This window comes from Acanthochromis polyacanthus, chromosome 11 (genome assembly GCF_021347895.1).
Source record: "Acanthochromis polyacanthus isolate Apoly-LR-REF ecotype Palm Island chromosome 11, KAUST_Apoly_ChrSc, whole genome shotgun sequence".
In the NCBI taxonomy this organism is placed as follows: domain Eukaryota; kingdom Metazoa; phylum Chordata; class Actinopteri; family Pomacentridae; genus Acanthochromis; species Acanthochromis polyacanthus.
Window position 1 is genome coordinate 29,329,567 of NC_067123.1, and position 455,419 is coordinate 29,784,985.

Consider the following 455,419-nt stretch of genomic DNA (forward strand, 5'->3'; position numbering starts at 1 on the left):
GGGTTGGCCCTTTGGGAAATGCATGAATCTGCTCAGATACCAAGCTGTTAGAGGGTAAAACACAAAAAATCCACTGAGCAGAAAATAAAGCTATACAGTAGGTGCCAAACTTTAATCCTTAAGCTGCCTACATTTTGCAATAAATAACACTGTAGGGGCTTAAGCTTTACATTTAAATGTGTCAGGTAAAATTGTACAATGAACATTATTGGCTCTTATCTATAATATTTAAACTTGTTTGGTTAATTTTTGACACTAATCTTGTTTCTCTCTGACCTTGGTTGTTGTTTTATATGAGCTATAAAAACAACAATGATTTATTTATTTATTTAGTCGTTACAAAAACTATAAAAACACAGAGTTGTAATCGTGCGGTTTATGTGCCAGACTGTTTTCTTAAGTTTCCGCTTGCTGCCCTACAAGACTAGATTACTGAGCCATAAAGGCGGCAGTGGGTGGATTTAGTCACCTTTGAACAGTTTCACCACTTTCACACTCTTTGTGTTGAGCTAGTGCTGGCGGTAGCTTCGTATTGATAGAGTTGCATCCGTATTTTTACCTCGTACTTGGAGAGAAAGTGAAACAAATGTGTTTCTAGTGGCTCAAAGGAGATTTCCAGTGTTTATCTGAGTCTGTGTTTTCCATTTATTCCCATCGTGTTTCACTTTGCCTGCTGATTTCTGCTCTCACCAACTGAATACACTCATCCTTTATATCTGCTTCATCTCACACCCCCTTAACCCCAACCTAATAATCCAAACAGCTGTGTCCCCTGTTTAAAGCCAGCTAATTTTCCTGCACAGAGGCTGAGTAAAAACAGAATCCCACCTGTGACTCAGCAGGGGCTGTTATCACAGTCTTCCCCCGGTATGCCACAGGACACACACCGCCCCCATAATGGGTGTTTTTGTCCTGCCATCAGGCTCCATAAGGGGAAGGAACTGAGTAGTGCTGTGGAATGGTCATTAATCCACGTCCATGAATCTATCGGGGTGCAGTCTGACCTGCCAGCTAACATCCTGTCATCCTGACCTCACATTATTTCACTCCGGAATCAAAACAGAGGCTGGTTAGGTGCAGTTTCCACTTTCCTACTTTATCTGACCTGCTGTTGCTGGAATGTGTTCCTGCTGCCAGGCCCGAATGAAGGAAAAACAGCTTTGAAATTAGATGGGATTTCCATATTCATGAGAAAGTACCAAATGGGGATGGGAAGGAGGTAACAGACTGGAAGAGTCTCGGAGGGATTATTTGGTCGCACCCATCCTAAGCTTGTGCTGCTGTGATTCACGTGCACGGTGTACAAACCCACTGGGAGTGCTACTATGTGTTTGTTTAGCTGTGTCATTGGTACCCACTGTGCTTTGGCATGTTCACACCGTCTAAGCTTGGTGCTGGTGATAAAGATATTAGAGCCGTGATGGGGAACAAGACGAACAGTGACTGTGGCTCTGAGAGGATTAAAGATTCCCTGAAGTCCGCTCACTGTTTGTTTCTTACGATGTGCTCAGCTCAGCCATGTCCCTTAGGACTGCCATTAATAGACCCACATGTTGGATGTAGTGGCATCTCTCAGTGACTGCGTTTATATGCAGTCAAAAACCCTTTCTTAACCGAAATATTGGCAATAACCCGGTTGCGTACGGCCATGTAAACACCCGCAAAAACCCGAATATGCTCATATTCCAGTTTTTAAAAACCCGAATAAGACCCCTGGGTTACTCCTGTTCTAACCCGAATATCTCGTCATATAAACGCGCATCGGGATATCCCCGTTGAAAGGAACATTCATTTGCGTTCTGCGCATGTTTCAAATGAAAGGAATCTTGGTCTTTTGAGTACGGGTAGCGTGGATAAGCACGACACAGCTCCGGCCGCATTTAATATTTCTTCTTCACGTTCTCTCCTTCTATTAATTAAAACTGTGAGGCCCAATAGTGTGAGGTACTGCTGCTGGGTCAACACCAGCACCAAAGCGCAAACAAAGGTGACTGCTATCGGCCCCGGACAGTTCATTTTCCACCACGTTGCTGATGCTGCTGCTGTTGTTTTTGTCTTTGGGTAAAGGAAGAAGAAACGGAAATGACACAATTTGCGTCATGACGTTGTCTGCGCGTCCTGGTTTGGATGGGAATATCCCAATTGATTATGCTCCATGTAAACAGGAGTAACTCTGTTTATCCATGTAAACGGGTTATTCCAAATGTTTCAGAAACCGGAATATTGACCTTAACCCGAATACTGACTGCATATAAACGTACTCAGTGAAGTTCCAGCCCTCCCTTTAGAGTTAGGACCCTTTGGTGTACCATTTGAACCCACTGTTGACCCCTTAGAGTCATTTTTAAACTTGCAGGTTGTTCTGACGGACCTACAAACATCTGTGAGTTCATAGTCTAATGTCCTCTGCTGGTGTCACTCCTTTCTAGGCAGCAAGAAGTTCAACTTATAACACGGTTTCAGTTATGAAAGAGTGTATTTTAACCCAAACTGTGATCTTCCTAAGTATTTATGGTGCCTCAACTTAACCAAACACTGAGTGAAAATAAGAATAGTAGTATGACACAGAACACAAACCTCGGTCTCATCGGTGAATGTCCTGTCCTGAGCTCACCCCTCCAACTTGCTTTCGAGTCTGTGTTCAACTGGAAAAACATCTATGCATCAGATGGCATTGAATATTGACATAGCATCGATGCCAGAGGACACCTTGTGACAGCGGCGTTGGCAACAGGGCAGCATGTGATGAAAGCGGGTTTCCAAGTGAGTGGGAAAAATAAGAGAAGCTTCGACTTTATATCAAATCAAATGCATTTATACAGCATGTTTAAAATGACCTGAGTTGACCAAAGTGCTGTGCATAGATAGGCAGCCACAAAATTATGTGCAAAACATCAGAACAGGATAAAGTAAAATCAAAATTTAAAACAAAAGTAAAATAGAATGAAATTAAAAATAGCCAAAAACTCATCAGAAACATATACATCTTTGTTTTTTGCAAACGTCAGTGGAGGAGGAACATTTAATTCAAAGGGGAAGGCTTTGATGTAGCAGCACCAAAGGGACTCTGTAGGAACACGGTGGGGCTCCATGGTGGGACCACTTCCCTATTTAGACAGGAACTGCTCATTCTAAGCTAACAAAAAATAATTTGTACTGACATGTGATTATACAGGAAAGAAAACACAGTAATGAATACAATTTCTGCTAATGAACCCACTTAAATCCTAAGCACTGGTTCTTCAAAGAGCACTGTACATGATTTCTACTTAATCAGTCAGGAAGCATGTTATGCAAATGAGCAAAATTTAATTTGCTACTATAGTCTTGTGCTTTTGCCTTTAATAGAACCCGCCAGAGGTTGCTGATTAAGAATAATTACACAGACTTGTTTGTGTGACCCCTTTGAGGATGTGTCAGCTGACTGTCAGTGTGGTTAACATTTCTAGTACATGACTCTGAACTGCATTCATTAAGTGATGTCAACCGTAGCAACAAAAAAGTTGATTTTGTCATGCACATGCAGAGTTTTTATCGCTTATTCTACAGACATAGAGTGATCAGTAAAAGCTCTTGTTGGTGCCCAGTTAGTTGAATCTTTGGCCCCCAGAGGCTCACAGACCTACAAACAATGTTATTAAGGCTTTTCGGTGATGACTTTTCCCTATCAGTAACATTTACCGAGCATGGTTAGTCACTCAGTAACAAGCTTATCAACATCAAGAGAAAAGAGAACAGTCTTATCATAGTAGTTGCCGCACCTTATTGAGACAATCAATACTGAATACAGGTCAGGCTGAAGGGAAATTTCCGAACCAAGACCTGAAACTAACGCGGCTGATAAAGTTACTACCGAATAAAACTCTATGGTTTGTTTGTTGACAAACAAGAAGCTTGTAATTATGATGCACCAATTCATAAAACACAATGGTGTCAATCAAAAGATCCCTCTCTAGGATGTTTATCTAATAAGAAATAATGTGTTGGTTTGGAAATTTAGGTGTGGATTTTGGTACCTTTGGACAAAACTAGGCCAGTTATTTCCCCATATTACCTGTCTTTGCACTAAACCAGGAACCTCAAATGTGGTGCATTGATGAGATCTTTTCATTTAACTCTCAGCAAGCATGTTTAACATTGAACTATTTCCTCTAATGATTTACCTGGAGATCTCTGGTAACTTCAGGAAGTTAACTTTTCAACTTTTTTGGTTAATTTTACTGAAAGTTTGTAAAGATTTACCACTGGAGTCCGCAGACGCTTAGAGTATCACAACCTAACCGATGTGCTGCTCCTCACCAGAAACATCACATAGACATATTCTGCGCCGAACACAAATTTACATCCATTTACAAACGCTTTACTACGTGACCTACAACCACATTCCCTGTCATGTGTGTATGAATCATCCATTCCTGTTACAACTCTATTGCATCATAGCGGCTCTCGGTTTCAGCCGACACAAAGAACCTGGGAAGGGCGTGTGTTTTGACTAAACCTGAGGATAAAACGTGTCAGGAAACAGACTGCAGTCATGTTATTTTTAATAATAATGATGTCAGGATGAGCTTTGACTTTTGGCACGACATACGCTCTCTTTGCTGTTTTGTTTTCCGCTCTGTCTGACTCGCTGACTCCTGATGATACAAGAGATAGAAGATGCAGAGGGCATGAGACGACTTTATCTTGTCGTGCTACTGGTTGTAGATTATCGGCCTCCTGCATTATAAAAGGAGAACTAACAAGAGGAAACAAGGGAATGAAAAACAAGGTTATAATGTGCTCTGTGTTCCTAGTAAATGTCAACGTCACATGCGAGATACGCCTGTTTTAGCCACTCTATTTATGCCTTACATGCTATGTCCTTATACTGTATTTATTCCTCCACACTTAACAGGCTACACTGTAAATCATGTTGAGCTCAAGCATAAGTTCCCTTGCTGCCTCAATCATGTGATCAACTGCACTTTAGTTGAATTATTAGCGTAAATTTATGAGCTGTAAAAGTATAAAACTGACTGACTGACTTTGAGAAAACAACTTAAGATTTTAAGTTGGATCAAGCAGTCACGTCGTCACACAAACTTGTTTGGTGAAACTTAAATGTTTTAGGTTCAGCTGACTAGAAATGAGCAAAAGCCACATATTTATTCATAAGAAACGTAGAAAAGATAAGTTGACTTTACACAATTCCTTTATATTTTACAGAATACAAAATGAAACCTGCACACTAAGACTGACAAAATAAGGACCTAAAATCAGATTAATACATAATCAGTGTTTGATGAAGATGGGGAGAGGAACAAAAATAGAACAAAGATGAGTATCTTTTCACATTCTTCTTATAAACCCCCAGTTTACAGGACAAGCCTAAAGCCTGCAGATATGTGAGGCGCTGCAGCCGACACCTGAGAAGCTCTGCTCCTGTGTTATCGGCTTTGTAGAGGCTGCCAACTACCCCCACTGACACCGTGATCGGCCAGGTGAAAGTCCACTGGTTTTATCAAGTATTGAGACACTCCATGACCCACATATGCTGCACTAAATCTCCTGCAGCTGGCATGCTTGCAAATGCTGTCATTGTTTCATAGAGATAGTTGGACATGAACTAAAAAAGAAAACCTTGCATGCACAAATAAAGAGATGCTCACCATATAAACAAAAAATGTGTTTTTGTGATGCATATTCTGTTTGACTTGTGTCCACCAGTATTGCTCACATCTTTGCAATCTAAGTGACTGATCTGAAATTAGCATAGTGGTTATATTTTCCCCTTCCAATGCGGCTATTGTCTGTGGGTTCCTATTGAGGGCCTCACATTACAAGACCACAGTGCGGCTATTGTGTCCTGACAAGGACCTTTCACACACTCGTTGCCAATACTAGCACTTATTGGCAGATTCACAGTGTAACAGTCACACTCTTGCAGGTGTGGAAATTTCCATGAGGAGCCCTGCACTGTAGGGACAGGCTTAAGAAGAATTTGCTCATTTACACAAGCACTGATGGAATGTAATATCTGGTAAAAAGGAGTCCAACCAACAGAACCACCCAGGAGACCACTCAACACGTACTTCAGATTAGACACCAGTTTGAAGTTTCTGTCTGATAAGAGGTCAAGAACATCTGTACAGCTGCTCCCACAGAAACAAACTGGCTCTGCTGTGGTATTGATTATTGCTTGTACTGGACCAGCTAGCTTCGATTAGACAATAGCATTGTGCTATCAAGGAAAGGCGGCCAGTGTGATCCAAGGAGAGGGAAGGGCTTCCCTTTGTACAGACTTATCTCCTCTTGGCCTCCAATCAAGGTTGCAGGCCTGGCCGCATTCCTAGTCCTCAGCCTCGTACAGCCACAGTTTAAACACATCTTCAAAGAGTAAGCTGATATCAAGATTGTGAAAATACTCTACGTTAAAGTCCTCAGAGTGGAGTGGCGTGAAAAAGACAACATCCATGCCAGGATCCTTGTCCACACCCTGTTAGACAACCATGAAAGTGTCTAATGTGACAGTCCATAAGGTGTAATGATGACACTGTGACAATGTCCACAAAGGGGAGTAAGGTAGCAATTTAATCTAATAGGCTATACATTCAATTAAGCATTTTGTCAGCGCCCTTTTGGCAAAACAACTCCATATAAAAAAAAATCAGGAACGCAAAAATGTATATTATCAGAGATAAACAAAGTGGGAGCTGAGTTTTAAAGATTTTTTTTAGCCACGAGAGTCAGCTTTCTCATCATGCAACCGCTGGAAAGACTAAAGGTGGAGAAAAAAAGCTGCGTTATCAAGCCCCACAGCTGCTGTTGCCCAATCGAGACAGCAGTGGGGAAAGTGGGCTGGGCTGCGCGCCCCCAGGCTTTATAAAACTCCCTCATACATCCGCCTTTGTGCTACACGTTATAAACAAAGCAAAGCTAAAGCGGCAATTTGCGCAGTTTGAAAGAAAAAAGGCTGAAGTTTTGTGGACTTTTTTGGGAAGTGTTCGTCTCCGGACAATCAGCAGTTAAAGCAACAGGTAGGTTTCTGCTCCAAATAGCAAACTTTCCCCCCAAATTTTCATTATTTTATAGAGAACTGCGCGCTTACTTCCTAGTCGCTTTCTCAGCAGGTCTGAACACGTTGTTGCTGTTTGGCACTGAAAACAGCAAAAATGTTGACAGAAATGTTATTCAACTGCAACATTAATAAGAAGTGCATTGCTTTTCCACTTTGTGCGTTTAGGAAGCACATGCAGACTGTGCGTAATTTCGTGCGTAAAATGCGTTTTGGAGACTCCTTTTATCACACTTTGAATCATGTTTTGGAAATACGCGTGCAGTTGATGGCAAGGAGTGGCACTTATCTGTGCAGCAAGCACACAGGTAGCTGGAGCTTCTCAGCCATAGCTCGACATGCTTTTCACACGTGGCACCGAAGGCACGCACACACGCAGAAAACACTAAGCTTTAATGTCTAAATGTCGCAAATATTATTAGGGAAGTAGTTGCATAGCAAATCCTCTTTGCTTTCTAGCCCTAATATTAAGAAAACAAACACAAACATGAGGGGTGGGAGGAGGGGAGCGGGGTGGTGCTTCAGCAGGACGAATCAAAATATGGAAAGATGTTGCTTTAACAAAAATAAACCAAAAAAAATGTATTAATGGAAGCCTGCAAAAAATATAAAGCACATCCTGCCATCAAAAGAAAACTCCACATTGACCTGCTTTTTTTTCTTTGTTTAGAGTCTCGGCTAATTCAAATATTAACAGATACAGTCAAATCCAGCCTTGTGTTAAAGATTATCTCAGTGGATGTGTTGCTTTGTGGTGTTACACTAGAACACCAATAAACCGCAGCAGCTGCTTGAACCAGAGCTTGTGGTGTTTTTCCTTGCTGGTGATCCCTTCAGACCCCCATCATGACCTCCCCTCACCAGCTGATGGTAGCCATGAAGAAACCCACATTTTGATATCTCTTACAGTCAGAAAATGTAGGTCTGGAAGAGCTTAAGTCCAGCAGGCCTGCTGCTGCTGCTGCTGCTGCTGTGGTGATATTTCAGAACCAGGGATTTGACAGATTAAGCGAGTTCCCAAAGATTAGGGAAGCAATCATTGTTTCTGCAGATGGATGCATCAGGCTCGTGGATTTAAAAACTATATGGAGGCAATGGTGGAAGGATGGCCTGGCCTTGATTCTGACTCTCTAAAATTGAGACTTAATGTCCAATTGTAATCAGTACATATGCTACTCTCTCACCTCTCTTTCAACAAAGAGAGAGTTTGAGCTCATGCTGTTTTGTAACTTGGATGTTCTGGCTTAAAGCAGTGTTTCATATCTCTGGATTTACCATAGTAAACAAGCACTAATGTGTTATGTAGTCCTGCACTAGCGCTGTTGTTGTTGTTGTTTTCCTCTGAAGCTCAAAGCACATTATATTGCTGTTAAGTGTAACTTCCCCCCCAAAAAACCTGCTTTTCAGGAATCCGTACATAATCAGGAGAAGTGTGCTTTTTGTAAAGGCTTTAAAAAGTGACACATTCTCATCTCGTAAAGTAGAGGCCTTAAATGCAGTGTTTGTTTACTTCCAAATCTGGATTTAGTGACAACGCAACAAAGCCTACCAGCCACATTTCACAGAGCAAGTATGGAGTTAGTGTTCTTTGGTATGCGTCTGATTTCAGGCTGCATATTTTGGATCATCCCGAATGTATATCCTCCCACAGTTTCCTGTCCACGGTTGCATAACGCAGTCTCACTTCTGCCAGGCCGAAGCTGTTTCACTGAGTGGTTTTGTGTTTCTTTTCCTGCAGCTTGACATCTTTCAAAAAAAAAGTTGGAATAGAGAAACCGCATGCAAGAACTGGTTTGACTTGGTTTTAAAGACAATGTGTGACTGTTGCCAATGACACCAGTGTGCAGAACCCCCCCACCCCCCCACCCCGCTACAGCCGTGACACAAAATCCCTGTGAGAAAAACACACACCTTTTTAGTGTATTTGTTCATGCATTTAGAAGCAAACTAGACTTTCAGATATTTATTTTATTCTTTTGGCTTTCATTATATTTATCTAGATTTGCCTTATTTTCCATGATAGTCTGTTGACATCTGTGAAATCATTACATAAGAAATGTCATGGCAGCAGCACTCCTATCTTGTTGCTTGGGTTTTGGACCTGTGGGGCTAAACTAAAACATCTCCCTCTGTGTGCTGCACTTGGTCAAGTGAAACATTACCTCGCTGATGCAAACAGTCTGCCACACGCCACAGGTGCAAACAGCAGGTGACCTAGTTGTCTCAGCCTTCTGCCCAGCCAGACTGTCTCTGCTGCCAACATGCTAACAGGTGGTGATGGTAGTCGAGTACAGAGGAATTAAGTTAGTTTAGTTACTGAACTCTCTGGTTTTAGTTAAAACAGGCTTAGAGCTTTGCCTCATGTTGACATGTGGATTTGCTTTTCAGATTTTCTGAGCTAAAATGGCCTTCTTTCAGCACTGTGATGATCACAAACATGCCTTCTCTCACATGGCTGTGGAATCTCAGCGGGGGCTGATCTCTTGCCCTCCTCAACAAAGATCCTGCAGTGCACTGGTGGCCATGTTTCAGAAGGCCACAGCAGACAAATGAATCTGTTGTTTGATACTCCTCTTCCTCTGCGCTATTGTGAGATCTGGCTGGCACTGGTCTCCCAGTCAGAAGAGCGTGTGCGTGTGTGTGCGTGTGTGTGCGTGTGTGTGTGCGTGTGTGTGCGTGTGTGTGCGTGCGTGTGTGTGTGTCTAGGGTGTATTCTGCTGGGCAACCATATTTGAAACAGAATGAATCACTGTCTCTACATTACCACCCAGCTCTGACGGCCTCTCTGCAGCCCTGAAGGTTGATTGATTTTTTGTACACAAAGACAAACAGAAAGACGGGGAGCACAAAATGCATTGTGGGAGCCTGGAAAAGAGCAAACATAGTGACTGCATCCAAGCAGAAACCAAAACAAACTGAGGGAAGTGGCAGAATGCACAGAGCTAGGAAGCCAGCGTCGAGCTGAAAAGAAGCTGGGATGTTTTGATGGGAACCAGAGTGTCAGTTGCTTCCTGTATATGGATGTGTGTCTTAGTCTGTCGTGCCCCCCTTCAGCTGGGGGCGAGAAGAGGGCAAACCCCTGGCTCTCAGGAGCCACCAGGCCATTTGGACAAAGAGGCCTCTTTAACTGGCTAATTTCATTTGCATGCAGAGTCGCAGCTTGCCTGCTCCACTCCAACACAGCATCATGAGCCACACAGTTTGGCCTCTCTTCACCCTCCCTCTTCTTCCCCTTTTTCTCTGCCTTTCCAGTCTTTTTGTCTGTGTATCGCTTCTTCTTACTGTTCTGTTTGAACAGGACTTTAGTGTTCGTTTTTTTTTTTTTTAAATACTTGCCCATTCTTGAGACTAATATCAGGGAGGGACTGCTTCAGCTTTGTTAATAATCCACTCCCTTCAAAGTAAATGTGAAGCTGATGTAAGAGTATTTTTCTGCATGTTTCAGCAGCATGCAAATTACTCAGAAATCATAATTCCTCTTTTTCTCTCCATTAGACCTCCCTTTTGTGCGTTGGCTGCCTGCGTACCCAGTTTATCAAATTGTGTGTCCTTTTCAGACGGCGTATTCGTCTCTGATATGGGCTGTTCTCGGGTGTGTCCTTATATGTGATGCGCATGTTGGTGCAAATCACAGCTGCAAGCCTGTTCATGTACACCTTTGTGTGTGTGTACTGGGATACAACAGTTCACATAAAGTAATGGTCTCTTTGACTTTGTACAGATAAGAAACACACCCACCCCAACCTTAAAGCAGTCTATCATTTTATGGTCTGAGCGTCTCAAAGTCTGCCAATACTTGCTTTTAAAAAGAGGCGTGGGACCAGTGGAAAAAGTAAAAGCATTTAGTAAATGTAAAGAACACACTCACTACTTTACTGCAGTTTGACAAAGTCAAATGTTGACCCAAACCTTCTGTTCAAGACATTCTCTTAACATGCCTTTACTTACTTTTACACGGCCATCGTGCTTTTAAAAAGCTCTGAACATCCCATTCTTGTGTAAAAACAGCTACTCACTGATTATTCTGATCTCTCTTTGATACTCAGGCTCTGCACCTCTTTGAAATGGACGACATCCAGGTTGTTGAGTCCAAACCCCTGCTGGTTGACAGGGAACTGCCGGTATGTATGCTGACAAGCCCCAAGTCCAATTCAAAATAATTGTCCGAAATTGTGTTTTGACCTGTTCAAGTGTCGGCACTAGATTGTCGTTTGTCCCTCTGGTTGATTGTTGCTAATCAGAATGAGTACATATTTCAGCTTTACCCACTCAGTATTAATTCCTTATATGTCTGTGTCGTATATTGGTGTCCAAAAACTTCAGGGTCTGAAGTGCAATACAAGTGATATTTTCTAAGGAAAATACAAAGTATATTTAAATCAACCTGTGAGTAATGATATTGTTTTAGGTGTTGTAAGTCTTTAAAGCCTGAAGGCACACAATAAGCTGTTTCTGGAGCAAAATAGACAGTTATGTGAATTAAGTACCTTAAATAATTCACTGACACAGCGCTTTTACAATTCTGTAGCTACTACAGAGAATATTCTTCAGTTATTGATTCTTTGTCTACAATCATGGAGTTGTATAGTTGAAATTGTACTCGTGTTGATGCAAAAAAAAAAAACATTCAACAGGATGATGGCGCCCTCAGGATATTTGATTATGGCGTCTTGCACTGTAACTGCATCAGTTTTTTTGTTTTTTTTCATGACTCTGTTCTCTCCTTTCAGGGCTTGCGAGAGGCTGTACAGCAGCTTGTAGTCAAGGTATGTTTGCAGACACAAGATCTACATCCTGCATTTTTTTTTATTCCCGTCATATTGTAAACTTTGTATAATCAGCTGGCGTTAACAAATGGTTCCAGATGTTGACTGTATGCACACACGCTTTTACAGTGTTTGCTATATTTACTACCATCTAGTGGCCGACAAATAGATATACTCAGGCACTGGTCAACAGAGCTGCTGCAGTGTTTCATGTATCTTGGTGAAGATCTTTCATCTGTTGTGATTTTATTAGGGTAAAAATCTAATCAGGGCTCCACTAATTCGGTCAGATGCTCAGTGATGATGAAACGCATGTCGGACTGGATTTGTATGATGATGCAGAGAATCAGCAGTTTCGCTTTTGCTCTGTAGAACATGCACACAAAAAGTGTAGTGTATTGGTTCCTACTGATTCAAATCAGTTTTACTTTATTATGGCGCAAATTCTACTAAGTAACCTTAAAGCATTCCATGTAGTAAAGGTGTAGACTATGCAACATGACAGTATGACTGGAAAATTTCTGTTGAGCAAGCTCTTATTGACATTCGGATGAAAAAACTTTTCTTTAGAGAGCCTGCCAGCAGAACAAGGCTCATTGGGGTGAGGCCATTAAGAAGTACATGTTCTGTGGCTCTTAAAAATGTAATTAATCTAGTGTGTGTGAGGGTGCAGGTGTTCTACTCTGGCAATTATTGGGGAGGGATGTTTTATCAAGGTCTTTGTATCCATCAAATAGCTGTTTTTTTTGTGGTGAGACCCTGACCTGAGGTACACAAGTCAAGTGTTCTGTAGCAGCTAAGCCTTCAAAAACTGATGACAACAGATTAGTCTAGGGTGACAATGGTGACTTTTTATGTTCAACCACTGGCACGCAAATGCCGTGTTTTCCTCCACTTTGACTTTCATGGACAAACACAAATGGAAGTACACTTACACACACATACATGCTGCGTTGTAGGATTATCCCACCTGAGTAGCCTACGTGCCCTGCGGTGCCCTGCCACAGTAGAGGGAGGGAGGAGTGACGTATAGTGAGTCCCGTACAGTTCGTCTAGTAAACAGGTTGGATGCTTCCTTGGATGTTCCTCCAAAGAAGATCCCATGCAGTCAGAACTGGTTTGGCATCCAAACCACCTAGTAGGTCAATTTGTACTCTGCACCTCCAGGTCAGGTCACTGTTGGACAGCTTCTGTTTTTTTTTTTAATTTAATAGTTAAATCTTGACAGAAAAAAAATCTATTTTGATGAAAATATAGACATTTCTGATTGTGTTACAGCATACATTTAGGGGCAACACTTTTAGCTGGGAAGTTGCGTTCTAAGGCAAAAAGATTAATCTTTGGACTCTGAACTTTTTTGCTCAATTTTGGGCAATATTTGAAACTGTAAACACATTTTCAAAGTCTTGAAAATCAAGAATTTAAATTGTTTCAGCTTAAATGCTGTAACAGAGGTCTATTTTGCCTCAATTTACAAAGGCCTATTGAATTGTTTATAACATAGGGATCGTTCTGTCAAACAGTATTTTTTTTCGTGATTTCCAGTCTGGAGAGACATTGTATGTTTCTTATTTTATCAAATGTTTTCTCCAGATATTTCTAAACAATGGCTGCCGTCTTGCCCTCAGTCATTCATTCAGCATGTTTTCCCGCTGATCACACGTGCCTGCTTTACTCATCACGTTAATTCAGTAGCTCATGCCCCTGTATCTGACATTGGCTGATCCAATTTAGGGATATCCTTATCTAGAATTAGCTTGTTTTGACCAGCCTGCAAGGCACCATGGGAGCCTGGCAGCTTAGGCCAAGTGGTAAGCAGTGGGGGTATAAATGAAGCTTGTGGTGCAGGGCTCAGCAACTTCAGAGGCTTGCCAGCCGTTGGATCTATAGCTCAGGGAGCCACCACTGACTGCAGTTTTTGGTAGCGAGCGGCATTCAACACGTCTTCTGCAAACATGGTTTTGGAGGATCCTGATGTGGAAATGATTGTGGATGAGATTGAAGTCTCTGTGAGTAGACTGAAGGCTTTATTGAAATGTTTCCGCTGAATAATTTCAAGTGGATTTGCAGGGTTTTGCTGGCTGCTGGACGGGGGTTTCTGCCCCTTGTTGCTTCTGCTGTTGAAAAGGTGCAACAATGGAGAGAGTTTAATGTTGTTTATGCTTTCTGGCTCATTGGGAAGAAGGGATTAGAGTTTAATGAGGGGGCAATCTTCGAAATGCAGCTTTGAAGTTGGTTTAAAAATTAAGCCAACCGGCTTCGAATTTTGATGACGGAAAAAAAAAACGTCAACTGGACAAGGCAATGATGAAGCATTGCGTGAAGGAATTAGTGCTGAGTGCATGAAAGAAGATGCTCTGTGTTTAGTAATGATGATAAATGTACTATTTTTTGATGTCTGCTGTCTGGGGTGCACCATACTTCATCATTTAGAAATTAAAAAATGAGTTCCTCAATGTATTTTAACAGCCTTTTCACATAATTTAAATCCACATACTTCTTTCATAAGCTTGGACATTGTTTTGCGTCTATAGGAGCACGATGTGGAGACTCCTCATGGAAGACTTCACTGTACGATGAAGGGGGTTCCCAAGGGTGACAGGCCAGTCATCCTCACCTTCCATGACATTGGACTGAACCGTAAGCTTGGCTCCTTGTTCAGCTCAGTCAAGGCGAAACATCTGTTGTTGTTGTTCTTCAAGCCTGGGGTGTTTTGAATTACCGTACAACATGTGATTAAGTTCATCAAGTTAACTTTATACTGTTATGTCCCTTACATTACACTATCTAAACTCCTCCAGTGTTACAGACAGATTTTTATGAGAGAGGTAAATCTGTCATAGGGAGGGAACATCTGCATGTTCTAGATAAACCCTCCAAGTCTTGCACATATTTTCAGGTTTTTCAGGTTATTAGAGGTCTTTTCTTCCCCTCAGTCAGCGATCACTCATCCACCTCCTCCTCCTTCTGTTTGTTCCCTTTTTTTCTTCCTGTTATCCAGACAAAACCTGCTGGGACACGCTCTTCAACCATGAGGACATGTCAGAAATCATGCACCACTTTGCTGTGTGTCATGTTGACGCCCTGGGACAGCATGAGGGAGCTAACACTTTTTCCACTGGGTGAGCCAAGCCCACTGTCCCAAACACACATTAGATATATGTTAAGTAGTCTGCAACTTTGGACTTAACAGGTAGATCACTGTGCATGTACTTAAGGCGACCTAATTTGACGAGTGTGTAGTGGGGACAGTGTTTATCTTGTTCCCTAATCTCTGCTTTGATGGCGGGACTTTGCCTCACTTCAGCGCTACCTGAACACTGTGAAAACCGATATATGCTGATGGCAATAAGGAGCAATTATACATGTGATTAGATAGTGGATTTTATTGGTTTGTAACAACAGGGTGTTTGTTCCCCAGATATGAGTACCCATCTATGGACCAGCTGGCTGAGACTCTTCCACTGGTGCTGAAGCACTTTGGGTAAGTTGAGCTGCAGTTTTCACCCCAACAGCTCACTTTCACATTTAAGATCTTTTCTAACCGGTTGTTCTAACAGTATTCTTGTATCTTTGTGCTCACCAGCCTGAAGAGTGTTATCGGAATGGGCATCGGAGCCGGGGCCTACATTCTGACCAGGTTTGCTGTAAGTTCACCCCCCTTGCTTCATAATCACGCCTCATAATTTGAGTTTTAATCAATCTGGGATTAGCAGAGCCAGCTAATGTGCTGCTGCTTTTTTTCGCTGATTTTGGCAATATAGCCCTGCTTATTGCTTGAGCCTGCTGAGCCACGAAAGCCTCAGGAATGTACTAGATCAGCTCAACACGAACACTGTGCTCAATAGGAAGTCTCGCCGTGTTGGCACAAGGCTGACAGAGACGCAAATTTTAACTCCTTGCAGCAGCCTTCTCTGCAGCCAAGACTACATTATTGTATATTGTGGCACAGTACATTTTATTTAACATTCATTTAACAGGGAATTCCTCTTTCAAACTGAGGACATTTAGATTTAACATCTATCCTGACCAAGACTTGCACCAAATATGAGTACAAAATCCATCAGTCACAAGTAAGCAGATGCAGTCGTGCTAAATTTCATCCAGCAATTTAAATGTCACCTTGAAATGGTCTGAGAGCAGTAAAGACTCTAAAATACCCAAAACAGTGACGACCACAATGAAGAGCACCTATATATAAATTTTTTTACATTAATTTATCCATGTGCAGCATTTTATAGTGTTTTACAGTAAGAAACAACAAAAATAAATGCCATGCTTCATGTGTTTTAGCTGGACTATCCAAACATGATGGAGGGCCTGTTGCTCATCAACATCAACCCATGTGCTGAGGGATGGATGGACTGGGCAGCACACAAGGTAACAACAAATCCACATTACCAGAAACCTAACTAATAGCTTCATACGTTGCATTAAAGTTTCAATCTGATTTTTCTGTCTGATTTTAGATCAGCGGCTGGACCCACGCCATGCCGGACATGATCATCACCCACCTCTTTGGAAAGGTACAGATTTAAATCTAAATTTACTAACTCTGTAAATTGGAGCTAAGTTTCTAGTATTTTTCAGGTCCTGTTGAGCTAAATGATTTTTGCTTTAATCCCTGCAGGAGGAGATCCACCACAACCAGGACTTAATTGCGACATACCGCCACCACATCATCAATGACATGAACCAGTTTAACCTGCATCTCTTTGTCAAGTCCTATGAAAGGTAACCACAACAAAAGCTAACATAAAGTGAAAGTAGGATTTGTTTAAGATTTCTGATGCGTTAACTGTGGTGTCTCTTTACAGTCGAAGGGATTTGGAAATCGAGAGACCGGTCCCTGGAAGCCACGTCAGAACCCTCAAGTAAGTTGTCATCGAGGTGCATCACTTTATTTCAAATGATAATATAATTTCTAATGTTTGATCAACATTGAATTTCCGCCGTTCTTTTCTCCAGGTGCCCTTCTCTGCTGGTGGTTGGCGACAGTTCTCCTGCTGTGGAGGCTGTGGTGAGTTGAGCCTTTTAAAATGAGTCTCTAATGCTAATGAATAGACTTCCCACCACCGTTAGCACAGTTAACTTGCCCTGGACGTGTTTTCCATTCGCTTCAGTCGTCTGTTTAAGCCCAAGAGATATGCAAGATTAAACGCATGAGGACAACATGTCTTATGCAAGGACAGTTTTAGGAACAAAAATCTAGTGATGCAGAGGGGTTTTAATCTGTTAAAGTTGAGAGATTTGAGTGACTGTTGACCCAAATCTCCCAAAGAGCTTTACTGGTTTGTATTTATTACCTTTTAAGTTGAATGCAATATGGCCACACATCATAAGAGGTTTTACTTAATAGATGTCTTTGAATTGTACCTACAGGTTGAATGCAACACCAAGCTGGACCCAACAAAGACTACACTGCTCAAGGTGAGTGAACCGTTTCTGCCCCTGTCCCACCTCCTGTCCCATATTCTGATTCAGATTATAATAGCCTTGATGGAAACGCGTCAGTGGATAAGATTCCAGTGGCTCAGCATTTACCTGGTGACTTATTAACTGGCTGTATGACAGCTGAATGCGTCCTCACAGGCGACGTGCTGTGACTGACCTACTTACGTTGGCCTATGGCAACCTTTAACGATCCACAAGCCAAAGCAAATGGCCGTTGAACTCACAATGGGTGCCATTTATTGGGGTTAAGTGTTCAGGGTCTAGAGGAACACTGATTGGAGGCAGCAGGGACAAGGTGTTGTGTTCAAATGGGGCATGCTGAACATAATGGGGGGCAATGGCTTGTGTCCACTGTCGTGCAAATGTACAACATGCTAAACTCTAATGGCCTCTTTTGTGTTTTCCCTCCTTTCTCCAGATGGCTGACTGTGGCGGCATGCCCCAGGTTGACCAGGTGTGTATATCTGTTTGTGTGTAAGAGAAAAGAGGGGGAAAAAAAAACAAGCTCTGGGAGGCATTAATGTTGTAGAGCAGGCTGGACAGGGCCAGATAATCTGCACAGAGGATCAGGTGGAGGGGGTAGATAGCGTAAGAAGGTAGCACATAAGAGCATTAACAAGTAGCAGACATGGACCACAGTTGTCAGGTTGTAATCCTCCGTGTTGCACAGCACCTGCTCGTAGCAGCTGTCATATCTCAGATCCAGGGCAGAGAGCTACTGGATGAGAGAGAGGCCGAGTTTCAGTGTTATGTAAACAAGTGTGATAATTAATGATAAGAGGTCTGATTATCTGTATCTTTGCGTTTTTTGTTTTTTTTTTTTTCCTCTGCAGCCTGCCAAACTGACGGAAGCTTTCAAGTACTTCATTCAGGGCATGGGATACAGTAAGTGTTCAAGATGCTCAGTTTTATTACTTTGTCTGCAGCGCTGTGCTTGAGTACGTTAAGGTTAAATTTGCCTTTGACAACAGATAATTTTCTTAATCTTGCACTGTAGCAATGCATGGTACTGTAAGTGTTTGTGGACTTTACACTGTTGAAGATGAGTTTTCTGCCACCTTGTGGTGAGATGAGGGTATTGAGTTAGTGTTAGAAAATGCTGTAAATGTCTCATGTATTTATTTTTCATGCAGCTTGTACTCAGTCTAGTGATGGTTTAAATATTAAATGTAGTACAGAGTGCACTCAGAACATTCGAGGATGAAGTGTTTAGATTTTTTTACATGGAATAATATACGCTTAAAGTAAAAGTAACCATTTGATAATTACTGATACATTCATATGTAAAATTGAATATTTTGTCCCTCATAATGGGTTTTTAAAAACATTTATCTGCAAAATGACTGCTACCTCTAGCTGTTGGATTATTATAGTGACTTATAGTGCAACATTCCCTTCTTTAAAGTTGCAGTTTAAAGGAAACGAATAGAGTTGCATGAAATGAAAACGCTCAAAACTGTTCTTCCTCCTCTTCCCTCAGTGCCCTCTGCCAGCATGACCCGTCTGGCCCGCTCCCGCACTGCCTCCGGCTCCAGCGTCACCTCCTTCGAGGGCAACCGCTCCCGCTCCCACACCAGCGAGGGAAACCGCTCCCGCTCGCACACCAACGAGGGCAGCCGCAGCCGCAGCCACACGGCCGACGCTCAGCACGCCCAGCATGCCCAGCACGCCCGCCCCCACACGGACGCCTCCACGGACGGCACGGCCAACAACAGCGTGGACCAAGCTGTTCCCAAGTCCACTGAAGTGTCCTGCTAAGTGACCCTCCATTTGCCAGACAACTCCTCCAGCCCCTCCAAAAACCACTCAAAGTCCCTTCGGTTTGTGCTGCGCTGTCTCTAATTCATTCTTAGAGAAAGACACTAAAGATTGCAGACCTGGAGTTGTAAAAACGCACAATGGACACTCACCTGCACACTATTCAGTGCAGCTGAGATGCCCCAATTTGAAAATATGTCTTACTGAGTAGGAGGTGAAGGTCAACTGTCTGCGTGATTTGTCATCTTGAGGGATTCAAACTACATCTGAACAGAAAATGTTTCAGGTATTTAGGTGAGAGTGTAATTAGAGACAATGCAGCACTTGGGGACACCGAAGCAGAGAATGTCGGAGAAAGCTGTGGCTACGAGTACACCAGCTTGTAATGTATCTCTTATACATAATAACAAATTAATTTCCACCTCAGCGTTCTCCCGTCGTGTTTTTATCCATTTTTACCGTATTGACACAGCTTTCTCATACATACCTGACTCTAAATGTCTGTTTTTCTGTTCTTACTGTAATTGTCTGATCATTTATTCTTTTTTTTTCTTTCTCCATGTCCGAAGTGTTGTCGTTTGTACGTAGGAGCAGATTTGTAGATGTGGAAAGAGAATGGGGAGGCACTAGGATAAATTTAAAAAAAAATGGCTGTTTGCCTCAAATTACGTATGTAACTTTGAAAATTAAGGGACAAACTTCAAGTATATCATATATATATATACAACTGATAATATTGTTTTATCCTGCATCTTGATTCCATTTTCCTCGAGTTTGTCTGTTAGTGAAACGATTTTCTATATCGGCTCACAGATGAAATCCGATTTTAATCTATCATTTCAGGAATAAAGTGATCAATGTTAGTAGATTCCATTGAGACTATGCTTCATCTGTAATCAAGAATCTGAAATACAAATCTGAAAGCTTTAACATTGTATGCTTTATTAATAGATCATGGCTTCAGACAAAAAAGTTTCCTTTTTTTTTTTTTTTTTTGTTAAATGATGATTTCTATGCAATCAAGCACAAAGGAACAAAGATGTGCCATGGAATTGTTCACTTTATAGAAGCGATGCTCCTATGTGGTTGTGGATTTATTTTTTTCTGGGTGAGTGAAGAGATAGAGGTCCACATGTTAACATGAGGATAGCCATAGAACTTACCCGACACCGTCTACTCCTGTATTTTACTTTGTAGAACACATACACAGCTTTGTAAAGATGCGATGCACAACCGTCTAATGCTGTAGAAAAGCATTAAAATGACATAACAGTTTGTATTTATTAAAAAAATGACAATAAAAAACTTGTAACAGATCTTCCCTGATTGTCATTCTTGCTTATTTGGTAATGGAGTCTTAAAAATAAGGCTTCATCTTTGGTATCTTACTCCATCTCCATTTTTTTTTTAAACAAAATGCATAAGAAACTATCCACAAGTATTATCTAGTTAGACTTGTGAGTTCAAAGACTGGCGTCCCAAGAATGACAGATATGCTATTACATATGAAAAAAAGCCACATAAATAAATTAAACCTTCAATATTTCACATGCTCTGTTGAATATTTTCATTTACAAGAGTTCTTCAGAATGCCCCCCATGCTCTATGAATCCATTCTGGAGACGTATATATTTCATATTTACAGATTTTTCCAATAGGAAAAAAGACCGTAAGAAAATCCCTTGTACATGATCACACTCATTACAAATACAAAACACTGCATAAGAAACAGAAGTTGGGAGGGGGGAGAGAAGAAAAAGAAGTCGGGGGGGGGGGGATAAAGCGAGGTTGTTCCTCCAAGCAGAGAGCACAACAGACACGTCACTTCTTAGTTCACGACCTCGGGGTAACCATAGTAACTCTCCAACTCGGCAAAGATGTCATTAGGGTTTTTGCAGCTGAGGTTGCAGAAGCAGGCTTGAACCCACATCATCTTCCAGGTGAATCCCGTCCCGTTAGGGCACTCGAACTCCACGTCGATGGTCTTGGACTTGTACGGGATGCAGCAGCGCTCGTCAGTGCAGACTCCACAGTATTTGGGCCTGTACTGCTTCTTGCTGGTGCAGCCGGAGATGGTGAGGTTGGAGGGCTGATCTTCCCTGTAGATGTTCAGACATTTCTTTCCAGGCTGAGGAAGGAAAAGATGTTTTGAAGTCTGGGAACACTGAGGTAATATCAGTTTTATTGTTGTCTGACTGCTTAAAATGCTGGATCTTTACCTTGATGTGTTTGGTGATGTCGACCTCACACGGCCGCAGGTTGCAGAGACGAGACTCTTTGACCAGCTCACATTGCTCGTTGGCGTTGGAGATCCTCATGGACAGGCCGCGGCCACAGGTCTTAGAGCAGGGGCTCCATGAGGTAGTCTGGGTAATGCAGTTTTTGTGCCAGCTCCTGGTCTCAGCTGGATAGGCTGCGTCAGCAGAGACAGAAAAGTGAGGTAAATACATCATGTCATGTGTAAACACATTATTTATGGCTTTTAAAAGCTTGGATCCCTGTTGCTCTCCATTACTGTGCTTTGTCTAGTGAACAAATATGAATATTAAATATTAAACATAATTGTCAACACAGTTTTTAGTAAGAAACTTAAATTCAACAGAGTTGATTTCTTGGTCAAGAGATTAAATTGGAGCCATGTTTTTTGGACCAGGAATCTAAAACCCAGCTGGAACCAGAGAACTGTTTGTGCTTTTGCTGGAAAAATCACAAACAATTATTAGATTATCAAAATACAGCAGTTGCACATCAATTCCTGGTACTAACTAATCATTTTCACCGCCATGTGTTCAACAGGTTGCATTCTAAACAAAATGAATATCACTGACAAAGAGAATTCTGTGCATTGTCTCGCTTCCATTTTGATTCAGCTGTTTCTTTATTTGTGATGTTTGAGAACACGAGATGCAAAGTAACACTGCATGCCTTTTGCACTGCATCTGCTTCTAATCTAAATTGTTAAACAGAGTCTGCCCAGTCGTCTGGATCTAATTTGTTTCCTTATGCAACACAAAGAGATCTTCGTTCACATTCTTGCCTCCGCAGCACTGCTGCACCAAATGACTGGAAACTGAACATGACCCAAAAAACAGTGTGAGGGCTTCCACAGGAAAGGATCGGTCTGTTACTGCACACACACACACACACACACACACACACACACACACACACACACACACACACACACACACACACACACACACACACACACACACACACACACACACACACACACACAAACACTCAGACAACAGCACATCCAAACCTCATGCTCCTCCTGGACCGCATGTACTCAAATAACCACTTTGTGAGAGCCAATTTCCAACCCAGCTGCCTCTATTTTACCTCACAAAATCCTGTGTTTTTAAATAAAAAATACATACATTACTGCTGTACCACTAATTTCTTAGCAGAAATATTCAACATTTTGAGACTGTCAAAAGTTTTGAGACAGGTTCTCATTTATTTGAATGAGAAAGTGTCTCAAAACTTTTGACAGGGGGTGTATGAAGTCAATAAGAGCCTTTGTATGTACATGTCTGCATTCCCTGACCCCTTAGAGCCATATTCCTATTTTTGTACAGTGTTATCCAGAGAATTCCATCTATTCGTGCAAATTTTAAGAAGTCCTTTAACCTGATGGTTAGTTTGCATAATCGTAAAGTAATGATGTTGTGTCTGATTAATGAAGAGCCAATAAAATCCAGATCAAAGTGAAGCATTTCGGAGAAAACTTCACTTTGACTTTCAAGCTCGACTTCATTGAGCTGGAGGGACATCAGGGGATTTTTCAGTGACAAAAAACAACAACAACAAAGCTGCACCAAGCAACCAGACATTCTGCACTCCACCAACTATCCACAGTACCCTCTACTGCATGTCGTGGCGCTGTCTTGCGCCCTCTCTTGGGTTCGTCACAGATCCACTGCTCGCAGCACATTCCCCGGACTTTAACCCGCCGTGGGGTTTGGCACCACACTCGGGGAGGCTGGGACTCGGTGCACAGCGCCACACAGCCGATGGCACCGTTCACACACACACACTGGTATTTGCAGCTGGGCTTGAAGCTCTGCCCGTTACGGTAGATCACACCGTCGTGCTCACAGCCGGTCCCCACCATATCTGACAGAGAGGGACGACAAGCAGCCACATATTACAAAGACATGGAGGCGAAACTGCAAACACGTGGAAGCTTGGAAGTCTGTGGTGCTGTTAGGCTGAATTGTGTTATACAGAGGGATGTTTCTGTTAAATTAGGCTTTCCTTGTTGATAGACAGCACATGAAGTGGACAAAGCAATAGAAACATCTGTCAATATAATGCAAAGCAGTTCAACAGCATCACAAAGTGGGGCTTCCTAAATGATCATACAGTCAAATTAACATCTTTCTCAAAGAGTTCTGATGAAAAGTGTACATTCTGAGCTTCATAAAGGTTGGATTCATTGGAGGACTGCTGTGTTAGTTTTAGGTAAACTGGCAACTGGGTGGATATTAAAGTTCTGGCATTTACAGCCTTAATTGTTTAAAATGAAAATGCCATTTTAATACCAAACAACAGAGCAACCAAACCCTCAAATGAGTTAATAATGTTTTTGTTTGTTTATATGTTTGCTTTTACAAGCAGCACCATAAATTTCATCACAGGGAAAGCATTTCCCCTTTCCGCTTTGGAGAAAATACAGACGTGTGCAGAGCATATGCAGCAACGATCACCATGAATGAATTAAAGAAAAGAAGCCACTGCATTTACAAAGTATGCTTAATGGGTGGCAAAATAAATGATCAGTAAAAAAAATCAGAAATATATTTAATGAGAAATTTAACTGGCAACTTCTCAGTTTAAAGATGACGTACCATGATCACATGATTATTTGCATTGCAAGTGTTGGCTTCGTTTTCGCAAGTCACACTTTTAGTAATGTGCATATCGCAATAGTTTAAAAAGTGACAGGCGGCTGTGAATCTACACAGCCAGCAGAGATGCTGTAAATAAGCAAGTGATCTTTATAATACTAAGAAACATTTGTTTGCTTGTGTTGAGACTTGGATATCATTTCTATCACAACAACTAAAATTCTGGTTTTGGAGGTCAAAAAGTCACTTTGATATGTGGTTTGTAACTTTTGCCACTGTATTTAAAGCATCATTTTAATTTTTTCATCTGTTTATTTATTTATTAGCTTTAGATTCAGCAGGTGTCACGGCAGCAAACGAAAAGCTGCACACTAACATCTTCATGCAATTACAAACTAGTAACACAGACGAAATCACAATAATGATGCAAGAGGCTGCATTGAAATGTAACATTCTGACAAATAGCACCTGCACCGTTACCATGGCAACCCGAGTTTGTAGAGCAGCAGACACCTGATCTACTCAAATCCAATCTGGATACTGCAGTGTGAACAATGAAGCTGACTTGCAACATTACAAACTGAACAGAGATTTTCTTGCTGTGTTTGTTTCTGTGAGTGACACTTACATGCACACACTCCTTTTTCGTACCTAGGCTTGTCCGAGCTGTAGTCACAGTACAGTCCCTTGTGGTAGTCGCAGGTGTCCGCCTCGTTGCACACCTCGCCCACCTGCCGGGCGCAGGTCTTGCAGCAGTCGCAGCCGTCCATGAGGAGGCTCACACCCGGCGGGCACTTGGGGGTGACCTCGGGACACTCGCAGGGCCACTTGCAGTACTGCGTGCGGTTGTACGAGTCTGCAGTCGGGGACATGGTGGCGGTGGCAGGCGGCATGGCAGTGGAATTCAGGGAGTAGGCCTGTAGGGAGCAAAAGGGACAGAATATAAGTGAAACAAGCCTTTAAAGCATCTGAGATCAACAGGTTGAACACCAGTTTCCTTTAAAACAGACAATAGGCAGGATGTGCAGCCATTTTTTTTTGTGCATCACTTTAATGTAAAATAAAGTCATAAATTGGGCAGAGGTATTGTGCCTGAATGAATGAGTGAAAACTGAGGCTTCTGTAGCTGTTTCACTGTGTTTTGCCATTTTTATGGCATGAAAGGCATTTGACCCCTTGTGGAGGTAGTCATTTTAACATCTTTAATCCTGAATTCCTTCATTTCTAACTCTCTTTGGTAACCCCGTCTCACTAGGAAACTCCTCTGACAGGTCTCAGATCCATCATTTACTCACTTCTGCTTCACTGGCTGCTAAAATTCAGTTCAGTTACATTTCTATAGCTCCAATTCACAGCATTAATCATCTTCACATAATAAGGTCAAGACCTTAGAATATTATAGAGAAACCCAATGATTTCCTTTGAGCAAGCACTTGGCGACAGCAGGGAGGGAAAACTCCCTCGTGGTCATGCTGTGCAATAAATTAAATCAGGCTATAAAAATGAATTAAACACCCAGCGGAGATAATCTTATTAAATCAATGTCGGGGTCCAGTTTTGTACGTACTTAACACTGGTGTTCTATCACCACATTTAAAATCTACAACTGTGCTGAACAGTTGCAAAATCCTGCCAATGAAACTTAATTTCTCCCCCCTCAGTGTGTTTTGACTCCTACAAGCTGCTCCACGTCGCCAAGATCACACAGTAAAGAGCTTTGCAGCTCTTAAAAGCAGATGTTCTCCCTGCAACAGGCCACATGAGGCACATTAACAGCCCACTGCCTGGAGATTACAGTTGGACAGTAGAGTCTCAGCTGAAGAAACTTTTTGATTTAAGACGTATCTTTCAACAACAAGCACTGCACGCAAGAGTCGAAATTAAATTCTTCTTGTTTTGGGAACAGGGTGTGGTGGAGAAAATGCCAAAAAAACGGTCTCTGGGTTGTCGTTTCGTGAGGGAGACACTGCAGCTTCCTTTTTATGGGGAAAGCCACATTACATTTCTGCTCGCACAAAACTTCACATTGTTGAAGCCTGAACTGCATTTTTCATCAACAATCCACTAAATGTCATCCCGTTTTGCGGTAATAAAAAGATCATGAAGCATCTTTATGAATGAGACACACTGAAAGTTGTTGCGAAACCCACGTCCATCACAATTACCACAGAGCGACCAGGCCAAAACAAGAAGCCACTGCAGGTCCCGTATTGCCTGTATGCTCATAGATCATAACTAACCCATATTCTTAGAGCAGCAGAGCGCTTAAGTGAGAAGCACGTGATCCATAAAAGACACACATACACATGGATGCACACTTAATCCACAATTAATTGTGAGGCGTACCCTGTTTGTCATCTTCCTGAGCTTGGTCTCAGCACTTCAGTGGAATTTATGCTCATATTAATAACTGCTCTGTGCGGTGCTGAAAGCTAATGCAGATAAATGAGCTTTAATCGCCGCTGTGCCACTAAGCCATTCCTCAGAAGAGTTAATCTAGCCCGCAGCCAGTGGGGTAATTTGCAGAGGAAAAACAAATATCAAAACTGGCACAGGCGCTCTAATGTAGATCACAGAGAGGTAGCTGCTTCACAGGATAATTATGAAAACATGGCCTTAATGTCATTGTGCTGTACTGAATGGGCTGGCTAAGCAAACACTAGGCTTAATGCAATCATCATTCTTGAAATCGTTTATCTTCGCAGACTAAATTCTGCATTATTTCATTAAGGAAATATTTAATCACTGTCCAAAAAAAGCGCGCTAATGACTCAGAGGAAGAGATAATTTAAGGAAGAAAGATAGTTTGTTGATCTTGTAGATATGTGTGACACAAGGAAGGAATCCCATCCTCTTTTTTTGATGTTTTCTCAGTAGCGAGAGGTGACAAGCACTTTGCTTCCTGTCAGCCTTTGGCCATGTCAGATGATCTGTAGAAGCTTCCAGTGATTCACCTATCCTCAGGGGAGAGGAAAATGTGTGAAAAAGAACTCTTATCCAAATAATGCAAGGAGAAATGGTCACTCAGGCACTGCTGTTTATAAATTCTGTCTGAAAGATATTTAAATGTAAAATGTTTAACTACACGAGTGGAAAAAACTACATCAGCGGCACTCTTCAGGGAAAAATGCATCACAAATATTAAACGCCTTTTGGAGAGAAAGCATAATTTGATATTTGTTACAGTTGTTATACAAGGCTACCACTTGCTAAATACCATTAGAACTAGCAAAATGAATAACAACACAATATTTAAAGAAATAATAGAATAATCCTTCATACATATACTGAGACCAGATCACTGTTTTTACTTCTTCTTTTAATCCAATTGGTTTCCAAAAGTTGCCCACAGACTGATACATCTATTTTATGAACTGAGAAATAGATGATGGGTGGAAAATAAAAGAAAACAGATGAAGCCAATGTAGAAGCAGTTCCACAAATGACCACAAAGTGGCAGTAAAATATAACAAAATGGACCCACAGGGTGACAACTGCCAGCATCTCACACTGCAACTTCTAACCAAAGAATTAAGGACAATGATAGATGATACCAGAGAGATTTAAGGGGGTAATCAGACCAGTAAGTCTTTACAATTAAAGAAAAAAGAAAAAATAAGGAAAACTTGATTTTTTGGGGGGGATGGCCTTATGAAGAACAACTGTGGAAGGATGTGCAAAGAGGAGGAAAAATGCAAACAACAAACCCAAAAATTGAAGCATACATCCCTACAGGAAAAATCAAGATTATATTGAATAATATTAATTGAACATTTACGTGGTTTCTATAAATCCTACATTGAACACATTCCAATAGGAAAATCTAAGTATTCTGTAGTTATTAAAGGAAAAAGTCCCTAAAATCTACTGTAAAGCACCACAAACAAACACACTGCAAGCCTCCATAGGAAGTTGCCAATTTCATTTTTTTTAATTATGCTTTATGATTTTTATTGGGGTACATATTTCCAGTCTAATCCACCTGGCTGATCTCTTGCATCGCATACATGAGTGAAATATCGCGCATTAAAAATGAAAACAATGTGAGAAATGTCTCCTCCATCCCACCTGTTGAATCCCAGCTGCTGTTAGAATCCACAACAGGAGCCAACTCATCACTGGTGAGGGACCGCACATGCATTGAATCCAGAAGTGAGCTCGGGTCTTTAAACGCACCACACGCAGCAGTCCGCAGGTGAGCTACATCCTCGTCCCCTCCACGACATCTCGGCGCCCCTCGAGTCTGCGTCCGGAGCTGCGCTGACAGCCTGTTAAAGAGTCCGGGCTGACGTAAGGTCTGAAGGGACGCATTCTTCTGACAGGGGACGGTTTCGTCTCCTTCCCTCCGCTCCACTTTCACCCGATCCTCCTCTTCAGAGCATTGGCAGCCTCGGTGCTTTGGGCGGGTCTGGAGGATCCGATGGAGGGACTCTGTGACGCTCCTCTGCTGCTCCACTTCTGATTAAAGGACACATCTGTATGTTTTCTACTCCACTTACACAAAACATCCCTCTTCTACATAATGGAATCTCTTCTAGATTTAATTGTAAGAAGTAGGAAACACAGTCTAAGATTATCATTGAAGCCAGAGGCAAAATGAGATATTCAAATACCCCTTCCTTCTCCTTTCATTACTAGTAACAGCACAAATGGACATGTGACTCCTATTTTAAGACACTTCTGCACATCTAAAACACCCTCATTCAGATCACATTGTCACAGTGGCTCTCAATGTGCACTCATGGTTTGCACGTTTTGTGTGCCAGAAACTGAATCTGAATCATATAATTTGAAAGACTCAACTTAAACTGTTGTTTATTGTTCTCCTATGCGTTGTTTGTCTGTTTTCTCCTCCCCTCTCCTGTGAATTTTTTTCTTTCTGCTGTTGTCGAGTGCTTTCTTGAAGCGAACCCACAAGAATCTTTGGATTTGTTGGGTTTCTTGTTAGAATTTTGTAAGGTCTTCACCTGATCTTTTTGTAGTTCTCTACACAATGACGTACACTGCCGGTCAGAAGTTTTAGAACAATCTAATTTTTTCCAGTTTTTTGTTGTCATTTCTGTCTTACTGATTATATTTTCTTGTTATTGTAAATGTAAAGTGAAAATCAAAGCATTTTTAAATTTTCGTATATCCCTTTTTGATAATAAAAAGCAAAAACGCCTTGTATTTAAATTTAAATTTTTGTATTTTAAAACGAAAATCAAATAACCACTCTTTTTCTTTGTTTTTCCACTATCCGTTTCAGAACGGAAAAATCCAGTTGCCAAAATATACACAGACCATAATGGCATCATTAGAAAGTTATGTTATACTGTGAATAACAAACTTGCAGACAACAGTGGAATAATTATTCTTTATTCATGAGCATTAGATATCCGTGAACACTAATTTGCTTGATATTTGATATTGCAAAAAAGGACATTGTGATGTTGTAAAGAATAGTGTTGGAGATTAGCCCTTTAACTGATGTTCTCATGTTTGTGAAATTTAAGTTGTGATGGAACTGTTTCATTGCAGAGGAAAAAGAGATGATCGTGTTATTACCTCCGCCAAGGAGGTTATGCGATCGGGTCCGTTTATTTATTTGTCTGTCTGTGGACAGGATTTCTCGGAAACTACTTGTCGGATCTTCATGAAATTTTCACCAGAGGTGGATCTTGGCCCAGGGAAGACTTCATTCAAATTTTGTGTTGATCCAGTTAAGGATCTGGATTCTGGATCCGGATTTAGATTTTCCAACTTCGTATCATCTTCCCTTGGCGGAGGTCAGAAATCTCGGATTGCTCTTGTTAGAAAGTGCAACACCTTTTATTTTATTTTTTATTTTCTAAATTTAATATTTTTATTTCTTCTTTTATTTCATTTTTAAGGTTTGGATATCCTTAAACACTTATTTGAACAGAATATAGATTCTGATATTGTTGTAAAGAATAATGGTGGAGATGTGCACTCATGTTGAAATAAATCCTCATTGTGAAGCAACCCTTACTTGCACTGAATTGGAAATATTTTAGAAAAACACACTGAATTACAAGACTTTGCAGAACAGTGCGCTATTGTAGACTTAACATGCAAGGCTAGAATCACATGATTTTAATAGTAACAGGTCATGATCTAAAGTAGGCCGGTCTGAGGCATGAAAGTCCAGGGCTGAGAATGAGTCCCCGCCTATCACGCAAGCTGTTGTTTCAGAAACTTGTCTTCTGATTCTGTTGTGGCTTTGTGTCTTCTGAGCCTTTTGATGGTGAAGAAAAGTATACTCACTCACACCTTGACTTTCTTTGACATTTCTCTGTGGGAAAGACCTACATTTTAAGTGTTGTGATGGTCTGTCTCTCTTCTATTGTTAATTGAACTTTTCTTTTCTTCGTCATTTTATAGCATCACACTACTTTCTGCAGTACAATAATGTTCATGTAATGCTCTGGAGGGTATGGTGCCATGGTGTGTTCCAACACTACTTTTATACAGAGGGGATTGTAAGTAATCAAGAAAAGTTGGGACACCTGTAGGATTTGGCAGCACCAATTTTCTTTGTGTAGTACCAAAAGAGGAATTGTCAGAATGTCAAGCTGAGACGGTTTACTATATTGTATTTATAATTTGCATCTCAATATCTACTTGTTGCTTTCATGAGTTTAGTTGCTTTTGATTTGGGATTACTACTTTCCAATCAAGCCCCAAAGAGTTGCACACACGCATCCCGTCTCATCTGCTCTTAATTCACTTTGTGAGCGGTCAAACTGCTGCTCCCTCAAACACCAGGTTTCAAGAAAAAGAGCAAATGGTAGAAATGACCAGTGGTAAATAAATACAGTCCTCAGGTTGCCTACCTACTGTAACTATTTTCAGGCAGGGACTGACTGTGTCTGGACTCCAGATGTTCCACCTAAATCAATGATGTCATTTATCTAACAGCTTGCTCCTTTGCTTTCCTTCCATTTTCCTGGATATTTCAATGTTTCTCTTTGAGATGATGCAGATGAGGACCAAAAGAATTCCACTTATGCTGCTATTCAGCCATATGGAAAATGTCTTTTTGTGCTGCGCCTCTAATACTAACACATTGCTACTGGTCTGCTGATGAAAATATCAGTCAGAATGAGTGGTGAGAATTTGGCCCTGAAGGCAACAGAGAGAAGGAAAGAGTGATGGATGAGAAATGAGCACTTTGTCAAGGAGTAAGGTGCCCCAGGTCTGAACCCCTATTATTTACAGGCAGCCCTCTAATCCCTGTCAGAGGACTGACAGCCGGCGAGCTGATCTGAGCAGCACTTCCCTCTCTGCTCTGACCGGGACGACCCGACTCCTCCACAACACAATGTGCCCACTCTCTCTCTCTCTCTTCTATCGCTTTCTTTCTCTCAAGCTCAATTTCTATCGCTCTTGACTTTTCCATCTCTGTCTCTTTCTTTGGCTCTTCTCCTGTTTTCCTCATATTTCAGCCCATTTCCATTTAGCTGCTGCTCACTTCATTGCAATAGTTCTCAAGTTTGTGTCCATATATCCTACTGCATTCTGTGTCATCTAAGGTTCAGCATCATTTCTTTGCTTTTGTTTCCTTCGTTTTAACTTTCATTGATACATTATCTGTGAATTTTTTATGCTTTTATGATTTTGTTATACAAACTAGAACTCCACTCTGGGACTAAATCTCATTTTAAATGCAACCTTTTTGTGTTTCATTCACATTTATCAGTTCCTTTGGTCTTTGTACAATACTCATCTGTATGGAGCTACCACCGCAAAATAAATCAGACTCAGATTAAATGTGTACTGCAACTGGATAGGTCGCACAGTTAGGTTAAAATACTCAATTTGAGTCATTTAGACCTGAGAAAGAGCCAGTTGAGGCTTTTAAGGAATTATGGGAGCAGTATTTTCAGTCCAGTAGTGAATTTTAGTAGAATTAATATCCATTTCAATATATGTGAAAGACAAGACTTAATACATGTAAATCGGTGTATGTGCATCTTTAATAGATGTGCATTAACAAACAAGCATTGGTAAGATGTAATTTATGTTTGATGTTATTTGCAAGTGACTAAAATGACAGAGAGAGTAAGAAAGACAGACATGTATAACAATGAGCAGATCAGTATCAAATCAGTTCAACAGACAATAAATGAAAAGTACATCAAAACAAGCTCTTGTGTCATTCATTGATGGATATTATTTCGAAATATTTATTAAGCAGTGCAAATTTCCAGTGTATTTCTCACTTTTGAGTCTGTCTCTTTCCTTCTCCTTTTGATTCTCTAACTTTCACCCATCTGTTAGTCACAAACGGGCTCAGTCTCTCACGCCCTAAAAGCTCGGACATCCTCCGCTGAAACAATACAGCGGAAGGAAAGAAAAGTTTCAAACCACACATCATTCACGCTGTCGTGTCTGCATCTGTCCTCCATTTTCTGGGCCGATGAAACAGCAGTAGTTAATGCTAACTGCAAGGCCTTACGCGGATGCAAAGCATGCACCATTAGGTGACGTTAGGTAAACCCGTGGTCCGTGCCAGCATTCTGTGTTCTTTTGTCTGTTGAGGTGCATTTAAGAGAGATTTCTCATAATGAAAGCCAGGAGTGAGGCAAAGCTGCTCTGCTTTCACACAGAGAGGATATGAGGCTAATTTTATCAGCTGACTTGAATTCAGTGTTTAATGAGATGGTTGAAGTTCAAAGTGGCTGCTTAAGACAAAGGCTTAACACAGAGAGTGATGACAGAAACAAAGAACTTTAGCAACGCAGATATCTGTTAAGGAACAACTCTGGCTTAGCATTTACTGCTTCCTCTTCTGCAACCCAAACACGAATCTAACATTTGCAAATGCATACAGTATGTTTACATATTGCATAACATGAATATTCACTTTTTTTCTGAGAGTTACATGAGAAAATTGGCACCACTCTCTCATCTTTAAAGTGAAAATGTAAAAAGCTTTTTCAATATAAAGATGGAAAACAGGGGAAATGGCTACCCTGCTTCTGTTCCAACCAAACAAAGAAGTAGCAACATTTAGAAGTAGTAGTAGAAGATTAAGCATGCTAGCTGTTTGCTTGTGTTTCCAGGGCTAATGCTAAGCTAAGCTAAGGTGGTTGTAGTATTAGCGAAAACTATGCAGGCATGTGTCTGTCACTCAGTCACTCATTTCAATAGTGCAATGAAGTCTCTTTCCAGTCATTCATTAAACTGTTTAAAACCTATTTATATGTGTCTAAATTTTACTTTTATTTTTTACCATGAAGGTAATACTTTCCTTCCTTAAAGTCAATTTATGCTTTCCACACACTAATGTAACCGTTAACACAGTACTGCAGCCCAGTCTGTCAGTAGCTGCTGCATGCTGTAAAAATTACTGAATTCATCGTGGGTTTTTCTGTTTTCTTGAATTTGTGCATACTGATGGCCTTGTTGCAGTATAAACAGAGCTCTGTATCTGTGTCCTGTCTGCTTATCGGCCTGCGCACACAGAGGCATAAAGCAAGAATTGGCATTTAAAATAAATTAGATATAACTCTACACCATTGCTTCCTCTAGAATGTGCAGTCTATGTAGGCCCAGCATCTCTGTTTTCCAGCCTCTTCCTGTTCACCGCAGCTCGAGCTCTCCAGCTCACCTACACTACCAGTCAAAGGCTTGAACACACCTTCTCATTCAGTGCTTTTTATTTATTGGTATTATTTTCTACATTGTAAATTAATACTGAAGATTAACAATTTTTTGTTGACAACGTAATTCCAAATGTATTCTTCTATAGTTCTAATGTCTTCAGTATTAATCTACAATGTATAAAATAACTAAATAAAAACCATTTAATGAAAAGGTGTGTCCAAACTTCTGACTGGATTGTGTACAATTCTGCTCAAACATTGTGCTCAAAAGCTAACAGATGTAATGTTGAAGTAAATCAGCCATACATGTTCAAACCAGAAACGAATTCAGGAGAAAAAAAAATAGTACTTCTGTTTGTAATGGGTGAATCCTGGTGAGTCTGAATCTGCATTTTTGAGACAATCATCACCACACTGCAGTTTCATAGTGGAAATGCTGCGCGATGGCACTGACCGCTTCTGTCTTTTATATGTCTACCAACATGTTAGCAAGGAAAAAAACTTTATTTTCACTGGAGGGAGTCTTAAAGTCTCCATTTGAGTATGCAAACCCAAATGTGCATCACATCTCTGCACATGTGCAAGACTAAATCCCAGGACCCCCTCAGCACTGTGCAGGATGTGTCCCAGGAGAAAGAGGGGGACAGCAGGTATGAAAAGTGTGACAGACGGCCTGAACACGAGCTGACCATCTACAACTCGAGTCTTGCATAGCCGGTCAGACTGAAAATCCCCTCATTAAAATCCCCTCAACTCACAGAGAAGCCTTGAAGTCAAACCGTGTTTTGGAAATTTCAAAGCTTCAAAGTCAAGTGGAGTCGGTAATCCTCCTTAGAATGGGAGAATGAATTTACAACACCTTGAGGCGACCAAAAACTGCTGAGGTGATGCATAAAAAAAGCTCCTTCATAGCAGACTACTAGTGTGGGAACATTTTTTGAATATCACATCACTCCTTTTGCAGCTTGTGGCCTTATAATAGACTGTAAACTGCTGTAAAAACATTCTGACTGCATTTACAGGAAAATGAAAGTTTGAAAGTTAAAGCGCAATGATTAGACTAACTTCAAAATAAGCAAGAATATAATTGCAATGAAAACATCAGCAAAATGTAGAAATCACACAATAACTGTAACCCAACAGATGGTAAGTTTGACTTTGCATAAACTAGAAAAAGGACACTTAACTTTGCTTGTTACAGCTTGTGCACTACTTACCGTACAGACAACCAAAATCTCTATAAGCTAATCCTTTAAACTTGGTAAACTTTTTGAGCCATATGTGGGTCTTTGCTTAAACTATGAGTTTCTTGCTTGTGTGCACATGTGTGTGCGGCAGAGTAAAGTCATGGCGGTCTGTGTGCAGACTGGTCCAGTAATTATGTCGTCTTTATATAGCTGTGGTCTGAGACTCCTGGACCGAGCGAAAAACATCTGCTGGCCCCCACAGATGCAGAAATCCCACATGAAGTCAAAGCAGTTGAATAGTCAACAGTTCCTCATGATGGAAGCAGTTGTGAACACTGTTTACCGTGTAATGCAGAATAATTCACGGCTATCCACCTGTGACACTGCCAGCTGAGTAAAGTCAACAGCACACGTGTACAGTTTAAACAGAAACCAAGCTCAACATAATGCCCTTCAAAGTCAGGTATTTAAACTTTTGATCTATGAGACGAGATGCTGTCATCATGTTTTATATCAGTAAGGCTGGCTGTACAATACGTACCAGACAAAAACGTGTGTTTTCCCTGTCAGGTTGCACAACCTTGTAAATGACTCTAGGTTTTGTAACTGAGGGTTCTTGAAAACGGATATTTATAGAAAAGTTGAGTTTCCATTCAGGTCTGTGTTTGTTGTCTAGTGGAAAAGTCTAACACATTTATATTTAGTAAACCACGGCACTCCCAAAAACAACTTTTCGTTCAGTTTTACGTGTATAATTAGCTTTACATGTGCAAATGCATGAGGGCATTTCCACTGACACAGCAGAGGTTGAAGGATAGTTTGCTTAGGATTAAGATATTTTAAAGGCTTTTAAAATTAATCATCCAAGCAGCTAATTATCTGACCAACCAAGAATAAATTTATAACTTTGTCTTTCAATCAGAGATGTGCTTTAAAGGTCCCATATTGTCCCTGTTTTCAGCAAATTACCAATACTTGAAGTCTTACATATCCCCACAGTGTGTATTTCAGTGTTTAAACTCAAAATACTGCAATGATGTTTTAATTTCACACCTCCAAGTTAATAAGAAACCACAAAAAAACACAATAAAAATGGATTTTCATCATATGGGATCTTTAATATCGCCTCATTATTTATCTGTGTCTACTCACCTGCACCTGAACAGATCAATGAAAATAAGACTTTTATTCCACTGAAATATGAAGCGCAACAGTGTAATCTGTAGTTTAGGCAAATTTCAAAAACAGCTCTTTCGTCTCCGTTTGCTTTGCTGTTAATTTCCACTATCTGACCAATCAAAACTTGATTTATAACTCAGCCCTAGGTGTCTTTGTATTCGTAACAGAGATGTCCTTTAAAGTTCTCATATTGTGCCTCTTTTCAGCAAATGAATCCAAGTCTGACATGTCCCAACAATGTGTATTTCAGTGTTTCAGCTCAAAATACAGCAATGATGCTTTTAATTTACACCTCCAAGTAAATGAAAACCACAAAAAGCACAATTAAAATGGATTTTCGCTATAAGGGACCTTTAATATTTACTCTGTAATTGCATGTATCTACTCAACTGCACCTTCACGAACCAATGAAAATAGTCTTAAACTTAAATAAGAAGGTGAATGGTGCAATCTTTACTGCAACATATATTTTTAAAGTAGCTTTTTTTGTCTTTAGTTTCTGCTGCTTGTATCACATTTTAGTGCAGACATTACTGTCAAATTTGTCATGGAATTTTCAGTTCTCCCTTTATTTCTAAGGTGTAAACATAAACTTTCTGTCTTTTTTTCTTGATCTTGCTCATGATCTGGTGAAACTTCTAAAATATAACTGAGAGGAATAAGAGAGTCAACAAATCAGAAGCCTTTAAATGAGGTTTGCCAACAGGATGCAGCTTGAAGAAATATTTCAATGCCGCGCTGAACTTCACGGTTAGAAAAATTCAACATGTGTGTAAATACAGGTAACTTAAGCTGACATTCCGCACATCACTTCAGCCTTGCCGCTCGAATTAAGCCCAGGCTCAGACATGTCTTCTGTTAATGTATTTCACATACTGGCACCGTGCCAGTCTACAGACAGACATTATACAGGGTATCTTTGCATGTGACTGTGTTCGCTTAATGACTTTTTGAGTGCACACGTGCAGTTGGGCGTCTGTGCGTATGAACACGTGTGCTAGGAATCATCAAAACAACACACTTGTCCACAGGTTTAGATTTATATTTCATCTAACAATTAAGGGCCAGCTGTAGAGCTTCTTCTAAGCTCATGAAACAATGTGCCTACACCGAGCTTTCTCAGTGCTTTGTTTGGCTTTCAGCAGGCGAGAGATGACATGTAGTCACAGAGAGGGATTTGGGATGCCGCAAGATCCTGGATGCTCTCAAGATCATGGCTTTTAACAAAAGCTGTCTTTCAGAGCATCTGCATGTAGATCAACAATAAGCAGCCCAGTGAGGTGTATACATTTCAGTTCAGTACGGCTTTGGCTGCAATTCAAACCAAACACTGGCTCCGGTTTCTTTTAGCTCTATATGGACATTGACTGTGAGTTGGAAAAACATAAACATGTTTCTGTTTTGGGCTATGTCTAGGTTGTCAATGGCTTTTCTTGATTGAAAGAGCCCAGCCCACTGTAGGAATGTTTTGTCTCTGAGCATTAATCCTGACTGACCCTATGTCTCAAAAGGCCTAGCCTAGAGTTTCGCATTTTGAAGACCTTCCATGTGCAGTCAACAAGTGGTTCAAGGTGCAAGCTGAGTTACAGATGAGTACACAGAGCAGAGATCTGATCTCTGCTGAGACTTTTCACCAGCTGTTTATCACAATCTCTTCTAGATCCTGCGCATATCCAAAAGATTGACAAGGCTAAATGACTCTGAGGTATTCATGACCCTTAATGCCAGATCTCTTACATGAGCAACTAATCCCCTCAACAGTCATGGATTGAGTCGCTGACATTTTTTCAGGTATTTACCCCTCATTCTGATACTGTCAAGACGAAGTTGGGAATCACAAATTTTCAAAACTTTGAATGGCTTTAAATGTGAAGCCACCATGTTATTATTGAAATGGTTCCTCTGAGAGGTGATTTTCTAACTAGGAAAAGTAAAGCAGAAAAAAATATTACAATCAGTCCAATAGTCCAAGTACCCTTATCTGCTTCAGGGGATTCTTGGAGACATCGTGGCTGAATGGATTTTCTCAAAGTGAAGTGAAGTCGTAAACAGGATTTAGAGCTGAGCACATCCCTGGAGAACCCGCCACAGCTAAAACCACACTGTAAACGTCTGTCTGCTTTACGCAATCACAACTGAAAACCTGCAGGCAGCAGTTTAAATTAAGTCGATATGACAAGGCATTGCTTATTTGCCTTGCAATCCTCATATACTAGTACATATAAGAAGACTACAAAGCTGTAAAAAAACATCCTGACAGCTGCAGTATTTTTCTGTAACCTGCCCTGCTCTGTAAAGTTGGTATAATGAGACAGCCAATTACACAGTGGGTGAAATACATCTTGCACACAGTGGATGTCTCTTTGCTATTGTTTGCATTCAACCATGAAAAATGTTCGTAAACAGCAGTCAGTGGCTGGACACAAAGTTCATATATAGTCTGACCCAGGGCAAGAGTCTTCTCCTCCTACATGAGGCCACCTACAACTGAAGTACAGCCTCAAGTGTTTTTCTTTTATCAATACAAATAATTCCATTCATTTACAAAGTCTCTCAGCAATATCTTCTACTAGTTAAATGTTTTAGCTCTAACAACTAAAATGATTGAATTACTTCATGAGGCATCATTCCTGAGACAGATTAAAAATATAACGTGTAAAAAAATAGGGTAAACGCACAAAAAAAACCATCAAATCAACTTTTCCAGGAGAAATTGCTGAGCAAATTTCTCATCCTGGAACGTGACTGAGCTCTGGTCAGTTCTGGCTTGATAGCTTGAACATTGATGACGAGGTGAATTCCAAAGTTAAAAACATCAGGCAGGAACGCCAGGAATGGAGGAAATGACAGGAACCACCTTACATGTATTCAGTGACGATGACATCAGTGGAATGAACACCACGAAGCATTTGCACCCTCCCTGAAATTTATAAAATGGAGTGCTGCTCTGCTTTGCTGTCATTAGTTAGGCGTTAAAACCATGAAACTTGAGTGCTATTTTACTGATACATGATGTACACAACCACCCAGTTTTGGTTATGTAAAGTTGTGAGTGTCAGCACAGACAGCCAATGGTAATTCAGAGGAAAACATCAGTACTCAGAATAAAGTACAATCTATTATGGGCTTTAATGCAGCTGCACTGAGAATGTTGCAGTAACCTATGATCTTTTAAAGGCAGATTCTGTCATTCCTGAGAAAACTAATTGATATCAAGCATGATTATACAGTTAGCATGTGGCAGGTTTATCAGCTGTCACACTCCAACTGCCTCCTTTCCCCCCATCTCTCTCCCTTTCTTTCTGTCCTGTGCATGAACACAAACTAGCTCAGGACATGCTGGAATTGTGTTGCGTGACTCAGTATGAGTCACTTTGTTCGTTTTCTATTTACAGAGTCAGGACTGTGTACACACACCAAATGGACAGCTAGCGAGTGAGAAGGTATTTGCTGAGTTTGACGACAAGTGTAGTGATTTAGAATCACATACTCCATCTTTAAGGAGCTACAGCTATCCTATGTGCATTTTGCTGACTGACCAGCAGTCACAAGTGGCAACTACACTCATCCATGTGTTAGCTTCTCCCACTTAATCCTGCAGAAGGTTGCAGTTGAAATTGCGCAAGAGGTAGGGTGTGCCCTGGACACATGCATGCTCACACACACCTACAGCCAGCTTAGGATTGCCAATTAGCCTACCACACGTCTTTTGGACATGAACTATGTGAGAAAACCCATGCAGGTACAAGGAAAAAAAATGCAAACTTCACACAAAAAGCAGATCTGAACTCAGAATGTTCTGGGAAGAGGAACTTACGAGCCTGTGGAAAAGTAGTGTAATAGTAGCACGAGTAAAGACAAGTCAACAGACTAACACAGTAATGTCAGTCCTACAGCAATATTTATTGGGAGTTAGCTAATGTTAGCCAACAGAAACTACTGGTCAGGTCCAAGTAAGGCTGGGAATGTACTTTTAGGAGCAATAATTCAATTTGTTTTTGTAATTGACCACCCAAGACCCCAGGGGGCTGTATTTCTTTACCTGAGGCTGACGGCCTGGGCTCACATGAAGGCGTTTAACGGATTGCATGATTTGATTCAGGTGTTGTTGGACAGAAACACAGAGGCACACAGTTTTCGACTGTGCTCACTTTCCTTGTGTTTTATTGTTTTATTTATGACCAAGTTTAAGTTACGGGTGAAGATCAACAATAAAGAATTTGGATTATTTTGACGCTTATGACGAATCCGTTTATTTATTTTCAAAGATGAGTACACGTCAAAACTCTCGAACAGCTATCCACAACCAGTAGGGCTAAGTATAGCACATAGCCACTACAGTACTGAATTGAATAAAAATGGATTTTATGAATTCAGCTTTTTTTTCTATGATCAATCTTTTGTTCTTTTTTCTTTTTCAAGTTCTGTGGTTCCACATGAAAGAATTTTTACTGTTGAGTTAAGCCTACAGGGGCTTAAGTGTACTCTTAAAAAATAAATAACTTCATCCATACTGTGCTGGACCTTCCAGTGTGATGTAAGCCCAGTATCACACGCTGCATTTTAATCTGTTCTGCCTCATGTTAAGCACACCAGTATGTGTGACGTTGGAGCTTTTCTCCACAGCCGTCCAGAGTGCACAGTAAATGGATCATAAATTTAAAAATAGTTGGCAATGTATTTTCCCTGCTCCGCTGTGGATTGTTTCTCAGAAAAGTAATAAAGCAAATAATGTGTCGGGAGCACCAGCAGAACCTGTATGATTCCGAAACACAGCCCATGGAAAAATACATTTTGAGGGTTTCCTTTATTATTTAACACCTGTTTGAGTTACGTTTTCCTAAGAAGGTACAGACACCCGCTCTTCAACAGTCATCTGATATCCTTGTCTGTTTGTGCTCACTTACCTCCTTTTAACTATAAAAAGATTACTAGAGACTTCATGAATATGTTGTGCATTTTTGTAAACAGCACCCCCAGAAGATAAATCCTTCTGTTAAGATAGTTTGACACCTACATGACACAATCTGCTCAGCAGGACTGTGAATTATTACATTCCTCACAGTTATACATCACTCATTACATGGTTCCAGTTTGCAAACACATGCTGACCTGAAAGCTGACTACAGCATTAAAGTCTTTATCAGATCTGGCTCTGGGGCATTTTTGGGGGATTTGCATGTCTTAAAAACAGCAGTGTGCCGTATGTTTGTAAGGGGGTGGACGTACTTTCACAGGTGCACAGCAAATCCTTGCATCATGAAAATAGCTCGCTGGCCTGTAATGAGTGGGTAACAGATGATGACGCTGCGATAAATGGTCAACTCCCATCTGGATTGTTGAAGGGAGCGAGGGAGTCCGCTGATGCAGACTCTCATTATGGGCTTGACAGGGCTGGCTGGCAGGGTAACCGATAGTTACCCTGCCCTGGATGTGAAGGCTGGCATTATCCTCAATGTGTGCATGTGCGAGTGTGCATGTGAGGGTGGAGGGTGGGGCTGCCAGAATACACAGGTGGCCCTCATGGAATCACTGATTACAGAGCTTGAATGACGCTCTGACATCAGGAACACTTTCACTCTTTGCACAGCACACCTTCGAGGATTAGACTGCAGCAAGACTTGTTAGTTTAATGGCAGAGTTAATGCAAAATTACACCTTGTACTTGTTTGAACGGTGTCAAATCTGACCTTAGGCAACCTTACTGACTTTCAGAATTACTACATAGGTTGCACAAGTCAGTTTACTTGTCATGGAGAGAACTACTCGGTTACACGTAGGTTTTTAGTCGCTCTGGAGGAACTTTGAGAAAATGAGCTTGATGAAGTCAAAGTTCTCTATTTGGGCCAAGAGAGGACAAATTCATAACAGAAAGCCTGGAGTTGGAAAGACCTGGGGACTTACCAGGTGATTACCTAACAAAAGACGCTATTGAGTTGCATTACGGGAAGGGTGCTGTGTTTTTAGACCCACACTCAAGACTAAAAGACGGAATATTTACAAAGTGTAGCATACTTTGTAAATCCAAGTCTTACTGACATTTACACCAGTGATTATGTTTGCTGACTGTCTAGCAGCAAATACAATTTTTATCTCACAGCAAACACTTGAATAGTTTTTTGTCAAAAAACACAACAAAATGCTACTTCTAAATTTGCTTTACTGTATCTGGCACAATCTTATGTAGTTGTAATATTATTACCTCTGTGAGCTTTAACACTAACCACAGCATCAAATACACTCAACAAATATATTAATGCAGCATGCAGAGTCTCATTTTCTGACTATTTATCTAAACTTCTATTGTTATTGCTGGAAAAGCGTTCAATTTAGTTGATTGTGTATCAACACTTTTTGAGCTGTTCAAGTGGTGATAAATTCTCAAGTAATGAGTTAATCCAAACCCAAGTCAGGTGAGGCTTTCAAGGACAGTGATGAGATAAAGTGACCAGTACACAAACACTCTTTTAACAAGTGACTACAAAAGGGCACCTTAAAATGTGGCTTTGTTGAACTGACGAGACAAGAAACGGATACTGGAATATCAGTTAGGATTGTAGTTAAGTGCTCGTCTGTCCACAGCCCCATCATTTGTCGTCTAAGAATATATTTCAGTAAAACATGAGTATGACAATGTGTCACATGATGCTCTAGATGGACATGTGTATAAATGTGACATTACAGCATTGTCTTCTAAAAGGAGAATGGGAGGCAGAGCCTTCAGTTATCAGGCACTTCTTCTGTGGAACTAGCACCCAATTTGGGTTCAGAAGGTGGACACCCTCTCTATTTTAAGACCAGGTTTAAAACCTTCCTTTTTGACAAAGCTTATAGTTTGGGCTGACTCGGGTAAACCTGAGGGGGTCAGGTGGAGTCTGCATGTACAGGGCACAACTGACTTCTTCGACATCCCTTAGTTCTGCCCCTAGTTATGCTGCTATAGGCCTAGGCTGCTGGGGGACCTCTCTCGATGCACTGAGCCCTTCTCTTACTATATATACCATATACCAAAGTGGAATTCACTTTGTATCCCCCTGTGCCTTTCTCTGAGTGTCCCTGGTCCCAGAGCTGGATACTTCTGATCTGTGGTTGCTGTCCCACCCACTGGTTTAGTCTCCATCATGTCCACTGTGGGATGCTGCTGCTGCTGTCTTTCCTCCAGCCCACTGCTTCCAGCCACCCACTTCCACCAATCTACTCTGCATTACCCTTATTATACACGATATGCTCATATACACACTGTCTGCATCTTGCTTCCCAACTATATATGCAGTATATTAAATTCCAGAGCCTTACGCCATAACAGCAAATTTATGAATCACTTTCAATGTTGGCTTTTTCTGTATGTCCACAGTCATTATTCATCACTTTGTATGCATCATCATGTTTCTCATATCATGCATGTATGCTAATGCGTGTTATGCGTTTCCTTGTCCACCCCCGACTCCCCCCTCTTCAGATGGGTCACTCCCATATGAGTCGGCCTCATCTCAAGGTCTCTTCCTGTTAAAAGGGAGTTTTTCCCTTGCTACTGCCGCCTTAGGGCTTGCTCTGGGGGTTGAGGCCATATGGGTTCTGTAAAGAGTCTTGAGACAATCTGAATTGTAATTGCCGCTACCTGTCTGCCCATTGTCTTTTCCAATATACTCCAATAATAAGCACTTGTCTGTTTAATATCTGTTTTGTTGTAGAGATGCCATGTGTAGGGACAACAAACACATTCTCCTCTATGTTAAACAGAATGATTAGAATTGAATAAATATTATATGCTACATTACTATTTTGGTCCAGCACAATGCATACATTTTGGTCAGTTCTATGCAAATGCTGAGGCTAATATTGCACTACTAGATTACATGCACACATATAGGCTGCACTGTGAGTCCCTCAGGCATAAGAAAGCAATTAAAAGCCAGTGAAGGAATGTCCGATTCCATCACAAACAATTAAAATTACTTCGCAATGACTTAATTATCAACACTTAGTTTATATGCAAACTGTGTTTGTTTGGCTTCAGAGCAGTATCTAAATGAGATGAAGTTGTATCACAAAACCAGTTATCCTGATTCATTACTGAAGCTTTTCTTCATGTTTTGCCAAAACGATCCAGCCTCACTTATTTTAACTGCCCTCGCTTAACTAAGTGCCATCACATGGCTCAGTGTTGGCTTTTTTTAAATGGCGGTTGGAATTCACAATAATGCCAATGATGTAATGCTCATGAGCAATACTTTCCGGAGCCATTAAGTCAGGTCTCATTTAATGTAGCAGACTGGAATTAAAGTTTTTAGGCCTGGAATAATTTTCAGGTCTGAAAGTTGTTGTTGATTCGCTGTGGAACTCTGCTCATGCTGCCCTGCCAGGAAGGATTAAATAGAGAACAACTTTGCTGTTCAGTGCTCCCTCGTCACAAACTCTGTGATAATGATGCAGTGGTTTGCAAACACAGGCTCAGATTTCTTAACGCAAATTTGTCCAATTATGCTATGATTAAAATCACCAAAATGATCCTGCTGAAGTGGGCTCTGGGATAAGTTACTCTGTAATTCTAAATCATCAAATAAACAAATACGAAGAGCACGCTTGCCAAAATTCATCATAGGATTATTCCGAGGAATATTTATGAAAGCTTGGAGGAATGCATTAATGGATGTGAGAAGCAGGGAGGACTGATTACTTGTGCAGATGGTTTTGTGGATAAGATGCTCCAGATGCCTGAATGACCCACATACAGTACAGTGACCACATTATATTAATGATTACAGGCTAACTGGTAAAGGATTTTAGCCCCTTTGCGCAATTATTTTTGGCTCTAAGTGCTTAAAGCCTATAAACTCTGTGGATAAAAAAAACTGCAGATACATTCAGATTCACATTCTATAACCGACACACGCCCGTTCCTGTCAATCCTGTGGGTTTGGGTCCAGTGGGGTCAGACTTGCTTCTGAATTTAGATACTGCTTATTACAGTACAGTGGCAGAACACAACAACCACATAAGAGCTAAGTCCCGTGTCCGAACATGTGGAATGTGTATTGTTTTTAGGAAAAGAGGAACTGTGGAGAGATTCATTATGGCAACACTTACATTCTGCTTCCACTCCACACCAGAAAGGCTGCAACCATTTGAGCATGTCTTGATTTAGACAAAAAAAAATGATGGGAATTCCTTATAGTTAGTAATTTTGCAGTTTTAGACAGAGGGTGTGGAAGTCCTTGAAATGTTCAAACACTTCCAGACTCAGACACTGTTGCCGCTGGCAACTGTGGCCAGTGTCAGCCACAGACAGACAGTTTGTATCTTTACAAGAGTCAGAGAAAGAGCGTGCTGCTGAGAAAGAGAGCTTACAAATCATCTGCCACCTTCAAAGCTTAAGCTCACGACTTCCCCAACACGTGTTATAAACCTGCAGTGAGACATCAATCATGTGGGAACTCTTTAACAATTATCCACGTGAGGGAAGTTCCTGGCAGTGAAACATCACCTTTCAAACAGTGTAACACCTCCCAACACCTGCTAGAGCGATTGCATGTGCATTTTCTGAATAAAGGCAGTTGTTACTTTTTGTGTGACATTTAATAATAGATAAATAGACAGAGGTGCCCCTAATAGGTAGTATGTACAGTGGTTATAAAAAGTGCTAACCTCCCTCAGAAATTAGCTCCTTTTATTGCTTCCTAACATTAGACACCACAAGTTCATGGTCAGTTTAAATTTGGCTTCTTTGGACAAGAGATTACAAAAAAAGACTCTTTCATGTCAAAGTGAGAACTGATTTCTACAGATGAATGCCAGTTCATTAAAAATATAAAATGCAAAATCAATGATTGCTTAAGTATCCACCCTCTTTAACGTGACTCATTTAATTCAACACAGGTACAGCCAATTAATGCTAAAGTCAAACAATTCGTAAAAAGGAAATCATCTGCATTGAATGCATTTTAAGTGACTGTAATATAAAGACATCTATATCTGGAAGGTTCAGTCACTGGTAAATCAGAACTCCCAGATATAACTACACCACGAAGATTAAGGAACACTGCATGCAACATTGTGAGCAGATTTACTGGTCAGATGAGACCAAAATTGAGTTTTTTGGTCATGAGAGTAGATGCTCTGTTTGTATTTTGGCAGGCATCAAATCCTGCACATCATCCCAAACACAGCATGCCTACCATGAAGCATGGTGGTGGCATCGTCATGATGTGAGGATGCTGACAACTCAGTGCAGACTGTGGGAAAAAAAAAACTGCGACTTAGGAAATGATTTGCTTTCCAACAAGACAATGACCCGAAGCACACAGCTAAAGATACACAGAGACAACAAGGTGAATGTTATGGAAAAGTTGACTGCCGAACACTTTTCATCGGCATTGTTTAAAGTGGCTACTTAGCCTTCGTCACTTCCTTTCCTGAATGCAAATTAACGGGGACATGTGATTTGTTGTGTGTAATGTGTTTATACTGGGACTTTTCTTTATGTCCTCGATGTACCTGGTAGATATGGAACCTAAATATATTTGCGTGTATAGGTTATATATGAAGTCTATCTTTGGAATGTGGATATTAAGGATGTGGCCTCTGTGTCTATCAGAAGTTTGAGGAAGAGCCTCAAAAAAATCCTTTTTTTGGTTTGAAATGATCCATTTCCTATTTTCCTTCTCATATTGTAACGTGACACAGGTCTATAAAAAGGAAAGAGTTTGAAGGCACAGTTTAAGCAGTAACAGCAATGGTAGTAGTGTGTGGTAGCTAAATGCTTTAATAACTGCACTTGCCTATGCAATGTTATTCATGCGATTTGCCAAATAAACACCTGCCTAATCCAATTTCATTCAAAAGTTATTAATAGAGATAATTTCAGAGGGAGGGGGCCTCGATGAATTGCCTTAACTAATTGTGAAATAGGTTTCTCATTACCATCTAACAAAGGGTCCATTGAGCTGGAGGTCAGTGTGGATGAACCCGCTGGTTCACCTGTGTTATGTCTGCTAGTGACTCACTCACATGGCCTTGGCACTAACAGTGACAGGAGCCAGGACCCGAGTAGAAAAAGAGAAATGAGAAAGCTGCTTAGTCACAGAAGAGAATGTTCCAGAGTAAAGAGACTTGTTGATTCCTTGTAAGCGTGAATACTGCATTTTAAATCCTGTAGTTATTTTTAGAATGTGTTTTTGGACAGTTCGTATTTCTGCCCCTTTCCATATTTTTTTTATTTCTGAAAACTGGTAGGTTTATCGTTTCACTGCACATTGCAACTAAGAACTGTAATCTACTTTGTTTATATTTTGTGGTACTTTATACTTCTGTAAAAACTGCCCTTTTAAAATATGTTATGGAGGGAAATAGTTAAATTGCACTGGAGTTTCAGATTTTGCATACAAAATCTTAGATCCTCTTTGCTTACAGGCAAAAGTGTCATGAAGCATTTCTACTCATGGTGCTTTATGTGCATGACACTGTTGAGAATTAAGCTTTGCTACATACAACAGTAAGATGTGGGGATATTTCTCCTTTAAAAAGCTCAATGTAGAAAAGCTGTGAAAGTCAAAGCTCCAAATTGTCTGCAGAAGAAGATACAAACACTGTAGTCTTGCTTTGCTATTCCACTCTGTAGTACATAACAGATACTCTAACGTCTAATAAAGTAAATCCTATTTTGAAGCTGAGTAAAGATGAAAAACTGGCCAAAGAAAATGCTTCAAATTTCACTGACAGAACAAGCTACATGTCGACCTTGTATTTATTTTCACCTAAAGCTGATGAGGACTTCCTTCCTTTCTCGCAACCACGACAGTTAGAGTCCTGGCATTTGACACTAGCCACCAGCCACCAGCCACCAAGCCACAGTTGCTACTTTTATCCACGCCCAACAGAGAAGTAGTTTCAGCCCAAAATGCTGCTTAGTTGCAGTCCAGCTTAGACATAATGTGACATCTGACTTTGTGTCCTTCCTCTCAGGAACACTTACCTCTCAGCACTGACTCTCCCCCTCACACACACACACACACACACACACACACACACACACACACACACACACACACACACACACACACACACACACACACACACACACACACACACACCAGGAAGCCAGCAAAAGGAACTGCCAGTTCAGATTTTCCTGACTACAACTGACGTGTGCCAAAACTTTAAAAATTCCACTGTGACACAGATTCAAAAAAAGGTTTACATCACACCTTTTTTTTTTTTTGCTTAAGTTCACTTCACCACTTAACCTAAATGGCTGATCTCTTGCTCTGTCTCCGTTTCTGTTCTTATTCCGTCACCGCCCCAGATTCAGAAAGAAAAGGTGGCAAGAAAACGAGGCCTAATAGTCTGGAGTGGATTATCCAGGTTTTAATACGGAAAACACGTGAGCTAAGTTGTCCTGAGAATAATAAAATGTGGCACAGAGGAATAGTGTTATGCAACTGGGGATCTGAGGGTTTAGATATAGCCTACTCAATCTATCCTTATGTAAGGGCTGAGGGCTGAGCTCGATAAATGGGTTCTACTTTGACATTTTGATAGAAATCCTTCACAGGTGTATAGTTTGTCAGAATAAAAGCTCAATACTGCGATTCAAATAAAAAATAGGTATATTTGTGTAGCTATAAGGAGAGATCAATGTGTGTGTGTTAGTGTATTAGAAAGAACTGAACATACACACGTGGACAAAATTGTTGGTACCCCTCAGTTAAAGAAGGAAAAACCCACAATTCTCACTGAAATCACTTGAAACTCACAAAAGTAACAATAAATAAAAATTTATTGAAAATTAAATAATCAAAAACAGCCATTACTTTTGAATTGTTGATTAACATAATTATTTAAAAAAAACAAACTAATGAAACAGGCCTGGACAAAAATGATGGTACCTCTATAAAAGATTGAAAACTATTTGACCAGAGTGACATGATTAACTCAGGTGTGTCATTTAATTGACATCACAGGTGTTTCCAAACTCATAATCGGTCAGTCTGCCTATTTAAAGGGAGACAAGTAGTCACCCTGCTGTTTGGTGAAAAGGTGTGTACCACACTGAACATGGACAACAGAAAGCGAAGGAGAGAATTGTCCCAGGACATCCGAAAAAAAATTATAGACAAACATCTTAAAGGTAAAGGCTATAAGACCATCTCTAAACAGCTTGAAGTTCCTGTGACAACAGTGGCTCATATTATTCAGAAGTTCAAGACCCACGGGACAGTAGCCAACCTCCCTGGACGTGGCCGCAAGAGGAAAATTGATGACAAATTGAAGAGACGGATCGTTGGAATTGTATCCAAAGAGCCCAGAGCAACCTCCAAAGAAATTAAAGGTGAACTCCAAGGCCAAGGTACATCAGTGTCAGATCGCACCATTCGTCGTTGTTTGAGCCAAAGTGGACTTCATGGGAGACGACCAAGGAGGACACCACTGCTGAAAAAAACTCATAAAAAAGCCAGACTGGAATTTGCAAAAATGCATGTTGACAAGCCACAAAGCTTCTGGGAGAATGTCCTTTGGACAGATGAGACCAAACTGGAGCTTTTTGGTAAGGCACATCAACTCTATGTTCATAGACTCAAAAACCAAGCATACGAAGAAAAGAACACTGTCCCTACGGTGAAACATGGAGGAGGCTCAGTAATGTTTTGGGGCTGCTTTGCTGCATCTGGCACAGGGTGTCTTGAAAGTGTGCAAGGTACGATGAAATCTGAAGACTATCAAGGCATTCTGGAGAGAAATGTGCTGCCTAGTGTCAGAAAGCTTGGTCTCAGTCGCAGGTCATGGGTCTTCCAACAGGACAACCATCCAAAACACACAGCCAAAAACACCCAAGAATGGCTGAGAGAAAAGCGTTGGACTATTCTAAAGTGGCCTTCTATGAGCCCAGATCTGAATCCCATTGAACATATGTGGAAGGAGCTGAAACATGCCATTTGGAGAAGACACCCATCAAACCTGAGACAACTGGAGCTGTTTGCTCATGAGGAGTGGGCCAAAATACCTGTTGACAGCTGCAGAACGCTCATTGACAAATACAGAAATCGTTTAATTGCAGTGATTGCCTCAAAAGGTTGTGCAACAAAATATTAAGTTATGGGTACCATCATTTTTGTCCAGCCCTATTTCATTAGTTTGTTTTTTTAAATAATTATGTTAATCAACAATTCAAAAGTGATGGCTGATTTTGATGATTTAATTTTCAATAAATTTTTATTTATTGTTACTTTTGTGAGTTTCAAGTGATTTCAGTGAGAATTGTGGGTTTTTCCTTCTTTAACTGAGGGGTACCAACAATTTTGTCCACGTGTGTATACAGGGCTCTATTATCATGAACAGAAGAGGTAGCTTTGGTATCCCAGAATCTGCAGATGGAATTGATACCTGCTGCCATGAGATGGCACGATACACCAGAAAAAGTAGCATTCAGAAGACTATCTAATAATTGTTGTCTGAAGACTGCAGTACACTGATATGTTGACATCATCACACCTTCAACTACAACCTCTCCTCTGACTGTGGCGCACAGCGAGACAACAAAACAACACACAAATATCCTCAGAGCGTTGCAGGTATACGCCGATAGGAAAACAGAACCTACAAAGTCCATACAGTCAGTGCTAAGTAGTTGGGTGACAGAAGTGAAACTGAATTTGAACTTAATTTGAGTTCATCTGTGTTATTGTGGGAGGCCTTTTTTTCTGATATTATTCTGAACTGTCAGGGTACGTATGACACATTTCTGTGCAACCACAGAGGCAGAGTTTCAGCTAAAACCCTAAATATGAAAACTGGTAAATACAGACTTCCTGAGGTCGGCCACACAAGAAGAACATTTCATACTTTATCCTATATATGTACTTTACTTTTTCTGCATTCTCCCTGATGGCTTGTGAGAAAAAGGAATTCACTTTTGCTTTACTGTATTAAAGAAACTGCTGAGATACTTACATGCAGTACTGTTCAAAAGTTTGGGGTCACTTAGAAATGTCCTTGTTTTTGAAAGAAAAACTTTTTTTTTTCAATGACGATAACATTAAATTAATCAAGAACAGTCTAGACTATTCTAGCTGGAAATTTTTAATGGAATATCTCCATAGGGGTGCAGAGGAACATTTCCAGCAGCCATCACTCCTGTGTTCTAATGCTACATTGTGTTAGTTAATCGTGCTGAAAGGCTAATTGATGATTAGAAAACCCATGTTCAATTCTGTTAGCACATGAATGAAAGTGTGAGTTTTCATGGGAAGCATGAAATTGCCTGGATGATCCCAAACTTTTGAACGGTAGTGTGCATAATACAATAATTCAGAGTGTAGAGAAGACTGACTTTACTGACCAATGAGTTGTCAGAGCACTGTTGCTCTCAATTTACTTACTGAAGCTGCAGGAATAACTTCACTTATATTTATTTTTATTCTACTATAGAGCTACAACTCATGATTTAAATTGATATTATTAGTTTTTATTGATTTTTTTGAGTGATTATTGGAACTGTTTGACATATTGGTAAAAACACACTCATGTGAAGAGCTCAACTTCATTGTTGGAAAGTATTTAAATCATAGTATGAAAATATCTATACTATGAAGATCAACCAAAACAACACGTGTTTATAATAGAGCTTTCAGTTGCTCGAAATAACACCATCAGGGCGACTGTTTTTCACTCACTCACTGTGTCTCAATAACACTTTTGCCTGCCTTCTTCCTCATTTCATTTACAGGAAGTGAGCTTGCAGTCAGATGCAGAGCTGTCACCACACTCTGTGACATGTCATTCCAGTAAGCTCGTGTGAACATGGCACATCTGTAGTGAGTCTGCTGCTGCCATCATGCCCTGTTTGGACCAACATCTCTCCCACCGCACTTGATGCCATCAGAGGTGACGTGCTGCAGATTCTACAGGTTGGTGGCGGCAGTTTGCCAAATCTTCTGTACAGACAAAACCCTTATTTCTCCATTCTGACCAACTGAACACTCTGTGATGTAACTTTGGAATACACATCACATACGCAGGGTCTGTTGAAATGGATTCAAACAGACGTATTTTTGATTAATCATGATTCAAATTATGTCATACAAATTGCAGTTTTGTAACAGGTTTTTGCAATGCATGAATTCACTCGGTCACTGTTAGTTGTCGGTACACAAAGTGAGATGCTACAATGGAAAATGAACTCCGATAGCATCAAGCCTCAGCTTCCCCATTCTGCAATGAGCTGTCAGATGAGATAGCTCGATGTTCAGCTTATAGGACGGCACAAACTTCTCGACGCAGCGGCAGAAAGAAGCTTAGTGTTATAAAGCTACAGATTGGTATTTGCTTTTTGTCCTGACATCAGGCTGGAGCGTGGTCCATGTGGAGGATGGGGAACATGATGCGAGGTGTGAGCACAGGGAATAAGGGCAGCACCGACAACCTGGACAGCTCTGTGAAAGGTGAGATGTCTTTCCAACTTCTAAATAGCATCGGCTGTTTTGTCATTAAAGGGTGTTTTAAGGATGCAGAGTGATATTTTTCTCCAGTGCTGTCAACGACTGTTCTGCACTGTATGCAACAAAAATGTGCAATTGAAAACCAGAAATGATGTTATTTGCATGCTACAATATGCACGGACATGATAATATGACTAGATCTGAATGTCACAAGACACTGAGCTAACCCCAAACAAATTTAAAATAATATGCAGAACAGTCATTTCTGCCTCAGGCCTAGTCTTAGATGTTTTATCCAAATCATGATGTCTGTTCATTACTATGTAGCTGTGTTTATAAGTGTCATAAATATTGTTCTTGCCAGGTTCAGAAGATGACATGGTGGTGGTGCTGATGGACTACCCGTCTCCTGAAGTCAGCGAGCCGATTTATAGAATAGGAGAGAAGCTCCGAGTCGTTGCAAAGTACGATCTTGCTCATGCATTTTCGACTAAAGCAAGTTTTTTAAATCAGACGGGCATTTGGAAGCTTACAAATAACTGTGAGATGACAAAGACTGAAAGGTCATTTTGCATCGCGATGTTCCAAGTTTGAACAACAGAGAAGTGGTCACACAAAAGGTCAGTTTTTAATTCCGCTTTGTCTCCGTTTGGTGGTTAGGGAGGCGTACTGGTGGAGAGTTCGCTCTTTTCAAACAGGGAAGGAAAACTACATACCAAACAGTCATGTGGCTAAAGTATACCATGGGTAAGTAAAAAGACTTTTTACTCTGTAATCCCTCTGTTATAAAATTGAAATGTTAGTAACACAAGGTATTGGCCATGTGTTTATGTGTTGATTTCAAGGTTTTTGTTAGTTTAAATAGAATTGATATGCGTTTACATTGCAGTTTCTACGAGTATTTAATCTCAACTTAAACTGTATTTTCTGTTCTGTCAGGTGGCTGTTTGAGGGAGTGGAGAGGCAGAAAGCTGAAGAGCTGCTTCTCCTACCGGCGAACAGAGTCGGCTCGTTCCTGGTGCGTGAGAGCAGCAGAGAGAGAGGTGAGGACAGGCACTGCTCACTTAGGTTGTTTAATGTAAAGTTTAGAGTGTAGAGTCTCTGTCAGAGAAATTAAATGCTTCTCAAGATTCTAAGCAACGTACCAAGAAGAGATCAGGATGGTGTTAAATGAGCAGCATAGACCAGATCTGCTCAGATCCAAATCGTGAAAAAGAAGATTCTGACTTGAGTGCTTTAAATATATTTTACAGAGATTATTTACAGCAGTTAAAGACTTATTTATTTCGCTGAAATTTACAGAACTGGATCAACAATGTCACACGAGCAGCTGCTCAGCTTAGCGAAGCATAAATGTAAGATTCAGGAGGAAACAGCTCACCGCTATTTGGGTTCAGAAGGCCAAAGGCTGTTGAACTAAGCAAATCCAAACATCTCTTGGCTGTGAATTTGTACTCAATAGAGGGACATGACTTGATTTTCTCATCAAACTCTCAAAAAGAACACAAACAAGTATATTTCTCTAAGCTACAAACTGTTCCAATAAAGACACGTATTAGAGGAAATACTTGTTAGTGGAGTCTCTTGTGGCAAATTCCGTGTGATGCTATTTTGATCTTCAACCTTAATTCAGTCATGATGCAATAATAATTTAGAGTGATTAAGCAATCAGATTGCACCAGAGCTGTTACTTTTACTTCTGCTTTTGCTTTTTTCCAGCATTTTGAATATGCTCGGATCATTAGCTGTTGACACTCTCATGCTGATACCATTAGGAGCTTATTTTCGAGAATGGCCAACGTGAAAACCTGTTAATAAGTATACGATGTGTTTCATATCCTCAGGTCAATATTCGCTGTCGGTGAAGCACAGAAGTGTAAAGCACTATCGCATCTTCAGATTGGATAACAGCTGGTACTACATCTCACCACGGCTCACTTTCCAGTGCTTGGAAGATATGATCAATCATTATTCTGGTGGGTTGATGCACAAACAGACTTGTGCAATCACATGCCCTTAAATAACCAAAATTACTCTTCATGTTCTAAACATAGAAGCATTTCTTATCAGTAACTTTAATACATTTCCTGCACTGATGGAACTTTTTTAGAACAAAACAGGAAGTGAGATGCAACATGATTGATGGTGACCGCTGGTGCCTATACATAATGACAAAAGTGCTGGTGTTTATCGTAGAGGCGCTGAAATACGTTTGATCTCCAACCAGTCTGTTTAACAAGTCTAATTTGTGTGTTTGCTTGATCAGTCGAGTGTGGCAGTGGTTAATGCAAACTATGCAACTGGTGTTTGTTTGTAATAACGAGAGCTGCTATTTTACTTCCCGTATCTTTGCCTCGTCAGACTCTGCAGATGGTTTATGCTGTGCGCTTACCTCTCCATGTCTGTCGGGCACAACTCAGCCACCAGACGCAAGTCCAGCGGCTCCACCTGTAGTCATGCGACGCAACTTTGACTGGAACAAAGTAGACAGGTACAGAAAATGAAATCATATTTAGCAGCTTTACTCAGATCAGGATGACAGTGCAAGAGGAACACTAGGAAGTGTCAGAAAATTAAAAGTGCGAAAACAGGAAGTAGATTTAGATTGGAGCCACATCATTAAAAATGGCTGAAATAATCAAGCTTTCATCAAAATCTTTTTCTGTAAAATATAAACTCAAGGAGGAGGATTTTTTAAAAAGCTGGCAAAAATTGTTGGTGATGATTTATGTCTTCATCCTTGCTCTCTGCAGGAAACAGCTGGTCAGCACAGACAGCTGCAGCGAGAACATGGTGAGCTACGGAGTCAGGAACAGCATCGCAGCCTACCTGTCCTTCTCCGGAGATCAAGATGCTGCACAGACAAAAGCAGATAACAGGAAGAAGAAAAGTAAATCTGTGTACGCCCTTCCTGAAAATGGCCTCCCAGCCTCTGGCTATGAAGATGACTTCTAGAGACAGCAGGGAGGCTTGAAAGACTGAAATACCTTCAAGATGAGGCCATAAGAGGACGTCTGAGGGTCGTATCCCAAGCATCGAAGTGTGATAGTTTCTAGCACTTTGAAGGATTTTAACAGTAATGCAAATGGAACAACCATGTACATGATGACTCGGATTATGAGAACGAACAATGAGGAGTTGAACTGGATGACAGTGCAATTAAACTGTGAAGTGTTTGCTACACACAGGGCCAGACAACAAAGCCTGGCATTATGACAGTAAAGTAAGAGACTTGAATGCTATGGATGTTGCTGGGTAGTATTAATGTGTATATGAGCGTTAGTGATTTTCAAACTATTTTCTGTGTGAAAAAATGCTGAATGCTAGATTGACCATATAGTGACATGAACTCAAACCTGCATCAGTTGTTTTTCTTTGGCTCCTACGCTGATGAATTTTCACCTTATTAAGTTGATATGATGAATGTGTCAGCAAACGCATCCATTTACAAGTAGATTTGGAGGGGCACATTATTGAAATGTGGACTCCTCTTATCCCTTTTTCAAATCAAATTAACTCTGGCTTCCACAGCAGGTCTGTTCAGGATTATAATAGCTCGGTGCTATCTCGGGAACCAGCCTGTGTCTTCGGTGCCATTGTAACGTAAGGTGCGTCACTAATAGGGGGTGTTACACGACGCACAGCAGAACCAGTCGAGGATAACAACTTTTAGGTTGGGGAAAACAACTTTCCAGATTCCAAACCAATTTAATGTCGGCTGAAATGTTCGGAATGGCTCAAAATGAAGCTCCGTGTCGGTGGAAAAGGAGTTACTTGATAATTGTTAGTTCAATATTAATCTGATTCCCCAGATGTGGATTGTGCTGTCTATTACCATTTTGAAAATCCCCTTCACTACAGGAAACAACAGCAGCAGCCTTCAGACTTGCAGTCTATCGCACCGAAAGCTTTAAGTTTTGTTGAACATTTGGATCCTGCACTACGGCAGCTTTGCTATTTTTTTTCCTAGTGAATTAAACATTTTAATGTCAGTAATCACCTCAGTATGTACAAACGTCCCACCAAAACAATTCTCCCACCACTGTTGTGCAGGAACAGTTGTGTTACACCCTTGATTTAGTTCAAAACTCTTAAATTTAGCTCAGTCTAATATGATTGTGACTGGTTTAAAAAAATAAAAAACTAGACAAAAACAAGACTGGGTCAATATTCACCCTCTTCTTTTGCACTCTGTTAACTCCTGAATGGAGTTTAAAGTTCTTTAGCAGCACCAGTCATTTAATGTTTGTCTGTCATCAATTTGGCGCTGGGCCGATAGTGTATAGTGGTACAGCTGAGCGACAATTCTTGGTTTGTCAGTATGAGCAGCACCTCTCATACAGTCATTTGATACACTGTTGACATAAAATAGAAAATAAAAAATCTTGTATCTTACATGATGTGGTGTTTAGTTGGTAGAAGAAATAATCACAGATTGATTGGACAATTAAAAGTGCAACTTCACTGGTAATTTAGAGACACGGACCATTAATTCAGTTATAAAATAAACCTTTATTAACCCCACAGCGGAGAAATTTACATATATTTAAGTTTGACCACTGCGCATAAATTCAGATGTTAATGTTTAAGTTCTTCCTCTAGTATTTTGGCAAATAAGTTTCCACAAGATCTGGAGTTTTAAACAAATCATCGTGATCTGTTATTGTTCATACCATCAGTGCAATTTGCACTTTAAGATGTGAGTAATTTTAAGAATTTAGGACCCTTTTTTTTTTCCAAGCCTTAAATATTACATTGCCTATATTGGGCAGACGTTCTGAGAGTTCCTAAATTCAACTTTCCACATTAACGCACTGACAAACTGCAGATACTTGTTGAATTTCCTCTGTTAAGCTGCGGCTTTTATCGCCTGTGAGACGGCCTCACTAATTCTGGTCGCCATATGACGGGGTGTCAGAAAACGCGCCATTTAATAAGGACTTAAACTGCAAACACGGAAGATCTAGCACTACTACAGTGGAATTATTTGTGCTAAAAAATAGATGTGCCCGCGCAGCTTCCTCTTCTGTATTTACCAGCTGGACCTAAACTTTTTTAACCACTGACTCCAAAGTTCAGACTGTGGGTTAAAATAGAGAGAAGCATGTGCTGTTATCTTTTCATGCAGTCTCTGCTTGTTATCTATAGTTTTCTACCCATTACTGGTGCATTTGAGTCAGAAAGTGTGACAAATCCGTCTGAGAATGTGAACAGAGTCTCGTCAGTTAGTCAGTCAGTGAGGAAAAGTTCAAGTGAACTACATGTACTGATGACACAGGAGTCGTGTCTGTTTAAAGCAGAGGTCTGGGGCCAGATGTGGCAACAAAATAGATGAGGGGTTGCAAAATGATAAATTACAACACAAAATGATGCTTACATTATGCTTACTTTCTCTAATCTTTGCTACGCATGTGACATATTGGATGAATTTACCTCTTTATGGCTCGAAAACACTCAAATGTTTGACAAGGGGGTAAAAAAAAAAAGGTCAGGAGCAGAAAAAGGTTGCAGGAGAATGCAAAACTTCTCGGGGGGGGGGGGGGGGGGGGAGGGGGGATTTACAGAAAACCCACGCTGTCTAAGCCAACTTTCAGGAAGTTGGTATACATCCCCCATAACATGTGCCGCAACCTTGCCAACCTTACTTATTTGTTTTCATTAAATTTACGAGCCAACTGCGTGTGACCAGTTGAGACAAGCTCAGCACTTTCTTCTCTGTTAAATAAAGGAATCAAACCGTGGTGCTGGCTTGTTTTAAAGTCTCGTAAAATATCCCCAAGTAACTGAATGGATTAAAGTCAAAGGATGTGTGTGTTGAATGGAACAATCAGTGATGCAGACACACACACATCTGGTAGCCGACTGCTGCACCACGCAGAGCTGCTGTCCAGTCAGCATTACTCACTCCCAACGTCAGGCTGCCTCTCCATGTGCAACCCGTCTAGAAAAGACGGGAGACGAAACCATCACAAGGCTGTGAGGGGATTCGCGGTTAATCAGCGTCTGTTGTCACTTTTAGTCACATGTGTGTAACAGTGAGGGTGAAGCAAAGTCCATCTCTGAATGTGAATGAAGGCGAAGTTCTGGGAATCCGTCAGAGGCCGCTTTATTGAAAATAAACCAAACTCTCCCTCTGATCGCTCTGCTCATCCATATTCACACCGGTGAAGATTGCACATAAAACAACAACTCTTCCCTGAAATCATTCGAGGATTTACTGTAACACCAATGCAGATAAGAAAGACAATCCTCCGCCGCTCTGCCAATCATCACACATCTGTGTGTGTACATGGCGAAAACAAAGGCTCTCAGTGAGGCGACGAGCGGAAGAAGAAATACAGCTCAAACTGAACAAAACCAGATACCCGCTCAGTGCATGCTGTCTTACAAGAAAACCCCGGGTTCAGGATGACTTTGAGATGAACAAAAGAAATTCAAAGCCCGCTGTTCTCTATTTGATTTTTGTTTGATGTTACAGAGGATGTCAGCACCAAGAAAAACACTCCCACAATGCACTCTGGCCTCTAGGTTTTTTTTTTTTTTTAACTTCCTGAGTGAAAACAAGAAGAGGAAGAAGAGTCGAGGCCTGTCCGTGTCTCTGTCTCTAGGACTGGGATCAAGGCGCAGAGAGAAAGGAGGGATAAGTGAAGGAAATTAAGAAACGGAGAGATGAATCCTCCTCTTACAGCCTGTTTTCTGGTTATCAGGCTCTTCTAATCTCACCACATCCTCCTCTCTGCTCCGAGGCCCAGCTGTCCAAACCTCTGACATCACCACTTCAACGCTGGATGCTCGGTGGTGAGCTGCAAAAAAAAAAATCCAGATAAATGTTTCCTTTGCTTAATCAAGAATGCACTGCTTTAAATTAAAACTGGAGCTCTCCTCACATGGAAATGTAGCTCATCCTTAAAGTGTCCTGAAGATCAAGATTAGGGGTTTTCTTAAATAGGAAATCCACTTTTAAGTTAGTCTTCATGTTTTTCAAGTCATATATGGTGCAAATAGATACCAGTGTGCTCGTTTCCTGCCAGAAAACCTCACACTGTGAGCTGTTGGTACATTGAGCTTAATTTGTTGTAAAATATGACGTCTCACTCTAACTTTAACTCTGACCACTTCCTGCAGGTGTAGAACAGAAGTGAGTCTAGATTTCTATCTCGCTCTAAAGCCGGACATTAATACGACGAATGGAGATCGAAAGATAATGTATTTTAATAGAAACCCTTAAAAAAATGCAAACTAATGGTTGCCAAGTGACAGTTTTGGCCAAATCCTGTGAATAACATCTTCTGAAGAGTACTGTCAACAATGCTGAGTGTTTGCCTCAGAAGCAGCAGATGAGAACATTTAATGTTGAACCAGGGGCCCAAGCCAATACACACAACCAAATCCAAGGCTGTCCAGAGAGCCGGGGGAAAACAAACAAAAACGGAACATTCAAAGCAAAAAGAAGAAGAAAAAAAACGCTCCAAAGGTCCACATCTTTTGCCAGGGAACAAGGCGGCCTTTTGTGATCTCACAGGAATCTATGTCTGCTCCCGCGTTCTCTCAGTCATTTCTCATAAATTCTACAGAATGTGGCAAAATGTTCAGTGCTGCTCATAAAGTTCTAATTTCACATCTGTAACATGCTTAAAAACAGCAAAGGGAAAAAATAGGTGAGGAAAACATGGTGACAATCGCTATAAAACAGTGGTGTAGTGAGTGTATGACTATGCTGTGCTGTTTCAAGGATTTTTTTTTAGCTTGCTTCTAACAACTACTCTATTAGCCAGACTAATAATAGTGCTGCTATTTTTCATTCACAGCCAACTAACACTGCATTAAAGCTAAACAACACATCTTAACAGCCTAATGAAATGCTGAGAAATGCGTGTCCGGCTGTCTGAGCTGGGAACGACCTGACAGAATATTTTGGAAGAAAACAACCATTTGGCCCTGGAAAGCTTCAGTCAGGCGGAGGCATAAATGAGTTCTTCTGGGAAGCACAGATATTTGGATAAAAACGGACTACAAAAGAGGTGGAGAGTTCCTCTTGGAGAAAAGTTCACTTTCCATGAGGAGATTTTCTTGCAGATGTTTGGCACGTGGCATCTCATAAATAATCAACCTGAGATTATGCAGGGCCCTTTTCCTAATTGAAACTTCAACTGCTGGCAAACCCAAATAAACCCATTTGTTGACTTTATAAATGCAAAAATCTCTTCCAGTTTGTCATGAAGTCTTGCTAATAATTACTGCTTTAGCAGGTAGGTAGGAATCCAAAGATGAAAACCTCTTAATACCTGTAAAATATTCCTCATGTGTGCACAAGGATCTCTCTCTCCATCGCCTTCAGCGCCTGTTGAACCCCATTTATCTCTGCAGAATGACAAGCAGGAGGGCAGCTGTGAATAAATTAGCGTCAGGAATGAGTCTGAAGCATGTCATAGTTGGCGAAATGACAACAAAAATGAGGGCAGTAAAGATGGATGGGCATAAGGTCAAACTGTGGGTATCAGAGGAACGTGTCAAGAAGGCAGAAAATAAGATGGGATTGATGTGATGGAGAAGCTGGGGACGAGACTAATAACTGTAAAGGCATTTATTCATCAAGTAGCTTGTGACCATTTAAACTAGACAAAAAAAAAATCCTCTAAAGGTCATTGTTTGTCTTTATACAGCACAAAAGGAAATCACCGGGTCCTAAACTGACAGTCAGCTGTTGAACAGTTTTGACCACTTTCTCGTTTTCACACTTCAGCAGTCAAACCAAAACTCCATCAGCGTCGTCTCTCTCAGATGGTAACTTTTTGGCAAGCTTTTTTTTTTTTTCTGCTGTAATGCTTTGACAGAACACAACAGAGCATTTTAGCTCTGGGAGGAGCAACTACAGCTGATCCCACCTAATCCTCGTCTATCCCACAGTCATATTTAAAATATTTAAACACTGCTCTGACTTTTCTCTTATTAGATGCAGGTGTGTACGTCACAGACTTTCTGAATATCACTGCGCTCCTCGTGCAAACCGCTGCATCTTTAAAGGAATAGTTAGCCAGTTTTTGAGGGGAAAAAAGTTACATAACATCTTATATCTGCAGCAGCACAGACTGGAAACAACTCTCCATGAGAAGGAGCATTTAACTGTTCCTTCACACTTTCATCTGCACTTGCTTCTGTGTTTGGTGAAATTGCCAGCGCTAAAAACCCATCAGTGGAACAAAAGGGTAACAAGTCCGAGGAAAAATAACAAGACGTCTGTGTTGTTGCCACAGCAATGATAAATCCACCTGTAACATAAACAAGACGCAGTTAAAATGTTATCACTCGCTCAACACGCAGTCTGATCTTTTTCCTGTGATTTCATTTGTTGTATCCTGTCAAATTTATTGTTACGACCTTGAGAGAAGGGAGCAGCACTTGATGTGAAACAGTTCTCTGATGAAATACCGCATGTTTGATTCTAAACACACACTCACATTTTTCAGTGCCTGAGGCCTTGCTGCTCTTGGAGAAAGGCCAGGGATAACAGAGCAGCTCTGACATGATTGATTGCACCTTTGGCTGCCGATTGCCACACAGTGAGCTGCAGCAATAATCATGTGAAGTGGGACCGGCTAATAAGAGCGATAGCACTCGTTTGCAGACACAACAGTTATGAAGCTCACAAATCAAGAACCAGATTGAACACAATGATAAGGAGCTGTGGGGTTTCTGAGGTGTCGCGTGTTAGCATGTTCGCCGACAGCTGGCTAACAGCTTTCTTAGCTTTGCTTTTTCCATCTAAACTTTCCATGAAGTAGACAGATGAATTAAGGTAAATCTGCCTGTGGTGGTGACACTATAATTGCTGATCAGTCCTGTCATTAGAGCATTAAGCCCATAAATTCCCTAAGAACACCTGCATCCTCTCGTTTTTCCCCTCTTTCATTTTCCTCAACATAGACCACAGGATTCAGGATGTCGTCATCTTTGCAACAATGCCTTTGATTTTTATAAAAATTATTCTGTATTTGGCACAAGAGCAGCCAAACCCCACTGCCCTCAGTCTCAATAACTGCTATAAGTCGGGTTTTGCGGCATTTCAATGGTGAAAGTAACTCAATTAAGAAACTATTCCTAGTGAAAAATACAGCTTTTTTTTTTAAATTTAGGTTGACAAAAATCTTGAATCTTTGCTGACTTCAAAGGTCCACTGCTCTGCCTCTGTGTCACATTTAGGTTTTCTCGCACTTTCACAACAAACCTCTGGGCGTTTTCTTTCTATCAACACCCCATTCATGCATAAGTGGTGCAGAAGCTGCGGCCATTTTCATTTGACATGCCATTTAAAATGTTTCTACTCCAAAATAAACAGGAGTGGAAAAGGGTTAAATGCGCTCTCACTAAAATCTAACTCTTCTGATGTGACAACAGAAAAAGCCTCGCAAAAAACGCTTCACATGAAAATTCCCCGTTTATTTGAGCAAAGTTGACTATACATACCCATAAATCCAGCGGGTTTTAAATGTGCATTTTGGCAGCATATGGCTGCTTAATGGCAAATGCAGATGTGAGCCTTGTCGCTTTCCAGGAAAAAGACAGGCAGTATTTCTAACTGCGGCATTCCCTCTGTCTTCCTGGACATTTATTAAACGCTGAAATGCTGAGGGTGAGGATGGGTTGCATGAAATTCCTCTCCTCGACAGCGAACCGCTTCATGTCGTACTGACACCTCATCTGCAAGACAAGAAAGTAACCCCTTTCTTTGCAGTGCTTCTCTCCATCTGTCTCACTATGCACAAGTATCTCATCTGCTAACAGCTAATTGGGAGGCAAGAGGCAACAATTCCCTGTGTGCATGTTCACTTAGTGCAAAGAAGGAGAAAGAGAAGCCACGCAAGCATCACCTCCCCCTTGCCATGGCTCTGCACTTCCCTTATCAGGATGCTGGATAACTTCCATGTAAAGGGAGAGCACGCTGGAGCCAAACAGACAAACAGCAGGCCAGAGAAGACTGGCTGCTCGCTATAGCAGTAGCTGACGTGGAGCTAAGTGTGCAACACACACACACACACACACACACACACACACACACACACACACACACACACACACGCTTTTGCAGCTGGAGCCACTCGAGATGCCTGTCTGACAGCCAGCTAGTGAACCTCGAATTCAAAGAGTGGGAGACGGAGCGATGTTCGGTTCCAAGAAGAAGTAGCAAAGGGTTGAGAATGTACACAGACTGACAGATTACATACAGGCAATGAGCAGACTGATGAACAGATGCACACACACACACTCATGCAAACATCCTGCAAGGTCTCCTGCTTGTTAACAGAACATATGGATCTTTTTAACCTCTGACACAATTTGAAATCAGAAGCTGTCACACATCTCCTTGATCTGTTCTGACAGAAGACCTGATCGAAAATGTGATTTCGACTTGTTGCTCTAATAATAACAGCAGCTACTGTTACAAATATAGTTTGCTGCAAGCATTGTTGGGTCATAAATAAAGCCGTTAAATTATATGAAGCACACCCTTTTCATTGTGCATGACCATATTTTGAGTGAGATGCAACAGTGCCTATCTGTGGCACACTCCCTTTGTGTCCACTGTTTCCACAATGGTTTTGTGTCTCATCTCTGAATTAATTGCACACTGCAGCCCACCACAGACGGAGGAGTAATGGAAAAACTCATTACGATGGGTCCTGACAGCAAAACTTTCCAAGTCTTGGTAGTGGTGAGCAGATAAATGGAAAACTCATTGCGAAACCAATCGTCAGCCGAGTCTCCTCGGCTTTTTCTTTCTCTCAATTATGCGACCAGGATGAAGTCATCATTATTCAATCCGCCTCGTGCCGATGCCCGTCCCGCAAAAAATGTTCCCCTCAGCAGTGTCCACGGTGTACAAGCAGCATATCATGCCAGATATGTTCGGTATGTGTTTAGTCGAGGTCCAAGAGGGGCTATTTGTCAGATCCAGGGAGGGGAACTTTCCTGCATCCATTCTCTCCCACAGAGTCAACATGCTTATATGTTGATCTGGCATCTGTGAGAATCATTAGTGCTGAGTGAAAGGGAAAATGGCACACGGGTCAAAGTGTAGAAATTGAACAGATGGCACAAAACTGACTCTGTGAGCCGACATAGCAATTGTCCTATATTGCCTGTTGGACTGGTTTACATAAAGATGATTGTACCCAAACTGAATATGACAACATTTAGCTGTTGATAAAAATATTGCTGATGCTTTTGCTTAAATGAATTGCGATAAGGAGTTTTCATGTGTAGGGTTAAACTGCGTTAACATTGTAGTGTACTCTGGTTGTTTGCAGCAGTCTGACATCTAGTGGACAAGGTGAAAAATCATTCTGTTTCGCAGTGGTGAAGTTGCACCTCAGTTTACAACAGAATGGTGGGATTAATCTGCAATGGGGTAATATTAAAAAATAAGGTTTAGGTCCAACCATTTAAGTAATTTTAAAACAAATCAGAAATGTTTTGGCCAGTGGGTCCCTCTACAAGACAGGCTGATCTGTAGTAATTCAGGAATTCCACTTAAGGCTCTCATCAAATCGGGTGTTGATGTTGCCAAACAAATTTGCAATGATGGATTGTCACATATCAAATATCTCACCATAAAAAAAGCTTTTTTGAGCATTGAGACGTCTGTCTGCTTTGCCTGCTTAAAATGCAACCTTGAGCAAGAGAAATCCGGAATATATCAGTCGAAACTTTGGACAAAATCCATAATCAGGAAAATTCACCACAGTTAAAATGTTCCAAATCTGAGTTTATCTGTCCAACAAACACTGCGGTCAAGCCAGCCGCCTCTCGTTTCTCCGTAGTCAAGCCAGCCGCTCCTACATTTTCAGTGCGCTCTTATCGTCAGCTTACGGTAAATGCACGACCGTGCATCAACTATTTCCGGTTTAAAAAATAAAGCGCTGCATTCACAGATGTATTATACAGGGATGTTTTAAGTAACTGACTCAGCTTAACTGTTAACTATCGAATTGTACGGCTAATATTTACACTAAATAAATAGCTTGAAGTATAAGAAGCTGAAAACTTGTTTATCTATCTGTCTGTCTGTCTGTCTGTCTTAAAAATTGTGAATTCAAATAAAAAGTGATGTGTGTCATCCCAGTGATCTATTAGTGTGATAATGAAATAAACCTCAGTCGAAAAGTCACATGATCTGGACCGAAATGAGAAGACATGCTGATATTTACATTAAAAAATGTTTAATTTTTTGCTTTAAAATCTTTTAAGCCAAACTATTTCTTCTTCTTTGGCGTATGCTGACCAGGTAAGGTAGCATTGTGATTCTGCATTAGTTTGGGGTCAATTAGTCACATGACCTGAGAGCTATTGAGCTAAAATGCTAATATTTACTGTAAAAAAAAAATGTTAAAAATCAATAAAGACCAGAAATTAAATATAAATTGCCGTATGTTGACCATCCTTAGTAGCACTATCATTCTGCATTAGTTTGGGGTCAATATGTCACATGACCTGAGAGCTATTGAGCAAAAAAGCTAATATTTACTGTAAAAAAACTGTTAAAAATCAATAAAGACCAGAAATTAAATATAAATTGCCGTATGTTGACCATCCTTAGTAGCACTATCATTCTGCATTAGTTTGGGGTCAATACGTCACATGACCTGAGAGCTATTGAGCAAAAAAGCTAATATTTACTGTAAAAAAAACTGTTAAAAATCAATAAAGACCAGAAATTAAATATAAATTGCCGTATGTTGACCATCCTTAGTAGCACTATCATTCTGCATTAGTTTGGGGTCAATACGTCACATGACCTGAGAGCTATTGAGCAAAAAAGCTAATATTTACTGTAAAAAAACTGTTAAAAATCAATAAAGACCAGAAATCAAATATAAATTGCCGTATGTTGACCATCTTTAGTAGCACTATGACTCTGCACTGGTTTGGGGTCAATAAGTCACATGACCTGAGAGCTATTGAGCTAAAATGCTAATATTTACTGTAAAAAAACTGTTAAAAATCAATTATGTCCTAAAATCAAATATAAATTGCCGTATGTTGACCATACTTAGTAGCACTATCATTCTGCATTAGTTTGGGGTCAATACGTCACATGACCTGAGAGCTATTGAGCAAAAAAGCTAATATTTACTGTAAAAAAACTGTTAAAAATCAATAAAGACCAGAAATCAAATATAAATTGCCGTATGTTGACCATCTTTAGTAGCACTATGACTCTGCACTGGTTTGGGGTCAATAAGTCACATGACCTGAGAGCTATTGAGCTAAAATGCTAATATTTACTGTAAAAAAACTGTTAAAAATCAATTATGTCCTAAAATCAAATATAAATTGCCGTATGTTGACCATACTTAGTAGCACTATCATTCTGCATTAGTTTGGGGTCAATACATCACATGACCTGAGAGCTATTGAGCTAAAATGCTAAAATTTACTGTAAAAAACTGTTAAAAATCAATAAAGACCAGAAATCAAATATAAATTGCCGTATGTTGACCATCCTTAGTAGCACTATCATTCTGCACTGGTTTGGGGTCAATACGTCACATGACCTGAGAGCTATTGAGCTAAAATGCTAATATTTACTGTAAAAAAACTGTTAAAAATCAATTATGTCCTAAAATCAAATATAAATTGGCGTATGTTGACCATCCTTAGTAGCACTATCATTCTGCACTGGTTTGGGGTCAATAGGTAACATGACCTGAGAGCTATTGAGCTAAAATGCTAATATTTACTGTAAAAAAACTGTTAAAAATCAATAAAGACCAGAAATCAAATATCAATTGGCGTATGTTGACCATCCTTAGTAGCACTATCATTCTGCATTAGTTTGGGGTCAATAGATAACATGACCTGAGAGCTATTGAGCAATAAAGCTAATATTTACTGTCAAAAAACTGTTAAAAATCAATAATGTCCTAAAATCAAATATAAATTGGCGTATGTTGACCATCTTTAGTAGCACTATCATTCTGCATTAGTTTGGGGTCAATACGTCACATGACCTGAGAGCTATTGAGCTAAAATGCTAATATTTACTGTAAAAAAAACTGTTAAAAATCAATTATGTCCTAAAATCAAATATAAATTGGCGTATGTTGACCATACTTAGTAGCACTATCATTCTGCATTAGTTTGGGGTCAATACGTCACATGACCTGAGAGCTATTGAGCTAAAATGCTAATATTTACTGTATAAAAAGTGCTGTGTCTTGATCATTCTGTTTCATACTATAATCCCAAATAGATTTGGAGTCTTTGGGTCACATGACTTGGTAGCTATTGAGCTAAAATGCCAATACTTACTGTAAAAATTAATAATAAATTCATAAAGCATTCAAATGTAATGAAACCTGGTGTGTCTTGATCACCTTTTATAGCCCTGTCAATCCTTATTGATTTGGAGTCTCTAGGTCGCATGACCTGGGAGCTATTGAGCCAACATGCTAATATTTACAGTTAAATATCAATATAAAATATGCAAAGTATCCAGATGGAATAAAAAGTGCTGTGTCTTGATCACTCTATGAGATGCTCTAATCCTGCATAGATTTGGTGTCTGTAGGTCACATGACTTGGGAGCTATTGAGCTAAAACACTAATATTTACATATTGAAATCAATTAAAAACTCGCTAAAAAAAATTAATAGTCTCCAAAAGCAATAATAAAGTCTGTGTAATAAACCAGGTCTAAATCTATTTAGCCAAAAGATCACATGACCTGGGACTTATAGAGCTGTAATGCTCATAATTACAGTATAAATACATGAAAAATTCACAAAACATATTAATTGTGTCCAAATGTTCATTCAATGTTTCTAAGTGTGACAAAGAATCTATGAACTACAAATCCCTATATTTGAGTGCCGTAATGTATCATAACATAATGTAACATAACGTCACGTCAGGTCTTTGCTCTTCCGAAACTCCCTATGCCTATCTCACTCACCCACTCCTATACTCCCTATGCCTATCTCACTCACCCACTGAGCTATCATCCCTATGCCAATCTCACTCACTCACACCTGGAATCGAAACCCGGTCTCCCGGGTGCCAGCCAGCCACTCTATCCACTGAGCTATACTCCCCATGCCTATCTCACTCACTCACACCTGGAATCCAACCCCGGCCTCCCGGGTGCCAGCCAGTCACTCTACCCACTGAGCTATACTCTCTATGCCTATCTCACTCACTCCCATACTCCCTATGCCTATCTCACTCACACCTGGAATCGAACGCCGGCCTCCCGGGTGCCAGCCAGCCACTCTACCCACTAAGCAATACTTCCGATGCCTATCTCACTCACTCCTATACTCCCTACGCCTGTCTCACTCACTCACTCCTATACTCATCTCACTCACTCACTCCTATACGCCCAATGCCTATACTCACTCCTATACTCATCTCACTCACTCACATACTCCCTATGCCTATCTCACTCACTCCCATACTCATCTCACTCACACCTGGAACAGAACCCCAGCCTCCTGGGTGCCAGCCAGCCACTCTACCCACTGAGCTATACTCCCTATGCCTATTTCACTCACTCCTATACTCATCTCACTCACTCACTGCTATACTCCCTATGCCTATCTCACTCACACCTGGAATCGAACCCCGGCCTCCCGGGTGCCAGCCAGCCGCTCTACCCACTGAGCTATACTCTCTATGCCTATCTCACTCACTCCCATACTCCCTATGCCGATCTCACTCACTCCCATACTCATCTCACTCACTCACACCTGGAATCGAACCCCGGCCTCCTGGGTGCCAGCCAGCCACTCAACCCACTGAGCTATACTCCCTATGCCTATCTCACTCAATCCTATACTTCCTATGCCTATTTCACTCACTCCTATACTCCCTTTGCCTATCTCACTCACTCACTCCTATACTCCCTATGCTTATCTCACTCAGTCACTCACTCCTTTACTCCCTATGCCTATCTCACTCACTCACACCTGGAATCGAACCCCGGCCTCCTGGGTGCCAGCCAGCCACTCTACCCACTGAGCTATGCTCCCTGTGCTTATCTCACTTATTCACTCCTTTACTCCCTATGCCTATCTCACTCACACCTGGAATCGAACCCCGGCCTCCCGGGTGCCAGCCAGCCACTCAACCCACTGAGCTATACTCCCTATGCTTATTTCACTCAGTCCTTTACTCATCTCACTCACTCACTCCTTTACTCCCTATGCCTATCTCACTCACCCAGCGAGCTATACTCCCTATGCCTATCTCACTCACACCTGGAATCGAACCCCGGCCTCCTGGGTGCCAGCCAGCCACTCTACCCATTGAGCTATACTCCCTATGCTTATCTCACTTATTCACTCCTTTACTCCCTATGCCTATCTCACTCACACCTGGAATCGAACCCCGGCCTCCAGGGTGCCAGCCAGCCACTCAACCCACTGAGCTATACTCCCTATGCTTATTTCACTCAGTCCTTTACTCATCTCACTCACTCACTCCTATACTCCCTATGCCTATCTCACTCACTCCCATACTCCCTATACCTATCTCACTCACTCCCATACTCATCTCACTCACTCACACCTGGAATCGAACCCCGGCCTCCTGGGTGCCAGCCAGCCACTCTACCCACTGAGCTATACTCCCTATGCCTATCTCACTCACTCCTATACTCATCTCACTCACTCACTCACTTCTATACTCCCTATGCCTATCTCACTCACTCACACCTGGAATCGAACCCCGGCCTCCCGGGTGCCAGCCAGCCACTCTACCCACTGAGCTATGCTCCCTGTGCTTATCTCACTTATTCACTCCATTACTCCCTATGCCTATCTCACTCACACCCGGAATCGAACCCCGGCCTCCCGGGTGCCAGCCAGCCACTCAACCCACTGAGCGGTACTCCCTATGCCTATCTCACTCAATCCTATACTCCCTATGCCTATTTCACTCACTCCTATACTCCCTTTGCCTATCTCACTCACTCACTCACTCACTCCTATACTCATCTCAGTCAGTCACTCACTCCTTTACTCCCTATGCCTATCTCACTCACTCACACCTGGAATCGAACCCCGGCCTCCAGGGTGCCAGTCAGCCACTCTCCCCACTGAGCTATACTCCCTATGCCTATCTCACTCACTCCCATACTCCCTCTGCCTATCTCACTCACTCCTATACTCCCTATGCCTTTCTCATTCACTCCCATACTCATCTCACTCTCTCACACCTGGAATCGAACCCCGGCCTCCTGGGTGCCAGCCAGCCACTCTACCCACTGAGCTACACTCCCTATGCCTATCTCACTCAATCCTATACTCCCTATGCCTATTTCACTCACTCCTATACTCCCTCTGCCTATCTCACTCACTCACTCCTATACTCATCTCACTCACTCACTCCTTTACTCCCGATGCCTATCTCACTCACCCAGCGAGCTATACTCCCTATGCCTATCTCACTCACTCACTCACACCTGGAATCGAACCCCGGCCTCCTGGGTGCCAGCCAGCCACTCTACCCACTGAGCTATACTCTCAATGCTTATCTCACTTATTCACTCCTTTACTCCCTATGCCTATCTCACTCACACCTGGAATCGAACCCCGGCCTCCCGGGTGCCAGCCAGCCACTCAACCCACTGAGCTATACTCCCTATGCTTATTTCACTCAGTCCTTTACTCATCTCACTCACTCACTTCGATACTCCCTATGCCTATCTCACTCACTCACTCACTCCTATACTCCCTTTGCCTATCTCGCTCACACCTGGAATCGAACCCCGGCCTCCAGGGTGCCAGCCAGCCACTCTACCCACTGAGCTATACTCCCTATGCCAATTTCACTCAATCCTATACTCATCTCACTCACTCACTCCAATACTCCCTGTGCCTGCCCACTGAGCTATACTCCCTATGCCAATTTCACTCAATCCTATACTCATCTCACTCACTCCAATACTCCATGTGCCTTTCTAACTCACTCACTGCTATACTCCCTCTGTCTATTTCACTCACACCTGGATTTGAACCCCTACCTCCCGGGTGGCAGCCAGCCCCTCTACCCACTGAGCTATACTCCCTATGCTTATCTCACTTACTCACTCCTTTACTCCCTATGCCTATCTCACTCACACCTGGAATCGAACCCCGGCCTCCCGGGTGCCAGCCAGCCGCTCTACCCACTGAGAAATACTCTCTATGCCTATTTCACTCACTCCTTTACTCATCTCACTCACTCACTCCTATACTCCCTATGCCTATCTCACTCACTCCCATACTCCCTATGCCGATCTCACTCACTCCTGGAATCGAACCCCGGCCTCCTGGGTGCCAGCCAGCCACTCTACCCACTGAGCTATACTCCCTATGCCTATCTCACTCAATCCTATACTCCCTGTGCCTATCTCACTCACTCACTCACACCTGGAATCGAACCCCGGCCTCCTGGGTGCCAGCCAGCCACTCTACCCACTGAGCTATACTCCCTATGCCTATCTCACTCAATCCAATACTCCCTATGCCTATTTCACTCACTCCTTTACTCATCTCACTCACTCACTCCTATACTCCCTATGCCTATTTCACTCACTCACTCACTCACTCCTATACTCCCTATGCTTATCTCACTCAGTCACTCACTCCTTTACTCCCTATGCCTATCTCACTCACTCACACCTGGAATCGAACCCCGGCCTCCTGGGTGCCAGCCAGCCAGCCACTCTACCCACTGAGCTATGCTCCCTGTGCTTATCTCACTTATTCACTCCCTATGCCTATCTCACTCACACCTGGAATCGAACCCCGGCCTCCTGGGTGCCAGCCAGCCACTCTACCCACTGAGCTATACTCCCTATGCTTATCTCACTTATTCACTCCTTTACTCCCTATGCCGATCTCACTCACACCTGGAATTGAACCCCGGCCTCCCGGGTGCCAGCCAGCCACTCAACCCACTGAGCTATACTCCCTATGCTTATTTCACTCACTCCTATACTCCCTATGCCTATCTCACTCACTCCTATACTCCCTATGCCTTTCTCACTCACTCCCATACTCATCTCACTCACTCACACCTGGAATCGAACCCCGGCCTCCTGGGTGCCAGCCAGCCACTCTACCCACTGAGGTATACTCCCTATGCCTATGTCACTCAATCCTATACTCCCTATGCCTATTTCACTCACTCACTCCTTTACTCCCAATGCCTATCTCACTCACTCCTTTACTCATCTCACTCACTCACATACTCCCTATGCCGATCTCACTCACTCCCATACTCATCTCACTCACTCACACCTGGAATCGAACCCCGGCCTCCTGGGTTCCAGCCAGCCACTCTACCCACTGAGCTATGCTCCCTGTGCTTATCTCACTTATTCACTCCTTTACTCCCTATGCCTATCTCACTCACACCTGGAATCGAACCCCGGCCTCCCGGGTGCCAGCCAGCCGCTCTACCCACTGAGCTATACTCCCTATGCCTATTTCACTCACTCCTTTACTCATCTCACTCACTCACTGCTATACTCCCTATGCCAATCTCACTCACTCCCATACTCCCTATGCCGATCTCACTCACTCCCATACTCATCTCACTCACTCACACCTGGAATCGAACCCCGGCCTCCTGGGTTCCAGCCAGCCACTCAACCCACTGAGCTATACTCCCCATGCCTGTCTCACTCAATCCTATACTCCCTATGCCTATTTCACTCACTCCTATACTCCCTCTGCTTATCTCACTCACACCTGGAATCGAACCCCTGCCTCCCAGGTGCCAGCCAGCCACTCAACCCACTGAGCTATACTTATTAACCTATGCTTATTTCACTCACTCCTATACTAATCTCACTCACTCACTTCGATACTCCCTATGCCTATCTCACTTACTCCTATACTCCCTTTGCCTATCTCGCTCACACCTGGAATCGAACCCCGGCCTCCCGGGTGCCAGCCAGCCACTCTACCCACTGAGCTATACTCCCTATGCCAATTTCACTCAATCCTATACTCATCTCACTCACTCACTCCAATACTCCCGATGCCTATCTCACTCACTCACTCCGATACTCCCTGTGCCTTTCTAACTCACTCACTGCTATACTCCCTATGTCTATTTCACTCACACCTGGATTTGAACCCCTGCCTCCCGGGTGGCAGCCAGCCGCTCTACCCACTGAGCTATACTCTCTATGCCTATTTCACTCACTCCTTTACTCATCTCACTCACTCACTCCTTTACTCCCTATGCCTATCTCACTCACTCCCATACTCCCTATGCCGATCTCACTCACTCCTGGAATCGAACCCCAGCCTCCTGGGTGCCAGCCAGCCACTCTACCCACTGAGCTATACTCCCTATGCCTATCTCACTCAATCCTATACTCCCTATGCCTATTTCACTCAATCCTATACTCCCTCTGCCTATCTCACTCACTCACTCCTATACTCCCTATGCCTATCTCACTCACTCACTCACACCTGGAATCGAACCCCGGCCTCCTGGGTGCCAGCCAGCCACTCTACCCACTGAGCTATACTCCCTATGCTTATCTCACTTATTCACTCCTTTACTCCCTATGCCTATCTCACTCACACCTGGAATCGAACCCCTGCCTCCCGGGTGCCAGCCAGCCACTCAACCCACTGAGCTATACTCCCTATGCTTATTTCACTCACTCCTATAGTAATCTCACTCACTCACTTCGATACTCCCTATGCCTATCTCACTCACTCCTATACTCCCTTTGCCTATCTCGCTCACACCTGGAATCGAACCCCGGCCTCCCGGGTGCCAGCCAGCCACTCTACCCACTGAGCTATACTCCCTATGCCAATTTCACTCAATCCTATACTCATCTCACTCACTCACTCCAATACTCCCTGTGCCTGCCCACTGAGCTATACTCCCTATGCCAATTTCACTCAATCCTATACTCATCTCACTCACTCCAATACTCCCTGTGCCTTTCTAACTCACTCACTGCTATACTCCCTATGTCTATTTCACTCACACCTGGATTTGAACCCCTGCCTCCCGGGTGGCAGCCAGCCCCTCTACCCACTGAGCTATACTCCCTATGCTTATCTCACTTACTCACTCCTTTACTCCCTATGCCTATCTCACTCACACCTGGAATCGAACCCCGGCCTCCCGGGTGCCAGCCAGCCGCTCTACCCACTGAGCTATACTCTCTATGCCTATTTCACTCACTCCTTTACTCATCTCACTCACTCACTCCTATACTCCCTATGCCTATCTCACTCACTCCCATACTCCCTATGCCGATCTCACTCACTCCTGGAATCGAACCCCGGCCTCCTGGGTGCCAGCCAGCCACTCTACCCACTGAGCTATACTCCCTATGCCTATCTCACTCAATCCTATACTCCCTATGCCTATTTCACTCACTCCTATACTCCCTCTGCCTATCTCACTCACTCACTCACTCCTTTACTCCCGATGCCTATCTCACTCACTCACACCTGGAATCGAACCCCGGCCTCCCGGGTGCCAGCCAGCCACTCTACCCACTGAGCTATACTCCCTACTCCTATACTCATCTCACTCACTCACTTCTATACTCCCTATGCCAATCTCACTCACTCACTGCTATACTCCCTATGCCTATCTCACTCACACCTGGAATCGAACCCCGGCCTCCTGGGTGCCAGCCAGCCACTCTACCCACTGAGCTATACTCCCTTTGCCTATCTCACTCAATCCTATACTCCCTATGCCTATTTCACTCACTCCTATACTCCCTATGCCTATCTCACTCACACCTGGAATCGAACCCCGGCCTCCCGGGTGCCAGCCAGCCACTCTACCCACTGAGCTTTACTCTCTATGCCTATTTCACTCACTCCTTTACTCATCTCACTCACTCACTCACTCCTATACTCCCTGTGCCTTTCTAACTCACTCACTGCTGTATTCCCTATGTCTATCTCACTCACACCTGGAGTTGAACCCCTGCCTCCCGAGTGGCAGCCAGCCACTCTCCCCACTGAACTATACTCCCTATGCCTATTTCACTCACTCCTATACTCCCTATGCCTATCTCACTCACACCTGGAATCGAACCCCGGTCTCCCGGGTCCCAGCCAGCCACTCTACCCACTGAGCAATACTCCTTATGCCTATCTCACTCACATACTGAGCTATACTCCCTATGCCTATCTCACTCACTCCTATACTCATCACACTCACTCACTCCTATACTCCCTATGCCTATCTCACTCACTCACACCTGGAATCGAGCCCCGGCCACCCGGGTGCCAACCATCCACTCTTCCCACTGAGCGATACTTCTGCCTTTTTTCAAACGACCCATCGCACAACTCTGACTCCAAATGGTGTTCTGAATATTGAGCAGCACGTCTGTTACGGGCTCAGTCGATTGGATATTTATTTCATTGATAATTATCGGTTAACTTACGTGAGGCAGAAAAAGGAAGACCAAAGACCTGATGTGACGTTATGTTACATTATGTTATGATACATTACGGCACTTAAATATAGGGATTTGTAGTTCATAGATTCTTTGTCACACTTAGAAACATTGAATGAACATTTGGACACAATTAATATGTTTTGTGAATTTTTCATGTATTTTATACTGTAATTATGAGCATTACAGCTCTATAAGTCCCAGGTCATGTGATCTTTTGGCTAAATAGATTTAGACCTGGTTTATTACACAGACTTTATTATTGCTTTTGGAGACTATTAATATATTTTTTAGTGAGTTTTTAATTAATTTCAATACGTAAATATTAGTATTTTAGCTCAATAGCTCCCAAGTTATGTGACCTACAGACACCAAATCTATGCAGGATTAGAGCATCTCATAGAGTGATCAAGACACAGCACTTTTTATTCCATCTGGATACTTTGCATATTTTATATTGATATTTAACTGTAAATATTAGCATTTTGGCTCAATAGCTCCCAGGTCATGCGACCTAGAGACTCCAAATCAATAAGGATTGACAGGGCTATAAAAGGTGATCAAGACACACCAGGTTTTATTACATTTGAATGCTTTATGAATTTATCATTAATTTTTTACAGTAAGTATTAGCATTTTAGCTCAATAGCTACCAAGTCATGTGACCCAAAGACTCCAAATCTATTTGGGATTATAGTACGAAACAGACTGATCAAGACACAGCACTTTTTATACCATTTGGATACTTAATGAATTTATTATTAATTTTTTACAGTAAGTATTAGCTTTTTAGCTCAATAGCTCGCAGGTCATGTGACGTATTGACCCCAAACTAATGCAGAATGATAGTGCTACTAAGGATGGTCAACATACGTCAAATCATATTTGATTTTAGGACATTATTGATTTTTAACAGTTTTTTTACAGTAAATATTAGCTTTTTGCTCAATAGCTCTCAGGTCATGTGACGTATTGACCCCAAACTAATGCAGAATGATAGTGCTACTAAAGATGGTCAACATACGCCAAATCATATTTGATTTCTGTTCTTTATCAATTTTTAACAGTTTTTTTTACAGTAAATATTAGCTTTTTTGCTCAATAGCTCGCAGGTCATGTGACGTATTGACCCCAAACTAATGCAGAATGATAGTGCTACTAAGGATGGTCAACATACGTCAAATCATATTTGATTTTAGGACATTATTGATTTTTAACAGTTTTTTTACAGTAAATATTAGCTTTTTGCTCAATAGCTCTCAGGTCATGTGGCGTATTGACCCCAAACTAATGCAGAATGATAGTGCTACTAAAGATGGTCAACATACGGCAATTTATATTTGATTTTAGGACATTATTGATTTTTAACAGTTTTTTGACAGTAAATATTAGCTTTTTTGCTCAATAGCTCTCAGGTCATGTGACGTATTGACCCCAAACTAATGCAAAATGATAGTGCTACTAAAGATGGTAAACATGTGCCAATTTATATTTGATTTCTGGTCTTTATTGATTTTTAACTGTTTTTTTTACAGTAAATATTAGCTTTTTTGCTCAATAGCTCTCAGGTCATGTGACATATTGACCCCAAACTAATGCAGAATGATAGTGCTACTAAGGATGGTCAACATACGCCAATTGATATTTGATTTCTGGTCTTTATTGATTTTTAACAGTTTTTTTACAGTAAATATTAGCATTTTAGCTCAATAGCTCTCAGGTCATGTGACTTATTGACCCCAAACTAATGCAGAATGATAGTGCTACTAAAGATGGTCAACATACGGCAATTTATATTTGATTTTAGGACATTATTGATTTTTAACAGTTTTTTTACAGTAAATATTAGCTTTTTTGCTCAATAGCTCTCAGGTCATGTGACGTATTGACCCCAAACTAATGCAGAATCACAATGCTACCTTACCTGGTCAGCATACGCCAAAGAAGAAGAAATAGTTTGGCTTAAAAGATTTTAAAGCAAAAAATTAAACATTTTTTAATGTAAATATCAGCATGTCTTCTCATTTCGGTCCAGATCATGTGACTTTTCGACTGAGGTTTATTTTATTATCACACTAATAGATCACTGGGATGACACACATCACTTTTTATTTGAATTCACAATTTTTAAGACAGACAGACAGACAGACAGATAGATAAACAAGTTTTCAGCTTCTTATACTTCAAGCTATTTATTTAGTGTAAATATTAGCCGTACAATTCGATAGTTAACAGTTAAGCTGAGTCAGTTACTTAAAACATCCCTGTATAATACATCTGCGAATGCAGCGCTTTATTTTTTAAACCGGAAATAGTTGATGCGCGGTCGTGCATTTACCGTAAGCTGACGATAAGAGCGCACTGAAAATGTAGGAGCGGCTGGCTTGACTACGGAGAAACGAGAGGCGGCTGGCTTGACCGCAGTCAAGAAACGCAGGTCCACAGAAGTGCTGAACTGTGAGGATCTGTTTCTTCTTTATCTTTGTACTTATTTGAGAAAGCAAACTGAAGAAAATTCTGCAGCGAAACCACTCACAAATACTCGACACAAGGACCACATTACTTCGGGACTGGTTTAAATTACACTGGATTGTCATTCGTAACAGAATTCACTTGAAAATTCACTTAGTAGACATTTAGAAGCGTTGAATCTCTACCTACTCTGTCTACAGTTTACATCTCAGAACCTTTAACCACTTATTCTGCACTCAGACCCCTCAGATATGATAATAAATGCTAGCGAAAATCTCACACCTGGTTTAAAATGAAAGGGACCACGACTTTGCCGTTTTAGCCCCAATGCAGTGGAACTCGCTACTACGCTGCACCTACTTACAATCGGAAAGCTCAGTCAGTGCTTCGGTTCAAAACATTAATAAAACACTTACAGGTTACAGACAGACTTTTGCGGAATCTTATGACTCATATTCGATTGCTATGATAGATAAATATTTGCTATAATGTACAGTACTGTGAAATACGCAATAAGACATTTACCTGTAGACCTGAAAGGCCTCGCAAGGGAACCTTTTGCCTCTGGAAACCTTCGGATGAGTTTGAAGGACGGACCGCTTAGTGTCACACCATTTACTGTCCGTGAAGCAAACTGGTGGCCAAGCTAATTTAGTGTTCGTTATTTTGTGTTTCAGTGAGTGCTTTGATGGACTCCGTGGAGGAGAAAGACAAAGAAGCAAATGCGCCTTCAGTTGTCGACAGATATTACACTCGCTGGTACCGAGCCGGTAAATACTTCTGTATTTGTACCATGTTAACTAGCTAGCATGCGGCTAAGTTCAGGGAGCTAACGCTGGTGGAACTTGTGAGTTCAGGGAGAGAGAGCTTTAGATATTTGTAGGAACCAGCAGAACCCGAATTAAAATGTCACGAATATGATTATTGTTGTTGTTTCATTTAGATATGAAGGGGAAACCGTGTGAAGACCACTGTATCCTGCAGCATTCAAACAGGTAATAGTGAATAGCAATCTGTGCAGTACTACTGGTATGTGCAAAACTGATATTTCTAGAACTAGTACTTATTTATATTTTGGTTTATTTTTTTAAGTTTTTGTACTACTTTAAAGTCTGAATTATCTCCTTTGCTGCTGTAAGAATGCAAATTTCCCCACTATGGGATTAATAAGGTCTTATTTTATCATATCTTATCTCCTCCTTTCTTATTTTATTTTCTCTTATGATATATATAAGCATACACTAATTTAAATATACACTGAGTAGCCATTAACATAGCTACACGTGATACCCAAATACCATCGCTTATAAAATGCACTTTACTGTTTAGATTTCTTTTTTTGATTCAGTCTTATGTTTTGAAGATTTTCTTTCTGTTCGTGTTTTTTCTGCATTATATTCAGCAAATGTTCACGTTTTTCCTGTGAAAAAGTTACAACGCTTTAAATGTGTTGCCATATAATGCAGCTCAGGGTTAACCTTAACCCCACCATTTATTTTACAAACCACTTTATATTGCTGTTGTCTACAGGGCGTTAGTGCTGTATTTATTCATTTTCATTTTTCATCCTTGTGAATATCAAACACATTGTACATATTATTATTATTATTATTATACAATATGTTGATTGCTGCTGTAAAAATGTTGCTGTTGTACCACTATGAATTTCCCCTTGTGTGGGGAGCATTTAAGGATGATCTTATCTTCAATAAAACAACAGTACAGTGAGGCTGAACAGTTGGCAGTTTTCAAATTGAAGTAGCAGTTTGAAGCAAAACAACTTGCAAATCAAAAAGGCTCAGGAATTTATGTATAGATTTCACAGTGCTTGATAGACTTGAAAAATGTGTTGTATTTCTTCTTTGCAGGATATGTGTTGTTACCTTAGCAGAAACCCACCCGATCCTTCAGAATTGCCGCACAATCAAAAGCATCAATTACCAGATCAGTAACGGCTGCAGTCGGCTGAACAATAAAGTGTCTGGGAAGTCCAAGCGGGTAATCAATGAAGCTCTACTTGACTTTGATCTATTGATTTACATGCATAGATTTATTCTCGTGTTATTTCTATATCACCCATTGTCAACATGTGAAGCTTTTGTCCTTACTTTGTTTTATTCCTACAATAGGGGGGGCAGTTCCTTACTGATTTTGCACCTTTGTGTAGGATAACATGCTCAGATGAGACTGAGTACACAATCTACAGGTGAGACCAGTCTTTTTATTTTTCAAAGTATATGTTTATTATCATCATACTTGTACGTCACGTTCACATAAATATTCGCTTTAGTTGCATCCGGGGCCGTCTTCTGGAGGTCAACGAGAATATTTTAGAAACACCTGATCTCTTGCTGGAAAAGGTAAATAATTTGCACATGCACAACTTTTTATATGTCCTCTAGCAATAGCCAGTACAATTTAATTTATGTAAATGTTAATACATTGTATCTACTACATATTTGTTGTATTTAACGTGATTGGATGGCTATTTATTAGTCCACGAAGCAACCTGATCAGTTACTTCAACTGGATCGTTAAAGTTTCACCTCATCTTATGAAAGCAAACGTTTGCAGTGTTTCACTTGTGTTTTTCTATTACCAGCCGTCCACTGATGGATACATCGCTGTCATCCTGCCAAAGTTTGAGGAGAGCAAGAGCATAACAGAAAATCTACTGAGCAGAGAGGAGTTTGAGAGCGTCGTCTCCAAACGTAGCGATGCCCAGTCACAAACCTCCTGACGAAGCTCCACACGCTGGCCAAAGTTTAAACTGTTCTGGGAGAAGTTTTTTGGCCTCACACTCTCACCTGCTCAGAGGAGGACTGAGAACATGATTGTGGAAAGTGATGTTTTCATGAGGTCACTTCTGGAAGACTTTTGTGTACAATGCAAGCACTGTGCCTCTAGGTTATTATATACTCTTTGTTTTCATGTTTCAGATTTTCATGAAGGGTCCAGGAAGCATTTCAGTTCACAGTGCTTCATCCTTTGTTTGGTTTTGCTGTAGAAAGCATGGAAAAGGACTTGCATTCTGTTGTTAAATATTGCAAATACTCTTCAGTAAAAAGTATTTTTGTAAAATATCAATGAAACGAAACAGTGAATTAAGAAAAATATTGTTTATTTTTTGTCACTTTTTTTTAAACCTTTCAACAGTCAAAAGAATCGGTGGTCCAAAACTAGATCTGATTTCTTCACTTCTGTAGTGCCACTACTATACCAGCATCATTAGCTGCTCTCAAACTGTACAAAGATTCTCTAAAGCTTAATGTATGTTATACATTTCAGACATTATCACACCCTCACCTCGTACCAAAGTCATCACCTTGGGATATACATGTACATTTATATATATATATGCTTCAAGTACCATATTATATATACCCTTTAATACATATTGGCCAACTAGGCAGCTTCACAATGATAGTCTTCATAACAAGTACACTTCAAGGTTCCATTTGACACAGGTGCCAGTTCAGAATTATCTTTCATTTCTTTGTGAGGAAAAAAATGTCAAGAGTATGCCATGTACATAGAATAGGATTTGATAATACTCAGGACGCTATAAGCAAAGGTGCTGACTTCTTAAAAGCATCTTCGTGGCTTTATCAATTTTTTAGTTTTTTGAGTAGCCAGGCTTAAATAAAAATGTCCCCAGGGACCAACATTGGAGTTCTACAAGTTTCGTATTTTAGAACATTAGCAACAAGATGTCCTCATGAAAATCACATTCTTCATGAGGAAGAAACATTTGGCATTTGAATTGTGATTTTTTTTCATTTCCCTACTAATATGGCACATGGGGAATGTTCCATAGTAAATTCTATGGCAATTGGACATTAATTATATGGCGAAGTCAACTTTAAAATACATATCTATCCAAGTGAGATGCTGATTACAAAGCCAGTGATCAAGGATGCTACGTACCACTATGGCTAACATTACATAAAACGTGTTAACATTACAAGCCTATGGTCATAGCAGACTCAAACACGAAGGTTTGGTGATGATGGCGTACATGCATGGTGGGTTTTTCAGTTTTCACTTTGCTTTCTTTTTGTTTTCATTGAACTTTGTGCAACACGTTTACAGTACACCACGAAACAAATAGGCTTGTTACACGGAGGCACGTAGTGAAGACAGATGTATGGCTGAGCTGAGCATCAAGCAGAGTTCTCTCCTGATTTCTGGTCAGTTTATCAATTCGGGGGGCAGAGAAGTGATAAAAGTGATGGCAAAAATCAGGCATGCGCCAGGCCTCACCTTCTTTAGAGACTCACTATCATAGCGGAGGCTGATTGTCTCCATCTTGTGGACTGGGGTGGAACTGGTGCTTTAGGTAACAAGCTTCCCCGTCAGCTTAGATCTGCTTTTTCTCCTGTAAACTTAATAATTTACCATCCCGACAGCAAATACAAACTCCGGCTGACCCAAGGCAACCATCTTCACCCCACAGCTCCAGCCCACTCTTTAGTGGGTGCATGAGGATGAGGCGGGTATTTTCTGGATTCTCCAGAGAGGTGAGGTTGGCTATGTGCTGCTCCAACAAGAGTAGTGGACAAAAGAAGAGGCTGCCTCCTGGATTATTTGCTCTCTAGGAGGTTGAGACCGGCCATGTGCTGCTCCAAGGATTTCACCCCGAAGCCGTTGCTGTTCTTGTTGTTGAGAGCTCCCTCCTCTTTGACAGGCGTGGATGAATCCGGCCTTTCTCTCCAGTCCTGTGGGGAGCTCAGGCTGGTCCTCTCTGACTTGTACTGCAGAAGGACAGCATAGAGAAGAACCTAATGAAAAAAGGCACACTTCTAACTATGAAAATAAGCTTAAAGCTAGTATAAACTATATTTTTTATAATAAAAATTAATCACAAGTCTATTTAACCACGCCTGATGAACGTCAGCGGGGTTATTGCATTCGGTGCGGTATCTGGCTGGGTAAGTATGTATGTATGTATGTATGTCCAGTCCGATATCTCTGTAACCGCTGAAGTCAGGATGATCAAACTTGGCACTGAAGATCAGTCTAAGGTCCCCTGAGCAGTTGTGGAGTTATAGGTCAGCAGATCAAGTAGGGAGGGAGATACGTACATGATCAAAATTGATACATATTGCATCAGTTGTATAGGGAGGACAGGGTTTTCGCCAGCAGAGGACGTGGTTCTGCCCTCTACTGAGGGCTCATCTAGTTATATATGAAATGGGATGCTTGCATTAATAAACTTAACAGTTATAACCTGACTTTACGGCTCAGCAATATGGAGTACTAAGCTCATTGCTTTGCTTTCATGACCAACAACTTAACTGTTCCAAACTAAACTGTAATATTTTTGGCTGTAAAAATCCTTTGCAACTAGCTGGTGAACACAGTGGAGCTATAAGAAGCTAAAGGGACAGATATTTGAGGTTAGGGCCTAGGGGTAAGGACAGCGAAAAATGAGGTAAAAGGAGCGTGAATACTCCCTAAAAACACAACTGTAAATGAATACTAAAATGATGCTGAAAGTAAAAAATTAAAGGCAACTGGTTGCTATAAAGTTTTCCACTTAAGTTGATAAAATGTCCACATTTGCAGCTTGCTTCTGCTGCTTGCAAGGCCCCAAAAATGATTATTTCAGCTTTAATAACTATATATTTGGGTGGACTTCCACAGCCTGCCAGGCTAATCTGAGTGCCAGTCGCTCAGTGTCGTGTCCTGTTCACTGAATGCCACCTTTCTGTTGAGCTTGTTACAGAACGGGAGGAGGGAGAGGACCACGGTCAGGATGCTTCTGCTTGTTTGAATCGATGAGTCCACCTGAAGACAAAGAAATAAAATTGGACAACTTATAACACATAAACACATCAGCATAGCAGATTATAATCACGCACATTTTAACATTTCCTCATTGGTATTGGTGTCCCACCAAACGCTGTGAGACACACACCATTAGCGATAAAGGATCAAGTGAATATCAGGATGAAGATGGGAGCCAATACATATAAAAGGGGCCCGCATTAATCAGCAGAGGACAAGCTATTCTTCATCCCGTCCTTTTGATTCCAACCCTCGCCTTTATAACAAGGTGACCTAAGGCAGTTCATCTCTGCCCAAGATGCTCATTAATTCCTCACACATCCATTAATCCAGCACCCCGTGTTAGATGTTACAGATCACTCAAAGATTATTCCGTAGCCAGTAATGAACACAGATAGTTGGGCTTTATTGCATGTTCAATGCTTCACTGACCCCCAACTGTTGTTGTTGTGGGTGTAGCTTTGATGCTGTCAAAGCTAATGAAAAAACATTCCACTGTTGTGTCAGCTCTGTTCACTCTGTGTGATATTACTAATTCAGTGTCTGTCAAACCAAACAGACTTTGAGCGAAGAAAGTGATTGATTATTTTCTTTGAGAAGCAGCACAGACACAAACTAAAACGAGGCACAGAAGTAGTATAGGTACCTTCTGGAAGGTGGCAGTCTTGCCCTGTACAGGAGTCTTAGCTCCCATCTGCAGCTGCTGGCACAAAGCCACCAGTTTCTCCATTTCTGTCATCACCACAGACTTCTCCTCATCAACCAGCTGGAACACAGAGAGAGAGAGAGAGAAAGACAGAGAGAGAGAGAGAGAGAGAGAGAGAGAGAAGGATGTCTTTTAGGAAAGCAGAGATGGTTTATGACGGCACTTTCCCGTGGTTAATATGCGCAGACACTGATAGATTTACTGGACTGGATTTACAGTGCTCGTGTCAAACACAAATCAAGCATCATAAAGACGAGGATGAAATAAATAAAAAATAATAATAATAATAGGGCTGCTTGATGTAATCCATCAGCAACAGCTATGATCTGCTGCTTAAGTCTGTTATCCAGCTGAGTTAATCCCTAGATCTCAGTCACAGGGGCCATCAATCTACTTCAGTTATGCCACCAATGACCTAAAATACGAGCTCTTATTCAGGATAGCGCGATTCATGACTGACAAAAGCACATAAAACTGCTTAATCCTCGAAAAAAAAGCGCTCCAGCTTATTTGCATGAATAGCTTTTCTACTTTTGAAAGGAGAGGGGGATACACAGGTGTGCTACAAGTGTATCTGGTGCCAAAGAACTATGAAAATGGAGGGTGAGACACAGGGACTCCATTAGCACCGGTTTGTTTGATGTAATTAATCAGAAAGCGCGAGGCAAGTTGAAGAGCCGGGCCTCCTGATTATGAATTAGTCCTGGGCGGTCGCAGGCAACCTCCCCACCCTCGCCCCCTCCGCACGTGCACACCAACATACACACCCATGGACACGGCGGTGACAAATGGCGGTCGTTAAAGGCTGTCAAAAAGAGCCATTTAATTAAACTTGGAGGACCCGGGGAAGAAATTGGTGGAGGGCAAGAGGAAGGAAGGCACCGAGGCTACGTTTGTTTGTTGGATCTCGAGTCTGAGAGGGAAAGGGGACGACGAAAGTGTGTGACAGCCTTAATTTCCTGCTCTCGCTGTGTGATTTATACGGCGGACCTGGCACTGCAGCATGCCAGACTGGGTGATATGGGTGTGTGTTGGTGTGAGAGGCATAACGTGGATGTGGGCACAGGTGTGTGTGTGTGTGTGTCTGCATACTGAGTGGGTTAGAAGCTCAGAAAAATAAACTGCTTTAACATACTGTTTATAAATTATATGCGTTTCTTGATTTTTGTATTTATTTTACTGCTGCTTATTATACAAAAAGTCTTCTTTCTTTTACATAATATGCATTAGATTTATTTTTGAATGCTTAATGTGCAAAAGTGTTTTGCGGTGCTGGTATGTGAATGCTATTCAGAGTTAAACTGTGCGTGCAAGTAGTTCAGAAGAGACAGATTTACATTAGTATGTATACCTGAGCGGAAAAAGTGCGGAGAGATGAGCACAGCTGGAGCCCCTCTTCAGAAAGAACCTTTAAAGTCACAGGAAAGAGATAGAAAAACACAACTTACTTACACAAATACAAGCAAAAGCTATAATTCTTTTCACTGGGAAGGCCTTCAATAAAAAAAAAAAAAAAAGCATAGTCAGTAAATATTGAGTTTATTTTTTTCTTATCTGTATGCCTTCCCGGTTCTTTCCCCTCTCGCTCCTCTTCCTCTCTTATCTCCCCTGCTCATCCTAAATTGAATAAATCCTGGCTGACATTTCAGGCCCTGATTCTACAAATTACTGTACATAACTGGCAATGATCCAAATTCAATAGGATACACGCCTCCGTGCGGCTATGAATCTACCGCAAGATATATTTCCAACATACAGATAAGCCCTTGTCGTGGTCTCTCAGATATGCAAAAGGGAAGTGAATGAAGGGATGCTGGCATTTACTAACCTATTGATCTACCAGCCTCACTTTGTCTTCGGTGTAATGAAACAACACATGCATTCATTTACAACTTCAATGAAGTGGTGGAGAAAAATAGAACAAAAGGGTGGAGATCAGCGCATAGGGACGCTCATACCTCAGCTTGATGGAAAAGATCGAGTGTTGTTTTCAGCAGCCCCTCCCCTCTAAAGGAATCGATACACAAAATAATAAAGAGAAACACGGATTAGAGAGATGAGCGAGCACAAAATACATCCGAGGCCATCAACAACAACAGTAACTTAGATAAACTGCAAGGAATTTATCGTCAGAATGAGTCATAGTCGTGTCAGCTTTGTCAGTGCCTCAAACTATGCCTGGTGGTAAATATCGATAGCTGGGGGCTCCGGAATCTCATTAACACTAAGCCTCTAAATTCGTGTTCATGTGGATGCTTAAGAGGCTTTTCAGTGTTGAGCTTAGAAATGAGTTTAACAGTTTAGCAAGCTGCAGATCTAAAACCTGTGCATGTGTGCGGTAGTGGTGGTAGGATACCTGGTGAACAGGTACATGTTGTAGGCCATACTGGCCAGACTCTGGCTCTGCCGGACGATGTCGTGCTCCTGCTCCTCCCATTTTTCGACCTCCGTGTCCACATCTGATGACAGAAGACGCAGCTCCAGACCCAGCTTGGCCATGCTCGTCTGCTCCTGCTCACACAGACAAAGTAATTCTATATGGGAAAGACTAAAGCGTAATGGATGTTATTTTGTATAGTCACAAACGGATTTCTTTTCATTCGTTCACAAACTTGGAAGGCCTAAAATCTGCATACTTCTGCTTCCTGTTGCGGTACAGCAAGTGAAACTGCCGGCCAGCAAAATTGGAGCACATTAGCATACAAACACCATCAATTCTTCAAGCGAGTGACACAAAGTTTCCTGGAGATGAATATACCGCTGCCAAAACGCGGTACAAAATGCGACTTGATGTATTGTAGTGAAAGCCAGAGGAGTTTGTGGTGTGTGTTACCTCTGCATCCAACTTGACAGCCTTGGCAGTCTTCAGGTTAGCTGAGTGTTTCTTTGGAGAAAAGAGAGCGGCATTAATCAGGGGATTACAAACCATTGTATCTTTGAAACATTCATGAGGATGGGGAGGTGTGATACTCACTCCAGGTCTCGGAAGAGATAAGTAAGGTCTTTTGTCTCCTAGAAGGGGAGAGAGTTACTGTCATAAACAGAAAATGGACTCAAGTAAAAAAAAACATGAAAATAAGCATGTGTTTTATGCCATAACTGAACAATTGAGAGAAACACCTTGTTTTTATGCCTCTTTGAGTGACTGTGTGGATGGCAATTATGGTTATTCAGTAATTATAGTAAGGAAATTGTTTGCTTTTATCACTGCCCACCTTTGACACATTTTTATTTTGCATCATAAACATGAACAGCGCGGTCCATTTCAATCCACCAGAGGGTTGATAAAATCTTTGCCACATTCACGGGGGGAAAATTAGGAGGAATAATAAAAAGGAAGGAGTAAAACACCTCTCCACGGTGTCAATGTGGCATTTTAACGCAGTGTTTTGGCTTCAAGGGAGCACAATAGTGTGATGGATGTCATCCTTTCACCCACTGAGCAGCACTTCAAAAATATTTACTGAATTTCATGTCAAAGTGACATTCTTGAGGGCAACCACATCTTGGAACTTTGCCAGACGTGCAGCGTGTGAAAGCACAAGGTTGACAGCACTCGAATCCAACTCTGAGAGCACACCGACAAACGCACAGTACATTCAAATAAACAGACCAGTGTATCTACATGGTTTTTTTTCCTGTCTCTGTCAGCTGAGTTTGTAAGAGGGCTGTCTATGGCTTGGACACTTCAGGTTACTGGCACAATGACGAATAGAGAGGAGCCGAACAGGAGGAATGAATACATGAGTGTTCAATGGCATTGACGTTGTTCCTTTTACAAAATACTTCCCACGGTCTGTGATGATTAATTTTCAAAGGAGAGATTCAACTTTAACTTTCATTAATGCTGCCGAAATGTTCAGGGCCAAAATGATTCATCAAGGTTTTATCAGAGAATTTGATTCTTTCAGGCGAAGAGAACCATAGACGGCACATTTGCTTGCATTCACTTCTCCTCGCTCTTTCTGAAAGGTTTCTTGCGTGTATGCTGACTCTCCTGCGACATCACCACTAATGCAAACGTGCCTCGATTTATTCACACCCTTTAAATGTGCAAACACACAATGCTGTGTGTTCATCAGGAAAACAGTTGAGTGTAGAAGGCTGTGAATTAATCAGCGTGCTTCAAATCCTTTTTGTCTTCTCGGTGTTTGCTGTTCTCGAGCTGAAAAGCACCTGATTCAGCCGAAACCTTGTTGCTTTCTTTTTTGCAAACATCCATCCATGAAGTGAACTTACCTCGCCTGCCTTCAAAGACGTCGTTGATCTCTCGCAGCAGCAGAGCCATGTCGCAGAGCTGCGACTCCCAAGCCTCGCAGAACACTTCCAGGTTCTCCTTGGCGATCTTACTGGACGGGTGGAGCGCCAGCGTCTGGGCTGCTGAGATGATCTGAGCGAGAAAGTGAAGAATTGTGACATAAAGTAAAGGAATAATTTCATTTTTGTTGCCATGGAGAGACATTACACAACTACAGGACAGAGAAACAAAATGTTTTGCAATTCTCGCTGTGGTGATTTTCACTTTAAAGGGCCTTTATTTTCGAATTTACCTGGAAATGATCTGCCTGAAAGCCCGCTTGACAAAACAACGGCACTCAGATTGAGGGAGTTCAGCATTTGTGTGCAATTCAGCAATGTTTTTTGGACATATCTAGCAAATTCAAATATCTGCAATCAACTGTAATCTCTCGACTCAACCAATTTTTAGGAAACTGAGTCAGACAAATATAGAAATAAAAAAAAAACAGATCATAAGAGCACACACACCCCATGTCCATTCCCTACAGTGTAGTATTTAATAGCCAATTACCCTCTGGGCCACCCTTGTATTACTTTGGGCAAACGCAGAGAGATATCGCCACCGCTACCCCGTACAACACCGTTATTGATTGGCTGACCTTTGAACTTAGGAGCGGAGTCATTACGGCAGTGTCATGCGGGGCCTGACATTAGCGCCGCAGGACGGGAACATTCTACATCGCTGGATAATTACTGGCATGGATGGTTTCCAAGAGCAAACATAATTAGATCTGGGATGGGGCGACTAGGTGGACAGCATGTTCTCAGCCATTTTCAATGGATGGCAGGTGTGGGAGGTAGACAGCAGAGAGACAGGAAGTGAATTGTCTATCTTACCTCCCCAATGAGTCGAAGGAGAATATTGCTCGTGTTTGATTTTACTGCAGAACCACTGTGTGAAGAGGTTGACCTTATTGACATACAATAAAAGTGTTGAGGGGGAATTAAATGGGTTTGAAGTTTAATTAAAGTCAGATGGCTCCTGTCTCCGGTTTGCTGCCACTTACACATCAAGTCAATGGGGCATGATATTAATACCACCTTAAAAAAACAACAATCGGTAGAGATAATGCTTAGACAGTTTATGTTACCTGTGGACCAATGACATGGAAGGTTTCCTCAGCGTGTATGCAGGTAATCTCTAGTGGCTCCGTCCCCGACACATGGCACAACAGCCGACATGTCTGGAGTGAAACATGGGTTAAAAAAATGATCAGACTTCTGACATTAATGAAACATGCATCAGGAAATTACTGAAAGCATGTACGATCTTGCTATCAATTTGACCCTCACTGGCAAAAAAAACAACCATCTGCCAAATTACTGAATTTATTGATGCGTTCACACGGAAACAGTTAAGAAATCTAAATATTTTCAGAAAAAACAAACATTCAGCCTAGGGCTTAGACATGAGAGAAGGTCCGAGCTAAATGGTTATAGAAATACACCATCAGGAGGTGAAATATTGAGTGTTGGGAATTTGTGTCATGTTAATCCCCCCACCCTACCCTATTTTTTCACTTGTATGTAACATAGAACTTAAAGAATGAACATTTCCTGTATGGCCTTCTTTTTTGTGTCCTTTTCCCCTTTTTTTCTTGCTGAAAGGGAGGAATGAAGTGTATCTTAAGCTGGAGGGGAACAGATTGGATTTGTACTTCTCACCGTTAACAACTCCCCACTCCTTAAGTCGGGTGGGAACTCTTCCCTCTCACTCAAAATATCCAAACACAATAATTTGCCGTTGAATGTTTTCTTTTTCTTTTTTAAAATGTCATTTTAAGATTGAAGAAACAATTCTCTAAATTGGTAGAGTTGTTAAGTTTATATACATCAGGAAATTACTGAATGCATGTTTGGCTTTGCTATCAATTCAACCCTGTGATGTCCCTTTTCAAATTACAATGTAACTGCTGTTTGTTAGGGTCACGAGTAAAGACATGCGAGAGATTGAATGATATATGTCTGCTCAGTGTTTGCATAACAAAATCACATGCTGGCTTTTCATTTAGCTGTGCAGTTTCCACATCTTCATTCATCTCAAGCTACTATTTTGCATCAATGACAACTTTCATGAGAGCAACTTTGTGCACATTTTTTAACCTAAATCCAGTATATTTTGCCTAAACAGGATGTCTAACAGATTATTCTGAAATCAGAAAAAAATGAGACCTGTAAGTATAGGCTTTACTACAAACTTCTATCCAAGTAACAGCTTTAACTAGGTCTCAGCCTTCTTCCAGTCTCTGTTCCCGATGCCCCCTGACCCCACCTACCTCCACCAGCTGCTCCTTCTGCTCAGTGAGCGTGCGCGAATACTCGGCAACTGCCTCCAGGTTTCCTTCAGCACCTGCAGCTTTAAGAGCCCGCAGAGGCAACTGCTCCCCGTGAACTTTCAGCAAGTCTGAGGCCCGGCCCACCGCCACCTTATGGAGCTGGAGGAGGAATCAAAGATGGAATAGCAGATTAAGGAGAGAGAGGGGAGGATGATGCATTCGAAAGAGAAAGGAAAGATGAGTGACAGGCACGAATAAAGGAGGATTTTAAAGCGGCAGAGAGGAAGGAAGAGCAGAGGTGACACGATAAGCTGACGGCAAGACAGCAGAAGCAGGTGAGCGGAAGTGATGTGAAAAAGCAAAATGGGAAACTGCTACAGAGTCAAACAGCTAATGAGGCACATTCCAGTCATGCCTGTCTGTTTTTGTAACTCGACTGCATGTATTCCGAGTTGGAAACAGACTGCGGCTCACCTCACGTCTGAGGTCACTGACGCTCTGGCATGTCTTCAGGATGGACACCTCCATGTCCTCTGTGGGCTCTTTGGCATGAACAGACTGCTGCTCCAACGAGACAAGAACAAGAGAGTAAAACATGAGACACAATGTGGTTTTACAGGACCACACACAAACCAATGTAGTAATCTGGAAAAATATGACAATGCATGGGAATTGGACTGGAATGGTGCCTTAATAGCAAGTTTTTCAACTTCATAATTACATTTGCGATCCATTATGGTGGTAATATGTGCAGACAGCAAGGCATTTCAGCACGCAATTTTGTGTAATCAGAACAAAATGACTTAAAGCAATTATATCATTTAAATATTGCACACCAATTTTCGAAATTTCAGACTAGGTGCGATAAAAATGCGGCCAAAACAAACACGTGTTCTGCTCAACTCACCACAATAACAATCAGGAGCACAGTGAACTAGGCAGAACACCCAAGAAATATTTGCAAACTCAGAAGCTTTCCCTCCAATTTCAAAACACTGCAGCATTCTGGTCTTTTCAAGTCTCCGTGTGACCTTCAATTGCGAGGCCTAGATGAGACGCTATTGTACAGTTATGCAGCAGCAGCCCTCTCCGTGTACTCGGAACGCGCTGAGAAGTTTACAATGAGAAGCTGCAGCATAATGACTTGTGTTTCATAAGTCCATCAATTTTGAAGGCCAAGGAGGCTCTGCTGAATGGCAAGCAACACTACGTGGTGTTTCTTCTTCTTTGGCTCAGCGAGCTTTGGTAAAAACAGTTATTCAGGTGAGTCAATATGCTCTGTTGTTCCAGGAGAGATGTGTGAAAAGAGAGCGAGGAGGCAACGAGAATGAGGAAGTGAGTGGAAGGGGTTCAGCCTCAACGTGTGTGGGTATGACTGCCAGCCTGCTGAACATGCCACACAGAAACACACACACACACACACACACAAGAGCATTTGGACTTGAAAAACACATAAAAGCGCCGCAACTAATTTTCTTCATCAATTACTCTGCAGATTGCTTTCTTGATTTATCATTTAGCCTATCAAATGTGAAATGAAATGTGAAAATTTAGCTGTTACAATTCATGGGAGGTCACAGTCATTTCTGAAATTTGCTTGTTAAGTCTGAGGAACACTGAAAAAAAATGTGATGTTCAATTTCATATATGACAAAGGCAATCAGCCTGCAATCCCCTCTGAGAAGATGGAACCACAATGTTTGGGATTTTTCCTGAAATATTACATTTAGTTTTGAACGGTACCAACAATCTGTCATCATCCACTAACAATACTCACCCATCCCCGCATCTTTGCTCGAATAAATGAGTTTTGCATCGTCTGAATTACACCAACAATTATACAATCATCTTACAGATGTGAAACTCTGAATATTCTTCTTCTGGTAGCATACGTTTTGATGAATATTCCTGTAGGTATATGTGCATCTGTGATGGTCTGCCTGCTTGTGCCAACCTACCGCCTCAGCCCAGGCGTGCACCAGCTGCTGAGTGTCCTGGCGCGCCAGCTGGCACAGACCGAGGATGGCCTGACGCTGCTCGTGACTGGTGTAGGCCGAATCAGTGAAGTCCTCTGTCCGCTCGACCAGGGCCTCCAGCTGGCCGGCTACACTCTGCGGTGATAGAGAGTACAGGTTCTCCCGCAGGCACTCCACACTGGACTGCAGGAGAGAGGGGGAGGGAGGGAAATAGGTTGGGAATTAACGGTGTGCGTCGAAGGAGCATTTGAAGGGTAGATTAAGGTAGCAACACAGAGACATAGACAATAAGCAAGAAAAGCCCAATTTTACACACCAATATCTCGAAGGAAACAATCAATTTACTATCTCATTATCTTCATGCACCTGAACTCATCATTAAACAGCAAGAACTGCAGGATAAGGGTTTAGTCTAAGATCCACTTTGTGCCATCAAAAGGTGCACAATAAATTCTGCAAACAGCGTCTCAAGTACACAAACGTAAAAGCTAATGCATTTTTTCCTGCTTTATCCTTGTTTTTTTATTCCAGTTTTCAAGAGAAGTAATGGCTCATGTGTTGTAAGATGACCAGTTTACGCAAGCTTTTAGTAACCTCTGCAACGAAAAGCTGCTGAACTATTTATTAAAAGCAACAAGCACCTCCAGTCCTTTCATTAAAATACTTTCTTCTTATGTTCTCTCAAAGGAAAAGGCCCCCCTCGAAATGTTTCTACAAGTGTTAATTTCTTTCATCTGCCAGCGTACAGGGAGGAGAGAGGGGATTAGTAAGTGTGACGTAGGTTTAATGGTGATTCACACAACCGTATTAACCGAATTATAAAACGAGTAGGTCTGCTTCTCTGTGTTGAAGCTAAAACAAACACAGTCAATGTAAAAATGTTAATTTGGGAACCACAAATTAACTGGAGCACAAGCTGAGGATTTCTGATTAAAGCTGTGATCTTTCTTAATAATACGGTTTGACTGTATTACTGTTTAAAAAAAAAGCAAGTGCCACAATGGCTTTCCTAACAGTTAAAAACCTTGTTCAACATGCTTCAGACAAGAGAGGATTATTACTGAACTCGGCGGGCCAACACGTGCCAGACGAGCATCACTAATCCGAACCCTTTAAAGTGATATTTATCAACTTAAATTTACCTTGAAATCTTTGATGCCATTGTAGATGCTGGCAGTGAGGATCTTGTTCTCCCCACAGCTCCGTGCCTCGGTGACTATCTCGATGACCTGCTCCAGGGCACAGCGCATTCGGTGGAACACAGCGTCTTTGTTGATTCGCGCCGACTCGCAATCTGGGTGCCTGAGGCAAGTCTTTGGAAGGAATTCGATGTGAAATGTCAAAGCTAGTACCCTTTCAACTTCTATCCTTTTTAATGTTTTTCAAACACAGCTGTTCGGCTTTTTTATTATGTTTTATGTTATAATGATAATGTGACTTCAACTCGAGTATTAACATTGATCAAAGTGTGTCGGGAACCTTGAAATTAAAGAAACCTGAGAAGGCCTTAAATCTTTAAGCTGGACATAATCCATAAGCCCTGCCCGGAGGTCCAGTGTTGGTGCACCAGCAGTTTACCTTGGAGGCAGTGAGGAGCATCATGGTGCATTTCTCCAGAACTGCTCTGGCTGCTGCCATCCGGGCTTTCTTCTTTTCATCCTTCAGGTCCTACAGCACAAACACACACACACACACACATACCAGATGGTAATGGGTAGCTTTACTTAAGTTACAACTTCTCAGAGCTCTAAGGATGTCCAAGGGACATGAGGCTCCAAAAGTATTCAGCAAATCTCTTTCATGCTGGTATGAAGGGGGATCCAAATATATTACAAATTCCTATCTAAGTTTACTCGCATGAAACTTCATAGGTTAACTGTCATCCAACAGAAAGTGATGCTACCAGAATAGAAAAGAAGAAGCGCAGTGTACGACCTGCTGCATTCCCCTCCACGTATTCAACACCGAAATAGACAGCTTGAATTATGAAAATACAGGATTTGGAAAAGGCAGCTGAATCAACTCCACTCCGGGCACTTCGCCATAGATTACAAAGACGATGTGATTATCTGTCATTATTTTTGCCTCTGTGCTCGCCTGGCTTCAATAGATGAAGATGGTAGATTTTCTAAAGTGATGTGTACTTGTGCATGCGTGTGCATGAGTGGGAGTGACAAAAAAAGATGAAAAAAAACAGGGTGGCAAATGAGGAGAGAGAGCATTAGCGGCAATGAGGAGCGTTGGAGAGAGACGTGATGTGTGTGTCAAAACACGAGCCCCGATGAAACTCAGACAGAGGGATGATGGTCGATCCTCCCTCCCTGTCGAGATATCGCAGCCGTTGCACTTTACGTCAGTTTCTGCAGGCGAAGTGCTTTAGCTGCAGAGGCTGAATGTATGCATCAAAGTGGGATTAGCAGGCTTTGACAGCACAAAGTTAGAAGTTGGACTGAAGCTTTGAGAAAAAGTTTTGTTTTGCAGATTTGCCACACTATAGCTGATGCACTGCTGAGAGAACGGATTGCCCGAAAGCATGGGTCAGTTTATATCAGTGCTGAATCATGATGTATTCAATCTTTGATGAATATGAGTCATAAGTGACATTCCTTGACTGGACTAAGACACAAGTTAGAAGAAATAACACATGCAGAAAGATATCAGGAAACAAAGGAAGCCTCGTTACTTTCTAATTGTTTGATTTTTTTGGAAGTGTGAATATTTAATGCTTCAACTATTGATTTGTTCTGAGTTAACTTGCACAAATGTAGTGCAGGTACTGCGGGTTTCAAAGTTTAATTTCACCACCAGCTTTCACATTCAGAATATCATGTTTATAAAATCACTGTTTGGCAGATTACATCTACATAAATAAACAAAAGCGTTCTTTAGTGGTGCAGATATTGAGAGACTAATTACTGTATTTCCATAAACCACACGACATACAGTACATTTGCAGTCTTTCAAGTGGGTTGATGAGTTCAATGTACTCAAAATCGAAAACTAGAAGGTGTTTCTTCAGATGCTACTCACGTTCTGTCTGTCTCCTGTGAGGTGAGCAAACTCCACCATCTCGTTACCAAACTGGCTGAAAATCTGTACAAATTCCTGGAAGGTGCTGACTCTTTCCAGATGGTCGAGGGTTACCAGAACCTGGCAAAAGCGAAAAGATCAAAGTAGCATGACCACATATGTTTTGCGATCCTTCTCCAAACTGTAATAATGTATTTCTGACGCTGCATCACATGAGCAAAAAGAGTGAAAAAAAAACAAACAGAAAACATCACATATTCCAAAAGTGAATCAAAGTGACTGGACTGATGAGATGTGAGATTCTGGTTTCTGTTTTTTTTTCTGCAGCATCAGTGGCACAGAGTGATAAATTATATCAGTGACATCCTAAATAAAACCTAACTTGTATTAAATCAAGTGTAGTCCTTGCACATAGCTGCCAGTTTAGCTGCTAAGGCTATGTTCGCTGGCACCACTAACGCTGCAGCTTTTATCCATGCCATAGAAAGAGGAGGAAGAGATGTAATTGTGTTTGCCAGTAATGGAGAACAGGGGGATTTCGACTGTCTGTCCAAAGGAGGCTAACCAGTCATGATTAGGCCCCTTGTTTCCATTCTTGGCTCAGTCTACGGGTACATCCATATCGCACTGTCTGGCTAAGAGCATAGCCAGGTACGATAGCAGGAGAGAGAGTCTCTGTGTCTGCGTTTTTATGTGGTTCGCTAAATGTGCTGCTTCCCTTCAATTACCTCCAGAGTACTCCTTCAGAGAGCCAGTGCTTATCTATTAGGAAATAAAGGACTCGGGATGGAGCTTGCTAGGGCGTGGGTGTGTGTGTGTGCGTGTGTGTGTGTCTTTGTGTGTGTGCGTGTATTTATGTGTGGAACAGTGTTCATGCAAGAGCAGCAAAAGCAAGAGAGCTTATGCATATGATACAAGATAGTGCTATCCCACCTTGTTGCGTGATGTAATTATCTGTTTGATGACGATGCGATCAGCCAGGACGAGGACTTTGGTGACAGAAGAGAGGAGCAGGCGGGCGGCTTTCACCATCCCTGTCCGATCGCTGAACACTGTGACACGTCCGTCTGACTGGGACGGCACGGCTGATCCCACATCTGTCAGCTGGGCTATGGCATCACCTGCAAGAAAAGAGAGGTGGGAAGAGTTTGCAGACATATTGCTGCTGGTGTTTACCCTTTTTTGGTCTTCTATACACAAAATTGTTTGTGTTGTGAAAGAAAATGAACCATGAGCTCTTAGGCTGTCATTCATTATCTGTTTGTTCATTTTATGTCCATGTATCTTTGTTGTTGAGTTACCTAAGGGGTCAAAAAAGTTCAGGTGTGAGATCAACTGGAGAAGGAATATTTATACCCCTGAAATGCTTTTGTCTTTGGAAAGATGGACTCAGCATTTCTGCATGGAATGGAAAACTACATCACAACATTTAACTTACAACTTATTTACAACGAGCCAACACTGTTGGAGCTAAATCCAAATCTACCAGCAAAACAGACTGTGTGAGATAGCTCCTGTGCGTTTGTTGAATGAAGCAATAGGAGAAGGTATTTAGGTCTCACTACAAATGTTTATTTAGCTGAAGATTGAATATAACTGAACACTGAACTATGCCTAGTTTCACCCTGACCCAAACTTATATACTACTACAACATCATGCAAGCCTTTTTCTGTGTCTTTTCCCTCTGATTGGCTTCTTCTCTCATCTTATGTCCACTCATGCATAGGTCGTGATCGTGCTCCTTGTTCTCCTTCTCACCTCAGGGTGGAGGCAACCCTTCCCCTGAGCCGCTGAGCGGTCCCGATTGTGTAGTCTTCAAAAGAGTTTGCGTTCACTATAAACGCTGTGCCACAGAAACAGACTTTGTTGGACTTCCTGGCTAATTGTCAGGGGATCCAAATAAAGTCCTCTCCTAGTTGTTCAAGCACACCCAAAACATGCTGGAGGGTTTTCATATCCCATCTGGCCCGGAAGCATCTTGGGATCCCCGCAGAAAGTTCTGCAGGATGGCTGCTGGGCAGAAACACCTCTAGGGCCACTTTGCTTTGCCTGCTGTCATTGAGATCTGGACCCAGAAACGAGGCCAAAATTGGAAGGATGGATAGCCTACTAACAATTTCTTAAATACCCACTTAGCTAGTTGAGACTACATTATGGAATGTTTTTTTCCATGTATCACTCTTCACCTCTGGGGTACATATCGTCCAGGACAGGATGAAACACAACAGCTCTATATTCAGCACAGTGGTACGTCAGCTGTGCCAGCCCTACTTAAACACAACTGGCACGCTCTGTGGGAGCCAGTTTTAGGGTAAAAACTTACTCAAGCAGAGTTGGCAAACATGCCAGAGTAGATTCATATATAAACTAAATATGTCTTCCAACATGTTTGTAAATGACTTAGGAAATCATTTACTTACAAAAGCCTCCCTGTTTATTTTTTCCCTTTCAAACCTGCTCATGCTGCCCATAAAAATCCAAAATGCCCGTCTATCAAGAGAAAAAGCAACCAGAGTTAAAAACAAGAGAGAGGAGTAAAGAAATCTCTGCAAAAGACAGAGCTCAGAAAAGAGGGGGAAGGGGAGATAGGTCGCTATCAGGTCATGCAGCTTGGCTGTCTATTTGGTTTGGCTGGTCCTTTAAAAGAAGCAGCGCTGACAAACTGATTGCATCCGACAGGCTGCTTTTCAGTGCCAGCTCTGCTAACCAGTTAAAACATTGAGGTCTGGCTCACAAAGAATGCTGCACAGGCCCCGTGGCACTACCAGGGTGGAAAGCAGAGGCCTGTGCCAACTCTACTCTCTATTCACAGAATATAAATCGTACAGTGTATGGATTTTCATCATCTTTCATGTGAAACAGAGAAACCTCAATGGACCCATAATTAGTTTGTGCTTTGTAACTTCTGTTCAATATAAAGAACAGCTTGGTCCTACATTAAAAAAAAAAAAAACTGTAGCAGGTGCAGTGATTCTGACTTTTTCCCCCCCTGAATGATTGATTTATTATTCACAACTGAACACTTTGAAGACTAATCTGTGATGTGCATGGATGGTGCTTGCAACCAGGCAGTGTATGTTTCCTAGTTCTATGGATGGCAACGTGTGCTGGTCATAATACTGTGATAAAATTTACCATCATCAGTTTTAAATTGGCCAACATACAGAAACAATGACTACTCCTCCAGCCTGAGCTGTATTTTGTGCTTAGTGCTACTTAGCGTGTCAACAGTGCTAAACTAAGATGGTGAACATTTTATTCCAGCTACACATAAGCCTGTTAACATTTAGCTCACCGTGTCAGTGTGCCTCAGTACAGCCTCACAGAGCTCCTAACAATGCTGCAGACATGTTTCTCTATGATTCATAAGTGAAAACTCCAAAAATCTTTGACTGAGCAACAAACCTATTGCCCTGCTCCAAGCGTCCACATTTAGTTGTCATTAACCACTCACAAGCTGCATCTGCTATGAATTTATCTTGATCCCACCTCCCACCTTTGACATCTTTTAACTCGAAGGCAGAAAGACAAAGTGAGATCGAAAGCATGCGAATGTGAGAATGACACTGAGAGGCTGAGTGAAATAGACAGAGACAGAGATCCAGCACAGATTGCCTTCACTGACCTGCCTCATTGGATCTCTCCACTGCTCCGATGATGGGTAGCATCTAATTAAACTAGTGCTTTCAGCCTGCTTTTATTTCATTCATTATAGCACACAAGGCTGAAGCCTGCCTGATTAAACTCTCCCTGCGGCTAGGTATTAGAGAAATGTCAATCCTTCGCTAACTAGCTTCTCTCTCTCCAGGAGGCTTAAAAAAAAATCTAAAAAGACTTTCTTTATCATCTTTCAAGATGTCTCCATCATTTTTTTTAAATGGTCACAGACCAGACAAGAAGTTTTTTAATCAGAGAACAATTGTACAGTGTCTGTCAGGGAAAGTGCCAGGGAAAACTGTGAAAACATCTCCCAAAGAGGAAAGTAAGAATTTGAATATATTACTCATAATGAGCCACTCACATCCATGCAGTTGCACATGCACGCACACACAAGCACACACACACAAACACTTTTCTTGGCCTCACCTACACACACACACACACACAGAGATTCACACACACATTTTCTCATCAGTCTATTCTCCTCCTCCCACCAGCACTCTCTTTGTCTGAGTTTTAGCCGTCTTTACAAATCAGCGCTGTGTGAGGATTAAACGCTTTGCTACACAAGCCGGTTCCCCCAACATAAACCTATTATCACGGTGTTGTGTCTAAATTCTTATCCAGTGTGATATTGTTTCCGGTCTGCTCTGTAGAAGGCTAAATGAGGCCCTTGTTTTGTCTGATAAGAACTGAGTAGGCAGATATGAAGAAAAGTTACACCTCGCAAGTGGCAGCATCTATCTAACCGAAGAGCTGTAAGAAAGTTAGGACTGACAGGAAGATAACAGGGCTGATGTGTTTCCTGAGTTTGTATTTTTAGACAGCATCCTAACGGAACAACACTGCAAGACTGTGGAGAAATAGTGAGGCAAAGCTAATTTCTGACAAAACCATCACCTCTTCTTTCATGGGCGCAATAAAAGCTGACAGTCCCATTGGAGTGATCCACATTTTACTGTTTCCTTCACTCTTGTATTTCACTTCTTCTTTTAAACTCTCTGCACATCTATGTCTATCTCAGGTTTTTTCAGTCTGACATCAGGTAAATCTAAACAAATTATCTGTTCAGTTTCACACTCGCAGAGAGGGAGACCATAACCTGGACAGGTCAAGTCCACCACTTAATGTGCATCTTTTAGAACTGGTCGAAAAAAAACACAGCAGTAGATACAGAACAAATTTAAACTCCACACAGACAAGCCCAGCCAACCAGTCACTTCAAACCCTGCAAATAAATTAGAGGTCCTGACCTCAGGGTGCAAAATATTCCTCTACGTAACAAAGAATCAAACAGCCTGGTGCATAAAGTCTCCACTAAGCTTCTATCAGAATCCATTATGCGGTGCTTTCCAAGCCCACATAGACCCATTCATTACCTCCCTCTATGCAGCACCTCTGGGTGTAGCAGCACTTTCACCAGCTTCTTCTTCCAACCTAATAACAACAATGACTTTAGAGCACTCTGGAGGTCCTCTCGTGTAATACTGCTTGACAACCAGGCTGTCCCTACTAATCGAAATTTGCTAAGATTTGATAACACTCTAAAGCCTAAAGGTGATGCTTGATGCTTTATGAAGCTGTCGCTGTTTGTCTTAACAAAACACTGATGAGGAGGCAGCAGCTTATTGGCTGACCAGCTCAGTGCGCCCTCAGTGGAAATTGCTGAACATCAAAAAACCATAACCACAGAAAGATACAGTATCCAATATAAAGAAGGCTGCAGGATAAAGACTGCTCACATAGTTTTTCAGCAAAGTACAATAAGGGCAACCCCTGACTCCTACCATGGAGAAATACTTGACAGTGTGTCGAGTTTAAGTGCAGCAGTTCAGCGAAATGTCAAGTACTAATGAGATCCAGCCAAAGATGCCTACCTGCCCTGCGAGCCTCGAAGCACGCCTGACCCATCTCATCCTTCAGCTCTTGGTTCTCGGTGGCGATGGCCTCTCCGACGGCAACAAAACGTCCAACTGCGACGCTCACCGCCTGACCCACCCTGTGTATGGCTGCCAGGGTGCGCTCGGACTTCTTTGGCTTGTCTTTATGGTTGATCAGAGTGGTGATCTGTGGGAGCGTGTGAAGAGACAGAAATAAAACAGAGAGCGAGACATTTGTGTCAGAAAACAATTTCAGTTGAATTCAGAAAAAAGGCAATTCAACTGATGACTAAATTACTAGGAGCATTCTTCGATTTGTTAAGTAATTAATATTATTAAGTTTGTCACCAACTACTTTGATTTATCAGTTTTGAAAAAAGTTGCAATTCTTAGATTCTCGCTTCTTAAAGTTTTTAGATTTTCTCGGATCTTCACTCCTCTATGACAGTGCTCTGACTCACCAGATGCAGGTGGCAGGCATAAGTCTGCCACTGGTCACACATTTAATGCAGTTTTCGCCTCCTCTTCCACTAGCTATGACTTACTATTTTTAAAATCCATTCTCTATGGGAAATAACAACAGCCCACATGCTGAAAAGTTTTGATTGTGCAATAACACAGTCTTGCTTTCTTATTGCGGTAAATTATCCATTTTAATGACAGCGTTTGGCTCCCTGCATGCAAATGTTCCTTCGAAATAATTCTCCAATCATTATTTTGAGTTAACAGTGTTATTGCATCCTGTTCTTAGCGATGACCAAGACCATTGTAATTGTTTAGAAATAAGAAGTTTTTTTTAACACTTTCGAGCAGCTAATGAGGTGCAGTCAGATCAATCCACACAGCACTGGGTCAATGCTAAAGTATGCTCTGGCTACTATGAAAGCAAAATTGATATCTTTGTGTAGAGGAAAAAACATGACGCGAGGATGTCATCTCAGTGTTTTGGAAATAGAGATCCACACTTAAAATAAAGATTTTATGGCATTTTATAAAACAAACTAATTAAGAACATCATCAACAGATTAATCACTGATCATTAGATGCATCGTTAAAGGATTCATTGCAAATTTGTTGGAGGTTTTATAATAATTATCTGTAAATATTTTGAAAGAAAAAAAAAGCTCCAAATGCCCAGGACTATACATAAGCAATTAAAAACAGAAACAAGTCATTTTTTTGTAATGGAACAATCTAACTGATTGATTAATGATTCATTTTCTTCTGGGGTCTGTCTATAGCAACTCAACATTTACACCTGAGCGTAGTCCAACTGGATTCATGATGGTGAAGTGATCTTATAAGAAGAGCACCTTCAATAACAGAGCATGCTGACTGTGGAGCACTATTTCACTTTATAGCCTCAAGTGGAGATTTTAGGATACGGCACAGGATTTACCCACTACGAGTGTCAGAAGGACACGCATGCACCCAAATCCCGACATCACTCGCACAGTATTTCATGAAATGCGAAAGAAGATCAGCTCCAAACACAGCAGATGGGACAGGCACACATGTCTTCAGCAACATATACAAGACAGCCTGCTGCCGGGTGCACAGAAAAACACACATGAAACTCAGGTGGGTCCTTTTAGTGGTAATTGAGGGTATCAATTATGAATGGGTAGAGCCAATTATCATCAATTATTTATTGATTGCTTCTACTCTCTCCAGCTGTTATCATTGTGGCTGCGAGTGTGTGGCTGTGAGTGATGCTGTGTGTGTGTGTGTGTGTGTGCGTGTCTGTGTGCCAAATCATTTGGGTCAGGAAGTGGTGGGTGGTGATTTTAATTGGTCCACGGCTGCAGGTGGTCCAAGTGGGGAATCTTTTACAGTAAAGTCTTTGTGGGCTTCAGAACACACGCTGGTTCTGCTGAGCTCAGATGGCTGTTTGAACACGCAGCGTCCTGACACAGGAATGTAACGCACCAGGCTGTCGCTTTTTTCCGCCACAAAAGAATCTGAATGAAACCCCTTTGAAATGCGTTCAGATATATTTGAAAGACGATAACACAATTTAAACCTCGAATGTCATGGAAAGTTGACGCACGGAATAAAGACTGGACCGTCACCAGGCAAACTGTCCTCATTCAGCATGCCTCAAAGTCAGACACCGAAGACTTTTTGTTATCTGGGTCTGAAATACATTTTTCCCAGTATGCTGTTTTTTTTCCCTGAAGTTGCACCATAAACCTCTTACCAACGCCTCCTTCCTCTGTGCCATGGTACCAAACTTTAATTAGGCTGATGCAGCGAACTTCCTGAGCGTCTAACTCTGAGACATGACCCACATTTAAACTATACATCACACGTCACCCTCACTGACAGCTTCCTAAAGCATGACTGAAATGTCAATTCTGACATGTTTGACACTGTGAAAGGTCTTTCTTAAAAAACTGACTACTTATCAAATATCTATTGAGAAATGTCAGTGTAGTGTGGCAACAAGGCATAGGTGTGAAATGTGCAGGTCTAAATATCAATTTTGGATCAGGTGTTCCAACTCTAAATTGCACAGAATTTTCTATGATTTTCTGTTCATTGCAAAGTGTAAAAATTTTGAAGACTTACAACATTTGCTGCTTGATTGTATTAAAGTTAAAATTTAGACGTGTTTTTTTTTTAACCCTCGTGTTGTCCATACCAAAAAATGTTGTTGTGTTGTCTGAAAAAAGTCCAGAAAAAATTTCCCCAAATTTATAAAACTTTGCAAGATCTTCAGGAAGAAAATTCTTGAAAAGTTTACCTCAAAAATTTTATTTTTTTAAATAAAAAAAATCCCCAAATTTGTGAGCGAAATTCACTGGATTTTGGTTGATTTTTTTTCTGAATGTTCTTAAACACTTTTTTAAATTAGGTTTTTTCCCACCAAAAAATGTTCAAAAATTTCCTAAAAAAATTTGAAAATGTGAAAATTTTCACTGTGAAAATATATATATATATATTTCTTGCCACATTTTTAAAACGGGTCAATTTGACCTGCAAGACGACAGGAGGGTTAATACTTGACAATGACAGACTTCAATTCAAATCAATTTTCTTTATATAGCGTCAATTACAATTCAAATTGTCTCAAGATGCTTTACAGCAGTGGTTCTCAACCCTGTTCCTCAGGATCCACTGTCCTGCATGTTTTAGATGCTTCCCTGCTCCAACACACCTGACTCAAATGATCAGCTCGTCATCAGGTTTCTGCAGAGGCTTGCTGACGAGCTGATCATTTGAATCAGGTGTGTTGGAGCAGGGAAGCTTCTAAAACATGCAGGACATGGGGTCCTGAGGAACAGGGTTGAGAACCACTGCTTTACAGAACCCATATGCCTGAACCTCCAGAGCTAGCCCTAAGGTGACAGTGGCAAGAAAAAACTCTTTTTACGGGAAGAACCCTTTAGCTGAACCCGGCTCATATGGGGGGACCCATCTGCTGCTGGCTGGTGGGTTGAGAGGGACCGAAGAGGTAGAGGGGGAGTGAAAGGGATGGTGGGGAACGAGGAACACAAAACACACAATTAGATACAGGCATGATAAGCCTTATAATGGCTTAAATGTAACTACACTGTTGCTTCATTTAGAATGTGTTTAGATATTAGGTCCCTGACTCTACTCTACTCCACCCACCCTCTCTGCTGCTTGCTTGCAGCTTAAGCACACCAGCTCACCTTTGACTAACACTATAAAACTACTGCACAATGACAAGCTGGAATATTGGAGTTATTCAGGCATACACGTTCAAACTAGAAACCGATTCTGAAGCAGATAAAAATGAGACGGAAAGTCCCACTCCACAAGTTGATAGGATTAGTTCATCAGGTATCTGTCTGATCTCCTTCACATCGGCTCCTCCACCCACTCTCTCAGATCTTCCTCCTCCATCCACCTCACAGTACCCTCCACCTGCCTCAGCACCATGGGGAGCAGGGCTATCAGCCACTCTGGCTGAGCGATTTTTATCTGTTCTGTTGTATTTGTTTTCTTGTAAAGCGACCTTGAGTGAAAATAACGGTGCTTACCAATAAAACAAATTATTATTATTAGATTTGTTGTGCATGAAACCATGGAGATCCGGATCCATGTGGTTGGACCTGTCATCGCTGCAGTTCTAAGGTAAAAATGCTCACAATGTTTATTTTACTCATGATCTGGCTTCTATCATCTAAAAACACACCATATGGACAAGTTACCAAGTTTAAAAAAAGCTTGATTTTCACTGGAGTAAGCCTGTAGAAAATGTCTATTTTTGAGAATGTACTGTAAATAAACAATAAATTTGCTGTTATTAAAGTAAATGAGACAATGAACCTTAATTTCAAGTGATCTCACCCAGTTTTATCTGCAAGTAGCCAAATCTAAGCACTTGTACATGGTTGGAAAAAAGAGATGTGTTGGAGTGCTTCTAATAAAAGCTCTACTGTTCATTTCCATAAATCTATAAAAGATGCAATTAAGTATCCAGCTCTGTTATATAAACTTAAGGGGATATAGAAAAAAGTTGAGATATAAGGGGGCAAATAAAAGTAGTAAAAAAAAAAAAGCTTAGAAGCTCACCAAATAAAGGCAGAGTGTTTATTTCTACAACACCCACAACTTTATGTGCCTTAAACCAAGTTACAAATCCAAGAAATGAAGGCCGAGTAGCTGCTCAAAGGCATCATGTGAGCCTGGAGTTGACTGCGTGTGTGTGTGTGTGTGTGTGTGTGTGTGTGTGTGTGTGTGTGTGTGTGTGTGTGTGTGTGTGTGTGTGTGTATCAGCATCGCATTATGAGCCGCAGTGTGGGCTTTGAAGAGAAGTTTCTTCAATGACACAAACACATGGTTAAAATAAACCTGCTGTACCCTGCTGCTCTGCTGTTCGTTTTGTCACTATCCGTCTGATCTCGTCGCCACATTTCTCCAACGCGTTGACAGAAGTCGTAACTCGCTTTATTCTCACTCTGTATTTTCTCCCAGACTATTGTTCTGTAGCAAGACAGTGACACTGAAGCACTCATAAAGCACTCCTCCTGGCCCATCACTCGTCACTTTACGCATCCCTCTGCTTTTATTATCTCAGTATTTAAGCTTCCCTTCCTGCAGGCCCCCTGTTTATCACTGACTCACCCACACAGAGTAGGATACTCCTTAGAAAACACCAACGCAAGCTGGCTGGACATTATGCAGCCTAACAGAAGGAATTAGGGCACTGTGACACATGATTCAAACCTACGTCATAAATAGCCTGTTGTTCAGCATTAGGTGGAGTTCACGTTACACAACAGACCTAATTAATGCTTTTGTGATGGAAAATATACGTTTCTGATGACTAAATCTTTTGGCTCTGCGGGGTGCATGCATGCACATTTGAATGCAGAAAAGGAATACATGTTTTCCCATAAGACTCTCAAAGAAATGAACGCTGAAGCTGGCACTAACCCAAAAACAAGCATCTAAGGGAGGTGAGGGCATGACAGCGGAAACTAAGCGCTAAATGAGAGCAGCGAAGATTACAGAGAGAGGGGAGGAAGAGAAAGTGACAGAGAGGAATAGCGTGAAACGAACAAAAGAAGGTCAGAGGTTACAGCAAAAGACACATGACTACAGATCTTCCTGTGTGAAAAAAAAGCTTCTTCTGCACTGCAGCGGTTGAGGTCGGCAAAGTTATTTTAACAAGTTTAGCACGGTGGGTCTGTGAAAGACAAATAGAGAGGAAAAAGTCCATGTGAAGTACAAAGAGACAACAGAGAACAACCAGTGCCTGGGATTTCCTCCATTAGGGATTACTAGGTGGGTACATTTACTGGGCTGTGCAAACAGGAACAGAGCAGGGTGGAGAAAACATAATATTGATACAGTGCCATCGCAGAAGAGAGGCCTTTGTGTTTCTGTATGTATCAAAGGAGCATGTGTCAGTTTCACTGAGCAGAGAGAGAAAAGTGTACATTTATTACACATGTGTCAGTCACAATACATTTGGCACAACAATACATTTTGACACCCTGCTAAACCATTCCATTTAAAATGAAATTGTGGATTTTAACAAACACATGTTGCTGGGAAACAATGCATCACCATTAAAAAATAGTGAATTGTTTATGAATTTTATTTTTTTTTATTTAGCAAAATACCAAAAGTCTCGCGGTGAACATCTGTAAACCTTCTGCTGAAAATAAAAACAACAATTACAAATGTGCAATAAATAACCACAACAGCCAGTAGTCAGATGCAACCACTGAGATAAATTTGTGGATTTCTTGCCTGCATCATTCAGGCAATAAGACTGTCACAAATTTTACAATAAATTAAGGACAAGTTCCTCACAGGAAGGGTGCATAATAGTGTCCAAAAGAGCCCGCATGCATTCGATGACTCAACAGTGAATTGCCCTACATAAATTTACGAGGATGCTTCTCAAAGTCCATGAGTCCGTGAGTATAAAGATGGGGACTGGGCCAATATACATTCCTGCTGCAACAGGTGTGGCAGCGCTATGCAAACAAATGCAGTACTGTGCAAATAAACGGCAAAGAGGAGGAAGACTGCAAGCAAGATACCATGATGGAAGTAAACGACCCACGATTTAAAGTATTCAGAAGACTGGCTGTGCAAATGTTTTATGAGGAAGGAAATCCATTCGACACACTTGTCAGACTTCAGGGACACACTGGATGCCATGTAAAGATACGTTTGCTTACAAGAAAAAACACAGACAAAGTTAATGCCAGAACCAGAATTTCCTCAATGTCAATACCAATAAAGTATTGAGCTCTATTCCTTATAGACAGCTGCTCAATCAATGAAACTCCCTTCACTTTGCTGTGGATTTCACCATTCATTTCGAATATCTCTTCTCAGTTCACAGTTCTCTGTTTAACACGCACGCTCAGTGTACCAGGCTGCAGCATTCTGGTGCATTACAGCAGTGTTTGAATGCCAATGTGCACTACCAACCGAGCAGCGCCGGGCCCAAAGCCTCCAAAAACCCACCGAGGATTTACACTGCGAGAAATGTGTTAAATAAGCACAAATGTTGCTTTAGATGCAAAGTCGGTATTCCAACAGATTGGTTTATTGACGGGGATATCTGAATACCTCCACGATCTAAAGAAAAAAACATTCCCTTCTGGTCGGGTTGAGTCCCCTGTGCTATACTGCTTTGAACACACGGCGCTTTGCTTTGGAGAAAAAACGCCTTAATCTTCCATCTAATTTGACGACTGTGTGAAGCCAGATTGGAAAGTACAGGGTGGTATGTGTCTCTGTTACATCGCCATGGAGCATTTATCAAAATCTGCGACTTCCCTGATTGGGACAAAACCTCTAAAAATGTCACATCTCAGGACTTCCGTGAACAATAGGAGCCCTGCTCTTATACACACTGTTCTATATATAGAGTCATATTAACACAGCAGAGCCCGGTGCAGCCCCCTGCTCATTATTTTCCCTGCTCGGTACACAAACAGTCAACTCCCCACCATTCACCTCTCATCTCTTTCTTGTGCATAATTAGGATGACAATTACAAGGCCATAAAACACTGACATCAACAGCTTACCCTGAGCCACACAATACACGAGCAGAGTCCACCCACTGGTTAGCAGGAAATCTAGACTAACACCTCAAGGACACAGCGACCGACGATAAATCAGAGGGTAACAAAAGCTGGAAACATTTGTAGCTGCCTCCCATGGCTACTGACTGAGTTTCACTGAATGGCAACGCTCGGAGAAAGTTCGGTGTTATCATTCTTCCTCCCCTACCTGCTGTTTTTTTTCTTCTGTCCTCATTTGTGCGAAGATATAAATGGGTGGAAAAATGGGTGCGGCTGTAGAAAAGAAATCTAGTTTACTCGAAGGAGATCAATTTAAAGCCTCTTCTCCAGCGGCAAATGTCATTTAACAACTGCAAACTTTTCAAACAAAGCCAGCGAGAGGAAAATGAGTGTGAACAAGCTGATCCTGGGGCCCTGATTGAGCTTTTATTAAACACACATTGTAAACGTTCATCACACTAAATGCTTGCTTGGCGAGTGCTATGTTGGCCTGCTTTATTTGTGTAATTTATATCTCTGATTGCCTTTAATCCTAGTTGGCCTGTTGACAAGAATCAGCCCACAGTGAACTTTGTTTTTCTGAAGCAAAAAGACCGAATGTAGAGTTTAGATTAGAAACATTATTCTTACTTAGTTCACATTCCCTCAATAAAAATCCAACTCATAGATTTCCATGCGTAGGAATATGGGGGGAGTAAATCAAAGGAAAAAACATTTCCCATCCATCTGTGGTGACAGCACTGTTCATTTTTTGTTTGCAAAAGCAAGGGTTTGTTTGCAGATACATGATTTTACTTTGCCAGAGGCCAGTGTTGCTGGAAATAATTGGGCAGTAGTTTGTGCAAAGTGAAGGAGAAAAAAAAAAAGAAGAGGTTTAACGTCTCGGTCATGTTTACTTGCTGATCAGATAAAACCAACAGCATATTGTTCTTTGAATAACTTTTCGATTTTGTCCTTGTTTATATCAAAAAATAAAATCTCCATCTGCGGTAAGTTTATGTTTGTGTACATCTCAGATTGTGTCTCTCATTACATAAACTCTAGAGCATATGGATCGCTTTGTTAAACAGGAAAAAGAGGACTTCCAGGTCTCATTTCAGCCAATTACAGCACAAAGGGATCATTGTTGCAGCGAAAACTGCACCCAAAAAGGACGCCACGAGTGTTTGCTTTATCCATGTGGATTTCTTCAGGAGGTTTCCAGACATTATTTTTTTTGTCTCTGAATCTGATCTGTGGTACCCTTGAAAAAAGCTAAGTTTCTGTTTGGTGTTTATTGATGCAAGGAGAGACGTGGCTGGCTGTTCACTGGGGACCGTGCGAGAGAGAGAGAAAAAAAGAAAACATAAGAGGAAGGGGATGAAAGTCGCACTGAACATGCACTTTAATGGGCGAGCAAATTCCTTCCAAATTGGCCGCAAGCAGACAGGAGTTCGATCCCGCACTGGTCGACACCCAGACTCTAGACTATGAGGAGATGAAAGGAGAAACAAGGGAGTTAGGAGGAGAGCGGATGCAGATAGATGAGGAGAGGTGAGGGGAGGAAGAGAGTAAAGGGGAGCACGTCACATCTACATTCCACTTTACCGCACCTTTCTTCTTCCTCACTGAATATCTAGTGTCATCCTCCTCTCTTTCTCCTTGTGACTTCAGAAGTCTCTATCTCCTACCTTCATTTGTCCCTTCTCTATCAGTCTTCTGTGAGCAGTACGTGATTCAAGTGCGTCCCCAGAGCTGCTCTGCTGCAGTACAGTACAGTACAGTGTGGTAACAGTAACAGCTTGCAATGTATAAGCTGCATCCTTTAGGGTACACTGTAAAACCCTGTGCACAGAACAGCAGAAATATGAACGAGCACAGCTACTGCACCATTCCACTCTTACACTGCAACTGCTTATTAATCAGACTGCATATACGCTCTCATTCCCTGGTGAAATTAATACATTTCTCGGTCCGAATTTCAAGTGCGCAATGCACACATGGACAACAATTTGAGAGACTTGCCCAAACAAGAATGGCCAGTTTTCTGGACACATAGTTGTGCGCTAGCTGGGCCAGTGACCAATTAACTGGAATATTCTGCAACAATGAGTCATGCCCTCGTATAGCAAATATACGGAACACTCATTTTATGCTCTTTTAGCTGCCTGCAGACACAATGGAAAGAGTTACAGAGTCAGCTAATGGGAGCCGAATGCATCATGTATAACAGAAAAGTTTGCTGGTTTACTTTGTTAAATTAGAACCACAAGGCTGCAGTTCAATTTAGCATTAAAGCTGAGCTCAACCGCATCCATATGTAGTCTTGACCGGTCATGCATTCTTCAGGAATTAGATTGCGTATGCAGAGCTATTTTCACTTTGTGCACACTCTCTCTCTCACAGACACATATACCTGCAGAAACATTCACACATACCACGAGTCTGCCTGAGCGAGCACCCCAAGGACTTGTAGTGTAAATTTTAATCTTTGTTCAGTTTCTAACACCCTATAAGCATTGACACCATGCCAAGACTACTTGTACATTCAGGTAAAGTAAAAGAAAGAAGGAGAACCTCAAGAATTCTGCTGCTTCAGGAAATAAATAACCCCAAGAATCAAGCCTGAGACATCCCAAAGGCAATTTTGCTCTTATTTAAGAAAAATGTGGTTATTTTATAGAAACTGTACACGCACGATTATTAAGGGTGTCTGGGTGCACATTTATAAACAGCTGTTTAAAGAGACTAAACACACTCTGTGCACAGTGAGGAGGGAAGATAAGCAGCAGAAGGAAAGGAAGGGACAGAGAAAGTTTGTCTTCACAGACAGGCAGACTGTGCTTGTGGTAATGAACCTGTGGAGGTCAAACACAGAGACGCTCCAGCATCACACATCACAGTACTTTAAATCTTTTCCTGAGACAAACTGATCTCAGACTAGTTTGATTTGGGGCCTCTAGCTTACAGACCTGACACCCAATTTGTGAAACACCTTTTCCTAATTTGAAATCAGCACTTTATAATGCAATAGCTTTAAAACTAGTGAAAGTTACTTGGCAAGTTGAACTCTCTCTTGTCCCACTGAGTCAGCTGAGACTGTTTTTTAAGTTCTAATCACACAACATCTTCTAAAAATTGTATTAATTTATAGAAGAAGAGTTTAGGAATTTAATTGCTCACAGTACTGAATTATTCATACTTTAAATTGTCAGAGGAAGCATTTTCTTTGTTAGTCAAGATTTGTTTCTTGGTGCCTGAGGTCATTTTAACGGAACAGTTCTTAATTTTGGGAAATAACAGTAACTCCCTGAACTCTTGGAGTCACTGTGAAGTTGGCTTGAAACCAGCAAAGACTCCAGGAAGTCACTGGTTCTGGCCAAGAAACAGTCTGGCACATAAATCTCTCTAAAACGGCAAATTGTCTTTGGAGGTGCTTGCAGCTGGATTTTGTTAGTTTTAGCTAACTGTTGACTCCCCTGCTCCCAGCATTTACACTCAGAGGACCAACTGTAAAACTACCGCTTTGACCCTCGAACCTCGAAATCTGCAGAAAGGTTTGAAAGTCAAGTTATCCTAAAAAGAAAAAGAAGAAGCTAAAACGTCACCATTTATCAGATACAATAACTGTAAAAACTGAAAAAATACCAGATTTTGAACTTTTTAATGGATTCTGAATGTATCATGTGTGATGCATGATTTAATCAGGAAAAATAACCAACTCTAGGCTTAAAATTGTAATATTTCATCAAAATCACTTTAATTAAATGCCTCATTCAAATATTTGCCAAAAATATTATTTTTGCTATCCACTGCGGGAAAAAAACTAAAACTTCTGCTCCCATTTTGCAACCGGGAAGCTATGCGTGACTCAACTGTGATAGTAACGTGACAAAATTTCATGAACTTTTTTCCTAAACCCGACTGAACTGCAGGCTATGTTTACACAGAGCAAAGAAGACAAGTATGTAAATAACAACAACAACAAAATACCTGGTGCCTAGTAAAATACCGAGAGTCTACAGGGATGCAGGACTTTAATTGCAGTGAAAAATGAGCTAAAAGTGAGTAAGAATGTGACAGGAGCCAAAATATTGCTATTAACTGCTTGAAATTCAGAAGAGTAAACGGAGCATTACTTTTTGTGGGGAATACTAGATGTCCCCAAGTACAGAAAGCTATTATTGCTCAGGCGAGCCATAATCACTGGTTCTGTGTGTGACTGTCATGTTTTCGAGTCACTCGGCGCTGGTGAGCCTTCAGCTCACTGAGCCAGTGGCGGTGGACAGAGATAGTAAACATGATGGATGAGGAAATGGGTGACATGTGACAAAGGCTACAAATCAGAAGACGAGCACATGACATGAACCTTAGCCCACTCGCTCATGTATGCCAACAGACGTGCAGCCGATGAGACAGACAGACAAGCGTGCGGGGACACTGATGGAGGTAGACAGAGAGAAGAGGGCGTGTAATGAGGCTTGCAGAGACAGAGGCAGGCAAACAGAAAGGAGGGCTCGCAGACAGTAAAGACAACCTGAACGGAATACGGCAGGAAGTTGAATGAGTTTGGATTTCTATCAGACTGTACGGCATCGGAGTTGCATGAGAAAAGGGCACTCTTTGGCCTTCAATCTTTGGCTCAGCAATCAGAGCTGACATTTGAATATGTGGACAGACAGATTGAATCCACAGCAAACATCAGCGAGAAAGGTTATCACCGATGAATAGTAACCAGCTGAATCCCAGAGCACATAAGCAACTACTCAAGAAGGACACCGGCCCACAATAGTGTCATGTCTCACTGTGACTCCGAGTGACACACAGTAAATCTGATGTAAAAAAAGACACACTTTATAGCCATTTATTCCAAAACTGACAGACAATATTGGCATATAAGTCCAATAAAAAAACTAATTATTTTCCTTAACTTGTTTAGACTCTGAGATTTTTTTTGTCAGTGACACATTTGTAAAGGAATATTCGCTCCTTTAATTCAGCCAAAATGCCAGTTTTCTTAGAAGGTGAATAACAGAACATGAGAGCATTTCCTACATAAAAGGACCTACAACATTTTTGGATTTAAATCCCTTTTTTTGATACAATAATAAGAATATGAGACTAGAAATCTGCACAGACATCCAATAACAGCTCCTGCTACTTGGCAGTTTCTCTTTGTGCTGTGTGCACATTTTTATCAGTACAAAATGAGCACTGAACTGAGAATTCAGTACAAGATTGTAATGCCAGCGCATGCAACTCACATTTTCAGACCAAAAAATAATAAATACTGTTTGTACATTACAAGCTTTGGAAAAAAAACTTCGCAAATTAGATGTACAGTACAGTTTCACTAGACTAAATTGTACTGTCTACATTTTTACTCTGCCAAGGAATGCGACGGAGTTGTGTGACGATCGCCGTTGGTTTGTTTGTCTGTCTGTCTGTCAGCAACATTACTCAAAAACAGACCAACAGATTTGGATTAAATTTTCAGGAAAGGTCAGAAATGACACAAGGATCAACTGATTAGATTTTGGCAGTGATGCAGCTTATAGTCTGGATCCACAGATTTGGTAAAGATTTCTGTATCATTGCGAGATAGCGGCACAGCATCACTGTAACTATGACTACAAGTAAACACTACTTTAGCCGCCTGCTGATGATCACATGATTGCGATCCTACTACAAATCAACCGCTGCAGATTTGTCCATTGGAAATGATGGAAGGAACAATTGATTAAACTGTGGGGGTGTTTCTGAGTCCCAACAATTCCCGCCGCCTGCTACATATTTAGGCCACGCGATTCGGTATCCGTACATAACGTGCACATGCATGACACACACCTGTGCTCAGCGCAAGGTCATTTTGTTTGTGGGTACATCTATATTAAATGGCCACATTCAATGTTGCCGTGATTTCTGACAAAACGCTGCATTTCTAAAAAAGAAAAAGAAAAAAAAAAGCTGCATTCCATACGATGAAATATAAGGGAATGAACAGCCTTGGCGGAGTACTGCGCTCTCTGAGTGTCTTTCTAGTTCAATGTGTAAAGCTATCTGTGTACAAGGGCAACTGTGGAAAAAGAGTCTGTGTTTTCAGTAAAACTATTTCTCAGCAGCACATGATGCTACTAATGTTGTAGAAGTATGCTGCCTGTGTGTTGCATGTGACTTTGGCCTCTGACACATGGAAAAGATGGTAAATATAATGCTGGTTAAAGCATGTTCCTTGTTCCTTTGACCACGGTGGCATGCCAAGGCCACGATGTCTGCATAGTTGCAAAGTGGCTGAGTAGCGAACAGACAACCCCTGAAACACACACACACACACACACACACATCTACAAACCACCCCTCCCCACACACACACACACACACACAGCTCGCATTCACCAGAACACAATGCGTCTTTTCATTCCTCCTTGCTCACGTAATTCTCTGGATAGTAGGTGGGAGGGAGACAGAAACAGAGGGAGACAAAGAGAAAGTCAGGGAGCGGGTCAACCAAGGAGAGGAGAGATGTGCCCTGAACACAGCGTAACTGCTGGGCCAAACTCACTCCGGCTGTCTCAACTGTTCACCTGCTCCCTTCTCTGCTGTACCTGGGGATGCAGCCCAGGAATATACTGTGGGGGTCAGCATCAGATAGCGAGCACCCCGAGGCGGTGGCTCACCTCAGCCTTGAGACCTATATACACTGAGTTTTTCATGCTCTGACAGCATCTCCTCTGTGTGCCAACCAAAGAGAGAGAGAGCTGTGCAGAGACTGACTGACTGGTGCATTCAATATATTTTGAATGACTTGCAACTTTATACGCTACCTTTCCAGATGTAAAAGAATGTTATTTATTTTCTTTGACAGTCATGAGTACAGATGGGCCGTTCGTGCAATCACCTCAGTTTGTGCGTATTTCTGCAAACTGTAATTTTCCTTCAACAAAACTTTACACTTTTCTCCATGCATTAACTTTTAAAGTTGTCCTAAGAGACAACAGTTTGACATTTTGCAAAATAGGCATATTTTTCATCTTTTTGGCTCAATATAAGGGTTTGTATACAAATAAGATGTTACACAGTGAGCTTTAGAAACGCTGGCTTTTCCTGTTTTCATTCTTGCAATGCTGAGCTATCTGGGTGCTGATGCATCATATTTACCACACAGAGTGGCATTTATGTAACCTTTGACAATAAAGAAAATTTGAATATTTTCACAGATCTCAAACTATTTCTTTAACAACCATAAGACAATTTGTACCACAACAAAATATCTGATCAAAGAATACTAGACTGAGAGAGAGAGAAAAAAAGCTCATAAATGCAAACTTTCAGAACTGGACACATTTTAGTGCCTCAAAAATTCCAGCACCAGCAGCAATAGCCTGAAGGGCAAGCTGAATTACCCTTTAATAACTATTCTGGTGCAGATAAGTACTGTTTTTAGACTTAACTGTCTTATCATTTCTATTTTCTGTTAAATCTTTCCATTAGAGCTGAGGTGGTATCTGTCCCTTGAGTAGTCAACTGAAACGTTTCCTCGTATGACTCACAGCGTGGCAAGGTGTCAGACACGATACTCGTTCACCCCTCTTCTAGTTTTTGTCGCACCACGGCACAACAGCAAGCGCTGCTGCAGTGTAGCATCATCATTTTTTGGTGTGTAAAGGAACTCAGGCTTGGCTAGATTAAGCTGACTCAACAAGGAGCCCCTTGAATATAATGAAAAATGCAGATATGTTTTACTGGACAAAGCACTTAAAGCAATTCAACAATGAGAATATCAATCAAAATTTTTCATATGCTGACTACGCACGCAGATTGCTCGCTAACTTTTTTTGGCTCGGCCTTCAAATCAATGTAAAAAGTAGATTTCCTTGAAGGGCATATAAATCATTCAAAGCCAGAGTAAGGTAAATGTTAGCAATAAACATACACAAACTGATTTGAGGCCCTTGGGTGCTTCTTTTGCAGCTGCTGTGACTGTAAAGAGCAGTTGGCTGTTTACTACAGCAGTCTGACAGTCAATCAGCTCTGTCTGTTCACGTGTACGCAGACGAGCCAAGGCAAAACAACAGAATAGATTGCACGGTTGGCACACAGTAGACAAACCAATAAACTCAGCTCATATTTTCCAAGGGACCATTCACTGTCAAATAAATGACAAATATAATCCTACTTATTGCCTGGTATAACGGCTTGGCATCGATCCTCGGTGCTCTGCCACGGTTCAAGTGTTCATAGCCTCTCTGAAACCTCTTTGAGACGCGTTTCCAAATAGAGGGATGGAAACATGGCCCAGGGTTTCCAGATTACATTTTTGTGATTGTTTCACATGAAGAAGTATTCATCTCTTCTCAGGGGCTTTGCAGCATACTGGCTCACCACTTGTGTGCCATAGCTGGGTAGTGTTTTCACTCAGGAAGCAGGAGCTCAAACGAAAGCAGAAATGGCTGTGTGCTACCTGGTACTCCATCACTGCTGTCTAAAAATAATGGGAAATCTATCAAGTCTTAAGTGGGCCCACTGAGTCTGCTGAGCAGAGAGCTCACTGGAGTCACTCTGACCTGAGGTTGTGGCAGTTTATGGTATGACAAATTCAGATGAGGCGAATCAAATCAATCTTTATTAAAACAGTCATCTTTTATTAGAAATCACCATATTACACCGTTATTAAACTGTCTGGTGCCAATGTGTATGGGAGCATTATTTGATATTTATGTGGATGCATGACTAAATTAAATAACAAAAAGAAACTTAGGAGAGAAATGAGACCCAGCTGACCTGGTTTGTTAGTGCACGCACTGACAGTAACATATAATCTCGCTTGAAAGCAAAGCACTGGTACAGTGTAATCAGTTAGACTGATATGAGGTGCAGGAAGCCCAGAGGAACCAGCGGCTGATAAGGGAGAATGATAAACCTGGGAGAAAAACAGACGGACAGCTGTGATGGAGAGATAGGCAGGAAAATGGCAGAGGACATACAGTAAATAAGGAAAGAGAGTAGACAGCTAAGACTGAGAAAAACAGAAGGCTTGGCTGAGAGGAGCCATAGAGGAAACAAAGCAACAGGAGTCTTAAACTCTACTTTACCTAAAAACATCCCAAGAAATTGCTCCCTTTTAGTTAACAGTAACACTGGGGACTGATGAGATGAGGTAGTGTGAGTGAGGCTGACCTCTGATTCAGTAGTCCTTGCTGGGGGGTAGACAAACACAACATGGCCGTGGATCAATTTTTGCTCTGTTAACCACAAGCCAAGGTTAACTAAGACGGGAAGGGGAGAAGAGGGAATCGATCTTCTCTGTTTGCAGAGCACTGGACCATGGTACAAACTGCTGTTGTGGTTCATGACCTTGTTTTGCTTTAAAGCCGTTTACAGCCGCTGGTGGGGGACTACTGAATTCCAAAAATTTAATTTCACTGCATTTATTGTCAGGTATGAATTAAACACGTCCATCCAAAGGTGAAACCTTTCATAACAATGATCTAAAAGGTATCCAGTGGCACTTTCTCCACTGCTGTGCACATGTTGCCTTTAGGGTTACAGTAAGCATTACATCACTCACAGTTAGTGAGCTATTTAAAGAAATAGTTAAATATTTAGTAACATATACTTATTCAGTAGAGTCACATGAGAACATTGATATTGTTCTCATTTATGCGCATGTCAACTCTCTTGAATCCAAAGACCCACTGGTGGGATTGAAATACGTGTAATCTTTTAAAGAAAAATCACCAAAATTTCACCCTAGCTTCAGCCTAAAACTGCAAAAGTGTAAAGAATTTACAGATTTGACTTTAAAATACACCTCTTAACCACATCCAAGCTTAAATCCTGATGTTAAGTCAAAATCATTTTCTTCTTTTATTCATTTAAAAATCAGCCACAAAGCAACAGTTTTCATGAACCTGATTCTGTTAAAAAGCACAACCATCAAGCCACTAGTTAGTCAGCTGCAGTAAAAGATTCAAAGCACTGTTCACCTGAACTGGAGGCTGTGTTTAAACACTGCAGATAGGGACCTAACAAAAATGCATTCATCCGATATCTATACACCGCTTAATCCTCATTAGGGTTGCAGGCTAAGGTCTATCTCAAGTGACTCAGGGTGAAGGCAGGAGACACCCTGGACACATCACCAGTCTATCACAGGGGTACACATACAGACAAACAATCACATTTGTATTCACACCTACAGACAATTTAAAATTGCAAATCAACCTCAGCATATTTTTGGACTGTGGGAGGAAGCCGGAGTGCCCGGAGAAAACCCACGCATGCACAGGGACAACCTGCAAGCTCCACGCAGAAAGATTCCGGGAAAGTGGGGATGTGAACCGGGGATCTTCTCGCTGCAAGGCAAAAGTGCTAACCACCATCCACCGCGCAGGTCCTTAACAAAAATAAAACCAAAAATTTAAAATAAAAATATGAAAATAACTATAGTGTGAAGAGTTACAATTTCATTTCAGTATTGGTAAAACCCCCAGGTTTCTCTCAATTTTTGCAAAATAACTAATTAAAGATATACATTTTTTGTATTTCTTTAAATAATATGTGACATCATGATGCTGCTATATTGCACAAAACACACGTTTAAGGTCTCTCTACATTCACAGAGGTACAGGACTTTATTTTGCTGAGAAAAATGAACCTGCAGTGAGTAAAAATGTGACGAGAACAACAACCAAAAACACCCAGCAATTGCACGGGAGATTAGAGGGTTAAAACACAGGTAGCCATGCTCTGTACAAGTAAAAAAAAAAAAACATCTCCCAGCAACTCTACAGCTGAGTAAATAATGATTTATCTTGTTGACTTAATCCAAACAAAAAGTGCAAAAACATCTAGCTGTTTAAGTTATGTAACAGACGTTTTTTTGGCCAGGGGCAGTGATATTCTTGGGATTAAGCAAACAAAGATATGCGTGTTAATGAGTGAGCGTTAAAGCCACTGGCTGGTGGATTTTGTGTTTATTTTTTTGTTCACCTTTGGACATAGTCAGGCAAGCAGTGTTCCCTTGTTTCTAGTTTGAGACGAGTTAGCCGCTGGCTTCACACTGTATAGACATGAGCACAGCAGTTCCTCACTGAAATTTTAAGATTCAATCTCATTGTGAATGCTGGTCAAACAGGGCTTTGATAAATTATTTTATACCACCTCTACGGTATGTCTAGGAGGACTTGTTGTCATCCATGATGCAGAAGATGCAGAATAGATTCAGGTCTCTGCCTCTGAAGTACGAAAAGTGATTCTAATGAGCCAAAATGAATATACTTGGTGCTCTAAGCAAATATAAATGTACAAAACCTCATTCTACCTAGATCATCAGATAGTTTGCAGCTGAAAATAATATTTACAGCATTTGTTTCTTTGAGCAAAACACAATTTAAGCAATTTTAATGAAAGTAGTCAGTCTGGTCGCATACCTCCCTGCTGGCTCTGCTATGGCAAGTAATGAATCAATAAATCAAACATATCTCCTTTGGTGTTTCTTAATGTACATCCAGCTTACATACTGAAGATGGTCTAAATGTATTCCTTCCTGTATGTGAGTGACGATAACAGTAATGCACCTGTAATGGTGGGAAACTGCTTGTAGCCGAATAACACTGATAACAGCTGATTCAATGGATATTTCAGTGGGAGTGAATAAGCAAAATATACATTTTTGCATCAAAAAAGATGTAAAGACTGAACCTCATCCACTGAAAATAGCTAGGAGGAATAGTCTCTCCCACAGTGTGAAGTAAGTCATGTCAACTTCAAAACTTCAACTTCACGTCAAACTCACAAAAGACAGAAACAACGCTGTATACTGATGAGACAGAATTTCTTACTCGGAGGTAAGACATTTTACATGGATCCAACAGTTATAATAGTGAAAGCAAGGCAGCCAGCCTGACAGCAAAGACATCTTTGATCTAGGTTTTCTGCAAAACATCCAAGACACAATATCAAAGACATCTCTGGCCCAGCCAAGCAGCGGGGCGATGCAGATGAGATCCCACCCATTTGGAAATGTACACCATATGCAGTCACCGATTTCTCCAGGCTACACTAGCCTCTTTGTTCCATAGAGGACCAGGTTATTTTCAGAGGGTCGCCTGTCTTCATGCTTTTCCGTGGGTGAGTCTTTGACAAGGATATGGTCTTTGTTTAATCTGGCAAACAAATGTAACAAAGGACGCAAAAAACAGCAGGAAAACATTGAGACATCACAGATGACATCTATATGTGAGGTCCTCAATCTCTCAATCAGATTCAGCTGCTGGTGACGTTCAAGGGGAAGTTTAGAACTTCCAAACAGCATAAATCAGAGGCCTCTGCACAGATACTTCACAATCATACTTCAACATGCAGCTCTGAAAAGAATTTTCATATAATTGGACAAGTAGTTACACTTTAGGAGGAGAAGAGGCAGAGAAAATAGTGAATTGTAGATGTGGCCTGATGTTGGTAAAAATTAACAGACCAAAAAAAAAGAAAATAATGAATAACTAAATCCTGCTATCTCACAGTTTATAGTGTTCTGTTTTGGATACAAGAGCAGGCGAGCTGCACAAAGACGGACATGAAAACAATTTTCTCCGACAAGTTGAATAATTTAGATCAGTTTCCCCTTGTGAGATGAAACACCTTCAAAAGAAACAAGGGGAAATGGTAAAAAAATTTACATAGGCTGTAACAAATCTTCTTCTTTGAAGCCTCTGGACCCACCAAAAAGGACAACGTGGCCCAGAGCACTGTTTCTACTTTGTTCTTGCTATCTGGCTGATTGTTCCTCTCTACAATTTCTTTTGTGTTGTTGAAACTTGATATGAAAGCACATGAAAAGGGCATGCTCTAGCGCCTGATGAGGCTCTATTGTACTCCTCATTCTGCTCTTCAATTATCTCAGTGAGGATCTCCTGGGCTGCCAGTAAAAGACTGATGAGTACCTGTGTAAACCCCAAAGAGGTGGCACTGTAAATCGAAACAACCTGTCAGAGACCTATCTCCAGATCCATCATCAGCCAGCATCATTTAGACAAAACCACAACTTAAGAGTCGAGAGAATTAGAGATTGCAGCCTCTAATCATCATCAGCTCGTAAAAAGGCTCTCACAAAGCGATTTCCTGCAAGTAAAATACCGTGTGCGAGCTTTCGACCGTGTTGAGTCAGTTGGGTCTCGATGACTGCCGAGCGCGCTGACACAGAGCAGCAGCCGTCGCTCGGGCATTTATCCTCGAGTCATTTTCTTGGATGCAACCTAGCAAGACGACAACAGCCAGCCCAAACAACCTGGCGGTGCGAACAATACGACGAAGCCATTGGCAAGTCGCCCCCCTCAGGTCGTTCTCACGCTGAGCCGTGTTTAATGACTGGGTAATTGTATAAAGTCCTCAACAGGATAATCCTAACTGCTTGCCAACTCAGCCTCGAAAACATTCCATCAGTCATCATGATGGGTAATTACAAGTAATGGACAAATAATAGTGTGCGGTGAACAGTGTGTGAAAGTGGCTTAACCAGGCTCTGTGACAGCCTCCCTCAGTGATAGCATGTGCTGCAAGAAGAAAAACAAAAAACCAAAAAAGAGTGACTGCAATGGCTGCTTAGTGGATGCTGACCTAATACACCTGATAAGGGCACTGGCTTGTTTTTGTTGAATGAAGAAGCAAATTGACCACAAAAATGTTTCTGAGTCACCTGTTGAGGAACAAAAAAGAGAAACACAGTTCTCTCAAGTTGCCTGCAGGAGTACAATTTTAAAGACTCAGATGAAAGAAAGGAGATGGAGAGATAAGACGTCAGGTGTGGAAATAATAATTTCTACATACCTACATACCCCGGAGCAAGACAAAAAAAAAAAAAAAACACTTCTAAGGATGTGGTCTTGAAGGTTTGACATTTGAACAGAAGGAGACTTTAAAAAGTGAACGGCTGCATTAATAAATCAATGAAGCCTGTCAAACCAAACATCAGAAACCTCGATGCAAACAGATAGTAGCTGAGCAGGATGACTCAATGATGAAAGTGAAAGAAAGCTTCACGCAGTTCAAGCCCTTGGGGAGAATAGCACTAACTCATGCATACCAGCCAGTATGGAGTGCATAAAGGTCACACCCTCTGAGACTCTGACTTTTGACCCCAGTCATGATGCAGCTATAAAGAATATGTAGCCACAATTTCAGACGCTGAACACACCGAAACAGAAGCACGAAACATGAGCCCTTGAAGGAATGCAGCCCCCCTGATTTCAGACTGCATAATGGCCTGTGTTGTCACACACACAGACTCTCTAACACATTCATCGGGGGCTTAGGGAACACGCTTTCACTACATACCCAATACTTCAAGTGGCTGGAGTTCCATCAGGGCACTATTTCAAACCGCAAAACCATTTATTTGAACCAGTACCGGGAGACTCTAAATACACAAAAGGAAGTGATCCCTGAAAATGAGGTGCCACCCATAATAAATTCTCATTTCATCTCTATCAGCGGCTCTTACATTCATGCACAGGCAAGGACTTCATATCATCAGCTCCTCAAAAGCTTCTTTCAGCTGTTCAAATAAGAGACCCAAAGAAATACTCAGAACAACCGCAACTTTATTTATAGGGGAATGACTTTAACTTATTTATAGGTGTTGGCGCTTTAAGTATGTGTCATTAAGTGAACACGTACACTGTGTTTTCCGACCGACCGTCACCCAGTGGTATCAGTCATCCAGAAACAGTGACAACATGAGAGCACCCTCCCCATGCTATTGATTGGGAAGGACAAATGCATCTGCAGTAGACTGAATCTGTGGTTTATAAGCTCCTTCTTGGCTGATTAAACTGCCAAAATAGCTGTCTTTATATTTATATCTCATCCGCTTTCAAAGCAGAACACATGATGCAAAGAATCCCTACAAGCAGGATTGGTTGACTGCTTTCTATAATGGGATATTGGAAAAAAAATCTGGCTTTTTCTTCCAGTTTCCCTGCTGCACACTGTATACCCAACTTTAAAACAGCCTGTGAAAATTTGGGAGTGATAATTACAGCTCAGTCGTCCATAGTATTCGAGAACAAAACTGGATTTGTTCAGAGTACCACCTCTATGTAATCTTATCAGTATCGAGTTAAAATGATATTGTCCTACTCTTGGTATGCAGTCTTGTTTAAGATCCTATCTTGTTACAATTGTGCTTTCAACGCTGCATTGGCTTCAAAACACATTTCCCCTGAAGATATGTGACGGTCAGACAAAAGACGGCAAGAACACCACCATTTTTTGATCACTTTCGGGTATTCTGTGTCCGAAAGGGGGACAGCCAAATCTGGCTCAGCTGGTCGCATGCTATTCCCATTACTGTTCTTCAGAATAGGTGCAGGGCCGAGGATTATGTCTCAGTTTACAGCACAGGAAAAGAAGAAAGGAAAGATCCAAAGAGAAGTGGTAAGGCTGAGCTTTTCAGCCCTGTGCAATACCTGTAGCCTGTGGCTAGGTTTTCAGTTGGCTGCATAATTAATGAGGTGATACAGGGACACCGGACTCTCTGGAGAGGTTGAGATTAAAAGTGAGAAAACAGGGGTCTAAGTAGTGAGAGATGGGGAGAAAGTAAGCACGAGGCTGAAGACAGAATGAGAGAGCAAGCGAGTAAGGTGTGTGACAGGAAAACAAAATCAGGAAATTGGCCAGAGCAACAGAGGAAGGGCGGATGGCATACAAACAAGGTGCTACATCATCTTACATACTGATACTTCCTCACACCAACACCCTGAAGTTGCCTCATAAAGTGAAGGATTCCGGTGTGTGCTCAGTACTTGAGAGTTGTACCCACTTGAAGAGATATTATCTCACAAAGTCAAAAAGTGGAACACTTATCAATCCAATATACGGTGGAATTGATCAGATAACCACATTTGCGATGAAAACTGCACAGCAGCAATACTTACTATATACATAGTATGTACGTTTGCAATAGGGAGAAGGTTGGCATGACAAAGCAAACTTTAAATATAAGTAATTTCCAACTGTTCCAAATTAGTGAAGATAAGAAAATGTTTGGTATTCTGTGTTCTCTGTGTCCTTCACACTCTCTTTGTTCTGTCATGTCAAACCTCATCTCTTTAAAAGAACTCATTATCGAAGGGGGAGAAGTTCAAAGACGCTCGAAGAAAGCAATTAACACATACAAGCCAGACTAAAGGATTCCTCTGTGGTACAGTCAGCAATGTTGCTGCTGGAAAGGGAAAGAAGAACAAACACCATGACTTGGACAGCACTGGGATGACTGTCAGATATTTCTGTTTTGCATGACCTTAAAAGATAAAAATCATTAGACAAGTACACTTTGGAAATTTATAGAATATTCATACCCAAAACAAAGAACAGCATTTATGTATAGCAGACTTTATTTTTATAGTGTCATTAGAATTTCTAATCCAGTGTTTCCCAATATTTTCCCTATTAAAACTTACAAAACTTCAGTTTGTCTTTACTAGAACTTGCTATTTATATGAGAAAAATACAAAACTTTTTTTATGAAGTATTGCACTGGTCGATCATATAGTGAAAAGCATAATAACGACTAAGTGGTGTAGCAGTTTCGGTGAGGACAAGATGCCAAAATAAATATTTCAAGGCAGCTTTTGATTTTGCGTTCCATAAAGATGGCACACTGCATGTTTATGCAGCATTTTATGAAACTTATTTTTTAGAGAACTGCATAACTGGCAGAGTTTCCAGCCTTGATCATAATTTGCAGAGCTTCCCCAAGCAAGCCTCAAAACCCCACAGTGCGAACAACTGTCCTAGTCAATGTCATGTGCTCAAGACTAGAATTATCACTACGCCGAGCCAAGAAAGAGCCAACAGGAAAGCAGTGGGAGACAAACAGCTGCCTGCCAAATAGTGATGTGTTTACCTGTGGTTGTCCGGGCAGCAGACAATATAGACATGCTGTGTGATATCGCTGGCAATACATGACAAGGCGGATGGGAGACTGCATGCCTACAAGATTACAGTAAGTGGTCTGTTCTGTCCCACTCTTGAGCCTCTTTTGTCCTGACAGCATGTATAGTGACACCTCATGTTTCTGTCCATCTTTATATCTCTGTACTTGCCATCGGTGCTGAAGAAAAATAAGCCAAATACACATTTTTTTACTTGTAGACCAAACTGTGATTTTGCTGTTGTATTAAATATTACCAGCCACAGCTTGCTCTGCTTCTCTTAGGTTCACAGACAGTTCCCATGTGACTGAAAAGTAATTAATGTGAAGCTGTGTGTCCTTGTCTGTGCTTCTGCCTTGTGTTTATGCATCTGTTTCAATCCACATGATGCTTCCAGTGAGGCTGGACAGCACAGAACCCCACGCTACATTAAGCACCATATCCCCACTGATACAGATCTCCTCCTGTGTGTGCTCACACTTATGAGATGTCTCATCACTATCTCATCATCATAAACCAAGAATATACTGTAAATACAGGCTGGTAATGGGCCAGGCAGTCACTTGATACTAAAAAAGAATGCTAAGCCTCTAATAGCCTTTGCAGGCATTGGAGAACCTCTTACGTAGGGTGCATGTTAGGTGGAACACAATGAAGAAATCATTTTGACAGAGCGCTGTGGTGAATTGAATTTTCTTTGTGGTGATACCAGAATTAAAAATTGCATTTGAGAAAAAAAAAATCAATAGCAACGTCTTTACACAGAGATAATGTCCTTGTTCGTGTGGATAAGAACACATTAGCGGCAGTTTCCTTTGGCAGAAATCTCTGTGTTTGACATCACAAAACCTTAAATTAAACCCTGCATGACTAAAAACTACTATAGAGCCCTACTTTTTTGAGAACAGGCCCCTAAAATTGCTTTCCATTTTTGTTTGTCAGATTGGAAGAGCAATGAGTGCACAGGTAAAGCCACTTTGAGGCTCTCTGATAGGGGTGTTTAATCGATACTTTATCAGCCTCCCAGCTACAGCAATGCATCTTGGTCGGAGGTGGAAGCTTTCCTTGAGACAATTAAAGGCGGTTTTCACCATTATCTTTAGCTTTCAAACAACTTAAATTGCAGAGGGTGCGACAGCATTAAGTTAACTCTGTTGCTCTGTCTCGGTGACTCACAGTCTGGGTTATTTAGAGGTTTCGGGTCCACGCGTGCAATCACACTCATTTAAATGAACAAGCACACAAAAGTACACACTTTTCTCATCTGGAAGTATATTAGCCGAGGAAAGGTCAATGAATCGACGTGTGAGACAGACCCTTTTATCTGCACTTAAAGAGAACAGCGATCTGTAATGACTCCCCTGATAGCAGTAGTGAGAAGAGCTCAACAGGGAGGACAAGGGGGGAACCACTGGTCATTGAAGCTTTGCACATGTGTGTGTGTGTCGCAGAGATGAAAAAAAGAATATGTGAGAGTGAAGGTGGGAGCTTTAGTGGAGTGAATGTAATCATCCGAAGAGAGAATCTGAATTCCCTAAATTGACAAAGTTAGCTGACTAATGCAGCCACTTTACTCTAAAACAAGGGGAGTTGAGTAGAATTACGTCTCATTTCAATTTGATGAAAGAGGGTTTTACACTGTGTACACTACCTACCACTGAACAAGGACTTGTCTCAGACCGTCATTTATTCAACAATAATGTGAGTCAGGCTCACCGTGAATCATATATTTTCATGTTTGAACCGAGGTCGCTGAAACAAAACACCAAACCGCACGCTCTGCCAGAGGAAGCATAAACACTGCAACGGCAAAGGAATGAGTGTGACTGTCTGCTGGTGGACATGTTGGCCAAATCTTCCACTGATAACGGCACAACAGGAAAAATGGTGGCCCCATGGTGCCGGTCTGACCCGCGCTGGAAAAGTGTTATCAGGTGCACTATTGTTGTGGTGACAGCCTCAAAGTTTGTCAAATGTGATAAGTTCTAGTGGCAAAACACAAAATGCGGGTGACAAAATATGGAACCGCAATACTGTCACCACATATCTGTGTTATTGATTTCATTTGTGAGGAAACAATCACACGTCAGAGTACGCGGATACCAAATAAGCTGATATAACCGCAATGGCATCAATCAAGCCTCTCCCTCACGTACTAACACACACAATAAAGGGATATTTTGACCCATTCAATGTGAGATTCGACAACATTTTGGATTGTATATGCACATGCATGCTCACGCTGTAATCCTCATGTGGTTTTTACTTTCATGCCGGAGGCTCATTTGTCTTCATTATCATCATACGGCAGGAGGAAGCAGATCTGTTAGGGCTCGTAGCAACAGTAATGTTTCTCTGTCTGGGTATAAAAAAAAAAAACAACTTCCCAACCTGGACGTTTGTCATGTCACTCTACCACAGGACCAGAAACAGTGAGAGGGAAAGAGCAGCTTAATAAAACTCCATTTCCAATATTTCCAGAGGGAAGGTTGAAAATGTGACTGATGGTTGTGCTTACAGAGCTGTTAAAGTTAGGAGTATGTTTATAGAGCCCCTTTGTTGTCAGCATTTTGTTTAATGCAGAATTTATATGACAAAATGGTAACGCTTTGAGCAAATCACATCCTCAAAACTGCCACTGAGCTTTTGTTTGGGAAATAAATATGCCATTTCAATCCCGTTTGTAAAGCAAAATGTTCACAAAATGTTTTATTTTTATTTTTTATCCACAGCTCTTTAGAACATCAGAAGGCAAAACTGCAAGCGCCACAGAACCCCTGCAAGCATGACAAAGTCGATGCTAACAAACTTGGACAGAGAACGGATTTTCCAGGCCCAATTATAGCAGAAAATCTTTTAAAAAACTCCTGGCTTAGTCCTGAAGTAAAATGATGGAGACAGCTGAGCTATGTAATCACAAGGCCAGGGTGTCACAAGTGTTTAAACGTGCAGCAATCTGATCAAAGTCTGAGATTTTATTCCCTGACTACGATTCTTTCCCACACATCCTCGCCTCAAAACAACACCTTTGCACCTCATCAGCGAGGACCACCGTGTCCACAACCCGGACTGGGCTGCTGCGTTTTAAAAGGAAAACACACCTCAATTATAACGGCCCAGGAACCGAACGGTTATTTCACTAATCACCACTTCAAAACAGGAATCAGATAGCCAGGAAAAAGCAGCCAGATTATTGCTAATTGCCTTCCAGCTGGCTACAGACCACATCACAGGTAGGACACACACAATAGCAGACATGTTCGCTCAGTTTCCCCTCTCTCTGTGTGATGCCCATTACATTTTTGACCACCACCAGAGCAATTCATTAGCCCCACCGTGGCCCTCAATGCCAGTCTGTTGATGAAGGTGAGGCAAAACACATTAGCAAATTCCAGCTGGGGAGACCATTTCTGCTAAATTAAGAAGCAGCATCTTCTGTTTTGAAAAGACAGGGGGAAAAGAAGTGAATGGTCAAAATGATGGAGGATGCAAAAGCATCCAGGTGGTCCATTATGAAAACAGGACTCGGACACATAAAAACAAAATTTGAAATGCTAAAAACTCCGAGCAGCTGTAACACTGGGAATGGAATTGACATTTAGACCTACTGTCAGAAACATAAATGCATGCACACAGAATCAGCATGACAGGTGAACATGCAAGCATGAAAAGAAAAGAAAAGGCGTGGGTGGGACCGTTTGCAAGTATCTGTCTAGTTTGTGTTTATGTACGTAGTGCGAGGCCGGAGTCTCCCAGGCCTATAATTACACCCTGGTGGGAGTGAAGCTGATAACCGAGGCCTGAGGATACCAACGTCATAGTGGTGAGAGGAGAGGAAAGGAGAGGAATAATAAACGAAGGAGATAGAACACATCGTGACACCTTATCAAACGTCGACTTTTTCCTCACCGACGCTGCTTTTTTCATTTCCTCCGTGATGGTTATCTAATGACCCGGGCAACACACGAGGATGCGCACAAATACATACAAAAGCTCCTTAAGAAGAAAAGCTGCACAACACATCCCTCACAGCCGGTGTGTTTCCATTAGGTATAATAATTCAGTTACGTAAGGCAATACTGATTCTCGCAAATGTCACATAAACATTGCAATTGAGTTATCCTACACACATTAAGGCGGTAATTGTGTTACAACAGCTTGGTTAGGCTTCAGTCTTTTAATTCACTATCGCCATATACAGAAGTTACACAGATTTCTTTTGGGGTTTGGGTTCTGCGCACACGTCAAAACACACACTAATATAAAAAAGTGATGGAGCTCAGGTTGTTCTGTTAATGCAATAAGGACATTAAACAGCAGCAATGTTTCTTCATTGTTTTATTTCTGTTTTCTATAAGACAGGAAGCTACCACACCTACTACTTTTTGGATATTTACAAAACTGTTACACAAAGTAATAAACTTGTTTCTTGTTATCATGTAAAATCCATGTAAATTACGTGAGAAACCAGGTTACCAAGTTTACCACCTAATTTCTCATTAATATTCGGATTTATCGTATATCGTGATCATAAAATAGCAAATAAATAGCCATCAGGAGCTCCTAAAGTACATTAAATCATGTAAAAATGTCTAATTTTGTCAGAACAACAGTCCAGAATTACCAGATATGAAATGATGCAGAAGAACATCAATTTAGACTGCTAGTGTTTCTGTTAATCGGCTCATCATTTCAGCTCTAAAAACATGCTCTTTCTGCATATATGCACTAATAAAGATTTTTTTTTTTTTAATGTAACCTTCTGGGTGAAAAACACTCACAGCAGGTGAAGCTAATGTACCGGTCAGCAGCAACTGTCCTTCTGATGACATTACAACAACAACAAAAAAATTACACTCGGAGTTGACGGCCCTTGGAAACGTGATTTCTTTCAGCATTGCAGAGCTCTGTTGCTATGGGGACATGCCTCACACTGAGAAAAAAGAAAATTAGGAAACATTGTCCTTGAGGCCCACTATTCAACGGTGAACTGTAATATGCTGAATGCGTTACCATATACAGCACATTCCTCTATGCTATAGCACAGACTGAAGTGTTTGCCAGCGGGCAGGAGTGCACTGTAAGTTTGCTGAAGAGTAAATGCTATTATGATAACACAGAGTGCATTTTTGCGCACTGTTACAGCAGTCTTTACAATAAATATTTCTACATTAACTACTGCTTGCGCAACCTTGGCTGGATTTAACCTTGATTTCTCATACAGAATGAGAACTTCTGAACTATCTTTTAGGCGTACTTATGAATGGCTAAAAATCAAAATGATCTAAAATGAATGAACAGCCTGTGTGGAAAGCACATCCCCATTACAGATGTCCTTTTCTGATAAGTAACCCACATCCATTCAGCACAGGATGACCTCATATCTTTTAAATGAGCCGGTGAATAGAGAGGGAGGCTGTCAGCACTCAAACAGGTGGGGGAGTGTGTCATGGGCAACCCAAAAGTCGGTGTTTTAGCAGCCAATACTATTGATTAATAATCAAGGAAGTGGATATTTGGAGCTGAAGTATTTGCAGCAAAATGGAAATCTTGGTGACAAAATTTGGCACCAACTCCAACACTAGAAATCATTGAAATGCATTGTTCTACATGAGAAGAAACTTTTCAGCATTCATCCTTCGTTGTTGATAGGATGTGCTGTGGGTGGGCCGTTGCTCAAGACCACAGGGTGAATACAGATAGAGAGAGGAGGCTAAAGCAGGGCATTTGCAAATGAATGTACTGGAAATGTGTAACAAAAAAGATGAAATGAAGAATAAAGGACAAGTCTCTGCACAACAAGGGGACATTTATAAGACGGGTGATTGTTTCACTACTCAGGTGGCCCAGCCCACCTCCCATTCTCTACAACAACAGTGGAAAATGAAGCTAAAAACAGAAGTTTCGCAAAATTAATCATCTGCTATTGTTCTTAGAATGGAAATTAGCAACCTAAAGTGAGATAATGGTTGCAGTAACAAGGGTTAGAGTCGTTTTTTTTTGTTTTGTTTTAAAGCATCACAAAACAGCTGAGAGTTTGCAGCCACACTGTGTTGCACTACACAATTAAATGATTAATTAACTCATTGACCTGAGCTCAGTGCTTTTAGAGCTGGGACTCCTGTTTTTGAGTGTGCAAGAGAGGAGTTGTTGAAAGAGTGCAGTGGCCTTAAAGTGGCTCTTTCATCTTTCTGTGTTTATTGAAAAACAAAGCACGTGCCTCAAAGTGGCCCAATTACACAAGTGGGAGTCACAGTCCAGCTCAGGACATTCAGAGGGGAGATCTCAACTTCTGGAGAAACTTTGGAGACTTTTGCAACACTGGTCTCAAAAGGGAAGTTTGAAGACTACCAGGAAAATGCATGCTGAAAATAAGGAATTAACATCACAATCAGTTTTATTATTATTTGGATGCCTGATCATGGGGAATAGTTTTACTTCCCCATTTACAGCAGAATGTGTTATGTAATTCTGCAGTGTGACAACTTCTCCCCAACAACAACTAAATCTGTGTCTCCAACTCAATTTGCTAACTCTCTCTGTATGATTTACATGTTTAAAGTTTGGATGACCTCTGATCTCTGCGTGCAACTTAACAACAGTCGCCAAAATAGTGAGCTGTAATGTTTTATTGTTAGTGATAACAACTACATGAGAGGAAATACGACGTTACGGGTCATTAAATTCTCCACACGTGGGACAGACTTTAAACGCAGCACGAGAAGGAACCATGCAAACAGGTAAACACGAGAATCCAGAGTTCGCCTCACGAGCACTAAAAACAGCTGTAAAACGGGGAAATGCGCTTTAAAAGTAGCCAAAAGAGGTTCAGACAGGACTAATTTTACATTTCCGGGTACTCACCTGCGAAACTAAAGGAATAAGCGTCTGCTCCACCGAGCGAGTTTTGATTTCCAGCCCGGAATCAAAGTTACTGTTGCCGCACGGAGATGAAGCCATTCCCGCCGAGGCTGACACACAATGCACGGCAGCGCTGAGTTTACCAAGAGCCTCTTGCTTTTTGCTGTTTCCCAGCCGCAAACTGCTTGTAACGGACTTGCGAATCACACACGGAGGCTTCTCGCTCGGTTACACAGTCGGTAGTCGAGTGGCTCTCCACAACACGCACACTGTTTTAATCCACTCCGGCTCCGTGGTTGCGCCGCTGCGCCCGCTAATGTCCATGTAGTTTACTCAACTACGGCAGCGGACTGCAGCACACCACTGTGGGCAACCACACACACACACACACACACACACACACACACACACACACACACACACACACACACACACACACACACACACACACACACACACACACACACACACAGCTTTCACTGCTGCCTGCTTAAGTGAAGCTCAGGGTTACACATACTGCAGTTCATCACTGTGCACAATGACACTTGATAGATTTTACTATACTCATTCCCTCAGATGGCAATTACATTCATCCAGCTGAAGTTAAAACAGCATTGATTTAATATAGAAGTAATTCAAATGATGATATGTCAGTGCTGTCCAGATCTGCATAACAAGACTTGATGCCGTACAGGCCTGAAGGACTTCTAAAACATTCATCATCCGCTCATGCAAATTTCACACGCTCTATAGGATTTTTACATTTAAAACATTCATCATCCATCCATCCATCCATGCAGATTTCAGAGGACTTTGCATCCACAGAGTGAAGGGATGGTTTCCCTCTCACACAGCACCAGCTCTGGTTTTGATCCCTGAGACAAAGAATCCCACATTATCCCCTGGAGTGTGAGAATCCGTTATCATCCCCTCCAAACACACAAACCCCGGCTGCACTGAGCCACGCGGGACAGCTGCACGCTGACTGGAACTGTGTGCCTGTCTTCAGAAAAAAAACCCCTGCAAACTTCACTTTTTTTTGTCTGTCTACAGAAGGCATTCATTTCCATGATCTTAGTGTCAAAACTGAGAACGATGGGCTCTTAAACTACACAAGTATATTTCTGTTTTCTTACTGCTTTTCTTTTTTGCTTGCAGCCAGTTAAACCGCAAACAAGCAATGACAAAGCATGATAAAGCAGCTACTGTTTTTGAAAACAATCTGGGATGCACAGATCTGTGTGAATTCTTTGTGCTCGGACTTAAAGAAAATTATCCCCCACTGACGGATTTTGAATGGATGACTGAGAATATGGTTACAAAGGCTTATTGTAAACCTGTCAATAAAAACAATCATTTCAGTGAGAGGTGTGCGTTAGAGTTGAAGGTGGTTATAGACTTTTTTTTCGCAACTTTTTTTTCAGTTTTTCATTCTTTGGCAGTAAGTTTGATACATGTAGGAGTATAAATGTCCCAATTCTCATTATCTACAAACGTCAACTCAGCCTCAAATCTCTCCCAAATTCCTCCAATATGAATCTCAAGAGGAGAAAAAAAGCTAAAAAGTGCCTCAGATCTAGTCTTTGTAAGATATATGTTTAAACTGCACACATCAGGAGTTCTTTGAACCCTGCTGCTGCGCTGCAAATTGAGGAACAAAAGTTTTATCCAACTAATGCCTTGGTCCTCTTCCTATTTTGTGACCCAGTGACTTGTATCCATAATAGGACTCAACACATTTTATTGCTGCCAGTATCTGAGCCCGACCAAATGATTGCCAAATTCTCTGTATCCTCAAGTGGCTCCAGAAGCTATTTCTAACTTTACAAGTGCAGTCACTGGATGACAAGTGGTGAGTAACACTTCATAGTACAAACACAGCAGATGGCAGAGAGCAGATACGGCTTATAAGCACTGTGGCACTGTTAGTGACGGCTTTTTGCTGCCTGCTTTATCATCAACTATGGTGGCTGGCTAACACTCTGTGTCAGCAGTGGAGACAATCGCTCAGTGTGCGAGTGCATGTGTGTGCGTTTTTGTGTGTGTTAAAGCTGTCTGCCTCTCTTGGGCCCAGCCAGTATTTATTTAAAACCCCAGAGCTATGCTTTAACCCTCCCTGTTTACATTGGTTTCCCTCCACACACACACACACACACACACACACACACACACACACACACACACACACACACACACACACACACACACACACACACACACACACACACACTCGTTTACAGTGCATCATTATGAAGGCATGCAATCCGTTCTGCTGCTCTGAGTGGACAAGGCTGTGCTTGACTTTGATGAATGGCTTTACTACCAAATAGATAATATCTGTATGTTTTTTGCTAATCTGCACTGAGGCACTCCTCCAGCTGATAGAACGATAACAAACTCCACTTGGGCTACTTGCGTCGTGCGGCTTTATTAACTTGCGTCGCCCTAAATTATTCTGGTCACACTCGATAAGTTCAAGGGGAAGAATGAGATAAGAAATATGATACATCCTTTAACTTTTCAATTGGAGTAGTTTAGTTATCGTCAAGACAAATAACTTCCTCTCAAACGACCAGAGTATCGGTTCTCACTGCATTTGCCATACACTAAGCTGCGAAACGGGTGCGTTTTTCTAAACAGTATCTCATTTGTTCTGGAATATTCAATATTTACTTCACTGTCTCTAATCTCTTTTAGGCACATTGCATTTTGACAATTTGCCTGAAACCTCATAAACGCAGGAAGTCGCTTTTGTGTATTCTCATCAGCACAGTCCAAGGGTATTACTCATTAAATAAAAGATGCTTATGCATAGTGTGATTGTGTTGCTAACAGCTGCTTCTGTCTCTGTCTGTGCTTTCGAAGTGCTGACTTCTCTCCCTCTCTCTCTCTCTCTCTCGCTCTCTTTCTCTTTGGATCATTCCTTCTGGTTGCACAGCTCCTGGGACAGGAACTGCTGAGCCTAAAGAGATAGTGATTTTGCACACTGCAAGATGTAAAATGAGTGCACTCAGTCATATTCCCCTGTTGGATAAGTAGATTGAAATTTAGGATTCAAAGGGGGGGATTGTGGTTGAATGCTGACGGATTTTTTTCAGCGGAAAAATTCCAGCCAGAGAAAACAATTCATGCCTATATGAAAGTATGCCTTGAATGTGCATGTCCTTACATGACTGTGACCTTCTTTGTACAAGAATTTCATTTGTATTCGGTAGATTAATCTGTTGTATATCGCACCACGATCAACACATTCGCTGCCAGGTTCTGCCTGCTGGTCACATTTACTTGCTTAAAAGAAATACCACTCAGAATACTTGCATGTAACGCTGTTGTGGCCTTGACAGAGACCTGCAGCTGAACCCACCCTCTTAGCACGATACAGTCACCAGAGAGGCCTCATCTGTGAAGGAAAGGAGTTCAAACTGAGGTGAGGTGCCCTGGTAGGATGTTTAGCGAGCTTTGCATTGTTTTTACTGACTGACTGAATAGTTTTACAGTTTAACGCTGTTTATAACGTAAGCCAAGTTAAAAATGTTTATGTTAATACAGCCTCTGGAAAAAGGAAAAATTACGCTACTGTCAATGCAAATAACATGCACAGCACAATTAGGAGACTGGGGAGAAATCAGACAGAACGTGTTCTAATAAAAAGTTAACTAAAGCAGCAGTGCTATTAGGGAGCAGGTCATCTGTCTGTCATTTGCCGCTCCCCTCCTGCCAAAGAGGCACCCTCAGGGAAAAGGCTAATTTAATTGCACGTAAACAAAACCAGGCAGCAGCAAAGTGCCATGCAGCTCAGTAATCTCGGGCTTTTTCTGCATCTCCATTTTTTGTTACATAATCATGGACACCTCGCATATACTCATTATCATTCAGTTTTCATCCGGCATATCTGAAGGCTGCCTCATTTGTCAGAGATGCTCTCCGCAGTTTGAAACAGCAGCATATGTAAACACACAAGGATATGTGGAGATGACACGGATACAGTAAATGGTCATTTGTTAAATTGCATTGCATACAGAGCGCGCACTATCCTTACAAAAAAAAGAAATCGCAGTGTTTTCTAAAATCCACAGTGAGCAAAGAGCTCACAGCAAGTATACACGGTGAATTGTTGCAAAACACTAGTGTTATGTCAGATCTTATCATTGTAATAGTTTAATTATGGGCACACCGCATGCACTGTTTTAACCTGTCAGTGGTAAAATATGCTTGTTTGTGGATGAGTGAGTAAGAAAATGACATCTAATGAGAAAGACACTGTAAGAATATGTTATTATAAAAGAAAACAGAAGCTCCATACATCATCCATCAGCCCCCCAAGTACAAAGTTCATTATAGTAATTCCCTAAATTGCTATCCAGTCTCCCTAAACGGCTTCAGAGCACAGAATTATAAGCACTTGGTGGCAAAGCAATTGCCATTTAAAGACATTAGCTGCACTGTAAAACATTATTTTTTTGCTTTCATAAATTCTTAATGCATAGAGCAGTGAGATTTGAATCCTCTAGTAGGAATTTCATTTTAGAGCAATTTTGGAGTCAGGATCCTACTTTCTGTTAAAGACAAATGAAAATATATTTGAAGTATTTTAGGATTTCTTAGAGAACAAATGAAGCCTCCTTTTGTGCTCTTATAGAAATAATGACATGCTTTATAACTAAATTACCATTGCTTTAATGCAAAAACAGGTCCAGAAAAGGACGGGAAACCTTGATTTATTGTTGCTGGCTGAAGCATATGCTATAGCCTGATTACTAATCTTAAATCTGTGAACTTCTCCACTGTATATATGGTTTTAATTTGATCTTCCTGTGATTTATTTTTTAATCTTTCAAGCGCCATATAATCAGGGCATCAGAACGGATGGAGAGTGTCTCTTCTCGATAAATCTCGGCGCTCTCCCAGGGCGACCTCATCATTGCCAGGTAAAAGAAATAGTTGTGCTGGAGAATGTAAATTGCAGGCGCTGCTGTCACCACGGTGTAAAGACATGCTCACAAAGCATCCTGCACAATTGCATATCTTTAGTCCCTTTTGTGCAGGCACTGAAAAATAGGACAGGATCTTTCCTAAATGCACCCCTCCTCTGCTGCACCGACCTGTTACGTTTGATCAAATTAATCCCGCATTATGTAAGCAGGTACAGGCATTTCCCCCAACAACGGATGACAAATGCATAGTTAAAGCAGCACAAAGATGACAGATACTTGTTCACGGACGCAGCTGTGTGGCTGCATCCCAGCTATTGCCGAGCTGCCACTCCGGAGATGAGAGCCATGGATGCATGGGTATCCTCCAGAGAAGTTCTCTCACCCTGCCAAATCTGTCTAAATCCTGTTACACTGAGACTGAGTGAGGAAGGACGACAATAGCAAGACGAATATAATCTATTTTCTACCCAAGTGTTGGTGACAGTGTGTCTGTTTTGTCTTTGTCGCGCATATATACCACAAGTCAGCATTGTCAGAGTCAAGCCAAAAAAAGGCCCAGCGCACCCCTCCTCCAGCCCATTCTCACTTCCTCATATTATTTGGCTGTATCCCTGTTTGTCTTTGCTGCGCTGTCATTTGTGATATCATCTCAGGGCTTCACAGACAGCATCACATTTTTTTTCCCCTTCTGATCATGTCAAGTGGGTGCCTGGAAACTTCTTGTTACCAAAGTGTTGCCTCAACCTTTAAAATCCAAAGGGCTTAGGGGCTTTATTATTATTATTATTATTTTAAAATAAGCAGGGCTGTCAGGCTGGCAGCTACCTCAGCTGTGACCAGTCACCTTCAATCAGGACCTGCCAAGGGGATAACGCAGTCTTACATAGCAGTGTGGCATCTTGATTGTTGATGGAGCATTTTCAAGTAGAATGCAAAATGTCACCTTTCATTTGTGCAGTGCAGAATATTTTCTGTTTGTTTATTTGCCTAGAACCAGGCAAAAAATATATTTAAAACATTTCATGTTGCTAAATGAGGTTGTCAGACAGTTAGATATGCTAACAAAAATGCACAGAATGGCATTTATAGAGAGCATTGCCTTTTTCAATTTTTATACTTTTCAGTAAATGCATGGGTTATCTCTAGTGCAGTGTGGTGTGGTGGCCTAATAAATGTGGGAGTCAACCTTCTCTAGCCATCGATTGAGGTGAAATTTCTCCAAACAAGGCTTTAAATCCCTAACAGCTCTGTTTTGGTCCGTCTTTTGACTCCTTGTTGGGTTGAGAGAGAAAAATCTATACAGACTCATAAATAATCGAGTCAATGTCACCCCACTTATATTAGTTCACTAAAAGCTTCAGTGGCATTAAATAACATTTTTAAAAAATATTTTCACTGTTTTCCTAATTTTACAAAGTCAATTCTAGTGGCGTAGTTGGACAAATTAAAAAAATATGATGCCTAAAATATTCGTGAACTATCAATTTGCAGTGAATGGAGCTTTCTTAGTGGATTTTGTGATTGTCTTACTCCATCTATTGGAATTTACTCAGTAGTGCAGATTAGAGTCAGTGTTACAGTTCATCACAAAATGCGAAAAACATATGCTATAATAAATTATATCGAACTGAATAGTGAAGGGTTAGAGCATAGGATGAATGTCAAACTGTCGATAAAAATATCTCACAATAGCGTTAATATTTTCTACCCGTCGTCAAGCTGTAGCGGAACCCTTGTCACCAAAGTTCCGTTTCCGGCGGTCACAATTGCTGTAACAACACAACTTCAGCTTTCACGATGGCGGCGCCCGTAATAGAAACATGCCATGTAGCTTGTTGTGCAAACAGGACCCCAAATGTTGTTTCTTGGGGTCGTGGAGGAACCATTGCTTTTGGGACTTGCAACTCAGTGGCTCTGTATGACCCACAGGTAGTAAAAAAAAGGCATTTTTTACTGCGAAGTTAGCAGTTAGCAGCTAACTTTGATAGAGCTACTGTAGTTTTAAACAAAGATACGCTTTGTTCATAAGTTTGTAAACACATTCTATACTTTAGGAGAGGAAGGTTGTCGCTGTGCTGAATGGACACACAGGCAGAGTGAATGCAGTCCAGTGGGTTCACAAAGAGGACGGTGGTGAGTGTCAACCTGTCAAACTACTGCTGTAGTTGTTGTGAGATGTTTTATTGGCGTTGTGTCATAATTGTTTCATCTGCTTTTACAGCATAAGTACAGCAACACATGGCATGTTTTATCAAGACTTAAGTTATCTTGATCAGAGAACCTTAATTTTAATCTGTAGTCACCAGTTTAGGTAACTGCAGCTGGTTTTCTACGTTGTGGTTTTGTTTCTTTGCTTTCGTATGACAACCCAAATATTGCTATCAACTCTAGCCTTATTTTAAAGCACTGAGCTTTGTGCTGCTGCTACAATCCTGAACAGGCTTCTCAGGGTTATTGGCTGTGGTGATCTGCTCCATTGAGACACTAGAATATTACTGCTTTTTGCACACCAGTCAACTTCTTCCACAACAAGCTCGTGAAATTATTCAGACTAGTACCGAACAGAACTAAAATCAAGTTATAACTGAACAACTACTGCAAAACGTAAATTCTCCAAATATACACTGCATGTGCTGTGTATTACATACTTTAACATTAATATTTTTATTCCAGCAATATTCATCCATTCAGCTCTATTGCACTCTCTTCTACCTATCTTATATTACAGTGCTGCCACATTGTAAGATAAACGTTTGTTCAAAAATATCATTGTGTGATGCAGAGTTCACCTAAACTGCATACCCCAAACCATTAAAACTGTGTTGTTGTCACAGCTCCAGAGTGCCATCTTGTCTCAGGGGGGTCAGACAACAGACTCTTCCTCTGGGAGGCTCGAGATGGGAAGGTAAGCCACCTGATGCGTGAGATGCTGTTTCTGACTCAAGCTTTCCCACCTCTTTTTATAAATGCAGACTGGTGACAAATTAACCATTCAGTGACTCCTTGTGCCCTATGGATGGAAGCAGACCATTCCCAATCGGATACAAATGTGTGATCATAGAAAATAAACTATATTTTAAAAAAATATGTCCGGGAGCTTATCAGAGCCTCTAAACCCACTTATTGTAGGGGCCAGACATTCAAGTACTTTCTTTATTTTTTCACCTACGTGTAGCTTGTTTGCTCATAGGGTAGTTATCAGATTTCTCCTTGGAATACTGACCTTACTATGCACATATGTTATAATTTGATGCTATATGAAGAAAATTAATGCTATATGAAGAAAATTGACCAAATAAAACAATCAAAACTGTTGTTTCCAGTTCACCCGGTCAGTGGAGTGTAAGGGCCACACTGGGCCAGTGTGTGCTGTGGATGCAATCTACACGGAGGACTCAAAGATCCTGGTGGCCTCCTCAGCATCAGACTCCACAGTTAGACTGTGGCTCTGCAGAGACACCAAAGAAGGTAAAAGGCAGAAAAACTGACAGATTCATCCATTATTTAGGCTGTGTCATTACTGGTTTGTTTTTGCCATTAAATGTGGGAAATGTAAAGAGACATTGTTTTCAATTTGTAATTTGAGTAGTTGGAAGTTGATACAGCAGATGTCAAGCTTTTTCGTAGTTCCTAAAAAAATGATGTCTGTTTGTGATTATGTCATCACAGGACGCACATGTATGACGCGTGAGCAAGTTTATCACACATTGATATTTCAGTTTTACTCGTTTTACCTGAGAGTGGCTTGAAGAGGTAAAAAAAAAAAAAAGAAGAACAATCTTAAAGATCAACTTAATTTTGTGCTACTGGTTTGGGCTGGACTCTTAGTGTATGCAGTAACAGACTCACCTATTCTATAATCAATTCAGTCTTTTGGAAGTCACTTTTTTTTGAGTTACTGTCTGTCTTGCCCCCTAGTGGCTGCTGGAGTGAATGACAGTGTTTACCACCAACATCATCCTTTGCGTCACCTCTGCTCTGCTGCAGAGCTGTTTATATTGCATCATATCTACAACATTGTATCTATATTTTTTCCATCCTTTTGCAATAGATAATCTTAATTTGAAGGTCACTTAACATGTAGGTAAAACAGGAAACAAAACTATCAATATTGTTTTTTTGAAAGGCTTCATTTTCTGTGGACAGAAAAACGTGCTATAAAAACCTGCTGTATAACCACTCCTTTTTTAATTTCCCAAATGACAGAAATTGGCAGAATAAGCACATCTGTTTATTTCAATATTGTTTTTTTGTGATGTTGAGTAACAATGTTGTTCGAAGCTGCTGTTGGCTATACCTAGTTTTATTTTTTCAAGTTGTCATCTCTAACAGCTTCACTTTGCTGGAAGTTTCTGCCCACTTGTCAGCGTATAAGAACATTAACGCAGCTTGACAGTCATGTTATGCCAGTGTTTTTGTGAAGTAGGCATGACCTTGGGTTATATCCCCAGATATAAATATGATCTACGTTATGCTGTTTGAAGTACACTTTGCTCCCCTACATAAGAGACAGAGGAAAAAAGAATCTTTTAAATTTTTTATATATGTTCACACAAGACCGTATATTTCGCATCATATACGTAATTTTCAGTTGTGCAACAGTATTACTGTAGTGTATGTGTAAGCTTAATTCCATGTGTATGTGTGTTCCTCAGCTGAGTGCCTCCGTAACTTATCGTTTGGCAGTGGTTTCATGATGGATGTCTCTCTGGTACTGTTGCCAGGCAGCAGAGGTAAGCCTAAGCTGTTCCTACACAGACATCCTTTAAGTTGTGTCTCACACACACTCTCACAGACGCACACATTTTTCCTCTCTTGCCATCCATCTCAATTTACACCACTGCTTTAGTGCCCGTAACCGAATGTCATATTCAAATTGCAGTCTTCGTTTGAAGTGTCTCACATCATTTTGCCTTGCTGTTTTTACGTGCCTTTCGTCTGTTGGGTTCCGTGCTTCATCTTTCCTTTCCACCTTGCTTCCGTCTATAAAATCTAGATGCTGATACAAATGCATGCCACCCGCTATGTGTGTTTGCGAGGTTACATGCCTGTGTGAAAACCTTGTTTCCTACAGTTCCCATCCTGGCCTGCGGGGGTGATGACTCTCGGGTGCATCTGTATGTGCAGGCCGACAAACAGGTGAGGTCCGATCCATGTTCGCTCGGGAGCAGCTCGTTCATGTATTACAGGCCAACTTTTTTGTTTGAATTTCTAAAGTTTCAGAGAAGCAGTTGACCTTTTTAAATTTCTCTACAATAGTTCCAGAAAGCCATGACACTGCAAGGACATGAAGACTGGGTTCGTGGAGTGGCGTGGGCATCTACAGGTTAGTGCTGCTGTTTATAGTAGAGTTAGTGTTTTTGTTTTATCTCTCTTTGCTCTTTTCCAGATATAATATATTTGAGGGCATGTTTCTGTAAAAATTAAAAATCAGAATCAAAATTTAGTTCTTTGACATCATAGCATGCAAAACCAGTGCATGATTAAAAACACAGCTAAAGAATTCATTCAGGACACTCAGTATAAAAATGTCACAACAGAAGACATCCACGTTGCGTTGACAAAAACATAATTATATTCTAGGCTCACTGTTGTAATGGTTGCTGATGATTAATAAAGAGCTTAATGTCACTAAAATGTTAGCTTCTTTTAGCGCCGTCCTAATTCTTGGATGATCTAGGTAGATGGCAAATTTAAGATGTCATGAGATGGAATAAGGGGCTTGGTTGATGTAGGTTATGGGTTCTTTTAAATGCATTTGTAAAATTACCTGTTTGTTGCTTTTGTTGTACCTTCTGTCTTCTGAAATCTGAAAAGCTTGTACTTGCTTTCTCTGTTATGACTCCACTTTGGCGAGGCGTTATGTTGTGTGGTTGTCCATCTGTCCATGGAAGGGATATCTCTTGAACAGCTAGGGGAATTTCTTCAAATTTGGTACAAATGTTTACTTTCTCAAGGAAGAAGTGGTAATAATTTGGTTGTCAAAGGCCAAGATCACCTCACAGAGCAAGTTTTTGGACATAACTTAAGAATTTGTTTGCTAATAATCATGACATAACCTTCACTCATATGTGTGCTTGGACAAAATGATGAAGTGATGACATTTTATATCCAAAAGGTCAAGTCTGAACAGAGATGGATGTGAATTGTGTTGCACCTGGTTGGTGCAGTGATACAACAAGGCAGTAATTCTGCTGTTTGGTTTATCTACAAACTGCCTGCAAAACTGGATGATTCACTTACTGGGCTTTCAAAAGTTTTTTTTAACATGTTGGTGACTAAATGCTGAGAGATGCATTTCCAGTCACAGCCTTCGACAAGTTTGATGAGAAAAGCTGAGAAGTACTTTTCTGACCCTGTTAAAGCAAAAACCAAATGAGCAAAAAAGGCAACGTTCTCTTCTTAGATCAAGAAAATGTCTAAAATGTTCAGTGTTTCAACGTTTTTTTGGCTAAAGATCAGCTTCACCAACCAGTGTGTTATTCACAGTATTTTGATAGCACATGGCAATGCATGGATCCAATCCAGGCTCTACTAATTGTATAACCCTCTTCAAGGACACTTCATTACTCCACTGTTCTGACTGTGAAAAAGCTACTTCATCTCCTTAACCAGCCCTCTTCACCAGTGTCTCCTTCCTACTCACACTCTATGACATACTCGATGCTGCCGAACCGCGAGCCAGCAGCAAAGGGACAGAGTGAAGTTTGTTTATGTAAAGTATTCCCATAGGAATGTCAAAACCCTCTCTCTGCTGTGATAGTAGTTAAATAAATCATGCTGTTCTTTTATGGCTTAGCAGATGGCAAATTGTTGCACTAGAGGTGCAGTTTGTCATAGCTGTTAAATGTTGGGGCTCAGAACATGAGGACGTTTCCTGATTTTTAGCTTTAATCTCTTTTCAGAATCACATTTCTTCTTTGCCTAGTAGTCACTCAATATTGATAAAAATTTAATCAGCTAAAGTAGTATGGGAATTGTGTGTGGGGGACGGGACACTCACATGCCCAGTCTAGTATCTTCCTTTACACTGTAGTTTTATTTTTTCTCAAAATTAAATGATCAGAATTGTAGGGTTTTCATTCTTCTTAAAACACTTTCAAAAGCAAACCACAATGTTGAGATGTTAAAAATTAAAGAAAAAATGATGAAAAATTAGTCTAATTTGATGACTTTTTAAATGAAATCCAAGATGGCGCCGGAGATGGCAGCCTCAGTGTGGAGCTCATGTGCAATATTGTAGTTTAAATAATATTCTGATTTATTACCCTTGTCTAAGCACATTTATGTCGTTTTTTTTTTTTTTTACACAGTGTTTTTTTTACACTTACTTTTACACTCTGCTTCTTATACTTCTTACACTTGTAGCATTTCTTATTTAGATTTGTTTATTTATTCTTTTCCTGTCTGTTGTTGTTGCTAGGCACTACTCTCTATACATCAAGTCAAATTCCTTGTGTGTACTCACTTGGCAATAAAGGCTTTTCTAGTTCTGAGTCTGATTCTGAACACAGCTTTTCAAAAACAGTGTTGCATTAAAATATTCATCTCTCAACAGCGCGTGGAGTTTTGGGTTTCAGATTAGCCGCCGTACAAATCACTGTTGTCATTATCACTGGCATCATTATGCCATGATTGACAGACTATAATGGCCTCCCTCTCCAAACTGTCAGCAGGCCTTAGGTGGTCACAACAGAGGAATATTTATTATGCCTGTTTATCTTGGCAGAGATAAAACCAGAGCAGTGCCCACTGGACTAAAAACTGAATCGCATAATGTGAGAGACAGGGACACACGGGAATAGTGGCGCGCTCTTTGTTTACCACCTGTCCGTGTATATTTGGCCTGCGCTCCTGCTGTCTAACTGGCTGCATCAAAGCCATCAGCAATCTTCTCATATGCCTTGATTACAGTTCTAACAGATAGCTGATGAAACAGAAATGAAAAGTCTCCGGGGATAATAGCTTTAATGCGCACTACAACCCAGAAAACGAAGGTTCAGCTCAGAGCTGAGCTGCTTGGCTCAACTTTTACCGGTCTAAAAATAATTAGCCGTGCGTCAAGCTAAATGCTAAAAAAATAGTCTCATCCGTCAGCATAACAGGAAGTCTTATTTAAAGCTGTTCTAATAAGACATTTTATTTTAACAGTGCATAAAATTATCTATGTCTATGGACTTTATTGCACCATTTAGCTCATTCTCTTAGTTTTAACTTCTGGTTCTGTTCTCGCAATGAAACCAGCACCAAATGACAAAGTTAGCAGTTTGCAAGTGAACATATAGATGGAAGTGTCGATAAAGAGTCAAATGTTGGAGAGTATTTTGGCCTTATTAAATTTATAAGGCAATAATTTGTCATTGTTTTGTGTTACAGCTGGCCGTGCTGTCCCCAAAAGATTATAAAATCTCTTATTGTAGGCTTACAGTTTTTTAAACCTGAAGAAGATAAACTACTAAGCTTCAAATGTCTGATCCTAAAGTATTGCACTTTTTACACCACACCAATGCCGCTGTATTTCATGATAACATAGTTTTCATCAAAGTGCCACAACACAGTAAATAGTATAATGGGAAGATGGATACATTCTGCAGTAGGCTACTTTTAAGAGCTGACAGAAAGTGTCTTGCAGTGCGGAAGGTTTTCAGGTTTTTCTCTCTGACTCACTCAGGTGGGGAGCTGTTATTAGCCAGCTGTTCACAGGACTCTCTCATCAGATTGTGGAGGCTGCGTGCCAAGTCTGGCACAGACACCAACGCAGAGGACGATCACACCGTCATCAAAATGAAAGAGGACATTTTTGAAGTGAAGGAGAGAGGTAAGTGTGCCACCCTGGCTTGATTATAAAAAGGGTGCTAATTAACCAAACGAGGAGATATGCCGTTTGATGGTTTAATGTTTACCTTTATTACACACTAAATTGTTTATTCATGGAGCGTTACATCATTTTTTCTTCTTAGTTGGACACAAAAAAGAGGTGCAGAAAATCTGTACCGCATCAGCTACTGTATCTTGTTCGCATCACACAACGGATATCGCTACTACATCTTCATTGAATCTCTCTGTGTTCTTGCTGCAGACGCGTCTTCTGTGTTTGCTGTGTCCCTTGAAACGGTTCTGGCAGGTCATGAGAACTGGGTGTATGGAGTTCACTGGCAGCCTCCCTTCTACAAAGGTACCTCGATCAGTCACTGTCATGCCCATTTTAAGAACAGCCTAACGTTGAACAACATTTTTAGAAAATTGCCAGTAGGTCCTTGCTAGTATCTGTTATATAAACACAATCAAAACATTACCATCACTTGCTCAGTTTCCTCAGTGAGTGGAAGTGAATAGATTGACTCATACAAAGCTGAGAGGCATTGTTTCTCCCCCTTTTGTCTTTCAGTGCTATTGGTTACAAAAACCAGGAAGAAACTGTGACAATTTAAAGGGAAACAGAAAAACACAGGCGTCAAAAGTTACAGGCTTAATTAGTTCTCGAGGGAAAGGCTGATGGATGTGATAAATCTTCTGCTTACACTCTGGTTGCCTTGAAAGCGTATTACATCACTTGACACAGATCTCAGTTTTTGTGTACATTACATGTTTAGATACTTCAAGCAAGTAAAGCCGCATAATTAAAGCAGTCACGTATTTTGCTTAATATTTAAATGCATTTTTTGCGTGTTTCGATTATTTTCCCATTTCTACAAATAATATTTACATTTCTTATTAAAATTCCCCATTGCATATGATAATTATGACACAACAGCATGCGTCCAAATGAGAGGCAAAACCATCAGAAAAGAAAACCTTCTTAAAAATACACTCTGCAGGTAGTTGCTGCTTGGAAAAAGCTCTTGCCTGAAGCTATCTCTGTGTTTTGGGAGGCTATTAACTACAACACCATCAGCTTGATGTGTTTTTTATAAAAAAAAGAAACATTCAGCTTTTACAAAATGATGTACTAAATCAAATTTAATATGGAAAACTTTTAAAAGAGAGAGACGCGCTCATCATTGCTGCTCTAGTTACTGTGCGTCCCTAAATGTGAATCATAGAAGCACCATTTAGATTATTGGCATGATTAGCAATAAAAACTAAATTTACAGTACATAAACTTTTTTAAAAATTACGTCAGTCTGCTTATAATTCTCAGACATATGCAACCTGTCACAAGCAGACAAGACCACCAGCCATGAAAGCCAATCCTGCATAGATATTTCAGTATCTCTCTGTCTCCCTCTGCAGGTGGCGAGCTGCAACAGCCTCTCAGTTTGCTTTCTGCGTCTATGGACAAAACCATGATCCTCTGGGCTCCCGAGGAGGGATCTGGCGTCTGGATAGAGCAGGTAGGTGCTGACCTGAATGCAGTGAGGATGTAGGCAGACCCTACACATACATGCGGAATAAATCAGTTTCTGTGGCCAATATCAGGTTTGTGCACACATCCACTCACGCCCACAGAGCCAATTCCCCACTCTACGTCTGCCAGCTTTCCTTCCAGTTACTCGTGACGTGATCTGGAGCCTGAGCTGTCCCCCTCAGTATCCCCTCTCCCGCTGTCAGTGCTCCTGCGTCGGTTTCCACTCTCGCTGACATTGAGGTGTCAGGAATAGAAGTGATAGACAGTGATGAAGAGGCGCCGAACCCGGCACACCACTGTGAGCTTAGACAAGCTGATGTTGTCCTCCCCCATCTCCCTTCTATCACTCACACACACTGAACCCCCTCTTTTACAGCCCATTCCCCAGCTCATCCGACAGGAGATGGAGAGGCCAGTGGAAGACGTGCCATAGCCTCTGCGCTACCTTTCTCATTTCTTTCCCCACAACCGCTTTCCATTATTTTTTGTCCTCCATCCACTTGCCTCCCTTTCTCTTTCCCTCCCTCTCCCTCATTATCTCTGTCCTTCTTTCCTTTCTCTCTCCCCTCCACCTCTTCTCTTTTGCAACTGCTGTTGTGCCAGAATGGGGCTAAATTTATCACAAGTGTGGATGGCAAAGAAAAAGCTGTTCTCTGCCATCTGCCCCACAGCTTTTTTTTTTAATAAACACAACTGGCATATTCTCAGGTGGTTTAGGGCTACCTTAGATTACCTGAGAGAAACACAGGAACACTTATTCGTATCAAAAATGCAAAAAATATCAGACACACGCTCCTGACTGACTGAATGTGTCCCACAAATGCACACACACATCCCGTTGAGCAGAAAGTGGCTCACCTCACCGCAGCAGGCACCTTGAGTGTGATCACACTCTTGGGCAATGAACAAGATTCCACACTTTGATCACTTACATTTTTGCACCTTTGATCTCATTATTCACATCCACAGCAGCACGCAACAAAGACTACAGAAAGGAGGAAACCATGAAAGTCTTGACTCTCCACTTTGACAAAGGGACAATGATTAGGGCCTGAAGCCAGCGCTGATGTCACATATTCTTCTCAGTATGATTAGCCAAAGGCAGTCAGTGGAAAAGAAAAATTAGCGGTGGGCGTCAAGTCTGGTGTGGCCAATTTCCCCGCACATTTCCAGCTTTTTCCTCTTGATGCCAAAAATAAAAAAACTAAACCCCCCCCACCCCACCCCCACCCCCACCTGAAATAACCTTTTTGTTGAATGTAAAAGTGCATAGAATATGAGTCTCCTCCTCTATTTCTGTTTGAGAGCCAAACCCTTTGAACTGACATGTTTCCTACCTACAAAGGAAGCTTAACCTCTGAAGCTGTGAGACACACACACACACACACACACACACACACACACACACACACACACCTACACACACACACTCACACGTACAACAATGAAACCTCAGAGAATTGAACTGTATTTATTTTTTTGTCCCAATCTGTACAAGTGCAAATTAAATGCATTCGGTACTTTCTGAGTGTTTTCTGCAACCTGAATAAGCTTCAGAAAAGGCTTTTCTTCAGGAGATTGAAGTTTTTGGCAGAGCAGATTCCACAGCGCTAAATGACCAGCCATGTGTGTCTTAATTAGCCGATTTTTACAAAGAAGTGCTTCGCTTCTTCACGCTGATTAGAGTAATTGGTGAGATTTAATGGAGAGCGGGGTTAGCAGTGGGGTGGTCGGGGACCACCACTGCGTAAAGCACATCTTGCTAACGAGACACACTGGTAATTAACATCTCCGACTGACCACAGCGGGCCACCACAATGCCTTCAGTTTGTGTGTGGGTTTGAGAGATAACCTATTTTCAGACCTCGGTGTATGTACTCTACTCAAGTTTCACTTGGCCACATGGCACAACAAGGAAAGCCACAATGAGTCCAAGATGAGTTCATAATTTAAAATATTTTTTGTGTGTGGATGAATATAAATCACTGTATCGATGCCTTAAAAACTTGATTTTTCTGGTAATACTTTCCTTTGCTGAGAAAAAATATTGATCAGTTGCCAGAAAGCTGAGAAATCTTTAAGTCAGATCAAGCAAAAATAACTAAAGCATGCAGGTTCAGGATTCCCATATGGGAGGATTTTCTTTGTTGCATATTATCGAAACGTGAATATCTCTGAAATTTGGACTTTCGGTCAGGCAATGAAAGGAATTTGAAGAAATTACACCGGGGCTCTGCAACATTTTCACTATTTTCTCCCTTTTTTCAAAGTATTTTTTATTATTCATAGCCTTATGCACAAACAGAAAATCAAAGAAGATGCTAAGCTTTACCAATGAAATAACTCTTTCAGCCAGAACACCATGAAAATATTTCTTTTTAAACATAGAACTGTTTTTAATGTTATTCCTAATAACGCCTAATAAAATAACATTAATTATGTTTACTAAATAATAAGCCACTATCCACAAAATGACTGTTTCCAGAGGTCACACAAAGTTTTAACCAAGGAGCTTTTTAATGTGTAACTAACATTCTTTCTTAATTAAAACTCTAATTGCTGCCCGGCTCATTGTTTAATATTTGTTCAGCTAGACTTTTATTCAAAACACCGCAATCAGTCTTTTGGGCACACAAGTGTTCTCACATTTAATGCTACACTAAACTATATTTTGCTAATTGATCAAGAGAAATCAGCAGATTTATAGAAAATGACAATAACCATTCACTGTGTCCCTTCTAATTTGAGTTGTAATGTTCGAGAAAAATGAAGGCAAGATTCCATCTCACTTTGTCGGTCAAGATTGCATGCTGAAAAGTTGATTTGAAAACCTGTGCTCCACGCTGCACGGGTTTTCTCAGCTCGGCTAAGCTCATTCGGCGCTCGTCACCCTTTCTCCAAGAAAGATATATGCCTTCCCTCCTCTGCTGTCCTTGCTGTATTCCCCCCTCAATGCCCCCACTGCCCAGCGATAAGGCCCTCCATGCATCCATATTGTTCCCCCTCTCGTAAACAAGACAGATGACGACTTTTTGCCTCTGTGAGTTTTTGCATGATTTACGACTGGCTCTCGTGTGCAGAATTTTAAAATCAATCTGCTTAATGTTGCATCTCGATCTCTCTCAATCTCACCATCTATGTTTCTTCCTGCCCATCTCTCTTTTCTCTCTCTCTCTCTCTCTCTCTCTCTCTCTCTCTCTCTCTCTCTGGATAGCTGGAGGATCGTGCCATTCAAAGTGACGGCACGCCTTTATCGCCGTCATTAGTTCCGCTGTGTTTCAGTCTGCATACAGGCATTATTTTGAAGGTCATTGATGACCAATGCAAGTGACCAGGAAGGCTGGATGATGGAGGGCCTCACTTTACTGCTACATACAGCAGACAGACAGAGCAAAGATTTGTGTGTCTTTCTCCTGGTGTGTTTGTGTGTAGGCTTTCAAGTTGTTTGCTTAACGTGGATACACATTTGTGTGTTTTTCTGCAGTCTGCCTCAGGTCACCGCCACAGCTGAACATGCTCTCGCTTTTTGTTTTCAAAAAAAACGATAGCCGGCTCAGCTGTGAAACTCTTCCAATTTTAATCGTTTGAGTATGAAATTAGCACTTCTCATATTTTCTCACAGCCAACGTACATATCATTTAAGGCGCACGCTAATTAAAGATGAAAGAGATATTGTGTATAGCCGTGTCTGCGTTCAGAACACAGTGCTGCAGAGGGAGCAGCGTATCACTCCCGAGGGTCGGATCGCCCGCTATCGATTTGAATAGATCTCCCCTTTGGGTCTAGTCTACATCCAAGGCCTCAGGGCCCGGTAAAGCTTTTAATTGTTTGAATTCCTCAAGGCAGTGAGAAGTTAACCTGGTGTACAAAACGCTCTCAAAGTCATGGGAGAGTGTAGATTCTGTCTTGCACTGTGCATCCTATTATAAGGATGAGATTCAGATTTTCCTGCACAAACCAGTGGCAGCTTAAACCACAGACAGCTCATGGTTAGAATAGCTCGCTGTTGTCTAAACAAGAATTCCTACAATTCAGATTTTAAATATTCTGATTAATTTTCACTGAGTTTCAAGTTATTTCTGTCTAGTCCCATAATCCTGCGTCGAATCCTGCTGGTTACATAAGCAACAGGATGAGGTATTAATATTGTCTCATTTCCTCTATTTTAGTTTGTAATTTCTGCTCTCTTTGGGTATTAATTTCAATGAACGGATAAATGAATACAGATTGTAATGGAGTTTATATTTTTAGACATCAGGAGAAGCTTTTTAGTCCTTTTAATTGCTAAATATTGTTCATTTTAGCTGTAACACTCTGTTGTAACGCCTACACTTCGGTTTTACTTGAAATGCACCTGCTTCTTTCTGTTCTTTTTTCTTCTTGCCATTACAAAAGGCCTTATAGACACATAAAGTGAGTTTGAATGGCGTCAGATGGAGTTTTAACAACCAAATTTTCATTTGTCACTGAAATTGGTAACTGCACTTAAATCAAAATAGGCTGCCACAGGTAGTGATTTGAATCCGCGGAATTCAATACAGAGCTCTTTATGCACAAAAGCAAGGACAGGTGGTGAGAATCCCAAAATGAGTGATTGTTATTTTCTAGCATTGTTCTGACCTGAGAGGCGGTGATTACTAGTGTTTTAAAATTGGATTGGTTTTTCAGTGAAAGCTCAGACCGCATGGAGGGTTTACAATGTCTATATGAACGTGACGCAGGGGTCACAGGCGTTCACCCAAATCCAATTTATGCAAATCCCTCTGTGTTCTCAAGCTTTGCCATTTTTCATGATTATTTGTTTAATGTGATATGCTGTGCTGCAATTGCTTTCATTATGTATTAGACAAATGTATTTTGTTAGAAAAAAAAACACAACAGCGTTTATTCAACGTTAATAAGTCCCATTTTGCATAATTTCTCATCTGACTTGTCAGGCTAATTTGCTGTTTTTTTTCTTCTGTCCAGCAAAATGAAGTCTGTTAGTTAAAAAGTCTTAGAGGGAGACTGAAAACAGATTCATCAACACTAACTTTTCCCCTCATTTGTGTTCTATAAACGTGTAGGTTTACACAAAACTCAGATGTTTAAAAGAATAAAGCACCTTTTTACATGCCGTATAGGATGCATTCAAAGAGAAACCTACTTCAGTCTGCTTTTTCTTCTTATGTTGTCTAAGTTTACTTTAATTTTTCTCTTTAGCAAGTCAGTGACTCAGACCCAGAAACTAAATGTTCTTCACCTGCCTGATGTCTGATACGAATGTGTTGGAAAGGCAGATAAGTTGATATTTCTGATTAGTGAGTGATCGCCCCCACAACATGTTATTTTTTCTTTCACACCAGGTGCGCGTAGGGGAGGTTGGTGGCAACACTCTGGGCTTCTATGGCTGCCAGATGAGTCCTGATGGCTCCATGATCGTGGCTCACGCTTTTCACGGAGCGCTCCATCTCTGGTGCAAGGACCAAGACGAAGAGGTGGGAGTCAAAGCCTGAGTTACACCTAAACTTTTTAAATCAATGTGAGGCCAGCATTTCTGTAGTCTATTTAGTGACTGCTACATGTTTCTGTTATTGGTGTAATTAATCACATCAAGTGTCTCATCTGCCACGCAGTTTGACTGGTTTAGCATGCGTCTTTGTTGGATATCCCAGAGAAAGAGTGGCAGTCTGAAGTGTCAGTGGATAGTTCAGAGATAACAGGGTTTCAACTACACTGACGTTAGAAGATAAATTTAAAGTTTAACACAAACCTGAAGGTGCTGATAAGTAATTTAGGTGTTAAAAGGGGATCCTTTTCTGAGACAGCTACACCTACATTGCAGTCAGTAGTTGCCAGTCATATAGACCACTTCTGGAACTTACCATTAGACAGCAGGGATGGTGACGAATGAGGGCAGTTAAGAGGCTTGTAACCTCACTATTACAATGCTCTCTATCCAGGGAGAGTGGAGACCCGGAGTGGTGATATCGGGTCACTTTAATGCAGTCCAGGACCTGAGCTGGGATCCTGAGGGTGAGTTCATCCTCAGTGTGGGCTCAGACCAGACCTCCAGACTGTTCACTCCATGGAGGAAGCTACACAGCGAGCAGGTAAAACACACAAAATCCCCTCTAAAATGTGAAATTTAGATGGGACTAAAGTCACAATGAAACTTCAGCCTTAAAAATAAACGGCTCACAAATAGAGTGTGCAATGTAACTGCGGTCACCCACAAGAAAGACGACTGCAGCAGACAAAAGTTATCACAAAGCAGGAGGTGATGTTCATCATACAGCTGTACAAGGTGTTAGGTTTGTACATCTGGGCATCAGAATTATTTAACATAATGCCTGGCATGTACATGTGCATTGTACAAAAATACTGAAAGTGGACAGAAGCTCATAATTAGTGACACACTCTTTTATATGTATTGTTATGAATAGAAAATGACCATATGGAATTGCCCAATGAAATCACCTGAAAAACTTCTTTTATTTATTTATTTATTTTTTGGTATTCACTTCGAGTTTTATTCTTCATACTTTCATAATTCTATAAATCCCATATGACCATAAAGCAATTCTGCTATCTATAATTGCTACAGTGGCCTAACACTAGTAGGGAGATTAAAGAGATAAATACCATGGTATTAACAGGATAGCATTATCTCACAGTTTGTTTTATCATATCATTCACTATTATCATGGTATACACAGTATATACATAGATTACCCATCAGATTTAGTTTACCTGAAAGAAAGGGATGCATTTTAGAAGTTTCAGTGGGAAAAAAAGCAAAGCCATTTGTGGTTTTCCTATTAATGAAATGCACAGTACATCAAGTGTCACCACACTACATTTTTTGTCCATCTTGCAATATATGTATCAGAGGACACATTTCACACAATTGGCATGTTGACATTAGCATTTGAGGAGTGTTCTGGCATTAAAATCATTTGCTGCTCTAGTTCCGCCTTCCTCCTGGTAGCAATGGTTACTTAGTATGCTGCTCTTCTTTCAACACAGGCAAAATTGTATTAACCTTTATGGGGTATAGTCAGTAGCTAATATATATTCTGCTTGTTGTGGTTTGCTAAAATATGTTTAGGCTCTGTCTCGGATTGGATTTTGGTAGTCACTGGACTCTGTCACTAGATAATGGAGTTTCACAGAAGTAAGCATATAATTATATATATTTGTCAGGGGTCACTGAGAGCAAATCCTGCAGGATAGTAACATTAGAATTAATGCTACAAAACACAGACTTCTTAAGTTTATCCACATAAAATTATTAGAAGCAGGGTAGAACATAGCAGTTTAGCATTCAGTTGGTGTAGAAACATAATCAAGATTCCAGCTTTCGTTACGTTATTCAAGGTGCCAGTTTGGATTATTGCCACAGTGCCACCTCACACCAATGCCAAATGAAATCTGGTCATTGCTGTGGAACCCTCCATCTTCCACCGTGAGAACAGTCTGCATCTTAAGCTGGAAATGTTTCACTTGAACAGGAGAATCAATGTTGTGTTTGGCTTGGTTTCAAATTCCTGGATTTAGTGCCAAGAAACTAAGTCCCAGAGCATCAGAGATCTGTTGAAAAGTCTGCCACTTCCCCTGGCAACCACATGAACAGATCTGCAACTTTAGAGCGTCTTTTTGTGTGTCTTTTACCACCGCAGGCAACCTGGCATGAAATCTCACGGCCACAGATCCACGGATACGACATGCAGTGTTTGGCTATGGTTGGAAGGTTTCAGTTTGTATCTGGGGCTGATGAAAAAGTCCTGAGAGTGTTTCAAGCACCTCGGAATTTTGTGGAGAACTTTGCAAATATCTCTGGAATCCCAAAACAAAAGCTTTTGACATCCAGTGTAAGTATACACCGAAACTTGTATACAGGAAAATATTGAATGATCATATTTCAAAGTCATATTTATCCCATTTGTAGAAATAGCCACCCTTTAAAGACACATACATGTTTGCCCTCTGTCCCAGGATCACATTTTGACAAAACTTTCTCTCTTGTAAGAAGAGCTACTACATCCTACGTAGGTTTTAACACATCACTCTTTATTTCATTGGTTCTTGCCAGGACTCTGCCAACCTTCCTGAAGGAGCCAGCACACCTGCCTTGGGTCTGTCCAACAAGGCTGTATTTCAGGGTAAAATACTTGCTCAGCTGTGCAATTGAATGTTTCATTGTTCATGTTGGGGCCAAGAATCAATTTTCATTCAAAAATCAATTTCACTCAGCGCAGTAGTTTGACACAGGTGCGCTTTATTCAGTTGAGTTCAGAGCTTTCATTCCTTTTTTTTTTTAACATAATCATCAAATCTTTTTAAATTACAGGTGACCTTGTCCCGAAAACCAACGAAGAAGAGGAACAGTTCAGCAGTGTGTCTGACCAATACCAGGAGTCCTACTTCCACCCTTTAAACCTGACCGGTACTGTAAAGCCACATAAACTACACTGTCAAGTATTTCTACTACATTTAAATAATTTTGAAGCCAAAGGGCGTCCCTGTCTCGCTCTCCAGTCTGATAGCCTGATTCTTATTCCTCATTGCGATCCACTGAGCAGCCTCAGCACACATTTAAGAGCGCTTGTCGGCCTGTCGCTTGATGTTCTTGTAAGAGACAATGATATGCAGCCAGACAGACAGTTAGTTATTGCTCTACGTCTGGAGTGTGCAGTGTCTGAGGAGACTGATGGTATTACAGCAAGAGAAGGGTGGTTGGGGGTGGACGGGGAAGAAGAGGTGACAGGATGCAGCATGCAAGCAAAATTTAAAAAAAATATATGTATGTTGGAACAAAACAAGAAAGTTGCAGGTTCTCATTACAAAGTGACAACAATAGTCACTTTGTTCTCATTACAAAAGTAAAACAATACTTGAAAACATCAGAAATATGAGATAATATAAACAGGGTTGGGAAGCGAAGGCTGAGAAAGGACAAAGAGGAAACAGAAAACAAGAAACAAGGGAACTAAAGAGAAACTAATTGTAGGAAATGGGCAGATGGGAAATGAACTAAATTCAAATGAAGGCAATATAGTGCTGCGTTTTAAAACCCCTGGGCTACAGGGTGTCAAAGGCTGTCATCAGCATGATTGAAGCCACTCCTTAATCTGCAATGCTAATTAGAAAGCAGGCTTATGTGATTGCAAAGTTTAAGTATCAATGACCCCGGGCTGTGCAGGGAGCAACCAAGTGTGGAAACTGTTGTTAACAACGCATTTTCACTTGTTTGATTGGATTCTGCGTGAAGGGAGAGAAAAACGAATAATTAGGCTTAATGGGAAGCCGATGACCAATAGCAAAGACACAAGGAGTGTAGCTTTCAATTACATGCAACACGAAGGCAGCACGGGCCTTTGCAGATCCTGCAGTGTGAGGAAGAGGATTGGCGCTCCACTAGATTTGATCCCCCTCAAAGCCAGCAGCCGTTAAAAATCTGAGATAAAGCTGCATGTGTTTCAAAATAGCTTTTTTGGGAGGGGGAAGCGGCAAGTTGTAGAGCTGAGGATTTCATGCGAGCTAAATGCAAAAAGAAACGACGTGAAAGTGAGAGAACATTGTCTCGAGGCGATCATCGTGTTCTAAGTGTGGCATGTGGCTTTCAGCTCAGCCTTTCTCTCTTTATCATGCTTACGATCTTTCTTTTCTCTTTTAGTTGCATTCCGCTCACATAAGCACACACATTTAGTGTTCTATCTGTCACTCGATGTCTTAACAGTACAGGAATTTAAAAGAGGAAAATCTTAATAATCATTTGGGTGTAATACTCATTTAGTAAATTGGAAACTGATTGTATCTGAATTATTAAACAGCTCAGTTTTCAGGGCCCTGCCAATGACAGTTATTCAAGGATATTAAAGTTTGTGGTTAACTCTGTATCTTCTGTGTGTTTGTGTGTTCAGAGCCGCCCCCAGAAGATCATCTTCTCCAGAACACACTTTGGCCTGAAGTCCAGAAACTGTGAGTGCTTGTTTCCGTTTCCTGCTGTTAGAAACAATAACCAGAGTTTCTCTTTCCATCTAATGCCTTTTACCTCTAAAGACATTAGAGGCTCCATGAAGCAACATTTCCTGGTAGACTTATGTTAGTTTAGTTTTGCTCAAAGGGTTATTTGTATCTGAAAATGATGGATCTTTCAAGGCTTCTTGTTGTTGCCCCACCTCTCATTCATCAGCCAATCAGAATCAGCCCTTTCTGCCATCCCATGAGCCTTTTCTCCAAGCTGAATATATTGCCTTCATTTGTGGCCAATGCTAAATCCATTTACCAGTCAATCCGCCATAAACATGACGTATGGCATGGCCGTTTATTTGAGGTGTGGACATTGTGTGTGTTGAAAAGCATTTTCCTACTTCCATTTGGCTATGTCCCTTGATCATTTAGTGCATAATAGAAACATTAAAATGAGTAAGTGGCTGAATTATTTTCACGGCATAAATAATACTCTCACAGTCGTGGCCAAATTGCTGCAGCATTTGAAAGCTTCCCAGTTGGGGAGGAATTTCTTTCCACTGAGTTGCGGACGACAATTTCAGTTTGTTGACATTTTAAAGCAACCAGGTGATAGCAAGCTAAAAGCAATTATGCTGTGAGTGATTAGCCGGAGAGTCATCATTGTTCATCTCTGTCAGCAGGAGAAGGACCAGTCACCACAGATCAGTCTTTTAATTTTACACTCTGTCTAATTATTTACCTGACAGCAAGTGATGATGGCTCAGGCCTGGAAGCTTGTCTGAGTGATGCTCTGGAATATCAGAGTACTTAATTTACTTTCAGACGGGGAGCTCTTGCTCTGTTGTTGTTCAGCCCTCCTCCCTCTTTAAGATCCTGTCTGTCCTTCCGTGTATTGGCCGTGGCTGTTCACGATTAATCAGTGATTGTCCTTCTCTGTCTCAAGGTACGGCCACGGCTTTGAGATGTTCTGTCTCGCATCTGACAGCACCAGGACGGTGGTGGCATCCGCATGCAAGGTCAGTGTGAGGAAACCCGGACCAGAGATCATGTCACGTTCAGGACTACGCGATGCTCCTGTCCAAAGGGCACTAGATCAGAGATGACAGAGTATCATGACGTGCATGCACATTTTCACACCATAACACACACCGAGCTGGGCTAGGCTGGGCTGTCAGTCAGGTATTGATAGTACCTACCTTGTCCTGACCTTCGCAGTGTGCAGAAACACACAGAGACACACGTACAGCTGGCCATCACAGATGTGCGTGTTTTCGGACATCCTGCGCCACCCAATCACTCTGCTTCACTTTGACTCTCATTCCAGCTGTCCTTCCTTCTTTTCTCTTGCCTTCCCCTCTTTGCTATATTCATCTTTCACCCACCTTTACATCCTTTAGTGTCCAGTAAGTAAAAATCATTTAAAAAATACAGGTTACAAAGTACTTGTACAGGAGAAAACAAGAAATGGAGGGAAAGTAAGCCAGCAGACAGAAAGGAATGATTATTGAAAGTGTTGATTTGTGTATTTTTTCTCTAAAAACAAGCTGATCTACTCTGTCTTTCCAGGCGTCTAAAGCCGAGCATGCAGCAGTGTTGCTGTGGAGTACAACCACATGGCGTCAGCTGCAGTCGCTGCCATGCCACACCCTCACAGTTACCCAGATGGCCTTCTCACCTGACGCACAACTGCTGCTGGCTGTTTCCAGAGATCGCACCTGGTCTTTGTGGCGACGGAACCCGACCACGTCTGAAAATCCAGGTGAGAAAGGAGGAAAAGCAGACACTTAAAAGGTGTCTACCTTTAAAGGATGGTTGTTACTGAGTTTTTGGGATTTGTTTTCAAATGCAGCGTGGCTCGGGATGAGATAATAGCTCTTCACAGTGCTGTGCAAATGAATTACGTTTTAATTAAAAAATCTGTTTGAGTGAATTTTAAGACAAAAAGACGGTACTGGAACCCTTCCGGCAGACAACATCAGCTCCCCTAATTCAAATTAATTAAAATAAGGTAAACCCACTGAGCAGATTTGTTCCGAAATGAATTCCAAGTCAAGCTGGCCTTATTGGAAGGACTCCCCTAATTATTTCAGTGAAGAGCCAAACAAGTGATGCATTTCCTGAAACTCGTCCAAAAAGCAGCTAATAAAGGAAAGATTGTTTACTTATTTGATTTTAAATTTAAACATGTCTTCTCTGTATATTTCCATCAATTGACAGCAATTAAAATTTTACTACTAACTGCCCTCTTTTACTGTAGTTAATATTGGAGGACAGTAATTGCAGCAATGATTTAACATGGTGTTATCAAATGGGCAGTAAATATGCAGGATACAGTAAATGCCTTCCTGTATATTTAATGCAACCTCAGTTGGATTTCAATAGCTAATTTATGCTGGCATGCATGTCTTGTCAGGATTGAGATGAAGAAGAAAAACTATTTTTAGAGTTCTGCAAGATTTGTTTGAATAAATGCAGACATAAAACCCTGGTGTAGTGGCCTTTCTTTGGTTTGATTTCAGACTTCCATGGCCAGACAAACCAAAACTGCACAGGCAGATTATTTTGATATATTACTCTCTTAGTCAGTCATTTTATCTGTGATCTTTGCCCTCTTTGAAACTTAAACTCAGTGGTGGTGACATGATTGGTTAGAGCACGTGTGTCAAACTCCTATCCGGCCCGCGAGATCATTTTAAATTGATTTATTATTATTGTTATTAATGGTCCGACGATATGAAGCGCTGATAACACACAAACTACAGATCCCATAATGCAGCGCAACAGCTGCCTTGCCGAATAATAGGTTACCTGGGAACATTCCCGCGTCATTTAAGTCAAGCGTCTGTTATTGTCTGCAACCCTACTGTAACGTCAAAGTTAGCCCTTAACAATGGCGAAAAGAAAAGTTGATTCTGAAAACAGAGTCTTTCAAAGCGATGGGAGGCTGAGTATATGTATGTTGACATTGCCGCTTTATATGATTACCGTCCCTCCCTTACCCTTTCTTGCAGCAACAGAATTTCTTTCCTCCAGCTTTTTTTATTTCCATTTCACCCAGTAAATTCTGATCTATTTCATATCTATTCCTTTTAGTATATAATACATGCATTCTATATTTAATGTTAAAAATTTATCTATGATAAAACTGCACTTTTGAACCCCCTAAAACTCACTGTTGCAATTTTACAAACTCAGTTTTGTTTCTTTTTATTTTATATATTTTGCTATTTGTTTCTATATTTGGGTTTTACAGGATTACGTCAATTATACATAAATAAATAAGTTGCTTCGACTAATATTTTGACGTAATTTAAAAAGAATTGTCCGGATGTGATGTATTAAGTTATTTTTTCAGTATTTTTGGGCCTGAGATACATCAGTGTTGCACATTTAAAAAAAAAAATACTTAGAAATATTAGTAGAAGCAATCAGTCTTTTATGTATAATGAACTTAACAACTTTTGTTCTTTAATTTTCCTTTAAGGATTTAATTTTTCAATGTTTTCAGGTCTGAGATACGTCACATTTGCCCATTGTTTAAAAATTACATTGCAATAATAGTAGAAACAACTACTTTTTTAATGTATATTCAACTTAAAAAGTTCTTTTTGTTTTTATTTTTCAGTGTTCTTAGTCTCAAATCGTTCAGATCAAGTGTTCAGGCCTGAGTTATGTCACATTTACACATTTCTTGTTACATTATGTAAAAATGGTAGTAGAAACAACCTGTTTATTTATGTATAATTGGCATAACCCTTTTAACCCAAATATTCTTAAAAAAATTAGCTATATATGTAATTAAAAAATAAAACTGTCTTTTTGCAACAGTGGGTTTTAAAGGGGTAAAAACTAAAAGTTTCAGGAACATCACTTGTTTAGATTCTTATCCATCAGCAGGTGCCTACAGGAAGTCATCTGATTGATCCTAAACTTATTCTGCAGCATGGCAATAACCCCAAACATACAGCCAGAGTCATAAAGAACTATATTCAGTAACAAAGAGGAGGAGGAATTCTTATATGGCCCCAACAGAGCCCTAAACTCAACATCAGTGAGTCAGTCTGGGATCACATAAAGAGACAGAAGTAACTGACAGACTCCTCATCCAATACCCTCTCTTAGTCACTGTCATTATATAAGAGCAACTTCTCAAACAAAATACTCAGAATATGAAAAAAATCAGCAGTGATATTGGATCAATTCTGCAGGTTCCCTGTTGTAAGCCAGACTGGGTTCCTGAAGAGTTTGTTTATATGCGAGAATCTCAGCACCCTGACTCAGACAGATAACTCAATCCTGCTTTCAAGGTGAGCAGAATGCAACATGTAAGCCCCAAGGATCGCCTCCCACTTGTATCTCATGTTTCTGTTTGCTGCTGGACTGTCTTAATGGGCATTGACAGAGGCTAACCAGTCCTGCACTCTCCTATCCACCTGTATGGTGGGCTGTGCAGAGGCAGGGCGGTGTGTGTGTGTGTGTCTGTGAGTGTGTGTGTTCGTCAGAGAGGAGGGAAGGGGAGGGAGCGTCAGAGGGTTTTGGGGCGGGGGGATCCCGTCTGTTCTGGTTGGCTGCTGAATCACTCAAGGTGATTGTGAAGAACACACAACACAGTCTCACCAGCTAGACCAGGGAAGGTTAAACGAAGTCAGAGCTGATCAAACAAACTGACTCCTCCTATTCGCACATCTTCTGCTTCCCACCTGTTTCGTCTCAGCGTGTCCTCCTCCCTTCCCTTTCCACCTTCCCTTCCTTTGTCGGTGAAGCACCCAGATATATTCATTAAGGACACACAGTTACCTTTCTCTTCTCTTTTTTCTTCTTTTTTTGTACTTTTTTCCTCAAAATCTAATCTGTGTAGCCTTTTATATGTGCTGCTCTTTCATCTTTTTGATGTATTTTGCGACTTGTCTTTCAGCTGACTGCTGCTCTGTTCTGTCTTTACTTTGTCTCCATCTCTGTGTGATCGGACTAAACACCCCGTCACGTCCCTTAGATGAAAAATGTTAATGGAAGAAGTAACTTCTTCACAACACACATGCATGTCCCAAAATATACACCTTCAAATATGTGTGTGTGTTTTTTCGAGGGAGGGTGTAAACACACGAACACAACACAGTGGTTAACTCTGACTTATGTGTCGGCACTGTGGTTTTACAGCTGTGTATACATACCGGCTACAGTGTGTGTGTCAGAGTACCAGTGGAGAGCAGGGCTACTGCAGACGTGCAGACAGGCGGCTGCCAGCAGCATACAAACAAGCTCTCTGGGGAAAACCAATCTGGGGTCTGAAATGACTTCGGCTGGGGAAATAAACAGCAGCAGGTCATAAACCAAAACCAACTGAAATGGAGGGCTAGAATGAGGTTCTCTGTCTTGTTGGGTTGTTTATTTGTCGCTCGGGAGAGGCTTTGTTGCTGCAGAGCAGTAGAGCAGGGATTCAGACATGCTGATGTCATGCTGCAATAATCAGAACACAAAGTTTTGCTACCAGGTCATCTGCTGTGGAGGAAGAAATATGTTGTTGGAAAAAAAATGTGTGTTGTGCATAGGATGATGATATTATTGTTTGATTTCATTGTTTGCGTAATCTCTGTTCCTGTTTGTTGTTTCCATGCAGAGCCCTTGTTCTCGCTGTACGCACGCACAGGGAAGGACACGGCCATACACAGCCGAATCATCTGGTCATGTGACTGGAGTCCTGACAGCAAATACTTTGTGACATCTAGTCGGGACAAGAAGGTACATTCTGAGTGTTGGCGTCAGTCAAAAGCTACAGAAGTGATATATTTACTTATTTATTTTTTTTACTTTGAAGATAGTAAAGTGATAAACACACAGTTGCACATTGTGTAGAAAGTACTGTATTTCTGTTTTTTGTGCATGTGTCCAGGTGATAGTATGGGGCCCCTGCATATGGGAGAACTCTGGGGACTCTGTACCTCCTCCTGAGATTAAACCATGTTCCTCTATCTTGGATGTGGGTGATTCTGCTACTGCTGTAGCTTTCTGCCCTGTACTTTGCTCTGATAACAGGTACACACACACAGACACTCATTCATATTTGTATGTTTTTGCTTTAGTTCAACTTTATATAGAACTTGCTGTGTGGTCAGGATCAGCGTTATGGCTGTCTGTCTTGAAAACATCCGAAACTGTCATTGCTGCAGTATTTTGGAGGTGCAATATAAACTATTTTAGTCCCCCTCTAACTGATAATCATTCATCTACTATAAAGAACCAATAACCCAGCTGTTCCTGTTTGACACTGAAACCAGACTGTTGGATTCCTCTATAAAAGGCTGAGGGGGAACCTTTAAACCCTGTGGGTGAAATGGATGTGTAACATGCCCCAGATTTGTAGTGTAGTTTGACAATGTTTCAAGACAACTGGGTCATCATTAGTTCAATTTTGCTATGTTAAGGTTAGAGCAAAGGGAATAAGGTCGGCTCTACTGTTGTACATCTGTGTGTTTCCTCTGGTGCCTCCCACAGCTACCTGCTCTCTGTTGGCCTGGAGTGTGGCAGGATCCTGCTGTACCGATGGAGTCCTGGCCAGGAGCCTGCTGGAGGACACGACTGGAGCAGCTGTGGAGAAACAAACACCTCGTATCCTTACAACACATGCGCAGTCCGTCTGAAGTTTATCAGACGCAACTTCAAAGTTCAGTAACAGTAATGCGGCGTCAGTTTGAGAGAACAAAGCTTTCTGTTATGTGCTACGAATGGCTGCTACCTTTGAACAGGGCAATAAGAAAGGGCAGAAGGCATCGACCAGCACTTTTATGTGTTTCTGTGTGTGTTGCATCCCACGTGTGCGGGTAAGTCGATGTCCATAGAGCTCACAATGTTCAGTAACTTTTATGAGGTCTTTGTATCTGAAGTTAAACAGGCTTCAAAAGTCACATTTTTTGTCAAAGTGACACCTTTGAAATAAATGACATTAGCTGTTCTTAAATTACTTGTGCTGCCTAATCAGACACTTCTTTCCAAAAATATTTCTCTGATATTTTTCTCTAAAAGTCAGCTGAATGGGTGAGACAAGTGTCTCTTTGCACATGTTTTGTGTTTGAGAAGGAGCGATGGTACAGTTGTTAAGTGTGTGTGGGAGGTATTTGTTTAGTTTTTTTACCACGAATGCTTGTTTTGTCATCCAGACCAGTCTTCTGTTGTTTCCTTTCATCACATGTCCCTTCACAGACAAAGCCACGCTTTGGCAGTCAAGAGACTCCGCTGGAGGCCCAGGGCCGGCCGAGCAGGTCAGCAGAACGGCAAGAAGGATGGACAGACTGACAGAGAGAGTGAAATCGAGGAGGAGAGCTCCTGGGTCCAGCTTGCCAGCGCCAGTGTCGACCACTCTGTCAAAATCTTCAACATCAACAAACAGGCTCTTTAGCACCACCAACACTGACACTATTATGTCTCTCTCACACAGAGAGACACTTGGACTGAGGGCCACAAGCCTGACTGGGGCATCGAGGCCACAGCTGCTCGCTGGCAAGTCATTCAGTCCCTGTGACAGCCAGTTAAGTCATGGGTCAGTCACAGGACAAACCCACAGTACTCATGCCCTGCAGTCTGTCTGCACTCAGCTGAACAGATTTGATGGGTGGAAGCAGGATGGTAAAAACACCATGGCCTTAGGGTGGTATTTTACTTAGACACTTCAGAGTGTTTTATATTCAGAGAAGACGACTCTGCTGTATTCCCAAAGAAGCGATGATATCCACTGCTTTGTCTTTGGATGTTTGGATCGTCATGAACACCAAAGCTTCTGTGGGTTGTTGTTGCTTTGTGACCAACTGATTAAATGTTTTGTATATACACCATCTGATGGGCTGATGATCTTTAAATAAACAATAGAACAATAGAAATGCAAGATACACTGAAGTGTGGAGGTAGTGTTGAAGTAGGACAGGAATTCCCTCTATTCTATAGAATAGAGGGAATTCCAGGGCACTACCTGTGTTACTGCACATTTTGAACCCATTTACCACAAACCTGAGTACATTACAGATAACTATTTTGCAAATAATGTTGCTGTTTTGGCTTTTTAATCTAGTTTTCCTTGCTTCCAGACCATCATGAGTCGCACTGAGCATCAACCCTGCATTTGTTTTTTTTTGGAAAATTAAATTAAGGTGCTCTACCATACGATGGAAGTCTGAAATATAACTTGAAATATGTAACCTTCTACATCTTTACAAGGTTCCAAGTAGGTGCAAGTTGTAAATGGAACAGAATGGAAAACTGAACAAGTAACATATGTACAAAATCCAAAACCATGCAGCAGTGGTTCTTAATCAGTTTTTTCTTGAGACTCTTCCAAAAAAAAAAAAACTCAACTATTATTCAACCATTTTAGTTTTGTTTTATTTATGTCACAGGAAAAAAACTGAAATACCTTTGCTCAACAGCCTGTGTTCAAAAACTGTTAGATGCAATGCTAAGTTCATCAGAGTTACGGTTGGGAAATAAAGCCTGCTGTAACTTTTCCCACTATGGGGCAGCAAAATAACTATAAATTTAACACTGACATATTTACAATACAAATAATATTGTAAACATGTCAATAGTAAAGAAATCAAACAACATTTCATTTATTTGCAGTCATGTTTGTAGCCTGTTTTATTCTCCATTGCCTCCTAATAGTAACATACTCCTCTAAAGTTGTTAAATTCTCAACTATGTTCACCCATAAGTTGCTAACTTTGTGGCATTTGTATTCTGAGCAGATAGAGTACTGTAGACTCAGCAGAGCTTTTTCACACACCAGCCTGCTGTCGCCCAACAGACATGCGAATCAAAGCAGCAAAGCTCGAGTCCATAAATCACAACAATCTGCTAAAATAGTTGTAACTGGATTATAATTCTCTGTAGATTCGTCACAGAGTGACATCTTTCATATTACACAAAGACATTTAATCCATTGTTAATAAAAGATGCATTGATTTGAGCAGCTTTAAACTGGGGATCTAAAATGTTACGGTTGTTTAGGGGGAATCATTGCTGGGGCTGTGTATTCATCGAACATTTGGATTTAAGGCGTATCCGATTTTTAAGCCTGAGTGTTCTTAACCGAATTCTCAAGGACAGAATAGGTCCATGGCTGGGATTTACTGTGGGCTCAGCCGGGTGTGCCGTCTTTATATGTCAGCCATAAATTTATCTGTAGGAGGCTGTAACGACTGGCCATAACTCTCTCTCTAATCACATATCTTGGAATGTGTGGAGGCATCAGTCAACCTCGGCCACACGTGCTCTTCCACCAAACGGCTGTTTTTCAAGCAGCCAAATGAGGTTTTGGGACAATCTGGCCGTAAATCAAGGGATTCTCCACATCATACGTAGCATAGTGTAATTATCGAATCATTATCAAGTGATGTTTCAATGTGAACACGAGTGATCATCTTGGTGGGGATTTTCATCAACATATCTGTGCGAGGGGCTCTCTCAGCCCTTGGCTCTGACTAGCATACTAATACAGAAGGCATATGCTCCTTCCTCAGATGTCCTCTCCAGTGTGGCCTTGACCACTCATCTTGATGAGGTTAGATTGCCATAATGTGGTGCTGAGGAGGGATTAGCAGTCGCATCTAGAAATCCTTGAATGCTGCAGATTAATGGAAAAAATGGTGACCAGTTGCACAGGTAATAAAGCACGAACAAAGGTTGCTGAGACCTCGGGAACACTGCTTTAGAAATGCATTGAACGAGGGAATACTCGGTATGATTATGTCATTATGCTTCAGTGTCAGTCTTGGTTCTCCCGGGTGAATAGTCACAGATTTTAATGAAAAATAACAGCCTCCTTTTACGCCATTAAAATGATGACATTTCAGCCCCTGTAAGACAGACAAAGAAAGATGTTTTTAAGAGAAAGCAGTTTGGGTTTATTGTTAGTTCCCTGTGTTATTGTGCAGAATACGCACTGAGTCATGCCTCTGTTAAACTTATTTTTTTGTTCCTATTTGGGGGGGAAGCAGGGGAGAGGGTGGGGGTATGCATTTTTCACCCGTATAAAATACAGTATTAGGCATTCCATATAGTAAGCAAACTTGAAATTGCTTGTGCCGAGACAGAGGTGTGGAATGCAGAGCTGGATCAAAGATAATCTCATTTAACAAACGCCAACTTGTACTTCAGGCGATTTATCACAAAACAACATTAATCACAAAATCCCATTAACACTGGCTCAAAAAATAGAAACCGATATGCAGCTGCTTTTTAGTCTTTCTTCGGTTCTGTGCGCTTGGAGTCGGTTTAGGGAGTTAAGAAAAACAAAAGCAACTCCCTTTTTGACTTCTTAATGGTAGCTCACATATTGCAGTTAAATGTATCAATCAGGACATTCAATTGTATATAAAAGGCAGATGAATCTCATTTTAACAGGTATATACAGAGTCTACAGCCATGCAAGTGCATCTCTGAGGGTTGTTAATGTTCATATGTTAAGTAAAATAGTTTACTATCGTCACTATCTTAGCATACAAACGTGTTAATTACACGAAAACTACAGAAAGTGCTGGACAAAGTGGGAATGTGCACAGACAGAGAAGCTGTTGACACACAGAGGTTCACCGGAGTAATTGGAATAAGAACCATTAACGTTTCTGCAAAATCTCTTTGTGTCCTTCTCAGTCTTCTGTGAGTTGGATAATTTGGTTTTAGTACTGGCCAGTGTATTTGGCATTCTACTCTCCAACCAAGCCTTCATTTCACCAATGCAGCCACCGCACGAGAAGGAGGATACATAGATGCTTCCCTTCCGCTGACACCCAGGTCAACTTAATCAACCCGCCTTCCATTTGCACAGCATGATCCCCGCTGAGATGAGAGAGAAGGTCAGGCAGCATTTGCACACACTGGAGTGTTTTCTTTCTGCGGAAGGCGCTCTGTAAAAAATCTGTGGATATCTTGGGATCAGTGGGAGGCAGCAGAGGCATCACCCTGGATTTTAAAAAAAAAAGTTTAAGTTGATGTGCTCCTGAGTTTTATGAACAGTAATTACAGTCATCACGAGTTTATCAGTTGTCCTGTAAAGTCCTTTGGAATACCTGAAGCTTTAAGGAATGGTCTGACAAAGATCACTGCTCACTTGAGCAAATTAAGCCAAAACTACTCTCTTACTACTTTTCCTGCAATTTGTGTCAATTCATCCTTTAACGGCTACCTGTATTTTGTTTCTTTCTATAAGTAAAAGAATGAACTTGGTGTAAAACGTGATCATCTTTCCACATGTTTAGTTGGATTTTTTTTCACGTCCACGTATTTAGCTACATGTGCTAAAGTGCAAGCATTTAGTGTCTGGTTGGATGTCCAGTTCTAAGTCTGCATTCTGATTTTTAGACCAGACTCATCAGCAACAGTGCATTTACTCACAGCCAGATAGCAAAAGAGGATCCGGTTGGCCACAGTCCCAACCAGCTGCTCATTTGCTTCTCTGTGAGGAACATAGTTTGTAGCTGTGTCTAGGATCCACATGTTAAATATCTGAAAGTCAGGATAATGAAAAAGTTCTGTCAACTAGACACACACACACACACACACACACACACACACACACACACACACACACACACACACACACACACACACACACACACACACACACACACACACACACACACACAACGCAGAGTGTTAGAAATAATAGAGTCTGACGTGTTCTGTGTGACAAACCATGTGATGACACAGTTTCTATAATATCCCAAGCATCTTTTTCTGTATTCTGTAAAAGAAAGCTTTCATCATATATTGGACAATGTACACAGCGATATTGATGTAGCCATAACAGGCAGCTATGATATTGGGCAACTCATATAGGGGTCGGGATTTGATGTAAAGCGTCAATTTGTGGTATTTTTACATTATTCTATGCAGCAGTAAACATGCCAGTAACTGCCTAAATGTATATGTTATTACAAAATGTAGTCATATTTACACAAGCAAAACTCTGGGTTTCTTTGCATTCAATCTAAGCCACACATTTTAAATTTAATAGCCAAAAAGGAACAGAAAAACTTTCCTGAAAGCGTTCTCTTTTTTGTGGAAACTTTCCCGGAAATAATCTTTTCTTCCTTGAAAGTTTTGGGAATATTCATGTAACATTCCCATTTGATTCTAGAAGAATTCCCATGAAATTGCAGGAAAATTCCTGAAAAAATTCTGTAAATTTGCCTGAAAATTCCCATAAAATTGCTGGAAGATTCCTGTAAATTTCTAAGCATTTCTGGAATTGCCAGAAAATTTTCTGAAAATTTTCTGGAAAATTCCCATAAAATTTTAGGGAAAATTTCAGGAGAATTTCTGGGAAATTCCTAAAAAAAATCTCATAAAATTTCAGGAAATGGCCCAGAACATTTTCAAGAAAATTCCATGAAACACCCAGGAAAATGCTATGAAAAGCCCAGGAAAATTCCCCGAAACAGAATTTCTTGTATTATTTACTTTACAAAAAATGCCAAAACCTGGAATCAGCATGTACAATATTTTCCAAGTGTCCCCATGAATGACACATGAATGCAAACACACAGTGACACTGCCAGGAATACACTCATCTCCTTCTTCCCGTGTGCCACTGGGTTCCCACTTACAGTTCAATTATTTATCAACCTCAGCATACAAGACTTTTCATTACAAATTTATTCTTCCTTTGCACTTGCTGTTCTCTGTGAGAGCAGCAAGCAGCTGCGTGTGCCTTTTGGTGCACAAATTATGTGCCTTTATGTTGACTGGCCAGTGTATCACATGAGTACACTTCCCTGCATCTCTCGCTTTCTTTGAACTGAGAGATCAACAAGGTTTGTAACTTGGTGTGTGTGTTTGTTCTGTTCTTCTGGTCTCAAGGACCTGGGAAGCCACACTACACAGAAATTGAATTTTTGCTGTATCCGGTCAGAGATGATGCTTCTGTGGATGTCTTCACTGCAGGAAGACTGCCTGTTGTACTGACAAACTAACACAAATTCTAAGCAACAATAATTTATTTTTTTTTGTCCAGGTGATGTGCATGTTTCACGGTCGCTGCTTACTATACACTGTCTCCATATTGCAAATATTTGAATTTAAAGGAAATTTGAATAGGTTGCTGGCCTTTTGCACAGTTTGTTGTATAGCTGGAGCTCGCATATGTTCCAATATGATGATAGATAATGAACACGAGTACAATTTTTGTGAGCAACATGAATATTACTAAAGCTTTGCTGCAACACTAAACGAAAGAATCACCATTCAAACTGACCTCAGTCAGTACAAACAGTCGGTGAAGGTAAAGCTGTTGAATGACCTGATCTTCAGAAGTGATTCTGTTTTTAGTTTAGTCAGCTTCTAGTCCAAGCTGCCTACATTCAGGTCAATGCTAAAGTAACCCAAGTTTTGTACTGAACTGTACAAGATCTGCTTATATGGTTAATACCTGTTAACCACAATAGCAGCATCCTATTATTTACATCTTAGAAATGATAACTAGGAAGTACATACAGTTGAACACCCTTGATTACTATTAATCCCCATCATGTAAAGAAATATCTGCTGAAACCGCCTTGAACAGTCATGCAAAGGGTCACTCTGACTCCATCGATGGCCTTATACGATATAAGTTGTCAGAATAGTGTTTCCAGAGGAGTAAACCATTGTCTGCAGCTACAGTTATGGATATATGTGGCACCTCTGGGCTCCAGTGTCACACCTAAAGAGAAACCTGGGTTGGCCATGTGATAACTTCCGTTGAGGAGTAATATACACCCTGCTGACAGGAGGAAACTCACAGATGGATCCAGAAGGATGCTCCTCACTTGAAGCACGACATCTCAGATTCTCCTTGATCAGAATGTTAATCAGTAAAACACCTCCGCTTCTTGATACTTTCCTTGGCACAAGTCAATTTCATCTTCCTGCGTCCACCTGCTCACAAGAATCTCCATCACAAATGGCTAAAAGCTACCGACTTGGCCAGTGACAGTGGTGATTCAGTATAGCCTACTTAGTGCATTTTGAAAATTTGTTGACTGAGATTTGTTTGTTCACTCACCACCCAGAGGCGGATCCAGATTAATTTTAGGGGGGGTACAACAGATAGATTGGGGGCGCCACCGAAAAGTTGTAAGAAAAAATGAAAGCTCCTACCGACCTCTTGCTTTGACAAAGTATTTTTCATGTGTGTTTTTTTTTTTTTTTTTGGCTCTTTAACCCAATAGGAAAGCTGTATATGATCTTTTAATCTTGGACTGTTAACATTCAAATTATGATGGACTTGTTTTCTTGTTTATGTGAATTACAACATCATTAGTTGCAGCATCTGCCTGTTATGTAGAACTGGTAAGCTCAACGACAGTACCCTGAGGGCAATTCAGTGACAAATATTGTGCTAGAACAGCACTATATACAATCCTGTTAATTTCCACTTCTTAAAATGTTTACTGACAATTATCACACCTAAAATAAGAAATAATATTCTGTACTTTTAGCAACTGGTTCTCAGCTGTAAACCATAAACATCATAGGGTTCTGTATGCTAATCAGTCTAAATCAAAATGAGTACTACCCAATACACAGTGAACAACAACAATCTGTACCTTTGATCTGTGGTAAAATAATCTGAAATGTTCTGTGCAGTAATGCAAATTTTAAAATACAATAAGTAGCACTCTATACATTTAATAGTAAACCTGAGAACAATAATAAACAGTCTCATTAAAACAGACTCTAATTCAGTGTCATCCATCCATATTAAAGTGCAGTTATTCAAAATGTTTGTTGCATGAGCTCCAACAAAACCTGTCCAGGTAGAAGGCCACTTTGACAAACAGGAAGTGGAAGATTCCAAGCAGAGTTATAGAAGGGGGAACCGGTCTGTACTAAGTGTGGTCGAGTATAGAAGGGTGTGTAATTTAATTTTATTTTTATTTAACTATTTAGAAACACTGCAACTTGTGTAAAGAATGTGAGGACTGTCAAAATAAAATCTGTACAAATGTTCCAGCCTTGACAGTCTGAATATCTGACTGATGAGTAGTAATAGCTATTGTCCTGTATTACTTTCTACTGCATTTGACTATTTATGAATGTTTTCATTGGGACCATGAACAGAGATCGCAGATTGCCTGTAAAGCATTTTAATAACCTGCCTAAGTTCCCACACAGAATGAAGGCTGCTGGAAACTGTCCGTCTTGACTGTCGACTTTTAACTCCACTGCTTCTGCCGTCACCTGTCTTGTCCGTTTTCCAGGTGAGGTGCGGTTCAGTTCATCTCGAATGAGCCCGATGACTGTCACTAAACACTACTTTAAGTGCACGATCCAACCCTTTGGCAATACCTAAAATTTCCACTTATGCTCTGACAGTGTTGTTGTGGTTTCCTGTCGTAAAATGGTTCCATGTAGATACCAGAATTGGGGAAAAATGGCAGACTTATATCCACCATCTACATCTGGTGCGTCAGACTAAAGTGAAGATAACACAAACATTGCATCATTTTCAGTCTCACTTTATTTAACGATGATGTGAAAAGTAAAGGCTGTCCATAACATTCAGACAACAAAAGAATGTTTTTCAAATCCCTTCCCTCCCCATAACAACTAATGGCTCCAAAAATGTTCAGGTGTTCCAAATGTGATACTTATTTTATACAACTTTTTCATATCTAGACCTCACCTGTACATAACATAGTTACAGATACTGTAAATTAAAAAAATGACTTCCAAGTATCCTTGTGGCATATTTGTGAAATATTTCCTATGTAAAAATGAGAATGAACGTAAAGATCTTTACATATACATATATTTATATATATATATATAGTTCTCTATTCTTTCTGTAATAAGAAAACAAGTTATTGCCCCTCTTGAACATGTTGCATTTAACATAGGTTTTGTTTACTGTTTTAAAGTCTTCATTGAACTTAATGCCATGTGGTACCACACATCAAACTGACAAAACAGTAACAGTATGGACCTGTGTTCTTCCACTTAATATAGTTGTCATATTGTTATATTTTTGGACATGTATGTTTCGTGTTCTCCAGAAACCCTGATGATGACACATACAAAGATATAATTATATACGTAGATGTCATTTTGATCTTCAAACTGAAAAGGTAAAAAGACCTGTGGCAAATACAAACCATCAGCATGACGTCAGTTATAAACAGGAAATAATGAGCCCTTGACCTACCACAATTGCATCGGAACAAATTTTTTTCATTCATGTTGAAAAAAGACTGAAATGAATCATAAAAGAATGAAAATCAGGGCACATTTTTTTAAAAAACTAGAACAATACCTGATGATCTGCATTTGGTATTCTGGATGGACTAGAAAAAAGTAATTTGGTAATTTGGTAAATGCCAGAAGTGGTTTTATTAAGATTGATCGTTTGCTACTACCTTTCACTTTATTGCCCTCAGTGAATAGCTGCTAAACCTGGTAGCATAGTCGATATGATGATGTCGCGTTTGTCCACTGAGAATCTTGGCATTGACACGTGTGAACTGATCAAGAGGTTAAAGGAACCAAAATCCATGGTTTGAACAGATATACATGTAAAACCAAATCGCAGGTGAGAGGATGAAACTACAGAGTGGATTTGTCACGACAGTTGCAAAAACAGAGGTAACTCTGTGAATTATACATTTTATTTCATGCCGTCTTGAGAAAGCCAAATACCAAATATTCCATACATGGACACCATCATCAGGGTATCAGCAAATTGTACACAATCACATATAATGTAATATATAAAATGTGCGGTTGGTTTTTTTTTCTCCTGAAGGAAGAACCAACCTTCTGATAATGTCTCTCACTCACTTGTCAAGTGACCGTGATTCTCTGGTTGGCAAAGGTGCAGGAGAAGCTGTGACTCCTTGGAGGTCTGTGCTCGGGGTTTCCCTGCTCCTGTGCTCGGCAGGGGCTGGAAGGGGAGGAGCTCTCACAGGGGAGTCACCCTGATATGTCCGATAGCAGGTGGGTTTCTGCCAGCTTGCCTCCCACTCCATCTCTGTATCCTCCACCGGCCTTTCAGCTGAAGACTGGGTGACAGTGTTTTTTGATCAGACACCAGCTTGCAGGAGAAATCCACTCCACCTGAAGCGGAGCCCTCGCCACGTACTCCCAAACTGTCCCATTCACTGAGGCATGGAATTTAAAATAATCTATGACACGTTGTACAATTTACAGATGTGTGGCCAATGTTGTGGTTTGCTGGGTCAGCGCAGTTATCACCCTATGTATGTTCTGTGGGTCCTGCAGGCTACAATATAAGACAACAGGCACAGCGCTCAACAAACGCCTTAAAAACTAAAAACCAAGACACCAATGGTGAAACAATATGCTGAGAACACACCTTCTCACACTCGATAAAAAAGTCCTCTTTTTTTTGTCCCGGAGTCCCCGTTTGCTTTTCTCCTGCATGAGGAAAGTTTTACAAAAAAAAAGACGACGACACTGCCGATGACCGTTGTGCTCTATGCAGCCTTCTTGGGCCAAGTTCAACGGCACTGGATTACATTTCCATAGCAACTGAGGTATGTTCACTGTTGCTAAGTGTGAAGTGATTTTTCATGACACTCAATATTATCTGTGACAGAAAGCCCTGTGTCTGTGCTGTATCACTGTGACCAGCAGTGGTGGCACCACCGTATTGGAACTGAAAGCTACAGTCGGTCGGGGCTTATTACACGAGACTCATGTGTTTATTGTCTTTACCACTTCACATGGAAATTCAGGTCAACCACTGCATCCAAACTAACTGTGGAATTGGAAGACCTACATCCTTTCCACCATCAATTCTTGTGTCATTGTGCCCTTTTTGCCATTGACACCCCCATTGCCCTTTACTGTGCTGGTTACCTGTGAGGGCACGATCAGACGGACATCATAACAGTCTGTGCAGATCAATCTGTGGGGATCACTACAACCAGGCCCATCCCTAATGCCGTGTCAGAAAAGCACCTGAATTCATAAGGTGCTCTCTTGAGTTGTAAGCGTACATCTGTATGTGTGCATTTCTTGGCAATATAACACACACACAAAAGACAACTGTGGAACACTCTTGTGGCGTCTTTTAGCTCTATTTTCTAAATTATGCAGCCTTGGAGACCTGTTAAAAGGCATAGCATCAATATTCTGTAGAACATGCTTTCTGAGGACATATTATGCAAGTTGTAAAATATGAGAGCCTATGCAAAGTCTGATGTGAAATCTCTGACGAAAACCAGTGGTACAAATTTAGCAAAGTGGAAAAGAGAGCCATGTGCATCTTACTCCAAGTTAGACGAATGGGCCCTGGTGCATTTTCCTGTTCTGTGACTCACAGACTTTGATCATTTGCTGCCCATAAGCTAGTTTATCCACAGGTACACAAACAAATTGAAATCCCTTTCGTACATGTCTAATTTGTAGGATGCCATATTTTATAAGCTTCTGTTTTACTTTTTCATGCCTACCTGCCTCTGTTAGAAGCTCCACGCTTAGAACCCATTGAATTGTCCATTCACAGCATATACAAAGCTTACAGTACATCAACGTCAGAAATGATGATATTTACATGTCTGCACAAGGTTGGAAAGGGGACGGGCAGTAAATTGGATGATTTCCTTTGTTGGGTTTTGCAAACTCCACGTCTCCAAACCGGCATCCAGTCACTGAAGCAGTGAAATACTCGAGTTAGATGACAGGCTCACATGTAGCCGCGAGCACATACATACAACAGATAAGGAACAGAAACAGACAACCCCCTCTGAAGCAGATAAGGCTACACGTCAGGTTAGGGCTGGTCCACTGCTGCTCTGCTCTTGGGGTGTCACTGTGTTTGTGCATGTGTGTGTATTTGTAGATTTCTGTGTTTGACTGTGCATATGTGTTAATGCCTAGGCAAGGTGGGGGGCATTTGGACAAGGGGATGCTAATCACGGGAGTTTGTAAGGGTCATCCAGTATCCACTCTGTCTCCTCCCACCCCTTCCTGACGGAGGATATCAGTTCTCAAGAGAGACCAGGGTGAAGAGGTATGAAGAGTGAAACTTGGCCCCCCACCCCCACTACCACCCCTCCCTCTCTTCTCTCCCCGTCCTCCTCGATCCGAGACAAAATACGCACATACGCTGATGATATCAGTCTCTTTGTTGTAGAAAAAAAGAACCATATATGTCTCCTCTGCAAAGAGCCAGGTGGGGGAGTGAATGAAGATCACAGGCCAGAGACCATTACCCGGTAGGAGGGGGGCATGTGTCTGTGCCTGGGGCTGGAACCAGGGCTGCCATTGGGGCTGGTGCAGCTGGCATCAACCCCTCCTATGGAAGGTAAGTAGGCGTGGTGCAGGATGGGCAGCTGCAAAGACAGCCGACGCTGTATGCTGCAGAAAGAAAAGGAAAGGGAGAATGGAGAGGTTACAGTATGCTTACTAATGTACAGTACATTACTGTATATTTGAATTCTTTATTGTGTGGCCAGAAAGCTGCAGTTTCTAGCCACACATAACCATATGGACCCGGTGATAAGAACTTTGGATGATTTGAGATGGTGTGGATTTTTAGGGATTTTATTTGTTTGGTTTTTGGAGTGTTGCCACCCAGTTTGCTCAATTTAGTCCTCAATTTAGCAAAGCAAGAGCATATTTTTTTTGGAGAGTACACAATGAATAAAAAAAAAAAAAAAAAGCAACCACCAAAGACTCAATTATTTACGTATTTTAGTTACATAGGAACAGGTCACAGTAGCTGTTGGTCTGAGGCTGGTTCTTGGTGTAAAAGTCCAATGTACTACTTTCCCAGTCACCACACTGACCTCCACATCCTTAATTTTTGCTTCTGAACATAAACTGTGCACTAATTGTGAGTTTAGAAACCCAACCTAAGCCTTAAAGATTCTGACAATGTGTTTGTCAGTGTTTGTGTTTCTTCCACAAATCTTCAAGTTTGGGCCTGACATATTATTGTCAAATATAACTAATTAATCTATGCCCTTCTTATCTCTATCTTACTCTTGCTGAGTCTCCAGTGGTTGTCTGCGTCGACGCGTGTCATGTCTTGCAACCTGGTACATGATTTCCACTGGGAACCAGCAGGTAGATCTTCTGACTGATAAGGCTGGTAATAAATTAATTTGAGATGGAGCAGTGTCGTGCTATTAGCTGACTGTGATGTGTTTATACATAGAATTAGAAATATAAAATATTGTACATCTCAGGTTTACAACATACTACGTCAAGCTACACATTCTCATGCGAACAATTTGCGCATTCTTGCACACTGTAAATATTTCTGCTACTTTTATTTCATTTATTATTTGTTCGACTTCTAACAGTTACTGTCTATTGATTCGCAACACTTGCTCTCTTTATAAATCATTTTTTAAATCCTTCTTTCTAAACCAAAGTTTGGGTTTTAAGCCTATGTAAAATGCTGCTCTAGACTTTATATACAACACATGATGATAAAATTTAAAGTTTATATTACACTATAAATTACAATCTGCTACAGTAATTTACAGTGTGTCTAATACAGGTGAGGCTTGCTTGCAAGAAACTTTAGAAAAGTCAATAACAATGGATGTTTTTAATGCTACAATAAATAATAAAAGAAATTCAGAACAATACAGTAAAGCCTAATCTTATGTTATCCATGTGCACGAAGCATCTGACTCCATCTGTTGTCAATAATTCCTGTGGCATGATGGATTGGGACATCATGTGAGATCTGCGGGGCGTTTTTTATTTATCATGCTTCATGGGCTTAGCCTAGCCGCGCTAGACCCATGTTCTGAAGGCACAAGGGTCTAGGGCCGTTTGACAGGGAGGGAGGCGGGCTAAAAGGTTGTCTTTCAAATCACTCTGCAGCAATTGAGTAGGTATACAACCAATCAGCGCAACGAATAGGCTGACGGAGTTCCTAGAGTGCCGGCGGATTGTGGCTAAGTCCCATTAGCTTCCCAACCAGCGGAGCCAACTGGTATATTAAGGATTTGCCATATCCCGTCGGCATAAGTCCAAATACGTTTTTCTTCTCAATGAAACACTTCAGTGCCGTCCTTTGTTTATCTTTCAAGTTGAATTTTAGCTTCAAATATTTAAGGGCTGTGGCCAAAGCCGAGTCGAAAGATAACTGTTTATTGTGCGCCGGTTGTTTCTGTCAGAATCGTCGCGCCTCTGTCGTCACTTAGTTATGCCCGCCTTCTGACTCTACACTTCATGGTGATTGGTCCGGCCAGTTTTAGGAGAATCCAGCCTCGAGCCTTATGGAGGGTAACTAGACCCACCCTGGCAGAGAATTAAATTCGTTGCCGTGGGTTGTCTAGCGTGGCTAGGCTATCATGGGCTGCTTTCATGTGTTGCTTTGTGCCTATGCATAATTATTGGATGTAAATTTGACGCCAGATCAGTCATTTTCAATGACCGACTGGAATGCACCACCTCAGTTCAGTTGCCTCCGTCAACCCATCACCAGCCTCCCAAGGCAATTTTTTAAAGCAATGACAAATTAATTATGAAACAAACGAGTTATGAAACTAGCAACAGGAGGCGGAAAGAGCTTAATAAAGTCTTTCTCGGTTGCTCTCAGACATTCTCGATTGTGGAAAAGCTCGAAGAAAATGACCCATTTTAGCTGTGTGGTTGAATGAGCTGTATATTCTAACCCCAGCCTGGACCTGCCTAGTTCACCATTAAAATATTCAGTATGTAGCACTACAGAAAACTGAAAGCTTACAATAGAAAAGATCAGAACACACCGACATAGCACGGGAGGAGAAAGCACAGTTCACAGGAGCCCTCAGCAATTTCTCTAATTGTTTTCCGTGTTTTCTTTAGCACCCTCCTTCCCGGCTTCACTTCTCCTTACTAAGCCCCTAATCCACCGTTTCTCCCAGCTTCTGGGATCATCTGACAAAAAGAACATTTCATGCTTCCGCCTGGTGTGACACTTCGCACCCTACCTCGCCAGAGCCAGCGCCACAGCCAGCCGTTTGCAAGAAAATTACATAACCAAATGCCAGTTATGTAAAAAAAAAATTAAGAGGGGGGTAATGAAATTCAAGCTTGTTCAGCAATAGACCTAGAACAATGTCTTAATTAGGTGAACTTTGAAATATTAATGGTCCTCAGGCCTACTCGGTTTTCCCGGCTTGTTCTATTTGTGATGGAAACACGATCTTGCTTGCTCATGATGGAATTCCTTGCAGCTTTCAGGGTTGTTTTTTTTGCAGGATCACATATGACACAAATGCAGCGTCTAACAATTACATGCACCTGGTGCGTGACTTTATCATGTCACAAAGTATTCGTCCTCCTCCACCTTTTCACTACTCGCAACTCTCCTCTAACTTCTGTGTATTTGTCTTGTCTTTCTCTTCTCTGCCTCTCTCGCTGCCTCTTCATCTCTCTTCCCTCCATGTGATCAAACATTCATGTGGCATGGGAATAGCTCCGAGTGTTCCTTTACTTCTGTTCTCCTCCCTGTCTATTTTCAGAGCTGCTTCCAATGCGAGCTGTAAATCACTGGTTACATAAGCCTCTGCGAGTCTCTACCTCCTTCTTTCTCTCCTTCTCATCTTTGTCTGCCTTTTCTATCTAAACATGTTTCTCTCTTAATCCATCTTCTCTTCTGTAACTGCCCTCTCCTCAATATCGTGCCCCCTTTTGTCTGCTCTCTCTCCCCCTGCCGTCTCCATCCATCAGTCTCTACAGTCGGCATGCCTCTGCTGGTTCTGGTTACACAAGTGTGGGAGGTAGAGTTCTCAATGATGCATGAAGTGTCCCCCTCCCCATTGATGAAGTCAACATCCCTCAGCTCGGCTGCCTTATGAATAATAAGCAAACGTAGATCTCCATTTGTCGCATGAGTGTTTTGAGTGTCCAGGATCCTCTTCTTTTACAAGTTGGGACAACAAATCAGTCAGCTGCATGTCGGCGGGCGTGTCCTGTACATGCGAGAGTTTGTGCGTTTGGCCGGAAGGAAGCTGCAGTAAGCCGTGCATGGAGGGGAAACACACCAGCACCTTACGTGGTTCTATGTATGTTGGGCGTGGGAGAGAAAAGTACAGGGCCGGTCCATGCTTTCACAGGGGCTCTGTTGCCAGAGCAACCGCCTGAGAGCTGCTGGTGGTTGCACTACATGTGACGTGCCGTCTGATGAGAAAGCTGACAAGACAGAAGGGAGGGGGAGGGCGAGGGGGTGAGGGACACAGGGGGAGAGGTGCTAAGGAAATGGGAGAGCTCACTGTTCAGGCGAGTTGATATCCTCCAGGGGACCTCTGTTTATTCTGGAAGGATCCATGGAGCCCCAGTGTGCCTGTGGTTTCTGCTCCAGGTGGTTCTTCAGTATCGACTTCTCTCCATCTGCATGGAAACACATGTAGACATCTTAAAAGTGGCATGTCATATTTTGCTTATCAGCTGTTACACACACCCAGGATTCCAGACATGGCCTTTGGTCCTAATACCCCAGTTTGGTCTGTTACTGAAGTTGTTTGGCAGCACATTGGTTTTGGTAACATACAAAAACCAGGAAAGAAATCAGTCTGGTGAGTATGCACCCAGCTAAGCGATGCATTTTGGTTTGAGAAGATTGATGTCGGTACAGGTGTGCAATTTCAATTTAATTCAAATTAAAAAAATAACTATTTGTCTCATGGGGGAAATTCAAGACACTTGGAGGGGTTGGACCCAGAATGGTAGCAACAACTGCACAATAGTAGTAGCAGTCATGTTGTAGAAAAAAAGAATAAATAAAATAAAAAATTTGAATGTAATTTGCTGAGATAAGAAAAAATAAATATTACATTGACATTTACATGAGGTGTAATTTAAGGTGCAGAGCAATTTCACTGCATACATAGCATTCACAGCAAGTTTGTTTTCATTATGATGTGCTGAATTTGCTATATTTTATGTTTTCAAATTGCTCATTTTATTGAGGGACGTTGAGCATGTGGATCCAGAAGAATTGCACCAAAGCTTCCAGTACCGAAACCCCCAACATCAGACAGACTTCCCCTGCAGCTTTCATTCTTTACCAAACCACACCAAGGTGAAACCATAAGGGCAAGTCCTGGTCAAAAAAATATATTTTATCAAATCTCAACCATGTCTGTCAGCTCACTATATAGTCGTCAGCTTTATTTCTCCGAAAGGGACCCAGATTACATCATTTAATCACATATCCAGGTTGACATTTAAAGTGCAGGGACAGACTAAAACTAAAGAAAGAGTGAAAGAAGAAAAGTCTAAGTTCTCATCCAGGAAGGATTCCTCCGCAGTATTCTTCTGGTGCCGCATCAGGATGCAGACAATGAGGATGAAATACAAAAATCCCTGCATCAGTTTTCCTAAGCTGCATCTGGAGAGTAGTGCAATGCCCCTTTATTCCCTGCAGAGTTTTCTCCCCAGTAGTCCCAGATTTTTTTCAGAACACGCTGACCCGATTCCCTGATTGGACATCTGAGTTTGCTGGACTATTTTATAACAGACTAGTTCTGTTTGCAGTATGAACAAAGCTTAACCTTGTAGATATCTGAGCTGTGTTAAAATCACAGACACAGTTATTTATGCTTTTCATTAAGGATTCAGATGCAGAACATTTCTTTGTGCAACAAATGAAGTATTGGGTGTTTTTTCAGATGACACTACACACCCCCTATGGCATGTCAAAGACTTTGAGACTTTTAAATTCTTTTTTGTTCCAGTGTAGCATATTGCCCTGTAATATGGCTGTTGTGGTTCTGGGGGTTGTGGTAACTTCGCATTTTGGTCCCATGTTGTAGAGATTCGGGGAAATGAGGAGTCTCACAGAACAGCCAATCGTGTAAATCAAGATGACCAGCATGAACTCGATGGAGCTTTCCAAAATGCAAAGAGTAGGATCTGTTCAGCCAAATCTCTGGATGAGTTCAGCCCTGATGAGAGACCTGGAGATGGTGCTTCATTTCCCCATATCAGCTGAACTAAAACACCAAGACTTGAAGTACTGAGAGCTCAGCTTTCCATTTGGAAAGTCAAAGCTATTACAAGTAAGAAGTAATTTTCTGTGTTGGGATGAGCATTCACTAAAGCTATTCACAGTCACACGTGTGTCAGGAAACAGGGGAGTGCTAATGAATATGCTGTAATACAGGTGACCTTCTGCTGGGTTATTAGGTCAACCAGCAATTTGTCCCTGATGGGAATCCCTAATGCACTTAGGAAAATGGTTATTTCAGGCCGCTAATTTCAGTGTTTACTTTTGGTCAGATTTAAACAAACACACAAAATGATCCATGCAAAAAATCATGTTTTTTGGAAAGCTGCAGGGAGCTTGTGCTCGTTACCCAGCACAAATAAATTCAAATAAATTCACATGCTGTTTTGTGAGACTCCACGTTTCCCCAGATCTCCACAACAGAGGTGCAAAATTAGCATGACCCAAAGAAAAACAGCCTGTAAGTGAGAAACGCATCAGGATTAAATAAACTTAAAACTGCCTTTTAGACAGAAAATTTGACTAAAAGATAAGACATAAAGGTTTAATATTAAATATCCAATGTGGAATTGTGCAGAACAAGAGTCACCGATCTGGTTACTCTTGAACTCTGCTGATTACAGTTTCATAGTGACAGAAGGTGCAGACAGAAAAACAGTACTGAGAGTATTTACCTAAAATATTTCTGTTTATTTCTGTCTGTTGAATATCTTTGGTTTTCAGAGTGCTATTTAGGCAAAAAAAAAAAAAAAATTCAGACATCATCTTGCACTCCGGGAAAATAAGATAATTTTTAATGACAGCCGTTTTCTCGACAAAACAATAAATCAAATAATCAAGGAAAAAAAGCTAAATCAGGATTAAAAAAACAATTAGCATACCCGGCCCTAAAAATAACAAAATTTCCAGAAGCTTTATCACTGTGGGTAATTAAACAGAGCTAAAACCATGATGTGAAATGCTTACAGTCACACTACAGCATTATAACTGATCAGGATAAAATCAGGCCATAGCTGCCAATCCGTCAGAAAACCACACCTTAACTGTCATCTGCCGGTGCAACGCCATGTGTTTGTACATATTCATGAAGACAGATAGAGAGAGCGGGAGGCAGAGAGAGGTGGAGTGTTGCTTCTCACCCTTTGTGAGTGAGCATAATCGCTGTTGACACAGCGTTCTTCTCTTATAACAGCCACTCATTCACAGCCCCCAATACATTTAGACCAGCTCTCTTACGAATACTGATGACTCCAGTTAGGAGCCGGTGATGATGATGATGACTGTCACGCATAAGCAGACCGAGGCCGGGAAAAGTTTATATCCCGGTGATCTTTAAAGGAGGCTTAATGACCTGTGATTTTATTGCCGGGATGTGTGCACCTAATATGCAGTCTCCCTTTGTCTGAGCCTTCTTTCTCTTTTAGAGATCATTACCATGAACAGTTAAACAAGCAGACTGGTTCATTTTTCTCTGTATGACTTTTAAAAAAAAGAATATTTAAATCAGTATGGCTAAAAATAAGCTTAATATGCAGATCAGGCATCATAAAGAGCACAGTTTGGAGCACATAAGTAGCAATATTTATTCATTTAATTTCTCAAAAAGAGCCCTTATCTCATATTTCTTCCCATTGGGGAGGATATATGGAAAAAAAGGGTACCATTATTGAATTTTTATAAAACTTAAACAACCAATTCCCCATCCACAACTCATGCTATTGGCAAGCAGAGGCATTTCTGTTATGCTGGCATGACTGTGTTTGATAATCTGACTGATTCTTGCTCTCATTTTGTAGAAAAAAAATTCTCTCAATAAATGAATATTCATGCAGAGAAGTCTTAAGCATATTTACTATATTGGTCTCTGTTCTCCCTTGACAACGTAACCAAGAGAACACATGCAAAGACTCAGTCGAAAATAGATTTATTTCTATGAGCCCACACAATTTGAATTCTAGAGCCCGATGTCAGCTGCCAGCTGCTGCCAGCGCTTTAAGAGATTTTTCTCAACAAATGGAAAATGCGAGAATCTGTTTATTTAAATCGCACCGACTGCTTTCATGTAATATGCCTCTGTTTTAGTTTGTTTTTTGGAATAAAAATACAGTGTGAGCTCTACACTGGAAATCTAATACATCATTCAAAAAAAACAGCAAACTGATCCACAGCACACCTTGTAAAATCTAATGACTCACACAATTTGATGGAGTATTCTGTTTGGGATTCCTTAAAGGATAAATATAAAAGGAAGGTCAGAAACCTCACAGATGGCGGCTCATTCGCTAATTATCTACTAATTAAAATCATCCTGGCACTGACTTCTCACTCTCTGTGTTCCCTAAAAAAACACAACGTTGAGCCGCTTCATCACCACATATTTTTATATCAAATCTATGCTTGCATTGGCGCCAATCACACAATATCAACGGATCCTCTAATATCATATTAAAGCCAGACAATATTTGAGCTCAAACAGGAGGGTTGTGTGTCTGCTTATGTGTGCACATATGCAAAAAAAATGATGAGAGGCAGAGACGCAGGGAAAAGAGCTAAAGCACAAAGAGGCATTAGACACGTTCCTCCGCGAATGTACTCATTAATTGCCGTCAGTTCATTGCGTAACCATGAACTTTCACAGATGAGGAACTTCTCAAACAATTCCAACGCGCCCCGCTCCCAATTCGCAGAGCAAGCGCAGCTGTTTTGCTCTTTTTACCTTCCCAAACTCAGACAGATCCATTAGACACCCCTGAGAGCGGCTCTGTGCCAGCGTGTGCATGAGACATGGCGGATCTGGCTGCTGTACATCAGCGTCACTCTGCGTCTGTTAAAATGAGGCTTAATGCAAAGAGATGCTGCTGGGCTGCAACGACTCGCTGATTCTAATTGAGGCACCCGACTTCATAATGTCTAAGATACAGCTGCGTCAATTTAAACAGCATGCAAGCTGGGAGGATGAGCAGACACAGGCTCGCTCAGGCGTCTTTACATTATAGCACTTGATAATTAACTCCTACTGTTTCTATACGCTCGTCTTATCCACCTTAACTCCTCCCTAACCTTCTGTTATTCTTATCTCTGCTAATTCTCAAGCATGTTCCTCAAGAGACAGCCAGCAACACACCAAATAATCAGGCATAAAATCAAGTGGAGATCCCTCTGTGCTTGATAATAAAGGTGGTAAAGCGTGAGCTGACAAGCATCACTGCAAGATGCGTACAAGTCGCCAAGCAGCAGTGAAGTATTCAGGTACTGGAGCTAATCTCATGACTCATTCCAGACGTCACAAGCGCTCCCATGTCCCTTCTTCACCTGCAGCTGACAGGCGCTCCAGCACGGCAAAAGATATTCCTTCATGCAGCTGCTCTGAAAGCAGCATTAAAATCCTTTACTAAAACCTCTGAATATGCAAAGACAGTGCACAGGTAGTAAAGAATTACTCTTAGATAACATTATTAGAGGATTACCTGTGATTTCTTGTACCATCGCCTGCTCTGGATGCTATGAAAACGTGATGTAAAACACTGCAATGGACTTTTTTAAAGTAAAACAGATCAATACACACAAATAAGCACTCAAAGGAACCAGATTGTAGCGTCAAACACAACTGCATATGCACTAATGGCTACATTATATTACAACGGAGGTGCATTAAATCATCAATGCTGTTCTCTTCAGGTATTTTAATGGCCATTAGTTGGATTAATTAAATATATTCATCATGAGGTCTAATTGTGAACTGATGCAATAGATTTTCGGAAGTGCAGCACTCAAGGAAAAAATTCAATTCAATTCAATTCAATTTTATTTATATAGCGTCAATTACAGTCAAATCGTCTCAAGACGCTTTACAGAACCCATATGCCTGACCCCCAGAGCAAGCCCAAAGGCGACAGTGGCAAAAAGAAAGAAAGAAAAAGAAAGGTTTCATTTGATTCACTTATGTTACTTCAAATCACCAAACATCTAATAAGTCGCAATCAGTGAGGTTCATTTTCTGACATCCAAAACAATTGAGAAACAGTCTAAGCTTATTTATATATATGTATTTATTTACTGGTGGGCATTTGAGACTTTTATATCTGCGTCGAAGAGATAGGAAAGACGGGGAAATGAGAAGAGGAACAATACACAGCAAATTGGAGACTTTTAGCCCTGATTGATGGGATGCCTGCTCAAGCAGTTTTTGCTACTGGCTCCTCCAGACGTTTTAGGAGATAGTGTCAGATTCTCATAGATACATTAATAGATAAAGAGGCCAGCATTATCCACTGATAGATGGACCTCAGTGTGTGGAATTTCCTTGGTAACACATTTATAAATGTCTCAAATGGGTGGGCTCCCTCCCACAGCCTGACAGGACTGTGATAGGTGGTATAACGAAAACAAACGTCCAATTTCTCACCTTTGCCATCTGTAAAGTTGCGTATGCTGAGGATGTTATTGGCGTCCGGATAATGGTTCTGTTTGATATACGGAGTTTTCTCTGGCGTGTCCTGCAGCTGCATGGTCACTTCCTCCAGCTCCTTGTCCAACTTTTTAGACAAAAGTACAGACAGAATTAGTACAACATGACTCACAAACTTAAGCCTACAGGGTTATCAGACATCAGCGTTAAAGTTTGATATCTGTAAAACAAACTGCTGCAAATGCTTCTTTATATTTCCGAACACGGTAAAGAATAGAAAGGACTCCTGTCTGCCAAAGACAGAAGAAGCTATCCTTCAAAATGTGTCTGAAAAGGCTCCTTATTTTCCACAATCATGAACACAAGCAAGGACGACAGCAGCAATTCATCTAAGAGACATCTGATGGAAAGCTGAGGTGATTGCTAAGGGATTTTTTTTCAAATGTCACTCAATGTCAGTGTAAGTGAGCATTTTTATGAAAGGCATCAGAGAGAATGTACAGCACGACACAAAGCCCCTCTTGGTGAAAACACAATCTCCTGAAGTGAAATACTTTGTTTTTCTTCTTACTTCTTTTACTGAACCGGTTTGTGGGTTACTGTACCATTAGTTAGGTTTAAAGCTGCCCTAATGTGATGATCAAAGGTTAAAAGATGCACGGAAGAAAAAGTCAGACCTCTGTTATCCTCATGCGGAGGCGGTGGTTATCAGTTTGAAGGCCGTCCAGTCGAGAAGTGTTGGCCTGGTTGACGCTGGTGACTGAGGTGGAGGTCTTGGAGTCTTCCTTCTTCTGGTTCTGGGTAAACTTTAACCTTCGGTTCTGGGTGGCAGCGTCTGGGTTTGTTCTCATGGTGATAAACTGGAAGAGGGGTTATGGGTATTAGCCACAGCTGCACTCTGGGATAAAATTTCATGAGCTGAAAAAGCCACACAAAACTGTTTGCGCTGCATTTTTGGCTCACAGGACTTAGTGAAGTGGGTGAGTGAATGGGGTTGATGATTAAACACTCGACTTTATATCAATGCGGAGCCAACCACCCACACACGTACACGCCATCCCCTCGTTCATACTAAAACTGACCTTGGGAACGAAGACCAGACAGAGTGTGATGGTGCTACAGAAGATGATCACCAGGGCTACGATGCAGAACTGGACATTGGGCTGGTCCCTGGTCAGGAAAGACACTGCGGCACCGATGATGCACATGATACCAACGTTGTACACGCTCATTCCGATGTATTTGCTGTCATTGAGAGCAGGGATGCTCACGTTCCTGGTCTCCCACGCCAGGAAACAGCCAAACAGCTGTCAAATATAACAACAGGAAAAGCAAAAAAAAAAAAGGGGGGGGTTAGAAGAAATCAATATTTGACATTGGTTATGGAAAATCTGAACTTGCTTCTGTGTGGGAATTAAGTTTAAACAGCTTTCATTGAGCTGCTGCTATCCTAAAGATTGAATTTGCTCAGAATTGTCTTTTTTTGCAGTTTGATGCTAAATGCTAATGGAGGTTGTGAAGACGTTTAATTTCACTTCACTTTAAGAAACTTAAGACGTAAATAAAAGTAAATTTCATTAAAAAGAGGGCAAAAGAAAATGTACAGAGGACTCATTTGAAGCAACCAGTTTCATGCTGGTAAAATCCTCAGTGAGAGTGAATTGTTTGTTTGGCGCAACATTAGAGTAGCAGCAGCCTCCTGAATCATTAAGTGTTTGCTGTGTAAGGTGGCACGCCTACTTAGTCAAAGTCTAAATGAGAGTTTGTGGAATGACAAGCAGAAGAATTAGAAGAGCAGTCATCAAGGCTTAGTGCACCTCAGGTGTGTGAGCATGTGGACGTGAGGCGTGGTGAAATGTGTGTGTTTATATTCATATGCAAGCTTCTGTGCGTGTGTATGCATAAAAGCAGAGATGACTCAGGTCTTAAATCTGTTTTTCTGCTGTGTTGTCCCTCTCTGCCTCACAGAGATGTGGGCTCCTGTCAATCACTTCATTCAAACTTTATCTACCGCTGCTCTTCTTTGTTCCCGTCTTATCATTTCACATCAAAGCTTTGACTTTTTCCTCAACCAACTTCCCACTTCTTCCACCTCTCTGTTATTTTATTTTTTCTTGGTAGCTTTCTCTTTTTTATTACTCTGCATCATCCATGTTCTGTCAGTTGATTTAACCCTTTCACGCATGAATTATGATAACCTCAGTAAGGATTTTCTTTTTTACCAATTGTTTTTATTCATCTTTTGGCATGAAAAACAAGATTTGAACTTTATTTTTTTAAACCCATTTTAATGAAAGTACATTTACATGTCCACTAAGCGGCGCTTTGTTTTAGAAATATGGATTTAACCAAAAAATGGTGTGATGTGAACTTAAATAACATAATTTATGCATGAATAACCAAAACACCGTTAAGGTGTATAGATAGAATCTGTACAGATTCTCAAGTCTCTCGCTTACTATTCATCAACTGTCAACCAGAGTAGGATGCACTGCTTCAGCACCATCTATACACTGAATGTTTTTATTGCTAGGTTTACTACAAAGATGTCAAAACTTTATCAAAACCTCAAAATCAAACTAAAATCTGTTTTATTAGTCAGTTCATAACAGAAAGAGTATAAACACCACTGGCATAAAATTGGACCCGTCTCGGAAATGAGGATAGCATGACACGAATAATAATTTCTTGGATATCTGATGTGTGACATGACCATATTTACTCTTAAATGTACTATATCGTCTATCAAATCTTCGAGAAATAGATGCGTGAAGAAATCTATTGGCTCTGTTCCCTCAACATTCACTTTGTACTCTCCTAAAAAAAAGAGGCAAATCTCCCTCAAACTCATTGTCTTTAGTTTTCCAGACATTTCTGCTGTTTTTTTTTCTTTGCTCTTTCCCCTTGAGCTCTGTTAGGTGATGCATCCTCAGCCCCTTCACCATCATTTGCATCCTCACCTCCCTCAGCATCCTTTCCAGACTCAGTGTCCTCAGCTCCACTGTCACTACTACCAGTATTTGCTAATCTTTCCTGCTCTGGCAGCCATTCCTCCTCACTTGACTGTGGTAATTCCTCTACTATCCTCTCTATTATGCCCTACTCCTGAGCTGTACAAAATCTAAAGATATACAAAAATTTCAAGTTACATTCTAAAAACATTAACAAGTTTATTTACAGCCCAACAAAGTCCCTGCAGTATTTTCAAGAACAGCAGCAGTGATAGCCTAATTATTGCCAATGAAATATAGCTAGTGATGCATGATGTACAGTGTAGTGGACATGTGATTAATCATAATTTCCTCCCAATATAAAATCAATACTTGGAAAATTTTGCAATTGCTAGACTCCATTTATGTTACTTGATGTCACCACATTTTTCTAACTGCAAGAAAATGAGCAACTTGGTGTTTCTGGCTGCCTGTCGGCCATCTTGGTTTCGCTCTTGTTTAATTCATTTGCAATGGCTAGCCAATCAGTGGCAGTGCATGAGATGGTGGAATAGCATCCACTGTAGCGGCTGATGTGCAACTATGCCATCAAAACCCATGCACATACATGCAACAGCTTTTGAATAGCTGTATCCTGTAGTGACCGCTGTGCATGAAAGCTGCGTTAAGATGATTTTCTGCTCTGTCTGACTGCTTCACCTTAAACATATATTGAGGTTTACATAGTGTACAGTTGCTCCTGGTTTAAAAATACACAAGATTAACAATGATAATGTACAAATAAGTAAATATTCAGTGTTTGCCTGCAGTATCAACTGCTCTCTGCTGATGAGCTCGGAATAGTAAACATTATTCAAATGAAATCAGTGAGCACAACCATTTAGACAACAGAAGCTCAGTATGACTGATCTATAAAGACAGAAATGTAAATATTCTCAGTAAAGATGCCTAGAAGTCTGATAAAGTCATCATAGTTAGGGTGACCCGTTAGCTCAGTGGTTAGCTTCTCATACCATGTGGGCCTATATGCCATGAGATGCTAATCCCTGGTTCCATTCCCAGCGGGGGGGACCATCTGTTGCATGCCCTTCCTCTCCCTCCCAGTTTTCTTTTTTCTCTACACTAATGAACAAAGGCTACAAAGCCCACCAAAAAAATATATATATATAATAACGAGCTTTTTACCCTTGCAGATTTGCTGAGGGGTCCCTGGGAGTTTGACCATCCATTCCACATGTGTTTTGTTGTACTGCAGAAGTACGTGGTATTATCAGGGCCGCTGTTTAGAGCCATCTGGTCCTTGTACAATCAAAGTGACAGCTGTGACATTTCCGGTGGGTGTTGGACTGAACCAAGGTTGCCCTTAGTTTCCGATCCTGTTTGTGAGATTCATGGTCAGGATCTCAAGGCGAAGTGATTTGGGAACGTCAGAGTCACATCTGTGCTTTTTGCAGATGATGTGGTTCATTTACTTCCATCAGGCTGTGACCATCAGCAGCTGATTATAAAGTGGCCAAAATAAGAGTTAGTATCTACAAGTCTGAGGCCATGGAACCAATGGATTGCTCCCTCTAGGTTGTAGGTGAGTGCCCCAAGGAACGGGGTATGAGTATCTCACATTCTTAGGAAATGAAGCATGAGATGGACAGTACTAGAAGCAGAAAGGCAAAGTTCTACCATTCAGTCTACTTTCCAACCTTCATCTATGTAAATGAGCTCTGGTTAGTGACTGAAAGAATGATACAAGCTTCCTCGGTAGAGTGTCTGAGCTCAGCCTTAGACACAGAGTGAGGAGCTTTGACATCCAGAAGAAGGTAGGAGTGGAGTCGATGCTTCTTCACGTCAAAAGGTGCCAGCTGAGGTAGTTCAGGCATCTGATTGGAATGCCTCCTGCAGGGGTCTTCCTTTTTCCAGGTGTGCCCAACCAAGAGGAGACCCCTGGGGTAGAGCCAGAACTCAACGGAGGGATTACGTTGTAATGTTCCACTACTGCCACCCCAGATAGGTGCAAGATAGGATGGATTGTTTTAAAAAGCATGATTGTCTTTTTAATATCTAAATACATTAAATTAATAGGAGTCAGTGCAAGAGACGTTCAAGCCATAGGACTAAACTGATATCACCACAACTTAAACAATCTGATATCTTGGGAAACATGCTCACCAATGCATTTCTGTTTTCCAGAAATGAGCAAGTTCTGGCAGCATCTGGGAAGTGTTTAAGATCCTCCCAGACCCTCATTCTTTGTATAGTTTTACCATTGTTATCTGTTGTTTAAAGATTTTGTTTTGTCGTCTACTCTGTACAAGACACGTGTTGCATGTCAGTCCAACCTGGGTGAGTGACCCTCTGTTGCTTTCTTTATTTTTTCCCAGTTGAATCCATATTTTATGGAGTTTTTAATTAACTCTAAATATAGAGGGCATACAGTACAGACAGTTTATAGGGCTGTTAAAGGAAAATTTGTAATTTATAATATTTGAGCAATGTAAATATTGACTTCATGTGACAGTGATTCCCATCTTCTAATTATCTCTTTGCAAGAGAGTGAATAAATGTTTATGCGGATTTATCTCTTCTCCTGTTAACTATACATATTTTTTGACACATCACCTCAAATAACCAAAGGATCTATTCCCGCTCTAGTGACCATGTCAGTACTGACTGTGATAAACTGAAGTCCTTCAATGTACCAGTTAAAAATTTCCAAGTTTGACAACTTAATGGTAGTACCAGGGGAAGGAAGGCCGCTGATGCTGTCTGCATCTGTGATTTAAAGCCCGAGCTGTCAATCACAGATGCAGACAGCGTGTTCTTCCTGAGGGGGGCGGGAACTGCAGCAGTTCATTGCTTTTTAGAGCAAAACAGTTCATTTAGAACAGCCTTAACACAAGGGTTTATACAGTCATGGTTAAATGAACCATGTATTCTGAGCTGAAAAACTGAAAGACACACTGTGGAGACCTGTGAGGCTTTGATTGATTTGCTGAAAATGGGCACAATATGGAACCTTTAAGATAGAAAACTTGTAGCTGCGTAATGATCACACCTTTTAGAAATATGAATAACAACAAAAGGCACATTTATGAGGCTACTACAAGTGGCAACAGCAGATCGATTTGCACAGTACATTCATGTAGAACAGAATGTAAGAGTAAATTTATGTGTGTTTCCAGACTGTGACTACATGATGAGATTTTGTGTTTTCTCCTCTCACCATTAGCAGTCCCTTGTAGGCATAGACAATGCCCAGCCAAATGGTCATGTGGGTGTTCTCACAGTGCTCCAAGAAGGGAAGGATGGCGATGTCTCGGCCTTGGGGATCTGCCTGTTGACAACACAAACACACAGACAGGAAGAGATTTAAGTACAAACACACAAAAGTGCTTTAATTGTTTTCCGAGGAAAAGGAACAAATTAGACAGATGAACAAATAATATCGAGCAAAGTGCCAAATTTACAGTTGTCGTGAGATAGGCAGGAAAGATAAAGCCAACAGAGGAAATGAGTAAGCGAGCTCGACAAGGAGTAAATCCTCAGTATCTGTTTCTACATTGGTTTTCTCTCATTCAGGGACAAAGGTCAAACAGACTGTCCACTGTTACTCAAAAGGAAGAGTGTCAGTGATCAGACATCTAGATGTGTAATGAAACCGTTTCCCATCGTCACCAAAGTCCGCTGAAGTTAAATTAATCTGTGCTTAAGATGCTAATGGGCACGACTAATGAAGCTTATTCATTAATGTGATTTACACCTCCTCCTTCCTTTTTCTGTTTCTCACTCTCTCTCCATCGTGTTCCAGCCCCTCTGTCTTTTCAGCTTTCCTTTCATTCCATCACAGTTACTGACACAGGTGACTTGCAGAGCAAATTAGCACCTGTGGTGGATATTAATACTCTGAAACACGTCACCTCTTTTTTTCCCCCACTTGTTTCACAGTCTCTATGCTAGGAAGAGCCTTAAAAAGCCTTGAATAAAGAGCACTAGCTTGGCCATCGTGGATTCATCTGAGGCCAATAAAACATGTATAATGTCCCAGCAGATGGTGTGAGATGTATGTATATGTGCAGGCAAACACGGTGTAATGCTTCTGCTGTTAAAATTCAGCTTATAATCAAATTCCTCTAAGAAAGAAAGGATATGATAAAACACGAAGAGAGAGAATATACAGAAAAGATTGCTTTGTTTCTGTCCTCAGATATAGAACACCGACTGTGTGCTGCTTAATGCTTCTGTGAATGCTCCACCATTGATAAACACACACCTACACTCACACATCCCTGCAGGTGCTGTAAAATACCCTTTGCACGAGCCATTCTGACCTGCATATTCTCCATTCAGCTCACATTAAGGGAGATTACAGCTATTCAGGCTTTTCTCTATGACCTTGATGGATTTACATTAGCAGTTCTTGTATAGGATGTTCACTTAAAATGGGAAATTGGTTCTTAAAGAGCCGCAACGATTCACCCAAAAGAGATGAACAAAAATGGATCCAAACCATTATAATTTCTGGATATCCTTGATGGGTTCCATTATAGTACAGTTTTCTAGCTTTAATTCCCATGCCTGCACCTTGAAAATACAACTTCCGCAGTGTTCCCTATCCAGCTTCCATCTGCTTTCAACGTTCAACTATAGGATTACGTACGCAGTTTCACATCACATGCTGTTTGCAAAAGAAACCCAAAAAGCACCACAATAGCAAAAGAAGACGGCAACCCCACAACTTAGATGTGAACTTTTTCACCATCTTCAAAACCTGTGATGTCTCAAAACAGAAACATATTCGAGACTGAAGACTGCTTCGGTGGCACTGAGTTCACACACTTTGTCAAAGGACTCTTCCAACCTATTTTGAGAGTTCCCGTGGCAACCGCGTGGCTCATGTCACTCATACCTGTGTGAATATTCTGGGACTTGAGTTTTGGAATCTTTTTAGCTTTAGGTGGAGCACAGATAGAACCGGGTTTCCGCTTTAAAAGCCATCAAGGCGATGGCAACACAGGAAAGTGGGGCAGGAGATGACGCACAGACAAGCTATTTTTTTTCACAAGGAACCACAATTAGTTGACACAGTACAGAAAAGGGATCCTAAGACTCAAGTATGGCATTTTCAGCATGTAGCTACAGGTAACTTCTTCATGAAAAAAATATTCTCCAACCTATTTTCAACCAAAGTAATGTGTTGGGACTGAACATTAGAAAATCTACCCATCTGTTATGCATGAGATGTCCTGGTTTGGCTGAGTCTGTGAGCAACAGCAGGCTGCGGGTTTCAACTCTGGCCATGGGAAGCGATATAGTTTTACATTTTGTGTAAATAATACAACAATTCTTCTGCAAGCTGCTCGTCCGTTTGGACTGTACTAATTATGGTGGACCATGGAGGATGAAGTTCAAGACTACACCTTCTGCCTTCCATTCATCAAGGAAAAAAAAAGACTTTTTTTATTCGGAATGCATAAGATTGCTGGCTTTATCTGCTTGCTAAAGACAGTAATGACTAATATTAGGTCAGACCTTGTAATATTTCTGTTATACTTCTAAGACATCTGAATAGAATGCCTTCACATAAATTAAGGAGATCATTTTCAGGTCTGATGAGATATTATGTGATTATGCACTGACAGACTTTACAGAATTGAGAAAATGCAGTTACTAAAGGGGATTGACGAGTGGGAAAGGAGTACAAGCATCCTGTGTGCGCCCTGGTAATTAAAGTTTCAAGCACAATGTAAGTTCTAAAGTCTATCACTATGAGAGAACCATCTATGTACCAACTATCTTCATTGATATCATAACTTGTCACTGCTCCTTTTCATTTTCATATGACATATATCCCAACAAGTCCTGTGATAGACTGGTGAAATGTCCAGGATTAAAGGGCTCATTTATTGAACAATGCTCCTTGGCAAAGGTTCTGAATTTACATTTGTTTTTGTCTCTGCCCACAGTTTTTCAGATTTGACACACTTCTTGGTCGTACCGTGACTCGGTGCAAAGCTCTGAGGGAACATCAAGCCATCAGATATCAGCTAGTTTTGAAGTAGACACGCCAAAAAAAAATACACACCTTCATTTATTTCTGTTCTGAGCTACAGACAAAACAGTATCACACATTAATAACAGGTCTCCAGCTCTTTTCTGCTGAACAGCTTCACTGCATCATCTGCATCTTCGTCATTCATGTGTATTTATGTTTTCGGCTGAGCAACCTCTTATTCCAACAACAATGCTCCAGGAAGTCACACTTCTTTGCGAATCATTTTATTCATTCAATACGAGAGACACATTCTGCACCAGCGCTCTTTGCATAGTCACAGCTCCAAGCAAACTTGTGTCACTAACAACTAAATGATAAGACAAAATGAGATATAATGCTTATTAGGCTTGGGTCTCTATCGCAGCAGAGCAGACAGGAGCTCTTGCCTTTTGGAGAAAAGCTGTCTGGGGAGTTGCCAGGCAACAGAGCTGTAGGCGGCAGGCGGCCCCAAAGTGGTGGTGATGGCGGTAAAAGTGCCGGTTCACTGTCATTTTTCACAGCATTAGCCCTCTAACGGGATCACTCTGGGAGGGCTGCAGCGGGCACAGAGCTGGCAGATTGTCTATGGAGAGATGGATCTAGACGAGGCGATGAAGGGAGTGATAGAGAGACGAGGGAGCAAGAAATGAAGGGTCGGACGAAGAGAAGACAGGTGCAAGAAGTATGGGTGGAAAGATGGAAGGTGAAACGAATGGAATAATGTAGGGATAGTAGAACAGACTGAGAAATGGACACTATTGATCATATTTCCTCCAAGGGAAGAAGAGACTATCAGGAAGACATAAATGTTAAAGAGTAGGGATGGCAAGTGAATACATCAGGAAGAGACACGGTGCAGGTAAAGATGAAGGATAAGCCGATTCCTACTGTCTATCAGATGTATTTTGTAAAATGGGCGTTCAGACAGACACGCTTCACTGTTTGCAATGATGGAAACAGGCGAAGGTTAATAATTTTTTATTCTTGACTGCACTTGTTTGAGTCAATCTACAACACCTGATTGTAAAAATCTGTAGCTGGGTGCTGGTGGGAAAACAACAGTGGAAAAATCAGACATTTAAAGATTCAACAAAAAAAAGCCCTATTAGCAATGTCCATTATTGCCTATTTTTTCATCTGTGTTCTATAACCACGAAAGAGCTCCTTAAACTTTACAGAAGACTTTGTCATGGTGCACTTTTGCCAGCTAAACACTGACAATACTGTCCGCTTTCCAACACAGTAGTGTCCACCTCCTCTGGTCAACACTGTATTATAAGGCTCCACATGGTGGAGCAGCCACGTTGTGCAGCTAATGTATAATGTTTTAAGTGTGTATTAAAACTCAGATAAGTAATGTTTAAATAAACAAAACAAATAGAAAAAGTCTAATTAAAATTTGCCTTATTGGCAGTGTCTATTATTTACTATTTTGTCTTCTGTGTTCTATAACCACAGAAAATATCTATTGAATGGGATGCTGTTTAGCAACTGACTGTCATATTTTCCGTTACCATGCAACAATGGCGGACCTTTGTACTAAAATAAAAGTAGGCAGGAACCTATTCATTGTGATGAATTATCTAGCTCAAGGAAGTCTGAAATCTTTTCAAGTACATATTCAAACTGAACAGAATTAATTAGAAACCAAGGGATGCCTGAAAGAAAAAGAAAACAGCTAAAATGTGTTGTGCGGATTTTGCAACTTGATTTGTAGTAAACTCACTAAAACCCTAATTAAATGCTGCCACATGCCTTTCAAGTCATTCAAAAGCTGAAAAAAAAAACATAAATGACACCCACATAGAGAATCCTGTTTTTCCCCATGACTCCACACTCACAGCTACTGTGGCTCACTTCTAGATGTGGATCCTGTTCTCACTGTATGATGGCCTCTGGCCTATTGGAAGGTAAGGAGAGACAGACCAACAAGTGAGGGAAGGAATGGAGAGCTCACTCATTGTCACCTGCAGCTACTTCACACTGAGGTGCGTGTATGTGAGTGAGTGTGTGTTTGTGTGTGAGCATATGTCATTGTGGGTGCCGCATTCTGTGAGCGCACATGCGTAATGTGACCGGGCTTGTGTGTTACTGGTTGTTTGTGTGCACAAGTGTATGTGGGTACAGATGCGCTATCGGGCAGCCACTGACAGAAACACTCCATCACTCATACTGGCAATTACAACAGAGGAGATTCCGCCATGGTGAAAGAATGAAGGAGAGATGGGTATTGTGGCTGGAGCTTTGGACTGTAGCAGCAATTTATGTCACTGTAGTATTCTGGAAAAGGGAAGAAAATGACTATGATGAAAAATGACGCAGGGAAAACCACTGAGAATAGTGCAGAGCAAGTGAAAATGGGAATCACTGAGAAAAAAGCAGTGTGTGATAGATTATTTTGTCCTCAAGGGAGAGCGTAAAAGTTATATCATAAAACACTGCATACAATTACTGTGTTGTGATTACTTCAGGGATCAAATATTTTACATTTATGTACGTCGAGGCTATTTTTAATCTCTCTCAGAATAGTAAGCAATGTTGTATTAAATAATAATATAACAATTAGAGTTTTCTGGTTTGTGATTGGTAATGTGTTGAACGTCGTCATGTTTTGCAGATGCCCAGAGACCCAGCCTTGCCAACTGTTTGCCTGGGCACAGAGCATGAGAAAAGCACACCGATACACTGCTGTCTGATAGAGATGTCAGAGAAACACACTATCCTGTACAGCACCCACAGTTTCTACAGGAAAACACAGACATTTTAGGCATTATTCAGCTTGTTGAAATTGGCTTTAGAAGAGGTCCAAGAAGTACCATATCTACTCTGCTTCAAATGTAATTTTTGGTTTATAATCTTAAACGAAAGGGAAAGCAGGAAAAGTGACAGCAATGATTTAGCATACCGAGAACAGACGAAAAGGATGGAAGCACTTGAATGAATGAAAATCCCAGAATGAGAGACTTGGAGAGTGGCAGGTGGAGGAAGAAAAACACATCAAGACCTCAGGGGGCAAAAAGATGAGAAGATAAAAGGCATCCTGGTGCCACTGTAATTTGTAGGAAATCATCTGAAAAGCGACCAGCGCAGTTTTCAGGAGCCCCCTAAAAAATTCTGAACGGCAGTAATGGCCTTTAGACAAGCAGATAGCAATGCCAAAAGACTTGTACCCATTTGGGAAATTGTCTCCTGAAGGTTCACCATGACAATAGTAAAGATGACAACTAAATGTCCATCTATTACTCAGGTGTCAGCCTTTGTTCACTTTCCAAGTTAAAGATGATCTCCTGACATAGGTGAGGATTAAGGATGTCCTGAGCCCGACCGGTATTGGCAAGTACCTAAACCCGATGTACACCCTTTTGTTGCATCTGCTGTCAAACATGTGTGGTAAATTTGAATACTTTACATGTGCAGCAATGCCAATCAAAAACTGACTTATTGAAAGTACACATTCAGCACTCTTTTTATCAGTCATGCCCTGTTGTTGTTGGAAAAGCTGCAGACATGTAATAAGATAGCAAAGTAGCCACTGACTAAAACACGGGGATATAGGAACAGTAATATACATGATCCCAACCTGATTTAATACACATGCACTAGACTGAGCTCATTAAGCCTCACAGAAGTCTCTGTAATTGTGCCCTTTTACAAGCTTAACTGTCACAACACTGCCTGCTTACCAACACAGAAATGCCCACCTCCTCTGGTCACTAAAAGTATTAGGAAACATCATATGGTGGCACAACCAGGTCCTACAGCTAATCTACAACATATAAAGTGTGTATTGTCTCAGAAAAAAAATGCTATCGGGTATTGACAGTTACTAAATATTAAATGATTTGAAGATGCATAAAAAACTAAGCTTTGGATACAAATTTTGTGCAATTTCATTTTTTCTTAAAAAAAGTTCAAATGCCTCCATAATATAAGAAAATGGACGTATTTTTTATTTTCTATAAGATGTCACCTCAATCCTGTATGTGCAGTATCGGCTTTAAGTCTCCAAAGCATCAGACCAGGGTTTACTTCCAATTTAGTTGTGATGTTACACATTCTGCTCTCAGGCACGCAATATAATCTCAGATTTTCTGCACACAGCAGAATAATTCAACAAGCTTCTAATGTTGAACATTTGAACATACATCGGTTTGTGTAGTGAAGCACAAACAGTTACTGAGTGAGGGTCATTAAAAACAAACTCTGATGCCCTCATTCTACCCACAGGAACCGTTGATGCTACTCTTAGTTCTCACCCAAAATTACTCATATGACTGCACTGAATTCTTGTGACTGAAAATGCTGCAGTTATCACACATGCGCACCCATTTTTCTCCTTAATTTCATGCTTACGGCAAGCAACAACACAGTAGCCAAAATGCCACTTTTTAAAAACACAGAGAAGTTAATGCCAAAAAGAGACTGCTGAACAGCCACTTTTTCTAAGTTTGTCATTTTAATAATTGAAATTTAACACTTAAAATATCCTCTCCAGACATGTTTGAAGCCATATGTACAGAAATATTCTGCTTTGACCAAAAAACTGTGTACATCTCTTGTCTCTGCCAAATGAAATTGGACTGTTCCCTCTGGTTAACAGATGAGCTGCTGCCCCACGAGAACAAGTTTAAGTTTCTTAAAATCTTGCTCATAAGTGATGCAGAAATGAGGCGTGAGATGGACAGAGGACTGCTTTGTTCTGTCATGGTGAAGAGGGAGCTTAGCCACAAGGCAAAACTATTTGCCAGTGCATCTACATTTCAAACCTACGGCCATGAGGTCTGAGTAAGTAACTAGCAACAGAAAGGATAAGATCATGAAGCAACAGAGTTTTCTCTGTAAAGTGGCTGGGTTCACTCTTTGAGACAGGGTGAAGAACTCGGACATCCAGAGGGAGTAGAGTCGCTGGTCCTTAGCGTTGAAAAGAACCAGCTGAGGCGGTTTGTGCATCTGATTAGGATGTCTGCTTTAGGCGCCTTCCTTTGGAGCTTAACCAGGCATGCCCAACTGGGAGGAGACCCCAGGGTAAACCTCGATCTCACTGGGGGAACTACATGTCTCATCTGGCTTGGAAATGCCGTAGGATTCCCCCAGAGAAACCGGAAAGCTTGTTGCATCCGGAATGACTGGCTTAGCCTGATGCCACCACCGGATATGCGGAAGAAAATAAATGGAAGGGATTCTTAAAGCAGCAGCACAAAATCTAAGCCACTTACTAATATGGAAACATTTTAATTCTGAATTAAGTACAGCATACAGGATGTCTCCTACATCACAGGAAGACTTTTATTCTCTATATGTAGGGCAATGTACACTTCAAGCTTGCACAATACATTCGTGTAAGCTGACCATCAGAGCAGGACTCACATCAAAACTAGCTGCAGCGTCACAAATCCTCAGGTATATAATTTAAATTCAGGTTTAAGGTGAGCACAAACCTGCAAAATTGGAAAACAGCCTTCTAGTGTCAAACTCTGAGCATACATCATTCTGTGCAGTGAAGCTCAAACTACCAAAAGAAGCAACATTCACTAAAAAATAGACTGAAATAGAGCTTCAGAGTTGTGGGACAACTTGGGAGAAAACTTTTTAGGAGGATACTTTAAGGACAATGTCTCTCCCATTATGAGTAAGTTGACTTTAACGTGGTTTGTTAGCATTGAGACTTTCATCTAAAACTAAAATCAGCTTATACAGTCTATGAAAGCAGGAATTTGGTGATGAATGCTTTTTTATAACCATAAACAACTGCATAACGAACCACAATGACTGTGATGATTCCTTTGACGGTGATGCTGAAAACTTCTGAATCACACCTCAGTGTTTCCACGAACGTGATGAGACTCATAAAGGATCTTTTTGTTTTTTTCTCTGATGCTGGCATGTGCGCAATAATGGCAAAGCACCTCATTGTAAACTTGATGAGGCTCATAACTTCAACATCAAATGACAAACAAACGGGGTCTAAAAGGTATAAAGGAAATCAGCAAAGAGAAGTTCTCAAGGACACTTACACTGCTTACCCGATAATGTGAGGTTCAACCTGCACTTAACATCTGCATTTTATTTTTCTGACACACGTTTTACAGCCAGAATTATATGACGTCCCTTTGTTCTACGAAAGAACGGTTTGGAATTCATTCATTTAAATTCATAAGTTGCTTAGGTTTCTTATAATAAGGTGGTGCGGTGGTTGGCATTGTGGCCTCATTGTTGGAAGGTCTTGTGAATGAATCTCAAGGTCGGCTTTGTGTGTGGAGTTTGCAGTTTTTCCCCTATCCTTTAAGAGGGATTTTCCTGGTGCTTTTTTCCACAGTCTAAATGTACATGACAGCTTAATTGAGGAGTCTAAATTGGCCATAGGTGTGCGTACAAGCATGTATGGTTGTCTGTCGCTTTGGCAGCATTCTGAATTGTGTAGTTTTTCTTTTGCTTTGAAGTATGCGCTGCAGCTGCTGTCTCATGCAGTATGCATACAGTTGGGACATATGATCATAATGTGCCTTAAACTTTGACCATTGCGGTCTCTATTGTGCAACGAACTGTATTCTATTTGTGTGCTCAAGCCTGTTCATGTTTGTGCATGATGTAATTGCGCCGACGCAACCGTGCAGAGGACTGTAGGCCAGAAAAGCATGTTGGCTTGCATGCTGCAGAATTATATATCAGGGTATTTTTTGGCACGCTACATTTGATGCACTATGTATTGAGGCATAAGAAATCTTTTTCTGGCATACTGTATATCACGGTAGCATAGATGTTGGAACACAGCCTTTGTGTTGGCCCTGTGACAGCAGCATTTTCAGGGTGGACCCCGCCTATCACCCAGTGTCAGCTGGGATAGCCTCCTTTGCTGATAGGTGTTTGAACATATAGCATTCACCAAGGACAATGTAAGGCTTAGCACTTGTCAATAACATAATGACATTTAAACAAGTCTAAAAGTCAGTTTATCTCAATATCTAACAAGCCTAAAGCTGTAGAAAGAGAAATGAGCAGAAGAATAGGAAAAAGGAGCCAATGACAAAGAGTTGGAAGAAGCGATGGAGGGTGGGTGTGAGAGATCGAGCAGAGGAAGGGAGGGTAGGGGTGGCATGCCCCCAGCTGAGGCTGACCTACATGCAGAGGGGCCATGGTGGCAGGGCAGCAAGACGCCGCTGGCACGCCGAGCCATGTGGGTCTCAGCCATCCCACTTCACAGTGTGTGCGGACATCGTATAACTGTACGTGTGTGTCTGTGTGTGTGCCTGGGCGAGAGAGCTTGTATGTGCTTCACTGTAGTGTCCCAGTCACACCAGATGGGTGACTAGGATATTCCACCTCAGTGCGTCTTCACAGATATTATTCTGGCTCACTTAAGAGGGAGAGAGAGAACATGGTAGCAGCAGAAAGAAGGCGAGGGCACAGGAAAAAAAACAACGCTCTCCTGTGCCACTTCCGCATATACATACTCTTCCAAGTCGTGCTGTATTTTATCTTCATTAAATCACACAATTCAAATCTCACCATTCAGTTTCCATCTCTCTTAAGACATTCTCCTCTCCTTCCTCTCCACTTCCCCACAAACGAAGATAAAACGATCTCTTTACTTAAATGCATTTAAATATTTCTGCTCTCTTGCTTGCTTGAGCATCCGTCCCCTTTTCTTCCTTTTTCCATACAAGCCTGTAATCCCATTTAAGGACTAATCCCTCTGATACAAGCATGGCCCAACGACCTTCTAACCACCACTGGGCCAAATTGGCAGTGACATGATGAAATTGTGAAAGGATTTTTTTCTCCTGTTGTTCCCCTCTCAGCAAGAAAAAGGCAAAGTAATGTTTTGTCAAAGGACTGATCGCATGTTGTTCCCAAAAAATGGAAAACAAGCTGGAGCTTCATGCAGGGAAATTAGCAGCTGACTGACTGTCCATTTTCTCATTTTCTTCATTAATGATATGTAGAAGAGTGGATCAAGTTGTTTCTCCTCCTGTTTCCAGCAGAGGTTGCTCAGCGTGCTTTGCATCAGTATATGCATCAAATTTCACATTTTACCTTAGAGTCACATTGCTGTTCCTTTACAAGGCTGTGAAGTGAAAACCTTGCGAATCATCACAGAGAACACAAGTGTGTTGTTATCCCAGTGCTGTAATAAAATGTCTACTGCAGAGTGCTGTGCTCTTGTCAGCACTGTCAGCAGAGGTGGCAACCAAATTAATTTTCATAGTATGAAATGTTTTGGGCGCTACTGCACGTGTTCTGCAAGAGAACATAAAAAGGTTTTGTTGCACAGCAGGGAATAAACAACACACAAGCAGTTTCTACATGGCTTTAGTCAGTCAAAATTGAGCAATTAATGCAATGCAAAGTGCAATCAAAAAAAAGTTCTGATGAAATCTGAAGAAAGTAGAATAGCGGAAGACGCTGATGACGCCCGATCGAGGGCTTAAACTGAGTGGCAAAAGGTGGAGGAATACAAACTCTCTTCTGTGGCTTGCAGCTCGCACCGCAACTTCAAAAGAAGAGAAATCACTGTAGTTTAACAGAAGATACCACCCCTTTCACGTCCACATATTAAACACACAAAAGACACACAAGCGCACGCATAGCTAATGAAGAGTGAAGACTAAATAAAAAGAGATATGATGGCACAAGAAAGAAACAAGGAGATAAGTGCTCACAAATAGACTTATTTACTCACTTATGCGCTCTCATAAAATTACAGCATAATGACACACAAATACACAAAGTTGCATTTTAATGAAATATGCACACACACACACACACACACACACACACACACACACACACACACACACACACACACACACACACACACACACACACACACACACACACACACACACACACACACACACACACACACACACACACACACACACAAGTTCAGCTCCCTGGGCTCCAGCAGCGAGCTGCCTTAACTGATTTATTAAGAGCTAAACGCGTCATTAGTGTAAGCGGCTAACCCTGAACACTGGGCTCATTAGAATATGCAAATGATGTGGTATAGCCTGGCAGTCTGCTAGATTGCAAGCATAGGCTTTTGTTATCATAGGCTCCGACTGCTTTTATGGCTGATATTCTTTAACGTAACTCTCTGTCACAACGCAAGCTTCCATCAAAGCGCCCATCTGCACACTGCGCAGCTTAGGGCTGTGTGCTGGGTGTAACTGGAACTGCCTTGTGTCATTGTTCCCAGTGTTGCGGAGGAAGCGAGTACATCATTATGGAAGTTTGAACAGTGCGGGGGAATTCCATGTATTTCTTGGGATGTGGTATAATGCCAGACAAGTGGGAATAGCCTTAATGAGATCTGCATACTCCTGGGAGGAGAGCAGGTTTCTTTTGGACGTATTGTAGTGCACTGCTGCAGAGAAGGGATAACTTTCCCCTCTGGGTTTGCTCACAGAGCTGCAGATTTCTATGGAGTTGCTAACTAAGAGTAGCCTAGCCGCGCTAGTCAACCCACGGCAACGAATTTAATTCTCTGCCAGGGTGGGTCTAGTTACCCTCCATAAGGCTCGAGGCTGGATTCTCCTAAAACTGGCCGGACCAATCACCATGAAGTGTAGAGTCAGAAGGCGGGCGTAACTAAGTGACGACAGAGGCGCGACGATTCTGACAGAAACAACCGGCGCACAATAAACAGTTATCTTTCGACTCAGCTTTGGCCACAGCCCTTAAAGATTTGAAGCTAAAATTCAACTTGAAAGATAAACAAAGGACGGCACTGAAGTGTTTCACTGAGAAGAAAAACGTATTTGGACTTATGCCGACGGGATATGGCAAATCCTTAATATACCAGTTGGCTAAACTGGTTGGGAAGCTAATGAGACTTAGCCACAATCCGCCAGCGCTCTAGGAACTCCGTCAGCCTATTCGTTGCGCTGATTGGTTGTATACCTACCCAATTTCTGCAGAGTGATTTGAAAGACAACCTTTTAGCCCACCTCCCTCCCTGTCGAGCGGCCCTGGACCCTTGTGCCTTCAGAATTCAGAACATGGGTCTAGCGCGGCTAGGCTAAACTAAGAGTCTTTGAAGGTACTGTAAGTGACAGACAGGTTATTAACCTTAAAGAAAAACAACGGCTTATGTGCGCCAACCAGAAACTCCAAAAATGCAGCTTTTACTCAGTTGATATTTGCTCACTTGTCAATGAGGAGGAAAGTTGATACCTTTATCTTCATAAAGTTCTATTTCCCTAAAAAACGTTCAGTATCATAATCAGCTGCTGACATTGCCACACACCAACAACTGCTAGTGGTCAAGTTTGTTTACGATGTATGACACATGCGAACTAGGTTTAATCATACAAAAAGCCCATGGTAATTATGGTTAAAGTACAAAAAAAGATTTCACTGTTCCTGTTCCCATCCATCCATCCATCCATCCATCCATCCATCCATGGAGTCACTCTCATATCACTTTCTTTAGCAGTGTTTCCCTCCTCCTGGGGAATCCCAAGGTGTTCACAGGTCAGATGAGATATGTACTCCCTAAAGTGAATTCTGGGTCTACCTCAGAGCCCCCTGCCAGTTTGATGCACCTAGAAAACCTCCAAAATTAGGCACAAAGGAGCCATCCTAATCAGCTGGTTCATTTCGACATGAAGGAGCAGCGACTCTACTATGATATTCCTGTGGCTGTGAGAGCTTCTCACCCTACCGCTGAGGCTGAGCCCTGCCAACCTTCAGAGGAAAGTCATTTTGGCCACTTGTATCTGGGTTGAGCTTCAATACTTCACCCAAAATAGGAAGTTCCCATCATTAGAATGGACAAAGATCTAGAGGTATTCCAGTTTGTTGTTACATCATTTTTCAGTGATCCATCTCACGTGACTCGCAGAACAGACATGTTTCTATTTTAATTTGTCAGCTGTATGCACAGGCTGTATAATGGCTCCTGCTGTATGTATGTAACGGCAGTCTGAGGAGTATTGCATAAATGCAGTAATTATGTATTAGGCTCTTAGCATTGCCAAAATACAGGTGGTGAACACTGACTACTGTGGCCGAACACATTCTGTGTGGACACAGATGGAGGACCGAAGCTGCTGCTCTGCTAACACGTTTCTTTTGCTAGTGAGATGTAAAGGACATCCAGGATTTGTGGAAATGAACACACAGTCAACATTTTCCACTCACATGCCCCTTCCCATTGTGGGTGGAAAATTAAACCACCCAGTTCACACAGACACACCCCTTTCGCACCACGTGTCATTCTTTATCTGAAAGACCATAATCAGGATTTGTTGCTCTGAAGAAGCTCATAAATCCTGGTTGCTTTAGTGACAAACGGAAAGCACCAAGAACCGAGGATAAGCCATCTGATATGACAAGTTACTCTCACACATCACCTTAACCTCGGGTATTTCTCCTTTTTTCTCTCGTTCCTACTCTGATATCCTGTAGAGCTATTGCTCTTTCTGCAGCATGCTTTTTCTAGTGCTTAAAAAGGCCTTTTTTTCTGCCTTGTTTGCCATCTCACAGGCAGGTCAGTGGTGGATGACTCCAAAACCTCGTCTGCAGGTGCAATCCTATCCAGGACAGATGGGCACTCAATGTCCCTTTAAATCATCAATCCCAGAGATTAGTGAAGGTGTTAGACTAAAGCAAGGATAAACACATCAGCAGTACATACCTTTTTCTCACATTTCTCTACTTTCTGCCACGAAAAATGATACATCACAGAAATCTCATTTTAATGGCAAATTTCCTGTATATAATTTTGCTCTAGCTCCTGATTGAAGTGCTGAGGATGGCATTCATTGATGACCTTTTGTGTCTTCTTATTTTATCATTCCATTCGCTACACTCCTCTTCGGCTCATTCTTATTCTGTTTCCCCCTTTTCTTCCTCAAGGCGATAATTTTTGATTTGGTTTAATACCAGAATGGCCTTCGATGCCGCTGTCCTTCATTGTGAACATCGCAGTAATTACGGAGTTCAATATACCGAAATAAAAGCCCAACATCATTATGTCAGAAATAACCCTTTCCTATTTTACCTGCTTCACTACATTTCCCATCATCTTTTGTCAAACAAATGTGCGCCAAGAAAACCGACTTTACTGTCCGCTCATTTTCCCGCCCTGCCTGTTTACACTGCCTGATAGAGGACCATCCTGGTATCATATAATATCTTCTACAGGAAATTACCGGACATGACCTGCCATGTTAAACATTAATTGAACAGGCAGACCTACTGTATCTGAGGCCGCCACGAGCAAGTGCAATATGTTCACAGAATGAATTAATTTGCTTGCAGATACATTCAGCTCCACTAGCTAATAGCATTAAATGCAACAGTGATTCAACACAATAAGAATGCAGACTATTAATGACCTATTTAACCCTTTTGCAAATATTAATTTATCTTATCCATTATGCGAGCGGAAATTGGGTGCGAAAATCCCCATAAGGTATTTCCTCATTACAATAAGCAAAGAGGCTGACGCCGTTATTGTCTGGAAACACACTGTCACCATGTTTGATCATCTTTGTTGCACATGGACAAAAAGAAAAACCTGTGTACTTCCAGGAGAGGGAAACTGCATTATATTCTTTTGAGGAATCTGTCTCTATATGTCTTTTCCTCTCTACCTCCCCTTCTGTCCCTGCAAACCACGGACAATAATTGAGTCCTTTGAGGCTCCTAGTTGCCATGAGCCCTGTGTTGTGGTTGCTTAATTGGCTGTATTATTTACCAGTGAACCACAATGTTCTGTACTAAGATGCAGCGGTAGATGCATCCGAGTAGTGTTTCTCTGCTTTTTCAAGGGAGTCCACAGCAATATTTATGCTGACTATTTTACTCGTTTTTTTATGTTGCTAACTTGTGTATCTAGGACCTCAAAAGTGTTCTCATCTGTTGTTACATAACTCCATTATTCCACCTCTTTTTAATGTTCTTTCTCCAAACCATGCGATCTTAAAAATCTCAACATTCATTTCTTCACCATTTACACAGCCCTCCTTTAATTGTTTCTTTACATGATCTCTTTTAACATCACCCAGGTTTAAAGCTCAGTGAGGCGACTCTGACTGTCACCATGTTTGCAGTGACTCCTTGTAACTCCCGGCTGATCCAAGTATGAGCAAAAAAGTGGACCTGGAATGAAGCTGAGGCAGTAATGTAAACGTCTCAAGGCTTCTAACTGCCCTGTGACTGTGCCCAACTGTCATTCAAAACGGCCATGCCCTTAACTATGTCTAACTTTAAGCTGTAATACAATTCAAATGGGTGAGTTACGTAAAAAAAAAAAAAATCCCCTCCTGTACAGCTGTCATGCACAGTAAACTAGCAATAGAGAGTAAAACTGTTTTTTGTACCAGGCTGCAAACATGTTTATTCCTGCTGTAAAGTTGTGCATTTTAACATGGAGGTGTATGGGGATAGATGTGTTTTACTACTCCCTTCTAGTGGCCATTTAAAGAACTGCAGTTTTTGGTACTTCCATGTTGGCTTCATATTTCAGGACAGGAAGTTGCTCTTGGAGCTACATAAATACAGTATACAGTATTTTTGAACTGGAATTCAGTCTTAATCGAATCACTTTTCTGCCAGTTGGTTGAGAAAACCTCTATATATTGACCAACCAGTTCCTGGATTATTGTGTCTACTTTGCATTGACATAAAGAAAGGTAACATTATGTTTTCAAGCAAAATTTTTAGCTTAAAAAATTGTGTAATCATTCTTTTGACTGACAGGTGTGTTTTTTGTGGTTAATTTCATGAATGAGATTAAAAGAAAACACTCTTGATGTACTCTGCTTCAATCTCAGATTTAATCTCAGATTAATCTCTGGTAGATTTAATTGATTTAATTGATTAATCTCAGATTAATCAATTAAACTATGTTTGCCTCTCTTTGAGCCAAGTTGTGACAACACACTTTTGAATGGCTTACCAGGAAGGATGTTTTCTGTCATGCTAGCTTCACAGGCTGAAGTGTGGGTGGTGTATGGAGGCTAATAGCAGCAGACAGTATAATACATACAGTACATTCTCTCCTCTGCACCCCTTCATCTGCTGGCCGCAGCAAGAGAACTCAGGTGTTTCTGGAGCTACATTCATAGTGCAAAAATGTCCAATCTCTGCACGCGTATTTGCTGGAATTAAGAAATATTGTTTTGACACAAGTGAAATGGGCAGCATTATGACGACCTTATGAGGTCACTTGCTTCGATAAAGGTCCCTCAGCAGGTGGAAGGACATTAGACCTAATGCAATTATTCCACTTCAGTGGTAGTTGTATTAAGAGAAGCAATAGAAAGGCTGCAAATCAGATTAAATTACACATTTACAAGATTATTGGCGATGCAGCTGTACAGTAGTGTCAAATCTCGTCCAGGCCTGGCACTCATCTCCCTCACTTTGTTCGTCACAACTGTCTCCCTAATCACATATTTTCCATCTTTTTCAGTGTGCCTCTGAACAGTTTCTCCATGTTCTCCTTATTCTTTTCCACCTTGTGCTCCTTGATTGACTTTTTTTTTTTTCATCTTCCTCTCACATTCTCTCGTTGTTCCTCTCAGTTAGCCACGTTTGGTCGTTCCCTTTGCTTTTCATCTTTCGCTCATCGCACAACCTTGTTTCACTTCATCCTCTATTCTTATTCCCTCTCCATTCTTTCTATTCACTGGTCTCAATCTATTGCCCGCGGAGTCCGGCCTTGTGCTGAACCTTAGGGAGAGACCTAATGATGCAGAAATGCAGAAGTGCTCTGCAGGAGCCTCACGCTGTGAGAGCAGGAAGGAAGCGCACACACTCGTAACAAAAAACACAAACGTAGGCGCACGCTCAAATATGCACACTCAGGCGCAGCTGCAGAGGCACAATTGCAAATGCACCCCAGATGCCCACACACACACACACACACACACACACACACACACACACACACACACACACACACACACACACACACACACACACACACACACACACACACACACACACACGCGCGCGCACACGCACACGCACACGCACACGCGTTTCAGGGGCAAGTTACGACAAGAACGTGGCCACAGCGTGCCATGCTGAGGGCAAGGAGGACAGAGTTATATGATAGGAGCATCAATAACAGCCTGCAGGAGCTGACACAATGAGTTCAGCGCCACTGGCTTTATATGACAGCCCTGCCAGTACCTTGCAGCCTCTGCATGGAGGACACACACGTACACACACATGCAGATATTCACACAAGGTTTGGGTGAGTCAGACACTCCCAGGGGCATCTCTCCACCTAGATAAAGCCTGGCTCTGACAAACACAACACCTTATGGTTGGCCACTGGTGCCCAAGGAGAAACAGCAACACACACACTATAATTCCGTGCCCGTAATTTCTCCAGCAGCACACAAAGCCCAACAATGCTCCGTGCAACAATCTCAATGCACTTTGTCTGCAGTGCAGCATACCTGCAATTAGGTAGGCTCTAATGTAAGCCAGCAGAGGGTTCTCACCTTGCACTGTTTGTGTTCATCACAACACTAAATGTGTGTGAGAGAGGGAGGCGAGCATGCATAAACAGCAATGTTTGTGTAGTACAGGTTGATCAGCTCTCTGCTACATCAGCAGCAGGCAGGAAATCCATAGGAACCCAAATCTTAAATTACTTCAACTGTCATTGGCCTGCCACTGGCTGCCTCCCCAAGGACAGCAACCAGTCACTCCCAAGAATGATGCAGCAGCACCAATCACACCAAAGGAGGATCCCACCTGAGTCATGGAGGTGACGTATGGCCTCAGGGGAGGAAAGGAAAGCCAGGTATTGATCACTACAATTCTGGGATGAGTTCATGTGGTTTGTGTGTATGCTTGTAAATAATAAATAACTGACTGCTAAATACTATAAAATCAAAACTATCAGTTACCTGAGGACGAATGAGAGCCTGTGCCCTGCATGGACTGAAACTACGATTATAATATACGAAGGAAAACACAGATGCATGACATAAAAACAGATTCAAGGTCGATGAGTTCACATGCATAACCTCTATTTGAAATGAAATTGCTAAAGAACCTTGAATAGGCTGCTTGCAAGGTATAGAGATCAATGTAGAAAGCTCTCTTCACACACACACACACACCTCAGCAGCAGTCTATGAGGCATTAATGTACAGTATATGCACACACACACACTCAAGCACACACTTACTTTTCATCCAATTTTAGCCCATTTCCCCAACAGCCAATATATCTGTGCTATAACTCAGAAAGCAAGCCCACTGGCTCTCTTTCACCAATGTCCCTCCCTTCTAGTTAGGTTGGGGAAACTCGAGCAGAGAAAGCTCTTATTTAGAAAAAAAGATCAAAGCACGAGGCAAATGCTTTTATAGACAAACAGTGTGCAGTGTTCTCGTTTTAACAGGGACACGTTTTCCACGGGGGTGGACTATGAAGAGTAACTGTGCAGTATGGTTCATTATAACTACATAGCTGCATCAACAGACATTATGAGACAGACTGAAAAAATAAGAATCTAATTTAAAGCATCAACTCTTGGATTTACTAGCTGGTCAAATTTCCTTTGGCAGCAGTAGTTCAAACATGTGTTTCTGGTAGCAGCAGAGCAGACCAGGAGGGATTTTGGACCACCACCTTACAAAAATGCATCCGCTCAGCCATATTCTGTCTGGTGTGAACAGCTCTTCTTGAATTCATTTTCCACTCGATGAGAGTAATAAGTTCTCCCGGCCCAAAGGCAGCAAACCGGCCCCAAATCATGCTGCTTTCACCTCTGGGCTGTTTTCATGTCGGTACATGCTCTTCCCAATAATTCAACTGTAGTTTAATCATTCCACAAAACATTTTCCCAGTAGCATCATAGAGGGTGAAGTTGCATTTTTGGCAAACTTCAGGCAAATAGTGAAGTTTTTTTTTTTTTTTATGTGTGTGTGTGTTTGGTGAGCGGAGATGTTAATCAGCTCCAGTGATTCCTTTAAGCCTTTAGCTGTGACTCAAGGTTTCTTTTTTTTTTAACCTTATTGAGAATTCTGCATTGTGCTTTTGGAGGCTTCACCTACATATCCACAGAGTGATCACTGTCCACAAAGTATAGCGTCACCCAAGCGAACAGGAGATAGGCGATAAGAGAAAGCGTAAACCCCAGCGAGGCAGAGCAATAGCTTCTGTCTGATGTTCCGGCCACATGGAGCTGGCAGTGTGACAGAGAGATTATTATTATCGTCAGATGGTCAGATGGTGCTTGTTTTCGGGGCTCAGCTGGTTGAGTTTGGCCATCGGGATCATTACCAGGTGCTGCAACGTCCTCCCTGGGCACAGAACCACCATTGGAGGGCACTGCAGGGTTGGCCCATTCCCTAGCAGGCAAGGCTGTGACTAGAATAATGTTGGAAACACAGGATGCAATATTTTTTCCCTCTTTTCACTTAGAGGACAGTGCCAGATTCAGATCATATCGGTTTATCTGAATGACGAGGAATGGAAGGAGGTAAAAGTAGGAAGGCAGAAGTGGAAAAAAATAAAGAAAAAACAACACTTGGACAAGCATGCAAAGCAAGAACAAAGTGAGGATAACAAAAGACTAGAAAGGTATGTGATGTTTGAGTGTGTCCTTGAGTTCATTTAATCCAAAATGTAAGAATAGAAATTCTACCCTGATTGAGGCAGATTAATTAAAAACCAAAGCCTTGTTAATTACACCCAGCTATCTCAGACAGATGAGCCCTCTGATGCGTTGTCTGTCCCGCGCTGTAGCGCTCACCTCAGCTCCTCTGGCGTTGTCCCACTTTAGTTCCAGCTCCTCTGTACAGTTATACATTTGGGATATAAGTTCACGTTGCAGATAAAATCAACATTATTATAGGATTTCCTGCACCTCAGTGCCATTCTCATTGATAATTTCTCCCTGACATGGTGTGCATTAGCAATATGTGAGGTTTTACACATTTTTATTTTATCTCTGTACCACATTACACATGCCGTAAGAGGCATAATGCAAAGTACTTCAGGGCTGAGTTGGGACTGTGCTGCAACAAAATGCTACTACTCCCTTGCTGCCACTTCTCATTTCTTTCCCTTTATAGGTGTAATGAAGAACAGCGAACACATCTCTCTCCCTCTCACTCTTTCTTGCTCTCTCCCCATCTCTCGTCTCTCCATTTCTCTCCCACCCTATTGATCCTCCAGTCCAATCAGGCTCTTGCGGCTACGTGAATCTCATTTTGAGGACATGGCAGCACATTTAATCTGAGCACGGATCAATGGCAGTATGTCTTGTGAAGGAATGCAAACTGTATATGTATTTAGACATTGAAAATGTGTTTGTGTATGCATTTCTGCAAAAAAAATATCTGTAAATCAAACTCTGAACCAGATAAATGCAGACGTAGTAGAAATCAGGTGGGAGTAGAAATAGTAAGTTTGTGACCGCAAACACCACGTCAGAGCCGTATCATCATACCTGCATATTATTTCCATATATTTTTAGCCAGTCTGGCATGCACTAAAAATGCTATAATTAAGCAGGAAGCAAGATCAAAACATTCTGATTACATTTAGGTAACATGTAATTGTGTGTAATTATGGAATCATATCCCTGGAGATTATTTAAAGCTGATGCACCATACTGTATAGATAAAATCATACAGATAACATAAGTAAGAGAGGGAATGCAGCTTTTCCATGGGTCCTTGCAACCTGACACCTCACTGCAGATATGGTATTCTCTACTGTATATGAGAAATTCTGCACTGCTGTCAAGGCTATTTTGAAACTGCAGGGTGACTCTTTTATCACTCATTCATGCATATACATACCGACACACACGCATAGATACACCCCATGCCCCTCCTACTGTGGCGGGGCGAAATGAGTTTGCAATTCTACCTGAAGAGAGAAAATTCACCCTTACCTTCTCTCAGTTAATATCTTTGCAGCGCACGTACGATGCTGTGCGCCAACTGCATTGTTTTATCCACTCTGCATCACATTACATCTAATCAGTGAACATGGACACACACGATGTCACACATGGAGCACAGGCCCCGTTATGTTTGGAGTCTACACAAGTATGTGCAGGCAAAAATGAAAAACAGGTGGACATCTGTGACGATACACACTCATGTAATCAAACACACACGCATGCAGTGATTGGGTAAAGCAGTCCATGTTGCACAGTGTGTCAGTCAGGTTAATTACCGGACAGATGGCTGTCAGTGAAGCTGGGTGGGTGTGGATGTGCAGACTAGCCTGTAGGATAATAACACCTCTTTTGTAAACAAATGTGTCTAAATGCTTGGACAAACCTTCTCATTTAATGTTTTTTTTTTTTTTTCATTTTCGTGAGTGTTTACATTATAGATGCTGTGGTAGCCATACTGGTTCAGTGTGCCTTTAATTTTGAGTGAATCCCCAACAGTGTCACCAGCAAAGCACCTCCACACCATCACACCCCCTCCTCCATGCTTCACGGTGGGAACCATGCATGTAGAGACCATCCATTCACCGTTTCTGTGTTGCAAAAAACACGGAGGGTGAAACCAAAGATCTGAAATTTGGACTCATGAGACCAAAGCACAGATTTCCACTGGTCTAATGTCCATTCCTTGTGTTTCTTGGCCCAAACAAATCTGTTCGGCTTATTGCTTTTCCTTAGTAGTGGATTCTTAGCAACTATCTGACTGTGAAGGCCTGATTGATCAGTCTCCTCTGAACAGTTGATGTAGAGATGTGTCTGCTACTAGAACTGATGCTGTTACCTTGGAAATTCTGAGGCTTGTGACTCAGATAAACTTATCCCGGAGAAAACTCTTGGTCCTCTTTTCTTGTATCGGTCCACATGTGAGCCAGTTTCATCGTAGTGCTTGATGGTTTTTGCAACTGCACTTGGGGATACACTCCAAGTTTTTGCAATTGGTCAGACTGACTGACCTTCAGTTTTTGAAGTAATGATGGACTGTTGTTTCTCTTTACTTAGCTGATTGGTTCTTGCCATAATTTGGATTCTAACAGTTGTCAAATAGGGCTGTCAACTGTGTACCAACCTGACCTCTGCACAGCACAGCTGATGGTCCCAACCTCATTAAGAAGGCATGAAATTCCAAAAAATAACCTTGACAAGGCACACCTGAGAAGTGAAAACCATTTCAGGTGACTACCTCATGAAGCTCATTGAGAGAATGCCAAGAGTGTGCAAAACAGCAATCAAAGCAAAGGGTGGCTATTTTAACGAATCTAAAATCTAAAACATGTTGCGACTTACTTCACAGTTTTTGTTTACTTCGTAACTCCATATGTGTTTATTCATAGTTTTGATGCCTTCAGTGAGAATCTACAATGTAAATAGTCATGAAAATAAAGAAAAAACATTAAATGAGAAGGTGTGTCCAAACTTTTGACCATCGTAACTAATACATTTACAAAGGAAGGAAGAACTAAATCCACACTCACACAGACACACACACAAACCTACAAACAATCAGTGGATTCTGTTTACAGCGTGGAAAGATCTCAATCCTGCTATCTAATCATCTCCCAACTATTTTCTCGCTCTCTCCCATTCTCCATCACCTCTTCTTGCTCGTTCTCTCTCTTTTATGCACTCCTAACACCTCTTCTGCGTCGCTGCTCTCTCACTAATCCACAGTGACACATCTCACCATTCAGATCTCACGCAGAGAACGCCTGCCTCGCTGCAGCTGATAATGTGCAATGCACCACAGAGAGGCAATCAGACGATTTAACACAGAAATAAACAAGCAGTTCGCACATGACAGGTAATTCATCATTAATGACTGCAACTCTGAGCAGTCGTTTCTCGTTGTGGACCTCTATAGTTAACATGTCGGCATGCTGCTGCTGATCGGTAACATTGTTACAATACTAAAAAGAGTCAAAAGCGTGCAGGCTCAACTTATGCAATGCTAAATGAAGCAGTGATGGCTGGGATGGCGCGCTTCTTTTTCCAACTGGAAATTATGCTAACCAAGATCACTTATTCCATGATGCGTAGCATTGCAAGTTTTCACGCTAATTGCAGCAAGATGCTAAATGCTTGTGACCTCAGTGAGGACACCAACTCTGCCCTGATGCCACTACTATATCAACCATGGGAAGATTTCTTAACAAAAAAAGAAAAAAACTGAAAAAAGAGCAATGTTGGGCAACATGCAGCGCTGTAAGTGGCAACAGCAAAGCTAAGTGGATGGGGTATAGTTCAAGTAGCGCCATATGGTTTACATCCTCCCCTCCTATGATGCGCTTTCCGAGCGTATTGATCCAGGACATTCATAATCTCCCTCTCTCGGTGCTCTTTGTGTTTCCGGAGGTTTTGTGGATGGCAGAGGGGGCTGTCGGCACCAGAGGGACGGAGCAATGGAGGGAGGGGGAAATGAGGCAGCTGAAACTAGGCCCAAGGACAGCTTGTTACACTCACTGGAGTGTAAAGAGAACCACAAATATATGACACTTACTGGTACATTAGAAACGAATAACTAGCAGCTGCAATACAATGATGCTGGAAGCCGAGCTGTTGGCAGAAACGGCATATTAAAAGAAAGCAGGAGGCAATCAACAGCTGTGAAATATCTAATACGCTTCATCAGGCTGCAACTATAAATTTGAGTTTTGTTAAAATGAAGACACAGACAGCTTAACACAGTAACCTGTGTGGCTTTTATCCACTTAGAATACTTCAGATCAGATTACCACTTAATTGGAGCCATTTCCCCCCTGAGCGTTTTGTTCGCATCACCTACACGAGCCCTTCTTTTTATTAAAAGAGCATTATTAATAATGCCTACAGCAATATTAATGCTTTAACTGCCAAGATGACAGAAAAACATAAGCGTGCAGGCTTGGCTGGGTAAAAAGAAGATGCAGGATCAAGATCAAAGTAAGCAGAAAATTCACAGGGGTCAAATCCAATCTCAACCAGCTCCACTCACAATGCCAATAGAACAAAAAAAAAAACTCCTCTCTAGCCTCTTTGAAGAGTCAACTTTGGAAATGACAGAACAAAATCACAGGTTGGAAGAGGAGGGACTGCAGCTTTAAACAGAGGTAAAATTCACATGAGCCAGAGCACATCTGTCACAACATCGCATCACACACTGATAGGAGAATGGCAGATTATTTACTACATACTGTAGATCCAATGACAGCTGAGTGCATGAAACTGTAAACCTGCACAGCAAACATATCTCTGTGGAGGACCGGGTCACATGAGTCAGGCGTGAAAAACCAACTGACAAACCAAAAGGCGAGGGCATCACAAACGGTAGTGACGGCTTAAATTAAAACGACGAGTAGGTATTTTTTGGCTCTTGCTCCTGACATTTGTGTCATATAAAATTTCCATTGCTTGGACTATGAGAAAATCAACTACTGATCAGTTGCAATAGTTTCTAGAGTATGTTCTGTACACTTCAAATACACCCACCTCGGACGTCACTACATACTTTGCCTCCAAATACTAGTAAACTCATGCACAACAACACTTTGTGTCATCTAACTCCGATAAGTTGGAGCAGGATGGGCGCAGTGCCAGGTTGCTGCAGCGGCATTGGGTTTAATTATCTGACCTTCTCGTCGACTGGCTCATAGGCACCCTGCCGATGGCAAGTGCTAATCAATGTCACCCTCGGCAGTGTGATGATAAGTAGCCATGACACCCCTTATTCTCCCCTTCTCTCCCTCTGTCCTCTCATCAAATATATTCAACTTCACTTTCTCTAATGTCTCTTTCTCATAGCTGGCGTGCTGGCAACCCACTCCTATTTTAGCTTCTTCACTCTCCCTGTAGCTCTTCAGCTCTTTTTAGTCTCCATCTTGCCTCTTTCCCCTGCCCTGTCTTCCTCCTCTGTCTCCCTTGACTCTCCTTCAGTCTTCAGTCTCCTGTCACTCGCTCTCTGTCCCACTATCTTCGGCCCTCTATACTGTTAGCGTAAAGTCTGCAGTGTGCCCAAGGCTCAAGGTCTTGTGTAAAAGAACTCTTCCACTTAGCTGAATGTATTTGTATTCCTCGGCTCACAGTGCTGAGGCAGCGTCGGTACTTTGTTCAAGCAGTGGCGAAGTGCTCTCATCTCCCCATCACTGGCTGACCTTGGTTGTCTCCTATACCTGACTCCGGGGAGCATCGGTGTATGTGTGCTTTACATCTATGTGTCAAAGTGTGTGTGTGGGGAGACACTGTGTGGGATCAGTGATTAACCTTTCCCTAATTGACCCCTCCCCTCACACTGTGTCACTGAGGCACCGTAGTCTCTCAGTACCTTCCTTGCCCTTGAGGCAGCTCTGCAGAGGCTGTGCAATGTTGCTGCAGCGTGGATGCATTTAACAGGTTGCGGTTTCACACCAAGAGCAATTAGCAATGAGAGATTAAGATTTTACTGAAGTGCCTCAGTACCAATCGTTTTCTAAAGATGGCTAAACTAATTGACTAAGGCAGACCAATGCACCTTTCCTTGAATCTGTACTAACTGTGTTGTTGATGTACTGTGTTATTCCTTATTCCCTTTCTGCTTCACTATCCAACTGTTTATTGTAGATTAAAAAAAGAGATGTGGATTGATTGGTCTGCATGCTTAAAAGCAGATAAAAATGAAAATAAGAACACAAACAAATCCCCAATGAACAATGTTGCTCAGAGAAAACCATTTGCACAGAATAAGCTGATTGGGTAATTGGCTGGGCTGCAGCTCAGGATCAAAGGTTGCTGGCTATAGTCACGTGGGCATTCTCTTATACCAGACAAACAGCCTTGTGAGTAACAAGATTTGTCACATGGATGGAGGGCCCGAACAGCTGTGAGAACCATTTGTGTCTAAGTACACCTCATCATCACCTCGCTGCTTCTGGGACCACCATCATCATCATCATCGCCTTTATCATCATCATCATCATCATCATCACAGGCTGCCATCATCAAGAGCTGCATCACTATCTTGAGTTTATAACTAATCATGTCTGCCTGCGCCTGTGGCCAGATGAGATAGAGCTGCCTTTCTCCTATACTGTGAGTGTGAGTGTGAGTGTGAGTGTGTGTGTGTGTTTGTGTGTGTGTTGGCTGCTGAGCCATAATGGAATCCTCAGGGCTGTGGATGAGCAGAGGAGGAACATTGATGGATGTGTCTGGTCACTGATAGAGAGTGTCTCTGCTATGAAAGAGAGATAGAGAGAGGCAGAATTTAAGATGGAAAGAGAGGAAGAGAGCAAATGAATGGATGGAAGAAATGTGAGAAGAGCAGGGAGACAGAGGAAAGAGAGACAGCATCTTATTGATACAAATAGAAGGAAGGAAGCTGGATATAGCTATAAGTGCATATATGTGTGTCAGATATTGTTACAGATAATGACTTCGCTCTGTTTATATCTTTTGTGTGTACACATACATTACAGAGTACTGTAAATACTCATTCTGTGTATATACGTATACAAATTCACATATACCTGTCTATATATATATATATATATATATATATATATATATATATATATATATATATATATACATACATATGTATACCCAGCACAGGATCCACTGTCCACAGCACGGTGGCTAAAAACCTCAGCTGTAAGTGTGGAAACTCTTGACACCGCTTTTCATTTGAAAGACTTCTAATTGGTCAATTGCATACCCCTCATGCTCAATCAGCTGTTGCCTAGCAACTGTAGTCCAGGGGAGCAGGAAGAGAGAAGCAAAGGGGGGGTTAAATAAAAGGGCTGGGCAAAAAGTGAGAGGAGAGCACAAGAGAGGTACGGGTGACGGTGGAGGTTGGGGGTAATTTAGAGTGTTTGTGCTTCTTTTGTGAGAGAAATAAAAAGACAGATATACATGGAGGTGAGAGATGAGAGAGAAGTCGGCCGGCGCACAGAGATGGAGAGAAAGCACGAGGAGGCAAATGCTGCCACCCAATTCCATTTTCGACAGATTCACTTGAACAGGCTCAGTCATGCACAACCACATGTCCAATTTACCAGCTAGAGTGTCAACAAATACTGCACCTCTAAGGCAGTCCTGAGAGTGCTTTCCTGCATGATTCACTGATAACGCTGTCAGCTTACACATACCGTACACCGTTGTCCCTCACAAGACAAACACCAGCGCATTGCCAAAGCATGAAAAAAAAACATTCTGGGCAAATATTATCCACAAAAATGATGAAATTCTGTGAACATTACAACCCGTGTTGACTTGGCTAGATGTGCAGGTTACTATTGTGTTCACCTCATAAAATAGACCGAGGTAGAAAGGTACACAAAGCAACCCCACAACACATGGTGTGTAAAAATGCTTTCAAACTTCTGAAAACTTTGCTGATGTAATATAATTTGTGGAACCACTGCTGAAGTAAAAAAAAAAAAATATGATCGGGAGATAAATGTAACTAGACCCAACTTTAAATATAGAATCATTGGAAGCAGGACTGCACTGGTGTTTATTCCAACTTTGACTGGGTAGATATTTGCTCCAGCATTAAAAATCCTCTTATAATCCTGACCAACAATATTTTAATTTTTTCCATCTGTAATGAACTTTCATACGACAGCACAATAAGAACTCTGTTGACAGATTTCTCTTAAATCATCTCAGCTGTTGTCTCTGACAGTGCTCGCAACCATGTTTGTCTTTCTCTTCAGATGATTGTTGATGTTAGACATTTAAAAACAACAAAAAGAGATTATGGTAGCTAGTTTAACGGTTACTAAGAAAATAATTTCATCTCATTTAATTTTGTCCCATCTGTCAATGAATTCTTCTTTCTTTCTTTGTGGATGCTATATATATCTGCTGTTTTCTACAGCACAAATGAATGAGATAAAAATTAAGATTTGGCGCATAGTTTCAAGAGTCCAATCTCTTTTAATAATGTCCATTACAAAATGCAGTCTCATTTGTCTAAATACATTTGCTGTCCAACAAAATATTCTCCACTAGCTAATTTTATACTCTGGGTTGATTCTTTTGTGCCACTATTTATAGAGTTGGATAAAGAGTTGACCTCTACAAAATACTCTACCGGTCAAACGTTTGGACACACCTTTTCATTTAAAGGTTTTTCGTTATTTTCAGGACTGTTTACAGATTCTCACTGAAGACATCAGAACCGCGAATGAACACATATGGAATACAGCCATGGCCATAAGTTTGAACACAGCATGACTTACTATGTCTGTTTTGATGTCTATTACAGAACATAACTAATATTTTTGACAGCACCAGTTTAATTAGTCAACAAATCAACAAGGGATATAATATTATCAATAAATTCCAACAACTGGAACAACTTTGTTCCCAAAACATAATATTAGAAGAAAATAACAAAAAAAATGCAGTACTTTCACAACCGAATTTGGTAAGAATAACAAAATGACACCAAACTCTTTTGATGTTTTTTTTTTTAAATATGAAACTTAATATAGTTCTCAGGAGTTGTGTACTGTATTGTAAGTGACAATTTTGTGGTATTTTCTAAGATTCACAAGCGTCATGGTACTTGTGTCCAAACTTATGGCCATGGCTGTATGTAGTAAACAAAGATATGTGAAATAAGTAAAAACATGTTATATATTTTAGATTCTTCAAAACAGACACCATTTGCTTTGATCACTGTTTTGCACACTCTTGGCATTCTTTTGATGAGCTTCATGAGGTTGTCACTAGGGATGTGCGGACTCGTCGGTTAATCGGTTAATTGTCGACTCATTTATTAAACGGTTAGTATTTTACTAGTCGGTTAAACGCTAGTGTGCCCCCCCTCCCCCCCGCACAGCCACGCTTCGCGGCCCCCGGTCCCGACCGTGCGCCACCATGCCGCTGTACGCTCAGCCGTGCGCCGCACACTCGTCCCGTCTGGGCTACCTGGTTGATCCTGCCAGTAGCATATGCTTGTCTCTTTTTTCAACCCCTGCTATCCCCCTCATCATTAGCGGTGTTTTGACCACTCCAGCTACACCCACCACGTCCCTTCCTGCCACCCCGAAGCAAAGCATCGGCTCCACTATGTGCTGCTTGTGGACTGTCATGGCGCACCGACCCGCTGCCGTTACGCACAGACGCAGCGGCACTTTCTGTCTCAGTGGACGACTGAACATCTTCATCAGAGGGTGAATATTCCTCTTCAGAATATGAGTAAGCCATTACTTGACAAAGTACTTTGTCAGTGTTGACCAGACCTCTCGGTACGGTGAGTTTTCTCACTCTAAAATGTGCCGTCTTGCGCTCTGATACGCTCCGACGGCGAGTCTCATCTCCTCGGTTTTCAAACTCTGTAAACTCCAAAACTTTGCATGAAAACACGCCCACAACTGATGCTCAGATTGAAGTTCCAGATGTCCGCCATCTCCTGGTGTACAGTACATGAGGCACACGAGGCAGTATATTTGAAGCTATGGCTTGTTATGTTCAGCAATGTTGCTTGTCGCAATATTGCGACTTTGGCGCTTAAAGGGTTAAATTGCAAGTTCAATACTAATTTCCGAACCGACTAGTCGTTAATTTTATTGGCGACTAGTCGGTTCGGAAATTAGTCGAAATTCCCATCCCTAGTTGTCACCTGAAATGATTTTCACTTTACTGGTGTGCCTTGTCAAGGTTCATTTGTGGGATTTCTTGCTTTCTTTGTGAGGTTGGGACAATCAGTTGGGTTCTACAGTAATCAGGTTGGTATACAGCCCTATTTCACAACCGTTAGAATCAATATTATGGCAAGAAAAAAATCAGCTAAGTAAAGAGAAACGACAGTCCATCATTACTTTAGGAACTGAAGGTCAGTCAGTCCGGAAAATTGCAAAATCTTTGAATGTATCCCCAAGTGCAGTTGCAAAAACCATAAGCACTACGATGAAATCGGCTCACATGAGGACCGCCTCAGGAAAGGAAGACCAAAGGTCACCTCTGTTGCTGAGGATGAATTCATCTGATGCATGGCTACCACAGCATCCTGCAGCAACATGCTATTCCATCCGGTTTGCGTTTAGTTGCACCATCATTTATTTTTCAATAGGACAATAATCCCAAACACACCTCCAGGCTGTGTAAGGGCGATTTGATCAAGAAGGAGAGTGATGGAATGCTGCGTCAGATGACCTGGCCTCCACAGTCACCTGACCTAAACCCAATATAGATGGTTTGGAATGAGATGGACCATGGAGTGAAGGCAAAAGGGTGCTCAGCTTCTCTGGGAACTCCTTCAAGACTGCTGGAAAACCATTTCAGGTTTCTACCTCATCAAGAGAATGCCAAGAGTGTGCAAAGCAGTAATCAAAGCAAAGGGTGGCTATTTTGAAGAGTCTAAAATATAAAACATGTTTTGATTCATTTCACGCTATTTACTCCATAATTCCATATGTGTTCATTCATAGTTCTGATGCATTCAGTGAGACTCTACAATGTAAATAGTCATGAAAATAAAGAAATACCATTAAATGAGAAGTTGTGTCTAAACTTTTGAGTGGTAGTGTATATGTACAATATATATAAATACAAACAAATTCAAGATTCAGTTTCAATCAGGCCATAATGCAGCATTCTCTATCTAGGTTGGAGTTTTGTTCTGTCAAGGTGAAGGTAAGTTGAGGTTACTGCTATTGCTGGCAGGGACATGTAAAAATGGGCAAAACTATAAACAGAAGCGGGTATCCCCAAGGCAGAACCTATGACACACTTATTCCGGATACCTTGGATGGCTCTAGAATAACAGGCTAATGTCAAAGGCACTATGCTGCTGTGGGACACACACAGACATTCGGCACAGTACAAATAGGAATGAGAAATGTGATTGTCGAGGGGCCGACCTGTATGTCTCGGATATGAAACTGCAATGCCGAGATTATGTGGTTTCATACTGGCAAGATAATCATCATAGCTGACAATGCTGCTACCTATAGCAGAACAATATGTGCTGCATTGAATGCATAATAATATTGTGTCTGAATTTTGTAAAGTAAAGTTTGGTGTGCCACAGGGATCAATCTTTGATCCTTTGTCTTTTTTCTATCTATATTGCTGCACTGATAATATAGTATGTATCTATAAAGCCAAATGACCTCTCCTAACTTCTAAATTTGTCAGATTTCTTTTGCTTGCTTTAATGGATGTGTGTGGACGTTTTGCTATTGAATGCAGAAAGCCAAGTGTATGCATTTTTGTGCAAAATTGAGTGTTAACACTGATGACTGTTATATTTCTAAAACTCAACTCTCAAAATCCTTGGAATGATTTTTGATTCTGATCTGACATTCCGGTCTCATATCAAGGCTATTGCCAAGACAGTAGTGTTTCATCTTAGTGATATTGCAAAAATCTGATCTTTTCTATCACTGTGTGGTGCTGCAGCAGGAATTCATGCATTTATATCTTCTGGAATCAATTATTGTCGATTATTCCTAGTTGTGCTACAAATGTTCAGCTTGTTCAGAAGGCTGCAGCTAAGACTTTATCATATAACACCCATCATGGCCTCTTTTTACTGCATTCCGGTGCAAGCTAAAGCTGATTTTAAGGTTCTTCTTTTAACTTCTACAACTCTGCATTAGAAGTTGCATCATTTTAATTATCTGAGCTAACAATTGCGTTACTTATATCTTGAATGGTCTTTAAATGCATTTCAAAGAAGATGAACAGACTACAGAATTTGAAATTTAGGTCAGTCAATGTTTTAAACATCCCATTAATACTGATGTTTATTGGATTTGCTTCCTATATGTTTAGTCTTCATTCGTCTTGGGACAATGCTGGATGTTGGTTCTGCACTTCAAATAAAATTGAGTGATCGATTACCAGAAATTGATGCAGTCTAATAATGAGGCAGACACGGTAACAACACCTTACTATAAATGTAACAATGCCAAACCATCCTTCTGAGATAGGCAAAGTCTTAGACGCATGCGCAGCCATCGAAATTGGCAAGAACGTGTGAGGTCTGTGTACCCTTCCCTTTTGTTCTCTCCCTCCCTCCCTTCTTCCCTCCAGAGATAGTCGATGAGAAGAGCCGAGGTGGGTGGTGGTTATCCCTTAATGACCCAGTTTACTTTGAAAAGGCATTGATCTGAGCCGGTGCTTTACTTAACGCTAACAAAGCACCCACAAAGCCCATCTTAGCAGCATCTTAGTACTGTTAGTACTGCACACATGATGCTGCAGATGACTTTGTTCTTCATTCTAATAAATGATTCTCAGTGCTTGTCATATTATATCTTTATCTATTCCTAGGAAAACAATTACTCTTGGATAAATTAGTATTATTTCAAATGTAACGGACTTTAGTGAACTTAATTTTGGTGTATTTTTCCCCCCCAAAAAAACAGCATCCATTTTTCCCTATACTATTTTGAGAATCAAAAAACTACTGGATTAAATGAAATGTAAACAGGACTCTCCGTTTCCACCTGCTTTCTCAGAGCGTGCTGATAGTGTAACAAGAGCATAGTGTCCTTCAGATGGCATTCACACAATCAACAGTTGACTGCAGTAGAGGACCTGTGTGTGCATGCAGGAGGAAGGCGAAGAACAACACCGTGGGCGGTGAGTGTGTGTGTGTGTGTGTGTGTGTGTGTGTGGGTGTATAAGTGCAGGATCATATGGGGGTTTCTGATTCTTAGTCATAAATTACAAGCAAATCATACTGTTGAGAATTTCCAAAGCAAACCAAAGACTTGATTTTTATATGTCTTTTCTCCCAGTTTTAGCAGTCACTTTTATCAGTTTCATTAAAATCAACTTGCAGATTATTTTAACTTGATTTAGGCAGGTAGTTCAACATAGTGAACAATGTGTGTACCTTATTGCTAGAACTCCAATTTATGATTGTTACATATGTTGTAATTGATCTACTGAATGTTCAAGCTGCACATATAAGTGCAAAAATGCAGATGAGAGCTCGTTATCTAATTGTGATTACACATTGCTTCCTGTCTTTTTCTATATTAGTGCATTCAGGCGCATTCAGGTGCCAGTGTGATATATTAGCATCTGAGACTGAAGAATTGGCTGTTCAACAGATTTGCACACAAGCAAAACACAAGCATGGTCTCAGTCTTCCTATATTAAAAATGTTGCCGTTTCATCCTGGCAGAGTTTCCCAGATGAATGAACACCCACATCCACCAAAACAATCTTTTGACTGCAGCAGGAACAGAAAGTTGACTGTGATGGATTACCAATTTCAAGCAATTTTAAGTGTTTGAAAGCTGATTTTATTAATGAACTGACATAAACTGAAGCTGAGGGCTGCTGAGACAGCAGAACAAGACCGTAGAAAAAAAATACTGTTGTCAATCTGAAAGGTATTGTCTGCACAGTGTAAAAGCAGTAATGTGAGTTATATATAAGGTGCAATAACGTCCAAAAACACCTTTATGATGATTGTTTAAAACCTCACACGTCTGTATACGCATGTAGTCTGGCTAACCTTAACCCACACAGAATCCCAGAGGGACCGGACACATTGTCAGCCGCCCTTGTCATCTGGAACTTTGCTGGCACATGTCACACTCCCTCTGGCCACTCTACTCTCCCCAACTTGCCCTATCAACACCAAATCCTGGATGGAATTGGGGACAGATGTGTATTAAGAGGAAAAAATGGCATCAGGCAACAAAACACTGGTATAGAGCGAGACATAGATAAGGGGGGAGATGGACAGAGGAGACAGAAACAAATTAATGAAAAAGAAAGGCGAATATTTCAGGCCAACCTGACTCTCGTGCATTGGTACTGCTGTGACAAGCTTGTTTTTTTTGGAGTTTTTCTGCTTTTTCAGCACACTCACAAGGGGTTCAAGCAGCCCCAATGAAGAAAAGGAAGAGAGGGAGAGACAGAGAATAGAGAAGTAGTAATGGCAAAAGAAGAGATGTGTAATTAGTGAAGAATCCGGAAACACGATACTGATGGAGAATATGTCTTACAGAGGGATGATGTAATAAAATGAGAAATTGGAGTATGTGAGAAAACTTCATACCTGTGGGTGCAGGAGTGAGCGAGTTAGCAAGCCTTTTAGAAGACTCAGCTAATGTTGCCAACACAAGTGAGAAAACAGAGGCGGACAGAACAGGCAGGTGAAAGAAAGGTTTGTTTTACATCTTGGCTCAAAAATAATGAATCTGAATATTAATAAGCCTACGTTAAGTAACCGGCTACAATTAAAATTCAGAGCAATTATTTATTTAATGTGATTCCTGTATATTAATACCAATTTTGAGCCTGCAGTTGGGCTTGAAATCACAGAGGGTCATGGAGTTGCAGTTACATGCAGTGGAGCTAAATAATGGAGACAAATGTTGTCAAAAGTGAGAAGCGAAAAGATTTAAGAGGACAAGTGGCAGGTAAACAGTCAGTACAAACCGCCAGGAGTACTGGAGTCGCATTGTTAACAGGTGTCGGCTGTCAAATTGGTCTGATGTAATTTTTAATAGAAATTACATCAGATGCAAAACCTGGCCTTCTCGTCTGTTGCCTAGAGTGGATCTGGTGACAAGAATGACTTTTTTGTCTTTTCAGAAAATGTGCCATTCTTTTTCAATCTTATAAACATATGGGATTTAAATATAAATCATTGAGAGAAATAGCTGCATGATCTAAGTCATCTAACGACTTCAATGTAGTAAAAAAAGAGCTCCTCAAATCCAACCACAACATGGCGCTTTAGTCTCTGGTCAGATTAGAGTTGCATCTCAGTGCTCACCTCTTTGCCTGAGCCTGGCTATGAGGTCTCCGTCTCCATTTCCACTGGTGATAATAAGGGCTCACATTCAAGCTAATCACCATCATCTCATCATTGCATAAAGAGGAATATTTCCACATTGAATGCTAGTAGTGAGTCATACTTTGGCTGGCTACTCCAATTACATGATACTGGGAACAGATGAGTACATTGTCAAAGCAAAGGGATAAAACTCCCGCCTCGCTTTTCCTCTCTCTCCGTGCCTCGCTGCATACAGGTGGGGGCAGCAGAGGCAGGCAAGCAGAGGCAAATCTTTTGAGAGCCCCTAAACTTCTGGATAAAAATATGCATACATGAGTGTGTGCGTGTGTGAGCGTGTTTGTGTGTATTTCCACATTTTCTGCTCAGATCAGTCATCGATGATCTTTCAGCCCAGGGCATTCATTACTACACGGATTCAGAAAATCTTCTCAGCATGTGTTGCCATGCTAAAGTGGGTGCCTCAACCCGTTATTTTTGTCTCATGAATCAACAGTGCCGCTCTCTGCGTTATGGATGTCAGGAACCATGGCCGTTGCCATGGTGATGCCACACTGCAATATTCTTTTGCAGCTCGCCTGCCCGCCGATGCTTGCAGCAGCTTCCAAGCTAGGAAAAACGACAGAGGAGGGAGGGAGGGAGGGAGGGAGGGAGGACGAAAGAGGAGACAAGAGGAGAGACTAGAGTAGCGGGGGTCTGCGGCAGGATTCACCAGAATGCTAATCATCCTTTCTCGACAGTTTGTCTTTCATTATACAGGAGACAATGCCCACGACCAGAAGAGAGGGACATTAATGTGCATGTAAACACACAGGCATACGTACAAAACCATTTCCATGCATGAGTGGGCACATTCCACATGTGTGTACATTGACACTGCGACATGTGTCTGTGCTGCAGGGTTTAGTCTGATGCTGAAATGTCTACGCTACTAACAATTGCTCAATTATTAACAAGTCACAAAATTGATCTAATAGCTCAATGCAGCCAAACGGTTCCATCAGTATTCCCAGGAAGCAGCCAGAATGATCCCTGCTTTTATTCGGCTCTCTGTTAAAGAAAGACAATGACATGCAGAATATTCTCTCTGTGATATTACGAGTTTGAGGTCAGTCGGTTCGGAGGGAGAGCTGTAATTATCATCTTGGCCAAATCACATTAAATCTGATTGACATTTTTATTCAATTCAGCATGTAAGGTTGTGTTTCATGTACAGTATAGATTGAAAAACAGATCAGAGGCCAGGCTTGGTTTAAAGATGCCCGGGACAATGTCAAGGTCACAAGTCATTTCTTTTGAAGGCACATCATCTGCATACTGTAATTAAAACTGCAGGCTTGAAGTGAAGCCATGAAATAATACTCAGGGTCATTCTCTTCTCATTTGAGAAACTCAAAGACTTAGCTCCCCGCATGATCTCTGGCCCTTCTTTACTTTTATTTGGGAGGGTATTAAATCAGTCCTGTTTTATGAAGCATTCCACAAGGATCTATTGTCAGCCTCTTCAGTTTCATCTTATTGTTAATACTAATAAAGGATGCAAAGGGGAATGCCCTAGTTTTGCTAACGGTAGCTCATTAAGCTTAGTTTGCAGGACTCCAAGCAGTGGGATTTCCTATGCAGGATTGACTTTGTCCATGTTTCTATTCATGAGCAAGATCATTTTAGCCAAAATCTCAACTATAGCCACTTCTCCACTAAAACTATCTGGACATGTCTGTGTCCACGCAAACACACTTTCACTGATGCCACTGATGAATGGCCAAAAAGGAACCACCCTCCCTGTAAACATTGTGTAAGCGGCTGAGTCAATAAAGAAACCCTCCTGTGAGATTGTTCATATAATAAATGTTGTGGGCCAGCTATCACTGCGGCAGTTCAGTTACACTGCATTGTCATATTGCATACCCTTGGGTGCAGGAGGTAGATTCAGCTTTGTGAACCCAAGGTCAACTCCCTATTCTCCACTGTGGGGCTATGTGAGGGTGGAGTGGGGGAAGATTCTGACAAATATAGAGAGAGGGAGACAATAAGGGGGAAAAACAGACAGAGCAAAATCGCTGGGGAATGTTGGCCTAGTATGATGCGATCGCTCACAGGAAACTGGGGAGCTAATGGTCCTTCTCCTTGTGCCAATTACTGTAAGTCAGTCAGAGCTAGTCTCACTGGCTCCTGAGCCCCGTGGAGACCATCCACCATGGTCCCATCCCACATACACTAAGCAGGTTTTAGATCAAAAACAACACTGTTAAAAGCACAATGGGGTATCGGGGTTACATACGTTCCAGCAAGGTCAGTTTAACTAATTTGCTGCATTGACTTGTTTTGCTGGATCCTTTAGCATCACTACATTCATTGTGGCTACCATGATGCCTCAGTGAACTGGTGCGGTGCATATGTCGGTCCAAATGTGGCCTTATTTTATCCATCGCTAGTTACAGCGCAAAATACTGTCTTTACTCATTTATCTTTAATGCCCCCTATATCCCTATAATGTCTGACTGTACTGCATTTTTCCCTTGCCTCTCCCTCCTCCTTACCCCCGTTTCTGGTTATACGGGTAGCCTTCTGTTTTTCTGGTCCCACCTGACAGGCATGGAGGCCCTGGGCGCAGAGGAGCTCCAGGCAATCTCTCCCCTAGCTGAGCCCCAAGGGGCCACTGCTGCTGGTGCTGGAAATCTGGCGGGCTGGGCAGGCATGTGGAGCCTATGCCTCAGCCCAGGCATGCGGACCCACAACCCCAGGGGGAACGCAGACTCCTACACTGAGCGGTTTATATATTCACAGCACTCCCCTGGCCGGGGGCTTAGAGTCTGAGAATACTCCACAAGGAACCGACTGCACACACTGACAACATTCACAAATGAATATGTTAAGCAAGGCTTTGCTGCACCCTTTAGGCAGGCTTAAATGTATAAGTGGCTATCATCACAAAGGAAATTCAGCTTTGTCTAGAGTTGTACGAATGTGCTAAGCATACCTTCTGTGTACAGCAAAACGATCACAGCAATGTAAATAGGTCTGGCAAAATTCCATACAGTTCTTCCTCAGAGATCTCCTGCAGCAATGTTTTCATCAAGGACCAAGAGAGAACAAAACTCATGAAAACTGACCTGCTAGTCTTATGTAGGGATTTTTTTTTCGCTGCTCACAAGATTTTTGTTGAATTGAAAACACAAAAATGTCAGAAATTGATATAAAACAGCATCAGGCATTCTTCTATCCCCAACAGGATTTTGGCAACAAGCAAGCAAACAATAAGCAAATCCATTCAGTATGATCAAAAGAAGGCTCCATAACAATCCAGCAATAGACCTGATTCTTCACTGTACTGACCTACTGATAACCTATGTGTAACAGGAGGGTCAATGAGAACCCAACTAACACCGTAAATATCTGAGGACTCTGGGCTCCTGGGAGGCAGTTCGCCGTCTTATGGCCCACATACAGAAGTCTAGGGGACTTGAAAGACAACTCAGTAGGGAAAATCTCCGCTTAGTAGTATCCATAGTCTGTGGTCTTTGGAAACAGATGATTTAATCAGAACAGCAGAAGAATAATTGTTCCTCCTCGTCAGTTGTTAGCAGCAACTGTAAAGTAAACATATTCTCCCCTGTTTCACTGAGCACATAATGGGAAAAACATAAAGGGGTGTAAAATAGAGTTTTTTTTTTTTCCAGTAATGCACAAGCAGCATGCAATCAGTCGGTAAACCAGAGGAGCAATCTGAAAATCCTCCAAGGCCAATCCCCTGTCTGGTAATTGTAAAGACAGTTATCAAAACCTGTACAAAAATTTAATGGGTTCTTCCGTTTGCCAATGCTCCAAATCTCTACCAAGTTTCGTGAAATTGGCCTTGGCTGCACCTCGGTGGAGGTAAAAACAGATCTCATAAGAGGATTCAGTAGATTCAACTGTCTTCTCTTGTATTTTTATAGCCGAATAGCATTTTGTTAGTATCAGACATAGTGGACAAAGGTACTTTTGGATTTAACAAACCACAGCTGTTGTGGACTTCATTAACAATGCACTATTATGTACAAATACTCATCTCAGTCGCCTCTCACTGCACCAGCTTTATAATCCATTTTACCAGTACACTGAATAAGTTTCCTTAGGCCTAGTCCTACAAGTCCATTTTTTTTTAACAGCAACTTAATAGACTGAGGAGTCCTGCAATCTCTTATGTTAAAGCAGTGGAACTCTTTACTACATATAAAACAGAATGAACTGATGTTCTCAAGAGCAAACAAAAAAAAGCAAGTTCAATGTTCTTCTAATAAATGTCGTTTTAAATTGTCCTGATTCAAGTATGCAACCCAAAGTCTTTAAGCAAATGAAATGCATACAGGATGATCAACAATTCTCCCTCTGTACATCAAATGTCATCAGCTGTTTCCGAATTATGCAAAAGCACAAACTCTCCCCATTTGAATTGTGTAAACCATCTGAAGCAACAGCAGTACTTCCTTACCTTGTAACAAGAGTGTGCACACAGAAAAACAGTGGTTTCTTACCTTTTCTGTCATCCATAGCAGCATATGTTTAATGTATCACTATGTGCCCCACATTGCTTTTACTCTAAGATTTAAGAGAGCAAAATGCTTTCAGGCTTGGAGTCTTTTTTGTAAAAAAGGAGGGTGAATTTTAAGTGGCTAAGCTGTAGAGACAGAAAGACAGATGTACCAAACAAAGAAGCCATACTCTGTAATTCTTTATTCCACAGAAATAAGGAAACAATATAAATTCAGTCTGTCACTTTAACCAAAGCGACTAATACTTCTGAGTAAACAAATATGGAGCTATGCCCTGCTAATTTACAGCCTGGATTCCCTTAATACCACTGAGTTATGTGCTAATATGTCATGCCTAACTGAAAACACACTTCACACCCCATTAACCTCTAATGCCAAAGCTACAGTATGTTCATTCGAGCCAACTGGGCACAAAGCTAGACTAATCCTGCACCAATCTCAGAGAATCTCACTATACTTTTACCAGCCACAGTATAGCAGAGTGAATTTCTACTCTACACCACGCCACCTCTCAGGCAAAAGAAAGTGATGCCAAGTGCCTCTTTTCCAGTGGGCCTTGCCAATGACTCCCATCCAAGCTGGCAATCGTCCGGCCATGGGATGAGCACAGGAGGCAGCAATGGCTCACATCCTGACCCAAAAATAACAAGCACAACAAAGATGCTCACGCTGCAGCCTATGGCAGAGATTTTGTTTGCCTAAACTCCAACTACACAGGCATTTTTAGCAAGAATATGTGTCACCAGAATCCTCCCAGCTGAGCCAAGTCTTTGTTGTAGCAACATAAATAATACCACAAATGAGCGCAAGTTTAGACAAGATGGGGAGAAACATCAAATGCAAACTGACCTCCAAGCTGTATTCTTCTACAGTCCTCTTAAGCGGGTCCACAATCTGCCAGCAGATGAGGATGCATAAGTCGATTAGCAGCATCCCGCCAACGATAATCAACAGCTTCTGGTCCTTTATGATCTGGAGAGGGAAGAGAGGATGAGATGCTTGTGTTAGCCAAAGAGCCAACACCTGCTAATATTATGTAATAATATGTGTGTCTGTGGAGTCATTTCGAACAACATTTCTTTTTGACCACTGTAATTATCTGAACCAAGTGATTTTCATCTCATCTCAGGACGCAGACCCCTACTGCTTTCATTCAAACCAGCTAATCAGGGGTTGATAACAATGCATTTAACTGCAATTAACCACCTACTAGGATAGGAAGCCAGCCAAATTGCGAATTTGAAAGACAAAGAACTGGTTCAGGATTTGATACTGATAGGTTTGTTGCTTTCAGCTCATGTAGTACATTTTAGAAATTGTACCTCAGTGACCCAGAGCTGCCAACCACTGGTGGTCACTCCGCTCTGTCAATACTGTGCCCCCAACAAGCAGCGATTTTGTTACTTTGTGGTGAGAGAATGTGGAAAAGATCCACCAAACAAGAGCCAACTCTGTCAGCCACAAAAGCTTCTCTTTTGTACCCTGAACTTTGGAGGGATGAAAGCCAGGTGACCTGTTTGTGATCTTTATTTATAAAAGCGTTTGACTGTCTGGAACCGCAGATCAAAGAAAAGGTCAGAGAACACAGGCTGGGCTCTGTTTGGAAAAGTATCACAGATCCCAGAAGCAACTTAGTGGTCTTGCACTGGTCTCCATCTACCACTGGCCTCAGGATGAGGTACACAAGGGAACTGTTTTATGATCCGTTGTCTTTTGAAGGTGCTGGCGTTGAGAAAATACAAAAAAGGCAAGGTGATGGATGACTGTTGTAGAAATGTTACATTGCTTCATGACAATTTAGATGAAAGCAGAAGTGGAACAGGTGAAAAGGCTGCTACTAAGCCAACTAAAAAAAAACAGATATCAAGATGGTAAAGAATAAAAATGGCTGCACATTATGTGGTATACTTCTGCTAAGACTTTGGCCAATAAATATTCTATGATTCCAACTAGTAAGTAGCTGCAAAAAAGATCTGCGATATGTTTGAGCAATTTAATCCAAAAAAAACTCTACACTACCATCTGCTTAACTGCGATATGTTACTCTGCCAACTGAGTCTGCTATACAAACAATGTAATGACTGTAAATTACCTTAAGTGCTATCTGTTTTCTTTTCCCAATCAATGTTGGCACATATCAGTTGGGCTCCAGTGTCTTTACCTCTAGTGATGGATTTGATTGAGAAAAAGTCTAAATAATTGCACTGAATGCACACATGGCTTTGGCACGGATGAGAATAGAAATAGAGGAATAAATGTGTCTCTTTTTTCACTCTATAACTGAACAAACATCTTCCATTAATCATCACACGTGGTTCGATGCCTGGAAAAGCTCTTAAACAGACCTTGTTTTCAAGGTCAAAAGTGTACTTTCACACTCAGTTATATACGTGTATATATTGTTTTGTTCAGCTGAATTGGTTGTAAAATAATAATAACAAAAAATATCGATATATGCTGACTGTGAAGAGTCGGCCAACAAAGCTAGAGGTTAGCTACGATAACTCTGCTGTGAGAATAAGAGTGTGTGAGTGGGGAAGACAAACCGGACGATGTTGAAATAACAGTGTGTCTCTACATGTAGTTTTTTCCAGACAGCTTTTGTGTAGAGACAACCATTACAAGTGTGTACAAATGACGTGATGGAGCAAATAACAATACAGGAAGACCGACAAGTAGATGCTCCAAGAGTCTGGGGGTGAGATTGTGTATTGGCAGGTTTTTCTAAGTTTGTATGTTTATCTGTAGCTGTGTTTTTTGGTAGAAAGAGGACATTGACAGACCCCCTCCCCTAGCGCTGTCTCTGACATTGAGCTTTTCAAGAAGTGAAGGAGCAATGGCTGCAGCCCACCGAGTGGAACCCTTATCGACCTCACTCTTGATTTACAATCTTTGCTCTCCCAGTGTACAGTGGGGAAAAAAAAGAAAAAGAAGGTAAAGAGTGAGGGATGCAGTTCCACTCCCACAGTTTGAAGAAAAGATGGCAAACACTTGTGTTTGTCCCTCCCCTGACAGCAGTTGGCAGACATTTTGGGGCACCAACTATCACTCTACTGAAGCCAAAGCACCTGCACTCAATCTGCGAGGAAGAAGAAGAAGTGTGTGTGTCCTGCACACAGACCCAGGCCCTGAACCAACAGAGAAAACATCTTGAGGGTTAAGGGCTGAAGTATGCAGCCGGGGTGAAAGCTGTTTCTGAAGAAACATTTGTTTTGTCTCTGTGAGCGAGGGAAGAAGGGTGAGAGGAGGAGAGCCGAGCAGAAATAATTGGCTGTGAGAGGTCAGGGCAACACTGAGCTCAGAGGCAAAACTGTTTTGGTTTTCTTAAATGATCACTTTGAAAAAGACATTGAATTAGGGGAGGAGATATAAGGCCATGTCCAGTAGCAGACACTTGCTGATAAATGTGTCCAATCTCGTTTCAACCAGAAGTGCAGCGGAAACTTCACCTAAAGTAGAGCTAAGTCATGGCTTCTTGTCTTTTATCCTGTAATCTGGGGTTTATTCCATTTAAATCTGTCATTTGCCCTCCTTTTCCCTTATCTTTTCATAGTGTCCAACCTACTTTTTTTGCCATTTGGGCCACATTGTTTGTCTTGTGCCTTTCTCTGGCCTGCTCTGCCTTCCTCCTTCTGTCTCTTCACCCTCCCCTTCTGCCACTGCACCCCTACATCCCTCCGACCTCTTCCACTCTTTGATCCATCCCTCTTCCCTCCTTTCCTTCCTGCTTTCTCTCTCTCTGGCAGGCCACCCACACTTTCTCCAATATGCAAGAGGGTGAGAGAAAGAGAGAGAGAGAGAGAGAGAGAGAGAGAGAGAGAGAGAGAGAGAGAGATAGATAGAGGGGGAGAGCAAGGTCTATAAATACAAAAAGGCTAAGCACAGTTACAACACTCAGTGAGCTCGGCACCACTTTATATAACTAGGCCAGTGAAACAGATTGTGTCAGATGTTTAAAAAGCCATTTGTATTGCTAGATCTTTTTTTCCCTTACAGTGAAGATTCTAAAAGCAGGTGCCAGGGGCTGTCAGTCTTTCAGTGTTTGTTAAAAAGCACGAGTCTGAATACAATCACCCACACACCAGTCTTGGGGTTTCAAAAGGCAAGTGAAGCCTTCTGGATGAGACTGTCAGGTCTACATGTGCCAGTGGGGTTGCTTGTGGTTACGTGAACTTATTCCATCCAACAGACATATATGGTGTGAAAATATATTAAAGGATCAGAACCTGATTTATCTAGGAATAGTGAGCGGATAGCTGCCTTGGATTTTTTAAAAATACGGGATATGTATATATATATGTATATATATATATATATATATACACATAAATAAATGCAATTCAGCAAATCAAAGCACATTTTTCAAGGACACTCTGATGCCCATACAGTGCTTGAGCAAAACAGACAGAGATGGACTAAAGATATTTGAGATACACAAATAGCCTTTCATGCATTCATTACAAAATACAGAAGATTTTTCAATACCTTCTTCTTCATCTTCACATTTTTGAAGATGGCGTGCACCCTCCAGGTCTTGGCAAACATGGCGCCAAACGCCGTCGTATAGCCAACAATGAGGATCCATGTCCGAACCTATCAGAAGAACAGGGACGCGCATAATTGTGTCATGTCGGAAAGCACTGATCAAGGCTCGAAACAGCATCTGATCTGACAGGTATTTGCATTTCTTCTCAAGAAGTTCATTCAAAATAGCATTGTGAAGCATTCTAAAAATAAGAAGCTGTCAGATTTATTTTCCATCTCTGAGAGCTTTTGGAGAACATCCTGGACCATGAAGCTGTCACACTCCTGAGAGCATTTCATCTTAATGAAAAACAAAATGTCGACCTTGTACTTCTTTGGTACAAAGGACACAGCTGATGTGTTTGAACAGCTTAAAATTCAAATATAACCAAGAAAATCCTGATATAGCTACAGAGTCTGCATGTGTGTGCAGCTGAGTGCTTCTGGTAGCTCTGAGTGCTACATATGATGCCTGTTCGTTTAATGTTTTATCTGTCTGTTCTGCACCACATATGCTGTCTACATATAGAAAGCAACAAAACCAGGCAAAGCGCCGGGTGAACCAGACAGTGAAAGACAATTACATCATCTGCTCTCAAGGAGACCAGCACATACTGACTGGGTGTGCATGGCTCAACCTCTGTACTCCTTTGCTGTGGAACCTCGTCTGAAGCGACAAGGTCTGTTTTGACACTGCAGAGTTTCAACCAGGTGACAGCAGCTCAAGGCCTGCCTAACACTGTTTTGGTATGCATGTGTGTGCTTGTGTCTCTGTATCTGGAAGGGTGGTATCTCAGTGGAAACCAGTTATCACCGTAATCAAAACTCTTTAATTAATCCAGTATCTGCATAGTCACACAGTAATGCTACCTGGGGGGAGAAACTTAATGTGCTCTGTGCTAGCTGGAGACATTCAGAGAGATTCAGTCAGTTCTCACTTGGTCACATCAGTGCATGTGATTTGAGAAAGGTAATTTTCTCCATTTTATTTATTTTTTTATTTTTTTTATCAAATCCTGCATATACAGTGTCAATAAAAATCATCCACCCCTCTTGAAACTTCATCAAACTTTTAAAGACAAAAACAATAATTAAAAAAAAGACACTTTCATGTCAAAGTGAGAACAGATTTCTACAAAGTAATGCAAATCACCTAAATATATAAAAATTTAAAATAAGTGATTGCATCAATATTCACCTCCTTTAATCCAACTGACCTAATTCAACACAATTGGTGAAACAAGTTGGACAATGGTGAGACAATATCCCCGGCTATAATTACACCATGAAGACAAATGAACACTTTGAACAACTCTGTGAAAAGGTTATTGAAAAGAACAAGCAGAGAATAAGAAAAGAAGCTGTCCAAGTCACTGAATATCCCACAAGGCAAATTTATCATGAATACATGGAAGGAATGTGGCACACGTGTAAATCTGCCTCCAAGTCCAGTAAGACACCTATGACCCCTTTTAATGAGTAAAGCTTCAGACAGTCAGACAGGGTAGACTGTGCAGACAACAACTATTCCCTGTATTCTTTACCAGTCAAAGCTTTATGGGAAATGTCGAGAGAAAACCAATGTTGAAAAGAATCTCATCAGAGCAAAGAACCTTGTTCGGGTTGCTTCTTCTTTCTCATCTGCTGAGGCTTGTAGCGCTTTGACAATTCTTGTTAAAAAAGCCTAACTAAAATGATCATGATTTACTGTTGAAAGGCGCTAAAGAGACAAAACTTCCAAGAGGGTGAATACTTTTTGTAGGCACTGTATGAAGTAAGAAAAATGAAAAGATGACCTAAACGGAATTACATATTATGTATATACATAATGAGAAAATGTCTACCCCTCCTCTTCCCCAAACTGGCAAGCAAAATTCAGTCATTATTTATTTAATGGAGATATTTTAACAAGAACTCACAGTGCAGAGGGTCTCGAACTCTTTATCAGAAACAAATCCTCCATCCAAACCAAAGAGGAAAATAGAGGCATAGGAGAGCATGCCTCCCAAGATGATCAAGTTGTTCATGTAGGGGCTCGACATCTTGATGAGTCTGAAAGAGAAAAATGAAAGATTATGTTAGAATAGATTGAAACTCATAATAGAATAAAGCCTTATATAAAGAATAAAATGTGAGATAATAGTATATTGGCAGAACTATAAAGGTTAATCATCATTCTCATGCTTCATCATTCTTTCCTTTCAATTCCTTCCGGTCTCCCCAGACTCTTACTTCCTTCTTTTTTTTTTTGTTTTACGCCTGCTACATCTCCCTTGACATCAGCCTTCTTGTACTATGCATTCATGTCTTTCACCTTCACTAGCTGGAATTTACACTCAAAGCTTCACCAGTACCGGATGCTGACCTGTGGTTCCGGTTCTTGATGTTGAAGAAAAGGAAGGCTCCAGCCATGAGCATGCCCAGTATGGTGATGGTGGACAAGATGCTGTAGAGGGGCCTGTTTATGTTGCGCCGCTGCAGATGCACAATCGTACGATCTTTGGGAGGCCCCACACCTACGAGAGGGAAGAGGTGCGACACAAAAAACACAAGTGAGTCTCAAGGGTAACATGCCATTGAAATTGCTTACTCAAACGTTCTTTTAATGGTATATTATTCTATCTAACATCACAGCACAATTTTGGTAGTTCTGGACATTTTTACTTTCCCCAATGATGTCCCTCTCCACATCTTCAGACCTTCCTCCTTCAAATCGTTTTCTCGTCATCCACAAAATAGTGACACTGTAGCAGACATCCAGTTATTTAAGATCCATTTCCTGACCCTCAGTTTCCCCTGAGTTGAGTGTATGTTTCTCTATGCGCCACAGCCAAGTTATTGCGGTTAGACCCTGCACTTTCTCATCCTTTGCTCTATTTTTCTCCCACCAGTGTGCCAATCGATCGCAATGGAATCATCTTACACATCTCCACTTACTGTGGTCAGGGATGTGGAAACAAGCTTTTAGATGGTATAGTTGTAGAGTTTCTGTATGTGGGGCAGGGGCTGAGAAGATGGAGAAAGAGTGGCCAAGGGGAGAATAGCCAGGAGGATCAAACCAATTACAAAGTATGGCAACACAGGCAAACACGGGAGGGGTGAAAAATGGACTGGTAAATAATTTACACGAGAGAGGACAGTTTAGAGCGGTGGGTCTCTACACAGAGAGGTGGTGTTGTCTGAGTATGTCTGAGTATTTGTGTGTGCTGCCAGGAGTTTGGGTTCAAGTGAGCAACTAAAGAGGAGAGTGCTAAGGTGGCAAGTTGCGGGCCTTAATGCATATATAAACCACACAGAGATGCATCTCCACAGCTTTTTCTTCTTCACTGAGTTTTACATCCCTAAGTAAGCTCTCACACATTCACACAGAGGCAGACTCAAATACAAGTGTCGAGCTTTCTTCATACCTTGGAACTTGATGGAGTTGTTGATGAGGTCCAGTACATTGGCGATTGCATTGTATTCACCCACCTTCACCTCTCGGCCCTCTGTTAAAAAAAGCACACACAAATATATAGAGATAAATATCTGTACGGAAAAGGTTGACTTCACTTTAAAATCTGCTTACAAAACAGTGACAATGACAATGTGTTGAACTAAAGTTTAGTTGGTATGGTAATTTCAACTATGTAACAGTCTTTGTTTATCATGATGACATGCTATTATGTACAACTGAGGCAGATGAGAAAGTCTTTAGTTGTGCAGGAAAAATATTGAGTAACCTGATGATGGTGCTAGAGGAAAAAAGAGATTGCTTGAATCAATAGAACAATAACAGATCATGAATGTTTTTACCAATTATTCTGACAATCCAACGGCAATAAGCGTTGCACAATTTCAAAAGAGTGAAACTGTAATCTCAGAGTGGTGCTCTTGAGGGAACAGTCTGATAATTTACAAAGTCATTTTGGACATCCTCTGGGAGCCATGAATGATTGTGGGAAGTGTTATACCAACTTATCCATTAGATGTTAAGATGCTCTTTCATTGGATAAGTGTAAAAGTTGTTCTGCTGGTGCAGCAAGATGAAACTTACCAAAGTCAGAGAGACTATTCATTTGGGGACCATGAACATCTACAGAAAATATCATGGCAATCTACCCATGAAGTGACCAACAGTCAGACTGACATTATCCTTGCTATAGCCACATTGCTAGCAAGACTTAAAATGACATTGTGGCCAACAGACCAACAGCTGGATTAATGGTTGGACCATCATTCAGGTAACTAAGTTAAAGTCCCCTTCCAGTCAAAATTGTGTTATGTTAATGTTACTTGTGTTGGATATTTGACATTCACTGTGCAGATTTATTTATGCTCAGAGTTTGACAGTAGAAAACAGACTGAAATTCATCCACTGAAAATGAAGCATTTTTTTTAAACTCAACTAAAATTTGACTTGTAGTAAGAGCAGGATTTTTGACAACACTACTAAAAATACAGGTTCAGTCGACAACTTGAAACTTGAAGCTTGCATCGTACATATATGAAGAATGAATTTTCTGTGATGTTGGAGACAGCAGTCAAATATCGCTGCATTTTTGCAGATTCATGGACACTGGATTTATCTATGAGGGAGGAGGTGCAGCTGTCACTTTAAGAATTTCTGACCAGATAATTGGACTCGTTTACGTAAAAAACATCTGACAGACTATCATTCCAAGCAGTGCATTTAATGTATCTTTGAACATGTCTGGAGGGGATCTTTAATCATGCAATGGAGGGGTTATATATACTGGATCATGAATACAAAGCAGCTTGCTAGGTTTATGAAATGTTGCACCAGTGATCCTTATTTGCAGAGTATATGACAGAGGTTACGTTGGGTGAACAAGTCAAATTCAAACAGTAATTTGATGCAGTGAATGGCTCAGTTTTAGGCTTCATCTATCACACAGTTCTTTAACCTAGCTTTAAATCATAAAGTCCTCCAAAGCCAATTAGTGATTGAACAAGTTATCCATAACATAGAATTTAAAATTCACCCAGTATTACTGTCTTTCATTTGCAGCTCATATGGCTCAGAAGTGATCCTCTTGTTATACACAGTTTCACGTTCTCGTTTATTTTACCTAAATTAAACCTCAAGGTCAATGAAACACGGATGTCACACAAACCAGCAAAGACATTAAAAAGCTCAAAAGCAGCAAAAATATCACTTTTATGGGAATCTTCAACTGATATTCGAGGATAATAAAAAATAATAAACACATGCAATCATACTTCTGTACTGACATCTACATTGGTTTACTATTTTCTAGATTCAGCTAAAGAATCCTAAACTGCTCTTAACCCCATCCAGTAAACATCACAGGCTCTCTGTCTCACAGCTATTTCAGGATTTAGCGTTTCTCTTTTAGAAACAACGATGAGTCTCTCAGGTGTAATATTGGAGGAAGCATGACCTTGTCAGACAAACCTGGGCTTTCACTCATAAAGATTACTCACTTAGAGTGTACACTAGGGAGGAAAGAGGAAGAAGGGGATAGGAAGAAGGAACAGATTATCCTGATTCTTTTTTTTTCTTGTGAGCACCACACACAGCCTGCAATTTCTTCTGGTGTGCATGCACAAATCTGTCTGCTCCTCTCTGTTATCACTCTTACAGGTCCATTGAACTCTTTGGCAGCAATGTCCTTGACTAGGAAAATGACAGACAACATCAGCTAATGCGGCATCACAGGGCATCTCGTTCCCCTCTACTTTGCTCTCTGTGAACCGCCTCATTTGATCTCCAGCTCTGACATCAAAGCATCAGCAAATGTTGAGAATGTCAGACTTTATGTGGCAATTTTAGCACAGCAAATTAAATGTGCGTACACAGTCGGGATTTGCATTTCTCAGCCTTATCCGGGCTGAATGAGGATCACTGACCACGTCCTTTGTTAGAGTGTAAACAGCAGAAGGGACTGTGTATCAGCATGCCTCCTCTGAGATGCTAAAATGCTATCACAGCACTCTATCCCAACGGGGAAGATGGATGGCTGCAGCAGGCTGTTCAATTCAATCTGTCGCTCAGTCTGCGCAATGATATTTCATGCCTTTTTCTTTGATTAGTCACCATATAACAACTGTAAACGCAGTGATGAATTGGTTTCTGAATATGAGACAACCTTTAATTTCAGTGGTGATATTACTGGTTCCTATATGCCATCAAATAATTTTACAAAACCCATTAAAAAGACATCAGTGATCCACACTGCATGCAAATGTTCCTTTATTATAGAGTACATGGACATTATAGTTTATCTTGTTCATTTTATGGAGTGTGGTGCTGGAAATTATCACCAGAAGACTAAATCAAAATAATCAATTTCTATCTATTCTTGTTTGAGTATCATTTATTCATAACCATTGCTCCTAATTTTCAGAAAAACATTTGAAAAAAAATGGACACTGGAGGCAATTGTAAGCATCTTAAATGCTGCTATAAAGATGAATTACTGTACCAAAATGGATTGTTACACTGTTTAAAAAAAAGATACAACAATGTTGCAACAGCTGGAATGCCAAAAAAGTAAAATAACAGACAATAACAATCTTGTATAAAAATAAAATAAATTTTCGAATATATAAAATGATCTAGAATATAGATGTATTGATCATTTAACGAACAAATCTATGTAAAATTACAGCACACTTTTCTTTCTGTTAATAGTAACTAATTGCATATACTTTTTGAATTACATTTGCAATGCTGAACTTCAATTTATTATGCCCATGTATTAAATAAAAAGGAAATATGAGTGAAATTATGATTAATTTCCCCTCAATGTCAAAACATTTTAAATTACTTTCAAAAAGTTGAAATGTTCTGGTTATTCACTGCTGTAGGTTTTTAATGTTGGTTTGCATCAGACATGTAAATTAACAGTCTATTTTTCTACTTATATTTTGTGTATTTCAAAAAGTACGGAAAAATCTGTGAAATAAAAGGAACACAAACAAATGTTAGATATTTATTTTATAGTGTAATCGTATGCTGCTTATAGGTTTTTGAAACTGTATCCTGCAATGTAGCTAATAACTACTGCTCTAAAACAAAAGCAGAGTATAAATTGAAGTGCAATATATCATGCTCGTATGTAGCAGGTAAGTTCTTCAGTTGGTAAATTAAGTGCAATGCCCACACCAAACAAATGTACACAATACAGGAGTAAATGTTAAAGCATGTTAGTTCTGTTTTAATCTCTCTTCAATAGTTACAAGTTAATTTTGGAACTGATTTGTAGGTTAAATGGATCAGACTGACAACATTTCAGGTCTTCACTCTGTATAGAAGTATGAGCCAGAGGATATGCTCACTTCCACAGGAAGGCCTGTTCCTAAGAACCAGTTCAAGACTAAAGTTGACCTTTAAAGACTTTTTTAGTCAGGGTCCTTTAACTCTGCATCTTCTTGCCTGACAATCTGCAGCATGCACAATCAATGACATCTTTTAAACAACTTCATGAAATTGTTCCATTTCCCATTTTAAAGCATACATAATTCTTTGGTGCACCTGCGACTCAGACGCAGATAATTTAACCTAGCTGGAGTAGACCCACATGCTGATTTAACAGCTTAAATAACAAAGAGTCAATTGCCGGTCCTCATTCACAGTAAATCTCTTTGCTGATTACCAAGCCTCCACTTTATCTGCACAGTCTGACCCATCTTTGTAGCGGTGTTTGGAAATGTGATTAAGGTAATTTGGAGTTTTTATTTTTTCTGTGAGACTCACATTAGTTTGTCTTTGATCGAGTTCATTTCATTTTGTGTGATGTTGGATCTGTGAGATTCCAACATTCAAAAAAAAAAAAAAGAAAGTTGCTTCCTTTAAAAAAAAAAAAAAAATCACTGCTGGTACAGTTCAATAGTATTCTAGTGAGCTATTTAAGTTGAAAGGACTGAGAGAAGCCTATTGCCTGGAGGTATACCGACACCAGCAGGGGTGTTACCATTTCAAATTCCTGCAGCAGATGATGGAAGCAGGAAATTAATTCCTACCTGGGGGTTGTATGTTGTCGACGGTAAGCCTTATCAGATAAAGATTGAAAACATCTTCACCTTTTAGCCACACACACGTTACATCTTCATCTTACTGATACACAGAATAAGGCAATGCTTCTTTATCAAGCATGCTGGGTAGCGCGTTGATATAAGGTCTGTCCTCAGAGGGACTGCGATCTCTAGTCAGGAGCTATCTTTTATCCCCATGAGAGACACTGGGAAAAAGAGCCATCGAGGCCCCTGACTAAGAAATTCTGACAAGGTAAAATGGAGGATCAGAGGATGAGGACAGATGATAGGGTCATGTTGAGGATCACTCCCTTTTGAAATATTAAAGCCGGGGCTCTCCCTCTTCTCTCCCCTTCCGCCCTGCTCAGGCTTTTGGTGTGTCAAAAGGGGTGACAAATTCACCATCCCTGACAAGTGAGGAAGAACTGATGGAGCGGAGGTTAAGCAGGGATGGAGGAGATATCACGAGGCTGTGAGAAGATAGGGAGAGATATCAAGAACAGGGGGAGGATATGATGGAGGTGAAGGGCATGCTGGAGAACACAGTGGACAACAAGGTGGGAGAGAAGGGAAGGAGAGACAAGAAAGTGGGCCGACATACAGTACGTCACAAATGAACAGAAATGTGTGAGCTAGTCATGGCAACATTTACTTAAAGTTCTGTTTGCTTCGTATCTGACCACATTTTATGTGATGTCTATTTTTTGAAATTTCTCTCTCTATTACCCTTTATTTACTCATTTATGTATCTATTTTACTTATTTACTATAACTACAATCATTAGTATCATTTCTAGCTTCATGTTTACAGTATTTTTCTTGTACCCCACTATCTCTTTTCCTTACTTGGATGTGGCACTTCACTATTTTATCTGGTGTTGTACAAATTCATTCTGAGCATCTTTTACCATGTTTGGACTGACCAGTCTTCTGTTCAATGATCTTCCTCAGTATCCTTCTTTTCTTTTTTGCCCTGTCTGTAAAGCACTTTGCAATAATGAAAAACAATTGCTATTATTATTACTGTCATAATCATCCAAAGCTGCAAATTCCTCATTTGGACCAGCTGCCCCATCATCTCCGAGGTAAAAAGAAATTCAACCCACCAAACGGAATCTCTTTCACCCATTCAAAAGCATGCAAACCTGATGTGCTGCATGAAATCAGCACACTCATACTGCCCCCTATAGTTCTCCTGCTCTCAGAGAGAAAACGCATGCACGCACACACTCTTGTGGCGTGTGAAGTAAGCAGCCAGAGGGATCAAGCCCCTCTGCAGTCAGGAAGATAAGATGGTGAGGCAGAGCGGACTGAACAGCACCATGCAGTGTGCTACATATAGGCTGGGAAGCCTAGGAGCTGGGAATCCCCTGCATTGAGATGCAATCTCGGGGTTATTCTCTCACTCAGCAGGCCCTGCTGACTCAAAAACAACCTCAGGATGATGCTACTGTATAAAGGAAAACTGAGGCATGTTTTCCCGTACAAAGATTCATTGTCCATACATACATCCTGCTACCACCGAGGAGAGCAAGCACAGTAAAGAGCAATGTAAAGTCAGCCTAACCTGCAGCCATATATTGTATGCAACTCCGCACAGAAAGGCTTGCAGAGACTTTCTTCACCAGGAGAAAAAAAAAAAAAAAAGAGCTTGTGTTTATTTTTCTGACAAACAGCCCTTAAAGTCATGTGAATAATCCTCTCCAGAAAACCAACATGATAAATGTGTGTACAAAGCGGCTGACTTCAAAAGCAAAACATATTTCAGCTTCTCTTTCTTAGAAATATGACTCGGCTGCAGCTTGTCTTAAGCCCTCTTGGTCAGGATCCATCAAAGGTGCTTGTGTATTAACAATGGCGAGACGGCTGTGGTAATCCTGCGAAATTTCTGAAAACAACTGTGGGGAGTCAATATTTTATGGCAATAATTCTAGGTGCAGCTCAGTGGAGCACAAAACATATATCAATATGGCAAAATGCAGTTTTGGATGCTTTGAGTCGCTGTTTTCCACTCAAAAGTAGCATCATAGCGGCTTTTCACCTGTTCACAGGTATCCATTTGTTGTTCTAATGCTACAGAACATGTTTAGTGTCCATGACAGTCTCAAAACAGAGATACAGACAACCATGGTTTTATATGAGAGAAAATAAACCCAAGGAACCAATCCTGTCATCTTACAGATGTGTGGGAATTCTGTATTATTATTAATATTTACAATCAGTTTCAAATTCAAACGTATGGCTGAATTATTCCAATATCCCAACTTGTCATTGTGTAGTTTTACAGTGTTTCAGCATGGCTGTAGTGGGGCTAATATACTGCTGAAGAGAGAAAGAAGTGGAGACTCCAGAAATCTGCACATTCTGAAGACAGCAACAGAGTTACATCTAAGCCATTTTAAGGTAGCAAGGGATTATGTTCATGGGAAGAACTTTAAGATGTGTGATTTGATTGGTGGAGATGAGTTTTTAGGAGTTTTATCGATGACCGTAAAGGAGCTGTAATGTCTGTAAGCAAAATCAGGAACAAGTTAATCTGAGTAGAGACAGTGTCATACGTACCTTGAAACTGGTTGAATTTTATTGTGCCCATCCTCTCTCCATTACGAAACATTACTTGGCCCTAAAAGAAAGCAAATGCAAGTCAAGAATCACACATACAATGCATGCACAGTTCCAGTTATTAAAACCATCTGTTCTGCTGAAGAAGAAGCAGCCGTAGCAAATAAGTGAATTCAGCAGAAAACTAAAAACACTCAGTTCAACTAAATGCATGCACAGTGCTTTTCTCAAACTGGAACGTTAGCAGAAATAAAGGCCACGTTCTCGGCTCCTGCACACTGCATCTTTGATTGGAACTGGCCAAAACTGATCTGTTTAGAGAGGTAAACAAAATTATCCTTCAGTCAATTCATTTGCTAATAACATCAGGTCAGCAAGGCTGCCTGATTTAACTGTGCTTGCTCATTTAGCGTTGGTACGAATCTGGGTTCAGACAGCATTTAAAAACAACGAAAAAAGAGAAGTAATTCTTTATGTGCATCCCACATTTGGAGACAGAAACGTGTGTTGCACTCGGTCAAAGTCAATTCTGCACTTTAGTTTTCAATATGGATACAAAGATGTGTTTAGCGGTCAAACAACCGCCTTAAAATGACAAAAAATAACAATGGAAAGTCTCCGATTTAGACTCCACAGGAGCATGATAAGCAATTTCAAGCCAGAAAGCGTCTGGCAAATGCACACGAGGTAGACAAAAGCAATTCAACTTTTGGCAATATCGTGAGACATTCAAATCAAATTGTGCCTCTGCCACTTTATCTTTTCTCTTTTTCCCCCCATTTCTAATTTTTCCCATGTGGTTTTTCTCTCTTTTTTCCTTCCCTGTTCTATTTTCTCCTTCCCACTTCATCCTCTCTTTATCTCCCTCTCCCTCTTCTTCTACCAAGACTGTTCAATTAATTCAGCCCACCATCTGCTTACAGAGCTCCTTAATTACGCATTTAACAGGGTTTACGTATAAGTGGTTGGCTAACAAAACAGGTAAGAATAGACGACTAGATAGACAGATAAATAGACAGATAGATAGATTAAAAGACAGCTGAGGCAAAATGTGTGGAGGGGAGGAAGCTGGAGAACCAATTTCGCCTCAAAAAGATGGCAAGCTTTGAAGTAGCAGAGCAGCATCCCACCCCTCTGTTTGAATCCCAGTCTTTGTGTGGCATCTTTGATGTTTGTCTGAGTGTGCGTACGCATACGTGTCTATGCCCTTAACACGGTGTCACGTTGTGCCGATGTACATGCATGCGTCCCTGGTAATGTATACATGTGTGAGCTGCTACCGGGACACTCAGTCTCCTGTGCTGCTGCTTTTACCTCACTGATGCACAAACACATCCTCTGTTAACAATTTCACGCTACTGTGTCAGTCTGACTCGTCAGCTGTGGCTGGCATGTAGGTAGAACAGTACAATGTACCTCAGTTCAGCTCAGTAGGCATTTCATTCAGATAGGTGTGGTGCGGAAATAGCGTCAGGCAACGTGGGTTGATAATAGTGGAACTTGACTCGAACCTTTAATGACTCCGGGTGTACGTATCCGCATTTCTAAAGTAGCTGCATGCTACAGATGCCCTCACTCTGCATTAACATTACCACCATAATTGCCCTTCACATCAGCAAAAGTGGAACTATCACAAACCTTCGTGAAATTGCACGCAGTTGTTTTAACAGCCCCCAATTTGCTCTCTCAAGTGCATACACAGTTTGTAGAATATGCAAAGCGTATGCCGAGGCGCTGACTCTGGCAATCTTAATTGGAAACAAATGCCTACTCTACAAAGATTGAATTAAGAACCTATTGTAAAGCCTCTTTCCGCAACAAGCTATCGTGCAGCTGAGGCAACCTCACTGGAGAGTATTGCCCTGGACAGGTGTCCCCTGTCTAATCTTCAAAGGACGCTCGGTCCTGTGTCACAGTGGTGGCCGATGGAGCAATCACTGTGTCTAGGCATGCATGTGTGTGTGAAAGTGTCTGTCGGAGGTGAGATGGTGGAGGCGTCCGTGTACCACTTTGTCTGTGGAGGTGAGAATACTGTCAGTGGCAGGAGTGCTGGGGTCAAATGAGATGCCAGTCTGTGGGCTGCAGGTGTGACGTCCTCTGGGGTTTTCAGGGTTTCACGGTGAGAACACAGTTCATGTGAATGCAACTGTTACTCACATACATAAACGAAGTAAAGGGAGAAAAACAGATGCATATAATCCTCTTCCCCTCTCTCTCACCTCAGTGTATCTGTTTGAGGCGATAGTCAAGCCTAAGGCTGCGCTACTCACCATTCCCAGGAAAGACACTGATACCAACACAGTGGCCACATATAAAAAAACAAACCCACACACTTGTCATCCTCCAGTCACAATCTGCTGTGTCTTTCCCGTGCATCCCCATCAACTAAATTCCAGCGTACGTCATTCTGTGGTTCGAGCAACTCTCTATGCCCTGGAAGTCTCTCCCAGCTTTCTTCTCTGTGGCCCTGACAGCCGCCGGATCGATACCATGGAGCCCTCAGTGATCACTCTCCTGCTGCTGCTGCAGCTGCCACGGCTACTGATTCAGCAGCAGGACTGAGATCAGCACACAATAGACACGGTTTGGTCCTGTGAGACGTGTGTACACAGCAAACACGCAGCACAAAAGTCATGACATCAGGAAGACGCGAGGCTCAAGTGAGGGTATGATCCGCTGTGAAAAAGCACGCATCACGTTTAAACCAAGTGTAAGCAGCCAGAATTTGTCATTTCACCGGCGCTTGCACGTGGAATAACTTTGTCAACCCAGAACAATTCACAAGCAAATCATGTGAGTTGTGTAATAGCCGTTTTTGAAAATAGCATTAAAGATGTGTGCAGTGTGGAAGGGAAATTGCCTCCCTATGTCTTGGCCATGTGTGGGTGGAAGTTTCTATGTGCTAAGTGTGTGCCACACACAGGGAAGGCTTTTGATCTCATTTCATGTAATCCCTTTATAAGAACAGCCATAATAGTTAACAGATCTTAAATCTTTTGGTACAAAGATGCATCTAATTATTTTGCAATGCCACTGTTTACCATGTGCACAATATTCTGGCTCAGAATCTTGTTATTCTTCAGAGGATTGCCGCAGTTAAATCATTATGAAAGGAATTTAGCTGGGTATAGAATATTCTGTATGTAATAGATTTTTTTTCAGGACATCTGCAAAACAAGACTATGCAGATTTAGTGCAGCTATTTAAACTGTAACCATTTGCTATTAATACAATATCTAAAGACTGTTCATGTAAAAGCTGTGCACTCTTGAAAATCTCAACATTAAGTGGATCACTTCCTTATTCCTACATCATTTACATCGCTTCATCACTACCGCAAGGTCGGACTCTCAGGGATAAAAAGCAGCTACATTCATGAGATCCACTGACAAAAAGGGGAAATCACTGATGACTCCCTGAAGTCAAACGTAATACTGAATATTGAAGTATTACACTTACGGAAGCCACAGTCACTTAAAGGTGCTGTAGGCAGTGAAGTAGAAACAAAAAAAAAAGACAGAATTTGACAATGAAATTTTCATCCTCCTGTAGCTTTTCCCCCTCTATCCTGCCGGTTCTTAATATCTCCTAGAAGATGGACACAATCTCCAAATGCAAATCTCGCTCTCCCTAGTGAAATTCCTTTATCTAGCCCATTGCACCATATCTTAATTACACTGCGGACTTTCTTGCTGTTTATACCATCTCACCCCATCCGATTTGGGCGTTATCGGCCTATTAAATAGCCGTTATCATTGCATTGCACACAATTCCAATACATATTGGCAAGTAGGCACCTCCTCCACCTTCTAGCAGGCCAGAAGGCTCATTACCATCCATTCTGATCATTGATAAATAGAAAGTCATTCCAGAAAGTACAAGTAAAATCTTGTCACTCTGGAAATGCACAAAATGGCTTTGTAACACGTTTCAAGCATATTTAACCCAAACCAGGATTCTGATTTAAGCAAGTAATTTTGGTGCCTAAAAAAACTGATTGTTGGTTCCAAAATTTACAACCTGCCTTATGTCTAATGTTGACTTTTTTCCTCTATGTAAATAAAAGAATATCATGGCTCTACTGCCATTTAATGAGGTGATGATGGAGTTCTATTTAAATGGTGTGAAAACATGCCTGCTGAGTCTACTAGAAGATGGAGAAGGTCCCTGCTGGCCTGTATATATGTGGAATATTCCATGACGATAATGGCCATTTAATGGGCTGATAACATCCGAAACAGGTGTTCACCAGCTCTGGTAATAAAGACCAGTGATTGGCTAAAGTCTCCTGACATGAGCTACATTTTCTAAATCCTGAAAGAGAAGTCTAGTTAGTTCCTTTTCAGAACACTTGAATTATTTGTGCTGAAAGGTTAACATGAGGTTTTCTGTGCTCAATGAGTCCAGAAATCAAATTCAATTTCATTAAACTTTTTATTAATCTTACTTTTAAAAGAGGACACTAAAAGGGCCGTTCTTCAAAATGGCCACATAATTGCACCACATACTAATAATTTCACTGGGGAGTCTTGATTGATTCATTGAAGCACATTTACCTAAACGTGTGAGTGAATGTGATGGCTACATATGCAAGATCAATGAGTCAGTAAATGCATGAAAAGGGAGTGTAAGACTGCTAGCCCTCTCAACCAGCATAACGAGACTTCATCCTCTGTATGCCTGGAATAAAAATGAAACATTGCAGGCCCATCGATATTCCTGCAATGCTTTGCTTCCCTGAGTCTCCGAGGAAAGCCTCAATGTCAGGCTGCTCCTAATCAGCAGCCCTGAGTGGGTCTGTGCTGAGACAGGTGAGAGCAGAGGGACGACAAATGATGACGTAGGATTTCGTTAGTGCTGCACCGCATACAAACCCCCTGGAACATGAGTCACAAAGGGCCTCACAATAATACAAGTCAGTAGCCGATTTTCTCAAAAAGCTATTTTTTTTCCTTTTTTCTTCCTTGTTCTGTTAGCATCTCTACTGTATTTGAATCTCTACCGCTATCTTAGTCAACTCGTACAATTTCCGGTGTAGCTCTTTCTTTTTTGTCCTTCGCTGGAGTTCAGGCCATCTTTTTGTAAATCCAATTATGCATATGATATTATAACAATGTCCTGGTGTACTGTCAGGCCCTGCATGCCTACAGGCTGTCCAGGCTGGGAGCAGCGTGGCATCCTCTAATAACAGAGTGGCTTTTACGGAGGAACAGCAGATATCCTATCCTAACAGCTTTATAGGAAGTGAGAGGGGCACACACACACACACACACACACACACACACACACACACACACACACACACACACACACACACACACACACACACACACACACACACACACACACACACACACACACACACACACACACACACACACACACACACACACACACACACACACAGATAAAGACATGGACACGCATTGTTTGCAGCTTGCATAGCCACGAGGATCAATCTCGAACGCAGTGAAGTGAGTCAGTAGCACCAAATGACATCACCTCAGGCTTCATTCCGAGACAAGGATGGCTAAATAAGCTTCTTTGCAAACATGCTTCCAGTTTCACAGAGCAGTGATTAATGCCGTTCATGTGCAGTTCTGACATCTTTGCACTCCACACAAACACATGTTACTTAATAGAGTGTTTGCAAGCATTAACTTTCAGAACTGGTTGATTGAACTACTGCACTTATTCATCAGCAGTTGGATAGTTTGACTGTTTGGCTTTAAATATGTCTGTATGTGCACTATATATACACATGGGTGTCTGTCTGCACCATAGACTGTATATATAGTGGACGTAGCATCTGGCTCCAGAATTGAAGCCAACCCGGAAGTGTCAAAAACTTGCAATATCACGCCGTCCGCTAGGGTTGGCTCCAAAAAGCTTTTGCTCCATAGACCCCAATTCATTTTTGGAAAAAATAAAATTTGATAAGACTGATTTTCTACAGCTCAGGATTTTTTTCCCATTAGTTTTTTTTCCCATTAGTTTTCATGGTCAAAATGAGAGATCAGGTGGCCGATCTTAAAATAAATCAATACTGAATTTTAAATAAATCGTTAAAGTTGGCGGAGCCAGGGGCGTGGCTATACTTGATAGACAGCAACAGAAGCCTCTGCGGTAAAATGTGGGCGGGATAAGAGAGTCCTCAGCCAATCCTGCCCCTAGTTGCTCTCCGGTCCGGCCTGTTTGATGACGCTTTTTACGTCACTGGGTCCAAAAATCCAAAATGGCGACCAGGAAGTAGCAAAATCCGGGCTTCATTTTCTCGGCGTTGAAACCAACGGGTGACGTCACGGTTACTTTACGCCTGGTCTACGCTGCACTGTGTGTCTCATCAATGATTAAAAGAAATCTTTGAGCACATGTAGTGTATAGATTTAGCGCGTCTGGCTAGTATCCTTGTATTTGCATACGTCAGGTAAGTGTCGACAGCAGCATTTCAACTCCATAAATATCCGATCATTATTATATTGTGCCATACTTTATGCACTGTGCTGCACCATAACTTACCGTAACGCCGTAGAAGTTGGTCTCATTCATGACATCTAGCACCATTTTCCCCACTTCGCGGTCATCCACGGTGAAGTTGTGGTAGACGTTCTGCCGTTGTTTTATCCGAAGCAGCTCCATCACTCGAAAGAAAGTTTTAGCAATGACCCAGATCCCGTCGTAGGCAAAGCCATGAAACTTGCTGGCCTCCACACCTTTCTGCTGAAGCTCTCGGCTGTACTCCCTCTCGTACTCCTTAGGGGTCTGAAACAGAAGTAAGAGTTTACTCAACTGAGAAAATGCCCATCACTTTCATTTTAAATATGTGTTTTTGTAATGTTATTGAATGATTATTATTTTCTACCCAAATGAGACACAAAATTAGAGGAAACAAAGTTGTAGTTGATGCCACTCACCCTGCCAGAGATGCCCTTGATTTGCCGAGCGCTGAGCGGCTCGAAGTCCACGCTGATGTACCCCTCCATGGCCGTGAGTAGCTTCTTGGTGGTGCAGTTGGTGGAGTTGGCTTGTTCCCACCAGTTGCCCTGGTACCAGCCGGGGATAATCCACTGGTATTTACTGCCATACATGTTCAGGTTATACGCCTAGGGGGAGAGGAGTGTAAAACAGAAGATGAGGCAACATCACAGCAGTTAGAGGCTAAGTTCTCTGATTTAATAAGATTTGCCATCTTTCCTGATTGCTTGTTAGTCGTGTCAACTGACCTTGGAGAATTTACGTTGAATCTAGAACCGACCCCAAATTGTCAAACGTAAAATGAGATCAAATTATCTGAAGCTAAACAATTTGGTCATAGATTAATCTAGGCCAATTTCTAGATGCACAAAATGAGTTTCTGTCTGCTTTGGATACAATATATTTTACTATTAAATATTCAAATAAATCCCATAAGCCAGATCATTTCATGCTCCAATTTTGTATTCAAAGCAGCACAGCATCCAACCGTATTTCAAACAAAAGCCATTCTTTGATATAAATTGGCAAGACGCAAATATGCAGCATCAGCAAAGTTGATATCCAAGCTGTCGTGTTTAGCTGAGTGTGGATCGGCGACTTACACAGCAGAAAACTTTAGAGGCCAGGTTCTCGTCAAACTGGCCAATGATGATTCTCACGTCGTTGTCCTGAAAAGAGAAAAATATATTCACATAAATGGCAAAATATCCCAGTGCAGTGTTCAGTGTACAGTCAGGATTTCTCCATGGTGACCTTGTGACTTCCTGGCTTAAATATTGCAAAACATACAGGGCATTTTGTTGGTGAAGTCTGTTGTCCTTTGTTCTGAGGCTTCAATTCAGGCTATAAAGCCATTAGGAAAAAAACAAAAACAAAACTACATCTGCTTTAGGATCCGTTTTCTTCTGTGTGGTGCTACCATCACATCAAGCCGTGCTCACAATTGGTACGAATCGGCCATGCTGCATGCACTGTAATTTCACCACTGTGTCTAACTCCTCAGCAGCTACAAGGTAAGTGGGATTTGAGTGGCAAAACCAGTAGTTAAGAGACGAAGGCAATATCAAATTCATGACAACAGAGACAGCGTCAGCAGGCAGAACTGCTTTGCCAACCAGGCTGGAGAGCACAAATTTGCATGGGGATTCGGAGCACATGGCCTAAATAATTCAGATTGGCCTGGTGGAAATTCAGCATGTTTCATGGTGGGAAAAAAAATAGAGGATCCGACTCTGCCATTTTCTGAGCACACACATATGTATAGTGCAAATACAAGCTCAGGACTGCACGTATACATACACACGTGGACAAAATTGTTGGTACCCCTCAGTTAAAGAAGGAAAAACCCACAATTCTCACTGAAATCACTTGAAACTCACAAAAGTAACAATAAATAAAAATTTATTGAAAATTAAATAATCAAAATCAGCCATCACTTTTGAATTGTTGATTAACATAATTATTTAAAAAAAACAAACTAATGAAATAGGGCTGGACAAAAATGATGGTACCCATAACTTAATATTTTGTTGCACAACTTTTTGAGGCAATCACTGCAATTAAACGATTTCTGTATTTGTCAATGAGCGTTCTGCAGCTGTCAACAGGTATTTTGGCCCACTCCTCATGAGCAAACAGCTCCAGTTGTCTCAGGTTTGATGGGTGTCTTCTCCAAATGGCATGTTTCAGCTCCTTCCACATATGTTCAATGGGATTCAGATCTGGGCTCATAGAAGGCCACTTTAGAATAGTCCAGCGCTTTTCTCTCAGCCATTCTTGGGTGTTTTTGGCTGTGTGTTTTGGATCGTTGTCCTGTTGGAAGACCCATGACCTGCGACTGAGACCAAGCTTTCTGACACTAGGCAGCACATTTCTCTCCAGAATGCCTTGATAGTCTTCAGATTTCATCGTACCTTGCACACTTTCAAGACACCCTGTGCCAGATGCAGCAAAGCAGCCCCAAAACATTACTGAGCCTCCTCCATGTTTCACCGTAGGGACAGTGTTCTTTTCTTCGTATGCTTGGTTTTTGAGTCTATGAACATAGAGTTGATGTGCCTTACCAAAAAGCTCCAGTTTGGTCTCATCTGTCCAAAGGACATTCTCCCAGAAGCTTTGTGGCTTGTCAACATGCATTTTTGCAAATTCCAGTCTCGCTTTTTTATGAGTTTTTTTCAGCAGTGGTGTCCTCCTTGGTCGTCTCCCATGAAGTCCACTTTGGCTCAAACACCAACGAATGGTGCGATCTGACACTGATGTACCTTGGCCTTGGAGTTCACCTTTAATTTCTTTGGAGGTTGCTCTGGGCTCTTTGGATACAATTCCAACGATCCGTCTCTTCAATTTGTCATCAATTTTCCTCTTGCGGCCACGTCCAGGGAGGTTGGCTACTGTCCCGTGGGTCTTGAACTTCTGAATAATATGAGCCACTGTTGTCACAGGAACTTCAAGCTGTTTAGAGATGGTCTTATAGCCTTTACCTTTAAGATGTTTGTCTATCATTTTTTTTCGGATGTCCTGGGACAATTCTCTCCTTCGCTTTCTGTTGTCCATGTTCAGTGTGGTACACACCTTTTCACCAAACAGCAGGGTGACTACTTGTCTCCCTTTAAATAGGCAGACTGACTGATTATGAGTTTGGAAACACCTGTGATGTCAATTAAATGACACACCTGAGTTAATCATGTCACTCTGGTCAAATAGTTTTCAATCTTTTATAGAGGTACCATCATTTTTGTCCAGGCCTGTTTCATTAGTTTGTTTTTTTAAATAATTATGTTAATCAACAATTCAAAAGTAATGGCTGTTTTTGATTATTTAATTTTCAATAAATTTTTATTTATTGTTACTTTTGTGAGTTTCAAGTGATTTCAGTGAGAATTGTGGGTTTTTCCTTCTTTAACTGAGGGGTACCAACAATTTTGTCCACGTGTGTATGTACACAAGCGACCGGTCAAACACTCAAAATAAACACATGAACAATAGAATCGTCTCCCATCTGATCAAATAATACTGATGCAGGCTTGATATATGTATATCTGGTCACTGAGACTGCATGTGATGTGTGATGCACTGACCAAAGGCTGTCACAAAGCCCAAAGAAGCAATGCAGAGAGACCGACAGAGCAGCTCAGTTTCCACTAAGCAATATATAGAAAATGTGAAGATTGACATGAATCCATTATATTAAAGTAGAAGAGCAACTTTTCAATCACAAAAACATAATTAAAAAACATAATTAATATCGAATGTGTTTGGTAACGTAATGTCACCTTCATGGGCTAAATGCAGTTGTAAATTTGCCACTTCTGTCCCATGACTTTAGTGAAAATTCTGCAAACAAAGATTTTAGTGTCATCGCTGACTTCACGAAAACAGGTTATTTTTTGGTGTTGGTTGCACTGTAAGAAAAATTACAGGAACAAATCTATTTTGAAAAATAAAGTGACCAACACCAGCTGTAATTTCAGTGACCCTATGGGATCCTAATGTCATTCTGGATGAGGAGTCACTCCAAATACAGTTCATCAAGTCCTCCCTCAGCCAGTTTCTACCATATGTCATGCATCCTCAGATCAGAGGGGGGAAACCAATCACTGTCATCCTTATTTTGGCTCCTAAAGCCAACTGGAGATAGATGGATAGATAGATAGACAGATAGATAGGTAGATGACAGTGTTTCAAGAGGGTGAGAGCTTTCAGAAAATCAAGCAGCTCAGTCAAAAGTCTGCTCCGGTGGTTTCTCTTCAGAGCCAGAGAGCATACTGGGGCATTTAAGAGGTGTTTTGTATAAAGCTCTCACCACTCTGCCTCCATCACAACTTGTACGTGTGTAGATGTGTAAGAAGGGCAGGTAGCAGCTCTGAACTCTTCTGGGGTTCACTCTTTCAGTATTTTGTGGTGTGTGTCCGTGCGTACGTATAAGCGAGTGTGTGAGAGACGTGCCAGAGGCTGTCGAATAACACTGCTCTTCCCTGAAGGAAAGGCACTTAACCCAAATGACTCCAGCTATGGCTGAGGGCCGCAGCCTCGGTTTGAATTCCAGCCTGCCTGGCAACAACATGAAAAGACGGCGTAGTTGTGGGCAAGGGCATGAGCGGGTGTGTTGTGTTAGTGCATTACAGATGGACTGGGGCGCCATGGGCCTCCAAATTACCCTCATTGCTCGCGCTTTTATATAACTGGAACAATAATGGTTCTCAAAGAGGGTAGTGTTAAGGGCAGCCTTGACTGCTTTATCCGTGACAGGGTTGTTTGCAACTTTCTAATGGTGATTTATATGTGATAATAATTTGAGTAATATTGCACCTCATAAGCCCAATCAGGCACTTTTAAGGCTTATTAGCCACACACACACACACACACATACACACAAACACCGCGCTAATGGTGGTCTTTTACGAGCTTGTGGGAGATGTGATTTGTAGATTGGGCGATGTGTTGCTTACCTTCTAAAACCATCACCCCATCTGTTTGTGATGATTGCTGTGCAGCAAGCGTGTGCCGTGCAAGCATGATCAAATACATACGCTCGCGAGGCAGATTTATAGGACTGTGTCAGCGCTAATTGATCCTAGGTGAGTACGCGGTTATGATTGCAAATTTTGCGTTATTATCTGAACTGGAATTAACAGTCTGGTGTCTAATATCAGCATTCACCAGAGCATACAGCGGCGTGTCGGAAACTACAATATGGCGTGGATTGATCCTTTATGCTGGATGTGAGGAGGTCCGAGTGTTCATTACCAGACTCTGGCTGCTGCTCCGTGCTATTTGGAGATTTGGACCAACAGAGGTGCTTTATTAGTCTCATCAGTATCAATAAAAGACCGTATGTAATGGGCGAACTTGTAATCATGCCATTTTTCTTGAGCTGATCCTGTGTGCCTTTAGGCCCATAAGACAATACAGTATGTTAAATTTCAGAATAGTTATTTCATTGCATAATATGTCAGTTATCAGAATACAGTAGTAAACAGGTTGAATATGTTGGGGATATGGATGTTTTCCACACCGCTATGACATATTTATCAATATACACTGTATTTTCCCTGCCACTACACACTGATGAGGAGTGATGCATTGATATGAAATCATATTAGATAAATTACTTTTGCAATCAAAGGATATTTTGTCAGTTCAATGGTTTCAAAGCACCACTTTTTCCATCAGATTTCAGAGACTAGAAAAACAAGTTTTACAACCTGTGCGGAAACTAAAATAAACAAAAATTGGACAAATTATTTTTAAATATTGTGGTAACTAAATGGGGAAAGCATAAGTTGGTTCACAAATCAACCGTGGCTGAGAATATAACTGACTGATTATATGAACGGAGGTTCCTCTTTACAACTAAACTGCATCCTCAATTACGCTCTGAAGGAAACATACTTTCTGCCGGATTATGCTTGTTCGTGACAGATTACAAATATGTTTCAAATAAACATGTCATTCATTTTATGGCTTTGCCGTCGCTCCTTTTCAGTCAACCAATCACAGCTGGGAACGGAGCAGAAAATAGAGGAGAAGCTTAAAAAATATAAAGGGTCATATTTTAATCCAGATTTTGGTGCCTGAACTGAAGCAGTCTTCTAACATGTGTCAAACATGATCTATATTTCAGCGGGAAAACCCAGTTCTTTCAAAATAACATTACGCTCTTTCAAAACGTGAATGCGGTTTAGCTGTATGTGAGAGTAAGTTTTTTGGGAAATAGGGCCACTCTGTCACGCAAAAACTGCTGCATCAGTGAGGCAAAAAATAATGTGTAAAGAGAAATGAAGCCTCCCTTGGTGTATCATACTGGAGGGGCAAGACTTCTGAATGCATAATAAATAATTAAGCTACGATAAATAATAAAGTGTTTTGGTCTTAATTTAGATTTCAGGACATTTTTTCTCATGTGGCCCTCCATTGAAAGCAAGCGTCCTAAATTGGCCCCGAGTCACAAAAAATGTGAAACGCTCCGGTCTTTATACTGCCTGCTGGAATCGATCTTTTATGTTCAAACGGAGGAAGAGTGAATGCAACCGTTACTAAAATTAGCAGTGTAGGTGTTAGTGTGTGTAAGTGTGGTATGTACGCCTGCCTTTTGTTTTTCGAGATGTTTTGTTTTGTCAGCCTGTCCGGTAGCAAGCGGGGAAACTTGGGACAGAGAGCAGGGGTAAAAAAAACAAAAAGCAGAAAAGCGACAGAGAAATGTAGAGGGCTGTTACAATGCCCTGCAGCAGCCATGCCTGTCTGCTTTTTGAATATTTCAGCTGGAATATCGCAGATGTGAGTGCTCTATTTGTGGATCGCGCTGTGACGCCACGGCCCTCCTTATCCCTCCCCCGCCTTGCACACACTTCCACACACACACACACACACACACACACACACACACACACACACACACACACACACACACACACACACACACACACACACACACACACACACACACACACACACACACACAACAGTGCACCAAAAAAAAGAGAAAAAGACCAGCCTTCACAAGGAAATCTGTGTCAGCCTCTACCTCATCATATTACGTCGCTGTCGGAGGGGGGAGGACAGCAAACCTCTGTTGGTGTGACGAACAGGAAACAGACCATTAAGGCCCCCTGCTCGCCACATCCAAACGTTCTGCGAAAGACTTTGTGCCATTTGCATATTTAGAGTTGATCAAGGACGGGTGGTGTCGGCTTAAAATGTCAGCACGCAACATGCAAAGTTACACATATATTCTAGGAGAGACAGCGTTTCTTTCTGCTCCTTCTCCAGCCTACTGTCTTGTCATCTCTCATGCATGCCTCTTTTAACCTGCTTCCTCTTGAATACATCCTTTTTTCCACTCCACCCTTTTCAACTCCTGCTTTTCTACTGTGCCATTTCTGCCATGGCTACCAGTTAAGCTCAACTGCAAGCAGATAGTTTGGAGAATAAAGCCAGTACACTGCAATTAAACCTGAATTTTAGGCTTTTTCTTCCGGCAAAATTTTCAACAAGCAGGCAAGAAGGCAAGAGTAGTTGATATAAAGATGCACTGGCCTGATCTCTCAATATTGATCTATTAGTGGTCTAATCTGGTGATCTCATTTCACTTGAGAGAACAGGAGAAAATAAATCCTGCTGATGTGTGTGTATGTATATGCTTAATGCCCATCAAACATCCATTAGTCAGAGCAGGTTATTGGAGGTCACTGTACAGTCCTCCCAGTCATTACAGTGTGCTCATCAGAGCTAGTCTCACTGAGAAGTGGCTGGCTCTGCCCAGTCAGAGGGAGACATTTATTGGATAAAATATTAATCATTCACGATCAGACAGGATCATCTCGTACACAAATAGAGACAAAAATGCAACAGCAAAATTAAACTTTTTTTTTTTAAATGACGCTAAAATTTTTGGTATATTAGAAGCTAAACAGACCTAAAGTCTAGATCACTAAATCACTCACCTTCAGCTTTTTGACATTCACACAGGGATCGTTGGAGAAACTTTCTGTATCTGCGATCTGGATGTTTGCTTTCTCCAGCTCATTGGTCAGATCATTCCTCACCTGAAGGAGCAGGAAAGAGACGGAGAAAAAAAGAGAAAATGCATGAGCACAGAAGATAATTTATGAATTTATGATGTAAATAATAATGTAAGATCAGTGTAAGTTCACTCCTCCATTCTTTTTATTTATTATTCAACACAGCTGTATTTCTTGGCAGGGCTGTGTCCGTCCAATTCCCTTTCCTGGAGACCAAATACTCGCCCTCGAAGACTTTGTATCATTCTTCTTTCAGCCTACACTCACTGAGCCATGTTCAAAGCTGGTCACTTAAGGTGATGCCCTTGTGACTACACTAGTAGCTTCAATCATTTTTGGTTTGAAGTGCCAAAGTGTCCGTAAGTGACAGCCTCCGGTGGAAATTTCTCGCTGTCAGCTAGAAAGAGCCGACCCTCAATTCTGTGTGTATCAGAAGTGACATTTGGCGACAAAGACTGCGGTGCCTGAGGGACTGGCCAGTTCAGACTGGGAGAAATGGTGGGAAATGCCAGAAAAATCCTACAGGTTACCAGAAAGCACTAAGTCAAACCTAAATCCATAGATCCATTGATGATCCATAGTCAGCATGCATCACCATTATTTGGTTCCATGTTGCAGGAAAAGCAACTACAAAATGAGAGTTTAATTCTTCTTGTTTGTTTAAATCCTCTCATACTTTTGAAATGTAACTGTCAATTTGCCAAAAAGAAAAACCCAACATATCACGTATATAAACTTTCACATAATATCCTGCTGTCAGTTTTTCATTCACTTATCCATATTCAGTTATCCATACTATATATAGTAGGTTTTTTCACTTAACACTTCCACTTTTAGGCTTTATATTCATACACGTACAATATTCATCCATTTTTACCCACTATTATAAAGCAATAAAGCTTGACAGATACAGGCCATCTAATGCTCTGAGATGGTTTTTGCCTGATGTGCCTTAAACTGTGAACAAAAAAAAGAGACAAGCAGTTTGACTTTTAAGCATTTCAGAGACACACCAACTATTGAACACAGTAAAATTGTCATCCTTCTGATTTCACTCAGTTTGTTTGAATTTTCACAATATATCCAGCATGCATTTGCCAAAGCAACTTGCAATTTGTTTATCTCAGCGTAAGACTTGAAATCACAAATAAATCACCTTAGCTGGTTATCTAAAGCTTGACTAAAGGCAGACATATACGTGTGGCACTGTAGATGCATCTGCAGCGGCTGCTTTGATGTATTGATTCAGTGGAATGGCGGGTAACGCGATCAAAGAAGAGTGGAGAATGGAGCAGGTACCCCACTGGGATGGCGAGCTCGGGGTGGTTTATCATTCTGCCTCTCGCTCTTCCTCGCCCCTCACCAACACAAATACTACGATTCGTCCCTCTCGCTTCCCCGCTTCGAGCTACAATTTTTGAGAAAAAGGCCTTTTTTCACAGCAGACATTTTGGCTTGTCATAGCAAGCAAAACACAAGTGTAACAAATAACATTAATGATGGCTCTGTTCCAGTGAGGCGAGCCGGTGAGTAATCATCATGCACGGCACGGCGGCCCTGACACACCTACATGGAAAGCAGCCGTTATTATCATCAGCTACACCTGTGGTTAAACAGTAAAATGCCTTCCACAAAAAGACACGGTTTCTGCTTCACTGATGACATCATCTGCTCTCTCTTTTTGGCCAGATTTCTGCTATGTCCTCCGGCCATGCCCTGTGGCCAACAGCCCCTCCACCCCCACCCAGGGGTGATGCATTCGGGGCATGTCGAAACATCACAGAGTGCTTGTGCTCTAATGTGCACGGCAAGCACAGCTGGCAGGGACGACACACACCAGCGAACAGAAGAAGGCACTGGGTGAGTGTGTGTGCGTCCCATATATTCTTCTGTGTGCCAATGTTTATAATATTATTTATGTGCCCTAACTTACTTAAACACACACATTTCTATACATGAGCACACTACTCCATCCAAACTTTTAGCTTAAACTTTGACTCTGAGAGGCTTGTAGTTTCCTTATTGTCAGAGTTTGAGGGGTTTGGTCAACTTAATTTCATATTATAATCTGTTTTCTATAGTGTGTATTTCTAGTACAGTTGCAGAAATAGATGGATGACAAAAAAGACACACAAAAAGTGCATATTTTGACAAAAAACTGTGAAAAACACTGAAAGGGAAGGCGGATAAGTGGATATTAAGGGTGGTAGTTTGAGAGTTTTCTAAAGGCATATTAATACACAGTCAAAACGAAATTCTTAAGACAATACAAAAAGTGCAGGCAGCTCACAGTTTTTTGTATTTTAATAGTGAGTCTAAAAAAGAAAAACTAAAAAATACAAAATAGAAATGTTCTTTCTTCTTTGGTGTACCTACATCAAAAACAAGACATTTTCTCCTGCTGATGGTGTATGCAAAGCAAAAAAGACAACATTTTATTTAAATTAATAGTGTACAAACAGAACATTTTCCTTTTAACAAATGGTAAACTGATAATTGAAAAAAACTCATTCAAAAAAAATAACAGAGAATGTGCTAGCAACTCCTTACCTGGATTTTGTCATTTTCATAAAAAAAAACAACAACCCATGAATAAAAAATATTTTACAATAAAAATAAATATATGTTCTGTTATTTTTTTTGATTCACCTACTGTAATTTATTTCTTTTAAAAAAAAAAAAATGGTGACAAAAATACCGACAGCAATAAAAATGGAACTGTTCTGTTAGTTTATGATGTACCTACAGTGATAAGTCTTGTTTAAACAAAGTCAAGAAACTCCTCTGCACTGAAAAAGTTTTTCATGAACCAATACACTTTCATATTTCCATAAAAATACAGGGCAAAAATAAGATGGGAATGTTATTTTTGTTTCTATACTAATCATTGTTTACCATTTCATTGAATTCTCCGAAAGATGTGACATCGAAAATGTCAACAGAATACAGTTGTGAATTTCGTACTATGAACTGTTCTTGTTAAAATATACAGTCATACATCTGTCAAAACATAGCTAATACAGAGTCTGTTTTCTGTGTTGTACCTGCAGATTACAAACCCTTGTTCTCAGTCAATAAAGAGACCACAAGCTTCCACCTTCCCTGGATTTCAGTTTGAGAATCATTTCACTGGAGTGTCACTGCTGGGGCCTGCCAAAATGATGTGAGAGCTGCCACACCACGATTACTACCACTGCTAGTGATACTGCTGTTAAAATTAGTCACTGAAACTTAAATTCAGTCATTGCAGCGACTCGGTATCTGCTAAGATTGTTGCCATTTAAAAATCAATGAATCTGAACAACCTCAACTTTGTTTCATTCATGTATTCTCTAAATGTCCGCTATCATAATCGTCTCTTCCTCTGGTACCCTCGAGGGAACTCTAAATCACTCTGTACATCACTCACTCCTGTACAAACATTCCCTCCAATGCGCCGCTCACTGAGCTGAAACAACAGGGAGGCCACAGCGGATCAATACAACCAGGTTTTGCTCTTGAGTACCAATTGGCTCGGTGGTCCGGACAAGGTACAATGTCCTGTTGTGTTGTGCTGAGCGTCGATCTAAAAGGCCCGGCTGCAGCGACGCTAAACGGAAACTTGGACAAGAGAGGGGCGGCAGCTGGTTTGCCCACTGTTTGTAAAAGTGAGCCGGAGCAGCTCACAGGTGGCTGGAATAATAGGAAGCAATCGCATGCAGACAAGACATGCAGCGATGCAAAAATTTGAGCTGCACAACAAGCTACCCTCACAAACACACAACAACACAAAGGCTCAAAACACAAAGCCATTCACCTCCAGGAGTAAAACCCCTGTCACAAAAGGATTTTTATTGGTTTGATTTTGTGTTTCTTCCACTGAGATGGAAAAGGGACAAATGCATCAGTGTTCCGCTGGACTGAGTGAGTTAGATAGAGTGAGAGCAATGGAGGGAACAGATGGATTGAGAGCTGGTAGGAGGGGGAAAAGTGAGCAGCTTTCCTGCGTAACAAAAACATCCAGCATTGTTTGGGGCAGCCTGGGAATCCCCGGCAGCAAATACAGAGGAGAACTAATCCTGCTGAACTTGTGAGCATGCGTGCAGGCACATAGACAAAAAAGTAAAACACAAATGCAGCCCGTAAGTACACACCCACTCATGACGGACAGAAAATGAAAGTCAGATGCAATCACTTAGATGTGTGTGATGTAGCAGAGTTTAGAAAGCACATTATCACATACAAATATATTTACACCGAACAGCCACAATATTAAAACCACTGACAGGTCAAGTGAATAACATTGCTCATCTCGTTAAAATGCAATGTTCTGCTGTTAAACCTTGAGTCCTGGCATTCATGTGGATGCTACTTTGACACGTACCACCCACCTAAACATCGCGGCAGATCAAGCACAGCCTCTCTGAACGCAGAGTCCTCACCTTGCAGGAGAAAGTGGCCCCAAACAGCTCAGGAACAACTTCAGAAAAGAGCCCGAGCTGTTAGTCCAGCCTCCAAACGTCCAAGATCACTATCTCATCAAGCATCCACAAGATGTACCACAAGAGCTCTGATTCATAGATACCCGACCCAACAAACCATACTACCCTCAAGATCCGAGCAGAAACCAAAGGAAAACCACAGAGGTCCCACGTCCAGGCTGTCAGGAACATTTTACGCCTCGGTTCTTCCCTCGTATAAGATAACTAACACACTGCTGGGGTGAGAGACGTCACTCCTCTCTCCCCCAAAGAAGAAGCACCATTTATATTGAACACAAACTCTTTTCATGTTACCTCATTGTAAATAGGCTGTAAGTTGAAACCTTATGGTTTAGTTCTCCAAAACACGAGAGTCCATCTTTCCAAAGCATTTCAGGGATGCAAGCATACCTTCCAAAGATGGCCTCAAACCTGATCCTTTTCACCCTTAGGTAATGCTTCAAGAGTTACACTGAGCTATTTGAAACTCACTTTGCCGACATGGAAATAGTTTCCCCAACAACAAACAGAAGGATAACCTGAAAGCTCATGGTTGGTTTAACTTTCACAAAACCCCAACGGGTTAAGGGTGTTTTCATGGTACGAGGGGCATCTACACAGTATCAGCAAAGTGGTCTTAATGTTGTGGCTGATCACTGTATGTGAAACTTTGCTTCTATGTACGTACAAAAACACAAACTACAGACGAATAGCTGAGTGGAGGACATTGAGGGATTCCCTTTAATTGTTTTCTGATATGTACATGACAGAGTGAGGTATCATCTCACATCTATACACAGGATCTCACATTTGTTTTGCACTGAAGCACTGCTCAGTGCTCAAGGACAATTAGATTAGATAAATACAGGGGAAAGAGAAAGTATGTGAATCCTTGGGAATTATGTTGTTTCCTGCATTCACTGGTCATACGTGCTCTGAAATTAATCTCCGCCACAAATATAATCAAATACACTGTCCTTGAGCTAGGTTCTGGTGAAAAAAAGTTGGCAAATCATTCATTTTAACAGCAACAAAAATATGTAAACAAGCATTTCTGTTGGCCACTGATTGGTCTGTGCCACTCCAAAAGGAGAATTGAATACTTCAGTATTAACCATCACTGTCCTGGTGCACCAACAAACCGCCACTGAACATCAGCAGGCAGATAGCCAATGCCACTGGCCTGTGGGATACCGTGGGAATTCATTTTCCCCCTCAATGACGGCAAGCTGTTCAGGACCAGAATCACAGCCTCCAGGCAGCTGTAGACGGACTAAAGAGAAGGCCCTGATGCAAACAACTGAGCAGTGTTTGATGATTCAGATAGTTCAAGCATGACGCTATGACACAAACAGACCGGGGTGGTCAAACCTCACATCATTCATACATCCTCTCCGAACATGTTCACACTGCCTCTGCAATTACGAGTCCGACTGTACGTTCACGTGTGCTTATCGGTGTCACATATGCAGGCGCTTTTGTTTCATTCCATCTGTCTGTGCATCCACACTTTTAGAATGTATTCTATTTGTGTGTCCACTGCTAGATTCAGGACAGGGAGAAACAAAACAAGACGTGACAGGTACATTTTCATGCAATTTGGGTTTCGCAAATGTGGTAATGTGATGGGTCCCTGCACACATCTGTCCCTCACACGGTGCACTACATCGCCCTGCAAATCGTGATGCAAATCCCACAGTTCGGACTATAATGCCGGTCCAGTGCTTATACAAACTAGCGTGACAAATGGCTGCACAAATGGCTTGTCTCGTGGCCTTACATGTCCTGTACAATAGCATGAATGAGTCATTCTGGAGATGAGTTTACACAGCATCGCATGGTTATTTAGAATGAACAGAAGCTGGTTGCTGAGGCAAATTTGTAAAGGACACAAACAGGGGTAACAGCTAAGTCGATTATAGGTTGTAAGCAAAGACATCTATGAGCGGGAGAGAAGGACAGAGAGGAAGTGAGACAGAGCAGGTGCTGAGACGGTAACTTCTGCTAGATTTATCAGTGATCATCGCGTAATTAAACGCTCAAGCTCAAAGGGTTCGAGGCAGAGGACAGAGTCCTAATCCTGTTCTCAGTCAGGTCTGTCATCCGACTGACTGATGATTGCTGTTCCTGAGTGAGCCCTGTTTGTCTGGCAATCTCAATAATGTTGATTGCTGTGTGTTTGTGCGTGTGTGTTTGTGTGAATATGCACCTTTCACACACACACAAATACCCAGGCTTTACTCATCTCTCACCACAATAAACCACCAACCTCCCCATTAATGGAACATCGGTGTCCATCCACAGCCAGGATGCGTGTGTGTTTCAGTGGGTGTCTAAGAATAGAACTGACGAGCTGGCTTTAGCTTACAGGTTGCATTCTGTGGGGACGCTGTACTGTATGTGTGTGATGTGCATGCCACCGACTGAATCCTTAACAAGTGTTACATAACATTAACCTTGTGAGCAGTCTCCCTGGGAAGCTGCACTGCAGATCAGACGGGGGAGAGAGTATGGCACAGAATTAAAAAGGCCGATGTAGAGGTGCTGGAAATTATAATACAGTCAGTCGTCCACTCATTATGCAGATGCAAGTGCCTGTGTGTGTATGCACCTGCATAATGTACAGTATAAACAGTACAGTACTACTTTGTGTGCTCAGGAGTGTTCCTGAATCCATATCCAGGACTTGACACAGCACAAACAATAGTATTTTTTGTCCAAAGCCTGTGCAGAGGAAGTGATGATAGCTATTACAAAATAGGATGATTTACTACCACAAAAAGCAAGCTATTATATTTCTAATCATTCAGTAACAGTTGCAGGTTTGCATTAATTTTAGTACAGTGGAAAAGTTGGAAATCAGCTTCCGAAGTCATGAAAGTTTATTAGGGTAAACATTAAAAAAATCACTCTTAGAATACAACAGATTTGATTGTTGAAAGATCATATATTATACGTGCAGATATATTTTAAAAGTTGATCACAGCAGCGTTTTTTTTTAACAGGATTTATGATCACTCCAGCCCACTGCTGAGCTGATTCTCTGTTTTTGTGTTTCTAAATGTTTCTAACGTGGGTTGACTATTTACATAAACATTTCTTTTGATACAACAAAAACACAGCAAATGACAAATAACAAATCACTCAACAATAATTATTACTCAGAGTATAAAATATGTACAGTATGATCAGCTCCATACAAATATTGTACACAAGACACTGCTCAGTGTAATGAAATCATACCGTTTTTATGCAATGAGAAAATGATTTTTTTTCTGTATTCTGGCAATACACAAACAACATTTACTACTTCGCATCTCGTCAAGCATTCGCGTTGCTACACGCTGCTGTGCTTTCCTTATGAACCAAAACACAGCATGCTCTGAACTTGACAGAGGATTGTATGAATCATGAAGTATGGAAGCAATGCTTGCATATTTGAAAATCAGGATTAGAGGCCAATCTCGTGGCAGGTTGATTGAATCGGGCCGTCTGTCTTCCTCCCATCCTAAGCGCCTTGGTGCTTTCAGGAGGGGAGCGATAAAGGGATTTGGTCTCTCTGAGATTTGCTGCGAGACTTCTTACACACACCCCCACCTCACACCCTGTGGCTGCTGAGCAGATTGTTTTCAACCAGGGCCTGGAGGCAAGAGCTCACAATACGTTTCTCAAATTCATACTTTCAATGCATCTGACGCGACTCTTTATGTCTAAGTGTTCCCGTTTTGGTGATGTGATATGTTTCCACGACGAGTTTGTGTCATTATCCAAAGGTGTGATGAAATTAATGTTCAACCCTCCCACAAGTGGGAATCTGTTTGTCTTGCTAATTAGCAGACTTTTCCATATAACACGATTTTGAACTTTTAATATCTTGAGCTAAAGATTTGGAACTTAAATCTGGTTTATGCCAATTCGCTTTGCAGAAAAAAAGCTGCTAGCTGCTCATAATAGAGGAGATTTCGAATGGTAACGCAAATGTGTGTACGTCTCCCGTTCCCAAGCTGAAATCCAACTTACCACAACTTTCAAAACATGTCCCCTAGCTTTAAGATATATTTCAGCTCCAACAACGAGAGAGTTAACCACAAGTGCTGAGTCAACACAGATAATGTTCTTCATCTTTCCCCAAATTACTTTTGCCTGCTTCCAGTAATGTAGGCTGGATTTTGCATTTTGCTTATTTAAAAGGAGAGGGAAATACAGAACAGACGGAACGTAGTAATATAAAAGGAAGCTAAAATGTCACACAGACCTCGCCACCCAGGATATCTGCTCCCAGCTGCAGAGGCAATTTTGTTAAACAGAGGTGATGCAGTATTTTTGGCACACTGTACAACACATCACACCACTGTTTGTGATCTTAAGGTGCAGTTATTTTTTGTTTCTTTTTTTGACTTTGCATATACTTTTTAGATTGTATTTTACAGTCATTACATCATCTGGCCAAATGAATACTACTCCTGCGGTGATTGGGGGGGGCATAAGCCAACTGAAAGTGTGCAATATAATTTAAAAATTGGAATAATGGTTTAATACAGTCTCTTCAAAAGGCATTTATGCTGTTAATCTCAGTTGTATGTGTGGAAACTACCACAAATAAAAAGTAATGCTGGAAAAACAGGATTAGACAGAAGAGGAAAATGCTGATCTCCTCTCTCAGCTCCTTGCAACAGGCCGTAAAGGCGTGAAGAGAGTGTGAATACTGGATCATCTATTTTCTTTCTTTCTTTTGAGTTACAAAAGATGTTAACTCACAACAGCACAGGATATATATTACATACCAGATATATGCAATATAGAATATGGTGCATATTATGTATTATATGTTTTTGCATTTCTCCTGTATATGGCTGTATTTGAATGTTCATTTCTACAATTTACAACTGTACAATGCACTCCCTCAAACCCAACAGTTCCATGCTACCAAAGTCAATAACTAGAGAACACATTTAATTTAAAGAGCCCATGTTGTGCTTTTTGGGTAGCCTAGCCACGCTAGACAACCCACGGCAATGAATTTAATTCTCTGCCAGGGTGGGTCTAGTTACCCTCCATAAGGCTCGAGATTGGATGCTCCTAAAACTGGCCGGACCAATCACCATGAAGTGTAGAGTCAGAAGGCGGGCGTAACTAAGTGACGACAGAGGCGCGACGATTCTGACAGAAACAACCAGAAACAACTAGCCTAGCCGCGCTAGACAACCCATGGCAACGAATTTAATTCTCTGCTAGGGTCGACAACAAAAACGACAACAGTCGTTGAGCTCTATTAGCACCGAGTCTGAATAATCTTTCTGTTAACATGTCTGTAATATACTTGAGCTTCACCCATTGACTGTATAAATAAGGCTTCTCCGAATTACCACATCCTCTGATTTCCGGCGCTCTAGGAGCCTATTCGTTGCGCTGATTGGTTGTATACCTACCCAATTGCTGCAGAGTGATTTGATAGACAACCTTTTAGCCCGCCTCCCTCCCTGTCGAGTGTGCCTAGACCCTTGCGTCTTCAGAGCATGGCTCTAGCGCGGCTAGGCTACTTTTTGGGTTCATTTTCCCTGATTGAGTTTTAGTGTTTTTGTGCATGTAAAAGTTCTGCAAACTACCAACGTGCACACCACAGGAAGTTGCTTAATCCCATAGAAAATACTTACTCTTATCTGCCTGTCCGTTCTCTTTCTTCTTTTACTTATTTGCAACACCATGTAACACCCTTCTGCCAGGGCTGCAGGGTTATAACCAATGTTACCTCACTTTTGTCAGGCTTTTCTAGTTGGGAGCCTGGAGCCTTTATAGACAAAGGAGCTAAAATTAAATGTTTCAGACTAAGGCTGAAGCACAATGTGCAGTATAAGAAAAAAAAAAGTGCATTAAAGCATGTAAACATATTCTTGTAGACCCCAAAATGAGCACAGCATGGGCTCTTTAACTGATTACCACCTGCTCAAAATCAAGTCTCAAATCATGGCATCATCCTAATAATACCAGTAAAAAAAAAATTAAAAATATAGCAATAAACGCTCAATGCTGTTACGACTCTTAGCTTGTGCAGCTGCAAGATAAAAATCTCTCTGGATGAGAATATTTTCACTGCCTTATGATGGGGAGATGCCAACCTCCACCTTCACAACATGAAAACAATTCTCACAAAGAAGAGGCATAAAACCGGCAATGCTGGAATGTATTAAACTACACTGACTTTAAAAACTTGTATGCAACACACAAACACCTGTTAACAGTGCTGTTACAGCGTGGATTTGTAAATAAGTCCACACTAAACATGGTTTTCTATTGAGACTGTGTGTGGTGAAGGTCATATTGCAAAGCAGTGTTATTAAGTATTTATATATCCTCTGAGCAGTGTGAAACGTCAGCTGTGCACTTGCTCTATATTCTTCAAAAACACAGAATAGACAGAGAGAAAGAGAAACCGTGCAGTTTCCCTTTAACAATTAACTATCACTATGATCAAATCCAGCATCTACTTTTTGATTTTTGCTGATAAATTCCACTCATTTGTCATTGCCAAGATATTATCATAGCCGTCTCTGATATCAATGATGGATCTGCTTGACTGAATGAATACAAATGGGTGATTTATTGGATGAATTTACTGATTAAATAGCAGTACACAGAGAGCTTTAATAGCATCATTCAAATAAAATAGAAAGATCTGTCTATGAAATAGTCATTCATAGATATTTCTGATCCCACTGACACAGGCTCTGAAACCTCAAAGGCACAGTTAGGAAACGTAGGTCAGAACATGGCACATTGGGCACCGACCAAGAGAAAGAGACCCTAGAGCAGGGGTGTCAAACTCAGTTCCTGGTGGGCCACTATCCTGCATGTTTTAGATGTTTCCCTCTTCCAACACACCTGATTCAAATGATCAGGCTCGTTATCAGGCTTCTGCTGAGCTTGATGATCAGCTGATCATTTGAATCAGGTGTGTTGGAAGAGGGAAACATCTAAAACATGCAGGATAGTGGCCCTCCAGGAACTGAGTTTGACACCCCTGCCCTAGAGCATGGCCTCCAACCTGAACTATGGTTTAGGTTGTTTGTCTTTATCCTTAACTACAAGATCTAAAAACCGTGGCCTCCTGTATCCAATGCTTTGGTAATCTATGTGGTAGGACAATTTTCCAGGCTGAGCTGCAGGGGTTTTGCAAACAATAGAGAAATTAAAGAAAAAGAAAACTTTTGAAGGCCAAAATCATTTTAGGGTAATTATTTGAATAGCCCTAGTTTATTTATTTATGACAATATGAGCATCATTCTATCTATATTTGAGAATATATAAAGAATGCTGCATATTTCACATGTGCAAACTCTGAACTGCAGTACCTCACTGTGTTTCCTCATGTTCTTTGTCTAAAATCTGGCCTCTTTAAAGACGAAACATCGAGAACTGACCTCTGAGAACCTCTGAACGTCCTGGGTGAGGGTCCCCACACGAGTCCAGTTGTAGACGTTGAGAAACTTCACCACCGCTGGATTCACAGCGTTGTCCGACGGGACGGTGCGGAAGAAGTTTGGGTACTTTTTCTTGTCTGCCAGTACCGGGGTTGTTGCTGCAAAGGACAGCTGTAGAGACAAAAGTGGAAGAAACCCAATGAGCAAGGAGTCCATCTGCGCCGTCACATTGAGCTGCTTTCACTTGAGCTGTTGTTGTTGTTGTCAGTGGCGCTGTTAAGAACGGTGTCAATGAACTTAATGCTCTGGATGACAGAACTGAGATGCGCCCTTGCTTTGGTCAGTGGCCTGTGTTAGCTCGGGGATTAAATCACGGGAATGTGGCCATGACAAATATGTACAGACGCTCATTCATAGTCTGAAGGTGTGAACAAAACAGCTCTTTCACATTACTTCAAATGTCAGTGAAGTCGGCGCTTCAAAGCCTAACTGTAAATAGATGTGTAAATGTTGTGTGGAATTGATGACCCCTGCATGTCTGACCTTTCAAGCTGGATTCGCACCGTGTGTGTGTGTGTGTGTGTGTGTGTGTGTGTGTGTGTGTGTGTGTGTGTGTGTGTGTGTGTGTGTGTGTGTGTGTGTGTGTGAGGCCGGGAGGCATGCATAGGTTTGTGAGTCACTGTTCCTGTGTGTTTGTGTATGTTTTGATGACAAGAGGAAAGCAGCTTAGCAATTTGATTCATCTCCGGGTTGCTAAGTTGAAAGCGTTTCCGCTCTTCACATGTGAGCGCTTTGAATCCGATTCCTGACACACACACACACCTAACGAAAAATAAAATATGCTGAACCTCAAACACTAATTGCCTTTTTACAGACACATATTATTCACTTGAACTGCTGCAGACCTAAGCAAATTTAAAGTGCATCTCCTGTAAATCAGTTTGTTCGCAAAAACAGTGTGCCAAAGTTGTGTGAAAAGCAAACTTTTTTTCCTGTAAGTACTTTTCCAAAGCATTAACAAGCTAATGACGTGAAAATCTGACACAGCAGACATGCTTAGGGCTTTGCTGAATACAACAAAGTTGGAAAAGTTTTTGAGTGTGCAACATGAGTGTTTTAATTTAGACCAGAATCAGCTTAAGATTTACTGAGTAATTAATTTCCTGAAATCATATTCATGGAACATGGCAAGAACTTGTACAAATGCTGCACAGTTGCCACTTTAAGAGATATAATGAATTAAGTATTTTCTCTGTATAAAACACACACAATTCATAGGCTACAATCACAACTGTTCTGTTTTCCACCCATCCCATCTTTCGTTTGTCACTTCCATGCTAATCAAGTGTTGTTTCCCGTCTTCCACTTTGCACATTTTCAACAATGGGTCATGAATGTCCTCCAGAGGCAAAAGTAGCTGTAATTAATTTTTGCATTAAGATTAGAATTTGCAAGTGTGTACAGTGTAAGAGGCCAGCATGCACACACACAGACAAAAATCTACCACTTTCTGTTTAACTTAGCTTAGTACGTTTTGACTGAATGACTTAAACAATAGCCAAGTGGCATCATCCTATCTTTTTTATTTGTGGAATCATGACATTTTACATATTTAGATGAAGGTAGGTCATGGATCTGTTTTTGGTATGGTAGACACTAATTTAAAAAAATAAACATGCATAACTTTTGGACCACAAGTTTAAAAGGTGTTGAATATTTAGGCGCCAGCAGCTGAGCTGAGATAATAAGGCACCGTGCTCTATTTTCAAGGTCCTATCTGTGTTAATTTAATGAGCGATATGAATCGGTGCAGGGTTAATTACATACTTTGTAGAGATTAAGCAGAACTTGTGATTCATGATAGCGATCAACACAAGGATATTATAATTCTGACTGAGACCAAGAGGTACACTAGTAGATTTCCTAAAAGTGTACTGAAGCTTTTAGGAGTTCAAGCACCTCCTAACTTTAGGGATGAATGTGATCTTCTCATTAAGCCTCCATCCACTCCGACACATCTTCACTACTCATTAATCACAGTTCTGCTGTTATAACTGTACACTCGTTGAAACATTATTACTGCTGACAATGTACTTCGGAAAAAGGTGAATAACTAACTTAAAAACAGGAATTAAACTGGGAACACACCACATAACGTAAGACGACGGTGAAAGCTAAATTCTATTTTTTGTTTTTTTAAAAGCAGATAAAATCAAAAGGAATCCACCTTTTGATGTGTTTCCATTAAAACAAAAGCTTCTATATTAGATGGAGGATGCATGCAGATTTATATACCTTGTTTTGCTGGTATTCCCACATCAACAAAACTGCTTTTTTTTTCTAACAACACATCTATCAATTAGGCACGAAGAAACCCCTTTATCTTGCCATCACTGCTAAATCCAAGATCGCCCACCAGTCTTAGAGGCCTCCCAGCATCACCTTAATCCCCGTTTAGGTAATCCACACTGGGAAATGCTTGTGAGAGCTTGTGATGTTCTACAATCGGACTGATTCCTTGCATTGAGGAGAGACTTATGCTCACGAGAAACTCCAAGACATTACAGTTTTATGTGTTTCACTGGTAATAACATTACATTGAACCGAAAATCCCAAGAGAGCCATGAAAAAATACTGACCAACAAATTGGCAACACCTGTGTGGAAAGAGCATTTCATTTCATCCCATTTATTTTTGTAAATGCCTTGTGAGAAAAGACAATAAAAGGAATCTTCCGATTGCTGTTTTTCCCAATTTTTAAATTTTAATTAAATTTCTTCTTTTCCACAGTTTCATTATAATTGTATCACACTGCACAAAAGACATTTCTGAATTCTCTCTACTTCTAATAACAGTTGTGCTGTATCCATGGAGGTGCTGGACTTTATATTGCAGTTAAAAAAAAAGAGCTTGTGTTGAGTTAGAACGTGACAAGAGCAGAAAACACACAGAAACTGCTTGGGGTTCAATATATACATTAAATAAAGGTATCCATTGTTCTGTCAGGATGTTCTAATAACACAAATGGGCAGTAGAGCGAGATTCTTTTGAGGTCACTTGCAATACCAGAAAGAAAAATTAAAAATACAAGAGAAACATCAGTGCAGTATAACATGTAAAGAAAACGAGGCCATTGGATTTGTTTGAGGAAAGGTTTTAATGTATAAGAATGCAACACTAGATTTTATAAATCAAATTCAGGATCAATCAGTCGCTTTCCTCCGACTCTAAATGCACCATGAAAAGTAGAAAATAATATTTAATGCCCCGTCATGCCAGTTTGCAAGTATAACAGATTCTCCATCGCTTTGAAGTTTCCAGAGGAATCTAGGACAGTGACAAAAAGTCTTGTTTGGGCAGCGAATCCAGGTCAGCAGATAGAAGGGTTTAAGTTTACAAATATAAAATTAATTCTTCTTCTTCTGAGATCTCAAGGAAGTTGAACTGTACGGGTCAATCCAAGCCAGCTGTAGCACCATTTTTATGGGGGACAGTGTATTAAGACAGTCAAGATGAGAGGGAGATCCAGTGTATTATTTAAAGAATAGACGAGTCTTTATCTAACTCTGAACAGCCTTTTTCAGAGGAAAAGCCAAAAATAGTTCCATGATATCACACATCTGAGAGTAGTGGCTTATGTAAGAGGGTTTTAAAGAGGACCGGCCTGAATAGGATGGTTTTTGGTGGAGCACTCTACTCCAGTGTCAGATTTCCACATGCAGTGTGCATCTACACACAGATCACGCACAGGTTAAGGCGCATTCACACACACATAAACACACTAATCACATCTCTCTCTCTCTCTCTCAGATCTCACACCAACTACAGCAACCTTCCTTTGCAAGTAGTAATTAAAACTGTGTCAAAGGGCTCCGGGCAGCTTCTCCCTCACATCTCGCTACAAGGTCACCGAGGCTCTCAGTAATACGACTGAGGATCCGTCTGGTCCCACTGAGACGCAACGTTTTTGGTTTTTTTTGCAAAGACTCGAGGCGAATCACTGATCCCATCGCAGTGGTGATCTATTTAGACATTCCGTACTCACAGCTGCTTATCACAATATATTTCAAGTGAATACAAAAGCCTGGCTGCTCCTCAGTTTGAACTTATTCAAAGCACAATCGAGCTCGACTTTATGTTCATGCACAGACGAGAAAAAATGAGAGAAGGGCGAGGGAGGGAGAGGGTAAGATGAGATGTTTACTGCTGATTCACAAGGTATAGTTGAGTGAACAAGGTTTTGTGTGTCCAGTTCCATGACACTTAACCGGGAGAAAGGATTACATTTCAGATTTCTTAAGTCAGTCACTGGCTGTTTCTTTTAAGGGCTTCAACACTTGCAACTCTGTCCAAGGTTTCATTCTTAAAGTGTCCTGAGCTCACAATAGTGCCTGCAGGCTAGAATACTACTTGTGGGGATAGATACTGCATGAGCCATAATTTCTACTGACTCCTCAGACACGTCCTTTGCGTCACCTGTTAAGATCGCTTTACGTTATTCCAGATCTTGATTGCTGAGTCTGGGAGACACCAATGTCTAGCTTTGTTCAGCTCATTAGTTTGTCTTGTGCCTAATGTCTGTGGTCTGTTCGGTTAGTGTCTCCAGTCCATTCTAACAGCAGCTTTTCTTGTCTCGTGTTGACTTCAGCAGCTGTCTTCTCTGCACTTGTGGGTCCTATGAAGCAAATTTAGAATAAAAACTGTGCTAAAGCTAAATGACAGATCTAAAGGTCAACTATAGCATTCTATTGTGCCCACAGTGACAATGCCAACATCCAATTGTTATTGTACAACTTAACAATTAGAAGGAAAAAAAACAACTAAGCACCGTTGAGGCAATGTGATGTATTTTGGATGAAATGTGGTCAAAAACTGAAATATTCAACAATCTGTCCATCTGAACTCCAAACCTGCCAGCATGTTTGGAAGTCTGTTATCTTTTTTTTTAATCTCCAAAAGGACACCATTTATCAAAGCTAGCAACTAAAAAAAAAAAAAAAACTTCGCAGGGTTCTTGAACTACTCATCTGTGAAGTGCTCTTTAGTCATCAATATTAACCACATCTGTGCTCGAAACTGTGTCCACATGTCTGAATTTAAAAAAAATGCAAAAACTACATAATTTGTTCTAACCACATTTTATTTAAAAAAAAAACTGCACTCTTCAGCACCATTGTAAAGCTATCTGTGACTTAGACGAAAGCAAGACTTACAGGACAAAAATGAAATTACAAATACAGAGCAGAGAAGAGACGAGATAAAAGAGCAAAATATCTACTGTATTTAGAGCCACCTTTTTCCAGAAATGGTAACACCTGTAGACACTTGAACGGTGTACATAATGAATCCTTTTTTTCCCTGTTTTTGTAAAATACGTAATTGCAGAAATGCAACTTTTCATGTTTTTTGCCAACACCTTTGAGTTCTCTCTACTTCTGCCTGTGGTTTTTGCTGTTGCCATAGAGGTGTAGGACTGTATATTGCACTAAAAAAATAAGCCCACAGTGAGAAAAAATGAGATACTTAACTCCTGATACAGATGTCAACATCATAGCCCAACTAAAGTAAAAACTAAGGAATCCTGAGAGGCTGACACGGGATCGTATAAACCAGAGGGACGCAGTGAAGGAACACTCTGCTGTGATTGGTGGCTGAGGTGAGGGTAGGTTGAGGGATTGGTCATTATGGTTATTTAAGGTGAGCTCAGACTGCAGAGCTGATCCAATCAAGCAGCAACCATCCTGAAAGTCAGTAGGATTTTACAGTCCTGATAAAGTGGTGGGTTGACCAACCACTGACAAGCCAATACTGCCATTGATGGAGCTGCACTGTTAGTGCGGAGAAAAATGAGCTCGACCAACTGACAGTCCATTTGATAGCTTGTCGCTTTGCTGGTTTTTAGCGTTTCTCGCAGGAGTTAGATGTTGCGAGTCTGGCCTTGCCATAGACAGCCACAGAAGAATGTTGCACTTAATGAGCTAAGTATATCTGTTTAAAACACTTATTACCAACATCCTCTGCAAATGTCTCTTTGTTTATATCTTCCGCAAAACACCTGCCTTATTTGACATGGGACTGCTTATCAATGTATACATTAGGCGGCATGGCTCAGTGGGTAGAGTGGCCTTCTTGTAACTGGAAGGTTGCTGGTTCGATCCTCGGCCCGTCGAGCTCATGTTGAGGTGTCCCTGAGCAAGACACCGAACCCCTAATTGCTCCTGGTGGGTCGTGGTTAGCGCCTTGCATGGCAGCTTCCGCCATCAGTGTGAATGGGTGAATGTGACGTATAATGTAAAGCGCTTTGGATAAAAGCGCTATATAAATACAGCCATTTACAGTCAACAACAACCTTCCTTTGCACTAGCATGAGAAAAAGGAAGATGCAGGAGTGTGTCTAATCACATTGACAGATCTAATAGCATTGATCGGTCCTCGCGGGGCTCCCTCGCAATAGGATCTGCTGCTGCTAATTGTGTGGTTGGCCTTTGAATAATGAAGTGGCTATCACAGAGAAGTTAGATAAAAAATGAATGGTCGGTAAATATCAGCTCACCTCACAGTGATTTGCTGACACCTTTCATGTTTATTTCACCAAAGGTGTTACATAACTGACTCATTTAGAGCTGTGGTTGTCTCACAGCACCGCAAATGTTTTCTAAATTGCACAAAAAACTGTGCGTATGCCTCATATGGAGAGGAGTGAGAGGCAGCTGGAGTTTAAATATCCATTCAAATAGTTATACAAACAGAAAATTGATGTTAACTGGCCAATGTTTAACTCTTATCCAGTAGCAGGGATTTGAAAATAAGTGTCCCAGCTAGGATTTATTTGTTCTCATAATGCTCTGAGGATGTTCTGCAAAGTTCCAGTCATGTTTTTGGTGAGATGTTGTCTTTGAGTTCTCAGAGCGTTCTTCTTAAAAGTGGGATGACTACAGACATTCAAAAAATGTTTGGTTTTGACATTGTTAGATCATTTTTGCCCGAACATTCTTGAAATGTTTTCTGAAGGTTGCATTGAGGATGTCCTTCCTTTGTCATCATCTAACATTGTGAGAATGTTTTCTCGAAGAACATTCTGTAATGCTTTACCTCATAAAACATCCCTGAAACATCATTAAATAATGTTGACATAAGATCTAATGTCTATGTTTCACATCACAGGAACATATTATTGCTAAACAACACTGTGCCTTCAATAGCTTTTAACCTTCTAGCAACATTATTTGAAAATATGATACTCCTAAAGCTTAATTTGAATATTAGATTAAATTTTAAACATGATACAAACTTGTCGGTAATGTCAGTCCATGTTGTGTGAGCATGACCTGCTTGCTGGGGTTAGTCAAATTTGTGAGTAGAAATATCTATAAATCTAAGTTTTGTGGAAAACAATACAAAAACCCCCCACTGATTTCAACTTCAGCATCAGTTCAAGTCAGTACAAGCAAAGCTAATCACATACAGTGATGAATCACTTCCTCTAAATATATTCAGTGCAATGGCAAACTTTGCAGGAAGCTAATTTTACTTACCACTGAAGGAGGCAACACTCACATCCGACAAAACATCCTATGAGTGAATCTGAATATTGTTTTGCAACATTATTGAATCCCCCAAAAAAGAAACAAGTGGTTTCTGTGAAATTCCCACACAGTCCTTCCCAAATTTTCAGGGGGGCAAACTGAGGCCACGATGACTTTTACACTCCTGCAATCAAGTTACCAGAGTGTGAGACCTTGATTGGATGCATCCTAAAATAAAACTCCTTCTGAGAGGTGCTTTGAGGTAACGCAGCAAGTTATAAAACCGAAAGGAAAAATTCTCATGGGATCGCATCAAACAACTTCAAACGTTCAACCTACCCATGCCTATTATCTCTATCTTTGCTCAAAACACAACAAATTCAAAGCCCATCCACCCTGCCAGAACCCCACGACCCCGTGCAGAGTAATAGATAGGTAATAGTGGCGCTGTTGATCAGGAAGCACAGAGGTGGTCCAGGGGTTTATTCAATATTCAAGAGAGGCATTTGGTGCACCATGGGGGCATCCAACTGGAGAGACAGCAGTATGGGAGAAGCTTTGGACCCCACACGGTCCACATCCAGAACTCATTAGCACTAGGAGGAAGGAGGAAGAAAGAGATAAATATTGTAGGTAGATCGGGGAGGAGTTGAGCGAGAAGCCGCTGGAGAGAACGACACCGACAGGCAAGGAGGGCGAGCAAGGAAAAGACAAGATAGGGCTGATGTGCCAGTCATCAAGCCCCATGCGTGCATCCCGCACTGTATCCAGACATGCAGTATTTACGCACATCCACACTTCGTAAGAGATTGTCATAGCGCTCAGTCAAGCATGTGCTGGGGACAAACAACAACCTATTTCCTCCAATTATGGAAAGCGGGCGCGAGGCAGCACAGTGAAGTCATCTCATTTTTGGGTGGGTGAGTTGGGTGTTAAACGGAGACGAGTGAATCCGCTCGACTCTACCGCAATTTAGCTGTGCGAGATGGAGAACATATTGCTACTTGAATACTAGCAGAGATCAGACGTGGTGATAGCACACAAAAAACAAAGTGGCTTCAGATTCACACTTCATAGTATAGACGCATTACAGCTCCCTACACAGGCTTGAACAGGTGTGTGAGTGTACAGTCACTCTGCTGAGTGCGACAGGGCTGAACACATTTCAGATGAGGCTTTTAGATTGTATGATGTTGATTCTTACTCACATTTCAGCAATTTATAAAAGTGGATGGAATCAATATTTTGAGAATATGTTTTTACAATATTAAATCACAATATGTCAAAACACATAGAATAATGATGTAAAAATGAAAAGAGGCCTACTTTTTTCACTGTAAAAAGGTAGTTGCTAGAGGTACGGACCCGTACCCGTAGCCTGTGGCCTACGGATATGGCACTTTGCATTTGCCAATCAGACATGCGAGATCTGGTCACATGACTCCCGGTAGACGCTAGAGGTATGGACCCGTAGCATCGGTACTACAGGTACGGACCCTAAACCTAACCCTAGCTTACCTTTCAACAGTTTGCAGTGGTTAGCAGCTTCTTGACTCGCGAGACTCGCGTACGGGTCCGTATCTGTCTGGCAAATGGAAAGTGCCGTATCGGTAGGCCACAGGCTACGGGTACGGGTCCGTATCTGTAGACACTACCCTGTAAAAAAAGTATTTTTAAAAAAGGGTCAAAAAAACTGAAAATGTGTCAGCACAGATTTCAGGAAAAATGGCCAATATTTGCAAAATAATTACATTTTTCACTGATTTAAATACAGTTGAACTGTTTGATTTTACAGTCACATGTTGTAGAAGTATCTACTTTTACTATTTGTAAAACTGGAGACTTGGACATGTACATTATGGACAGCTTTTTGTTTGTTTTTTTACAGTCAACAAGGAAATGATTAATTTTCTGTGATTTTGCAAGAACAAAACTAAGAAAATGTGCTAAAAAATTTTAATTAATCAATATGCAAACAATAAAATAATAATTTACTATTTTTCAGTTCTTAATATACACAATTTATCTTTAAATAATGTCAGATATGTAAAATAAGATTTTGGTTGTTGCTTCTTTGAATATAATAACTATATTATACATAATTAGAATATTAACTGGAATTCTACAGTCAACCATTGTAAAAGAATGAATAGCTAATTAGAAAAATATGTTGTTTTTTACAGTTTTGGTCTGTGTTTTTAGGGTTAGTATGTAGGGTAAATGTTTTATGAGGTATTATCTGTATCTTTTAACAGTGCATTGTTTAATAAACAACAGCGTAGACAAAAGTCTTCACCTGTAAAGCAACAACCTACATGACAAATTCTGTTACATTTTTCTTAGAATGATTAAAATAGCTATAGGCTTCAATAAAAGAAAAACTGTCACTGTGTCATACTCAAATTCATAAAAAGACAAAAAAAAGAATAGTATGCAAGAGGGAGCTATCCGCCTCTTCCTGCACAGTTAGACACACAAACACGCACACACCAACACTCACTTGAAGGTGGGCATCACAATTGATTTTACAAGGTATTGGTTTTTCATTTTTCCAAATGGCTGCAAGCTATTTGAGACACATTAGCTGTGTGTGCGTGTTAGTGCGTGGTATGTGCTGTGGGTGCACACGAGAGCTGGGAGTGGAGGCTGTAGGCGGCGGCTCTGGTAAACGGATGTTACGAGTACATGTAGTGCATGCAGGATGAGACACGGGGAGAATCCAGAGACCTCCGTTGCATGCAGCAATCATTGCATTCTTCAAAAGAAATTAAACAGAAATAGTAAACAGCATGACAAAATAAAATCCATTCATAATAATAATGGGAATAAAGAACAACTCTCCATTTTGAGGTAATAGATGTAATATAAATAGATTGTTAAAGATAAATTACTAAAATATATTTAAACTTAATGGCTAAACTCGGGAGTTTTGCTTTATATATATCAAAGGTGTGGGGTCACCCAGGCAATTTCACACAAATTCACACTTTTATTCATGTGCTAACATAACTGCACAAGGGTTTTCTAATCATCAATTAGCCTTTCAAGATGATTAGCTACCACAATGTAGCATTAGAATACAGGTTGCTGATGCAGATATTCCTTTAAAAATCAGCCGTTTCCAGCTAGAATAGTCATTTACCACTTTAACAATGTCTAGACCTGATTTCTGATTAATTTAATGTTATCTTCACTGAAAAAATGCTTTACTTTCAAAAATAAAGGACATTTTTACGTGACCCAAAGTTTTGTCCGGCAGTAGTTATATGTATACATATAATGTATTACACTAACTAGCTGAAAAATGTAACAGCTGGTGCCTTCTTGTGGTTTCTACTTTCATATTAAGCACTTAAATAGTGGCTTATTCAATGCTGTACAATCTGCCCGAGTATTTTCTGCTAAACCAGCTCAGTTCATTTTACTATCAAAGCTCCAATGCCACAACACTAGGTCAGTGGTTCAATATTTCAGCAATAGCGTCTCAAAAGTGTTTAAAGAACTAGTGCAAGGCTAATCTTTGAACCATGTTGACCACGTTTCAAGAAAATGTGCCGCTCACTGCATAATACCTGTGTCGGCTGTGAAGAGTTTTATATATTCTTGTTTCTGGTGTTGAATCACACTGTCAGTCTAGACTAGGCTCTGACACGCACTCTACCATACTGTGTGGTACAATGCTGCCCATCACCACATACTTTGCCCACTAACTAGCCTCCAGACAGGTGAATGATGTGGCGTTCGCCTCCTCTCTGATAGCTTATGGCCTGCTGCAGCCTCTGCGCTAACATGTCAGTCAGGTTTTAGCTAATGCCAACGTGCGCACACACACCAAGCCACCCACAGACACACACGGACTGAGAGATGTTCTGTTTATGCTTGCCGGCCTTGCACAACCACATCATTCTTATCTCAGGTCAACAGTTGAGACCTGGTTTTTATCCTCCTCTTCTCTTTGACTCAATCATTTACAGCCGGTATCCTTTTCCCCTTCTCATATCTGTGTCTGGCTTCACTCACTGATACTTTTTCCAAATATGAGACAACACTGTGGACAAATGTCAGACGAGATAATACGATCAAAAGCCTGAGGGTCTAGTGTCATTAAAAAGATGTGTTACTTTCATGTTTAAAGCAGGATTAGTCCTGTACAAGCCACTCAGGTGAACACACATATTGTTTCACCTGCATCCTATCGTGTATTAGCGCTTGCTGCAAATGTCTAGATTTCGACGCCACTTAATCTGTGCTATGCAAGCATTCAACCTCTCCCGTGCCATTTGGATTGCTAATACATGTCATACGGCACATGTCCTGTCAGTGAATCACTGTTGTGTGAGGCATTAATTTACTCATTGCAGGTATTTCAAACCACCGTGCCGGGACACGTCGCCCACGCATGAAATGTTTCCTCTTCTAAGGCTCCTCTTGTTCACTCTGGTCTGATTTGCCCAAAACCACACATCTAAGACAAGTGTTAAAGTGGGAAGAACAAGATGTACACAGACAAAGTGAGGAAAGAGCTGCGAACACAGAAAAGAAGCATGAGAATTGCTAGACAACAAAAGAGGGTGAGGATTTCTTCTAACAAAATCAGCTTCCTTTAAAATCAAATCAGTCAGAAATCCAAGATACAATGCTGAATGTTAGATTTAAGGTGAGTTTTAACAGCTACAGCTTAAAGCTACATCACCTGCACAGGATGGATAGTGGAGTAAACCTGCGGACTCTTATTCTGAAGTCACGGTTTATTGATTTTCCTACGAAGTTGTAGAGATTTGCTAAGCATGATAAATCCATGAACACTCATAACGGTGCATGTTTGCATGTATTCTTTCATGATTTTAATAGCTACTCAGTTATTAACTAAATTTGCAAATCAAATCAGACAGAAATTGCACACAGGAAGCAGTCACCCCGTTCCACCCCACGTCACAGCAACAAATAATTCATTCCTATTAGGGGCCTATTTGTCGTACAGTATAGTATGTGCGTGGCATATTAGATATGGCAGTTCCATACAGCATTAATCAATAAAAGGTGTCACTTGTCACCACTGTGTCTCTGGAAGCGAGAAGCGGGGAAAAGCTTGGACACCCCCCCCCCCCCCCCACTCTCATTGCCTCTGCTGCGAGACGAGCTTGTAGGACTTCGCCATTCTTCATCCATCGACAGGCTGTCCTTGAACGATGGGGATGAGTGGCGGTGAAGCATCGCTATCACAAACAGGATCGGAGAAAGCATCCTCTGATCAATCCAGGTGTGGCGTGTATGGCACATACTGACAGAATCAGATGGGAAACGGGAGGAGAGGAAGCGCTTATTTAAGCCGTGGGGAGGTCAGTTAACAGAGCATGTGTATACGTGAGCAAGCAGATTTCGATGGATGTTTTTTTTAAATAAATCCATAGCAGACATTGACCAGCAATAAATGTGTAGGACTCAGGAGAAACATGTCAGTTTCTCTGCCCTTATTTCATCACTTCAGATCTCCAAGATCATTTTTTTGTTCATACACTCACAATGTGTGGTTGCGCAGTATTACTGCATGCTAGCCAAAACTTAGACACAGAAAAACAATGAATACTCTGGAGAAGGTGGGAGGAGGGGGCTTTGAGTGATGGTATTCTGCCGCCTAGCTCCATAACTATTCTATTTATAAATTGAGATTTGATACCGTAACCTGAAATTTCACTGTGCTCCCTGCTGCTGCCACTTGGCTGCCTATGAATGATTAATGAGCAGATGCTGAACTGTTGAGACCATTATTGTTCTTTTCTCTCCTCCCCTCCATCCATCGCTCTATACACCGATTCCTTCGGGGAGGAAGGGGATTACATTGCATGAGCTGGTATTTTTCTCCTCTTGCTTGGCCACGTTGTAGTGAAACACACTGCAAGAAATGTAGATATTATCAAATTCTTTAAAAAAAGGGTTTGTGATTTTTTTTTCTTCGTGAGGAATTGCAGCTGTGGTGAGCTTTAAAGGCACAAATTAGATTATTGTTATGAGTGACGGGATCACACTGGATCATAAATGCTGAACTTTTTTCATTGCTTAGAAGTAGGTGGGACTTCATGTTAAGTGAACCAATCAGGATCATTTAAATCAAAATCTGTTTTTTTTTTAGTTAGTGTTAATCCAATCTGATCAAACTACACTCACATAGCCCCGATGAAGCAGATAAGCTGAGCTTTTCAAGAGAAATAGTAGTGTTGGAATAGGATTGATATCACTTTCTTATCTGTAAATGTGAACTCGGGCCAACAGCTGAGAGCTTTGCAGAGCTCAACCATTTTAGAGCAGAGGAATTCTGGCTACCAGTATCTTAAAAGCACATTAATTCACAATACATCTTACTTAATCTGAGAAAAAAGAGGCATAAAAATGATATATTGTGCTTTTATGAAGCAGTATGCGCCAGACTGTTTCTTGGCTAAGCACCATAAGTTTCTGAAGTCTTTGGATGTAGGACAGAAACTCGTCCCTATAACCCTTTTACGGTGTGATTTCTGGATTTAGATTTGAGATGGTTTGTTTTTCACTATTGGAAATTGTTGTAAAATACACTACCTTCAAAAGTTTGAGGTCACTTGAGTTTATTTGCAAAAACAGGTAACTCCGTTTTGATACATTTTCAGAAAACTTTTTTTTTTTATTGTTTACTTGAGATAATATCAATCACACTGAAGTTGAGTGGATTTGACTCAGTAGAAAAATACATGACAAAATAGAGAAAAAATAAATTATTAGTGTTATTACTATCTCAAGTAAACAATAAAAAAATTTGTTTTCTGAAAACGGAGTTACCTGTTTTTGCAAATGAAGTCGTCACTTAGAAATGTCCTTATTTTGGAAGGAAAAGCATTTTTTTTTCAATGAAGATAACATTAAATTAATCAGAAAAAATTTCTAGACATTGTTAGTGTGGTAAAGGACTATTCTAGCTGGAATTGGCTGATTTTTAATGGAATATCTACATAGGGGTACAGAGGAACATTTCCAGCAACCATCACTCCTGTGTTCTAATCCTATTGTAAGGCTAATTGTTTACAATAAAAGTGTGAGTTTTCATGGAAAACATTAAATTGTCTGGATGACCCCAAGCTTTTGAATGGTAGTGTATATCTAGTGTCTTAAGCAGCCCACTCTCTCCTGTGGTTTTGAAGAAAAACAAGAGAATATTTTGTAAATGAGGCAAATGGTACCAGTCTAAAGTAATTTACTGACAGGTGGGACTACCTCACACATCCATGACAATGTTTTATTTTCAGGAAAAGCATTTTTAAAAGCCAGAATAAAGTCTTTCTATGTATTTATATCTAATTTGCCCTACATTTCTATGGCCTTTTGAATACTCTTCCTTCTTTAATCTCTATAATCTGATACAGAACAGCAGGTATAAAAGTGGGCATGCATGCACAAGTGCACAGATTTCCACGTCCACACATACGGCCCCGCTTAACACGACATTTCATCTTCAGGCATTAGGAAATAAAATGGGGGAATCTGCAAGAAAATTGCTTACTGACAAAAAAAAGAAAAATCTGTGTCCACTTTTCCCTTGAGGAGGAACGTGCGTCTTTACTGATGCTCAGCAAAGCATTAAAATATTTGACAGAACAGCCAGTAAACTGCACCATGTAATTTTCATTCTATAATAGGTTATGTATGGGCAGTGCAGGGGAAACCCACACAGAGGCAATTTATGTTGTGAGTGGGCAAACATTTCACTGGAGACAGCCAGCATTTGCAAATTACTATCTTTTAAGTTGGCAGACATCTACATTCTCCTTCTCTCTCGCTCCCGTTTACGGTCCATACTTACAGGACGCTAGCAGCCCCATTTGGTCCAATAATATTAAATGTGACCCTTGCCGTTGCCTTTCAATTAAATTGGTAATGAAGACAACAATAAATAAAACATGGGCACATGAACCAGACACAGCCTGTATAAGAGACATGAAAGAAAAAAACAGTCAAAGCCAGGACAGCAAACAAATGCATGAATTGTGTTCTTCTCCCCATCAGGGTCCAAGAGTGGAAAGATCTTGTTTTCATGGAAAGCAGGCTGAGGATATGAGAAAGAAAAAGGGAAGAAAGTGCAGACAGATTGCTCATGAACAACTAAAGCTCAGCAGGATCAAACTAAACACCTTGAAAAAGGAAACAGGAGCTTTCTGTTCCATTAAATAATGAGGTTTCTACCATTTGTACTTCCTCTCTCCCTCGACTGCTTTCTGTGTTTATCTGTATAACTATGTCTCGGTCACAAGATATGACTGATGATTCTATCAAATGCAATTTTTTAAACCTGTATTTGAGTATTTTTTACATTTAGGGCAATGCAACAAGCTGAACATATTATTCTGTCATTAATGAAAGTTAATATGATGCACATGTTGCAGTTATTGACTGACAGCTCTGGCTCAGGCTGATTCACACAACATTTCTCCAAAAATATCCTGTCCACGTTCATGCCCCTGCACACCCAAGATCATGCACAGAACAGGGGTAAAGGGGGATGTGAGAGCAAGAGGGATAGAAAATCTGGCACATTCTAACAATCTAAATATCTTAACTTGCTAAAACTTCAATAATCTTTCTCCAAAATGGCAAACTCTTCCATTAAGGGAGCAAAGACACTGTGATAATCAGAGCTTTTCACTCTCTAGCTCCTTGCTTCGCCTGGAAACAAAGCTTAAAGAGGGTGGTGAAAGGAGTGAAAGAAAGCAGTAAAGCTGTGAACCAGAAAGCCTAAACGCTGAGGTAAAAGATGCTGAAAAAAATCCATAGAATTTGATGGAAACTGCACGATGAAGGTGACTATGAGCTACGCTTTCCCCATTTTAGGGTTCCAAAAATTGTTATATAAAACTATTGATTAGTGCAAGATTGGGTAATGAATTTAAGCAACACGGATATTTGTTCATTTTAGTTATAATGGTGCAATATTAACTTTCAAATATCCACATTAGTGTAAGGCTCATAAATCCATTATTGGTCTAATGTCTGTGCTTGTGTGTGTGTGTGTGTGTGTGTGTGTGTGTGTGTGTGTGTGTGTGTGTGTGTGTGTGTGTGTGTGTGTGTGTGTGTGTGTGTGTGTGTGTGTGTGTGTGCGCTGTATATCCCTGTGTATGTGTATGCGTCGCTACCTGAATTCCTTGGTTGCTCAAGCAGAGGATTCCATTACAGAGGTAAAGCAATATGAAATCTAATACAGCGCCGCAGCACCGCCACAGTTCCACTGACTTGTCCCAAGCCTGAAAAGAAGCCTGTGGTGGGAGGGCCACCGTAATTGGTTCCACATCCTCGAAAAAGTTCCCTTGAAGTCAATATTACTCACTCGAACCAACCAAGTCCATTTCCCTCCTTCCGTCTCTCTTCATCCATTCACAAAAATAAGACAATAATCCTGCAGATTAATCGCGACCTTCTCTCCCTCCTCCTCCTCCTCCTCTCCTCCTTCCTTCTCTTCATCTCTCTCCATTAGACCGCTAATTTGATTTACAGGCTATCTCTTCTCTACTTACAGCAGGACCAGAGATGGCCTGGAGATATTGGTCAAAAGATGAAGAAACATTACATGCTTTTACATGCCGGTGTTTCTCTGTGACGAGCACTTTGCACGGTTAATAAATTTGAAAAATCTCTTTAGAATTGGAAAGCCACTGCAGATGCTGCATTGCTCTGAGGGGTGGAAGCATGTTTTTTATTAAAGTTTATTAAAGTGACCACTGTGCATACGAACAGCTAAAATGAGAAAGACTGAGAAACACTTCTAGTTTATTCATTTTAGTAAGCATTTTTACAACAATGTTCCATTTGTACAGCCAAATGTGCACATTTATCTGTTGGATTTTTATCCCATACAGAGGTAGATTGCGTCTGTGTCTTCCAAAACTGGTGGAATCAACACAAATGGTGAGATAGCAGAGGGGGTAAACATGTTTGAATGACATAAAAAGTCCCAGAAATGAGTAAAGTATTCCTTCCACAGGATGATTGTTCACTTTAAATCATTGTCCTGCTGAAAGATATGAAGTTTACCCAAAAAAATGAAAGAAAAACAGCCCCAGACTTTAAATGTCACCGCATTGCTTTACATACCCGGCGCACACTCTGGTCTATTCTTCCCTCAACTTTTTTCCGTACAAACTTTCTTCTATCTGATCCAAGTAGATTGAATTTGGACTCATCCGAGAAAACTCGCTTCTCAAAAAAGCTGCCATCTTTCTGTGCATGTTCCTTTGCAAAGCTATTCTTAGCTGTCCTATTCTTTGAGCTTATGAATTGCTGCCATATCACTCTTCCTCTGTACTCGCTGATCTATTAATTTCCAGTGTTTTGTGCACTGAGTTGCACCTGGTGATTCTTGATCTCTTTCCTTTGTATTTTTATTGGATTTGGTCACAAACTGTGCAGTCCAATCTGCTGCTGGTCGTTCTGAGTCTGCCTGTGTCACATATCCACCTTTTTTTTCCTTTTTTTTTTTTCCTTTTTGACAAGATACACATTTTGAAGAATGGAGTTTTTTGTTGATCTGATGAGTGAAAACTGTCCTCAACTGGTTCTATGAGCTCACTGCACTCACAAAATGCCACTTTTGGGTTTTACCAAAGCACTTCCAAAGTAAATAGATTTATAAAGTCAGTTAGGCTTAAGTTCATACCTGCTCCTCTAGCAGAGTAACCACAGGTTTATTGCAATAATTATGAGAGTCAGAACTTACCCAAATATGTTTATGCTGCCATTTAGAATCATATGTTCATGCTTTCTCAACAGACAACCTGATTTAGGTATATTAGTGGAAATTGTTTACTCAGCTTCTGTTTATTAAATGATCTCACCTCATGAATATCATGAAAGTTTGCTCATAGTTTGGCTGAGTGCTTTCTGGGACAACTGTGGATAATGTTAGTAATTTAATCTCATTTTTTACGATTTCTTTTTTATTGCATTAGCATGAATCAAAAATAGGAGTCGCACTATTTTACAATCCTTTTTTTTTATAGTTCAACATCATATTTAATATTCATTTTAAATATCACAGAAGTTGAAAAGTAAGATGTACTACAATTTCTGTTGCAAAGGCGGAAAATGTGTGAAAAATGAAAATATGTAGGAGTGAATAGTTGAACCACTGACTTCACCACTTGTGTGGAATGGAGTTTTACCACAAACTGTGCACAAAAGATACCGTCTGTATTACATCCCGTTCATCAGGAAATAAGGGAAAGCGCACACCTCCTGGTATGTGGTGGGAAGGGGCTGAAAGGCCACTGTGAGGAGGATAGTTTTGCCAAAATATGTTGTCAACAGTGACATTCATTCGAACCACAAATGTCACTGCAGCTTCTCTGTGACAAAAAACATCGTATTTCTTTTGTTTGTTTTTTTTCCTGACGAAAGCACTCCATTGGTTTTCCAGTGCCAAGCTTTTAGCGTGAAGCACCAACAGCCGTAACATCGTTCTGACACAGCTGAAAGAGTCAGTAAGAAAAGGTTGACATTTAAATGTAGAATTAGGGACACAGGTGCGGAGCTAAAGTTTGTAGTTTCAGGTAGAAGCTACAAATGTGCTGCGCGATGAACACGGAGGCACGAAAGTATCGGTGAGTTTGTGAATATTTTCAAGAGATTTGAAGAGTTACAAAAATGGAAAAGACATCAGACAAGCCTGAGGACAGAAGAAGTGGTAGAAAGATATCAGGAGTTATGTTTGAAGTACAAAAATAATGTGTCTGTGACAGAACACTAACCGCTCTGAAGACCTCAGAACTATTCCTGTGAGCACTCATTGATTCCGCAGTGACTCAGTGTTGAAACATGTGGAAGTATTCATCCACACCACACGGAAACATAGATTCTAACAAACTTGTGTGTCTGATTAGTGAAAATAGCCTCTTCAGAAATCAGATTGCCACCAGACAGACTTTACACGCTCTCTAAGCTGCTTACATCCCAGCCTTACTTCCATCATCAGCACAATGTGTGAGGCTGGACACCAGTGCTCACAAAAACACTGTAGTCGAAAAAACCACGGGGGAATGGAATTGACTAACTAAATATGGCTCTTCAGTTGGTCCTCATTCCCCAACATGTGACCCACCATGGGCTCGGTGGATTATTGCTAACAGATTATTCCTCCAGAACCAGAGGGGAGCCGTGGCCCACGGCTTGACTCAGCCAGGGACGGCACTCTCCCTTGAGATGAAAACGAGGCAGAAGTTGGATGCCGGCCTGGTTTTCAGTTCAACACATTCAGCAGTCATCTCCACTTTAACAGGAAAGATGCATACTGTGTGCAAGGACACGTACTGGGAGTGTGGCATGCATCTTTGTGCTTTTTGCACTCAAATGCTGCACAGAACATCCTTGAAATATCAACTCCTGCCTATCTTGCCCTACACAGATGCAATGAACAAATAACTGAATATAAATCACTTGAGAGAAAGACAAAAAAGATAATATGCAATGAAATAAAAGGAGAAAAAGACAGACACAGAAATCGAAGGAAATGTATTGTAAATGATACTAATACACATTTTACATGCAACAACGGCGTCTGTTTGGATTTCATAACTGGAACTGCATCATGTTTATTACACCCAGCAATTACATAACATGCTTTGTCATGTCAAGTGGAACCGCAGAGGGCTTTAGTCGATCTTTTTTGGTGAATAAAAAGCACTTTTTCGCAGCGGAACAGCCACCTCTCTTGACACCTCAGTTATCTAATGTACAGTAATTTGGACACATTTTTTATAATCAAATGATATGCTTCTAATAATAGCCAGGAGTCTCACTTCCCTGCCTGGTTGCTATGTCAAACATGTGACTCAGTTGAATAAATAGTAATTAAAATGTCTTACCTATGAATAACCAGCCTCATGGCACAGCGAGCATGTGAGAGACAACGGTCAACTGAAGGATACTGTGTCAGTGTCAAGTTGTGCATCACCTATTGTAAAGTAGGATAAAATTGATTTTCAACTACAAACTGTGAAGAAAGTGTTAGAGTGCTTCCTCTCAGAGCACTTTTGTTTGGGTCATGTGAAGGACAGTGAGCATGCAACAGCAAATTGCCTAAATCTAAAATTAAAAGTCATAAAATTACTGTTTTAGCAACTGTAACCATAGCGTAGCTGTATCTTATTGCAGTGTGTGCACTTGTTAGCCAGCTAGTTAGCTAAAATGAGAAAACTATATGTAAATTTTACATCTGAGCGTCTTTATTCCAGAACACCTAGAGGAGTCAGGGATGAGGACTGAACTGTAGAACTAGTTTATTACTACTTTTCATACTGAGGTGAGGCAAAACACGCCACTAATGTGCTAACGTCTTGTGAACTGGTGGATTTATTCCTCAGTGTGGTGTGGTATTGGGCCATTTTCCAAAGGGAGAAGAGATCAACAAAGTACATTTTATCCTATCCTATCTTGTCCTAGCTTATCTTAAAAAAATCTTTAAAGATTTTTGCAGAATATCTTACTTAAAAAGGAACTTGCTGTCTACCTTACGAACAATATGACCCACAGTCTCAACAAAATAGAGACTGTAAGTTGTCAAATATTTCAAATAATCCTGTTTGGGAGAATCTTTACAAATTAGCTTGTGGATTCACCATCCCTTTCCTTTGGTGCTAAAATTCACAGCACATTTTGTCTCATTTTTAAATGTCAATTATTAGTGCAATAGTAATTTTGACTACACAACTGGCAGCAGCAATTTCTGCTGAATATTTGTATGGCTATATGAAGTGTAGTGTTTAATATACAACCACTGCAGGTGGTTACGTAACAATAGAAAGAGTAGCTAATGGCACAAAGGGGTGAGCATGAACAGAGACAGAGGAGACAGTCTGATGAATTCCTTCCACATGAAACATCTCTTCTTGGGTCATGAGGCCGCTGAGACTGGACCTAGTGTGCCATTGATCCCAGCTATCTGCTTTAGCCAACACACTGTGATTGCACTTTGCCATAGTATCGACTTTGTGTTCAATCTTGGCCTGTCACACAAACTCACAGTGAGCACCTTCTGCAGTCCTTCTCCACCTCCTCTGTTTTGCTTTTTTATCATCTCTTCCTCCACATCCGGCTCAACTCATGCCCAATCTTCTAATGTTGATAGATATAGTTAATGTTTCTTTTTTTTCTCCCACTGTAGCCTCAATAATATGTAGGGGTTAATAAACAGTTCCCATCCACTGAGACCCTGGTGAACTGCCGATGGCTCAGGACATTTATGAACCAACTAGAAAAGGTTTCCAGTAGATCATCAGCCGATTACTGACAAAGTGCACAATGGCAGCCTTTTAGATCAGACTGTTTAGCTAAATTGCATATAAATCACTCCGTTTTTGCTGTTCACCAGTATCTTCAGTATGCTCCAAACACCGCCTCTGTTTCAGTCGTCATGCATGACCCTCTGGAGAACACAAGAAAGAGCATGCGTTGGTTTGCAAACATTAGAGCATCCGCCTCCTGCTCTTGCATCGGTCAGCTCTGCACTATCCTGCATCACTCATTGGCATCTGAGGATCATCTGATCTCCCTAAGTGCCACCTACACACACATTCACATAACATACTAGCTTTTTTTCCTCCTTCTTTTAAATATCCAGCTTCACGGATCCATCTTCACTCCTTGGATTATCACAATTTTCTCTGTTGAAGCATTACAACTCTGCAAAATTGAGTTTTACCTTTGTATCTTTCTCCGAGTTTTACTGAATATTAAGTGTTTCAAAGACCTCGCTGACACATGAAAATACCGATATGGCAATGTGATGCAACATTCAGGCTCGCTCACACACTTCCGTATCTTCTCTCTTATGCCATCTCACTTACTTCCCATATTTCAGCTTTTTCTCTTTCATCCGACTATATTAGTACTTTTATTTGATATTCAAGAAATGCATTATGGTGCTCTGCAACCTTACTCACCCTCAGGGAAGGGCACACTTGCTGGTTTCTCCAATGAGAAGAGAGGAAATTTCTGATTCCTCTCCATTGCCTCAAAAGCTGCCCATTCCTTCGGGCAACGGCTCTGCTGCTTTCCTGCTTGTCAGAACAGCTCCTCTCCATGCAAACTTCTTTGTTTTTTTGACACTCTCCACAAGCATCCTCTCTGAGCAAAAGCTTGGACGAAGAAAAGGGGTTCTTCTCCCTTTAAAATTCAGCTACCGAAACAATATGAGCCAATACTTAAAGAGGAAATATTGGCAACAAACTGGTGGATTTAGAAGTGCAAGGTCGAGAGGATGAGTTTCCGGAGCGGGCTCCGTTTAGCCGGAATGACCGAGCGAGCGGTTATAGTTGAGAATAAAAATGACAGTGGTAGTTGGTGTCAATCACGCTCCTTCCTCGTGCCTCACAAGGCTATTGATTACTGCATGCTTCTCATAGCAGGTGCATGAGTGAGTGCAGCAGTGTTCTGTCAGCAAAATGGAGATGGACCACTTTCACAGCCGTCAAGTACAGGCAGATATGAACACCTTCTCTGAGCCGCCTCTTGAACGATGTCTCAAAAGGCTGATATAGACAAGGGCACTGAGGTAGAAATGCAATTAATGTCTTCATCTTTCTTGAAATTTGGCGAGCCACATGATTCGTGTCAAATTATTAAGTGTGAAATATTAAAGCATTCACCTCTATCAAACAATCAGACACACACATGCATACATAAACACGATGCAAGTGGCGCAGATTTGATTTATTCTCTCTCTCTTTCAGTCTGCCTCCTTATTATCATTCCATCTAGGTGAAATTTCTGCCATTTTCTCTGTCACTGATGCATACACCAATCTTAACTGCATTCCTGCTTATTATTTTGTCTTTTTCGCCCACCTCCACACAAGCCAACCACTATTGTGTGTGGATGTGTGCGAGTGATGGAGCTTTGAGGGAGTCGAAGCAGCGTTCGCCTCCCCGGAGCGTGGCTAGAGGCTGGTGGATGCCTCCCCTCCACCACGCACAGATGCACATACTAAAAAGCAAATGGCCAGGTTTTACGCCTGCCTGTCTCAACCCAGGAGAAACCCCAAGGTGAGTCCAACATCAATAAGATCCTGCGATACAGAAGCTGGAGTGACCACAGGGAGACACTATCCAAAAACCGAGAGTCATTCCTCAAATGTGTTCTCAATCAACGGTCTACGAAACATAATCCATCTGGTACCATTAAATAGAAAGGTTTCAGAATTTACTATTACTCTGAATGTTTAATTTTTTGCCCTTGAGATTTCATTTTTTTAAAAAGTGCTTTGATGGAGAATGAAAATATGTTACTTAACAGACAGAAAATAAAGCAAGAGGAAGAGGTAGAGGAGCATAGTTGTAAAAAGAGGATTTAATTAATAAACAGAGTTGTTCTTGATCTCTTTGGAGCATTTTTTTTTTACCGTTTCTGAAGAGAGACTCTGCTGAAAAGTGTCTGTGTGTGTGCAATGACAAACATGCTTCCTACAATGGTTTGATAGCATCTACTAGTAATATATGAAGGAAGGGTAACAAGTGTTAATTCTAAAGAAAGGACTTCACCCTCTGGGCCCAGAAACATGCTGGCAGGTTTGAAAAGTATGTTGCCTTTAAAAAATAAAAGTACTTTTAAAAAATGACAGTATTTCATTGCATTTTCAGCTCTCTAATGGTCCTTAACATTGTCATACGAGATGTGCAAACGAAATCTTAGGCTACGTTCAGACTGCAGGGCTTAATGCTCAATTCCGATTTTTTTGCGAGTTCGCTCACATTTCCAATTAAATGTGACTTGTATGTGATCTCCTGTGTGAACCTCACACGACCTAAAAGTGTCCCGCATGAAGAGGACACAACAGCGACACACAGAGACCGTTTTCAGTGTTTACGAAAGTAAACATGGACGCTAACAGAGCATGTGTGGCCATTTTAAAGTTGTTGTCCAGCCGGAGCCAGCATATTTATAACTTAATCGTTTTAAGGAGAAGGTCAAGAAGGAAGAGAGCCAGGATTTTGGCCCTGGCGTTTTGTGGGGCAGTGGCAGCAACATCTGTCCAGAGAACTGTGTGGGTGCGGAGTCGCAGCCAGGAGTGGTGGGATAGTGATGTGAGAGGCTTCACAGATGCGGACTTCATTCAGAATTTTCGAATGGCAAGGGCGACCTTTACCGACCTACATATGTGAGCGCCTCTTTTTTAACACTCACGGCAAGACACACGTCTTCGGGCTGCCGAAGACGTGTTTTGTTTGAACGCAGAATAATGACGTTTGTCGTGTACCAATGACGTATAGGTCGGATAAATGCGACCTGGCCGTTCAGGGTGAAGTCGCATGGCAAAAGATCCGATATGTATCGGAATTAGGACCACATATCCAAGTGGCCTGGGTCGCATTTGAAAATAATCGGATCTGTGTCATTCAGACTGTCAAGAAAAGATCAGACACAGATCGCATAGGGGGAAAAAAAAAAAAAAAAAAAAATCGGATTTGGGTCACTTCAGCCTGCAGTCTGATCGTAGCCTAAGTCTAAAATTGGGATATTTCAGCACAAGCACTTCATAGAGAATGACTTTTTTTTTCCAAAAAAAGAGCACAAAAAGCATTTGCAATAACAAGATTCCACAAAGAACTAAATAATTCTGCTCTCTTTAGTGCAACTGGGAAGCATTTAGTGACTGAGCTGTGGGTTACAAATCATGTAATAAAAATTCTGCAATATTTTGGATGAACTGGGCTGAACTGCAGGCTGTGTTTACACAGAGCAGATAGGAGACAAGTATGAAGAGAAATTTAGAAGTTAAGTTGTAAAATATCAATAGCATGTGGAGCCCACGTATTTCCTTTTCCTTGTTGCAGTGGTAACAGCTGTGGGCTCTTAGAAAAATTGTATATTTTGTTTAAATGTTTTTACACTGGAGTTAAATATGAGCCCACAGTGAGTAAAAAATATAACAGGAGAAAAAAGTGCCAAACTGCTTGGGATTTAGAGGGTTGATAATGCAAATTAGCTTTACACGAGCTTCCTTGTTTTGTCAGCAATTAACAAGGTCTTTCCTCTTTGAATTATGACTTTTCTCAGTAGCATGTGGCAACTAGCAAAGTTCCATAAAAGCCAAGTGTTGTGTGAGCTAACCTTGAAAACCCTGACAGCATTTGGCGCAAACAAATTTCCCCCACAAAGACGCGAAAAACAACAAGGAATACAACCGATATACTCTGCAGTGTGCAGAATGTGAGGAGTCCAATTTTGTCCTTTTTGGAAAATTAAAGGATTAGGTCAAAGTAATTTAGATCTGATTGTAAAAATAATCTCATGGGGCTTCTCCTGAAAGTTGGTCACATCATTTCTGCAACCTGAGCCATAAATTTAAAGTTGCTGTAGCGAGCAGAATAACCTGGAATCGGCAAAACATTTACGGAGAAAAAATGCAGTGTGTGTAGATTCCCTCTGCACACCCAAATTGATGTCAAGTAGTGTATCAAGTATGATTATGGCACCGAATGCACATTTTTCAAAAGAAATGACAAAGAATGACAAACAGGGACAGCGGAGGTTAAATGTTTAAAGCATTTCAGCTGCACTTCTGAACGAACAGACTCCATGTGAAATCAATCTGGCTGTCTACACAAGCCGCATAACTTACATTTCACCTGTGCTATACGTCTCTAAATGCATCCTCATGCATTTTTTAAGCTTAAAATTCATTTCCCCATGTTATATGTGTGTAACTATACTTTTAATTGTGTTGTGGGCCTTTTAGCATTCCCCAAATGCACCTATAGCTCAACACTCTCCCTGAAAACTTCCAGCGTAAAGACACAAACAGTCCTGAAAGCTGGAGCTGCTGCTGCCGATTTGCTGACATGATGCTCACACTCACATTTCTGGTGTAACGGTGCAGATAATGACTGAAAACACACCCACGCCATCCCGTGATAGTTATGCCTACATGCAGACAGACAAAATCAAATGTCAGTGACAACATGGAGCTCAGGAATTCAGGAAAATCCTGCCGTCATAACAAAATAGTTTGCAAGGAGACCTTCAGTAGCGCTGCCAGCCACATGCCTCTCCTTTCTACTCCTTTTCTCACTTTCCTCTATAGTCTGACCATGATTATAGTGCCATACGACGCTCAGTGGCAAACGTGACTCGGCTGTCAATGTGGAACGTTCCCACAATCAGCATGCTGGGTATCTATCAGCGACTCATCTCCAAGACACAAGCTCCAAGGTCCCTCAATGTGAGACATGCCATTAGGTTTTGCTCCATTTTTCTCTCTCTCTTGCTTTGCTTGAACACTCGGATGTCATTGCTGTAACTCCTCTTTGGTTTTCCTGTGTAGATGTCATTTCCTTTGATGTTTTTGTGGAGAGCATAGAGGTGGATTCGGTGGCCTACATGCTGTCTGTATCAATGTCATATTAGATCAAAACATCAGGGTGCCTCCTTTCGCTCAAAAACTGCAATATTCCGCCACTGTCTGTGGCTAAGTCAACTAATAATTTATCTCTGATCCAAGCTGTGCCTCATATTAAAATATGGCAATGGATTCACCTAAATGTCCTTCAGTTGTTCTTGAGTGCATCTCAACAGGTGGATGTGTGCCAACCATCTACAAGGCATCCCCCTTGATCAACAGTTCAGCTGCCATAAGGAGAGCCAGTAGAGCAGAAGGCACCTTGAGCACAAGCTAGAAGTCACGATGGTATGAGGTAGTTGAAAAGAGACAAGTTGGGAGGACTAAAAAACAGAACTGGAAATGATCCAGGGTTGAAGCCCTTATTTTTATGAGCAAATTCTACCGACAGGATTTAAAGGTTTTCATTCCTACCCATCGGGCAGAGGAGTGGTACACAATTACACAGGCTTGAAACAAGAGTCTGTGAGGCTGTACTTTGGTCAGTAACACTTTGAAGTAAACGCTAACATCAGCATGCAAATGTGACAATGCAAACATGATGATGTTTGCCCTTTGGGTTAACATGCCAACATTTGCTTTGAAGAACTCAAGAAAAGCTAACGCTTAGGCTCATACAACTTGCAAAACCAAAAGTACCAACTCATGGATTCACTAAAGGATCAAAAGTAATCAGGATGCATTGTCTAGTTATGATGCAAACCAGATAACAAGACAATCTATGACTAGTTGTTCAGTTATATCAATTTGGATTCACCTACTAATTGACAGACAACCCCATAACTAGCCAAGTACTGTGGCTAAAACAGGTATGCAAGCATACTGTATATATCAGTATATATTAGAAACTATGCAAGTATATGTTTTTAAGTGTCTATGTAGGTAACTATTTGCAACAAGTAGTAGGTTTATATCAGCCATCCATGCTGACCAACATTATGTTAATGGTACCTCAGCAACAGAACCACCACACAGACCAGATGTGGGTGTTAGTCTTGGAGCCCTGCAACTAAAGGAAAATTAATTACCAAGGGTTTGAGTCAATCAGCCATGGATTTTCAATTACTCCTCGAACGCTGTCCATGAAACGGCTTCAGCTGTGAAATATGCTGCTGAAAGGTCTGAGAAAACAGCAACCGGTCTGGGGATTCATTTCAATGCACTGCCCTCGACACAAGTAGAATTTTTCAGCGATGGCATCAGATAGCATCTGGCTTCTGCAGTAGAGGGCGATCCACTGAGCAGAGAGAGAGAGACAAGAAATGGCAAAGAGCTTGCTATAGGGGCAATACAAAGGCTGCCCAACTATACAGAAAACTCTCTCTCTTTCATGGCCTCCCTCTCTCCATCTTACCTTTGCTCTCTTCTTTACTCCCTCTGACTTTTCAATTTCCAGAGACCTGCAGGGGCCAAAAGGCTCGCTCAAAGAAGACTGTAAATTTTTAAAATTCCATCTCCTAGGTTGCAGGAGAGACATGGCCAAGGTCTGAGATGGGCTGGCAGGCCAACATACAGAAACATGAAAGAGCCTTGAGCGCGACGACACCAAAGACTGAATACTACTCAGACCTTTGGTTTCTGCAGGGCAGCGTGGCAGAATGAGATTGTGTTAAATATGTGAAGGAATATTGGAGGGATTGAGGGGAGTCTTACATAGTTATATATTTGTTTTAAGTCTGTTCTTCAACAGATCATGTGGCGGGTCATTTATTTTTAATAAAATCTTAAGTTATATAAGGTGCGATAGTGAGGCATTAGGCACGCACCATACGAGACGACACAGACAAATTGGTAGAATGTACTGTAAATGTAGACATGTTAAACCTTTTACAAGTATCATATATTTAAGTCAGTGCTTAACATAAAAAAAATGTCTATTTAATGTTTACGCCTCAAGGAGCTTGTGAATGAAAGTTGTTTTATAATTAAACTTCATGTAAAATCATGGTAGAACACTAGAAAAAAGTGAAGATTAATCAGTAAAGTGGAGGTATTTGTGGATAACCTGCATTTACTTAAACGGTGGCTTCATATTTTTGTAATCATTCTAATCACTAAAAGTGGGGCTGTGAAGAAAAAAAATAAGATTACTGAGAAAATATCTTCATAAATTACACATAAATACCATCCAGTGAAATGAATCATCTCTGTTCTCTGAGCTGAATGTGTTCCACAGATTACAGTCCCCATTCACAGACAAAAGACACCTGGCTATATGCTGATGAGGAGAACTTTACCCCCATAATCTGCAAATATCCGTCTAGAAAAGCAGAGGCGTGTGTTCAAGGGATCACTGCTTACCCCGTAATTATTCCAATTAAGCCGATTACTCTCACTGTTCTCTTGCCGGTGGGGGAAAGGAAGTAATGCCACAACAAGAGCCTGGAATCAAAGTTTACCTCTGCAGGATAAACAGCAAGCCCAGAATGAAATATCCATCCAGGCCCCTTGCTCGGTCTGCCTTTCTTGAGCCTGTCGGATCAATGAAAGCAGGCTGGAGAGTGTAAGGAGGAGGGAGTTCCTATGGATGACGGGGGGGGGGTGAGGGAGTTGTTCAGAACACCAATCAATGGGCAAAATAAATATTTCACACTCACCAGTGACCCATTGTTGTCTTTAGACAATGAATTCTGTTCTACATGCCGTTTGTGGTGAGTCTCACACAAAAGTCTCCCTGAACTGAATGAGAGGAAGGATGAGTCCTAATAGCTGTAGATAGACTATGTAAAGTTTGATTGGGTGTTCTAATATTTTCTTGCACCATCAAAAGCTCGACTCTGTATGTGGTGTCTGCAGTGTGTCCCAATGACGCCACAGAAAATGTCAAGATTATTACTGGCCAAATAGTAAGTCAGATAATGTGTGGCTGGTTCTGGATTCTCTAAAGTGTTAATGTGTGTGTGTGTGGGTGGGTGGGGAGAAAAGAAGAAAGTGCCAGTGGTTACTTTCAATTATGTCCTTTTTCATATTTAATGGTGTTTATTGGAGCTAAAGGTCAGCGGTGGTGTGTTTATGTGCGTTTCCTAACACTAAGGGAGGCAACTGGTGTCCCGCTGGTTTGTCTGTGCTGTCTCTTTAAAAATGCACAGCGTTCCGCCACAGGGAGCGGTGACCCCCTCTGTGTTAACCTATTGAGCGGTAAATATCAGGTAACACAGCCAATGAAATGGCACATCTCACATTTTCCTTTGCAACCTTTTACACTGATCCGTTGGAATATTTGCTTTACTTAACTAAAGAAATCTTTTTAGGGTCACAGAAAATTTTTGAGCTCTGCATTGATTTCCTGTGCATTTGTGCGTGAGATCTAACCATCGGTCTGCTGTGTGTATCATAATATTAATCCAGATGAGTAGGCTGCCGTAGATCTTGTTTCAACCAGGAGATTCATTAATTCAAGCAGGAAGTGGTTTGAAAGGCCAGGTGCTGAGGTGTGCGGAGGGAAATTTGATACTGTATCAGCATTTAGGAGGATGAATAATTACTGATTTTTTTTACTGTGATCATACTCCAGGGCACTTGCATTTCACGCCTGATTTCATGCAAGACTTGAAAGCTCTGTCCTCCATGTATGCGCTGGCATTCAGGGCAGAACCATAGGACACGTTTAAACTGAAAATCAACCATCATCCCATAAACTCCAAGATACGGTGTTAAATACTGAACCAAACTCATCGAATATAAAGCATTCAGTGGGAAAAAAAAAATCAAAATTTGAAAAGATTCCAAGGTAAACCTTTAGAAAAACTGGTCTAATAAACAATTACTCGATGACGGTTTTATATTTAGCCTCAAGATATATGTTCTGTATCCTGCTTTGTTTACTCTGGAAAATAAATAAGGTCAACAGATGCAAGTAATTATGCATTATCAAAAATAGCAATGACCTCCAGAGAGGATTGTAAAGCTTCACAGAGCCAAACAACATCTGACAAGCCCATTTTCACAAAATAAGATTTAAAACGGTAAAAAGGAGAATCAATTTGCTTATTTAACCAGCCAATGAATGCGCTACCACTCGAAATGTTGATCACGGTTAAAACTAGATGCTTAAAATAAATTATGTTACTGCAGGAGCGACTATTTCACATGAATTTGAAACATTTAGGTAGGGCTGTGCAACAACCATTGATTTAATCGGATTTAAAATCAAGCAGAGTTCTGTTTCAGAATTAAAAACTAATCTCCATTCAGTAAATCCAAGTTTACTGATGGAAACCGAGGACATGCTCAATTTGCATCATGTGGAGACACTTCTCTCCCAAATTAAAATAAATTAGTAACTGAATACGAAATAAATTTGTGTTCTGTTGGGATTTCGTGAGCATAAAAGACGGGTGGAAACCATTAACTTTCAGTCCCTGTTGGAGAAACACTGCTGACAATCTGGCAGGGAGTAGAGTTGTGGTGGCCAAACAGGTCCCCATCGGCCTTCTGGAAACATCTGGTGACATAAAATCTCAGGACCACCAGGATTTAGAGGATCGTTGGTGCAGCTGCATTTCTTTCACTGCCATGTTTGACAGTTGGTCCGACCTTCCTGCTCAGCTCCATAACAGTTTCCTTGCTGAATCCATCTCGAATGAGTATCATGAGAGAAATTTGGCGGAATCGTAAAGCTCAACCGTGTCAAGTCTGTCCTTTAACTTTCTTGAAGAAACGTCATTATTTTGCTCAATCTGTCTCAAAAAGCAGCCATTTTGTGTGTGGAATCTCCTTAGTGTAAGTTCAAGTTAACACTAGATTTTTAATTGGAGCTGAAGATTTCAAACTTAATTTAATCTGGGTTAAGAGTAAAAGAAAATAGGAGTTTAAAGAGAGGTTTAACTTAGTCTTTCTTAGTTAAGCTAGTTTTAAACTTTAGCACAATATAATTCAGAGTTCAGACATGATTTAATCTGGTTTAAAAAATGGTTGTTGCTAGAGGTACGGACCCGTACCCGTAGCCTGTGGCCTACGGATACGGCACTTTCCATTTGCCAATCAGATACGTGAGATCTGGTCACGTGACTCCCGGTAGACACTAGAGGTACGGACCTGTAGCATCGGTACTACAGGTACGGACCCTAAACCTAACCCTAACCTTAACCTTTGCTTACCTTTCAACAGTTTGCAGTGGTTAGAAGCTTCTTGACTCGCGAGACTCGCATATGGGTCCTTATCTGTCGGCAAATGGAAAGTGCCGTATCCGTAGGCCACAGGCTACGGGTACGGGTCCGTATCTGTAGACACTACCTTAAAAAATATCCAGATAACTACAATTCCATATTAGTTTTCCATTTCCAGTTTGTCAGCCTGGGAACTTGTTTAAAGAGCCAAGTGTAGTGGAAGGGAACCTCATTTCCATCCATCCATCCATCCAGTATCTTTACACTGTTATAATCCTCACTATGGTCGCGGGAGTGCTGGAGTCTATCCCAGCTGACTTAGGGCAAAGACAGTGGACACCCTGGACAGGTCACCAGTCTATCACAAGACTACACATAGAGACAAAATAGTACATTCACATTCACAGCTACGGACAATTTAGAGTTACCAATTAACCTCAGTATGCTTTTGGACTGTGCAGGGAAGCCAGAGTACCTGGAGAAAACCCACGCATGCACAGGGAGAACATGCAAACTCCATGCAGAAAGATCCACAATTACTCACAAGAAAAACAAGTTTTATCTGTACAGCTGAAGTAAAGTACTGTTTGGAATAAATCTCATCTATCATTCTGCTTCAGTAAATGCAGCTTACTTTAGTGGATTCTATCAACTTGAAATCACATCTTGGGACTAGAAATCTAATTTCATCGAGAGTATGACAATTAGATTTACTGCTCCTTAAACATTGTGCGTCTGACTTCATGACCTCCACATTCTTTCATACGTTTCTGTTGCAACTCAACTGCTGTTTTCCTACAGTAGGAGAGAAAAGAAAAGAAAACAACAGTATGTCTAATGACAAAATCAGGTGTGATGTTTCACATTTGGATAAATGCATAAGCTGGAAAAACTGGAAATTTCAAATAGACTTAATTTAAAATTAAGTTGCAGCAATGAAAATTGTGCATTTCAGATTAATGAAATGATTTAAGTACATCGAACTTCAAATGGTGGAATTCATATTATCAGTTAACGGAATTTCGATAAACTCAGTTCAATCGTATGTTACCAATCATCACAATTCATTTAAGTTTGTCTAATATTTCTCTTTTTCCAGTGTGTATACATGTCCACATGGGGCTTTTTCCACCGTGAATCTGCAGCATACAGATGACAGGCTCAAAAACACACCTCAGACATGCCTTTTCCATGCTATTATTCTTCAACTGGTTTCTGTTTTAACAAGTATGACTAAATTTCTTCAGTATTACAATTTGTTCCTGTATAGCTAAGAGTAACTTTACCGTGTTTCAATAGAATCATAGGTGAGCTGGTGTGTTGGGGCTGCATCAAGTGGAGCAGGAGTGGGTGGAGAGAAAGGAGAGACTTCTTGTACAATTTAAAGGCATTTTAAAACAGGAAAGGAGAATTGTCAAGGGGAAAAAAACTTCAGAAAATGTAACTTTGATGCGCAGAGATGAGTTTTTAGAGTTTTAATCGATGCCTGCGGAGGGACTTAAAACGGGCAAACAGCTAAAAAGTAGAAGCTAAAACAAAGACAGTATGATAAGAAACGGTTCTGATGCATTTGGATGTAGAAATCCTCTGCACACTACGTCAAACACAAACTCGCTTTTAATACCACAGAGGTATTTATAAATTTAAAGCTTGGTACAAGTTGAGAATGCATCTACCTAGACACTGTGTCTGTCTGTGTGAGTGTGAGAGTGTGTGCATGTGTGCAGTGTTGTTGTTCAAGGGATCACACCATATGCACATTCTGCGCTCCGTGTTTAAGAACATTCTGCCCCACTTTCTCGTTTTTTCCTCTGCCAACCTGTGGAGTTGAGCCTCCGTCATATGAGTGTATTTATAACTGGGTATGTACGCGTGTTGTGTGCACATTCTTATGTGGAATTACCAGGGTGAGTGAAGCAACGTACGTGTGCATCTCTTTGTGTTTATGAGTCTGCATGCAGTCACGAACGCACCTATGTGATGTTTTTTGCGTGAACACATACATAGATGTAGTGCATGCATGCAACCAAGGAAGAGAGAGGGGTTCAAGGACAGACAAATTCTACTCTGTGCTAATGAGGTAGCTGTGCTGCTCTCTCTGCTTTGTCTCTCAGGCCCGCCTGCTTGCAAACCACTAAAAGGTTTGAATTAAAATTTTAAACAGAGCTGTGCCGTCCTGCCTGCTTCTCGGGACATTTATATATAAAACACACTTCACATAACCCAAAGCACTATGAGTCATATAGTTTCTGTGTCAAGTCAAAAGCCTCTCACAGCTGTTGTGACGGCTCAAATACCGAACAAGCCACCAAATTATAGAATAAGTTGTCCAGGGTTGCTATGTCTGCACTGCTAGGATGCTAAATACAAATCGCTAAATGCTACATTTCTGTGTTGGATCTGCAATTCTGTATATAGACTGTGTAGCATTTCTGACTCTCAATAACTGTCGTTCAGCAGATTTACTATTTAGGGACCATACTGTCAGACAACATGTTTATCGCAGCGCTTTAGATGTTCTGTTTAATATCGCACAAGATTAGAGCGTGTTTTGAACAGCTGTTGTGCTGCAAATATTCTAAAACATTCTGCGTGTGAAAACAAGCCACACTGGTCGAGGTGCCATCTTCACAATACAGGATTTAATGTATTCCATATGCACACTGCACAATAAAGAAATACCCTGCTGTATAATGAACTGGCACCTTAACCTTAAAGGGCGGCCGTGTAAAACCATAAAGGCCACCATTTGAAAACATCCATCTTCATATTACATGCGGAAACTGCGCTGTCATTTTCAGTATGCGCATCATGCTCCCAATTTACATGTAAATGTGATGCCGCAGCTACGAAACAAAGATAAATCTTTTGACAAATGTGACACTACAAACACATCATAATGCACCAGAAAGCATGTTATGACTATTCATGAAAGCAGCTTCCTCGCCATGTTTGTCTGCACCCTGAAACAGTGCAAGCCCCTATCTCTGCCTGCATAATTGGAAGAAGGGACTTCCTCGTGCCAAACCCTTCACCATGTCTTCGCCAATTATAGCAATTTCTACTGCGTGTGCCCAAGGGTTTGTGAGGGCCTTTGAAAGGGGAAAAGCCCCTTTTGTTACAGCAGAAAGAAGGAAAGAGTGTAAGATGGAAAAGGGACACGGTGGGGGGAGAAACATGTTAGAATGTGGAAGCTTAAGACTGTCTGCATGCAAATTGTACATGCACATATCTGCTGCTGAATCCGTGCATGTATGGGCTTGTTCGTTTATCCATCTGAACAATTGTTTGTCCGCATGAGTCTAAGCCTGAGTGGCACAGCTGTTCAAAGAGGACACCAACTGGCAGCGGAATTTGTGATTTGAGAGGAGAGAAGCCGTTGGTCTTCTGTTGACTGTCGCCGAAAAGAGAAATGCATCTCGGAAAACCAAGCCGATCGGCAAAACCAAACCCATTTGTCTGCCATAATATAGGGGGAAAGGCAAAGCAGAGTGGAATTAACACAGAAGCCACATATGTTTAACAATCTGACGGATAGCTAGAACAGCTAAAAATTAAGAGGAAAAAATACACATATAGAATTTGTTGCAACTCATTATCCATATACAGCAGTACAGACCCATGAATGATGAATTTTCAGTTGCTTTTATAGCATTTTCGTTAACTTCTATCGTGATTATGTTTCCAGAAAACTAAGTTGATGTGGCCCGAAGCTACAGACATCACCGTTTATCACGACGGATTCCATTTGTAGCCACGGATGAAAAAGAGAGGTATTCAATGACTGCACAAACAGGGAATGAAAATAGCATTGAGCTCAGTATCAATCTCAAGGAGGCTTAAGGCTTCCGCATTCTGATGCCCCGATAAAGCGAAAGAGGATCGTGTGGGAGGAGGGACAGACAGAGAAGAGTGACAAAGAGGAAGGGGAATTTAATCAAGTAAGGAGGTGGAGAGAGTCTGAGTGTTTCAGCCTGGATCTGGTGTTTGTCACACAAAACACTTGGATCAATCTCGAGATGGATGCAATTTGATGCACTGAGCAATAAGGTTATAGGTGTGTAATTGGTGTAATTGAGGTAAATGCAGTGATCACATGCACAGAAGAAATGTATTTTACTGTGCTTTACTGCAACTTTTTGGAATCAAAGTTTAGATTTTTTTAGGGTAAAATTTAGCTTCTCAAGCATTTCTGTCTAAATTTGTGTCTCTCTGTGAGTGTTTGTTTGTATATGAAGGGTTTAAACTATCCTAATGGCCAATCTACTGTGAAATCAGGTTATATCATCACTGTACAACACTACTGTACATGAGGGAGGGGTGAGAGAAGGAAGACAACAGGGAGCAATGGAGGATGGAAAGCACTCTGTAATAATCTCAGGAGTCTTTCTCTCTTTCCATTTCCTCTCTCTCACCCGCTAAGTTTGTCCTCATCGTTTCTATCTCTCTCCCTCTTCCTCTGTCTCTCTCTGAATGGGAGTTGATGCTTCAGATATTAGCGAGCTGTGTCAGACAGTTAAACTGCCCTTTATCGATCCTCTAAGCTTCAATCTTTCCAAGCAGCCGTTATGGTTTTAATGGCTTGTAATGGAGCCGGGTCCTCTTTGATGTCCAAATGCTCCGCCGGTCCGCCCTTGTTTTTTGATATCGTTTCAAAGGACCCTCCTAATGCTGGCCACAGAAGAAGTCCATTTCAAATTTTGGGGTCAATGAGGTGTGACTTTATGCAAAAATCAAGAGGAGATGAGGGTGAACGGGGCAACAGCAGTGTTTTTGGGGGTGGTTCTGGAAAAGCTTGCTCGCAACATGGTGCTGCACGGCAAATTAGACGAGGCTGAAACAGAAATCAACTCACTCCTGTTTGAACATGACCTGCAAAGACATTCAAATACTCTTACTAATCTTTGGTAGATGCAACTGAAAACAGCGTTTTATTTAACTGCACTCCACGACTCCCTCCAACAGCCAGCCTGCCAGTGTTAATTTGCATCATCTATTCTTCTAAACATGACATTTATTTTTAACATTTGTGCCTAAAATAACAAACACAAAGAACACTGAACTTCTTCTGAGGCATAAAACCTGCTTTTCAAACATCGTTCATTCTTAATTAACCATATCCAAATTGAAAATAAAGTATGAAGTAATATTTCATTAAACTTGACATAATTACCATCTGGAGAGCCTGCAGCCATAACATTCTGCAAGGTTTAGGTGGAAAAGTGCTCATTTCTATTTAAAGCTTTCAATGGCAATAAATGGTCTCATAAGAATTTCAGATACGCCCCTAAAAATATTTATCTTGAACAAAGAAAAACAAATATTCTGGCCTCAAGTGGTAAACATATGATGATGAAGGTCCACAATCCAAAATTGTGGAATCCACTGATAAAATTCTTATTACTCTGCCAAGGAACGGGGCGGAGTTATGTGATGATCGGCACTGGTTTGTCTGTCTGTCTGCTTGTTAGCAACACAACTCAAAATCGAATTTGGATGAAATTTTCAGGGAAGGTCAGAAATGAAACAAGGGCCAACTGATTAGATTTTGGCAGTGATGCGGCTTAAGGTCTGGATCCACAGGTTTGTTAAAGATTTCTGTATCATTCCGAAATACCAACAAGACGTCACTGTAACTACGGCAACAAGTGAACACTACGCCAGCTGCCTGCTGACGATCACATGATTGGGATCCTACTACAAATCAACCACTGCGGACCATGAATTGTTTGAAGATTTCCTCCGTCACAAATCATACAATGATTGAGCAGCCTTGGCAGAGTACTGCACTCAGAGTTTTTCTTATATATATATATCTGTGACATTGGTTCATTTTCTCATCTTTGCAATCGAATCACATTTTCCTCCCACATGTACAACATTTGGAATCTAAAATGAGATGCAGTTGTGATCACAGTGGAGCTTCTTCATTTACTCCTAATCTGAGATGCATTGTATCTCTGACATCCTTGATGTGCACAGAAACTCTGATCCTACTTTCACAGTCATCCGGCACAACCTCCTGCTATGCCTTCAATTATATTGGTCTGTTTTACCTCTTGTTTTTCTACTTAGTTCCATTTTCTTGTCTACACTGTACCTCTAACTTATTTCTCTTTCTTGCTTCTTAGCGCCTTTTCTTTTATGATGTCTTTTTAACTCTTTGACAGTGCAAAAAAAATTGTTATACAGTAGCCTGAGCCAAACTGCAAATTAGCTTGATTAAGAGGATATATTCGAGCCCCCCAAAGTGAAACCCAAGTCAACCTCTACAAGAGGCTGAGTTCGACTTATTACAGTAAATGAACTTTAGATGGAGATTAATAACAAATTCAATTTATCATAAGATTTTCTTGTGCAAAGTGTAATTTCAATCTAGAAGGAAAAGTTGTATACATCCAGTTCGCTCTTCAAAGTGTTATGGACTCTATGACCTAAATAAGGAATATCAAAGCCTGGAAACCCCAAAAGAGAAAAGCGAGAGAGAAAACGGGAAGAGAACCAGGATTTGGGGGCAGCAAAAAAAAAGTATTCCTTAAATTCTTCACAAGATGGGTGTGTATGATAAAGTCCCTGTGGGAAACATCAAAAACAAGCTGGAACTATTAATGTGTCTAGTTTGTTTATTGTTGCTGGTGGCTGGCAGGTCCCGCACCATCATTAGTGCCACGAGCGTGACACACTGATTTTCTTTTTCTTTTTTTTTACTCACCCTCTATCAGATAACTACTGGGAGAACGATAGTACTCGAATGCAAGGGTTGGAATTCAGCATGTATTCATCTTGTATTCCTTTTGAATTCGTCTCATAGACCTTGGTGTCGAAGAGACGTGTCGGCGGTGAAAAGAAAGAAAAGAGAGACTGTTTCCATTTGTTGTTCCTACTTCCTTGGGAAGAACCGAAACAGCGTGAGTCTCCTGTCAAAAGCTCTTGTTCGTATTCGGTGCCTCTGAACTAGCATGTTTATTCAATATGTGACACCCACAGTTGCAACACGTTAACGGGCTGTATTCAACAAACGCTGCTAATTAGCTAATGACTGTGTTTCCTGTCAAACTGCGCGCATTCGGTGCTCTGAATAGGTACAACAGCGTGCATGAGCTCGGCTTTGCACCATACATGCTGGTGCATTCTACAAAAAAAAATATCTGATTAATGCATAGTAAAGCATGTAATTAATATTTTCTTGTCTGTTTCTGCTACTTCGTCTTCTTCTTTTTGTCTCTGCCAATGAAAGAGAGAGAGAGAGAGAAATCGTGGCAGCTCCAATGAGAAAACATTGGAAGTAAGAGGAAGTCTTCCTATTTTTACATCCATGCAAGCAGGCTCGTTTATCTTTGATTTGGCTTTGCTTTAAATGTCAACATTTGCCTTGTTTAACTTCACCAACAGTCTGCCCCATAAATCTGGAGTGTAATTTACAACTCATAAAAAAGGCTGTTGAGTCATCCTCCCACTCATTTTCCAAATGGTACCTCTATATGCTGTGGATGCATAAAACAACAGAATCTGGTCTCTATCTGTTTAAAAAAAAAAAAAAACTCCACAACAATGGTGACATTAAGTGCTTCTGGAGCCAGTTTGTAAAACAGCATTAATCCAGACTTGGGCTGGCTAAGACAGAGTAGGGGACACTACTTCATGCTTCCCCTGGGTGTTGAATAGAGGCTTTGAGAAATCAGGCCTAATTGACTCTCTTAAGCATCCTGTGTTTTCCCTGTGGCCCTGTTCAGAGTCATAGTCACAGAGACGGAGAGATGAGGAGGAGACGTCAGAAATTAATCCATCAGAATGGACCCTGTGCTTAGTAAACACACATTGAAACCAAATATGAACGAATACATCTAGGTGAGAGTCTTCCGAAGAAAAGCAGACATGCACCTCAAGCTTCACTCATAACGTTGATATATGATGATTTGTCGTGATGCACACCCATCTCCTGGCCTTGCACTAAGATTTTAGCCTAAACTTTGAGAGTGATGAAATATTGATACGGTACACAGGAGGATTTGACGTAAGTGAGGCAGAATACTGCAGTGCTAGGCATCACATGTTTTATTGAAGCATCCAGTGTAGCACTCAAGGAGAGTGAGAGAAAGAAAATGGGAAAAAAGAAGAGTCTAAAAAGATGGTGGAGGCCTTAAAAAAAAAAAAAAAAAAAAAAAGGCGAGAAAGCACACTGGCACAGCTGGGATGCAGCTTCCCTGTCCCTAAATTGCCCGATTTAATGAAGCATCGACAATCAATACAGCCAGTACGGAAGAAAAATGAGCTCCATATACAGGTAAATATTAGCTCTTTGTCCAGATCTTGACCATAATACCTTGAGAAGGCGCACCCACTTTTTCCTCCTCCTAAATATTGACTTCATTATTCAGTGTCCCCAAAAGATAAATGAACCAGAGGTTTGGTGCAAAGTTTTGCAGCTTTGCAACCTCCACATTGAGGCACCGGATACAAGTAGCACGAACAAGGTTTGATTCTTTATTTTGCTTGATCATGCATCCACATGCATCTGTGAAATTTTTGCCTTTCACATCTTTTTCTACACACACAAAAACTTTAAATCCTGGTCTCTAAATCACTTTTACAAATTATCAATTTTGCCGGAATAAGACAAGGCTCTCTTGTCTTCTACTTCTCTACCAAATTACAAGAGGCAATATGATCGGGAAGCATAATTTTTCATTACACACTCGATGTGGCTGAAAATGAACAGTGCCACCGCTGATAGGCCTAATTGGTGAGTGAGAATGGGCCAGCGACTGGAGGAAAGGGTGGGCTAGGGCTATTTCCTGGCACTTAGTGAGCCACATGCAGAAAATAGACCCCACTGCTGAGGACAGAGGAAGCTCCAAAGTTGAGAGAATGACCAAAAAGAGAGTATAAAGAAATGTCGACTGGTTACAGATACCTGTGCCAGGAATTTTTCCAACAGCTCGCCAAATGCTTTCAGGAATTATATAATATCATGGTGAGAAGAACACAAGGTTAATCACACACCAAGATGGCTGCCAAGAGGATGGCTCCAACATTTATTGTCTCACGGAAATAAAAAATAAATAAGATTCAGAAACACACAGCAATCAGTGGCATTTGTGGGTGATGGCAGCTCACACACACAGCTGCGTCTTTGCCCTGTTTCTTTGAATTTCAATTTTGTGCTATTAAAGTCCGTGTCTGCTCCTGTGTGTCTATTCCTCCATCCTTCCCTCAATCCACTCCTCGCCATCTGTCCACTGGCCCTGGTAGCATTCTTATCCACCATTTTAATTTGCTCGGGCAGTCATTTTAGCACATGTACAGTAGTGCTTTGCAAAATGTGACTAAGTACGGAGGCATGCAAAGCGGCTGGGGGCAGGAGGTTGCCAAACACAAGGCACTTCGACGGGTCAGAATCAGGATGTGAGATAAACAGATCAGTCCTTTCATACAGCACACGAAGAGAGCAACAATATGCTGCTGGCAATCTGATCACTATGTGACATGTCATATACTGTATGCATGTGTGTGCATGCATTGCTCTCAATCCCCTTTTAAAGCGCTACTGATAAATAACCGTATATATTTCAGAATATAACCGCCGGTGAAAGTCTCTTAAACTACCTTGTAAATGTAAAATGCAGCTGCTCCAGAAGCTGTCTGCGGATTATTATTAATACAGTTTTATCTTTTTGGCTTCACTGACTGGAGGTGTGGCGAATGGACAGATTTCAGTAGAAAATGATCACTAAAAAGTGACATTTGTTTTCTTTAACTGTCTTCCCGTTATTCAGCATCCTCTTCATCAACGGAGACTTCTCCAGCTTGACGTTCTCATCAAAGTCAGTAAAACTTTTCTGCTGACAGAGCTCCTGGGATTTGAGGGGAAATTCAGGGGTAATTAAACTGTAGTGAAGAAAGAAGATCATTTATTTTGAAATGTTCTATGGTGTTAGCTCATGTATCTTCTTAATGGATGAGTTGTCATATTGTGGAGGGAGGACATCTCGCTACTGTTTGTTTATTGCATAATTTCTCTGCTTCCTTCATCCTTTCATAATTATCTGCATCACTGTCAGCCCATCATCTTTTATCTCTAATTCTTATATAGGACATCTCATGATACGATTCATTTCTGAAGGCTATTTTTTACCTGAATAAAATAAAAATGTTGGCTATTGACTTCAGTACAGAAATATCAGCACTGACACTACCCCTCCAAAACCTGCTGTGTTCAAAGTGTGAGAATGTGCATTCAAGTGTGTGCATAGATTGTAATGAACGGGTATGCAGTGGGAGTTTATTTTTGTTGAGCCTTTCAAAGCTGACTTCATTAGGCATCAACGCTGATTGAAAGCTATTTTTATGGGTGTATGATTAAGCTTTTTTTTCTTCAGGAGTGGTTGTTCTCTCAGCTATCTCCACTGTAGATAGTATCTGCCAGCTCCCCGTTTTGATGTGGAAATGATGAGCTTGTTAAGCTTGGCCCATAAAATCACCATGGAAAATTCTCTATTTCCTTCCCAAACCAACTCAAGTTTTACAGAGAGGGGGTGCCAGGGCTGGGTAATAAATATGCAGGGTGACAGAATTCGCAGCTTTAAAAACAGATTCCCACTGATGTGGCACGATAAAAGTTGCGGGGTGGAGGATTCAGAACTTGGAATCGTCTCTCCTCCCCTCTCTCCTTCCTTTTTGGCTCAGGGAGACTCTTGCTTTTCTTCTTTTCAATCCCGCTTTTAGACGAAAACATTATTCTAGCATGCAGCCACCACCTCCCACCACGGCTGTCGTCAAAGCAGAGAGTTGTGCGTCTGTCATGACAACAGCTGAGCATGCACTGCATAGAAAACACTTCTGTGCAAAAGATACACATGTGCAGATTTAAAAACACATGCTATCTTTTAAAATAATCACCAAAATTACACCATTTTTTAGACTCAGATTAGGCAAAAATAGACCGAAACATTAGAGTTTCAACTTTCTTCACCTAATCATGTGTGATTTGAATAATTAACGAAACCTAAACTTAAAATGGGGACATTTTAATCACAAAAATTCACAAATTAATCATTTGTTTTAACCAGATCCTGCAACAAATGAAAAAGTGACTTAATTGTCATTAACCCTTTAAGCTTCAGTCAATTCCAGCCGTTTTCAGTACAAAAAATCGCTAATATTCTATTTTTAAATAAAAAAAATTACGAATAATACAGGGAATATTGGACGCACATCGCGAGGTGCATTTCCTTGAAAACGACCGATTCGTGGATTTTATACCGACTTCAGGACATGTTTTGGACAAAATAGTTTACTGGCTTGTGTCATCTGGATGTAAAAGGTTGGATTATGGCCGTTTTTTGTGGAATCTTTTTTTCTGTGTGTAATAAAGAACCCGGAAATGTGAGTCGCGCTGTGTGCGTTGAAGCCGTGTATAGAGAACGGATGGATGAATATTCGTTTTTGTCGGACAAATGTGTTTTTCTCACCCGCTGTGGTAATCACATCTGAAAGTGGTTTATACCGGCGGATTCATGAGAATCTAAGCTTTCCATCGGTGTATAGTGTTTGTATAATCGGGTTTGCAGCCATCGGACATTCTTGAAATTCCTATGCAAATTAGTAAGTGTACCGCCGGCGGTACACCTACGACGCACTGAAGCGTAAAGGGTTAATAGTAACATACCAAAGATTCTGGAACTTTTCGCCTTAACTGGGCTGAACTGCAGGCTGTGTTTACACAGAGCAGATAGGGCACAAGGATACTTAAAAATGTAAGTAAAGTATGAACAATATGACAGTAATAATAAGTCAAATATAATATGTAATGTCACACTTTTTCCCAGTATTGGTACCACCTGTGGGCACTTGGGAAAATGTTGTACATGCTGTTTCTAGGTTGTTAAATTTTTTATGTACCAAGTAATCAAAGAAATTCAACTTTTCTATTTTTATGATTTATAGGATTCTAAGTTTGTTATTCTGCACCAAAGGCATTTTTGAGTTCTCTGTATTTCTAGCCATGATTGTGCTGTTTCCATAAAGGCATTGGATTTTATATAAAAAAAACGAGCTTACAAAGCCTAAAAATGTGGAGCAGAAAACACTCAGAAAATGCCCTGGGTTCAATAAACAAATGAAAGAAATTCATCCATTGTTCTGCCAGAGTGTTTTGATAACACAAATGCGTAGAAGAGCAAAATTTGGACCTAAATATTGTCTTTTTAACCACTGCTTGTATCACAGTAAAAACTTGCTTTTTGTAGCACACACAGAACAATGCAATACAAAACTTCCATGTACTGCAACATGTAATGATTATGAAGGCATGGTTGTGCTGTTTCCACTGAGGTGTAGAAATTTATATTGCAGTGAAAATGAGCCTGTAGTGAGTGAAAATGTGAGAGGAGCAAATAAGAGATCTTCAAGTTCAGAGACTTTATAAATGATAGCAAATGATTATGTCTCCTTCTAATATTCCTCGATGGACACCTGCTTCAACATGTATCAAGTCTCAATACTGCCCTACTAAGCTATTAATGAGAAAATCAGAGTGCACTTGTACCTACAGTTCTGCTGGACTTTTAAAAATAAGCAGTTTAGTTGATTGTGGCAATAGCAGTTACGTTTACCCTTGGCATTCACCTCTACATTTACTCCCCAGTCACTTGCTGTGTGGCATTCAGGCAGCGTCACAATGTGTATTTGGGATCCGGGTGAATTCGTTGGTGTTCGTCCGTGAATTGATAGTGAAAAGAGCCGAGCTGGTAGAGTGCTCGGGGGAACACGCTGTACCAAGCACAGTGTTCTGCAGAGTAGAAGTTGCTGCTGCACTTCTCACAGGTATCACCGCCAAACAAAGCTAATAAATAAAGAGTTGAGCACACACACACACACACACACACACACACACACACAAATCACACAGACAAACAACCTAAGAGCACTTAGAATTCAACTATGACTTGAACTTTGTTTCCAGACTGGCATCATTACCACCGAGAGGAAGCGAACACAGAAACAAAAAAGTTAGTCATCCTTATTCAGTCGTCCTGCTGATCTTTTCCCTCCTGACTGACCTGAACAAGACAGCCGGCAAAAAGGAATTAAAAAAAAAAAAAAAAAGCAGCACAGAAACTGCAAGCGGAAGAAAATATGTCATGAAATGTGACATTCAGTTCAATACGCCGCCTCTTGAATTATGCTATCGCTTCGGAGCACAAGTTTCACTCCTTTCTTATCTGTGCCTGATAACCTTTGCTGGGCTGGCAGCAAATGAAATGCGTTGTTTGGAAAGAGGCTCTTTGGTACAGTACAGGTCAAAGAAACTGTAAGCAATAACTCAAGGGGTCACAAGTTTGCCAGATAGAAGAATTAGTGGTGTTTTACTTTCCACAGTGAGCAATCGCAGAGCTCTGCAGAGTTAATGGCAGCAAATTCCACTAGGAAGGAAGGAGCAATTGAATGGTAAAATTTATTGTACGAATATCTAGTCAGTAATTAGCATCAACTGACCTGAGGGGGGAAAAAACATTTTAACAAGTTCATACCAATGACAAAGCACACCTACACTATATTTTCAGCCATGTGTGGTGTTTAAAACAGCATTCCACTAAAGGCCATCAGTATGTTTTATAATTTCATAATATGCTTCTCTTTGTATACTCAAGTCCTAGCGCTTAGGGGTGGCAAGCTCACATTTTTAACAACAGATTTTTGTTTCTGGCACTATGGGTTTAAACCATTTTGACTCCGTCTCTGATTGTAAAATGGAGGAGGATTCTCCGGATTAGAGCGATGCCAATTAGACACTCACCCCAGCAAGGTTAATGAAGGATTAAGCCTCAAGTTTGAACCCCTTTGAAATCCCAGGAACTATCTGCATGCCACAAAAAACTAAGAAACAAGAACTTTTGGGAACTCATTTAAGCAGCAAATTCAGTTTTTTTGGTAAGCACAGACACAGTAAGAAACCTACAAACACAACAAACACGCAGGACTGTTCATGTCACATGGCATGACATCCAGGCTCTATACACACACACAATCATACAAACACATGTGGTGATTTATATATCATCAGTCTTACCTGCACCAGATTCCATCCCTCCAGGGATTCTGCAATGATGGAGGTCACAGATGGGCAGACACCACCGAAGATCATCAGGTGTTTGGGACCGTAGCATATGGCATCAAAAAAGGCCCTCAGCCCCTTGGCATTGTCACACTGCAGACAAAGACACACAATGGAGGTGAGAGTGAGGAAGAGGCGATAAGAGGAAGACAGAGAGATAGAAAGAAGAGATTGGAGGGACATTTTAAATAGCTTTTGTCATCAAACTGAGAGATTGCGGATATATAGAAAGAGAAACTGGAAGAGAGGGGAGGTAAGACAGTTAAAATTTGATGGCATTTGGTCATCATGTAACTGACACACGAGAGACAACCGATACCTTGTGCTCACCTTCAAAAAATAAGCTACTGATCAGTTAATATGTTTTTTTATATGTGGAGGATCATTTTATTAGCCGTTTGATAGTGTGAGGTGTAAGTTGAAGGATATATTTTCCATAATTACTAATTTAGAAGACACACTGGCATGTTCACGAGGTCATTAAACTTGAGCACACTGTGATGGATGAGCTGTAAAAACAGCACCGGTGTCAGTTTACTGTGTGCTGTTTATGAAAAACAGTGTGACATTTAAAGAACATTTAACTCTCCACGCGCTGTGGGACATGCTAACATGATTGCATCTGTGTGTGTGTGCTTTGAAACAGTCATGTAAAACAATGTTGCTCAGAGGCTGCAAGAGCGATTCCCCCGCTCTGGTCCAATGCTGCAGAATGCAGCCATTTCACGTCACTATAGCAACCAGAAAAAAAAAAAAAAGAGTGTGAAAGGGAGAGGGAGAGAGAAATGAGAGGAGAGAAGGAGAAAAAAACAGTGTAGGCTTCTATTGATTGCTACATGAGCTGGCTAACTGGTTTTGCTGTGATTCCCTGATTTCCACAGTTTGTAATGATATTCCTATCAGCAGTAAACACTTCCCTCCTCAGTCTTCTATTATTGCCACTCAATTCAGGGTGAGTTCCTGCTTGCTACTGATAGACAGATGGACTGACTGAATGAATGGCAGGTAGAGCGTGTGTTTGTGCCTTCTGACACAGTCTATCTCATCTGGAGAGTCATTTGACCTTGTTAGCCATCGGCCAGCAAGTGAATGAGATTTTCCACTGAACACCACAGCGGGCCCTCAGCGACGTAGATTGAAAAACTGAAAATCGAACGCGGAGGAATAAGATTCCTAACAGACATACAGAACTGTGTGTTGCAATCTCTTAGCAACTTCATTAAGTGCATGTCAGGTGCCATGGCTCGACAACACAAGTTTAGGTCTTCTCTTCGAGGACGATAGCCTTGGAGCCCTTAAATTATTCCCGGGGTAAATCAAAGTCAAGGATAACTTCTGCTTCCCTGGAAGTTGCACTTTGAACTCCTAGAGTCATGTTCCTGCACCGCAACCACCTCTCTACAGTCAGATTTCATCATGTGCTAAGATTTAAGTCATGAGAACATTTTTGCATCTTTCACATTTCGAAGCAGAAGACCAATCACTGGTAAATACATGGTCCCTCCCCGCCTCCCTGCGCAAGGCAGCAGAGAACAATGTATGCTGCTATGCCAGTCAAAAATAGACTCGATTGCGGATATGCCTCAGGTGAAATAAGAGGGAGAAGATGTGATTAGACACAGTGGGTATTCCTTATCCTGGCCACACAGCTGAATGAAACAGTGGGCTATTAAGGAAGATATCCGATTTGCATACTCTTATCATTCATTTCTCTCCAGCTGGTCATAACAAGGTGGGCTGGTATTGTAGCACTGCGAGTCTCCATTGGTTACCGTGCAACAAAAAGAAATGTGGGCAACTAAACTTGTCAACGTGAGCACAATAGGGCTTGGAGATATTGTAGGTTTAAGCTGATTTATTATGCAGATTGACAATGTAGTGGAGGTGGTAAAGAATGGGTTTGTTCCTGACTCGCTCCGCGTCAAATTAAACTGTCTTAAAGCATTTGAAAAGCAAGAGGAGACCATCTACATGTGTGAGAGAGCGATTTCAAGCCAGACTCAGGCTTTTCTTGATCACCCTTTCTACTCTGATGTCTTTATGCTTTTTGAATTGATAAGTACACCTTCATAATTTTCTGAAACAACTGCACTAAATTTAAAAAAAAACCCAAAAGGGGTGTTAAAGTGCCCCAAAAGTCAAATGTAGAACCACAACTAACCATTATTTTCATGTACTGATTATTCTCTCGATCAATCAATTAATCCAGAAAATGGTGATGTATCACACTTTCCAAGCCATCACTATCATTTCATTAATCACACAAGACAGAGAAGCTATAAATCCTTAAGGTCAAGAAGCTAAACTAAAAGATGCGCGGAATTGTCTTGAATAATTTAGTGATTATCAGAATAATTGACAACCGTTTCTCGTTGACTAATCACTTCATCAGCAAATCACCCTCCCTTCATTCATCCTCTCCTAATTTTGACAGGCACACAATCTGTTGTGACTGCTCACAGAGCCTTGACCGGTGTGTTGTCATGCCAACGGTGTGACTATTCACACTTTGTGTGCCGGAGGATGCCGCAGCAGGGCTGTTGTAGCGGCGGCTATATTTAGCCTCTTATTAGGTGCACAACCGCTCAGACATTAATCAATACTTATTCGGCTACGGAGACACTGTAAAAGTTAGATAGACACAGCAGGATGGAGGAGAGGCAGCAGGATGTAACAGGACACAAAGAACAAGGAGGCATGGAGATAGTGAAGGTGATACAGTGGGGGAAACATGCAGTTAAATAGAAAAGTGAGAAAGACAGGAGTGAAGAAGTATTAGCCGGATGTTAAGCATACACTGATAGAGTCAAGTCAACCAGTATTATAAACCTGCCCTCCATTATAATCCCACAATAGAGTAATTTATGACTGTGAGATTGATTCACTGCTTCTCAATGATGCTTCGCAGCTGCGCGGCGCCCTGCAGATTTACACAGTCCATCAAATATGGAAAAAAAAAAACATACTTAAATGTCACATCAGGCATTTTTTTTAGGTAATTATATTCCCAATCTTTAGATCTCATAATGACATTTTCCACCAATACACAAGCTGCTCCCTTCCGCCTTCTGTTTCTCATTTCTTCCGCCTCTACTCTTGTATATCCTTATTCCACAGAGCTGAGATATTTATGTGTTTTTCAATTTTCCCCCAGCAGTCACGGGCTTTATCTTACAACCCATTCTTCCCAGAGAAATACGCTCTAAATAAAGCAGAAACTGAGACAAATACCACTGTCCTGAAAAACACAAATAAGCTCTGAGGATAAACCGGTACGATGAGGAAGGCACAGCAGCACTTAACTCCAAAGTAGAGCAGCAAGAAATACTACAGCACTTTATTTCCCTCTCCTCCAGTCTGAAATCTAATTCCTGGCATTTGGAGGCCATTTGGAGCAGATCGATAGGGTTAACGCCCGTAGTAATCTGTTTGACTGCCTTGGGAGACGGCCAAGGTAGGTGTGTGTGGTTGTGGGGAAGGGGCTGCTGCTTGAAAGAACCTGGAAATGGAAACTCAAGGGAGGCATATAACCAGGTCTAATGTTGAAAAGCCATAAAGAGAAAATTTACTTCAGGTGACCACAGTCATACAGTGTGTGACCCTCACACACACACACACTGGTTGGAGTTGGGTTTCAAAATATTTCATGAAATGTTCTTGCTTTTATTGTTGTTTTTGACATTTCAGTGCAGTGACTTTGCACCGCTACCTTTACCATTTAGATTACTGATGGAACAGCTGGCCAAGAGGGAGTTTATTTCAAATGCTCCTCAATCCATTGTCTCTGAAACATTTCCTTCAGACTGACCTTTACGCAAAGCTACTGAGATTCACATTTATGGATTTATCTTTACATGACGACATTAGCCTATGCTGTTATTGTGCTACTGATGAATCACACTCAGTTAGACTGAATGTGAGGAAACCGCTGCCTTTGAATGTTACAGTGATTTTTTTTTAACTGGTTACATGCGATAATTTCTATGCAATATACATCTTTTAACAAAATTCTGTCATTGAAACAGCACATCTTTAAAGGTCTTTAAAGTCTTCTTCCATTTCAAATTAAGGTTCTGCTGTAATAAGTCACCACCATAGAAGGTTAAGACGCATTAAAATACCCAAAGTTTCCTACAGTTTGCTTCAGGTTTAATGGTTTTCAGATACAGTGTATCTATTATTATTTCATCAGAAGGGCTTCATGAATTAAGCTAACAAAACACAATTCTGTGCTTTACATGAGGAGAAAACTAATCAAAACAATCAAAAAGACAAACAACAGTTGAAGACACAATTTGAAAGCACACATATTAAAATGTCATAGTAATGACAGTGAAGCCAAACTAGCGGTCAAAAATACAGGTTTTTCCAGGATGATATGATACCAATTTTTAGTAATTGAGGAGATGGATAACCAATATTTGTAACAGATACATTTTGTAACCAATCAGACAGTGCTGTGGGCGAAACAATGTTGGACAGAGTGGTGACTACTGATAGAGGTTGCTGCATCAGAGCCAAAGTAGCGCATTTTTAAATCCATTTATCTTATTAGGAATCAGCTGTTAAAAAATAACAATACCTATAATAGTTATGATGAATATCAGATCCCATAATTGCATAAAAAAATCTCACATTTTTGTGACTGTAGGTAATAATAAATTAATGTTTCAAGCTGCAGTAGGCAGAAATCTGCAAACAAAAAAAAAAGTAAAACTCAAAAAAAAAAATGCAATCCTCTTTATGTAGCTCTTCCTTCCCCTGCTGTTCTGAGCTCTTCCCATCACATGAACACGTGCTTAAAGCCAAAAGCAAATATTAATTTTCCAGATTCAAACCCTGACCTCCAAAATGAAAGTCCTCTGTTCAGTCCTCCACATCCTCCTCTCACTGTGTGGACTTTTGTTGCTATTTATATGATCTCATCTGATTGCTGAAAAGCCCTCTGATTGCCAAAAATCTCCTGGCTAAAGCCCAAAAGCGGAGTCAGCAGGAGGTGCAGAAGCCTCGTTTCCTCTCAGATGAATTTCAAACATGCTAAAAGGTTAGTCTGGAATTTTTTCCACAATGATGCCAAATAATACTGCCTACTCTGACTTTAATTCAGTCGCACAGGTAGCTTTACCTTCCCTCCTTACAGTGGGTCTGCCCAATGTCAGTAGGGGTTGTAAAAGCCTACATACCACAGGTTTTTGAACTCAATCCAATAGAGACCAACGAAGGGGGTCTGTGCGTGTACTGTATTTGTGCATTTGTGTGTATATATGCATGCGATATTGTGACAAGAACAAGAGCTGATCAGAGCACCAGGCTGGAGCTAACCATGATGAAATGCCTTGTTAGCGCTGCAAACAGAGGCAGCTGCACCTGTCCCTCGCCTAATGGCAAATTACTGCACCCAAATCAGTAACCTGAGGCCCAATATTGCGAGAGAGAGAGGGCGAGCGACAGAGAACAGCAGAGAGAAACAGCGAGGGGTGCGCCTGATCTGATGTCAGAAGCAATCTGCTCTGCTCACACACTGCGTTTATTCACGACAAGTCCAACAGCACAGGTGATTGTGGAGAACAAAATCCCACCACGCAGTGTTTGTCTTTACAGGTTAAGGCTGGATATTTACATGCTGTCACCTCATCTGTTAAGATAATGAGAAAATATTTACGCACAGGTGTAAAGTGTGTGTATACAGTATTATAGCTTTAAGTTATGGGAACATGATGTGTTCATATTTCTTATTTTTATCCAAGAAATACAATCTATGCAACTTCCATCTTGTTTAATCGGTCGATTTTACTTTTAATGTTTCACTAAGGACCCTTGCATAACACATATTAAGACAATAAACACCAAAACAGCTTAAAAGAAATAGATGTGCATATATAAAGGAGGATAAGATTAGATTAATAATAGATTGCTGCTTTACCCTGTGAACCTCTAAAATTCAAAAACTCATGGATCTGAAAGGCGTGTCGTTTATTTAAAAAAATAAAATAAAAATCACTAAAATGACACCATTTATGTAAACTTTAAAACTGCAAAAATCATTGGCTTTTCAACTTTCAACATTTTTTTAATGATTTATTTATGGAAATTTACCAGATCGAAACTTACAACCATGATGTCTCATCAAAATCACGTTATTCTGTGTTTCATTTAAAAATTTGCAAAATTAAACTGTTTCAATAACCAGATTCTGCCCCAAACAAAAAAAATCGACACTTCACAGCAGAACCATGACGGTTTTAGCGACTCAGCTGCAACCAGCAGTCACACGGCAAAAATGCAGGAACTTCACAGCAGAACTGGACTGAACTACAAGAAGTGTTTGCACAGAACAGACAGATACACAAGTATGGAAACCAAGTATTAAAATAACAGCAGCATGAAGAGTTTCTTCTCATTTTTGGCAACAGCCCAGGATACCTAGAAGATGCTGTGCATGTTGACAATCAAAGGAATTCAACTTTTTTATGATTTAGAACATTGTAACTTTGTTCAGATAGTTCTCTCTGCTTCTAGCCACGGTTGTGTCGTTTTGTAGAGGTCCAGGACTTTCTAGTGCAGTAAGAAATGACCTGACAGTAAGCATAAATGTGACAGGAGCAAAAAACTCCCAAACATTGTTTAGGGTTCAGAAGGTTAAACTTGTTGTTGTATAGTACACCACTCTCCATAATATGCCTATAAAAACATGAAAAACAATGAATAAAAACATCCAATGATGCTTCCAGCAGCTACACTTCTATATCAGTGCAAGTCTTTTCAACTGTTCACACTGCACTGCGTAATGCACATCTGTACACTGTCAAAAGAAACAAGCGCTTTCACTACTGACGTCACGCTTGTATACATCCATCATGATGTCAGTACAGTAGATTCAAGAAGCTGCTCTTGTAATAACTCCCTCCTGCATGCACTCGTAGCTGAACTGCTTCCACATCTGCAAGCCAGGGGAGGAAATGTGATCCACACTGAATCCAGTGATTGCTAAAACATATGCTTGGCATTATAAAGCTCTATAGAGTTAGCAGGGTGCAGCCAATAGGTCAGATCTAAAGAAGATTATCCATTTCCCCATGTACAAACCCAACTAATCCTCTAAACTCTGTCATGGCTGTCAATATCAGTTCCTGTTGCAAGTGGGGGAAGAACCAGGAGGTCTGCTGTGTGTGTGAATCAGCAGTCGAGGAAAAGTCTTCACAATTTCAGCAGACGATCAACATATTATGTTCAGTTAATACACAAGCGTCCTTTGAGTGCACTGGGGTCATTTATCTGTCATTTAAAGGGGAACTTCGTTTTTTTTCAACCTGGGGTCTGTTTCCATATGTCATTTCATACATGTGAGTGACGGAGAAATGAATTTTCGACATAGCTCCAGTATTTAGCCAGGCAGGCAGCTTAGCAGCTCAGCTAGCGAAAAGTATGGGGCAACTTGCCTCCACATTACCTGGCGATCGCTCTTTGTTGTGGTCTGTATCCAAATCTCAGGACGCTAGAAAGCAAATCTCGCTCCGAAATCGTGCGATAGCTCGTGAAACCGGTGTTTTGGCACGAGCTATCGCGCGATTTCGGAAAGAGATTTGCTTTCTAGCGTCCTGAGATTTGGATACAGACCACAACAAAGAGCGATGGCCAGGTAATGTGGAGGTTTTTGTTCACTTCTCATCTCTAGTATGTTGTGGGACACTCATTGAGACTATCTGAGCTGGTCAGTGTGGGGGAAAAAAGCACGTTAGGGTGGACTTCGACGCGGGGGGGCAAGTTGCCCCATACTTTTCGCTAGCCGAGCTGCTAGCTGAGCTGCTAAGCTGCCTGCCTGGCTAAATACTGGAGCTATGTCGAAAATTCATTTCTCCATCACTCACATGTATGAAATGACATATGGAAACAGACCCCAGGTTGAAAAAAAACGAAGTTCCCCTTTAAGGTCAGTACTCCTCACTGTGCACTGAGCTTTAACAGCCTCATCTCACCTGCCTCCATCTTCACACACAAGATCCGAGAAGAAGCTGGAGCTTTTTGTTCCCCGTCAGTGAGCCCTCCTGCAATTGAGAGGTCCGCTGTGGTGTAGCATGCCCATTCTTTCTCTTCCCAAATTACCAGGAAGACACGGCTGACAAGTAATTCACAGTCTTAGGGAGCCAATAGCCCGAGCTTTCAGTGAGAAGATCAACGTGAAGGAGAGAACAGGAGGAAGAAGAGGAGACAATGAAGTTGAGATGCTGCAAGCACCAAGGCTCCTTGTGGTAACATTTAAACAGCAGGCCCTGGAGTATCGGAGGAGAGTACACATTGATTGAGTGAGAGTGGATGAAGTAAAATTGAGAGCAGGAAAGAGCGACGGAGTTGTTTTTTCAATCTGCTCCCCTCACATTGCATGCACGCAACACAGAGGAGAAAAGAAACTGAGGAACCCACTACTTGTCTGGGGAGAGGCTGGCCTTTAAAATCCACTGCGACAGACTGACTGGGCTGCTCAAGCTGATGGCTGTTTGCCCTCCATCTCCTCCTCTCTCCGTGCAGTCTGGCTCTTGTTATTGCACTCAATCTATCTCTCACTTTCTGGAGAGCTCAGATGGCCACCAGGATAACCATGATGGCATGTTGGAAGCCTCTTCGGTGGTGACAAGTCTCTTTCGCTCTTTTTCACTTTCTGTCACTCCTACACACAATATTCTCCCCCTGAGCTCGTGCTTTTCCTCAAGCACACAAATTCGCTCAATAAATTATCGTCCTCACGCAAATGCAAGGGCCAAAACGCAATCTTTGACAAACACACAAACAATAACACACACATGGGCTCGCTCACAAATTAGAGATAAGCTCAAATTGGCCAGTGGTGCTAAAAATCAGAGCGAACACATTGCACCTTTATTAGAAATCTGTGCAGTGCAGGAAGCAGATGCTGCGTTAAGCCTATTACAGGTTGTTGTGCTTTTGACAAGACCTGACAACAGCTGGAACATGCTGTGCTGCCGAGCGAGAGGGACAGACCAAAGTGAAATCCTCCTGAAATGATCGCGGCCCCCGAGGATATGATGGATGGAAAATGGAGAGGAGAGGAGGGAGAAATGATATTTAAATGAGCAAAAATCAAGCAGCTTTCACTTTTTCATTGAGTAGTTTGTTTTTAGGGTAACACTTTCACTGATTTGAGCTAAAAGTGCACCGAAATAAATAAATACAAAATGTTTCCTTTATATTTTCAATATTTTTCAGTGTTTTTTCAGCACATGAAGATATCAATAAAATTACAAAAAATGATTGTGAATTTAAAATAAAATTAAAATCTTGTAACCCTGTAGAAAGTATCTGTGATTTTTTTTTTTTTTTACAAAACAGTATTAAATGAATTCATTAAGAAAAATCTGATTTCCTTTTTGTTTAAGCAATGAGTCTGTTATATTCTACTTTAATACTGTAAATATATTTCTGAAATTAGATATAAATAGGGACAATTGACAAAAAACAACAAGTACTGTATTTTCACATAAATTGATAATAGAGAAGTTTTCTCACCAAAAAATGTTGAATTAATGTGTTTTAATCAGTGTAGAATACAAGTACTATTTAAAAAAAAACTGCCTGTATCACTAAATAAATCTAATCATTATATAATGTCATGATTCTACATTATAATGTAAATCATAGGAAATAATTAAGGGGAATTTCATTGTTTATAGTTATGGGAATAAAATTCATTAAACATTAAAAAGTCCCCAAAGTATACACATGACCCCATGTTAAATGAAGGCTAAAATGTATTTGAATTATGGAAAATTATATTTTTTATTAAGATTTCCCTTTTTTATTGAATCAATATTACTTTTATCGGTTTATTTAGACACTGTAGGCTGATAAGAGTGAAACGCTATTTCATCTTGCTACCTGATTTTACAGTCTGACACCTACTTCTATCAATGTTCTGTTAAGAAGAAGTTCATATTTTACCTAAACTAACACTAGCTAGTGTCCATTCTTTCAAAGTAATCTTCATTCCACACAGAAGTGGTTTCAAGGAGATCTTAACTTTACTTTGTGATGTTGATCACAGTAATATGTCCTATTAGGCTCTGATTTGCTTGGTGATTATTTTGTGGAATGAGACAAAGAGTGGGAACAAGAGAGAACTCATTATCAAGGCAATTGTTTTTATGGGCCCCGAAGGCCCTCCGCTCTGTCCCATGGATGAGCTCAGTAAAGCAAGGCAGGAGAAACAGAAAGAGGTGGAATAAAGGAGGATGAATCTGGTTATGAGTACAGTGGTAAATTAGTGCAGCATTGGATTAGGAGCTAGTTTGATTGGTATGCAGGTGCCCAAGGTTACTGCAGGGAGAGGAAAAAGGAGAGAGACGTCTCTGCAAGTCTTTTAGCAGTTCTTTCACAGCCCTCTTGATTTGGGGAAATGCGATATCTGCTGCTACAAAACGCACCATGGTCGATTTTGACTCTAGGCGTTCCTCGTATAATTGTTCCCCAGTTTTATCACTGACAGCGCGACCTAAAACGAACTCAAAATGAAAAATTGCTCCCCTTCAAGATACTTGTTAGATTATGTTCGAGTTTTCCTCAACTGAAGCAGCCTATAAACTGAATAATAAGAGAGCCCATAAAATCCCCCATATATTTCTTGTCAATTGGGGATATTAAAGCTTTATGGACAACAACTGTGTGAAAGTTTCAGCCTGGTCCAATCCTGATGCCCCTGACCTCTCAATCCTTATGAAAACTCTTCTGGCATAAATATACTGCTGCTTTCTAACAGTTCACATTTTAAAAAGTCTTTGCCTCTACGTTTTAAAGCCCTCTCCAGCCTGTTTAGCTCACATAATGCTGTCTGCAGGAGTAGAAGCCATCACTTATCACTTTGAGTTGGAGGGGAAAGAGAGGTGAAAAAAACATTTTGAAACATACACAAACCAGGCGGTCGGTATGAATTCAGTTGCCCAGTGGAACGGGGAGAAGGGACTGAGGAGCAAGGAATGATCATTTTTAGTGTAGTGGCTTGGTGTGTGTGTGTGTGTGTGTGTGTGTAAAACGCCACTCTGTCTCACCTTAATTGGAGACAGTATTGCTACCTGTGTGGTACAGGAGACATGACAAAACAGTAAAATTAGAATTCGTATCACTGTGCCCCATTTTCTCATTTTCTTGCCGAGAGCCTGATAAGAAGATCGATACCACTCTCACTGTCCATTCAATCAAACGAATATAATAGCGGCTTTGTGCAAAGGTAACAAAAATCTGCCTACCAGCACCTCATTTGTTTAATCTGTTCAAAATCTAAAGAGTGAATACGATCATTTGTGCTTTTTCTGTGCTGCATTTTTCTTTTTTTTCCTGAAGGATTACGTGCCAGACTATTTCTTGGCAGGATACAGTGACTTCCTGGAGAGTTGTCACGGTGAAGTTGCCAGGTGGAGTCAGGCTAGCTGTTTTCCACAGATTCTACAGTCTGCTAAGCTAAGCTAACCAGCTGGCTGTGGCGTCATGATAAATGCTGACATTTTAGAGCAGATCCGATGTCCTCATTTAAATCTCAACAAGAAAGCTTGCACAGATATATCCCAAAATGTCAAATTACTGCTCTCAAGTGTGTCTATGTACTTCCATATTTCCTTCTATTGTGATCTTAAAGAAATAAATAACATTATTACAACCCATGAAGCTGTACGGCCAAAGCAAAGGTGCCCAGATTACCTTTTTTGAGAATATTGATAGTGAATATTGCAACAAACTACTTAATATTTGTTTGTAAAAATTGGAATTGGATACTAAATCATTATATGTGAGTATTATAAGAGTAAATATTCAAGCACTTTATCAATGCTCTGCAACAAAAGGAGGAACAAACTTATTTTTTATATAAAATGCTCAAACCTGAAGCACTAGAAGCTTGGATAACTTGACTTTGGCTGTCTCGTACTGGCTTCCCGTGATGCAACCAGATAGTGAATTTCATCAGACCTTCCATGCCTGGTAGAAATCTCCCATCTTTCAAACTCCATCCCCCCTCCTCCACCTTCATAACGGATTGATAGCCCGAGCTGAGATAACCCCGTTGACATCATCAGAGCCACTCTGTCAGTCTTTGACAAAGCCGCTCCGGAGCCACATTAAAATCAATTCCCCTCGAGGTTTGACAAGGATGACGGTTGCATGTTTAACTGATGGGAGGAAAAAAACAGGAGGCGCGACACTTCACACACTTTGGTTTTGCTGTGACTTCACCCGTCAGTCACTGTGGCACGATGTTTTCATTAATTTCCAACATGTAACCCATAATGGGAGTTTACTTTCGATTCAGTGCGACATTGTCTTTTGGAAGGGCACTTTTAATCATCACACGAGTCACGTTTGAGCTTGTGTGCTCAGATGACATTGCCGGTAGTCCTTTCTATTAAGATACTATTGGTTATTTCATAATGGCCAAAGTGGAGAGTGGAAAGCGGCAGATATTGCTGTTGACATTTATTCAGGCCTGAAAGGACAGACACCCGAGACTCATCCTCCTCCAAATTAGGAGGGCCATCTACTGACAACTTTTAGAGAAGAATCAACTCTTTATTCCGCACAAGACAGATGGGAGTCTGGCAAGTGTAGGCATTGTGGAGTGCAGAGCTGGAATCCAAAAAAACTGTGAGTGGGTGCATGGAGGTGTGTGTGTCTGTGTGTGTGTGTGTGTGTACTTTGTAGTGTAGAGCAGTGCACAGTTCAGGCTGTCCCTCTCTGCAGCCCGAGGATTCTTCTGTCCACGCACATCAATCTTTTTACAGCAGAATGCCACCTCCCAGGAATCCTGGTCTTGTCTCTGTTTGGATTTAGAACCTCGCTTTCATTCTCTAAACCTTTCTCCCCGACCGCTACTTCTTTCCTCTGTTTCATCATCCTTTTCTCCCCTCTCATGCTCGTTTCTGTCTCACAGTAACTTGCACCTCTCTCCACCACCCTCTATCACTTCCCACCTCTCATTCATCCCTTCACTCTCTCTCATCTCTGAGCTCGGGGAGGTTTAAAGTTATTAAAGGTCATGGCTGTAAGCGTTGCATCATTAACACATCTTCTCTGGATGTTAACGTTGCAGTTTTCTGCTCAATCCAATTACTTTCTTAGTTAATCACCTAACCGTTTTTTTTTTTTTTTCAAAGGATGCTTTGAAATGGTGGACTGACATAACAGGGAAAGCAAATGTGCTTATCAATCACTAGCATTAGTCGAAAATTTACTACATGGTCGGTGGCATCAAAGCACAGAAGGGCTGCAGATTAGCCGCTGAAGGTAAGAGATAATGGCATTCTAGTGAGAGCAAAAGACAGAGGTGTAAAGTGTAGGATGCAGGACGAGTACTTGAAAATATTTCGAGCCTCTCCAAATGCCATCTCTAAATTTTTGCCCGCCAGAACACACTTTCAACCATGAGAACTGTGATCATTAACCAAAAATGATGGTTAATAATCCTTATATTTTCACATTATGATCTGATGCTTTGATTTTTATATTCTTTGGGTGTTTTTCAGAGAAAACCATTATTACCATGCCACCAGCACTCACCAACACATGCAGACACACAAACACCACGCACCCCGGGAATCATCAACCAGCGCATATTTAACCAGGCTGGGGGCCATGCCAATAGCGTCCACAAACAATCATCAATCATGAGGAGCTACAAGCCCACCACACACGGACACTCGCACATGCACATTCACCAGTCCAACCAGGTGGTCGACTCATGTCTCACAATAGCTCATTTCCGGGCCAAATAAACGCTCCAGCTGAAGGCATTGACTGTGAGTGCTTGTCTCTTCTAATGAATCGCTTATTGATTGGCCTGCATTGAGGTGACTGGAACGCCACTGTAGTCTCGCCCCGTTCTCTCACCCTACAGGGCGACGGTAAAGCAGGAGTGCGACAGGCCGAGCAATCGGACAATGCCGTCTCGTTTGAGAAGCTGACGTACAATGCTGTGTTGCCATAGCTACCAAGTAAGAGAGAGTAAATGGGTGATGGAGAGAGGAGGGAGAGAAAGGGGGCTAGACTGCAAAGGGAAATTAATTTGTGTACAAGGCCATGTCGCAAAGAAAATTGCATTTTTCCCTTATATGGGGGCAGAGGGAGAAGTGGCTGTTAGTCCGGTGCCCTGTGTGGATGCTTGCGTGCATGTGTCTAGAGCCAGGCAGATAGCATCTTAGTGGAGTGTGGGAGCACAAGTGTTGCAGGATGCCAGAGGCTTTTAAATAAAACAGACCGAAAGGGCTCAAACTAAAGATGCAGCAGGATACACACACTAATGCAAAGTAAAGCCAGAAATGAAGGGGAAGAAAAACTCTCTGATGAATTTACTGCATGTGTGCCACCTTCCGCAAACACCAGCAGGCGAAAAAAAAAAGCATGCAAGAAAGTATACTTTCCATGCATCTCTCTGACACACACAGACAGAGAGTGAGAGAAAGATTTTTTCTCTTTCTGTGGCATGACGAGTCGTCTGAATTCCACGGCTCTCTAAGTAGGTCATGCAGCCTTTTCAGAGTTCCACTCCTCCCCACGCTGCATCAAAAATGCATAAATCCCTGCACATTCTCCCTGCTAGCAGCTTCCCCGGCCGGCTAAAGCACATCTTTAGTGATTCTAATCCCATCAAAGGTGGTTCTGCTGGTATGTAAACACAACATGGGATAAAAATGCAATCTCTGGCAGTTACATTCATGATGGGTCTTCGTTTCTGGGAAACGTCTATGAAGTTAGAATGTGGCAATCCACTTATAAGATAGATACTGGTAATGATGTCGTGGGCGAGGTGTAAGGAACATGCAAGTTTGGCTAAAGTCCGGTTAAAATAAAATAAAAAGAGAGTGGGTTTTGGTTCAGACGAGTGGAAGAGTGAAGGTACAAAGCAAATGCAGGTGAGATAACCACGACAAATGGAGGAAGAACCTTTGCACAGCGTGGACTGTTACAACTGATGGACCTTGTGGTTGAGCTGTGATGTCTTTAATGTTTTGCATACATGAAGTGTTTTACAAAATAGAATGTGTCAACAAATTTGATCAAAGACATGAAACAAAAAGGGAATTTTTCCGTTCCTGAATGCCGTTCACCTTTAATTTGCAAGAAAGTCAAGTTAAATTATAGACAGACATTTTTATCTTTGCTTGGACAACTGACAGCTATGCTTCCTGTCAACCAAAAGTTTCCTCTCTCGCTCCGGGTATTGAGTTCATTCATAGATTAATAATTGAGTAGATCACAATAATAGTCTTCCTCTGTTACATCCCAAGCTCTGACCACTGAGCCACCCATGGGACCACAAATGACAGTCATCACCAATGACTCTTCGCAACTGCATCACCTAACATGTGTGTGTGTGAGAGAGTGTGTGTGTCTGTAGGGAAGGGAGCTGTGCGTACCTGAATAATTTAAAAGACAGCAAAGTACCCATTCTAAATTACATGTAAGAAAACCACATAAAGGAAATGAATGCACGACTGAATGAGATAATCAATCTATCCGCTTTATTTATAGTTCTTCTCAGTCTATTTAAAGTGCTAGTTGTGTCTTCTATCTGCCATCAGAAGCGTTAGACACCGACCTCAAAGTCATTCTAATTTCTCGCATTTAAAGTTTTCACACAGTGGTCCTCTGTGTTCTTCCCTTCTTTTTTACTTTTCGTATTTATGTTTGAGACAGCAGAAAGAACACTTCTCTTGTCACCTGAGGAATTCACGTAAAGTTTTTACCTGCTAAATTTTGAACGCATACTGATCAGATTAGACTCCAAAAGCGTGAATTCCTTTAAACTCCAGCAACAAATGTGAAATCTGCCGCAGCAGAAACAATCACTGTCTGCCTGTCGAAGTTAAAGATGAAAGTCCAGAGAATATTTTGGTGAAGGAGCAAACTTTAAACTCCTCTGGGGATGTACATCTGTCAGGATGTCAAAATGTAATATTAATGAAGACCACAATTGCTGTCAATATGAATACGCTATAAGAGACGAGCCTTAAAGACAGGTCTAAAGCTGCCAGCCCCTCATAAATAAATCACCCGACGTTAGCCACCTTCAGTTTCTCAAGCAAAGAAAGCCTGCAAGGCCACATATGGGAGAGATGGAAAAGTTGGCAGTGTGTGTATGTGAGGGGACTTATGGGAGAAGCAAACATACAGTATGCTCCCATGATGTGTCGCTGAAGGACAAGCAGCACACGTTACTTTGTGGAGAATGTGATCACACTCCACCTCACACACGCTCTAGGCAGAAAACTGCACTATTTACTCCCAAAATGGTTGAAAAATATTGAGTTTACAGGAATTAGAACTGTCAGATTTGGGTGCAAGATCACACTCAGATCCTAAATATTTTATAGAAATGAAGGAATAAAGGCACTATGTAGAAAATTCTGTGTATTTTTGGTGGGAGACTCGACCTCTGACTTCTGTGTGAACAAGTGAAGTTGAGTCAGATTTTCCTCGCAAGAATTAATACGAATTGATAAAGCAGTAGTTCCTTATCGCTCATACTTGACTTCTACATCTACCAGGAGAAGCTGAGCATGAATTGATTCAAACACCAATTTTTACACTTAAGCTTATGATGTTTTCCAAGAAGTAATGGTCTAACCTGAACAGTCAAAGCCTGCTTCATTCAGCCTGAAATAGCAGTCTTGGCAGATGGTTTAATTCTGGGACATTTTAATATTTTCTTCTGGTGATACAAATCAGCAGTGATTGACGTAGAGTAGTGCTCTCGCCAACATCCTTTTTAGGCAACGCGAAAGTTCTTTAATAGAAATTTTGCTAGGCCAATTATGGTTACTTACATGCACAACTATGGAAGAAATGATTAGCACTGTTACCTCACAGCAATAAGATTCGAGTTCGGAATTTTTCTTTGTGCTGGCCATAGGCGTGAGTGAATGGACGGACTGCCGGGTTATTCATGACATCCATATTCTTTTTTTCCACACATACCAAGCTTTGATTGGTTGGTCGCTTCTGCGTCAATGGCAACAATTCAGAACAAGTTGAATCATGGTACAAAAATCCAAAAGCGTGTTATGACACAGCGGTCTACAAAAAGAATTGTGCTGCTCAACTTGTCAGAGGACATATACAAGTATAAATAACTTCTGAGTTCACGGTGACTAAAACGGATTCCAGTGAGTCAGAATAAAAGTTATTGAATGTTTCTGTAGACGCTACACTGTCTATAACCAGCCTATTGTATGCCTCTACATTCAGCTCTTGCCTTAACAGATCAGGAAATAAAGTTACACGACAGGATACTAGTGCAAAATGACTAAAACTTTGTGACCAGATAAAAGTGAGTAATGGAATTTGCAGATGTTGTGCACAGGAAACATGTTTTGCTGTATATGCAGAAAGATTTAGAAAGCCATGAGGCTTTCATTTGAGTTTTACCATGATTTCACCTTGAAGTGGCATTTGTTTTTAGATCTCTGAACAGGCTTTTCTTAGAATATGATTTAAATGGTTTTAAGTATAACGCCATCTGTCCACATTCCCATTCTAGGGCATTTATATTAGATTTTTTTTTTACAGATCTGAGAGAACGATGAGATACAGGTCTGACAAGGAAAATAACATTTTTTTTCATGTATTTTTTTCCTTCTAATCTATTTTTGTCGTGTCACATATTTTCTAATGTGATGTGATTTTTCCAGTTTTAATACCAGGGATCTCCTTGCTTGACTAAAATGGAACAATCCTCTAACATGAGTGTCAAAATATCCTCTGCGTGACTCAGGTGCAGTCGTTTTGTCCACAGAAAGCTGCAGAATCATAGCGTAATTGCTTTAATTAAGGTTAACGGTTGCATTTAATTTCAGCACAACGCATCGCAGAGCTGTGACAAAATGACCACACACTAGTCTTACAATATGCCTGTACAAGCCTGACTACAGTACAGGCAAATCACAACTTATTTACGTCTCAGGGAGAAGCCAGGGAGATGAAATGTAATTCAGAGGGTGTTTTGGCCTGCAGGGGGAGGGATAGGCGTCTTCTTCAGTTTGAATCTCCTAAACTTTCGCAGCAGAGGCAGCTGAGCTTAATGAGTGTTGTTGAGCTCTGGTAAGCATGGGCTACCAGGCAGTTACAGAATACTCTTTCCTCCTCTTTACCTTCCCTTTCGACTCTACAATGCCCAGTGGCTTCTTTTCTCTCCCAGTGAACCAACAACCCTTCACATGCAACGTGTCAAACAAAGACCAAGAAGCAACATTGAAATAATGACACCTCCAGGGCCCGAACACAGTGCTCTGCTGCCCCTTTGTGCTCGCTACCTTTTACTCTGTGTGTTTCAGTTCGAGCACACGTGTGTATTTCAAATGTGCTACTGTTTACTCAAGTGAGAGAATCCAGAAATCCTCAACAGCAAGCGCCCGAGGGCTAACTCCTAATTGCCCCCACCACAAGCACAGGCCACAGCAGTTCATCTGAAATTGACAAAACAAAAGACAAGCACAAAGCAGGAAGTGTGCCACCGCAGGCAGCAGGGTTCTTATATTTCCATTTAATCCTCAGATGACTTTGCAGCTACTATTTAAAGATGTGTTTAAAAGCCTCGAGCATCTGTGATGAGCCTAAGTGGCATGTCATATAAATAGGCGCTATATGGAGGAGAGAAACAAGAATGATCATTATGAGACTAAAAAAAATGAATAAAATACTAAGAGGTTAAAAAGAAGAAAGGGAAAGAAGATAAGAAGAGGAACAACGCTCCATAAAAACGTGCCTCTCTGCCCACCTGATTGTCTGTGTGTGTGTGAGCAACTACACTGTATTCAGCGTGTGTCTGTTCCCCGTCTCCGACATGCAGTAATGAATAAAATAACAGAGAAGGAAGATGAACTGCTTCCTCCGTGAACTCATCAGGCAGACATTGGCATGCACCGCTGCCTCTAAGATGGCTGCATCTCTGCCCTCCTCCTTGGGAATACTGCTACAGCTGGCAGTGGGAAAGGACACTGCAGGTGAGAATATGGTAGAATATGTTTGGGAGCATAGAGGATGTCCGTACAAATTTGCTGTATGGTTGGAATACAGAGCCACTGTTATTTTCCCCCTTCCAAACAAGCTACTGCATGGAAAATAAATCTGCACTGCTCGGATAAAAAAAAAAAAAAAAAAAAAACAGCTTTTATGCCTTAAAACACAGCCTAAGAGTGATTTTTCTCATAGTATTTTCTCCTATGAGTTGCTGAGGAGAATAATCAAGTTCTGCTGACTGATTTGATCAAACGCAGAATGTAAAGCTGTTGCAACATTTAGCTGTCTAAAAGCAGCTTGAAAGTGGAATCAATAAAACAAAGCCAAAAGACTCTGTGGCAGAAAGTTCCTGTGCATAGCAGCACTAGAAATAACGGTCGTCAGGTATGATGATAAATGTGGACAGCCATGACGGAGGCAAAGGACTGTGACTCTGGAGGTTCTTTCATGTGTTTGATGTGCCTCCAGGAGGATGGCGGTGCCCCCAGGGGATCAGGCCAGGCCAGAAGGCCTTTGATGAGGCACCGCCACTGGCTGTGATCGGATAAAACTGCTCCCCTCTCATTCGCACCTGCCCCTAGAGATGATGCTGTAATTCTATGCTTGCACTAGGAATTTGAAATGAAGAGCCACTGTGGCTCACTCATAAGAATAACAATGAGCCACAAAAAGCCACAAATTTCTGTGTCAGTGATCGTGGAAGAAATGGAGTCTTGCAGGCTGGTTTGCTTCATGCTGCAATTAAAGTATTTAAAAACACATATGTGTGTGTATGTCTGTCTTTGATTATCGCTCGGGCGTTTCGAAGAAAAAGTAAGTCGAACCCTTTTTGTTGCTTTTTACAGGAAAAATAGAGTGCCACTGTGGCTCACACGGTTCAGAATGACTGCGCCATCCAGCAAAACGATGCACCAATGGCGCTGTGGCGATCGGCTAGCGCAAGCCTACTAACTGTGATAGTGGAATGGGCTTGTTGAACATTACAGCATGTTCTATGCTATTGTATCGAGTGTTGAGCTTAGATATTGTGTTGTAAGAACATTTATGAGATAGAGTAATAACTCAGAGCAATATGCTGACACATAACTCTTATTTGAGACTCTGAAATTGCAGCAGGATTAACTGCATCCCTCTCGTTTACACAATAATTGGATCTCCCGTTTCGTCTTTCCTTCTAATCTTAAATCATTTTTAGAAGTTTGCTTTACAGGAAAAAGATCAAACATAAAGGACTCTTTGACAACATTACAATGACAGTGGAAACTCTTAAGTCCTGGTGTGCATGTCTCCAGAGTTTTGCAGTAGTGCAGGCAAATGGCTGATGCACACACAGGCAAGAGAAATTATTTAAAATGTGCTCTCCGTCAGAAAAGACAGCACGAGGGCGGGATGAAGGGTAGAAATAAAAAAAGAAGAAGGTAGAGTTCAGGAATGACAAATGAAAAGCGCGTGAGGAGCGCAGACACAAATTGCAGAAGGAAGCGTGACAGATAGAAAAACGGGGAGCGAACATGTGAATAGGAGGGAGAAAAGGAGCAGAGAATGAGAAAACGAGCATGGGAGGAGGCAGAAAAAGTTCCATCACTGTTGCGATAATGTGGGTGGAAGGCAGCGCGTGGGCAGATACATGGGAGAGAAGAATGCAGAGGGAACCGGCTCATGACTCTCTCTCTCTCTCTGACTCTCCTCACATCATCACATCCACAGAGATGCAGAACGAGCATGAGACTGTTCTCTTTTCATGTCTCCACGTTCCCGCACACAGCCACAAACCGCTGGTAGGATAATGACGGCTGCAGTCATTGGGGGGGGCTATGCCTGTGATTGAGTGCATGTGCACTGGGGTGTGAGGCAATTGCTTTAACACAACAAACAGTCATGTCAATCACCGAGCAGCAATCCTGCCCCTTACTTACAGTCTGTTTCATCATTGGTGGGAGTGATGGGATGCAGATCAGAGTGCTACGTACACTGATGAGATCTTAACATGTCCCTGCATAAACACACACGAGCTCATTCAATTCCCACACACACACACACACACACACACACAAGCACACACGTAATCCATTTGATGTTTCCGCATGTCTCCGCTGGTCGCCAAGGAAATGGGTTTTTTCACTCACATCCCGCTCGGTCAGCCTGCAGCATGTTGCCATGGCAACAGAGAACCTGTTGCAGGGGTTAACTGCATCACTGGCGTTCAGGAGAAAGGTTTTCGTGTGACGGTACTTGCAGATTTGAATTGGCCCGCCAACGAAAAAAAAAGAAAGAAGAAGAAGCGTGTCTTCTTACATGTGTCAAATGCGTGTATTTATATTTGTCTGACGCGTTTCTGAGTCTTTTCTTGTCTGCATGTTTTTCCTGGGGTGCGAGAAACCAGAGGCTGGGGAAGGGTTTTAGGGAGAACAGTGAGCGACATTGCTGTTGTCTCCATGGTTGCAAAAGTTCAATATATTTTTAAATGAGCCAGTTCATCATAAATCTGCGTGGAGTGTAACACACTCTCCAACAGAGCCGGCTGCAAATTACCAGAAAGGTTTTTAAAGGCACGGAGGCGCTGCAATTACATGCATGACTGTCATTATGCAGCCCGCTTTCACACCGAAATATATGCACACACAAGGATCAATAACCTGCCGTTGAGCACATGAGAATAAAACTGAACACCTCTCCATACACCAGTCTGCATCTGTACACTTTGATCTGTGAGGTCATTAATAATAATACTAATAACAGTAATGCATCTTATTTGTATAGTGCGTTTCAAAATACTCAGACACTTTAAATGGTTGCAATTATAAATATCAGCAAACATTAAAACAGAGGAACATCATAAAACAAGGTATTCCTTGAAAATAAGCAATCACAGCGGTATAGTTGGTCAGCCACAGGCCTGTATGCATTTCTGTTTTTGCAAAGGCACACAGAACCCAGTTAAATAATGCATTGGCCAGAAAATAATGTAGAACAAGAAAAATAAATTACACTCATAAATTTTTGGTGTATGGCCTGTTTGCGGTATATATCAGTACAAGCATGAAGACCTCAGTAACCCTCTATTGCTTGATTTTTTAATTTGGAGAAAAAAGATTTCATGCAACTTTTTTTGTGGTGGTAAGATATTCATCATAAGATCTGCCTTGCTCAAACCAACAAGATATTGTTTGATACCTCACGGTAACAATGTTTTCCCGAGGTACTGAAATGCTAAGGTTTAATGTACGCTCGAAGTCATACATAATAAACATCCTACTAACAACCTAATCAAGACCTTATATATAAGGGTGTCTCACATTTGATATAAGCATTTATGAAATATCAGTGGTAGCCAAATAGGGAACTCCAAAAGTAACCATGACTACAAGTGCTTTTACTATCGAGTAAGCATCAAAACCTTTACATAAATTCTGTTAAATATGTCCACATAGCATGCAACAATAGCCATTAATTTGCATTTGCTTAAGATAGTCTAGTATTAAATAGGTTGGTGAAGCGCTCTTCGTCCTCAGCTACAATGACAAAAACTCCATCTGCATTCAAATACAATTCTAAAACCGATTTAATATGAAATAAAATACTCTCACAAATATAACATAAACCATGCATGTGTATCTATGTTGGCCTTTCACTGAGCAAAGTAACATTCAAATGACTGCGAGTCTATGTGTGTACATCTATTCCTAGAAAATGTTCCCTAAATAAAGAAGAGCATGGAGCATAGAATTAGAAAGTATCATAAACCCCTCTTGACTAACGCATTCATAAGACAAGCACAATTTCTACTGACTGGCCTGACCTTCAAACTGCCAAGCTCAGTCAGGACGACAGTCATTTTCCATCCCCCGATGTTACCCAAATGAAACTAATTAAAACACAGTTTTAGTGTATAAATGAGAAGACAGCAGGTCTTACTTCAATTTTAAAATGCTTCTTTACAAGTGGCCTGCATACATTTTTACAGAAAGCAATTTCAGTTCAAAAATGTTTATGAGTGGCTTTTATTTTACCAATCGCCAGCTTTGTTTCTTGAAAAGGTCTGACCCATCCCCAGACAAAAGGTCAAGTCGACCTCAGAGCATCATTTCATTGGACAGAGACATGTTCTGTGATGAATTATATTTATTAAAACTTTTCATTTATTTTTAAAATAATGGGAGTGATGTGAAGTCCAAAAAGGTGGTTTGGTGCCTGAAGGCAACACTATGGCATAGGGGGCTCATCAGCATGCAATTCCCTATAGAGCTGAAATAAAACATCCACAACCACACTATCGCATTTGTATTACACAAAAAAAAGGCAATCTGGTTTCTGTATCCACGAGAAAGTGGCTAAAACTATTTGGCATAAGTGAGCTATCAATTGATTTATTGTCATATCTTGTCCTGTCTCTCATCCACATAGCAAACTTGTCCCAAAAGTCAGTTAAGCGTCACTTGTTTCTGAGTCAAAGTACATACTAATGGCAACAAGCCTGATAAACACACTTTACCAGCTAGCATACTTTTGTCAGGCTGCCAGAGGGGAAATATTATAAGTATATCAATATAAAGTTTTTAAATAGTTTTTTTTTTAATATAAAAACTGAAATTTCTCCAGTTTGTCTAGAAACCAACATAATATAAGCAAAGACTATTTCTCGCCATATATCATAAACTGTGTCTACAAACAAGCTGTTGACGTTTGCAGCCTGTTGTGATGTCACAACAGGATAAGCACCGCCCCCAGCTGGCTCCTCCTCCTCCTCCCCTGGACCATCTCGGACCTCAACAAACTAAATAAATGCAAAGAGAAGAGAATTTAAAGCTACAGACACCGGAACAGGGCTGAAATCAGGGATATTACGGGCATGAGAAGAATATCTGATCGGTATTTTGACCTGCAACTTCAAATACCCATTCGGGCGTCACAAGGGACTTCTGTTCATTTGTGAAAAGCTGCAAAATATAGGGCTTTTAAAAAAGAATAAATAAATCTATATAGTAAAATAGACTTTTAATAAAGCATCAACTTATAACTGGTGCTTGTCAAACATTGTGGGAGGACGGCCCCTGTAGGGGGGAACAAAATTAACAAAATATCTCATTAACCTGAACCTTTTGCTCAATTCCATCAATTTGTGACTGATTTGTTTTGTTAATAGTTTTAGTAGTATTGCTATTTGATGATAAAAATTAAATCCGTTTTTTCTGGTTTGGGGCGGAATGAATGGGGACATGACAGGAAACGGAGTAAACAGTGGAAATGTTTGATCCGAGCATTACCCAGCTGGATCTCTGCTACTTTTTTCCCCCCCTATCAAGTCAACTTCTGAATATCACACCGTATGCGATTCTACGTTCACACACTTTTGTTTTGAAATCATTCCTCTTTCGTCCTCCAAAATGAATCATGCGGACCCAAAGTGAAGACGCAAGAAGTTTACATGACGGCATACCCTAACAGTATGAGATGGGATTTGAGATGCTTTTGTGGTGGCTCTTTTTTTGTTTTCTTGTTGCAGGGCAAAGTGATGAAAAGTGCTGATACTTTTGTTGTTGTGAAATAATATTAGTCACACACAGAGAAGTTTACTGGTCTCCAGGGGTCAACTAGCACCACTTCTATAAGACTACTGCAAGAAATTCTGCGTGGTCAAATGATAACGCAAATTTTAAAGTGCTGACGTTTTTGTTTCCTCGTTCGGTACTGACTAATATGGTTACTTTCCTCTAAGGCCAATATTTGGGATTCTCATTCTGGACAATGCTGTCATCACGAATGTCTTACCGGTATGTTGGGCCTAAGTTTGGTGTACAGTGAAATGTTGTTGTGTTACTTTTTGGCCATTTGTAAAATCTGTCAGTCTCTTGCAAGTGCTGCAGTGAATCGTTTTGTGAATTGAACACTCTTTATACAGCAACTGCATTGATAGAATTATTCAGTTTAAATCAGCATAAATTAATCACCAACAAATTAAAAGTCCGAGGCCAAGAAAATGAGTGTATATGTAAATAAATTCCGTTTGCTATGTTAATTTAATTCTATTCATTAGTTCATTCATCCAGAAGACACACAGACACAGCACAAAAGCTACATTTTTAGCTCCCTGAGATTTCACGCTTTCAAGTTTCCTTCTGCGTCTTCTATAGTGTCACCAGGGCTGGTCTCAATGAAGAGCAGTCAGCCTAAGGCACTGACTGTACAGTATATCTGATCCAAGCATGCACACTGAGTGGAGATGCTGGAACTGTACAGAGCCTAATGAGTTGATGAGCTTTGGAAGGGGCTGCTGATGTGTGTTCGGAAACGGGGCCCAGTGTTTCCAGGCTGTAAAGCCATGGTGGCAAGAGGAACACCAGTGACGTAAAAATCAGATCTGTCACCACGGTATGAGAGAGTTTTCAAAATGGCCAGAGCTCTCTCGGCCCGTTTCTGTGTCAAACACTGCTACTGTACACGGCACTTGTTACAAATAAACAGAAATATCTAAAAAGCTTCTCTCGGGGGAAGTGCAATTGGATGCATGACTCATACAAACACACACATACACACACAGCGGCATAGAGACGGATCAATAACAATCTCTTCGTTCCCAGATCATCACAAATGTTTCGAGCGCGTGAGGCTCGGCGTGTTTGTCCATTATTACATGAACCTACAGAAGATGTGACTCTGTGCGTCCTGCATGCCAAAATACCCCCATAAAGCCGCTGCGTTTTGCTTCCTCTTGTTGTCAACAAAACCCCCGAACAAGACTGATGTCACCTGTCACTTCTGTTCTCTCATGGTCACAACAACTACATCTCAGCATCAGTCAAGTCATTTTATTCATACAGCACAATTCACAACAATAAACGGTGACTAAGGTGTTTTATAGAGAGATAAAAATATGAGTAAACAAGTACATTAAAAAGCAGAATACATCTAGTTATATGGTAGAAAAATAGACTAAAGACAGAATAACAAGAAGAATGGTCTCAAAATTTCTAAAATGAGGATTTTTTAGTACGTCCAGTGAGGTTTAGGCAACATCAAAATGATAAGAACAGAAAATAATAAAAATAGCAGCTATATTTTTTTACTTATTGTTATTCCATTTACTCAAACATAATAGGCATTTTTGTTTAGAAAAAACAAGAAAATGCATAGATTTTGTCAAATAAAGTGACACAGACTACTTTCTTTACTGTATTCAGGCTGATTGTGCTTACTGACATACAGCGTCAACCCCCAGAGGCTCATTCTAAGTCAGGAAAAGCCCTGCTAAGTGACTTTCTAAAGACATAAAACTTTAACCGAGTTGCAGCGAAGATGGTAAATCCTTTTACTTTCAGTTAAAAACATAACATCTACATGCGAGCACAAAAAGAACAGTAAAGCACAGTAAAGAAATGAGCCAATTACAGAGACTGTCACTGAAAAGCAGATTCTGTGATCCGTCTCCAATTTCAGATCGTCCTCTCTGTTCTGAGAAGGATGAGGCTCTGACAGTGATGTGTCCCGACATCCCCAAAACATAACCTGTGTCTGTCAATGTGTGCACGTTTTTGTGTGCGCTGTGTGTATCCGTGTGTGTATGTGCTGTATTCATTTGGTGGTGAATCACTAGGCTCTGGGGGTCCCTGCTGACTTCCTTTCACCCTGCCAACTCCCACCGATATTTGCTTCAACTCACTCTCAGCCCCTCGCTTCCTGCCCTCCATCTCTTGGTTGTGACAAGGAAAAAACAACACACCGAATTCCAAAAAAACATCAGCGCTCTAGGATTTAGAGAAAGAAGATGCCTGACACATACAGAGAATCATTTGAACTTGTTAGAAGAAATGGAAAGAACTATTTTGCAGCAACAAATACACGCTAAATTCATCTTTTTTTTTTACAACAGCAGTGAATGTTGGGCCGTTTAGGATGGGTTCTCTATGTCAACTGTTCTGTAAGGCTAACAATCTGCACAGAAAACGGTTTCCCGCCCTGCTGTAACCCCTCTGGTGCAGCCTTTGTGTGGCGTCGTCACAACCCAACTGACTGCTCCATTCTGACATTGCTGGAGAAACAGGATGTTTTATCAGGCGGAGCCAACGGGGACTTGTACTGTCTGCCCTCTGATCTGTGTTCCCATCAGTTGAGCCAAGCTGCTGGACTAATGGGCATCTGGGCAGATATTAGAGTGTTGCGCTAACTTAATGAGAAAACACTAGTTCCCCATACTCCTCCTGACAGAGGAGGCCGGAAGAAAAACAATGAGGAGGGAGGAGGAGGAGGAAGGGGAGAGCGTTAATTAGAGAGCAAGGAAAAGAAGATGTGGAGGTATGAGAAGGTGGTGATGAGGTGATGGATATATTAGGATTCAGATCAGGGCTGGAAACAAAAGGGAAAAAGATGATGTTAATGCAGGATTTCACATCACAGTCTTACTACAGTGAGGCAAAAGCAATGATTTCTGTGCATGCAGCGGGCAAGACCAGAATCAGAAACCCAATATTTCTCTCTCTGGCCTCAAATCTGACTATCCACTTCTAGCTTAACTGGTCAGGTCTGATGAATAAACCAGTGCTGTGACTCTGGGCCCAGGAGAGGACCATGCATTACCGCGATGAAATGTTAAATGACTTGCGAGGGACTATAAAAGCAGCAGCACTTGGAAGGGGAGGAGAGAGGAGGGGGAGCTGGCTGCGTTTGCTCTTCCTCTCCTCGGCACAAGTGTCAGCTGCGCTCCCCGTCTTTTTAACCACCGGTGTGGAACGGGGCCCGGCTTGTTGGGGGGTTTGAGCAGCATGGGCAAAGAGTGTGTGTGTGTGTGTGTGTGTGTGTGTGTGTGTGTGTGTGTGTGTGTGTGTGTGTGTGTGTGTGTGTGTGTGTGTGTGTGTGTGTGTGTGTGTGTGTGTGTGTAGGTGGGATGAGTTTGAGTGTTGTGCGTGCGTCGTTCCAGTGGTGCGAGTGCTACAACTACAGCCTCAGCTGCCAGAAAAGGTCCCCTCCGGCTGGGTTCAGGTGTCTGTATGATCTTTCAAACTCCTATTTTTACACTTTTTTTTTGGGGGTCTTTCTCCGTCTCACACACAATGTATTTTTCCCCTCTCCCGCTACATGGCTCTGGGATACTGACTGAGTTAATGAAACTCGGGACTAAAGCTGGCTAGAAACACACTCGCCTCCCTCCCAACTGCCATGTTTAAGCACTGCAGGAGAGATCTCGTACTGTCTTACATCGCAAAACAAAACACGCGCGCACACAAACACACACAGACATATTAAATTCATGATTGTCGGCACACACGTACAAAAACACACACTTTAGCAGCAATCCCAGCTCATTAGAGCTCCCCTCTCTCTTAGCCCTGCAGGTTAAAAACACTTCACATTAGCCATGCTTCAAACAGCCACGCTGAAGAGAGATAGGGGAGGAAATTTACAGATTTCCATAATTCATGTTTTCATGCATGGAGCAATTTGCACGCCCAGCATATTGTGCAGAGACAGAGCACACAATGTATGTTCTTTAAACACACACATGGGTATAGATGAAAGAAGAAGTCAAGTGAAGTACAAGGAGCCACTGATATGTGTGTTTAAGGTGTTATTTGGCAGGAAATACAGAGAAGAATCCAATTAGACACCAGTGCTGTGACCAGTTGTGGACAGGAAGTGAATCTAAGTACAAATGTGCATTTTGCTAGAGTGCACAAGTGAGCCTAATAGAGAGAGAGCGTTGGGCTGCAGAGTGAAGGAAGAGAATAAAGAGATTAGGAAAATAATGTAAAGAGGCAAGAGGAGAAACAGTGGAGATGCTGTGTTTACACTGCATTGCACGCAAGAAGGGACTGGGCTCTGAATGAGAGCTATATATAAACCGTGCCACTACTGTACTTATGGCAGTTGTGTGAGTCAAATGAATAGGCTTGACCAGGCAAGACAAATAGGGCTGTCAAATGAGGAGGAGGGAAGACCTCTTATAGCTGCAGATCCTCAGGGGAAGAAAACCCCAGGAAAATCCTTTCACATCTCATTTGTGTAAAGAAAGCCCCTCCAATCCCGCTAGAAAAATAGAGCCCTTTCGTCACCGTGTATGTTTGAAGAGGTGCGCGACCTTCCACCCACGAAGAAGTGTTCGGATGATGGTGAAGTAGGGAGAATTACTGTGCCAATCAACAGCCCTCAGCTCAGCACTGACATCAAAAATGTAGCTGGTGGAAGGTCACAATAATAACTGTCCCAAGGATAAATTTTGCCGCTGAATTTGCTGCTCAGGTTGAAAACAGAAGTGATGGTATTTGTCATAGAATGGGCTGTATGAAATAGAATGAAAGTGTAACTGATGCCTTTTTAATTCCAAAATCTAAAATGATTTACAGCTATGAGCAGTGGCGGCTTGTTAATAGGGGGCGCTAGGGCGCCGCCCCCATCAAGATTTTGTGAAAAAGGTATTGACACAGTAAACATAAATACGTATTTAAAGTAATTAACACATCTGCACAGTGTTCACTCATACAATGGGTTTCTTTTCTTTTTTGTTTCTCTTTCTAACACCATTTCACAATTTTGTAGGACAAAGAAACAGTGAGAGGAGCCCCAGGATGACCAAACACGGAAGGATCCGTCCGGGATGAGATGACGAAAAGCCCCAAACAGAAGAGTGAGACCTGGGAAACGAAAGAATGGTAACCATTCTAAATTAAAATGACTCTACAGACACTGTTACAGCTGTAAATTGGGAGACATCCTGATGTCTTGAGCTATATTCCTTGGAATGAAAAGATGAATTGAAACACTGTACTGCACAATTTATGCGTTCATGTGCTAACTTGCTTTTGTGTTTCAGCTGGCGCAGGACCTCTGTTGCGCTTCCTTCACCCCAACCGGTCGAGGCAGATGGCCGCCCTCCCTGAGCCTGGTTCTGCCGGAGGTTTTTCCCTCCCTGCTATCAGGGACTTTTTTTCCTCCCCGCTGTCGCCTAGTGCTTGCTCAAAGGGAATCCAAATAAAACTGGATTTGTTGGGTTTCTCTGTTGATAATTGTTTTGATTAAACTGTCAAAAAGAGAGAACTTAAAATAAAAACTGTTTCTTTTAAAGTTTTATGTCATGACACCCTCCTTTGATCTTATAAGTTTAAGAAGCATGTTTTAATGGCTACAAATTATTTTTGCTACAAAGTCAAAACATAAGAGCACAATAAAACCACTGGTTACTAAAAAATGTCTATGAGTCCACCCTGAAACTGTATAGTATTTGAATATACCAGTGGATGAATCCATAGGATAGTGCATTCACTGAATATAGAAATGCTGCATAAAGTGTTTAATACGAATTGATAAGTGCTAATTTACATCCTTTTTTCTGAGATTCAGACAACTGCATACTTGATAATATGACAAAAATAAAACAACATGATTAGACAAATCACAAACAAACATCCATCCATTCTCTATACACCACTTTATCCTCACTAGGGTCGCGGGGGGTGCTGGAGCCTATCTCAGCTGACTCGGGCGAAGGCAGGGGACACCCTGGACAGGTCGCCAGTCTGTTGCAGGGCTACATATACAGACAGACAATCACACTCACATTCACACCTACGGGCAATTTAGGGTAATCAATTAACCTCAGCATATTTTTGGACTGTGGGAGGAAGCCGGAGTACCCGGAGAAAACCCACGCATGCACAGGGAGAACATGCAAACTCCATGCAGAAAGATCCCAGGCCGGGATTTGAACCGGGGATCTTCTTGCTGCAAGGCATAAGTGCTAACCACTACCCCACTGTGCAGCCCTCACAAACAAACAGAAAACACAAAAGAACAGTGAACAATATCTCAATGAAAGACACATCACCGACATTAGAATTAAATGTTTTTTTAGTTGTTTTACAAATATATTTGACTGTTACAATAGTTTTCAGTGTTGTTCTCCTGACTGCTGTTGGTCACACCCAGTCATCTGTCTATCTATCTATCTATGAAGAAAAGTAAGAGACAATATGAAACCGTTTTAAAAGTGTCAGTGATGACAGCAGATCTGATATACTGTGGGAGGCTGTTCTATAATCTAAAGGCTGTGACCTCAAACACCAGATCTACCTCCAGCAACAGCTCAGAGGTCTATTTCAGAGGACCTCGGAGTCGAGAGAGTGGAGGAGTTCAAAAACCAAAGGAGCAGACAGCACATTAAAAGCCTTACACACAAGCAGCAAAAGCTTAAAGATGATCTATCTCTGAAGCCCAGCAGCTTCTCTTTACAAGTTTTTGCAAAATTGTGCAAATTTCTAATCTTTGAATTTCTGACTCTTTGTCAGTGGCTCTGGTTCTTTTTCAGTTGTTCCTTTGAGAATCAATTGCAATAATCATATCCAGGCTAATACCACTGTGTTGAGTACTTTCTGAGGAAAAAAATCCAACAAATCTTAGATTCTTTCAACAAAAATAGCCTTTATGTTATCTAAATAAACTAACCAGAACTGTGTTTGTAAATCTTAAAAAAAAAAAAAATGCAACTTTGTAAATCTATGGTGTCCAGTTTCAACACTTCAAATGCAACTCTGTAACAGAGCTTTGCTCAACAGTGTGTTGTGTTGTTTATTTAATATGTTCAGATAATGGTGTTTTTTTCAAAAAATATACCCAATATTGTGGGATATTCACTGGGTTGCATGCCTGTAATAACTGAAAAGAGAATTAAAAGACATAAAAGTTGTTAGACAACAGAATTTCATGGACCCAGTTTATGACAATATATGGATATGATGCCTGCTTCTTCTGTCTTTTCATTTTTAGGAGCTCTAGTATATTCATTGCACACAAAGCAATCATTGTTTAACTTTCAAATCATAGGTTTGGATTTCTAATAGCAACTACTGTACCGGATGTACATCTGTCTTACAAGGGAAAGTAAACCCTGGATACACTTTTTGCTTTTCAGAAAGACAAATGCAGAAAATGGTGAATGAAGTACAGAAGCTTGTAGAAAAAAAGTTCAAGACCCTTGGGTCTCCCAGTCTTTTCTAATATCGTACATGAAAACCTCCAAACCACGGATTTGTAGTGAGTCAGATGGGAAAGTAAGACAGGGCTTGTGCAGGACTTTGTCAGACTATTGAGTCTTCAGTGAACCTTCACATTGCTATGTTCCATAAACTATAAATCCTGTTTTGCTCTGTCACTACATTGAATAGGACACCAAAATAAAAAACCTCAGCTATGTGAGCCTCCAGTCATCATCAGCTGAGAGAACAGCAGCACAGTGTGTGTCTTCAGGGAGGCAGGCAATCAAGTGTGATCAGAATGATCTTTTCCCGACTGCTTCATCTTTAAACACAGATTACTTTCCTGCAAATTGTGAATCCAACATAATTATCAAAATATTGTAATCTGCCTCCAACTAAAATCCCCAAAAGAGGAGCATTTAATAGCAAGGTTATCGGCAAAGAATGACAGATTTTCTGTTCATGCAGTCACTATGGCTCAAACGGCACATTTTACAGCGTACAAGTGTGCAGTCGATAACAACCATGGAAATAGTTTTTTCTACATTAAAAAAAAGAGGTTTGTGTGTAGAATAATTATTGAGGTATTATTAAAAGTAGCATTCAAATTTTCTATTTCTGTTTAAATGTTCTGATAGCGATAGTAAAAATGAAAATTTAAATGGAAACGTATTATAGTTCAAGGCTGATTTAAATGCACTTCTCCTGTGAATGTGTATTAAAGCAATTCTGAATCCCACATTTGGCACTCGGTAAGCTATCCTGGTTACATATATGATATGACTGGATGGTTTCTGTTTGCTGCTGAAGAATTATTGCCAACAGGTTGCTATACTGCATATCGGAAATTCATTTCAAAATGCTTAATATTTAACATTACACCATTTGACAAATATATCTTCATTACTACTATGTGAGTAATACTGTATTCAGCTCCAGTCTTGATCTGAGTCCATTGCCATGAAAAGAAATTTTCAGAGATACCACATACAGACATTTTAATAGAGAGAAAAGGCTGAGAGCTATGATGAGTTCTGGTGTCATCTTCCGATGTAATTTAACACTGAGGGTGTGATAGAGTTTCGAAAGCGCATATTAATATGGGTTTTCCACTGTTGACTGTCAATATTCGAAGGATCCTGATCACCACATCCATGACCACAGCTGAAGCAGAGAGGTGTTTCTCAACCTTGAAAAGAGTGAAAACTTTTCTCAGACACACCATGACCCAGGAAAGGCTGAATGCCTTGGCCATGCTCTCCATGGAAAAGAGACTTGTTTGTGAAATGACAGATTTCAATCAGAAAGTCATTGATAAATTTGCTGGCCTGAAGGAGAGGAGAGCAAAATTTATGTTCAAGTAATTGTTTTGTTGTGTTGTAATGCCCGTCTGCTAGCGCCCCCCCCCCAAAAAAATATTTTATCACCAGCCGCCACTGGCTATGAGACCCGTATTTCACCAAAAAAAGGCTTTTGCCAGAACATCCCGACTGACTGCAGCAGCATTGAAGTCCTCTAATTTGCGAAGCAGCTGGTTACGCTGCGATGAAAATATGTGCCGAGTGACAGTTTTATCCTGCAGAATTATGAGAATGGGAGCAGTGAGGAAGTGTGTGGTCAACAGCTTCATTAAAGCAGAGCAGGACACGGTGACCTCCACTAACCCCAGAGGCTCGTCCATCATCAAAAGGCTCACCTCAAATGCCTTTAAATGAATCTACGCAATCTCATGGATTTTACCCGACAATCAGGACAGAGTAGGACTTTTCAACCCGGCGTTTTTTTTTTCCTTCCTCCATCTCTTCCACACAATTGTCCCTCCCTCCTCTCCCATCTCTTCTAATCAACTCCGCTTTGCTCTCTCATCCCTCTCTGCCTTCTTGTCTCTATCCAGTCTTTTCCATCATCTCATCTCTCCAGCTATTTTCTCTCTCTCCCTTTCACTCTAAACCATAACCCTTAATCTCACCAAGGGCCAAATCAGCAGATTAGAAAGACAGTGACTCTCGCTCAGACTCTGCCGAGCAGTTTAATGTTCTGTTCAGAGAAAGTTAGAAGCAGATTAAATCCAAGAAATCTCTTTTTCTCCTCCCTTTTCCAATCCTGGCACAGGACTACAGACATGCAACAAGCAGCAACAAATCTTCCTCGGTGCCTGCTAGCTGATTAAAAATACCACACCCGCAAATATTTTGGTTCTTTTTTCAGTGTATAAACAAATACTCCATCTTTAATCCTTCTGTTTGCTGTAGATATTCTGTTATCGTATGTGATCAAATTACCTGGAGGAAGATTTTTCAGTTTGCCTCCTGAGCCAAACTATGGCAAAAGACTTAAAATATTCACCTTTATTAAATTTGCATGTTGTATTTATCCCTTAACCTAAATAAACAATAGTTTCTTGACAGAAAGCAGCATTTATCGCATGATAAATAATGCACGGTTTCCAGATATCGCCGTTTGTCACCACATACAAAGCACTTAATGCTGTCACCGCCTCCAGCTGTGACACACGTGAATAAAGCATTACCTTAAAGACATCGATTCTGCGGGTATGTAAATCAATAGTGCAACAGGTTTAACGCAAAATGGAGTGTGTGAGAGAGAGACACACACTAATATTTACAAAGTTACACCCCAGAGAGCGGTGGCAGCCTGCCATCGTGATGAAAAGGGTTTATTCCACTCGAGGGTTAATCAATCTCTTACACAATAATCAGGGGACATGACAGCACCACGGTTCTTGGCTTAAACACGGGCATCCTTGGGCGCATAATGATGATGCGTGACAGAATATTTCCTCCGGGCCGCCATACACCGCACACAGCAGACATCCATCACCACCAAGCAGAGGGTAGAGGTGGTGGAGGCGAGGGGAACGAGTGAAGAAATTAAAGAGGGAACAAGGGATGTTGTAATACAAGTGTGGGGGTGTGGATCGCTGGTTGCCTTGAGGATCAAACAGTAGGCATGAAGGGTAATAGGGGAAACGGTGGTCTTCAAAGAAATGTGGCAAGTCTGCACGTTTATGGCGAAAATTTAAAAAAAAAGCAGGCAGGTGTAACTATGGGAACCCTGCGCACACTGACACGTACTTTACATTCAGGAGAGCGTGACCGCACACACAGCCAGGTTTCCTCTGGAGATTAGAAAGCTCCCCGTTTTCCCTAATTTTACTTTTCCTAATCCATCTCTCTGCCACTCTCCCCCTTTCTCTCTCTCTCCCTCTGTATTTATAATCCATTTTTAGATATTTCTCAACTGAATCTGAAACGCAGAGATAATTCATTTACATGCTGAATATATTTACCCTTTTCTGTGACACGCTGAGCCTCAATGTATCTGGGCTCCTTTGATCTTACTTGAGATGTCTCTTGATCTAAATGAGATTGGACATCATTTTAAAAAGGGCCCACACCTGTCAAAACGGTTCCAGTACTAACAGTAGGTTTCAAAGCAGAGGGCATCGCTGCATTCTACAATGGCAAATGTAGCCACAGTCGTATATAAAACCGCCTCAGCGTAGATAAAAATCTAAAACTAAAAAGCTAATTATTGTGCTTTTTTTTTAAGCTGGCTTATAACTGTGTAAATTATATATTTTACTTATTGTAGAAAGAACAGGACCCATGAAAAACATCAAAGCAAAAATGCCTTGAGTATATCTTTAATGTTTTCGTCTACTTCTCCTGCCGAAGATTTAAATCTTTAAAAACAGGTCAGAAATATATTGTTCAATTAAAGGAAAGAGTAAGATATTACCTTACATAGTTGTGCACAGTGGTTTGAAGGAAAAGCTACTCGAACAGGAGCAGTTCGTGCAGGTGCTGGGGACTATTTTCAGCTCCAGATTAATGCACGTTTGGTGACACATTTAATGAGCGAACTGCAAAATCGATTTAACCCTCTGAAACTCAAAACAGGTTTGAAAAGCATGTTTTATTTCAAATCCTGCAGGCTGTGTTTACACAGACCGGAGAGGAGACAACAAAAGAGATTTAGAGGAAAACGGCTCACAAATGGTTTACAGTTGAGCAAGTAGTTGGAAGATGTATTCAGCATGGCGACATATATTTCCAGTGTGTAAAAAACATCTATTATGTAGAGGTCGTAGAAATAACCCTATCTGCAGTACACAGATCCGCATTTTCCCTCTCAGTGCTGGTAACACCCAAGGGCAACTGGAAAAATGTTGTACATATTGATTCCATTTTTGTAAAACAAATAATCAAGAAATTCTACTTTTTTTTCTCATGCTCTTCTTCACGATGTATTGCCCTAAAGGCGAACTGTATTTTATGTATATTTGTGTGTTTTCTCTGCTTCTGGTCATGATTGTGCCGTTTCCACAGAGGTGCAGGACTTCATACTTCAGATTTGGAATTAATCCACATCGAGAAATTGTGACCGCAGCACGAAATGCCCAGAGACTGGTTGGGGTTCAGAGGGTTAGGCTAAACATGGTCATCGGGTCCAATGCTGTATTTTGGCTTATTGTGTGTTTTCAACAGATTTTTGGACTACAGTGTTGGTCTGAGGCACAGACAATATCAGATTTTAGCGACAAGGACTTCACCTTCTGCTTAAGAGCAAGAAAAACGTACACCGTCACCAGTTATATCCTTAGCAAGTTCTCAAATGGATTCTTCTGCCATTGAGTGAACGGTGAATGAAGCAAAATGCAACGCAGGTCTTAAACTAAAACCAGTTCAAAGGAGGCTTCATGACAAGTCTATTCATGCCCCTTTGTGGAGATACCTGCAGAAAACAGTTCTCAAAAGGCCTCTCATTTAATTAGACACACTTTGGAAGGCTGTCCAAAGAAAGATTGTCAGTTTAAAAGCCACAATCCAGTTGGTGATGGCATCTCAACACAAACTTCAAAACACTGCAAGCGCAAATGATGGTTGTGTCAGTATTTGCAAAAGTAAAAGAGAAAAATGTGACTCTCATTACCCCGCAGGCTACTGCATGCACACATCTAGCACATATGTAGCCCATATATGCATTTCTTTCATCCTCCCCGTGGCACACAGAAAGCCAGAGTGTGCCACTACTCTGATTGTTAGTGGCAGATCCATCTCTCCACGTTTTATTTTTTCCTCTCTGATAAAGCCTGAGGAAGAAGCGCCAGCACCGCAGTCACCCTGCTTACCCAGCCCCCACGCCCACAGCTCCCGGTAGGTGGTGTTTTCCTCGCCCGCCTGCCGCCTCGCCCGCTAACGTGCCAAGCGCGACATGTGACAGTAGCAGCACATGGCCTCCCAGTTCCCTCCCCGCCCTCCACCATCCACCCCAATCCTCTGCAGGCCTGTTTCCCCCCTGAATGTCTGAGAACACCCCTCAACGAGCTTGGCACACTTGTCATGTTCCCTTTCTCGGCTCCCTGGCCAGAAACCCCCCCCAAACGACTATCTCGGAGGCACACAAATGCACATGGCTACACACGGATTACACGAAGATGCATATCAGCGCAATTACAGTAACATAATGACACGCGGAGGATGGAGGTGAACAGGAAGCCATGTGCCCGAGTTAGAGTCGGATCAAACCACCAGCAGAGCGACGGTGTGTTTTGTTTGACTGTCACTGCACACACCTTCTCCCAGCACTGCTCTCACATCATTAGAAGGGGGTAAACATGCCAAGCTGTGTTCATACCAGTCACATCCGGCTGTCGCTCAACTCTACCCAAGCCTCCCTCTTCCTCCTCTTCCAAAATATGCCTTTTTCCGAAACCTTCTTCACTTTTTCCCCTCTCTCCTCACCTGTGCTTAATGCTCCAACACACATTTTTGCGTCTTTTCACCTCAATCTCACCATTACTCAGCTTCTAAATTATTTACATTCACTCACATTTATCAAATTTCTCAAAGACATGAATATCTACGGTAAGCATCAGCAACATATTCTTCACATAATCACAGACAGTGAAAAAAAAACCCCACCACATCCAGGGACCTTTACACTGCAAAAACTCAAAATCTTACCAAGACTATTTGTCTTATTTTTAGTCAAAATGTCTCATCCCACTTGATTTAAGGTAAATTCACTTAACAAGTGGCATTTCAGCAAGATGGAGAGACTTGTTAAGACAATGCATCTTAAATATCTTGTTAAGTCAAACAATTTTTAAATTATCTTGTTTTGAGTTTTATTTTTCAAGAAAACTCAAAATAAGTTGAATACATCTCAAATTAGGAGGTTACATGAAAGCAAAAGTCTATTTTGGAGTGGGAAAACTATTTTTTAAAGCATATCTGGCTTATTTTAAAGACACCTAAGCTTGACAATCCTGGCAAAAATATAGCTTAAAATAAGTATTCCCAGCTAATTTTAAGATCCCAATATTTTAAATCTCATCTTATTTCAAGAAATCTTACCAAGCTTGTTCTATTGGCAATTTTTTCCACAGTAAAAAGTTCCTTAAAATATTTTTTTTCTTGTTTTGAGAGGGGCATTTTTTCCAGTGTATGATACACTTCCAGTGAGCAGAGGGGTGATGATGTGAGGGATGGAGTCTATGTGTAAATAAAACATTTCCTTGGTGGGTTGCGCTGGATCTGAGCACTGAAGACGTTGGCTCGCCAGTGTCTAACCAGCTGCGTTAATATTTCAATTACCCTCATGAATAAATGAATTAAATAGGCGCCGGCGTTATTCTTGGTGTTCCTTTGTTGTGGTGGGAGAAAGCTGTGACATGCGACAAGACTTCTGCCAAAGCCTCCTTTTTCTAGTACATTCAAACTGAAGAGCTGTAAATCCTCAGTGATTTGAGAGATATGGAAAGAATATTCTGCTCAGGATTCCCCCCTTTTTTATTTCATTGTTTGTTGTAAGACAACCCATTTTGATTTGTGGATGTCTGTAAACACTAAATCCACAGCGCAACAGATGAAAAACTGTTGTTTTTTTTCTCAAAAGCTATGATGATTGAAATGTTTCTCTGCTCTGTACTCAGACTTGCATCTCTTCTTTATCACCTATGATCATTTTTAGCATCGCCAAGGGCCACAGCTTTTAAGGCAAACCATGACTGATTATTTAAAGCTCATTCCGTTCACAGATTTGCACAGAAGTCAATGGGTAACAGTTGTTGGCAAACAGCTTTACAGGATTTTCATACCCATCTTTTCAGCGAAGTGACTTTTTGACTGAACTGCAGGCTGTGTTTGAACAGTGGCCTTCACAGTTTGTGCATAAAATAAGAAATTTAAGTTTTGCTCTTACTTTTAGGGGAAAAATGAGCTCATAGTGAGTAAAAATGTGCCTAGACTGTACTTAATTAATTTGCAATTACAAATATGGTGTCAGTTTCTTTTTTTTTTGTCACAGCACACAACAATTTTAAACAATCTCCGGCAGGGATTGAAAATAACTCAGTTTTCTCGGCAATAATAGTACAACTACTATACAGTATACTAGCCTTTGTGAGCCTCCCTTCCTGCTGCCACATTCTCCTTTTCTAGAGTTATTTCTCTTCCTCTCAGCGTCACCTCCATAAATTGTAGCTCGCGACGCTTTTTCCATCTGTCACAGCTTATTCCGCGTAGCATCAGAGACTAGAGGACCTTTCTTTTTCAGACATCACTGACATTTACATTTGCCCTCTATCAAAAGAAAGGAAGAATGGTCGTGACCCCGCGGTCCCATTGCCATCGTTGTCACACATTCTGCCTTGAGGAACAACTGAGCTAACACTGATGGCCTCACCAATGCAGCGCCACGGACCGGGCGAGTGTGTGAAAGAAGCATTTACACAATTACAACAGCATTATGAATACGTTTTAAGCGCTCTGGTTTTTAGACTTTTTTTTTTTTTTTTTTTTTTTTTTTACAATTGAGCAAATATCTATCACATAATAATGATAAATAACCACAGTTAAAGGAACACACAGGACAGACAAAAAATGGACACTGCACACAGGAAGAGGTGGAAGACCCATTTCTGAAAATGCGATTCCAGCGCGCTAAAGAAGCCGGCATGAAGGCCTTCTAGAAATCAATAGACGCTCCCCTGTGTGTAAGAGCAAGTCAACAGAGCAGAGAGCAGCACAGAGTTGGGGCACACAGATAATATTTATGTGGAGGGAGGCTGCCAACAACCACCAGGGACCATGTATAATTCTGATTCATACATCTTAAAAGCAGCCATCTAGTAAATATGAGGCATGCTCATTTATTCAATAAGAATACATCCAGCAACAGGTCAGCGCTGGAGAACTGCTTAGTGTGCCACCTTTAAATATTCATGCACTCATGTGTGTCTTATTCTTTTGAAAGTTCATAGAAGATCTCTGGGCTCACAAAAAAACAAAAAAAAACAAAAAACACACAATCGTCTATTCAGGTCTTTGTATATCGACATCATTTGACATGCTCACGTGAATCCAGTCAGCGGCCTCCACAATGGATGTCTCCAGTACATACAATTAGCAGGTTTACCAACCTCATGAATAAACGCACTGCATGTGCACACTGCTAATTCTAACTGATGTCCCCTTTCAACACAATTTGCATGCATTAGAAGGAGCAGCCTCGCCATAGGACGCTTTACACACTTGTCTTCCACAGCCGAAGGGTGGAAACAAAATTGCATTAAGGCAGCCATGTAAAAACAGTTAAAAACATACATGCTAGCCCCATTCCTGTTTTCTTTTTCTATTCCTCCCCTCCCAAAGGAGATCCTTATGATTTTAATGGATATGCTAATTGCTAATGTTCCACTAGAATACTAATAAGTGGGGTAATTAGTGTAACATGAACTGTAGCTCAGCGTGGACAAGAGTTGATTTTGGCTTTTAGAGAGCCTGTAAAAATGGAGCTGAAATCCCTGGCAGCGAGAGGACATTTAAAATTAGCATTTGGCTCAATAATATCAAACTTTACACTGTGAGAACTACTGCAGCTCCAACAGTGTCACAGTTGGCAGACCTTTATTGTTGTCCTATCCGTCATATCAAAAACAGCTACATGAGACTGACAGCTTGTTTACAACTACATCAGCACAGGGTGGTGACGGCTCGGCCTATGAGAATATAAATGTAAATATGAACACAGCTTAGTAGTAATGTCCTCCATCCGTCCAGATGGCCCTTGGAATTATCTGCTTTACGTGGGATAATGAAATCTCGCTCACTATCCGACTGCTTTCTATTGAATTAACGTGATAGGCATCCGTCCCTCTCACAGCTTGGGGTGTCATCAACCCAACCAGCGATCCCTGTTCATTGGGCCCATCAATCACAGACAACCGAGACAATAAAAGCTTGCCAAAGCCCAATAACCATCAGAGTACGGAAAGCAGGAATGATGCATGGCGGGGATGTTCCAGCGTTACTGTAAAACGGGAGTCTCCGCCAAGACACAGGCTGCGATTTTAAAGACAAAATACACTTTACTCCAATGTCACTTCAGCAGCTCCACGCATTGTAAACGTTACCTTGGTGATTTAATTGCTTCATCTGTCTTGTATAGTCCTGAAGTGGCTGAATGCACTAGGTGACCCCAGATGGTCTTTTTTTTAATTCTTCGTTTTCTTAGAATTTCAAACCCAATGAAAGAATTTAATAAAAGGCGGCTGGCTGGCGGAGGAAGTGGCAGCCAGTGTCTCTTGGCAGCGGCGGTGAAACCCCAGGAGTGCATTCCTCAAGCATCCCACAGCGGCCATGGAGCATAACATTATGGAAAAGCTGTGAGGTGAAATAAAATGAGAGAAATCTAATAAAAACGGCACGATAGAAAGACTACTTTAAATTTGATTTAGCTGAAGTAATAAAAGGTGAAGCTGGATACATGTTGTCAACCAGCTGCCCCGTTTTTAGGTTGCAGCTAAAGGTTGGCATCAGTCGATTTTGGATTTTACCCAAAAGGAAGACCAAAGCAGGCATTCTTCATTTATCCTGTTTCTTAGCCATGAAATCAATACAGACTTGAGCAAAGGAGCGACATTCTCACACAAAACTGATCTGCATTTTTGGACAGAGGCACAAAATCAGCATGGAAGTAAGAATATCTAATCATGTAAATGGTGTTATCACCAGATAAAGCTGTCTGAGATGAGGATTATTAGATTAAACTAAATATATCCCCTCAGTGTCTATTCAACACATCAATTAGAATCCAAGATTTCACATTTCAAGAATTCTTTTTTTACGGTCTGTGTTTTCATGTGCATATGTAAGATAAAATATTCTAAATGTCATGTTTTCATACTCGAGTCCTACTGTGACGCTTGAGGTTTTTGGAAGTCAGCACAATATGTCAAAACTAATTTATGTCTTACAGTGACGCTTGTCCTAGTCACAAAAATGCGAATGAAACTGATGATCCTTCAGCTGGTTCCCCTACACACAGTTATTTTTTACTTAAAAAAAAAAATCAGCTTGGAAAATGACCACATTTTGAGGCAAAATTGTTTTTGAAAGATTTTTAAATCTCTATATGGCCCACTGAAATGCTTACACTTATGAGTTTCTCTTTAACTATAAGGTGAAGGAGGATAAAAAGGACACTCTCCAGATCAGAAAGTATTTTTCATGAATGCACTCATTTTTTTTTTTAATCATACTTGTTGATGTATAGGTTGATGTGTATTTTGTGGAACTCTTGAGACTGTAATTTTTTGGCATGACAAAGTAACAGTGATCGCACATTACAAATACCTGTTCTTATGCTGTATGAAAGCTTAAGCATGGCTCCAGACTGCTGCATGATGTGACACTGAATGTGAAAACAAAGAAGCTCAGTATCACCAGCGGACAGCTTATTTGGTGTCAAAAAGTCAGATTTTGATTCACCAAATCCAAACTAACACAACATGTATATCAATCAATGAATCCTCCATTTACAAACTAGACAATGTGTTCATTTGTATGATGTGTGTTAGGATACGGTATGAAACTAAACGTAAAATTAAACTAGTTTTCCAAGGTTTTCCTTGCCATGCTTGTCTGTGCACAAATTTAAAGTTACAACACATTTAATTTAACATCTAATCTGACCTAATAGTCAGCTTTAATTATCAGAATTTTAAAAAAAATACATAGATAACACACTTGTCATTTATTTTATTTATTGTAATGCAACAATAAATAACTTAATTGCAGTCCAACCTGATGATGTCAATGATCAGGTTGGACTCTACTTTACTTCACAGTCACGCAATAACATTCAATAGTGCACCTCTAATTGGATCTGAGCTCGTTCCTGCTCCCTCCTCCTTCATCTTTCTTGTTCAGACCCATGTTTACCCGTTTGTTTGGATTGCAGAGTTTAACAAAACATTCTTGCTGCTGGCTGCCTATCAAATATTAAGTACACTATAGATTATAGTGCAGAGAGGAATTGATGACCAGTCTAGAAAAAAATGGAGGGTGACGACCAGTTTTTAAGAACACTTTAAGGACACTTAGCATAAACTCCTCTAAATATTTGTGCGCTTAAAGCTTGGAAATGGTCAAACTGGACTCAGCTGGACTCAGTTTTTTCCACAGAACAGGGAATGTAAGCATGACAAGACACCTGTTCTGATGTTTCTGCTTCTTCACCCCTTAGCAAAGGCTTTTTTCTTTCTTTGTGTTTGTTTCTCTTGACTGCCAGATGCCAGAAGCAGTTTGTTGTTTTGTTGTCTACCACTGCTTAGGCAAAAAGTGACATTAACTACTTTTAACGAGTGCTAGATACTTCTAATGAGTGTTAGATACTTTGAAGGAGTACTAGATACTTTTAACGGGTACTAGGTACATTAATCAGTGCTAGGCATTTTTAACGAGTGTTAGATTGGATCACTTTAATGAGTGCTATATAGTTTAACGAGTACTTGATACTTTTAACGAGTGCTACGCACTTTTGCCAAGTTCTTTTAGCATGTGCTAAATGCATTTAACTAACGCTAGATACTTTTAAGGAGGTCCTGATACTCCTAATGAATGTTACATAACATCAGTCTCAATGCTTGAAGTTTTCAGTAGGAATGGCAACTGCTACCAGTTATCGCAGACTTCTCCAGCTGTGCCACATCTGTTAAGATAACTCACTGGATGTCTGTAGTTATTTGTATATAAGCTAATAAAGCCAGGGTTAGCAAAAAATGCCAGCTCTGACCAGGCCAGCCCTTTTGTGCCTGACAGTGGTGGTAGCATGCATCTATTCAACAACTAAGCAGTTTTTTTTTGTTTGCCAAAATCATGCAGATTTAGTCAAAAGTGAATCGAAGAATTTAGCATTCAATACACGCATTGCTAAAAAAAAATCCCTTCTCATTCATTCCTCTATGTTACTGCACATATGGCTGCCATCTATCACTCAAACACCAACACTCTGGTTGACTTACCAGAATCTGCCTAGTTTCAGTGCAGAAAACAAAGAGATATTGGATTTTTCTGGACTTTTATTTCACTGGAATTGTAACTATAATGCTTTCATCACATTTCACAAAAGTCTGGTCTTGCTATATTGTTATGGTTGTCAGCTTGTTTTGGGCCTTTTACAAATATCCATGAAAGACAGCGATCCTGCAGAGAACGCCAGACATGGTATAAGTCTGTTTGTATGTACAAATGGGCTTCTATTATGTGGGCGTGCGCACATGTTTGATCATGCGTGCGCACCAAGAAATGGCTCAGTAATGGGGTATACTTAGGGCAGCAGTCCTAAGTGTACCCTCGTCTCTCCATAAAGAAAGCAATAAAAGGCTCCTGACTTACAGTAACAGCTCATTAGTCAGACAAGCAACTGCAGGTTCATCCAATCAGGACTCTGCCCCATCTATCAACCGCAGTCTGACACGAGCTTTGTAACATTAACTCCTCTTTACAGCCACAATTCCTGCTCTTACAGCCCGTAACATGGACTGTTTAGCGACGTATATTAACCAAAGAGGAATTACTTCTTCACTACATGTAGAACAGCCGAGAGCAACGTCCACCATGTAGCTATTTCCGTGTGCAGTGGTGTGAGTGAGGGCGTGTGTACGTGTGCGCGAGTGTGTGTTTGGGTTGTGGATTGGGACTTGTTTGCCAAATGCAGTTGGAATTGTTCGAAATGAATTGCTCTGACAAAACACGATTCCACTGGTGCGACATAAGAAAGAACAATTTAATCTGTTTTGCTATCCATTTATCCAACTATTCATCCATGAAAACATACACATGCACACACACACACACACACACACACACACAGACATATACACATGCACAAAGATTAGGACTGAGTCACACCAGATAGAGCCTGGTTGGAAATGAACTCTTATCATCATTGCACAGCCTTTTGTGATCGTATGTGGCATGATTTCCTGCTTTGGATGGGCATGACAGATGTGTATACCATCGCTACCGTGCATGGGCACTTTGGGAGTATGGCTGGGAGTGTGTGTGTGTGTGTAGGTTACATCTGTGATTCTACTGTCTGTTGTTATCGCTCTTGGCACACAATGGGCTAACCAAATGCTTTCCGCTAACGGGGCCCAGCAAGCACGGATGTGGAAATGGTAGCTACCACGAGCAGACGGCAAGCGGACAAAGGTCTGATGTGTATCAGAGACCACTGAGCAAAGAGCTGCAGCGTGCCACATGGGTGCATGCTGGGGACCCACTACCAGCAGCAAATCACAGCTGTTCCACTTTCATACGATGTTTGTACGTACAGTCAGCGTGGAGTCAGTTAAAGCTGGAAAACTACAGTGTTCGAAGGCCACAAAAATCTCAATGGCACGCATCAGAAGGGGAAAAAAAAAAAAAACAGAACACAAACCGAATTTCTTAGCTCCAAGCTGGATAAGTGTAAATGCAAGAGAAATACATGTAGGAAGCTTGAAAGTATTTCGTCCAGCAGTCAATTTCTGCAACATAATAAAAGTGAATGCAAGGCTTCCAACAGGTTTTCCTCGAAGGTCCTCATCAGTCTGATTATCCCAAAGGTTAATAATCTATATGCTAATTAGGTCTGCATGGTATTGGAACAAACTGGTACAATATTTCATTTTTTTTTCTGTTGTACAGTGCTGTGAAAAAGTATTTCCCGATGTCTATTTTTACATAATTCTCACTTAAATGTTCCAGATCATCAAACTAATATATATATATTTACTGCAAATTAGGCAGAGGTAACACACAAAGCACAAAGTGTAGTTTTTCAATTTTGATTCATTAAATATTTATTGAAAACCTATATCACCTCTGTGAAAAACTAATTACCCCCTGAACCTAATAACTAATTGGGCCACCCTTGGCACCAACAACTGCAGGTAAACGTTTAGGATAGATTGTGATCACCGTGGAGGAATTTTTACCCACTCTTCTCTGCAGAGTAGTTTCTTTTCCGCATTCATGTTTTCTTAATTTTGCTGTGCACATGTGAAGTCTGCATGCCAACAAACTGTGTGTCTTGTGAATACATTTTTTAAAGAAATCCCTTCAATAAACAACTGTTAAATCATAGTAAATTATGTTCTGCGAGTCTCCTTTAGACGAGTCAGGAAAAATGAGAATAGTACGAGTTTTATTTTTGCATCCAGCAGCTAAGAAAAGTTGTGTTTGAGTAATGTTGATGAATTGTGCAGCCCTGATGTTGGTCTGCTGTGTAAATTGCAGAGTTGCTCTTACTTTTGATGAGGAAATTCTTATCTTCTCTTAATTCGTCAGTGCAATATGTTACACACAATTCAGTTTCCAGCCTATTGTTTTTATAGTTTAACGGCACTCTTTAATTGCTTCTTTACAGCGGAAAAGCCTCGGTCAGGCCCACTGCTGTGTGCCACATTAGTGTTTGCAGGAGATTCTATTTATATGGACCATAGGAGAATGACAATTACTTGCTCATATGGCTAAAATAAGGGTGGGAAATGTGCATTAATGTGTTTTGGTTAGAAAACAAATCTAGATCTGATCAACATTACTGTGTAGAAACAGGAATGAAACCAATTTAAGCAAAATAAAAGGGGGAGAAAGGACTTTTTAAAAGGAATTTTCTTTTATAGAAGAAAAGTTTTGTCATATTTTTTCATAATATGAATTTGAAAGGAATCTGTGCAGACTAATTCAGATGAATTAAGTGGATTCCCCTGCATCATTAGATAAAAGTGACAATTATATGAAGGTAACTATTCTTCCAAAGCCAACTTAGGTAGGGCAGTGTTGGTAGCTGCCTGAGACTATTTGTTTTTTTGCATCCAGGTGCAGGTACGTGTGTGACAGAGCAACCTTGCAGTAGTGCATGCACATGTGAGTGCACATCGTGGTGAGGAAGCTAGAGACGAAGCAAGGAAGGCCATTATTACTCTGTGGCACCTGGCTGAGTCTCCATACATCTCCGCCGTGGCCATGACAACCAAGCTACCCTCTGGGAACAAGTGTTAAGTCCCATTGACCCCAGAGAACAACTTGCGCCCATGCTACAATCACACACGAATCATGCAAATGGGAAGACATACACACCACTCTGTATGTGGTTACTCAATACAAGCACCTGCATCAAGTCATTTTCTCCTCCTAGTTGAGCACACTGAAACACATGCCATCCTCACACGTACCCTCGTGAACACATCACCTTAGAAGAAGCAACAATGGTCGGGCTCTTTGTTTTTCGACCAAGAACTACAGGAGCTTTAATGTAATTACAGGACCAGCAAGGACAGCCTCTCTCTGCTTATTGCTCTGCGCCGGGTCCCCTTGAGAGTGACAGACAGGAACATGCACAAAGTATTTGTCCAATCTCTAATGACAACGGCACACCCTTTCCCCGGTAATCCTTTCATTTCTGTCCACTCACGGGTAGAGGGACGGGAGAGGCAGAGAGGTGAATGTGGTGTCTGCGAGCGTGTGTGTGTGTGTGTGTGTGTGTGTGTGTGTGTGTGTGTGTGTGTGTGTGTGTGTGTGTGTGTGTGTGTGTGTGTGTGACGGGGTGGAGGAGTGATGAGCAGCGAGAGGAGCAGGGGAGATGATGGGGATGTAAAAATTTGCAGGATTAAGGTGGCTGGCAAAGGTGATAATGAGCAGAAAACAGGTCATCGTTTAAAAAGGAGTGGTGTGACCTTGGTCAGGGTCTCATTTGTTTAAGGGGTTAAAGATCAAACAATAGAAGAAAAGCAATATATATAAAAACATTTCATTGTCTCTTCTTACACACATAAGCAGCCGTTCAGTGATGGAAATTCTCCAGACGTGCCACGCCAGCACACCTCTCATGGGACTGGTAACCATAAACACATAGGCACATCTTCTCTTGGATCTTATTTGGAGGCTCAATAAACAGACAAATATCATCTTAAAACCACCTCCCAACCTTAATCTCGAAAGCTCCTAATGTTCATGCCACATTTGGGAGTAAAGAGTGACTTTTTTCATCAGTTTGAAGTGAAACAAGCTACAGCAGCAGCAGATAAACACTCACTGTGCTAATTGTCTGTGCAAATGGCTTGGCTGGGGATCAATGGCATCTTTATAGATGCACCAGCAGAAGCAGCCAGACAGACTGACTTAGTGTTGCACTCGACATGGCAGCAGCCATCTTGTCAGTATTTTCAGCACTGAATAAAGCTGGGAGCTTTCCATTCACATCCCATCTCATGTCTGTCAGTACTGTAAAGCTGCAATCTCTGAGGTTTTTTTTGTCTCTTCCTGTTTACCTTCCTCACATTCCACTCTCTACCTCCCTCCATCCACCTTGCCTCTATCTCCTGGGTTATTTCCCAGTGGGTGTCCTTTTCTCAGTGCTATGGTATAGCCAAAAAGTAACCGTCTGTTTAATGTTAATGGCAGCCAGATCCCTGTTTTGCCACCTTTAGGAGTCATTGTGCATCTCAATGACAGCGGAGTCTTAGAAAGAAGAAGGAGAAAGATGCGGAGGGGGCATACCAACAGATGTCTCATCATAGCATCTGCTGGGAAAGCACAATAGGATGGCGCAAAGAAGGGAAGATTAAAATTTGACAATGACAAATTCATTTGAAACCTAATTGATTATCACAAACTGAATTCATTAAAGCTTTCGCTAGGCGAGCGTGTCGTCTGCTTGTGATTAAGATGCTGTGAATTCAGAGCAACATATGCAGAGTTTTAGATACTGTATTCATTATTTGAGGTTAATGATGAGCTAGAATGTGTTTAAGTATAGTGGAATGCTCTTAGTGTTTTTGAAAGGGCAGTTGCATGCTTTCTGGCACTGATTTGTACTTACTTATTGTTCATTTTTCATTCATTTAACATCAGAGTGATGGTGCACAGCACACTACAGTCCGCTGATCATAACATGAATGATTCTGGGCTGGTAATAGCACAGTCGAATGATGTATATTATTTATTTCAGAGAGCCAACAATAAGCTAAATTAGACACCAGCCAGTCGCACTAAGGCAGAAAGCAAGAATATATCAAAAAGATGTTCAGCAATGACAGTGACGCCAGATAACAACAGCATTCTGCTGTGTTCTATTTTAGCAGCAGCCTCTGATGTAATTGCCAGGTTTTCAACAATATCAGTGTGGGGTGATTCGGCCCATCTCAAAGAATCACATTCACCAACCACTGAGATATTCACGTAAGTACCTCCACCCACACATCTAGTGTACAGACCATTTACCATCTTTTTCCAACTTCAAGCAGCCCCCAAGCACAAATGCATACTTTAATTGTCTTAGAAGAAACCAACAGGACTTAGAAATGCTCTTAAAATGGAATTCAGCTGTTGCTTTTCTCTTGGTCACATCAGGCCCTGCAGCTTGACAGCACAGACAAGAGATAAAGCCATATAATGTAATTTATTCCATCAAATTAGCAACATTCTAGCACACACAATAAAATTCAAACGTACTGCAATCTACTCTGTGCAAATACACGTCGTAAGGCCTCATTCGTCTTTGCTACATTTGAAATCATTGAATTAGTGTTTTCATACAGAACATCAATAATATCAAACCAAGTATTGTGTTATGAACCTATTAGTAAAAAGATGCTAAACAAAACAACAACTGAAACTAAGATCTAAAAATAATAGTCAGACACAAGATTGAACTCCAGTGTCCCAGGTCAGATTCCTTACTTCCTTAATCCTTGATTATACTCTGTCGCCGACATGCACACAGACAGCTGTAGACAGCTGTGGATGCCCACGGACACGTATTTGTTGTTACTATATTTCTAGTACAAGGGACTCCGATTGGAAGACTCCGTTGCATACACATGCAGTAGGTCATCTGTACTCTTTCTGTGCATACACACTATTGCATGTGCACTCTGGCCCTTGTAACATACATGCCATGGCTGACCCCTCTGCACACTCCCTAATGCAGCCCAAAAACTTACTGAAATGATAAAAATTACATTATGCAGACCCTTACTAACTCTCACATAGTTGCAGATGCAGAAAGTAAAAGAAAGGCCTTAAGCCTTGATTACAGTCCAGTGCAGATGCTACCCACAGACATGTAGTTGTTGCCGTTCTGCTACTTTTCTACTTCATTGGAGTCTGCTTGGAAGGCATCTGCAACGGCTGCATCCATGTATTCCACACACGAGTGCTGAGCATGAGTACTTTTGTTAGAAGTGTAGACACTGCATGGACAAATTTTGGGCTACATATTGACTCTCCTGGAGTTGGGGAGATAACAACATTGGCATCACATGGACCTTCATAGAGACAGGAAATATAAAACCTTGAGTCTCCAGTGTAGACTTCCACTACATTACTTTTGGAGTCCATGGAGCTGATTGGAAGATTTAATTGCATACATGTGCAGTAGTCGAACCTACATATTCCACAAATACTATTACCAATGTCACATATGCCTAGCCTAGCCGCGCTAGACAACCCACGGCAACGAATTTAATTCTCTGCCAGGGTGGGTCTAGTTACCCTCCATAAGGCTCGAGGCTGGATTCTCCTAAAACTGGCCGGACCAATCACCATGAAGTGTAGAGTCAGAAGGCGGGCGTAACTAAGTGACGACAGAGGCGTGACGATTCTGACAGAAACAACCGGCGCACAATAAACAGTTACCTTTCAACTCGGCTTTGGCCACAGCCCTTAAAGATTTGAAGCGAAAATTCAACTTGAAAGATAAACAAAGGACGGCACTGAAGTGTTTCATTAAGAAGAAAGACGTATTTGGACTTATGCTGACGGGATATGGCAAATCCTTAATATACCAGTTGGCTCCGCTGGTTGGGAAGCTAATGAGACTTAGCCGCAATCCGCCAGCACTCTAGGAACTCCGTCAGCCTATTCGTTGCGCTGATTGGTTGTATACCTACCCAATTGCTGCAGAGTTCAAAATGTAAATGAGAGTGCAGTTTAGATGTGTAGGAACATCCTTTGTGGGAGACAAGGATGAGTAGAGGAGACAATAAATCAAACTTTACTGATTTCTCTTAAGCTTTGGGACAATGTCTGGAAACGGTGGTTCAGAGGTCGGGTCTGTGGTGGTTTCAAAAGCGTTTGTGGATAAAAGATAAGCACAAGAAATAAGTGGTTTTGAATCCAACACAAGCAAGAGTGCTCAGAGCCCCACAAGCCGTTTTTGTGTGTAAGAAGAAGGCATCTTGCTTCAGTTGCTTTTTTTTTTTAACCTTTGCATTTTCTGTCTCCAATTTTCTAAAATGAACATGACCGTGGTTTTATTTAAATTACACGGTACAAAGAAATACATTACCGTGGTTGCAAATGATTGATTTTTAGATAGGCTGTGTTTTCAACATCCTCCAACACCATGGAGAGGAGGGATGAAGGATGCTGTATAAAGCAATCTGATGAGCTCATTTTTATTGGAGCCAAGCAACACTTCACGTTTAACCGCTCGACTGACCACAATATCCTGACCTCAGGCACTGCTGCAGGGGCACCGATTGACAAGAGTCATGACCATATGTGGGGGGGTGTATGTGCTGCGCGTCTGGTTGTGTGTTTCATTTATTTGAAATATTATGACTGTGCTCGTGTGTCACAGTATCTGTTTCAAGGCCAGCTTCGGGGCACATAATAGCCTTTTATCAAGAAAGTTCACATTTACGGTTGTCTCATTCCAGCCCTCCGGCTCGCTGGCTGCCTGACTCAGACGAAGGTCAGCAATTAGCACTCAGATTTAGCAACTTTATTCAAACTATGACCCGTGTTTTGTTTTTCTAATTTAGTGTGAATAAGAGCGAGAAAACATTAAAATAAAAAACTATTCTCTCGTGAACCTGTAAAGTGATATAATCAACATAGGAACACAAAATCTTAGAAGCCTCTAACTGATCTAATACCTCATTGCGTGCAGTAATTGCTTTTTTTTTTTTTAAAGTAGCCATTAAACTATGTAGCCTCGGAGAAACAATGCAAATGGCATTACATTATGATCCAATAAGAATTAAGAGGCTGGCCATTTCCTCTTCCTGCACAGAAGATGACATAATCCTATTTCGGGATCTCCATCTCATAGCCCTACGCATCTCTCTCTCTCTCGCCTCCCTCTCTCTGATTCTCCCCTGAGATCCCGTTCGTTCTATGAGAAGGGCTGCTGCACATTGATCCCCACTATCTGTGTCGGGTCAGTGAATGCAGCCACACTCAGCACTTTCTGTATACCTAGAGAGCACCCAGGCTGTCACACACTGCTTTCACCCGACTATCCCTGCATTTTCAGCCTCTCCAAGGAACGGTGACAGGCAATCTCGGCTGCCCCTCCTGGGTCATCCCTACGGCACCAAATAGATGCCAGATATTTAGATAATATGTGGCATACAATAACAGCCCCTGACAAAAACGACGCTGCTTCATTTGTGCATGTTGCATTACTTTGCACAAAAGTTCAAAGGCGAGTTGCTGTGTGTGAATCCATGAGCTCAGTAAATTGTACTCCGGGCTGCTCACACTGTGTGGAAATGACACTTTGCTAAAACAAAAAATTCTCCTCGAGGCCGACCGGTCTGAACCAGCTCACTTTGACTTAAAGGGGCACCGAGGAAGATTTTTATGGTCGTAACAAAGTCTCATATTAATGTGGATGAATCTTCGTTATTTACACTTATTAATGCCCCCATTTTCGATTCATGAATCATTTTGGTTTTGTAAATATTTGTGTTTTATTAATTTTTTGTCGATTCATCTAGAATTTCCTGTGAGACGGAGCGATTTACAGCAAATACGGTGCGCGTGTGCAGAGCGGAGCTAGTTGTTTTTAGCAGTAGCAGAGCGGAGAGTTGGTTGAGAAGACGGCACACATGGAGCGCAAAAGGAAGCGAACGGAGCAAAGTCTGCAAGCAAAAAGGTTGTCAGATCGACAACAAAGCAAAAGAAAAGTTCATCTTGGACAGGCATTTCAGAGGTGGAGAGAATTCCGGGAGCAAAAAGAAATCAAAACAGATGCCGAGCTGGCTGTGCTTCTCCTAGACAGGTACATAAGTTTAGCTCTTTGTAAGTTTGATACAATTCTTTTGTCTTTTGTGTGTGTTGCTTGCAATGTGTGGTTAGTAGACTATGGGATTAGTTTGACTGTGACTGGTTTAGTTGACTAACTTTGTGGCAAAAACACTGTGTGGGTATTGGCTAATGTAACGTTAGCTCCGAGCTACCGAACGTTAGCTCCAAGCTAACGTTCGGTTAACTCCGTAGCTCGGAGCAGCTTTGACAGCTCGGTTTTACAACATTAGACCGCGGAGTCATTTACACACGCCGCCGGCTTTCCTGAGGCTCGCTCGCTCGTTTACGACGGTTTGCGACAGTGCGCGCCGAGGCTCACGGGAAATGTAGGCAATGCTACATTTCCGCTAAAATCTTCCTCGGTGCCCCTTTAAGACCTATGCTTAGCAGCACTGTGACCTCCATTATGGTAATGCCTTTTCACTGAAAACTTAACTTCTCCTGACAAAATGACAGAATGCCTTCCATACACTCAGGGGGGCATTCAGCCTCCCATGAGCGAGCGTACTGTATTGTCGTTTCAGGCTCGCCGGAACGCGCACAAATGTGACATGTTGCATTTAGTCCTCCGAGGAGCGCAGGAGAAGCAGCTGATATCTGTGCGCAGAACAAACATAGTCTCAGGAGGCCCGTAGTATAACATGGGTGGACATCATATACTATAAATACCCATCTGTGTACAGAATCTGACGGATGCATCGTACATGAGTGAGATCTGCACGTCTAACTGCAGACTGTCTTCGTGGTTGTATTGATTTGTCTTTAAAAATGCATGTGTTCACTGTTCTGAAATATGATAGCAAAGGAGTGCAATTACTTCAAGAACACTGATGGTTTTTATTCAGAAAAATTCTTTTGTTGAAATAACAGAAGCGATCGCTAACAAAAAATTATACAAATTTGCCTCAGACTGGATTATTTCATTTATTTATATGACTCAAGACACACAGTATGGTGCAAAGATGGATACCCAGACAGTTGCGCATGGCAGCTAGAAGATCCCAGGTTCACATCCCGGCCTTACTAGGATTTTTCTGCATGGAGTTTGTAAGTTCTCCCTGTGCATTGTGGGTTTTCCCCTGGTACTCCGGCTTCCTCCCACAATCTAAAAATATGCAGAAGTTGTCCGTAGGTGTGAATGTGAGTGTGCTCCAGTCCCTTGCAACCCTAATGAGGATTAAGCAGTGTACAGATAATGGATGGATGGATGATTGCAATAACCATTTAAACAAAAATGGTTCAAAATGGTACTTCACCATTACATTCACATTTAATATGATACTTGTCTCTCAAATCATTGCAAAGTTTGGTTTCTGTCCAACTGTTGACCTTTGGCATTATTACACTGTACAGTCTAAAATGACAAATCACCTGCCTGTACTTTTAGTTTTCATAGAACAGACACTTAGGTGCTCGTTTACATTTTACCAAAATATTACATGATGTCATACCTCTGAGTTCACTTTGTCAGTTTTATATGTTAGGCCTCTGTTTAATACTATTCTCCAGCCAGTTGTTGCTACATTTTTGTGGGAGCTTGAGAAGTTAAACGACAATCATCCAAAATCTGCTTAAGACCCACGGCAACATGTACGTCTCATATTACAAATGCTGTGCATAGAGTTGTACATTATTCAGCTGAGTTTAGTCGCCTTTTAACAGCCTTTCCCCAGTAGCTAATAATTGTCTTTATAACTGCAGTACAGAGTCCGTATACTTCCAGCTCCCCATAAGCCATATTATCACAGTCAGAGCATCAGTTAAGGATGCGGTTAAAAAATATGAGGCGTAATTTTTCCAATATATACGTTTTTTGAAAGCCTTATACTTTAAATGCAAACAACATAACCACTGTAGCTTCTTCCTTTCGATCAGGGAACCAAACATAATCCGATCAAAGCAGACGCACTGACAAGGCCGTCATTTTCATGTCCAATAAATTTAAATATTAATTTGCAATCATAGTCGAAAACGGTAAAATTCATAGGATATAATTGCAATAGGCTGCACGTCATACTCAGAGAGACCTAGCACACCACACTGTCACTTCTTACTCTCTTCAGTAGTGCAAAATGGAGGAAGCTGTGAGCCACGCTGAACAGATAATGGCACCAAACAATCTGATTATTTTCTTTGACACACTGCTGTGTGGGCTTGCTTTGAAACTCTGAAGTTTTTGAAAAAGTGGCAATGCTAAAGGTTGAAATTATAAACCCCTCCAGAAAGTCTAATGGAACTATTTTTCTCCGTCCTCTCAATCAAATGTATGTCAGTATTTAAGAGCGGTCCTTGTGCTGTAGTCTCATTAGTCAGCAGTAACAGAGCAGTTCTCGCAAAACGCAGAGTTCTATATTAACTGCACATGTATGAATCCATGTAATGATTTTTTTTAAGTGCTGCAGTCTCAATAACCTTTGCCTTGCTGATTGGGGAGCTTTTGCCTGCTCTGATTTTCCAGCTGAATACAAGATGCCGGCGTGTTCCAAAACTTCCCACCACTGCTAACTATTCCGCTAAACTGAGAAGCCCCTCTCATTCATCCGTTAAGCTGGTGAACTAGCGTAGCTTAGCCTAGAACCTTCTCACTGCCCAAAGTCTGCCTTCCATCCTCTTCCAGTGCTTCCTGTCCTCTCCAAAGCTTTGATCCTTTAAGCCTGCAGAGTTTACAGTATCAGTCCTTGGTTACACTAAAACCCACACTCACACATCTAGAGCTGCAGTGGAGGACCAACTCCTGCTCCACCGTTAAGCCTCCCAGTAGATATAATCCATCCTGCTTCTTTCCTACCTCAAAAGCTCTGGTTTTAAAGCAAAGATGTATTCTCGCCTGAAATTGCCTCAGCCTGCTACGACGCTTATACTTTTGAAACATTTCAAGAGTTCAGTCTGATCTGAACGAGTTTCACACCGTTAGACCCTCATATCTGCAGGCATCCCACGTCAGGACATCTGCTCTGCTTCCAGTAGCGGCTTCTTCACTCCTCAAAACACTAACAACCCAGCCTCGGCTCCCAGGCCTTTTTTTTTTTTTTTTTTTTTTTTACTGCTGAACAGTTCACCTCCCGAGTGCCTCACCGTTCCCATCATCAGCACCACCACACAGTTCCACTCCACCAGGGGATGGACCGGTCCTGCTCAGTCTACCCATGGCTCCACTGACAGGGGATAAAGGGATAAAGAGCCTCTGCTCAGGGACTGATTACTTACATCTGCCAAGCTAAATCCCAGTGCCCACACACGCACGCACACACACACACGTGTACAAACACCACACAGGCACACGCTTGGCCTGCTGCGAGCTGCAACAGACGCACTCATGCATGTATTGTTTTCTGACATAAGCATGTGCTATGTGGAAAGCTGTGTGTGTGCATGAGTCACTGTGTTCAGGACGTTTATTCATATGTAAAGATGAAGATTATATGGCAATAAATGCATACGGCACACATGCATGGTAAATTGGTAATAGCACAGTCATCACTGACTTCACATTACTGCTCCTATAAACATGTCAACGCCTGCAAAAGCAATACAGTCAACACGACACAGCGACAAGTCTGCTGCCGTCAAATGTCTTCTGGACTCGTAAATTCACATGTTTGTTGAGGCGCTCGGAAGACTTCATGTGATGCGTACAGACAACAGATCTCAAATTTAGTTGCATTAAAATCATTTTTTTATCCTTACAGCCTCAGTTTCTTTAATATTCTGTTTCAATATGCAACATTATTCAGCTGCAGAAACATACTGACATTTGCACTTCTGCAGTGCTCTCCTTGGCCCCTTGTTGACTTTCACCATGTCAGGCTCCGCCAAAAGATTTCACTGCTAAATATATTACTAGTTGTTGACAAGGCTCTTTTTGAAATTATTACAGCCAGAGAAAAACACACAACCACTGGGCAAATGCTCATAATACAATTTCTCGTGCAGTAGCAACTATTTGTTCAGAAGATTTGCCACTAATAGAACATTACTGAGGGCAAACATGAATAGTTTGAGCGCTGGAAAGCAATATTTTCAACCCAACACTTCCAAACACACGGTCCGAGCTTTGGATTTTCAGCTGCACCGTACACAAACCCAACCTGAAATACCACGAGGTTGGCAATGCCATCTCCACAGTGTAATGGAGTTTAGCCTTTGACCACAAAAGTCATCAAATAACACAGTTCTCATGAGCTCCCTTTGATTGCCAGTATCAGAAAGCTGGCACCACTATCAGACGTTCCCAGCAAGCGGATGGCAGGCTGGCCCACTGACCTCTTCCTTCCAGCTCATCTTTCACTCCCAGGGAATAGAAGGAGAGAAAAAAAATCATAACAGCATATTAATCCCATGGTCTGAGCGCATGCCGCTCAGGAGGGCTTACCCCTGTCAACAGAGATTTGTGTGCTCTTTCACATGGACACACCTGTGCACGTACAGGTTATTGAACAAGTGTTGGACAGGAGAACCAGGGCTCAGGAGGGGAAAAGTCACCATCAGACGGTCAAATAAGAGAATTCTGAACTGAAGACTATGAAACAGGTAGCTATGATTTATTTATAGGGCTTTAGAATAGATTTGTTGAGCAAATTTCTCAACATTTTAGCACGTTGTCATGGCAACTTTGAACTCATAAACTGCAATGTGCCCTTAAAAAGGCAGTAAATGGCTAAAACCTAAAAGGCCATCACACTGTAGACTGATCCAAACAGTGGGAATAGTTTATTTTATTGCACAGATCGAACCAAACTTCAACATGACTTCAGCTGGAGCCGTTAGTGTTATCAGATAAATAGATCTTAATTTGGATCCTGAACGCTGTGATATTCAGCTATTTTCAAGGGTGCCAGGATTTTTTTCTTTTTTTCTGGAGAAATCGTACATCCAATTACCGCCATCTTCAGGCACGAAAAGAGTCAGCCTCTTGAATCGTTAGACAGATACAGTGATTCGTGACTGAAAAAGCAGCTTCTAAAGTGACGATTGCGTAAAGAGGGGGAAAAAAGGAGAGGAAAAGACGGAAGGCAGTGTTTTAATTCAAATCAGTTTGGGTTGACGATGGATGAATGGCACCCTGAAATTGCGCCAGTCTCACCATTAACACAGTGTGACCCGGTAATGCAGTGCCTTGTGATGGCAGCTTACATGTAAATGCACTATCAACGAGCAGCGACAGCAGTGAGACAGACAGAGATGGGAAACGGGCACTTACGCACCGTATTGTCATATAGAAGAAGGGAGAGAGAGAGAGAGAGAGAGAGAGGGAGAGAGAGAAAGGGAAAAAGGCGACACCAATTGACTTTTGCGCAATGGAAACACGCTCGCCAACAAGGAGGCTGCGCAGACACCACACAGAACAGAAGCCAGCGTTATCCCTTGGACGGACGCTGTGAGGAGCGCTGCGGGGCAATGCGCGCAACCATGTACATGTGCGCACACACACACACACACACACGTATACATAAACCATACAGCTCTAACTCTTGAAAGCACACCAAACCAGCAGCAGGGAGGATTTAGTCTGCATGTTTACCTCGGTGTCGTAGATTTTGGTGATGAGTGAGAACGAGTACTTCCTGGACTCCCGTATGTGCTGGATGGCCAGCTGGACCGCCGGCTCGATGCCTTGGCTGATGCTGCTCATCAGGGCCGACTCGTTCATGGGCATAAGAACCATGATGGGCAAGTTTTCCCCGTCCCTGGCGAACCAGCTGTTGTCCTGTCCGTGCTTGGTGCGGTCGTTGCACACCTTGGCCAGAGAGGGGTGAAATAGCAAAACAGAGAGGAGCAGGCATCCCGTCGGGAGGAACATCTCCCAGCCGCTGCAGTCCCTCCGGGCTGGAGCCATGCTACCGCGCAGGGTGACCAAATGAAATCCCCACCGTGCCCTCACTGCTCGGGCATCGCCGATCCGGGCTCGTCCGGGATGCTCAGACGCCCGCCCTGTCAAGGAAATCGTATCTCGAAACAGACACAGACGCGAAAGCCGCAGCAGAAGCAGCCCCTGCAGTGGGCTAACTGGTCGTGGAAAGGATCGCAAGCTGAAATGAAACAATATTTCTACTCTGTAACGGTGCCTCTGTGAGAATATTCCAAGGGCGCAGGGATTCGCGTTGCAGAGGGAGAGCTATCGCCTCTCGGTGTCCGTCATCCAAACGATCTTCTGTCAAAACAGCCCTCTAATTCAACACCCGCGCTTCACCTTTCAGCTGAACCATTTATCTTAAAAGCAGTACGGTTCGGGCGAAAAACAAGCGAGGAGAAGTAGCTCGTAGTTGCGAAATCAGTCACTCTTGATGGCAGTTCTTGCAGATGCAAAATCACCTTCGAAGTAAATTCCCAGCCAAGAGATGCCAACTGTGGGCATCCCTGCCAAAACGCAGCGCTCAGTCCGGCACAAATTTCGAGAGAACGAATGGAGACACAGACTAAAAACAAATATAGCTGATGCTGGAACCGCAGAGGTCCGGGGGGGAGATGTCGGGAGAGTCTGCCTTGACAGCCTGTGGGACTGGGATGCTCATCTCTGACGGTGCGTCAGAGAAGCGCTGAAGCCGATGCTGCTGCTGCTCGCCGTGCGCGCAAGAGGGAGCACTGAATGTGGAGGAGGAGAGGAAGCGAGAGAGAGAGAGAGAGAGAGAGAGAGAGAGAGAGAGAGAGAGAGAGAGAGAGAGAGAGAGAGAGAGAGAGAGAGAGAGGAAAGGAGGGAGGGAAGGAGGGGGAGGAGAGGGGAGATGGATACAACAGCATGGTGGAAAGGCTGCATAGGCTTTACGCAGGGCAGACTCATCAGCGGCTTGACAGGGGAGGCTGATTTACTGAGCTTTTTATGTTCCGGGAGACATCTCCGACATGCATGAAGCGGGTTAGTTAAAATATATGTAGAGCCGCACACACGCCATGGAGCTGATGTGTTGCACCTCACACAGTCACATCAAAAACCATAAACTATTCTTTGAGCTTTATTTTTAGTTGCTCATTACAAATGCTGATCCTCGGGATGAGTTACCACAAGGCAGCTGGGCTTTGATTCTCCGAATACCTGACGCACCTGCCCGAGTCTCCTTGACCGTGATAGCTGCGTCGAAATCCGAGGAAGAAAACAAGATTTCCAACTTGGATCAATACACAATATACAAATATGCCAAATCTCGAGCATACTTGAAGGGATGAGGAATGTTTGCATGTGTTTGGATGTGAAGGAATGTCTTCTTAAAGGTGAGGCCAAGCAAACAAAACGCACTCAACTTTTAAGTTCAGACAGTCCCGTGCATCCTATGTTAATCCAGCCATTGCAACCAAGAGAACTGTTGAAAATTTGAGTATATCCAAGCTAAATCTTTGGTACGGTGCTGCTGTGGTTCTGGATTCAAACCTGCAGGTCAGCTGGTGCCCATCTACATAAAATTTATATGCTCTTCCTGTGCCCGAGTGGCTTTTCTCTGGGTGCTCATCCAAAGACATGGGTGGTAGATGGGAGTTTGAGCGTTCCGTTGTCTCTTTGTGATAGTTTCGAGACCTATCCAGGGTGCCATCCGCCTCTCTGGAGCCCAGTATCAGCTGGGACAAGCTCCAGCCCTCTTTTATTGGATAAAGCAGGTATTAAAAGCCGACTAGCTGGATCTCAGCCATGAATTTAATAAGTAGAATTTCAGCACCATGGACAGCTTCACCCTCGGAGGCCTTAACGCTGTCCATGGTGCTGAAACCTACAAGTTCTATCATTCTCTGCTTCTCTTTACATGTGTACTATACTCCATTACCTGTACGTCCTCGGGGCAAATAAGAATACACATTTTACTCGTGTCCATATGCACAAACACTGCATTTCACCTGGGGCACAGAGGTCCAAAAAAAAAAAACAAATAGGCAATTATTGCAATAGTTTGCAACACATTTCATGCCATTGTTAAACAAGCTGTGAAAAGAACGGAATATGCTGCCAGGGGGTGTATTGAGTATGGAGGAGGAATCATCTCCTAATGTGGGCAAAATATATATATATATATATATATATATATATATATATATATATATACGAAAGCCTTTCCTGTCATCAGCTGTGAGTGTATTTGAAAACAGAGCCATATACAGTTTGACCCGCACATTCATATCACATGTGCAATTGCAATCAGTGTCAAAGGGGCTCGTTGGAAAGGCGTGCGAGCGAACACGCAAATGCGAGTGTAATGCGTTTTCTCCCCCCCATTCAGGATGATAATGAATGTGGCACAAGGCCTACAGACTGCCCTGCTGGATGGAAACAGGTGTGAACTCCAGCTGCATTGCTCTACATTTCCCCAGCGCAGTGGAGAGGAAGCAGTAACTTTGCTTACATGATGAGATGTTCAAGGTGAAGCTCAAAGTGCAATGCAAGAGACAGGATGCAGCTAGAAGCATGTTTAATCAACCTGCAGAGGATAATGCCAGCATATGCAGTGCTGTTAAAATAAACCATCTGCAAGCACTGCATTTTTCCAGATGAGTTCACACTATTGAATAACCTCTGCAAAACCAATACTCCAGATCACCATCCAAGTTTCAACCTTTCCATTACCAATTTCCTTCATCTTCACAAGGAGTTTAAAGCATAAATTCGCCATGGTTGATCTGGCAGAGCTGACCCTCCTGGCCTTTTAAAACACAGGACATTTATCACAAGGCCAAGCAACCCTATGCACACAAGACACAAAGGAACTGGCCATAGCCCTAGAGGATCGCTGGAATATCTAGGCCTCTCCTTTTCTCCCTGCTTCTCTGACAAGAACAGGCTTTATATGCAAGATTTTCCTAAGTTAGACATCTTAATTCCTTAAGGAACGCAATATAGGAGTCTTGTTGTTTGCCCTTGAGCTCAATCTACGTTTTGATCTGTGAGACCAAATATATCAGAAACTAGATTTAATTTTATACAAGTAACTGGCTGAGGAAGACGGGGAAGGATAATCTGCTGCAAACAAAGGGCAAATGTAAATATAGTACAAAAAATAGTAGGTGCATCAAATCAAAAAGAAATGGCTGTATTTTACGTACCTATTCTTTCACACAATAACCTCAGCACACGGCTCTATTTTCCCCTCTCTTCTCTGTAGTTGTTTTATTCTATTCGCAGAAGTCCAGACGAAGAAGTAGGTCAAGTTTTCGTCCCATCTGTTTGTTTTGCACAAGACAACATCCCTCCCTGCTCCAAACATTCTTCCAGAACCAAGACAGTTTCAAACCACAAACGTGAGGTCGAGCTCGAGCAGCAAATAAAAAGTAAAGAAACTAAACTAGAAATGAAAAGCTCTGGAATTGTTTGTTAAATTTGCTAATTACTTTGGTTTACATCATAACAAAACCCACAGACATTTCCAGCTACAATCAGTCAAGTTTTGTTTTTTGGACTAATGTAGCAATGCTATCTGTCCAGCCAATGATCACTGCAGATTCCCAAATGAAAATGTCCATTTCATTTCAGATTATGAATCATTCATTAAAGTTTCAATCACAGCCCTGCAATCTAGCTGTCCTCGCTAAACGAGATGTCAAGCCAATATATCATCACTAATTAGAACACATTTGTGTGCTATGAAGGGGGACACCGTCAGATAATGATGCAGATGTCGGTACTTGAGCAATCAGAGATGAAATTTTTTGACTGTGAATTCACGCCTGCAACATAAATCACAGATTTCAAGTATTGTGAAAGCATATGTCTGACCATATTAAACGTGTTTACCTTGCAGTTTTACAGATTTCAGACACAAATAGGAAGGAAAATAAAGACTTGCCAAGTTTTTAGCAATTATAGCAATCAGTCTCACACAGAGAGAGGGGGATTGTTGACACTGTCCCCGTTTAATAGAGATTAATGGGGAGGCCTGTGGACATCCCTCACCAGAACTCTGACAATACGCCACAAGACGCCCCATGAATTTTAAATGCCAGGTATTCAGAACGGGATAAATGAGTAATGACATTTCAGATGCTCTCATATTTCGCAGCTCTGATTGTTGTGCTCGCCAAAATAAAATCCATGCACGTCTTTAGTGAGCTGTTTACAGAATAAGCACATAACTGAATTGCCTGAAAGATAATTAATCAACCTGATGCCACTTTCACAGAAACTCATTCAGTAACTGTTTTTCTTATAACTACACTTAATCACTTCGCGCCACCGTTTCTGATTAATATTTCTGCAGAGTGTTAGTGGAAGAACGGCAGAAAGAGTAGTCCATTTATTCATCCGCCCTGGCACTAATTCACTATTTAGCCACAATGGAGCATTATGTTGAGCTCCGTTTTCAAGTAATCAAGGCTGAGTTTGATTTAGCGTCACATTCTGCATCCTTGAACATGAAAACGTCAGCATGAAAAGGCTTTGCTATGATCTTCTCAGCACTTGAAATAAAAAAAAATAGAATAGAGCTTCATTTGTCCCACATCAACACCTTGGTTCAGAGTCATGTCACACATGACTGATCTTAGAACTCCTGCCCAAGGACAAGGGACATCATCTCGGAATGGCCCACACAAGTAACTCCACTACATTGCAGGGAACATTTTATTATGAATCCGTGAGACGCTCCTCTCCCTTGTTCTCGACACGCTTGCCCTGCCAGTTACAGTGGAAGCTATTTGAATAATTGGTTTCAGAATCTGGAGTCACAGTCCTGAAAATTCCATGCATACCAACAAGTAGAAGAGCGACTCTTCAGCGGGACGTGTTCCATGCATGGCGGTGGAGAATGCATGTTTTATGAGCTCGGAAAACATGAAAACACTGCAGACTGTCAAGTAGGAAATTTCCCCCCGGGATAAAGAAGAAGGATGAGTCGCGTTGGCTTTTGGTGGGATTCCTGGGACTGTAACGTTCTAATGATGTAAAAAGCAATCTGCAAACACCAGTCTCTCTCTCACACACACTGAATGTTGACTCTTGTTGAAGTGAAGAATTGAATAGAATAGTGGCAAATAAAGACACAGCAACAATTTGCTTCTCGTCACTTCAATTAAACCCCTAATAAGTCATTAATGCTAACAAAAAGTGACACATTTAGAAGTTTATTTCCACAAAAATAGTCCCTTCAAGCCTAAATATATCTTAGCTGTAACTTAACACCTTTGTCTCCTCTAGTATGCGTGAATCCATAAAAATGTAAATTGACCCCGAACTCCAGCTGTTCCATCCATTGCCTGCAGCTCGAGCACACCAGCTCACCTTCAACTCGGCTCAAACACTGTAAAATTGTTCTACACGAGTAGAACAATTGTAGAAAAATTGTGACTACACGCTGCTTTCTTTATGTCAGAGGCCAAAAAGGGTGTAAACCACTGGCCTAATCTTTAACAATGTTTTGTATTTTAAAAAGCTTCCACTGTTTAAAATCTTTATCCCAAAAGTAATCAAAGCCGTCAGATAAATACAGTGGAGTAGAAAGTGCATCAGAAGTGGAAAACAATATAAAGAGGAAAAACTTCAGTAAAGTAAAAGCATCTACAAATAAATAAATAATAAATGTATTATCACCTCTCTGTTTTGCCTTGTCATAACAGGAAAAAGCACCGGCGGAATTAATAACATTACCGATCAGTCCGTTACACTAAGTGTCCATTAAGCCGTTCAAGCGAGCCAGCAAACACCATAAACAACACCAGGATGTGTCCAAAGAGGAATGCAGCCATCCTTGATATTATTAAATACACATGGGTGTTGCCTGGAGTGACATATGCATTTGTCGTTTTAAAGATTTTAGTTTGGGTAAAGCACCAGTTGGGATTGGGATTGGGTTTTGGTCACGGTTTATTTCAATAATAGGTGCCACACTGTTTGCAGGTAAAGCTAACATTATGCAGCTTTATCAAGCACCAAAAGAGGAGGTTTGTTTTTATGCAAATTTGAATTTTAAATCAGTAACATGATCAGTGCGACAATCAAAAAAGTAGCAGAACGGGCACTGCAATTCGTAAATAATGTACTTTTTAAATACTGTTTTGGAATCATTAGTGTTAGAGGATATTGCTGATACTTTTGCATGTTTATATGGCTTTAAGTTATTAGTGCTAAATAGCTTTAAAGTAATCTTTAATATAATGTAAAAAAAAAAAAAATGCCATGGCGAGCTTTAGATAGCCAAAAACACATTAAAAAAAAAAAAATACGGTGGAGTTACGCGACGATCGGCGCACATTTGTCTGTGCGCAACATTACTCATCAAAATCAAAAACGGACTAATGGATTTGGATGAAATTTTCAGGGAAGGTCAGAAATGACTCAAAAACCACCTGATAAGATTTTGGCTTTCTGGATCCACAGATTTGTTCAAGATTTCTGTGGTTCCGATGGCTGTACCAACCTGTCAGTCAAAGCAGCCTCTCCCCATATTATGATTAATTGTGTGCCTGAATACGATTTAAATGACTGAGCTATATAAACATTAACCCTCTGTATAGTTGTCATTAATGCGGAGCCAAAAATGCTTTCATTCCAGACTGTAAATATATTTGCTTCTATTGTAAAGTTGAGGGTTTTAACATAGGCGTCTATGGGGACTGACTGACTTTGGAGCCAGCCTCAAGTGGTCATTTGAGGAACCGCATTTTTTAGCACCTCGACATTGACTTCTTTTCTTAGCCCCAGATGTTATCTTACTAATAAAGCTAACCCTAGTTTGTGCCTCGTTTTAAGCCGCAACTAATCTTTTTTTTTTCCACTTTCAGAACCAAGCTGTTACAGACAAATCCAAACTAAACTTGAAAACAGAACCTGTGGGTTGTTGGACGGCACTCACTGCTCTTGAAAAGAAACTTCCAGCCTCTTTAAAATCTTTCCAATTGGAATCTAAAGGAGTTAGTGGATTGCATGATAAAGAAAGCGGCTACATTTGTCATGCTTTTGCTCTCCCTAACAAAGACGATCAACAAAACTACTGTTGGACACATTTTTTGACTTTATAGGACGCAATGTTGAGGCCTTACTCCCCAACAGATGATCTCTAGTTTCTGACATTTAATTTACAATTTATAGTAAACCAATTCATTTAGCTCTATAGTATTATTTTATGCAATTTATAATTTTTATATGCAGTGTATAAAAACACTTCATATTTCTATTGATTCCATCACAGGAGCTGGTGTCACTTCAGGCTTTTGTTAACTAAAGAAACAGAGCTTCAACTTGGGAAACAAGCAACATTTTACTGCAAATGGAATATTTTTGCATTCCGGCTAGATAAAACAAGTGCCTGGCAACGTCTCAAAAACAGCAGTAGCTGTTGTCTATGACCTACAGGGGTATTCAGAGTATGGCTGTTATTTATCTTTAGGAAAAACAGATGCTTAGCTGTGTGACTTGAATGTAATCAGTGTCAAATAGAAACCCATGGAGGCACAAATCGCAGCCTGTTTGCTGCCAGACATTACCGGAGAAAATAAAAGCCGCAACACTGACGGTACCAGATGCAGAGCCGGTGTGTCAGAATGGACAGAGAAAAGCACCGCACGTCTCTGATTTAAAGGTTGTCCTTTGCCGTGCACCCTGGATAGATAATCTTGAATGAGCATGCTACATTTGTCCTGGTCGAAGGAGGTTATCACAGCCGTTGGTTTACCATTCTGAAATTAAATCAAGAACACGAGAAGAGAGTGCACAAAGTAGGCCACTGCCTTCAAAAGAGCTTCAGTAGCGGCTGTGCTGTGGGAGGACACTATTTTGATTACTGTCAAGTCCTAGTAATAGCAAGAACTGTGTCTTACATAATCACACTTACAATGAATGCCTCCAACGTCATTTACAGCAGAGCTGCTCCATAGCAAGGCAGATCATTTTAACAGCCACTGCACATGCCTGCAGGTTGACTGTAACGAGATTTAAACTGAGGGGATGTTAAGAACGTGTATGTCAAGCAAATAATTGCACAGATAAACAGATAGATTCTTCTCAACATATTTTGTGTGGTGTAATGGTGTGCAATGGATTTGCAGGGGGGGGTGTACACTGTGTATGTGTATTACATGTGTGACTCATGCGAGGCCTTGTCTTGAGATAAAAGAGGAAATTTTCTGCTCTCTATCAATGAACACAGTGAGAGGATGATCTGCAAAATGGCAGCCTTTTGATGTTTGCATGTTAAAATTCCTCATACATGAGGAAAAACTGCAGTGCGTGAATTAAACCCAGTGCATATGTGATACTCGCCACAGCAACACATGAAAAACATCAACATAGTGGGATTATTATGCTACCGAAAGACTCCCGCATCCATCGTCTGCTGTCCTGTTCTCCGAGATTGACTGATCTCTTTTGGCATGCAGAAGTCTATGCATGAACGACCTGAGACTGGGAACTCGGGAAACTGTAAATTACATGAGAGAATTTCCTTTTGAAATATTTCCTGATTTAGGAAGACTTTGCTTCATAATCTGCAGTTTTCAGACATGCTTCAACAAGATGGAACAAGTCTGAAATACAATATCCTCAGGTTTAAAGCGGTCCAGAAGTGACAATATGTCAATGTGTCGTCTCTGTTTTAGTGGTCGGATGTCAGATCGTCAGCTCGATAATTAGGGCCCGGGGTGGCGAGGGGAGCACAGTGAACGAGCTCGTAAGAAAGCTGGAGTCACGCTGTTGCATGCTAGCCCCAAACTATTAATACAAACTGTCACTCTAATTAGTGGGTATGGAGTGATACAAAAAAAGCAAAGCACGAGTAAACTGCACAGACAAACATGCTCATGGGCACACAGCAAAAAAAAAAAAAAAAAAAAGCCCAAAACTCTCAGACACACACTCGCACATGCACCAGTCTTCTGCACACCGAATCTCTCAGCTGATACAGACACTTTCAGGAGAGTGAAAGGGAGACAGGGAGGAGGGCAGAGAAGTTCAAAGGAGGAATTGAGGGGGAAATAAGATAGAGAGGTGAGGAATAATCTGCACAAAAGAGGCACGAGGAAAGAATCTTGAACTGTTTCTTTGGGTCAACGTAATGACAGATGTTGATGCTGGAACACGTGCCGCCTGCAGCGCACACGCTCTGACATAGAAGAGGTGGACAGCAGACATCCAGGACCCGCCACCTCACCTCATCCCACCTGCACTGATTTTATATAACCTCTCTCCAGCCACCAAGACAAAGGTGTGTGCTCTAAAGAGGTTAAAAGCCACTGGATGATTTATGTGTGTGTGATGCGAGGGTGGCTGTCCGTGATAAAGATGGTAAAGGAAGAGCACTTTGGGAAACTGTTCACTGGAAAAAATTCCCCGCTCAAAACAAGGGGGGAGAACTTTTACCTTGAAATAAGTGAAAAATAAAAATCTGCCAATAGAACAGGTGAAAAATAGCTTGGTAATATTTGATTTTTAGAATATTGAGATCCTAAAATTAGCTGGGAAAACTTATTTTAAGCTATGTTTTACCAGGATTGTCAAGCTTTGGTGTCTTAAAATAAGCCAGATATGCTAAAAAAAATAAAATAAAAATAGCAGTTTTTCACTCAAAAATAGACTTTTGCTTTCATGTTGCCTCCTAATTTCAGATGTATTAAACTTATTTTGAGTTTTCCTGTAAAATACAACTTAAAACAAGATAATTTAAAGATTGTTTGACTAATCAAGATATTTAAGATGTCTTAAAACAATTCCCTCTATCTTGCTAAAATGTCACTTGTTAAGTGAATTAATCTTAAATCAAGTGGGATGAGACATTTTGACTAAAAATATGAGAAAGTCGTGGTAAGATTTTGAGTTTTTGCAGCGTTTCTAGTTTTTCCTTATCCATTAGGGTATTAATGGAAGCAGGAGATGCCTAAACCTCTGTGTATGCATCGATCACTGAATTGCTGCTTCATTCTAAATGGCTCAGCGATGCGAGCACGGTGTCAAGTCCGTGTGCACTTGAGCAGAAATACTACCCGGTCTCAGGAGTCTTGTATGTTTGTTCACAAATCCAGGACACCCTCCATGATCTGAACAGAGGCAACCTTCTGCCAAACGCAGGCCTCAGAGAGCTCCACTCCAATCTGGACGCTCAACGAGAAGCCAGACCTGTGAACTTTTTCTGGACACTCCGTCCACTTTCTTGTACTCATCTGAGCTTCATTCAGCGACAGAATTAGACGCTCACAAACCGTTTTCTTATCTGTGAGAAATCTCTTTTTGGATTGAACTGAAAGTATTCCCACTTTCCTTTTTTGTGGAGAGCCTCTGGGATGGTGTGCTGATGGCATCACGGGTTTTATTTATATCCTATTCATCTTTGTTGGTTTCCTATTTGCGCATATTGACAGGTTTGTCTCTGGCCGGTGGAATTATATAATACATGTTCTCCTTTAAAACGGAGGAGTCCTAACTGGATATGCAAACATGTTCAAAAATAGAAGACATACAAAATACATAGATTCATACAGACTCTTATTTATGCATGGGGAATGGTATAAAGCTATGCAGACAAACCAGGTGTACAGACCTACATTCTAACACACACGGCCAGAAGCATGCAACACTGAGGCTAATTGAAAACGACAAGCACACACACATTCATAAATACGCGGGTGTATTATATATTATGTCGTCTTAATCTTGACGCCACATAAACAGAGATAAGCATTTCTATACAGCAATTATAAGCATAAAGACTCATTCACAATCATACGCACACAGCCCCAGAACGGCATGTTCAGCTTTTATAATAGACCGACTGCGGCTGCTCGAGAACATTATTCACAACAGTGAGGGAACATCCAAAAATATTTTTGCAGGCAAATAGCTTAACAAATGAAAGCCATGAAAGATAGATGAGGAAGTCAGTGCTTCATTCATATTTGATAGCTGGGCTTAAGATGCATTACCCAACCAACACAACAAGCCGCACACTGACAGTCGCAGAAATAATGAGCTTGAAGGAGCATCTGTGATGGCAGAGGTGTGTGTGTTTGTACTTTCTACCCATGTTGTGGGGACATAAATCTGTTTTTACACTAATGTTGTGGGGCCCTGCCTTCCTTTGTGGGACAACAAGTGAATTCCTGCAACGTCAGTCATCCAATTTTAAGGTTATTGTGAGGCAACTGGTTAAGAGGAAATTAGCAGATGAAAGTCAGTGCAGTGTCCTCTGAAGTGACGGAAACGTGGCTGTGAGTGTGTGCGAGAGTAGCTGGACAGCGGTTAAGAAAAGCTGTCCTACAGTTTAACATGCGAGCAGCTGTTGTCTCTTCTGAGTCATTCTTTCATGTGATGTAACAAAAGATGAGAAAGAGGTTGAACATTAAAGACTGTCGGCTCATGCCTGCGTGTGTGCTGTTCGGGTGGATGTATGAGGTGCAGCTGTTAGATAACAAACCTGGGCTTTTCTGAACTTTTGTCGGAGGAGTTTGTTCCAGATGGAGCAACGGTGAATCGACACCATTACAAACAGGTTCTAAAAACTCGACGAGAGAGAGTCGGAAAGAAAATAGAGGCCACAGCTGTTGGAAAGAGGTTTCATGCTTCATCAGGACAACACGGCAGCACACTCAGCACTCTCTGTGAAGCAGTTGTGGTCGCGTCGCAGTGCTTCACCACCCTTTCCTATTCACCTGATCTAGCACCATGCAACTATGTTTCTCCAAAAATCAAGTCTGCGCTCAGAGAGAACCCATTTTGAATCTGCACACAGCTCCTGAAACAACTAATACACTGTAGGAGGACCTGCTGCACTGCTTTAAAGAGATGGATTTACAGCATTACCATCTAATCAATAGTCACTCAAATACACACATCTCGGTCTGTATGTGTGTAAATGTTTCAGATTACTTTCTGCCATCACTTGCTCACAAATAAACTACACACATTTACTCTGGCACTCCTTCAAACTTAATCCTTACAATTCACGAGGCAGCACACAGACACGTGTCGAGCTCACTGCTTTTGTTTTCTTTGAGTGTGGCCCCAGGTGCCCGATAAGGCCACCTCGAGTCTGCCAGTCAAGCAGGCATCAGATCAGCTGATGTGGCTGGATCGATAAGCAGCCAGGCAGACTCTTCATTAGGAGTCCCCGGGGCCAGGCCACCTGCCACTCACTCACTGGCTCCTCTCTGGCAGGAATTCCATAGTCTGCATCAGGAGGAGTCGATAGATTTCGAGTCTCCGTGTCTTTGGTTTGGGTTTGCTTCATAAAAATGTGCTGGTAGGGACAGAAGACTACATGCCACAGTGGTGACACCAATCAAGACTGGTATAAAAGTCCGTGGCCACCAGAAGTGGATATGATGAGGTGTTCTGACACACACTGCAAGAAACGGTGAACCACACAGTTCCAGCAGTTAAGTTAGACTGACATTGAAAATTTACCTAACAAGACCCTAAAGTGTTATTTATCATGCAAATTCAACTGAATAATTTAAAAATTACTGTTAAATCCCTAAAAATGGATATAAATTTCATATTAAGTCCACTGAATTAAAGTGGAAGGTTAAGACTCACCAGTGTTTTTAAATATGGAGATGTACCTGACTAATTAAAAAGCTAAAGTTAAGACTCAAACAAACTCAAAGATTCCTTGTGAGCAAGCATAATTGTGACAATGTCTTATCTCCAGCAGAAGCAGGGAGGGCAGACATCTGCCGAAACTGAGTGAGGTAAAGGTAAAGAAAAGAGAAAAAAAGAACAGCAGAGGCAAAAAAAAAAAAAAGAACAAACAAGAGAACATAAACAGTGGCCAGATTGTTGGGTCATTCCGCCTCAATTCACCAAATGTCCCACGACTGACCATCTTCATTTTGACAGATTTTTTTTTTAAAGTGGTGCATGTTGACCATGTGTAAAAATCTGACAGAGCTATATGAACAGGACAGCTGAGGTAAAGAGTTTAGGCACAGTTATAAAGGAGATGGACCTAGAATGCAGAAGAAAACAAAAAAGAAAAAAACGGCGATAAAAAGAGTGAACATGACTAGAGCAGCTTCAGGAAGAACTAAAAGCAAAGGAAGAAAATGAGGCTTTAATTCTGATTTGAAAACGCCAATGGTGGGACAAGATTGAAAGTGCAACGGGAGCCTGTGTGCCAATAAAGCCCTGTTGCCTTTGGCTGTGACACATGAGTGGAGGATGCAGAGGATGAGATGATGACCCGAGTGGCCTAAGGGCTGAAAATGGAGTCAACATACCGGAAATATATTCCAAAGTTAAACCATTAGGAGACTCTATAAGCAAATAGTAATATTTGACGCTTAATTCAGTATTTCACCAGTAGCCAATGCAAATGAGCCAGAACTTAGGGTGATGTACGGATTATTTTACATCAGTTAAAAGCCTGGTAGCTGCATTTTAAACTAACTGTATCCAGGTGAAGCTGGGCTGTATCAACCACATGCACAGAGTTATGATAGGTCCGCTGTGAGCTGATGACATGCATTTTTGGATGTCTTCATCACATAAACATCCACATTTAGTGAACAAGTCAGTCCAATCAAAAGGACTGTAAAGGAGGAGAATCTGCATCTTTATGAGCCAGGGTTTCATGCAAGTGAATTCCACTTCCTTGCAAATTACAAAATGCACGCAGATGAGATTCGTTTTACCAATTTAATGCAGAATTTAAAAAAAAATACTATTTAATGAATCCGGTTACACATACTGTATGCGTGATTGGTGAATGGCCTTTTTCATCGTGTTATACGATTCAGAATTACTCAGAGACCACTTTAGAGTCTGTAAATTGAATGTGTCTGTGCAACCTCGCACATTTGACGGGTTTCTAGGCAAAGTAGAGCACAGAAATCAAATTAAAAGGCAGCATATTTATTCATGCAGTATGTTTAAGAAATCAAAATGCTTAAGGCTAATCATCATTTTGAGCTGTTAATCAAAGAGCTGCAGTAGGAAGCAGTTTGGAAGTAACCTAGCCAACCGCGCTGGCACATTCAGCTTCCCCCCCTTCAACGGCGCACAAAGGTCTAATAGCTGTGGCACTTGAGCTTGATGAAAGCAGGGCGATGAAAGCAGAGTTGGCCCTGCTACGCTGCCACTCCTCCACATGTCTGCAGGCTCATTACCAGCATGCAGGCTCAATGAGTCCTACATGCGCCATTTCCATAGCGCTACCTGCTGAGCATTGCTCACCTGTCACTTTGGGGCACTGAAATGAGCATTTGTACAAAACACAGTGTGGGCACTTGGAGTTTAGCTTTCAAGGATGAAAAGAAGGCTGTGTTTTTGTGTGCATGTAGCAGATGTTCTTATCCAGAGAGGCTTATGCTTTGTGCTCCTTTTCATAACACAATATTATGCCACACAAACACGTTACGTACATCATGTGCAGTGCTTTGTGTATGCAAAGAACTCCTGTATGTCACCTCATGGGACCTAGTAGCTTCACAATAACCTGCACCGAGGCTTGCAGTGACGTGGGGGATCCAGAAATCCACCCAGTGTGAGGAAGGTGAGTTGAGCACCCACAAGCAATTAGCCACATTCTGACAGTGTGAGTCTTCTACCTCTCGTCTCTCTGCTGAGAGATTTCCGGAGCCCTGCTGATGCTGAGCTTTATCGATCAGCACAGCGGAAAGGTTAGCGACTTAGCTCACTGCAGGAACACCCCCTGTTTTGGAAGTCACCGGGGCTCTGCACCCACAATGCTCTGCTGCCCAACCAGGCCGACACCACGCATCCGAAACACAACACCTTCCACAATCCAGGTGGCGAAAACAAGACTAAGAGGCTAGCAGCTCTGTAAGGCTGTACATAAAGAGTAGCAGTACTGTTGTGAGTTACACATGATGACACCGGTACAACACAATCTTCACCATCTCAGTTTAGCATGTTAGCATGGTAAGATTTGCAAGAAATCCCAATTCATATGGTTTTGCTTACCTGGTCACGAGGTGGTTAGAAGCACATTAAGGAACTCATGGGTCATGTTTCCTTTTACAGATGTTGTTTCTGATAGCTTTACTTAAAGGCATTATGGAGGATGTTTTTTTTTTGTTTGTTTGTTTGTTTGTTTAATTTGTCTGATTCACATAAAATTAATATACTGACCTTTGGCGGACTTGTATGCCTGGTCTCTAAAAGAATAAAAAAAAAAAAAAAAAAATAACTGTGGACATGAAAAACATCAGCCAATCAACGCGCTCGGACCGAGGCGTTTGATTTGCTCCCTTTCCTGTCAATCAAAAATCTTCCGGCTCAGGCCTAGTTACGTAGATTACGTACGCCTTGGACTTACGTGTTTTCTGTATGTGTTGCTTTGGTATAGCTTCGTAGTTAGTTGGCGACTTGTTTTGCTCATCTTTTTTTACATAATGGCAGATAAAGATCCAGGGGGACCCAGCCGTAAAAGACAACTTCACGAGTGCAACACAAGTTTCTGGAGGGGGGCATTTCTTCGTAAATGTTAAGAGGGGGGAGGTTAGAGGGGGGTGAGGGAGAGGTTGTATGTGCGCATGCGCATGCTACGTTCAAAGTCGTAGGAAATTAAATCTCCTCTAATGGTAGTCTACAGATACGGACCCAGAGGCCTCCTTTCCTGTGTATCTGACATGATGTTGGGGTGTGGCATTTAGAAACAGACTAAGGCAACTCCCACCTTTAGATTGGAAGTCCCTGTTCAGCTGATTATCCAATGACAACTGGCCACCAGGTTCAGGTTGATAGTATCTCTTTGCCTCATGTCTTTGTCCATTTTGGCTCTGATGAAGACACAGTGTTCATCTGTTTGCACAATAAAAGGCTGTAAATTAATTATTGTGCTCCAGGCCCCTTTTTGTATTCCGGAAATGCACTCTCCTTGAGCTTAAAAGCACCTGTTTCCGCTGCATGTTGCTGAAAGATTTACAGAGGAGCCTGTTTCTAATGGATGAAAGCAGCTTATTCTGTACCAGCAGGAAGGAATCTTGAAATGTCAATGAGGACTTCCAACAGAAACTTGACATAAAAATCTAAAAGTGGAAGCAGAGAAAGTGCTGTGAAAGGAGTGTTAGTGGAAACAAGGAATCAATCCCACTTAATTTAGCAAGAAAAATTACTGGTAAAAAAAACAAAACAAAACAAAAAAAACATGCATCCTGTGTGGGAGTGCTACCATACTGAGAGACATCCCCTGATGAATATGTTTTATCTTGTTTGAATAAGGCATCAGCTCAATGATTTAGATGATTAACACCATGTGTGTGCTGCATCAATCTAAGTTAAATTTCCACTGCCGGGGTAGCTGGTTGTCTGTCTGACCAAGCACATCATCACCACATCAGTAATGAATTATGCAGAGGCAGGGTTTTTCTCCTAGACTTGGCGGCTGCTAAAGAACTCTAAGTGCTGCTTCTCTCTTAAAAGAGCATTAGCCAGTTCTTAGATGCTTGATGCTTGGAGTTGGCTGCTTCCTGCCACTTTCTCTCTTTTTTTTCTCTCACCAATTTCTTATCCACTGCCTCTGCACCAACAGATAACATTAATAGACTACAATCATTAATTCCCTTCCAGAAAGAAATAATCTTCTCTAAACATTTCCACTCAGATGAAGCCCTAAATGTGGAAATGCTGCATCTCAAGCACACTGCTGTGTAAAATAATACAAGGAAATATACTTCTGTGTCGGTTCTATTTTCTACACATGCAGCACGCCTATGCATGCACATGTGCATATTCTACATGTAGAAGACTGTCACAATTAACTCACACAGCTGACACAGCCTCTGCAAAGCGATGAGGCATTTAATTCACACATGACTACACTCAGACAGCGAGGGATCTGTTCATTTGACCTGCATCACTTCCTCTCCTAAGTGAAAAAGCCCCTCAAGAGAAGGCAGAATTCAATTTAATCATACGCTGTGAACAGGAATGTCAGTGTCTTTAACACTTCAAATCAGGAGCACATCAAGGTGTAGGACTTATTTCATCTCCTGGGAGGATGATAAGAAAACAGCATCAGGCGGTGAGATCTCACTTGGCCACTTCTGAACAGCTCATATCCCATATTCACATGATTTCACAAGTGTAACAGGAGTTTACAGTAGCAGGGAATGAAGTCTACAGCCCTTCACCTTGGTTATTATTGATGTGGTTCGGGAATAGACGATCTGTTTTCCTTTGACTTGACATCTAAGACGGAGCATGTCGGGATACAGATTGAAACAGTTTGACGTTTTGGGACATATACTCACCTATTTCCTTGCCGAGAGTGAAACTGAGAGTCTGAAACCGCTCTCATCTGTTTGGTAAATTTAATAATTAGCATAAAGACTGGAAACAGGAGGAAACAGCTGGCCTTGCTGTCAAAACACAACAGAATCTGCTCACTAGAGCCTCTTAAGCTCTGTAACCTACATGTAAAACAATTGCAACTTGCTTTTTTTTTCTTACTCGTTAATTAGTCAGCTTTAGAGGTGCTTGCTACTGGGTTGTTGTTGTTGTTGTTGTTGTTGCCTTTGAACAGAACCAGGCCAGCTGCTTCCTTATGTTTCCAATCTTAAAGCTGCAGTAGGCAGAGATCCTGTGGCTTCAAATAAGATTGAGTGAAAGACCTCCATTTATGCCATAACATCCTAGGCCCACTGTGGACTTTGTAGCTGTCACCTGATGTTGGTGGAAAGTCCTGGTATTGGTTAAAATCCCCACACACGAATACATTTTCTAAAGCCTGAAAAAGGAGCCAAGAGGAGGTGCAGAAGTCTAGTTTGCTCTCAGACCACTTAAATTCCAATATTTTGAATGGTTACAATTGAATTTGCCCCAATGACTCCAAAAAATACTGCTACACTACCTTTAATGCCATGTTAAACTAGCTGTCTCATGGTCCTAGCTTTGTATTTAATATAACAAATACTAATCTTCACATCACACTCTTACCAAGAAAGCAAATAAACATATTTCCCAAAACATCCAACTATTCCTTGGATACATTGTGATGCAGGAAGTTCTGATATCCAGCTAGTACATGTTTTAGTTTCCCTTCTTTTGAGTAAATATTCACTTGTCTTTTTTTAGTGCCTTGCCTTGTGTCTTCAGCTGACATGCCCCTGCTCCCGTCACTGACCATATCTGTACCTCTCCTGTCCTTCAGTTCCCTTCAAATTGCCATTCAAAATCCTAATACTGAGGTTTAACCAACACTTTTATCTTCAAAGTGATTTTGATTTTATGCTTTTACATCTGAACGCGTCCTTTAATTTATGACAGAAATGCACTAAAATCTGTTTTCCGTCTTAATATTCAGGCACCAAGTTGTTTGTTTCTCTAAACAGTGGCGGCTTCTTGGAGTTTCCTCCTAACCACTTTAACGTTTTGAGGAATCCAAAGTTAATTTAAGTGTGAATTCAAATTAATGGTAACGCTAATGAGGAATGGTGCGGCACTTTTAGAGAAGTTAGCTAAAATATCTGGACAATAGAAAAACAGTGTAAACAGTAATGAACTTATTTTCAAAAGCCAATGTCCGATTAACACACAGGCGCCCTGGCCACGCCCATATGATGCTTTTAGTTATTCATTTGGCAGATTACCATTCTTTGCCACATGTGACTAAAACATTCAAGCATTTCTCCTGATGTCCACCTCATTTCTTGGCTTTTGGATCTTTGCTTACTCCCTAACTGGAGCTGTTTGCGTGTGCTCAACCTTTTAGACTGTCAGTAAAGACTCTGCCGTTCTGAACGCCATTTTGATTCTCGTGATGTTCAGTGCATCTGAGCTTCTGTTATTCCCGGAAACTTTGCAGTAGCTGAAATCAGGCTGGCAGCCTTTGGGTAGCTTCTGGTCTGTGTCAGTTTGTGGTTAGACACTGGAAAAAATCTGTAAGATTGGAACACAAACACGATTTCCAGTTAATTCAGTCGACATAATTTGCAAACTACCGCAGATAGCTCCCCAATTTCACTATTCACAACTCGAGACTCTAAAGCAGCTCTGGGCCGCTATGTAGACCTGAATATAAAATATGTGTTTTGAAATATTTAAATATCTCCAAACCTGAGGTACGCTTGACTGAGCTGAGCTAAGGGAAATGTCTTAAAGCAGTGTATGCGAGGAAAAACAAATCAACCCCATCTCATTTTGTCCAAAGGAAATACATACAGTATATTTCCCTGGGGGGAGAGGCAGTCCATTTAGCAAGCAATCAAGTAATCTGATGAAGTGAAATGAATGGGAGTGGAGTGGAATGGTTAATCGCTTGTGGAAGCATTTTTATCTCGTAGGAACACATTAAAGAGGTATTCTGTCAATGTAGGCTATGTTGGGGGAGGAGGTGAAAAATCACAGACTGTCGGGGTGTGAATTGATGTGACTCTGGTGTTCTCTTCAGCGAAATACATAATTTCTGCCAAACGAAATTCGCTCTCGGGCTTCAACATTGCATCCGACAAGGAAAAGAAAACGGAGCATGAAGGAATCACAGTAGAGAAGCATCAGAGTCTGAAGGGGCAAACTTCAGCATGTGGGAAAACGTGCACAAAATAAGAAAGCACAGTACAGAGAGCTGTCTTGATTCCTATCTGGATCAGATTCCATGTCATCTACATTAGAAATAACACATGCTTCTGTTTCTAGGCTGTTTGCTGTGGGAGAGAAAAGAGTGACAGACTCTAGGTTTGAGTGGACAAGTGTGATATGTGCTGTGACTGTTCTCCTCTCTGTCACCATGGGAATGTTTCTCATAATTAAATCCATCTGCAGTGTCACCATAAATATCACACAAAATCTGTTTTGTGCTCCTCTAGTGTTTTACAAAGCAGGCAACAAAAAGTCTTTAAATGCACTTCAGAAAGCAGGAATTCAGAGTGAAATGTGCCACCAGCAACCTGCACTATTTTGGTCTCGATTTTGTCATAAAATCAACATCAAAGTCCTTAAAATAGATGCAACACAACAGAAACTGCTCCCTTGTCAATGCAGCTCAGCATTTCTTTTCTCTTTTTTAAAAACTGGAGAACTTTCTAACTATCCCATAAAATAATAAATAACAGAACCTAACATTAGATGTGTGTGCACACCAACTTGCAACAAAACATAGAAATATATTTCAAACTCATTACAATTCTTTGTCTAACTTCCCATTTTAATCTCTTTTTTGTGATTGCAAAATCCTAAACAGACATATGAAACTCCTGAACATCTTTAATTAATTCAACATGTTTAAAATAACCTGTTTATATTTGTACAACTGAGAAATACAATATGTTACGATGTGAACACAGGTTACAAGAAAAAGAGTCTGCAAGCATGCTAGCATCTGTGTCCTGTAATAACATGCTATCATTTTGCTAAATAATAATAATAATAATAATACTGATCGTAATTTTATTTATTCAGCACAGTAAAACAAAGCAAGCAAAAAGGTAAAATTAAGATGTAGTTGATTCATAAATATAAATAAAATAAAAACCTTAATAGCCAATAAAAAAGATGACATAAGACAAATTTGCATCATGTAAAAGTAGTCTACATAAACTGGCTTCATTTATAATAATATTATAGTCAAGTTAAAATAATTGATCATTGGGAATAATTAATTCTACAATAAAATAAAATAAAATACGACAATTTTGAGGTAATGATCACACTAAAGTAAAAGGAAAAAAAAATGTAGCAGATGTTGAGATAATTGGACTGGACCACTGCTGCCAACTCTTCAGTAAGGAAAGTTGCTGTTGGCTGTACTAACAGAGAGTGGAATAACGTTGTGGAAGAGACCAAAAACTGAGTATAAAACACCCAAAATATGTTTTTGTACTAGAGGCTAAATGCTGTGGTTTATTTTAGCATGACAGTGGAGAAGCAATTTCATTTATATGGCTCCATGGGATCTGTAGTGACTGTGCATGCGCCATTCACCTGCCGTCTGGCCGTGGAGTGATGTGGGTCTCCCCCTCCCCTCACTGGGACTGCTGCGGGCTTACTGGACTGACAGCCTGTGCTCTGGGAGGGGGAGAAGCTCACAGCAGCACCTGCTGCTTTTTGAAAACTGCAGAATGAGCCGAGTTTTCCTATCAGAGTCTCCAAAACGGCAGAAAAAGTCGCTCGATTTGTCGCTAGTCGCTTTTGACCAAAACAAAGTCGCTAGGAGCTCTGAAAAGTCGCTAGATTTAGCGAGAAAGTCGCTAAGTTGGCAACACTGGACTGGACATCAACCTGCTACACATTTGACACACACAGACCCCGGTTGGGTCATTTACAAATCTTGTCATCACACAGTTTGTCCAGCAGAGTGCTTTCCAGTTCCACTATTTACAAAATGTCAGCACTGTCTGCAGCACATGCAGCAGAGTGCGCACGGCTGAGGAGCTGGCGGTGCGGAGTCAAGCGGTGTCTTGTGAAAATATATTGCTAAAAGGGTAATAAACAATGGCCCCATCATTCATACTTATTAATAAAACTCTAAATGTATTAGAAACATGGTTTTAATTTTGTGGCTGATCATTGTGTTTCAGTCTTGAGCAAAATGAAGGATGAGCCAACCTTCATGATTGCCTCCATAGATCCAATCTGCACACATTGATTAAAAATTCAACTTTCAAAAATCAATAACAACAAGAACTTGAGTATTACAGTTGCTTCAAAACTACCCGTTGTATTCTTCAGTCTGCAATAGAGCCTCCATGGTCAGAATCACCTATTTAGCAAATCTGACGAAGTGACAAGTGACTCATTATCAAGTACTAGTCTGTTGATGTCGCGAAGAAAGCAACGTCTTAATTTACAGCTTCACTCTGCCTGTGACGATAATTGAAAAACTGAGATATTACCCACAATCATCTTCATAATTAAAGCCAAATATTCCCATCTACTTGTTTTAATGATTCACACTTGCGTTCGAAGTGTTCAGACTGAAAATGGAATTATGAGATTTTTTTTTTTAATGAGAAAATGAACTCCAGTGGTGCCTTGGCAGTGTATATGAATTTTGGATTCAAATCACTGCATTGCAGAAGGTAAAAAGTGCATTTTTGTTCACAGCTAAATCATATCCTGGAAAGCAGAGACTCTTCCAGTGTTCCTCAAGCGAGTTCCTGGTGAGATCCAACTGTACTGGAAAAACAGAGGGCATGATTCAAGGCAAATAAGCAACAAGTAATCCGCCTTTGATGCTGTATTGGCTGGTTTTACAGACATGGATTAGATGAGCTTGATCCAACAACTCAACTAGGCTTTCAGTTGAGGAAGATTTTAAGTCAAAGCACGTCTGTGAAACTGGCCCCTTACGTGTTTGAGAAATATCCTCAAACATCATTTGTTTCCACTTTCACCATGTAGAGCAAGAACAGGAGCAGCCATGCAGGAGGCTGCAGCCAATCAGACGAGAGGCACAAAGTAATGAGGAGGCTGAGGGCCAGCAGGGGAGGAGACTCCAGACTTCCCCTGTGCATGTGTGGCAGGACTGAGGTGGTCTGGAAAACCTCTGCATGTGACCCTGGTAAGACAATTTTGATGTTTAATCTGCTATGTTTTATTCTCATTTTATTGTCCTATGGTTTTGCTGCCATTACTTTTGTGGTAGCTAGAAAAACTAAAAAGAGATGGGTGACTAATATTTATTTGGCTGTTAAGGATTTTCAGTTTTGTTGATTTTATGTGGTTTCAGTCTCTTTGTGTTCGTTGTAGTAGGTGGTGGGCTCTAGTCAAAGTTGTGGTTGGTTGTGTACTCGCTTTGGCTGTTAATATTGTTTGTGATGGCAGATTTTACGGTATGGCGTTGTAACTGAAGTGTGCTTTGGTTTATATTATATCCCCCTCCATCTGTGGATCCTCTCTTCTTTCCTTCTCTTTACAAAGTTCTGTGTGCAACCTTTTCGAGCCACATCTCCCTCCCTTCACTTTTACTCACAACTGGAAGTGTTTTTGAGCCAATAAAATGAATGAAAATTAGCTGTAGCCATTAGCTAGCACTATAAAATACAGAGCCATAGGAGATCAGCAAAATGCCAGCAAAGTCTGCTGAACTCTTCTACAGTTGTGTAGGAGGTCACATTTGATTTATGAGCGTAAAGGTGTTAAAAGGAGGGCCAACAATTTCAAAGGGAGGTACTCACATGCACTGGCATGCATGTGCGAATAGACCAGTTGTCAAAATGCAGCAGAGGCTCAGATTACAGCACACATAGGGAGCAACTTCATTCTCCTCTAGACACCATTCCTCCTTATCTTTACATAGCAGATAGCTGTTATTTTAAAGCTCTGTATTTTAAAAAATCTTATACATTGCACCTTTAATAAACAGCCAATTATAGCAAATAACTCCCATTGATTGTTGCCTCTTCATTCAAGCCCCTGTGCCCTAATTCACCTGTTACAACTGTGCTCAAGTGTTACTTTAGTATTTGTTTCTGTAGCACCATAAAACAGTCATATTTAACTCCAACACGTATTTGTTGCCGTCTCATCTTGATTTTCAGCTCATTAAAATCCATTATGTCTTCACAGTTGCCTTTCTGAGTTAGTACTTCTGTAGTGCTGAAAGCTGACAAGGTTAATTGCTCTCTAGGCTTTTTCATGCTTCCTGGAAAAACTGAATTCTACGAAATTGAGTTCTGCCAAATGAAAATGACACACGAGCCAACAAATATGACTGCAAATTTGCTCAGACTGAAGTACTGAACTGAAGAATAGTTGGTCATGGCTATTACTAATTTACCGACTGACGGGCTTCATGGAAACCCCACTGCTTGCTTTTACTTTATGATCCTCCTGATCAGTTGACAGGCAGTGGCTGCGCATATGAAATGCTACTCTATCTCTGTATCTAGGCCTCACATGTTTTCTGCACCGTCTGGAGTCGCTCCTGAAAGTGAAAGTGTGTCATCTAGTGTATGCAGCCAACAGCCACTACTCCTGAGCTGTTCTGGGTATTGGGGATTACATAAAGCGAACAGACATGCAGTGTGAAAATGGCTTCCAATCAGTGTGCGTGCATGTGTTGCTCCTCCTATGGTTCCTCTCACTCCCTGACAACTGAAGCCTGAGCATCTCCAAAGACTCACACCACGGGGAGCCTTGTTATGCATTATCATTAAAGACACATATGGGGTGCGAGAGACTGTAGAGCTCACATCTATGCCACACCGGATCAAAAACTAGGCCTACATTGTGTGAACAGACAGCAACAGTGTTTCTGTGGATGTGTTTGCTTAATTTCTGAATATTTTTAAAGGGTTGTTTTGTACCGCACATTTCGAAGGGATGCACCCAAAAGATTAGGAGGAGACAATGCCAGAGAAAAGTAGCATCGCAGCCTTCTGCAGGGCTTCTCATTTTCCTAGGAAGCAGCCGAGTGGTGTCTGGGCGACATTTGTCAGAATGTGAAGATTTTCTTTATTGGCAAGTTTTCCATCAGAGCATATCATCCTGTGAGAGAGAAACCAGCTCGTCTCATGAGGCGTCTTCAGTGGGGCACAAATGTTGCTTGATATTTTTTTCTTGGAATGAGCTATACTTTAGCTTAAAAGATGCATTTGTACAGTCTAATATAATAGAAAGGAAACTAATTTTGTAATTTTAGTATGCGTAGTTCAAAATAAAGATACTACAAAAAAAGTGTTTTTCTTTGTCCTTACACATACAGGTCATCCCCTCTTCATACTTTTGATACATATACACAAACTACATGTCCTGTATCCTACAAAACCAACAGTAAAGCATCATCGATGAGAAATTGAGAGGGACTGCAGGGACGTGTCAACACTAGAGGCAACAGAGAGGGTTGGCAATGGTGCAGCTTTGCACCATCACCCTCAGCAGCCGGCGATCAATCCAATCAGATACGGTTGGAAAACTTATTACCCCCCCCCCCCCCCCCCATATCACTCCTTTTCTTCTCTCATTATCCTCCAAGCATCTTGATTCATGTCTCCGGCAGTTAAATGTGGATGATAGCCTGTTTTAATCATCCTGGATGAAGAGGAGTCACAGTTTAATTGATAAACAACTGCGAACGGTGAACAGATTAAAAATATTTTTAGTTTTTGAAATAAGATTCCAATGTCGATAGACAATATTATAAACAAAAGACATAATAGCAAACATGTGACATTACTTACAAATATAAAAATAATTAATTTTTACCTAATTACAATACAAGGCCACTGGAGTTACGAACAGCATGAATGCATCAGACACCGTGTCGAATTCCAGCATTATTATTTGTTTACCTCTTAAATAATTATGGTGTCTCTGCTGGGAATTGTTTACCATTACACACAGAAGATACCAACATGCTTTTCAAAAACATCTCTGCATGGTGCATTAGGGCTGGTCGACAATAAAATTCAACACTTTACAAGATCAAGTACTTCATCAGATTCTTAGAAAAATATGTGTTTATGACAGAGGGAAAAACTCTGACCTGCCGCAGAGATATGATCCTAAACAGGGATTTCATTCCTGCAACGTGTACAATATCAAATTAGCATACAAAATAACGCCACAGTAAAAATGCTTTACTATGTAGGACATGGCTGGAATAACAGATGGGCGCGGGCGACAATAAATAACCCTTTTTAATAACAGGATAGAATATTTATACTGCACTCAGGCTAAAGACATAAACTGGTCAAAATGGAAAAGCTGTCACTTCTTAAGTGTTCAATACATAAAGCATGGGCACACTATTAAAAGGGCAATTTCACCTGATCCTGGTGAATGTGACGCGTCATGGATGGTGCACACAGAAAGCTTCATGGTAAGCTAAGAGAACAAAGATTGCTCAACCTGTTACTTCTCGTATGCATATAGTGCACCCACTGTCACCGAACACACACAGATGACCCTTCCCTCCTTTTGTGTGACCATATTATTCCCATTAGTCATTCTGTCCATTTCATTTATTGTCTTGATACCATAATCCAAAGGAAAAGCTTCTATCAGCTACTAGAAATATAAACCCAGGAATAACGTCTATACTCCAGCATGTCTGTATTTTCTGCTTTTTCTATCTCTCATTTATTTTATTTGTGAGTATACATTCTGAATCAATTGCAAAAAAAATTATTTCAGCACAGCCGTCCCCCAACATCAATTCCAAACAACTCCTTTGAGACCGATGGCCAGCAGCCTGTGAAGGTTAATGTTAAGGAAGAGGTCACAAATTGCTTCATTCGGTCTCCTCCATCACCTGGTCCGGCTGTCAAAAACTGCACTCTTGACGACTTCCGATCATAAAATCACACCTCAAGCACACCAGTACACAAGTGCTCATCTGAGGAGGACTTGGCTGGCACAGGTCCAAAAGATAAGTCCTCCACAGTGCAACTCTGATACAGAAAGGAAAAGAGGGGTGATAAAGAATTGGGAACGGACCAGAAAATCAATCAGGAAGCCATCTGGCATCCCAGCACTCTGGAGACACCAACAACTGTCTCCTCTTTCGCTGCGATTCCCTTAGTCCCACTGCTTAGCCTGAGGGACAGCCACACAAGTGACCACGACTCTGGCTCAGATCTATAGTTGTCTGTTTATAACGGATGAGCACGAATCGGTACAACACACCAGAGTAAGATACATACTCCCAAGGCAATGCCTCCATGCCTGTGCTTACGTATGCAGACACTTTGTCACCACCCTAGCAACTGCACTCTTCCCGTCTCATGGTGTGACTATATACATTCATTAAAAGCATTCTTTCCATTCCGAGAATTATATTTTAAATATACTACTTTTTTTCTTTATATCAGGCACTTTCTACCGGCTCCAAGGGCCAAGTAGGATGAGAAATTAGATTCTATTTTTATGATTTCCGTGTGATATGTCTGTAGGGAAACTTTGAAACAACAATAATTAGTCTCATCTCCAAAATACATCATTTTAAACAAACCTAGTTGACAACACATAAAATAAATTCCTAAAATATGGCTAGGATTGAGTGTTTCCAAGCTGCATATCATTTTAAGAGCACAAAATAGACTTACACAAGTTGAAAAAAAAGTACAAAAATGACTACAAAAGCTGGAAAAATAACCCTCAGTTAAATTTAAAAATAATTAGATTCAAAGCAGAACAGAGTAAGACTGGAGTTTCTCCCGTTATCAGTAGTTAGGTGATTAAGTTGAAGAGGTCCTAAGTACTTGCATAATGCCCATCATCTGCCACTATGTAGGAGTAGCAAGCACTCATAATGTCCTGAAAAGGTTCTTAATAAAATACCTGAAGACTTGTCCCACTTTCGCCTGACAAATAGAGAACAGAACGTCAGAAAGGAACGCACAGAGGAGCGTTGGCCCCCTCTACAGGCGAAGACACAAACACCATACAACACCTCATGACGTGGCTCTGAAAAAATCACTAACGCCAGCCACTAGCTCATACGAGGCTCGGAGTTTGTTGACAGATTTTTGAAGCAGTCGTTGGATGCACATGCTTCTGTGTGCCTCTATCCATGTTTTCATAAAGCAAAGGGACTCAACTGATCTCCCTGTCAAAGACCGCAGCAGCAGTGGTGTGAAGAATGAAAGATGTCAGCATGTGTAGCTGTCAATTCTTAGACATCTTCTTGATTAGAAAAATAACGCCTATTCCAGTGGGTCCCGGTGTCCCAGAAATGTAAACTGTAAATGTACAAAGTTCTTCAGAAAAAAGCACTTATTTATCAACTTACAATTGGTCCGTTGCATCCAGCTGGCACAAAAATGTGCAAAGGCTTAAGTTTAGAAGGAAGCATAAAAGCGTCCTCCTTTGGGCTCCTTTCAGAGCAAGGCAAACGTATCCAAAAACATTTTGCAATTACATCTGCTCATACTCCTTTTCATGATGTGAGTGGATTTAATTGCAAAATGCCTGAAAAAAAACAACAACACATAATCGCTAAAACTGTAGGTTCATAATATTACATTCTCTCTTCAAAGAACCACTTTTGGTGAGGGCTGTCAGAGCAGGGTTGGAGTGAGGGGGCTGGTGTTCCATTGTCTGTCTTGTCCGCTGCCTGAATACACTTCTGGCTCTGGACATGGACAAATCTCCCATCCTGAAAACAAACATTTGGGTAAATCCATTGCAAAGAAACTGAAATACACAATAGCTCTGTGCTGAATAATCACCCAAATGTTGAGCAAGTAGGTACAAAACAAAGAAGAAACAAAGCAGCAGTTTGATGATATTCATCATTTTTAACAGCATCACTGTTTTGAGAGCACCAAAGCCTAATATTACAATACAGATATTCTGCCCTGATTCATCTGCACATTTAGTTACCTTTTTTCTGCATGTTTGTTTGTTTCAGTTTCTGTTTCCCCTCCCCACACCTCTGCGTCTAGCACCCTCGTTACATCGATTCCATCTTCTTCTTTTTTTTTTTTTCTTTTTTTTTGAGGCATTTACATTTAGATAGTGCGGCTGGGCTACTGACTTTGGTGCTTTGTGCCTACATTCAACACATGCTAAACACTTCTCGGCACTGTGTTGTAATATCCAGTTTGCTAGTGTTCTCGTTTACAGCTTAGTATCAGCCACAATGACGCTCAGCACCTGTGGAGTGTCTCTGAAACGAATCAGATTTTTGTCCTGGGATCTCATCATGAAATTCTTTCAGCTTCAAACCAGTGTTAACACTTTAAAGACGAACATTATTATAAAAGAAACACATTTGCAGCAGTGAGCCTGAGATTTAGTGGTGTGTCTGTGCAGCCTGTCAAAGTCAGTAATATACTCACAATTTGATAAATCTTGTATTAGAGCACACAATTTCACTCTTTTCAAACTCATTTTTAGTCACATGAGTAGTAACTGAGCATGGACTAGAGGGTTCTCTTTGCCAGGCTGCACAGTAGCGTCTTTCCATGTACGTGAGGTGTTTAGGGAACATGGCTACCTGTAAGCTATTTAGAGCACATCCATAAATTGTAGCTTCAGAAACAAACTGAGTGACACTCTCCCCATTTAAACAAAGTCTCTGCATGCACATTTGTCAACCACCCTGCAAGTAATGACAGAGTAGAAATGACAATAATGTTTACTGCTGCTTATAATACAGCCAAAGGTCTAGGTCATCCTAAAAAACAAGAACAGGTCAAGACATTTTTCTGCATATTTAGTCCGGCTTACAGTCACTTACATCATGCGAAGAAAAAAAATTTCCAAGAAATTCTAAGTTTGTATGGGAACTGACAAAATGTTACGTTTAAAATGTATTCTCTGCCACCAAAAGGTGCACAGACAAATACCGGATGCACCCAAATCATGTGCTAGGGCATCTAAATGACAAAGTTAAGCACGCTAGTATGAGGAAAGTAAGAAATAATGTGAATCAACAAGAATGCAGACACCAGAAATGGAAATTTACTTTACATCTTACCTTGTCGAAAACAAATTTCTGGTCCGTTGGTACATTCTGTCCTAGTTTTTTGCACAGCTGGACAGTCAGGTAGGTACTGACGTTATCACCCGCAACGCATCCAGCAGGTTCCCTCGCGTTATAACGGATCTCACCGTACGAAGAGTATTCAAAAAACTGATGAGGAAGAAGAAGGAACAGCTGTGTTACCATGTGAATCCGTTTGTGTGAATTAGGTAAAGTCAAATTTAAAAATGACAAAACTATATTACATTTATTAACTTTAATAATTACTGACATATTATTTTTTTCCATTTTCATTACTGCCATATTTCTGCTACAGCACAATGCCATAATGCTCACTATTAGGGAATCTGTGCATGCACATTAAGGCATAAATGTACAAGTATGACTCAGAAAAAGATATGCATCCAGAAAGAGTATGGACAGAGAAATCGACCTGTGTGCACACAAACATGTATTGTAGGTATGATTACAGACTGAATGAAAGTGTGGAATGTGATTCTCCAGCATGCAGAGCACTCTCATAAGGCAGACAGCGCAAGCACTGCGGAGCCCATTTTCAACAAAGATGACATCAGTCTGTGTCCACAGAGGGGTTCTGGATAACAATTTCACAGTGCTTCCTGGATTACTGGCAACCACAAAGGAAAAGGCTCTGGGAAATGCTACCTCCCTATGTATCAACGACGCCAACATATCATTTTGCTACCTGAGATAGGTGTGCAAGTCTATTATTCCCAGGTTTGTAAAAGTACAACCACAAACCCCTTGCATTCAACTGTGAAATAAGATAATTATGTGCTTACTCTGAGGAAATCTGAGAGCTATTAATGACCATGATTACTTTTGTCTAAATGGAGAACAGGAAGGGAAGGGAGGGTCTGTTTTTAAGGTTAAAATTATATGAATTGATTCTAAGAAGGGGGAGAGGAAGGAATAAGGAGAAGACAAGTGATCTGGATAACAATGAATAACATGTTTAATTTAAAACATCAATGCAGCCTATAAAAGACTACCCCTGGAACATGCTCTATGCACATGTGCAAACGCACAAGCCACTGTTGTCATGGAAACACTCCGATGAGCTTTAACTAGCCAATAATGCCTCGTGGAGGACTAAGATTGATCACCTCCACTGATCCGTAACAGTGGTAGTATGTTCAACAGGGCCGTGCCTTTATGGTGGCTGTACCAGGTGCTGCCGTTTGTCTTTGTGTACTTGTAAAAAGCATATTGTCGGCCTACAAACTGAGAAATGCAAACAATGGGATGACTTTTCTTGAGGTGACCCAACTTCCTCCCACAGTTCAAAGACATTCGTGACAGGTTTGGTGATTCTAAATTGGCCACAGATGTGAGGTGTAGAAGGCTGTCTGTCGTTTTGCTTCAGGCATGCTATGGAGTGGCAACTTATTTAGGATATACTCTGCCCCTTGGACAAATTCAGCTAGGATAGGCCCTAGCCCCGTCAATTTCTACCAGATTAAGCAGATGTAGCTAATGAATAGATAAATAGATGGATGGATTAAACTCCAACTAAAATCTAAAATATTTAGCCATCCCTTTTAGCAGCTTAATATATTAGAAATATTTCATGGCCCAAAAGATTGAGGACCCTTACCTGGTTCTGACCCATGCCGTGACATGGGTAGAGGATGACCCTTTGGCCCACCAGCATGTGTTCATCTGCAGGGTTATAGTCAAAACAGTAGTTGGTCTTGCCCCGGTTCTTCAGCTAGCAAAAGAGCAGTCGCATTGGTACATCTTTTCATTGCAGAAGCTCAAGCATTAAGCTCATAATTAATAAAATTAATCTTATTGTGAGGAAATAGCACACCCCCTTTTCAAAAATGTTTTTTTAGAAGTGTCTTGTCTACACCGCTCATATTAAAGGCAATCACACTGGAGCTTACTCGTTAACCGATCATTTAAAGCTGACTGTCAGAAACTGAGATGTGTCCTCACCATTCCAAACATGCCTGGCCGATCCTGTGGGATGTGAAGGTCTGGATAAATGTTATCCAGATACCACTGGAAGTTTTTACAGCCCAGCTTCTCTCTGAGCATCCTCCGCCCTGACACATCTCCAAAGGCCTCCTACAAACAAAGAAACAATACCTTCCAAATAGTAACACATCCTCAAACAAACAGATCTTTACGCAGAAATCTACTTATACAAGTCAAACAAGTGGATCAGCTTTTGAAAGTTGAGTGTCTGCGCAAAAAGTATGCGCTAAATTTTGTACCTTTATGCAGATATAATTAGACTAGTTATTTGCAGTATGTAGAAAAACAACCTCTATACTTTGATTTGCTGGTGGGGATATGCTTGTCACACCTTCTCTGCTGGAAAAAGAACGCTGTTGTACTGCAGGACGATGATGGTGGTTTGCCCAAACACAGCCCTAATTGGCTCAATTTATTTGGTTATGAGAGAGATTCCCAAAGGAGGCAGTCCTTTGTCAATAAGACCAGTATGAACTATCAGAGGATAATGTGGCCCAGTGTAGTGTAACAGGCCTATTAGACGTAAAGTAAGGACCAGTACAGATGCCAATGAAAAGCAAAGACAAGGATGCCTAGCAGCCCAACGGCAATCCAGCATATAAATCAATAAAGGGTCACTAAAAAAACCTGAGGGAGCAAAGCTAGGCTAATCTGACGAGCACAAGAGCACCAAAAGGTGCCAGTTAGTTAAAGAAAAGCAGACAATAACGATCAGAAGCATGCGTTTTTGAGAGCCGAACTTGAATCTGCAACATCCCTGACAATGACAGTATTTAGGTCAGCGCTTTATGACTAATTAACTGAGAGTTGAGTAAACTAAATCATGTAGACTGACAGGTATCTCATCAACTTGACAGTGCCAGTGACCCATCATCCTGTAAAACCCAGTATATTGTTCTTTGCTCTGGGGGCAGGGTGAATGAGTTGTCGGCTGTCAGAATAACAGGGAAAGAACGCATTAAAAATTAACTGTAAATGTATTAGAGCAACTTAAGCTATCTAGTTCATAAAGTTGGAACCAGGTCATGCTCTAATTTAGTCATACCATACCCCAAGTAGTAATTTACACAAAGTGCAAAATTTATCTCAGGTGAAGTCTGAAAGCTCACCAGGAATACACAGGAAACGAGTGCTTTCCTACGTCAGCACTGCATTTGACGCCATACATCACTGCAACCTCATCTTTCAGCTGAAGCAGTGTGTTGGGATTAAAGGATGAGTCCTTAAATGTTTAAGCTGACAGAAGCTTCTGTGTTAGCCTGGAAACATCTAGGCCCAAAACCCAAGTTCAGTTCTTTATCAACTATATATGCTACCTTTAGGTGTTCTTTGTATAAAACAAAATTTAAAAACATAACAGACAACGTTCAGATTTATTGACCTAACTGGATTGTCCAGATGACATCAAACCTGGATGGCACGAAAATTTCTTAATCTAAGCGAACCAAATACTGAGTTTATGATCTTCAGAGCCATCGGCCTTCACTCCATCCTTGCTGGCTCCCTCAGTCCTTTGGGTTCATTTAACAAACCCCTTTTGCCAAAATCCTGGGCTGTGAGAGCTAACTTTACCAGCTGAGCGTCCTTGTGAGAATCAAGCCTTTTCCTTCCTTTAAAAGCTGTGAAAAAGGTGATTCACACTGAGTTTTGACAACTGGAATAGCTTCTTTACTTAGATTCTCCTTTTTCACCTGTAACTGGTCCAAAACACGGCTGCACGGCCGCTAACAGACACGCAAAAGCACGAGCACATTTCACTTAGAATGGCTTTACTGCATTGGCTCCCAGTTATATTTAGAATTGATTTGAAGATTTTACGGTTTGATTTTAAGCGTGTTAACTGGTTAGCGCCTTCCTACCTCACTGATCTTTTGACTTTACACACTCCCATAAGGTCACTGAGGTCTGCTGACCAGTGGCTCTTGGTTATCCTGAGATCAGGCCTTTGCAGCAGCTGCTCCTAAAAAGTGGAACCTCCTGCCCTTTGACATCAGTACCTCATCAACAGTGGAGATTTTTAAGAACTGTTTGAAGAAAATGCTTATTTTATGGTTTTTAAGCCAGACTGAGTTTTGATATTTGCTTTTAATTGTGTTGTTTCACCAGTGTTGTGTTACCAGTACTGCTTCAAACTTTTTTTTTTAAAGTTGCACAGCTTTTTTGGTTGATACTTGTTGTTTTTAACTGTACTTATAAAAAAAAAATGATTTGACTGTTGGTAAAAGTCACAACAGAGATTAATAATCTTCACAAAATACTCATCTGGATGTCAGAAAGTCATCAAACCAATAAAAATCTCAGACATAGACAGCAAATTTAACAAGGCCAATAGTGAGATATGATTGCTAGATGCTGGATAATTTCGTCATGAAAATGAAGCCCAATTTAACAAAATAAATAAATAACTGAGAATCTTGTATGCCTAAATACTCGTCTATCTGCAAGTTACAACAGACGTGAATCAACTGTGCTTGCTTAGAGGCTTTAGTGTTATTACCTTTAAGCGAATCTACCCCCTCTTAGGGAGATGAGTGCCACCTGATCTGTGTTTAGAGAGCTTCTCCTCTTAACTACACTGTCACACACTGGCCAACGCTTGCACACACACAAAAGCAGGGCACCCCGTGGGTTAGCGATGCTCTCACCCCGTCAAGGACAGGTGGGTGACACTCGCTGGCACCAAGTGACACGGAAAGGTGGTAATCACACACCGGAATGCCCTGACACCCCTGTCACCTTGGGTGTCTGCCACTCATGTATCCCAAGTGTCACTTAATCAGGGGAGCTTTTACAGCACAGCAGGAGAGGAATGAGTGCGTTTGTGTAGTTTGTGACAGGAAAGAGTGCATGTACGCTTCTGCATGTGTGTGTGTGTGTGTCACCGAGTGTGTTCACTGGTGAAATCAGGGGACTTATCAATCACAGTCTTGTGATGAGTACAGCTGCAAGAAAAATATGCTGCATTCACAATACTCCATACAGAAAACAAGTCATTCAGTGATTAAATAACATAGAATGCCTGCTTAAAAAACAGTTCTGGTTGTGTTTGATACCACTAAAGTACATACACACACACATTCACACCATCTGTGCAGACTCACCAGTCGTGCGTGGGGGTTTCTGTGGTAGTAGATCTCCTTGTATTCATCCATCCAGACCTCAGCCGCTCTCACACTGTTTGCCAGCGCCTTGCTTCGTGAGTAAGGGGGCTTTTTTGGGAACACGTGACCCACATGGGAGCATGGGTGGATCTCCAGGCTGCCTCCACATTGCCAAATCTAAGAGACATCAACAACACCACCACGAGGATTTGGTTAGCCTCTAAGCCATGATTCAATCAGGCAACACAAAGCACAGCCTTGTTGTGGAGGAGCTTGGAAGCAGAAAAGCCGTTTTGTTATTAGGGAGACATATTTTTGGGTCCTCCCCCATGGGAAATTGTGGTTATTTTAGAAAAGGGATGTTCAAATTCTTCACAGCAATTAAAGCATTAAACTTGTTGGCCTGTTGTCACTGCTTGTTTAGTTATAATTCTTTCATTGTGGTTTTCATGGAAAATGAGGCGTTATCACATGGGTCTGGGTAAATGCAAGCCAGACCTCACTGTCTTGTGAGCTGTGGCTTAGTGCTAAAAGCAGTGCATTTTTATGGCAATATGGAAACAGTGTGTGCATTGTGCCTATTTTCCATAAAGCTAGGGGTTTGCCGAATACGTGCACTGTGTATGTACTTGCAGATCAAGAAAATGCCAAGAGTGCGCAAAGCAGTAATCAAAGCAAAGGGTGGCTATTCTGAAGAATCTAAAACATGTTTTGACTTATTTTTTGGTTTACTACATAATTCCATATGTGATCATTCATAGTTTTGATGCCTTCAGTGACCATCTACAATGTAAAGTGTCACGAAAACAAAGAAAAAGCACAAAATGAGAAGGTGTGTCCAAACTTTTGACTGGTAGTGTTTGTGATGCATCTCCCGTCGAAGAAAGGAATACAGGTCAGAATGGCCAGAAAATGCTGCTTTGCATACTGAAAAAAATGGATCTTTGGCATACTGCGTTTGACGTAATATAAACTGGGACACACTAAAACTTCATCTCGCATACTATCTAGTGTTTCTTACCCTAAAAGAGAATTCCAGGTTCTCTCCTCCCCACACTTCCATCCCTGTGTCATATGTCCCCAGGTAATGAAAGTATTTCCTGCCCACAGAAAACAGCCCCCCTGCCATAGTCGGAGACCTGAAGACAAAAACGTAACAGTTAATCTGCCTTTCATTAGCTATGACTAGTCTGATGAGGAAAGGAGACCTGAAGACAAATAACTAAGAGTGATATGTCAGACAGTAATAATGTAGTGAAATATCAGAAAATAGGTTTTCCTTCTATTCCCTGTTGTTAAACATTCCTGCAAACACACCTGATCACATCAGTGGGTGAGCGACGGCGTTTCTGCTCATACTCTGGGACAGTGTGCCAGGTGAAGACCAACCGCCAGTCAAACCCTCCAATCTGAGGTTCTCCGGAGTTGCCTAAATACTGGAAGGTGTTCCAGTCAATCACGTCAATGACAGGACACACGACAGCTTTTGGCTCCTCTTTGATCCTTGTGGAAAAAGGAGAAAGAGGCGGTTGACAGGGGGAAGCGCTGTTCCAAAGCAAGCAATTTGTTCATCTCAAGTGTCTGTGTAAACTTTCGCTGTTGCCCTTGCTCGACAGACAGTCAAGAACCGAGCTACCCGAGTCTGAGTCAGCTACCAAACACTGCTCCTGCACTGCATGACACTCGGATTAAAAGACTGTCTTTCTAAAAGCCACACTCTGACAAAATACTCAGGAGGAAGAGTCCTTTCTTTTCTGGATGAGTGCGTTCTCACCTTTGAAGCAGGGGCTCTAACCAGCCCTCATGACACTCGCAGTGGCAATCCAGGAAGGTCAGCACATCACCTGTGGTAATGGATGCCCCGAGCAACCGGGCCCGCACCAGTCCCTCCCTCTTTGTGGCCCGGATGAGACGCACCTTTCTCAAACCTGAGATGTACTTCTCCAATGGCTCCTTCAGATGAGCTTAGGGAAATTAAACAGAAGAGCAGATAAAATATTGCCATTTCCTTTGATTGTATGAAGGCCATGACTGTATTGAGAGCAGAAATGTTTCTCAAAATTGTTCCCTGCACCGAATGAATAAATGGAACAAGGACAGCAAGCATAAGAGAACTAATAAAATCAGCTATGAGCTTTAAATAAGTAAGTCAAGGTAAAAAGGAAAGATGTGGAAAAAGAGTGTTTGATACAGTATTGTTGAATTCACCATGTACTGGTAGTTATTGTCATTTACTGTGAGATGCTGAGCAGTGTTCAACCTCTTTTTCTTCTGTAGTGCATTAATTGAAAACAAACTGGAATGGTGGAATTATTCATTGATTGACACGTTCAACGTCCTGTAAACGTAACCAACTTCAGGGCAAAGGGACAGGCCGGCATTGCTTCATTTCCTGGATTAGAAACCAAAAATGTTTTGGAACCACTCCCTTAAATTTTTCAAGTCACTGTAATCTGTGGATAGACACACAATGAATGGCTTTATCTAAAACACAGTAATGTTCTTGAAAACAAATCCAGCTTTTGTTCATTTGCAAATAGATCAGAGATTGGTGCGTTCTTGTTTTTTCCCAAACACATAGCCTTCCAATGGAGCAGGCAAAGGATTAACGTAGTTACTTTTAGAAATTATTCTTAGAATTTTCACATACGGAAGTTAAAGCAATGGCCAGGCATGCAACATTGATATCAGTTAGACAAGCTTGATGTCTACTGTATAAGACTATCCTGTGTCTACATCTTCTCTCCATGTATTTCTGTCTGACTTTGCAAATTGCCATCATGTCCGTCCATCTTTATCCCCTTTACCCTTGTCACAAACCAGAGGCTGCCAAATGCTCATGTGACTCCACATGATAACCTTTATCAACCTTTGTCCTTTATGACTGCCAATCAGCCAACGATCCTGCCCACAGCTCCTTTGCCTATCAGTCTACCTGTCTCCAACATGAGGCTCTCTTCACAAGTAGCAAATGTCTGCAGCAGAAGAGGTCGTATTGTCCAGATTTGCAGCTGTAGACTTGCATTTCTAGGACCTGTGTTTTTCATTATACTTACTGAAATGGGTAACTAAGACAGTTACATGTAGCCTGTCAAAGAAGTGACTACATTTCTGGCCAAGATGGGCACAATTATCGTGCAGATACTGAGTCATGTTTTACTTGTTTAATACTGGTAATAGTTGAGCTGTATTCAGTTTGACAGCAGTTATTGATATCTTGCCAAAGATGGGGTGTGTCTTGCTTATCTTTCCTTTCAAAAACCTATTTGAATTCTTGTGACAACAAAGGCAATGACATGTGATAGCATCACTAGTTTATCTGATAGTTACAGCATTATAAAGACTGCACAATTTGCTAAACATGCGACTCTAAGCAACCAAGTTGATTGCATGACAAAGTATTTTATTTCAGTTGAAGGAATCTATAAAAACACTACCTATCAGTTAGAAAGTAGTATTTAGGTGGGGGGAAGAAGCTTTAAAACTATTAGTATGTGGACAGAAAGTACTATTTGGATGGCATGTGGGCACACTTCAGCTATAATCTAATTCAGTAGGTGGGATTGCTGTGAAAAACAAAGATCCTACAGCTGTGGTCCTGAAACTGCAGCCTCCTGTATTGCAGAAACTCAGTCTTTAAGAAAAGACTAAAAACCCAGCTCTTCACTGGACACCTTTGTCCTTGACAGACTGCAAAAAACAAACTATTATGTCTGCACTGCCTGCAGACACCACAGTCCTATTATCATACTTGAACTTGTTTTGTGGCACTTATCCAGGATGTTTTCTTCTGGCTAGATCCTTGCTTGTGTTGTATCTACTCTCAGATGTACGTTGCTTTGGGTAAAAGCTTCTGCTAAATGAAATTGTAGAAACATAATAATGTTCTTCACTGTCTGTGCCTGTACCTCTGTCACTGTAGTCATCCACCAGCACCACCTCCGTCAGCAGGATGTCAGGAGAAGTCTCCAGCACACTGTGGACCGTCCTGAGGAGGGTCGACCAGGCCTCGTTGTAAAAGGCGATCACCACGGAAGTCGTCGGTAAGGACCTGTAGTCGTACTTCAGCTCTCTGCAGCTGCAATAGTAGTAGTGTACATGTTAGGACACAGAGCAAGACGGAGGAGGTAAGGGTTGGGTGACTGGGATCAGACTGAACACTGATATCCTGGCAAGACAAACAGTTGAGGTGAAAATAGTAGTAGCCTCAGAGCTTTAGAAAAAAGCAACTGGACTTCTCTTTTTTACTTCCTGAAGATGTTTCACCTACCATCTGAGTGGCTTCTTCAGTTCAAAACCAAGACGCTTCTTCAGTTCTGAACTGAAGAAGCCTCTTAGATGGGAGGTGAAGTAAAAAAAAAAAAAAAAAAAAGAAAGAAAAAAGAGAGGTTGAGTTGCTTTTTACTGAACCTCTTAGGATAGCCATGATCCGGATGACTAAGAATTTACACAGGCAAGAGGTGAACATAAGGCAAGCTGCATTTACTACTCCACCCAAGCAGCAAATGATTCAATACTACTCCTTTAAGAGCTTTGAGGCATTTACTAACTTGGGGTATAACTTCTCAGGAATATCCAAACTGCATGAATTCCCCAAAAACATCCCAACTTAGTGACAACAGTGCATTTTGGTGTAATAGTTGACATCTCTTTACGAGTAACTTACAGTGGGTTCCATCTCTCAGGCAGCCTGCGGTGTAGTGACACTTTATCACTGACATAAACGTTAACCTGGTGCTTTTTGAGACTTTCCTCCTCTTTCTTTTTCTCCTCTTCGTTCAGCTTCAGCTTCACAGCTTTGCCCATTTCTCCCAGGGCATTTAAATCTAAGGGGGGCTTCTCGTAGACGGGTTTCTTGAGCAGCTCATTGTCCACCTCTCCGGGGGCTTCCCGTCGATTCGTGGCGTCCACGTCCCCGGAGTTGTGCCTTACAAATATCACATATCCCACTAAAGTGGCACCCAAGAGGAAAACGAGTAACTTGGGTCTGTTCCGTCTTCTGCAAGCTGCCATCGTGTCGCAAAGTTTGGTCGAGGTCTCATGCCCCGAGTGTCCGGCGAAACTTTTGCAGGCGAGTTTCAGCCTCGTTTCACTGCTTGAAGTTTGTCCAGCGTACTTTTAGGAGAAGTCCGTGTCGTGACTCCACGGAGTTTGCGTCAAAGTTGGTTCTCATTGTGAGAGTCCCCCCAACCAGCCGTGTGAGCAGAGCCTCTGAAAAAGACCGTCTCTTCACGGATGTGCGAGTAGAAGACACTCCTCCTCCTCCACGGTGAGCAGCAGAGGTGTGAAAGTATTAGCAAGTGGCACGCGGATTAGCTAACGGTTATCTCCTGGGATTAGCTAGCTGCCTAACCTGTGAGAGACAGGAAGAAATCTAGGTCAAATCAAAAGCCCCCGTCCGCTGTTTCCTTAACTTGTCAGTTAAATGTCATGGTGTAAGACACGCATATTAAATCGTCTTTGATCTGACGGGTTTTATTCAGCTGGTCGCTTGCTCAACAATGCAGCCTCACCTGTATTTGCAGCCGGACGGATAAACTTTGTATCCAAGCTACTTAAATTGAAGTTCAAGTCAATTGTCAAGCTAGCGGAGCTAACAGCTACTAATTACCAATTTCAAAATAAAAGCTTGTGGTGACTTTTTTAAAGTTTGTACTCTAATACAAATAAATCCACAAAAAACAATTGAAGTGTAAAATTCACGTTTTTTTTGTGTGTGGAATGTATTATAAAATTACATAAAAATGCCTGGCGGAGGCAGAGAACTGTGCATAGAATACAATTTTTAGTTAACAACGCAAAGAATGTAAACCTATTTGGTATAAAAGGCTATTTCCGGGTGCAGTTTAATCTACAAAATGACCAAGTAGTTTCCAAGTAGATTGGTTTAAGATGTTAGCAAACCATAGACTGTCTAGAGCCTAAACTTTGGCATTCGTGAGTAGTTCATTTAATAAAAGAAAGCTCTATAATCTTCCATTCTTCATCCGCTTTGAAACACTGATTTCTCCAAAAATGGATTTTATGTGCCTTAAACCACTGATTTATATTCCATTAATTTCTATTGAAAATATTTTCGTGCTTTTATTTTGAAGGACAATCTAGATTTGCTTCTGTAACTTGAAAGTTCTGTACCAAGTCCACTGGCAGGGAAATCTTTTAGAAGGTATAGATAAACTGGCCTGAGGTACATTATTACCTGCTTATCATTTGCACTTCGTAGTTTTTCCAAGTTTCAGATACAGATAGTTAATTGAATGATCTCTTTCATGTAGTAACTTGATCAAATCAAATCAAAATCAACTTTATTCATATGGCACGAAGGTGGCCCACATGACTCATTTACACAGTTTTGATGAACATTGTTCCATGTTTGTGTAGATTCTCAGTCATTCAGGTTCAGGTCATGTAATTGTAGGAGCTTCAGTAGACAGCAACTGAACTTCTCTTATTGGGTTCTTGAAGTTATTTCACTCTCATCAAAAAAGAGGTTTTTCCAGTTGTTTAGGTGTCTCTCAGAACTGGAAAAAAAAGGCTCTTGGATGTCAAAACCTGGATTACTAAGAATCTACACAGACAAGACAGGAGTGTTGTAATGTTTAGATGTGGCAATCAGCACTTATTACTCCACCCAAGCAGCAAATAGCTCACTGGTAATCACTGAAGAGTGACACCATCTTTTGTGGTATTTACCAACTCTGCTTATAACTTTGCAGGAGTATCCAAAATGCACTAAGCTTTTACTAAAGCTCTTATTTATCCCAAAACTTATAAGTCATTCTCTAAGCCTTCCAGAAGTACCTTCAGCTGTACCAAATACCCATTTTTGAAACACCTTTGAAGACCTAAGGAAAACCCGGGAGCCAATTTTAGAAATCATTTACCTCGGTGGTCTTTTTCCATATGAGGCCAGTTGTCACTCATATGAAACTGATATGAAAACTCTTGACACCAAAGATGAAATCTGACACAAAATGTATGTTTAAGCAAATTAAAATGCTAAATAATTAAGGCGACCATTCAAGGTGAGAAGGTAATTTGAGTGGCATACTGTTTGATCGAGTACCCATATTGTGAAAACTACAAAGACACACGGGAAGGCAACAAGTCAGCCGGAGTGTGTAATATACCATGGTAGACTGGGCTTTGTCGTGTCTGACAGAGACACAATATTAATGTGAATGCATGAGGGCATTTTCATTTAGGACTGGATGATGGATAGCATTTTCCATGCAACAGATATTTGGTGCAAATGTTCTAACAGGAAAATAAAACAGGTGAGCTGCACCTTTGGGTTGTTATTATCCTCTGTTGTGTCACTTCTCGCCCGAATGTCTTACATTGAAATGTATTAACAGGCTCATTCAAGATATCAGGGTTAAATAAACAGCTGAATTTTTTTGGATTAAGAAATAAATTTGCATTCAGTTGAAACTAAAACAACACGGATAATAAAAGAAGGAATTTAAAACACAATATGGAACTGGTTGATCCTTCTTCACGCACCTCAGATTATAAGACTTTTGTTGATGAATGCTTGATAAAGGTAGTAGATTAGTGGATGGAATTCCACAAATGAAGTCTGAGTGGACCAAAAACATCACAACTGAAAGGGCACCATGACTGAACGTTGCAAAATGGCCGATGTGTTTAGGAAAGAAAAAAGGGGAAATGAAGAAAAAACACAACCAAGCAGCCAAAAGCTTCAATGTTGAGGCATGATCAATCAAAGATCTGCCTATTTTGTCTGAAAGGCAATAAACCAGAACTTCAACAGATAGATAAAGAAAGAAACAAGTGTGAGGAAATAAATGAAAAAAATCAGCAGTACATGAAAAAGGATCAAGTGCAGGAGATGGAGACATGAGGTTAGACATAGCGTGAATACAGACATGTATTGTAGTCTGCAAGTCGTCTGTAGCCTATCTAAAATGAAAAATGGATACTATGAATACATATTGCCAGCTGGTTACTTTTATGCCCTTACTCCTTTTTTGTGTTCTTCTTTCTGTTTTGCCAATACAGTCTTTATGCGGCAGGCTCACTATTGTCGTCTGAATGATTTTTCATGTTTTCGTTTCTCTTTCATCCACCTCAATCTCCGGAAGAGGATATAAATTCTCTGATCACTGATTAGGGTGCATACCACACAGGCAGAAATGCCCTAAGCAGCAAGTGTCTGGTTGAAGTTCCAGCTGGGGACCATCTGCTTCATGACATTCCCTTAGTTGCTTTCTCTCCGTTTTGTCCCTCCTCACTGCCACGACAAAATAAAGGCATAAAAATACTAAAAAAAATTTAAAAATAGTCCAAAAGTCATTCATGATTTATAGCATTTTGATTTTTTGAGTCTAAGTTTAATCAAATTAACCCCCTGAACAACACTGTATGTGTAATTATTACCCAAACCATGAATCTAACTATTATAAAAGAAGTGAAATCTGACTTGCTCACTTTAATTTTACTTGCAGTATTTACTTACTTTAAATGTGAATCAAGAACAGAAAAAGAGATTATCAAAGCATATATTGCGACTTAAACTAATAATTCTCTGGAACCGCAAACACAGAAATCTGCGAGAAAGAATACAGAAGAGCTAAACATTAATGCAGTTCCAGACCATTTGGTTTCCTCAGGCACAAATTCAAATACCCGTCTTTCTTGGTGACTGCCATTAGCAGCATTAGTGCCAGTAGGTGGTGCCAAATGACTATGAATGCTGGAATCTCAGCCGCAATGGCTCATGCAGCCTGGATCTAAAGGCAGCTTTTCTGTCTTTGGTAAATTCAAAACTCAATGTCATGTTGCATAGACTTTGGCACACTAAAAAGACATAAGTATTAGAGTTACAGCAGCTTTATAGTGCACTCTTTGCTCTACCTTGTGCTACGTATGATGACGAAAACTAAACTGAACAAAAAAGTATTTGTTTTCCCATTTTTGACAAGACAATATGCTGTGTGTGCAGTGGAGACAGTAAAAATACAAATCACAGTATTTGTGGTTAGTTTTTTTTTTTATTCTTTCAATCGTCCCAATAGCTTTAAATCTCTCATATTTTCAAACATCCATCCCATTTCACTCCCATCATCTTCTTCATATCAAGTAATCTGCTTCCCTTTTGCATTATCAGTAGTTTTAGAGGTGTTTTATATTAGCACTGTCCTCCTCTGGTCCCTTAAACCGAACAATATTTACGAAGGTAACACAACACAGGAGTTATCTTACATGTATACCTACTGCATCCACCGACTAGTATGAATATCTCATATTCATGAGTGCAAAAGACCACAGAGACCAAACATTTCTCAGTGATAATCAGTCTCAAACAGATAAAGCTGCTATTCACCGCCAAACATTTCACCAGCAGTTACACTGCATCTCTTGGTCCTTGATTCCCAGTAGAAGCACAAATAGGGTCCTCGGTGGGAAAAAAACAACAAAATTGGAGTGTTTTAGACGCAGTTTCAAGTACAGTTTATACACACAGGAGTCTTAACAAAACAGTGGCACAGAGCTGCTCCCTTTAAGGCTTTTTACGACTAAATAAGATCAAGTTCATGGAGACAGTGTTGTTTTAGTCTTTAGCATTTAAAATGCTCTAAATAAATCTGACACCCACTGGCACATTTCATCTTGGCACACACACGTTTTTTAGGATGACATTTTTTCAAAGGCAAAGTGACAGATGAGTTTAGAGGGTATTCTTAATTTTACACAACAGGAAAGAATACATTACAACATTCCTGTCAACTCACCAAGCCCTCTGGGGCAACATGCACTTGGTTCAAATGCTTAATTTATACTTCAAGTCTTGTTCAGGCAGTATTCTGCCATGAAACTGGCTCCACAGACAAAAGACAGAATTGAGAAGCAGTCTAGTATGACGACCACCACACGCTCTCCCTGTTTTCCACTCACATGATGGAGCATGTAAGGAAGTAACTGGTTTGCTGCTGACCTTATGTTCCCTGCACATCTTCTTTCAGCAGCCCAGTTTTACTCTTTTCTTAACAAACAAGCATGTTGATTTAACAATAATAATTAATGTTAATTGCACATTAAGGTAGCATTCTGTAGTGCAACAGGACTTTGCAACTAGTTTCCAAAGAAACTGTCTTGAATATCTTTGAAGGCACTTCTTCATGTGCTGGACAGTCAAATCAGTTTCACTGCTTTCAAGTCGTTGCAAGAACGCATGACAATAATGACACTTCAAGTGTGCAATGTACTCCATTTTGGTTGCAGAGGCACTTCAAATCAACACAAAAAGATAAAGTCTTCAGTTCCAGGTAGTCTCTATAAAAAGACCAAATGAACCTCACCTTACAATTCTCATTCACTCCGCTGCCATCTGCATTTATTCAGTCATCCGTATGGGTATAAAAGCGCTGAACTGGGTGAATCATTGGCTTAAAGTGACTTTTTCCAGGACCTTTTGTTGCTTGTCATTCCCACTCAAATGGAGTGCAGACTTGTAGAGTGGGAGAACTGGGAGCAGCAGGGACAACCTCCACTGTAGTAATTGCACTATGGTCATAGAAGGTCACTTGAGGTTCCCAGCTACTTTCTTTACTCTCTCCTTTTACCATTCAAACTTCCACTGCTGGGTTTTGTCTCCTGGGTTGCACCGCCTCATCTGGGTGTCTGTGCGACCCTCTGTTGTGCGGTAAGATGTCACACACATGTCGGAGTGAGGATGGTAGATGGTCCCATCCTGTATAGGTCAAAGGGAAAACTGTAGATTAGAATTTGTGGGAGTCTTCACTCTGCAGAATAACAGTTGGGTTTGTGCTTGCGTGATGGGGAGCGCGTTTCCATGGAAATACACCCCTTACCTGTCTGAACTCCCAGATGACACTGGGAGGTTTGGCCTCCCCATCACGCGGGCAGTGTCTCATCCCGATGGAGGTCTGTCCATCAAGTACTTCAGCACACAGCTCTGTCACCGAGTTGAAACGGATCTCCTTCTGAGCTGTGTATTCAAAGTACTGGGGCAGAAGAGAGACCTGGTTATGTGGCTATTTTTCCTATATACACAGTAAAAAGTGTGTTCCGTTAGCAACAAGCTTGTATTTGCAGTGACGAAGAGATTAAAATGATGTTCCTCTTTCTTTCCAATTTGTTTTGCCACATCTCTCTGTATTTAGACAGAATTTGAACAAGCCAAGTAATGCAGGCTGGCATTTTTTTCCACTAGAATTACAGGATGTTTTTATCTGCTGTGGGATCCTGTCCTCGCTAAGCCAGCGTTGTATGCTGTGTCTGCATGTGTGTCACGGGATCTCATCAGTAAAGACAGGGCCCTGGCCCTCTCAATCAAGCAGACATGAACACAAACCCAACTCTTCCCCTCTGGTGTCATTTCAACATCCTGGCCCAGTGGGACAAAAGAAGCGATGCTCCCTGGGCTACCCGTTAAACGGAGGGTCAGGTTATCAATCTTCATACTTCCCCATCCTTCACTTCACATCTCATACATCTTTCAGGTGCATCAGGGCCCATAATGGTCTTTTCTAATAAAAGACTCACATGGGGACGCTGTGTCTGGCTTCAAACTTATTTACCCAGGCTGTGCCATTTATTCTGCCTGCGAGGCTCATGTATCTTTTAAATGGAACGTGGTTCTTATGTGGACCAGAGAAGGGGGGCAGGAGGGAGGTGGTGATGAGCCCTTCGGTTTTTGTTTCACCGGAGAGCCATTCAAACATTGATTTTCAGTCACACATGGTGCTTTTTGTGACTGAGGACACCTGATGCGGTGCATCAGTGGGGTAATCAGAGATATCAAGCAGGTTGAAGATCCACAGAAAGGACTTCTGCATATTATCTGACTCCAACATTAAATATACATCCTCACAGGGAAATAATCTGCCACGTGCTAAACCATCCATCACTGGAGTTGGCATTCAATCAGATTAAAAGCACCTGTGATTTGACTGCCCAATTTTTTTCAGGTATAGGTGGATGCAGTACGGTATTTAGTTTTCCCTTCATTACATTCCAGTCATGCTGGACACATCAGCAGAGAGCAATTTTCTGGTGGGAATTGACTGTGGCAGCTCGTTTTAGGAGTCTGCGGAAAGCATGGACATATATCCCCCACTGGGCCAAGAGAAACTGTGGTATTGTGTCAAGAGAGAATATGTGCGTGAGAGAGGTGGAGAAAGACGGGATAAACACGGTGAAATACTTAACGTACCTGGTTGCCTCCTTGGCCATGGCAACCAAACAGAGAAATGTGGGCACCTGTGGGATTGTGCTCTGGAGCATTGTAGTCAAGACACTCTGAATGTATCCCTGAGCTACGCACCTGGAAGGAGGAAAACAGTTCATATCAATAACAATTAAAATGCTGTACTGTGCATCGATTCCTGCGTGGAGTCTCTTTTATTGGTTTTATTCTCTATAGGCAGGTCAGATTGTAAGGTCACACACAGAACAGCACCCCTGAAGCTAGCAGATTCGATGCATCTCCTAGAAACAAAGACAGACTTCCCCCTGCTGTTTGTCTATTTTCTGCATCAACACACACCTATCAATCAATAATCACAATGAAATAAATTTTACTTTGTTGTGCGTTCGCAAGTAAATGCAAATATCTCTCCCTTGGAAAATGAAGTATTTTCAAGTTATGTCACAGTGTACCTGTGGGTAGTTTAGACAGTTGACCATTCAGGATTTTTGACAGTATCCTTGTTCTGTTACATCGTTACATTCCTAAAATAATGGCCTACGTCATTTTTTGACAAAAGTTATTTTTTGCCTAAATCATCTCCTCATGATGCTGGCCACCTCTGGTAAAACTACCTCCATCCTCAGTTGAACAGATCATGCGATTCTACCCCCACAGTATAACAGTCTAGGTCAAGGTTCAGTGAGGTGTGGTTTAGTTTTTTGTGTTTCCTGAAAAACCTAAAAAAAAAAAAAAAAAAGACTTAGGCCATATTTTAAGAGGGTGTCCATATGTGACTTTTTTATTTATCAGTGTAAAACATGAAACAAGCTCCAACATGGGAAACTGGTGGATTTTTGGAAAATAAGGCCGAAGAAGAAATCTCTCAGGGAGTTATCTTTTTTTTCTTCAGACAGAATGGTTACATTGTTGAGCCTGAAAATAAATGACTTCAGAATCCAACATTGAGCCCACCAAGATTTGTGTGCGAAGCATTTTACAATGTAATATTTCATCAGGTGCCTGAATTGTAATGGTCTTGAGCCCAGTCCAAATGGGTTTCAAAGCCTTTATTTGTCTTAGTCCAGCGTTCTCGCTTTCAGAAAGATTTTCCCATATCATGCCGCACCCTAATAGCCAGTTTGCGACTCAGATGGACTTTTTAAAAAAGGCACAGAGATGCTGTCATTCTCTTTGTGACTTCTATATTTCACGAGATCTGTGGAAAATAAAATGCTGTACTTACTGGATAAATAATGGGATTTGGACCAGTGCAAAGTTAGGAGACACTTACAGCTCCATGCCAGCCTTCTCTGTCCTCAGGTACATGCAGATCAGGGTAGATATTCTTCAGATACCAGTCAAAACTGTTGCATTTCAGCTTCTCTCTCAGCTGCAGCCGCTCTGAGATGTCCCCATAGGTTTCCTGTAAAATAAGCACACAGTAGATGAGTCACTGTTGGTGAAAGACCTCATTGTATTTGGTTGGCAGGAGAGTATGCTAAAGTTTGTTTACACCTCCATGACATGACAATATCACTCCACCTTTTTTGACTGTGACTTTATTCATGACAGAATACACACCACAGGGTCTAAAACAAAGACAGTCACACCCTAAAAGCCAATATTTACATCCTGGTTATGATGGCCAAGTCCTGCACGTCTTGCAAAATTTTATGAACGCCAATTTCACGCTCACTGTACATTCTTTAGATAGCTGTATTTGCTAAGCTGTAGAACTCCACCTTAAGCAAGTCCAGAACATTAACACACGGTCTTCCTTAGCAATGCCTGAGGGGGAAATGTAAAAATATGGTCTTACATGTAGCCTAAACTATTTAAGTCACACACTACAAGTTTTAACCAGTGTTTCAAGATCAGAAAATTGAACAAAATGTTGCTCAACAAACTAGTAAGGCACGCAGTTTCTCATATTAACAAAAACATACAAATATGTAAGTAAGTAAGTAAATAAGATTTGGATCCTCCTTTAATCCTTTGTGAAAACTGATTATGCGGCTAAGCCATTCTACTCTAAATTCATCAAAAGGCAAACAACAAATCTGGAAGATCCTGGAAAGTCGCCGACCATTTGTCTGAATATTGTAAAAAGTCTGATTATTCAAGTAAAAGTAACTTCATAAAAATCCTATCATGCAATACTCTAAACCACTAATATGTGTAAAGCTCTATAGCTGACATATTATGCCAGAAGTACAACAGAATTGCAGCCTATGATCTGATCTGGCAGTGCTGTGTTCAATCTCCCACTGACCAGGTAATTTATTGTTTGATCAAAGATCCTAGACATAAATAATGTACTTTTTTCAGATAGGTGAAACTGAGATACATGAATTTTTGATGGTGCCCAATGCTCAGAACCTGAGAGGCACAGCACACGTACCAAACACACCCACATGCACACCCACACACACACACAGGTTTGACCCAGTCAGGGAGACAGAGGGTGATGATATGTTGACACCTACATAAGTGAATTATATCATATAAAAGATCTATATCTAACGTCAAAGTTATAACACACACTGTACTTTACTAACATGATGCTGCAAGTTGTAACGTCATTAATGGAGGGCTTCAATTTAACAGGAGTTGAACGAATGAACGAATGAATGAATGAATGAATGAATGAATGAATGAACAGCAAGCTAGGCTAACCAAGATGAAACAGTGCTTGGAGAATGGATTTCGTCCAATATGATACCAGAAGTGTTCAGCATCACAGCAGCACACAGTTCAAAAGCGTGGTTTCTTTGTTTATATGTTTCGTACCTTTCTGGCCGGGGGGTTCCTCTTGTAGAAGTGTTGTTTATAAGAGTCCATCCAAACCTCGGCAGCTCGCACGGTATTCTGGAGGAAGTTGGGTCGTGCATAAGGAGCCTTTTTAGGAAACACGTGGCCCACGTGAGAGCAGGGGTGAATCTCCAGGGTTCCCCCACACTGCCACACCTGAGGGTGCCAGACACATGACATACCAGATAAATTCTTTTCTTCTTTACTTCCTTTGAATTCAGATTATTATCGGCCCTCCTCGTCTATTGATTTATTGTTATGTTTTGGCATGTTCTCCTTGTTTGTTGTCATAGAACGCTCAGAAACAACTGCAACTGGTTCTTTTATACAACGTGTTTACATTTAGATTCAGGGCATTATCTGTCAGCTACATTGATGCGATTCCACTCCTTTAGTGTGGGCTGTAGTAATGATACACACATAGTGTGATAAAGAAAGAGCAATAACACAGATACAGCCTGTTTATCATTAACCTGGTATATTGTCAGGTGTGAACGGACAAGCCACAACAACAGGTGAACTTTGCTGCTTGAGAATTCAAATCAAATTCAATATGCAGTCCAAAATGAAAGGATTTGGACAATTGCAAATTATTTTGATCATCAGGCTCTGTATTGCAGCACATTCAGTCTGAAATAAAATATGGATAGTACAATAAAGTACCAAGTCTCAACTTCAATTTGAGTAGAATTACATCAATACTGAAAAAACCAACAGTGAGATATAGTTCTTTTAACACAGTGCACAAAATAGCAAGGGTTTATAAGTAACTGGACACTGGGCTGCTGAATGGTTTTCCTTGTTGGCAGCTGTATGTCATTTCTACGTCGGTTCATGCACAAAGGGGCTCATACATGGCTCAGAACAGACTGACAGTTGAGAGCTGTTGTTTAGATTAGGGAGGAGTTTTCTGTCACTGTGAGGAGAAGATAATCATGCAGCTGAAAAGAGCAAAAAAAAAAAACTATCAGAGAGATGACAAAAGGTAGTTGGCTTGCTTAAATCAACAGCAACAACCTTTTTTTTAAGCAATTGACACAGAAAAACTACAAAATAGCAAATGGCCTGTTAGACTGAGAAAAAAAAAATCACTTGCCTGGCAAAGACAGAAACCTTCAGCCCTGCACAGCAAATCCGTAACAGTTTGCAGGGTGTAAGCATACATTTCTTTGAGAGAAGTTTTTATGACTAGAACCTCGGAGCATTTAGCTGAAGCTGTAAACAGAAAGGCCAAGCTGCAATTCTCAGAATCTAGTACACTTGCAAAACTAACGTCTGCCAAAATGGTCTAAAACAGAAGAGAAAAAAAAAGGTTTAGCTTGTGAGCCAAAGCACTGCTTCATCTGTGTCATGGCTGGTGTATGTATGGCTGCAGATGGATCTGGCACACTGGCATTTATTGTTCATTTTACTGCTGACAGAATGTAACAGGATGAAAAGCAGAGGTTTACAAGAGCATTACGTGCGCTCAGATTGGATGCCATTTCATTATGCATGCGATACATACAAGAGCTTTTCAGGACAAAGAGGAAGAATATCCTCAACTGGCCGAGTTCATCACGTGATCTCAATTTGATTGAGCTGCATTCCAGCAGGTGAAGACCAGACTAACAGCAGACAAGCAAAAGCTGAAGGTGGCTGCAGAGGAGGCCTGTGAGAGCAATAGCAGAGAGGGTGACATCTATGGATCAAAAGCTTCAGAAAGTCACTGACTACACATGACTTTCCAGAAAATACTGAATATAACAATTCAGTTTGGCTTGAAGTGTATTTGTTCAACCACATTTCAACGCCTAAACTTTGAGCACTTTGTGTTAAAAGGGCTTAATCTCCCACACAGTTTGGCTTGGCACAATATTCAAGTATGTTAAAATATTTATATGCAGATGGGAAGCTAAGATTTTTACATCATCTTACATATTTTACATAATGTCCAAGCACAGGGAAGCCTAAACATTTATTTGAACTGGTATACAAACCTTACTTCATAAAAAATAATGTGTGCGCTGGCTGATGCTATGCTGCAAGTCCCTTCTGAATGAATAATTTATCTTCAATCTTGCCATAAAAATTCAACCCCTGCTTCTTGTGAGTCATACAGTTGCATTTGAACGCCACTCTGATTTATGATTCCATTTCACCTTGCATAATTGCTAGATATTTCGCCATAGAAAAACCCCCCAAAAAAAAGAACCTTAAAGAATGAAAGGTTGTTAACAAGATTTTTCTTGATACTTGGCTGAGCTATGTTCCAATTACACAAGGCAAAATCATTATCATATATCCATGGCCAAACAGCCTCGACATGACACTCTTTTCAGTCTTAATTCACCAGGCATTTTACCACGCACCATTATTTTTGAGCACTCCAAAAACAGACCTGAAAGCCAATTCACTAAACATAAATTATGTATGGCAAAAAGTCCAAGAGAGGCAATTTTGTTTCCACATGCATAACACATAACTCAGTGGAACAGCACATTCATCTTCACCCTGAAATCAAATACACCACATATAAATCATACACACATGATTTACATCACCTAGCCTTGCATCCTCCTGCCACAAACAGACACAGAGTCTACAAATCTGTGCCAGTTTGATTGACGCAAACAAGTGAAAAGCGACACCAACGTCACAACAAGGTATCAGCCAATATCGGGGTGCAGTTTCAGATGCCACGGCTGACTGCGATCCGACACTGACATGTGTCGCTTTCACATCAATTACGCACTGACTGTTAGCTGTTAGATTGATGAATCAGGGGCTTACATCATGAAAACATATTCACTCTGGCAATGAGCTGCCAAAAAAACCTTCATCTACTGAGCTTTCGCTTTACTTTTTATCACAGTTACAAGCGAGCCGAGTCAATGGATGCTCTGTGTGGGAACAGGAGATTTGGTAACACCGCAAGTCCCTCTTTCCCAATATTTTAAAAGCTGCACTCTGGTCTCATATTGCTAAGTGGCACTGCGGTGGCAAAGCAGAGACTTTACGCTGTGATCCTCGCTGATGGAAAATTGAACTCACCCTGAAGGAGAGCTCCAGGTTTTCTCCTCCCCACACCTCCATGCCTGTGTCATATGTGCCAAGGTACTGAAAGTAAGCCTTGCTCACAGCAAATAAGCCACCTGCCATAGTGGGAGACCTGCCAGAATACAGGCATAAGAACATCATTTTAACAGGAAGTACAGAGCAATCCCACAGTGTTAAGGTGTAATAAAAGTAGCAAGTGTTTTATTCTAAGTAGAACTGAGAACACATAGAAACACATTCGCAGTGAGAGGTGTATTACATTTTTGACAGCAGATCTCCACACCGGTACGTGCCAATCTGATAAGGTGATCTCTCATGCGAGGAGACGTCACAAAGTATCATACTGTTACCTGATGGGGTCAATGCGAGACTTGCGCCTCTTGCGTTCCACTTCGGGGACAGAGTGCCACTGAAAGGTGAGTCTCCAGTCAAATCCTCCGATCATCGGCTCATCGGTTTGCATGTAGAACTCGAAGGTGTTCCAGTCAATGGTGTCAATCACGGGGCACACGATGGTACTGGCATTCTCACCAATCCTACGTACAAAGGCAGGAAAATGCAGAAATTGGGTGAAGGTGGAAAAAGGCAATCGTTGTGTCAATTTCAAGAGAGTTTTGGTTTTAACTGTATGGAAAAGTCTCACCGTTCCAACAGAGGTTCAATCCAGCCAGGGACACACTCACAGTGGCAATCAAGAAATGTCAGTACATCGCCTGTGGCATAGGTGGCGCCGATGAGACGTGCCCGAACCAGACCCTCCCTTTTGTTGGTGCGGATGAGTCGGACACGTTCCAGATCACTAATGTAGTCGGCCAACTTGGATTTCAGGTAGACTATTTTGCACAAAACACACAAGCACACACGGATAAAGATTCTTATCATTAAAATTACATCATTTCCTGTTCCCACAAAGCTCTCCTTTCTTACAGATGGACAACAGTTATTTAAACTGGCAGAGAGGAACATGGCTACTTCCAATTTCGTGGTTTATGAAATTGCTATGGTCAAGATGTCAGTAGAATCCACCAAAGTTTATTTATGCAGCCCTTTGCAACAGCCCAAAGGGTGACCAAAGCGCTTCACAGTGAAAAACAAGAAAATAATTTAAAAACACTACAGTAACTTAAAACAAGACAAACAGTCACACTCACGCCTACGGGCAAATTTAGAATAACCAATTAGCTTCAGCATATGTTTATACTTAGTAAAAACGACTGCCGACATTCAAATCTAGCAAACCACAAGCAACAAATACACATATTTGTAAGTATGTCTCTTCAGTGCATGTCAAATATTAAATTTTTACCCTTTTCTGTTTTAATTGCGAACTCCTGACTCAAAAAATGCCCAAGTTTGTTGTCCATCTAGTCAATCACTTTATTTTTTATTCCTAACCTGATTAGTGTTTGAAGTGCTTGCTCAGTTATTGAGTTTTTCAATTAATCGATTTGAAAAAGTCTAATAAAGTAATCCTAAAGTAATCCTCTGTTACATTAAGCTGTATGTCTTTGGGTAGTGGAAAAAACAAGACATTTGAAGATGTCATCTCGGCCTCTGATTTTTCACATTTTATAGACCAAACAAGTTTAGAATCAGCAGATTGCTCTAAAATGAAAATAACCATTAGTTGCTGCCCCAATTAGCACAGGTCAGATTCAGCCAAAAGGAAATTTGCGGGCAGCAGCACAAATCCAGCTCAAAGGCTTTAGAGTTGAGTGACAGTGTTATGGGATTTGGGAAACCACATTTTATAATACATTTATCACATGAGCTACATCAGTTCTGACATTTCAGCACTTGTTGGTGAATGCCATACTATGCATATTATATGCAAATAAACAACTGACGTCTTGATAAGCTTGATATTAAAGACCTTGTTCAACCAGCTGGACAATATGACAGAGCTGTCAGTCCTCCAGTCGCTGTCTGTCTGCAGCAACCCTTCTGGTTCGGGAGTGGCATGTCTAGCATTCCATTTGGTCAGAGCGGTTAACGGAGGGGAAATGATGTCAGAGCAGCTCAGTGCTCACTGAAGTCACCATTATGGTGTAATGTCTCCAATGCACGTGGACGAGACTAGCTGGGAACAAATCCTAATTCCATTAACACAGACAGACATCAAGCTGCTCCTATATCCAGTTTCTGAGACGGAGTAGTATCATTCTCAAAGTCCGCAGAAAGCAGACATTCAATTCACTGCTGGAAACTGTGAGATGTGGTTGAAAGCTCCTTAAAGTCAGTGTGCAGACTTTGAGTTGTGACTACTTTGTTACACATACTGTAACCAAGGTCAAGAACGTTAGGGCTAAAGTTTCCGACTATCTCACACAGAGGCTCACTCCAGAATTATATGAATAATAACATTTTATTCATCTTCTTGTTTTTCAGTTAATGGACTGGAAATACGAGCCTGCTACCAAAATGAAACCCCACATTCACACAAGCATGAACACTAAGAATGAGACAAGCTGAGGCTGGAGCAGAGACCTGCAGGAATAAAACTAATCATCTGCAGCTGCTTTGCCAAGAAGTTGCTACTTCCTAACACTGACTGTTGTTTCATAACTAGGATGTTTTTCCTAATTGTTTTTGTAATATATCCAGAGACATTCACTGCTCACCGCTCCATATATAGCATCTTTTTTGCTATTTATAGCAGAGACGTCTGTACGCTGTCACCGTGACAAAATCAAAGCACACAAGTGAGGTTTGGCGCGGCTGCTTTACTAAACTAGGCCAAAACTGTCAGTCCTCTTTGTTTCTCAGCTTGAAAAGACATTATTCTGCCAGATTGTTGTTTTGTCTTTCAGAGAGACAAAACAACACAGGTTTGTTTAGCGCTGAGTGCCTGACCTCGGTCACTGTCGTCGTCAATGAGGATGATCTCTTTCAACAGGATGGCAGGCGTGGTCTCCAGCACACTGTGAATAGTCCTCAGAAGGGTGGACCAGGCCTCGTTGTAGAAGGCTATGATCACAGAGGTGGTGGGTAAATGTCGGTAGTCAAACTTCTTACTTCGGCATCTAAGGTATTCGTGTGTGTGTGTTTGTGTGGGTGGAGGAAGGGAGAGACAGAGTTGACATAAGCATTAGTAGACGTATACAGCACATATTTATCAAAAAAACAACAGGAATTTAGAAGGAACTCATAAGTAAGAGACAGTGTTTCATATGGCCAGAGCAGCTTCAGCAACTAGTGTGGCAGGAGGAAGTATTTGGTCTTAATCCAGATGGCAGTCATTAAAACAATAAAGAGAGCTCCAGAAATATGGATGGGGGTGGGGAGGGTATCACACCGATGAGCAACATACCACAGAAGCGCTCTGGGAGAGATGGCAGAAACGTGAGCAAGCAGACGAAAAGAGCAAAATGGAGAGAGCTAAAGTGGAGAAAATTAAAATAACAGGAATGAAAACTTAACAGAATGAGAACAAACTAGGCAGTAAAGATGGGGCTAAGGAAGAATCATTAAAGGACAAATATTTCCTATAAACTCTATTATTTTGTCTACAGTACAGTGAGAACTTCACTACTTTGACAAAAACGAGACTAACCGTTATTTTTGGGGCCAGAGACTCATCTCACGGCTATGACACTGCTGGAAGCGAGTTGGGATTAGAACAAAAACACTATTTCCTAGCATTAATCCAAGCCAATTAAATCTGTTGATTTGTTTCCTTTAAAAGAAAAGTGTTCATAGTGCTGCACTTTCATCGTGGAGAGAGCAGACTAAAGCAACTGGGCAACGAAACCTACTCTCAACAGGAAACTTAAGCTGTCATGGAATGAGTCCTGAATGATAACAAGCATTTACACATCACCTTAAAGTAAATTAACCTCACAGGACATAATCTATTTGCGTAGAGTATCGCTAGGCCAAAATCCAAGTAGAAACTATTGCACCTGGGGCCATGATCTGACAACTAAAGGGGAATTCTCCATCCATTCACTGATACCTGTGAAGAGTGGAATCCACAAATCTCACTTCAAGTAATAACAGACCATGATGCCTGACGATCACTCACACTTCATCTATATGTATTCAGTCGTAAAAACATGTTCTTTCACAACCCATCCATATATGCAGGGATTTTCCAAGTTCAGAGAGGGCTTTTGGCAGGTGATGCATGACACTATGTGTACAGTAAAGGTAATGAGCCTGTGTCCCCCTTTTTGACAGAATTCTATGCATTTTCCTGTCGTTTCTCACCATTTGATAAGCAAACATGTCTGCTGTAGTTGAGTAAAATAAACCCAAGACATTTTATACAGTGCAATACATGCAGCAAGTTTAAACTGTCATGTCAATGGATGTATACCATGCCATCCTCCTTGTGTGACAGTCATGCTAATCAATCAGAAGTGGCCCAAATTAAGTGTGTATATGTCCACTGACAATCATGTGAAACCCAAGAAATATGTTCCATTCATGGTAGAAAACACTGCCTCTCAGTCAGAAGAATTGGAAATTTTTCCATGACAGGTGCACAACAACAAATACAAGTATCCTGCTAGGTCTGTCATGGAACAGTCACCACATCAAAAGACAGCTCCACAAATCTATACTAGCAATCAAAAATGCACCACAGTCAGTGATATGACGAGTCTACGGACAAAAAGTCAAGTGAAAGCAGTGAAGGTCTTACAAAGTCTGCTAAACAAACTACTTTTTCGGTGCTGTTTGCCACTGTTACTCTATATTGAAAAGGCTCATGAAGGTATTGCGAGGTAACAAATGCCATAATGTAGAGCTCTGTGTCCGTAACAAACACATGTTGGGAGCAATTCATATGTTTAAGTTGTCATCCTTGCTCCATGATATAGAAGAGTTGACATTTTGATCGTATCTCGTGTGGTAATGCAGCATCACAGTGAATACTGAACTGAAGCTTGACTGTTAAAAAAAATGTATTACAAACCAAATCACTATTGGAAAATCTACTAAAAAAAACAACAACATATTTTCACCAAAATCTTTCAGCCCTCGCTTTTTTCATTTTGGAGCCGGTGATTTGCTCTTGGCATTGGCTTAAACCTCTTTGGAGCTTGCCAAAAAATTCTCATTAACATGACAACTCTGTAAGCGTACGAAGAAGATCTGTCCGTGCAAAAACAAGCCAAGAGCACCACTGTGTCTGGTGTCACGGTCGCTCCATAATGTTACAAGTAAGCATATGAGACAAAACTGTACGCCACTACTTCCCTGCTAATTGACAACTCACAATGTGTCTTCAATCACTTATAACAGGTTCGAAACCACTCACCAAAAGGCAAAGACACGCATCACACATTGGTATAGTGGGTTTGTTTCTCTACAAAGTACTGCCCAGGAATGCTATTACAGTGATAACGGTATCTCTTGTTTCAACTTTATCTCTGAATGAGAACAAAGTGTGACTGTCAACCTCCCTGGCAGTTTTCTCAGCGCAGGGAGAAGATCAAAGTATCAGCCTTCGGTTATCTGGTAAAACAGCTTCACCTAGCCAACCTATGCGATTCATTTTTGTCTGTCTGTACTCTAAAGGGCAACTCAAACGATTCAGTGTGACCTTTTTAATTGTTCCTATTTTAGAAAAAATGTACTTAGAAATAATCTTGAATCCGCAGCTACAAAGTATGTATGCGTCACTCAACACTCCAGGGCACGAAAGCTAAACGCACGGTCTGTACATAATTAAATGATGGTTCTCACCACACTGACACTGATACTACATCTGGGTTTGATCAGAATGGGAGCCAGTAAAGGATACGGCAAAGGCGGAAGCAGAAACTACTAATAAAAGACATCACACAGTGCATTTCACCACAGAGACTGAGCTGAGAATAGCTATGGACAACAGCTCTGAATGGAATAAATCCATTCAGGCAGAGAGCTGCTTACACCAGCTACAATAAGCCCTGCAATACATCACAAGAGCCTTCATCCTTGTTTCTAACTGTCAGTGAAAAACTGATTCCAGTAAAGAGTTCAACTTAATCTCTACTGAGTCATTTATCCCTATCACAGTTGTAGTGCTGCTCCAGGCAACATGCCAGGCCATATGTTTTGGCCAGAACCTCAAAGAAAAAACAGAAAGCAATAAAAAGGAAGTAGCAATTTGCTGCAAAACACTTCTAGTCAACAGGCTGTCGCAGCCAATTACTCAGTGACTAATGGGTCGTTGCGTGTTTTTGCTCTACTCACTCATTCATCCTGTGATCCTGGATGTGCCGATGCAGGGAGATCTTGTCACTGACATAGATATTGATAGCGTAGCGCTCCACAGTATCCTGCTCCTGCTTCTTCTCTTCAGGGCTGAGGTTGAGGTGTGTGGCCCGACCCCACTCCCCTGGTGCATTGCCGTCTGGTGCTGGTTTAGGGTAGAGCGGCCGAGCCAGCTCCCCATCAATCCCACTCTCTTCTACACTCACCTGTCTCGCCAAAACATTGCGCTCTTCATCGTCTTCCTCTGCAGACGGAGAGGAGGGGTACGTGGAGCGCTCCAACAAAAGGTAGCCCAGCCACAGGAGCCACAGCAAGAAGCCAGCCTTGGCCAGCACGCCCAGTTTCCGAGAGCAGCGCCCCCTCATGACGGAACGCACCAAGGAGGCACCGTCACTGGCAGAGCTTTAGGGTGCCCTTCAGGACACAAGCCTCTGGAGGAAAGAAATGAAATCGACATGATTAAACTATGATCATTAAGATTCATCTATCACATGTCAGAAACACAACACAGAGAAGGCAACACTGAACTAGTCATTTCAACTTAGCAACTTCCTCTGACAGGCGGAAACTTTAAAGACTCGAGTCTTTAAACAAAGCTCTCCCTATTAGGATGAGGGTTAATCAAGTAAGAACCCATTCACAATTAAGTGAAGCTATTCATCTAAACACTTACACCCAAGTAAGATTGTGTCTGCCTGTAAATTCACAAGTGCCCCGAGGACGCAGCTCCAATAGAATAGACCAGTAATAATCAACACCGACATCATAAATATAATCACATGCTCAAGGCTGCATTAAGATGCTTATTAAATACAATTTGCAAAGATGAAAGGGGACAAATTATGGCTTAGAGTACAGCAGTGTGCTGAATAAATTGAGTCGATGCTGCACTCCAGTGAGAGATACGGTAGCCTGCTGAACTTCATTATAACGGAGCAGTTTTACGCATCATTGTAATGAAGTTTTTACTCATATTTCAATGCTGTGATGCTTCACATTTGTTACAGCTTTTACTAATAATCACACTGTGTGGTTTCTACTCAGCCCAATCACACTTGTTCATGTCAATACCTCTCCTAAGCAAACCTTGGCGGCCGTAAGTCTTCTGTGATAGGTCCCACACACACAGCAAGAAACTCTTTTGTACGACCTTGACTGCGAGAATCACATTTTTCCATTTGCAATCTGTGTATCTTACAATCAAGTGTCTTTTGTCAGTCAGAGTACAACACAATACACACGCTTGCACAACATCTTTCCATCAACACAAAACACACATTTTAAACAAAACAGTGTGATAGTAATCACACTCACGTCTATGCACGCAACATTTAGTTAAGTATCAGGTCTTCTGAAAGATTCTTCACTTTAGGATTTCTATTCCACTCCACTGAGCCAAAAATAGAGGTTGCCCAAAAACCTGGGCTGGAAAATTTACACAAGGAAACATCCCTTTGTTGCTTTTTTGGAAATAGGATTATCGTGGGTTTATAGACACATGAAGATCGCAATTTAGACATGCGTGTCTGACAGATGAGCTTAACATGCCAAAATCTAAAAGACTGGGTGGCGGTAAGAACAGACCACTTAACTATGTCAACACTGAACTGGATGTAATCACATAATTGTGTTGCATTAATATTAGAGCAGGGTGCCGTTTACAGTAGTGCCAGCTAATGCCAGACAGGCTTAGTGGTAATAATGATGTGCACACGCAGACGCACACACACACCCCTGCAGTGTTTCCTCTTCCTCATACCACAGCCCAGTGATGGCTAATTCCTACTTCTACAAAAACATTGTTATGTCTGGGAAAGGTTTTGGTTTCATGTCGCTTCTCAGAAAATGCTGCTGCACACGAGTCCACGGATCTATGATACAGAGTCAAAGGAAATTGGACTTTCACTGATTCCATCAAGGCAGCAGCACAGCCCTTTCACTCCAATCTGGGCTCCGGCCAGAGGACTTGGGAGTCCTGAGGTCTCAAAATGGAGACGCCTGCAGACAAAACCCCCTTTTATTGGCTGTCCAACACACCTTCCACTCTCTCTGAATCTGATAGCCTTACTGGGGAGCTGTTGGGAGCGAGGAGGAGGGCACAGAGGGCTAAGATGCAGCTTAAATCCTTTTCCAGTTTCTGGTTGAAAGAAAATCACACAAAAAAGTAGGCAAGGGATGACATTTGCCTTCCTGTGCTGGTAACTATTTAACCTTAAAAGTGGCAAAAAAGAGATCGATGGAAAAATAATGCTCATGAATTGATGGTTATCTTCTATTTCCGGCAATCTAATGATGTTAAATGCAATTATGCTTCAGTCCGAGGGAGCAAAGCAGCACTTTAATACTGTGCTGCTCATTATTGTACAAATATGTATTCATGCAGAACTTTTACTATTGTAAAGCAGTCTTTTTACATTGCTACAGTGGTATTAGATCTGAATAATACTTCTACCACTAAGCCAAATTAGGCTTCATGTCTGATGTCAGGTCTGAAGTTAATGTTGCGGTACAAGTTCCCTTTGGTCTCCATGGTCAGCCTGGAATGAACAGTATGTGCTGCATACAATACACAGCTCATTTCCTTGTCAACCAGTCAAGATAGAAACACAAGTAGCTGCAACTGGTGTAAAAATCCAAGAAGCATCAGTGGAACAGGTTACACAAAGTGACACTCAGCGACGCAAGGTTTAAGAAGACCCACAAGACGGGATCACTGACTCCTCTCAGCAACACAAACAGCTCTTAGCTAATTATACTCAGGGTACACAACTCTGACAGCAAGTGTTTTAAAGGAGCCGGGCTGCAGTGACTGATGATGGGATTAATTTAAAAGCTGGATGTCTCTGACACACATACAAATAAACCCAAACAGACTCGGGCTGTGTTTTAAAACAAAGCTCTGACAAATGCAGCTTCTCTTGCTTCACTTGAGCAGACTGAATGAGCAAAATGTGCCACTTGAAAGCAAAAGTAAAGCACGGCACTTCTCTCCGCTGCCCTTCTATTCATCTAACTTTCATCTTAATTATGTTTTTGCTCTTTTCATTAGTGCAAAGGCGACTCGAAAGGCGCTTGAAGGCAAAGGAGAGACCGGAGAGAAGAGTGGAGGGTGTCTGTCACGAGTACAGCTGCAGTCGGTAACGCACAGTTCAGCAACAGGTCTTCACATCTGTCAAACTAAATCAGTGTTAGCATCATAATTTATCTGACAGCCAGCACACAAGGCTGGAAGCTTCAGTGTCTTTGAAGGTCGCATTAAGTATGCAGATTAGCGCAGCAGTGACTCGGAAGAACAATGACAAATCTCAACTTTCCAAAAGCGACAGTTAGCGGCTAAATGACCACTTTGAGCTAATTTATTAGCTTCGGCGTCAAACTTTGCTGTTTAACTTTGGTGACTTTAGCAGACATGCAAATGAGGCGAGAGCACAAATTAAGTTATCGACAACAGAGACTTGTGGACACCGCGTCACGTTAGGGAAAAAAAGCATTTCCCTGGAACAGAAAAAGACGAGGTTAGCCGGTGAGAGTTTACCTGCTCGACAAGTTACATGTCTCGGAGTTTGTTCCCGGTTGCTGAGGCCGTTATGTGTCAGCCTGACTGCGGTCGTCTTCCAGTTAAACCTCTGGCTTGCAGATGTCAGCAGACCCACATCCTCTCCTCCACACTGACCCGGGTCAAGTTAGTCACCGGAACTGCACAGTTTCCTCTGCAACTTTTCAAAATAACAGCACGACTGAGACACTCTTCAAGTACAACAAATAAAAGTACAAATGACGAACTTTACACAGGAAACAAAAGTTGTTAGTTTATTTTTTTGCACTAGTTTGAAAAATTAAAAAATGGGGCATTTCTGAAATATTATTAATTCATTCTTAGCTCCTTGACACAGTTCTATATTGATCCTCTTACTACAATATAGAGAAGAAGAACAGGAAGAAGAATTAAACAGAATTGTTGAAACAGGACGACTTATATTTTAATATAGAAAAATAAATAAAAGAAGAATTAAAGAAGATAAGTAATGTTGACATTTTGATGTGTCAAATAACAATACAATGATGATAAAGCCAGCCAAGTGGCTGTAAAATAATCTTTGCTTGACACTGTGTAACATTTAACACAGGTGTTGAATGTGGTTAAACAAGAATTTAAGAGAATAAAAACATGGTTTGATGTAAATAAATGATTGCTGAATCTTGAAAAAACAAACTTCATGATGTTTAGTAACAGAGGGAGAGACACTGGTGCTTCAGTTAGTATAGATGGTATTGAAATCAATAGAGTAAGGGAAATCAAATTTCTGGGTGTCATTTTGGATGAGAATTTGTTTTGAAAATCACATGTCTAGTATACAAAGGTAAAAATATTGAAAACAATTATTGTATTTATACATGGTCTGTTTTATTTTTTGTTGTTGTTTATGTTGTTGTTATTGTTTTAAGTACTTTTTTGGTAAATTGAGTTCTGGGGATAAAGGGGCAGATAAAATAAGACTTGTCTTCTTTCTGCTCCCTTTCATTCTAGTTTGGAGAAGTTTGCATTTACATTATTTTTTATTTTATGTTATAAATGAATGAAATAAAGAATAAAAACAAAACAAAACTTATAACTTCCTCTTTCCGTTTCTTCACACCAGCTTCCTCAATCAAAACGAAACAGGTCCTGGCGGCGGCCTGTGGTCTGGCGGTGCCTGGTTTCCTGCTGCTAGCTTCATTTCCAGTCAGCTTGACGCAGCACTTTAAAGTTAGCCTGCTAGCTGTTATTTACCTCGAGCTGTAATTGCTACTCCAAACAATTTCAATTACTTGTTCCACTAGTGTGTTTTCTGAACCGACTGGCGAGTGTAAACTTTATCCCCACAGTTTAGCAGAACCCGAAAACGACCATGTGTAAGTTTTTAATCAGTTTAAAGTATTAAAAATGCAAAAACTTCTAGAAATATACACTTGACTTGCAATGGGAAATGTTTAATGGGGTGCTTTTGTCATTGTATTTATTGTTTTGAAAGCATGCTATTGCCTCAAAACATCTTATCTTGGTGCCATTGTTAAATTATTTTCATGTTTTAATTCACGGAGACTTTTAAAATCCTCAAAAAGAGCAGCCAGTTTACAAAATTACTAAACCACTTGAAGAAACAACCTCACTTGTGGTATATTTATGAAGTGAAAACATGACCTTTAGTCTCTACGTAAAGGGTGTCACTGTTGCTACGCCCTGAACAGGTGGATTGTTATTACTAGGTAACAATACACAATGAAAACCAAAGTTACATGGACTGTTTACTGTTGAACTGGTTTAGTATGTTTGTCATATATGCTTCAATTCCATGCAATCTGCTCCTACATGATTTAATTTTAAAGATAGGGTTAAAATATTTAAATACAAGGCTCACAGAACATGAATCTCCTCCAACAAGATCAAAGGCTTCAAGTCAGGAAGAAAGTTTTTCACATGATTGATGAGTAGATTATGTGATACTCGGGGTAAATTAGCCATGAGACTTTTTTTTTTCTTTTTTTAAGACTTGCCTGTGTGTGTGAGTGAGTTTCAGATTTTTGTAGGATTAATGATTCAAAGCCGATGATTCAATTTTGTAGCTTTATTGGATCTTTGTGATCAAAATTTAAACTCTCTTGAACCCGGTCTTGATAGTCACAGGATTTCTGAAAGGATGTATTAATTTGCCACTGTATGAATGGACAATGTGCCACGCATGCACAAACAGCCCTTCCCTCTGTGTGTTTGCCATTATAGGCTTGGTTTGTTTTCCCATAGTCGCTAGGTCCTGCTCAGGCCGGACCACGCTTGCCTAGAGTGTGCAATGCGCTAGTGCAGCCTGTTGTTAGGCAGACACCTGCACCGCTTGGTCACTTGCCAATATCTTTTTATTCCTCCCTCTCTTTCCTTTTCCTCGCCGCCTCCTCTTCCTCTCCCCAGTTGAAACCAGTTGACACCTCTCTCTGTGAGGGTGATGTGCCCCCATCCGGAACTGAATAGGGTCCCGTTTCCACGATAGGGATCTGGGGCTTTCACAGCTACAACGAGGGCTCTTGTACAGGTCTTGCGTTTCACCCTTTTCCCCCTTTCAAACTATTATGTAGTTCACAGATGCAGCGTGCCCCATTTGTTCTTCACTCCTAAATTAGTGGTGAAAAATAGTTGAATCAGTTTGGAATCTTGTGTCATTTTACTTTCTCCACGTGTGAGAGCTGCAGATTTGATTGTGTATTAACCTACTTGTGGATTGTTGTAGCTTAACCCAGTTGCATTATTTGTCCAAAAAATCTTTGTCCTACTAAACTGCACAAAAAAGAGACCTATTTCTTTGGAGATTTTACCATAATCCAGAGCAATCCCCATGTTTTTGTCATTTTTAAATAGGTCTGCTGAGCCTCTTGATTTGTTGGCCATCAGCTGACTAAGCCTATTGCTGTCCTTTAAGATAATCTGCATTTTGGCCCGACTCAGCAGCTGCACAGCTTATGATTGAGATCTCTCTCATTTGACAGATTTGAAGAACATGAGTGAAGCGGATTTGAAGAACAGCAGCAGTCAGTTTTTTTGACCTGGTGCCACCGGCTGCAGGATCAGATGAAGCAGTTCAAGTAAGGAGCGCCATCTAGTGACTGCACAGAGCATAGTTACACCTCAGGAGTAATGCTTTACCACTTTCACGCAAACAACAATCTCATCCAATCTGACTGGAGAAGTGAACAAATACAAAAAGACAGTGGCCTCGTATCGTCTGGGTTAAAATCCTTTAGGAGTCAATTTGGGCCCAAACTGACCAGGAAAATTCTGTTGTGCTCTTTGTCGTAAGTCACCCCTACAGTAACTCCCTTGATACTCTCCTACAATAAAAAATGCCATAGTGAAAGAGGAACATCCTCCCCTATTTTTTAGTAGACAATGGCTCGGGGTGCTGTTATCTATTCAAATGAAGGGTTCATATCCTGAGCTCACAAAGGCATTGTGACACTGATGCATTACTTTGTTAGATTCTGGTTTCCCACAATGAATGCCATTTAATTTGAGCAGCTTGTCATTTAACCTCTAAAATTAGACTCACAGAGCCGACAGACATGCAGAGATTATCAACTATGAACGTACAAACTGAAAGACTTACACAACAGTGATTCAAGGAGCGTGTGTCTGGGCATTTACTTCTCTACAATCGTATTCAATTACAGCTCCATTCACATCTTAACCAACTTAACTGCTGGGCCAATGATTTCATTAGCTGCGTGTCCTTTGTGCTTGATGTTCATTTACTCTGTTCATGCAATAAATCATAGTGAATAGAGGTCACATTGTGGGACCAGGCTCCTGTAATTTAATGGAGATGGATTCTGGCCCACACTCTCCCTTAGCTTATTAGCTCCCCATAGAGCAGAAGACACAATGACCTTCAGCCGTAAGGACAGAATGTGCTTATCAATTAGTGATTTTGATGGTGAAGGTTGGGCTTCTTTTATGACCTCGGTAACAATGTGAGTGAATGCCCTATTATTACACACAGCAGTCACATCTCAGGCATCGATCCATGCGTGTGAAAATATCCATCAGATATGCATCACAATGGCCACCGCGCCAGTTAAAAATTTACATTTTATTCCTCGAAGACCTCGGCAAGTCTGCAAACTTTTTGGAGAGAGAGTGTGTGTGTGCGTGAGTGTGCGTAGCAGAGAGAGAGAGACAATAAATAGATTCCACACTTCCAGACAAACAACCAAGAAAACATCACTTTTGAACTTTATGGCAAGAAGGACATGAAAGATAAGGGATGTTCTAAACGAAAGAACTCTGCTCTGCTCAGATTGTGTTGCTGAGCCAACCCTTTTCACCTTTCAAGGAGAGTTGTGCGAAGCATTTGCAGAGTGTTGAGGTAGGACAGTTGACACTCCCCTTCTGATTGTCTGCCAGAGACTGTTGCAGTGTGTGTGTATGACGGAGACACCTCAATCAATCTGAGCTTTTAGTGCCTTGTTTAGAAAGCTGCTGCTGTATTTTTCTGAAAATGAAAGGTCACATAAAGCCATTGAACTTCATCCATCCATCCTCCATACACCACTTTATCCTCACTAGGGTCGCGGGGGGTGCTGGAGCCTATCCCAGCTGAAGGCAGGGGACACCCTGGACAGGTCGCCAGTCTGTCACAGGGCTACATATACAGACAAACAATCACACTCACATTCACACCTACGGGCAATTTAGGGTACTCAATTAACCTCAGCATATTTTTGGACTGTGGGAGGAAGCCGGAGTGCCCGGAGAAAACCCACGCATGCTCAGGGAGAACATGCAAACTCCATGCAGAAAGATCTCAGGCCCACCCCAGGATTCAAACCAGGGATCTTCTTGCGGCAAGGTGAAAGTGCTAGCCACTACGCCACTGAGCAGCCCCCATTGAACTTTAAAATGTTAATTTAATTTCTTTCATTAAATTTAATACAGTAACCACTGAACATCGTTGGGTATTATTCATTAGTATTTTAATACTTCACAGCTCTTATTGGTTCGTTATGTGTGTGAAAACTGCCATTAGATGCTGAGGCAAATATTGAAATTATTATGCGATGTCCCCCACTTGCAGATGGCCGCTTTAAAATGCTCAGAAATGTCTTAAACAGACTGAAATGTTGGTCCCCATTCTTCATAGTAGAAATTGTCAAAATATACCAATTAACAACAGTGTTCAGTGTCATTCACAACACTGACAGGTGAAGTGAAAATATTCAATCATGTTGTTACACTGCAACGCTCACAAAACATGGATCCTGGCATTCATGTGAAGTGTCGCCTATCCAGATATCGTTACATACCCCTCATGTCAGCAGCAGCCCCAGAAGACAGCAGCCTTCCAACACGCAGCAAAACCTGCTTGAGGAACAGCAGGTTTGAGGAACATGATCAAGAGCTCAGTGCCACTGCAGGACATTTCCAGAAGTACTCTGTCCATGCTCCGACGGGTCAGAGCTGTTTTGGAAGTGCGAGTGGGACCTAAACAATATTAGGCTGCTGGTTTTAATGTTGTGGCTGGTGTACAACTAGTATTTGATTTGGTCATCATATAAAGACAACCAAAAAAAAATGCTCTAAATTAGTCAGATCTATCATCAAAACTAATACCAAAGTAGGATTTTAGCCACAATATTTATATATTTTGAATTAAATTCTGTAATTTATATTACTGCAATGTCTAGTTTTGTCATTATATTATTTAGGTTATTCTCCATAATTGGTAACACTGTAGGGCCTCAGCCTTACTATGTATTAGAGCCAAGTTAAAAGTAGGGTTTAGTGCCTGATATGTAAATTACTGCTGTATAAAAACACATTAAATAACAGTACAGGGTCTTAACTGCAATGTTGAGAGGTGTTGGTTTCTTCTTGTGATGCCAATCAAATCCCTTTTTATTGGAAGTCACACTTGGCACAGTTGCTGTTGTGTTAGATGTGCTTTATAAAAACATTGAATGGATGGTTTGATCTTGTTTATGTTGCATGTTTGTTATCCTTTTTGTTTGTGAAATGTCTATAAATAAATATATTATCAGTAGACACAGTATTCTTTCCTTAAAAGAGTGAATAATAAAGAAATGGGTACTTGTAGCAGAGATATTAGTATTATATTAGAGAACTCATTTTTTTTACATGCAAGAGCATGTGTAAAGGAAGTTTATAAATAATGTAAACATCTCATAAAACTTTATTGCCAGTGACTGCAATATTGCAAATACTGCTGCAATGTTGAGTCATCCTATAATGAATGCAAGAGAGCAGCAAACATTTTCAATTTAGTATATTTTTGTCCAGAGCCGGCTGGTCAGTTTCAGCTCATGATCACTGTTTCTCATCCAAATCATCTGTTGCACAAGATTTGGTATTTTGTTGTTGTCCGTGGCACCTCAAAGAGCTGTTTTATGGATCGTTTGTTGCTAATTGGAGTCTCAACGGTGTTTGTTCCAGATTCCTTTATTTTCTCGACATTTTGACACGTCACTGTAGAAAGAGCTCGGGTGGAATAATAAAATGAATGACGTTCAGGGTCCTGCTATTGTGCTCGAAGTCATCGTAAATGTTCTTAACCTGACAAGTCAAAACACCTGCAGTGAATCAGACCTGGCGTGGTGTATTATATCAGATTGTAAGGATCTGAAAGCAGTGGAGAAAAGACATATTTTAGTTCCAACCTTGTAGATAAATTCTTTCCTTTGTGCTACACTGATATCAGAATTGTGGTTGTTAAGGTCAGTGTCTTGAACTGCAATCTTCCTGCATGCTGATTGTATGTAGGAGACTGAGGACAAGTGTGTCTTTCTTAGAAGTGGTTGCCAACGACTTTGTGTGTGTGTGCATGCTTGTTTTTTTCTGGTAGTGTGTATGTTTGTAGACCAAGGTTGCTGGGCAAAGTGGCATCCACTCGTTCATGCAGCTGAAGTAGACCCAGAACAGAACGTATCATCAGCATTACAGAGCGAGAGAGGAGGGAGAATAGAGGGGAGATGAGCAGGAGGGAGAGAGAGGGAGAGGAGAAGGTTGAGGGGTGTTGTCTATGTGCCAATCAGCCCACTCAGCAGTCAGTCCTCGCCAGCCAGGAGGCCCAGTGGGAGTGTCTGAGAGACACACACACACATAAACACCTCCTCACTTTCCTCCTATTTCTCATCCAGCACCAGACTCCTCCGGCTTGTCCCTGCGTCGCCCCGGCAACGCATCACATTCAGTCCAGTGAGCATCTAACTTGTTTGTTTCACTTCAGATTCACAATTGGAGGGGATAGGTTTGTAAGAAGGAAACAGAGAGGGGCAGAAAATAGCGAGAGGAGAGAGGAGGGCGGCATGCAAACGAAGCAGCACAAAGTTGTGAGAGCCAGGCGAATGGCCAGGACTGCTCCTCTGAAACGGGATCCGTTCAGAAATGAGCAGAAGTGTCAAACTGCTTTAATTGGCTCCTTTTTAAGCAAATGTGACAGCTGTTGATGGTTTCTCCTGACAAACGGGGTGGGGGGTTTCTTTAGGGACATCAAAAAATGCAGACTGCTGAATTGGAAGAGCGAGCCGTTCGTGTATCAGCCTCATTTGTAGGGAAACAGTGTCATATTTGTAATTAGAAGCAAGACAGATAATCATCATAGGGAATTATCGCACAGCTGCCAAAGATAAAAGTGCATGTCTAGACTTTAAATAGCGATGGTATTTGCTTTGGCATAGTCTTCAAAGGATCTCCCACATCAGCCAAATCAGTATCTGCCCTTATCGGAGACTTTATTCCGACTCAAAATATTTACATCATACAAAGGTTTTGCGGTGAAATGCAGCATAATGGAATTTCTTTTGCAGCCATAGTTTGTAAAACTGTGTGGATTTTGTCAGCAAGGTCAAACCAATCAGCAGCTAAGTGGAAGAGAGATTTTCAATCATGGAGTAAACACAGAAACACAATTCCCTCCATGCCAGCTGTGAGCACAGGCCCACAAGCACACATGTAGGTAAACAGAAACATAAGCCACATCAGACGCTATCAGTCCAGTCGTTGGAATCAAAGCCGGGCAGCGTAGGGATGCACTGATGGGGCCCCTGCTGAGCTTGAGGGCCCTTTGTCTCCCTCTGTTTGCCTCTGATAACACTGCTGGAATTGTTCCTCAGCCACCCTTCACATTAATCAAAAGCCCTGGGACAATACAGTTGTTCAGCGCCGGTCTGCACAGTGGTGCTTTCATGGCTGCTGGCCTCATAAAAACATCCTCACCCCAACACTGGCAAATAATGTATATCATCAGCAGCTGCAGCAGCACCAAAGTCCTCCTCCCAAATGAGCGGCTGGCTTCTGCCGGTGCATGACTGAGGATTTTTAATATCTTCCTTTCCACTCCAGTAGTGGCAGCCATCATGCTGCAGCATCTTATCAGGCTTACTAAGTTCCTGAAAATATCTCTCACTTTTGTCTGCCACCCTATTTAATAACTTTATTTACATCAGGATGAGGTCAAACATTTTCTATTTTGGGAGGTTATGTGTACTGCCAGGCAAATCTTTACATGTGGTGGGCCATAAACTATAAATGTGCTGATAGCTGAATGGAAAATTGTGCCTCTATAGTGAATTAACAGAAACGCTAACTTTACCCTCCAGATCTTTTGGAACCTGAGCACATTAAATTCACATTCCACTGATATATTGCAATCGTTATCTCTTTCAGTGGAAAAGCAGACTCTGTTGAAAACACATTATCCCACACAGTCAGGAAGTGCACCAATCCATCACTGTAGTTTTTGTCTTGGCCCATTTCAAAGCTCTGCCCCTTTAAGGAACACCCTCATAATTTTGGCCGCCCATCACTTCTGAGTGAATCTGACAGGGAGTCTGTCAACACTTACACCTTCCCCGTCACAACTGGTGCGATTTCCCTGTTTGAATGTACATTGCGGCGCATTTTTAAAACCCGGCGAGGGTTGTATGAGAATGCTTGATTTATGTTGGCCCTGCAGGGGACCTCTTTACCCTTTAAAGTTTTGTGAGAATTGGGAATGAATGAATAAACCATAATGACAGCGCGCCAGTGGGAGCTGGGAGCTGAAAGTGAACACCTGTCACTGTCAGCAGTCTGCGGCTCCCTGCCTCACCAACTGGCTGATCAGAGAAGGTCACCTTGTGTCTGCAGGACCTGAGCAGGGGACTGGCAGCGGATAACTCAGCACTGGACTATACTCCCACAGAGGATAGAGAGGGGGACACTTATCATAACTGACCCCTATCTCCTGTCAACTGGAGATTCATTTCTCATCTTTTGAAGCTTGAATCTCCCTCTGTCCTCTGGTTCTCCTCTTTCCTGTCTCACTTTCCCACATTTGTTACTTCAGGAACTTTTCTTTACTCCATCAGTCTGAGTTTACCTCTGCTTTTCTTTTATACTACTTTTGATTCTATCTTCTTTTATGTTTCTCACTTTTTTAATTACTCTTGCTTGTGTCTGTCAAAAACACACACCCTTTCCTTGTTTTTGATCTCTTACCATTTCTTCTTGTTTGCTCTCTGACTCTCCCTGCCTGTCTCTGAAAGATACCTTTGCGTGTGTCAGTTTTTATATGAGTGTAGCTGTTTTTTCTCCACCTTACCTGACTGAGAGCCTTTCCATTTCACGTCTGTCTTTATCTTCACACACAAGCACACACGCTTCTTTCCAACACCTCGAGCTCTCGAGCTGGAACAGTGGTACTCATGGGAGGTGACATGGAGAGAAACAGCGGTCAACCAATCCGTCACAGCGGACGAGAAAGAACATTTTCGGCTGATCCCGTTTCTTCCCATCAGTGGATGCCATTCTGCAGTGAATGTGGTATCCAAATGACAAACTTTGTTTTTTATTTGCTTTGCATAAATTGCTTCGGCCCAGGAAATGAAGTTCGAGTCTATTTATTTTCTCCGCAAAGAGACATCCCCTGAAATGTGGCAAGATTTTTAATCCGCTCTCCATAACTAAAGTGAGGCACTGAATCGATTTCACCTCAGGTATCAACACAGTGATGAGATATGGGATTTCATTAAAATCATGAGCAAATTTTTCCAAACTACAGGCCATCAGCCCAGCGAGGCTCAGCATACGTTGATGTTTGCATTATCAAAGTCACACTAGAGCAGCTTACATGTGCTTCCAGGGGCATCGCACAGCTGAGTGGGTTTTACAGAAAGTCTGTGATCCAGATCTCCATTAACTCAGCAAACCTTTAAAGGGCATGCCCACATACATGTGCAGACAGGCATAAGGGAGATAAAACTGTGTAAATAGTTAATGCAAATCAATGTAAATTCTGAGGAAACCAAATCCCCATCACACTGGTGGACATCATGGTACATATCAGTGCATTTGTTAACTGCCCCAAACCACAGCCAAACTGGCAATGTGGTTGTATTTAGCATATATTCTGATAACCTCAATAACTGTTCCCCTTGGGATATTCATGTACCTGAAACTTTGTTATAATATGCTTCAGTGTAAAATCTCCTAAAGCAACATTATGCAACTTTTTGCATAGAACTCTGTGGCCACGAGTGGTAATCACAGGTTTCTAGTGCATTAAAGTCTGCTGGGCTCTAAGTTTGGATTGAAATGGAGCATAACCAATCAATTGTTCATGCAACAAACACAAAATCATCATCTCAATACAAACAAAAACAGCAGGATTTCTGACTGTGTACTCCGAGCCCGGTGGTAGACCGGGTCTAAGTTTATCTCCTGCCGGGCTTAAGCAGCAGGGGGTGTTTTTAAACTATAGCTACAATGGGCCTTCTCAGTGGGAAACATATATAATGGTTGGAAAGCTCAGCGACATCTAACATGGTGCCACTGAAATTAAAGTCCCTCCTCTGGCATCGATTTTAATGCCTCTGTTCATCAAAAATGCAAAATGAAAATGAAAATAATCCCTTGATGGCTCAATATGATTTAGATTTAACTCTACACTGCCTTTTCTCTGCATGCACTGCTCACCTGCAGCTGCACTCTCAACCCTTTTTAAACAGTGTAAAACTACACTGCCCAACACAATAACAAGTTGTGATCTTGAAGTAATTAAACCAAAAATACATGTTTGAATTGCACAATTTGACATAATTTAAGTAATACAGAAAGCTCCACCTCTCCACTATTAAGGTTTGTTTTGTATGAAGCCCAATCTGTGTTTTTGAGACTATCATTGGTACCCTGTGCAGGTCTCCCTAGGCATGCTAGTCCTGGTGTGTTGGGAGACCTACGTTAATGGAGACTCCAGCCTGCATGGGCTAGTGGTTGCCATTGCAAGACATAGTTAAAAAAACATCCACAACCCTGTGTCCCTTACCACCTCCACCAAAGTGGTGCCCTCCTGTCAGCTTGCTTTGAGGGTCGATGGGCTTTTTGTAACTGATGCAGAGTCTGTGTAAGCCTGCAATTTGAAACATTACCTCTGCATGTTGCAGCAACTTCACCCTAGTTATTCTCCATGGACATTCAGATTTTCCTTGCTTTCTTTACTTTAATGTCTGTAAAGATTAGACTACTTACTTACCCGTATTTAGTTTTTCTATTTATGTGTGTATTTGTATGTATTGATGTGTTTTTCTTTATTCTGTTAACATGAAAGGTATTATCTCTGCACTTTGATAAATAGGCTGAAGTGGTACAGCATTTCTCTCCTGGTCTTCATCGAAAATAGGTCATTGAAAATTCTCAAAAATTATCACTATCAACGGATATGAAAAATGCCTTTTTCAGCCGTATCTCCCAGCCATAGTTGGTGATGTGTGTAGTGTCAAACTTTACACCATTTTTACGTCAGTTTATACTGATCAACCCAAGTTCTATGGTGACAAGAACAGGCGTTCAAAGCAGGAAGTGTGCATAAAAGAGGAGCCAGTCTTCCTATTACAAGTCAGTGTACCACAAAATGATTTTGAAGCTGGTCTTTAAAAATAAAACCGTTGCATAACATTGCTTGAAGTTATGTTTTGAAAACTCACTTCAAAGTATGCAAAGTGCTTTCATTGATGACAATTGGTAGCATTGAACCTCTCATGACCTACCAACTTTGCAGTGTTCAGAATTCATGATTCTCAGTGAGTTACTCGAAAATCTACGTCCATTGTGTTTCTATTTTGTATGAAAGGTCTATAACAGACAATTCTCACACTGAAATGCTAGTAATGGTTGTTTTGTGTGCTGCTGACGCTGCGACGAGTGAAAATGTCTCATCCAGTCCTCTTTTCAAACTGCTTTTTCCCTTTCAGAGTGACTGGGAGAGTATTCCTGCTTGCACTGAGATTTTTGTCTGTGTTTGCTCTGCAGTGGGCAAACAGACTCAAATTGAAAACCTACATGAACACAGGGTGAACAAAAAGCAGAAACTGCAGGGACTGGTGATCGAAGCCTCACTTTTCTTTATGTGCCAACTACAGAAACACCGCACCACTGGGATATTTGAAGAATAATTTCATG

General features: G+C 41.2%; 9 protein-coding genes and 1 long non-coding RNA gene across 26 annotated transcripts; 4 read left to right on the forward strand and 6 right to left on the reverse strand.

Annotated features, from left to right (window-relative positions):
• The first annotated feature begins 6,874 nt into the window (after nucleotides 1-6,874).
• On the forward strand, nucleotides 6,875-20,351 carry ndrg1a (N-myc downstream regulated 1a). Of its 2 annotated transcripts, XM_022202829.2 has the most exons (16): nucleotides 6,875-7,019; nucleotides 11,104-11,178; nucleotides 11,788-11,823; nucleotides 14,358-14,463; nucleotides 14,825-14,945; nucleotides 15,245-15,307; nucleotides 15,410-15,470; nucleotides 16,117-16,203; nucleotides 16,293-16,349; nucleotides 16,454-16,557; nucleotides 16,641-16,697; nucleotides 16,792-16,843; nucleotides 17,206-17,253; nucleotides 17,696-17,731; nucleotides 18,111-18,162; nucleotides 18,758-20,351. In XM_022202829.2, exons 2-16 carry the CDS (start codon nucleotides 11,122-11,124, stop codon nucleotides 19,033-19,035), a joined length of 1,215 nt encoding a protein of 404 aa, XP_022058521.1. In that variant the 5' UTR covers nucleotides 6,875-7,019; nucleotides 11,104-11,121; the 3' UTR covers nucleotides 19,036-20,351. The 2 variants fall into 2 exon arrangements, with proteins under 2 accessions (XP_022058521.1, XP_051811275.1); XM_051955315.1 differs by lacking the exons at nucleotides 6,875-7,019; nucleotides 11,104-11,178; nucleotides 11,788-11,823 and adding an exon at nucleotides 13,673-13,832.
• On the reverse strand, nucleotides 20,008-54,777 carry ccn4a (cellular communication network factor 4a). 2 transcript variants are annotated; one of them, XM_022202830.2, is made up of 6 exons: nucleotides 54,694-54,777; nucleotides 27,960-28,349; nucleotides 24,520-24,808; nucleotides 22,903-23,157; nucleotides 21,255-21,448; nucleotides 20,008-21,163 (listed from the first exon to the last, which is right to left on the reverse strand). In XM_022202830.2, the coding sequence occupies exons 2-6, from the start codon at nucleotides 28,026-28,028 to the stop codon at nucleotides 20,864-20,866; spliced, it is 1,107 nt and encodes a 368-aa protein (XP_022058522.2). In that variant the 5' UTR covers nucleotides 28,029-28,349; nucleotides 54,694-54,777; the 3' UTR covers nucleotides 20,008-20,863. The 2 variants fall into 2 exon arrangements, with proteins under 2 accessions (XP_022058522.2, XP_051811276.1); XM_051955316.1 differs by lacking the exon at nucleotides 27,960-28,349 and having other exon boundaries at nucleotides 54,694-54,757.
• sla1a (Src like adaptor 1a) lies at nucleotides 51,607-55,656 on the forward strand. Its single transcript, XM_022202831.2, has 8 exons — nucleotides 51,607-51,770; nucleotides 52,208-52,304; nucleotides 52,666-52,765; nucleotides 52,962-53,048; nucleotides 53,241-53,344; nucleotides 54,146-54,277; nucleotides 54,663-54,792; nucleotides 55,055-55,656. Exons 2-8 carry the CDS (start codon nucleotides 52,223-52,225, stop codon nucleotides 55,254-55,256), a joined length of 837 nt encoding a protein of 278 aa, XP_022058523.1. The 5' UTR covers nucleotides 51,607-51,770; nucleotides 52,208-52,222; the 3' UTR covers nucleotides 55,257-55,656.
• Nucleotides 55,657-68,080: 12,424 nt separating this feature from the next.
• LOC127536205 (uncharacterized) lies at nucleotides 68,081-76,037 on the reverse strand. Of its 15 annotated transcripts, none has more exons than XR_007945193.1 (7): nucleotides 74,931-76,037; nucleotides 73,769-74,701; nucleotides 72,584-73,583; nucleotides 71,711-71,962; nucleotides 70,516-70,878; nucleotides 69,867-70,012; nucleotides 68,743-69,556 (listed from the first exon to the last, which is right to left on the reverse strand). It is a non-coding gene; the product is annotated as an uncharacterized LOC127536205 (long non-coding RNA). The 15 variants fall into 15 exon arrangements; XR_007945195.1 differs by lacking the exon at nucleotides 74,931-76,037 and adding an exon at nucleotides 69,557-69,673 and having other exon boundaries at nucleotides 68,743-69,382; nucleotides 73,769-74,839; XR_007945206.1 differs by lacking the exons at nucleotides 68,743-69,556; nucleotides 74,931-76,037 and adding an exon at nucleotides 68,081-68,671 and having other exon boundaries at nucleotides 73,769-74,839.
• A 1,712-nt stretch (nucleotides 76,038-77,749) lies between these two features.
• Nucleotides 77,750-81,336, forward strand: abitram (actin binding transcription modulator). Its single transcript, XM_022202832.2, has 7 exons — nucleotides 77,750-78,198; nucleotides 78,891-78,983; nucleotides 79,157-79,208; nucleotides 80,082-80,211; nucleotides 80,343-80,419; nucleotides 80,504-80,573; nucleotides 80,816-81,336. Exons 2-7 carry the CDS (start codon nucleotides 78,902-78,904, stop codon nucleotides 80,951-80,953), a joined length of 549 nt encoding a protein of 182 aa, XP_022058524.1. The 5' UTR covers nucleotides 77,750-78,198; nucleotides 78,891-78,901; the 3' UTR covers nucleotides 80,954-81,336.
• Nucleotides 81,318-133,516, reverse strand: ctnnal1 (catenin (cadherin-associated protein), alpha-like 1). Its single transcript, XM_051955756.1, has 19 exons — nucleotides 133,133-133,516; nucleotides 101,829-102,018; nucleotides 97,224-97,411; nucleotides 96,291-96,410; nucleotides 94,839-94,928; nucleotides 94,403-94,573; nucleotides 93,243-93,443; nucleotides 91,759-91,845; nucleotides 91,285-91,443; nucleotides 90,100-90,192; nucleotides 88,949-89,099; nucleotides 87,684-87,721; nucleotides 87,543-87,593; nucleotides 87,066-87,220; nucleotides 86,668-86,716; nucleotides 86,061-86,117; nucleotides 84,650-84,769; nucleotides 83,920-84,003; nucleotides 81,318-82,967 (listed from the first exon to the last, which is right to left on the reverse strand). The coding sequence occupies exons 1-19, from the start codon at nucleotides 133,226-133,228 to the stop codon at nucleotides 82,797-82,799; spliced, it is 2,271 nt and encodes a 756-aa protein (XP_051811716.1). The 5' UTR covers nucleotides 133,229-133,516; the 3' UTR covers nucleotides 81,318-82,796.
• A 6,308-nt stretch (nucleotides 133,517-139,824) lies between these two features.
• On the forward strand, nucleotides 139,825-166,194 carry elp2 (elongator acetyltransferase complex subunit 2). Its single transcript, XM_022202029.2, has 22 exons — nucleotides 139,825-139,992; nucleotides 140,118-140,196; nucleotides 140,898-140,968; nucleotides 141,387-141,531; nucleotides 142,719-142,796; nucleotides 143,138-143,202; nucleotides 143,323-143,389; nucleotides 146,735-146,881; nucleotides 147,143-147,238; nucleotides 148,297-148,397; nucleotides 153,757-153,888; nucleotides 154,354-154,503; nucleotides 156,073-156,264; nucleotides 156,486-156,555; nucleotides 156,744-156,839; nucleotides 158,317-158,374; nucleotides 159,312-159,384; nucleotides 159,935-160,127; nucleotides 163,986-164,107; nucleotides 164,259-164,401; nucleotides 164,861-164,974; nucleotides 165,566-166,194. Exons 1-22 carry the CDS (start codon nucleotides 139,861-139,863, stop codon nucleotides 165,759-165,761), a joined length of 2,520 nt encoding a protein of 839 aa, XP_022057721.2. The 5' UTR covers nucleotides 139,825-139,860; the 3' UTR covers nucleotides 165,762-166,194.
• A 7,643-nt stretch (nucleotides 166,195-173,837) lies between these two features.
• gabbr2 (gamma-aminobutyric acid (GABA) B receptor, 2) lies at nucleotides 173,838-381,474 on the reverse strand. Its single transcript, XM_022202028.2, has 19 exons — nucleotides 380,400-381,474; nucleotides 321,469-321,606; nucleotides 275,359-275,529; nucleotides 263,403-263,504; nucleotides 256,563-256,628; nucleotides 255,900-256,088; nucleotides 255,505-255,747; nucleotides 248,986-249,046; nucleotides 241,831-241,911; nucleotides 240,789-240,939; nucleotides 240,343-240,475; nucleotides 238,385-238,492; nucleotides 234,749-234,871; nucleotides 193,888-193,998; nucleotides 188,802-189,026; nucleotides 188,397-188,579; nucleotides 187,717-187,846; nucleotides 181,576-181,693; nucleotides 173,838-177,715 (listed from the first exon to the last, which is right to left on the reverse strand). The coding sequence occupies exons 1-19, from the start codon at nucleotides 380,712-380,714 to the stop codon at nucleotides 177,550-177,552; spliced, it is 2,814 nt and encodes a 937-aa protein (XP_022057720.1). The 5' UTR covers nucleotides 380,715-381,474; the 3' UTR covers nucleotides 173,838-177,549.
• A 24,279-nt stretch (nucleotides 381,475-405,753) lies between these two features.
• On the reverse strand, nucleotides 405,754-420,785 carry galnt12 (UDP-N-acetyl-alpha-D-galactosamine:polypeptide N-acetylgalactosaminyltransferase 12). The gene is made up of 11 exons (XM_051955978.1): nucleotides 420,722-420,785; nucleotides 419,875-420,561; nucleotides 419,117-419,286; nucleotides 416,983-417,172; nucleotides 416,526-416,711; nucleotides 416,230-416,347; nucleotides 415,209-415,385; nucleotides 412,066-412,197; nucleotides 411,722-411,835; nucleotides 410,098-410,253; nucleotides 405,754-408,771 (listed from the first exon to the last, which is right to left on the reverse strand). The coding sequence occupies exons 2-11, from the start codon at nucleotides 420,219-420,221 to the stop codon at nucleotides 408,634-408,636; spliced, it is 1,728 nt and encodes a 575-aa protein (XP_051811938.1). The 5' UTR covers nucleotides 420,222-420,561; nucleotides 420,722-420,785; the 3' UTR covers nucleotides 405,754-408,633.
• Nucleotides 420,786-424,205: 3,420 nt separating this feature from the next.
• On the reverse strand, nucleotides 424,206-443,140 carry poc1bl (POC1 centriolar protein homolog B (Chlamydomonas), like). The gene is made up of 11 exons (XM_022202026.2): nucleotides 442,976-443,140; nucleotides 439,420-439,871; nucleotides 436,090-436,259; nucleotides 433,880-434,069; nucleotides 433,587-433,772; nucleotides 433,231-433,348; nucleotides 430,177-430,353; nucleotides 428,678-428,809; nucleotides 427,411-427,521; nucleotides 426,047-426,199; nucleotides 424,206-425,925 (listed from the first exon to the last, which is right to left on the reverse strand). The coding sequence occupies exons 2-11, from the start codon at nucleotides 439,803-439,805 to the stop codon at nucleotides 425,794-425,796; spliced, it is 1,755 nt and encodes a 584-aa protein (XP_022057718.1). The 5' UTR covers nucleotides 439,806-439,871; nucleotides 442,976-443,140; the 3' UTR covers nucleotides 424,206-425,793.
• Nucleotides 443,141-455,419: the final 12,279 nt, after the last annotated feature.

Coding starts and splice junctions, on each gene's coding strand:
- ndrg1a (XM_022202829.2), top strand. CDS start 11,122: ATGGACGACATCCAGGTTGTTGAGTCCAAACCCCTGCTGGTTGACAGG. Junction 16,844..17,205: donor CTCCTGCTGTGGAGGCTGTG/GTGAGTTGAGCC, acceptor TTGTACCTACAG/GTTGAATGCAACACCAAGCT. Junction 17,732..18,110: donor GCATGCCCCAGGTTGACCAG/GTGTGTATATCT, acceptor TTTCCTCTGCAG/CCTGCCAAACTGACGGAAGC.
- ccn4a (XM_022202830.2), bottom strand. CDS start 28,028: ATGTGCGGTCCCTCACCAGTGATGAGTTGGCTCCTGTTGTGGATTCTA. Junction 24,809..27,959: donor CAGCAGCTGGGATTCAACAG/GTGGGATGGAGG, acceptor TGCTCCCTACAG/GCCTACTCCCTGAATTCCAC. Junction 23,158..24,519: donor CGAAAAAGGAGTGTGTGCAT/GTAAGTGTCACT, acceptor CCTCTCTGTCAG/ATATGGTGGGGACCGGCTGT.
- sla1a (XM_022202831.2), top strand. CDS start 52,223: ATGTGGAGGATGGGGAACATGATGCGAGGTGTGAGCACAGGGAATAAG. Junction 53,345..54,145: donor TGAGAGCAGCAGAGAGAGAG/GTGAGGACAGGC, acceptor TCATATCCTCAG/GTCAATATTCGCTGTCGGTG. Junction 54,278..54,662: donor TATGATCAATCATTATTCTG/GTGGGTTGATGC, acceptor TTGCCTCGTCAG/ACTCTGCAGATGGTTTATGC.
- abitram (XM_022202832.2), top strand. CDS start 78,902: ATGGACTCCGTGGAGGAGAAAGACAAAGAAGCAAATGCGCCTTCAGTT. Junction 79,209..80,081: donor ATCCTGCAGCATTCAAACAG/GTAATAGTGAAT, acceptor TCTTCTTTGCAG/GATATGTGTTGTTACCTTAG. Junction 80,212..80,342: donor TGTCTGGGAAGTCCAAGCGG/GTAATCAATGAA, acceptor TTCCTACAATAG/GGGGGGCAGTTCCTTACTGA.
- ctnnal1 (XM_051955756.1), bottom strand. CDS start 133,228: ATGGCTTCATCTCCGTGCGGCAACAGTAACTTTGATTCCGGGCTGGAA. Junction 97,412..101,828: donor CTTCGAGGCTCGCAGGGCAG/GTAGGCATCTTT, acceptor CTTTTCTTGCAG/GTGATGCCATAGCCCAGCTG. Junction 87,722..88,948: donor CGTCTTTGAAGGCAGGCGAG/GTAAGTTCACTT, acceptor CTCCCCTTCTAG/GAGACAAAAGACCTTACTTA.
- elp2 (XM_022202029.2), top strand. CDS start 139,861: ATGGCGGCGCCCGTAATAGAAACATGCCATGTAGCTTGTTGTGCAAAC. Junction 156,265..156,485: donor AAAAGCTTTTGACATCCAGT/GTAAGTATACAC, acceptor GGTTCTTGCCAG/GACTCTGCCAACCTTCCTGA. Junction 164,402..164,860: donor GTACTTTGCTCTGATAACAG/GTACACACACAC, acceptor TGCCTCCCACAG/CTACCTGCTCTCTGTTGGCC.
- gabbr2 (XM_022202028.2), bottom strand. CDS start 380,714: ATGGCTCCAGCCCGGAGGGACTGCAGCGGCTGGGAGATGTTCCTCCCG. Junction 240,940..241,830: donor CAACTCCATCAAGTTCCAAG/GTATGAAGAAAG, acceptor TCCCTCTCGTAG/GTGTGGGGCCTCCCAAAGAT. Junction 193,999..234,748: donor TAGAAGAATACAGCTTGGAG/GTCAGTTTGCAT, acceptor TGTTGTCAACAG/GCAGATCCCCAAGGCCGAGA.
- galnt12 (XM_051955978.1), bottom strand. CDS start 420,221: ATGGCAGCTTGCAGAAGACGGAACAGACCCAAGTTACTCGTTTTCCTC. Junction 416,348..416,525: donor TCACCCACTGATGTGATCAG/GTGTGTTTGCAG, acceptor TTTTGTCTTCAG/GTCTCCGACTATGGCAGGGG. Junction 412,198..415,208: donor GAAACCCCCACGCACGACTG/GTGAGTCTGCAC, acceptor CTTTGTTTGTAG/GAGGCCTTTGGAGATGTGTC.
- poc1bl (XM_022202026.2), bottom strand. CDS start 439,805: ATGAGGGGGCGCTGCTCTCGGAAACTGGGCGTGCTGGCCAAGGCTGGC. Junction 434,070..436,089: donor TGACGACGACAGTGACCGAG/GTCAGGCACTCA, acceptor TGTGCAAAATAG/TCTACCTGAAATCCAAGTTG. Junction 426,200..427,410: donor ATGGCCAAGGAGGCAACCAG/GTACGTTAAGTA, acceptor CTTCTGCCCCAG/TACTTTGAATACACAGCTCA.